At 40.9% G+C, this 576,716-nt stretch overlaps 2 protein-coding genes across 4 annotated transcripts; one reads left to right on the top strand and one right to left on the bottom strand.

Annotated features, from left to right (window-relative positions):
- Positions 1-60,671: 60,671 nt before the first annotated feature.
- LOC140211164 (vesicular inhibitory amino acid transporter) lies at positions 60,672-103,230 on the bottom strand. The gene is made up of 2 exons (XM_072280709.1): positions 102,970-103,230; positions 60,672-61,823 (listed from the first exon to the last, which is right to left on the bottom strand). The coding sequence occupies exons 1-2, from the start codon at positions 103,228-103,230 to the stop codon at positions 60,672-60,674; spliced, it is 1,413 nt and encodes a 470-aa protein (XP_072136810.1).
- Positions 103,231-168,234: 65,004 nt separating this feature from the next.
- lama2 (laminin, alpha 2) lies at positions 168,235-568,006 on the top strand. 3 transcript variants are annotated; one of them, XM_072251540.1, is made up of 64 exons: positions 168,235-168,413; positions 215,335-215,370; positions 254,968-255,138; positions 257,811-257,923; positions 299,535-299,777; positions 306,156-306,335; positions 308,757-308,846; positions 310,577-310,694; positions 314,502-314,680; positions 317,168-317,267; positions 317,362-317,522; positions 321,757-321,897; positions 325,644-325,811; positions 348,538-348,630; positions 353,999-354,210; positions 356,447-356,558; positions 364,967-365,080; positions 376,682-376,809; positions 382,396-382,482; positions 386,612-386,823; positions 400,839-400,945; positions 420,933-421,113; positions 426,265-426,401; positions 431,325-431,558; positions 433,021-433,164; positions 435,712-435,891; positions 440,290-440,475; positions 444,530-444,657; positions 445,553-445,670; positions 446,276-446,410; positions 449,835-449,959; positions 452,744-452,830; positions 455,132-455,325; positions 463,532-463,674; positions 475,812-475,910; positions 476,368-476,479; positions 477,271-477,433; positions 483,354-483,564; positions 485,551-485,667; positions 486,974-487,134; positions 490,409-490,547; positions 493,821-493,923; positions 500,120-500,236; positions 500,564-500,746; positions 507,561-507,715; positions 507,800-507,943; positions 512,432-512,565; positions 515,719-515,878; positions 519,081-519,205; positions 526,331-526,493; positions 526,594-526,738; positions 526,823-526,961; positions 534,681-534,801; positions 534,929-535,105; positions 536,138-536,286; positions 541,251-541,427; positions 545,200-545,374; positions 548,734-548,846; positions 551,324-551,513; positions 561,046-561,201; positions 562,990-563,143; positions 564,013-564,143; positions 564,827-565,049; positions 567,324-568,006. In XM_072251540.1, exons 1-64 carry the CDS (start codon positions 168,338-168,340, stop codon positions 567,473-567,475), a joined length of 9,321 nt encoding a protein of 3,106 aa, XP_072107641.1. In that variant the 5' UTR covers positions 168,235-168,337; the 3' UTR covers positions 567,476-568,006. The 3 variants fall into 3 exon arrangements, with proteins under 3 accessions (XP_072107641.1, XP_072107642.1, XP_072107643.1); XM_072251542.1 differs by lacking the exon at positions 168,235-168,413 and adding an exon at positions 214,794-214,842; XM_072251541.1 differs by lacking the exon at positions 215,335-215,370.
- Positions 568,007-576,716: the final 8,710 nt, after the last annotated feature.

The raw sequence follows: 576,716 nt of genomic DNA, 5'->3' as shown, positions 1-576,716 counted from the left end.
TGAGAAATCAAAGTGGAAACAATGTTTAAGCGCGCGCATTGACAATTTATTACACGCTAATCAACACAGTTGGAAATTCATGTGAAAGCTCCGATCTGTTTGACCTCACTACTTTTGATTTGTGCAAAAAGGCATACAGATAGTACAAAAATATGAATTAAACATTTCCCAGCCATGTCAATTTAAATTCAGAACCTTAAATATTCATTAATTGATGCTGTTGTTCTTTACTATCTGTAAGATCTAATATCATACCTTCATTAAGATACATTTGCAAGGGTGAGCAGCAAATCCTAAAGGTATGCTCATGCCAGTTGAGTGCAGGCAGTAATTACTAGTGTTTCACACATTTAAAAAATTTTCTTCTCTATGAAACTCAAGGAAAGATAAAATTGGATGCACTTTAAAAATTGTTTCATCCTCTCAAGCTGCAATCATTACCATGATACTCAATAGCATTCAAACTACATAAAACTTCCATTATTTAAACTATATTATTTTCATGCAGGTTAAGCTTAAAAGTGAGGCAATTTAAAACTAAATAGATTTACAATTCAACTCAATTGATCACAAATATATTTATTATTTTCTAGGTTACAAATAACAAAAGTAGAACTAAAAAGTGAATTAAAATGGTAATTTCCAACAAACACCAGCATATGAATCGTTTGATGCTGCAGCAGCTATTTCAGCCACAGAGACAGAGGTTGGGATGATAAAGTACTCGCGCTTCGACATTACTTTTACCAATTTTTCCCACAATTTGAAATACACTGATTAATATCACATACTTTATTCATATTTTTAATATTGGTTCAAAAGGTATTGAAAAAATAAGATCTAATAATTTCACAAAGAAATAGATATTGAATCAAGATGGCTGAATATTTGGATATTGGGAAGAGAAATGACCATGTTTAGAGACTGAGTCAGAGAAAAAGGATCAAGTCAGCTAAAAGACCTCCAGTCAACACTGAGCAAAGCAAGAATAGTTTAAAAATTAATCCAGTCGTATATGCAGACAGAAACATTCAGAGCATTTTAGAGGAATACATCACAGGAACAGGCCCTTCAGCCCACAGTTTCTGTGCTGAACACAATGCCAAATTAAACTGATTGTCTTCTGCCTTCACATGATCCCAATAACTCCATCCCTTTTTAGGTCTACCTAAAAGCCTCTTCAATGCCACCACTGTTTCTGCTTCCACTGGCAGCCCAGTCCAGGTATCTACTACTCAGTAGAACAAAATATCTTGCCTCCATACCCACTTTGAAATGTTGGCACCGGAATGTGTGGCAACACTTGCGGGCTGCCCTCATCACATCCTTGGGTGTGTTGGTTGTTAACATAAATGGTGCATTTCACTGTTTGTTTCGAAGTGCATGTGATAAATAAATCTGAATCTAAATTTCCCTCTCTCACCTTAAATACATGCCCTCTGCCCTCTAGTACTTGACATTTCTACCGTGGGGAAAGAATTCTGATGGACTGCACTTTCAATTCCACTCATAATTTTATGAACTATTATTTCTGTAGTCTCTGCCAGCTTCCACTTATTTGTTTAAAGAGACATAAAGTACAGAACTGGGCCCTTTGCCCCAAACAGGTCCACACAAACCAAGATTCCAACTTAAACTAACCTCATTTGCTTATGTTTGACTGATATCCCTCTAAATCAGGGGTAGCTGACCTTTTATGTGCCATTGACCTGACCATTAATTGAAGGGTCTCTGAACCCCAGGTTTGGAACCCCTGCTCTAAATCTTTCCTATCCACGTGCCTGTCCAAATACCTTTTAAATGTTGTTAATACACCTGCATCAACTACTTACTCTGACAGTTCTGACTATCCTCCGGGTGAAAAAGTTGCCTCCATGTTCCCATTAAATTTCTCCCCTCACACCTCAAAGCTATGTCTTCTAGCTCTTGATTTCCAACATTGGGGAATAGACTGAGTGCATTGATAGTATCTTTGCCTCTCGGAGTTTATAATCTCTGCAAGATTTCCCCTCAATCTCCTATGCTCCAATGAAAACCTGCTCAATCTCTCTCCATAACTCAGTCTTTTTGGTCCTGGCAACATCCTCGTAAATCTCCTCTGCATTCTTTCCAGCTTAGCAGCACCTTGCCTATAACAGGGTGAACACAGTGTTCCAAGTACAATACACACAAAATGCTTGTGGAATTCAGCAGGACGGTCTGCAGCTATAGAGGGAAATAAAGTCGATGTTTTCGACTGGGACCCTTCATCAGGACTGGAAAGAAAGAAGGCAGAAGGTAGAATAAAAGTGGAGGGAGCAAAAGATAGCAGGTGATTTGTGAATCCCAGAGAGGTGGGTAGGTAGGTGGGGGTGGGGAAGTGCGAAAGATCTGAGAATCTGGGAGGTGATAGGTGGAAGAGGCAAACGGACGAACAAGATGGAATCTGACAGGAGGCTATGGAATAAAGGGAAGAAGTTCAGGAACAAGAGGGAGGAAGGGGTTGGTGTTGAGCAGGTTGGGAGGGTAGGGGTGGGAAAAGAGAAAGGATGAAGGGGCCAGAGGGAAAACAAAAGGGAGGTTGGGAACAGAGGGGATTTGATACCACAAGTTAGAGAAATCAATGTTGATGCTGTCAGGTTGCAGTCTACCAAGACAGAATATGAGGTGTTGTTTCTCTAATCTGCATGTAGCCTCAACTTGGTAATAGAGGAGTCCATGGACAGACATGTCAGTGTGGGAATGCCCACCAGGTGATCCCAGCTGTACATTCTCATCCAAATATTGACTTAGATGACAAGTAGCAATGCACCCAGCACTAACCCCAATGGGACTAGCACTAACCACTGGTCACAGACCTCCAGTCCTAGAAACATCCTTCCACCATCACCTTCTACTTCCTGCCATAAAGCTAATTGTGTATCCAATTAGGTAGCTCTCCCTGGATCCCATTTGATTTAACTTTCGTTGCAGCCTATCATGCAGAACCTTATCAAATGACTTACTGAAATCTATGAGATCCATCCCAGCCTATTTCCGTGCCCTCATCGACCTTCTTTGTTACTTCTTCAAAAAACTTAATCATATTCTTGAGACATGACTTCCCTCACATAAGGACATACTGACTATCCTTAATCAACCCTTATCTTTCCAAATGTTTGTATCTCTTATCCCTCAGCACTTCCTCCAGTAGCTTACCTACCACAGATGTTAGTCTTATTGATATTTTGTACCCAGGTTTTTCATTGCAGCTCTTCTTAATTTTCTCCAGAAAATTTGCAGAAAGAGCAAAAACCATCTCAATCTTTCAAATAAATTTCTACGGGTGAAAGATATAGTTTTATGAGTGAGAGTCACTATATAAAAGACCACTAATTAGTTCTAATTAGTTATGCTCTACAAACTAGTAAGCACATTGACGACTTTTCTTATTCTAGCAATATTAAAACAGATGAATTTTGAAGGAAACAACCTCTAATTAGCACATTTAATTTTTCCTTGCATTTAGTTAGAAGAGGCATATCGTCATTTGTAATTTGACAATTAGAAAATGTAAATGCTTGGTTTCCTGACAGCTGTCAGGGAAAGCAGGAAAGAAAGACAGATTGGCAATGACAGTGATATATTCAGGAAGCTATGTAGGATTTTGTATAAAAGTTTGCAGCTAGGAATCCCGGAAGCACAAGTGCCCCTGTCAAATTTAATGGCACAACCTTATTAGCAGTCATTTACTCTGTTTCCAGTCTGTCAGACAGCTAGATTATCAAGCTAACCTGCTGCTAAGGAGAGAATCCTGGAGCAGAAGCAGGCAACTGAAAGACTGGGGAATGATTGGGAGAGAAGTGTACCTTGTTAGAGAGGCTCCTTCAAGACTAGAAGTTGTGCTGGCAGAGAATTTACCTTTTGTATCTGCAATCTTCTGCCTTGCTTTAACATTCCCAGAACACTGGGTGACCCAAGCCTTAGTCATTCCACAGAAAAAAAAAAGTTCTTAAATGGCAAAGCCTCATCTTATAAATATCATTGAAGCTGTGGGACTAGCTTGGATGACCAGAATGTGGTGCGAATTTAAATAGGTTTCAATAGGTACATTTTTTGTCAGAGAAATATATTCAATATACATCCTGAAATTATTCTTCTTCTCAGACATCCACAAAAACAGGGGAGTGCCCCAAAGAATGGATGACAGTTAAATTTCAGAACCCCAACTCCCCCCTCCCATGCACAAGCAGCAACAAAGCAACGACACCCCATCCCCAACAACAAATAAACATCGGCAGCCTCCACTGAGCACTCAAGCGTGCAGCAAAGCATCAGTAAAGACACAGGCCTGCAGTACTCTGAAGACCACCTGTTCACCAGGTATTCGACATACCACAGGCTCTCTCTCTCTCTAATAAGGGAAAAAGAAGTGTCCCCATTTCACAGCAAGAGGGGATTCATAACAACCAACTTGCTGATTTATGATGTTAAAAGTCTGTTGCATCTCCTTTTCCGAGCTCTGCACCCAGAGAGTCAGCACCGAAAAGGCGCAGCTGTCCGGACACACAGCCCCCAGCAGCTAACCAGCTGCTCCCGATGATACGTGTTCTCCCACGGCGCTTCAGTCAGGGGCACTGGCCTAGAATCAGCACGTCCCCAGAGCCACAAAATACCAGAACCCTGAAGGTGTGCTGCGACCTTGTGATATTAAAAAGCGGCCAGTTGTGAGACCCCGAGAGTGGGTCTCATTCCTGCAAGGAACCAAAATCAGAATGTAACTCCAGATCAGGGTCTTCAAAAGAATACCCACACACCCTGAAAAGTTAAAAAAGAAATATGAAAGATAGAAATAGAGCTGTTTCCCAAGATGCAAGCAAAGGAGTTGCCGTTTAGTGCCATCTTGACTTCACCCTGCCTCTTGATACAATACTAATGCTGCAGCCGACTGGTTGGATGGCCTGAATCCTTCTGTAGGAAAGCCAGAAGGGACTGAATTGGAAAGAATTGTCATATTGTACAAAGCCCCTTCTCCCCATACTATTCAATGTGTCACAAAGTATGGGAGGATTACGACTCATTGGAATATCTGTTCTCAACTTTGAGAAAACATAATATAGTTCTACATCCTGTCTTGCCTTCATCAGTAAAATACTTACCTCACACAAACTAATATCCATTCTTCAGAAATAATAATAAATAAATAAATAACAAATATTGAGAACATAAGATCAAACGGCCTTGAAAGTGAGCCCATAGGTTTTGGGACTATTTCAATGATGAGGCAAGTGAATTTGAGAGAAGTGATCCCCTCTGGTTCAAGAGCTTATGGTTGAGGGGTAATAGCTGTTCCTGAATCTGGTGGTGTGAATCCTAAAGGTTCTATACCTTCTTCCTGATGACAGCAGTAAGAAGAGAGCATGACCTGGGTGTCCCTGATGATTGCTGCTGCTTTCCTGTTACAGCGTTTCATGTAGATGTGCTCAATAGTGGAGAGAGTTTTACCCATGATGGACTGGGTCACATCCACTACTCTTTGTAGGATTTTCCATTCAAGAACTTTGGTGTTTCCATACCAGGTTGTGATGCAGCCACTCAATATACTCTCACTACACACCTATAGAAGTTTGTCTTAGTTTTAGATTTTCACAAACTCCCAAGGAAGTAGAGGCACTGCCATGCTTTCTTCATAATGGCACTTATGTGCTAGACCCAGAACAGGTCCTCCGAAATACTAACACTGAAGAATTTAAAGTTGCTGACCCTGTCTACCTCTGATCCTCCGATGAGGACTGGCTCATAGAACGGCAAAGGAAAAGGCCAGAAAAGAAATGAACAATTACATAAAGTGTCATAATTTTAATCTGCCAGAGTATAAGAAACAAAGGTCAAGAATTCATTCATTGACCAGGAGTTCAAATTTACGAGTAAAATCATTGACTTGTGAACTTTAATATCTTCCCTCAATAGTTCTTATTGCACAGCTCTTAACCCCAATGGCCAAGATTTATGGGAAGGCTCTGGAAAAGATGGATTGTATTCTGTATCTCAACAGCCACCCTCAGCAAAGACCGTGATTGATGATGAAATTTATCACCACCTCCAGTTTATCAGCAGACTCTTAAGTATTTAGCGACCAAGTTCTCAAAGCTTAGACTCAATTTCCTGAGCAGAGATCGCTGCCATACAAACTACCGCTCAGGACAATACCCTCTCCACAAAGTCCCCTAGCTCTGTTGGCAGAATAGGCAAACTCACATCAACAGCCTTTTCCTGGAGGTCACCCCCTACATCAGGTGATCAGATCATATTTGGCAAGCTCTGGTGATTGGGCCATATCATCTGCATGCCCATTTCCAGAATCCAGAAACAAATTCAAGCTCCACCTCAGGAAGAAATTAACAGATGGAACATCTCAAAGACAACCAGAAAGTCTTCTAGAAAAGTGTAACATCTTCATCAATTCATGCAAATCTCTGGCACCATTTTATGATCAAATTAGAGAAGGAGCATTTAGGAAGATGCTGACTCTCTATAATGGAACCATGTTTGCAAACAGCAGATTATCTCCAACTACCCATTGCCCTATAAAGTACCATTTGCTTCACAGAACACACAGATCTGTCTCGGCCCTCATCAACCATCTCAAAACCCAGGGAACTAAAATGAAAAGGACCATGTAAGAAAAAGAGGTGCATGAGCCAGGCCATGGAAGCTGAAATCCATAATGAAAGACACCAGAACATGTATTCATTTACTACAACCTCATCTGTAAAGATTCTGTTCAATGCTTTCAAAGTAAATGTACAACATATTTAATAAAATTGCAAATATTGATCCAATGAGTATAAACTATTGTGCATCTGCTTGTAGTATCGCAGCTATAAATCTGATTTGATATTTAGATTAACAATAGAAAACTCAGTAAAAAACTAATCCTGTCTATGCCTATGATGTTTACCCTATGCAGTGAACTCGCTGATCGGATTAATAGAGTTCAGCCTAGCAGGCATTCTTTTGGAATTGAATAGCATTAACAAAGACTAAGAAGGGTGTTCTGAATTGAAAAAAAAACTTCATGAAATCACAGGAAAATTTTATTAAAAATTTTAATTGGATGGGGGGTGGGGTTCATGTTTCTGTACCAAGCGCATTGTGTTGGAAGAAAACTTCATGAGATGTGTCCAAAAAGCACTTCATTGCACACAAAAAGAGCTTGCAAGTGTATAAAAAAAGCTAAGGCAATGGTTCATCCCTCAGGAAATGAGACTGTGGAATTAAATAATTACATGTCAGAAACTCTGAAAAGACATTTCATGCACTTCTTCACGGGGCAATAGACTAAAAGCAACCCAATAACGTAATATCAAGGAACAAATGGAACTGAGGAACTTGAAACAATTATCAAAAGCAAAATCGTGGTCAAGAAACTAACAGGCCTAAGGATTTAAAAAGTCCCCTAGTCTTGATGGTCTGAATCATCTGTCTTAAAATGATACTGCAGTCATAATGGATGCATTTTTTATGATCTTAGATTTTATCTAAATTATGGAAAGGTCCCAAAAGATTGATAATTAGCAAAGTAACAACCATATTTAAGAAAGGAAGGGGAAAAAGTAGGAAACGATAGGCCAATTATTCTAACATCTGTCATTGAGGAAATTACTGTAATCTATTACGGAAGTAGTAGCAGGCCATTTAAGTAGTTATAATGTAATCAAGCAAAGTTAACATGATTTTAGAAAGGGAAACTGTATTGGACAAATTATTAGAAATGGGATGTAATGAGCCACGTGGATAAAGAGGGTCCAGTGGATGTGTTTGGATTTTCAAAAGGCTTTCAGTAAGATGCCACCTAAACTACTAATACACAAGATAAGTACTCATGGCTTCTGGGATAATATATTAATATCCACCGTGGTCTGAAAGGCCCATTTTCAGATTGGCAAGGTATAATTCATAGGGTACCTAAAGGAACAGAGTTAGGAGCACAACGATTTACAAGCCACTTTAATGACTTGCCACCAAGAGGACCACAATCTTGTCGTGGTTGGGAGGCTTGTTTGCCTCAATGACCTGGAGGGCTATGATGGCTGGAGTAAGGGCTTTATTCTTTGATCCTTGGTAGGGTCACCCATGCCAAACAGGTCATCAGCTGGACGCTAGACTAAGAATGGTCCACTATCCTCCAGGTTCAGGGGTTTAGCTCAGGGCTAACAACCTGACTAGTAAGACAAAACTGTTATGGAAACAGCAATGAAGAATCCTTCTACACCTTAGTGGCCAAGAACAGACAGAGAAGGAGACCCTTCTTTGCTGCCCTAAATGCCAGCGGTGTGACAGACAGTAAATTAATTACTTAAATGAAATGACCAAGTGATTTGATAACAAATTTGCTGACAATGCAAAGATAGGTGGTAAAGCAAGTTATGAGGAGGATATAAAGTTTGTACTTGTAAATTGTTACACATACTGTTACGTACCCCGTAACTGGGTTGCCAAACCAGCAGAAATGAACCACTTAGTTGGAGTCTGGTTTAACAGAAACTAATAAAGTTTTATTGAAGAAATAAGTAACACAGTACTCTAATCATAAGGATGTAAATGCAACAGGTTAGCAATGATAATACACACGTGTACACAGAACTAGGGTAACAGGAATCAACCAAGCTCTATCGCAGTCTAGGGGTAAAATGATCAGTCTTAAGTGACGCAGAGTTCAGTTCAGCTTAGTACAGTTCACAGTAATTGCTGTTGTGCCGTTGGAGAGAGAGAGAGAATGGAAATTTTGATTCAAACAGACCTTTGATGTTCTTCGCAGTTAGCTTTTCGGATGAACCCTTTTATGTCTTCTGTGGTCACCGACTGTGACCCCTCCGTTCCGGATACGACCGTTCTTCCGCGGTGAACCCGGCACCCAGGCAAGGGCGGACACACACACCAGGTTCCTGCCGATCGTCCCTTTTCACCCTGTCAGTCTATGGTCGGTTCTCTCGAACCAGACCTCCAACTCCCACCAACTTGGGGCACATCGCTCTTCCAAGGTCTCGTTATCTCGTGATCTCGTGGTGTGTGTCGTGCCTTAGTGAACCTGTTCTTTTTATCCCCCTGCTGGGGTATCGCCTGTCCATCAAACTTCAAACAGTTCAGGTTCAAAGCAACCGGTTTGTCAATATTCTGAAATGTGTTTCTTTCTCGTTAATCTCTCTCTTCTCTCTTATTGGCATTTTGAATGTTTCTCCATTGTCTGACTTATCTCTCTCTCACTAGCATCAATCTTCTGATAACTTGGTTTTTCGTCACAATACATACAGACCAGGTGAGGAAAGAAACAGTAGATGGAGTATAATGTGGATAAATATGAGGTTATCTACTTTGGTAGGAAAAACAGAAGAGTAGAATATAGTTTAAACAGAAAAAGCCTGCAGAATGCCACTTTTCAGAGTGATCTGGGTATCTTTGTATTTAAAAGCAAACCTAACAGCAATGAGGAAGGCAAATGCATATTAGCTTTCTTTGCAGAGAGTCAAAATGTAGGTATGACTTGCCATAGCCAACATAGGCCATCAATGAGATCACACCTGAAGAACTGCTTTTGCTTTTTGGTCTCCATATTTAAGGAGAGGATAAATGCACTGAAGGTAGTTTGGAGAAGTTTTTAGCTTGATCTGCAGAATGAAGGGGTTGTCTTATCTGGAGAGGTTGAAAAGATCTATAAGAATAAGAGAAGAAATTAAAATATATAAGGTTATCGGGATGCTTGATAAGGTACGTGCTGAAAGAATGTTTCTTTTCAGCCCTCAGATAGTCATGAATCTTTGGAATTCCCTATCCAAAGGACACGTCCTGTTCTGTATTGTGTTGATCATTTAATGCAGACAAGTACAAGGTTTTGCACATCAGTAGGACTTACCAGGGTAGTTCTTACACAGTGAAAGGTAGGGCAATGAGGAGTGTGGTAGAACAAAGGGATCTGGGAATACATTCCATAATTCATTGAAAGTGGCGGCACAGGTAGAGAGGGTCGTAAAGAAAGCTTTTGGCACATTGGCCTTCATAAATCAATGTATTGAGTACAGGAGATGGGATGTTATCTTGAAATTGTATAAGACATTGCTGAGGCATAACTTGGAGTATCGCATGCAGTTTTGGTCACCTACCTACAGGAAAGATGTAAATAAGGTTGAAAAAGCACAGAGCAAATTTACAAGGATGTTGCCGGATCTGGAGGACCTGAGTTTTAAGGAAAGGTTGCATAGATTAGGATTGTATTCTTTAGAACGTAGAAGATTGAGGGGAGATTTGATAAAGGTATACAAAATTATGAGGGGTATAGATAGGGTAAATGCAAGCAGGCTTTTTCCACTGAGGTTGGGTGGGATTACAACCAGAAGCCATATCTTAAGGGTGAAGGGTGAGAAGTTAAAGGGAAAGATGAGGGGAAACTTCTTCACTCAGAGGGTCGCGTGAGTGTGGAATGAGTTGCCAGTGCAAGTGGTGCATGCGAGCTTGATTTCAATGCTTAAGAGAAGTTTGGATAGGTACGTGAATGGTAGGGGTATGGAGGTCTGCGGTCCCAGTGCAGGTCGATGGGAGTCGTCAGTTTAAATGGTTTCAACTTGGACTAGATGGGCCGAAGGGCCTATTTCTGTGCTGTACTTCTCTATGACTCCATTACAGAATATCTTTCTAGTGTTTCCCACTCCCTCCCTGCCTCCTTTCCCACTCTCAGTCTGCAATAGAGACCCATATCAAAATCAGGTTTATCATCACTCACATATGTCATGAAATTTGTGTTTTTTTTGTGGCAGCAATACAGTGCAATACATAAAGTGACTACAGTACTGTGCAAAAATCTTAGTTTCTCTCTCTCCCTCTCCCCTCTCCCCCCTCTCCCTCTCTCTCTCTCCCCCCTCTCTCTCTACCTCTCTCCCTCTCCCCCTCCCTCCTCCCCCATATCCATATATATTTATACATACACCTAGGAATTTTGTACAGTATTGTACTATCTTACCACTTCCTTAATAATAGATTGCAGTGTTTTCCCTAAACCAACAATTGCCTAATAGGCTCATAGTTACTGAATTTCTTCCTCTCTCCTGTCAATAGTGGGGTTACATTTGCGACCTTCCAGACTGTGGGAACCAAACTTGAGCTTATGGAATGTTGGTTTTCTACCACTTGACTGTTCCCTAGTTTCATACAAACAGATTCTGCACCTGGATTTTCTGATCCAGGGTCCTTATTCTCTCCTACTGTTCATTATTATCAGTATGATATCATATCCTTTTCCATTTTACTTATTTTCTCAAAGTAAAAATGGTATTTCATTAATCTGAATTACTTTACAATTGTGTCACTGAAATGACTATCAGGTATTGCAGAACATAATTTAACTATTCTCTCCCCTATCATCACTGTAACATTTATTCCTTCACGCTTCTCACTCTCACCTATACCAAGGTGTTTAGCCTTTCACCCTACAGTCTCTGCTCTCAACCATCCATGGCGAATGCAAAAGCTTCATTTCTGTCAGACATATGAAAGGCCAGGGGCTTGCTCTTGACTGATCAATTCTACAGTACTTAATCCAAGCAGTATGATTGCTTCCCAGAGCAACTTTTCAGGCAACTTTCTACCTCTCTGATTCATCACTGCGTTGAAATCTCAAACCAGCTCATTATCTGAGTCGAAGCCCCTTGAGTACAAACACTTACTGTAGACGGTATTGCCGGAGATCCCAAAGAGTCTCACTCCACCTCCATATCTTTTCAGTGAGGAGGCCCTGACATTCATATTCAAGTTATCACCTTTGTGCCACCTGACATGCATCAACCAGTTGCATCTTGTTAACCCATTACCTCGCAGTTGAAAGGCCAATTGTTCAGCACTTTAGATTACTTTAATTTTAAAACCATAAGGGCAATAAATTTTAATTATAAAACTAAATTTAAATCATACATTTCTAAAACGAAGATAAAATCATCTCATTCCTCACCCAATCCAATTCCTGTGTTATGTCTGTTCCCTTTTCTTTTTAAACTGCCTCACTTCCCCTGTCACACCTTCTCTTGCGTACTGTTTTCCAATGTGTGGTTCCTGTACCTCCCATGTTCCTGTCATATGCACTTCTCTTCAACTCATAGTGTCTCTGATAACCCCTCCTCTATGCTCACAAGGATTGTGCTTTCTGCATTAAGGTTAAATTCACAGTGGCTCCATCTTTGCAATTTTTTAAACACCAGATAAGAACTGTGTTTAACTTCACAAAGGAAAAAGATCTACCATGTGAAACCTGGAAGCACTGGTGTTTGTAAAGCTGAATGGACTAAACATAGAATTGTACTATTTCATTTCTTCTTTGATTGGCCTCACTATTCAATAAGGTTTATCATCCCTCATCCTAACCCTCAGTTAATAATACACCTTTATTCATGTCCAATTTAATGCAAAACTTAAAGAAATTTAGAATGTGGAATTGTGGAAAGGAACATAGAACATAGAATAGTACAGCACAGTACAGGCCCTTCGGCACACAATGTTATGCTGACCCTTAAACACTCCCTGCCGTATAACTCCCCACCTTAAATTCCTCCATATACATGTCTAGTAGTCTCTTAAATTTCACTAGTGTATCTACCTCCACCACTGACTCAGGCAGAGCATTCCACGCACCAACCACTCTCTGAGTAAAAAAACTTCCTCTAATATCCCCCTTGAACTTCCCACTGCTTACCTTAAAGCTATGTCCTCTTGTATTGAGCAGTGGTGCCCTGGGGAAGAGGCGCTGGCTGTCCACTCTATCTATTCCTCTTAATATCTTGTATACCTCTATCATGTCTCCTCTCATCCTCCTTCTCTCCAAAGAGTAAAGCCCTGGCTCCCTTAATCTCTGATCATAATGCATACTCTCTAAACCAGGCAGCATTCTGGTAAATCTCCTCTGTACCCTTTCCAATGCTTCCACATCCTTCCTATAGTGAGGCGGCCAGAACTCCAAGTGTGGCCTAATCAGAGTTTTATAGAGCTGCATCATTACCTCGCAACTCTTAAACTCTAACCCTTGACTTATGAAAGCTAACACCCCATAAGCTTTCTTAACTACCCTATCCACCTGTGAGGCAACTTCCAGGGATTTGTGGACATGTACCCCGAGATCCCTCTGCTCCTCCACACTACCAAGTATCCTGCCATTTACTTTGTACTCTGCCTTGGAGTTTGTCCTTCCAAAGTGTACAACCTCACACTTCTCCGGGTTGAACTCCATCTGCCACTTCTCAGCCCACTTCTGCATCCTATCAATGTCTCTCTGCAATCTTTGACAATCCTCTACACTGTCTACAACACCACCAACCTTTGTGTCATCTGCAAACTTGCCAACCCACCCTTCTACTCCCACATCCAGCTCGTTAATAAAAATCACAAAAAGTAGAGGTCCCAGAACAGATCCTTGTGGGACACCACTAGTCACAACCCTCCAATCTGAATGTATTCCCTCCACCATGACGCTCTGCCTTCTGCAGGCAAGCCAATTCTGAATCCCCCTGGCCAAACTTCCCTGGATCCCATGCCTTCTGACTTTCTGAAGAAGCCTTCCATGTGGAACCTTGTCAAATGCCTTATAGATCCACTGCACTACTTTTATGTATATGCCTGGTCACCTCCTCAAAGAACTCTATCAGGCTCGTTAGACACGATCTGCCCTTCACAAAGCCATGCTGACGGTCCCTGATCAGACCATGATTCTCTAAATGCCCATAGATCCTATCTCTAAGGATCTTTCCCAACAGCTTTCCCACCACAGATGTAAAGCTCACTGGTCTATAATTACCTGGACTATCCCTACTACCTTTTTTGAACAAGGGGACAACATTTGCCTCCCTTCAATCCTCCGCTACCATTCCCGTGGACAACGAGGACATAAAGATCCTAGCCAGAGGCTCAGCAATCTCTTCCCTCGCCTCGAGGAGCAGCCTGGGGAATATTCCGTCAGGCCCCGGGGACTTATCCGTCCTAATGTATTTTAACAACTCCAACACCTCCTCTCCCTTAATATCAGCATGGGAGGTTATTTAGGAAAATTCAGTCGCTAGGTATACATGGAGAGGTGGTAAATTGGATTAGACATTGGCTCAATGGAAGAAGCCAGAGAGTGGTAGTAGAGAATTGCTTCTCAGAGTGGAGGCCTGTGACTAGTGGTGTGCCACAGGGATCAGTGCTGGGTCCATTGTTATTTGTCATCTATATCAATGATCTGGATGATAATGTGGTAAATTGGATCAGCAAATTTGCTGATGATACAAAGATTGAAGGTGTAGTGGACAGTGAGGAAGGTTTTCAGAGCCTGCAGAGGGACTTGGACCAGCTGGAAAAATGGGCTGAAAAATGGCAGATGGAGTTTAATACAGACAAGTGTGAGGTATTGCACTTTGGAAGGACAAACCAAGGTAGAACGTACAGGGTTAATGGTAAGGCACTGAGGAGTGCAGTAGAACAGAGGGATCTGGGAATACAGATACAAAATTCCCTAAAAGCAGCGTCATAGGTAGATAGGGTCGTAAAGAGAGCTTTTGGTACATTGGCCTTTATTAATCAAGTATTGAGTATAAGAGCTGGAATGTTATGATGAGGTTGTATAAGGCATTGGTGAGGCCGAATCTGGAGTATTGTGTTCAGTTTTGGTCACCAAATTACAGGAAGGATATAAATAAGGTTGAAAGAGTGCAGAGAAGGCTTACAAGGATGTTGCCAGGACTTGAGAAACTCAGTTACAGAGAAAGGTTGAATAGGTTGGGACTTTATTCCCTGGAGTGTAGAAGAATGAGGGGAGATTTGATAGAGGTATTTAAAATTATGATGGGTATAGATAGAATGAATGCAAGCAGGCTTTTTCCACTGAGGCAAGGGGAGAAAAAAACCAGAGGACGTGGGCTAAGGGTGAAGGGGGAAAAGTTTAAAGGGAACATTGGGAGGGGGCTTCTTCACACAGAGAGTGGTGGGAGTATGGAATGAGCTGCCAGACGAGGTGGTAAATGCAGGTTCTTTTTTTAACATTTAAGAATAAATTGGATAGATACATGGATGGGAGGTGTATGGAGGGATATGGTCCGTGTGCAGGTCAGTGGGACTAGGCAGAAAATGGTTCGGCACAGCCAAGAAGGTTTGTGCTGTAGTTTTTCTATGATTTCTATGGTTTCTTTCTATACATTAGGGACATTTAAAAAGGTCAGCCTGACATAGTGGCCGAAGTGTCTATGCTGCGTGTAATGTCTATGACAATGCTCCAATAGTTATGTGGTAGTAAACAGCACAATTGTTGGTCTACTGCAGGAGTTCCCAACCTTTTTAAATGTGATGGACAAATACTATTAAGCAAGGAGTCCATGGATTCCAGGTTGGGAGCCTTTGATCTAGCTGTTATACAATGGAAAAACAAAAGAGGCATGAGACATCAGAGAAGACACTAAAAACCAAATAGGGTCAAAGTGAAATCCAGCAGCGACATCAGAAAAGAAGGATGCAATGTTGAGACTTTATAAAGCACTGGTGAGGCCTCACCTGGAGTATTTTTGAGCTGTTTTGGACCGCTTATCTTAGAAAGGATGTGCTGAAATTGGAGAAGGTTCAAAGGAGGTTCATAAAATGATTACAGGATTGAAAGGCTTGTCATATGAAGAGCGTTTGATGGCTCTGGGCTGGAATTTCACTGGAATTCAGAAGTATGAGGGGTGACCTCATTGAAACCTATTGAATGGTGAAAGGCCTTGATAGGGTGGATGTGGAGAGGATGTTTCCTATGGTGGGAGAGATTAAGACCAGAGAGCACAGCCTCAGATGAGGAGGAATCTGTTTAGCCAGAGAGTGGTGAATCTGTGGAATTCGTTGCCACAGGCAGCTGTGGAGGCCAAGTCTTTATGAGGCAGATGTTGATAGATTCATGATTGGTCAGGGCATAAAGGGATTGGGGCTGAAAGGAAAATGGATCGGCCATGAAGAAATGGCGGAGCAGACTCGATGAGCCAAATGGCCTAATCCTGCTCCCGTATCTTATGGAAACAAATCGTTCTCCCCCCCCCCCCCCCCCGGCATCTGTCTAATCCTCACAGAGTTTGACACCTGATGCCATAATTGTCCTCCAATGTACGATAAGTTCCAAGTTGTGCCAGCAACTATATCCATATTGCAAGTTTGATCTATTCTAGCAACTGGCCACTGATGTCAAGGTGACTATGACTTTGAGCTATTATGCTCTTAGTTTCTTGAGCAGCAATTGGCTGGTATCACAGGGTCAGTCATGATGTGAAGAATATTGTATCAGGAAGCCCCTATTCCCTTTAGTGTAAAGTTCATTATATTCAGCACGGAACAGAACAGAAAGCAAAGGTAGAGACAACAGTAATTTGTTGGATTGGTAGGTTCCCAATGTGCCGGGGTGATTGATTGTATGCACATTGTAATTCATGTTTCCTGTCACAATCCAGATGTGTGAATTGCAAAGGATTTTGTTTCAGCAAAGTGCAAATTGTGTGTGATAGCTCTTACAAGATTCTACATGTTAATGCATGTTTCAGTTGAAATATGAATAATTTTTTTGTGAGTCAATTAAATCTGATGGGACAAAAACACTGAAACATAGCTCAGCAATTATAGATATATAAATAAATTATTAATATATATTTATATGCCATCAAGTTCTAACTTAGTTCATAACTATTCTTGGGACATAATTGCTTCACTTTAAGTGCATATTGAGTGGTGGTACTGACAGAGAAATATCTCTGGGAGAAGCAGAATAAACCTAAACAATTCTTTTGGCATTTAAAGCAATTGTCCAAATATCTGTGAGGGAGAGGAGCTCCTTATGAAATACACCTGTTTAAACTGGAGAAAATGAACGTGTTACGGTACGCACCTGACCATGCCAGCCTCTGAGGTTTAGGCACTGTGATTCTCCATAGTATAGATAGCTGGTGCAGTTCCTTTAAAGATTCTGGACTGCTCCACTAATCGTTGGCCATGTTTTGCACCAAGATTCAGATGTTTAAAAAGCACCTGAACTCAGATTCAGTGCTCAACTGTCAGCTCAACTTCGGTTCAATCTGTGATTGCGTTCAGGATTAATGTCTCGTTTGGATTCTCATCTCGTCTCATCAGGTTCTCGTCTAGCATCTAGTCAAGAACCCTGTTCTCATCTCAGTCTTGAAATTGTGTCTCAATTCTCACCTTGGATACCCCAACACTTGGGTCCTTCCCATCCCCGTCTCTCGTCACATAACTGGTTTGTTGCATGTCACTCTACATCCTCCAAAAAGTATTTTGCATCACTTGAGAGAAAGGGAAAGGATGAAGAGGTTCTATAATCTATAGATAAGCCAAAGAGGTGTTGTGCATGTAAATGGGAAGGGATAAGACAAGAGAAAAATGAATAGAGTAAAGATAGGAATAAATAAGTTGAATGAGTGAAGAATGGTCTAAAGCAATGTGACCATGGGGATATTTGTGCTTGTGGATCTTGGAGACGATGTGAAGGCAGCCAAAGCAGGGTGGGAGGCCCATAATGTTGGTGGCAGTGGAGGAAAACCTCCAAGTAAAGTAACTTCTCTGTCTTTCAGTAGTGGGTCATAGTCCAGAGATAGGTGTGACGAGCTGTAATAGACCTGGAACTCTGAGTAAAAGTCATTTCACAAATAACAATAACATTTTGTTGGAGGTTTGATGTGGGGGGAGAGGTTGATTCTTTTGTAATGAGTGCTGCCAGTTCAGATGGAAGTAGGTTAGAATCAGTAAGTGCAGTAGAAAAAAAATGATATGTTCAATGTTGTGTAGGCAATTAGCAATGAATAAATACGGTTGGAGAGAGTCAAAACCTGGAGTCTTAACCTTCTGGTTAAGATGGCGCTACCAAATGTGTGCAACAGCTTCCTGGTAGTCAAAAAGCTAAGAAATCTCATTAAAAACATCATTAAAATACGTTTCCTGAGGTCAATTGTGTTAAATTATCACCGCAAACAGTGAAGGGGTGAGTTTGGGGGATGAATCGTAGCAGATAGTGTTCTGATGCCCAAACAGCTGGCCCAGGAGTGAGGTTGGATCACTCTGGATGCCGTAAGGTGAAGACAGGACCTGGGCAGAGGAGATTCGATTTTGATGCTCATACAATTGGCCAGGATGCATTGGCTGCTCAGCTGATTTGAACTGCTTGACAGTGGCTTCAAGCCGGGTGATGAAATCTGGGCCCGGAACGAGTCACTGGGCGGCGTGGTCTAGGCCCAGAGCCCTTCGCAGCAGTGCCTGGGTTCTATTGCAAGGTGCAATGCGCTGTTTAGATAGTTTAAACACCAGCCCAGATCAGAGATGAGAGCCGATTTCACTTGCTCTCTGCGATCTTCACTCCTCTCTCTGGAGCCTTTCGCTATTCCAACATTTGGTCAATTTAACTGCCAGCCCGGAACGACTGAATAGACAGGGTGTTGGATGGGATGATAGCCGATTTTGCTTGTTCTCCGTGATGGTCATCTCCATGGCCCTGAGGCTATGAAGACTGCCCGGCTGCTGTGCTCCATGCCCACTGATATGATGAACTGATAAGCAAGGCTTTGGGCCTGCTCTGGGGTTCGGACAACAATCGTTTACATGACTTGTATTTTTTTCTTTTGCGCATCTAGAGTTGGTCTTTTATTTTTGTTTTTTTTTAAATTGGGTTCTTTCGGCTTTCTTGCTTTGTGGCTATCTGTGAGCAAGCAAATCTCAAGGTTGTCGAATTTATACATTCTTTGGTAATAAATGTACTTGAATTTTTTTTTTAGATACTTTATTTTCAAAATTTTCAATAAACAATAAAATCAACAAGAACATATAAGCTCAGACGTGTGAAAATAAAATGAGCAAGAAAAAGAGGACATAACATTAGAGGGATGCCTGTTGTACAGAGTGCTCAAAAGTGCTAAACATTAAGTCTTGAATGAGGGCCGTGAGAGATTAGATGGGGAGAAATTGTTCATCTGCCCCCGGCCTTGTCTAGGTAGGCAAGAAATGGATCCCAGATCGCCAAAAATTTTATAATTGAATTGGTTCTCAAGAACCTGAGTCTCTCCATCTGTATTGACTGAGAACATGTCAGCCATCCATCTCCGGAAGGAAGGGGGAAGAGGGTGATTTCCATTCCCTCAAGTTAAATCTTTTAGCGACAGTCATCCCCGGCATCAGAGACTGTTGTATGGCTGTAGGGAAGCATAGATTGGATTGCGAACAGCCAAAGATAGCGAGACCAGCTTCCAAGGGGAAGGATCTTTTATAGGCCTTGGAGTACCAGTGAAATATTTTGGACCAAAATCCAGTCAGTGAAGGGCAAAACCAAAAGGTGTGTGACAACGTGCCCTCCAACAAAAGTCTTAAGTTTCGTTTTTAAAAATTCCGTCAGAATTCTAAATCAGATTAGGAGTGTTCTGAATCTACCAGAGACCTCTGTACAAACACCAATCTGTTTCAGTCACTCCTTTCTACCCTCATAGTCAGACAAAACCTACCATGCTTGGAGGGAAAAGGGTCTAGTTTCTAACAACGACCTGTACATAGAGGGATGGTTTGCAACATTTAGTCTGCTGAAAGAGAAATCTGAGTTGCCTTATTCGCACTTTTTTCATTACTTATAAATTTGACACTACGTCCAATCCAAGATTTGTAATTTTGAAATCCTTCCAGGGAAGCATATATTTTTTGATATCTTAAAGAACCCTCCTGACTCCAGGCATCTCGTTTCTAAGTTTGTACGTTTGTTTGATGGTTGTACTATACTGTGAAGATGAGGGAGGCCTGGAGAGAGGAATTGGGCATTGAATTACCTGAAGCTGCCTGGGACAAGAGTTTGTCTATGATACAGGCTTGCTCTGTTAACAGCAGACACCAACTGATCCAGTTCAAAGTTGTTCACCGTCTCCACTATTCTAAACTCAGGTTGCACAGGATTTACCCTTCAGTCTCGCCAATGTGTGATAAATGTACTTGAATCTTGAGAGAAAGATCTGGTGGACTGAGAGGGGCTGCAATATGGGGGTGAAGATACGTGGTGAAAGAAAGAATTCTGGAGTGAAAGTGCTTGAGGAAAAGCTCAGCTTGAAGTCAGTCTCAGAATTTGCTGAGAAGGGAATGGAGAGAGATGGAGTTGAGGCCTTAGCTGAGGACTGATGATTCTGGTTCAGGGAGGATGGAGAGGGGCGGCATGTGTATGGATGGAGCAAGCACACAAGGAATGGGTTCAGAGAAAAATTATGTATGATTAAATGCATGGCATTAATGCTACAAGGACAATGATTCTTGAAGCAGTGACTGGCTTAATTATACCTGTGGATTTGAAATGGAAAGATTGGAATCCTGTGGACTAAGTATATACTGAGAGAGGAGATGAAGCTCTGGAATTAAATTTTGGAAAGCCCTGATCAAAAATGAGGATGGAAATAGAAGCCATTGAGGGTGAGCAAAGTAAAAAGCCACAGCCTGACATCCCACTGGAGAAAGGAGCAAAAGCTCTTCAAGTCTGTTATTCCAGGAAGAGATTTGAGAGTAATTGAAAAGCCAGGAGTGCAGATTTCCAACATCAAAAAGGAATGGGATGGATTACTCTCCGCTTGTCGACTTCAATTTGCAAACAGCTCTCAAGAAACATATCGTCGTCTGCGACAAAGCACCCAGACCTCTGCCGCTCAAATTTAGTCTTTGCATCACAGGAGGGGGTCCTCCATAGCTACAGTGTTTGTTATCCCTAAAATCACTGTAACAGTTCATTAAGCATTATTTATTAAACCAGAGATTTTGTCCACCCAGAGAGACAGGGGAAGTAGGTACTTGAGAAACTATTGCTGTTACTACTCCTTCCATGTTGATGCTGTCCCTCTTCATTACTGTTGGATGTAAATAAGCATAACATTGCTGAAGTAGCAATGGTACCTCGTCCACAGGGCTGGAAACTTTTATACCCTCTTCCACTTGTATCCTAATTGCAGTTCTCTTCTCTCTCCTACTGCTCTCTAATCCTAGTGTTGCAAAAGTGCTTTTGCCCATTCCAGAACCTTTCCGCCAACCCCCTACTACTGCCACTTACACCAAGCAATCTATATCTCCTCTCAGCTCTTTGTCTCCACCATTCTCAATCAAGAGACTTGTCCCAAATGCCACAGTCACTGTTCTTCTCTGCAGCCTCCGACTTGGCTGTCCATTTGATTAGTGCCAAGCAGGACGCAGAACATACAGTATATATAACAACCTGCTTTAAAATTCCATTCCATGTTTTTCTTACTAGGTTGAGATCACTTGCTCAGTATCATTTATTAATTTGTTTACTATTATTTTCTTCCTTGTATTTGCACAGTTTATCTTTTGTACATTTACTTATCAGTCTTTATCTATAGTTTTCCACTGTTTCTATTGTATTTCTTTGTTCTACTGTGCATACCTGCAAGAAAATGAACCTCAGGATAGTATATGGTGACATATACATACTTTGATAATAAATTTACTTTGAACTTCCAACCTGCTTTCATGTCCTCTAAGCATCGGAGAAGGACCCCATTTTTGATTATCGAGTATTAACAAAGAATTGAATCTCAATTTGCTGATTTATATCAGTTTTGCCTGAGAAAAGATCAAGTGTCTTTCGTTGGTACTTAGTGTTACATAGTTATTCAGAGTTATATTATTTTTCAAGTCTTAGTGGGATTTTTGGAAAGGAATTTGTAAAACTTTGCTATTTTTGTTTGACAACTGCTTTGCTATTCCACCTATCACTCAAACTTTTAAAAAAATTATGTCTATTATCAATCAATTCAGATCCATGGAACATAAGAAAATTGCATAATTTTAGGTTATTCATGATTGCCTTGTTCTCTGCCACTAGTATTATTGAATTTTGGCTTCATGAATTCATCAGTGGAAACTGGCCAGGGATTCATTTTTTAAAGTAGGTATTACAATATATGATCACACAAACTAGGAGGCAGAGTAGGTCACTTGGTCCCAGATCTTGCTTCACTATTTAATAAAATTGCAGCTGATCTCATTGTAACCTCAATTCTGCATAAACGTCTCCTGTGGTAACCATTCACTTTATTGTGCTTATCATGTATTGATTTGCCACTGCCTTAAAAATTATTCACAGACTCTGCTTCCTCTGCCTGATAACGAAGATTCTAAAGACCTTCTGAAACAAAACATTCTGCCATATCCCTGTCTTAATTGGACAAGCTTTATTTAAAAAAATGTGATCCCTAGTACTAGATTTTCCTGCAAGACGAATTGTCATCGCCACATCTACTGTCCCTCAAGTCCCTCAAGTCCCTCAGGATCTTACATGTTTTAGTCCAGTTCCGTCTCATTCTTCTAAACTCTAGCTATTACAAGCTGAGCTCATTATTGCTCATCAAAACAAATTTTCCACTCCAGATATTAGTCTGGTAAATTTACTCTGAACCGCTTCTAATACGTGCTTCCTTAAATGAGAAGGTCAGTACTAAAAACAATACTCCAGATATGGCTTACAATGACTTATATACTGAACATGTGTTTCCTATTTCTGCATCTGATTCCTTTAACAACAAATGATAATATTCTGTTGACTTTCCTAACTGCTTGCATTATCTACAGTACTGTGCAAAAGTCTTAGACACGTCTATAACTCTGGTTCCAAAGACTTTTGCATAGTACTATATATTGGTTAAGATAGGAAGGTAGTAGGGTGATAGAAATAAGAGTACTTAGCTTTGTATTAGTTCGTTGTTATTTGATAACTTGAAAGACATAATACACAGTACTGTGCAAAGGTCTCAGCCAAACCATAGAAATCTACAGCACATCAATGTTGTGCCAACCATGTCATCAACTCAAGAAACTGCCTAGAATTTCCTCTATTTTTCTAAGCTCCATGTACCTTTCTAAGAGTCTCTTAAAAGACTCCACCACCATCACTGGCAGCGCATTCCACACATCTACCACTCTCTGTGTGAAAAACTTACCTCTGACATTCCCTCGGCACCTACTTCCAAGCACCTTAAACCTATGCCCCCTCGCGTTAGCCATTTCAGCCCCGGGAAAATGCCTCTGGCTATCCAAACAATCAATGCCTCTCATCATCTTACACATCTCTATCAGGTCATTTCTCATCCTCTGTTGCTCCAAGGAGAAAAAGCAAAGTTCACTCAACCTATTCTCATAAATTATGCTCTCCAATCCAGGCAACATCCTTGTAAATCTCCTCTGCTTTCTCTCTATAGTATCCACATCCTTCCTGTAGTGAGTTGACCAGAACTGAACACAGTACTCCAGGTGGGGTCTGACCAAGACCTTATGTAGCTGTAACGTTACCTCATGGCTCTTGAACTCAATCTCACAGTTGTTGAATGCCAACACACCAAAAGCTTTCTTAACAATGCTGTCAACCTGTGCAGTAGCCTTGAGGATCCCATGGACATGGACCCCAAGATCTCTCTGATCCTCCACACTGCCAACATTTTTACCATTAATATGATATTCTGTCTTCAAATTTGACCTACCAAAATGAACTACTTCACACTTATCTGGGTTGAACTCCATGTGCCATCTTTCAGCCCAGTTCTGCATCCTTTCGATGTCCCGCTGTAACTTCTGACAGCCCTCCACACTATCCACAACACCCCCATCCTTTGTGTCATCAGCAAACTTACTAACCCACCCTTCTACTTCTTCACCCAGATCATTTAGAAAGGTCACAAGGGAGGGGGGGAGGGGTTCCAGAACAGATCCCTGTGAAATACCATATGTGACTTTTGCACAGTACTGTATGTAATGGACTTTTGTATATTATGTATTTGGACATGTACATTTAGACAGTTGGTATATCGGCCTCTCAGAGCTCTGCAATCTCTCACCATTGTGAAGTCATAACTTGAAACACTCACCCAAGTCCTCAAGCGTCGATCTTTGTTTGTTCCCATTACCCTTTGAGTCTTTGTCTGCCTCCTTTTGGAGATGAGATATTTCTCTTACTGTCTCACTTATTCAAGTCTAAAATAATGTGCCCAGAAGCATAGGAAACTGCTTCTCCACATGTCACCAGTCAGATTCTTTTTCTGCACAACTGTCAGCTCCTGCTCAAGACTCTGTGCAATTTCCTCATAAAATTTGGGCCTCAAATTCCACATTAACTTTAACTGGAGTTAACTGGTACCTCACTGATGTGTCCAAGCAAACAAAAATGCTTTTACCAGAAAAATAATCACACAAAATTGCATGTATAATAGCAAAGTAAGCGATATAGTACTAAATGTCTCGATTGACTGAGAAAAAGATTGACAGCACAATCACAAGTTTGCTTTGATTATCTTGACTGTCATAGACAAAGCCAGGCTATTACACTTAGACAAAGCCAGGCTATTACACTAGGCACTAAACTTTGTTTTAAATCTTTATTGCTGAATATATTGAGAGTGAAACAACAAAAAATAGTTAAGGAGGGAAAACAGAAATGGTAAGAAACTGGCTTTCAAGCTTTGGATTACTACGGGCAGTTTGTATGATCCAAAATAGCACACATTTGTTGGGGAAAATAATTGTACATTCAATGTTCTTCAGTGTGCTTACACGCATTTAATAAATATTTGCCAGAAACATGTCAGGCAGATAGATCAGTTGGCGTTCATATCTATACATGGTGTTCAGAAACCTATTCTCTGAAGAAAAATGTGTCAGACCTCAAAAAGGACATTATCGCTGAATGTGCTTCCTACTGAATAAAAGGTCCAACCAACAGTGATTGTTATTAGCTGAATGGTGGGGCAGAACCGTGTAAGGCTGGGAGTTCAGTTGGTTGAATTTAGGATTTGAAAATTTCTTCACCACCATTGATCACTCCTCAGCGGTAAAATGACTTTTTGGGGTTCTCACCCAGTTCTTTTGAATTGCCTTCTGGTATTGATCTCATTCTAAATGCCACAATCACCTGAGAGTGTGTCTGGAGCTCTGTTTCCTTTTGAAGACACTGTCTCTCCTCCACTGCTCTTCTTCCTTCAAGGACTGAAATGGTGTGTTCAAAAACCTTACAACTTGCTGTCTCTTTTTTGCATTACTTTTTAATAAGTATCAGATTTTTCTTCTGTACAGCTGTGAGATCCTACTGAAGCTTCAACAAAATTTCTTCATGAAAGATAGAGTGTGAATTGCAGACTGGACCCAACTTCGGGTCTCTCACTGACCATTAAAAGAAACCCTGATTCGTTGGTACGGACTGGAGTAGGTAGCTCCAAGTCGCTGTGCTGTCTGCTCAGCATTCAATGGTCGAGATTAATCTTGCAATGCTCTCTCATACATTTGTTTTTGGGGACTGTTAAAGTTAGACCTATGTAGGATGCTTAGTACTGGAGCAACTGGAGCCACTGCCTCACAGATCCAATGACCAGGGTTCAACCCTGGTCTCTGCTGTGGAGTTTGCACATTTTCCCTGTGGGTTTCCAAAGGTGTGTAGTTGGTTAGTTATTGCAAATGTCCCCTGGTCAGTGAGTAATAGAAACTTGGGTGAGTTAATGGGAATGTTGTGTGGGATTCGTATAAATGGGTGCTCGTTGATCTGCACAGACTAGGCAAGCCGAAGGTCCTCTTTCTATGCTATATGACTCTATGACATAGTTACAATGTATTTTATTATCTCTCACTGCTGACCTGAACCAACCTGGTAAAATTGCTAAATGTCCTGACTCACAGAACACACATTCCATTTTCATAATATGAAAAACACCATAATTCAGCATGCTGGCAGTGTATCTCCAGATTAGACGGCTTATGTGAATGTGTAGCTGCTTGATACATGTGCAGCAAAAAGAGCCGTTGCTGAAATCTTGAAGGAGTTTCTGAAATGCAAGTGTTACAAGAGTGAAGTGGCACAGAGGTTATACTGCACGTGTGATTTAGCTTCAGAAGAGGTACTTCAAACATTGCATCAAGACTGGCTAAATGCTAATCTCAGTGAAATGAAAGGGAGGGGCAGCCAGTATACAAAACGAGATATCAATGCTGAAACACCCCTGATTCAATTTTCCTATCCATTTCCCTACCTGGTTGCAGCTACCCATCATCTCTCCTTTATCTGGTTCTACCTACTGTATCACCATTCAGCCTCTGTCTCTATCCTCACCATTTCCTCTCCCAATGAGTTTCACCTGCCTGTTGTTTTTCTTTACTTATATTTCCATCCATCACCTACCAGCCTCTGTCTTTACCCTCCCTCCCTCCTCCTCTTCCTCAATGGGCTCCACCTGTCCATCTCCTCTCCATCTGGTGCCACTTATCACTTATCAAACTCTGACTCAGTCCTTCCTCTCACTTCAATATACTAAGATATAGGAACAGAATTAGGCCATTTGGCCCATCGAGTCTGCTCCGCCATATCATCATGGCAGATCCATTTCCCTCTTAGAAACATAGAAACATAGAAAATAGGTGCAGGAGTAGGCCATTCGGCCCTTCGAGCCTGCACCGCCATTCAGTATGATCATGGCTGATCATCCAACTCAGAACCCTGTACCTGCCTTCTCTCCATACCCCCTGATTCCTTTAGCCACAAGACCCATATCTATCTCCCTCTTAAATATAACCAATGAACTGGCCTCAACTGTTTCCTGTGGCAGAGAATTCCACAGATTCACCACTCTCGGTGTGAAGAAGTTTTTCCTCATCTCGGTCCTAAAAGGCTTCCCCTTTATCCTTAAACTGTGACCCCTTGTTCTGGACTTTCCCAACATCGGGAACAATCTTCCTGCATCTAGCCTGTCCAATCCCTTTAGGATTTTATACGTTTCAATAAGATCCCCCCTCAATCTTCTAAATTCCAGCAAGTATAAGCCTAGTCGATCCCGTCTTTCATCATATGAAAGTCCTGCCATCCCAGGAATCAATCTGGTGAACCTTCTTTGTACTCCCTCTATGGCAAGGATGTCTTTCCTCAGATTAGGGGACCAAAACTGCACACAATACTCCAGGTGTGGTCTCACCAAGGTCTTGTACAACTGCAGTAGTACCTCCCTGCTCCTGTACTCGAATCCTCTTGCTTTGAATGCCAGCATACCATTCGCCTTTTTCACCGCCTGCTGTACCTGCATGCCCACTTTCAGTGACTGGTGTACAATGACACCCAGGTCTCGTTGCACCTCCCCTTTTCCTAATCGGCCACCATTCAGATAATAATCTGTTTTCCTGTTTTTGCCACCAAAGTGAATATCCTCACATTTATCCACATTAAATTGCATCTGCCATGAATTTGCCCACACACTTAACCTATCTAAGTCACCCTGCATCCTCTTAGCATCCTCCTCACAGCTAACACTGCCGCCCAGCTTCATGTCATCCACAAACTTGGAGATGCTGCATTTAATTCCCTCATCTAAGTCATTAATATATATTGTAAACAACTGGGGTCCCAGCACTGAGCCTTGTGGTACCCCACTAGTCACTGCCTGCCATTCTGAAAAGGTCCCGTTTATTCCCACTCTTTGCTTCCTGTCTGCCAACCAATTCTCTATCCACATCAATACCATACCTTTTTTCTCCGTATCCCTTTATACCCGGACTAATCAAGAATCTATCAACCTCTGCCTTAAATATACCCATGACTTGGCCTCCACAATCACCTGCTGAATGTCACAAATACTGAATTCACTAAGATGCCTGACTTAATCACATTTCTCTTGTTGCTCCCACAAAATATGTCCTTGCGAAAACCTCAAATATTCATCTTTCTCTAGCCTTATTGTCAGTGGTTGTCTTGTATATCTGTTCTCTGAGTGCAGCCTGAACTGATTTGGAAGTCTGGAAAAAATATTAAAACCTTACAGAGCAACATGGCCATAACTCAAACGCAACAAATAACATTGCATAAGTGAAGGCAGTACAACTAATATGACATAAAATAATACAAGAGATAATATGATGCAAAATACTACAAAATACCTTGCAATGATTTGAGTCTTGTACTTTAAAAACCTTAAACAGCTGACAACAAATCCAAGTTCAGTTTACTAGTACTTCCCCCTGAAAGAACTCATTCCCAGCTATTCAAGTAATTGCCCCTATCTGCAGTTTTCTTTAACCTAAGTATTACTCACAAGTACAGTTCTTCTTAGTTCTGCATGACCTTGCAAATACTGTAGCTCCTCCTGGCAATCCTGCCCACAGCTCTTTACAAATTACTAATGTTTTCCTTACTTTCTCTATTTTGTAAAACAAAAATCACATCTTACAAAATGATTGATGGAACTCCTTCCCTCTTTAATTGTACCTTTGTTTTCCTGTTTGTTTTTGTAAATCCATGAAAATGGATCCTTCTCACTCTTTTGTCAGTGAATTAGACTCTCTTAAGGAAAGGTCATCCATAATGTTTGGCTGGGAAAACAATTCTGGGTTTATTGGCATTTTGACAAGGTGATAAATGAGTTTCACTCCACCTGTGATGTGAGCATTAACTTTTCCATTGGCTTTGGGGATGAATCCAGATTTGTGGACTAAGATCGTTGTTTCTCTGTGAATTTGTACTGCTTTTGAACAGTTAGATCAGAAGTGGGTCAGAGAAAGTAACAGACAATTCATTTCCTTCAATTCATAGCCTCTTTTAAAATTCAATATAAAAAATCCCATTTAAAATCCCTGATTGAAATGTTGGTCTTTTTTTTGGTTTTTAATACATTCCTACTGCAGACATGAATGTACAATCTACCCTCATGACCTGGCAATGCTAAACTGATCTATGACATGCACCTCATACACCCACAAACAAGAAAAAATGTGCAGATGCTGGAAATCCAGGCAACACACACAAAATATCAGAGAAACTCAGCAGGCCAGACAGCATGTATGCAAAAGATGAAGGGTCTCAGCCTGAAATGTCAACTGTTCACTCTTTTCCATAGATGCTACCTGACCTGCTGAATTCCTCCAGCATTTTGTGTGTGTTCCTTGTCCCAGTCCATTTCAACCGATTGCTGATTAGTTTTCTGCTGTCGATGCTGCCTCACTTGTTGAGTTTGTCCAGTGATTTTATATTTGCTGTGTGTGTTATTGATTATTCCAGACACCTGAATTATTGTATATAGCTTGTATTAGCTCCTTCCACTCAGATACTGCCCTCTCCTATTCAAAACTCTCATGATCTGCTCAGCCCAACTTAACTCTACTAGAAAAGCCTACCTCAGATGCCTCAGTCCTTGCAAACCTGCCCACATCCAAACTTCCTCCCTGATTCATAGACACCATTTTTTTAAAATCCTCAAATCATCAATATATAACTCTAGAGGCAGAATGTTGACATATATTTCAACTGTGGAGACATCATTGCCAAATACAATTCAGTGATTTCACAACACTAACAGTGGCCGTTGGCAACGGCTATTTTTGGTTCACATTCTAAAGCAGGGCTATCTTAACACCCCTAATAACATCTGCTGTAATTAATCTCCTCAAAACTGACCACAATTTCAACTTAGGATCTTCTCAACTTATAGAACACTGAGGAAGACAAACATTTTACTTTGACAAATATTTCATATGGCCAGATTTGGGAACAGCTTCTTTCCAACTGTGATAAGACCGTTGAACGGATCCTGACCTGGATCCGGGCTGTAACCTCCAACTATCCAGACCTGCCTCTCGGTTTTTTTGGACTACCTTATTTTCCATTTTCTATTTTCTATTTATGATTTATAATTTAAATTTTTAATATTTACTACTGATTTGTATTCCAGGGAGTGGGAGGCACAGAATCAAATATCGCTGTGATGATTGTATGTTCTAGTATCAATTGTTTGACAACAATAAAGTATAAAGTACCTATTTTACTTTGCGTGGATGATATGCATATCACAGAGTTCAGATAAATATCCTTCTACAATAATCCAGTATTTCAAAGTAAAAGTAAAAACAGATATTTATTTTGCCTAGCTTTGTATCTTTGGCTTAAGTGAGTGGACAAATTTCTGACAAATGCACAATTACATTGGAAAATGTTGAAGTTGGACATCTGACTCAAGAAAGTCTCGATTAGCTAATACATCACAATACAAAGATACAATGTAAGACAAAAGTAGAGGCCTGGTGTATGTAATGAAGCTAGCAGGCTTAGTAGAACAAATAATAAGCAGGCTACTAGAGTGCTATCTGGGAAATGATAACCTGTCTTCACCAGAGATCACAGGATTATAACTGTTTTTTGTTGTGATGTCCTTCATGATTAAAGGTGTGGGTCAGCATATGGACACGTTAAGGTGAAGGCAACATAGATGGACACATATAGTATGCCTTATAATATTTGTAGTCAAAAGTATATGACATGTTTTCTCAAAACAAAAGCTTTGGTATAATGGTTCATTTCACAGGAGAGAAGGTGCCTATAGCTATGCAGAAAAGAGTAACTGGGCCATCCGTGAGAGATAGAGCCTGTGGGAAGGTAAAGAGAGGAATAATCTTGTTCCCAGAACAACTAATCTCAGTAGAAATGTGTGGAGAGTGAAGAATCTATTGAACATAGGGGTCACCAAAATGAATATTATGAGAAGTAACAGGTCTGCTAGACACAAATAGCCCGAAAACAGATATGAATCGTAATGAAAGCTGAGACCACTTGACACTAACCAGAGGCAGGGTCTACAAGGCACATGATATCATGCAGGAATATACAATGGAACATTATCTAAATGGTGAGGAATTGCAGAGCTCTGAGAAGGAACTGAAGGTTACGCTTCAGTTACATAGGGCACTGCTGAGACAAGATTGTACAGATTGGCCCCAGGTTACAGCAGGGCTCTGTTCCTGAGAAGTGTTCGCGATCTGGAAATGTTCTCACGTGGAAGAAGGTGCCTTCAGAAGTGCTTTGTTCCTTATGAATAGATAGTTTGGAAAAGCTTTTAAAATTTACTTTTGCAATTCTTAAGAATAAAGATGATAATAACAGATTTAGTCTGAACCTATCTCAGCTGACAGTTATATTCTTGTAGAAGATTTCACTGCCAGCAAGATTTTAAATGCTATTTATGGTTTAAAAGTTACACAGCTGTTGCCACGTATGGTGTGTCTCTAGACAGGTTTCAAAAAATGGATATCAACTTATTCACTAGAATATATTTTTCTTCATTACGATGTGGCAGAATTCCAACTAGTGTTAAGAACAGTCACTTACAGCCCCACAGCAGCTGGCAAATCCATCCCCTATCTCCCTGATGCTCACTTATTTGTACAGGGTGTGCATAAATTGGGTGTTTGTAAGCTGGGGAGGACTTGTATAGTATTGACATAGTTATTTAAGGAACATCATTAAACCATTGCATATAGTTTAGAGGAGGTTCACAAGACCAAGACCAAAATCAGGAATGAGCAGGCTGTTCCATGAGGAAATATTTGATAGGCTAGGATTGCACCTATTGGGGTTTAGATGAGAGATTTAATTTGCCTGAAACATAAGATCTCGAGAAGTCTAGACCTGGGTGGTTGTAGAGTGGATGATTTTCTTATAGGAGGTTCTAGAACTAAGGATCACAGTTTAAGAACATGGAATTGATCATTTAAGGAGGGGATAAATGGAATTTATTTCCTCTTGTAGGGTTGTGAGTTTTTAGAACTCTCTTCTGGAGAGGATGATTGAAGCAGTCTTTCAATATTTTTAAAGCATAGTCAGATGAATTTTTGATAAGCCAAGGTGCGAAAGTGAGCATGAGTATGCAGGAGTGTGAAATTAAGGTTACAGTCAGATCGATCATGAACTTATTGAATGGCCAAACAGTCTTGAGTTAAATGACCTAATTCTAATTCCGTGTTCCAAAGTCATTCTCTCATGTTAATGATTGGCATATGTTTTTCTTAAGTGGAAATTCACCAGTGGCTCTTAATAAAATCAATTTACATGTCAATCTTTAGTTGAATAAGACTATAAAGGGAAGCTACTTGTCCTGCAGGGACTGCTACAGGACATTTTATCTATTTGGTTTTCTATCAGATTCCACAACTCTTATTTCAGTACAGATTATGTACCTAAATCATTATGAGACTTGAATCCATGCACCTGTAACTTACAAACAAGCAAGCTTTCAACTGAGACTTGACCACAAGAATAAATCATATTTGCTCTGTAATTGGCGTAGGCAAAGGATGCATAAGAGAGCAACTACCAGTTCATAATGCACAAGGGTAGAAACATGAGATCATTTAGCAGGGAAAAGGCAAAAGTGGAGCACATGATGCTGCACCAAAATTAATTCAGAAGGAAAAAATTACTGTTATTTTTCTTGTGGTGCTGTTAAGCTGGTAGCAGACACAGATAAAGTATCTCCCTGCAGTGAGACAATGGGATGGGGATGTGCAGTAAAATAGGGTAAAGAGATTCAAGAAGCTGATTTACAGAACAGGAATTGGTTAGTCATTGAGGTGAGGTGCGAAGAAGTTTATAAAAAGGAGATTTTTTCATAGGTAAAAGGAAAAGATAATGTGCAGTTTCCATTCAAACTGGGTAGCCACTCACCAGAATTGATTTATTTCATTCTTAATCTCAGTGGAATACAAAATCCACTGCACAACTCATTTCTTGTGGCATGAGTCAATTAGCTCTGTCATGATTCTTAAAACTGAAAGTATCCAAGCTTACAGTTGACAATGGAACTGTAATTGCCACAGGAGTCAGAAGAGGTAAGGAAATAATTGATATTTTTATTTATATTGTTAGTACAGTTTGTTCAAAGTGAAGAGTTTGATTATCTGTTGATAGTTAGTTCTTTATTTTAAAATGCTCTGTTACTAATTCAACTCATATCTATATCTTCAGCAAAATCAATATGAAAACGCTAGACATTATTCTGATCTAAACATATTGCTTGTTTTGGTATTGCCACGTACCATACTATCCAGAATTTTAAATTAACACTTTTAGTCATGATCTGGTAAGATATACACAAAGGGCTTTTTCTACTAATTTTCATTTTCCAAATGATGTGTAGTTTACCCAGTGACCTGTCAAAAAGACAGTGAGAGACAGAATTGTCTTTATCTTTGGTAAACACATTGCTTGTGAAGGTTTTCTACTTTCATTCACTCAGTTAAGTAAATGTTGGGTTATAAGTTCAATGCCTGCTTTCTTTGGTTACCATAGTTACCACAGGCACTGCAGAGAACATTCATTTTGAGGTGCTAAGTTGTTTTAAGGTGCAAGGTTTCCTAGTACAAAAGAATAAATTTTGCCATTAATTCTTAATCATTAGAGAAAAAGAGGAACATATTAAAGATAAATTCTAATTACCACATGTTTAGAAATTATTTTGCCTTTACATGAGATGTATTTTAATGTACATTTCCAAAATAGCATTGCCACTTAAAATGAAAAGTAGAGTACCAAAAACCATTATCAGGAGTAACCCTTTAAAAGCAATACAAAATAATAAAAAAGTATGACTTCTCATTCATATAATACTTTTTAAAAATAATGTAAATAGTTGACTTCTTTTGAAAATGTTATTTCCTGGTATTTTCAGGAAATTAATACATGTTTTAATAAGCATAATTAATTTATACTGATTTAGCATGGATCAGACTTAAAGCCATAGCAGGAGGCTGATTATGTTTTTGCTGCAGCAATCCAGCACTAATTCCAATATCTTAAACACTCCCCATTATCCTGTGTTTTTGTTTTGCTCTGAGTATTATTTATCTATGTGTTTTCAGAATTCTGAAGAATTGGAACTCTTCAAGACTCTGCATCTACAAAGGAGTTCTTTGGGGGATAGCTGTAATGCTTTAACTAAATTAATTCAAGTATTTATTTTGACTCTGCTAGTGCTGTCTAAATTGACTTCTTACCATGAAGTCTTTTGAAGTGGCTTCATAAAGTTGAAGCTATAACCATACTGGCGAGTTCATCAACTCCTCTGAAGTTCGCTACCTAACATCCACAAAATAAATGGTCTAAAATTTCTGGCAGAGTACAAGTGAAAAGCTGCAATGACTGAAGAGAAGAAAGTGATGTTAGCTCATATTGATGTCACTGTGAAGTATTGAAGGTTACATTACCTTTGAAGACATCACTGACAAATAAAGCTTTGATGTTTTGCCCCAGTCTAAAAAGCTTTCTGCATTTATTAACATTTTATTTAGCTGCAAATATACTCTGTCTTTTCCAACAAACCATCATATAAAACCCGTACTAATTCTTCATGTTTCACTCTGTCATAAATTATTTCATATCAGTAACACAAAGGACAATGATTAATAATTAATTTTACAAAGCATGGGAAAAATAACTGCTTAGAATTGTGCGTGCATAAGTAAATGATGAAGAACTGAAATAATTATATTTGATGCAGAATGAAATCTGTACTTAACATTAACCTTAATTATATGAATGCATCCATCTATGAAAGATGTGGTCATATACTGAGATGGATATCATTTATCAGGATGAGCCAGAATTAGGATTAGGTTCAAAATTTCAAAATGAATTTCTGGATATTTAGATATTAGTATAGATGTAGTTTTAGAAGATCAAATATGCTTTTGTTTAAAAAATATTTTCAGGTCTTAATCAAAGCTTTTGAATTCCATGTCATTGTCACTCTTTCAAATCTCCCATGCAGAGCAGATTTGATGGGCCAAATGGCCAAATTCTGTTCTTATGTGTAGTGGTGTTTTTCATTATATCAGTGAGAATGCACATTGATAATTTAAAAGACAATAAATATCCTAGCACTGGTGTGATGTGTTCTTGGAAAATGCCTTTAATTCTTTTATTATTTTTATAAAATATGAGGTCAGAAGCATCATGACCATTTAACAAGGGAAACACCAGTCAAGGATTGTGTTCCTTCCAAGATAAAAACAAAATTGCTCTCTTCAGATTTTCTCAATAATTCAACAACTTGGCAGAACAGGTTAACAAGAACAGCAAAAAAACAATTACAGCATTACTAAGATAGTCTAAATGTCCTGAATTATTTTACACAGATGTTATCAAAACAAATTGATGACACCAAGTTACGTTTAGAGATTTTTGGGCATATAGAATTAAAAATGATTACAGCACAGAAGGAAATCATTAAGCCCAATATGATCACGCCGTCTCTCTATGAAAACACCCATTGTCCCTTTCTCCATAGCTTTGCTAATTTTTTTTCACCATGTATTTATTCAATTCTTTCTTAAAGGCCACAAATGAACTTCTTGCACCATATCTGCAGACAGTGCCTTTCTGATTCCAGATAACATAATGTGCAAAAGGAGTTGCACATTGGAAGGTGGCAGGCCAGGCAGCATCTATGGAAAAGAGTAAACAGTTGACGTTTGGGGCCAAGACCCTTCTTCAGGACTGGAAAGGAAGGGGAGAAGTCAGAGTAAGAAGGTGGGGGAAGGGGAGGAAGAAGTACAAGGTGGCAGGTGATAGGTGAAACCAGAAGAGGGGGAGGGGTGGAGCAAAGACCTGAGAAGCTGATTGGTGAAAAAGATAGAGAGCTGGAGGTGGGGGAATCTGATAGGAGAGGATAGAAGTTCATGGAAGAAAGGGAAGGGGGAGCAGCACCAGAGGGTGGTGATGGGCAGGCAAGGAGGTAAGGTGAGAGAGGGAAAAAGGAATGGGAATGGTAAAGGAGAGTAGGGGGCAATTACTAAAAGTTCAAGAAATCTATGTTCATGGCATCAGGTTGGAGGCTACCCAGATGGAATATAAGGTGTTGGTCCTCCAACCTGAGTGTGGCAGTAGTGGAGGCCATGGACTGAAGTGTCAGAATGGGAATGGGAAATGGAATTGAAATGAATGGCTACAAGGAGATTCTGCTTTTTCTGGCAGATGGAACATTGGTGCTCAGTGAAGTGGTCTCTCAATCTATATCTAATTACGGGTAATTGCCTCCCCCACTTCACCATTCCCCATTCATGTTTCTCTCGCTCTCCATTTTACTGCTTACTCTTTTCCACAGATGCTTCCTGGTCTGCTTGGTTCCTCCAGCATTTTGTGTGTGTTGCTCTGAATTTCCAGCATCTGCAGATTTTCTCATATTTGTGCAAAAGAAGTTGTTCCTCATATAATTTTTAATTCTCCTCCCCTTCATTTTATACCTATGACCACTCGTCCTCAATCCCACCACCAATGAGAATAACTTGCAATTATCAGTATCCAGACCCCTTGTCCTTTTAAAATTTCTATCAAATCTCCTGTCATCCTTCTCTACAGAGTGCAGTCACAAGCTCTCTAATCGAATCTTGTAAATGACGTCTCTCATCTCCGAAACCATTGTTGTAGGTATTTTATGGATCCTCTCCAATGCCCTCACATAATGATGTGACCAGAAATCAACACAATGCTGCATTTGAGGCTGGAACAGCTTTTTAAAAATTGAGATCTAATGTTGCTTTTATACACTATGCCACTATAATCCAATCTTCCTTTTATACACTACGCCTTATTGATAAAGTCCAGCATTGTGCTTGCTTTCTTACTCACTTTCTTAGTCTTGCCTGTCACTTTCAATGGCCTGATCTCTAGGTCCCTCTACTCCTGAATCTTGTTGAGAACAATATCCTTTATTTTATCTTGCCTTTACTTATTCTTCCTTCCAAACGTATTACTTCACGTTAAGTTCCATTTGCCAAGTGTCTCCCCAATCCACCAGCCTATTTATACCGTTATAATCCATCACAAACATCTTTGCAATTCATAGCTATGTTAAATTGTAAGTCATGCATGAATTTAGAAATTGTATGTTGCAACCCTAAGTCAATTTCAGTAATATGATTCAAAAGCAAAGGTCTCAACACAAGTTCCAATACCTCAATTCACCTCTAACCCATTTAAAAAAAGACATTCATGACAATCCTTTGTTGATTTTTACTTATCTAACTTCATATGTGTGCTGTTGATATCCATATTATGCTACATGTTGCAATTTTGTTGATAAGCCTAAGACATGACACCTTATCAAAAGCCTCCAAAAGTCCATATTCACTACTTCAATGGGATTATCCTCACAACTTGATCCGTCACCTCAACAAAAAATAACATTAAATTGGTTTAGCTGGAGAAACACCACAAAATAGAGAGGAATACGGAGCCGGAATCATTCAGGACTGGAAAGGAAGGGGGAAAGAAACCAGAATAAGAAGTAAGGAGAGGTGAAGGAATACAAGCTGGAATGTGAAGCCATGTGAGGGGATGAAGAGAGAAGCTGGGAAGAAAAGGTAAAGGGCTGAAGAAGAAAGAATATGATAGGAGATGAGTGGACCATGGGAGGAAGGGAATGAGGAGGGGAATCAAGGGGAGGTGAGAGGCAAGTGGGGAGAAAAGGAATAAAAGGCGAGCCAGAATGGGGAATGGAAAATGAGAGAAGGAGAGAAAGGGGATGGTGGGGGGGGGGGGGGGAGGGAGAGAGGGAATTACTGGAATCTGGATAACCTTGACAAACCCACCTATTTTGATTTGCCAGAATCAATCCCTTTTCCTCCAGGTGACTATTAATCCTGCCACAGATCAATTTTTCTAACCCCTTTCCCATCACCGAGATTAAGCTGACTGGCGTGTAGTTGCTAGGCTGATTCTGGGTCTATTTCGTTGAACAAGGGAATAAATGTTGTTACTCTTCCTGATATCAGTCAAAGAGCACTAGAAGATCACAGCTAGTGTGGCCATGATTTCTGCCCATACTTACCTCAAAATCTGAGGATGCATCTTATCCCATTTTGGTGATTTATTTACTTAAAATTCATCCACCTTTTCCAATACCGCCACACTATCATTTATCAACATACCCAGTGTTTCAACTATCTTCTTTTTCACCCTCACCCTGGAAGCAGTACTTGTTTAATACCTTATCCACGTTGATCTTGATCAGAGAAGTAGATATCAGAGAATGGCTTAAAGGAAGAAACAGATTCTAGGGAGATATCCAGGACTTACTTCGCTGCCTGTGTTCGACCTGCTTCCCTTTGATCTTGCTACTACGATCGGGCAGGAGGTGCAGGAGTCCTGCGCCATCAGGCTCAGGAGCAGTTGTTGTCCAACAACCATCAGGCTCCTGGACCGGCGTGGATGACTTCACTTGCCTCAGCACTGAACTGACTCTACATCCTGCAGACTCACTTTTAGGGGCTCTGCCTTGGTTATGCATGATTTTTCCTGGATTTTATTGTACTTCTTTATTTTCTGAGGGTGCCTGCCAGAAAATGAATCAAAGAGGAAGTGGGGTTTGGAGATAGGCGGGTTCTCTTGGATTTACTGTGTATGCCCGCAAGGAAACGGATCTAAGGATTGTATATGGTGACATGTATGTACTCAACAATAAATTTACTTGGAACTTTGAACTTTGAAGTAGTGCATGAAGCAAAAATCACAAAACCTTGGATGCTGGAAGTCCAAAATAATATTTTTAAAAATGCCAATAATACTCAGCAGATCAGACACAACCATGGAATAGTAACAGAATGGTCAGTCAGGTTAAAGACTCTTCCTCATTTGTGCCTGACCTGCTGAGTAACTTCAGATTTTTTAAAAAAAATTTCAATTTGCAAGAGGCAATGGGTCAGTGAAAGGGCATAATTGAGGATATGGACAGAACTGTCTTGGACAACCCTGCTTTAATCAAAGGTCAGGCATCAGAGCTTTGGAATAAGTATTCAAGCATGGAGGTAACAAAGGCAATGCAAAGAGGAACAGTCCACTAGTAAAGTTCAATCAAATTATATGATCCTTTCCCCTTACTTTGCAAACTTCTTGCTTTCCCACCTTCTCATTCTCCAAATGCTTCTTCTGCTTGAAGTAGTTTCTGTTTTGTGCTTTTTTGAATTGAGTAGATAGTGTTTTCTACCCATGGTGCAGTGAGAAGAGCATGTGCAGATTGGGTAATTGCTTTAAGACCATCAGATGCAGGAGCAGAATTAGGCCAATGGCCCATTGAGTCTGTTCCACCATTTAATGAGGGCTGATTAATTATCCCTCTCAACCCCATTCTCCTGCCTTCTCCTCGTAACCTTTAACAGACTTATTAATCAAGAACCCACCAACCACCTCTTTAAGTGTACCCACTGACTTGCCTCCACAGTCATGTGTGCCATGGATTCCACAGATCCTTCATTTGATGAACAACTCTATTCCATCTGCTGATATCAGGTCTCCATTGCTTCTTACTTTCCTGTGCTCATTCTGGCTCATGTTCATACATGAAAATATTCTTTTCACCTTGACAAAAACTACATGCTAGACAATTCTATTTGTGTGCATGTTTACATTATTTTCTTAATAGCATCTAATTAGTTCTCCATTCTACATAACTTTTTGACAACTAAAGATGAAAGTCTTCGTTCTAATCCACTGTTATGGTTATCTATTTGATTTGGGGCTAAAACTAGCTAATGCAAGTTCAATAAATGAGTTAATATAATTAAAAAGGTCAGAAGCAAAGCTAGAGCCATGCAAAGGTCTATCATTAAGCTGATCATGGTGAAATTCTACATAATAAATGAGGTAAAGTGAAAGGGATTTTGGGAATGGCAAATTAAAGACACTGATGACTCTGCAAAAGTGTTTATTAGATCTGGTAAAAGAACTTACCTTACACTCATTACCGATGAGTTAACTAGTGAAAGACTGGCAGAACTAAGCAAAACTTATCTCAAATCAACTGAAGTTGGACTTCATAGTGGAAAGGTGCTCTTCCATGGGAGAACCGATTTTCTAAGTCGGGGATACACATGATTTAAGACCATAAGTCCGTAAGACATAGGAGCAGAATTAGGCCATCTAGCCCATTGAGTCTGCTCCGTCATTCTATCATGGCTGATCTTTTTTTTAATCTCCTCCTCAACCCTAGTTCCCAGCCTTCTCCCCATAACCTTTGATGCCATGTCCAATCAAGAACCTATCAATCTCTGCCTTAAGTACACCCAATGACCTGGCCTCCACAGCTGCCTGTGGCAACAAATTCCACAAATTCACCACCCTTTGGCTAAAGAAATTTCTCCACATCTCTGTTCTGAAAGGGTGCCCCTCTATCTTGAGGCTGTGCCCTCTTGTCCTAGACTCTCCCACCATGGGAACCATCCTTTCCACATCTACTCTGTTTAGGCCTTTCAACATTCAAAAGGTTTCAATGAGACCTCCCCTGACCCCCCATCCTTCTGAATTCTGGTGAGTACAGACCCAGAGCCAACAAACGTTCCCCATATGATAACCCTTTCATTCCTGGAATCATCCTTGTGAACCTCCTCTGGACCCTCTCCAATGCCAGCACATCTCTTCTAAGATGAGGGGTCCCAAACTGTTCACAATACTCAAGGTGAGGCCTCACCAGTGCCTTATAAAGCCTCAGCATCACATTCTTGTCCTTGTATTCTAGACCTCTTGAAATGAATGCTAACATGGCATTTGCCTTCCTCACCATCGACTCGATCTGCAAGATAACCATCAGGGTGTTCTGCACAAGGACTGCCAAGTCTCTCTGCATCACAGATTCCTGGATTTTCTCCCCGTTTAGAAAATAGTCTGCACGTTTAATTCTACTTCGAAAGTGCATGGCCGTGCATTTTCCAACATTGTATTTCATTTGCCACTTTCTTGCCTGTTCTCCTAATCCAGAGGCCCCCAACCACCGGGCCGCGGACCGGTACCGGGTTGCAAAGCATGCACTACCAGGCCGCGAGGAAGCTATATGATTTGGTGATGTGAGTCAGCTGCACCTTCCCTTATTCCTTGTCACACCCACTGTTGAGCTTGAACGCATGCGAGGTTATTACCCGTGCGTCATCCGTTTCAGCGCGGGAAGGAGATCAACTCCTCGAGCTTGCAAATGATGGCGGGCTGGAAAGTATGTTTTACATAACATCTCTGCCGGCATTCTGGATCAAAGCCAAGGCTAAAAATCCTGAGATAGCCTCGAAAGCACTGAAAATGTTGCTTCTATTTCCAACATATCTCTGCAATGAATGCAACGAAAACTAAACTGCGGAATAGACTGGACATAAGGAACCCCATTCGAGTATCGCTGTCTCCCATCACCCCTCGATAGGACCATCTTGTTGCAGGGAAACAAGCCCAGGGCTCCCACTGATTCAGTGATATTGGTGTGTTGCAATGATTTTATATGTTCATACGGGAAAAACATGTGCTGCGTATTTAATATCCAAACGTTACTTAAAATGTTATGATGCTATTGACTTACTTATATAACTATATAACGATTACAGCACAGAAACAGGCCATCTCTGCCCTTCTAGTCCGTGCCGAATGCTACTCTCACCTAGTCCCACCGACCTGCACTCAGCCTATAACCCTCCATTCCTTTCCTGTCTATATACCTATCCAATTTTTCTTTAAAAATGATAATACCAAACCTGCCTCCACCACTTCTACTGGAAGTTCGTTCAACACTTACTTCAAGCTCTCCTGTCCTCCCCTGATAATTGACTTATCGCTATATTCATGCGAGGAAAATATGCGCTGTGTGTTTAATATTAAATTCGTTAGATAAACCCATTTAGAAACGAAATTGAGTGTATTAGCCACTTATCACCAATATTCCAGTCATGATTAGCGCACACCCCACCAAACAGAATCAGCAAAAACAATTTGTTGAATGAAATCGTATACACATGCCAAATTACGCATGCGCACTGGTGCCCGCGCAAGGCTTCATGGTCATTGTAGTCTTTCACGGGGTAAACACAGCGTATTTGACTGCTACTCCTGTCCGTTGGCAACCCTACTGCCACCCCCCCAACCCCTGGTCGGCTGGTCCGCAAGAATATTGTCGATATGAAACCGGTCCTCAGTGCGAAAAAGGTTGGGGACCCCTGTCCTAATCTGTCTAAGTCCTTCTGCATCCTACCTGTTTCCTCAAAACTACCTGCCCCCCACCAATCTTCTTATCATCTGTAAGCTTGGCAACAAAGCCATCTATTACATCATCTAAATCATTTATATACAGCATAAAAAGAAGTGGTCCCAACACCGACCCCTGCAGAACACCACTAGTCACTGGCAGCCAACCAGCAGAGGATCGTTTTATTCCCACTCACTGCCTCCTACCAATCAGCCAATGCTCTAACCATGTTAGCAACTTTCCTGTAATACCATGGGCTCTTAACCTGGTAATCAGCCTCATGTGTGGGACCTTGTCAAAGGCCTTCTGGAAGTACAAATATACAACATCTACTGCATCCCCTTTATCTATCCTACAGTTGTAATCTCCTCAAAAAATTTATACAAACATTTCTTTGCCTCACTAAGCAAATCTGGTGGGAGTTTCACCCACTTTGGGCCAGTTTTAGCTCTGCTCTCTCAGAGTGTGAGGCACGTTGCCAGTTCCATTCTTCAGACTCAAACCTCTTCCCTCTGCTTGTGACTCCCAACCTGCTACCCTACTAGCAACAAGAATTACAAGTAAAAATTGTTTCTACTATTCAATTCTGATGAAGTTCAAATCATTCTCTCATTTGATTAAATACAGAAGATCCTACAGATGCTGGAAATTTGCAGCAACATACATACTGTAACTGTTGGAGGACCTCAGCAGGTTAGGCGGCATCTATGGAGGCGGCTAAACAGTCGACATTGCGGACCAAGACCATCGATCAGGACTGGAAAGAAATGGGGAAGGTGCCAAAATAAGGTGAGGAGAGGGGGTGCAAGCTCCACCAATTCACATACCATTTTGACATGGGTTGTGGTCAGTTTTGCCTGTGCTTATTTATTTTGATACAGCACAATACAGGCCCTTCTGGCCCTTCGAGCCTTGCCACCTAGCAACCTCCGTGTTAACCCAAACCTAATCACGGGACAATTTACAACAACCAGTTAACCTTCCAACCGGTACGTCTTTGGATTGTGGGAGGAAAGTGGAGCACCCCAAGGAAATCCACGGTGTCTTGGGAAGAACGTGCAAACTCCTTACAAATATCTGTGGGAATTGAACCTGGGTTGCTGCTAGTGTAAAAACGTTGTGCTAACCACCTCAGAACTCAGCCTTCAGCACCACCACCTCATCGCCATGAAACTCTTGATCTATCGACTCTGTGGATGTATTTTCTCTGTATGAAATGCATTGGTTCAGAAAGACAGCTTACTGTCAAAGTTTCGAGGGTACCTAGTTATAGATGATAAATGTGGTCATGCCAGCAGGCCCCGTGTCCTACACTGGAAATTACCTTTTCCAAAAGCTCCCTTCTGGAGAGCGCTGAAGATAAGGTAAGATAAACCTTATTTATAAGTATAGAAATATATACTTTAAAATACAAAATGTCAGCATTGAGGTATGAAAAACAACCACAATCTGCATTAAAAAGTAATACTGCAAAATTCAGATGTTCAATGTGACCATCTGCTTATATACGTAAGGAGGAGGAGTTATAGAATCTTACAGCCACAGGGAAAAAGGATCTCCTGTGGCGTTAAGTGATTAACCTCCTCTGTTTGTCCAGTATATCACGGAGGGGGTGAGAGGGATCGTCCACAATGCTCTGTAGCTTCTGCAGCATCCTCCTCTCAGACACAACCACAAAGGAATCCAGTTCCACCCCCCACCCGCCGATCAGAACCAGCCTTCCTGACGACCTTATCAATCTTTTTGACGTCTGCTGCCCCTGCGTAGAGTAGAATGTTGGCCACCACTGAGTTGTAGAGCGTCTGCAGCAGAGTACTGCAGGCATTGAATGACCAGCGACACCTCAGGAAGTACAGTCAGCTCTGTCCCTTCTTGTAGAGATCTCTGGTAGTTTTAATTCAGTCCAGTGCATTGTCCAGGCGAGTTCCCAGGTGTTCCCAGGTATTCCCGGTAGCCCTGGACGACTTCCACATCCATTCCCTTGGTGGAATTTTAAAGGGCTTTTAAGACAAAAACTTCACAACATTTTCCCCCAGGTGGTTATTTTGATCAACCATTCTAGTTAACGCACCCCCCCACCCCCATCCATCTATCTATTATCCCCGTCACTGTACGACACTATATATACTACATACACCACTTTTTATAATGCTGTTTGTGCACATTTTATTCCATATCTGTACTTTAAGCTTTAACTTTATTTATATATATATATTTGTTGAATGTTTTTTGTTGATCATCATGCCCTGAGCAACACAGCACAGCAAGTTCCTGATATATGTAAATGTCCATGGCGAATAAAATTAATTCTTGATCTTTGATCAATGAATAAGAAAATCCCATCCAAAACGGAGGTAAAACTGAACTACAGACAAATTGAACCTTTCAAACAAAACCATCATGGTAGTTTTAGCAGTTAGTATGAATATGAGATTTCCTTTGCATGTTTTCCTTATTTATATTAAATTCCAGAAGCCAACAGTATGTGTATCAGTAAATGACAGGGAAGCACCACACTGGCAACAGCATTAAAACAGTTTTAATTCGTGTTCTACTTCAAATTATGATCAAGTAGCCTCAAAATAAATCCTATCACTGGGCCTTGATCATAACAATTTCACTACGACTGAATTCTTCGACTGAATGCTCAGCAAACCTATTAGAGTTTTTTCTATTTATTCCTTTGCAATAAAGGACTGCATCTCCTGGTGACATGAGCAAGTGATACTTATCTATACTCAAACTTTGGTTTGAGGTTTTTATCTGCAACCATTGACCGGGTTTAACTGTCTTTAAATGAAGAGTCTTTACCTTAAATTCATGTTCTGGCCAGATTTAATGATACCTTAAGAAAGAATTAAATTTCAAGCATAGATTGCACTGAATAGTAACTATTTATTTTGGTTGATGAATAAAAAAACAAAGGACATGGTCTAAGCATGGTAAGACCATGCTTAGAAGGTAAGCCTTCCAGGAATTATTTCTACATGCAGAGAGAAGCAATAATTTGGAATTCTCTTCTGTAAACATCAACTTATTCTAGGTCAACTGTTAATTTTAAATTTGAAGATGATAGGTTTGTTATAAACAAAGGTATTAAGGGACTCAGTTTTAAGCTGAGTGTATTGTGTTTGTCCACGATCACCTTACATCTCACTGAACGGAGAACAGAGTTGTCCTGTTCCTAAATGTGAACAGCAACATTAAAGAATTGGTTATCTCATCATTCTCTCAACAGGCTTTTTCTAGTGCAAAGCCAATTTTCCTGCATGGACCCCTTGCCCTCTTGAACAAAGTGAAAGTTGAAGACTTCTGAAAAGATTTGAGAAAATCTTACCAAATTGTGTTAGATTATTATGGAGTTATAGTTGATTTATTGAACACGACCTATTTCTAAAGCCATCAACATCAAAAGCATAGAAATCATTACACTTGCAGTGAAGATTTTCTTAAGAAGAATGTCAGTTTCGTCACATGAAGATTTTAATTTTGTATGGCTATGTCTTTGTTTCTGACCTTTTTATTACAAAAATACACTCATCAAACTTTTATTAACTGGTTTTAGTCCCAAACAGAATAAATAACCATGATATTAGATTAAAACAAAGATACTTTCTTTAGTTGTCAGGAGATTTCACATGATACATATGGAAGCACTTAAATTAGTTTGGCTGTGTTTTCTTTATTGCTTTTTTAGAGTCTTGGGATGCAATTTTCTACAATTCAAGAGCAAATTTCCCACCAGACTATTTTCAAAGTAAAATCTTAATCACTGGATATCAAATGAACCTCTCCTTCCTGCTTACTTTATTAAAGCTTGATGTGGAATAATTGCAGTGAAAATTAATACAAATAAAAATAAATGCAGAAGCAAAGATGAATGTGCAAATGCCTTTCTGTTTTACATGGCACTACTGAGCAAAGGGCTCAGCCTCATTCTTGTTCTTGTAGTTTTATCACTGTGAGAAGATATTAAAAGATAAATGAAGACATAAAAGATTGAAGTGGAGAAGTGGGTTGTGGAGGGAAAGGTTTGGGGTTGGATAGACTATTAATGTAGAAATTTATTGATTGAGGGGAATTTTAAATTATAATAGGAAATAACAGAGAGGAAGGAATGCATGGAAAATCTGTCAGACTATTGATGGTAACGTTACTAGGACAGATGCTTAAAATCAGGATAATATACCACCCTGCCAAGGGCCAACAGGTCAATAGGAGATAACTATTCTAAGTATGAGCCAACTTTCACAGTGGCCCTGAAGAAACCATTCTCCACCCCTGTTCACGCTGATAAGAAAGTGCATGACCAATTATTAAGATCTGAAATAAAATGAATTTGAAGTTGTAAGATCTGAATGATAAGGTAGAAGAGATTTTAAGGTGGTAGCTAGACAAAAAGCTCCTTTTGTCCATTTTAGGAGACCAAGGAGAATAATGTCATTTTGGGAACTGGATGAATACCAAGTGCCTCAGAACCAGAACCTCAGTTGCTGGCCTAATAGTGGTCTTGGACTACTTAATTTGCTTTCAATAAACATAGTTGAGATTGCATTATGAGCAGCAAATTATATTAGGTAGGAAGATGATTATTGTTTTACCTTAATGAAGTCTACAGAGGCATGGACATTCGGAAGTATAGGAATGGGCATGAGATGATCTGTGCTTGCACAGGAGGTTGTGAAAGAAAGAGTCAGTGATGGATATGGGTAACAAAGAAAGTACGGTCCAACAATAATGTTGAAAGAGTGGATGAGGAAAAGTTGTGTGCAATGGGAAATAGCAAAGGATATTCCACTGAGTATGAAAAGGTGAACACTAGTGGGGTTGTAGGGAGAGGCAAAGAATTCAGGATGTAATTATGGGGAGAAGAATCAATATGGTTGACAGAACTGCCAAACATTGGATTTATGTTGGAAAAAAGGGAAAAAAGGCTCAAAAGTATTTTGGTTTAATGTAACTTGTTGGTATGGGTGCATAAGGGTCAGAAATTGCTGAAAAAGAATACAGTGCTCTGGGTTGTGGGTAGAGGAATTATATTGATGTACCTGGAGAAGTCTGTGGGATTTGTTGGTGTTGGTGAACAATATATCCCCTGAGGCTGAGGTAGAGAAAGTAAGAACTAAAATGTAAAAACAAGTGAGGATGAAACTTGGAAGCAAGCTATTCAAACCTTCATCTCAGAGAGATGGCACGAAACAACGGTCATGCAATGAGAGTGGAATCAACCTGACATTGAGAGAAAAATTCAGAAATGTATTTGTACTATTTTGAAGTAATTTGTTTATTTTTTAAGAGCACAATTTGGAGTATTGTGGAAAAACTATTCATGTCTTTGTTTGTAACAAAGGTATAATTATGATATGACAGCTCTTTGGAAATAGATTCAGTTGAAATAATAACACATTGGTACAAAGACCCACTTTTCAGAAGCTAAATTAAATGAATTTTTAGCGCTGTGACACTTTGGACTGCATTTAGCACTGACACAAATGGCTGAATTTTTTTTTGAAAAACTTGCTTGCAGAAAAAAATCAATTTCTTGCCCATTCAATGCAAAGTATTCAGTAGCTGAATGGTTAAGGTCAAATCACAGACTGAATCATCAAATCATAGACAATGGCAATATGCTAGCAAATTCTAATTTTGGCACATGTATAGATTTTTTTTTCACAGCAGTTGAATTGTTCTTCAATTTGCATATGTTTTTCCCTTTTGTTTCCACAATTGGTTATAGAAAACATAATAAAGCAAACTAGCTAAACTGAAAGGGTGTTTGAAGATAGCTTTGACAGAGTTCAAACTGAGTAGTTCCCAGTAAAGACTTCATAGATGCTGATGATAATGTGAAGCATCCATCAGATATCAGAGTGGAATTTGCATTTAGGATATACCAATATCCAATATCCTTAACAGTTATTATCTCGGGAGTGAGATGACGTTGAGATGAAAGGACTAAATAAATTTTTCCTTAAATCAATGAAATGTGGAAAGTTGCCTTCTCTTTGGGAAAAAAAAAGGAAATCTACAGATTTAATTTAATGGAGATGTTTTTTGCCATGGGGTAAGGTTGACAGGAGGTTACGTTCCCACAACCCCACTGATCAAGTTTTCATACACTTGGTGTACTTGTAATAACAAAGTTACCATTCAGCCCATCCTTGACTTCCAGCAAGGTAATTATATCAGTCCCTTTATTGCTAGTCTCATGCTCCTGTAGCCCTGCAATTTATTCCCTCTCACATGACCACTAACTTCCTCACATTGATTCCTTGGCCACTTAAACGACAGCAAGGGACAGTTTATTAGTTAATCTACCAGCACATTTTGGGATTGGAAGGAAACTGGAGCACCCAGAGGAATAGCTGCTATGCCATCATGCTGCCACGCAAAGAAGAGGAGTAAGAAGTTGGTGAAGGGAAGGAGGGAAAAGGAAGGAAAGAGTGAAATAGGAAAGACTTGTATTCATTGCACCCAATGTTCCCTCCTGCTCCAACTCCTGCCTATTTCACTGGGACTTATCTTGCCTTCAGGATTAGATTATGAGGGCACGCAGTCCTCTTTTATTGTCATTTAGTAATGCATGCATTAAGAAAGGATACTATGTTCCTCCAGTGTGATATCACAGAAACTCAAGACAGACCAAGACTGAAAAACTGACAAAAACCACATAATTATAACATATAGTTACAACAGTGCAAGCAATACCGTAATTTGTTAGAAGAACAGACCATGGGCACAGTAAAAAATGTCTCAAAGTCTCTTGAAAGTCCCAACATCTCACGCAGATGGTAGAAGGAAGAAAACTCTCCCAGCCACGAGCTTCCAGTGCCGCAAACTTGCCGATGCAACATCCTGGAAGCACAGGACCACAGTCCAACTCTCAGTCCGTCCGAAAACGTAGAGCCTCCGACCAGCCCTCTGACACCAAGCACCGAGCACCATCTCTGCCGAGCGCTTCGACCCCAGCTCTGGCAACAGGCAAAGCTGAGGATTTGAGGATTTGGATTAATATCAATTTGCTCAATTCCTGGTAGATCTAGGTTGGAAGGCGGAACCAATGTTAATGTTGGATGTTGAAATCTTGAAGGAACAATGAAATTTTTGCCATTAAATTTTGCCCCAAGTGGAATCAAAAGATGGAATGAATGTTCTGAAATATATTTTAATGCTAGGAGTATTGTAGGAAAGCCTAGTGCATGGATCAGTATGTGGAATTATAACATTATAGCCATTCTTGAGACTTGGTTGCAGGAAGGACAGGGCTCTCAGCTCAGTATTCTAGGATTCCATTGTTTTAGATGTGACAGAGCAGGGGAGGCATTACTAGTCTGGGAAAATGTCACTGCAGTGCTTAGTCAGGACTGACTAGAGAGCTCTTCTAGTGAGGCTTTATGGGTAGAACTGAGCAATAAGAAAGGCATGACCTTGTTATGATTATGATTATGATTATGAGGACATGCAGTTATCTTTTATTGTCATTTAGTAATGCATGCATTAAGAATGATAAAAATCTTTTTCCAGAATGATATCACGAAAACACATGACAAACCAACTCAAAAACTAACAAAAACCACATAATTATAACATGTAGTTACAACAGTGCAAAGTAATACCGTAATTTGATAAGAACAGACCATGGCACAGTAAAAGTCTCAGAGTCTCTCGAAAGTCCCATCATCTCATGCAGACGGTGAACCTCCAGCGCCGCCAACTTGCCGATGCAGCATCCCAGAAGCATCCGACCACAGTCCGACTCCGAGTCCATCCAAAAAACTCTGAGCCTCTGACCACCTATTCGACACCGAGCACTAAGCACCATCTCTGCCGAGCGTTTCGACCCCAGCCCCGGCAACAGGCGATACACAAAGCCGAGGATTTGGGGCCTTCGTCTCTGGAGATTCTCGATCGCACAGTAGCGGCAGCAGCGAAGCAGGCATTTCAGAGGTTACTCCAGATGTTCTTCTGCGCTTCTCATGGCTGTCCCCATCAAATCTGGATTGTGCACGGCACCCCTAGTTACACATATCAATATGTTAATGTGATTATATTATTGACCATCTAACTGGCCATGGGATTTCGAGGAACAAATTTGTAGAGGGATCACAGACTGCTGCAAGAAGCATAAGGTTGTGATAGCAGTTGATTTTAACTTTCTACATATCGATTGGGTCTCCCATACTGTAGAAGGGCTAGTTGGGAAAGAGCTTGGCAAATGTGGTCAGGAAGGTTTCATAGAATCAGTACATAGAAGTACTAGCTAAAGAGAGTGCGATACTAGATCTCCTATTAGGAAATAAGACAGGGCAAGTGACAGAAGTTTGTGTAGGGGAACACTTTGCATCTAGTGAACACAATGCCATTGGTTTGACAGTAATTATGGAAAAAGATAGGGCTAGTCCTCTGGTTGAGATCCTAGACTGGAGAAAAGCTAATTTTGATGGGATCAGAAAGGACCTGACAAGCATGGATTGGGATAGGTGTTTTCTGGCAAAGGTGTAATTGGTAAGTGGGAAGCCTTCAAAAGTTAAAGGTTGAGAGAACATAATTTGCATGTTTCTGTCAGAATAAAAGGCAAGGATAACAGTTTTAGGGAGCCTTGGTTTATTAAAGATATTGAGGCCCTGGTTAAGAAAAAGAAGGAGGTGCATAGCAGTTATAGGCAGGCAGGAATAAAAGAGGTACTTGTGGTGTTTAAGAAATGCAAGAGAATACTTATAAAGGAAATCAGGAGGGCTAAAATCGACCTTTCCTATCTACCTGGCTTCACCTAACACCTTCTATCTATCCTCCTTCCCCTCCCCACACCTTTTTATTCTGGTGACCTTCCCATTGCTTTCCAGTCCTGAAGAAGGGGTTCGGCCTGAAACATCAACTATTTATTCAATTCCATAGATGCTACCTGACCTCCTGAGCTCCTCCAGCATTTTGTGTGTGCTGCTTTGGAACTCCAGCAAGTGCAGACTTTCTCGTGTTTATGAGGTTGCTCTAGCAGACGATGTGAAGGAGAATCCTAAGGGCTTCTACAGGTGTATTAAGTGCAAGGGACAAAATTGATCTTCAGGAAGATCAGTGTGGTAATCCACATGTGGAGCCAAAAGAGATGGGGGAGATCTTAACTGAAATGTTTGCATCTGTATTTACTCTGGAGATGGACACAGAGTCTTTCGAAGTGAGGCAGAACATCAGCAAGGTCATGGATCCTTTTGTCAGGGCGTTGGAGCAGGGATCCAATCGCAGGTCCAGTACTGTGCACACAGTGGTATTAATTGAGTAACAAATCCCGAGGTGCAAACAAAGTCCGCATTAAAGTTCAGGGAGAGATCAAAACATCCTGAGAAATCCAAAAACCAGAATCTGGAAACAGACAGAGTCGATATTCAGATGGATGGAGTACAGATACGAATGCTGGAAAGGCTCAGGAAAATTCACCGGCACAATCTGGCAACAAACAGACTAAACAGGACTAAAATACACTGAGCAGTAAACAGAGAGGCAGATGATAAGTGGAGCATAATGAGACACAGGTGGCAGCAACACAGGTAATATTGAGAGACGGAGTACTCAGTAATACAGGAGGCAGGAGAGGGGACAGGAGCACATGGCAATACAAAACCACAGACTGACAGCTAGGGGGAAACACACAAAAAGACAGAGTTCAGCTGGAGGTACTGACACCTTTACAGATTACAGAGGAAGAGGTGCTTGCTGTTAAGGCAAATTAGGGTAGATAATTCCCCAGGGCCTAACAAAATCTTCCCCCAAACCCAATGTGAGGCTAATGGAGAAATTGCATTGGCTCCAGCAGAGATATTTGAAACATCCTTAGCCAGGGCTGAGGTGCTGGAAGATTGGAGGATAGCTAATGTTGCTTTGTTGTTTAAGAAAGACTCTAAGAAAAAGTCAGAAAATTGTAGGCCAGTAAGCCTCTCATCATCAGTGGGTAAGTTATTGGAGGGTGTCCTAAGGGACCGGCTATAGAAGAGTTTGGATAGATAGCGACTGATTAGGGATAGTTAACGTGACGAACCAATCCTCGAGTTTTTTGAGGACGTTACCAGGAAAGTTGTTGAAGGCAAGGCAGTGGATGTTGTCTACATGCACTTTAACAAGGTCGTTGACAAGGTTCTGAATTGAATGTTGATCATGAAGGTTCAGTCACTTGGTATTCAAGATGAAGTCTAATCCAATTTACTACTTCATCTTCATCCACGCTCCTCAGTACCCTACTGTTCACTGTGTAAGACCTACCTGGTTGGTCCTCTCAAAGTATAACACCTTACACTTGTCTGCATTAAATTCCATCTGCCAGTTTTCAGCCTGTTTTTCGAGCTGGTCCAGATCCCACTGCGAGCTTTGATAGTCTTCCTTGGTGTCCACTACAACCCCAGTCTTAGTGTCATCTGCAAATTTGCGAATCGAGTTTACCACATTATCATCCAGATCATTGATGTAGATGACACACAACAACAGACCCAGCACTAATCCCTGTGGTACGCCACTAGCCACAGGCCTCCAGTCAGAGGCAACCATTTACAACCACTCTCTTGACTTTCAACCTCATCATCGGGGGCTGTAAGAGAGCATGATGGTTCCTCCACATTTTGATGGTCCTAAGTGAGCATAGCAGGCATTGAGCTCATCTGGAACCAAAGTCATGTTGTCACTTGATTTCACTTTAAATGCCATAAATCACGTTCTAATGTATCAATATTCAAGCTCCTCTTTGTCAAATGCAGGTGACATTGCCCATTCCAAATTTCTTTCCCCTACTGCATTTCAAATTGACACTTTTTCTTCCCTCAGTCTTCCTCTAGTCTTCCATATCTTTACAGGAACAAACTTGAGTATTTGTTGACTTCACCACCGCTCTCTCACTGAACTCTACCCTATCTGTGGCTTTCTCCTTCTTCCCATTCCTCCCTCTTTATCCTTTTACCTCTTTACATTCACCGCTACTTCCCCTTTACTCAACCTTCCCTCCTTTACTTCCTTCCTTTCATTCCACCATTACCTTTCTTTCTTTAAATCCCCACTCACAAACAAGGTGGTTTAGATGGCCTCTCAATCCGTATAGCAGCCAGTGGTTTAAACTTGCATCAAGAAATACAAAATATGACTACACATATATTATACACGTTATGTGTTTGGTGGTATGTCACAATAAAATAGTTAAGTGGGTTTATATAATTTCTTTCTCACAGGCATGTGAACATTTTCATAGTTACGGCAGAATAGTTTCCTTCCCTCTTGTAAAGCTAACCTAATTTTCACTTGTTAAGGATGGCTGGACATTGAGTTTTATAAAGGGCAAATAGATTTCACTGTCAGACTAGCTCCAAAGAAATGAAAATGAAAATGTAACCCTGAGAGTCAAAATGTTTCACACATTGTACAAGTGAATGATTAAAACAGAATTACACACATGCGAATGCATACATTTAATACCCATGGCGTTCAAGCCCACAGTACTATTGATATTGCTTTGGTTTCTCATCGTGAGTACTGTGAAGGTAGAAGGTTTCCTCACAGCATCACGGTGATATTGTAGGTTTTCACAAATAAAACGGCGTAGGCGTTTTAGGTTTAAGCAAAATCGTGGCAACTCATTTATTGCAATCCAAACACGGAACACAAAATGTGGTAACAACATCACGCCAGACCAGCCTCTTAAAGTGAAACCCCCACTCAATCTCAGTGGTTGCGAATTATGTACGTTTCCACCAATTACGTTTGTCTACAATATGCTGAGCTAGCCCTCTTCTAGAAAGTTTGCAGTGTGTTACTTCGTTATGTGGTTCTAATGAAGCTGCTAGATGAGAGGCTGAGCTAATGTAAGGTACTTAACAGCAGAGAAGGGCCAAACAATTCCAGGGTTGAAAATATTCATAAGCCTACTGTAAAGAAAATTGCACAGGGATTATATTTTCAATATAAGCTTCTGCTTCCAATTATTTGTGGTGCAGATGCATTTATTAAGAAATTACAAATAGGATTCGAATCATGCCTTGAGAGTGTTAGCAGTCACAAGCAGTTATGCAAAACAACTTCAGTATAATGCTGGCTGATAGAACATGATAGAATAATGAGAGCTGGCTTCTTATGCTTTCGTCATGTTAACTACTGTAAGTGAACAAAGACAATTTTTGCTGTTTTCATTATGGTTAAATAAAAGAAACAGTTCAATTCATTGGACATTTCACACGGAATACAATGAGAATTTATTATTCAACATTAGACTAGTTACAAGCCCATGAACATTGAGTATTATTTACAGCTTACTTAGATTTTTTTTATATAAACAAATTTTCATGCAGATAGGATACAGATATGCTTTTGCAGAAAATAGGAGGGAAGAATATGATAAAGTTTGGAACAGATCTTGTCATGCAAAGCATATGCTCCTGAGTGGCTTTAGATGATTTGAATAGCCTTTTAAGAAGTTTGAGATTGGTAAATGAAAGAAAATGCATTATATTTTGTCTGTCACAGTTTCTCTGCAGTGGGACAATTTAATTTATTTTAACTGGTGCACACTGATCCGGCACGACCTTAATGGCACTGCTTTCAAGGGTGGATGAGGCCACGACTGCAATCAAAGGTTGGTGAATTTTGGAGACCTTCCTCAATGCAATAAATAACATGAATAAATAACACGTCGGTGATATTGGAGGATGGTATCGTGGTTCTGTGTTTATGGATTGGACAAATGGATTGTGGACTTTTTCCAGACTTACCGTTTTTATATTCTCTGTTTCGTTGTGCGAGGGGAGGGTTGATGTTTTGTTGTGTTAGGTTTTTTTTGTGCAGGGGAGGGGTTATTTTTGGGGGTGTGTGTGGGGGGGGGGTCAATGTTCCTGTTCTGTTTTGTTCAGGGGGAGGAAGGTTTTGAGGGTTGATGATCAGGATGCCGTTCTTTTTTGTGCTGGGGGTGGCAGGGTGGGTTTGATGTTTCTTTGCTTTGTGGCTGTCTTGAGAAGACAATTTTCAGAGTTGTGCATGGATGCATGCATCCATAATAAATGATCATTCGAACCTTTTTTTTAATTCACTAAGAACACCCTGCCTTTCAGAGGCACATCAGATATGGGGCCAGGATGGGCTCATCTGTCACACAAAGAAACCCCTGTACTTTCTACCTTTGACTATACTCCTTCAAAGCCATAAAAATACTCCTGAGCTTTCCGTATCCTTCCACAAAACCGAGCAAATGACAGGCCCAGCAGACTGTCTAGTCCCAAACTTGACAAGCTACCATAGATTGTTTATTGGATGAGAACTATTTAGCATGAAATGCCGCCACCAAAATATACACTTAGTGGCCACTTTATTAGATACACCTGTTCACCAGCTCATTATTGCAAATATCATTAATACTTTAAGCAATGGATAACCAGAGAGTTCGAAAGCCTGAGAGGACATTGTTTACTCATATTCACTGATCAAGTAGAAAAGGCCATGAATCATGTCAGTTTTGGAGCTTTGAGCAGCAACCAACTGGAGAGATCAGAGGACTGAGTGGACACAGCTCATACAGGTTCGCTGATCAAGTAGAAAAGGCAGCGACTCATGACAATTTTGGAGCTTTGAGCAGTGGCCAATCAGAGATCAGGATTGATTAGTAAGAACAAATTAAAGTAAGGCAGGGGCAAGCGGAGTGGCCATCATTGGAGTGGTCAGAGTTAGAGTGGAGATTTTTAGGCTTTAGCTCTTTGAGGCTTCAGTTAGAGAAGACAAAATAAGCTGTAGGTAGAGTCTTTTCCCCTCCCTTTTTTACATTTGCTCAGTTTAGACCATAGGGATGCCAGGCAGGATAGTGGAATGCTCCTCATATGGGATGTGGGAAGGCAGGGAGGCCTCCAGTTTCCTTGATGACTACAGCTGTGAGAAGTTCATCCTGCTGCAGCTTCTAACAATCTGTGTTAAGGAGTTGGAGCTGGAATTGGATGAAGTCAACATCATTCAGGAGACTGAGGGTGTGACTGACAGGACATATGGAGAGTTAGTTACACCCAAGGTGTGGGACACAGGAGACTGGTTGACAGTTGGGAATGGGAAAGGGGTTAAGGAGCCAGTGCAGAGTATCCCTGTGGCAATTACCTGGAATATGCCTGGAATTATGATATTGCAGCCATTAGTGAGACTTGATTACAGGAGGGCAGGACAGGCAGCTTAATATTCTGGGGTTCCATTGTTTGAGGTGCGACAGAGTGGGAAGGGTGGGGTTACCAGTCAGGGAAAATGTCACAGCAGTGCTCAGTCGGGACAGAATGGAGAACTCGCTTAGTGAGGCAGTATGGGTGTTACCAAGAAATAAGAAAGCTATGACCATGTTAATGGGACTATATTTCAAACCACTCAATAGTCCAAGAGATTTAAAGGAACAAATTTATAGAGAGATTGCAGTGTTTCAAGAAACATAAGGTTGTTATAGTAGGTGATTTAACTTTCCACACATTGACTGAGACTAAAAGGACTAGATGGGATAAAATTTGTCAAACGAGTTTAGGAAAGTTTCCTTAATCAGTACAGAGAAGTCCGAATGAGAGAGTATGCAATATTGGATCTGCTATTAGGGGATGAGACAGAGCTGATGAAAGAACACTTTGCATCCAGTGACACAATGCCATTCATTTTGAAGTAAGTATGCAAAGAGATAGGTCTGGTCTACGGGTTGAGATTCTAAATTGGAGAAAGGCCAATTTTGATGGGATCAAAAATGGTCTGGCAAGTGTGAATTCAGACAAGCTGATTTCTGGCAAAGGTGTACTTGGTAAGTGGGAGTCTGTCAAAAGTAAAATTTTGAATGTACAAAGCTTGTATGTGTCTGTCAAAATAAAATGGAAAGATAGCAAGTGTAGGGAACCTTGATTTTCAAGAGATATTGGGACTCCGGTGAAGAAAAAAAGGGGTGTATAGCAGGTATAGGCAGATAGGAACAAATGAGGTGCTTATGCAGTATAAGATATGCAAGAGAAGGCATGAGGTTACCCTAGCAGACTAGGTGAAGGAGAATCATAAGGGATTTTACAGATATGTTAAGAGCAAAAGGGTTGCAAGGGACAAAACTGGTCCCCTGAAAGAGTAGAATGGTAATCCACACGTGGAGCCAAAAGAGATGGTGGAGATCTTAAATAAATTTTTTGCATCTGTATTTACTCAGGAAATGGACACAGTGTCTATAGAAATGAAGCAAAGCAGGATCAACTTCATGGACAGATTACACAGGAGGAATGCTTGCTGTCCTGAGGCAAATCAGGGTGGATAAATCCCTAGGGCTTGACAGCGTATTGACTCAGACCCTATGGGAGGCAAGTGCAGAAATTACCGGGCCCTCAAAAGAGATTTTCAAATCATCCCTAGCAACAGGGGAGGTACTACAGTATTGTTGTTGCACTGTTTTAGAAGGGCTCTAGGCTTAAACCAGGATCGGTGAGTTCAACATCAGTAGTGGGAAATTATTGGAAGGTATTCTAAGGGACTGGGTATATAAGTATTTGGATAGACATGAACTGTTTAAGGATAATCAGCATGGTCGTATATGTGGTAAGTCATGTCTAACCAATCCTATGGAGTTTTTCGAGGAACTTGCTAGGAAAGTGGATGTTCTGTACATGGACTTTAGCAAGGGAGGTTGCTCAAGAAGATTCAGTAGCTCAGCATTCAAGATGAGGTAGCAAATTGGATTAGACATCGGCTTTGTGGGAGAAGCCAGAGAGTTGTAGTAGATGGTTGCCTCTGTGAATGGAGGCTGTGACGAGTTGAATAATGCAGGGATTGGTGGATCCATGAATTTGTGGATGGCACCAAGATTAAGGGTGTAGTGGACAGCAAGAAAGCTTTTAAGGCTTGTAGAGGGATCTGCATCAGCTGGAAAAATGGCAGATGGAATTTAATGCAGAGAAGTACAAAGTGGTGCATTTTGGTAGGACCAAACAAGGTAGGTCTTTCACAGTGAATGGTAGGGCACTGAGGAGTGTATAAAACAAATGGATCCACTATTCATTGAAAGTGACATCACAGGTAGATAGGGTCGTATTGAAAGCTTTTGGCACATAGGCCTTCATAAGCCAAAGGTTGAAAGAATACAGAGAAAATTTACAAGGATGTTGCTGGGTCCAGAGGTCCTGAGTTATAAAGGAAGATTGAATAGTTTAGGACTTTATTCCTCAGAATATAGAAGATTGAGAGGTGATTTGATGGAGATATACAAAATTATGAGGGGTGTAGATAGGGTAAATGCAAGCAGGCTTTTTCCACTGAAGTTGGGTGGGATTATAATCACAGGTCACGGGTTATGGGTGAGATGTGAAAAATTTAAGGAGAACATGAGGGGAAACTTCTTCACTTGGAGGGTCATGAGAGTATGTAATGAACTGCCGGCACCAGTAGTGCATGTGAGCTCAATTTCAACATTTGGATAGATACATGGATAGTCGGGGTATGGAGGGTTGTGGTCCTGGTGCAGCTTGATGGGAGTAGGCAGTTTAAATGATCTCAGCCTGGGCTAGATGGGCTGAAGGGCCTATTTCTGTGCTGTACTTTACTATCCAATCTTTCTATCCAATCAGTCAACCGGCGGCAGCAACCTAACGCACAGAAGTATGCAGACAAGGTCAGGAGGTTCAGTTGTTTTTCATCTGAGTGAGGAAGAAATGTGACTTTGATCATGGAATGATTATCGGTGCCAACGGGTGTTTTGAGTATCTCAGAAAAAGCTGATCTCGTGGGATTTTCACGCACAATAATCTCTAGAGTTTACAGAAAATGGTGCAAAAGCAAAAAAAAAACATTTACTCAGTGGCAGTTCTGTGGGTGAAAACATCGTGCAAATGAGGGAGATCAGAGGAGAATGGCCAGACTGGTTCAAACTGACAGGAAGGCGACAGTAACTCAAATAATCCTCCATTACAACAGTGGTGTGCAGAGAGCATCTCTGAACACACATGTTGAACCTTGAAGTGGATGGGCTACAGCAGCAGAAGACCACAAGCAGATACATTCAGTAATCACTTTATGAGGTACTGGAGGTGAGAGTGGATATCGGACTGCTGGAAAACGATACTGGAGAGGTAATAATGATGGACAAAGAAATAGCGGATGAATTTAAGAAGTATTTTGCATCAGTCTTCACTGTGAGAGACACTAGCAGTATGGTGGAAGTTCCAGGTGTCAACTGGACCAGATTGTATACATCCCAGAGTTATGAAAAAGGTGGCTAAAGAGATTGTGTAGGCATTAGTAATGATCTTTCAGGAATCACTAGACTCTGGAATGGTTTCGGAAGACTGGAAAATTACAAATGTCACTCCACTCTTCAAGAAGGGAGAGAGGCCAAAAAAAGAAAATTATAGGCCAGTTAGTCTGATCTCAGTGGTTGGGAAGATGTTGGAGTTGGTTACTAAGGATGCGGTCTCAGGATACTTGGAGGCACATGATAAAATAGGTCATATTCAGCATGGCTTCCTCAAAGGAAAGTCCTTTCCTGACAAACTTGTTGGAATTCTTTGAAGAAGTAACAAACGGGAGGGATAAAGGAGAATTGGTTGATGTGGTGTACTTGGATTTTCAGAAGGCATTCGACAAGATGACATACATGAGGCTGTTTAACAAGCTAGGAGCCCATAGTATGACAGGAAATATTCTAACATAGATAAAGCAGTGGCTGATTGGCAGGAGGCAAAGACTGGAAATAAAGGGAGCCTTTTCTTGCTGGCTGCCGGTGACTAGTGACATTCCACAGGGGTCTGATTCTTTTTACATTATTTGTCAATGATTTGGATGATGGAATTGAGGGGTTTGTTGCAAAGTTTGCAGATGATATGAAGATAGATGAAAGGGCAGCTTATTTTAAGGAAGTAGAGAGGCTGCAGAAGGACTTAGATTAGGAAAATGGGCAAAGAAATGGCAGATGGAATACAGTGTTGGGAAGTGTATGGTCATGCACTTTGGTAAAAGAAATGAAAGGGTTGACTATTTTCTAAATGGAGAGAAAATACCAAAAACTGAGGTACAAAGGACTTCAGAATCCTTGTGCAGAATTCCCTAAAGGTTAATTTGCAGGTTGAGTCTGTGGTGAGGAAGGCAAGTGCAATGTTAGCATTCATTTCAAGGGGACTAGAATATAAAAGCAAGATGTAATTTTGAGACTTTATAAAGCACTGGTGAGTACTCACTTGGAGTATTGTGAGCAATTTGGACCCCTTATCTGAGAAAGGATGAGCTGAAACTGGAGAGGGTTTAAAGGAGGTTCACGACAATGATTCCAGGAAAGAATGGCTTGTCATATGAAGAGCGTCTGATGGCTCTGGGCCTGTATTCACTAGAATTCAGAAGAATGATGGGTGACCTCATTGAAACCTATCGAATAGTGAAAGACCTTGATAGAGTGGATGTGGAGAGGATATTTCCTATTTTGGAAGAGTATAAGACCAGACAGAGAACACAGCATCAGAATAGAGGTGGGTCCTTTGGAACAGAGACTAGGAGGAATTTCTTCAGCCAGAGAGTGGTGAATCTGTAGAATTCTTTGCCACAGGCAGCTGTGGAGGCAAAGTCTTTATGTATATTTTAGGCAAAGGTTGACAAGTTCTTGATTGGTCAGAGCATGAAGGAATACAGGGAGAAGGCAGGAGATTGAGGCTGAGAGGAAAATTCGATCGCCATGATGAAACAGCAGAGCAGACTCAATGGGCCAGATGGCCTAATCTTGCTCCTATATCTTATGGTCTTGTGGTCTATTAAGTGGCTAATGATTGTACTTTACTAGCCCATAGTAGCTGTCATGCATGTGGCTAAATTTGGTCTTTATTTTATCCTTTAAATGTACATGATAAGAAGTAGGAAAAACAGCAAGCAACTGCTGCCTTGGACTTAGCTGCCTTTGAAAGCATCAACTACCTCCTTCACTGAACAGAAGATCCCAGAAAGGCTGCATAGTGATCCAAGGAGAAAGATGGAAATGTCCAAGAATCTTTCAAGATTGCCCAATTTATCCCAGAGGAGCTTCAGGTGAAAAAGTGAAGGAAGGAGAAAAGTCATGACAGCCCCTGTAACAGTGCCCGTTAGCCCCATGAGAAGGGCAAAATGTGGCATTAGCACAGCCAATAGAAGGGTTAACATCAATAAACAGCCTCGTATCACCAGTGGCCAAACCTGAGAATTTCCAGCCCTTGAACTTGGATTGAAAATGCTACTTTGTACAACTTCAGCAGCTGCATAAAAGGGCAGTGGATAGGAAAGGAGGGCCTTGGCCACCAAGCATACATTCACCAACATCCGCAGGTTAAATGGCAAATTATCCGTGATTACTTCCTTCATTTCATTGCCCCAGGTTACAAATGAGACAAGGGCAAACACTGTTTTAAAAACACATGCAGCCATGTGTGTCCAGTTCAACATGCACTCAAAGTTGCCCCTGTTTTTCATGCTGCCTTCTAGAGCGGGCAGGAAAATCTGTGAAGTGTAGCTGAAAATAATCACCCCCACAGAAACCAAAAACTTTTCAAAATCCACTGAAAATTTTACCTTTCTCCAGGACCACTTCCCCATTTGCATCATGCAGTAAGTAATGATAATGCACAGAACAACAAGATGAACAACAGAACAAAGGAGACTCAGCTTCGATACAATTTGAAGATTTTCTATAAAAATACATGGGACCAACATCACAATGGCAATCACAAACCAGGTTTCCTCTGACACTGGGATTTGTGGGAAACTGTGAACCATGAGATTCCCACTTACCACCAAATACAGAATGCAAGTCATAATTAGTTCAGCCACCTGAGCAGAATTAACAATTTTGCCTCCCAGTTTAGGGAATAGTTGCTTGCAGCAGGCATTGGCAATGTCTTCATATGATGTCCTCACTCTGACACTCCGCCCCTCTTCGTTCTCTTCGTACAGGCAGGCGATGAGAATTTTGCCAGTGTAGCAGCAAATGACAGCAGCTAACGTGATGAGAAGCAACCCGACATATCCGCTATGAAGAACAGCGTATGGCAAACCCAAGACAAAAATACCCTGTGGAAAACAAAAACAAGCAATATCAGTCAAAATTGTCCATTATCAAAAGGTAATATGTAAAACCGGTGTTGCTATTAATAATGTGTTCATTTATTGGATACTCTTATTTTCTGCCGTTTAATCGGAAGGGGAACAAAATTCAAATCTGTGAAAACACATAGTTGGAACTCTTTGTCATGTAAATAAAATTAGCCCAGAAATTATTGTTCATTATGGTAGTGTGGCATTTTCTGATCTGATATCTAAACAGAATAATAATTAGTTTCTTTTAAATGGATTAACACCTTGATTAAAATGAACAAAAGGAATGTTTCATAAATGCTTGACATTTGTATACCAATACTCCAAGATATAATTTTTAGGCTATTTATCTATTAGGAGACAGTTATTTTCTCTCAGGGATAATCAAAGGCAATGAGTTATAACAAATGTTAAAGGAAATTTTTCAAAAAAATAATTTTGGTTCAACCTACAAATAATTGTTAATACAGTAAATCACAGCTAATGAGGCCAGCCACAAAGATATAGCTTCAAGACTCATGTTCATTAACTTTGCTAGCAAAAGGTTCTTACATTTATCCTTTATTAATATGCCCATAAGGAATCTATACACACAAAAAGTGAAATATTAATAAATCATGTCACTGATAAAAATAATTATTGAACTCTAGATGAAAAGTTTTCCTTTTGAAACTGATAATTAAAATTGTTTACATTTCTCTGGATTATAGTGTTTCCGAATAATACTCTTTACAATAATAAAAAATTGCCTGAAGTTACTGCAACAAAAACAGTCAACAACTATCAAGGTCTCAGTTATGGAAGGAAAATAAGAGAGCCTCACCAGCCTTCATAGTCATCCATTGGGCAGATAATTTGCAAAACTACTGTTGACTTTGCAATGATATTCGGTTTGTTGACCTCAAAGTTCTAAACGAAGACCTCAAGCCTTATTCAATATAAATAAACATGAGTACTCTCACTGAAGGGAGGATATATTGCAATTACCCTATCTTCAAGGACTAGTTCACTTTCCTGTCTATTGTCCATGGTGAGTTCAGAACAGAATAGAACTTTATTGTTATTGCTCAAGACGAGATCGTGGCATTACTCTGGTCTGTGCAAAACAGATATTTACAATGCATGCGATATGGCTTAATTTTTAAGAATCTCATATTAACATGCAACAAATGACTTTGGTGGACCATAGCACTCAAAGGCCTTTGGCAAGTCGGGGTGTAGCATTACTCAGCTGCACTGTAGCCCTTGGGAAGAAGCTGTTTTTCAGTCTTACTGTCTTGCTAAGATGTTTCCGGATCTCCTGCCACATTGCAGGAGATTGAACAGACTGTGTCTGGGATGAGATGGGTCTTTAATGATATTATGAGCATGCTGTAGGCAATGAGAGTTGTAGATTGTCTCCAGGTTTGGTAGTTGAGTTCCATTGATGTGCTGAGCCATCCTGATCATCTGTTGGAGTGCTTTGTGATCTGTCATGCTGCATCTGGAGTGCCACAGTGTCACTCCATACGCCAGGATGCTCTCTATCGCATATCAATAAAAGTTGGCCGGCAACGTTTGGGGCAGAGTAGCTCTCCTTCAGCACCTCAGGCAGTATAGTTGCTGTTGTGCTTTCCCTACTATTGAAGTTGTATTGAAGGACCAAGAGAGCTCCTCAGTGAAGTTCATCCCCAGAAACTTGAAACTGGAGATCCTTTCCGCTACCTCACCATTTGTGACTAGTGGGGCTTGTTCAGGACCTCTTGCCTTCCTGAAGATTAGCTGCCAATAGCCACCATTCGACCATTCGAGTAGTGGATCCCCTTTCCCTACTAAGGAGGAGATACTTCCAGCTAACAAAATAGTTTAAAAGATACAGTTCATTTATTTTCAATACAAACACATTTAATGCTCATAGAGGATTTCTAACTTAAATATTTCCAAATTACAAACTATTTTTAAAACAGAAAACATTCCTTTAACACAAAGGATTTCAATAGGTACATTTAATGTCAGAGAAAAGTATACAATATACATCCTGAAATTCTTTTTGTTCACAGATATTCACTAAAACAGAGGAGTGCCCCAAAGAATGAAGGACAGTTAAATGCTAGAACCCCAAAGCTCCCCCCCAACTGCCCCCTCCCATGCATAAGCAGCAGCAAAGCAACGATGCCCCTCCCCCACCAAAGAAGCATTGGTGCCTCCCGAGCACTCAAGCATGCAGCAATGCATCAATAAAGACACAGACTTGCAGTACCACAAAGACTACTCATTCACCCGGTAATTCGACATACCACAGGCTCTCTCACTCCCTAAGAAGGGAAAAAGGGGCGTCCCCATTTCACAGCTAGAGGGGAGACGTAACAAAACAGCTCACTGATTTATGGAGTTAAAAGTCTGTTGCGTCGCTTTTTCTGAGCTCTGTGCCCAAAGAACTTGGGTCTCTGGGCACACAACCAGCAGCCAGCTTGCTGCTTCTGATCTTCTGTGTACTCCCACCACACATCAGTCAACGGCCCCAGCCTTGGATCAGCCCATCTCCAGAGTCTTGGTCTTCCAGGCTGCATCCTTGGCTTATCAAATAGCGGCCGGTCATGAGGCCCTGAGAGCAGGGTCCCATTTTCGCAAAGAACTGAAGTGAGTGTGTAATTCCAGGCTAGGGTCTTCAAAAGAACCCTGGAAGGGAAAAAAGTACAATTCCAAAATACAAGTACATTTCCTATGAACTAAAAAACCACACAATGATGCAGACGAATGAATTGTTCCACACAGAAACTGAAGCCAGGAGAATGGATTCCAGTTCACCCTGTGCTTCTTTCATTCTTCTTGATGTTTCTTACCCCATTTCGAATAAACCTGAATGGCTTTCCACATTTATGTCCTTTTTCTGCCATTTGGGTGACTTCACACACATATGATATCAGATGTCCTTTTTACACAAAAGGTCTAAAAGTATCTTGGAGACACAGTTCTGAGCTAATAGGCTGTAAGGCTGACTTCTGAGTACATGAAACTCCCAACATTAATAGGTTAGTTCTTTGCTTATGCTAAATGACATTTTCCATCTGCTCTGCAGGCTTCTTTGAACTAATCAACTTGGTCATCTTGTCTGTTTTGAAACAAGCCAAATTAAATAACCCATTATTTTATGCTGCACTCTTGAGCAGCAGTAATCCAGGTGAAGAGCTTGTTTGCAAAGCTGTGTTCTGAAACTTCAAACATAGAGCATAGAAATCCTACAGCGCGATACAGGCCCTTCGGCCCACAAAGCTGTGCAGAACATGTTCTTACCCCAGAAATTACCTAGGGTTACCCATAGCCCTCTATTTTTCTGAGCTGCATATACCTATCTAGGAGTCTTTTAAAAGACCCTATCATAACCGCCTCCACTACCGTCGCCGGCAGCCCATTCCACGCACTCACCACTCTCTGCGTAAAAAATTTACCCCTGACATCTCCCCTGTACCTACTTCCAAGCACCTTAAAGTTGTGCCCTCTCGTGCTAGCCATTTCAGCTCTGGGAAAAAGCCTCTGACTATCCACACGATCAATGCCTCGCATTATCTTATACACAAAGCTGATTCAAGCTGATTACTGCGCTCCATTTACATTTTTTTAAGAACTTAAGGCTGACTCCCATTTATGACCAGAAGTTACACAAATAAATAGTTGGTAGATTACTTATAACTGTTTTGATCTTGACCAATTGGTAGCTGCTGTGTTTAAAAAGTGAGCTTGGCAAACATGAGCAAGAGGCCCAGGAAATGAATATCCATCACAAATTTAATTAGGGGAATAAAACTTCAATATGAGGTGGCATGTTCAGGTTGGTGAAAGACAAATTTAGGATATTCTTTGATGTGGAAGGATTAATGCCAGGTTTGCTGGTTAATACAAAATAAACTGTACAATGATTTTTAAGATGTTTTGTTGTTTAAACACAAACAGGTGCTCATTATTTTACTCCAGTCAAAGAATGTGCTTCCTTTTAAATACTAAAATAATTACAGACTATAGAAATTCAGGCTAAAATACCTTTTTGAATCTGTAGTATCAAATTATTTGAAAATGAACTGATAAATGAACCTAATATCATTTTTTGAGTCTAAATACGCCGTATTCCGGTTAATTGGGACACATTGGGACCCGTATATTTTGGCCCAATTAAGTAGCTGCCACAATTAGCCGAATTTTCACAGAAATAGCTAAAAAGGTATAAAAATGATAAACTACAGTTTAACTGAGTTACAAATTATGTATTTACTGTAAATGAAATACAGAACAAATTAGAATGCTACCAAAACTACTACAGAACTATAAAACTGTGTATTAGTTCCAAATGGTTATCAACGGAGGAATCAGAATCAGGTTTAATATCACTGGTCTATGTCGTGAAACTTGTTGTCTTTACAGCAGCAATAGAAAAAAAAACTAAATTACAGTTAGACATATTAGAAGTACATATATTAAAAAGTTAAATCAAGTAAGCAGTGCAAAAAAAGTTGAGAAGTAGAGTTCATGGATTCAATATCCATTCAGAAACCTGATGGCAAAGGGAAGAAACTGTCAGATGAGGGTACCTGTACCTCCCTCTTGATGGTTGTAATGAGAAGAGGGCATGTCTTGGGTGAAGGGGGTCCTTGATGATGGATGCCACCTTCTTGAGGCACTGCTCATTGAAGATGTCCTGGATGCTGGGGAGACTGGTACCCAAGATGGAGTTGAGTGAGTTTAAAACTTTCTGCAGCTTATTTTGATCCTGTACCATCCCTTCACCCACCCCCACCTGTACCAGATGGTGATGCAGCCAGTTACAATACTCTCCATGGTATATCTATAGAAATTTGCAGGTGTCTTTGCTGACATACCAAATCTCCTCAAACTCCTAATGAAATATAGCTGCAGTCATGCCTTCTTTGCAACTGCATCGTTACGTTGGGCCCAGGATAGGGTCCACAGAGATGTTGACACCCAGGAACTTGAAACTGCTCACCCTTTTCACTTCTGATCCTTCGATGAAGACTGGTGTGTATTCCCTTGACTGAAGTCCACAGTCAAGTTGTTGCCGCAACACCACTCAACCAGCTGATCCATCTTGCTGAAGTACGCCTTCTTGTCATCATGAAATTCTGCCAACAATAGTTGAGCCATTAGCAGATTTATAGATGGCATTTGTGCTGTACCTAGCCGCACGGTCAAGGGAGTAGAGAGAGCAGAGCAGTGGGCTAAGCACACATCCTTGAGATGTACCAGTGTTGACCATCAGTGAGCTGGAGGTGTTATTTCTGATCCACACAGACCGTGATCTTCTAGTGAGGAAGTCAAGAATCGAGTTGCAGAGGGAAGCACAGAGACCCAGGTTTTGGAACTTTTTGATCATAACTGTATGAAATTGTGTTAAACGCTGAGCTGTAGTCAATAAACTGCAGCTTGGTGCAAGTAATAGTATTGACCAGGTGAGCCAAGGCCATGTGAAGAGCCAATGAGATAGCATCTGCTGTAGACCTATAGTGGTGAAGGGCAAATCGCAGTGGCAGGAGTTGAATCCCACTGTGACCATCCTCTCAAAGCACTTTATCACTGTAAATGCTGCAACGATAGTTGTTATAGCAGCTCATGCCTCTCTTCTTGAGCACTGGCATGGTTGTTGCCCTTCTGAAGTAGGTGGGAACTTCCAACTGTAGCAGTAAGAGATTGAAAATATCTTTGAGCACACCCACCAGTTGGTTGGGAACTCATCCAGTGTATACTGCCATGTTCTTTTGATGGACTGTTAATTAACAAAACCAGCACAGGCACCTAGGGCAGTAAATGGACAACCTTCAAACAATGCTTTTGACACTTGCATCCTCCAAGCCTTCATTTTCATTGTAACATTCCAAATGATTGTCTATACCTTCAAATTCTTCACAATTCCTAACTTGCTGAAGTAGTGAAATTGTGCCATTTTCTCCCCCAGCCATCTCTGGCTTCTCCAGCCTAAATGCTTGAAACCGTAATGAGCAAAACAGTTCCAAATTGCCTTACTGCTTATTTTCTCACCAGCTATCAGTGACAAAAATCACTGCTTTTTGAACACAAGCACACAGGAGTGATGCCATTTAAAAACTGTTCACTGTAAATCACAGTGTAGTGTCTAACGACCACACAAGTGAATGCGACTGACGCTATTTAGAAACTGGCTACAGTTTCTTTTCCAAATTAGGCAGCACAGTGTCCCAAGTAAACAAAGGGAATCCTGGCTATCTTCTCAATTTGATTTTGTTCTTTAAGAGTTACCACAAATAACTGGAATCCACTGGACTGCATTTATTTTGGATGGTGGGATAAAGATAAAGAGGTCATTCAGAGGAACATTTTGTTTCGTGTGTACTGAAACTCAATAACAATAATGTATTACAGCACATTTTAATGAAATTAAAATCACTAAGGACAAGGATTCAGGGAATCAAAATGATGTGCTAGCTATCTACAACTGGAAATATAGAGGATAAAATGAAAATGATGCAAAATCAAAAGATATTTCATAGCCTGTGGATAGATTTTTTTTCCACTGAAGTTATGCACATTTTTACCACACCACATTGCCTCTGCACCCCCATGTCATTTATTATTATCTGTTACTAATTGTGACTAACCATGTGAGATATGTCAGAACTAAAAGAAAAATCCTTCATCAATGTGCAGTGAGACCCCTGCTTTATATTTATTGAGTCACAGTACACACACACACACCACTTGTGAGAAATCACGAAGAACAAAAGGATACAAGGAATCAAAATACAAGAAATTCCTTCACAAATGTTGCATTGTCTGTATGACTTATTCAGGTCACACATTAGCCAGAGCTCAGCAACATAAAAGGTGCTCTCCATCGCTTCCGGAAATGAGAAAGAGTACTTCTATGAAGCTACAACTGTGAAAACAGAATACTACAGCTTGCCAAAGGATAAATGTGATGAAATGATAATTTCAGATACAGATCTCTTAGTTTTTTTAAAAATCTGGATTGATTTCATGATTGACAGAATAAGTAAAAGCAGCACACACAAAATGCTGGAGGAACTCAACAGGCCAGGCAGCATCTATGGGAAAAGAGTACAGTTGATATTTCGGGCTGAGACCCTTCATCAGGAAGTCCTCCTGCATCTTGTGTGTGTTGCTTGGATTTCCAGCATCTGCAGATCTTCATGTTTGTGACTGGACTGCTGGACTGCAAAGTCTCTTCCAGAGATGCCTACCCTGAAGAGGTTTAAATCTTCCCTTTGCCAGGGTCCTGATTTACTTTTACTGATTTCCAGCATCTGTAGATTGTCTCTTGTTTGAGAATAAATAAAATCGCCCTTTTGACTAAAGTATTTTTTTTTTCTGAAGCAGCAGTTTCAACCACTATTTTAAACCATCCAGAGTTTGGAAAGTGACAATCCTACCCTTCTAAGTGGACCATAAAGTGTACCTTTCATCAACTGACTTTATTCCAAATAAATTGAACATCATCGCAAAGTGAACAGCAGTTATAGCTTCTTTTCATGCTTACTTCATCCATTTAAACATTAGACTTGAGTGATTAATGAGGTTCCTTCAGGCAAAGAAACTTGTTCACTAATTCTCTTTTGACTTTTCTAGATAATACTCTGATAAAGCACTGTCTGGATATATAATGGTTTAGCTTCTGGCTCACGGGTGATGCTCCCTGTGGTACCTGCAGAGTGCTGAAACTTACCTGAACCCTTGTTCGCACGGTTTCCAGTTCTTCAGCAACTTTTAAACTTGGGTGCACTGGGAATATATTATGGTACCATGTAAGGTGATTTGTTTTTAATAAATAAAAAAATGTATTGAAATACTAACATCTAGTAGTAAATACGTGATTCTACAGATGCTGGAAATCCAGAGCAACACGTACAAAATGTGGAGGAACTCATCAGGTCAGGCAGAATCAAAGGAAAGGAATAAAGGGTCGACACTTCAGGCTATGACCTTTCACCAGGATTGGAAAGGAAGGGAGAAGAAGCCAGAACGAGATGGTGTGGGGAGGAGAAGTAGCTGACAGGTGATAGGTGAAACCAGGTGAGTGGGGATGAACTAAGAAGCTGGAAGGTGATAGGTGGAAAAGGTAAAGGACTGAAGAAGGAGGAATCTGATAGGAAAGTGGACCATAGGAGAAAGGGGAGGAAGAGGGGCATCAGAGGGAGGCGATGTCTGGAAAATCTCCCAGCACACCCCTATTCAAGTCTTGATCATGCTGGATTATCTGAGTTCTATTGTACTGTACCAGTGACAAGATCAGCAACTTACCATGGGGATTTTGTTTTCTCTTTCTCAACAAATAAATGTTTTGTTTTATAAATACTTTTTAAAATTCACTTTTCAGGATCTGGACATCATTAGCAAAGCAAGCATTTATTGCTTGCACCTAATTGCTTTTGAGAACATAAAGGTGAGCTATTTTCTTGTATCATTGCCATCTGTTCTGACAAATTACCCACACAAGGCAGAAGCATTATTCTCTTGAGGGGGAAAAAAAATCATGTGACCTGTCTCAGAGGGTTAGAAATGAGTACCATATGAGAACAAAAGCTAGTGGGTGTAATGTAAACAGGAAATGGAAGAAATATACTTTACGTTGTATATCTACTTCAAAGCTTCAACATGCTTTCCTCTCTCAGTTAAGACCATAAGACAAAGGAGCAGAATTAGGCCTTTTATGCCATCAAGTCTGCTCCATCATTCCATCATGGTTGATTTATTATCCCTCTTCTGCCTTCCCCCAGTAGCCTTTGACACCTTGACTAAACAAGAACCTATCAACCTCTGCTTTAAATATACCCAATAGCCTGGCCTCCCCATGCATGTGTCAATGAATTCCACAGATTCATTACACTCTGGATAAATCTAGAGCTTTGACCAACCGCCAACCTGGACATTCAAAGTTTGGAGGTTTGAAGTTTCAATCAGGTCCACCGCCCAAGGATGAAAAGGAGCAGCAGCTTGCGGCAGCGTAATAGAGCTTTGACCAGTGGCCGATCAGCGTTTGGGATTGATTAGTAAGAGCAAATTAAAGGAGGGCAGGGGCAAGTGCAGCAGCAGTCATCTGAGTGGACAGAATCAGGGTGATGATCTTAAGGTTTTAGCTCTTCAAGCCTTCAAGAAGAGAAGCTTCCATCAGAGAAAGCAGAGGAAAGAAAAGCTCATTTTTTTCCTTTTCTTTACATCTGCTCAGCTAGGTAGAGATGTCAGGCAAGATAATGCAACATTCCTCTTGCAGGATGTGGGGAGGCAGGGGGATCTCCAGTATCCCTGACCACCAGAACGGCGAGAAGTGCATCCAACTGCAACTTCTAACAAGCTGCCTTAAGGAGTTAGAGCTGGAACTGGATGAACTCTGGATCTTTCAGGACGCTGAAGGAGTGATAGATAGGACATACAGAGAGGTAGTTATACCCAAGGTGCAGGACACAGGAAACTGGGTTACAGTCACAAAGGGGAAAGGGGTTAAAGAGCCAGTGTGGAGTACCTGTGTAGCCATCCCCCTCAAAAACAGGTATATCACTTTGGATACTGTCAATGGGGATGACCTAAGAGAGGAAAGTCACAGTGGTTGAGTCTCTGGCACTGAATCTGCCTCTATGACTCAGAAGGGAAGGAGTTAGAAGAGGCATGCTTTGGTGATAGGGGAATGGACAGATGGTTCTGTGGGTGAGAACGGGATTCCTGGATGGTCTTTTGCCTCTTGGGTGCCAGGATCTGGGATATCTCAGATCGCATCCTTAGCATTCTTAAGTGGGAGGGTGAACAGCCAGAGGTCGTGGTTCATGTAGATACCAATAACATAGGTAGGACAATTGACGAGGTTCTGCACAGTGAGATAAGGGAGTTAGGTGCTAAGTTAAAGGACCTCAGCTATCTGTTTCAGAACTCTGGGTGCAGTCCTTCTGGTCCAGGTGACCTATTTGCCTTCAGACCTTTTAGCTTCCCAAGCACCTTCTCCTCAGCAATAGCAACTACACTCACTTCTGCCTCCTGACACTCCAGAATTTCTGGCAAACTGCTTGTGTCTTCCACAGTGAAGACTGGCACAAAATACTTACTAAGTTCATCCACCATTTCTTTGTCTCCCATTAGTTCTTCTCCAGCATCATTTTCTAGTGCTCTGATATCCACTCTTGCCTCTTTTATCCACTTTTACTCTTTATATATCTGAAAAAACTGTTGGTATCCTCTTTACTATTACTGACTAGCTTACCTTCTTACTTCTGCCTATCTTTCCTCACAGGATGCTCACTACTCACAGCATCCTCTTGAATACCAAATGCCCCATCCTCAGCCAATTATTCTGATTCCCATCCCTTTGCCAGTTTAGTTAAAACAGCTCTAGCAAACCTGCCCACAAAGATATTGGTCACCCTTGGCTTTGGGTGTAATCTATCCTTTTTCTACAGGTCATACCTTCTCCAGAAGAGATCCAATGATCATGCTTTTACTATGCTGCATCACAGTTTACAGGCTTTTGATCCTGATCTATTTCCCACTTGTTTGCCCTCAGTCCATCTTATCATTCCCGAGGAAGAGTTTCCTTGGCAGCACCTTCCACTCCACTAGCTATCACACTCAACACCTGCCACCACCAGGCACATCTCCTCCCACTTGCCCTTGTGGAATTGCAAATGGACCACTCCCTCTTTTGTTCTGTGATGCAAATTTCCATGTCCACAAATTCACATTCTGCAAGTTTCCCATGCAATTGCAAGAGATGCCCTTCTATTTTTTCTTCCCACCAACCAGTTACCCAAACAATCCGTTCTCTTTGAAGCAGTGATTCACTTGTAATTCCTTCAGTCCATTTAACTACACTCAGTGCAACAATGTAGTCTCCTCCACACAGGACAGGTCAAATGCAGATGGGGCATACTGCTTTCATGAATGTTTTTGTTCAGTCTCGCTGCCTGGTCCTTTAATTCTCCATCAGCTCTCCACCATGAATTCTCCATCTTTCAGTTTTCTAATCAACTGCAGCATGAATGCTAGTTTGCTCCTCCAGAAATGCCGCCTGACCCCTTGAGTATTTCTGCACTTTCAATACATCAGTTGTAATCAACGACACATAAGCAGCCGACATCAGCCAACAGCACCACAAATTCTGTGTTGAGTCTGTCTTGGTCTCCGTCTTATCACAGACTCTTTATTCTCTCTACCCCTCCCTTTTCCCTGTTGATTAGAACAAGTTTGATTTCTAACTTGTCCTAATTTTGATGAAATGCTAACTTTGTTTCTGTTTTCATTGATGCTATTTGATCCGCTGCTTTCATAGAGTTGGTGGAAGCTGGTATAGTACACATACACACACACACACACCTGGAGGAACTCAACAGGCCAGACAGCATCTACGGAAAGAAATGAGCAGTCAACATTTTGGGCCAATTCTCTTCCGACTGAAGGCCAAAAGTCACTGGTTTGAAGAAGGTGCTCAGTAAATTTGGAAATATTTGTACAAATCAATGATTCGCATATGCTCATGGGTAGAGAATATCCCACTCTTTCTCCACCAATCCACATCCATTATTTTTTTTCTGTCCGCCAGAGAAAGCAGGATCGCCCAGTGGCCACCCATTTTAATTCCACGTCCCATTCCCATTCTGATATGTCATTCCATGGCCTCCTCTACTGTTAAGATGAAGCCACACTCAGGTTGGAGGAGCAACACCTCATATTCCGACTGGGTAGCCTCTAACCTGATGGTATGTACATTGATTTCTCTAACTTACGTTAATGCCCCTCCACCTCTTCTTACCCCATCCCTTATTTTTATTTCCCCCCCTTTTTTTCTTCTCTGTCCCTCTCACAATCACTCCTTGCCTGCTCTCCATCTTCCTCTGGGCTTCCCTCCCCCTTTCTTTCTCCTCAGTCCTCCCATCCCATGATCTTCCCCCTTCTCCATCTCTGTATCCCTTTTGCCAATCAACTTTCCAGCTCTTAGCTTCTTCCCTCCCCCCCCCCCACTTTCAAATCTCTTACTATCTCTTCTTTCAGTTAGTCCTGACGAAGGGTCTCAGCCAGAAACATCGACTGTACCTCTTCCTATAGGTGCTGCCTGGCCTGCTGTGTTCCACCAGCATCTTGTGTGTTGCTTGAATTTCCAGCATCTGCAGATTTTCCTCATATTTCCATTTTTTTTTGTTCACTTTACTCTATCTTTGGAATTAGAGCTAGAAGTTATAGTCATAGAAAAGTACAGCACAGAAACTGACCCTTTCACCCACCTAGTCCATGCCAAAATGTTTAAACTGCTCCCTCAAATTGACCTAGACTGGGAACATAGCCCTCAGTATCCCCTCCCATCCCTGTACCAATCCAAACATCATTAAAACTTCAAAATTGAGCTCAGCTGCACCACGTACTGGTCGCTAGTTCCACACTCATGACCCTCAGGGTGAAGTAGCTTCCCCACATGTTCCTCTAACTTTTCACCTTTCACCCTTAACACATGATCTCTGGTTGTAGTCCCACCCAACCACAGTGGGAAAAGCTTGCTTGCATTTACCCATTCTATACCCCTCATTATGAACAGATGGACTGAGTATATTCGGGAATTGTTTGAAGGCGATTGGGGTGAAAAACCAGAAATTAAGAAAAGCATTGAAGGACCAAGTAGATTAAAATCTGAAGTTCGTAATGCAATAAATAAGATGAAGGGAAGGAAAGGCAGCAGGTCCTGATGAATTAGTAATAGAACAAATTATCGCCCTTGAAGATTATGGAATTGAAAAACTTACTGATTTAATCAATGACATTTATGAGATTGGAATAGTACCAGAAGAGATGAAAAAAAATCAGTTTTTATCACTCTTCCTAAGAAACCTGGAGCAATAGAACGCAAATTACATGGGACCATAAGTTTAATGAGTCATATCACCAAGATACTTCTAAGAATTTTGATGACAAGAGCTAAAAGTAAGATACAAGCTGAAAGAGGGAAAGAACAATGTGGTTTTGTGAAAGACAAAGGTACAAGAAATGCAATATTGATGTTAAGGATACTATCAGAACGAGCTATTCAAGTGCAAAAAGATTGTTTGTTTTATCAACTACACAAAAGCATTTGATAAAGTGAAGCACAATAAGTTGTTTGAAACTCTAGATCTAGATTCGAAAGACCTCCGCCTAATCAGAAATCTGTACTGGGAACAAACTGCTACTGTAAGAATAGATGGAGAAGTGAACAACAGGAATTCTGCAGATGCTGGAAATTCAAGCAACACACATCAAAGTTGCTGGTGAACGCAGCAGGCCAGGCAGCATCTGTAGGAAGAGGTGCAGTCGACGTTTCAGGCCGAGACCCTTCGTCAGGACTAACTGAAGGAAGTGTGAGTAAGGGATTTGAAAGTTGGAGGGGGATGGGGAGATCCAAAATGATAGGAGAACACAGGAGGGGGAGGGATAGAGCCAAGAGCTGGACAGGTGATAGGCAAAAAGGGATTTGAGAGGATCATGGGACAGGAGGTCCAGGAAGAAAGACAAGGGGGGGGGGAGGAGACCCAGAGGATGGGCAAGAGGTATATTCAGAGGGACAGAGGGAGAAAAAGGAGAGTGAGAGAAAGAACGTGTGCATAAAAATAAGTAACAGATGGGGTACGAGGGGGAGGTGGGGCCTAGCGGAAGTTAGAGAAGTCGATGTTCATGCCATCAGGTTGGAGGCTACCCAGACGGAATATAAGGTGTTGTTCCTCCAACCTGAGTGTGGCTTCATCTTTACAGTAGAGGAGGCCATGGATAGACATGTCAGAATGGGAATGGGATGTGGAATTAAAATATGTGGCCACTGGGACATCCTGCTTTCTCTGGCGGACAGAGTGTAGATGTTCAGCAAAGCGGTCTCCCAGTCTGCACCTGGGCTCGCCAATATATAAAAGGCCACATCGGGAGCACCGGACGCAGTATATCAGCCCAGTCGACTCACAGGTGAAGTGTTGCCTCACCTGGAAGGACTGTTTGGGGCCCTGAATGGTGGTAAGGGAGGAAGTGTAAGAGCATGTGTAGCACTTGTTCCGCTTACATGGATAAGTGCCAGGAGGGAGATCAGTGGGGAGGGATGGGGGGACGAATGGACAAGGGAGTTGCGTAGGGAGCGATCCCTGCGGAGCGTGGGGGGGTGGGGGAGGGAAAGATGTACTTAGTGGTGGGATCCCGTTGGAGGTGGCAGAAGTTACGGAGAATAATATGTTGGACCCGGAGGCTGGTGGGGTGGTAGGTGAGGACCAGGGGAACCCTATTCCTAGTGGGGTGGCGGGAGGATGGAGTGAGAGCAGATGTACGTGAAATGGGGGAGATGTGTTTAAGAGCAGAGTTGATAGTGGAGGAAGGGAAGCCCCTTTCTTTAAAAAAAGGAAGACATCTCCCTCGTCCTAGAATGAAAAGCCTCATCCTGAGAGCAGATGCGGCGGAGACGGAGGAATTGCGAGAAGGGGATGGCGTTTTTGCAAGAGACAGGGTGAGAAGAGGAATAGTCCAGATAGCTGTGAGAGTCAGTAGGCTTATAGTAGACATCAGTGGATAAGCTGTCTCCAGAGACAGAGACAGAAAGATCTAGAAAGGGGAGGGAGGTGTCGGAAATGGACCAGGTGAACTTGAGGGCAGGGTGAAAGTTGGAGGCAAAGTTAATAAAGTCAACGAGTTCTGCATGCGTGCAGGAAGCTGGCTGGTATCTGTCCCCCACTTTTCCTTCGCTACATCGACAAACCAACCTCACTCCTTTGGAACGCTCTGCTCTCCACTCCCTCCGCACTAATCCTAACCTTATTATTAAACCCGCCGATAAGGGGAGTGCTGTTGTAATCTGGCGTACTGACCTCTACCTTGCCGAGGCACAGCGACAACTCGTGGATACCTCCTCTTATTTACCCCTCGATCGTGACCCCACTAAGGAGCACCAGGCCATTGTCTCCCACACCATCACCGACTTTATCCGCTCAGGGGATCTCCCATCCACTGCTACCAACCTTATAGTTCCCACACCTCGCACTTCCCGTTTCTACCTCCTACCCAAGATCCACAAACCTGCCTGTCCTGGCCGACCTATTGTCTCAGCTTGCTCCTGCCCCACCGAACTCGTTTCTGCATACCTCAACATGGTTTTATCACCCCTGGTTCAATCCCTTCCGACCTATGTTCGTGACACTTCTCACGCTCTTAAACTTTTCGATGATTTTAATTTCCCTGGCCCCCACCGCTTTATTTTCACCATGGATGTCCAGTCCTTATATACTTCTATCCCCCATCAGGATGGTCTCAAAGCTCTACGCTTCTTTTTGGATTCCAGACCTAATCAGTTCCCCTCTACCACCACTCTGCTCTGTCTAGCAGAATTAGTCCTTACTCTTAATAATTTCTCCTTTGGCTCCTCCCACTTCCTCCAAACTAAAGGTGTAGCTATGGGCACCTGTATCTATGCCTGCCTTTTTGTTGGCTTTGTGGAACAATCTATGTTCCGTGCCTATTCTGGTATGTCCCCCACTTTTCCTTCGCTACATCGACGACTGCATTAGCGCTGCCTCCTGCATGCATGCAGAACTCGTTGACTTTATTAACTTTGCCTCCAACTTGCACCCTGCCCTCAAGTTTACCTGGTCCATTTCCGACACCTCCCTCCCCTTTCTAGATCTTTCTGTCTCTGTCTCTGGAGACAGCTTATCCACTGATGTCTACTATAAACCTACTGACTCTCACAGCTATCTGGACTATTCCTCTTCTCACCCTGTCTCTTGCAAAAACGCCATCCCCTTCTCGCAATTCCTCCCTCTCCGCCGCATCTGCTCTCAGGATGAGGCTTTTCATTCTAGCACGAGGGAGATGTCTTCCTTTTTTAAAGAAAGGGGCTTCCCTTCCTCCACTATCAACTCTGCTCTTAAACGCATCTCCCCCATTTCACGTACATCTGCTGTCACTCCATCCTCCCGCCACCCCACTAGGAATAGGGTTCCCCTGGTCCTCACCTACCACCCCACCAGCCTCCGTGTCCAACATATTATTTTCTGTAACTTCTGCCACCTCCAACGGGATCCCACCACTAAGCACATCTTTCCCTCCCCCCCCCCTGCATTCCGCAGGGATCACTCCCTACGCAACTCCCTTGTCCATTCGTCCCCCCATCCCTCCTCACTGATCTCCCTCCTGGCATTTATAAGTGTAAGCAGAACAAGTGCTACACATGCCCTTACACTTCCTCCCTTACCACCATTCAGGGCCCCAAACAGTCCTTCCAGGTGAGGCAACACTTCACCTGTGAGTCGACTGGGGTGATATACTGCGTCCGGTGCTCCCGATGTGGCCTTTTATATATTGGCGAGACCCGACGCAGACTGGGAGACCGCTTTGCTGAACATCTACGCTCTGTCCGCCAGAGAAAGCAGGATCTCCCAGTGGCCACACATTTTAATTCCACATCCCATTCCCCTTCTGACATGTCTATCCACGGCCTCCTCTACTGTAAAGATGAAGCCACACTCAGGTTGGAAGAACAACACCTTATATTCCATCTGGGTAGCCTCCAACCTGATGGCATGAACATCGACTTCTCTAACTTCCGCTAAGGCCCCACCTCCCCCTCGTACCCCATCTGTTACTTATTTTTATGCACACATTCTTTCTCTTACTCTCCTTTTTCTCCCTCTGAATATACCTCTTGCCCATCCTCTGGGTCTCCCCCCCCCTTGTCTTTCTTCCCAGACCTCCTGTCCCATGAACCTCTCGTATCCCCTTTTGCCTATCACCTGTCCAGCTCTTGGCTCTATCCCTCCCCCTCCTGTCTTCTCCTATCATTTTGGATCTCCCCCTCCCCCTCCAACTTTCAAATCCCTTACTTACTCTTCTTTCAGTTAGTCCTGACGAAGGGTCTCGGCCTGAAACGTCGACTGCACCTCTTCCTACAGATGCTGCCTGGCCTGCTGCGTTCACCAGCAACTTTGATGTGTGTCAGATGGAGAAGTGAGTCAGTTTACGAAAATCAAGACAGGCATTAGACAAGAGTGTGTTTTCTCCCCTGATTTATTTAATGTGTACAGTGAAACAATATTACAAAAAATAAGAGACATCTTGGAACTCAAAGTTGGCGGTGAAAACATCAATAACTTCAGATATGCAGATGACACTGCTACTTACAAGTACAGAGGAAGATGTACAAAACATAATTGATATATTTGTTGAAGAAAGTGCAAAAATGGGTCTATCAATTGCAAAAAGACAATGTATGGTGATATCCAAAAAGAAGGAGAATCCTATCTGCAGGCTGAGAATAAATGGGGAAGACATAAAACAAGTACAGAACTTTTGCTACTTAGGAAGCTGAGTAATATCAGATGGCAGGTGCGACATGGACATCAAAAGAAGAATAGGGATGGCAAAAGACACCTTTACAAGAATGAAGAGTATACTGACCAATACTAAACTAGGCATGACAACCCGCCTCAGAGTACTGAAATGTTACACTTATCCAGTTATGTTTTATGGCTCAGAATATTGGACAATATCTAGTAACATGAGGAAATGAATTGAAGCAGCAGAGATGTGGATTTTGAGGAGGATGCACAGAATATCATGGAAAAAATGGATATCTAACAAGGATGTCATGAACAGAGCAAACAAAAAGAGAAATAATCTATGAGATCATGAAAAGGCAATGTAACTTCATTGGACGTGTGATTAGGAAAGAGGAGTTAGAATGCATGATAATTATGGGAAAGATTGAAGGGAAGAAAGCAAGAGAAAGACAAAGACAAATGATGATGGAGACAGCAGCCAGAGAACTGGAAATGAATACCAATGAATTGATCCATTGAATTGAAATGAATTGAAACAGGAGTGTGTGGGCCATGGCAGTCAAAGCTCAAACTGGGCACGGCACCTGATGATGATGATGATGATGATGATGATACCTCCCATAATTTTGTATACTTCTATCAAATCTCCTCTCAATCTTCTCCTTTCTAAGAAATAAAGTCCAAAGCTATTCAATCTTTCCTTATAAATCATGTCTTCCAGACCCAGCAATGTCCTTGTAAATTTTCTCTGTACTTTTTCCAAACTTATTTACATCTTTTCTGTAGCAAGGTGACCAAAACTGCACACAATACTCCAAATTAGGCCTCACTAATGTCTTATAAAACTTCAATATAGCATCCCATCTCCTGTAATCAGTATTCATGAAGGCCAATGTGCCAAAAGCTTTCTTTACAAACCTACCTACCTGTGACACCACTTTCAATGAATTATAGGACTATATTCTGAAGTCCCTTTGCTCTACACTGCTCGGTGCCCTACCATTCACTGTGTAAGAACTACTCTGGCTGGTCCTACCAAAGTAGAACAGCTTGCACTTGTTTGCATTAAATTCCATCTGCCATTTTTCTGCCCATTACTTCCAGCTGATCCAGATCCTGCTGCAAGCCATGATAGCCTTCCTTGCAGTACACTATGCCCCCCAGTCTCCGTGTCATTCATAAATTTGCTGATCCAGTTAACAATATTATCATCCAGACCATTGATACAGATGACAAACAACAACAGACCCAGCGCAGGTCACTACATCACTCCACTAGTCACAGGCCTCCTGTCAGACAGCCAACTATCAACCACCACTCACTAGCTTCTCCCACTGAGCCAATGTCTAATCTAGTTTATGACCTCATCTTGAATGTCGAGCAACTAAAGCTTCTTGACCAATCTCCAATGTGGGACCTCGTCAAAAGCCTTGCTAACATCCATGTAGACAACATCCAATGCCTTATATTCATCCACTTTCCTGGTAACTTCTTTGAAAAACTCTATAAGATTGATTAGACATGACCTACTATGCACAAAGCCATGCTGACTATTCTTAATTAGTCCATGTCTATCCAAATACTTAAATATCCAGTTCCTTAGAATACCTTCCAATAACTTTCCCACTGCTGATGTCAGACTCACGGGCCTGTAATTTCCTGGTTTATTTTTAATGCCTTTCTTAAATAGTGGAGCTGCATTGCTATACTTCAATTCTTTGGTACCTCTCCTGTCACCAAGGATGATTTAACTATCTTTGCTCAGGCCCTGGCTATTTCTGCACTTGCCTCCTGTAGGTTCTGAGGGAACATCTTGTCAGGCCCTGGGAATTTATTTACCCAGATTTCCCTCAGGACAGCAAACACTTCCTCCTCTGAACTGTACAGGATCTATAAAGATAATGTCACTTTTTGCCTCACTTCTGTAGATTCTGTGTAAATACAGATGCAAAACAATATTTCCGATCTGTCCATCTCTTCTGGCTTGACAATTCTTTCAGGGGAACAAATCTGTCCCCTGCAATCCTTTTGTTCTTAACATATCTGTAGAATAGCATCAGAATTAGGCCATTCAGCCCATCAAATCTGATTCATCATTCCATCAAGGCTGATCCTGGATCCCACTCAATCCCATGCACCTGTCTTCCCACAATATCTTTTGATGCCCTGACCAATCAGGAAACTATCAATTTCCACCTTAAATATACCCACAGGCTTGGACACTGCAGTTTGTGGCAGAGCATTCCACAGATTCAGTACACTCTGGCTAGAAACTCTCCATATCCCTGTTCTTAAAAGTCGCCCCTCAATTTTGAGGCTATGCCCTCAAGTTCTGACTACTCCCATCATAGGAAACATCCTCTTCACTTCCACCCTATCTGGTCCTTTCAACATTCAGTAGATTTAAATGAGATCCCTCTGCATTCTTTTAAATTCCAGTGAGCCCAAAGCTACCAAATGCTCCTCATATGTTAACCTCTTCCTTCCCAGAATCATCCCCGTGAACCTCCACTGGACTCTCTCCAATGACAGCATATCCTTTCTGAGATATGGGGTCCAAAACTCTTGACAATACTCCAAGTGCAACCTGACTACCGTCTAATAAAGGCTCAGCATTATTGCTTTGCTTTTATATTCTATTCCCCTTGAAATAAATGCCAGCATTGCATTTGCCTTCTTTTCCTCAGATTCAACCTGTAAATTAATCTTCTGAGAGTCTTGCATGAGGACTCCTAAGTCCCTCTGCACCTCTGATGTTTGAACCTTCTCCCCATTTAGACAATAGTCTGTACAATAGTTCCTTTTATCAAAATGCATTACCATACATTGTCCACTGTATTTCATCTGCCACTTTTTTGCTCATTCTTCCAATTTGTCTAAGTCCTGCTGTAATCGCATTGCTTCCTCAGCACTACATACACCGCCACCTATCTTCGTATCATTGGCAAGATTTGCCACAAAGCCATCAACTCTATTATCTAAAACATTGACAAACAAGGTGAACAGTAGCAGTCCCAATACTGACCCCTGAGGAACACCACTAGTCACTGGCAGCCAACCAGGAAAGGCCTCCTTTATTCCCACTCGCTGCTTTCTGCCTATTAGCCATTCCTCTCTCCCTGCCAGTATCGTTCCTGTAATGCCATAGGATTTTATTAGCCTCATATGTGGCACCTTATCAAATGCCTTCTGACATCCACTGTCTCTACTTTGTCCAGCCTGCTTGTTACTTCCTCGAAGAACTTCAAAGGTTTGTCAGGCTAGATTTCCCTTGACAGAAACCATGCTGACTCCTCATCCTTAATAATAGACCCCAATATTTTCCCAACCACTGAGTTTAGGCTAACAGGCCTATAATTTCCTTTCTTTTGCCTTCCTCCCTTCTTGAAGAGTGGAGTGACATTTGAAGTCTTCCAGTCCTCCAGGACCATGCCAGAATCAAGTGATTCTTGAAAGAGCATGGCCAATGCATCCGTTATCTCTTCAGCAACTTCTCTGGGACGCTGGGATGTAGTCCATCTGCTCCAGGTGACTTGTCCACCTTATGACCTTTGAGGTTGCCTGGCACTTTTTCCTTTTTAATAGCAATGGCTTTCACTCCTGCTCCCTGACACTCACAGACCTCTGGCACACTGCTAGTGTCTTCCACAGTGAAGACTGATGCAAAGTACCCATTAAGTTCATCTGCTATTTCTTTGTCCCCCATTACTACATCACCAGCATCATTTTCCAGTGGTCTAATATCAACTCTCAATTCCCATTTACTTTTTATGTAACTGAAAAATCTTTTAGTATCCTGCTTTATATTATTCACCAGCTCGCCATTATATTTCGTCTTTTTCTTTCTTATAGCTTTTTTAGTTACCTTTTGTTGGATTGTAAAGGCTTCCCTATCATCTAACTACCCACTCCCTTTTGCTACCTTATATGCCCTTTCCTTGGCTTTTAAGCGGTCCTTAACTTCCTTTGTCAGACATGGTTGCCTACCCTTGCCATTTGAGAACAACTTCTTCTGAGGGACATATCTATCCTGCGCCTTGTGAACTATTCCCAGAAACGTCAGCCATCTCTGCTCTGCCGACATCCCTGCCAGTATCCTCCTCCAATTCACCAGGGCAAGTTCCTCTCTCATGCCTCTGTAATTCCCTTAAATGCACTGTAATACCGTGAGTACATGTGAGTTATGCTACCTCTCAAATTGCAGAATTCAGTCATATTATGATCTCTGCCTTCTAAGGATTCCTTTACATTAAGCTCCTTAATAAGATCTGGGTTATTACACAACACCCAATCTAAGATAGCCTTTCCCCATGTAGGCTCAAGCACAAGCTGCTCCAAAAAGCCACTTTGTATGCATTCAACTAATTGCTCTCTTATGATCCGACACCAACCCGATTTTCCCAATCCCCTTGTATATTGAATTCCCCCATTACAATTGTTTCATTACCCTTATTACATGCCTTTTCAGCTCCCTTTGTAATCTCAGCCCAACATTTTGGCTACTACTTGGAGGCCTATATATGAATCCCATAAGGTTTTTTTTTTACCTTTACAGTTCAATTCCACCCATAAAGAATCAACATTTTCTGACCCTATGTCTCCTCTTTCTAAAGATGTAATTCCATCTCTTACCAACAGAGCCACACCACCGCCTATGCCTTCCTCCCTGTCCTTTCAATACAAAGTATATTCTTTGACGTTAAGCTCCCAACTATGGCTCCTTTCAGCCACAACTCAGTGATGCCCACAAAATCATACCAACTAATCTGTAATTGCGCCATGAGTTCGTCCACCTTTTTCCAATTGCTACCTGCATTTAAATGCAGCACCTTTAGTCCTGCAATCTTCGCCTTTTTGAATTTTGACTGTGTTACAGTTTAAACTCTTTGTTTTGTCTGCATTTGTACCTAATCATTGGCTTGTTGTTCCTTACATTCATGTTATATCTGTCATCTACATGTAAACCTGTGGGCTCATCCTCAGCTCTAATATACTGGTTTCCATCCTTCTGCCGTATTAGTTTAAACCACTCCCAACAGCTCTAGTAAATCTGACTGCAAGAATATTGGTCCCCCTCCAATTCAAGTGCAACCCATCCATTTTGTACCAGTCCCACCTGCACCTGAAGAGGTCCCAAATTTCCAGAAATCTGAATCCCTGCTCCAACTCTTCAGCCACACATTTATCCGCCACTTCATTCTTTTCCTATCCTCACTGCAGTTTGGCACTGGCTGCAATCCTGAGATTACTACCTTTAAGATCCTGCTTCTCAGCTTCCTTTCTACTTCCCTGCATTCTTTTTTCAGGACCTCCTCCCTTTTTCTACCTATGTTGTTGGTACCAATAAGTACCACGACTTCTCTTTTCAGGATATTGTGGACACATTCAGAAACATCATCTGTTTTTCATTTTCACATCCACAGAATCGCCTGTCTGTCCCCCTGACTATGGAGTCCCCCATTACTGCTGTCATGCTCTTCTGTTCCCGTATGCTTCTGAGCCACAGGGCCAGACTCAGAAGCAGTCGCTGTTGCTTCACCCAGGTAGGTTGTCACCCCTAACAGTACTCAAAATGAGTACTTATTCTTGAGGGTGATGGCCACAGGGGAGCTCTCCACTATCTGACTCCCTTAGGATTCTCCTTCACCTTATCTGCTAGTGCAAACTCATGCCTTCTTTTCACCCTCCTGATTCCTTTTTAAAGTGTCATCTTGCATTTCTTATACTTGAGCACCTCAGTTGTTCCTACCTGCCTATAGTTGCTATGCAGCTACATTCTTCTCTTAAACAGGGGCTCAATAACTCTTCTAAATCAAGGTTCCCTTGAACTGGAGGACTGGCGGGCAGAGCAAAATTAAGATGGTGCTAAACGGCAACTCCTTTGCTTGCATCTTTGTAAGCAGCTCTATTTCTATCTTTGTTATCTCTTTTTTACCTTTTCAAGGTTCTTTTGAAGACCCTTACCCTGGAGTTACACTGACTTCAGTTCTTTGTGGAATGGGTCCCGCTCTCAGGGCCTCACGACCAGCCGCTTTTTGATATGCCAAGGACGTGGCCTGGAAGATGAGCACCTTCAGGGTGTTGGATTTTCTTAGCTTTGTAGACGGGCTGATTCAAGGCCGGTGCCCCTGACTGAGGCATCGTGGGAGAACATGGAACATCGGGAGCTGTGTGTTCAGAGACCTGAGCCTTTCCGGGGCCGATTCTATGGGAGCAGAGCTCAGAGAAAGTGACACAACAGACTTTTAACATCATAAATCTGTGAGTTGTTTGTTATGTCTCCCCTCTCCCTGTGAAACGGGGACATCTCTTTTTCCCTTATTCGGGAGAGAGAGAGCCTGTGGTATGTTGAATTACTGGGTGAATGAGTAGTCTTTGGGGTACTGCAAGTCTGTGTCTCTATTGATGCTTTGCTGCATGTCTGAGTGCTCGGTGGGGGGAACTGATGCTTTTTCGCTGGTGGGGAGAGGGTGGGTCATTGCTTTGCTGCTGCTTATGCATGGGAGGGGGCGCTAGGGGAGCGCTTTGGGGTTCTAACATTTAACTGTCATTCATTCTTTGGGGCACTCCTCTGTTTTCGTGGATGTTTGTGAAGAAAAAGAATTTCAGGATGTATATTGTATACACTTCCCTGACATAAATGTACCTATTGAACTTGTTATGTTTATCTTTAATTCTGAAAGGTACGTTCAAGCTTTGTACTCAATTTCACTTTTGAAGGATTCCCACTTACCTAATACACCTTTGCCAGAAAACAGCCTGTCCCAATCCACGCTTGCCAGGTCATTTGTGATACCATCAAAATTGGCCTTTCTCCAATTTAGAATTTTGGCCTGCAGACTAAACCTATCTTTTTGCATATTTATTTTGAAACTAATGGCATTGTGATAACTAGTTGCAAAATGTTGCCCTACACAAACTTCTGTCACCTGTCCGGTCTCAATCCCTAAATGCAGTTCAAGTATCATACACTCTGTCATTGGGACTTCCACGTACTGATTAAGAACACTTTCCTCAACACATTTGACAAACCCTATCTCATCTGGTCCCAGTCAGTATGTAGAACGTTAAACTCACCTACTCTAACAACCTTATGTATCTTGCAGCAGTCTGCAAACTCTTAAAACTTGTTACACTAAATCCCTCGGGCTGTTACGTGGTGTGTAATATAAACCTAGTAACGTGACCATACCTTTCTTATTTCTCAGTTCTATATATAAAGCCTGAACAGACGAGTTCTTCAGTCTGTCCTGACTGAGCACTGTCGTGATATTTTCCCTGACTAGTACCACCACCCCTCCTCCTTTAATCCCTCCTACTGTTGCCTGTAAAGTAACAGAACACTCGAATATTGAGCTGGCAGTCCTGCCCCTGCTGTAACCAAGTCTCACTAATGGTACAATATCATAATTCCATGTGTTGATCCATGCCCTGAGTTCATCACCTTTCCTACGATACTTCTTGCATTGAAATATACGCAGCTCAGGACATTAGTCCCAACATGCTCAACCTTTTGATGCCTGACACGGTCTGAGCTCTTACCAACATCTTTCTCCACAGTCTCTCAACTAACTGTTCTAACACTCTGGTTCCCTCCCCCCTGCAAATCTGGTTGAAATCCTAACCATGCAGCATTAACAAATCGTCCTGCTGGGATATTAGACCCCTTCCAGTTCAAGTGGAAACAGTCTCTTCTGTACAGGTCCCACTTTCCCTGGAAGACAGCCCAATGATCCAAAAATCTTATGAATTGGTTCAGCATTGTCACATGTACCAAGATACCATGAAAAAATTGTTCAGACAAATCAGATCATTACACAGTGCATTGAGGTAGGATAACATTCTCACCTTACCCTTTTATGCACATTTAATTCAGTTTCTCTTTATTCACTTCCGCTTTTATTTCTGTTGAACTTTTCCCTCCTGCATTACTGTTTTTCTCCTTCTCCATGAATTCCTGGAAAGTGCAGCTTAATGGTCACTAGTAGTCTATTAATTCAAGTAGACGACAGATTATTTATTTGAGACACAGTCAGAAACATAGAAAACCCACAGCTCAATACAAGCCCTGCGGCCCACGATGCTGTGCTGAACATGTACTTATTTTAGAAATTACCTAGGGTTACTGATAGCCCTCTATTTTTCTAAGCCCCATGTACCTATGCAGGAGTCTCTTAAAAGACCCTATCATATCTGCCTCCACCACCGTCGCCGGCAGCCCATTCCACGCCCTCAGCACCCTCTGTGTTTAAAAAAAACTTGCCCCTGACATCTCCTCTGTACCTACTTCCAAGCACTTTAAAACTGCGCCCTCTTATGACAGCCATTTCATCCCTGGGAAAAAGCCTTTGACTATCCACACAATCAATGCCTCTCATCATCTTATAAACCTCTATCAGATCACCTCTCAACCTCCATTGCTCCAAGGAAAAAAGGCCAAATTCACTCAACCTATTCTCATAGGGCATGCTCCCCAATCCAGGCAACATCCTTGTTATTCTCCTCTGCACCCTTTCTATAGTTTCCACATCCTTCCTATAGTGAGGCGACCAGAATTGAGCACAGTGCTCCAAGTGGGGTCTGACCAGGGTCCTATAAAGCTGTAACATTACCTCTTGGCTCCTAAACTCAACCCCACAGTTGATGAAGGCCAATACACCATATGCCTTCTTAACCACATTGTCAACCTGCGCAGCAGCTTTGAGTGTCCTACGGACTCAGAACCCAAGATCCCTCTGATCCTCCACACTGCCAGGAGTCTTACCATTAATACTATATCCTGCCATCCTATTTGACCTACCAAAATGAACCACCTCACATTTATCTGGGTTGAACTCCATCTGCCACTTCTCAGCCCAGTTTTGCATCCTATCGATGTCCCACTGTAACCTCTGACAGCCCTCCACATTACCCACCACACCCCCAACCTTTGTGTCATCAGCAAATTTACTAACTCACCCCTCCACTTCCTCATCCAGGTCGTTTATAAAAATCACACAGAGATGGGGTCCCAGAACAGATCCCTGAGGCACACCACTGGTCCATCCAGAATATGACCCATCTACAGCCACTCTTGAGGAGGATCACTGTTCCTCTTGTATAATACTGTTTACTCTGAGTCCTGGGGACCAGGTAAGATTGAGGCAAAGGACTGCTATGATCACTAACCATATTAAAAATGTTCACATACATCATTCAGAGCCGTATACAATTGACCAAAAGAAAAGGTCAATTGCTTTTGGTTTCAAACAATACAGACTTCACCTTCAGTGTGGTGTGCTTGCTGCTGTTTCTCTTTTTCTTCTTCCATCTGAGTGCAACTGTGTCGAGAAATACACACATAAAGAACAGCAGAAACTCAGTATCAAAGTTCTACACAGCAAGGTGAAATGTATCAATGTCTGAAACAATAATAATGGAAATATGGTGTCTCTCATAAATGTTGAAATGTTATTATTTTGTAATGTCTTAGAAAGGCCTCCACCTGCAACAAATTTTGTGAAGAATCAATTAATCACTGTAAAGGATACATAGAATACAAATTCACCATCAAACAAAAGAAACTACTTAGTATTCACACTTCCAGAAAAGTTAAAACAATCATTAATTTACATATTTTTTAAAAACTTGTTAAAAATATTACAGCTGTCAAAACATTAAACCCAGGTTAATTTGTTTACTTTGAATTTTGATTAATTTCACAAGTAAATGCTGCGAATGTAATTTCTTCTCTGCTGATTTGAAAAATACTTCAGGCTACCATAGCTAACTTTTCGGAAGAACACATGATTCTTTATGTGTGCTTGAGCTGTGAAATCAATTCCTGAATAAACCACTCCATTTAATATTAATTTTATGCCATTGCTCATAACTTAAGTATGGCTGGTTTTTAATGATATTAAACTAATATTTTATCACTTCTAAGTTTAAAAATGGTCTAGAATCACATTTGATTTGTCTTTTCTTTCTACTTTACAATATAGGGCTACTGGAATTTGCTGTGTTTCAAGTTTTACTATATCAATGGCTAATAAATTGTGTTGAATTGTTTCCTATAAAGAAAACTGCCTGCAATTTTATTGATTTTCCTTTTGTTATATTGGGTTGCTTTCCCCAGCAATGTTGAGAATGGTGACTTTAATTGTAAATTCAGCATTATATCCCGTCCATTTCCTTCAGTAATGATGGCTGTTAAATTCCTAAGTATAACTGTGGTTGGCTTTACAGAATGTCAATGAATTCCTCAGTCTATCTTATGGAAGGCTACTTGGATTGTTACATGCTTTCTGCTGCATAATGACTGCCCGAAATCTGAAATCAAGTGCAGCAAGAACTCAGATGATCAGCAGGTAGCTCCTGCCACAGCTGCAGTGGTAGTGGACTCTTAGTCATATGCTGTGTGATAGGTGAGTGTGAAGAGTCACACTCACCATGCTGGGATTGTTGGGTTCTGAGCTGTGTAACCTTCAATGCAGGCCTGATATCTCAATGGTCTCAGCCCTACCACTGGTGCCAAAACAGCTCCTTCAAAAATGACAAGCACCTTCCGCTCCTTAGAGGAAGATGATGTGGCCCTAATTGCCCGAGACCAATAATGCAATTAGTAGGAGATGGCATATGAAGGTATGTTTGCTCACGATAACCACTTACATGAGGTCACTGAACTGTATGCAGCACTTCATCTAGACCATTCACTGACAAAATGCCTACTCCCACACCGGGAGAGAAACCTCTGAAGTCAAGAAGTTGTCCAGCTCTACACCAGGGTTCTCTCCACCTGAGAAAAAAAACCATGGAGCCTGCTCTAGGCCATGGTATGTCATAAATTCTCTGGCATATCACAATTACTTCCACAATATATTTCACAACCTACTTGATTCTGCATTTTCCATCCCACTTCCCCTGCATTCCTTCTTTTAAAATAATGGGCTTTCTTTTGGTGACATAGACTGACTTTATTTGGTGCAAGGAATCAGAAAATGGACCTTATTTTGAGACAACAAGGCAATCCACACCTTGATTAAAACTACCTGGATACTGCAATAACTATAAAGAGCAGATAGCTTGAATGTGTTGTATTAGTTGCATTGGATCAAGTAGACATGCTTGTAATTTACTGGTACACTGCAATACTTAAACCTATAGAACTTTGTCCTCTGAATATAATTTGCTGTTTTATGATACTGAGACAATACAGTCCATACTAGATATACTAATATATATTAAGAAACTCATCCTGGGTATATCCACTGTCATACCTCATTTAAAACATTCAAAGGAAAAAGATGTATCAGTTTAAAGATTGCTGAGAATGTTCAAATATCAAAATCCAAAGATCAGAAAATAACACCCCTTAAATAAAGCTTGTGCTCATTATTAAAATTGAAACATGTCTGTGGTAATTAGAAAGTAGAATTTGTATCAACAGTCTTCTTGTAGAGCAAAATTAATCTTGTGATAATTTTCTTAGTTTCAAACAAAACTCATTGGAAATGATAGTCTAAAGGGCAGATCAATTTGAACTAATATTTCTGGTTCTGACACTTCAATTGTTCGTTACTAATCTTTCACAAAGCTAAAGATGTGCATCCTTTTCAAAAGGAAGCTTTTACTTAAGGTCAAATTAACATATCATAAGTGAAAGAGGTGTCCAAATATTTTGTTTTTATTCTGTTAGCAAGAAGTTCTTTTCAGAATTCATACTAGAGTTGTTATTTCTCCTCTTTCTCTGTTCTTGTTAGGACTCAACAGCTCTCTCTGCAACTGGATCTTGGACCTCTTGATGGAAAGATCCCAGTCAGTCCAAGTCGGCAGTAACATCTCAAGCTCCATTAGGATGCGCACTGGTGACCCCCAGGGTTGACTGCAATTTCCGCTGTTGTTTACACTGCACTGCCAGATTCAGCTCAAACCGGATCATCAACTTCACTGATGATACTACAGTGGTTGGCCTCATCAGCGACATTGATGAGTGGCCATACAGACAGGAGGTAGAGGCTTGCCAAATGCACGAGAACCACAACTTGAGTCTCAACATGGACAAGACAAAGGGATAATTGCAGACTTCAGGAAGACACGGGTTGATGTCTCTGCTGTGGAGAGAAGGAAGAGCACAAGTACCTTGGTGTGCTTTTAATGGATAATCTAACCTCGACCTACAACACCTCCTCACTACTCAAGGCGGCACAGCATTCTAAAGAGATTAAGGCATGCAAAGCTCCCTGCCCCCATACTAACAACTTTCTACAGGAGCACCATCAAGAGTGTCAGATGATAATTTCGGAAAATTCAATTTCCTTAAGAAATTGTGCATAGTAAGATCGTTGAGAAATTCTGATTGGTATAGTGAAGTATAGAATCCTTGAAAGGATTTATTTATCTCATCATGATCAACGGTCAGGATACCATCACTTTTACGAATCTTAACAATCTGCCATTTAACGGAAGCAGTTTTCAATTGATTAGCCAATAATTTACCAGATTTATCACCGTGTATATAGAACTGACTCCTAGCTGTACTTAACTGATTTTAGATCGAGGATGTTAGTAATAAGCTATGCTCAATTTGAAGCTCGACTCTTTTTATAAAGCTCCTTACAAGGAGCAGTAGAATATTCCTTGTCAAGTTCTTTGATCTTATCAACCAACATTTCTATTTCATTATTAATTCATTTTTTCAGTCCAGCAGAATATGAAATAATTTGTCCATGTATATATGCTTTAAAAGTGTCCCATAATATTCCACTACAAATTTCCTCCATAGCATTTGTTGAAAAGAAAAAAAAAATCTGATCCTTAATGAAATTAACAAATAACGAATCTTAATAACGAAATAAAGAAATGGTCAATTCTAGAGTACGTATAACATACATGAGAAAAGAATGAAAACTCTTTATCCTTAGGGTGTAAAAATCTCCAAATTTCTACAATTCCTGTATCAACAATAAAAGAATTGATAAGAGTAGCAGATTTATTTGGAAGTGTCTGATAGAAGCAGATCTATCCATCAAAGGATTTAGACAACAGTTAAAATTTCCACCCATTATCAGCATATAATCATTTAATTTAGGAAGAGCTGTAAGCAAACACTTAAAAACTTCAGGGTGGTCAATATTTGGAGCATAAAGATTCACCCTAACAACCTTTTTATTAAAAAGTAAATCAGAAGTTAAGAAAAATCTACCATTTGGGTCTGAAATAGTTTCATAATGAATAAATGGTACTGAAGAGTCTATGAAAATAGACACTCCTTTTACTTTGGCGTTCGAGTTCGATGAATATTTAATATTAGAATCTCCCATTAGTGAAGATGAAATTAAAAATGTTATTTTTTCGATGAATTCAGGTAAGGCACCTGGTCCAGAAGGCTTCACAGTAGAGTTTTTCCAATCCTTTTCTAATATTCTTTCACCTTGGCTATATAGAATTTTTAAGGATGTATTATCTATAGGTAAATTACCACAGCCCTTTTATGGTGCTTCTATTTCCTTAATTCTTAAGAAAGATAAAGATCCCACTGAATGTGCATTATATAGGCCTGTATCTTTGTTGAATGTAGATTCCAAGACTTTTTTCTAAAATATTAGCAACCAGATTGGAAAAAGTATTGCCTCAAATTATTTCTGTTGGTCAGATGGGACTTATTAAAATTATTCTTTTTTAATATTAGGAGATTAATGAATATTGTTTGTACTCCATCTAGAACTCCAGATTGCATCATAGATGCTGAGAAAGCATTTGACAGGGTTGAATGGACATATTTATTTAGTATGCTTGAAAAATTTAATTTTAGTCAGACATTTACATCTTGGATTAAATTAATATACCTTACCCCTTCGGCGTTGGTATTTACCAATAATCAAAGATCTCCCTTTTCTCAGTTGTTTCGCGGCACCAGGCAAGGTTGTCCTCTTCGTCCATTGCTATTTGATATTGCCTTAGAACCTTTGGCCATTGCTATTCTTGAATCAACTAATATATTTGGTATCACCAGTGGGAATAAAATACATTAGTTATCACTATACACTGTTATACTTTATACCTTATATTTTATTGTCGCCAAACAATTGATACTAGAATGTACAATCATCACAGCGATATTTGATTCTGCGCTTCGCCATCCCTGGAGTACAAATCGATAGTAAATATTAAAAATTTAAATTATAAATCATAAATAGAAAATAGAAGAGGGAAAGTAAGGTAGTGCAAAAAAAAAAAACGAGAGGCAGGTCCAGATATTTGGAGGGTACGGCCCAGATCCGGGTCAGGATGAGATGTATTACTATATATTTTAACCCCGAAAAATGATTTATTACTATATATTTCTAACCCCGAAAAATCTATTCCAGCACTACTATCCTTGCTTGATAAGTTTAGTAATTTTTCGGGCTATAAATTGAACCTTAACAAGAGTGAACTCTTTCCTTTAAATATGCAGGTTCCAATTTATAGATGTTCACCATTCAGACTGGTTAATGATTATTTTACTGATCTGGGTGTTAAAATTACTAAGAAACATAAGGATTTATTCAAGCATAATTTTTTACCTTTAATTAATCTAATTAATCAAACTTTTATTAAATGGTCCCCATTGTTTCTATCAATGCTTGGTCGATTTAATGGTATTAAGATGATTCCCCTACCAAAATTTTTGTACTTGAAGCATTACCAATTTTCATTTCTAAATCCTTTTTTGATATTTTAAATTCTAAAATCTCTTCATATAAATGGCAGAACAAAAATCCTAGATTAAGTAAAAAATATTTACAGAAGTCTAAAAAGGACAGTGGTTTGACTTTACCAAATTTTAGATTTTATTATTGGGCAATTAATATCCGATATTTAATATTTTGGACACAAGATTTGGATATAATTTTACCCCCACAATGGGTAAACCTGGAGTGTAAATTTATACAAGGATTTTCTTTGACTTCCATTTTAGGGACTTCTTTACCATTTGTTATTTCTAAATTAAATAAACAAATGGTTAATCCAATAATTAAACATACAATATGAATATGGTTTCAATTTTGTAAATTTTTTGGCTTGACCCAATTTATTTTATGAAGCCCTATTACGTCTAATTTTTTCTTTCAACCTATTATAGATCAAGCTTTTTTGGTATGGAAAAGGAAGGGTATATTAAGCTTTCGTGATTTATTTTTGGATAACTCTTTCATGTCTTTTGAACAGTTATCTCACAAATATAATTTGCCCAGATCTCACTTTTTCAGATATTTACAAATTAGAATCTTTTTAAATATTAATTTACCCACATCTCCAACATCACATCCAATCGATATTACAGAAAAAAATTCTAAGTTTAAATCCTTTTCAGAAGGGTTTAATAGCATTCATTTATGATTTGATTATGAAAATAAATTCAGGTATATCTGATAAAATTAAGATTGAATGGGAAAGAGAATTCCAACTTCATTTACCTATAGAAAAATGGGAAAATATTTTTCAATTAGTTAACATGTCCTCTATGTGCTAAACATACATTGATACAATTGAAGGTGGTGCATAGGGCACATATGTCTAAAGACAAATTAGCTCGTTTCTATTCACATACAAGCCCAATTTGTGATAGATGCCACTCTGAAGTTGCTTCCTTGACTCATATGTTTTGGTCTTGCCCTTTCTTGCGTAAATATTGGAAAGATATCTTTGATATCATTTCTACTGTCTTGCGTATTAATCTACAACCACACCCTGTTACTGCAATTTTTGGGTTACCAATGATGGAAGCTAGTTACTTATCCCCTTCAGCCTGTTGGATGATTACTTTTTTTTTTTATAAAACATTAATGTCTAGAAAATTTATCTTACTGAACTGGAAAGAGAACAATCCCCCTACTACATTTCAATGGTTTTCTCAAACTATATCTTGTTTAGATTTAGAGAAAATTAGAAGTGGCACCTCTGACCTGTCAATTAAATTTGAAAAAACTTGGAGAGCTTTTATTCCACATTTCCATATGATGTAGTTTGACCTTTTCGAATCCCTTTTTTTAAAAATACATGGATTGAGAAATGGAGTTAATGACATTAATGATTATATCCAATGTAATATGTTAGCCTGTTTTTTTTCTATAGTTCTGTTTTATTAATGTTTTATTCAGTTTAGGTTAATATCACTTAGCTAATTAATATCTTTTCTTTATTTTCTAATTTGGGTTTCTTTTAAGATTTTTTCTCATTTATCCCTCTATCATATCTAATTATATATAGAGTTTGGGAAACTATTATTAGCAGTGCTATATTTGTAAAGTCAATTATTAATAATGTAATCCCAATCTCTGTCCATCAATATTGCTGTTATGTTTATAATTTTGAAAATTAATAAGAGAAAGAGAAAGAGCGTCCTGTCAGGTTGCATCATTGTGTCCTGCAGAAGCTGAATGACAAGACTCTGCAGAGGACAGTAAAAACTGCCGAGAGGATCATTGGCATCTCCTACTCTCCTACTTGTGACGTTTATTGGGAGCACTGTGGACAAAGGGCCCAAAGCATTGTTAAGGATCCCTGCCACCCATCCCACAATCGCTTCAGTGGGCGATATGACACATGAGAATTCATCCTGGCTAAATCAGTTCGACCTCTGCTCAGTGCAGGACTTTTGGTGGTTACCCTGCTTTCCCAGTAATTTTCCCACAATGACTGTCAGATGCATGCACCACCACACGTAGTCGACTCGAATGCCAGAACCTCACCAAGCCCACGTTTCCCACAACAGTCACAAACCATGGGGTTGAGCACATTCCCACAACTGGCCCGCCAGTCCATGTCCGTGCACGTGGACTGGACCCACGAGAGGCAGTAACCGTGAAGGCAGAGTTTGCCAGCATGGAAAGACTTGGAATGGTACACCAATCGAATAGCCCCTGGGCTTCACCCCTCCATTTAGTCCCTAAGTCTGATGGTAGTTGCCATCCATGAGGTGATTGCTGACACCCCCCGATTGTTATCTGCTCTCACACATTCAAGACATTCTGGCATGTTTAACCTGAAAGTTAACTTTTTCTAAAGTTAACTTTCTAGTTAGGGGCTACCATCAGGTGCCAGAGTGCTGGGAGAACATTCCCAAATCAGATGTGATAACCCTGTTTAGCCTTTTTGTGTTTCTGCGCTTGTCATTTGGACTGAAAAGTGCCGCATAGTTTTTCCAACAGCTGATGAACTCTGTATTAAAAGATTTAGATTTTCTATTTGTTTACCTGGATGACATACTTGTCACCAGTGCATCCAATTCTGAACAGGTATCTCACCTCCACACACATTTTGAGCACTATACGGACATAGGTTGATTATTAACCCTGCTAAATGCCAGTTTGGGTTGTCAACCATTCACTTTCTCGGCCATCGCATCCCCGCAGAAGGTGCGAAACCCCATCCATCAAAAGTAGCCGCTATTATGGATTTCCCACATCCCTGCACTGCTAAAAAACGACAGGAGTTTTTAGGTATGGTAAATTTCCATCGCGGCTTCATTCCACGAGCTGCCGAACTTATGCTCCCTCCATCTTGTGTGCTTAAAGGCAATACCCATAATCATGTCATCACTGATCAGCGGACATGACTGGGTATTTGATGTTACCAAACAACCCTACTGGCGCACTTGGTCCCCAGCGTACCTATAGCCATTACTACTGATGCTTCAGACTATGCTGTGGGTGCTCTGCACGAACAGTTGGTTGGAGGCAAATGGCAACTACTCACCTCCTCAGCCGGCAGTTCCATCCCCCCTGAAAGTAAGTACAGCACCTTTAACCGTGAGCTTCTCGGTCTCTCTCTGGCTGTCCACTATTTTCATTTTCTTCGAGGGGGTCACCATGTCACAGCGTTTGTTGACCACAAATCCCTCGTTCCCGCAATGGCCAAAATATCAGACCTACGGTCTGCACAGCAGCAACCCCACCTGGCCGACATAATCCGAATTCACAACTGATATACAACATATTGAGGGGAAAAATAATGTTGTGGCCAGCTGCCTCTCATGGCCAGCAGTTGAGGCCTCTAACACATAGGAGTTGACTATGCCAGCATGGCTGCTGGCCAAGATATTGATCTAGAGGTCCAGGCTTACTGAATAGCAATAACAGACCTGTGGCTGGCTGACATTAAGTTCTGGGGAGCTGGGGTTTCCCCTCCCATGCAACGTCTGAACTGGATGGCCTTACCCCACTGTGCCCACAAACTGGAGATGAATTGTTTTTGACTCCACACATGGCACCTTGCATCCAGGCCAGAGCCAGAAGGCCTCACAGAAACTGATTGCACTGAAGTTTGTGTGGCATGGCCCAGAAAGAGCATGCATAATTGGATGGCAGCCTGAGGGGAGTACCAACGGGTAGAAATTATGTTCAGGCAACATTGGCACTTTTGAAGTCCTTGAGCGATGTTTTGACCACGTCAATGTGGACCTCATTGGTCCTCCTCTCCCCTGCCATGGTTTCACGCACCTACTTACCATGGAGGACCATACCACCAGGTGGCCAGAGGTCAGCCCTCTATAACCGCAGACCTGGCTTGGGCAATCGTCAGCACCTGTTGCTCAGTTTGGCCACCATCTGATATTTCTTCTGACCGCAGCCCCAATTCATGTCAGACCTCTGGGCTGTGATGGCCCAGAATCTCACGTCAGGTTACATCACACCACGGCGTATCACCTACAGTCCAATGGCCTATAGAAGCGGGTTCACTGCTCTGTAAAGGCAGCTCTGAGGGCTTCACTGATGGATGAGTGTTGGCATGATCGTCTCCCATGGGCCCTGCTGGAGCTCAGACCTGCTCCAAAAGAGGACCTGCAGTCACCGGTGGCTGAGTTGGTATACAGGCAGCCATTATGAGTGCCAGGTGATTTTATTCCTGACACTACAACTGCCTGATTGGCCTCTCAACAGTGTTCCAATCTCCTCATTAGAATCAATTCCTTTTCACCTATTCCTACCTCCCATCATGGCATCCCATCAGGGACAAGAACACAAACCTGGGCTAGGACATGGACTAGACACAGGGAACCCAGACAAGGAACTATGAACTAGGAGCCTGAGCTTGGACTCCAAGCCAGAGACTGGACAAGGACCCAGAACCTGGGTCTTGCCTCGGCCTCAGACCCCAGAACTAGGCAAGGATATGACATGGCTACAGGACAGGACATGGCTGGGGTCTAGAGGCTTGAGGCTGGGGTCTTGAGGCTCGAGCTTGGAGGCAGGCCAGGACTCATCTTTAACACGACACTAACATGAGACTGGACAGTACATAGACATAGAGCCTGGACTCAACTTTATCTCCACACCAAGGTGGGACAGGGCCATCTGTCAGGTAATGGCAGAACGACTGGACGTACCCAACAGAGGCAAAGACAAGACAAGACAGGTCTCCCCCACAGGGCAATGGCAGAATGGCCTGACTTACCCCACAGATCCAAGGACAGGACAAGACAGATCCCCCTGCAGGGCAACAGAACAGCCTGACTTACCCAACAGAGGCAAGGACAAGACAGATGCCCCCACAAGGCAACAGCAGAACAGCCTGACTTACACCATGGAGGCAAGAACAAGCAGAGACAAACATCAAAGAATGACAGACAGTTCCATCTCTGCTTCAGGGTTGCTCCAAGTCACAATTACAGTCAGCTGGCTATAGAAACAACCAGATCACTACCCAGCTCAGAGTGGTTGACAGCCACTCAGCTGGCCCAGGAAACAGCTGAATCCATAACACAAAGACAGCTCCAACTACTGACAGCAAGGCTCCACGAAGTGATAGTTCCCCAACATGGCCTAAAGATGGCAAGTGGCCACTCTAGCCTTCCACCCGCAGATTGCTCCCAGGAGATCTTGGCAAGACAAACCAGCAGCCCACCCACAACCCCAAGGCTACTTATATTCCAAGCCCCAAGATGGGAATCAGGTGCCTATGATTAACTCAACCAAAACAAGGGACAGCTGGAAGACCCGGAGTCCTGAGTCCACGGACCGGACCGTGAACCAGAATGTGGACTTCACGGACCGGACCATGACAAACCCATATGCAAGAAGACTGGGTTAGCATGTGCCTCAGAACTGAAGCTGCAAACAAGTGACCTGGTGTGCCGAAATGCCAATGCTGCAATGACTTGATGATCGAAGTTCAAACTATGTTTATTATTGAAGTATGGTCAGTGAAGAAATTAGAAAGGCTTCAGGAGGTGTTTGACACTAGAAGGACAGGACTGAGTTCTTCAAACACTTATCGTTGAGACTAATCCACTGAACCAAAGAGTTGCTATCGAATTTAAGTGTCACAAACGTTCATATATATGGTGTTTCTGCATTCAGAAATCTCATGTAAGCTGCAAAAATTTTCTTTATGAGAATCAGCTCAAACTGAATTTTATTTCAAATATTATGCAAAATGTTTGTGAAGAAAATAATTTACATTTACTCATACAGTACAGTGCAAAAGTCTTAGCCTCCCTAGATTTTTTATATGGTTTTGGATGGTATGACTTCCACAGAGCCCCAATCGAAACATCATCGAGGCGGTCTGGTACTACCTGAAGAGACAGAAGCAACCAAGACAGCCAAAATCTGCAGAAAACTGTGGCAAGTTCCCCAAAAAAGCAATTTTCCAGCTCATCTGTGTCCCATTGTATCCTTACATAACCTTCTTTACTTTTGAAAACTCAGCTGATATTTGTGTTATCTTCAGATGAAAAATCCCATAGATCGAAAGAGCAACTAAGGGAGCCATTTGGGTGAAAAATGTATATCCTGCATGATGTTTCTACTATTTATAATATGCAATGATTAGTTCATTCTAAATCACACCCGATCTATTGTATACAATTCAATTTGATGGAAGTCTTGCTTCATGTTTGTGATGCTTGCAGGATATATGTTACTGAAAAGTAATTTTTCTTCAGAATTTCCTTGAAACATGTCTGATATTCTTCTATCATCAATCATATTGATAGATAGTCAAGAAGTGTTTTAAATTCATATTTCATACTGACACAAGAGAATTTTTTTTATGGCTTCATATTTATGTTTGTTTCAAATGGATTTTAAGCATTTAACCGAATAGTTCTTCATTAATGTGCTCAAAAGGGAATGTTTTGATGAACTGATATTCTCTTTTTTATTGAAAGGGAAACCATGCGATTTTATAAACTTACAATATTTCCAACCAGACATTTATTGTTCGGTACTGAAGGCAGCTAATTGAATTGTGTACGGTTTTAGGGGTGTGGTACAGTACTCAAAGCCTCAATAAAGTTGCTTCAAGATAAAAATCAAATGACAATGTTTATGCTTTCAGATCAGCAAACATTGTAATTAAAAGGGCAGGTTGATATGCATTCAGTTTCCAGGTTTCTGGTGTTGGCACAGAATCCACTTACAGCTCTGATAACTGGAAATGACACAGGCTTTGCCAGTGCTGGCTGCAAAATCAAGTGTCAAGTGTGGTGGTCCTGTCACTTTGCCAAACCAGGGATCTCATGTTTCAAACACAATTACGTCCTAGGAACAGTTAAATATGTGCCAAAGCAAACTGAAGTTCAGCAATGCAGCAGTGACAAAGTTGACACTACATTTTATTTCACACACATGCAATATGAACTATTTGTCACTAGTTATTAATATGAGTGTAATTTTCAATATGAAGCATCAGACTCATTTCAACAGAGAATACACACTGTCAATACAGATTATCAGGAAGCTACAGCATTTCTAACCCTCTGCAGCTTTAATGCACACATCCTGTTCAAACAATTTCCCTCCGTTATCCACCACTAATTCTATAGTATATCTGTTCAGTCATAGGCACAGATTCATCTGCAATAGCTTCCCTTCCTACAATTGCACAAAATCCCCATGGAGTCTCCCATCCATGGACTATTTGTCTGAAAATTTGACAATGAGTCTTCACCAAGATCTGTGCTCCCTAATTGCGAATAAAATAAAATATCGAAACAAAGCCGGCTGTCAGATGATGAACTGGAAATCAGGAAGGTACCCGGAAAGAACAAGACATTGTTCCACATACAGCAGCATCATTAGCCACACGGGCTTCTACATTTTTGTCTAACAGTTTTATGGGAGATTTCTATCCTGGCATTCTCAGAGCATGTTATGTCAAGGCTGAGTAAATGAGTAAACAACTTCTGAGATTCCTGTGGTGGAGTCATGTCGTCTATGTCCTCTTGAACACAAGGCAACTTTGAGTTAGTGGGTACCAAACATGATACTTTGTTCCCAGCTTTTTGCCCTCTCCTCTCCATTTCTTCCTGAAGGGCTTACAGTTCCAAGACAATCAAAGTCACTAATTCATGCATACAGCCTTAATCTACCATCATTACCTCTTATCCCAAAAGACCTCAAGATCAATGAAGCTATTTAAGTATAATTACTTTGCAATATCAGAAAATGCCATATTTAATTTATGCAAAGCAAAATCACTTAAACAGAAAAGAGATACATGACTAATTAATTTATTTTGCTAGTTGCTGACTGAGCTGCTTGGATCTCATAGGTACAGCGGTCGGTCATTTAGACCCTAATTATCTCTTTCACTACTTAGCCACATAAAATAGATTATCCATCCCTCAGCTTCATTAACCCACCTTTGTTCTGTATCTTTTTCTACCATCATCCAATGATCTCATTTTCAGGATTTCATTTGGTCTTTTATTAATTTATTTATACAATTTATTGGGGAGCAGTTTCCACAACGCATTGAGTGAATGGCATAGAACATGGAGCAGCAATGGACAGGAAGAATCCTTTTGATGCCAAACCAATCTAATCTTTCTGACTGCATTCCCAGCTTGTTCATATGTTTGTGTAAATGTCTTTTAAATGTTGCTGCAGTCCCTGGTTCTACCATCTCCCCTAGCAGTATATTCCAAGCATTTCTGTGCCTTGAAACTCTCCATTAAACTTCCTCCCTCTCACCTTAAACCTGCGCCCTGCGGTATTTGCAATTGATACCTGAGAAAAAGATTATCTACCCACACGTGCTTCCTGATCTCAATTCTGCATAGCCTGGGTGTCTTTTTTTTCAACATTATGCCTGTCCTCTGGAATTAATCAGTCCAAGGAAAAAATTCACCCCAATTGAATCCTTTCAATTTATTACGTAAACTCAAGCCAATGCTGGCAACAGATTTGAAAATTGCTACGCGTTTAATAAATCCCAGAAACCTTTTTTTAAACGCAGATATAGATTGCCAATCAAGGTTAAAAGTTAAAAAGGCAACTACATTTCTGAGATTGTGCAGATGGTTTCTCGCTAGAAGAAACCTTGGTGAAAGCATTGTGCGAAACAATGTCTTTAAATAGGAACTGAAGAAGATGAAGAGTGTCCAAATAATTTGAATCAAGGACTAAAATACTAAAATTTTATCTAAACCCATCTCTCTCTTTCTTTAGATTGGATTGTTGAGAGTTATTGCTTGTTTTGTTAATCCCACATATCCTCTTTTTTTAGTTGCCCGTCGAAATTGCTGGATTAAGCACGCGGCCAAGGAGTACGCCACAAAGCGGCTACAAATGAAAGAAATATTCTTTCACCATCATGTCCTAAGATTTGCGTTAAACTGGTGTTTTTAATAACACTGACGATCACTTCACAATTGTCCTTCAATATTCCGTAACACCTTCAAATCGAAGCCATACTTAAGTGACATCTGAACAATTCGCCTCCGCCGGCTTTTATTTGATTTATAACTTTTAAGTTAAATTGGTTAGCACCTTAAAGATATACTTGTTGAAAAGAAACGTCGGCTCTCTTACTTTTAATTGTACATAAGGAAAAGCAAAACAGGACTTTGCCCCTACCTGGATGGCGTTGGTAACATTCCAGCCGGCTTCCCAGGTGGTGATGTGGGAGGTGTCGCCGATCCCGGCCACGCGTTGCTCGGGCTCCAGCCCCCCGGCTTCAGACGAGGGCTCATGGTCCTCCACTTCCTCTCGGAGGATTTCACTTTGGTCCCTGTTCAGTTCGTCCAACTTCGCAAAATTCAGTCTTTCTTCGTCAACATGAAGTGGGTAGCGTTTCCTGCTGGGCAGGTTGCTGATCACATCTTGGAAGTTTATCATGACCTTGCAGGCAGATATTCTTTTAAATAAAACTTAGGAAATGCTGAATTAGTCCTGTTTTAGAGGTAAGACATTCAGAAGAATTTTAGCTCCAAATGAAAGCTGAAGAAGTCTTTTGACTTCTGCAAGATCAAAATCTGATGTCTCTGCTCAATTTGGTCGGCAGTTTCTAGCATCAAGAAAACATAGCTCGAGCGAAGATTAATTTCACTGGAATGTCGACCACCAGATTTATGGATAAGCTGTGAACCGTGGGCATCAGCGAGCTTACAGCCCTCAAACAAAAATTTGAAATTATAATGATTTTTGCATATCTCAACAACAGACAAGAGTATTCTTACGCTATGGTATTTAAACACCAGGCGACTAATAAATAAATACAGTATATGCATCCACCTTGCATCAATCATTTGCATCAAATCAACCAGAACAACTTTGGTGCCAGACGATGTTGGCATTTTTTATTATAACTATTTTGTTTCAGAAAATAAGACAGTAAACACCTCGTTATCGCAAGGTTCCCTGCCTTAACTTCTTGAAGCGTGAAGTGATTCCATGATCATTATAGTTTGCTGGTGGCAACGTTCAAATCATTAGTTCTTTGCCTGTCTTTATTCTAACAGAAAGAAGGAATTAATTGATAACATTCTGATAATTACTTCACCCTAATTTTGCGTGATAAATGAGTGAAGATTGGCATCGTTTTCAAAAACTCAATAAATATTGGGAAAGGACAATAGATAACCATACGTGGAATGGGGAAATAGAGGCATCATGAATATCTCCACCTTCAGCCCGGTGGTGCCATTAACAAAGGTAATGGAAATGCTGAACTTTTGCAACTGCCTGTCTCTTTTTGGCTGTTAAAATACAGGTTCATCCCTGTATTCATATACACTCACTGACCACTTTATTATACCTCCTGTACCAAATAAAGTGGCCACTGAGTGTATGTTTGTGGTCTTCCGCTACTGTAGCCCATCCTCTTCAATGTTCGATGTGTTGTGCATCTGTCCTGGTCTGGGCCCTGTAGTCCACATTCCGGTTCACAGTCCGATCCATGGATTCAGGACTCCGAGTCTTCCAGCTGTCCCTTGTTTGGTTGAGTTAACTGTAGGCACCTGATTCTCGTCTTGGGGCTTGGAATATAAGTGGCCTTGGTGTCAGGTGTGAGCTGTTGGTTTGTCTTGTCAAGATTCCTTGGGAGCAACCTGCTGGCTAGAGTGACTACTTGCTATCTTTAGGCTGCGTTAGAGAACCATCACGTCATGGAGTGTTGCTGTTGGTAGTCAGAACTGTCTTTGCAGAATGCATTTGGCTATTTCCTGGGTTAGCTGAGTGGCCATCAGCCACTCTGAGCTAGGTAGGGATCTGGCTGTTTCCATAGCCAGCCTAGGTTGCTGGCCATAACTATGACTCTGAGCAACCCCGATGCAGAGATGGAACTGTCTGTTGTTCTTTGGTGTTTGTCTCTTCCTGTCCTTGCCTCCATGAGGTAAGTCAGGCCATTCTGCTGTTGCCCTGTGGGAGAACCTGTCTTGTCTTGTTTTTACCTCTAATGGGTAAGTCTGGCCATTCTGCCATTACCTGACGAAGGGACCTGTCCCACCTTGGTGTGGAGATGAAGTTGAGCCCCGGCTTGTCTAAGGATAAGTCCCAGCTCAATGTCTATGTTCTGTCCAGTCTCATGTTGGTGTTGTGTTAAAGATGAGTCCTGACTTTTTGAAGGATAAGTCCTGGCTCTATGTTGATGTACAGTTCCTAGTCTGTCTCTGAGTTGTAGCCTCTGCATCTCAAGCCTCAAGACCCCAAGCCTCCAGACCCCAGCCACGTCCTGTTCTGTAGTCATGTCATATCCTTGCCTGGTTCTGGCGCCCGAGCCCAAGGCAATACCCAGGTTCTGGGTCCTTGTCTAGTCTCTGGCTCGGAGCCTAAGCCCAGCCTCCTAGTGTGTAGTTCCCTGTCTTGTCCATGTCCTAGCCCAAGACTGTGTTCTTGTCCCTGCTCCTTGCCTGTATCCTGTCACGTCCCAACTCTAGTCAAGTCCTGTTCTTTGTACTTCAGTAACTGTGTCTTGCATTTGGGTCCGCTACCAGCGCGCGCACCCCCCCCATTGTGACATCATCCAGAGATGCTCTCCTGCACACCACCATTGTAATGCGTGGTTATTTGAGTTATGCTTGCCTTCCTGTCAGTCTGACCATTCTCCTCTCATCTCTCATTAACAAGGGATTTTCATCCACAGAACCGCATGGCCTGGATGCTATTGTTTTTCTCACCATTCTCGGTAAACCCCAGAGGCTGTAGATAGCCTTGGATCTGTGAAAACCCAGGGAGTTCTGCAGTTTCTGAGGTACTCAACCACCTCACTTGGCACCAACAATTATTCCAGTCAAAGTCACTTGGATCACATTTCTTCCCCATAGTGATGTTTGGTCTGAACAACTGCACCTCTTGAACATGTCTGTGTTTTTATGCATTGAGTTGCTGATTAGATATTTGCATGAACAAGCAGGTGTACCTAATAATGTGGCCACTGAGTGCATGTCCTGTCCACGAAAAGCAACAGATTTTTCCTGGTCAGTAACTGCCCAGTCACCCTACCCTCAGTCATGAATGAAGTAGATTAGATTAGTTTAGCTTTATTTGCTTGTCACATGTATTGGACATCAAAACATATGTTTGCGTCAGTAATCAACCTAGTCTGAGGATATGCTAGCGGATAGCCTGCAAGTGTTGTTATGCCAGTATGGCACATCCACAATTTACTAACCCTAATCCGTACGTCTTTGAGAAAAAGCCAGAGCACCTGGAGGGAAAACACAGTCATAGGGAGAATATACAAACTCCTTACAGACACTGGCAGAATGTTACTGACCTTCTGAGTGTTCCTAGCAATTTCTGTTTTCATTATACATGTGTAGGTGTGCTTTTAAAATACACCTACAAATTTAAGTTCTTGCCTATGACCCTGTGTAACTGAAAGATGCCTTTGCCATCTTGAACTCAACCATTCCACAATTCTGTTATTTACAGATACTCTGAACCTCTACAGCCTGACTGTTTGTGTACTGTGGAGGTTGGGTTGGAGGCTGATTCTGTGTGAATTGTGCCAATGAACACAAGACAGGTGGCACAGGAAATGGCTGGACTGAGGGAGCTCTTGTTTCAAAGGAGTGACTCTAGCACCAGCACAGGTATCTACATTTACATAGCTGGGAAGTCTAGAAAAGTTCATGTTTTATCATAATTTCTTTATCCTGAATCAAAATGCCCAATGATCAATGAGAATGAGGATCTAATGGATATCAATTAAATGTTGAGGATTGCAAGGCAGCATCCTAAACAATTCAAGCAATGCTCTCCATCATTAACTGTCACCCCTGTTCTAAATATAATTGATTAGAGCATCTACTCATCTACTAAACAGACCTGTCTCTTGATGAGGGTTCTTAGCCTGGCACGTCAACTATTTACTCCTCTCCATAGTTGCTGCTTGACCTACTGTGTTCTTCTGACATTTTTTGTGTGTTACTCTGGACTTCCAGCATCTACAAAATCTTTCTCTCCCTTTCTGCTTCAGGTATGTTTGGACATGTAGGAGATGGTCGGGGTTGTGAATGGTGCCACCTCTCATTCTACATAGTGCTATGCTGTTTCATGTCATTACTCAGAGTCACACTGCACAGAAACACAGCCATCAGCCAACTGCTCTGATAATCAGCCCTCATTTACACTAATCCTCCATTAATGTATTTTTTTTATTCTCCCTGTATTCTCAGCAATTGCCTCTGACTCTACTACTCCCTAACATCCTAGGGGCAATATGCAGTGGCGAAACAACCTATTAACCCATACGTCTTCGGAATGTGGGAGGAAACCAGAACTCCTGGAGGAAACAACATGCTAAGTCAAAGGAAAGACATGCAAACTCTTCACAGGCATCTCCTGAAATCAGGATTGAACATGGGTGTCTGGCACCAGGAGGCACAGCTCCAGCTGCATTCCTGGATATTGACACTGAGAAAGTCATTCAGGTTCATATGTTGCTACATTTTCCTCAATGCCATTGAATTGGTGTCGACTTTGTCCAGAGCATGCTCCCAGATATATGTTCAAAGTTCAAAATACATTATCAGAGTTTGTATACCATATACAACCTTAGGATTTATCTCCTTACAGTCAGCCAGAAAACAAAGAAACAAATAGAGCCATTCAAAAAGACTGTCAAATATCCAAAGTGCAAAAATAAAGAACAAATCATGCAAACAATAAAAAGTAAGCAATAACATTCAGAACTAAAGTTCACAAAAGTGAGTTGACAGCCACATCCATACAGTATATATGCAGACTTGGCAATGTGGATTTGATTTTTTGCAGTTTTTAATTTCTGTACTACAAGATATCAACTTCTAACTTCTTGCAGAGAGAGTACAATAAATGAAGCAGTGCCACCTATTTAAAGAGATTGTAAGACAGAAATGAGGAAGTATTTAGCCTAAATTGGGGTTCAAGCAGTTTTTAAAACAACTTTCTGCCCTGAGATTAAAGAAGGCCCACACTCTCTCACAGCTAGTGCTCTCTACAATGTTTATCACACCTTTGATAAGTCTCCACATTTTCACTGCAAGCAGTTCTCTTCTCTTGTTCATAGAGAAGATGAGTAGAAAGTTTGTTAGCTGTGACACAGAGGGTAGGAGCCTCATCTATGAGGCTTTTTCTCATAAATATAACCATAGAAACTACAGCACAGAAACAGGCCTTTTGGCCCTTCTTGGCTGTGCCAAACCATTTTCTGCCTAGTCCCACTGACCTGCACACGGACCATATCCCTCCATATACCTCCCATCCATGTACCTGTCCAATTTATTCTTAAATGTTAAAAAAGAACCCGCATCTACCACCTCATCTGGCAGCTCATTCCATACTCCCACCACTCTCTGTGTGAAGAAGCCCCGCCTAATGTTCCCTTTAAACTTTTCCCCCCTCACCCTTAACCTATGTCCTCTGATTTTTTTTCTCCCCTTGCCTCAGTGGAAAAAGCCTGCTTGCATTTACTCTATACCCATCATAATTTTATATACCTCTATCAAATCTCCCCTCATTCTTCTACGCTCCAGGGAATAAAGTCCTAACCTATTCAACCTTTCTCTGTAACGGAGTTTCTTAAGTCCAGGCAACATCCTTGTAAACCTTCTCTGCACTCTTTCAACCTTATTTATATCCTTCCTGTAATTTGGTGACCAATACTGAACAGAATACTCCAGATTCGGCCTCACCAATGCCTTATACAACCTCATCATAACGTTCCAGCTCTTATACTCAACACTTTGATTAATAAAGGCCAATGTACCAAAAGCTCTCTTTACGACCCTATCTACCTGTGACGCCACTTTTAGGGAATTTTGTATCTGTATTCCCAGATCCCTCTGTTTTACTGCACTCCTCAGTGCCTTACCATTAACCCTGTATGTTCCACCTTGGTTTGTCCTTCCAACGTGCAATATCTCACACTTGTCTGTATTAAACTCCATCCACCATTTTTCGGCCCATTTTTCCAGCTGGTCCTAGTCCCTCTGCAGGCTCTGAAAACCTTCCTCACTGTCTACTGCACCTCCAATCTTTGTATCATCAGCAAATTTGCTGATCCAATTTACCACATTATCATCCAGATCATTGATATAGATGACAAATAACAATAGACCCAGCACTGATCCCTGTGGCACACCACTACTCACAGGCCTCCACTCGGAGAAGCAATTCTCTACTACCACTCTTTGGCTTCTTCCATTGAGCCAATGTCTAATCCAATTTACCACCTCTCCATGTATACCTAGCGACTGAATTTTCCTAACTAACCTCCTATGTGGGACCTTGTCAAAGGCCTTACTGAAGTCCATGTAGACAATATCCACTGCCTTCCCTTCATCCACTTTCCTGGTAACCTCCTCGAAAAACTCCAATAGATTGGTCAAACATGATGTACCACACACAAAGCCATGCTGACTCTTCCCTAATAAGTCCCTGTCTATCCAAATGCTTGTAGATTCTGTCTCTTAGTACTCCCTCCAATAATTTACCTACTACCGACATTAAACTTACCAGCCTATAATTTCCTGGATTACTTTTCAATCCTTTTTTAAACAACAGAACAACATGAGCCACTCTCCAATCCTCCGGCACCTCACCCGTAGACAACGACATTTTAAATATTTCTGCCAGGGCCTCCGCAATTTCAACACGAGTCTCCTTCAAGGTCCGAGGGAACACCCTGTCAGGTCCCGGGGAATTATCCACTTTAATTTTCTTCAAGACAGCAAGCACCTCCTCCTTTTCAATCTGTACAGTTTCCATGATCTCACTACTTGTTTCCCTTAATTCCATAGACTTCATGCCAGTTTCCTTAGTAAATACAGACGCAAAAAACCTATTTAAGATCTCCCCTATTTCCTTTGGTTCTGCACATAGCCGACCACTCTGATCTTCAAGAGGACCAATTTTATCCCTTACAATCCTTTTGCTCTTAATATACCTGTAAAAACTCTTTGGATTATCCTTCACTTTGACTGCCAAGGCAACCTCATGTCTTCTTTTAGCCTGCCTGATTTCTTTCTTAAGTATTTTCTTGCACTTCTTATACTCCTCAAGCACCTGATTTACTCCCTGTTTCCTATACACATCATACAACTCCCTCTTCTTCTTTATCAGAGTTGCAATATCCCTTGAGAACCAAGGTTCCTTATTCCTATTCACTTTGCCTTTAATCCTGACAGGAACATACAAACTCTGCGCTCTCAAAATTTCTCCTTTGAAGGCTTCCCACCTACCGTTCACATCTTTGCCAGAGAACAACCTGTCTCAATCCACGCTTTTTAGATCCTTTCTCATTTCTTCAAATTTGGCCTTCTTCCAGTTCAGAACCTTAACCCTAGGACCAGATCTATCCTTGTCCACGATCAAGTTGAAACTAATGGTGTTATAATCACTGGAACCAAAGTGCTCCCCTACACAGACTTCCGTCACTTGTTCTAACTCGTTTCCTAACAGGAGATCCAATATTGCATCCCCTCTAGTTGGTCCCTCTATATATTGATTAGAAAACTTCCCTGAACACATTTTACAAACTCAAATAAGAAGTCAAATCTGACTGAGACCTTGATACCAAGAGAGTTTCTGGGCTGTCTGAGTGCCATCTTACAGATACTTCAGACAAAGAGCTTCAACAGCATCTCCATCTGCTATCCACTCTATAACAGCCGTGCTCTGGAAAAAGTGTACTGGAATACAATAGACACAGAAAATGCTGAAAAGAAAACACTCAGCAAGCCAGGAAAATAAAGCAGAATTAAAGTTTCAAGTTGAAGATTCTGTATTAAATAATAAGTCTCTGAGAGCATATTTATGGAAGATTCAACTGTATCATTGTTTAAGCATGACTTTTGCCACCCACATAATAATATCATTGTATCTCTTGTTAAATGTACTGTAGCCAGAACAATATGTTAACACATTTGAGAATATTGCTTTATTTGTAATCTGAACTACTTCCATTGATGTATCCTTTAAGACAGCCTCCCTCACCTGCTATTCCATAAATTTGGATATAGAGTATTGCGTTTGAGAATCTGGAAGAAACTGACCAGTTGCTGAGCCATCGATGTACCCTGGATGACCGGCATCATCAATATAAATACCACACTTACAGCACTTGGTAATAGCTCATGCTTATGTGTGTGCTTTATTCATTCAGTGGAAGGGTGACATTTCCATTGTCTAGAATCCTGCATTCTGTCTAAGATTTTGCTTGCCTGAAACAGACGAATTGAAACAGATGATTTAAAACAGGATGTTTGTTTGATGTTGTAAAGTGTCTGGGCCAGGTAGCTCGATGGGGTCCATGACTACATGGTTAACATAGTAGTGAATGGGAGGACATTGCAAAAACTGTACAATCATAAGTGTGTTTATTTTTAACAAGCTGCCTCTCTCATTGTTGTTGACCAAGGAGAGCTAAATTTGGAAATGAAATTAGAATCTGCAAAATATTCATCTGGAATATTTTGTCTTTGAGATACCTTTATTTGCTAATTTACTACAGAATGAAACAGGAGCAGAAGGAAGAATTTCAGATTTGTTTTAATGAAGAACCATTTTTCGTAATAAGTTTTTTATAATACTGGGCTTTGATGGAATCATTAACCTGCCAAAGGTGAGTTCGGTCTCAATGCACTAGGGACCTGATTGCTCGATGTCTCCATGTCTCACCAATGGCAACATTTTGATTCAGAACTACGATGAATGACAATTTAGCACATAGTTTAATTGTTTTCTTCCAATCAAAGCAAATAGCAATAATTACAATTTGTACACATGAAAATTGTAACAAAACAGATGTTCTTAACTTATATTGAAATGGTAGTGCTAACAAAATACATAGAAGTGCAAAATGAATTAAGAAAGTGAGTATTGTTCACAAAAATCCTTCCATAATAATGCTGACAGCAGATGTTTTGGAAATCAGCCAAGAAGTAACACAAACGTGATAAGTATAACAATATATTCCTTCAGATTTGATTCTCAACATGACAATTTGATTTATGGTTTTTAAACTTCATTAATATATAGTTTCTCAAATGATTTTCTTTGGTGTAAAGGAAAAAAATCTGTAAACCTAGAGAGCATTAACAATACATAGAATGAATTTACTTTTGCTTCAGTTTATGCACAGTTAGAGTGTTTTTTCTGAAACATACTGCAACTGCAAGCATTATAGCATTTCAGGATAGAAGAAATGATTGAGCAGTTAGATAATCACCTTTCTATTTTGGTCAGGGCTGTCTTGATAGCTATAGAGAGAGGCTAGCTGGGTTAAATACATTTCCACCTGAAATGAAAATTTTTATCAGCAAGTCACTTTCTTAATGCCTATTAGGAATAGGCCATAAAGAATAAATAGAGGAGTTTTCATGTACTTGCAACCTTTTCCTAATGGACACATTTACTGACAATGAGGTTGCCTGGGGCTAATTTTGAAAACTGCAAGAAGTTTATGCATCTTCAGCTTCTTCCCAAGTGCATACGTGTGGGCTCGTTCCATTCAATCTTTTCAATAGTATAACAGAGTTCTTCTCATGCTGTCATTAGCTGCATTGGGTCATGTCTTTATATTTCCAATGTCATCCACGGCTCCCACTTCATTAATTTGCCACTGGAAATATTCTGTCAGCCACTCAGTCCCAGGTGGCAGCCTGTCTGCTTTTTTTTTAAAAAACCTCATTTCTGGTCCTATTGCCAATTTTTGCTGCAGAAAGGTATGCAAATTTTCTAGACATAAGACACAAAGGGTGTGTATAGGGACAGTGTGAGGTGACACACAGCCGGCGGTTCACCACATTGAAGATCAATGAGCTGTTGCCCTCACAAGCCATCTATCAGGGGTCTGAGGAATAATGAGGCAAAGGGACAGTAATTTCCCCCTATTTACACCTTCCTCAAACATGTTGTGTTCTTTACACCCCATCTTACCATCTGCTTCACTTTGTACTTTCATCTATTTTTGTCATTTGATTTCTTTGACGTCCCACATTTTCAAAGATCTTCACTCTCGCTCTCCTCTTTCCTACAAACTTTCGCCACTTTATAAAGCCTTTTCATCTTTGACTTTTCCCAGTTCCCGATTTTAACTGTTTTCCAATCCACAAATGTCACTTGACCTGCTGCGTATTTTAATAAGCACAAAATACTCTGCAGATGCTGGAGTCAAAGCAACACTCACAACACGCTGGAGGAACTCAGCAGGTCGGGCAGCATCCGTGGAAACGATGAGTCGACATTTCGGGCCCGAACCCTTCGTCAGGACTGTAGGGGGAAGGGGCAGAGGCTCTATAAAGAAGGTGGGGGGAGGGTGGGAAGGAGAAGGCTGGTAGGTTCCAGGTGAAAAAACCAGTAAGGGGAAAGATAAAGGGGAGGGGGAAGGGAGGCAGGGAGGGGATAGGCAGGAAAGGTGAGGAAAGAATAGGGGAAAACACAATGGGTAGTAGAAGGAGGCGGAACCAAGAGGGAGGTGGTAGGCAGCTGGGGGAGGGGTCAGAGTGACATAGGGATAGGGGAAGGGAGGGGGAGGGAATTACCGGAAGTTGGAGAATTCTATGTTCATACCAAGGGGCTGGAGACTACCTAGACGGTATATGAGGTGTTGCTCCTCCAACCTGAGTTCAGCCTCATCATGGCAGTAGAGGAGGCCATGAATGGACGTAGCTGAATGGGAGTGGGAAGCAGAGTTGAAGTGGGTGGTTACTGGGAGATCCTGTCTGTTGTGGCAGACGGAGCGGAGGTGCTCGACGAAGCGGTCCCCCAATCTGTGTCAGGTTTCACCAATGTAGGGGAGGCCGCACCGGGAGCACCAGATGTATTTTCATCATTTCTCTATATACAGTGTTTTGGAAGAGCAGGATGTTACGTTTTATAACTTCAAGACATAAAACTAATTGCAAGAAACAGACAGGAGCCAGGAGAACAATTTTTTGTTTCATTTATACTTAATGTGAGGCGGTGTAATGGCATGTGCCATTTCATTTATTTTATATATAACCAGTAATGAATTATTCAAATGAAAAAGAATGCTTAAGCGAACGATATATTTACAATATTACTCAAATACTACCGAAATATGAAATACACAACACTGGAACAGGCCTTTGAACCTCGACCACCACTGAATTGCATCATAATAGTTCAGAACCACCCTTGTTTCATCATATTATGGTTATATGATTATATTATTTCAGGTTCCTTGATATGCGTCACAGCTGAATTCAAAATTCCCTGTCACCAGGAATAATTTACATTTAGATGGCAAGTACTGTATATCAAATCATTTAAGTTGCTTGTTGTTTTTGATCCAAAACATAGTGGGCCAAACTCTATTTCCAGTGGCCCAATCAAATCGGGAGTGAAAGAGGTCCATGAGTGAGACTTTAAAAAGGAGCTGTCATGATGTGTACTGACAAATAACTGAACTCAGGTGCGGAAGAACGGCAGACTCCCATGCTGAGACAGACCAAAGTTTATTCATAGGAATTCCAACCAAACATCTGTGCCTCGACCGAGCAGCACTGCGAGATGAATCATTCTGGAAATACACAAGGACCCCGTGATCTGCACCAATTGAGAGTTCACTTTAAATAAGCATAGCACGCTGAAAACCCGTGCCAGTCAGAATAAAGTTGACAAATTTAAACAGAAAGCACAAGGGTTTAATAACTCTGGATAAGACAATAATTAATAAATACAGGTGCAAGGCTGGCAGGGCGTATGACAGGAGCATTCATGGGCTTTAGATGTTTTCCAGTGGGCCAATCAAATAGCAATTCATCAATAAAGGCAAATCAAAGTAAGGCAGGGACAAGCAGAGCAGCCATTGTGTGAGTGGAGCAGTGTTAGAGTTAGAGCCCTGCCGAAGGGTTTTGGCCCGAAACGTGGACTGTATTTTTTTTCCATAGATGCTGCCTGGCCTGCTGAGTTCCTCCAGCATTTTGTGTGTGTGTGTGTGTGTGTGTGTGTGTGTGTGTGTGTGTGTGTGTTGCTCGGATTTCCAGCATCTGCAGATTTTCTCTTGTTAGTGTTAGAGAGGGGAAGCTTTGGCTCAACAGGCTTGGGAGAGATATGTATTTGGTAAATTTCTTCTTCTTCAATCTTCATTCTCTGTCTGTTAGGACAGAGTTAGAGCAGTGAGGATGACTCCAGGGCCTGTGCTGTGTTCTTTGTGTAAGATGTTGGAACTCTAGGAGACCTCCAGCCAGGTGCAATGAGCTGCAGCTTCTCAGAGAACAAGTTAAGGAACTGGAGTGGCAGCTTGATGACCTTTGGCTCATGCGGGAGAACGAGGAGGTGATAGGTAGGTAGTCACCCCTAAGTTGCATGAGGCAGGTACCTGAGTGAACATCAGGAGAGAGAGAAAAGAAATGGGCAGTCAGTGCAGAGTATCCCTGTGGCTGTTCCCTTTAATAATAAGTATGCAGTTTTGGGCAGTGTTGGGGGTACAACCTACCAGGGAGAAAGTGCTGTGACCAGATATCTGGCACAGGATCTGATCCAGTGGCTGAGAGGTAGGTATACAAGCAGAGGTGGTGTGTAGTGAGACTGTCAGAAACGACAGGCATATAATTGGGCAAAATTGCAGTCAGTGGGATGAGTTGCAGTGCAACAGGGGGACAAAATCAAAAACGGTGATGAATACAGAACTGAAGTTGTCGGGAAGTGTATAGTCATGCATGTTGGTAAAAGGAATAAATGTGTAGACTATTTTCTAAACGGAGAAAATTCAAAAATTTGAGGTGTAAAGGGGCTTAGGAGTCCTCGTGCAGGATTCTCAAACTTCCAGGTTGAGTCGGTGGTGAGGAAGGCAAATGCAATGTTAGCATTCATTTCAAGAGGACTACAATATAAGAGCAAGGATTTAATACTGAAGCTTTATAAGCACTGGTGAGGCCTCACTTGGAGTATTGTGAGTAGTTTTGAACCCAATTATCTAAGAAAGGATGTGCTGACGTTGGAGAGGTTCACAATTGGAGACAAAGGAGGTTCATAAAATGATTCTGTGGGTGAAAGGCTTATCATATAAGGAGCATTTGATGGCTGTGGGCCTGCACTCACTGAAATTTAGAAGAAGGGGGACCTCATTGAAGCCTATCAAATGTTGAATCAAGATAGAGTGGATGTGGAGAGAATGTTTTCTATAGATAGATAGATTGATAGATACTTTATTGACCCCAAAGGAAATTACAGTGTCACAATAGCATTACAATGTACACTGATACACTAATCTTTAGAAGAGAAGTAAGAAGAATAAAATATAAATTACCTCAAACATTCCAACAGGAGGGGGATCATCACTTCGCTGGCTATAGGTTGACACATTATACAGCCTAATGGCTGAGGCTAAGAATGACCTCATGTAGCGCTCTTATGAGCAGAGCAGTTGCCTTAGTCTATTATTGAAGTGTTCCTCTGTTCAGCCAAGATGGCATGCAGAGGGTGAGAAACATTGTTCAGAATTGCCAGGGTTTTCTGTAGGGTCTTTTGTTCAACCACAGCCTCCAGTGTGACCAGTTTGACTCCTATAACAGAGCCAGCTTTTCTAATCAGTTTATTGAGCCTGCTGGCATCACCCATGTTGATGCCGTTGCCCCAGCACACCACCGCATAGAAGCTTGTACTGGTGACGACAGACTAGTAGAACATGTGAAGAAGAGACCTGCATACTCCAAAGGACCTCAGTCTCCTCAGGGAGTAGAGGCAACTCTTGCCCTTCTTGTCCTTGGCCTCTGTGTTGGCGCTCCACTCAAGTTTGCTGTACATAAGACTATAAGACATAGGAGCAGAATTAGGTCATCTGGCCCATCGAGTGATCCTTTTTTCTATCTCCTCCTCAACCCCAGTTCCCAGCTTTCTCCCTGTAAACTTTGATACCATGTCCAATCAAGAACCTATCAATCTCTGCCTTAAATACACCCAACAACCTCCACAGCTGCATGTGGCAACAAATTCCACAAATTCATTACCCTTTGGCTGAAGAAATTTCTCCACATCTCTGTTTTGAAAGGGTGCACCTCTATCATGAGGCTGTGCCCTCTTGTCCTAGACTCCCCCACCATGGGAAACATCCTTTCCGTAACTACTCTGTCTAGGCCTTTCAACATTTGAAAGGTTTCAATGAGACACCCCCCCCCATCCTTCTGAACTCCAGCGAGTACAGACCCAGAGCTATCAAATGTTCCTCGTATGATAACCCTTTCATTCCTGGAATCATACAGGTGCAGCCCCAGTTACTTGTAGGTCCTGAGCACATCCACATCTTCACCATCAATAGTAACAGGAAGCCATGCAGGCTTAGTCTTCCTAAAGTCCATTACCATTGGAAGTAGGTAAAGAGGAGACGTCGGGGGTAAGTTTTTTACGCAGAGAGTGGTGAGTGTGTGGAATGGGCTGCCGGCAACACTGCAGAGGCGGAAACAATAGGGTCTTTTAAAAGACTCCTGGATAGGTACATGGAGCTTAGGAAAATAGAGGGCTATGGATAAGCCTAGGTAGTTCTAAGGTAAGGACATGTTCGGCAGAGCAATATCAAATAGTGTAGCAGGCACAGTGGGCCACATGGATTAATTCTGCTCCTGTGTCTTATGGTCTAAACTGTACTGATAGACTGCTGAAAGTTCTGTTTGCAGTGTTTGGTATCTCCAGTGCCCTTATCAGTATATTGGTATGTTCCTTGCACCAGCTGCAGTGTGGAAAGTACAGGGATGCTGGAGGTCAGCTGTAGCTTGAATGAGCTGTCATTGTGTCCCTGAGCTCATTCCTGTACTCAGCCAAATTCTGCAGTGTACTAAGTTACAGGCCCAGATACTCTATGTACCTGGTCTAAATTTTACGCAGGCTATGTTACTTTTAACTTATTAATTTTTCATTCATATTTTATGTTTAAAAGTTATACAGAGGTTCTTCAGCTGTTTCTTAATGTGTTTGATTAAGATATTGGAAAAAGCCTCCTGGAATTATGAGTATAGGTCAGTGCATAGTTCATATTCAAATATCATAAATTATTGGCTTTTGCTTCTGGTTGTGCTGCTTCACTGGGAAGGACGATAGATAATCAAATTTTACCTAAAGCAAATTCAGTTATGACCTGATAGACAGATGGCATTTTCCAGTTCATAATTTTCACATATTCATATACTTCGTGAACAGAAAATCTGCTGTTAATCAAAAATATATTCTGGGAGATGTCACCTTCTGACGTGCTCTTGATACTAGGGAAATAGCAGTGAATAGTTCACTCAGGCCAGCTTTCCACAGAAGAGCTGACCTTCTCAGCAATATGAATAGCAAAGAAAAATTAGCACTTTTGATCAGATAAGCTAAATTAAGAGACGCAGAAGATTCAAAGGGAAATACTCTCAGGAATAGTTATGGAAACAATGGGGATGTAGGTGTGGTCCTTGGACACTGATGTTGGATATGTTTGAGAACACAAGGAAATAGGAAGTAGGAGGAGGATATCATGCCTCTCGAGCCTGCACCACACTTAAATAAAATCATGGACTTCAAGAGATGTTCACTATCTGTTCTTACACCCTCTGAATCTATTGTGTTTAGCCTTGAATATAGGCAATTCTCAGCCCTCTGAGGTAGAAAATCTGACTGCAGGAAGAAACTTCTACTTCACTCAGTTCAGAAGGGACATCCTATATCCAGAGACCATGTCCTGTTATTCTGGACTTTCCAGTGGGAGTGATCCAGCTCAGCATTTTCCCTGTCAACTCCACTGTGTCTTGTATATGCCAATCATAAAATCTCCCATTCGAGTCATAAAATTACAGAGTTGTACAGCACAGAAGTGTGCTCTTCACCCCAACTCATCCATGCTGATTGTGATATCTAGTTACACTAATCCCATTTGCCTTCATTGGATCCCTGCACCTTCTAAATTCCAGTAAATATGGGCCGATCTTCTAAAAGATTTCAAATATAAATCCCTCAACCCCAGAATCAATCCTGTAGATTTACACTGAACCAACACCAATGTAGTACATTCTTCTTCCAATACAGAGACCAAAATTGTGCACGCTGCTCTATATAAGGTCTCAATGAAGCCCTAAGAATTTCTGTGAGACTTACTTATACACAAACTCCTTGCAACAAAGATCAAGGGAACATGTGCCTTTCTAAATGCTTGCTGCGTCTGAATGTTGCCATCCAGTGTCTCCAGAATGAGCAACCCATCATTCTTGTGCACATAATGGCCTAAAAAAATGATTCATAGTTCTAAATGGAACAGTGCTATGCAGTTAGAATGTAGAACATGGAACAGAAAATCCTAGAAAAGGTAATGGATTCAGCCCAGTACATCGTGGGTAAAGCCGTCCCAACCATTGAGCACAACTACGTGAAACGCTGTCATAGAAAAATAGCACCCATCATCAAAGATCCTCACCACCAAGATCATGCTCTTCTCTTGCTACTGCCTTCAGGTAGAAGGTACAAGTGTCTCAGACATTGCACCACCAGGTTCAAGAACATTTACTACCCCTCAACAATCAGGCTCTTGAACAAAAGGGGATAATGACACTCACTTGTCCATCCATTGAGATGTTCCCACAACCAATGACCTCACTTTAAGGACTCGTTATCTCATTATCTCATATTCTCATTATTTATTGCTGTTTGTTTATATTTGCATTCGCAGTTTGATATCTTCTGCACTCTGGGTGATCATTGATCCTGTTATAGGTACCATACTATAGACTTGCTGAGTATGCTGCCAGGAAAATGAATCTCAGGGTTGTATATGGTGACACATATGTACTTTTAAAATAGAATTTACTTTGAACTTTGAACTTCCATTATAATGTATGACAGTCCCTTCAGCTAACTGTGCATTTGTTGATCATGATGCCGAATTAAACTCATCCCATCTGCTTGCACGTGATCCATACCCCTCCATTGCCTGCTTGTCTATGCACTTTTCAAAATGCTTCCCAAATACCAATTTAATCGCTGCTTCCACCACAACCCCTGGCAACATGTTCCTGGAATTTCCTTTGTAAAAATTCTTGGCCCACACTTTAAGCTTTAAGCTTTCTCCCTCTCAACTTAAAGCTAGGCCCTTTAGTAATTGACATTTCCACCCTGGGAAAACACTCCACCTACCCCATCTATATCTCTGATAATTGTATATATTTCTATTCGGTCAGCCTCTGACACTCCAAAGAAAACAGTCCAAGTTTGACAAACCTCTCCTTATAGCTGGTAGCCTCAAATCCAGGCAGCAAAGTGGTATTGCAACCACACAAAAGATTCATGCAGTAATCTTGATCCTAGATTTACTTTAGTTCTCGAGCCTGTATTTATCATACCCGGGAGTTTTGTGGCTAAATGCCACCCATATTAAACTTTGGATCTAAACTTGGTGATGTGCCAAGGAACCTCTGCTTTCCAGCTCCTCTGGGACCATTCAGCTCATTCCCACGCCATTCACTACATGCCTGACACCGCTATCAAGAATATCTTTCAGAGATTATGAAATTATCCTTTCAATTACAAATTTAAGAGTGGTGAATCATTGTTACAGGTAGCTACGGAGGCCAAGTCATTGGTTGTATTTAAGGTAGAGGCTGATAGATTCTTGGTTAGTCAGGGCATGAATGGGTATGGGGAGAATGTAGGAGATTGGGACTGAGAGGGAAAATGGATCCACCATGATGAAATGGTGGAGCAAACTCATCGGGCAAAATGACCTAATTCTACTTCTATATCTTATGGTCTTAGAACTTGTTTCACAATAGATCAATTTTAATCAGCTTTCAGTTCTTTCCTTTTGATACTGATAAAGAGTTTTTCTGATTTTCTGTATTCATATACAAGTACTTTAGGAATCTATGACTGGGCCTCACATTCAAAAGCTGTTTGATTTTAAGTAATCTAATTAATCTAAAGCAAGATGAATCAATACAAGCTGTTAGTTTTCTGTCCAACATGAAGACAAGAAGGACTGTTACAATACATACATTCTTACCAGTTTGAACATAGGCTACCAATGGCAAAAGGCTTAACCTAAAGAGACTCTGTTGAATTTAGTAATTAGTTTCAGCCATTGGGGAGAGTTAATTAGTCCACATTTAACAAATTATCAAGGTCTAATCTACAACATGAATGATATCTCTGAGTTTTCATCAGCCTCTTGGTGATGTGGGGAAAATAGGAAATGGAATAATATATTGAGTTCCTTTAACCTGTCTGTGACTCAACTGCATCCAGCCTATTTGTATCAACACCATTGGTCTACCTTTGATTTATATCCCATTATATACAGTCCACGGCAACAAAAGATATCAACCTTTGTCTTAAACTTAATTCGGCATCATATTCATGACCTTCTGAGAGAGAGAGAGGGTTACAAATTTCTTTTACATTTTATAGAAGACTGCTACTTTCATTCCCAAAGAGCCGATCTCTAAATTAAAATCCTATCCCATAGTGGATTTGCTCATCAGAGAGAATAATTTCCCATTAGTTGATTGCAACAATTCCCTTTCTTAACATTTCCAAACCATATAAAACACAAGGAAGTATGAAATAGTGCACAATCTGCCGTTATAATTTAATTGTTTGATACCCGAGATCAGCATCATATCTGTTCCAAAGCCAATTCATTCTTCTAATGAAAGTTCATTGACTTTAACAGTTAATTTAGTTACTTTCTCCACAGGTGCCCCTTGGTCTTTTGTGCATTTCCTAGCATTTTCTGTTTTCAATGAATTCTATAGTTTAATTCCCAAAACCTTTCACAGTGCAAAATTCCAGATGAGACATGATTAGGACCTTGTACAATTCAAACATCACTTCCTCTGCTTCATATTTCAACTCTGTGGGCAAGCTACGTTAGCACTGGAAGCATGGTGACACCTGTGGGCTGCCTTTAGCGCCTCCTCGGAGAGTATTGGTCATTGACGCAAACAATGCATTTCACAGTATGTTTCAATGTTTCCAAGTACATGTGACAAATAAAAGTACTCTTCAATCATTAACTTATTTTGAATGTCACTATTACATCAAGCTTGTTGTTCTTTTTCTTAAATATTACAACAGCATAGGTGCACTGGTCTCATGTTACTTCTCACATGGACAACAAACTTTTCCATTTTCACAGCTTCTTCCTGCTGGAATGTCTATAACTTTGTTGCCTTGGCAACTGGAGGTGAAGGCAAGGTTACAATTAAGTGAAAAGGCAATGCCATTCATAACCTTCTTTGGTCGTGCTGTCATACGTCTACGCATTAAGCTATAGAAGTATACTTCTGAATATAGAGGGTAAAAGACCATAGAAGCTTTATGGCTGAGTTCTGATATTAATAAAAAACTGGAATCAGACTCTTATTTATTTATTTATCTATCACGTCTACATCGAAACACACAGTGAAATGCGTCATGTGTGTTATCATCCAACATAATTTAGGGTTGTGCTGGGGGAGCACACAGGTGTTGCTACAATTTCTGTCACCAACGTATCATGTTCACAGCACACACAACAATGGGATAGCAGCAACAAGACAGCAACAGTAGAACAAATCTCTTGCCTCCTTCCCACCTATCCATCCACACCCCCCCCCACACACACACACACACACACACACACACACACACACACACACTCTCACACACACACACACTCTCATGCACTCTCTCTCTCTCACACACACACCCACACACACTCACACTCTCACGCACTCTCTCTCTCACACACACACCCACACACACTCACACACACCCACACACTCTCACACACACCCACACACTCTCACACACTCTCACACTCTCTCACACACACACACACACACACACACAGAGTCCTTTGACTTCCCCAGCAGATTCATAAAGACACGCAAACCTAGGCTTCGGCCATCGGGCCTAATCAGTTTCTTTAACTATTCACATCTTTTGGAGAATCATCAAAGCGTTAACTGTTTTTAAATTCCAAGTATGTATAATGTTCTGAAATCATCTGTATCTTTTTCCCGTTCAATTTTTATTTAAAGAAACACATTTCACAGATTATCACTTTCGTGCATGCCGTGACTGAATTAAAATCTCTTGCCTTCTAAAGGCTAGAGGAAAGTGGGAGGAATATTGTCAATTCCATTGAAAAATTATAATGATGTAAGGGTCCTGTTTTAAGCAGAAAAGTATTTCATTGTCAGTTCAGTGCTGAAACATCGACTGTTCATTTCCATAGATGCTGCCTGACCTGAGTTCCTCCAGCATTTTGTATGTGTTGCATTTATTGTCAGATATCTTCAGTGATGTTCTTACTGTGGAAGTTGTTTCCTCTCTTGCGCTTTCCCTTTAACCATTAATATGTCTGACTCTTTTGAGTGTGCGGAGAGATCAGATGGTGGGAACAGATCCAAAATTTTATGATGCACTGAGAATGACTCTGATTATGCTGGTTTTATAGTAAGTAAAAAAGTCAATAGAAAATTCCAAACAAAAATCATTATTAAACTATACCCAAGAGTGTTTCCTCATTGGATACAATATCAAAAACATGCTATAAGTGACTGCAGTTGATTTTATGTACACGATTCCAATCAATTGAATGATTCCGGAAATTTCTGTCACATTGTTTTTCCATAACCCTTTAAGTAGATGATGTTTTGATGTTGTTTGCACTACAATAGACAGTTTTCCATGAGCCCACACACAGTCCCTGCCCTGCCTCCAACCCACTGACTGACAATGTGTTATTTAAAAATAGCTGTTCAAATTATTTTGTTGCTTTACCTTCCATTTTCTCTTGGTAAATTTTGCTATCCGCTCATGCTTGTTTACTTGTTTGCTTACACAACTAGAAATGTCTTTGAGCTGTACAATCTTTCATCCACCTTCAAATTTTATTTCCATATTGCTTAGCTCATCTGTTGTGATTTTGTTGTATTCTACAAATACAGACTATAACACAATTGGCTGTAACAACTTCGAGAAAACGAATCATTGTACTTCAGGCAACCCCATGCAAGATGTCTGACAAGTGAGGGACACATATGTCATGTTGCAGAAGACAATTGTGTCGATGCCCTGCACTTTTTTTTTGTAACTGCAACACTATTCTGTATTCTGTTCTCTTTTTCTATCTCAAAGGGTCCTGTTCTTAGCAGGAAAAGTATTTCATTGTCACTTCATTGCCGAAATATCATCTGTTTGTTCATTTCCATCGATGCTACCTGACCTGCTGAGTTCCTCCAGCATGACATCTCAATTCTTATAATCCGAGTTGTAGCTCAATTCCTCTTGTATCTCAGGTATGTCCTAATGGCACGCAATGTAAAAGCTTTTCACTATATCTCAGTACTTGTGACAATAATACCAAAACTAATCATTATTTGTAGGTCTCCTGGGCCACTTCTTCGAACGTGTCAAAGGTCACATTCTTTAAAACGAGTGGGCAGGGAGAATGAAAAGTAGTGGGAAGAAGAGCACATTGTTAACAGACATACTTTTGTGACTGCACTTTGTGAAAAGTATGTTCAAATACAGTGAAGTTAGTGTTCTAGTTTGCTCTCCTGTTGGAAATCTGCAACAAATACATTTGTTCAATTTGATTGTAATGATTTCATAATTTACTGCTTGTGAGGTGAGCAGAAGGTTAACCGGTTAGAACAGAGTCATCTTAGGTCCCTCTAGTTTCACAGTATTTATGCAGAGGAGACAAGTACTCAGCATGCCAACATGGTAACGTGTCAAATTGCTGATCAGGTTCAGAGAAACAGTAGAGAGTAACAGCTGAAGTGTATGAACCAAAATCTGACACTGCAATATGCTGGAGGAAGCCTAACAACTAAATACCATATAACATCTCCCCAATGACATACAGGAGCTCCAGTCAAGATTACAGTCTTGTGGAGTGCTATGTTGTAGAAAGAGGATGGGTTACAAGAGGTCGAAACACTTTATTGAGAGGAAGCAGAGATAACTCATTGTGATTTACGTTATTAATCCCTGAAAAATTAAAGAGTCACAATTCTTTTCCTACTCTAAGTAAATAAATATTGTTCCCTTTCTTCAGTGGAGAAAAGTTGAAACCATACATCAAAGTTTATGTCATGGTTCTGTGTTGTCAGAAATCTTAAGCTGAATGTCGAATGAATGATGGATTGTTTCATCAAGCACATTTTAGGTGTAGAAGGGTTTTCTACTTTTCATCCTGGGAAGCCTAACTCTAATTTTGAGACCAACCACTATAAGCTATATCCATCCGGTGGTGTAGTGGCATCAGCACCGGACCTGGAGGCCAGTGGTCCAGGTTCAAATCCGGCCGGCTCCTTGCACGCTTTCCATCCGTGCTGGGTTGAGCAAAGTTAGCAACTTGTAAAAAAAAAGACAAAATGCTGAAGAAACGGTCTTCTTGGAGCGAGAAGCATGTTTTTCAAACCTGATGTGTATTTACTTACTTGGGCTCTTAGCTCCCAGTTGAGCAGAGGCCATTGATGCCCTCCCATCTCCATTGTCCTCGAGAATTGATGGTATGGTTGGAGTTCATCAATGCTTCTGCAATCCATTACATCCACTGTACAGAGGATGGGCCTACACAACTTCACTAGAGCTCTGTGAGCCGGCCTTACCCATTTCCACCTCTCATGACGGAGGCGTAGGGTGAGACTTTGAGAGGCATAGTTAAGTGTATAGCACTTTAAATTAGTCTATGATGTAGAGATGTAGAAAAATAGAAAACCTACAGCACAATACAGGTCCTTTGGCCCACAAAGCTGTGCCGAACATGTCCCTACCTTAGAGCTACCTAAGCTTTATCCATAGCCCTCTATTCTTCTAAGCTCCATGTAGCCATCCAGGAGTCTCTTAAAAGACCCTATCATTTCCGCCTCCACCACCGCTGCTGGCAGCCCATTCCATGCGCTCACCACTCTCTGCGTAAAAAACTTACCCCTGACATCTCCTCTGTACCTACTTCCAAGCACCTTAAAACTATGCCCTCTCGTGTTAGCCATTTCAGCCCTGGGGAAAAGCCTCTGACTATTGGCATGATCAATGCCTCTCATCATCTTGTACACCTCTATCAGGTCACCTCTCATCTTCCCTCGCTCCAAGGAGAAAAGGCCGAGTTCACTCAACTTATTCTCATAAGGCATGCTCCCCAATCCAGGCAACGTCCTTGTAAATCTCCTCTGCACCCTTTCTATGGTTTCTGTTGATTCATCTTTTTACCAGGAGAATATAATATATTGAAGGGCACTAACTTAAAAATTGTTTAGATGTTGGTAGTTCTCCTTAGATTCTCCAAAATCTCAACTTTTAAACAAAGTAAATCTCATTCTGTAACTTTTTCAAGTCTTTACAAAAATAATCAGTTCTTTCAAAAATCAGATCCTTTGAATGAAAAATAATCTTATACACCCAACCATATTAAATGACAGTGAGGGTAGGAATAGAATGAAGTGGCAGGTAATTCCATGACTGAAAAGTTGGATTGGGGGCAGGGATTCAGTTTCCTGGATAATTGGGATCTCTTCTGGGGCAGGTGTGACTGAAACAGAAGGATGAATTATTACACAACACCCAGTCTAAGACAGCCATTCTCCTTGTAGGCTCAAGCACAAGTTGCTCTAAAAAGCCATCTTGTGGGCATTCAGCAATTTTCCTCTCTTGCAATCCCCTTGCATTTTGAAGTCCCCCATTACAATCATGACATTACCTTTATTACATGCCTTTTCCAGCTCCCTTTACAATCTCAGCCCCACATCTTGGCTACTATTAGGAAGTCTATGTATGTGTAACCGGGTGACCATTGGATCTTATTCAGTATCGTTAAAAATGTACTTAGGCATCTATCTGGGTAATGCTAGAATAGTTGTCTGTGCCTTTAAGGGAGATGGTGATGTCATTACGCATGCGCGGGATAGTGGGGAGACCATTTTGCTTTCTGCTGAAGATGTGGTAAGGTGTTGGAAGTGGGTTCCTCCCGAGGCTGGGCATGGTGAGGAACGGTGAGCATTAATTGACAATATCCATGTGAATTCGTTTAAGCTTGTTGGCAGATCGAGAATATTGGTAATTTGACATGTTTTACATGTGGATGTTTTAGATTTTCTCGAGTAAGTGACTCAATGCTGGATCGCGTGGCTTGGGCAAAATTCCTCACCAGCCAAGTAGGTCAGTCTTCCTGTAATTTAACTACCAGGCAATACCTTGTAAAAGTTGTGCCAAAGTGTACCTGTTGTCTAACTTTATTGTACCGGGACTGATTGTGCATGTAACTGCATAATGTGAATGTTTAGTCTCTGTTCGGAAATTCAGCACGTGTGTACGTCTTAGATGAGATGTATTCGCTGTTATGTATAAAATGCAGGGTGGGTGGGATTCTAATGTTGTTTGTATTGTATTCCTTCAGGATTGCCACTACCGTATTTGTACCATATTAGTACCTTATTAGTTCTGGTATTTTTTATACTGCATACTCAATTCTGTTCATACACAAGGGTGTGAATCGGAAGTTAAACTGAGATTGTAATGGCAAGAACTGGTTGTAAGTTCGTTCATCTTGTTTCACGACCCTCTTCTGGCACTCAAACATCGAAAACCGATAAAGGAATTAAAACCCGAAGAAGTCTTTGTTGTCCTGAGCGTGTACTTTTCCCCAGGCTACATATGATTCCCATAAAGATTTTTTACACTTGGAGTTTCTTAACTCCACCCACAAAGATTCAACATTCTCTGACCCTCTGACACTCCTTTCTAAAGGTGTAATTCCATCTCTTACCAACAGAGCCACACCACTGCATATGCCTTCCTGCCTGTCCTTTTGATACAAAGTATATCCTTTGAGGTTAAGCTTCCAAGCATGGCCTTCTTTCAGCCATGACTCAGTGATGCCTACAATGTCATACTGACCAATCTCTAATTGCGCTACGAGTTTGTCCACCTTATTCCAAATGCTAGGCGCATTTGAATACAGCACCTTCAGTCCTGCATTCTTCGCTGCTTTGAATTCTGCCTCTGTGGTACAAATTAACTCTTTGCTCTGTCTGCATTTGTCCCCAGTCATTGGCTTATCCTTCCTTACATTCATGTTACACCCATCATCTGCTTATAAGCCTGCTGGCTCATCCTCATCTCAATCATTCTGGTCCCCATCCCCCTGCCATGTTCAATTAAACCACTCCAAACAGCTCTAGTAGACCCGCATGCAAGAATAATGAACCCCTTGGATTCACTTTGAAGTGCAGTGATTTGTTTAGTCAGTTGAGAAGTAACTGAAGTTAGCTCTACTATATCATCTACTTTACAGGCACCTGCAGTCTGAGACGGTATAACGGCACTTTGTTTGACTATTTCCCTACTCTCGATAGTAAGGCTTTCACTGATCTGTGTTTAATTCTCTCTCAGGATTTCACCATAATCTTTCCCACTGCACTTTGCGAAAGTTTTTAAGTCAACAAGGAAAGCTTGAGTGGTGACTTTTCCAACTTTCTGAGTGTAAACACTGGTTAAAGTGACTACATAGTGGGAAAAGTTTTGGTCACTATTTGCTGTTAAGTGTACGCTGAAGATCTTGCACTGCAGAGTCAAAATTGTACTCTACTATGAGGGACTTAAGAGATTCTGCACTGGGGTCAGTTAGAGGAATACCTCTGGCAACTGAACGGTATTGTTTTCGAAAGTCGAGTCTGTTTCTGTTTACTTTATAAGACCTTAAGACATAGGAGCAGAATTAGGCCATTCAGCCCATTGGACCTGCTCCACAATTCATCACGGCTGATCCCGGATCCCACTCAACCACATACATACATCTGCCTTCTCGCCATATCCTTTGATGCTCTGACCAATCAGGAAACTATCGACGTCCACTTAAATATACCCACGGTTTTGGCCTCCACCGCAGACTGTGGCCGAGCATTCCACAGATTCACTACTCTCTGGCTAAAAAAATTCCTCCTTACCTCTGCTCTAAAAGGTTGCCCCTCAATTTTGAGGCTGTGCCCTCTAGTTCTGGATGCCCCCACCATAGGAAACGTCCTCTCCATATCCACCCTATCTAGTCCTTTCAACATTTGGTAGGTCTCAATGAGATCCCCGCCCCCGCCCCGCATTCTTCTAAATTCCAGTGAGTACAGGCCAAAGGTGTCAGAGCTGCCTCATATTTAAACCCCTTCATTATTGGAATCATCCTTGAGAACCTTCTCTGGACTCTCTCCAATGACAACACATCCTTTCTGAGATATGGGGTAGTGCAAAAACTATTGACAATGCCCCAAGTACGGCCTGACTGGTGTCTTATAAAGCCTCAGCATCATCTCATTGCTTTTATATTCTGTTCCCCTTGAAATAAATGTCAACATTGCATTTGCCTTCTTTACCACAGACTCAACCTGTAAATTAATCTTCTGGGAGTCTTGCACAAGGCCTCCTAAGTCCCCTTGCGCCTCCAATGTTTGAATCTTCTCCCCATTTAGATAATAGTCCGCACTATTGTTCCTTTTACCAAAATGCATTATCATACATTTCACCTGCCACTTTTCCAAATCCAAGTAAATGTCATCTATTGCCTCTACTTTGTTCACCCTGCTTGTTACTTCGTCAAAGAACTCTAACAGATTTGTCAGGCTAGATTTCCCTTTACAGAAACCATGCTGACCTTGACTTACTTTATCATTAGTCTCCAAGTACCCCGAAATCTCATCCTTAATAATAGACTCCAACACTTTCCCAACCACTGAGCTTAGGCTAACAGGCCTATAATTTCCTTTCTCTTGCCTTCATCCATTCTTTCTTTCTTTATCAATCTTTTCATTAATTTTTTTAAAAAAGTACAACCAAGAGGAGAATTATCTCAAATATCTATATCGATAACAATACATACAAAAGTTAAAATAAACATTATCTAGATCATACATAGTATTAATCTAACAATATATAATAAAAAATAAGATAATCAATTCTCCTCTTACAGAGTATCATTTCATAAAAAGGAAAAAAAGATAAATAAACTTTTATAATTTATTCCCTATAAACAAAAACAAAAGATAAAAAAAAAGAAAAAGGGAAAAAAGGGATTCTGGGCAGCCCATACTGAGAGTAAAAGCAAAAAGAAAGAGAAGCTTTCTGATCAAATCCAAAGTTTCGAGAAAGTAACTGGAAGAGCAATAAATCAAACTATATGAAAATATTGAATAAAAGGTCGCCAGGTTTCTTCAAATTTAAAGGATGTACCAAACGTCCAACTTCTTATTTTCTCTAAACTTAGACAGGACATAATGGAGGAAAGCCAATAAAAAACAGTAGGTGGATTTGAATCCTTCCATTTAAGCAAAATGGCTCTCCTAGCCAATAAAGTTGTAAAAGCTATCATCTGTTGAGCGGAAGCAGGAATATATCCTGCTTCTTTTGGAATGATCCCAAAAATTGCTGTAAATAGGTCCAAATTTAAGACTTTTGATAAAGTTTTAAAGACATCTTTCAAAAAATTCTCTATCTTGATACAAGACCAAAATATTTGAGCTAAAGTAGCCACCTCAATATTACATCTGTCACAAATAGGATTAATATTGGGAAAAATACGGGCTAATTTATCCTTTGACATATGTGCCCAATGTATTACCTTGAACTGTATCAAGGAGTGATGGGCACAAATAGATGAAGTATTTACCAAATAAAAAATTTTATCAAATTGATTATCTGAGAGTGACTCTCAAAATTCCAATTCCTATGCACCTTTAATTTTATCATTAGATACCTTTTGCAAATTCAATAACCATTTATAAATTATAGCTTTTTGAAATGGTTTAACCTGAAAAAGAGTTTCTATCATATTGGGTGGATAAGCAGAGCGAAAATTTGGAAATAAACTACGTAAAAAAATCTTAATTTGTAAATATCCAAAAAAGTGTGCATTAGATAAGTCATATTTGTCCACTAACTGAGTGAAAGACATTAACCAATCCCCTATAAACAAATCTAAAAAAGTTTTTATTCCTTTGGTTTTCCAAATTAAAAAGGTCTGATCAGAAATTGATGGTTTAAAAAAAATTAAGATGGATTTTACCAGAAAGAACAAAGTTATTAAACTCAAAAAATCTACAAAACTGAAACCAAATTCTTAATGTATGTTTAATATTGGGATTGAGGTCTTGACTACCAATCTTAGAAAGGAAAAAAGGAAACGGAGCTCCCAGTAAGGAGGCCAAGGAATACCCCTTCACCAAGTTTTTCTCCAAATCCACCCATAAAGGACAGTCATTTATGTCTGAATAATGAATCCAAAATGAAATATATCAAATATTAATTGCCCAGTAATACATTCTAAAATTTGGCAAAGCCATGCCACCATGCTTTTTTAATTTCTGCATTAGAGGTTTACTCAATCTAGGATTTTTATTATTCTAAATATAAGATAAAATTTTAGAGTCTATTCTATCAAAAAACAGTTTAGGAACAAAGGAAGGGATTGCTTGAAATACAGTACATGTAAGAACTTCCAGCGTCTTCCACAGTGAATATAGATGCAAAGTACCCATTAAGTTCATCTGTCATTTCTTTGTCCCCCATTACTACCTCACTAGCATCATTTTCCAGTGGTCCAATATCAACTCTCTCCACCCTTTTACTCTTAATAAAAGTATTTTAGTATCCTTCTTTATATTATTGGCTAGTTTGCCCTCATATTTTACCTTTTCCCTTCTTGTAGCTTTTTAGTCGCCTTTTGTTGGATTTTAAAAGCTTCCCAATCATCCAACTTCCCACTCACCTTTGCTACCCTGTATGCCCTTTCCTTAGCTTTTATACAATCCTTAACTAAACCTTGTAAGCCACAGTTGCCTACCCCTACCATTTGAGAACTTATTTTTCTGTGGGACATAGCTATCCTGCGCCTTGTGAACTACTCCCAGAAACCTCAGCCATCTCTGATCTGCTGTCGTCCCCACCAGCATCTTCCTCTAATCCACCTGGGCAAGTTATTACACAACACTCAATCTAAGATAGCATTTCCCCAAGTAGGCCTAAGCACAAGCTGCTCTTAAAAGCCATCTCATAGGTATTCATCAAATTCCCTCTCTTGCTCCGACACTAACCTGATTTTCCCAATCCCCTTGCTTATTGAAGTCCCCCATCACAATTGTGACATTACCCTCATTACATGCCTTTTCCAGATCCCTTTGCAATCTCAACCCCACATCTTGGCTGCTATTTGGAGGCCTATATATGATTCCCATAATGGTTTTTTACCCTTGCAGTTTCTTAACTCCACCCACAAAGATTCAACATTTTCTGATCATGGGTCTCCTCTTTCTAAAGATGTAATTCCATCTTGAACTGAGCCACACCACTGCCTATGCATTCCTGCCTGTCCTTTCGATACAAAGTCTGTCCTCTGATGTTAAGACCATGAGACCATAAGACATAGGGGCAGAATTAGGCCATTTGGCCCATTGAGTCTGCTCTGCTCTGCGATTCAATCATGGCTGATTCTTTTTTATCCTCCTCAACCCCATTCCCTGGCCTCATAAACTGTGATGCTGTGTCCAATCAGGAACGTATCAAGCTCTGGTCCAATGACCTGGCCTCCATAGCTGCCTATGGTAACAAATTCCATAAATTTACCACCCTCTGGCCAAAGAAATGTCTTCAATCCTCTGTTTTAAATGGAAGCCCCTTTATCCTGAAGCTGTGCCCTCTTGTCCTAGACTCTCCCATCATGGTAAACATCCTTTCCACATATACACTGACTAGGCCTTTCAACATTCAAAAGGTTTCAACGAGATTCCCCCCTCATCCTTCTAAATTTCAATGAGTACAGACCCAGAGCTATCAAACATTCCTCGTATGATAACCTTTTAATTCCTAGAACCATCCTTGTGAACCCCCTCTGGGCCCTCTCCAATGCCAGCACATCTTTTCTAAGATGAGGAGCCCAAAACTGTTACAATACTCAAGGTGAGACCTCACCAGTGACTTATAAAGCCTCAACATCACATCCTTGCTCTTGTATTCTAGACCACTTGAATAAATGCTAACATGGCATTTGCCTTCCTCATCACTGACTCAATCTGCAAGTTAACCTTCAGGATGCTCTGCACAGGGACTTTCAAGTCCCTTTGCAACTCACATTTCTGGATTTTCTCCCCATTTCAAAAATGATCAGCATATTTACTTCTACTAACAATGTGCATGACCATGCATTTTACAACATTGTACTTCATTTGCCACTTTCTTGCCCATTCTCCTAATCTGTCTAAGTCCTTCTGCAGCCTACCTGTTTCATCAACACTACCTGCTCCTCCACCAATCTTTATATCATCTGCAAACTTGGCAACAAAACCATCTGTTCCATCAGCTAAATCATTAATATACAGCATAGTAAGAAGTGGTTCCAACATCGACCCCTGCAGAACACCACTAGTCACTGGCAGCCAACCAGAAAAGGCTCTTTTTATTCCCACTCACTGCCTCCTACCAATCAGCCAATGCTCTAACCACGCCAGTAACGTTCCTGTAATACCATGGTCTCTTACCTTGGTAAGCACTCTCATGTGTGGCACCTTGTCAAACGCCTTCTGAAAGTCCAAATATACAACACCCACTGTATTCCCTTTATCTATCCTGCTTGTAATCTCCTGAAAGAATTCCAACAGGTTTGTCAGGCAAGATTTTCCTTTAAGGAAACCATGCTGACTTTGTACTATCTTGACCTGTGTTACCAAGTACTCCATAACCTCATCCTTAACAATTGACTCCAACATCTTCCCAACCACTGAGGTCAGGCTAACTGGACTATAATTTCCTTTCTGCTTCCTTCCTCCTTTCTTAAAGAGTGGAGTGACATTTGCAATTTCCAGTCCTCTGGCACCTTACCTCTTTTAGAACTCTAGGGTGCAGTTCATCTGGTCTGGCTGACTTATGTACCTTAAGTTATTTCAGCTTTCTGAAACCCTTCTCCATTGTAATAGTAACTGCACTCACTTCTCTGCCTTCATACATTACAACATCTGGCACACAGTTAGTGTCTTCCACAGTGAAGCTCCCAACTAAGGCCTCCTTTCAGCCACAATTTAGTGATGCCCACAATGTCATACCAACCAAGCTCTAATTGCACCAAAGGTTCGTCCACCTTATTCTGAATGCTATGCGCATTTAAATACAGCACCTCGAATCCTGCATTCTTCGTCCTTTTGAATTTTGCCTCTATGGTACAACTTATCTCTTTTTTCTGTCTGCATTTGTACCCAATCATTGCCTTGACCTTCCTTACATTCATGTTACACTCATCATCTGCTTGTAAGCCTGCTGGCTCATCCTCAGCTCTATCATACCAGTTCCCTACCCCCTGCCATATTAGCTCAAGCCACTTCCAGCAGCTGTGTCCCACTTACTATAATAGCATTGGGGATTTTGACACCCTTTTCCTCTATGGCATACATTTTTTTTCACTGTAGTTTTTAATTGAACAAAAATGATTTTGAACAATATGATTCTTTTAGTGATTTGCATACTAATCAGTGTGTTAGCTTTTATCTAATAAACTGCCTTCTGGCTGGCTCGCCAAGTTTAATGTAACATCTGTGTAGTGCTTGTCTAACCTCGTGTGACAGGTCGCCACACTCTTTATGAGACAATCAAATTATCTGGTACTATACCAGATACAAGCGGGCCTTCAAAAGCTCTCGGTATCTGAAGGAGGCAGTGAATAGAAAACGCACACTTCTAGAGGTAAGTTTGTTTATAAAAACAAATAGCAATATATACAAAATATTTACATGAGTAAGCAGCATTCAAAATTCCAACATTCTGTTTTAGGTTCCAAATCTCAAACAAAAAACTGAATTCCTTTTTAGTTAGAATCAGTGAGATTCATTAGAATAACTATTATTACTCCAATTAGATCAAGTATTATTCCCTATTTAAAGGTTTACAGACTAACTGTTTTTTTTTATCCCCAGTTAGTTAGGAAACTAATTGAATTCCTATTCTTAAGTATTATGGTTAACTTCAGTTTCTGTTTCAGGTCAGTACATCTACAGATTCAAATTCAATCTCGAAGTTATATATATACAGCTTAACTTGTTTCATGATAACCCTCCAACATCATAACTTTTAAACAAAGTAAATCTCATTCAGTAATTTATCAAAGTCTTTACAAAAATACTTAGTTCTTCCAGAATATCAAATTCAGATCCTTCAAATGACAAATTAACTTGTACATCTAACCATATTAAATCCATATTGAATCTTCTTGAAACATTCCATTCCTGCACTGGTTCTTTGACCTTGGGTGGCTTGCCATCTTCTTTCTTGGTTTGTTGGATGAAATGCTTGGTCATTCATGGAAAGTCTATTCATAATACTTACACACAAAAAAAAAGACCGGACCTGTATACAACAGGATTACTTATACACACAACACACATGAAAGTTGCTGGTGAACGCAGCAGGCCAGGCAGCATCTCTAGGAAGAGGTGCAGTCGATGTTTCAGGCCGAGACCCTTCGTCAGGACTAACTGAAGGAAGAGTGAGTAAGGGATTTGAAAGTTGGAGGGGGAGAGGGAGATCCAAAATGATAGGAGAAGACAGGAGGTGGAGGGATGGAGCCAAGAGCTGGACAGGTGATTGGCAAAAGGGATACGAGAGGATTATGGGACAGGAGGTCCGGGAAGAAAGACAAGGGGGGGGGGGAGACCCAGAGGATAGGCAAGGGGTATATTCAGAGGGACAGAGGGAGAAAAAGGAGAGTGAGAGAAAGAATGTGTGTATAAAAATAAGTACCAGATGGGGTACAAGGGGGAGGTGGGGCATTAGCGGAAGTTAGAGAAGTCGATGTTCATGCCATCAGGCTGGAGGCTACCCAGACGGAATATAAGGTGTTGTTCCTCCAACCTGAGTGTGGCTTCATCTTTACAGTAGAGGAGGCCGTGGATAGACATGTCAGAATGGGAATGGGATGTGGAATTAAAATGTGTGGCCACTGGGAGATCCTGCTTTCTCTGGCGGACAGAGCGTAGATGTTCAGCAAAGCGGTCTCCCAGTCTGCGTCGGGTCTCGCCAATATATAAAAGGCCACATCGGGAGCACCGGACGCAGTATATCACACCAGCCGACTCACAGGTGAAGTGTTGCCTCACCTGGAAGGACTGTTTGGGGCCCTGAATGGTGGTAAGGGAGGAAGTGTAAGGACATGTGTAGCACTTGTTCCGCTTACACGGATAAGTGCCAGGAGGGAGATCAGTGGGGAGGGATGGGGGGGACAAATGGACAAGGGAGTCGCGTAGGGAGCGATCCCTGCGGAATGCAGAGAGAGGGGGGGAGGGAAAGATGTGCTTAGTGGTGGGATCCCGTTGGAGGTGGCGGAAGTTACTTTCTTCCCGGACCTCCTGTCCCATGATCCTCTCGTATGCCTTTTGCCTATCACCTGTCCAGCTCTTGGCTCCATCCCTCCCTCTCCTGTCTTCTCCTATCATTTTGGATCTCCACCTCCCTCTCCAACTTTCAAATCCCTTACTCACTCTTCCTTCAGTTAGTCCTGACGAAGGGTCTCGGCCTGAAACGTCGATTGCACCTCTTCCTAGAGATGCTGACTGGCCTGCTGCATTCACCAGCAACTTTTATGTGTGTTGCTTGAATTTCCAGCATCTGCAGAATTCCTGTTGTTTGTTGTTTACTTATACACATCTGATTTTCTATTTCAAAATTACTCAAGATCACATTGTCATTACCAAACATTTCTCAGTTACACTACTGAACATATTTCACATACAAGTTATACACTCAAAACAGTAAAAGTGTTTCAACTCACCAAGTCCCTTGGTATGATTTAGCAGAACTAATTTCCGGTTACACGGTAGAGATCTTGGACCTCTGTCTCTGCCGATATGGTCTCGCTATAGCTGGTGCTCGTTATAGCTGTAGAGTGAATAAAGCTTTTATTGATATCATCTCTCCTCCAGGGGTTTCACGCTGAGGATTTCCAGTAAGCAGGAAAGAGTTGCCAACTACCAGTTCCACTTTTAACAGTTTTTATCTTTAGTTAGTTTCTATAGTTTGCTGTGTTTCTGTCCACGCCTTGTTCTCACATAGCTTTTTTTTCAAGTTCACTTTTTTTTGTAAATTCGGTAAACCTCATTTTCATCCCTTCACAGATGGAGCTTTCTGATATTGCATCCTTGGGTTTAATTAACCTGGATTACAATGTTTAGAGGAGGCAGAGGGGGAGTGGTGGAAAGGTGATACAGTGGGAAAGTGGTTGTAGAATAATGGAGTGGGGGAGCATTTGAAGAGAGGTGGGGGAGGTAATGGGGTTGGGATGTAGTTAGCAAGAAGATATTGGAGTGGGGGTTAGGGTTGTGGGAAGGTGTAGATGGATGGGTTGGCAAGAAAAGAAGAGCCAGCGCATGCCTCTGCACTTATTTCTGTGGATGGCAGAAAAAAGTTACAAAACAGTTAATTAAAAGATCCTAGCTTTTATAAATAAAGGTATATGGCCAAGAAATTGCACTCAAAGTCAAAGTCATTTATTATCATATGTAGGAATAGATGGAATGAAAAAATTGCTTGTTGCAGCATCACAGGACAATAGTGTCATATAAGCAGCATTCACAAGTAAAACAAATTAAACATAAGCTATACACCATTTTAACAGGAAAGTTCTCAATTAGAACAAAAAAAAGTCCACTTTAGTGCAAAGTGATTGAAGTGGTCATGGTGATGCTGTGATTAGGATTGTGCCGTTTGGTTCCAGAACTGAGTGATTGAAGTGACATAGCTGTCCTTGAACTAGGGTTGTCAACTTTCTCACTCCAAATAAGGAACGAAAGTAGCAGTCAAATACGGGACACTTGTGTTTACCCCGAGAAAGACTACCATGACCATGAAGCCTTGCACGGGCACCTGTCTGCGCATGCGTGACGTGCACATACGTGACGTGCGCATGCGTGTACGTGCCGATTTTTTTCGACATATCGGTTTTGGCTTAATCTTCCCGATTCTGATACACTGTACATACATTATTTCTACTTTATATAGGCTGTGTATTTATCATATCATTCCTGCTTTTACTATATGTTAGTGTTATTTTAGGTTTTATGTGTTACTTGGTATGATTTGGTAGGCTATTTTTTTGGGTCTGGGAACGCTCAAAAATTTTTCCCATATAAATTAATGGTAATTGCTTCTGCGCTTTACGCCATTTCGACTTATGAACAGTTTCATAGGAACGCTCTACCTTAGTGGGGGAAATATGGGACAAGGGCAGTCCGGTATGGGACAAACCAATTTAGCCCAATATACAGGATGTCCTGGCTAATACGGGATTTCCCGGCTATTACGGGACAGTTGGGAACCCTCCCTTGAACTGAACTGGTGTGGGGTCTCAGGCTTCTGTATCTCCTGCCCAATGGCAGCTGCAAAATGATGCTTAATGTTCTGGTACAGCAATTCGAATGCACAGGACCACACAAAGCTGTAGAGAGAAGTATACTGTCACTACTGATGTCAAATACATCACAAGCACATCCCTCCCCACCATTGGGAGCATCTGCATTAAGAAGGCAACACCTATTATTAAACATCTCCACCATCCAAACCATGACCTTCCTGGCAGAAAGTACAGAAAACAGTACATCTGTAGAAGTTTGTCCAAGTGATTGGTGAAAACTTGAACCTTGCTAACCTCCTAAAAAAGTAAAGACATTGACACACATTGTTTATGATCGCTCATCACTTTGCCCCTGAGTGTTCATATTTCCTTTCTATCACAGAGTAGTAACTCATAAAATAGGTGTGTAACATGCTACGCTTTAGGAAAGATGTGAAACCTTCAGATACAATACAGAGGAGATGGGCTGGAATCTTTCCTGGGATAAGGTGTTAAGACCATAAGATATAGGAGCAGAATTAGACAATTTGGTCCATCAAGTGTGCTTCGCCATTCAATCATGGCTGATTTATTTTCCCTGTCAAACCTGTTCTCCTTTGACACTATTAACAATCAACTTCTGATTTAAATATAAGCCAACGACAGGCCTCTAGAGCCATCTGTGGCAATGAATTTCACAGATTCACTACCTCCTGGTTACAGAAATTCCTTCTCGTCTCTGTTTTAATGGGACATTAGACCACAGCTCCAACCTGCTGATCAAATTTGCAGATGACACGACTTTGATCAGCTTTATTTCTAGCCGTAATGAGACAGCCTACAGAGGAGAGGTTGCCACCCTGACACAGTGGTGCCAGGATAAAAACCTCTCCCTCAATGTCCAAAAAACAAAAGAGCTAATTGTGGATTACAGGAGGAACGGAGACAGGCTCGGCCCGATCAACATCAATGGGACTGCAGTTGAGAGGGTGAGCTGTTTCAAGTTCCTCAGTGTACACATCTCTGATGATCTCATCTTGACTGTACACACCAGCTTTGCGGCAAAAAAAGCTCAACAGTGTCTCTTCCACCTCAGACGACTGAAGAAGTTTAGCATAGGCCCCCAAATCCTCAAGACTTTCTACAGGAGCACCATTGAGAGCATCCTGACTGGCTAGATCACTGGTATGGGAACTGCACCTACCTTGATTGCTGGGCATTGCAGGGAGTGGTATGGACAGCCCAGTGCATCTGTGAATGTGAACTTCCCTCCATTGAGGACATTTATAGCAGCAGCTGCAGAAGGAAGGCCTGGAAAATCATTGGGGTCACCAGTCACCCCAACCATAAACTGCTTCAGCTGCTTCCATCTGGCAAACGCTACCGCAGCATTAAAACCACGACTAACAGGCCACGGGGCAGCTTCTTTCTACAAGCCATTAGATCTTTAAGTTCACATGTCTGTACATTGCAACGGAGTCATAACACAAAGCTTTAAATAAGTTCTATTCTCTTTTATTTCTATTTTACATTCTTCTATTTTGAGGACGTACCCTCTGGTAAGGGATTACAATTATGTGGAGAGACTGGTAAGGCTGAGTTGTGTGAACTCATGAAGGATATTGACAGAGATAATGGAGGGACTACTTCAAATGGCTGGAGAGTTCATGACAAAAGGGCAAAGGACTCTGTCAAAAGAACCTGAGGCAACATGACAGAGAGCTTCCATATACAATGATTGATTATCAATTGGAATGCATTGCCTGATAAGATGATGATACAGATTCACAAATAGCCTTCAGAGGAGAATTATGTAAATATACAAGTAAGTAAAATTACATTAGGTAGGTAGACAAGATTGAAAGTGGGACAAACATGATTGCTCTTTGAAAAAGCTCGTGCAGACTGATGGTCCAAATGAATCATTGTGTGTTTACTGTTCTGTGTTGGAAAGGATACGTGAGCAGTCTGCAGAAGGACATCGTGATTTATCTAAACGGAAAGAGCAATGACAAATGCAATTCAACATTGAAAATTGAGTAGTGTTAGGAGCAACGAAGAAACTATTAAAAAAATGATAATTTTTTAAAGTGTATCAGGAATACAGAGACAAGGCGGCCAACATCATAAGTGTATTTATCATGTATTTTTATGTAAAAACAACAAATTTCACATTAGTGAAAACAAATCTGATTCTGATTCTGTAGTTTTGGAGTAAATAGGATAAGCTGTTACTGACAGATTTCATTGCCAGCAGAGCCAAAGGCAACATGATTTTATTTTGTTTTGTTACACATTAACTTTTGGTTGTACAAAACCATGCTACACATTATCTCGCAGTTCTGCCTTGAATTGCTGATTTTGCAGCAGTCCACAGGTCAGCTCCTTCCCGAATTCCAAGCCCACACATTGCAGGACAGATGTCTGGAATGAGCTGGAGATCAGATCCTGGTGCACCTGACCTCCTCTGCCACCACTGGGCTCATTACTAAGCTTCATGCCGGGCATGCTGGTAAATATGGAAGAGCACGTTCACCTGAATGGGGTTGCTAACTTTGAAAATTTGAGTGTAGGTAGCGTTTAGATTACTTAATTTTAAGCAGATCTATTAAAAGATTAATCATTTTGATATATTTTTAAATTTCCCTGATTATTTGAGACATTTAAAAGTACTTCAAAGGCCTTTGACTATCTATAGCAGGCTGTCAAAGGCCAACGGAACAGTCTGGGGATGGGGCCAAGGGACACTTGGACTTGAAAGCATACAGGAAGTGCAGGCAGTTGTCAAAGGGTGGTAGCAGCAGGCTCCGTAATAATGTTCAAAAGCAGTTTGTAAAAATACTTGAAATGAAAATACACGTATTTGCATGTCTGGAGGGCGAATTGGTGTGAGGTAATCAAATATTTACAAAAAAATTTCCATTTTGATCAACAAAGTGAACTTCTTTGGCAGTTCAAAGGTAATTCTGGCATTCAAATAAAGTGCATCTTAATAAAAGGAGCCCAATGCAGCGAAAAAAATTTCATCCAAATGTTCCTACATTTGAAGCTCCATGTCAAGTCATTCAATTAGTATAAAAAGTCACATCTGAGGAAATTGACCCTGGTGGTTAGACAAAAAAGCAACTTAAGTGTGACTGAGTGTCAGAGATTGTGACTGAGTTGTGGCTGAAAGAAGTCCATAGGTGGGAGCTTAACATCAAAGGATATACTTTTTATCGAAAGGACAGGCAGGAAGGCATAGGTGGTGGTGTGCCTCTGTCGGTAAGAAGATGGAATTACATTTTTAGAAAGAGGTAACACAGGGTCAAAGAATGCTGAATCTTTGTAGGTAGAGTTAAGAAATTTCAAGGTTAAAAAAACCATTATGGTAATCATATAGGCCTCCAAATAATAGCCAAGATGTGAGGTTGAGATTACAAAGGGAGCTGAAAAGGCATGTAAGAAGGGTAATGTCACAATTGTAATGGGGGACTTCAATATGCAAGGGGATTGGGAAAATCAGGTTGGTGTTGGATTGCAAGAGAGGGAATTTGTTGTATGCCTATAAAATAGCTTTGCAGTGCAGCTTGTGCTTGAGCCTAATCAGGGAAAGGCTATCTTAGATTGGGTGTTGTGTAATAACCCAGATTTTATTAGGGAGCTTAATGTAAAGGAATGCTTAGGAGGCAGTGATCATAATATGAGTGAATTTATACTGCAATTTGAGAGGGAGAAACATAAGTCACATCTATCAGTATCACAATGGAATAAAGGGAATTACAGAAACAGGAGCGAGGAATTTGCCCAGGCGGATTGGAGGAGGATACAGGCGGGGATGATGGCAGAACAGAGATAGCTGAAGTTTCTGGGAATAGTTCACAAGGTGCAGGATAGAGATGTCCCACAGAGGAAGAAGTTCTGAAATGGTAGGGATAGGCAATCATGGCTGACAAGGGAAGTTAAGGACTGCATAAAAGCCAAGAAAAGGACATATAAGGTCACAAAAGTGAGTGAGAAGTTGGATGATTGGGAAGCTTTTAAAATCTAACAAAAGGCAACTTAAAAGGCTATAAAAAGGAAAAAGATGAAATATGAGGGCAGACTAGCCAATATTATAAAGCAGGATACCAAAAGTTTTTTCAATTATATAGAGAGTAAAAGGGAGGTGAGAGTCAATATCGGACCACTGGAAAATGATGCTGGGGGTAGTGAAGGTGGACAAAGAAATGGCAGATGAGCTTAATGGGTACTTTGCATCTGTATTCACTGTGGAAGACACTGTGTGCCAGTGGTCTGTGAGTGTCAGGGAGAAGGAGTGAGGGCTATTGCTATTACAAAGGAAAAAACTCTAGGAAAAATGAAAGGTCTTAAGGTGGATAAGTCATCTGGGCCAGAGGGGCTACATCCCAGAGTCCTGAGAGAGGTTGCAGAAGAGAAAGGCCAAGATCTTTCAAGAATCAATTGATTCTGGCTTGGTCCCGGAGGACTGGAAGATTGCAAATGTCACTCCCTTCTTTAAGAAGGGAGAAAGGCAAAAGAAAGGAAATGATAGGCCCGTTAGCCTAACCTCAGTGGTTGGGAAAGTGTTGGATTCTGTTATTAAGGATGAGGTTTTGGGATACTTGGAGACTAATGATAAAATAAATCAAAGTCAGCATGGTTTCTGTTAAGGGAAATCTTGCCTGACAAATCTGTTAGAGTTCTCCGAGGAAGTAACAAGCAGAGTGGACATAGAAGAAGCGGTGGATGTCACTTACTTGGATTTTCAGAAGGCGTTTGATGAGGTAACACACATGAGACTGCTTAACAAGATAAAATCTCTGGTGTTATGTTCTTTGTCAATGATTTAGATAATGGAATTGATGGCTTTGAGGCAAAGTTTGTGGATAATATGAAGATAGGCAGAGGGGTAGGTAGTGCTGAGGAAGCAATTTGACTTAGACAAATTGGAAGAAGGGGCAAAACAGTGGCAGATGGAATACAGTGTTGGGAAATGTATGATAATGCATTTTGGTAAAAGGAACAATAATGCTGACTATTATCTAAATGGGGAGTAGGCTCAAACATCAGAGGTGCCGATGAATTTAGGAAGACTCCCAGAAGGTTAACTTACAGGTTGATTCTGTGGCAAAGAAGGCAAATGGAATGTTGGCATTTATTTCAAGGGGAATAGAATATAAAAGTAAAGAGATAATGTTGAGCCTTTATAAGACACTGGTCAGGCTGCACTTGGAGTATTGTCAACAGTTTTGAGCCTCATATCTCAGTAAGGATATGTTACCATTGGAGAGAGTCCAGAGGAGGTTCACAAGGATGATTCCGAGAATGAAGGGGGTTAACATATGAGCAGCGTTTGGCAGCCTTGCACCTATACTCACTGGAATTTAGAAGAATGCTGGGGATCTCATTGAAAACTACCGAATGTTGAAAGGACTAGGTAAGGTCGATGCTGAGAGAATATTTCCTGTGATGGGGGTATCTGGAACCTAGAGGGCACAACCTCAAAATTGAGGGGCCACCCTTTAGATCGGACGTAAGGAGGAATTTTTTAGCCGGAGGGCAGTAAATCTGTGGAATGTTCTGCCACTGACTGTGGTGGAAGTCAAATCCGTGGGTATATTTAAGGAAGGAGTTGATTATTTCCTGGTTGGTCAGGGCATCAAAAGATATGGCGAGAAGGCAGGTGTAAGGAGTTGAGTGGGATCTGGGATCAGCCATGATCGAATGGGAGAGCAGGCTCGATGGGCTGAATGGCCTAATTCTGCTCCTACAGTACATCCTAAGGTCTTATGGATTTGCAATCAGACTCTTAACTGGCCGCAGTTCTTTAATCACCTTTATCTTTGTTTCATGTCAGTTGTGTGGACTGCTTGCCAAATTCAGCAGCCTCACATGGGTCGTGTTCCGATGCTAGTCAAATTTTCAGCTGTAGAATATAGAAATTGTCTGCAGCAGCTCAACTTCTAAACCAGGTTTCAATTTAAATCGGCCACACCAGCACGGGAAACAGATTGCGCCAACAGTAATGGGAAAGGGTAGAGACTTCAACAGCTCCAGATTGTGAGACGCAAAGGAGAACACTTAGAATACACTCAATCGCTGCTATCAGGTGTACTCTGCTCCTGGGCCACCAAGAGGGAGCTGTCATCCAATCACTACCCAAGGACAACCAAAACATGTTAAGGTTTGTTGGTGATAAAGTACTATTTTTTTAAAAGAAGGAGATGTAGAAATATTAAGCGATGAGGATCATTGTCTCAGTGCCAGCCATAATTTGCATCTAGTATATTTGAAGTTCCATGCACCAATGGTTCTCCAGTGATCACCCCTGTGATGTAACATGGTTGAGAAAATTGGGAATGCTAATTCCAACAACACGGCCACAACAACTTGAAACCCCACAGCCCAGAAAACATTTTAAGTTTCTATCAGTGTCAAGTTCTCCAAGGTGCAAGTTGCAATATTATCCTGTGGTGAACTACACGGTTGCAGAAACAATAGCAAAGAACTGCGGGTTTCAAATCCGGATGCTAGTAGAGAATGTTATAACATATGATAAGGAGGAATACTTTTTTTCAGAAATGTTTGAATGGTCCTTTGAGAGGATAAGGATTTAGAAACTCAGAACCCATCATCATCATGATTGTGGAACAAGCTTCCAGCAGAAGTGGTTGAGGCAGGTTCGATGTTGTCATTTAAAGTTAAATTGGATAGATATATGAAAAGGAAAGGAATGGAGGGTTATGGGCTGAGTGCAGATGGGTGGGACTAGGTGGGGACTAGGTGAGAGTAAGAGTTCGGCACGGACTAGAAGGGCCGAGGTGGCCTGTTTCCGTGCTGTAATTGTTATATGGTGATATGGTTACATCATCATTATCAGGTGCCATGCCCAGTTTGAGCTTTGACTGCCATGGCCCACACACTCCTGTTTCAGGTCAAGTGGATCAATTCATTGGTATTCATTTTCAGTTCTCTGGCTGCTGTCTCCATCATCATTTGTCTTTGTCTTCCTCTTGCTTTTTCCCCTTCAATCTTTCCCATAATTATTGTGCATTCTAACTCCTCTTTCCTAATCACATGTCCAATCAGGTCATGTTGCCTTTTCATGATCTCATACATTATTTCTCTTTTTGTGCTTGCTCTGTTCATGACATCCTCGTTAGATATTCCTTTCGTCCATGATATTCTTTGCATCCTCCTCAAAAACCACATCTCTGTTGCTTCAATTTCTTTCCTCATGTTACTAGATATTGACCAACATTCTGATCCATATTAAATAACTGGATAAACGTAACATTTCAATGCTCTGAGGCGGGTTGTCATGCCTAGTTTAGTGTTGGTCAGTATACTCTTCGTTCTCGTAAAGGTGTCTTTTGCCATCCCTATTCTTCTTTTGATGTCATGTTGCACCTGCCATCTGATGTCACCCAACTTCCTAAGTAGCAAAAGTTCTGTACTTGTTTTAGTCTTCCCCATTTATTCTCAGCCTGCAGGTAGGATTCCCCTTCTTTTTGGCTATCACCATACATTCTGTCATTTTGCGATTCATTGATAGATCCATTTTTGCACTTTCTTTAACAACTATATCAACTAAGTTTTGTAGTTCTTCCTCCGTACTTGCAATTAGCACAGTGTCATCCGGATAGCTAAAATTATTGATGTTTTCACCACCAACTTTGATTCCCAAGATGTCTCTTATTTTTTGTAGTATTGTTTCACTGTACACATTAAACAAATCAGGGGAGAAAACATGCCCTTGTCTAACGCCTCTCTTGATTTTCTTAAACTGACTCACTTCTCCATCTATTCTTACAGCTGCAGTTTGTTCCCAGTACGGATTTCTGATTAGGTGGAGGTCTTTCGAATCTAGATCTAGAGTTTCCTGTAATATTTCGAATAACTTAATGCGTTTCACTTTATCAAGTGCTTTTGTGTAGTCGATAAAACAAACAAATTTTTTTACACTTGAATAGCTCGTTCTGATAGTATCCTTAACATCAATATTGCGTTTCCTGTACCTTTGTCTTTCACAAATCCACATTGTTCTTTACCTACTTCAGCTTGTATCTTACTTTTAGCTCTTGTCATCAAAATTCTTAGAATTATCTTGGTGATATGACTCATTAAACTTATGGTCCCATGTAATTCACATTCTATTGCTCCAGGCTTCTTAGGAAGAGTGATAAATACTGATTTTTTCATCTCTTCTGCTATTATTCCAGTCTCATAAATGTCATTGATTAAATCAGTAAGTTTTTCAATTCCATAATCTTCAAGGGCGATAATTTGTTCTATTACTAATCCATCAGGACCTTCTGCCTTTCCTTTCTTCATCTTATATATTGCATTATGAACTTCAGATTTTAAAAAACTTGGACCTTCAATGTTCTTCTTAATTTCTGGTTTTTCACCTCGATCGTCTTCAAACAATTCCTGAATACACTCAGTCCATCTGTTCATAATCTCATCTTTTTCCATGATAATAGTACCGTCCTTTGCTTTCAAACATCCACCTGAAGAGCAGAGGAGCTTTCTACCAGTCACTGATTCTTGAGACTTTGGCGAAAACATGTCCCACTAAGAAAAGTGCTAATTCTGTTGAAAATGAATAACATTTCCTTATTTAAAATAATCAGGGTTGATCATCTGAGGGTCATTTGCACAAATGCAACATTTTTTCATATGTTTGTTTTTAATTTTGTAAATTATATGATTATATGATAGCCCAGTACCCACAAATCAGTTGTCCTCAGACAAGAGATCATCATTTCAATTTGATAAAAAAGTGTGAAAAAATCATTTAAAATGTATAATATATATGCCAGATGAAAGTGTAGAGTGAAAAACCTCTTTAAAACTAAAAGCAGTGAATTTTCAACAATATTTACTCTTATTTTGTGGTTGCTCAAAATGTGTCCCTAGTTTTTGTCAACACCATCAGATATTTGTAGAAAAGCAATAAAATCAGGCCTGCACATGGTCAACTATATTCCTGAGGACCCTCTTTCCACCCTCCACATCTGCTAAATGCAACAAGGTCAAACAAGCTTCTGGAAGTTTGCTATTTTGTCAATAATTTTTACATATTTATTGATGTTGCTACTGTCACAACCATGACTGGTCAACACTGTTTCTTTTGTATAGAAAGAATTATTTTAAATTATGACATAAATTTATGCATTTTAAGTAGAGGCCAGAGGCAGCTAGCAACAGAGGGAAAACAAGATGTCTCCTGTGTAGAACTTATGCATGTCATGTAAAAAAGTGTCTTTTTGTCACCACTGTCAGACGTCAAAACCGTCAGGTTTTCTGTCTGACCGTGGTGACACATAGTTTGGTGGTGTTGACAAAAACATCCAAATCATCCTCAATGGAGGCTTGAATATAATTTATGATCACATTAAATAGTAATATGGCTTGTACTGTTTCATTAACCTCTTTATTTATAATATACATAACTTCCTCTTTATTTCTTCCACACACAAGCCTACAATATTTCCTTACTATATATATCCCTAATGACTAAAACCATAAATGAATTTAGTTGCACCATTTCATAATCATAACATTTTACCAAATTAAACATAATTAAATTCATTGTAATTTTACACAATTTCATAGTAATTCCATTAAATTCTGACCTTCCTTTTACGTATTTTAGGAAGTTATGGCTAGGCAGCAGCTATCAGTGGAGGAGCGAAGGAGAAGAAACAGTGAATACCAAAAAATGCAGAGAGAGAAAATATATAGTGAGCCAGAGTTAAAGGAGGAATACCTGAGAAAGGAAATGCAAGGATGAAAGAAGAGAGTAGAGGGTGGGAAGATAAAAACTATCAGTGATTTGAATGAAAGGGAAAAGAGGAGTAAGAGGAAGGCGTGGAAACATAGACAGCAAGAGTCAAGAGAGCATATGAGAAAGGGCCGAGGATGCCCAGAAACTCCCCCAGATAGTCCATTGGATCAGGCTACACAGGAGCCAGCTCGCAGTAGGCAGTCTATAGCAGGGGAAAGGGAAAGAAAGAAAACAAGAGCAAGATACTTGAGAGAGATGAAAGCTTTGAAAAATAAACTTCAAGAGATAATAAAAGATAGGAACAAACTGAAAAAGCGTTGGCGACGAGAGCAAACAAGAAATAAAAAAACACAAGAATCACCAAGAAAACAGAGCAGATGCTACAGAGAAGCAAACTCAAAAACCCCTCCATCAAGAAAACCCTGCTCTTCCATAACAGTCTCATTCAAGAATTTAATCAAAACAAAAATAATTTACAGTCGCCCCGCAAGTCTGCTCAAAAATCAAAGATCTTGACTCTGTCAGGCAGGGTTCTAAAGAAATATTGCCTAATACACCCGACAAAGCAGCTTGGGCTGACATACAACACACTGCGAAAGAGCAGGACTACTGACGAAAAACCCACTTACATTCAAACAATAACCCAGATGGCTCAGGATTTCTACCATAATGCGGCACAAATGACGACTGACAAACAGGACACGATGACACGTAAGAAAATAAAGCATCGGAGAATGATTCTGACTGACACAATATTCAACCTCCACAGGGAGTTCATCAAAAAGCAACCAACTGTAAAACTCAGTTATTCGTCCTTCTGTGCTTTATGTCCATTCTATGTCACAGCACCAAAACTATCAGATTGAAAGACATGCCAATGCCAATACCATGGGAATGCAAAGCTGACGTTTGAGGTCCTAAGAGCATATGGTATTGTCAAGACTCGCAAATTGGAGGATAGTTTTGAACTTGTGTGTTGTTCTCAGACAAGCGAGGCATGTCTTCTGCGCTCCCGCACCCGGTGTCTCCACAAGCACACACTTCCCACCCCACAGCAAGAGTTGACCGATGTTGAGTGGCAGCAATGAGAATGAGTTCAGGACCAAACAGCAGATGGAATTCACTGCAATGCAAGACTTGTGAAGCACAATGTCACACTGGCAGAGCTAATCAAACTGTATGAAGACAAACTAAAGAGTGAAACAACACATATGTGCTTGGTTCAGAACCAGTCCAGGGAATACAGGAGCATGATACGGAACTGCAATGAAAGCACTGTAAATGTGCATGTGGGCTTTTCTGAGGCAGTCATGCCATTTTGGTCAGAATCTCCCACAGCTCAATCTGCACACTGGCACGTACTACACAAAAGAAGAGAAAGCAGGATTTTGTTCAATATCAGAATCCAAGTGATAGGATGCTTCTGCCATTTGGACTCACATGGAACCAGACCTCAGAGATATTTGTTTAAAATTTCCAAAAGTTGATACCATTCAATTTTGGTCAGATGGCCCCAGCAAGCAGTACAAAACCAAGAAGAACTTCTCTCTCCTCTGCAATGTCCCTCCAACACTGGGTTTCCAGAGAACAACCTGGATATTCTTCACCACTTCACATGGGAAGGGAGTTCCGGATGGCATTGGGGGAACTGTGAAAAGGACTGCAGACAGCCTTGAACTAAGGGGGAATGACATTGTGGATGGCAAGATCTTCCATGAGATGGTTGGGAGAAGCCTTTGCAGTACTCAGCTCTATCAGATTGCTGAAGGTGACATGCAGACATATGATGCACTCCTTTCTCAACCACTAAAACCTGTACCAGCAATGAGGAAAATCCATCAGGACATACCTTATGGAAACAGCATCCATTGCAGATCATTGTCATGTTTCTGCAGTGAGCCACAGATGTGCCAGTGTTTCAGCCCAACAACTTTTCAGTTGACTGAAAATACACATGCCAGGGTACAGGCTGAGGAGAATGATGGCCCTACCACAATGGGAAAGAACAGAGGGCCTTTGGCAATGCTGATGGAGGAAATGGAGCAGGAACCCCGGAGTGGTCCTGACGGGACTACGACAGATATATCTGCTGGTGTCATTAATTGTGGAGATTGGCTTGCAGTCATCTATGACCAAAACTGGTGGTTAGCAAAGTCTGTCACTGTGGATGCTCATCATCAAGATGTTCAAGTGGAGTTTTTCCACCCTCATGGGTCCAACACACGCCTCCATCCAAAACCAGGTGGAAAGGATATGTGCTTCATACCAGTTAGAAATATTCTGGTCAGACTGTTGGAGCCATCATCACCGGGTCATGCAAGCAGGACGAGGAAGATCTACGACCTGTCTGCTGAAGTCATTGACTTCATAGAGGAGGAGCATATTAATCATCTACTTCCTAATAAAGCTGACTGAATTTTTCAAAGAATTTCAAGCCCAAAAATGGATGGAATTTTTTTTTTAGTTCCTGGTGTGTTATCTGATATTTATGCTTAAACATTGCAGTTGTACTGTAGTTTTTATTTTGCTGTTTACTGTTGTTATTAATATTTACAGAAGGATAAAATGTACATGACAAATTGTTATTTGTTGTACCAAATTGTTAAATAAAGTTGCTAAGCAAGGAAGCATTGACTTGAGTGGTGAAAAGGTTGGAATTGTTTGTTGTAACTAGGCCACTGCCACCACCGTCAGATGGAACTTGCTTTGTTTTAAATTAATAAGCTTACAATCTATTTCTCCAAGACAGTTGATTTATTAAAGTAATTGTCTCTTTAAAATTAAAAATGTTTTTACGTCCAAAATTTTTAGTTTGTATATTTAATGCTAATGATAAAAGTTGCATGATGTATGAACTTTTAAAGGAGTACATGTGAAATAGTATAAAAAATGAACAAAAGTGAATATTCAACATTTAACAGCATATACATGTACCTATGGCGTAGACACAATGATTTAAAAGCTCTAAATCTATATAAGACTAAATAAATAGGAATAATTAACTTTTTACTGTGTGACTGTGTTGACAAAAACTAAGTAATGACAGGAAAAACACATATTTCATGAAAAAATTACAAAGTCAGGAGGTTGCACCAAAATATTGCTTGATTGCTGAGACCTTGTTCTATAAACATATAAGTTTAGATTTCTTAACATTTAAATTTTTTTCTTTTCAAAATTAAAACCTGTTTTATCCAAATTCTCAAGAATCAGTTCTTGATTTGATGGTGTTACCTTTTTGGATCAGTAATAGGGATTCTTTCTAATTGCTCACATTCCTGGTTTAACCATTCTTCTTTGGCTTTTTGACATAATCTTCCATTAGATTTCTGATTTCATCTGTCATCCATTTATCCTTTGTGCTTTTTCCCTTGTTAGGAATCACTGACTTTGCTGATTCTACCAAGGCATCCTTTAGAGAGTTAAACTTCATTTCTACATGATTGCTATCATCTTCAATAGATTCTATTTCTAGACTTTGAAATCTATTCCTTACTTCAATTGTAAATTTTTGTCTTAAGTTTTCTTCTTTAATTAATTGTGAGTAGTCAAGGGATTGTTCAGGTTTTTGCTTCTTTCGTTTTTCAAGTTTTACTTTTACATGACATATTACTAGGTTATGGTCACTATTACAGTCTGCACCTGGATATGTTTTGCATTGAGTCACTGAGTTTCTAAATGTTTGGTTTATAGTCATAAAGTCAATTTGATTTCTGGTGTTATCACCTGGACTTTTCCAGGTCCACAAGTGTCTTGAATGGTTTTTAAAGTAGGTATTCATAATGACCTGATTATTCATCTTGCACCATTCTACCCATTTCTTGCCTCTTTCATTTCTTTCCCCTAGTCCAAATTTTCCTATGGTATTTTCATCAGCACCTTGTCCTACTTTAGCATTTAGATCTCCCATGACAATAACAATATCTTGAGATTTGCATCCATTCTTTGCTTGTTCAAGCTCTTCATTGAATTTATCTATATCCTCATTTGTTCCATCTGTTGTTGGTGCATATACCTGTATAATTGCTAAATCAGATGGTTGTCCGCTGAACCTAACAAGGAGCACTCTTTCTGATATTGCCCAATGTTCTAAAACACTTTTTGCCATGTTTTCATCCATAAGAATTCCTACTCCATTAGTATGGGATGTTCCACAAGAATAAATTAGTGTTTTATTTCTATTCTGACATGTTCCAGCACCTGTCCAACAAACTTTGCTAATTCCCATGATGTTAATATTTAGTCTTTCCATTTCATTTATCACATTGTCCAATCTTCCTGCTTGATATAGGGTTCTTACATTCCAAGTGGCAATAATTTTCTTTTGTTTTACGTGGATTTTATGAGCAGTAGCTTGATGATGGTTGGGGATCCCTTGCTGCCCAGAGTCAACCCTACCGAGCGAAGCATCTTCAGAATTGTCTTGAAGATCCTCTTGATGCTATTGTTGTGCGATACATTTTGTGAGTTTGACCATGGTTTTAAACATAGAACATAGAATAGTACAGCACATTACAGGCCTTTCGGCCCACAATTTTGTGCCGACCCTCAAACCCTGCCTCCCATATAACCCCCCACCTTAAATTCCTCCATATACCTGTCTAGTAGTCTCTTAAGCTTCACTAGTGTATCTGCCTCCACCACCGACTCAGGCAGTGCATTCCACGCACCAACCACTCTCTGAGTAAAAAACCTTCCTCTAATATCCCCCTTGAACTTCCCACCCCTTACCTTAAAGCCCTGTCCTCTTATATTGAGCAGTAGTGCCCTGGGGAAGAGGCGCTGGTGAAATACTCTATCTATTCCTCTTAATATCTTGTACAACTCTATCATGTCTCCTCTCATCCTCCTTCTCTCCAAAGAGTAAAGACCTAGTTCCCTTAATCTCTGATCATAGTCCATACTCTCTAAACTAGGCAGCATCCTGGTAAATCTTCTCTGTACCCTTTCCAATGCTTCCACATCCTTCCTATAGTGAGGCGATCAGAACTGGACACAGTACTCCAAGTGTGGCCTAACCAGAGTTTTATAGAGCTGCATCATTACATCGCGACTCTTAAACTCTATCCCTCAACTTATGAAAGCTAACACCCCATAAGCTTTCTTAACTACCCTATCTACCTGTGAGGCAACTTTCAGGGATCTGTGGACATGCACCCCCAGATCCCTCTGCTCCTCCACACTACCAAGTATCCTGCCATTTACTTTGTACTCTGCCTTGGAGTTTGTCCTTCCAAAGTGTACCACCTCACACTTCTCTGGGTTGAATTCCATCTGCCACTTCTCAGCCCACTTCTGCATCCTATCAATGTCTCTCTGCAATCTTCAACAATCCTCTACACTATCTACAAGACCACAAACCTTTGTGTCGTCTGCAAACTTGCCAACCCACCCTTCTACCCCCACATCCAGGTTGTTAATAAAAATCATGAAAAGTAGAGGTCCCAGAACCGATCCTTGTGGGACACCACCAGTCACAACCCTCCAATCTGAATGTACTCCCTCCACCATGACCCTCTGCAGGCAAGCCAATTCTGAATCCACCTGGCCAAATTTCCCTGGATCCCATGCCCTTTGACTTTCTGAATAAGCCTATCGTGTGGAACCTTGTCAAATGCCTTAGAAAAATCCATGTAGATCAGATCCACTGTACTACCCTCATCTATATGCCTGGTCACCTTCTCAAAGAACTCTATCAGGCTTGTTAGACACGATCTGCCTTTCACAAAGCCATGCTGACTGTCCCTGATCAGACCATGATTCTCTAAATGTCTATAGATCCTATCTCTAAGAATCTTTTCCAACAGTTTTCCCACCACAGACATAAGGCTCACTGGTCTATAATTACCCGGACTATCCTTTCTACCTTTTTTGAACAAGGGGACAACATTCGCCTCCCTCCAATACCCCGGTACCATTCCTGTGGACAACGAGGACATAAAGATTCTAGCCACAGGCTCAGCAATCTCTTCCCTCGCTTCGTGGAGCAGCCTGGGGAATATTCCATCAGGCCCCGGGAACTTATCTGTCCCAATGTATTTTAACAACTCCAACACCTTCTCTCCCTTAACCTATTACAATTTTTTGAGTAAATTACAAGTAGGCTAGACAAGGGAGATGCAGTGGATGTTCTATATTTGGATTTTCAGAAGGCCTTTGACAAGGTGCCACACATGAGGCTACTTAACAAGATTTTCCCATGGAATCACGGGAAAGTTACATACGTGGATAGAGCATTGGCTGATTGGCAGGAAACCTAGAGTGGGAATAAAGGGATCCTATTCTGGTTGGCTGCCAGTTACCAGTGGTATTCCACAGGGGTCTGTGTTGGGGCTGCTTCTTTTTACATTGTACATCAACGATTTGGATTATGGAATAGATGGCTTTGTGGCTAAGTTTGCTGACGATACGAAGATAGGTGAAGGGGCTGGTAGTGTTGAGGAAACAGAGAGTCTGTAGAGAGACTTGGATAGATTGGAAGAATGGGCAAAGAAGTGGCAAATGAAATACAATGTTGGAAAGTGTATGGTTATGCACTTTGGCAGAAGAAATAAATGGGCAGACTATTATTTAAATGGGGAGAGAATTCAAAGTTCTGAGATGCAACAGGACTTGGGAGTCCTCGTACAGGATACCCTTAAGGTTAACCTCCAGGTTGAGTCAGTGGTGAAAAAGGCGAATGTAATGTTGGCATTCATTTCTAGAGGAATAGAGTATAGGAGCAGGGATGTGATGTTGAGACTCTATAAGGCGCTGGTCAGACTTCACTTGGAGTACTGTGGGCAGTTTTGGTCTCCTTATTTAAGAAAGGATGTGCTGACGTTGGAGGAGAGGGTACAGAGAAGATTCACTAGAATGATTCCGGGAATGAGAGGATTAACATATGAGGAACGTTTGTCCGCTCTTGGACTATATTCCTTGGAGTTTAGAAGAATGAGGGGAGACCTCATAGAAACATTTCGAATGTTGAAAGGCATGGACAGAGTGGATGTGGCAAAGTTGTTTCCCATGATGGGGGAGTCTAGTACGAGAGGGCATGACTTAAGGATTGAAGGGCGCCCATTCAGAACAGAAATGTGAAGAAATTTTTTTTAGCCGGAGGATGGTGAATCTATGGAATTTGTGGCCACGGGTGGCTATGGAGGCTAAGTCATTGGGTGTATTTAAGGCAGAGATTGATAAGTATCTGAGTAGCTAGGGCATCAAATGTTATGGTGAGAAGGCGGGGTTGTGGGACTAAATGGGAGAATGGATCAGCTCATGATAAAGTGGCGGAGCCGACTCATGGGCTGAATGGCCGACTTCTGCTCCTTTGTTTTATGGTCTTATAATATCAACATGCTCCAGAACATCAACCTCACTCATATTGTCCTCACTGTCATCAAGATCCCTCTCATTGGTGAATACCGAAGAGAAGTATTCATTGAGGACCTCGCTCACTTCCACAGTCTCCAGGCACATCTTCCCACCTTTATCTCTAATTGGTCCTACCTTCACTCTTGTCATCCTTTTGTTCTTCACATAATTGAAGAATGCCTTGGGGTTTTCCTTTACCCTACTCGCCAAGGCCTTCTCATGCCACCTTCTTGCTCTTCTCAGCCCCTTCTTAAGCTCCTTTCTTGCATCCCTAACTTCCTCAATAGACCCATCTGATCCTTGCTTCCTAAACCTCATGTATGCTGCCTTCTTCCACCTGACTAGATTTTCCACCTCACTTGTCACCCATGGTTCCTTCACCCTACCATTCTTTATCTTCCTCACCGGGACAAATTTAATCCCTAACAGCCTGCAAGAGATCTCTAAACATCGACCACATGTCTATAGTACATTTCCCTGCAAAAACATCATCCCAATTCACACCTGCAAGTTCTAGCCTTATAACCTCATAATTTGCCCTTCCCCAATTAAAAATTTTCCTGTCCTCTCTGATTCTATCCTTTTCCATGATAATGCTAAAGGCCAGGGAGCGGTGGTCACTGTCCCCCAGATGCTCACCCACGGAGAGATCTGTGACCTGACCCAGTTCGTTACCTAGTACGTACTAGATCTAGTATGGCATTCCCCCTAGTCGGCCTGTCAACATACTGTGACAGGAATCCATCCTGGACACACATAACAAACACTGCCCCATCTAAACCCTTGGAACTAATCAGGTGCCAATCAATATTAGGGAAGTTAAAGTCACCCATGATAACAACCTTGTTATTTTTGCACCTTTCCAAAATCTGCCTCCCAATCTGCTCCTCTGTATCTCTGCTGCCACCAGGGGGCCTATAGAATACCCCCAATAGAGTAACTGCTCCCTTCCTGTTCCTGACTTCCACCCATACTGACTCAAAAGAGGATCTTGCTACATTACCCACCCTTTCTGTAGCTGTAATAGTATCCCTGACCAGTATGCCACACCTCCTCACCTTTTTCCCCGCTCTCTATCCCTTTTAAAGCACTGAAATCCAGGAATATTGAGAATCCATTCCTGCCCTGGTGCCAGCCAAGTCTCTGTAATGGCCACTATATCATAATTCCATGTATGTATCCAAGCTCTCAGTTCATCACCTTTGTTCCTGATGCTTCTTGCATTGAAGTACACGCACTTTAGCCCTTCTACCTTACTACCATTACACCGTTTATTCTGCTTCTCTTTCCTCAGAGCCTCTCTGTATGTTAGATCTGGCTTTACTCCATGCACTTCTTTCACCGCTCTATCGCTCCGGGTCCCATCCCCCTTGCAAATTAATTTAAACCCTCCCAAACCATGCTAGCAAACCTACCTGCAAGGATATTGCTCCCCCTCGAGTTCAGGTGCAACCCATCCAATCTGTACAGGTCCAACCTTCCCCAGAAGAGATCCCAATGATCTAAAAATCTAAAACCCTGCTCCCGGCACCAACTCCTCAGCCATGCATTCAACTGCCATCTCCTCCAATTCTTACCATCACTGTCACGTAGCACTGGCAGCAATCCTGAGAACGCCACCCTTGAGGTCCTGTTCTTCAGCCTTCTGCCTAGTTCCTGAAACTCACACTTCAGGACCTCATCCCTCTTCCTGCCTATATTGTTGGTACCAACATGTATCACGACTTCTGGTTGCTTTCCCTCTCGTACCAGAATGTCGTGCACCCGGTCAGAGATATCCCGGACCCTGGCACCCGGGAGGCAACAAACCATGCGGGTGTCCTTCTCACGTCCACAAAATTTCCTGTCTGCTCCCCTGACTATAGGGTCTCCAATGACAACAGCTCTCCTCTTCTCCGTCCCACCCTTCTGCACCACAGGGTCAGACTCAGTGCCAGAGGCCCTGCCACCATGGCTCACCCCTGGTCGGTCGTCCCCGCCAACAGTATCCAGGACGGAAAACTTATTATTCAGGGGAATGGCTACAGGGGTGCTCTGCACTACCTGTCTACTCAATTTCGCTTCCCCCCCCCGCCCCCGACTGTCACCCAACGACCTGCCTCCGGTGGCCTAGGTGTGACTACCTCCCTGTAGTTCTCATCTATGACTGCCTCATTCTCCCTTATGAGTCGAAGGTCATTCAGCTGCTGCTCCAGATTCCTTTCACGGTCTTCCAGATCGCCCAGCCGCATGCGCTTCTGACAAATGGTTTTCTTAGCAAATAGATTCTAGGAAACCTAGTATCTAGCAACGGTGGTTTGCTATTGCCTTTCGTTGGGTGAACTAAAGAAATCGCCATTTCTCTTCCCAAATGGGCAGGAGGAGAAGATGGCGGCGCAACGCAGCACGCGCGGCCTCTCCAATGAAGTGATATTGTATTTGTTAAATAGGGGCCATACACAATTCTGATTTGATGGAGACAGACGTGAGAAGCATGGAGGAACATCTAGCGAAACTTCTGAAATGCCTGGTTCGCTGCCGCTGCTACTGTGCGATCAAGAATCTCTGGAGGGAAGGCCCCAAATCCTCAGCTTTGCCTGTCGCTGGTGGCTGGGGCGGGGGTCGAAGCGCTTGGCAGAGATGGTGCTTGGTGCTCGGTGTCGGAGGGCTGGTCAGAGGCTCGAAGTTTTCGAACGACTCAGAGTCGGACTGTGGTCGGGTGCTTCCAGGATGCTGCATCGACAAGTTTGTGGCACTGGAAGCTCATGGAAGGGAGAGCTTTCTTCCTTCTCCTGTCTGCGTGAGATGATAGGACTTTCGAGAGACTTTGAACTTTTTTTACCGTGCCCATGGCCTGTTCTACATCAAGTTACGGTATTGCTTGCACTGTTGTAACTATATGTTATAATTATGTGGCTTTTGTCAGTGTTTTAGTCTTGGTCTGTCTTGTGTTTCTGTGATATCATACCAGAGGAACATTGTATCATTTCTTAATGCATGCATTACTAAATGACAATAAAAGAGGACTGCGTGTCCTCATAATCTAATCTAATCAAATGTTCATCCACCTGTACTATAGCCATTGACATTTGAGGTCCTAGCTCATCTGCCTTCTCCATCATAAGTTCAGTTACTGAACCTGCCAGATCTGCCGTTGGCCTTCGCTCGTATCCTGAGCAGGAACCCTTGCAAGTGCTACCGTTCTGGGTCAGAGCGGCCCTGGGAGCAATGAATGACTAAGGGGTAACTCCACTTTCCCCAAAGCTCTGAAGGTCCCCTGTCAGAGCCTCATCGCCGGTTGCAGTTTAGAGTCATACCCAGGACTGCAGAACCCCATGCCTGGACTATTTCATGTATAGGCCCATGATAAGTTTCTAACCATTGCTTGAATATACTGTGCATAAGGAAATACTATTGGAAATACTTCATTCTTGCATATTTTATATTATCCATTATATTCGAGGCTTCATATTGAAGTGTGTCATTGGAATTAAAGATGCCATGATTCATGCTTCCCACTATATTTGCCCTTTTAAAAACCTGAATTTGCAAAGGGGACACTATGCACACCAGTAGTGTTCATGCTCCCGCATCCTGTAATTTCTGTGTTAACATCAGTAGCCCGTCTGATATTACCTGTTAATTTATTTCCCAGCATTATGCAAGAACTGTACAGTTTCACTGTATAATTACACTATAGGTGTCTCATATCATTTGAAGTTGATCTATCTGAGATTATGCAAAGGTTTTGCATGCTGGATATCATAAAAAAAGGATAGTTAATAAGTTATTACCCTAGGAAACAAATTAATTATAAATAGGTTCTGATTTTGTTCTCATGCAACAACTGATTTTCAAAGCAAATATTTCCAAGGAAAATATTCTTAATTTCCCCTGTTCCTCAGGGCAGAGTGCACTGCAAACGTGTAGGCCTTTGGTCCTGAAATAAATAGAGAATCTACCTTCTGGGAACTTCACCCTGTGTCAGGGATTGCAATTTCAGTGGGAAGGCTTTCTCATTAGCATGAACATTACACAGGAGCTGGAAAGCTGTCCCAGAGGCATACTGTGTGACAGGTACAAAAGAATAAAACATTGGCATTTTGGAAGGGTGTATTTATGAAGTGTAATATACAGCAAAAAGTTCAAGATCCGCAGGCCAGCATTCTCTGGTGAATTTTATTATGCATGACTGGAAGATCAAAGTTTTATATCATTTCTGGAACCTGCTTCTGGTGCATCAGGACTCTGGAGAAGGGAAGGTCAAAAAGTTAGGCAATTGCCGTTTACAAAAATTCTGAAGGGATTAAACAATGTTGATTGTGGCAGATTTTGTTTTTGTTTTTATTTTGTCTGCGAGAGAAGAATCAAAGGAATGGCCTTTTGCTTAAAGCAGAATGAATTCAACTAAATCTTGTAGCAGCTACCTTGATTTTTAACCACCTTTCTCCAATGTCCCACCCTCCCCCCAACCACCACCAAAAGGCTGGAAGGAATTGGATATGTGAGTAAAATCCTAAAAATAAAAATCTTGCTGGTAGGCAGTTGCTTCCAGCTAGCGTAATATAAAGATCCTGAGCGAGGCTTCCACTGTAATGAGTTGGGATTTTACTAAAGATTTAAACATCACAGCTTGATAATGTCAGCAGCTTCACATAACACCGTCCATCAGCAGTCACACTGATGCATAAAACAATTGGCCAGAAGAGGGCCCAGTAAATGTTTAAATTTTCTCTCTGTGAATTAGTGTTATGGAAGTACTGCTGCCCATTCACCAGGTCTTCAAGGTGTTCATGGACATTCACAATCTTTCTGGATTTCCAGACCCGGATATTCCCAATGATACCACAGTATTTCATGAAAACAAATACAGTGCAAATACCTGTGGAGCAGAAAGCAGAATTAATAGTTCAGGTTCATATCTTTTCTCATTTATATCAACAGTTTAACTCTGTATTCCTCTCCACAGTTGGCACCTTCCCCGCTGAGTACTTCCTACATTTTGTTTTTATTTGAGATTTACACACAGTTGAGGTTCCACCAACATCTGGATGTGTGCCCCAGTGCACAACATGTAAGATTTTAAAACTTATACGGTGCATTTTTCAGCATCCTACAGTCATCTCTCCTCAAATGTTCTGAATTTTATTGCTCACTAATCAGTTACTTTTAGGGATTTAATTTTTTTTCTTATTTTTAAAGCATATCCTGCATATTTGGTGGCTATATTTCATTAGGAATTTGAGGAGATTTGGTTGTTGCCTGAAACACTCAAAAACTTCTATAGATATTTCGTGGAGAACGTTCTGACAGGCTGCATCACGGTCTGGTATAGGGGAGGGGGTGGATTGGGTGAAGAGAAGCTGCAGAAAGGTGTAAAATTAGCCAGCTCCATCATGGGCACTAGCCATTGTAGTATCTGAGACATCTTCAGGGAGAGGTGCCTCAGGAAGGCAGCATCCATTATCAATGACCCCCACCACCCAGGACATGCCCTCTTCTCACTGTTACCATCAGGAAGGAGGTATAGGAGCCTGTGGGCACACACTCAGTGATTCAGGAACAGCTTCTTCCCCTCTGCCATCCAATTCCTCAATGGACATTGAATGCATGAATTAACCTCACTATTTTTATTATTTCTGTTTTCGCACTACTATTTTACATTTAACTGTTTAATAAACATACTTACTGTAATTCATTTAATTATTTTTTATATATTTATCATGTATTGCATCGTACTGTTCCCGTAAAGTTAATAAATTTATACTTTATAGTCGCCAAGCAAATTGACACGAGAGCGTACAATCACCACAGCGATATTTGATTCTGCTCTTCGTGCTCCCTGGAGTACAAATCGATAGTAAATATTAAGAATTGAAATTATAAATCATAAATAGAAAATAGAAAAGGGAAAGTAACGTAGTGCAAAAAACCAAGAGGCAGGTCTGGATATTTGAAGGGTACGGCCCAGATCTGGGTCAGGATCCGTTCAGCAGTCTCATCACAGTTGGAAAGAAGCTGTTCCCAAATCTGGCCGTACGAGTCTTCAAGCTCCTGAGCCTTCTCCCAGAGGGAAGAGGGACAAAAAGTGAGGGACGAAAAATTTCATGACATATGCCGGTGATAATAAAACCTGATACAGGTTTCCCCCGCCATCCGAAGGTAGGGTGTTCCTATGAAATGGTTCGTAAGCCAGAATGTCGTAAAGCGAAGAAGCAATTACCATTTATTTATATGGGAAAATTTTGTGAGCATTCGCAGACCCAAAAATAACCTACCAAATAACACATAAAACCTAAAATAACAGTAACATATAGTAAAAGCAGGAATGATATGATAAATACACAGCCTATATAAAGTAGAAATACTTTTCCACAATCATTGCCGGCACTGTCCTCTGTAGCGAAAATCTCATGCAAGCAAGCTATGAAACTGCCAAATCATACCAAGCAACACGTAAAAATACACAGCCTATGTAAAGTAGAAATAATGTATGTACAGTGTAGTATCACTTACGGGAATTGGGAAGACAGCTTGCCGAGCACACTGATGATGGTGTGTTAGGCTGAGTCGTCGGAGTTTGGGTGGTGCAGTGGCCCCCACCCATCAGGCCGCCGACCGATACGCGAAGCATGCAGGGGTACAGCAGTAGCCGGGACGCATCCAGCACACCTTTCAGAAAAAAAGCCAAAATAAACAAGCCAATTAATTAGGTTCCGCTTTTCGGCTTTTTTCTTAAAGATGTGCTGTGTGCCCTTCGGCTACCGCTGCATTCTCTGCGGCTCAGGGGTTGGGGTGGTGGGACACTGGGGTATTGTCTGTTTCCATCAGGGCAGGTAGCTCATCTTCTCCTATATCTGCCTGCCTTGATGTCGAAGGTCGAGGTTCGTCATCTGCTGTGGCTGATGTGGAAGGCTTGCTTGACTGCTGAGCCTCGCGCATTTTTCTATCATACAGTTCTTTGTAAGGACTCAAACCATCCTGCAAGTATGCCCTAAACTGACGTACCCTTTCAAAATTAAAGTTGTACTTTATCATTGCAGCAAAAATCTCACGTAGTTGCTTCATGTTCAGCTCCTGGACGACTTCACTTTCGCAATTGAATTCAGTTTCGATTGTTATCCTTTCCTCTTCCAATTGCATCAGCTCTTCATCTATCAGTTCTTGGTCATGCGATGCCAAAACCTCTTCAACGTCATCCTCGTCAACTTCCACAAGCCAAACTCACTTTGTCCTTACTTTGTTCACCGCGATCGAAACTCTTAATTATGTCTAGTTTTATGCTAAGTGTAACACCCTTATGAGCTCTTTTAGGCTTTTCCGATACCATAGAACTCGTCTTGCTAACAGATGCTCACAGGCACGTGTTTAAGCAATGCCGGCGAGAATGCCATTCAGAATCCGGGGGAGAGCGGCTGCTTGGGGCGCGCGCTGCCTTTTATCGCACGCTGCTTTTTTCGCGCGCTGCCTTTCTTCGTAACAGTGAAAACACCTTCTGTTAGCGAAAACAGGTAACTAATGTAGGTCTTTCATAACAGTGAGGTTTCGTAAAGTGAACGTTCGAAAAGCCGAGGACACCTGTACTGATTCTGATTCAAGAAGAATCACACCCACCCTGCTCATGGATGGTTTGTAACACTCCCATCAGGGAGGAGGCTACATAGCATCCACGCCAGGACCACCAGACTCAGAGGCAGTTACTTTCCCCAAGCAGTAAGGCTGATCAGCACCTCTACCCAATAACACACTCCTCCACACTCTCAATAACATTGCTTTATCATTTCCTGCCAGACACTTCTGTGCCTAGTTTGACTTTTATAGGCATCCGTTAGTCTCATGAGACCATGGATTTGCGCCTTGGAAGGTTTCCAGGGTGCAGGCCTGGGTAAGGTTGTATGGAAGACTAGCAGTTGCCCATGCTGCAAGTCTCCCCTCTCCATGCCACTGATGTTGTCCAAGGGAAGGGCATTAGGACCCACACAGCTTGGCACCAGTGTCGTTGCAGAGCAATGTGTGGTTAAGTACCTTGCTCAAGGAGACACACGCTGCCTCAGCCAAGGTTCGAACTAGCGACCTTCAAATCACTAGACGAATGCTTTAACCACTTGGTCACACGCCAACACAAGTTTGACTTTATGGACATACAATCAATCTCTCTATATAAGCTATCTTAGGTATTTATATTTATTGTGTTCTTTTTTATCTTATTGCATTTTTTTGTGCTGCATCAGATCCAGGGTAATGATTATTTTGTTCTCCTTTACACTTGTGTCATGGAAATGACACTGACCATTCTTGAATCTTGAAGCAGCAAGTAACTAACTTTTCATTTCCGTCCAACATATAAGGAGGCAATGGTTTATGCTGGCTCAGAGAACAAGTCCATTGCTCCTCATATTTTCTTTGGCCCAATTCTCCTCACGTGCTCTAGAATTAGCAGAACTTATAGGCAGCAATAGTTCTATTAAAATAACACAAACAAAAGGCTGGAGTGACTCAGCAGGTCAGGTAGCATTGATGGAGAGGGACAAAGAATCAATGTTTCTGGTTGAGACTCTTCACCAGGACTGGAAAGGAAGGAGAAAAAGCCAGAATGGCACAGTAGCCCAGAGGTTAGCACAACGCTTTACAGTACCAGCGACCTGGGTTCAATTCCCACCTCTGCCTGTAATGAGTTTGTATGTTCTCCACATGGCCGCATGGGTTTCCTCCCACAGACATATTGGTTGGTAGGTCATTCTAAATTGTCCTGTGATTCAGCTGGGTTGCTGGGTGGCGTGCCTTGGAGGGCTGGAAGGGCCTATTCCACTCTGTATCTCGATATAAATAACTTAAAGAATGAGAAGGTGGGGAAAGGGGAAGGAGCACGAGCTGCCAGGCGATAGGTGAAACCAGGTGACGGTGAAGGTAGGTGGGCAGGTGAGATGGGAGGGATGAAGTAAGAAGCTGGGAGAGGATAGGTTAAGAGGTAAGGGGCTGAAGAAGAAGGAATCTCATAGGAGAGGACAGGGAACCATGGGAGACAGGGAAGAAGGAGGAGCATCAGAGGGTGGTGATGGGCTGGTAAGGAAAAGAGAAGGGGTAAGAGGAGAGCCAGAATGGGGACTGGAAAAAGAGAGAAGGGGGCCATCAGGATGGAGGTGTTTTTGAGTTGTACTAAAGATTCTCTTCGCAGTTCTGGCAAAATGGGTAGCACAGTGGTTCCATTTGCACGTCAGGTGAAGGGTCTTGGCCAGAAAAATTGACTGTTTATTTCCTGTCATAGATCCTGCTGAGCTCCTCCAGCATTTTGTATGTTTTGCTCAAGATTTTCAGCATCTGAAGAATCTCTTGCTGTGTGGGCATTTTTTTTGTCAAAAAGAAGTGTGCAAGTCATCAAGTTATTTGGTCACTGTAAATTGCTCCTAGTATATAGGTGGGCAGTAGAATCTCAGGGAGGATTGCTGGGAATGTTGGAAGAAGAAAATGGGATTGGGTAGGATTAATAGAAGGCCCGGTACTTGATGGTTGGCAACCTTGATGCATTGAAGAGCCTCTTTGTGTGGTGCATCTCTCTATGACTCAGCGATTCTAAAATCAAAGAGGGAACATTGTACCCAGTTTATGGAAGAAAATTGCTTCACATTTGTTTTCAGAAAATAAAAATTACCATTGCCAATTCCATTCAGTGACCACTTTATTCGGTACCTCTTGTACTGAAGTGGGCACTGAGTGTATGTTCATGAACTTCTGCTGCTTTAGTCCACCCACTTCAAGGTTTGACATGTTATGCATTCAGAGATGCTCCTCTAACAGGTGGTTAACAGGTTCATTTATAATCAAAGTATGTATGCCATATACAACTCTGAGATTCGTCTTCTCCAGATAGCCACGAAACAAGGAAAACCATGGAAGTCAGTTCAAAGAGAAACAGCAAACCCAACTCCTGCACAAAAAATAGCAATGTGATCATCAACCATACTGCCACACAAAAAGCAACAAGAACATTGACCCCCCCCCCCCAAAATGCATGGTTATTTGAGTTGCTGTCGCCTTCCTGTCTGTTTGAACCAATACTGGCCAATCTCCTCTGACCTCTCTCAATAACAAGGCATTTTTGATCACAGAACTGCCACTCACTGGATGTTTTTTTTTGTTCATCTCACCATTCTCAGTAAACTCCAGAGAACGTTGTATGTGAACATCTGCAGTTTCTGAGATAATCATACCACCCTGTCTGGCACCAACAATAATTTCACGATCAAAGTCGCACAGATCGCATTTCTTTTCCGTTTGGTATGAACAGTAAGTGAACTTCTTGACCATGTCTGCATGCTTTCATGCATTGAGTTGCTGTCACATGATTGGCTCATTAGAAATTCACATTAACTAGCAAGTGTACAGGTGTACCGAATAAAGAGGCCACAGGGTGTATGTACACACACAAATTTCCTCACATTGTTCAGGACTCACAAGTCTGCCTTTATTTAACTTAAACAGAAGAGATTCTGCAGATACTAAAAATCCCGAGGAACACATACAAAATGCTGGAGAAAGCAGTAGCAGTCGCCAACTGGACTGAGACCCTTCGGCAGGACTTCTTGTTTAACTTTTTGTCCAATTCCCTGCTGTCAGCCTTCAATATCCTGCTTTCCTCTTTTTACAAATTTGCCAAAAAAATTCCCTGATCATTGTGTGCTTTTCAATGAGAATCTGCGTACTGTTACAGTATAGTAAATAATAAACTAACAAGTTTTTGGCTGGAAATCAGAAATAAAAACAAAAAAATGCTCCAAACACTTAGCAGTCATGCAGCATCTGTGGGAAGGAAAAACTATGTAAATGTTTCGGGTAAGAGGCACCGTTAGAATAAAAGAAAAAAATAACAAGTAAGTTTTACATTGCATAGAGCGCAAGGGAGGGATAGTTTATTTTAACCAGATTACTGAGATCATTTGATGCCAATTCCCGTACACATGTCTGAAGGAGAATTAAGTAATTGTTACTCAGGATGCAATGCAGAACAAAAAATATTACAATGAGATAAACAACACAACAATAATGATAAAAAGCACAATAAATATGTAAGATAACTTATATACATTGATTGCATGTCCATAAAGTGAGGCTAGGCATAGGAGTGTCTGTACATAAGGTGACTGACAGGAAATGATAAAGTAGCGGTGGTTGAGGTTAGAGGGGTGAGTTAGTGGATGGAGGTGTTGATCAGCCTCACTGTTTGGGGAAAGCAACTGTTTTTTGAGTTTGGTGGTCCTGGTGTGGATGCCATTTAGCCTCTCCCTGATAGGAGAGGGACAAGCAGTCCATGAGCAGGGAGGGTAGAACCCTTCATGATGTTACTGGCCCTTTTCCGGGGCCTTTCTGTATAGATGTCCTTGATGATGGGTAGGCTGGAGCCAGTGATTCATTGGGGATTTTTGACTACATGTGTAAAGCCTTCCTGCCTGCCACAGTGCAGTTTCCATTCTACACAGTGACACAGCTCGTTACAATGCTCTCTACTGTGCATCTGCAGAATGACCTGGGTATGGCTGTGCATAGCAGACATCCCACCTCTCCCAGAAGCTCCGGGAGTCTCCCGCATATTAATAGTGGCTCCCTGATGCCTGCAAATTATATACAATATCATGGAAATCAATTTTTTTGAGAGTGAGAGAGAGAAAGCAAGAGAAAGCGCGAGAGTGACCATGAGAGAGCGTGTGCGAGAGAGAGAGAGCGAGAGCGTGCCATGGCAGAGTGTTCCAAAAAAAGAAAATATGAAATGTACTTCACCCCAGACTACCCTAAAGTGTACTCTTGCTTAATAGGGGTCAAAAATAATGGCAGTGTTGGTCGCTGCACTGTTTGCAACAGTGACTTTTCTATTGCCCATGGTGGATTAAGACTGTAAAAGACATGTTGAGGTGAGTTTAACAGGTGTCATTCATTCATTAGCATAGCTAACGTTATTTAAACTAGCTGGCTAGCTGTTCAGGAGCTACTCTATTGCAAATATCCCACCTCTCCAGGAAATTGATGGTGCTACCTCCCTGAAATGAGTTTTTGCAGGGTGGGATATCTGGCATAGTCCATCTCTCTTCAGCCTCCTCAGAAAGTAGAGGTCTTGCAGAGCTTTCTTGATTGTGTACAACATGTTCAGGGCGCAAGATATGCACACATGGGAGTCTGAAACTGCTACAGCTTCCACTGCTATGCCGCCAAATAAAGAGGGGTGTGAGTGCTGCGAGTTCTCCTGAAGTCAATAAAGGGTCTCGGCCCAAAACGTTGACTGTTCATTTCCACAGATGCTGCCCGACCTGCTGAGTTCTTCCAGCGTTTTGTGTGCGTTGCTTTGACCCCAGCATCTGCAGAGCATTTTGTGTTAACCATCTCCTTTGTCTTGTTGACTTTGAGGAAGAGGTTATTTGCTTGGCATCAGGCCCCCACTTTTTCCACCTCCTCTCCGTGAGCTGTCTCCTGGTTGCTGGTGATCATTATGGTGTCATTAAAGAACTTGACAATGTAATCACTCAGATGTTGGGCTGTGCAGCCGCGTGTGAGCAGGGTGTGCAGCCCGGGGGTGCTGCGGATGACGGGGAAGGGGAGAGGTTATGGTCTGTTTGGAAGTCCATTACCCAATTGCACAGTGGTGTATTTAGGCCGAGGAGTGGGAGTTTGTTCACCAAGGTTTACGGGATGCTGAATACATCGTTTGAGTTCATGCAGAGTATTACGAAGTAAATTCTCTGTGGAAATCAATTTAAAAAACTCATAATTCGGCATTAATGTACATGGAAACATGAAATGCAATCGATTGTAAAATGCATGCTATTCTGACGCATGTTTTTTTTTGGCCAGGTGTCCGGACTTTGCGATAAGTCCGCTCTGCGAGAGCAGAGTGAATGGAGTAGAGTAGCGTGATTTGTGTTTGGGGTTGGACGCCAGGGGGCGCGTGATCTCCCTATTCCACCTCCTCGTGCGGAGAGCGTGAGAGCTCGGGACCGCAGCGCAGACTTCGGTCAGTGCGGAGCAGCGGGAAGAAAGTTTGCAGCTGAAGTGAGCAACAGCGCTGGGAATGAAGTAGGAGAAGAATTAAAAAGTTCCTCAGGATGAAAACCTTTGCTTCACTTTTGTTTGCAGTGACCACACTGTTGTGCTGGTATTGCAGCCATGGTCAACAGAGAGGTGAGTGAAAAGTGACAGTGAAATTAGTAAATACTCATTGCCGGTATTAATAGATTTCTCAAGACTTTTGAGATGCGCCCACCGACGTTTAGACTGTTGATATGCGATATACTGCATTAAAGTCACGGGGAGTCCTAATTTAAGTGTGCATTTTTTAAGTCTATGGGAAATACATTCCTAAGCTAAAGCTTAAGAGGTAATCATAAAATGTCCATAAAAGCTTTAGGACTGCAATAATGTACTGTTGATGTATTGTGCTTTGTATTTGAATACTGTACATATGAAACAGAAACATTTATCAAACAGGATGTTGATTTCTTGAATTTAACTTGTATTAAATTATTGAGATAATTTAGATGTTGACATTGAGGTGTTGGAGAGAGATGAAGATAGAAAAATAATCCAAATATTTTGTTGTATGTTTATTAAGGTAATTTGTATCTGAGAATATAGAGTAGTGAAGTTTATTTACAGACCTAAAATTGAATTTGAGAATTGAAGTTTAAAATCTTGTAGGTTGCAATTAATTACTTGATTCCATTCCTGAAATTACAACATTTATTATCAATAATCTTGCTTCTTACCAATTTGCATGCTATTGCACTGCACAAAATCAAAGCTTTAATGACACTCCCTCTATAAAATATCTATTACAGGGTCCTAGTCTCTTTCCAGTCTTTTCATGATTGCTCCTGGGTTAAATTGAAGTATCATTATGGACATAAAGAAGTTTTAAAAGAATATAATTTGCTATTACAAGTTGGGTGAGAATATTTTCATTGATGTGATCAGCTCATGTTGGAATTGTGTCTGTGCCAATGCAGAGATTAATTTGTCCAGTTTAAATGGTAACTTGCAGAAGTTTAGCCATTAAGCAAATCCTTTGGCCTGTGTGAGATTTGAGAAGTGCGAGATTCTCTGCGTTTTTAGCTCTGAACAGGAATCTGAGATCAGCACTGAAGTTTTAATAGGTAATGAGTGACCACAGAAGTTTGCAAATGCGTAGTTGTTTGTTGTGCACAAACATTTAGTGCAAATGAAGAAGTTTGTAAAACACTCTTCTCATACTCTTGGACCAGTCTTCACACTTTCTGGATATCATACCAAATTTACCTCTTCTGTACGTGGAATGCCTATTATGTTGGCCCAAATTGTCCCAGTGTCCTTCTGTGGTAAGCTACTAGGGAAAACGTGCCTTAAACTGACCTGACAACATTGACAACTGGCTAAATCCCAACCTCCTGCTAACCTCTTCCAGAACAGATTGAAAGATGTGTGCTGATCATGGATAGAGATGTTTGGGCAATGTTGATTTTTTCAGTGCATAAGCAGATGTCCCAGATCTGTTGGTATTTACCATCAAAAGTTGGGTTGAGGATAACCACAAGGCCTTTCCACCAAATGAAGGGCCTAAGGCAGGAATGCATGATTTAAAGCACAGGCATTCCAGCTCTCCAGATGAGTGCAGCTCCAATAATTCACGTGAAGCTCAACGCCATCCAGAGCAAAGCAATCACATTGTTGGTACCCATCTGCCACCTAACACTTCCTTCTCTTCCACACTGGTGAACAGTGTGTACCATCTACAAAAGCTACTGCTGTTGCTTGCCTAGCCTAATCTGAAGGCAGTTCCCAATCCCACAACCACCATTAATTTTTTTTAGATTATGAGGACACGCAGTCCTCTTTTATTGTCATTTAGTAATGCATGCATTAAGAAATGGTACAATGTTCCTCCAGAATGATATCACAGAAACACAAGACAAACCAAGACTGAAAAACTGACAAAAACCACATAATTATAACATATAGTTACAACAGTGCAAAGCAATACCGTAATTTGATAAAGAACAGACCATGGGCACGGTAAAAAAAAGTCTCAAAGTCTCTTGAAAGTCCCATCATCTCATGCAGATGGTGGAAGGAAGAGAAACTCTCTTCTTGCCATGAGCTTCCAGCGCCGCAAACTTGCCGATGAAGCACCCAACCACAGCCGACTCTTGGGTCCATCCGAAAACTTCGAGCTTCTGACCAGCGCTCCGACACTGAGCACCATCTCTGCCGAGCACTTCGACCCCGGCCCAGGCAATAGGCAAAGCCGAGGATTTGGGGCCTTTCCCTCCGGAGATTCTCGATCGCAATTTTACTAAGAAGAGCATCATGTGACTAGGAATACCCCTGCCAAGGTTCATACCAGGCTGACTTGGAATATATCGCTGGTTCCAAAAGCACTCTGGGAACAGCTTCACCAGTAAGGTTGTAGTGATTCAAGTAGATGACTCTTCACAACATTTTCAAGAGCAATTCGGTATGGGGAATAAATTACGATTATGCAAATAATGGCCAAATCTTGAAAACAAGTATTAAAAATATTAAAATTACAAATATGGGAGGAGATTAGCCCTGTTATGTAATCTATTGAGAGATCCTTACATTTAACTTTGTAAAATCTAATTGTTTAATAAGTGACTTGTATGTGGCCAAAAGACTATTAGACAGTGCTTTCATATAGTAAAATTCTATATATTTGACAGGTATATTACCAAACAATATTTGGTACCAAACTACCTGAAGAAATACCTGATATACTGATTTAAGTTTTTCTCAAAGACATACACTTTAAGGAGAACCTTAAGGAGATAACAAGAGAATTGAAGTATTTTAGCATTTGAAGTCATGGCTGGAATCAGAATTAAGTTCAATATCAGAGGCATATATCATGAAATATATTGTTTTCTGGAGCAGTGCATAATTTTAAAAATGATGGATTACAATAAGAAAAATATACTGTGTGTGTGTATATATATATATATATGTGTGTATATATATATATATATATATATATATATGTAATGCAAAATAGAGCAAAAAAAGAAAAATAGTGAGGTTGTGTACGTGGGTTCATGTCCATTCAGAAATCTGAGGGCGGTGGGGAGGTTGTTCCTAAATTGTTGAGTGTATCTCTTCAGGCTCATGTACCTCCTTCTCGATGGTAGTAATTAGAAGAGAGCATGCCTTGGGTGATTGGGGTCCTTAATGATAGATGCTGCATTTTTGAGGCATCGTCTTTTGAAGATGTCTTCCATGCTGTGGGTGACTATTGCCCATGATAAAGCTGGCTGAGTGTGCAACTTTCTGCAGCTTTTTCCCAATCCTCTGCAGTGGTTCTTCAATACCAGATGATGATGCCACCAGTTAGAATGCTCTCCATAGTACATCTGTAGGAACGTGCGAGTTTTTGGTGACCCACCAAGTCTCCTCAAACTCCTGATGAAATACTGTCATGCTGCCTTTGTATTTGCATCAATATGTTGGGGCCAGGATAATCTTCGGAGATGTTGACTCCCAGGAACATGAAACTTCTCATCTTTTCCACTGCTGATCCCTGAAGTCCACGAGCATTTCCATGGTATTTCTGACGTTGAATGCAACACAACTCAACCAGCTGATCTATCGCACTCCTTTACACCACCTCGTCACCAACTGAAATTCTGCCAACAATAGTGTGTCATCAGCAAATTTCAGGTAATCCAAGGCTAGTATGATGTTATCTGCTGTAGTCCTGTTGTGCAAAGCAAATATGGTGGCTCCAGGTCCAGACCACACAGGGTCAGTGGATGCTGCAGGGATTCACACGGGTGTAGTTTTATTCTCCCTTTCAAAGCGTGCATGAAAGGTGTTGAGCTCATCTTGGAATGAAGCATCACGGCCATTCATGATGTTAGGTCTCAACAGGGGCTGGAGCAAATTAGATCAGAAATCAGGTTAATTTTAAGTGGAATTTTTGCTTAAATGGGAGTTCACTGAGGGGCTTCCATGCCACATAAGGAGATGATTACAGATAAATCAAATTAGTCTGAGATTGGAATACATGCAACTCAGATGAGGTAAATATAGTGATTTTCTCTCCTTGATGATGAATAATTTAAAATTTCAAAATCGATCTGGCTTGTTTAAACAATTATTTCCAGATTTCTAAAACTGAATACATATTGTTAAGCTTTCACAGTTGGATTTAGACATCTGCCTACTAAATGGAAAACTTGGCACTGTCTTCACTTTGTAAGGACAATGTGATTGAAAATCAGTGTAGTAAGGAAATTGAAAAAAATATGTTTAATTTCCAGGAATTGTATAATTTGCAACACTTGTCATTGTACGGCCCTACCATAATTTACATTTTTACGATAGTAAATTTGTATTGTTTAAATAATTAAAATTTAATTTAACTTGTAAAGCAGTGAATATTTTAGTATCAGTGCTGGCTGCTGAAACCCCAAGAGTGAAAATCCATGGCTGACTGAAAGCTATAAAACCACTTCAGGTGAATTGTACTCTTAACACACTCATGAGTCATAATTCCCTCCATTTTAAATGAGGCGACCTTTTGCAATTTGATAGCAATCTGAAAAGAAAACATACTGTTAATAAACATAGTATTGGTGTAATTTATAAATGGAATGAAGAATATCAGTATTTGCTCATGCATGTTTCAGTAAAGTGAGTCAGATTGTCAATCAGGTCCCTGATAATAAGATTGTGCACTACTTGATTCGGGGCTAGTTCTCAATGTAAAGTTAATGGGTTGGACCCAAGCCTAGAGAAACAGCAGCCAAGAAGACTCGGTTTCTGAGATCCTTTGGTGCCTGACAAAAGCAGGAAAAGTACTTGCCTAGAAATTTGCCTTTGATCAATAACTCTAAATGTACTATATACTTCAGTGAATTACTTTCTGCCTTTCATTCATTATTTGGAAATAGAAATTAATACAGTATTATAAAGCAGAACATATCCCAACAGTGCTGTCATTGAGATTTTAGCTGAGGCCAAGTATAGAGAAGATTGTCATTTTTGCAATGCTGGAAGAGTCAAAGTCTTTTCTGGAATGGGATAGCATCTTTTTCTCCAAGGGCTGTACGTGCCAGAGGCTTGCCATTTCTGAAAAATCTAATGAATGGTGACACTTGCATTGTCAGGTAAATATAACAATAAAAGAAAAAACTGCTTCAGAGATGTTCACTTGTTTCTTACACCCATTATTTGTCTGTTTAATGGCGATAACTTTCCTCTTGGGTCCCTTTTAATGCTTCTCCTCTCGTTTTAAACTTATGCCCACTAGTCTGGTTCTCCCCTCCCCTGGGGAAACGACTGGTGATCTATGGCCACTCTATCTATGGTCGTCATGATTTTATGAACATTTACAAGGTCACTCCTCAGCTTCCTACACTCCCAAGGAAAAAAGTTCTTCGCCTATCCAACTTATCCTTGTAATTCAAACACTGCAGTCTCTGGTGATCAAATGTTGCTTCAGAGCTACTTTTGAGGGAAGTATGCTGTAAAACAGCCAGTTTTCTCGAAGTTCTTGATGTGTTGAAGCTTTTTCAATTTAAGCACCTCAACTTAGAAAGTATTAGATTCTTTGTGAGATGGCATGGGTCAATTGGAAGCTGTGATTGCTTCCATTTGTGGGTGAACTCTGAGGAGCCCAAAATGCATTTCAGGTGTCTCTCTTAAAGGGATGAATTGAGTGAGATTGAAAGGGATAGAAACCTGTGCATTGGGACTGAACACTAGCAACTTCTTCTCCGAGTCAGTGACGTACCCAAAATTCATTCTTTTCCACTGAGTTTTCAGATATTCTTCTTAGAGGTACCTACGGTAAAACATTTTATCCTTATTTTATGATTGTTGAAAAATAGGAAAGTAAACTAGAAATATTAAATGAAACAATAAACTTTGAATTTTTGGCAACTGAAGTACAAGCACAGTTAACATTTTGGTTTGATACCTTTTCATCAGCACATGGAAAATATAGAGCTGATAGTGTAATGGTTAGTGTAACACTATTGCCAGCCCAGCAACCCACATTGAATTCCTGCCGCTGTATTTAAGGAGTTTGTATGTTCACCTCATGACCGGGTGAGTTTTCTCCAGGTGCTCTGGTTCCTTTCCATATTCCAAAGGCATACAGGACAGTAGTTCAATTGGTCACATGGGTGTAATTGGGTGGCGTGGGCTCGTCGTTACTGTGCTCTACCTACAAATAAAATGCAAATATGCATATTTTAAGTTGCAGAAAAGAGTGAAGAGCGGAGAGAGCAGACCTCGGGTAGAATGGAGGTTGAGTTGTGCCAGCTGAGAGAGGTGCTGGAGTCAACAGTAGAACCAAGGTCCTGTGGCCCAACCTGTCCGTGCCAACCAGGCTGCCTAACTGAGCTAGTACTGTTTGTCAATGTTTAGCCCATATCCCTCTAAACCTTACCTGTCCACGTACTTGTCCAGATGACTTTTAAATTATGTCTGCCCATACCAATTACTCTGGCAGTTTATTGCACATCCTCACCCGTACGTGGGTGTGTATGTGTGGGAGAGGGGACTTCCCTCTTGGATTCCTTTTAAGTACTTCTCCTCTCACTTCAAGCCCATGCCCACTAGCTTTGGACTATCTTATCCTGGGGTAAAAACTGTGACAATTCACCTTCATTGAAGTCCCTTGTGATTTTCTGAACATCTACAAGGTCAACACTCAGTCTCCTACATTCCAGGTGGACAAACAAGTCCTGGCCTATCCAGCCCCTCCTTGTAATTCAACCTCTCCTCTCCTGTTAACATCCTTGTAAATCTTTGTCACCTTTTCCAGTTTAGTGACGTCCCTCCGACGACAGAATGATTATAAGCAATGGCACTCAAAACGGCGCGTTCTTTTCTCACGGCAATGAGTTCTTGTTTCTGGAGCTCACCAACCGACCGGCCATTTCCCGACGTTCTCCAGGCGTGGCATGGAGTACTTTGGGCTGCAGCCCTGCGTGGCACTGTGGATGATTGATTCCAGGCCAGTGCTGCCAACTGATCCATCGCAGGAAAAGGAACATCAGGACTTTGCTGCAGTGGATGTGTGGACAGAGGTCTCTGTCTCTGTTTCTATTTCTCCTTGCTACTGATCTTTAAGTCGGAAAATCTTGGAATAAAAAGCAATGCGGCAGGTGGTAACATCGTAACAGTGACTGTTGGTCTCCCCTTTTGCTGTGAAATGGGTGACATCTCTCTGTACCTTGTTAGTGAGCTAGAGAGAGCCCGGGTAAACAATAGTTTTTGTTACTGCAGATCATGCTCTCACTTTGGGTGCTTTGCTATTATTTGGTGGGTGGTGGGGGCTCATGCTTTTTTTTCTGAAGGGGGTGGGGTTTGCCTTGCTGCTGTTTGCACGGTGGGGGTGGGAGAGGGCTTTGGGTTCTGACATTTTTCTGTTGTCCATTCCTTTGGGGTTCTTTTTTGTAGATGTCTGTGAAGACTAAGTATTTCAGGTTGTATATTGTATACATTCTCTGATATCAAATGGTACAAATAGTTCCATTTATTATGTCAAAGGTTTGTTAATCACATATGGTCACTTCTGAGATGAATGGGGACAGATGAGGAAGGTTAGTGGGGGGGGAATGTTGGAAATGTAAGATATAAAACTGAAGAAGATCTGGAATAAGAGAGGTCACAGGAAATATCTTGAAGGGAAGATCTAATTCTGTTATAAACTGATGATCTTTCATCGGAACTGTACAAAGTGGAAAGGCTTGTTATCTGAAGTTGTTGAATGTCAGTTACCAATGGGAACAAGAGATTTTCTTTCTTAGGTTTATCAGGCTTCAATTAAACCTAATAAAGCTCCAATAAAGATTTAGCTTTTTTTGTCAAATGTAAATTAAACCAAGCTGTCTAATTGAGCTAATCAAAACTTAATGGTGAAATGCATCATTTGAGTCAATGACCAACTTAGTCCAAATGTGCTGGAGGCAGCTGCAAGTGCTGCCATACTTCTGGCACCAACACGAGCATAGTATGCTCATAACACATTAATGGTAACCTGTACGCTGTTATAATGTGGGTGGAATATACAAACTCCTTGTAGACAGCGCGGGAGTTGAACCCAACTAATGATCGCTGGCTCTATAATATGTTATGTTAACTGCTACACTGCCACGCTGCCCCAACAATAAGGAATGAACAAAGGAGGTCAGAGTGGGAATGGGCTCCCATATTAAATTAATGTATTGGTAGTACAGGATCACCCTCATAACCTGTAAAGAAGTTGCTCAGACTAGATTTGGTCAATGTAGAATTGATCGTACTGCGAGCTCCACTGTGTTGGCAGTACGAATGATTCATTGATTTAACTGGATTGTAAGAAGGGAAGAAGCCAAAGAGGTTCTATGAGAAGCCACAATGGAAAAAGTGGTCCTCATACCATCATACTAACCATGCCCCTCCACCCTTTCTGCAGCTTAATTCCAGCATGTTTTCTGTCTCTCTCAGTTCTGAAGAAGGATCCTTGACCTGAAACATTAACTTTATTTCCCAATATCCCAACATCTATTGTGTTATGCCTACTCAGGATCTTGAATCTTTCAATAGGATCATCTCTCATTCCTCTGATGGATATTCACTGTCCCAGGGCCTTTTTCACCAAACTCAGCTCTCTAACAGGGCAGCTGACCCTTACAGGCGTCAAAGATGTTTTTGAGTAAGTTAAATTCCCAACCAATATTCCTTGCTCAGCTTATTGTCATAAACAAGAACCAGTCTTCAGTTCTTAATGTAGGGATAGCTGTGCAAGCAAACAGCACTGTCTATAGAGTGCTGGCTGCTGGCCATCACACTTCTAAACCAGAAAGAATATATATCTAAATTTTCACTGCTTGTAATAGGATAACTATGTCATCAAATAAGTTCCCCAAGTTTAAAGAAAGTAGATATTAATTGTAAAAATGTTTCAAAACTATTTTTGAAAAATTAGATGTTCAGTAATTTTAAGCAAAATATTGAGTTCTCTATAATATTTTTATTTCACATTTTTGATATTCCTGCTGTTACTCCAGTAATTTTGGATAATTATTCTCTTCTTCTTCACCATTTACTTTTGTTGTTTAATTTCTTCACCCTTCCACTCTTCGACATACCTTCTCTTATTTATTTTATAACCTCTTTACTTCCTCTGCAACTTTAAAACCTGTTTATCTCTAATTTTTCCCAGTTGGGATAAAAGGACAATGAAGTTCCGATTGATTCTCTTTCCACAGAATTTGTCTCAACTGGTAAAAGTTTCTGGAATGTACTGTTTTTACTTCAGATTTCCAGCATCTGCAGTTATTTCATTTTCAGTCTCTCTCCCCTGCAATTGTTCATTATCTACATAAATCTTTTCTGCACCTTGCTGGTGCCTTATTTCCCTCTAAAGGTGGTAACCAGAAGTGAATGCAGCACTCAGGCTGGCTGTACAGCTAGTGTTTTAGTTGGCTCTTTATGACTTATTCTTCATACAACAAAGAAAAGTTCCTTAATTGCCATTTTAGCTACCATATTTATTGGTCCTGCTCTCTTTGGGGAATTGTGTAGATGCAATCCAATGTTTTCATTTTTCATTTGGAATTAATAACGCAAGCTTTAAGAATTGTATTGAATTTTTCATAATTGGGATTATTATTTGAATTAGCCAAAACTCATGAATGTTAGATGTCATAGCATTGCATCTGATATTAAGTCTGGATAATGCTGAGCCCAAGGCAATAAATGGAATAAAGCTGTCTTTATTTATCTTAAAGAATGTGCTTTGGTTTTATCTTGCAGCAGTTCAAATTTTTCATTCTTTGCACCAAGCATTCTGGAAATTTCTTGGAATAAGTTTGGGTTGAATTATGAGTGGTTTTGCATTGTAAGCTAACACCCACTGAGAACTAGATTGAAACCTCCATACACATTAATTTCAGACCTTTACAATAAATTTGATTAAAGCCTTCTCCCTCTGTCAGTTGGAATCCATCAAAGCCATGAAAGGATGTTATTGTGATCCACTAGAGTCTCTAATCATTGCTGCAGATTTGTGTTTGTCTAATTTTAGGCATTTGCTCGGTCAGCTGTGCCATCCTTGCCTCTTCATCAGAAGATTGTGGTTTAGTTTAGTGCAAAATTTGTACATGTATTCCAGACTGACCTGTTGGTGACAATGTGCTTTGGTTGAATGATATATCTGTAAATAACTCTTCTAAAAGAACAGAGTAGCTATCTTCCATTTTCCTGGCCTCCATTATCAGAATCAGGTTTATTATCACCGGCATGTGTCGTGAAATTTGTTAACTTAGCAGCTGCAGTTCAATGTGTTACATAATAATATAGAAAGTAAAAGAATAAGTAAATCAATTATAGTAAGTATATGTATAATGAATAGATTAAAATAGTGCCAGACAGAAATTATATAAGTGAGGTAGTGTTCATGGGTTCGGTGTCCAGTATGGCAGAGGTGAAGAACCTGTTCCTGAATCGTTAAGCGTGTGCCTTCAGGCTCCTGTACCTCCTTCCTGATGGTAACAATGAGAAGAGGGCATGTCCTGGGTGATGGGGGGTCCTTAATAATGAATACCGCCTTATGAGTTACTACCTTTGTAAGGCACTGCTCCCTGAAGATGTCTTGGATACTACGGAAGCTAGTACCATGATGGAGCTGACTAATTGTACAACTTTCTGTAGTTTCTTTCAGTCCTGTGCAGTAGTGCTCCCCTCTCCCCCATACCAGACAGTAATGCAGCCTTTATAACCCCATCATAACAGATCAAATAGCCATTCATCTCATATCCCTTTGTACAATCTAATTGCTTGCAAATACATTTCGTAGGTTGAACTGGCAGAGCAGGAATTCAAAAAGCTGATTGATTTTACAGAGAATAAAACAGAATGCTGTGCTAAATCAGTTTTATGTAATCCCATGGCCAAGTAACAATAACCAGTGCAACTTGTTGCTTCCTTGGTGGATTACGTCTGAGAAAGAAATGTCTAAACCAGACACTGCCAAGTGTCCTATAATGTTCAGAAGATAGAGAGTCATGTATGTTGTATACTGCTGGAAAATAACCTGCCATAAGCCATGGGATAGGAAGAGGAGGAGGAGGAAGACAATCAGGAATTAACCGTGGATGGCTACCACTACAGGAAGAGCCTAACCAGTTGTGATTGTGCATATACTTCCTTTGCTTTGTTTTCTCTTTATCTTGACCTGAAGATGTATTTGTGATTTTTTTTTTTTTTTTTGAGGATATCATCCCAGTGATGAAGGAACAGTGTGATATATCCAAGTCAGAATTATGTAGGGCTTTGATACAACCTCAGAGTTGGCACCATTCTTATAACCCCTGCCTCAGTTGTTGCAAGTGAGTTCTTCTGCCTTGACTATATTCTAAAAATTTTCCAACACTGAACCAGTAAAAAAAAAGCATTGGTCATTATCACAATGAGTATGATAAGATGGATCATGACCTCACAAACTACCTTGTTATGATTTTGCATCTCATTGTCTAGCAGCATTGCACTTTCTCTGCAGCTTTAGACTTTATTCTGCATTCTGATATTGTTTTACTGTGTACAACACAATGTGTAACGAATTGATCTACAGAACAGTATACGAGAGGAGCTTCTCACTGTACCCCAGTGCATGTGACAATGATATTCCAATTCCACTGACATTTATTGTAACTTGTACCTAAATCAGCTGTTTTACAAAAGGCAATACATTTCAAGGCACTTCCTTGCCTTTGAAATTGTGAGGAAGAAGCTAAGGGCCTACAAAGGGAAATAAATTGGTGAGGTAGGTGGACAGAAATGTGACAGGTGAAACAGAATAGTGGAAAATATGAGATTATCCATTTTGGTTGGAAGAATAGAAAAGCAGAATATTGTGGGATGGATTGGGACTACAGAATGCTGATGTACAGAGAACTCTTGAATATAAATCACTAAGTTAACCTGCAGGAATGGAATGCTAGTTGTTATTCCAAAGGGGGCGTGCATAAAACTAGCTCAGTCTTGCTATAGTTGTAGGTCAGACTACAGTTACATTACTATATAGCTGTAGCATCATGTATAGAAGAATTACACTTGCATTGGAGGCAGTTCAGAGATGGTCATTAGGCTGATTGTTGGGATGAATGGGTTGTCCTATGATGAAAACCTGAGCAGATGTGAGCCTGCACTCATTAAAAATGAGAGGTGATCTTTTTGAAATGCAGGAGATTTTGAGAGCCGCTTAACAGGGCGGATGCATGAAGGAATTTAGAATGAGGGACAAGATTCTAGATTCTCCATTTAGACAACTAGAGAGCAATTTCTTCGCTGAGGGCCAGGAAGCCTTAGAATTCCCTGCTCCAGAGACCTCTGGAGACCAGGTCCCTAAATTAATTCAAGATTGGGATTCTTGGAGCTGGGCACGCAATGAACACCATGAAGGGATGGGGGGATGAAGGTGATAGGGAGAAGATTAAGTGGATGAATGATTGGGAAGAGTGCACAGTGAGTGTGGATTAGCTGAAATTGGAAAATTCAGTGTTCACATCATTGGGCTGTCCACTACCCAAGCGGAATATGAGATAGTCATATGGCTCATCTAGTCATCGCTGAACCATTTAAACTGCCTATTCCCATCAACCTTCATCAGAACCATAGCCTCCATACCCCTACCATCCATGTGCCTATCCAAACTTCTCTTAACTGTTGAAATTGAGCTTGCATGCACCACTTGTGCTGGCAGTTTATTCCACACTCCCATGACCCTTTGGGTTCCTTCATGTTCCGTTTAAACTTCTCACCTTTCACTCTTTACCCATGGTCTCTTGTCCCATCCAAACTCAGTGGAAAAAGGCCTGCTTGCATTTCCCTTATCTTTACCCCTTATAATTTTGTATACTTCTTTCAAATCTCCTCTCTATCCTCTATGTGCCAACGAATAAAATCCTAACCTATTCAGTCTTTCCTGAAATCTCAGGTACTCCAGACTCGGCAACATCTTTGTAAATTTTTTCTACTCTTTCAGACTTATTTACACCTTTCCTGTAGATGGTCTTCTAATTTGTGTTTGGCCTTGACGTTACTACAAAGAGACCAAACACTGAACTGGTTCTATCTATCACCAGCCAGTCTTTGTCCCATTTCCCTCTCTTCACCTGGTTCCAGCTACCTTCACATCTGGTTCCATGTATCACATAATGAACACCCTTGCATGCCCTAAGTGCTGCAATATACTAGCAACCTTTTCTGTTTTTGCACAGTCCTGATGCAGTGTCATAACCAGAAATGTTGACTTATACTTCTTTCTTCCACAGAGACTGCTTGACCTGCTGAGATAATCACAAAGCCAATTTATTTCTTTAACCAGCAAATATTCCTGATTTATCATAACCATTCTTGTGTAGTTTCTGCCTTGGCGAACCCCTTCTCCATAAGGAGTTGTCTGTTTAGTTTTGAAAAGTATATCACCTAGTCTTATTTTGCCATCAAGATAAAACATCGGAAGATATTACCTCCCATTTTCCAGTTTCTTAAGTTAGTTTTGTCAAAGGTGTATAAAGAATTTCAGACCGAGCTTTCGTAATAAATATCAGAAAGTGTATTTTGTCATCATTCAATGAAGTCCTTGTGGATGATCTACACAATTTTAATAGATAACAAGTATTGCTATGCAGAACTGAGTGTTTCAGAGGAGAGGTCTCCTACCTGCCAAGCTGACGCTGGTTGTGTTGTAGTGTGACTACAGTAGCCAAGATAATATTTTCAGTTAACTGCAAAGTTCAAAGTGAACTTATTTTCAAAAGTGCATGTATGTCACCATATACAATCCTGAGATTTGTTTTCTTGCAGGCATACACAGTAAATCCAAGAAACACTAAAGAATCAATGAAAGACTGCACTTAAGAGCACGAACAGCCAATGTGCAAACGACAACAAATTGTTCAAATATAAAAGAGGAAAGAATAAATAAATAAGCAATATATCTCAGGAAGATACAGAGCAAAGGTGCATACATCAGGATGCTCTTTATCGACTACAGCTCAGCATTCAATACCATCATTCCCTCAAAACTAATCAATAACCTGTGCAATTGAATTCCTGATTTCCTCCCCTGTGCAATTGAATTCCTGATTTCCTCACTTGCAGACCCCCAATCAGTTCAGAATGGCAGCAGTATCTCCTCCACAATCTCCATCAGCACAGGTGTACCAGCTTAACCCCCTGCTCTGTTCCCTGTACACTTAAGACTGTGTGGCAAACAGAGCTCCAGTGCTATAATATTCAAGTTTGCCGATGACACGGCTGTCGTAGTCTAATCACAGGCGGTGATGAATCAGCATATCGGAGGTAGATTGAAAACCTGGCTGAGCGGAGCCATAGCAACAGCCTCTCTTGCTCAATATCAGCAAGGCCAATGAGGTGACTATTTTCTTCAGAAAAAGGAAACCAGAGATCCATAGGCCATGGCCCAGTTCATCATGGATCAAGCTCTTCGCATCATTGAGCACGTTTACATGAAACACCATTGCGGGAAGGCACCATCTACCATCAGAGAACCCCACCACACAATTTCATTCTCTTTTTGCTGCTGCCATCGGAGGCTATAGGAGCCTCAGGATTCACCCCACTGGGTTAAGGAACAGTTATTACAACCATCAGGCTCTTGAACCAAAGGGGATAATTTCTCTCAACTTCACTTGCCCCATCATTGAAATATTCCCACAAACTATGGATTCACTTTCAAGGAATATTCGTCTCATGTTCTCTTGTTCATGTTTATTGCTTGCTTATTTATTATTATGTCTTTTGTATTTGCAGTTTGTCTTTTGCACGCTGGTTGAATGCACAAGTTGGTGCAGTCTTTCATTGATTCTGTCGTGGTTATTATTCTATGGACTTATTGAGTATACCACAAGCCAAAATAAATCTCGGGGTTGTTAGTGACATATATGTCAGTCAGTCAGTGGGTGCCATCCCGAATCCAGGGTTGGCGGCTAAGCACCTCCATCTTCTTCAATCTTGCGACAGCACTGAGTACAGCCTCTCCTCCAGTTTGTTCTCGCTGGTCGCCTTGGCACCGCCCACCGTCACCCCCGCCAAATTCAAGCCCAAGGCCTTGTCGGCCTCCAACCGCAGCCGCTTCTTCGAGCTTGGCCCTTCCTTAGGCAGGTCCAGGCACACGGTGCGGCGCCCAAGTTTATCATGTCTCTTCTAACTAGGTGCATAGTATATGATTCGTAGATACGTGGTGAGGTTTTAATCTCTTCCACGGAAGATGGCCGTTGGCTCACAAGGAGCTCATCCTCCCTGTGTCAGGTCTTGTTTTTTTTAGTCCTGCTGGGTGTCCTCACACATATATATGTACTTTGTACACATATATGTCACATATATGTACTTTAGTAATAAATTAACTTTGAATACAAGACGAAAAGTCCTTGGAAGGGAATCCATAGATCATGGGAATAGTTCAGTTAGGGGGTGAGTGAAGTTATCCCCTCTGTTTCAAGAGCCTGATGGCTGAGGTGTAATAACTGTTCCTGAACCTACTGATGTGGGTCCGGAGGCTCTTGTATCTTATTCCTGATGGCAACAGTGAGAAGAGTGGGTGGTGGAGGTTTTTAATGATAGATGTGGCTTTCCTGCCACAGCTGCTTGAAGTTTGCAAACGTCAATTTTCTTTCTTCATGTGGTGATTCATTCAAATGTACTAGTAGAAAGCTGCCATTTAATTGTGAAAAGTACATGCATGAGTTCTGAAAATTTTCATAAATTTTCTATGCAGATGAAGATCAATTTAAGCTGTGGTTTACATACTGCTCAAAATGGACTTTAGGGTTATCTTATTCCAGCTGTTGGTCCATTGCCCTCCAGGTTTATAGTTCTTGAAGAGTTCATCTAGATTCATCCTTCTGCTAGAGAATTCAGAATCGGGTTTAATGTCACTGATATATGTCATGAAAATTTATTGTTTTGCGCCAACAATACAGTGCAATATGTTAAAAAAACTGAATTGTAAGAAAAAAAAATATAAAACTAAATTAAATAAGTAATGTAAAAAGAGCAAAAAAAGGTGGTGCATATGGGTTTATTGTACATTCAGAAATCTGATGGCCGAAGGGAAGAAATTGTTCAAAAATGTTGAATGTGTCTTCAGGCTCACCTTGATGACAGCAATGGGAAGAGGGCACGTCATAGGTAATGGGATCCTTAATGATGGACACAGTCTTTTTGTGACATTCCCTTTTAAATATATCATTGATGCTGGGAAGGCTAGTCTCCCTTGAAGGAGTTGGCTGAGTTTGCATCTTCATTGAATATTTTTTGCTCTCAATTGGTCCTTCTACTAGTTAACTGTTCTGTCTGCTGTTTATCAACTCTACAAAAGCAAACAATATTATGCACTTCAAACTAATCTCCCTGGAGTCCAAAGAAAGCAACCCCAGCCTAGATTGTATCCATGCATAGCTGTAGCTGAAAATGTGTGCGGTTGTGTTGTGATCAGTACACTTCACAGTCCTCTTACTGAATGATTAGTGTCTTATACAAAATATCAACAATGTTGGACAAACCTCAGCAGGTCACGGATCATATGTGGAACAAAACAGAGGCTGATGTTTCAAGATGAAGATGCTTCATACAAAGATTGTTCTAAAGAAGGTCTGTGACTGTATGTGATAACCCTGTTTCTCTTTACACAGGTGCTGCCTAATCTGCTGAGTCCTTCAGCATTTGGTTTTTATTTCAGATTTCCAGAATTTCCATTATTGAAAATTTTGTTATTCATATGCTTTCGGCAGTATATTTCTGCTTTTGTTCCAGTATTCCTTACCGTAATTATTCCACGCCTTAAATAACGGCAGCAACAGATATTTTGATACGAAGTCTATGTTGAAAGTTTCAAGTGCCTTTCAAAGATTTCTCTTCTCAGCATCTTACAGACAACCTGACAACCCTCTTGCAAGAGGAGAAATGATGGTTTCATATTTCATTTCTTTTCTTATGATATAAGGAGGCCATTCTGCCTATTGAGTCTATGCAGGCCCTCAGTGTATTCCCATCAGACACATTATCCCATTTATATCTCTGTAACCTCGACATGGCCATCTTTGACTCCATTGCGCAGCAAACTACTGTGTCCACCCTTGCCTCTGCAATCAAAGGTCATATGCCAGCTCAGGAAACATGAAGACCCTTCTTTTCTGCTTATGAGTTGGAAACAATTTGGCCCATCAAATTTATACATGATCCCAGAGGAATTGTTCCATTTGTCCTATTTCCCTGCTCTACGTTTGCCGATAAATTCTCTCACGTGCCCGTCAGCTCCCCTTTGGATTTTGTTTTGTAGCTCAGTGCAACCAATTTGCTACGTGCAAAGCAACTGGTGCACCCCACAGGAACTGAGGTGGTCACAGGGTAATTACTTAAAGACAGACTCCGCCCAAGGTTAAGATTGAAGCAGGGTCTCTGGATGCTAATTGGTAGGTTGCCCTTGGGAACATTGTATCTACGGCCTGCCCGAGGGGAGCTTCAGTCATTAATTTACAACTTCATTTGCGCTTCTTGGAAGAGAAGGATATGCCAGGTGATTCCAGTAAATGTGTGGGCAGTATCTGTGATCATCATCAAGGAAGGAGACAAATCTAATGGCTGTAATTCTAGAAGCATCGTGGTGCGTTTTGCCATTGGGATAAATTATTACCATGAACCTCGATTGCCTTCTCCATGTGGCTGAAGAAAACCGAAGAATATTATCCCTTGTGTAAGTCCTGGAGCACCAAATCTACAAGATAATGATGGAATATTCCAGTGAGTTTGAATGATTTTCCAGATGTAATTGGTGTTTTTGCATTTGTAAGGCAGAAGATTTCTCTTATTCTGCATGGTCCTGGTGGGCCTGTAGGGCTTTCCAAGTATGTTGTGGTTTTTCTTTTCCATATGACATCTGCAATATTTTTTCTGTTTTCCGGTAAATATTACCACTTTGAGTTAAATAGAAATGAATGTCAAAAGGAGACTGTATTGAGTGACTAATGTTCAAGCTATCTACTGTATCAACTTGCATTTAACACTTGCAATCAAACTTGAATTTGTCCTCTGGTGATTACAATAATAATTGCTAATATATTTTTACCAATGTTGTACTAAACTGAAAAATTGTCCATTATTAAACATTATATGCAATTCTTCAGTTCTTTAAGAAGTTTTAGTCAATAGTTTTGTATGAGTTAACTTTGCTTCAACCTTAATTAACAACCATTAATGGCTTGGTTATTTTAACCCTTGGAAAGTAAAAATGACCATTACCTGGTTAAATATTATAGCACTGATGCCCTATCAATTACTCCAAAAGACTGGAAGTAGAGTAAATACTGAAAGGCTTTTATTAGCAGTAAAATGTGACCTTGACCATGCTGAGTATCTGGCCAGAAGCTGATTAAGTGCACATTTCGTGGTTTTACGTGTCACGTCCACATAATAAATGGATGGTCCCTACCCACTATCTGTGGGGAACGGTTATTGCCGGTGTAAAGGGCTGTTAGACCTACCCCCTTAGGTGGGGAATGGTTACTGCCGGTGGAAAGGGTTGTTAGACCTACTCTCCCTCCCCCCCCCCCCCCATGGGGAATCGTAATTGCTGGTGGAAAGGGCTGTCAGATTTGTCTTGATTTTACCCTCCCAAGGGTTGGCCACGGGGTATGTAAAGCTGTTGGATTGCTCTTATAGGAGAATGTGAGCTTAGGTAAGACCATATGACATGCACCATGACTAAAAACACGGTGATGGGTCGTATATGGACCACACATTCAAATATATACACTGTGTCAAACTAATGTGAACCAGCTTTTGACAGTTTGCCAATGCAGTGGATGTTTCAGAATTGATTGTTTTTATGTTTAATGAAAATGTGGCATTGGGATTAAAGCATATTCTGTTACATTTAAATATTTGACAATAATATTGCATAGGACTTAACACCAATTTGGTGCACCCACTCCACATTAATGTCTTCATGCATTATTTGACTGCTAGATTGTACAGCTGATGGTGAATATATCGAACGGATGTAAATACACATATGTCACTTTCAGTTGCATACTTGAGCATAAACTTAATCTGTCTTGGAATTGGGTGTAGTGTAACAAATACCATAAAATTTAAGTAACATACAAGTAATGAAACTTTGGTATCTGGATCTGAATCCAAGCAAGAGTAAGATGAAATCAGATGTACATGACTTCTATAAATTTCTTACATATGAATGCAAAGCAGTCACTTAGGCTCGGCAGATTAATTACCAGTGAATAAAATTATTGCTGTCCTTTCTTCTTGAGCTTTTAAGTGTAGATAATTTAAATAGCATTGCCTGCTTTGTCAGTGTATGTTGGATAGCTCAGGATATTTTGCCTGAAATTTTGCATCTGTGAAGGTAGCTAGGTGCCTGATCAGACAGGCAACTGGATCGTAAGACAAGATGTCAGATGGTTCTGTAATCGCCATATTGCTGTGTATTTCACTAAACAACTTGTTGGATTCCATCAATTACTGGGAACTGAAATACCAATACAGCAGGTTTACTTTGTCAGTTTCCAGCTTACATTTTATTCCTTCATGGATAAAGTGTGTGCAGAAAAATATTTCTATCATTATCGTTGTTACTTCTTGACTTGGCAATTATGACTTTCTGAACAACCTACTTTACTTTTAGTTATCTTTCCATCTGAAAAGCATGTATTGTCTTTTGGGAAATGCATTTTTTGGGAGTGAATCCCAGAAATATGTTATTATTTCCAATGAGTAACTCACATAGGAAAAATTGGTTTGGGAAATTACAAATGGCATTCCTTTATAGAGGGGAGTGAGTGAAAATTATGTGATTATAGAGTTTTCTATATGAGAAATTTCAGTAAATTTGCTGCAGTCAATCATCAGGAACAGTGCATTCTCAAAAATGAGCCTATTTAATTTGTGTAGGGCCCGGGTCTTGACAAATAGTTAACTCAGGAAGATGGTGTATTGTTTTTTTTTAATACTCAATTATATCACACCTCATTCTTTTAAATTAAAGTCTGCAAAATGAAAAAAATAATTCAATTGCATTGATAGGAAATGATTTTTCTGGTGCGGAAAATCCAGATAAGCTCCAGATCCGAAGGCCAGTAAAGATGGGCAGTAACACCTCCACCACTATTATTGTATACTCTGGTGTTCCACAAGGTTGTGCCCTCAACCTCCCACTCTACTTCCTGCACCCTCACTGCTGCATGGCCACATTCTGCTGCATCTCCATGTACAAGTTTGCAGATGGATAAAATCAGAAGGGAGGATGCTTGTGCACAAAGCTGAATTTCATTCGCAACTCTCCAGCAAATGCAGCAGTCCATGCCTGCACCCAGCAAGACTTTGCCAACATTCAGGAATGAACTGACAAGTGACAACTAACATCTACAACCTCAGTGGCAGGCATACCATCTCTGATGAGAGGGATTTAAAAAAATTACATACTCTCCACATTCAGTGGTCTTAGCTCCCCATCTGGGGATTATCTTTGATTAGAAATTCAACTGGGTTAGCTACATAAAGAATCCAACTACAACAGCAAATCAGAGACTAAGCGACACCTTTGAATGCAAAGGCCTTTCTCCCATCTAAAGGACACAGATGAGGAACAGAAATGAATATTCCCCACCTGCCAGTTGCCAAGAAGCTTGGCATCATCTCGGACAAGGAAGTCTGCTTGATTGGCATCCCATCCTCCTTAGGGCCATAGAGACAGGAGCAGAATTGGGCTATTCAGCCCATTGAGTCTGCTGCACCACTCCATTATGACTAATCCATTTTTGCCCTCAGCCCTAATCTCCTGCCATCTCCCCGTAACCTTTCAAGCCATGACTAATCAAGAATCTATCAATCTCTGCCTTGTACACTCAAAGGCCTGGCCTCCACACCTGCCTGTGGCAATGAATTCCACACATTCATTACCCTCTGGCTAAAGAAATTCCTCTACATCTCTATTAGAAATTGGCATCCCTTAATTCTGAGGCTGGTCCTAGACTACTCCATTATAGAAAACATCCTCTCCCTGTCCACTCTATTAAGGTCTTTCAAAGTTCAATAGGTTTCAATGAGATTTCCCCCACCCCATTCTTTTAAATTCCAGTGAGTATAGGCCCAGAGCCATCAAACGCTGTTCATACAATCACCCTTTCATTCCCAGAATCATTCTCGTGCACCTGCTCTGAACCCTCTCCAACGTCAGCACATACTTTCTTAGATAAGAAGCCCAAAACTGCTCTCAGTACTCCCAAGTGAGGCCTCACCAGTGCCTTATAAACGCTCAGCATATACATCCTTGCTTAACATTTCATTCCTTCCACCAGTGATGGCTGTACCATTTACAACACGTATTGCAATTACTTATCCAGCCGCTTCAATGACCACAGCCTCTATCACCAAAAGGAAGGGCTGTTGGGGTCTGGGAATACTATCACTTGCAGAATTCCCTTGAAACCCCACTCTATTCTGTATTGGAAATAGTCCTTCATTGTCAGTGGGGTTAAATTTGGGAACTCCCTGCCCAACAGCTCTACGGGATGGCTTTCACTCTGATGAGAGCGCCATGACACATCACCACCTGCTCAAAGTTAACCGGGAGCTTGAAAATAAATGCTGACTCCCAGATCATAAAAACGAACACAGAAAAATACAATAAAAGGGCAGAAAAGGCAATTTTTTTGGCAAACGAAGATCAACACAAACATGAGCAACACACATCAAAGTTGCTAGTGAACGCAGCAGGCCAGGCAGCATCTCTAGGAAGAGGTACAGTCGACGTTTCGGGCCGAGATCCTTCATCAGGACTAACTGAAGGAAAGTGTCTGGGCCCAAAACATTGACTGTACCTCTTCCTGGAGATGCTGCCTGGCCTGCTGCGTTCACCTGCAACTTTGATGTGTGTTGCTTGAATTTCCAGCATCTGCAGAATTCCTCGTGTCAACACAAACATAAGGTAGTTCATTTCGATGGGAAGAATTAAGTAGGGGAATGAAAGGATCATAGAGGACAAAAACACTCAAGCACTAATAGTTGATTCACAGGTTAGCAAGCCTATTGTAATAAAAAAAAAACAAAGTTCTTGATGTATTTCCATGGAAAAGAATTGAACAGTTGTGAATTAATGCTAAAACTGTATACACACAGACTACATTTCCAGTCCTGTATACCATTCTGGTTGCCATGTTAGAATAATGAAATAGAAGCAATGAAGGGAGTGCAGAAAACATTGACCATAAATACAAGGACACGGACATTAAGACTGAACAGGTGGCTTTTTGTGGGGGGGGGGAGGAGGGGGAAGGAGACTGAAGGGTAACTCAAACTTTAAAAGTCAGAAAGGTTTTGACAGAATGGGCTCAAAGGGCATGTTTCCGCATAACTGGAAGTCGTCATTATGAGTCATTTATCATGAAATACAATAGGTATTTCAGAAGAAGCTTTTTTTTATTAGATTAATGAAAATGTGGAACTCTGTCTACCAGAGTGATTGAAGTGAATATTTAAGCCTGCGCCTACATGCATCTATGCTGGCAGATGTGAGAGAAGGGAATTGAGTATTATATTGATATATTTGGATAGGAGGCGGCTCAGGAGAGGCATAAACACTGGAATGGTCTGGTTGGACTGAATGATCTGTTTCTCCACTATATATATTCTGTGTAGTAACGTGGAGATTGAATGACTGGGGAATGGCAACACACTGGTCAAGTAATTGGACTAGCATCCACAGGCTTGATGAATATGTTCATCCAGAGGCCTGACTATACGTCCATAGAAGTGAGTTCAAATCCCACCATAATAGTTGGGGAAATTAAGTTCAAGCAATTAAATAAACTTAACATTTAAAAATAAATCTTGTCTCAGTAATGGTAGCTTTGAAAATACTGGACTGCTGGGAAAAGTAAAATTCAGATTTGAAAGCTTTTCAGGGGGTGGATGGAAATCCACCATCATAACTCATTTCAACAATGCTTCTTAACTCCCTTTACCAATTGGGGGAAATTAGGAATGGCCATTAATAATATTGCTGCCCATGCATCCACATACCATTCTGGTCGCCTCACTATAGGAAGGATGTGGAAGCATTGGAAAGGGTACAGAGGAGATTTACCAGGATGCTGCCTGGTTTAGAGAGTATGCATTATGATCAGAGATTAAGGGAGCTAGGGCTTTACTCTTTGGAGAGAAGGAGGGTGAGAGGAGACATGATAGAGGTGTACAAGATAATAAGAGGAATAGATAGAGTGTATAGCCAGCGCCTCTTCCCCAGGGCACCACAGCTCAATACAGGCGGACATGGCTTTAAGGTAAGGGGTGGGAAGTTCAAGGGGGTTATTAGAGGAAGGTTTTTTACTCAGAGAGTGGTTGGTGAGTGGAAGATACACTAGTGAAGTTTAAGAGACTACTAGACAGGTATATGGAGGAATTTAAGGTGGGGGGTTATATGGGAGGCAGGGTTTGAGGGTCGGCACAACATTGTGGGCCGAAGGGCCTGTAATGTGCTGTACTATTCTATGTTCTATACCTTGATAAACCTTCGATTTGGGATGGGTAAAATACAAGCAAGTTGACTTTGGAGTAAGAACTTAGTTTCTACCTTTCAATGAATAAAAATTTCATTTTTGTTATGTAGCTTTAGATGTATCTGCTAAATCCTACTTAATATGTTTTTATAAGATTCCTTAAGACTGTTATAGCCAGGTGTGGTAATGGGAAGAAGATCTCACTACCTATTAAATGCTCCCAAAGGCGTGCATCTCAAAAAGCCTCTGACACCCAAGTCCACTCCTGGCCTTCATGTGTAGCTTAGTTACTAAGCTAGTTGGCACAGTTCCTGACAGGAGAAGGGGCAAAGGTGGATTACTGGCTCCGGCCACTTCAGACAGATCTGGCTCATCAGCTGAGGTTGGCGGCTCATCTGGGAGAAGGAAAACCTCCACCGCCTTGTGGCTATACTCACTCACGGAGAAGGCTTTGGGAGGAGAGCCCGAGGAAAAATCCGGAGCTGGAGTCCCTAAGGCAGTCCTGCATTTTGTCCAACACTGGCTGGCAACTCCTGCGACGCCACTGATGCCAAACTATATCAGCCTTTGCTGTTTCTTTGGATTCACCAGCTGTGCGGAGAGGGAGAGCCTTCTGCGTGGGCTCTTGCTGTTCTTGTTGTACTGCCCTGGCCTGCGTATCACGTAGACAGCTACGATGCAACATCCATGGCAGACCTCAACCAATAGAGGGCCTCAAATGGTTTTATATTCACTGTGGAATTTGAGGCAGAATACAGGTTCAGCTAGTATTCAGAGATATCACTGGCCGTCTTGGGGAAACGGATATATTTTTAAAATCTTAATCTTGCAACAGGTCTGAAATGTGCTGGCTGACATTTGGGTACAAATCTTTGGCTACTTGTAGTTCAGTTCAAGAAAGAAGACATTCTTGTAGTGTGAACTCATGAATCACCGTGTAATATTATGCACTGGGGAACAAGGCTGGGCCTAGTATTGTTTTGGCTGCTATCCATTTATGTTTCTCATGGTGGTTAAATGGAGAGCAGTCAGTCAGTGCACCACAGATTAAGATATGAAAAATGTTTTATAAAATCTAAAGAAATATGTTTATTAAACCTGTTTCTAATATGTGACACACACACAGTATTTACTATTTCAGACAGATTTTGAAAGGATAATTAATGCAATGTAATAATGGCACATGTGGCCAAAGTTTAATTTCTATGTCCATTATTTAATTTTTATGTGGTGTGTGAAAGGTATCAATGGCTCTGAACATTTGCTAATGGTAATTTGTATGAAGACATGCTAAAAAGAGGACAGTTACTAAGACACCATTACTTCCGAATTTTAAACTGAATTGGAGGAAGACTTGGATGTTCCTCCCTTTTCCCTTGTGTTTTGACTATCTAACGGGCGATTAACTTCTGTTGAAGTGTTCAGAAATTTTCTGATGACTCTGCCATAGTTGGATGCATCAGCAAGGGAGATACGGCTGAGTACACGGCTACGGTAGGAAACTTCGTCATATGGTGTGAGCAGAATTATCTGCAGCTTAATGTGAAAAAGACTAAGGAGCTGGTGGTAGACCTGAGGACAGCTAAGGTACTGGTGACCCCTGTTTCCATCCAGGGGGTCGGTGTGGACATGGTGGTGGATTACAGATACCTGGGGATACGAATTGACAATAAACTGGACTGGTCTAAGAACACTGAGGCTGCCTACAAGAAGGGTCAGCGCCGTCTCTATTTCCTGAGGAGACTGAGGTCCTTTAACATCTGCCGGACGATGCTGAGGATGTTCTACGAGTCTGTGGTGGCCAGTGTGATCATGTTTGCTGTTGTGTGCTGGGGCAGCAGGCTGAGGGTAGCAGACACCAGCAGAATCAACAAACTCATTTGTAAGGCCAGTGATGTTATGGGGATGGAACTGGACTCTTTGACGGCGGTGTCTGAAAAGAGGATGCTGTCCAAGTTGCATGCCATCTTGGACAATGTCTCCCATCCACTACATAATGTACTGGTTGGGCACAGGAGTACATTCAGCCAGAGACTCATTCCACCGAGATGTAACACTGAGCATCATAGGAAGTCATTCCTCCCTGTGGCCATCAAACTTTACAACTCCTCCCTTGGAGGGTCAGACGCAATGAGCCAATAGGCTGGTCCTGGACTTATTTCCATCTGGCATAATTTACATATTATTATTATTTAATTATTTATGGTTTTATATTGCTATATTTATACTCTATATTTGGTTGGTGCAACTGTAACGAAACCCAATTTCCCTCGGGATCAATAAAGTATATCTATCTATCTATCTATCTATAACTGTAGAATCATCTATGCTTTAATTTTACTGAATCTCCTCTTTGGGCTCAGAACTGAACACAAGCTACACTCATGGCTTACCACATATTTTGTTGTCATAATTTCCTGCCTTTATGCTCAGTTGCTATAAAGCTAAGACCTGTCTGTCTTTCAAGTTATTCTCTTGCTCTTCCTGATGCATTTTAGTGCTCAGTGTTCAGATGAACTTTGCGTCCAGCCATTTCGTGGGGGTGGCAAGTTTGGTCCCTAACTTGTTGCATTGGATAATTTGTTTGTATCTTTATGCAAGCTTTATGATCACCAAAAATTGGTATCTCTTCATGTTGCACTGATTCAGTTACTCAAGACAATTCTCATATTTGAGGTTTTGGTTAACATGATACAAGATGTTAGGGAAAAAAAATCAGATCAAAGATTAATTTTCCAGCTGGAAATTTCTCAAGCTTCTTTCCTAGTTGGTTAGCCATATAGCCAACACAATAGATTTTAGTTAATCGTTTAACAACATGGCAGCATTTCCCAGTTTAAATGTCCAAAAGGGATGGCAACTCCAAAATGCAATGGGATTGGCATTATAATCATTTAATTGTAATATTGGAAGACACCCACCATGCTAAATAGTCAGGCAACAATAGGGACCTGCAAGTTATACTGTAAGTACCTAAAATGTGTACTGAAGTAGTTTTCTAATTTGAGAAGAAATCACCCAACTCCTATGGCAAATTTCCTCATGGTGCAAATCTGGAAGAGAGTGGGTTCTTCAGGAACTAAACAAAACTTTCATGTTTTCTTTCCTCTTGCTTTGTAGTTCAAAAAATGGGAAATAATTTATCTTTCTGGAGAAACATTTAGTCTAGGGACTACTGGGTGTAGGATGCAACTGACCAATGTTGGGAGCGATTGTGGGGGGAATGAGGAGTGGGGTTAGTATAGAACTTATGCATCAGCTGTATGGTCACAGAACTGGATTGAAATCACACTGACTTAACTACTTGCACAAGGCAGACCACTAGCCTAGAGCAGTCTGCTGTCAGTGTGTCTTGTAATCAGCATGCAAGTTAAGTTAGATGAGTGTTCCTGTGGTTCTTTACAAGATGCCCATGTTAGTAGTTTACTGACATTTACATTATCAGCAACTAGCATTTAAAATACATTGATATATGTTTTTTATATTGTTTGAAGAATATTTTTTAAATCCACCTTTATTTATATCTACAATAATAAGCTTAGAATCACAGTTGAGGGGGTGGATGTTCCTGACAAGGTGGCAGTGTTTTCAAACTGGAAGAATGAAAATTCATCTACATGTGAAGCTGTGTAATTCAGATTCAGTATTAACACTGAAGCAGAGCCTCACCCACACCAGTGTTAAAGATTAGACTGACAAATGATGGCTGTTGTGTGCTGGGGCAGCAGGCTGAGGGTAGCAGACACCAACAGAATCAACAAACTCATTCGTAAGGCCAGTGATGTTGTGGGGATGGAACTGGACTCTCTGACGGTGGTGTCTGAAAAGAGAGTGCTGTCCAAGTTGCATGCCATCTTGGACAATGTCTCCCATCCTACCGGGTGGGCACAGGAGTACATTCAGCCACAGAGCATCATAGGAAGTCATTCCTGCCTGTGGCCATCAAACTTTACAACTCCTCCCTTGGAGGGTCAGACACCCTGAGCCAATAGGCTGGTCCTGGACTTATTTCCTGGCATAATTTACATATTACTATTTAACTATTTATGGTTTTATTACTATTATTTATGGTGCAACTGTAACCAAAACCAATTTCCCCTGGGATCAATAAAGTATGCCTATGACTAAAAGGCACAGCAGTTTCTATGTGCCTGAAGATGATAACTGAATGTACTTAGAGTAAACTTCAGCATGGACAGGTTCTCTTCTGCAACATGTTTCTGCAGGTGTATTTTATAACAAAGAACTCTTATATCATTGTTGACATTGCAAAAACATCCAAATTGCAGAATTGAGGGAATGCAAAAGTGTTGTGAGCATTATTAAAAGTAAGTTAATGCTAATTAGGATAATGGCTGGGGGGGTTTTACTTACATTCTCTTGACTTCCGGTGGGCTTTGTATATAGTGTGCTTGCCGTGCCGTACGGGTTGTGAAAGCCTCTGTATATACATAATGGTTTTGAAGTTCGAGATAAAGTTGTTCCTTTGGCATGAAGTTGTCGAGTGTGCCTTTTTCAAAGTAGAAGTTACCACACATTTTTGGTGACGAGGTGAACTGGTTTTGTGAACATATCGGCACGTTTTTCAAATGTGAGCAGCAGCGCCGACTAGGGGCCTCACGTTCAGATGACTACATTTGGGACTATCAGTGAATTTCTGGACGGAAGCGAGGACTGGACGGAGTATGAGGAAAGGTTGGGACACTTTTCTGTGCTAATGGAATTACTGAGGAGGCTAAGAAGCGCTCTATTCTCCTGAGTGTGTGTGGGGCGAAGACTTACAAGCTAATAAGGAACTTAGCCGCACCACGGAAACGGGGGACATTCCATATGATGAACTGGTCAAGCTTGTGGGGAACCACTACAATCCAAAACCTTCTGTGATAGTCCAACAGTGTAAGTTTCACAGCCGTTTCAGGAAGCCAGGTCAGTCTGTGGCCAATTTTGTGGCCGAGCTTCGGCAGCTGTCGGAGCATTGTGATTTCGGAGCGGTGTTGGAAGACATGCTCTGTGATAGATTGGTATGTGGCATTAATAATGACGGCATACAACACCGTCTGTTAGGGAAAATCCCACAGTTGACTTTCAAGAAAGCCTTAGAGATTGCCCAGAGCATGGAGATGGCTGCTAATAATGTCAAGGATATCCAGAAAGGACATGGGGGGTCGCAGTCAGCGGCAGTGCACCAAGTCAAGAGGGAGATTGGTAAACAGGCAAAGCGGGTGGAATGTTTCTGGTGTGGAGGGATGCACTATGCAAATGATTGCAAATTCAAAGACACTGTCTGCCATACTTGTAGCAAAAAGGGACATTTAGCTAAAAAGTGCAGAAGTTCAAAGGGTAAGATTAAGCCTGGGCAGGGGAAAGCTCAACAGGCTCAGGCAGCCACACACCATCTAGAAGAAGCAGATGAAGAGGCAGCGTGTTCCTACAACATGTTCGCAGTGGAAACAGATGAGGAACCACCTGAACCATATTATGCCACAGTCACTGTCAGGGGAAAGGACGTTAAGTTTGAGATTGATTCAGGGGCTACTGCATCGGTCATTAGTGAGGAGACCTACAGGAGGACATGGGGGTCCAACCTGCCTCCATTAGACCGTCAAAGCTCAAACTCAGGACCTATATGGGGCAGCCCATACCTCATTTAGGGGTGTTATATGTGGACATTTCAGCCGGGCACTCAGATAGCTAAGGGCAGGGGGCCCAGTCATTTGGGTCATGATTGGCTTCGCAAAATCCGACTAAACTGGCATGAAATTAAGTATGCACACACGACGGAGGACATTCTGCAGCGGTACAGTGACGTTTTCAGGGACGAGCTAGGAACACTGAAAGGCATGACAGTGAAACTCCATGTCGACCCTGAGGCTACACCATGTTTTTTAAAGCCCAGGTCAGTGCCCTATGCCATGAAAGGCAAAGTTGAGGAGGAGCTGGAACATTTACAGCAGCTGGGCATTATTGAGCCCATCCAGTTTTCAAGGTGGGTGGCTCCCATTGTTCCAGTTTTGAAGGCAGACAAAACGGTGAGGGTTTGTGGGGATTATAAGCTTACGGTGAATCAGGTCTCTGGGCTGGAGGAGTACCCATTGCCACGGGTGGATGCCCTGTTTGCGGCCTTGTCAAGGGGGTAAACTGTTCACAAAGCTGGACATGAGCCACGCCTACCAACAGCTGCTGTTCGATGAGAGTTCAAAGGAGTATGTCACAATTAACACACACAAGGGATTATTCAAGTACAATCGCCTGGTGTTTGGAGTGGCATCCAGCCCTGCCATTTTCCAAAGGGCAATGGACACTTTGCTGCAGGGGATTCCACATGTAGCAGTGTACCTTGATGATATTTTGATCACAGGGGCTATGGAGGTGGAGCATCTGGCTAATTTAGAAGGGGTGCTGAAGAGGCTCTCAGACGCAGGGCTACGGTTGAAACGTGGAAAATGTGTGTTCCTGGCATCGAGTGTGACTTACCTGGGACACAAGATCACAGCTGAGGGGCTTTGCCCTGTGGAGGACAAAGTGAGAGCTATTAAGGAGGCCCCAAGCCCTAAGACCATCACAGAACTCAGATCATTTTTGGGCACGGTGAATTATTATGGCAAGTTTCTTCCTGACCTCTCAAGGGTTTTGATCCCACTGTATAAGCTGCTTCACAATGACACTAAGTGGCAGTGGGGTGAAGAGCAGGAGAAAGCTTTCCAGGAAGTGAAAGAACTCCTTCACTCAGTGAAGCTGCTTGTTCACTATGACCCAGACAAGGAGATCACCCTGGCATGCGATGCCTCGCCCTATGGAGTCGGGGCAGTTCTGTCACATGTAATGGAGGACCGTTCAGAGAAGCCTATTGGTTTTGCTTCACGTACCCTGACAGCTGCTGAGAAGGGATATTCACAGCTAGACAAAGAAGGTCTGCCCATTGTTTTTGCGGTCAAACACTTTCATCAGTACCTTTATGGATGTGTATTTACAATTTATATGGGCCATAAACCACTGATGAGTCTGTTCAGTGAGACTAGATGCATCCCACCGCTAGCCTCAGCCAGGATACGGCATTGGGCTCTTACATTGTCAGCCTACCAGTATATTATAGTGTACAGAGCGGGTGGGGATAATGCAAACGCGGATGCACTGAGTTGACTTCCTTTACCTGAGACCCCTGTTACTACAAATGTGCCTCCAGAGACTGTGTTTTCATTGGAGAGGCTGTCAGAGGCACCTGTAAAGGCGACCCAGATCAGGCAGTACATAAAGAGGGACCCAGTCCTGTCCCAAGTCAAGACTTTTCTTTTACAAGTTTGGCTCAGAGTCGTGGAAGGAGAGGAACTGAGGCCTTATGCCAAACGCAAGACAGAACTCAGTCTGCAGGATGGCTGCATATTCTGGGTGGGGGCGAGGGTCATCGTGCCTCCCCCTGGTTGTTCACAGATTGTGGAGGAAATTCATGAGACTCACCCAGGAGTGTCTCGAATGAAAAGCCTTGTAAGATCCTATGTTTGGTGGCCAGGAATGGATCAGGATCTGGAGAACAAGGTAAAATTATGCACGCAATGTCAGACTAATCAGAATATGCCACCACCAGCTCCTTTGCATTCATGGGAGTGGCCAGACCACCCCTGGTCTAGGCTACATTTGGACTTTGCTGGCCCTTTTATGGGGAAGATGTTTCTTGTAATGGTAGATATGCATTCTAAATGAATCGAAGCTCACATCATGAGCAACATCACAGCCCCCTCAACTATCGACAAACTCAGGCAAGTGTTTGCAGTCCACGGGTTGCCTGACACTCTGGTCACTGATAATGGCCGGACGTTCACCAGTGACCTGTTCAGTGAGTTCATGCAGCAGAATGGCATTCATCACATTCGGACGGCCCCTTTCCACCCAGCCACAAATGGTTTGGCTGAGCGGGCTGTTCAGACAGTGAAGGAAGGCCTGAAGTGGATGACAGGGGACTCTCTTAGTATGTGGCTTTCACGTTTCCTGTTTAAATACCGCCTCATGCCACAGACTACGACTGCCCGCACTCTAGAGATGCTGATGCGGCGTAGGCCCAAGTTAAGATTGGACCTGCTGCGCCCGGACATGAAGGCAAAAGTGGAGAGAAAGCAGGAAAAGCTGAAGGAGGGACATGATCAACATGAGCGAGAGAGACAGTTAAAACCAGATGACAATGTCTATATCAGAAACAATCAGCAATGGCTGCCTGGGGTTATTCTTAAGCAGAGTGGTCCCGTCTCCTATGTTGTTAAGCTGACTGATGGGCATGTTTTCTGCAGACATCAGGACCATGTGCGCCTGAGTCATGATACCGGCTCAGAGGCAGACACTTCCATGGAGTTTCCATTTGTGGGACAGACTACTGTGGAAGCATGTCCGCCAGTGACTTTGCCAGAGGGAGAGACGCTGGCAGAGGGGTCGGGGTTCCCTGAGGAGGATGGGCATTCTCACAGAGACACACAGACCCCTCTCATGCCCCCAAAACCAGATCCACCCAAAACACCATCACCAGCAGTGCCTGCTGGGTCACTGGGGTTAGTGCGCAGATCACAGTGCACTCGTAAACCTCCTGACAGACTGAATCTTTGACGGGACAGTTTTTGTTGTTGTTGTTAGATTGAATGTTGAATCCGTCACATTTTCCAGATGTTTTGTATTGATAAACTGTTGCTGGGATACTGGTATAAGTTTTCAGGGGTATGCAAGTTAATAACACCACTGTTTTTATTTCCTAGTTTTTACATTTGGGGAATGTTGGGTTTTAAAGGGGGAGAAGTATTGTAATGTGAGCATTATTAAAAGTAAGTTGATACTAATTAGGATAATGTGTGGGGGGGGTGTTCTACTTTCATCCTTTTGACTTCCAGTGAGCTTTGTGCCTGACATGCTGTACGGGTTGTGAAAGCCTCTGTATATGCATAACGGTTTTGAAGTTCAAGATAACATTGTTTCTTTGGCATGAAGTTGTTGAGTGTGCCTTTTTCAAAGTAGAAGTTACCACACAGAGCTGTTGGTGACGTCAGCTTTTGCGTGATCAAGCATACTGAGTCCTTACAAGTTCGAAGTTCATTTATTATTGAAGTATGTAGACCATATACAACCCTGAGATTAATCTTCTTGCAGGCACCCACAAAACAAAGGAAGGCAATAGAATCCATGAAAAACTCCACACCACAAAGACTGCCAAATATACAATGAGCGAACCTTGCAGAATAATAAAAAAGTAAACAACAATACACATTAACCACAGATTCACTGGAAGTGAGTTCATGTTCATTCCAGGAGATGGCTGCAGGACACAGCCATCGAGCTGGAATGGTGCAGGCCACAGCTGCAGAGTCAGTTCACTGCTGACGTGAATAAAGCTGCACAGAGTAGTAATCTGACCTCCGGTTCGGCCTAAGGCCTTCACACTAGGCCTGCATGCCTCAATGCTTTTAATCTGGCTTGGTGCTTAAATCAGCTGAAATTCCATTTGTTTTTCGCATTTGGGCTCCAGCCTCGTCACTTCAATCCGGTTCTTAGTTTCAATCCAGCTCAAAGTCCACTCCAGCAATGGCCGCGGCCATACTTAGATTTTCAAGGCATCCCACCCTGCAAAAACTCATTTCAGGGAGGTAGCACCATCAATTTGCGGGAGACTTCCGGGAGAGGTGGGATATCTACAATAGAGTAGCTCCCTAGCAGCCAGCCAGCTAGTTTAAATAACGTTAGCTATGCTAATGAACGAATGACACCTGTTAAACTCACCTCAATGTGTCTTTTACAGTCTTAATCTACCATGGGCGATAGAAAAGTCACTGTTGCAAACAGTGCAGCGAGCAGCACTGTCATTATTTTTGACCCCTATTAGGCAGGGGTACATTTTAGGGTAGTCTGGGGTGACGTGCGTTTTATATTTTCTTTTTTTGGAACACTCTGCCGTGGTGCGCTCTCTTTCTCTCGCGTGCGCCCGCTCGCTCTCAAAAAAATTGATCCAGGATGTTGTATATAATTTGCGGGCATCAGGGAGCCACTGTTAATATGCGGGAGACTCCTGGAAGTTCCGGGAGAGGTGGGATGTCTGCACTTAGCGAATTCTTCAGAACATCACAAAAACGCCATGACATGAAGATGGTTCAAAAGCAGCAGTCCCAAAGGGAAATTACAGGCTTTGGATTGCAGGGATTGTAGTCAGAAAAAGTATATTTAAGGGAATAGCTCGTAGTTTCATTAGCTACCCACAAAGCATTGCTGTCTCACCAGCACCATCCTGCTCATCGGTGTGGAGAGAGAAACATTTACTGGTTATGATGGAAGGTCACCAACCTGAGACTTTTAACTCTGTTACTCCTCGCAGATGCCACCTGAACACCAGAATGTTTCTAGCATTTTTATATTTACTTCAAATTTCCAGCATGTGCAATTTGTTTTTTTTTGCTTTTAAACAGATAGGCAGTCTCTGGAGCAACACACACAAAATGCTGGAGGAACTCAGCAGCCCATCAGCATCTGTGGAAGTGAATAAACGGTTTATTCATTTTGGTCTGAGACCCTCCTTCAGGACTTCCTTCCTAGTGTGTCACACCAGACAGTCAGCCATTCTTGTCTGGCGTGTAGTCAGAGGATTGGTCTCCTTTCGGATTAACCGGGTCACGATATGAATGTTCTTGACTCGACCCTTGTTTTTTACGAGGCTGAGCGGCTAGCTCGACGCACAAGCCAGCACGGATGGAAAGCATGCTTCGGGTGGGGGGTGGCCCAACTCGGATTCGAACTCAGGAGCCTTTGCTCCAAAGTCCAGTGTTGATGCCACTGCGCCACCAGCTGGCTGGGACTGGAAAGGAAGGGGGAAGATGCCTAAATAAAAAAGTAGGGGGAGGGGAAGGAGGATAGCTAGAAGATGATGGGTCAAGTCAGGTGGGTGGGAAAGGTTAAAGGCTGAAAAAAAAAGGAATCTGATAGGAGAAGAGAGTGGATCACAGGAGAAAGGGAAGGGGGAGGGGCACCGGGGGAGGCGATAGGCAGGTGAAAAGAGGTAAAAGGCCAGAGGGGGGAATAGAAGAAGAGGGGAGGGGCTGGAAAAAGAGGGGAGGGGTTTTTTTTAACCAGAAAGAGAAATGAATATTTATGCAATCAGGTTGGAGGCTAACCAGATGGAAAATAATGTGCTGTTCCTCCACCCTGAGGGTGGCCTCATTGTGACACAAAAGGAGGCCATGAACCGACATGCTGGAATGGGAATGGGAATCGGAAATAAAAATGTTTGGCCACCAGAAAGTTTTGCTTTTGGTGGATGGAGCGGAGGTGCTTGACCAAGTGGTCCCAAAATTTATCACTTGTCTCACCAGTGTAGAGGAGGCTGCATCGAGAGTACTGGACACATTAGACGACCCCAGCAGATTTGCAGGTAAAGTGTTGCCTCACCTGTGACTGTCTGGGGCCCGGAATGGAGGTGAATGGACAGATGGAGGACTTTGGCCACTTGCAGGAGTGCAAAGAACCCGCAGGGATCCCTATCCTCAAACGGTGGACTGTAGTTCGACAAGTAACATCCCTATCCCTCCAGTTTTTTTACTGTAACTGTTGGTCACTAACAATCTAATTGTGTCTAAATAATGAACGTGTTCCTAAACTATTGATGTCTGTATTGCAGAACAAACATGTACACTTTGGTTAGTTGCTTCTTTTTAACAGAACCATGACTCGGGGAGTGCAGAGCCCTATGAGTTTTTCCACTAGTAATTACAATATTAATTAGGCAGCAAAGTGGAAGCAGAATTTTAAAAAAATTGTAGTCAGTTGTGGCGAAGTCTGACAAAATTGCTAATATGTAATTCTGACCATTAATGGTATTTTGGAAAGGTCGGTCTGGACATTCATTTCCAGGAGGATAAAGCGTTTACAGTATTTCAGTATTTAAAGTAATTCAGTTTTGTATCTGCTTTGTGTGAGCTGTATTTGCTGAGGACCGGGAGTTAGCCAACGTCTTGGACTGAGGGTCAGTAAGTCAGCAGGGCAGCACCTGACACTGATCACAAGCAGGTGACAACTTTATTCTTGGGGGAGCTGTGACTCAATGTTTGGCTTGTGCTCACCCTGGGAACACTTCCATTCCTCTTGACAACTGCCCCTCGCTGATGAGTTCCTGAAGGCTTTGCAGACACACCCTCTGTTTCCCTTTGCTCTCTGGTGGCCTGGCTTCCTGACTCTTCCATCCTCTTTCCTCCTGCCCCCCCAACAGGGATACTCGCAGAATCTCCCCACCTTTTCCATTCTTCTTCCCAGAACAGAGAGAACTGTGTGAGGATGAGAACACTCGGTAGTCAGCCAAAAGTATCGTGATATAGGCCTAATGTTATGGTCTCTCAGTGCCTTATCAAAATTGTGATCTTGTTGAACTTATTTATCATGGCGTGATCCTGTCACTACTGTCCTTTTCCTGAACCCCTCATTCATATGATTGTAGTAGATAAAGGAAAAGACACTAAGTACATTGCACCCGAGTTAGAGCTTATAATTTTATCTGGTCAAAGCCATCAGATTATTATAATAAATCAAGAGTGCTACAAGCAATTTCTCAGGACTCCAACTATCCCTGTACTTTGTCCTTTAAACTCTTAGTCCAAACAATAAACAGAGATCTCCCCAGGAGATGGACACTGAGTTGCCTTGAACCCATTTCTGACTGTGTCACCATTCCCCCCCTTCCCCTTGTACATGCATGCTATGCAGCCAGATGTGCATACATACTTTCCAGTTTCATAACCTTCTTAACCATTAGATGAGTACTGCAGGAAGAATTGTCCCTTGGGTCCTTAACTACACAACAACTTCCAGAAGTACAGCCTGTTCCTACTGCATGTTGAGCTGCCCTTACTACAGTATAGTTTAATAAAAGGCAGTCATATAAACTACTTGCTTATGTACTTGTAAATCATTATATGACAAAAATGTATTCCTCGGGAAACAGTTTCTTGTTTTTATTTAACACTTTGAGCGCTGTCCCCTGTTAAAAGTGCCTGGTAGATGTTCGAATGGACACTATTACAATATTCATACTTCGAAATTATTGTGCCCCATGGGCTGCAAGTGCACAGTTGAAAAATTATCCCCATGTTTAATTGATTAAAAGAATTGATATCCAAATTCCTGATTTTAACTTCGCAGCCAATATCAGGCTTACTAACTCAATTTTCTGTGCATTGTTCTTTCCAACCTGATCATTGGAAATGAAGATAAAAATGATCCAAAATCCTCATCTAATGCATCCACTGTGACATTTCTCTAGCAGACATCTGAATCTGTTAATGCTACTCTAAGAACCCATTTTAGGATGCTTTGAGGAATATGATGCATGATCCTTATTTTTAGTGATCTTTGCATTTCTCTCAGAAGAGAGATTACATTTCTGTATGCTGCTGGTCTCTTATTTAATCAGCAATATCAGCAAGATATTCAAGGACTGAACATGCCTGTATCTGTGGTCTGTGGGGAAGTAGTATTATGATAGTACACCAGCATGACAACAGGTCTTGCAGCACCTGTAGAGGCCAAAGGTGCGTGTTGATGTTTCGGGTCGAGACTGAAAGGGAACGGGAAGGATTGCCAGTATAAAGCTGCTAAGTTATAGATGGAACCAGATGAAGAGGGAAGGATGAGCTGTTTATTTGTCCCTTCCTATCTGGTTCCAGCCCATCACCTACCAGCCTTTATCCTACCACCCCTGCCCCCTGTTCAACTCTACATATTGCTATATACTGGCATTCTTCCCCTCAATCCTGAAGCAAGGGCTAGATCAGAAACATTGAATTAGACTTTTTGCATCCACAGTTGCTGCTCTGATTGATCCACTGAGTTCTTCCTGCATTCTGTCTTCATTATGGAAGACATTAACATTTTTACAGCTTAAACCTACATCAAGATGTATTGCATCTTGGGGATTGCTATCACCCCCTAAAATAGCTTTTTGGAAGCAAGTTCAATAAGACCACTTCTAATCTTCCAAACCCCAATGGGAATGGGCCCAATATTTTTAAGCATTCCTCAAAGGACGTGCACAGCCATTCATTGTGAAAAGGGTTGAAATGGCTGCACATTGTGCTGCATGCAGAGAACAAGAGTATGATTACTAATAACTTTCCAATCATACTGCACAGAAATTTTCTTTGTTTAGTCATGAATTGGTGGAAGACATAGACCATGCAGTAGAAGGTAAGGGCAGGTTGTGAAACTATGCACGGGAAAGTGGTGTGGTCCAAGACTTCAAAAATTAGCTATTTATTTGTCAGGTGATGCCAAATGATTTGTCTCATTTAAGTATCCAACAGGTTAACAGGTCTGGATACTATGGTAACGTAGCAGTTAGTGCAACAATATTATCGTTTGGGCCATCAGAGTTTGGAGTTCAATTCCGACATCCTTTGTAAGGAGTTTCTACGTCCTTCTCATGGAATGTGTGGGTTTCCCTCAGGAGTTCCAGTTGCTTCCTACAGTACAAAGACATACCAGGTAGGTGAATTGGTCACTGTGAATTGTCCCGTGATTAGGTTAGAGATAAATTGGGGTTGGCAGGTGTCGCTGGGGCAGTGCGGCTGGTAGGGCCTATTCCATGCTGTATCACTAAATGAAAAAATAAATTAACTAATCTTCACCAAATGGTTTTGGAACAGAAATGATGCTTTCCACAATGGAAAATGTGTATTCAGGAGCTGTGGCTGGGTCCAAGAGTCTCAGTGGGGAACGGTGGTCAGAGAATGAGGGTTTGTTAATGGACGTTTGAAAAAAATTTCATTCTAAAGCAGCCTGTAATTTTTTTGCAGGAAATAATTTTCTGTGACAGTAGTGGCTGAAATAAAGTGTTCGAAGTTGGGTATGGTAAACTTGGCAAGATATGGGATCTATACTGAGCTAAACATATATGTAATTTGATGTTGCAGTGTTTGCCGAGCTTGGCAATTAACTTGACGTTTCATCACCAGTCGAGGTGACATATTCGGTGTACAGTTGTTGGTGTTTCTCCTTGGGAGTGTCTGTGTTTATATAGGCCCCTATTTGCTTGCCTCGGTCCTGATTGGTTACCCCTTCAGTTGACCTTTGATGTTCTATTAGCTCACGTTTCTTTGACTCTTAGAGGTTCGTAGATGGCGTCTATTTTGATATGTTTGTTTACAGATGATCTGAAAAGAACCACACTTCTAAAAAAAATTCTCGCGCCTGCTTTGTGTTTGCCTGCGCCAGAACCTCCGCTGTGTCCCAGTTAAAGTGGTGTCCTTCTTGGTCTTCATGTAGCGAGAGCAGTGACAGTGGATCCATGTCTCCGCACCGCCAATTTGTGTTCCCGTAAGCGAGTAGAGAGTTTACATCCTGTCTGGCCAACGTATAATAAATGTACTTATTTAATTATGTACAATTGGCTAAAGTGCTGGAAGCATGTCTGGTCAGACAGAGCCTTTGGAAGGAGAAATGGCTAACATTTCACGATGAAGATCTTTCATAAGTATGTATTATTTATGAAGGTCACTGATGTGAAACATTGTTTTTCTTTGCCATTTTCTTGCTTGGTCTCCATAATCTTTGATTTCCCAGCAGTACTAAAATCCAGCTATCTCTGTTTTGAATATTGAATACACTTTACTTAGAGCTGTCTAAAGTTGCAACCCTCCTTTCTTAATGAGCTGACCCTTATCCAGAGAACCTATGCCCTTTGATTCCGATCTCTGCATTAGGGGAAAGACTCTCAAAGGATATTCTGTACGTTGTTCAAACTTCGCAAAATCTTTTATGTTTTAATTAGGTCAGAAATGAGATGCAAAGAATGGGTGAAATTTCCCATTTCTTGACTCCATAATAATTAAATCAAAGTGCAAAACTGGCAGTTTTTATTTAATTATTATGAACTCAAGCAATGGAAAGTTTTAGCTGCAAGGAAGAATGTGCAATACATTTAATATTTTCTGCTCCAGTGAAAATAATCAAAGTATACCCATTTAATATTTTTACAGACTGAAAGAAATCTTTGAAGAATTATTAATTTACCAGTGCCACAAGTGAAACTTATTAAAATTGTTAAAGAGTAGAAATAATAATACGGAACAATTAAGGTATGGATTACATTGAATGCCTTCAAGATTAGAAGCAGATCAGGGCAATCAAGTAATTTTATTGATCGCTTTAGTAGAATGCTGGCACAAAAACAATAGGCCACTTTGAACTTGTTCAGTAAACTGCAGTGAATTTGCCTTCTGCTGGGGTATCTGATCTTCTCCCTGCTATAATTGTTGCTTGACTCCCTGAGTTCCTTCAACAGAACTTGTGTTGTATCTGGTCCTTGATTCTTTATAACTAACCACTAAAAAGAGAAGCCTATTGCCCTTGATAAGGTGGATTGAATTAACGTCTTATTGGGTTGTCTGACTGCACAGTCTGGATCCTTCATGCAAACCATTTGGATTGCCCACTTTTTATAATGCAATAGTTGTGGTAAGCCAAAAGAACAGATGATACAGTGTAATGTGCAATACTGCAGCGAACTCCAAATTTTCCTGGCATAATGAGTGTGTGGAGAGCATTCCATTGGTTTGAGAACTTGCAGCAAACAGATGAAGATGTGTGCGACAATCCTCTAAATGAAATAGAGCTCTAGCTCTTGACTTGGCACTTTTTGGATGTTTAGCCTCACTGATGAGGCAATGCGGTAGTTCAAAGTCAGAGCCCTTGGTGTGTTGCTGCTGTTCCACTGATTTTAGTACATAGGCATTGCTGGCAAGGTCCAATTTATTGCTTAGCCTCAGTTGTCTTGAAGATAATATTAGGTCACCTCCTGGAGCTGCATATAGTAGCTTTCTGCATTTGTGTGTTTCTCAGATACTTAAAAAGGCAGAAGAGTCCATGTTAATGTAGGATTAAATTTTCCTGACGGAGAAGGAAACAATGGGTTTCTCTTCCTAAAGACAATGATATTTTTATAACAATCAGATTAGTTTATGTTCATGACCACTGATATCACCTTTGCTTTCAGATTTTGAAAATAAATTTCTCAAACTGGCATTACCTATTTTGAACTCTAATTTTCTGGATGATGCATTCAGAGATTTGTATTCCTAATCCAGTACTTTAACTACTTTGATGCTTTAATCTGTACTCCTCACTATGACCATAAAACATAGGAGCAGAATTAGGCCATTCAGCCCATTGAGTCCGTTCCGCCATTCCATCATGGCTGATCCCGGATCCCACTCAAATCCACATACCTCCCTTCTTACCATATTGTTTGATGCCCTGACCGATCAGGAAACAATCAATTTCTGCCAATTTACTCTCTGGGAAGAGTAAAGGAGGTGGGGTATGCTTCATGGTCAACAATGCTTGGTGTGACCCCTGGAATGTGCATGCCCTCAAATCATTTTGTTCCCCGGATCTGGAGTACCTTGTGCTGCTGTGCAGACCTTTTTGGTTGCCTAGAGAGTTCACGACTGTTACTATCACAGCTGTGTATATTCTGCCGCAGGTTGATACTGACCTGGCTCTCAAGGAACTATATGTGACCATCAGCACCCTGGAGACTGTACACCTGGAAGCTGCTTTCATCATTGCCAGAGACTTTAATTGAGCGTCGCTGTCCAAGGTCTCTCCAAAGTTTTGTCAACACATCCAGGTGAGCACATGGGGAGACAGCATACTCGACCGCTGCTACTCTCCCTTCCGCAACACTTACAAAGTGCTCCTCTGTCCACCGCTTGGGAAGTCTGACAACTCCTCCATTCTGCTTCTGCCTGCTTACAGGCAGAAGCTGAAACAAGAGGTGGCAATAGTTAAAACCATCCACTGTTGGACCAACCAATCAGTCTTCATGCTACAGAACTGCTTTGATGTTAACTGGAATGCCTTTCGTGATGAGGATGTCTCCGCGTTCACGGAAGGGGTCACGAGCTTCATCTGGAAGTGCATTGAGAACGTTGTCCCCCAAAAATCGTTGAGGATCCCTCCAAACCAGAAACCCTGAATAAACAGTTCTGTGTGTGCTGCAGTCACCATACGAGACAGAGCTTTTGCCACTGGTAACCACCAGGATCTTCAGAAATCCAGCTACGATCTACGCAAAGTCATCAAGGCAACAGAACAATGACATCCAGACACAACTCTCCACTGACAACACATGCAGCTTATGGCAAGGTCTGCACACCATCGCAGACTTCAAAGCTAAGTGCAGTGGTGCTGCCAACATAGCTGTCTCTCTCCCAGATGAGCTAAATCTCTTTTACGCTCGGTTCGAGGTCACCAACACTGAGCCCCTGAGGAGAGCTGTCGATGTGACCTGTACTTTGGTCATCTCTGAGGCCGAAGTGCGCAGGTGTTTCCAATGAGCGGACAGCCGCAAGGCTGTGGGTCCGGATGGCATCCCAGAGCGAGTACTCCGAGTGTGCATGGCACAATTGGCTGGAGTGTTCGCAGGCATTTTTAATCTCTCCCTCTCCCAGTGTAGAGTACCCTCCTGCTTCAAAACATTCACCATTGTCACTATACTTAAAAAGACCAAGGAAACATGTCTGAATGACTGGCGTCCTGTCACACTCACCTCAATAATAAACAAATGCTTTGAGAAGCTGGTCTAGGACTCTATCTGCAGCAGGCTACCACCCAAACTGGACCCCTTACAAATTGCCTACTGATACAACCGATCGACAGATGACGCAATAACCACAGCTCTACACACCATCCTTACGCACCTGGAGAACAGGGATGCTTATGTGAGAATGCTGTTCTTGGACTACAGTTCAGCGTTCAACACCATAATTTCCTCCAGGCTTGACAAGAAGCTGAGAGACCTTAGCCTTCACCCTGCCTTGTGCAGCTGGATCCTAGACTTCCTGTCAGATTGCCGGCAGGTGGACTCCCTCACCTCTTCCCCTCTGACCCTCAACACAGGAGCCCACCAGGACTGTGTCCTATGCCCCCTCGTCTACTCTACACCCATGACTGTGTCACCACCCACAGCTCCAATCTGTTAATTAAATTTGCAGATGATACTACAATGATTGGCCTTATCTCAAATATTAACGAGGCAGCCTTCAGACAAGAAGTCATCACCCTGACACAGTGGTTTCAAGAAGGCAACATCTTCCTCAATGTCGCAAAAACAAAGGAGCTGGTTGTGGACTACAGGAGGAACAGGGATGGGCTAACCCCTTTTGACATCAATGGATCTGGGGTTGAGAGGATGATCAGCTGTAAGTTCCTTGGTATAAACGTCACTGAGGACCTCACTTAGTCTGTACGTACTGGCTGTGTGATGTAAAATGCACAACAGCATCTCTTTCACATCAGATGGTTGAAGTTTGGCATGAGTTCCCAAATCCTAAGAACTTTCTATAGGGGCACAATTGAGAGCATCCTGACTGGCTGCATCACTGCCTGGTATAGGAACTGTACGTCCCTCAATCACAGGACTCTGCAGAGAGTGGTGCGGGCAGCCCAGTGCATCTGTATATGTGAACTTCCCACTACTCAGGACACTTACAGCGACAGGTACGTAAGATGGGCCCAAAGGATCATTGGGGACCCGAGTCACCCCAACCACAAACAGTTCCAGCTGCTACCATCTGGAAAATGGTACCGCAGCATAAAAGCCAGGACCAACAGGCTCTGGGACAGCTTTTCCACCAGGCCTTTAGACTGATTAATTCAAGCTGACACAACCATATTTCTAAGCTATATTGACTGTTTTGTGGTGTATCTTATTGTACATACTATTTATTACAAATTACAATAATTTGCACATGCACATTCAAAAGGGGATATAACGTAAAGATTTTTACCCATGTATGTGAAGGATGTAAGAAATAAGGGCAATTCAATTCAATAAATATACACATAGACTTGGCCTCCACCGTAGTCTGTGGCAGAGCATTCCACAGATTTACTACTCTGGCTAAAAGAATTCCTCCTTACCTCTGTTTTAAAGGGTTGCCCCTCAATTTTGAGGTAGCGACCTCCAGTTCTGGAAACCTCCACCATAGGAAATATCCTCTCCACATCCACCCTATCTAGCCCTTTTAACATTTGATAGGTTTCAATGAGACCCTTGCATTCTTCTAAATTCCAGTGTGTACAGGCCCAAAGCTGCTATGTAAACTGCTTCATTCCCAGAATCATCCTTGTGAACCTCCTCTGGACTCTCTCCAATGACAGTACATCCTTTCTGAGATATGGGGCACAAAATTGTTGACAACACTCCCAAGTGTGGCCTGACTAGTGTCTTGTAAAGCCTCAGCATTCTCTCCTTGCTTTTATATTCTATTCCCCTTGAAATAAATGCCAACATTGCATTTGCCTTCTTTACCGCAGACTCAGCCTGTAAATTAACCTTCTGGGAGTCTTGAACAAGGACTGCTCAGTCCATCTGCATCTCTGATGTTTGAACCTTCTCCCCATTTAGATAATAGTCCGCACTATTGTTTCTTTTACCAAAATGCATTATCTTACATTTCCGAACATTGTATTCCATCTGCCACTGTTGCCCATTCTTCCAATTTGTCTAAGTCCTGCTGCAATTGTATTGCTTCCTCAGCACTACCTACCCCTCCACCTATCTTTGTATCATCTGCAAACTTTGCCACAAATCCATCAATTCCATTGTCCAAATCATTTACAAGCAATGTGAAAATTAGTGGTTCTATTATTGACCCCTGAGGTCAATCAGAAAAGACCCCTTTTATTCCCACTCGCAGCCTCCTGCCTGTCAGACATTCCTCTGTCCATGCCAGTATCTTTCCTGTAATGCCATTGGATTTTTATCTTGTTAAGCAGCCTCATGTGTGGTACCTTATCAAATGCTTTCTGAAAATCCAAGTAAGTAACTTCCACTGCCTCTCCTTTGTCCATCCTGCTTGTTACTTCCTCGAAGAACTCTAACAGATTTGTCAGGCAAGACTTCCCTTCACAGAAACCATGCTGACTTCGACTTATTTTATCATTAGTCTCCAAGTACCTGGAAATCTCATCCTTAATAATAGACTCCCACACATTCCCAACCATTGAGGTTAGGCTAAACTGACCTATAATTTCCGTTTTTTTTTTTCCGCTTCCTCCCTTCTTGAAGAGTCGAGTAACATTTGCAATCTTCCAGTCCTCCATGACGATGCCATATCAAGTGATTCTTGAAAGATCATGACCAATGCATCCACCATTATCTCTTCAGCAACCTCTCTCAGGACATAGGGATGTAGTCAATCTGGCCCAGGTGACTTATCCACTTAAGACCTTTGACTTTGCCTAGCACTTTTTCCTTCGTAATAGTAAAGGCACTCACTCCTGCTCCCTGACACTCACAGACCTCTGGCGCACTGCTAGTATCTTCCACAGTGAAGACAGATGCAAAGTAGCCAGTAAGTTCATCTGCCATTTCTTTGTCCCCCATTACTACCTCAACACAACCATCTTCCACTTGGTCCAATGTCAACTCTTTTACTTCCTTTTACTGGAATAAAAAACTTCTGGTATCCCGCTTTATATTATTGGCTACTCTGCCCTCATATTTTATCTCTTCCCTTCTTATAGCTGCTTAGTTGCCTTTTGTTGGATTTTAAAAGCTTCCCAATCATCCAACTTCCCACTCACCTTTGCTACCTACTCTTTGCTACCTAACTTCCTTTGTAGCTTCAGTTGCCTACCCCTAACATTTGAGAACTTCTTCCTTTGTGGGACATGTCTATCCTGTGTCTTGTGAACTATTCGCTGAGACCAGCCAATTCTGCTCTGCCCGTCATCCTTGCCAATATATCCTCCTCCCGTCCACCTGGGCAAGCTCCTTTCTCATCCCTTTGTTCCATTGTGATACTGATACATGTGACTGATGCTTCTCCCTCTCAAATTGCAGTATGAATTCAATCATATTATGATCACTGCCTCCTAAGAGTTCCTTTACATTAAGCTCCCTAATAAGATCTGGTTATAACACAACCAAGTAGATGCAAGCACAAGTTGCTCTACACATAAAATAGAGGGCTATGCAGTAGGGAAATTCTAGGCAGTTTCTGGAGTAGGTTAACATCGTGGGCTGACGGGCCTGTAATGTGCTGTAGATTTCTATGTTTCCTGAACAATGAAACATTGGTACCATTCTGCTAGTTCTGAATGCATCTCATCAAGGCTAATATCTGTTGTAAAGTGCCGTGTCCAGAAAGGCTCACGGTGTTCTGGGTGTTGCTCTTGCATTAAATATCTGCATTGCTACAATACACAATCCAGATCACTCTGATACAGAATCCAGTATTTTTTTTTTCAGACGTTATTTTACACTCTCCTTGATAAGTTAATGAATAATGTTCACGAATCCCAGGTCACCTTGAACTCACAATTCTAGTTTGTCGAGTATAGCTTAAAAAAAGATTTCCTCATTATTTTGATTCATATGGACCAAGTGTAGAGGAGAATGTTTGTCACATTCCATTATTATTTGAGGATTACATTGCAGCATAAGTGATTCAGCAGTTACAGTCCTGTGTAGATGAATGAATGCTCCTAATAAACTGAATCATACAGAACTTTGGTTTTGAGTTAATTAGATGTTCACTCCGTATTATGCAGTTACTTCAGGTGATTGTACATCGGGAGAAGTAAGTTAAGCAGCTGCATTTAACCAGTGTTCTGTCAGTCTCCTGCAGGAGAGTCTGCATTGAAATTCCAGGTGCTTGATTAAATGACCTGCAGCAGTTGGACTGGGGAGTGGCAGGTAGTACAGGACTGACCCTGAAGTTTGATGAGAAGAATAATTTTGTTTGAAAATGTGAAATTTTCTTTAGTATTGCCACAAAATACACAAAGCTTACAAACTGTTGTTGGCTTTTCCCAGTTGTGGTTACAGATTGTGATGATAAAATACTGTTTGTTTTTGAATCTGAGTTGTAACCTTGGTATTACGTATGCCGGCCAAGTCGTCTCTTTTTTTTATTGCCTCAGATATATGAAGAAGAGTTAACAAGCTTGGGGCAGGAAAAACAGAATAAACATTAAGGAAATGGAACAGAATGTACTCAATTCTCCCTGGAGAGGTGCAGTTTGATTCAGCCTCATCTCTGATCCATTGCATCTGTGCAGTCACTCTTGATGTAAAGCATTCTGGATTTTTGTTTTGGTGCATGAACTATTATTCTTTTTCATTTTTTTTTGGAATTTGTGTTTAACTTTAGTTCTTTGGGGGAAAGCAATGCAAAGGAGTTTTATTTAAAATAAGGTGAATCAAATACAAATTTATTCCGCAGGGGAAGAAATTTCTAATGTGGATTAATATGTAAAATGATACAACTGCGATGAAATAGCTTGCAGAGTTCACTAATCTCCCTTAGTTACTAGGTTCGACCTGTTTATCTGTTGAGCTGGCACTGTTGGCTTTTCCAATTTGTAGTCAAAAATATTTATACTTTTTGAAAAGTAATACTGTAAACATTCACCCTAAGATGCTAATTTTTTTATTCATAATTGCCCTTACTTTGAAATAAATACTTTACCAGGGACATCTTGTTTTTCTGCTTTGAATTTCATAGGTCTACTGGGAACAAGTTGCATCCATCCAAAGAAAGGTGAGATTAATTTAGTGTAGAAAATATGTTTGTATAGTTTGTTGCATGTTGTGAACTAGTCACAATTGGAACTGAAGAAATGTGCAGGACATAGTCACATATTGGAGAAATATGGCATCAATTAATTTCATTCATGAAAGTATAAGAAGAAAGTAACAATTTGGACTTCAAAGTTAGTGATTTGAGTGCATCCTGGTACCACAGGGACATGCTGCATTTTTATGGCAAAGCCATTTCAATTTTTGGAAGGCACTTGGTTGGAGTATTCCTGGACTTCACTGCATCAGATTCTCTGGGAATTATTCCAATTGAGGGCTTGTGACCGTAGTTGTATTAACACCAGTTGGTACAAGTTTCACTAAAGTTCTGCAGAACTAATCAAAACTTCAAATAAAGTTAAGCAATGTTTTTGAGTATTGAAAATAGCACATTTTTCCTTTTGGAACAGATATGATCGTGCATGCTCTGGCTGTATAAATGAGTTTGACCCTTCTGTTCTGGGTGTTTGGAATGCTATTCTATTGAAGTTTCATTCACGGCCTTTTGGAATAGTTGTGTGATCCAAGTTGTTCAACAAATTTAGTTATTTCAGTTTATTATGCACTAGGTAAAACTACCCTGTGTAGAACATCACCCCAGCACGACCTGTATGTGTGCTAGCAGAATGGCTGGTATTTGCTGCAAACATTAATTGATGTTGTGTATTAGAATGATGTTGGGAGCAGCGTCTGTTGGGGCCACCAACCATTGTCAAAATGGCAAACGTGAGGAAATCTGCAGATGCTAGAAATTCAAGCAACACACATCAAAGTTGCTGTTGAACACAGCAGGCCAGGCAGCATCTCTAGGAAGAGGTATAGTTGACGTTTTGGGCCAAGACCCTTCATCAGGACTAAGTGAAAGAAGAGCTAGTAAGAGATTTGAAAGTGAGAGGGGGAGGGGGAGATCCAAAATGATAAGAGAAGACAGGAGGGGGAGGGATGGAGACAAGAGCTGGACAGTTGATTGGCAAAAGGGATATGAGAAGATCATGGGACAGGAGGCCTAGAGAGAAAGAAACTTCCACTAATGCCCCACCTCCCCCTTGTACCCCATCCATTATTTATTTATATACACACATTCTTTTTCTCTCTCTCCTTTTTCTCCCTCTGTCCCTCTCACTATACCCCTTGCCCATCCTCTGGGTTCCCCCCCTCCCCCTTTTCTTTCTCCCTAGGCCTCCTGTCCCGTGATCTTCTCCTATCCCTTTTTGCCAATCACCTGTCCAGCTCTTGGCTCCATCCCTCTCCCTCCTGTCTTCTCCTATCATTTTGGATCTCCCCCTCCCCCTCCCACTTTCAAATCTCTTACTAGCTCTTCTTTCAGTTAGTCCTGACGAAGGGTCTCGGCCCGAAACGTCGACTGTACCTCTTCCTAGAGATGCTGCCTGACCTGCGTTCACCAGCAGCTTTGATGTGTGTGGATTGTCAAAATGATTTGTTTTAATTTGCTGGGTGGAAGAGGTACATGCATTACAAAATAGCAATAAAATAGCATACCAATTTGAGGGGAAAAAATGTATTTTAAAAGTCCCCTCCTGAACAGCACTAGCCACGAACTTGGTCAGAAAAGCAACCTTCCAGTATGATCCTCTGCCTCCTATCACCAAGCCAATTTTGAATCCAATTAGCTTGCTTGCCTTGGGCACCGTGTGCCAATTTAAGTGTCTGTCTAAGTCCCAAATGCTTTCTGGGCCAGCCTGTCATTTACAATGCCTTAAAGTATCTTCATCCTATGTTTCCTGCTGAAAGAAATGTCTTCTATTGTACTGGTTAAATATTTTTCCCAGGTTCCCATGTGCTTGCCATCTGCACTGAGGCAATCATTCTGAAGAGAGAAATCTTTAAACAGAAATGCATAATAATTGCATATGTTAAAATTGAAATTCCTTCCCTTTTTCTGCCTATAGACAAATACAGTAGATTCTGGTTAATTGGGCTATTGGTTAATCAGGGCAGATGCTTATTTGGGACAACTCTTCAGGAACAGAACCTGATCAAGAAAATAGCTGGGACTTATTTATTTGGGACACTATGCCATTTAATTGCAACAGGAAGCTCTTGCCAAACAGTTTCTAACTAGCATCAGGTCTCATGTACATTTAAGGCCATTAGACATGACACTGTGCTTAGATTGAGCAGTTTACAAGTTGTGTCAGTTGCACGTGTTTGTGTTCGAGGACAGTGATTTTTGTCACTGATAGTTGGTGAGAACTGTTTTGCTCACTACTCAAGCATTCAGGATTGGAGATGCAAGAAATGGCTGGTACTGTCAATGAAACAATTTCACGACTTCAGCAAGATGGAACTGCGAAGAATTTGAAGGTATCACAATCATCTTGAATGTTACAATGAAAATGAGGATTTGTAGGATGCAACAGTTCCTAACTAGCATCAGTCACATACACTAGTGTGGCTGTTAAACACTACACCCTTAGAGTGAACAGTTTTTAAATAGTGTCAGTTGCATACCCTTGCATTATGCTATTCATTTGGGCTGACTGACGCTGAATAAAAAAGCAACGATTTTTGACAATACTTCATGCAGGGTGGCAATAGGGACAGTCCATTATCTAGACCAGGTGTCTCTGATTTTGTTAAATTAATAGTCAATCAAATGAACGCAGCAGCATACGCGGTATGAATTACTCTATTGATAACCATTAGGAACTAATGCAGTTATATAGTACTGTAGTAGTATTGGCAGCATTCTAATTTGTTCTGTGTTTCATTAAAATACGTAACTTGTCTCTCAATTAAGTGGTAGTTTGCCTTTTAAAACCTACTTCAATGAAACGTGGGCTAATTGGGGCAGAGGCTTATTTGAGCCTGAATGTACTAGTCTCAATGTGTCCCAATTAATCGGAATCCACTGTATAATTGACTGCATTTCTATTCTTGTTAGCTGGTTGCCATACCTGCTCCATGCAGAGTTGCACAGCAGTTTGTGTAATCACTTTACAGCAACAGCAATCGCTGCTCAAGGCTTGCTCCTTGTCAGCGTAACGAGTTTCTACATTACCCTCATGACCACGTAGTTTTTCCTCGAGTTTTTCCTCCCACAGTCCAAAGACGTATTGTTAGGGCTAGTGAGTTGTGGGCATGCTATATTGGCACCACTTGTCCTTCAATGTACATGTGACAAATAAAGTTAATCTTTAATGAAATGTCCAATGCATGAACAGAATGACTGACGGTGGGTGGAGTCACTGACATGAATGATGTATATAATTAACTTGCAAATCCGCCAAACCAACTTCAGAGTAGAAAAAATAGAGTGTTTGTAGTTCACCAAACCTGTAATACTGGGCCATTGGTGTTGGGTAATGTTGTACCTTGCAATTAGTGTCTCTACTCATTTTTGTGGGGTGATTGTATTTGCATATTAATTTTCATTTGTCACAGTTAATCCCAATGCGCTCTTGTATGATGTGCTAATTGTGGATGATGGCCAATCAATCTCTTTGGCATTGTAAATGAACAATTGAGCCTTATTTATTTCTGGAATGACACACTGGCAATAAAAAAAGTCATTTTTTTCTTTTTTCTTTCATCTTTCTGACCACAACTTTCTTTTCCATGCCTTTTTTTTTATTATATACCTGAATTGATAATAGATTCACCCACTATCACTATTTTTCAGTTTCTGATCTGATGAGCAATGTTTCCCCATCTTCATCAAGATTCCAGATGCTTCATCCTTCATACTCCTTAAAACTTTGTGACCAAAAATGTCTTGAATTCAAGGTTGCTGATGTGTTTGTCTAACCAGCAGTACTGCTTCAACAGGTTCCTACCCTGTAATGTTTTGTAACTTCAAAACGTAAAAGCCAATTGAAATAAAAAGAAGAGAGTCCAGTATAAAGTATCTAACTTTGTGTTTAGTTTAAGTAAGGCATGCACCTATCATGTGGTGGCATGATGATGTCTGCCATTTACAAACTTTTACAGATAACCAACAATGCATTATATAAACAATAAAGAATGCTTAATCAAACAATACATTTACAATATTGCTCAAATGTTACTGAAATATTAAAGACACAACACTCCTCTCTCCTAAGCTATAAACTTGAACTCAATATAAAATGCAGCTCAACTATATACACACTATACTATATAATACAACTGCTATACACAGACATCCCCAGCATTGTCAACTTTTAAATTGAGTCATTCAGGACTAAAGATTTAATCACTGGAGGATTTCTTACTCTTGTGGGATAGTGCCTTTTCTGACAAGGGGGCATCACTCTGCTTGGCTGGTGAAACTTGTGGCTGTGAAAGCATCCTCAGGTTAGGGGCTCCCCTGTGCTGGTTGTAGAAGTTTACTTTGAGACTGCAAGAAATGGTTCTGACAGCTCTGGACTTCTTTCTTCTCCTTTTAATGGCTTTTCTACTTCGATCCTTACTTCACACCTGGTCTACACTTCTTTCTCTCTCTTGATCTGTTTTCTTTTCTTTGTTTCCCTTTCTAGTTTGTGCATCTTGATCTTGGGAAAGTGCATTTAGTTCACTAGAGTATTCTCTTATTAATCCTTCTGTTGCTCCCTTTACAAGCTGATATCTTCTTTTGGTTTCCTCATCCACAACATCACCTGACGAATCCTCTGTCTTTGTATCTTAATTGACTCCTTTCTTTTTGACCTTCCATTCATCCAGCTTGGCTTTGGTCTTTGCATGTACCTTGACAGGCCGCTTTTTGTCTCCCACTTGAAGTTGATACGATAACCTTAATGCAAGCAGAGTAGATTCTGATTTTTATATTCCCAAAAGCCGAATGCTTGTAACTTTCCTGAAGCTGCTTGAACTCTCTTCCAGCTTAAAACCAAGCCACATTTTGAAAGTACTTGCCTGACTAACATTTCTTGGGTATCTTGCCTACAAAAGCTATTGTAGTCGGACCACTGCTTTCACCACTTTCATGATTCCTCAGAGCAGCATGGCCCTTCCTTGGTCCAATGTGCTTTCCACAGTGGTTGGCACTAACGCTTGCCCTTTGTTGGGCAGCGGTTCAAGGTGTACAGCATGGAGACAGTAGTGGAATCATCCAGTACCTTCCTCAATTCACTTTCAGGTGACTGTTTTGCAGGGGATGTGGAATGCAACTGGTGGATGGATCTCCAATCAAGTTATAGTTGTCTCAGCTAATCACGGCCCCCATAATGCTGACCCCCCTGTTTTTACCACATACAAGCCCGATGTGCCTTGTTGGTTGTTATATTTCACTGTTACAAATGTCATTCTCACAGGAGTTAGCTTTTCTCCAGTATAAGTTCTTAGTTGGATATCTATGTGATGACATATGTCATTTACGTACTTTTACAGCTAACCTGCAATGCATTGTGTGAACAATAAAGAATCCTTAACAAAACAATATGTTTACAATATTACTCAAATATTACTGAAATATTAAATGCACAACATGCCCTGATCTGCCATTGGTCAATCTTTTGCAATGAAAAGCAACGCAGAGATACAAATTTATAAAGTTGCCTGGCTTTTCATGCCATGTATTGGAATGTTTTTGGCATTTAGTGTCTTCTGCCTATTGCTGAATTGTAATTGATTAAGTACGATTTCTGTTCCCTGATTTATTCCTACATCTGTTATTAACCATGACTTCCATGGACTTCTTTCTGACCCCAGTAACCTATGTATAATGAAAGTACAAATTTTCCAGAAGATCATATATTTTAAGAGCAAGTACTGAAGCCATGGATTCAATCAATACCTGTGGATGCTCTGTACAGATCTATGAAAAATAGTAAAAATATTCAAGACTTAACCAAGCTGAAGTATGAACAAAATAATCATATTATTCTAGGATCACAGTCAACGTGTTTTGAATGTTGCATATTTTTCTTAATTTTTTTGTGTGTATATATTTTTTTTCAAAGAACACACAAGTGTTTAAAAAAATCTCTGTAGATTGATGGTGAGAAAATTCTATTATGTTCATGAAGGAAAAATATAATCCTTCAGATCAAGTTTTCCTTTCTGCGTATGTCTATATAATGCTTATTGGCCAGTGTAAGGATAAAATCAGACTGCAATTTTTGTGCCTTGTTTTTCCTGATTGCAATGGTATGATGATAATCTGCTGAAACTTCTGGCATGCTTGCAAATTGTATTGTCTTGTGGTAAGCAAATACATGGTGCAAACTGTGTAAAATATCAAGCAATTTGCATACTTCAGTCACTGAGAAGTATAATAGCACAAAGTAATAACTATATGAATCCGCACTGCATTATTCCTCTGGTTCTTGAAACCAAGTGGATTTCAGATTTCTTTGACAGCAGCCGTGCATCCATGGAAAATGATTTGTAGAATGTAAGTAGAATTAACACCCAGTCATTAGAGGGTTATAAGTGCTCCATAATGTTGCATTATGATCATTGTAAAATTAATATACATGATGGATGAATTGCAGCACTTGAACCACCTTCTGGAATCTGCTTTTTCCAGTGCTTCTCTTTTGCCATTTTTACCTGTGATTACCCTCTCAGGAACCAAGAACATACAGGAAGATGTTCAGTAACCAGGTCCTCTCTCCACCAGAGGTTTGTGCATAAAATTGAAGCTTCTGTCTTTTAGATGCGGTGTGAAACAAAGGCCTTTTCTGGTCTCCAAGGTAAACATAATGGATACCAAACCTTCACTACAAATGAGCAAAGAAATTATCTTTAGGGTCTTACCCAATATCATTGTCCAGAGTGAACTTCCCTTGGATATAAAAGGACCAGGGCATAATTCTGAAGTCAAACAGGATGGCTTCTAATATCACATGGAACAATTTAGCTTTGCCTCAGTCTGGCATTGCACTGACAGCCTGACATGAGCGCTTGAAGTCACAAGAAACTGCAGATAGAAGAATCTGGAGAAACTAGATGCTTGGAGGATCTTAGTGGGACAGGCAGCTTCTGTCGAAGAAAAGGGACAGTCAACAATTTGAATTTTCATTTGGACTGAATGGGAGATCCTACAAAAAGTAGTCGATGCAACACTTGCAACACGCTGGAGGAACTCAGCAGGTCGGGCAGCATCCGTGGAAAAGATCTGTCGACGTTTCGGGCCGGAACCCTTCGTCGGGGGGGGACGAAGGGTTCCGGCCCGAAACATTGACCGATCTTTTCCACGGATGCTGCCCGACCTGCTGAGTTCCTCCAGCATGTTGTGAGTGTTGCTTTGACCCCAGCATCTGCAGATTATTTTGTACTTAAAAAGTAGTCGATATGGCCTAATCCATCAAAAGTAAAGCCCTCCCAACCATTGAGCACACCTACATGAAATGCTGTCGCAGGAATGTAGCATCTGTCATCAGGGACCCCCACCACTCAGGATATGGTCTCTTCATGCTACTGTCATCAGGAAGAAGGTGCCAAGAGCCTAAGGCTCACACCGCCAAGTACCCCTCAACCATCAGGTTCTTGAACCAAAGGGAATAACTTCACCCCATCATTGAAATGTTTCCACAGCCAATGGACTCACTTTCAAAGACTCTTCATCACATGTTCTCAATATTTGTTGCTTATTTATTTATTATAATTATTTCTTTCTTTTTGTTTTTGCACACTGGTTGAATGCCCAAATTGGTGTGGTCTTTCATTGATTCTGTTATGGTTATTAATAAAGGCATTCGTTAGTCTTGTGAGACCATGGATCTGCGCCTGGAAAGTCTTCACTCTCCAGGGCGCAGGCCTGGGCAAGGTTGTATGGAAGACAGCAGTTGCCCATGCTGCAAGTCTGCCCTCTCCATGACACCGATGTTGTCCAAGGGAAGGGCATTAGGACCCAGACAGCTTGGCACCAGTGTCGTCGCAGAGCAATGTGTGATTAAGTGCCTTGCTCAAGGACACAACACATTGCCTTGGCTGGGGCTCGAACTCACGACCTTCAGGTCGCTAGTCCAGTGCCTTAACCACTTGGCCACGTGCCCACACTATGGTTATTATTCCATTGATTATTGAGTATATCCAGAAGAGAATCAATCTCAGGGATGCATATGTTGACATATATGCACTTTGATAATAAATTTACTTTGAACTTTGAGGTAGAGGGGAGATGGCTAGCATAAAGTGGTGAAAAGAAAGGATCCCCCCGCTAGCAAGCAGGGGGGATCCAAATGAGGAGAGGTGATAGGCAGATGGAGGAGAGAAGAGTGGAAATAGTGACAAAGCCTGGGAAATGATAGTAGGAGGCAAGAAAGAACAGCAGATGATAGGACCTGATGGGAAAGGATGGTGGTGTATGAAATCAGATGAGGGGATGGACTGGGCAGGTGGATGCAATGGGGAAGGTACCAAGTAATGGGGAAACAAAGTAGGTGGAAGAGAGGAAAGAAACAAAGAGGTGGGGGTGGGAACTGGGTTGGGTGTAGAAAGAACTGGATTAATCAGAGTCCCAGTTCCGAGGAACTCCTGTGATGTTTTAAGGCTGTGAATGTTTTGGCTGTTGGATTTATTTCCCTTTGCTGTCTATTAACTTAAATTTTATCGGAGTCTTTGGTGCTACATTCATTCAAATGCTATCTTGATATCAAGAGTAGTCATTTGCACTCCACATTTGCTGAAACCTCTGTATCTTCCTTCTCAACCTCATCAACTCTCTCTCGTGGTCAGCATCCCACAAGCTATCTCCTTGTCTTTGGCAGAGACTGCAAGGGAGGACCTTTGGGTCTTGTTCACTTTGAAATATTTCTATACATTGATAGTGTTGGGCGGGGGGGCGGGAGGAAAAGAATGGCAACTGTAAATACAAAAATTATGTTTGACCACTTCAACTTCATTACTGCAAGGTCATTTAAAGGGAAGAGAATTTCTGTGTCGGATTCTTCAGTGCTGTTGGTATTAATTTTCAGCCATTGACAGAGAAGGCTGTAAAATATTGTCTATTTATATCAAAGCCCACTACAGCAACTGGTTTAGAAGAAATATTTATGCATGGTTATATATCTTGTACATCAGGAGTTTCCTGCGACCTTTTTCTTGGAATTTGTCAAGGGAAATATTTAAGAATTAGGTAAACCAACAGTAAAACCTGAAACCTCACAGTTTAACATCTTTGTCACAATTGAAGGAAAATTATTGCTGATAGTAGACAGATACAATTTCAGGGCATACTAATGGCTTTCCAGATTGGGTCTGCTGAAATGTGATGGATTTTATCCATCCCACCCAAACATTATTTATCTGAATTTTGTTCCCTCATTTTGTAATTCCATGTAAGAATAATAACTTTGAATTTATACTGGATTAAAATATACTAAATGATTTATTTATACTTTACTCTATTTGATGTTACATAATTTTGTATTTTCAGTCTGATATCATTTCATTAATTACAGATACCAAGGAAAATATATACAGTATGACGTATCAGGAAATCAAGATGGCTTCAAACTGTGGCTATACTAGTAGACTTGAGACTAAAATTATCAAGTGTCTTATTGAAAAGTCATAAAAATATTAAGATTTTCTTACTTTTTTTAACTTTAGAGTAAAATTATACAATAATAAAGTGACAAATAATTTACACTTTAATTTCAGTAGTTGTTTAGTATGTAGCCAGGGTAAGTAATGTCTATGTGGTGTGATGGTGTGGAATGCTGTTTGCTCATTTCCTACTGCAGCACCAAAAAGTGGAGGCTTGGGTGGGTGTGCAGCAGTGAATCGTGCTGCCACATGGCTCTAGGGCAGGGGATCACAACCTTGTTTGATGGTAAGGCTCCTTGGCATTAAAAAGGTTGGGAGTCCCTTCTCCAGGGAGACAGGTTTGACCTTGACCTTGGATGCTGTCTGTGTGGAGTTTGTGCAGACATGCTGGTAGGTCAGAGGCTACTGCAAATTGCCCTGTATGTTATTGGGTGCGAGAGATTTTGGGGTATGGTGAGAATGTTGTGGGAGTTGGCATAGACTCTGACCTGAATGGCCGCCTTTGTGGTACGAAAAAATTAAAGTTTGTTTTCTGCTCCATTATCTCCTTCCTTTAATTATTGGGTGAAAATATAATCAGTGATGTAGATCAGTGTGAAAATATAATCAGTGATGTGATGTATAATCAGGGTGAAAAGCTGTGATATGGAATGCTTGTCAATGGTGCGGAGGACTATAATGTGAAGTTTAAAGGAAATACTCAGACAGCAGCTCCTGGTTTTGGAGCCAGAAGCCAGGAAGGACCAGTTCTTCTCCACCCGGCCTCTAAAGCTGTTAAGCTAAATGCAGCCAGCCATGCTAAAATTCGTAGGCAGCCACCCCTCACTCAATGAGTCCACTGCCTGCCCCTCATCCTGTCTCCTTCCAAACTGGCAATGGGTAAGTTGGATTAAGGTTGGGGTACAGCTTGATTATTTTTTCCCCTCTACAGTATTGTGTCTGCTGTGGAGATCTTCAGGTTTCTGGGTGTCACAATCTCTCAGGACCTGAAGTGGACACCCAACGCAGACACTCTTATCAAAAAGGCTCAGCAAAGGTTGTATTTCCTACGTCAACTCAGGAAGTACAACCTGCCTCAGGAGCTGCTGATTCAATTCTATTCAGGAATAATCCAGTCTGTTCTCTGTTCGTCCATCACTGTCTGGTTTGGATCAGCTACCAAACAAGACAAGAATAGACTCCAAAGAACCGTCAGAGCTGCGGAAAAGATTATTGGTGTGAAGCTGCCCTCGATCCAGGACTTGTATGCATCTAGAGTCAGGAAGCGAGCAAGCAGCATCATTGTAGACCCATCGCACCCTGGACATCACCTGTTCTAACTCCTTCCTTCTGGTAGGCGCTTTAGGTCACTGTATGCCAGGACAAATAGGTACAAGAGCAGTTTCTTTCCGCATGCCATCAGTCTTATGAACACTTGAATTTTAGTCTATTATAAACCAAGTCCACCTGTACATACACAGGTATACCTCATTGTATATAGTTCACGATTATTTGCACTATTGTTTTGTTTGCTTTTTGATTCTGTACAGCGAGAGCTCAGGGAAACTGGCATCAAATTCCCTGCATGTGTCCTCATACTTGGCGATAATAAAGGATTCTGAGTCTGATTCTCTAAATTTAATTTCTCACTGACCTATCCTTTTCTCAGGGTTAAAATTAAGCCCTCATTTTCAGAGTGTTCCAATGAAGAACAGACACTTGGTTGAGATTCTGAGAAATACCAATGGCACGATAAATGAATCCAAGCCCAAATCTCTGCCTCTGAGACATAAAGCAAGAAATAAATGTGTGGTTAGCTTTGTTAATGTTGAATGAGAAAACTGAATTCTTAATACCGAAAGATTCACTTCAGAATCAGGTTTATTATCTCTGACGTGTAGACCATAAGCCATCGGAAGAGAATTAGGCCATTTAGCTCACTGAGTCTGCTCTGCCATTCCATCACAACCGATTTATTATCTCTCTCATATGCCATGAAATTTGTTCCTTTGTGGCAGCAGTACATGCAAGACATAAAAACTGTGACACGTTTCAAAAAAGTGCTGAAGACAAATAACGAGGTAGTTCATGGGTTCAGAAATCCTCTGGAACCATGTTTTGTAATTCATGAAGCTTAAGGACCCATGTTTCTGAAAGCCGCCCCACCCCCCCAATCGTAGAGTTTGAACGTCAGAGCTCTGCTCTCTTTTCAGCTGCCTTGCACTCTGCAGCATACAGTATTTTACAGTAACTTATTTCTGTGTTTTTTTTTTGCATCATAGTCATTTTCTGCACTGATGTATTGTGATGTCTGCCCTGGAAGCCAAAAGGAATAGACTATCAGTGGGTGAAATTTAATAAAAGAGACAGATGTGATTGCCTTCCCCTGCATTATTTACAAGGAAGGAAAATACAGCGCACAGGATGTTATCTCTGACATTAATCTCCTCAGATCATGATTGTAGGCATGCTGATACACCAAGTTGATGAATGTAATCACAAGGGTCTGATCTGGTCAGGTTGGCATGAAAAGCCTATAGAACAGGGTTTACCCAGTGGAGTTTGCTTGCATTTGTAAGCAGTTGCTATGCCAAATTATAGACCCTTATATATTCAATTACTACCTTGCATTAAAGTGTGAGGTTAGTTAGATTTGTTTTTAATTTGCACTACCTCACAGGAATAAATCGAAGTATTTAAGTACATGTTGAAATTCCTCCTTGACCACTGTGGAGGGTTGTAGCTCATCTCACTGACTGCTTCCATTACATACATTAGATGGTATAACTGTGATACTGTTCCCATAAATCTGTTTTATGACTGCATTAGTACCATATTAACAGGATGCCTTGTGGAATTGAATTAATAAACATAGCTATTATTTCTGTCCATGTCTTGTAAATTTCAAAGTGTATCAGTAAAAAATTCTGGTTCTTCTATGAAGCTGATATATTAATGTTAGCTCCTTGTTGAAACAATGTCCATTTTAGATATGAAGAAGTTATTCATTGTCGATCAAAGGCAATGCCTTATTTATAAGCTCAAGGAAAATGGCCAGAAAACAATCCCGTTCCTTGTGAATGAAAAAAAGCACATTAGAGTACCAAGAGAAAAATATTTGCTTATAATAAAAAAAAAGGGCAGATAAATATTACTTACAAGCACTGCACTTGAAATGTCAGCACTGTGCCAGTTGTCTTTAATGACCAGAGTTTCTGCTCTGAGCACTATTGGTGATATGGGCACATATTGTTTGAGATTATTAGAATTTGTTTGCCATGACCAAGCAGTTGGGCAGTGATTTAGAATTTTATCTTTTTTTTGTGAATAGAATCTAAATTTGAATTGAGAAGAATCTCTTATAACCGTATAACCATACAAAAATTACAGCACGGAAACAGGCCATCTCGGCCCTTCTAGTCCATGCCGAACTCTTACTCTCACCTAGTCCCACCGGCCTGCACTCAGCCCAAAACCCTCCATTCCTGTCCAATTTAACTTTAAATGACAACATTGAACCTGCCTCAACCACTTCTGCTGGAAGCTCGTTCCACACAGCTACCACTCTCTGAGTAAAGAAGTTCCCCCTCATGTTACCCCTAAACTTTTGCCCTTTAACTCTCAACTCATGTCCTCTTGTTTGAATCTCCCCCACTCTCAATGGAAAAAGCCTGTCCACGTTAACTCTATCTATCCCCCTCATAATTTTAAATACCTCTATCAACCTCAACCTTCTACATTCCAAAGAATAAAGACCCAACTTGTTCAACCTTTCTCTGTAACTTAGGTGATGAAACCCAGGTAACATTCTGGTAAATCTTCTCTGTACTCTCTCTATTTTGTTTACATCTTTCCTATACCTGTAATTCGATGACCAAAACTGTACACAATACTCCAAAATTGGCCTCATCAGTGCCTTGTACAATTTCAACATTACATCCCAACTCCTATACTGAATGCTCTGATTTATAAAGGCCAGGATACCAAAAACTTTCTTCATCACCCTATGTCTTTGCACTTGGTAATGTGGTGCAGCTCGATTAATGCAGCTGAACATGCGTATTGCAATATGTGCTTTTTCTCCCAACCTCCCAACTTTTTTTTTGATAAATACCTAAACATCTACTAATTGCTATACGATGATCAAATAATATTTGAATTAAAATTGAAGTCTTTTACAAAGTACCAACTTTGATTCTTCACCATGATGAAATCTCACCTTGAAGCTAAATCAGCATAATTGAAAGAAGCTTACAATTGTGATCTATTAAATCTGAGGACAGTTGAGTTGAAAGTACTGGCTTTGTACACAATTAGTTAAAATCAGAACCTCATGGAATGCAATATTTGAGAAACTGGATTAAAATAATCTAATGACTGAGCTTCAATCAAAAAATGTAGCAGATGTACAGTATTGATGACAGTTGCAGCCTCTATGGTCTTTGTTGCCAATGATCACCTTGGCAGCACAGATTCCTATTGGAATGCTCCATGGCATGTGTGATGTCATTGCTCCCAGCTCCACGTCTCTCCCTTCATTTGCGAAATGGTACGTGGATGAATCTGTGTAGTTCCTAGCTATTCTACACCAAGCCAACAGAGTAATTACTTTGTGTTACTGCTTTGTTCTTTGCAAGGTGCCATTTTGGTGTTGGTAACAACTGTGATTGAAGACCTGTGCATTTAGCAGATTTTGAGTAAAATAAATAAACTTCCTAAAGATGAAATTAAGCTTATATTCTTTATCCTAAAATGTAACCCCTCTCCTCTCCACAATCACTTTGATGGTTCTGTTCTGCTGTCTGGTAGGCAGAATATGAATGAGACAGTAGTTATGAGCTCTGCAAGTGGGTGCCACCTATGAACAACCAAGATAGCTGTTAACACTTTGCAAGTGGAAGCCAAATTTAACAGAAATTTCTTAAAGTGAGTTATCCCAAATTAAGGGTATTTAAAAAAAGTGATGGCAATTGATTTGGATTTGGGCAAAATTTAACTCTCATTTAACACTTTGAAAATGTGTGAAATTCAACTTTTTAGGCTCATTTGCACTAAAATGTAATGGGTGCTTTTATGCTGAGTTGAAGTTTGCAATAATAGCTTTGTAAAATATACCAGAATCTTCTGGCTATTGTGTCATGTGATGCTTGTATTGATATATGATTATTTAATGCAGCAGTAAGTTTTTTTTTATCTGAAGGTCTTTGCTGTTCTATGATATGGTGAATTATTAGTTGAATTTCAAATGATGTATGTTGACAGATTGGGTGTAGTTTGTATGTAGAAGAGTAAGATGTTCATCATGCCAGCAATTAATGGTACTGAGGGTGACATCTTACAGGTAGCCCACAAAGCTGCTTATTTCACTTCTTGTACATCTTTTTATCTTAAATGTGTTCCTGGAACTGTTAGAGCTTGCGACTTAAGGTTTGGAGATCGATTGAGTGATCTAGTGCTCTGCTGTCTCCAAGAATATTCCAGGAGATCAACGCGGGTGGCCTTGAGGCAAAGCTTAGAGAAAAGGCATAAGCCAATGATAGACTCTGTTTCGCTGATTAAAGTGTCCGTTAATCGCCGATTAAAGTGTTGAGGCAGATTGAAAACATCGAGGCAAATGCGGAAAGCGAGCGAGTGTTCAGCACCTTCTAGCTGCTTCTCCCTGCTGGTGCTGCCAAGTAAGGTGTTTATGGGTGACTACATATTGCTTGCTGCTGCCGATAAGATGTCTGTGTGCGGCCGCCTCGTGCTCAATGCTGCCAGTAAGATGACTGTGTGTGACTGCCTGTCTCCCCTGCAGCTCTGCCTCTGCGTGTGAGTGGTGTCAGTCTCCCCCAAGGCTGTTGGAGAGTGTTACTGAAGTTCTGCCATTTATGGATTGGATTGGACTGGACTCATTATAGAACAGAGAATAGTACAGCACAGTACAGGCCCTTCGGCCCACAATGTTGTGCCGGCCCTCAAACCCTGCTCCCATATAACCCTCTTTCTCCATCAATGGGATTCCCACTTGTGTCCCCTTTTGATTCCCTTAACAAACACTTTAAACCTCCATCATCTGGCTCTTGATCTACAAGTCCATGCAACTTTTCAGTTTTGTTATCTCCAGATCCTTGGTCATTTGCAGACTTCTACCTCTTGACCTACTTGCTGTACGGAGAACAAGCCCAGCCTCCTCAGTCTATCCAAGTACCTGAAGACAGTTATTGACCCATTGCACTAAGTCTTTCTGAACCCGTTCTCAGGCTCTCACAATCTTACAGCATAGTGACCTGAACTGGCACAACGTGGTAGTTGTGACTGAACCTAAACTGTATGGAGGTTCAATGTTACCTCCTTATCTTGTATTTGGTGTCTTTATTAATAAATAACCATTTCCTGTATCAATTTTAATCACTTCCTTCACCTGCGCTTATCTTCAAAGATTTGTACTGTATATATGCAGACTCGGATCTTTTATTCCTACCCCTCCAATGGAATTGTATTGTTTTAAACATAGAACATAGAATGGTACAGCACAGTTTAGGCCCTTCGGCCCACAATGTTGTGCTGACCCTCAAACCCTGCCTCCCAAATAACCCTCCACCTTAAATTCCTCCATATACCTGTCTAGTAGTCTCTTAAACTTCACTGGTATATCTGCCTCCACTACTGACTCAGGCAGTGCATTCCACGCACCAACCAGTCTCTGAGTGAAAAACCTTATCTAAAATCCCCCTTGAACTTCCCACCCCTTACCTTAAAGCCATGTCCTCTTGTATTGAGCAGTGGTGCCCTGGGGAAGAGGCGCTGGCTATCCACTCTATCTATTCCTCTTAATATCTTGTACACCTCTATCATGTTCCCTCTCATCCTCCTCCTCTCCAAAGAGTAAAGCCCTAGCTCCCTTATTCTCTGATCATGATGCATACTCTCTAAACCAGGCAGCATCCTGGTAAATCTCCTCTGTACCCTTTCCAATGCTTCCACATCCTTCCTATAGTGAGGCGACTGGAATTGGCCATACTTACTTTCATCCTCCTACTTATTTAGGGATACAGCGTGGTGATTGGTCCTGTCAGCCCAACAAGCCCATGATGCTCAATTATACTCATGTCACCAATTAACTTACTGACCCATGTGCCTCTGGCATGGGGGGAGAAACCGAAGCACCAGGAGGAAGGCCTCATGACCACAAGGAGAAAGTACAAACTCCTTATGGACAGCAGCGGTAAATGAACCCCAGATGCTGGCGCTGTCACAATGTCACACTAGCCGCAATGCCAATGTGACTCATTTCATTACCACAGAACAACAGTGTTCCCTTTCAGAAGGCCATTCCCTGTTTAAAAGAGTTTTTGATAAACATAGCAATATTGATTCAACCATAGTTATTTTAAAAAAAATGGTTAAAAAGTGGGTAAAACCAAAAACATAATGTTTGGTCATAATGAACTGCATTCTCGTCTCCTTTTTAATGTAACTGTGGCTATTTACAAGCCTTGGCATGGGCTCTGCTTGAAAATGAATAAAGGTGCCTGTCTTTATATTAAGAGGGAGCAACTTCTAAATGTAACAATTAAATGACTTCAGTTTTGGTTGTGGAAACTTCAGTTCTGAAATATCCACCCCCCCCCCCACGCACAACTTCAAAATGTAATCTGGATGGATGTCATATCATTTTAATGGATTTCACAAGTAAGCTTCCTGGATAGTGGTCTAGGATGAGAAATTTCTCATGGGTATTTTGGAAAGACCTTTTTTCCTATTCTGATAAGTTGTTTTTCCTGTTTCGAGCCAATTAAACCACAATATCGTGGCCTGAATCCAACGAGGAGGCAGCATTGCAGGGAATTTGTGCAAAATGCTAGAGGTACCATGCTTGACGTAAACTGCTTGAACTGAGCAACAATCATCATTAAGTGATTTCCATAGTAATAGGAAATGAACTGTGCAAAGGTACCGAAATGAACAGGTTATAGTTTTAATTTTAAAATATTCAAGGATGTTATAAAATAATTTTGAGAGTGCAGAGTTTGCATGTTCCTGCCAGGATTAAAGGCAAAGTCAATAGGCATAGGGAACCTTGGTTTTCAAGGGATATTGGCGATATTGTGTGCACTTCTGGTCACCTAACTATAGGAAGGATATCAGTAAGATTGAAAGAGTGCAGAGAAGATTTACTAGGATGTTGCCGGGTCTTCAGGAGTGGAGTTACAGGGAAAGATTGAACAGGTTAGGACTTTATTCCTTGGAGCATAGAAGAATGAGGGGAGATTTGATAGAGGTTTACAAAATTATGAGGGGTATAGACAGAGTAAATGCAAGTAGGCTCTTTCCTCAGATTAGGAGAGATAAATATGAGAGGACATGGCTTTAGGGTGAAAGGGGAAAGGTTTAGGGGGAACTTCTTCACTCAGAGAGTGGTGGGAGTGTGGAACGAGCTGCAATCTGACGTGGTAAATGCGGGCTCACTCAAGTTTTAAGAATAAATTGGATAGGTACATGGATGGGAGAGGTCTGGAGGGTTTATGAACTGGATGCAGGTCAATAGGACTAGCGGAATAAAGTTTCGGCACAGACTAGAAGGGCTGAATAGCCTGTTTTCTGTGCTGTAGTGTTCTATGGTTCTAGGTATCAATAATATCTCTGAGGGAACTGTTAGCTTCAGATGGAATTTGTAGTTACATGGAGTGGCTATTAAGTATTACGTTCCTTTTCGAAGGAGGACACATATTATGTGTTCCACTTCTTTGAGTGCCACTGCACAAATAAAACATTTTCTCAAACCGGAGTTTAGCTTGTGTTGGAAAATGTAAAAAATTGTTTGATTTTTTTTTTGACATCTGGATCTGAAAAACAGAGTCCTTGGTGCACAGCTGGAAAAGATTTCCGGCACAACATTTTATTTTCCTTATGTTCTTTAGCCATGATCTTCCCACACATTGTGCTTCTAAAATATAAAACAGAACTTGTTCAAAGAATTTTCTTCATTTTTCTTTAATCATTTCCAAATGAAATATTTATGTCAGCTGAAAACCAGGAAAAGCATTTTCTAAATTAAATGTTTGTTCAAAGTGGTGTATTGTCTAAACACTAAAGCATGGGTCTAATATGGATTGAAAGGCTTGTTACCATTTCTTTCAGATTTTTCTTTTTCAAATATTGATTTGGGTGATGTTTTGTACATTTGAGATATAATAATGATTTAGATGTAAGTAATTTTGCTTCTGAAATCCAGCTGGCAAATCCTGTTTACCCCCCCCCCCCGGCTATTTTTACAATTGAAAATTGATTTTGTTTTCATTGCTTCTTCAGAGTAAAATGGGATAATGACCACTTGTAGTTTATTTCTTGTCACTGTCAAAACTTGATTGGATGCAACATGCGTTGATAATCTTTCTGCAATACTTCTTGTGGAGCATCAAGAACAGAATAGCAAGAAATAGAAGCAGGAGTAGGCTGTTTGGCCTCTTAAGCCTGCTTCACCATTTAGGTTCAAAGGTTCATTTATTATCATCAAAGTATACAACTCTGAAATTCTTCTTCTCCAGATAGCCACGAAATCAAGAAAGAAAAGAATGGCAGCACAATCGTCAACCCCTAAGGCTATGTCCACACTACGCCAGATTATTTTGAAGATGAAGCTTTTTCTCTTAGTTTTGACTCTCTGTCCACACTAAATTGGCGTTTTCATTCCCTGAAAATGGAGATTTTCAGAAACAGTCTCCAGAGTGAATAAATCTGAAAACGCCTAATATCCATTGCAGTGTGGACAGGGTAACCGGAGCTTTTTAAAACCGCTGTCATGACATGCCAGAACAGATGGCAACAGCGCGGCATTTCATTGTTTTCTTCTTATTATTATTATTACTACTTTATTGTCACCAAACAAGTGATACTAGAGCGTACAATCATCACAGCAATATTTGATTCTGCGCTTCGCAGAACCTAACAATTTCAGAACAGACAGCAACGAGACTGAAGCCAGAAGAGTTAGAAATGCACTCACCAAACACTTCGACCCATAGCTTACTGCATAAATAAGTATACTCACTTTGCCCTGTTTTCTGTCCTTGCTTGTGTGAAGATGGTTTACCCATTTATGCAAGTACTTGTCTGACAATAGATGTGTAACAGCCTAGTGTAACATTGTATGGAAATACAAGATAACACTGATGCAGACATGTTTTATACATTTAACAAGGTACTTTATTAATGCAACAGAGTTAGTTAGTTTTTCAACGTTTGATCTCAGCCGGGTCATACTGTCGGTGAACTCCCTGTTGGTTGCCTCCATACGCTCCAGTATTTGTTTTTTTTAGTTTTAAGTCCTCCTGCGCGAGAGCCAAGAGCAATTCCTTTTAAGTTTTTCTACTCTGTAACTGGACAAACGCGCACTAAGTATGCAGTTTCCTCTTTGCTTGTTTTCTGTGTGTCCTGCGCGTGCCCAGTAGAGGAGATTTGCCCAAGTATCCGTGTTAGTGTGGACAGAGATATTTTGAAAAACGCTTAGTGTGTACACCTGTCGTTTATTCTTGAAACCGGCATTTTCAAAATTATCCAGCGTAGTGTGGACGTAGCCTAAATCTCTCCTCCCCACCCAAAAAGCCAAACAAAAATGGAACAGGCACATCAACCTGCAAATCCTCCTCCCACGCACACAAAAAAGCTGAGAATGATCTGGCAAAAAATGCAGAATGTAAGATAAAAACTATAAAACTGAAAAAAAAAGGTCTGGATAACATTCTCTGGCACAGCCTTCCCTCTCCGGCAGCAGAGCGATCTCACCAGCGATCAAAAGGCAGGCAGCTGGCGCTCACCCTCCGCATTCGGCTCTGTTTCAATCTCCCTCTTTGCTTCAACCGGTGAACAATGGAAGCTTTAATCAGCAAAATGGAGTTGAACATTGGCTCGGGCCCTGTCCCACAGCCTTCTCGCCATGAGCTTTGCGCACGCTGTCTCTGTCTCCCAGCATCCTCTCGGAGACTAGAGAGTGCTGGAACATCCAAACAATCTCCAAACTGTAAATCACAGGCTCCAACAGTCCCGGAATCACATACAAGATGAAAAATAAACATAAAAGAGGTGAAATATATGGTTTCATGATCTATCTTGAAGATGTCAACCGAAGGAGCGTTATACACAGGCGCCATCTTGACCGGAAAATAGGTCATCAATTTAGTCACCATATTTTAACTGATTATAACCACAACTCCACATTCTTGTATCTACATGGTAACCTTTCATTCCTTTGCTTATTAACTATCTATCTATCCAGCTTTGCCGTAACTGCCTTCATCACTGTTTGAAGTTGAGTTTGAAAGACAGAGCTCCACAAGAGGAAGCACTGTCACGACCCTCAGGGTTTATGTCTCTCAACCATATCCACTCTCACTTCCGATTCAGATTATTTATCACATATACATCGAGATATACAGTGAAATGCATTGTTTCCATTCACGACCAGCACAACCTAAGCGCATGTTACCATACATTCTGGTACACTGCTCAGCAGAACAACACAGAACACAGCATGCAACAAAACAACAACAGTAACCTTCCTCCCCTCCCCATCTACAAACACCTCCACACATAGTCCTCCAACTCTAGGGCAGGTGTCCAGTCCCTGTCACTGATATCTGAGTGAGTAGTGGAGACCTAGACTCTACTCTGGCCTCCAGCTTCTCCACATCCCAAAACTCTAAACCCATGTCCTCTTGTATTGGCACCACTGCTCAATACAAGGGGACATGGCTTTAAGGTAAGGGGTGGGAAGTTCAAGGGGGATAATAGAGGAAGGTTTTTTTTACTCTGAGAGTGGTTGGTGCGCAGAATGCACTGCCTGAGTCAGTGGTGGAGGCAGGTACACTCATGAAATTTAAGAGACTACTAGACAGGTATATGGAGGAATTTGTGGGGGGTGAAATGGGAAGCAAGGTTTGAGGGTCGGCATAACTTTGTGGGCCAAGGGCCTGGAATGTGCGGTACTATTCTATGTTCTATGTTCTAACCTGACCTTCAGCTCCTCTCTCTCTGTCCCCTATGAAGTTTAAAAAAAAACAATTAAATCTGAGCTGTAAACTTGATGGAGCTTGGTGCCATCTTGACCAGAACTCCAATAGAGACAAGCCCAGTCTGTTCAACCTTATAACCTTCTCTGAACTGCTTCCGATACGTTAACATCCTGACTTAAATTAGTAGATGGATGACATTCTGTGATGTGACAATAGCAAACCTATACCAGTGTAAAATGGTTCCATTCCTGAGAACTATACACAAACTCAATTTTATTTATCTCTTTGTAAGTCAGAAATAGGCTTCTTGTAATTTTTGATTCAATGAATTTAATTTTGATTTCCATAATATCAAAATTCTGAACATGAGGATCACTGTAACCCAGGGAACCCTAGTGTTCTGTATGTCATCCACTGATGCCCTATGTAACAAAAGTAATCAATAACATTTTGTTAGCTTCCCTAATCTCTTGTTCATCCTGCATGCGAGACTTCATTCTCAATCAAAATTAGGAAACCAGGGCACTCTGCACAGTGACGCTCTGGAATCTCTCACCATGTCTATTGTTTCTTGCTGAGAAGGAGACTGTCACATTTTCTAAGATCTTTGACTGTCACTCAGCCTCACTGAAGACCTCCTCATGTTGTTTTCACTATTTTCTCTCCTACCCATCTGTGTGTCATCAGCAAAGTTAACAACCCAAGTCAGTTCTATAAATGGTGAAATGTGTCATCTCAGCATTATCTCCTGTGATGCACCACTTGTTACGTAGTGCCATCTGGGGGAAAAAAAAAAGGCTCATTTATTCCTACTATTTGTTTCTGTTCACCAGTAACAGTCTGCAGTCATTATACAAGACACAAAGGGTTATCATATGAGGAACGTTTGATAGATCTGTGTCTGTACTCACTGGAATTTAGAAAGATGAGGGGGGAGTCACATTGAAACCTTTTGAATGTTGAAAGCCCAGACAGAGTAGATATGGAAAGGATGTTTCCCATGATGGGAGAGTCTAAGACAAGAGGGCACAGCCTCAGCATAGAGGGACACCCTTTCAAAATATTGATGCGGAGAAATTTCTTTAGCCAGAGAGTGGTGAATTTGTGGAATTTGTTACCACAGGCAGCTGTGGAGGCCAAGTCATTGGGTGTATTTAAGGTGGAGATTAATAGGTTCTTGATTGGCCATGGCCTCAAATATTATGGGGAGAAGGCTGAGGAGTGGGGCTAAGAAGGGAGAAAAATGATTAGACATGATTGAATGGTGGAGCAGACTCGATGGGCCAAATAACCTAATTCTGCTCCTATGTCTTATGGTCTTTCTTGGCCTCAAGGGACCGGTGGCATCAGGATGTATGTCAATGAACATGAATTGTTTGAATTAAAGAAACTAGGCTGAGTCTGTGACAGGAGAACAAGCGGTTTGTCTGTCTCAGACTGCCTCTCGCTACGCTTGTGGATTGAACCCTTATCCTTCGGTTCTTGGGAAGGTGAAAGAGGAGGGGGGATCACATTGAACTGAAGGATCTCTATCGCGAGACAAGTTACTTTGTTGTGCTTATGCACCCTTTACCACGTCTCCTGGACACTCAAATTGGTTTGGGTCTTTTGGGTGTGATCAATCCGGCCCTTTACAGATGATGAGTTTAATAAAGGGAGAAACATACATGCACTGCAGATCCTGCATCTACCCATGCTCCAGGTGTTCCAGACCCCATCCCCGTCTCCAGCTGTGCACCTGGTTCACAGTCCAGAGTCTGGCCACGGAGCACTCTGGGTCCGAGTCTGGCAGTGGCGGAACACCTTGTTTGCTCTCCGGCCCCCTGGCCCATATTCCAGACAAACAACTGAGCCAGCTGACAATCTTTCAGTATTTCTGAAGAATTTGGGTCTAGGTTATCTGAGTTTTGCTGTATCCCCTTAGTGAAAGAATTCCTTTCACATCTCAAATCTCAATGTGAGACTGATCCCTGGTTCCAGACACTTCAACAAGGTGCTACACCATCCTTCCGTCACAGGTGGCACAGTGGTAGAGCAGCTGCCTCACATCACTATTGACCTCAGTTCAATCCTGACCTCTGCTGCTGCCTGGACAAAGTGGGCGTCTTCTCCCTGTGACTGCATGGGCTTTCTTCTGTGCCCTTAAGATTATTCCCATATCCTAATATGTATTGTTTGGTAGATTAATTAGCCATTCTAAATTACCATTAATTTCCAGATCAGAGAATCTGGGAGGAGTTGGTGGAATGTGGGGACAATAGGTTACAAGGAAAATCAACTATCATAATAGGATTGCTCTATAATCCAACACTGATTTCATGGGCTAAACAACCTTATGTGTTGTAAAAACCTTATCAAGCTTCATAAGAATTTTGTCTGCCTCTGTGAAATCAGCTCTTGCTGATTACCGAGTGCATTAACTTGTGCCTCTCCTCGTTTGGACTACTTCTTCATCGTAGGAATTGAACCCAGTGAACTTTTATTGCACTTCATTTGCCAAGTTACTGGAGTCCAGATTCATGTGCAGTATTCCAGATGTGGTCCCACCAGAGCGAAATTGTGAGTAAGTTGTTTGGGGAATGTTCTTTGAAGGCCACTTCTGGTGAAACAAAATTTGCTCATTGCAGTGTTACACTGGAACCCTTGTCAGGTGGCTCCATTTTGGTCATTCCAATGATCTACCCAATGTCACTACTCCCTAGCAATGGCTGCTTCTGTGTCCATCCTCCCTCATGCCACTATCCCAGAACAAATGCTGACCCTGAATCCTCTCCAGGATCCCTTCTCTTTCCAAGCACAAGATATTCACCTTCGTATCCCACACTCCACTCTGCATTTTACCATTGGTGTCACCTTAAATACAACTATTTTACATTTTTCCAACAGTAAGATATTGAAAATTATACTCTAGGAATTTCTAATCCTAGGATTATCAAAAATTTATGCAGATTTATGGTCTATTAATATTCTATTTTAGAGTGTCTTTTGTGTATTTACAATCTTTTTTATTTCTTTAAAGAATTGCTCTACCTTAGAAATACTGATAAGGAATAAGGTATTTATTAGGTATAAGTTATGCCTTTAAGTTTTATGAAATTTCACAATGATATTTTCCAGAAACTAAGTTCATCCATAAATCAGGGTTATGAACTAAGATTTAGCAATGCTCTTTGATCTTGTATCTTTGACTGATATTTGTCACATCTAACTAAATACCCTTAGAAAGTTAGTAGGGTTGCTTGCTGAACCTGGAGGTTAGGTCACAAATGTTTTGTCACCAGTCAATGTGACATCAGCAGTGTGCAATTGAGTGTTGTTTGTGCCAAGCACGCGTGTTTGTCAGGAAAAGTACAAAAATCCTGGCAGAAGCACAAAACAAATAATCAAGAGAATTCTTAGAAGCTTGGTTCTCAGTGGAAGATCTATTAACAAACAGATTGAACTGAATTCAATTTACGAATCTATGCAGACACCTGAGGAACCAACGCCCACGATGACTGATAACCAGGAATATGGGCCAGCAGAGATCACTCAGCTATTCCGTTGGCCAGGACCCAGCGGAGACTAGCAGCCAGCGCTTCAGCCAACCAGTCAGAACAACGAGTAGGACCAACATAAATGCGACCACTTGGCAGAAACAACACTTAATTGCCCACTGATGATGTCACCTCAACTAGTGACGAAATGTTTGTGACTTAACCTCCAGGCTGGGTGAACAACCCTACAAACAAGCAGCCAACCTGAGCTGCTGATCTTCTTTTCATTTCAAATCTTTAGAAAGTATATACAGACAACATCCAGGACATTTTTCAATATCTTACGGAGCTTTCTCAAATGATCCTAAATGAATCTCAGTTTAGCATATGGTGATAAATATGCACTTTGATAATAAATTTACTTTAATCTTACAAATTTACTTTGCACAAGTCTGAAGAGTCTGTTTTTGGATTATCAAACTCATCATTATGGTGTTACAGTTCCTGTGTCTTTTTCCCCTCTGACTTGTGCATTTTTCTTACTACATTTCCTTTTTGTTGTTTGTTTACCCGAAGGTGTTCCGATAGTTTCCTCTTTCTCCAATTCATTCTATGCAAATAGCCTACTCTGACCTCTTACCTTTTACTCTGACCTTTTCTTTTGTTAACAAGATGTATTTAATTGATACCTCTTGATTCTTTTTGTGTTCCACAATGTCTTGTGAAAATTTTTAATTAGCAAGTCTAGTCTTCAATCACACTTCTGTTAATAAGATGGTATCATGCGGTTGGTGTCTCTGGTCTATTGAATGCATCTTATCACCAATGTCGTAATGTGTTACAAATTTCTGGGGAGCACTTTGACTGGTTGCATCACAGTCTGGTATGGGGACTCCAATGCATTGGATCACAAGAGGCTGAAGAGGGTCATAAACTCAGCCAGCCCCATCATGGGCACAACTCCGGTCCAGATGGCGCCTAAATACAACACAACTTTGGTCAACATCTCTGGGATATTTCACTTCTTTTATGTATTTTATGTTTGTTTTTCATTTTGGATGTGTTACGTACCCCGTAACTGGGTTGCCAAACCAGCAGAAGTGGAATGCTCGTTGGAGTCTGTGATTACTAGGAACTAATAAAGTTTTATTAAAGAAATAAGTAATACAATACACTAATTGCAAGGATATAAATGTAACAGGTTAGCAATGATAATACACACATATACACAGAAATAGGGTAATAGGAATCAACCAAGTTCTATCGCAGTCTAGGGGTAAAATGATCAGTCTTAAGTGAAGCAGAGTTCAGTTCAGTTTAGTGCAGTTCGAAGTAATCGCTGTTGTTGTACGGGGGGAGGGTAGAGAGAGAGAGAGAGATAGCAAGATATGCAGTTGGTTTCGGACAGACCTTTTGATGTCTTCTGATCCCACTGTGGTCACCGACTGTGACCCTTCTGTTCCGGATATGATGATTTTTCCGTGGTGAACCCGGTACCCAGGCAAGGGCGGACACACACCCCAGGTTCCCACCGATCGTACCTTTATACCCTGTGAGCCTCTGACCAATTCCCATGAACCGGTCCTCTAAACTCCACCAACTTGTGGGGGCACACTGCTCTTTTCAGGGTCTCGTGGTATGTCGTGCCTTAGCAAACCTGTTCTTTTTTTATCCCCCTGCTGGGGTATCACCTGTTCATCAAACTTCAAACAGTTCAGGTTCAAAGCAAACAGTCTGTCAATATCTGAATTGTGTTTCTTTCTCGTTAATCTCTCTTATTAGCATTTTAAATGTTTTCTCCATTGTCTTCCATTATCTCTCTCATTAGCATCATCCGCTCTGCTTGGCGTCACACATGACAGGTGTAATTCTGGAACTGCTGGAGCCCGTGATTTGCTTCTGGGAGATTGTTTGGGTGTTCCAGCACTCTGCAGTCTCTGAGGGGATTCTGGGAGGCAGAGGCAGCATGCTGGCACCTCATGGCAGGCAGGCTGTGAGCTGACTTAGCCAATTAAAGTGACAAAGGAGATGGAAACACCGAGGTGAATCCAGAGGTTTGGAGTTCATTTGAGTGCTTTAGCATTCTTCCGTCTCTGAGATGATTCCGGGAGAAGGAGATGGCGTACGTGAAGGCTGAGGGATGGAGCACAAGTCATTGTTTGACTCCATTTTGCCAATTAAAGCTTCCATTGTTCACTGATTAAAGTGATGAGGGAGGTTGAAGCATCGAGGTGAGAGCGGAGGATGAGTGCCAGCTGCCTGTCTTTTTGAGGGCTGTGCTATGGAGAGGGAAAGGTCTACTGCTGGGCCGGGTGAATTTTGCCCAGGTTTTCTGTGTTTTGGACTTAGACTTTTCAGTCTTATAGTTTTTTTTTATATTCTGTGTTTTTCGCACAATATTTCTTGGTTTTTTTGTGCAGGGAGGGGGATTAATGGGCCTGTTCCATTTTGTTTGTTTTCTTGTGTGGGAGGAAGGATTTGGGGGACCGCGTGCCTGTTCTAAAGCAGAGCAGGCACATCGACGCCCAAATCCCTGCTTCCACACAAAAAAAAAACCTGAACAAAACGGATCAGGCACATCATCCAAATCCTTCCTCCCACACAAAAGGATCAGGCACACCGATGCCCAAATCCCTCCTCCCACACAAAAAAAAACTGAACGAAACGGATCTGGCACATTGACTACCAAATCGTTTTTCCCACAGAAAAAACTGAACAAAACAGACCAGGCACATCGACCTGCACAAAACAAAAATAGAAGATCGGGGAAAGAAAACACAAAATATAAAAACAATAAGGCTGGAAAAAAAGAGTCTATTGTCCAAAGTCCAAATCTAAAATGCAGCAAAAACCTGGACAGCACTTTCCGCAGCAGCAGGTTCTACACTCTCCGGTACAGAGCAATCGATCAAAAGGCAAGCAACCGGCACTCACCCTCTGTGCTCGCTTCAATGCTTCAATCTCCCTTGTCACTTTAATCGGCGAACGATGGGAGCTTTAATTAGTGGAATGGAGCCAAACGTTGGCTTGTGTCCATCCTGCAGCCTGTCCGCTACGAGGTTTGTGCATGCTGCCTCTGCCTCTTGGAATCCTCCGGAGACTGCAGAGTGCCAGAACACCCAAACGATCTCCAAACTTGCCTTAATGTTTCTATCACCATCATCGCCTTAATTGGCAAAATGGGGTCAAACATCAGCTCGGGCGTCTTCCTGCAGCTTTCTCGTCCGGAGGTTAGTTGATGTTGCCTCTGCCTCTGGGAATCCTCTTGGAGACTGCAGGACGCTGAAACACCCAAACGATCTCCAAACAGCAAACCACGGACTCCAACAGGTCCAGAATCACATTCAAGATGAGGAACGAATGTAAAAGACATAAAAGAAGTGAATAAGATGGGTTCATGATCTATCCAGAAGATGGCAACCAAAGGAGCATTGTATGCAGGTGGCATCTTGTCTGGAACATCAAGATTTTTGTTTTGCACTATTTATTTATTTTGTAATTTATAACAAGTTTTATGGCTTTCTGGTGTATTGCTTTTGCAAAGCAACAAATTTCACATAATTTAAGCCAAAGATAATAAACCTGATTCTGATTCAAATCTTTGTTAATTTAACTCTCTTTGGCCTTCTGACCTTTTCATTAAGAAAATATCCACATCTGGTTGTTCGTAATTTCTTTTCTGCCTCCTTGCTTCTTGGTCCCTTGCCATCTCGGTTGATAATTTTCCGTAGAGTGTTAGTTACTGTTCATACAGGACAGGACTGGGCTTGTTTAAAAGAAGCCTCCATAATTCTGTATTAAGCCAATATGCCACAGATTGAGTTGGTGTGGTTGGAGCGTCAGAATTCTACTTTCTCACAACTTGATTCATACACAACACACACAGAATGCTGGAGGAGCTCAGCAGGCCAGGCAGCATCGATGGAAAAGAGTACAGTTAATGTTTCGGGCCGAGACTGTGCAGCGGAACCCTCCCGCCGAAGGGTCTTGGCCTGAAACGTCGACTGTGCTCTTTCCCATAGATGCTGCCTGGCCTACTGAGTTCCTCCAGCATTTTGTGTGTGTTGCTTGGATTTCCAGCGTCTGCAGATTTTCCTTTGTTTGTCTATTCATTCACAGTTCGGCATCTCCTATATGTTCTTCCAAACATGAAAATTGCTGTCAAAACTGTTATAAAGTGACATCTCCAAGTGCTTCTGAGAACATGAGTGATGACTTTGAACTGCTCTGTTGCACAAGTGAAAACACTCCTGTAATGCTGTTGGGTAATTCTAGGATTCCAGTGATGATGAAGAAACAGAAAACCAGTTTCAGCTGTTGGGTGACTCGGAAGTGATAGTTTCATGTTTCTTTTTATTACCGAGTGTCAGCGTGTTCAGTGTCGTGTTGTATTCCACAGCTTGTACCGCATTCTCATATCTTCATCGTTGTGCGACATCCAACCCAGACCTTTTATGCCCAATAGTTCAGCTCCAACATTCCAGGTACCCACCTACATTCATTCCTTTCAGCTCCTATCCTTCCTCACCTCACCCTGATTCTCCTGCAACCCAGCACTAGCAAGGACAATTTACTGTATATTCATCAGTTATTACACTAGTGAAATTTAAGAGACTACTAGGTGGGTATATGGAGGAATTTAAGGTGGGGGGTTATATGGGAGGCAGGGTTTGAGGGTCGGCACAACATTGGGCGGGCAAAAGGGCCTGTAGTGTGCTGTATTATTCTACGTATGTAATCTGTGAACACTAGCTTACGTTTTTAATATATTATTTCTATTTTATTTATATTACATATTATTTCTGTTTTACACTATTTTAATCTATTCATTATATATATAAAATAGTGCAATAGTACTTATTGCAGTTTGTTTGTTATTTCTATATTGTCATGTATTGCCTTGAACTGCTGCCACTAAGTTAACAAATTTCCTGACACATGCTGGTGATAATCAACCTGATTCTGATTCTGATTAATCTACAATCGGCCTTTGGTAGCAGTCTCAGGCCTCCATCGGTCACGGCCGACCATGGGTTTTGTGTCCCAGCTGTCTAGATACGCAACCCTGGGCAGCACGATATGGAGAGCAAGCTGTTGCCCATGTAGCAAGCTCCCCTTCTCCATGCTTTGGATGAACCCAAAGGGACAGCAGAGACCTATGCAGTTAGCACCAGCAGCGTCGCAGGAGTTGCCAGTCAGTGTTGAACTCAATGTAGGACTGTCTTAGGGACTCCAGTTCTGGAATTTTCCCTCACGGTTTGCTCCCAAAGAGTGTGTATAGCTGCAAGGCAGCAGACATTTGGGATCAGAGTACCAGTCATGGCTGACAAGCCCTATCTGCCTGAAGTGACTGTTTCAAGGCACCAGTATCTCCCCCCCTTTGTTCCTTCTCCTGTAACTAGAAATGGTTCCTCCGGGTTTAGAAGCTAAGCCACGCGTGAAGGCTAGGAGCTGGACATTGTTGCCAGAGGCTATTTAGTACAGGTGATATGTGGATATGGGACTGAATGGATAGGATGCTGTTCGTACCGGTCTCATTTGGTTAGGGGTAATACAGGCCTGGATAGGTAAAAAAAAAAAATTGGGAAATAGATGTTTTTCAGATATGACAACAAAACTTGCTGTGATACAAAGATGGTTGGGAAAGTGATCTGTCAGGAGGACATGCCCTTCAGAAGGACATAGATACAGCAGCTGGGTAAGAAGACATCAGATGGAATTTATTGTAGAACACACTAGCAGTATGGTGGAAGTTCCAGGTGTTGGTGTCACTGAGTGTGTGAGGGTACCATTACTGGAGAGAAGGTTCTTGGGAAATTGAAAGATCTGAAGGTAGATATGTCATTTGGACCAGATGGTGTATCCCCCAGAATTCTGAAGGAGGTGGCTGAAGAGATCATGGTGGTGCGGGTAATAATCTTCCAAGAATCACTAAATTCTGGAATGGTTCCGGAAGTCTGGAAAATTGCAAATGTCATTCTACTCTTGAAGAAGAGAGAGAGGCAGAAGAAGGGAAACTATAGGACAGTTACTCTGACCTCAGTGGATGGAAGATGTTAGAGTCGATTATTAAAGATGAGGTCTCAGGGTAATTGGAGGCACGTAATAAAATAGGCTATAGTCAGCATGGTTTCCTCAAGGGAAAAGCTTGCCTGACAAATCTGTTGGAATTCTTTGAAGAAATAACAAGCAGGATAGACAAAGTAGAATCAGTTGATGTTGTGCACTTGGATTTTCAGAAGACCTTTGAAATGGTGCCACAGATGAGGCTGTTTATCAAGCTATGAGCCCTTGGTATTACAGAGTAGATTCTAGCATGGATAAAGCAGTAGCTGATTGGCAGGAGGCAAAGAGTGGTAATAAAGGGAGCCTTTTTTTGTTGGCTGCCAATGAGTGATGGTGTCCACTTGGGTCTGGTTGGGACCAATTCTTTTTGCGTTATATGTCAATGATTTGGATGATGGAATTGTTAGCTTTCTTGCAAAGTTTGCAGACAATGTGAAGATAGGTGGAAGGTCAGGTAGTTTTGAGGAAGTAGTGAAGCTACAGAAGGACAGACAGATTAAGAGAATGGGCAAATAAATGGCAGATGGAATCCAGTGTTGGAAAGTATATGGTCATGCACTTTACTAGAAGAAATAAAAGGGTTAACTATTTTCTAAATGGAGAGAAAATACAAAAAAAAAAACTGAGGCACAAAGGGATTTGGGAGTGTTTGTGCAGGATTCCTTGAAGGTTAATTTGCAGCTTAGGTCTGTGGTGGGGAAGGCAAATGTGGTGTTAGCATTCATCTCAAGAGGACGAGAATATGAAAGCAAAGATGTAATGTTTAGACTTTCTAAAGCACTGATGATGCTTCACTTGGAGTATTGAGAGCAGTTTTGGGCCACTTATGCTTGAAAGGATGTGCTTGAAACTAGAGAAAGTTTAAGGGAGGTTCACAAAAATGATTCCAGGATTGAATGGCTTGTCACATGAAGAGCATTTGATGGCTCTGGGCCTGTATTCACTGAAATTCGAAGAATGAGGGGGGTCACCTCATTGAAACCAATTGAATGGTGAAAGGTCTTAATAGAATAGATGTGGAGAAGATGTTTCCTATGGTGGGAGAGTCAAAGACTAGCGGGCACAGCCTCAAAGTAGAGGGCCATCCATTTAGAATGGAGATGAGGAGGAATTTCTTTAGCCAGAGTGGTGAATCTGTGGAGTTCTTTGCCACAGACAGCTGTGGAGGCCATGTCTTTATGTATATTTAAGGCAGAAGTTGATAGATTTTTGATTAGTCAGGGCATGAAGGGATATGGGGGGAAAGCAGGAGATTGGGACTGAGAAGAGAATTGGATCAGCCCTGATAGAATGGCGGAGCAGACTCGATTGGCCAAATGGCCCAAATCGTCTCCTATATCTTATGGTCTAATATGAGGTCTTGTACTTTAATAAGTTGAGTAAAACACTGGTGAGCATAGTATTTTCTCAATGACCAAAACAAATCAACACTAGAGGCAGTTTGAAATATTCTCAAATTATATATAGAATCATATACTACTTTGAGATTTATTTTCTTGTGCATATTTATAGAAAAATAATGACATACATTAAAATTTATTAAAATATCTATACGTAAAGATCGACAAGCAACTTATGTACCAAAGAAGACAGATCGTGCAAATAAGGTAAGAGTAATACTGAGAATTTGATTTGTAAAGCAACTTGAAAGTGAGACTATCCAGTTGTTCAATCAGTTTAAAGTTGTAGTGAATGAAGCAATCCACACCAGTTCAGAAGCCTGATGGTTGCAGTGTAATAATCTTCCTCATCCTGCTGGACTAGGATCTAAGGCTCATGTACCTCCTGCCCAATGGTAGTAGCAAGGAAAAGAGCATGGGCTGGATGGTGGGGGCCTTTGATGATGGGTGCTGCTCTCTTGTGGCAGAGCTTCATGTAAATGTGCACAGTGGTGGGGAAGGCTATGCCTCTGGTGGCTGTGTCTATCACTTTCTTTAATGGTGCTTTGCCTCAGAAATAAAATAAATTATTTAGTTTGGATTGTCACATGTACAGAGGGATGTTGAAAATATTTGTTTTGCATGCCATCCATACAGATTTTTTCATATTGATTCTTTGAGCTAGTACAAGGTAAAAGTAATAACTGAATACAGAATAAAATGTTACAGTTGCAGAAAAGTAAACAAGTGGGTATAGTAAGGGAATGCAAAGGCAAATGTTGTGCTTGTCTTTATTGCAAAAAGGCAGCAGAACAAAGGTGAGGAGGATTTGTTGAAATTATTCGGGATTTTTTTGAGACTACTTTTGCCTTCTGTTCCAGAGGAAGGTAGTAATCCTCCTCCTTAAGCCTATCACCCCTACAGGGGCTTAGGCTGCGAGAAACCTCTGTCCTGGGCCAGTCTGAAGTTTTTCCAGGTGTGGCCCATCTTTTTGGAGTATCCTTCCTCTCACAGGGGTGAGGTCTTTGGACCTCATGTTAGTGTTTCTCTAGCTCTGGGTTTTTACAGAATGGGGTTGCTAGCTCCATGCCCATCCGGGCTTGGGACCATCCATGACGGAGTAGAGGAACATGGTACTATCAATGGATAGGACTACCCTCCCAAGCCAGAGGCTCTGCTCTTAGAGAGCAAATCTCCCCGTTCACCAATCTCTATCACTCAAGAAGTGTCGTGATCCAGAGTCCTACAAGAAATATAGGTATGACAGGCAGAAGACCATTGTTAGAAGGGAAAGCCAATTAGTGAAATTGGGAACAAACTTTGATGTGCAGCAGCTGTGGCAGGATTTGCATGCTATTACTTCATATAAGATGAAACGGAACAGCGTATAACTGGCAGTGATGCTTCACTCCCCGTTGAGCTTAGACTGATTTCATGGATGAGGGGTTTGTTCATTGACAAGCAATTGAGGAAGCTTAACCTGCATTCAGAAGGTTGAGATGCGATTTACTAAGGCAATGAGGATTTTTAGAGAGTAGATGCTGAGAGACTTTGGTGCGGAGTCTGGAGCTGGAAGACAAAGCCTCAGGATAAGGAACAACTGTTTAGGATTGAAATGAGTTTCTTAATCTGGAGGTTATCTGCCTTTTGAAATTCTTCTGGTGTACAGGATTTAACAGAGATAGAAATTTGACATTGGCCATGTGTGCCAAATGTATGGATGTAGTAATGTCTGTGTGTTGTACTTCTGAAGCTTAACTCTGTAGATAGCAGTGAAACTGAATTTTGGAAGAGCAAAGGAATATGTAGTTGATATCAAGTATGCATTGCGCATGCTTGACTGAGAATGAATTTTTATTCCAGATAGTCTAACGGTAGTCATCCTAGTTCTCTGCTGTCTTGTTCAGACCTTGCATGTATTGTAACAATAATAACCAACACACAAATAACTCTTACACCTCTGTCAAGAGAAACAGGAAATGTACAGGAAAAGTTGAGTTTTTCAGTTTTCCGGAGTGGATGCCTCCAGGATTCAAGAGTCAAGAGAAATTTGACCCATGTCTCTTTGTCAGGTAAGTACAGGTATGAGGACAGATCATTGTTCTAGGTGCTGAATCCAGGAAAATTTTTCCTACCATGTTTTCGGAAGTTCCCATACTGCCTGGTATGGGTATGGGAACTGTACTTTCCCTCAATCGCAGGACTCTGCAGAGAGTGACGTGGATAGCCCAGCACATCTGTAGATGTGAACTTCCCACTATTCAGGACATTTACAAAGACAGGTGTGTAAAAAGGGCCCAGAGGATCATTGGATGACCCGAGTCATCCCAACCACAAATTGTTCCGACTGCTACCATCTGGGATACGGTACCACAGCATAAAAGCCAGGACCAACAGGCTCCGCACCAGGCCATCAGAATGTTTAATTCATGCTGACACAACTGTATTTCTATGTTATATTGTTGTACATACTATTTATTATAAATTACTATAAATTGCACATTGCACATGTAGATGGAGACGTAAGGTAAAGATTTTTACTCCTCATGTATATGAAGGATGTAAGTAATAAAGTCAATTCAATTCAATTCAAAAAAAGTTGTGGTTTAATTTCAACGTATAATTTGGCAAGATTTTTTTTCGTTACATTTGATTTTAAAACTGCAGCAACAATCAGTCTAAGCATTATAATAGTGGACGTTTTAAATGTTGAGGAATGTTCATTGCCAGGAATAGCAATTCTTTTCTTCGATGTATGGAGATCAGAGATTCACTCCCAACTGCTGGGGCTTGAGAACATGATCTTAGCTGAGACTTCAATGCAATTCTGTGAGAACATTGCATTGGTGCCCTTTTTTGGATAAATCCTTAAGATATAATGCTGCATACCTGTTAAAGTGTATATAAAGGTCCAAACAGGTGATTTAAAAAATTGCATCTACTAGAAAGGCTGTAGACATAAACAAGGAAATTATAGGGCAGTGAGTTTGACATAATTTGAAGGAAAGTTATTGGAAGGTATTCTAAGGGACTGGAAATATTTGGATAGACATGAACTAATTAAGTATAGTCAGCATGGATGGTTGTCATGACTGATTAAGTAGTTTTTTGAGGAAGTTACCAGGAAAGTTGATGAAGGCAAGGCAGTGTCTGTTGCTTACATGGACTTTAGCAAAGCATTTCGCAAGGTCCTGCATAGGAGATTGGTCAAAAAGGTTCAGTCGCTTAGCATTCAAGATGAGTTAGTAAATTGGATTAGATATTGGCTTTGTGGGAGAAGCCAGAGAGTGGTAGTAGAGGGTTGCCTCTCTGACTAGAGACCTGTGACTGGTGGTGTGCTTCAGGGATCAGAGCTGGGTCTATTGTCATTTGTCATCTAGATCAAAGATCTGGCTGATAATGTGGTTAACCGGATTGGCAAATTTGCAGATGACACCAAGATTGGAGGTGTAGTGGACAGCGAGGAAGGCTGTCATGGCTTGCAGAAGGATCTGCATCAGCTGGAAAAATGGGCTGAAAAATGGCAGATGGAATTTAATGCAAACAAGTGCGAGGTGTTGCACTTTGGTAGGACCAACCAGGGTAGGTTTTACACAGCAAACGGTAGGGCACTGAGGAACATGGTAGAACAAAGGGATCTGGGAATACGGGTCCATAATTCATTAAAAGTGGCATTACAGGTAGATAGGGTCTTAAAGAAAACTTTTGGCACATTGGCCTTCATAAATCAAAGTATTGAATACAGGAGATGGGATGTTAAGCTGAAGTTGTATAAGACATTGGTGAGGCTTAATTGGGAGTGTTGTGTGTAGTTTTGGTCACCTACCTACAGGAAAGATGTAAATAATATTGAAAGAGTTCTGAGAAAATTTACATGGATGTTGCCGGGTCTGGGGGACCAGAATTATAAAGGAAGAATTGAATAGTTTGGATTTTATTCCTTAGAACGCAGAATACTGAGAGGAGATTTGATAAAGGTATACAAATTTATGAGGGGAATAGATAGGGCAAATACAAGCAAGCTTTTTCCACTGTGGTTGGGTGGGACTACAATCAAAGGTCATTGGTGAAGGGTGAAAGGCAAAGTTTAAGGGGAACATGAGGGGAAACTTCTTCACTCAAAGGGTTGTGAGAGTGTGGAATGAGTTGCCAACACACGTGGTCCATGCGAGCTTGATTTCAACGCTTAAACGATGCTTGGATAGGTATGTGGATAGTAGGGGTATGGGGGGTTATGGTCTCGGTGTAAATCGATGGGAATAGGCAGTTTGAATGCTTTCCATATGGACTAGATGGGCCAAAGGGCCTCTTTCTGTGCTGTCTCTATGACTCTAGTTCTCAGCACTATCAATTTCTTATAAAGTAGTTACAAAAACAAACCCTCCTTTGGTTGATGAGAGGAAATGAACTGTTGCGTTTACCTGTAGTACAAAAGGGCGCCATGGTAGCATAGCAGTTATCATGACACTATTACAGTTCAGGGGGTTGGAGTTCAGAGTTCAATTCTGGCATCCTCTGTAAGCAAGTTTGTACATTCTTCCTGTGTATACTTGAGTTTCCTCTGGGTGCTCTGGTTTCCTCCCGTAATCCAAAGATGTATTGAGTCGTAGGTTAATTGGTCTTTGTAAATAGTTCCCTGATAAGTTTGTTCGTTGTTATGCACCAGCATCAATAGATATGAAATTGAGTCGGGTTTTTATAAATAAACAACAAAATTTATTAACCTCTACTCAAGAACATAGAAAAGTAAACAAACGAATAACTGAAACGGAAGTTAACAGTGTTATGCGTCTATAGTGATCAAACAGTCGAACTTAGAGACAATTCTAAACAGATCTTACTTAAGCACAGTCTTAGTTTAAGAAGTCCAAGTGATTCCTGAAATAAGTGAGAAGACAGACTTCCTGAACCAGCGATGAAGCGATTCCTGAAGAAAAGACGAAACTGCTGACGCAGATCCCAGCTGAGAAGTGCCTTGTCTGAAGAGATCATGAAGAATAAGATTTCTCACAGTAAATGACCTTTCGCTGGAGGTGGTCAGCACACAACACCCAAGACCACGCAGGGGTTAACCAAAAGTGTGTGCGACAATACCTGTATGGACCATACCAAATGTCAGTCACAAAACGCCGTTGATTTCTTGGGTCCATACGAAGCTGGCAATTCTTTTCTCTCTCCCTATCTATCTCTCTCTCTCTCTCTATCTCTCTATCTCTATCTCTCTATCTCTCTATCTTTCTATCTCTCTATCTCTATCTCCCCCCCCCCACCCCCACGATTACGTAACCACTGACTGTGATTCCTCAACAAACTGCGGTCTCCCCTTTTATACCAGTTGGAACATGCCATCACGTGACATCGCATCACCCTACTATCACGACAGTTACATCATGCCAGTATCACGAGACAATTACATCATGCTCACGAGATACTCACGGGACAGGTAACATCGTTGTGTGGTGTGTCGTATTACTTGGGCAATTATGATCTTTCCATGACCATCATTATTGTTGGCAAATTTTGCCATAGGGAAGTGGTTTACCATTGCCCTGTTTTAGGCAGTGTCTTTACAAGATGGGTAACCCCAGCCATGATCAATACACTTCAGAGATTGCCTGGTGTCAGCGGTTGCATAACCAGGACTTGTGATGTGTACCAGTTGCTCATACAACCATCTACCACCTGCTCCCATGGTATCACTTGACCCTGATCGGTGGGGTGGGGGGGGCTAAGTAAATGCTACACCTTAGCCAAAGGTGACCTGCGGGCTAATGGAGGGAAGTAGCACCTTACATGTCCTTTGGTAGAGATGTATCTCCACTCCACCACCTGTGATTAGGCTCTGGTTAAATTGGAGGGTTGCTGGGTGGTGTGGCTCGAAGGGCCAGAACGACCTGTTTTGTGCTGTATTTATTAACATAAATAAAATAAAAAGTGAATAAACTTCAGATGATGCTATTATTTGTGAAGTGCCTAGATTTCCAAAACTACTAAATGTATGCATATTCTTTCCTTCTTTATACCATTTGGTTTTGAACTGGATACGTGAGGCTAATTAGCATTTTCACAACAGCTTTCGATAAATTGCACTCTCTCCCCCAACTTGTAAGAAGCATACCATGTTTTAACTTCTGTATTCTTTATGTTGATTGAAAATATTTCCTCACATTAGCAGAGGTCAGCGGTGATGAATCTTTTTCAAGTAAATTTACTGATTTGCATTTCGTTTGGGTCATAGGGATTATTTCTATTAGTGTTATAAACTCTGCATAATCATATGTAGGATGTTAGAGGAATAGTACATGCAGCTGTCAACAGACTGTGAAACTTAAAATATGTTTATCAAAATTTTCTTTTCATGACATACACTGATAGAAACAACATCTGTTGCATCTGTGGCAATGATGCCATTATTCCTGGCACTATCACAAAACAGCAGTAGCACCAACATTACATTCCCCTGATTCTCATTTACTCATGCCAAATTGGACTTTGCTGTACAGTCAAGAAGAACATATTTTTTTTCCCGAAATGTGAAACATCAGCTTCGCACATTGAAAATTACTTATTTTAGATGGAAGTTAAAATTTACTTGGAGTGGGGATGAGAAATTCTTTAATCTGCTTTTTCCTAGCATTCAGTAAAACCAAGCAGAGACTAGTGACAGAAGACTACAGATTTTTACATTCAATGTACTTTTCTCATTAAAACAGTTTGTTGTTATTCAGTCATTAAGTCATATCCAACTCCTTGAGACCTCATGGACCATAGGGTTCATATGGTTTTCATGGCAAGATACAGAAGTAGAATGCCAGGCCTTTCTTCCACACACATACTGCTGCTGCCCAGGTTGGGACCCGGTTGGGTTTGAACTCACAACCAGCTGCCTTGAAGACCAGTGCTGATGCCACTACACCACCAGCTAGCCCATTAAAACAGTACATACCTGCAACATTAGGTACTTGTTCCAACTAAATAATGCCATTGCAATCAAGATAAAGAAAAAAATTATAGAAATGTGAAATGGATGAAAATAAAGTAACTTTAAAGTACACTTCTTAACTGCCTCCAATTGAACAAAAATACCTTTAATATTTTTCTACATATTATATATCATATATTTTATAAAAATATTGTTGCTTATTAAGCTGCACTTCAGGTGTACTAAGAGTGACTTTGAAGTTAACAGAAGCTGTCTGTTAACCAATTATTTCTCTTCTGTTCTTTTTAGGTTTGTTCCCAGCGGTATTAAATCTTGCCACCATGGCTGAAATCAGTGCCAATGCCACATGTGGTGAGAATGAACCTGAGATGTATTGCAAGTTGGTCGAGCACGTCCCGGGAAGACCATTTAGGAACCCACAGTGCAGAATCTGTTCCTTGACTAGCAGAAATCCAAGGGGTATGTTGCTCATTCTTTACAGCGACAGAGTTAAAAGATATGTTTACTTTTCAATTATTGTTGTCTGGGATTCTTCCTGTTGAATGCACTTCAGTAATTCTTTGGAAGAGGGAAGGAGACTAAACTTGTTCTTGGACTTTTTGCAAGGGAACTTGGCTTGAGAGACAAGACTAAGATTAAAAAACCATTTGGCCAGTAAGTGGTAATATTTCAGTTTGGATACTTGACGGGGCTGCCATTTTATGACTGTTTGAGTTATAACTCTAAAGTAGATCTAGATAACACAAGAACCAGATCACAAAAATTCCATTTATATTTATCAGATATTTTAATGATTTTGGATTATGTTAACATGGTCTTCCTGAATCTGAATTGAACTTCTATTGCTGTTCAGTTTTAAACACCCTGTTAATTTGTCAGCAAGATATACTGTGGGCCTCAGAAGAATAGTGTCACCATACAACTGTTTTTATGTACCCTGGGAAAAATACGCACTCAGGACAACAAATATATAAACAGTGTATAAGATCGTGTGGATAGTCAGAGGCTTTTTCCCAGGGCTGAAATGGCTAACGCGAGGGCACAGTTTTAAGGTTCTTGGAAGTAGATACAGAGGAGATGTCAGGGGTAAGCTTTTTACGCAGAGAGTGATGAGTGTGTAGAACGGGCTGCTGGTGACTGTGGTGGAGGCGGATACAATAGGGTCTTTTAGGAGACTCCTGGATAGATACGTGGAGCTTAGAAAAATGGAGGACTATGGGTAACTCTAGGTAATTTCTAAAGTAAGTAACTGTTTGGTACAGCTTTGTGGGCCGAAGGGCCTGTATTATGCTGCAGGTTTTCTATGTTTCAAACAAATACTTCTTTTTCGGGTCTTTAATTCCTTCATCTGTTTTAGATGTTGTAATGCAGGAAGAGGGTATCAAAATAAAAATGACAAAATGAATTTAAAAAAACACAGTTCCTGTTATTACAATCTCAGCTTAGTTTTAGTCCACATGCTTGTACGTATGCAGTATAAAAATAAATAAAACAAGATATACAAAACCAATACGGTATTGGCAATTCTAAAAAAACAATACAAACAACATTAGAATCCCACCAACCCTGTACCTTATACACAACATCAAAAATATGAATAAATACATCCCATCTTGACTAAGAGACTTTGGCGTACATGTGCTTAACTCCCAAACACATATAGGCTCCTGAAACGAGTTCTCCTCACTCACACTACGTGAACAGAGATTAACACGTTCACATTTAGTTATGAAACAATAAAGCAAGACAAAAATAAACTTTTACAATAAATTTTAGAATATTTTGCCTTGTAGTTTAATTATTAGAAAGACTAACCTACTAGGCCAATAAAGAACTTTGCACAGCCATGCTATCCAGCGCCAATACCTTACTCGCCAAATCTAAAGCATCCACATGTGAAACATGTCAAATTACTGATATTCTAGATTTTCAAACAAGTAGAAACAAACTTTCATGGATATCAAATATTATTCACCTTTCCCCACCGTACTTCTAGCACATGACATCGTAACTCTTCTTTGTACTCCACACGTGCATAATGGCATCACTGTTTTCCCTTAAAGGCACTGGCAGCTGTTTTAGTATTATCAGGGTGAATACATAAGTGCACTTTAACAATAAGAAATGATATTCAAAGATCACCTAGTTACATATATATTTTAGATCCCAAACATTTTCCTTGTGTTGGTTTATATGTCTTTAGGCAAAATCATTTGTGTGTTGATCCACGAGAACGTGAGAGATAGAAGCTGGAGCAGTCTTGTCTGCTGCACCATTTAATAAATCATGGCTGTTGTTAACTCGGTGCTGCTTTCCTGCATTAACTTGTGTCTCAATATTTAAAGGAAAAATATTCACTACCATCTCATCACGATTGAGATAATTTAATACTCAAGAATATAACTTGTTTAACTGGAAACAATCAAGGAAAGCAACTGATGATATACATATATAAACTAAATCTTTACATGTGTTGTTGATTTCTTCACTTTCAGCTCCATTTACTCTCTGTTCTAAATGATAGCAGTCCCAACTCAATTTTAGTCAGGTCCTGTTATTTGAAAAAACATATTTGGAATTATGAATGATTGCCTGGCTGCTTTAGTTAGATGTGTGCAATGGTAATTCATGCATATTGTAGCCTTCTCACAAGATTGGGTTGTATTAAGTTTATATAGCCTAGACACACATGAATGGATGCATGCACAAACGCACTACTTTTCTTTTCAAAATTATCTGCTGTGCAATCCCAATTCAGAAACCTACTCGTGATTTGTATCTCCCAAGCTGCCATCCAATTTCCAACTCGTGTAGCTTTGTTTTCTCTGGAGCTCTTCAAGAAAATATCAAGTCCCAGACCTGTGCAAGCTGACGTTCTGTGATAAAAGGGAAAAAAAAATTTCCATGAGTTGATTGCACCCAAAGATCCCATCCAAAACATTGTAGAAACCAAGTTGCTCAACCTTTCTGCAGCCTGCAAACTCGCAAAGTTAAGAAATTCACTTTTCTTTGTACTTATCTGGAATTTTGATTAAACATTAAGTCATGAATATAAAACATCTATACATTTGGCTGGGCGACCAGTTTATCAGCATTAAAATTCTGATTATTTTTTCCAATTTATTTTGCAGAACGACATCCAATAACAAATGCAATTGATGGCACAAACCGCTGGTGGCAAAGTCCCAGCATAAAGAATGGAATGGATTACCATTACGTGACTATCACTCTGGATCTTAAACAGGTAAAATTGTTCAGTTATCTGTCATTTTCCTTTTATGTTGAGAGCTTAGAGTTAAAAATCTCAACAATGAGCAACTACAGTAAATAGTGTGTAAAAGAAGAAATATACTTATCTATAAGTTATTACTTGTAAGTTAAGAAATATACTTATCTAATTACTTATTCTGAGATCATGAATCAATAGAAAATTGATTTATTTAGAGATACAGCACGGTAACGGGCTGTACTGGCCTAACGAGTTCATGCTACCCTATTACACCCGTGTGACCAATTAACCTTTTGAACTGTATGTCTTTGGACTGTGGGAGGAAACTGGAGCACCCAGAGCAAACCCACGCAGTCACAGGGAGAATGTACAAGCTCCTTACAGACAGTGGTGGGAATTGAACCCAGGTCGCTGGCATTGTAAGGTTGCTATGCAACCATGGCACCCTACAATTCTTTTCCCTCTCCCTCTTTCTCCCTCTTTTCCCATTCTTTGGAAAATCAGGAACAGCTCATGAGAGAGAGAGAAACTCATCAAAAAAGCATGCAGATAACCTGGAAAATACATTTTTAATTTGCCTAGTGTTCCTTTCTTGGAAGTATAGTCAAAATTTTGTATGCTCCTTGGTCAAATTTTTTCCCCATACATTTGTGTGATACTCCCTTGAACTTACTGATGCAGCCAGACTTGTGTCTCACTCGCTGTCCCCTTCCTGTAAATTTACATTATGTCTTCCTGTCATAAAGTCTGGAATTTCCTGACAAGTAAGAATTTGCAATCATCATTTCATCATCTATAGCCTCAAAAAAATTCCAAATAGTCTCCTTAACATCCTTTGGAAAATAGGCCACATAAAATAAGTGGGATGTAACCTGTAGAAACTAAAGGAAAGCACTGAACTTGTGCCAAATCCCTCCTTTAATAAGTTAAAATAATCTGATGCTATCAACCTCGTTTTGTTGTTTTGAAGGAACTACCCAAAGAGTACCCCACCCATGTTGTTTTCCCATAGCATTGCTAACAGTTCAACTTTAAATATTTAAATAATTCTCTTCTGGTCCTCACTGTTATGACGAAACAATTTCTATTTTCACACTCTTGAAACCTTTCCTAATATGCTGTGGATATCCTCATGCTCTAGACAAAACATTGGATTTGCTAATTTTCTGAGTTCCTCTCAGAATCCCACTTAGTTTCATGTTGTTGGTTCTCTCCTCCAGATCATTCACACGCATTCTGAACAACTGTAGCTCAAGCACTGATCCAGTGTTACCTTGCTGGTGTTTGCCTGCCAGCTTGAAAATTATCTATTTACTTCTCTGGTTTTAGTGTCACAGCCAATTTTCAATTAATGCCAGTATACTACCCCGAATCCTGTGAACTTCAAACTTTCACACTAAACTCTTACATGGGACTTTATTAAAAGCCTTTCAAAAATCCAATTATACCACATCCACTAATTCTCCCATATATATTCCATCATTTACATCCCTTGCCAACCAGAAGAGGTTTGTCAGATGCAGTTTTGCTCTCATATTCATGCCAGGTTATTGTTAATCCTCTTAAAATTTTGTAAATTTTCTGTTATCAGGTCCTTTATAATAGAGCATAACATTTTCAATATTAAAGATGTTCAGCAAACTGATCTATCCATTTCTTTCCTTTCTCCTTTTTTCTAAAGAGTGGGCAATATTTGCCTCCCCTTAGAATGTAGAAACCCTTCAATGATTGCAGAATTTTAGAAATTAGCAACCAAAGCATACATTATTTCCATCTATACCTATTTTAATATTTTAGTGTCAATATTTTAATTAGGGCGTGCTTTTATAAACATCTTGGCTATGTATTTTGCCTCATAGCCTTACTAACAGCCTACCATTTTCATAGTAGTGTTTCTGTTTAGACATTGCTGGGCAAGTCTTTTTGAGTAAAATTCATCCTGAAGTACCAGAAACTTGGTATTCTGCTGGGTCCATTTGTTCAACTGTGGTGTTGGTCCAAGATCAGGTTAAACTAGTTCTCTGAGAATCGTGGTCACTTTTAAGAAATAGAGTACATTCCTTTGGCATTTCACTCTCGATCCTCTTTGGTTCTTGACTCCAGCCGTGTGCAATACTTCTAGGTTGAGCAACCAACTATCATTTATTCAAAAACAAAAACATACTGGTCCTGTTTGTTATGTTTTATAACTCCAGAAACTAATTGAAAGAAGAACCCAGGAGCCAAGGATATTTGCTTACTTGCAGTAGTTTTCTCTTCTTTTAATGAGGCGCTCATATATGACACGGTGGCATGATAACATACGCCATTCACCTACTTTTTATATATAACCCATGATGTATTATGTAAACAAAGAATGCCTAATCGAACAATAAAATTACAATATTACTCAAATATTAAATCCACTACTCTGCTCCCTATTTAGCTATAAACTCTATCTCAAGATAGAACACCTCAGCTTAAATATATCATGTATTGCTCTCAAGTTATCATAGAGTGTGTGTGGGTGTGTGGATAGACATACATATACACGGTATACTGTATAATACAACTTCTCAAGTTGACATAACCTTAAGATTCGGGGGAGTAGATTTAGGATGGAGATGAAGAGGAACTGTTTTTACCAGTGACCGGTGAATCTGTGGAATTCTCTGCCCAATGCAGCAATGGAGGCTAGCTCAGTAAATATATTTAAGACAAGGTTGGATAGATTTTTGCATAGTAGGGGAATTGAGGGTTATGGGGAAAAGGCAGGTAGGTGGAGCTGAGTCCATGGCCAGATCAGCCATGATCTTATTGAACGGCAGAGCAGGCTCGACAGGCCAGATGGCCTACTCCTGCTCCTATTTCTTATGTTCTATACGGGCATCCACGGCGGAGTAAAATTTAAACTCTGGGACTACAGTAAGTGGTTCTGGCAGCTCTGGACACTTTTCTTCTCCAACAATTGACTCGGCTGCCGTCAACTGATCAATATGTTGTCTCCAGATGACACTAGACACAATCTCCACTGTGTAGGAGAGTGGTCCAGTTCTGTCTTTAATCTTTCCAAATACCCAATTTTGATGATCTCTGTAGTCTCTCATCAGTACTGCTTGTCCAGGAGTGAAACATTGAAACCTCCTTGTTTGGGGAGTCCTCAATTTGTCTCAGCTGTTTGTCCTGCATACCCATTCTGAGATTGGGTTTGACGAGATCCAAGCGTGATCGTAAGAGGTGACCCAGGAACAGCATAGCTGGTGAGTTGTTGGTTATGGAGTGGGCTGCATTGCGATATACAAGGAGGGACTTGGCGAGCTTCTAATTCAATGTCGTTGAATCAGATTCACTGACTTTGCTTGCGGGGAATTCTTTAGACTCTGACCAAACCTTTCTTCTTAGCCATTTGTAGCTAGGTGGTACAGTACAGATGTAATGTATCTTATTCTATTCCTTTTCAGGAGTGACTGAAACTGTTCCACAACAAACTGTGGTCCATTGTCACTGAGTAAGTTTTCTGGAATTTCAGTCCTTGAGAAGAGGCTTCTCAACGTCAGTAGTGAGTGAGGCTGTAGTGGAGGCCATTGGGAACACTTCTGGCTACTTTGTAGGTACATGCAATACTACCAAAAAAAATTAGTGCTCATGAACAGTCCAGTAAAATCCACATGAATCCTCTGCTAGGGTAATGCAGGCCATTCCCAAGGATGGAGACACAATGCTTCTGGCTTCTTCGAGATGTGATGACATCCAAAATCGTGCATGGCAAGCTGGTTGATCAGCTGTTCTATCCCAGGCCGCCAGACAAAGCTTCAAGTCAACTCTTTCATTTTGACTATACCTAGCTGACCAGCATAGTCAATACTTGTCAATTCCTCCAGTACTTTGGCAATCAGCTTGGATGGTACAACTCTTAATCCCCACAAAAGGCAAACCCCATCAAGGACAAGTTCATCCCAGAACTGTAAAACTGGGAGAACAGGAATTTCTGCTGTACATTCAAGACATTTTGGGTTGCCATGTGTACCTGAGACAGTGTGGGGTCTATTTTTGTTTTCCTTTTGATCATCTCTGCTGAAGCAGGGAGATGTTCGATTTGCATTGGTGAGAACATGTCAGGAGGAGTAAATTTTTCAGATATTTCATTTTCGAAGGTAAAGGGACAATCTGTCAACATTTCCATGATTATTTGTCCTCTTGCATTCGATCTTGTAATTGTTTCCTCAAGGAAAGAGAGCCTATCTCTGCATTTATGCTGAAAATAGACACAAGTGATTGATGATCAGTAACGAGGGTAAACTTTCTCCCATACAAGTACTGGTTGAAACCTTTTCCCAAACCAGACTCAAGACCTCTGGCAATCTGTGTGTAATTGTTCTCCGCTGTGCTAAAGGAAACAGGATATAAAATCTATGAGGTGTCACTTTCATCACTTATGACAGCACCTACACCATAGGCAAAGCGTCACAGGCAAACTTCACTGAACAGTGTGGATCATAATGTGTGAGTACCGTTTTCCCTTTGTCTTTTGGAAAGCCACCTCACACAGCTTTGTCCATTGCCATTTCTTCCTCTAGTAATGAGTTCAAGGAGTGGAGCATAGCAGCCAGATATGGTGGGAACTTGTTATAGCAATTGACAAATCCTAAAAAGGACTGCAGCTGTGATATGCCCTTTGGCCTTGGAGCATCCACCACTGCTTGAATTTGCTCAGCACACTTGTGTAATCCTTGTACATCAGTGGTGTGACCACTGTAAGTGATGCTTGGTTTAAAGAATTCACATTTGTCGCATAGTGCTCTGAGTCCATAATCTTCTAATCTTTTAAACACTGTCTTGAGGCTTTGGAGATGTTCCTTGTCATTCTCACCAATAACAATGATGTCATCCAGGCAACACTTGGTGCCTGGGCAGCCTTTGAGTACATGGTCCATAGCTTTTTGCCAGAGAGCAGTTGCAGATGCTGCTCCAAAAATAAGCCTATTTTGGTGATAAAGCCCTTTGTAAATGTTTATGATGAGACACTTGTTAGATTCTTCTTCATCTTCCATCTGTAGGTAGATGTTAGCTAAGTCCAGTTTGGTGGAGTGCTTCCCTCCTGAAAGGTTTGCAAAGATATCCTCTTTCCTTGGCAGAGGTATTGATCTACTTTCAGTTCTGGGTTGATGGTGACCTTAAAATTGCCACAGATTCTGACAGACCCATTCTTAGTGGCTACTGGGATCACTGGTGTTGTCTTTGGGCTCCACTTGAACTTGGAAAGAATTCATTCATCCTCCAAGCAATCTAGCTCACTGGATACTTTGTCATGGATGGTATAAGGAACCAGACGTGATTTGTAAAACTTTGGTGTGGTATTTTCATTTAACATTGTTTTACCCTTGATATGTTTGAGTTCTCCAATGTTGTCTTTGAACACTGCTGTGGGAACATCCAATACCTTTCTGAATTTGGTTTTGGTTGACCCTATTGCAGGGAATGTTGCATGCAAATGGTGGATGGATCTCCAATCAGGCTGTAGTTGTCTTAGCGAATCATGGTCCCACAATGCTGGCCCTCCTGTTTTTACCGCATACAAACAAAATGTAGTCTGTTGATTATTGTATTGCACTGTTATAAATGTCATTCCCATGGGAGTTTTTTTTTCCATTATAAGTTCTTAGTTGTACACTTGCAGGCATCAGTTATCTTTGAAATGCTATTCAAACTTATTTTGTGGAATGACTGAAGCAGCCGAGCCAGTGTCCAATTCAATTTTAATTAATTTGTCGTTCACTTCTGGTGTAAGCTTCTCTCCTTTTAGTTTTCACATCATAAATCTCAAGGTTACCCAATCTTGTGTCACTCTCAGCATTATCTGATTTTTCATTAACAACATGCAGATTAATGCTCTTTTTGAAACTGAAACTTGACTTTTTATCTTTATCTCTTCCCTGTGTAGTGTATTTATTTTTGTCTGTCTGACATGCTCTTTGTATGTGGCCTACTTTGTTGCATTTTCTGCAAGTTTTACCTTTAAACCTGCATTGGTCTGGTGTATGTGAGCCCTTGCCACAACAGTAGCATAATTTTTTTTTCAGTTGGATAGGTTTATGCTTAAACATTGCAATTTTGTTCACGCTCACTTCTATTCACTTCTCTGGCTGCTATTTCCATTGATAAAGCAATTTCAACTGCTCTTTTAAATGTGAGTTGTGCCTCAGTAGACTGTTTTTGAATGCTTTCTTGTAAGACTCCACCTTACAAATCATCTCCCAGTGCATCATTAAGCCCATCACTGAATATACAATGCTCAGATAATTTCTTCAGTTTAGTCACATGAGCTGAAATGGACTTATACTCCTTTTGATTCTACTCATGAAACCTAAAGCATTCTGCATTCAACAATGGTTTCAGTTCTAAGTGTTCCTGCATTACATTCATGATATCAGCAAACCTCATTTTTGCTGGTTTGGTTGGAGCAGTTAAACTTATAAGCAAAATGTATGTTTTTCCACTGATTGCACTCAGCAACACTGGCAGTTGCTTTACATCTGCTATTTGATTTGCCTCAAAATGCGACTCAATTCATTCAATATACATCATCTAGTTATCTGTTGTGCAATCAAACACATCTGTCTTTCAAAAGTAGCTTGCCTTTTCTGCTTTTATTATTATTATTATTATCATCATCATCACCTGGCACTTAACTGTTCATAAACTTACGGCCATATTCTTTGCTTGTTAGTTTCATCCATTTTCTGCCTTTTATAAAACTTGAACATTACTCTTCCCTTATGAAAAAAATGTGCCATGCTTTTTATAACTCTCTCTCCCCTTCTGAAGAATGTGTTGCACTCTCTTTTAAATTTGAAAGTCTTTCTCCTGTTCTGAAGAAAAACGTGCTATGCTTCAACAGGTAGGTAGTCGGCTCAGGTTCATTTTGAAATTTCCTTGTTGCCTTATTCTGTTTTGTAACTCCAGAAACTAATTGAAAGAAAAACACTGGAGCTGGCGAAACTTGCCTACTTAGCTTTTGTTTTATTTAGTGAGGCGCTCACATATGTTTTGGTAGCGTATGCCATTCATGTACTACTTACAAATAACCCATGATGAAATATGTAAACAGAGAATGCTTAATCAAACAATGTTTACAATATTACACAAATATTACTGAAATATAAAGTACATTGCACTATTCTCAAAGAACGTCTAACAGTGATGGAAGGTGGGGTTGAATTGGATAATCCCTTTGCAACTGACAGAGATATAATAGGGTGAATGGTTTCCTTCTGTGTTATAAATTGTTGGTTTCTATGAATTAGTAAAACAAGTAAAGGAATTGCAAAAGCATTATTTTCTATCCCATATTGTTATTATTAAAATTGTTGGCATTTGAAAAGCATGATTTTTATTTCAATGTAAACAACACTCGATTTTGCCCAATATGTATATCAGCAATACACACTACATTTCTAGTGTGTAGTTTTTGACTTGTGACTTCTCCATTATTGTTGACTTGCCATCGGAAGTGAACCACTTTCATTGGTTTATAGGCGAATTTCAATTCACTGAGTGATTCTGTTGTGTATAATGGCCACCTTAGCATGCTTTGACAGCAAATTCAGCACAAGGTATTAATATACAGATAATTCATTGCTGCTGTAGGTTTTTCTTAATCTCACAACATATTGTGACCAGTAAGTGCTACAAATAGGTATTTGATTCTTGTTATTAAAATTTCTGAAAATATTTTGTCAACAGCTTTTAGTTTAGTATTACTTAAGTGCAGATGCACACTTTAAACTGCCTGTTATAAGTGAATATATTCCTCAAAGCATAAAGGAGAAATGACAGTTTGCTTTTCTTGCAAATGGACTACCTTATTTATTTCTGTAAGACGTAGGAGCAGAATTAGGCCACTCAGCCCATCGAGTCTGCCAACCACTCCATCATGGCTGATTTATTATATCTCTCTCAACCCCATTGTCCTATCTTCTCCCCATAACCTTTGATCCCTTGATTAATCAAGAACCCATCAACCTCCGTTTTAAATGTACCCAGTGACTTGGCCTGCACAACTATCTTTGTCAATGAATTTCACAAATTCACCATCCTCTAGCGAAAGAAATGTTCCCTCATCTCAGTTGTAAATGGATATCCCTCAGTTCTGAGGCTGTGTCTTCTGGTCCTAGACTCCTCCAATATAGGAAACATCTTCCCCACATCCACTCTATCTAGACCTTTCAATATTGGAAAGGTTTCAATGAGATTCCCCCCTCGTTCTTCTAAACTCCAGTGAGTACAAGCCCAGAGCCATCAAACACTCCTCATATGTTAACCCTTTCATTCCTGGGATCATTCTTATGCTCCTTCTCTGGACACTTTCCAATGCCAGCACATCTTTTCTTAGATCAGAGCCCAAAACTGCTCACAATAGTACAAGTGAGGCCTCACCAGTGCCTTTATAAAACTTCAGCATTACATCCTTGCTTCTGTGTTCTAGTTTTCTCAAGATGAATGCTAACATTGCATTTGCCTTCCTCACTACAGACTCAACCTGCAAATGAACATTTAGGGAATCCTGCATGAGAACTCCCAAGCCCCTTTGCACCTGTGACTTCAGAATTTTCTCTCCATTCAGAAAATAGTCCACACCTTTATTCCTTCTGTCAAAGTGCATGACAATGCTCTCCCTACACTATATTGCACCTGCCACTTCTTTGACCATTTCCCCAGTCTAAGTCCTTCTGCAGTCACCCTGCTTCCTCAACACTATCTGCCCCCCACCTATCGTAATTCTTTCATCCAAGTCGTTGACAAATAATGTGGAAAAAATGGACCCAACACCAATGCCTGCGGCACGTGATTAGTCACTGCAGCCAACCAGAAAAGGCCTCCTTTATTCCCACTCTCTGCCTCTCACCAGTCAGCTGATCTCCTATCCATGCGAATATCTTTCCTGTAATATCATGGGCTCTTATCTTGTTAATTTGTCAAAAGTCTTCTGAAAATCCAAATAAACAACATTTCTTATTTGAAAGATTAAAAGTAGAATTAAAAAAAACGAAGATCTTGGTGTATTTCAGCTTCTGGAAAATCACAATAAAATCCTGCAAACGCTGGAAATCTGAAATAAAGCAATTCGAGTTTAATTGTTATTCAGCCATACATAAATACTCATGAATACAGCCAAATGAGATAGCATTACTACGGGGCTAAGGTGCAATACGATCAGTACACACAAAATAGCAAGCACAATAAAAACAGTATCACGATCACGGGTTGAAAGAGTCGCAATAACTCGCACTCTCAATCCACATTCAACTACAAGGGAGCCCATCTCTCACTGAGCAAAGATGGGGCAGCAGTGACTAGACTGGATGCTGAATACTAATCCCCCCCCCTGTTGGAACAGGCTGACCGCAATGCTCCCCCTCCCCCATGACACTGCGACTTGAGGCACATACAGGACAACAGACCCATATAGAATATCAGTAAAACACAACATTGCAGAATATGCGTGTATATAGACCAGACGCCCCCCCCCCAAGCATATTGAGAATGACCCTGACACCAGGCCTGAGGCCTAGTCCTTGAATATACAAACACACATAGAATATTAGTATATATGTATATAGTTCAGATCTCTCAGTCCCTTTGAAATCTTCAATTGGCCACGACTGCTCCAGTGGAACGCACTGGCTCAGATGCCTCTCCCTCGGCGGCTTGAGGCCTTGAATCTTTTGAGTGCAGCCAAAAAAACTGCAGTTGACCGCTGCAGAGGTTGTCTTCAGCCGAGCAAAAACCTGAGAGTGCGGCATCAACTCCATCATGGACACTGTGCTGCACCACCTCCAGTGAAGCACTACGACTTCGTCCCCTCACTCTGGGCAACTGCAAGCAGGCAACCTCATGACTTGAGGCCTAGTTCTCGCTGCGATCCGATCCTGCTCTCATCCAATAAATAAAACTTGCGGCATACCAGATTAACAATATCCAAAGGGGCCTTGCGATCACAGTATGCTGGAAATACTGAGCAGGTTGCACAGAATATGTGGAAAGAGAAAGAAACACGACCATTTCGGGTCAATCGTCCTTCATTGTTTTCATCTGAAATATTAACTTTGTTTCTCTTTCCACAGATTCTGCCTGTCTTGAATGCTTACAAGGATTTTCTGTTTATTAGGAAAGGCAGAGAACTTGCATGTATGCAGAAAGGTCAAAGAAAATTCTACAAATAGAGTATAAAAGAGTACAGCACAGAAAAAGGCCATTTGGCCCACAATGAAATTCTGAAATGTATTCCCAAGAAAAGAGCAGCATAGGAGTAGAATATTTAGCACTTCAAGCGTGCTCCCTCATTCATCAAAGTGTTGATTAATTTTCTCATTAATTGCCTTTTCCATGCATTATCACCAGAACTTCGCACTTAGTATCCAGAAATTTATTTATCTTGTTGAATGGAGATGCTGGCTGAATCTCAGAAGCCCTCTGAAGGCGAGACTATATCAGCAATTCGCTGACAGCTGCATTTAGAAGTTTCTTCTCTCTATAGGTTTAAATGGCTTTGAGCGCTGGTAACTGAGTCCAGGTACAGTTCTGTAATTGGTCAATGAGAACACTTTTTCTTCTAATCTCTGGAAACCCCGCTGCCCAGCAATACCCCAATTTCATCCTAGCCTATTCACAGGACTGTTTTTAATGACCAATTAACCTACCAACTGGTACATCTTTGGGCTGTGGGATGAAACCAGAACATCCAGAAGAAACCAATGTGGTCACCTAGAGAACATACAAACTTCTTACAGGCAGCAGCGGGAATTGAACCGAGCTTGCCTGTACTGTAAAGCAATGTGCTGCCTAACATGACATTCAGTCCCCTTAGCCAATTGTTCTGTACTTATTCCTGTAGTGCACCTCTAGTCTTAACCTGACAAGTTGAGAAAGGTTATTTCTGTGATAGTGGAGAGCAAATTTTTTGTTTACTTGCTATTGATTGGCTTGCAGAGCAGATTCTGGTTAATTGGGCTCTCAGATAATTGGGTCAGCCGCTTATTTGGAACAACTCTTTTTTTTTAAAAAAAAAAGCAAAAATAAATCAAGAAAATATCCAGAATTCCCCTTGTTTATTTGGAACACTGTTTCCTGCTCCAATTAAGTGGCAAAGTATTCCAAATAAACAAGGGGAATTCTGGATATTTTCTTGATTTATTTTTGCTTTTTTTTTAAATAACACTACTTGCATGTTAGTGTTCAAAAAGAAGTGATTTTTGTCACTGATAGTTGGCGAGACAAACAACTCTGAACTGTTTTTCTCACCACAGTTTTAAGCATTCAGGGTTAGAGATGTCAGAAATGGCCAGGAGTGTAAATGAAACTATTTCACTACTTCAACAAGTTAGGAACTATAAAGAATTTGAAGATATTATGTTTGAATGTAGTCCATTATCTATACTGATTTTATTCATTTATAGTCAACCAAAAGAGCATGTCAGCATACAATGGCTGAATTCTGGATAACTATTCGGAACTAATGCAGTTTTATAATACTGTAGTAGTTTTGGTAGCATTCTAATTTATTTCATATTTCATCTAAATACATAATTTGTTACTTAGTTAAATAATCTTTTTTATACTTTTTTAACTATTTCCATGAAACTTTGACTAATTGGGGCAGCCGCCTAATGGGCCAAAATGTATGGGTCCTGATGTGTCCCAATTAACTGGAATCCACTTTTTGCTTGGGAGATGTCAGCAGTTCCATGAACTTCAGATTTTCTTGGCTCAAGTGCTGTTAATATTTGATCTTCCCGTGTGAATATGGAAGTTCTAAACTTACTGGGTGAAGTCCACTGGATTTCCAGCTGCGCTATGACGCAGGACTCCCTGTGAAGACCAGGATGGAACCAGAGGTTATTGAGATTTCCCAGGGCTTATTCTGTAAAATTTACTCTCATTCATCATTTCTCATTTTTAAAATTAATATTTTACTTTCTTAATTTTATTTGAATGAAGGTTTAAATATTAATTCTTCGGAAACACCTGAAGCAAAAGTGATAGAACATTTGAAGGTGAAATTTTGCTGGCTGTAAAAAAATTTTCTCAGGGAGATTAACAGGCAGGATTTGATTTGGTTTACTCACATCGTTCCATTACATCATTCAAATTTGTGCAGTTACCACAAGGTTTTTCCTCTCAACTCTGTGGTTGGTGACCAAGTGAGAAGTTTCTGCTCCAGGTTCCAGCATCTGCAGGCTCCAGTGTCTCCAACGTTGTTCATTTGCATTCAACTGGTATAAGATTCGATGGGTGACTTGTGAGGCTGGCTTGCGATCCAGTAAAAGTAGAATAATCACCATTAAGGTGCCTGTCCCTGGAGCTTGATGAGATCAATCCCAGATCAGTGAGAGATGATTGTTGGGCTTTAACACAGATCTATTTCATTCTCTTCAGCTACAGTTGAGGTCCCAGAGGATTGGAGAATAGCCAGTGCTGTTCCTCTGTATAAGGAAAGTAATCGGGACAAGCCAGGAAATTATAGGCTGGTAAGCCATATATCAGTTGAAGGGAAATGATAAGAGGATATTTTTAAGGATAAGGTGCATTGCACCTGGTTAAGCATAGGCTTATCAAGGTTGTCAGAATAGCCTTGCGCTGGTGAGGTCATGGGATTGACTTTGTGAGGTGATTAAGATGATTGGTAAGGTTAAACATAGAACATAGAATAGTACAGCATAGTACAGGCCCTTTGGCCCACAATGTTGTGCAGATCCTTAAACCCTGCCTCCCATATAACCCCCCCCACCTTAACTTCCTCCATATACCTGTCTAGTAGTCTGTCAAAATTCACTAGTGTATCTGCCTCCGCCACTGACTCAGGCAGTGCATTCCACGCACCAACCACTCTCTGAGTACAAAACCTTCCTCTAATATCCCCCTTGAACTTCCCACCCCTTACCTTAAAGCCGTGCCCTCTTGTATTGAGCAGTGGTGCCCTGGGGAAGAGGCGCTGGCTATCCACTCTATCTATTCCTCTGATTATCTTGTACACCTCTATCATACCTCCTCTCATCCTCCTCTCCAAAGAGTAAAGCCCTAGTTCCCTTAATCTCTGGTCATAATCCATACTCTCTAAACCAGGCAGCATCCTAGTAAATCTCCTCTGTACCCTTTCCAATGCTTCCACATCCTTCCTATAGTGAGGCGACCAGAACTGGACACAGTACTCCAAGTGTGGCCTAACCAGAGTTTTATAGAGCTGCATCATTACCTCGTGACTCTTAAACTCTATCCCTCGACTTATGAAAGCTAACACCCCATAAGCTTTCTTAACTACCCTATTTACCTGTGAGGCAACTTTCAGGTATCTGTGGACATGTACCCCCAGATCCCCCTGCTTCTCCACACTACCAAGTATCCTGCCATTTACTTTGTACTCTGCCATTGAGTTTGTCCTTCCAAAGTGTATCACCGCACATTTCTCCAGGTTGAACTCCATCTGCCACTTCTCAGCCCACTTCTGCATCCTATCAATGTCTCTCTGCAATGTTCAACAATCCTCTACACTATCCACAACTCCACCAACCTTTGCATCATCTACAAACTTGCCAACCCACCCTTCTACCCCCACATCCAGGTCGTTAATAAAAATCACGAAAAGTAGAGGTCCCAGAACCGATCCTTGTGGGACACCACTAGTCACAACCTTCCAATCTAAATGTACTCCCTCCACCACGACCCCCTGCTTTCTGCAGGCAAGCCAATTCTGAATCCACCTGGCCAAACTTCCCTGGATCCCTTGCCTTCTGACCTTCTGAATAAGCCTATCGTGTGGAACCTTGTCAAGTGCCTTACTAAAATCCATGTAGATCACATTCACTGCACTGCCCTCATCTATATGCCTGGTCCCCTCCTCAAAGAACTCTATCAGGCTTGTTAGATATGATCTTCCCTTCACAAAGCCATGCTGACTGTCCCTAATCATACCATGATTCTCTAAATGCCCATAGATCCTATCCCTAAGAATCTTTTCCAACAGCTTTCCCACCACAGGCGTAAGGCTCACTTGTCTATAATTACCCGGACTATCCCTACTACCTTTTTTGAACAAGGGGACAACATTCGCCTCCCTCCAATCCTCCGGTATCATTCCTGTGGACAACGATGATATAAAGATCCTAGCCAGAGGTTCAGCAATCTCTTCCCTCACCTCGTGGAGCAGCCTGGGGAATATTCCGTCAGGCCCCGGGGACTTATCCGTCCTAATGTATTTTAACAACTCCAACACCTCCTCTCCCTTAATACCAACATGCTCCAGAACATCAACCTCACTCATATTGTCCTCACCGTCATCAAGTTCCCTCTCATTGGTGAATACTGAAGAGAAGTATTCATTGAGGACCTTGCTCACTTCCACAGCCTCCAGGCACATCTTCCCACCTTTATCTCTAATCGGTCCTACCTTCACTCTTATCATCCTTTTGTTCTTCACATAATTGAAGAATGCCTTGGGGTTTTCCTTTACCCTACTCACCAAGGCCTTCTCAAAGGGATGAGGTCCTGAAAGGAGAATATAGGGAGCTAGGAAGGGAGTTGAGAAAAAGGACCGCAAAGGTAGTAATCTCGGGATTACTGCCTGTGCCACGCGACAGTGAGAGTAGGAATGCGATGAGGTGGAGGATAAATGCGTGGCTGAGCGATTGGAGCAGGGGGCAGGGGTTCAAGTTTTTGGATCATTGGGACCTCTTTTGGCGCAGGCGTGACCTGTACAAAGACGGGTTACACTTGAATCCTAGGGGGACCAATATCCTGGCAGGGAGATTAGCGAGGACTACTGAGGTAACTTTAAACTAGAATGCTTGGGGGGTGGGAATCAAATTAAAGAGGCTAGGCGTGAGGAGGTTAGTTCACAACAGGGGGATGGGAACCAGTGCAGAGAGACAGAGGGGTGTAAAGTGAGGGTAGAAGCAAAAAGTACTAAGGAGAAAAGTAAAAGTGGCAGGCCGACAAATCCAGGGCAAGCATTAAAAAGGGCCACTTTTCAACATAATTGTATAAGGGATAAGAGAGTTGTAAAAGAGCGCCTGAAGGCTTTGTGTGTCAATGCAAGGAGCATTCGTAATAAGGTGGATGAATTGAAAGTGCAGATTGTTATTAATGATTATGATATAGTTGGGATCACAGAGACATGGCTCCAGGGTGACCAAGGATGGGAGCTCAACGTTCAGGGATATGCAATATTCAGGAGGGATAGACATGAAGGAAGGGGAGGTGGGGTGGCGTTGCTGGTTAAAGAAGAGATTAACGCAATAGAAAGGAAGGACATAAGCCGGGAAGATGTGGAATCAATATGGGTAGAGCTGCGTAACACTAAGGAGCAGAAGACGCTGGTGGGGGTTGTGTACAGGCCACCTAACAGTAGTAGTGAGATCGGAGATGGTATTAAACAGGAAATTAGAAATGTGTGCAATAAAGGAACAGCAGTTATAATGGGTGACTTCAATCTACATGTAGATTGGGTGAACCAAATTGGTAAAGGTGCTGAGGAAGAGGATTTCTTGGAATGTATGCAGGATGGTTTTTTGAACCAACATGTTGAGGAACCAACTAGAGAGCAGGCTATTCTGGACTGGGTTTTGAGCAATGAGGAAGGGTTAATTAGCAGTCTTGTCGTGAGAGGCCCCTTGGGTAAGAGTGACCATAATGTGGTGGAATTCTTCATTAAGATGGAGAGTGACATAGTTAATTCAGAAACAAAGGTTCTGAACTTAAAGAGGGGTAACTTTGAAGGTATGAGACGTGAATTAGCTAAGATAGACTGGCAAATGACACTTAAAGGATTGACGGTGGATATGCAAAGGCAAGCATTTAAAGGTTGCATGGATGAACTACAACAATTGTTCATCCCAGTTTGGCAAAAGAATTAAATCAAGGAAGGTAGTGCACCCGTGGCTGACAAGAGAAATTAGGGATAGTATCAATTCCAAAGAAGAAGCATACAAATTAGCCAGAGAAAGTGGCTCACCTGAGGACTGGGAGAAACTCAGAGTTCAGCAGAGGAGGACAAAGGGCTTAATTAGGAAGGGGAAAAAAGATTATGAGAGAAAACTGGCAGGGAACATAAAAACTGACTGTAAAAGCTTTTATAGATATGTAAAAAGGAAAAGACTGGTAAAGACAAATGTAGGTCCCCTACAGACAGAAACAGGTGAATTGATTATGGGGAGCAAGGACATGGCAGACCAATTGAATAATTACTTTGGTTCTGTCTTCACTAAGGAGGACATAAGTAATCTTCCAGAAATAGTAGGGGACAGAGGGTCCAGTGAGATGGAGGAACTGAGCGAAATACATGTTAGTAGGGAAGTGGTGTTAGGTAAATTGAAGGGATTGAAGGCAGATAAATCCCCAGGGCCAGATGGTCTGCATCCTAGAGTGCTTAAGGAAGTAGCCCAAGAAATAGTGGATGCATTAGTGATAATTTTCCAAAACTCGTTAGATTCTGGACTAGTTCCTGAGGATTGGAGGGTGGCTAATGTAACCCCACTTTTTAAAAAAGGAGGGAGAGAGAAACCGGGGAATTATAGACCGGTTAGCCTAACGTCGGTGGTGGGGAACCTGCTGGAGTCAGTTATCAAAGATGTGATAACAGCACATTTGGAAAGTGGTGAAATCATTGGACAAAGTCAGCATGGATTTGTGAAAGGAAAATCATGTCTGTCAAATCTCATAGAATTTTTTGAGGATGTAACTAGTAGAGTGGATAGGGGAGAACCAGTGGATGTGGTATATTTGGATTTTCAGAAGGCTTTTGACAAGGTCCCACACAGGAGATTAGTGTGCAAACTTAAAGCACACAGTATTGGGGGTAAGGTATTGATGTGGATGGAGAATTGGTTAGCAGACAGGAAGCAAAGAGTGGGAATAAACAGGACCTTTTCAGAATGGCAGGCGGTGACTAGTGGTGTACCGCAAGGCTCAGTGCTGGGACCCCAGTTGTTTACAATATATATTAATGACTTGGATGAGGGAATTAAATGCAGCATCTCCAAGTTTGCGGATGACACGAAGCTGGGTGGCAGTGTTAGCTGTGAGGAGGATGCTAAGAGGATGCAGAGTGACTTGGATAGGTTAGGTGAGTGGGCAAATTCATGGCAGATGCAATTTAATGTGGATAAATGTGAAGTTATCCACTTTGGTAGCAAAAATAGGAAAACAGATTATTATCTGAATGGTGGCCGATTAGGAAAAGGGGAGGTGCAACGAGACCTGGGTGTCATTATACACCAGTCATTGAAGGTGGGCATGCAGGTACAGCAGGTGGTGAAAAAGGCGAATGGTATGCTGGCATTTATAGCGAGAGGATTCGAGTACAGGAGCAGGGAGGTACTACTGCAGTTGTACAAGGCCTTGGTGAGACCACACCTGGAGTATTGTGTGCAGTTTTGGTCCCCTAATCTGAGGAGAGACATTCTTGCCATAGAGGGAGTACAAAGAAGGTTCACCAGATTGATTCCTGGGATGGCAGGACTTTCATATGAAGAACGACTGGATGAACTGGGCTTGTACTTGTTGGAATTTAGAAGATTGAGGGGGGATCTGATTGAAACGTATAAAATCCTAAAGGGGTTGGACAGGCTAGATGCAGGAAGATTGTTCCCGATGTTGGGGAAGTCCAGAACGAGGGGTCACAGTTTGAGGATAAAGGGGAAGCCTTTTAGGACCGAGATTAGGAAAAACTTCTTCACACAGAGAGTGGTGAATCTGTAGAATTCTCTGCCACAGGAAACAGTTGAGGCCAGTTCATTGGCTATATTTAAGAGGGAGTTAGATATGGCACTTGTGGCTACGGGGATCAGGGGGTATGGAGGGAAGGCTGGGGCGGGGTTCTAAGTTGGATGATCAGCCATGATCATAATAAATGGTGGTGCAGGCTCAAAGGGCCGAATGGCTTACTCCACCTATTTTCTATGTTTCTATACCCCCTTCTTGCTCTTCTCAGCCCCTTCTTAAGCTCTTTTCTTGCTACCCTATATTCCTCAATAGACCCATCTGATCCTTGCTTCCTAAACCTCATGTATGCTGCCTTCTTCCATCTGACTAGATTTTCCACCTCACTTGTCACCCATGGTTCCTTCACCCTACCATTCTTTATCTTCCTCACCAGGACAAGTTTATCCCTAACATCCAGCAAGAGATCCCTAAACATTGACCACATGTCCATAGTACATTTCCCTGCAAAAACATCATCCCAATTCACACCTGCAGGTTCTAGTCTTATGGCCTCATAATTTGCCCTTCCCCAATTAAAACTTCTCCTGTCCTCTCTGATTCTATCCTTTTCCATAACAATGTTAAAGGCCAGAGAGTGGTGGTTACTGTCCCCCAGATGCTCACCCACTGAGAGATCTGTGACCTGACCCAGTTCATTACCTAATTCTAGATCTAGTATGGCATTCCCCCTAGTCGGCCTGTCAACATACTGTGACAGGAATCCGTCCTGGACACACTTAACAAACTCTGCCCAGTCTAAACTATTGGAACTAATCAGGTACCAATCAATATTAGGGAAGTTAAAGTAACCCATGGTAACAACTCTGTTATTTTTGCACCTTTCCAAAATCTGCCTCCCAATTTTCTCCTCGGTATCTCTGCTGCTACCAGGGTGCTTATAGAATACCCCCAATAGAGTAACTGCTCCCTTCCCGTTCCTAACACACCCATACTGACTCAAAAGAGGATCCTGCTACATTACCCATCCTTTCTGTAGCTGTAATAGTATCCCTGACCAGTAATGCCACCCCTCCTCCCCTTTCCCCGCTCTCTATCCCTTTTAAAGCACTGAAATCCAGGAATATTGAGAATCCATTCCTGCCCTGGTGCCAGCCAAGTCTCCGTAATGGCCACTACATCATAATTCCATGTATGTATCCAGGCTCTCAGTTCATCACCTTTGTTCCTGATGCTTCTTGTATTGAAGTACACACACTTTAGCCCTTCTACCCTACTACCTTTATTCTGCTTCTCTTTCCTCAAAGCCTCGTTATATGTTAGATCTGGCTTTACTCCATGCACTGTACTTGCAGTTCTCACATGACCTTTATCTCCTCCACCTCGCTATCTGCTCTAACACTCTGGTTCTCCTCTCCCTGCAAATCTAGTTTAAACCCTTCGGAGCAGCACTAGCAAACTTTCCTGCAAGGATGTTAGTCCCCCTCCATTTCAGGTGCAACCCACCCTGTCGGAACAGGTCGCACCTTCACTGGAACAAGGCACAATTGTCCAGAAACATGAAGCCCTCCCTCCTGCACCAACTCCTTAGCTACGTATTTAGCTGCATTATCTTCCTATTTCTAGCCTCACTAGCACGTGGCACGGGTAGCAATCCTGAGTTAAGGCAGTGGATGTTGTATACACAGGATTTAGTAAGTCTTTTAACAAGGTTGCTCATGTTATGCTGATCCAGAAAATCACGGCACATGGAATCCATGAAGTCTCAAATAGACTGACTTGGATATAAACAGAGCATAGTGGTGGAGAGGTGGTTTTCTGTCTGGAGGTCCGTGACCAATTGGCTGTTCTGCGATTAATTCTGAGACCTCCGTTTGTGGTTTATATATTTTTTGGATTAACAGCTAAATGGGGTGGTTAATAAGATTGCAGATGACACAAAAGCTCACTGAGGAAGATTGTCAAAGGATGCAGTTGGGAACATGGGCAGAAAATTGGCAGATTGAATTTAATCCAGATGTTGTATTTTGGGATGTCAAATGTAGGGGAAAAGTAAACAATACATGGCAGGATCCTTGGGAATATTGATTTGCAGAGGGATTTAAAGATGCAGAGGCTCAGCTGCAAGAAAGTGGCTACTCAATTAGGGTGGTAAAGAGAGCATATGGCTTACTCCTTCAGTCGGACCATCGAGGAGAAAAGCTGGGATGTCATGTTGCAACTGTATTTAAAATGTTGGCTAGACCATAATTGGAGTATTGTGTGCAGTTTTGGTTGCTAAATTAGAGGAAGGATGTGGGGGCTTTGGAGAGACTGCATTAGAGGTTTACCAGGATTTTGCCTGGATTGGAAAGGTATAAGCAGATGTTGGATAAATGTGGATAATTTTCTCTGGCGCAATGGAGGCTGAAAGGAGACCTGATAAAATAATATAAAATTATGAGAGATTTAGATGGTCAGAATTTTTACCCTGGATGGAACTTTTAAGTTGCTCAACTTAAAACTTGCTCAAATACAAGAGGGCATAGTTGAGCTGCGATTATTTTAAAGGAGATTTACGAGGGAATTTTTTTTACACTGAGGATGCACTGCCGGGGGAAGTGGTGGAAGCAATTCATAGGAATGTTTAGACCACAAGACCATAAGATATGGGAGCAGAATTAGGCCATGTGGCCCATTGAGTCTGCTCTGCCATTTGATCATAGATGATCCTTTTTTCCTCTCAGCCCCAGTCTCCTGCCTTCTTCCCATATCCCTTCATGCCCAGGCCAATCAAGGATCGATTAACCTCTACCTTAAGAATACATAAAAACTTGGCTTCCACAGCTGTACGTGGCAAAGAATTCCACAGATTCACCACTCTCTGGCTAAATAAGAGGCATTTAGTTAGTCACATGAGTCGGCAGGGATGGAGCGGTATCCACCACGTGTAGGTGAGTGTACAGTTTAAATTGACATCCCAATCAGCAGATGGAATGCCTAAGGGCCTTTTCTGTACCATACGGTTCTATATTCAGTGTGTTTGGGGAACAGATGGGGTCTTGACTCCCAAGTTCTGTTGTAATTTTCTAAGTTGTTTTAGATCTGAAGCCATGTTGATAAATTTTAACATTAGGTTGGAAGTTGTGACATTGAAAGAAAAATATATAAATTCACCATAGACGAGAATAAAGAAGTTAATCAAAGGTAAGAGCAATAATAGGAGGGTAAGTAAATGAACCAACATGAAGCAACACACATCAAAGTTGCTGGTGGACGCAGCAGGCCAGGCAGCATCTCTAGGAAGAGGTACAGTCGACGTTTCGGGCCGAGACCCTTCGTCAGGACTAACTGAAAGAAGAGCTAGTAAGAGATTTGAAAGTGGGAGGGAGAGGGGCAGATCCAAAATGATAGGAGAAGACAGGAGGGGGAGGGATGGAGCCAAGAGCTGGACAGTTGATTGGCAAAAGGGATATGAGAGGATCATAGGACAGGAGGCCTAGGGAAAAAGAAACATGAAGTAATGCTTTTGTTTTCAATTGATTTAGAGTCATGGAAAATATAGCACAGAAACAGGCCCTTCAACCCATCTAGTCCATGCTACTTGAGAAAAAGATCCCCAAAGTCCAACTTCTGAGGACTACTTGGAGGAGGATTACTCAGTTGACATTCTACATGATGCCCCATCAATTATCGTATTTGTTATTTATGCAAATATGAATAATTTCATGCCCAAGAGTAAAATGATTTTTCAGCTGTATTGAAAATTATTAGATTATAAATGCTATTTGTTCACCAAGAAGGTTTTATACAGAGGCTATAAAAACTATTTAACCACCAACCCCCCCCCCAGAAGTTTTCATGTTTTATTGTCATACAACATTGAATCACAGTGGATTTAATTTGTTTTTTTTTTGATACTGATCAACAGAAAAAGGTTCTTTCGTGAAAAAATGAAAACAGATTTCTACAATTTGGTCTAAATTTATTACAATTATTAAACACATAATAATTGTTTGCATAATTACCCACCCTCTTCAAGTCGGCATTTAGTAGATGCACATTGGCAGCAATTATAGCCTTGAGTCTGTGTGGATAGGTTTCTATCAACTTTGCACATCTGGACACTACTATTTTCCCCAATTTTCTTTACAAAACTGCTCAAGCTCTATCAGATTGCATCGGGATCATAAATGAACATCCTTTCTCAAGTCCAGCCACAAGTTTTAAATTGGATTGAGGTCTGGACTCTGACTTGGCCACCCCAGAGCATTAACTTTGTTGTTTTAAGCCTTTCCTATGTAGCTTTGGCTTTACGCATAGGGTCATTGTCTTGTTGGAAAACAAGTCTTCTCCAAGTCACAGTTCTCTTGCAGACTGCATCTGGTTTTCCATGATTACTGTGATCCTCATAGATCTATGTTTCAAAATAAAATAAATTCTAAAATGATACAAATAATTTTATTAGTTTTTTAATGTTTCAGCATTTACCTGAACTTCCTGGATTCTTGTGTTAGATATGCTCTATCGACTGTTCAAAATGTTAATTTAAAATAATGTGCTCCTTGATTTAATGTCTGGGAATTTTTCAGTATAGTTGGCTTCTCAGTATAATTGCATCACTATTGCATAGTGAAGGTGATTTCTGCAAACTCAAAGCAACTGGTGTAGATATAGATATTTATAATTTATCCATCTAGTATGGAACAGCCCTTTCTGGCCCAACAAGCAGTACTGCCCAGAACCCTTCGATTTAACACTAGCATGCTCACAGGACAATGTACAATGACTAATAACCTACTAACTGGTACACCTTTAGATTGTGGGAGGAAATCAATGTACCCGGAGGAAATCCATGTAATTCATGGGGAGAATTTATAAACTTTATCAAGTTTGACAGTCACATGACCACCATTGACAAACAAAATCTAGGGCAATAGAGAATGCCTTCAAATGAAATCTGGGGGTTTATTATTTTAACACAAGATTTAATAAGAGTCTGTTAAGCAAAGCGGAAGGAATAGTGCTTCATGAAATTTATTGTCAGACTTAATGATCCACCTAAAATCAGAGGTAGGGGCTCTGGTATATTTTCTTTTACTAAGGCCATCTTAGTTAATAAAAACATGAGACTAAAACAGAATCTTCCAAGTATGTATGATCCAACAAGAGCCCATCAGGTGCATTCCCCAATCAAGTTTGGGTATATTTTGTATTAATGTATTATTCTGCTTGCATTAGCCATTTGTAATTGAAATATGATAACCATCTGTTTTGTTAGAGAATTTTACCTTTTATTTTTGAGTATGATTCTGAAGATATTGGAGAATAAATATGGGTACAAAACTGATTTTTTTATGGCTCACTTGCTTTTAACACTAAAGTTGAAAATCTTTGGAAATTGATTGACAACTGACAGATTTTTCTGGCCGACAAGATGCACTTGAAGTGAAGGTTAAGAAAATTGCATGTCAACTGGAGCATAAATCACTTTTGTATTGACAGCATATGACAGTATTAACTGTCAATCAATCTTTTTTTCATCTCAGAATACTTTTAATTCTTAATGGGACTTTAGGAGAATATTTCTAACTCAAAATTCTTTCGGTGCTGGATGCCACTGTAATACAGTCTAATCTTTTGAATTGTTCAGCATTTTTAAACCTTTATTAAAATCTCATTCATATTATGACAATATGCATCATAATTTATATTTACAGGTTTTAAGACAGCATAATAACCAGTTAGAAGTTATGTATTTTGTGCGGAATCTTTAAAATCACCAATTTCAAAAAAAATAATTTATTTAGTGTTTAAGACATTTGCTTTCCTGCATTATAGTCCATTAGCATACTATTTCTCAAACAAAGCTGGCAAGTTATTTGCTGCCGTCCTTTGCCTGGGGTTGTTGTGTTATTGATCATTAGAACCTTTTTGAAGTCGATTTATTTCTTGAACTTTCATTCTTCCATCTGGCAGTAAGTTTTCTCTTCCCAAAGTTTTTGTCCTAATTGATTAACCAAGACTGGAAACTCGCCATGTGTTGAGACACAGATGGTGGTTCAGATTATCTCTACTTTATGGTTTATATATTGACGCATTAGTGTATTACATACTTAGTTAAACAAACAACAATGTAAGTGCAACCTGCTGTCAAATATGGATAGGTAAAATTCTTATTAGATAGATCATACAATATATATCATTGCCAGTGAAAACAATTGATGGTAACAATTCATAAATATCACTGAACTTAACTTAGAGTAGTTTATTTTCCATTACTAAATAGTTGGTGGGGAAAGAAAATCCTTGAAATATTAATCAACTGGAATTAGATTAATCCTTGCATCATACATCGGGGTGCTCTTTTCAGTTACCTGATGAGGTAACCGTAGCCTTTGGCCAGGGGCAGATGTCGTCAGGTGGTGCCCAACTTTCATCGAGTGTTTTGACCCTTAATCACTACACTCTCCAGTTGATGGTTCAGCAGTGGTGGGCAAGTCACTGCCCATCTGCTCCTGACTTCCAGCACAGCTCCTCTCGCCTGCTCCATGTCCAGAAAGAGGCTCCTTCTGCTTCATTCTCCGTCCTGTGAGCTGCTTGGTTTCCTGCTGTCTTCATCAAGGCCCAGCACAGACAGCAACCTCCATGTCGACCTTGCTGGGAACCCTCTACAGCCGATCTCCACGGGGACTAGTCACGTCTGCCATCCTTTGTCCCCGCACTCCTGGACTAAGGACTGGTACTTCAGGACCTTCCTCTTGTGAGCCTCCTCGCATCCTTCCTCCCACGTACTGTGAGCTCCACCAGGATGATTTTCTTGTCTTTGGTGGACCACAGTATGATGTCTGGTTGAAGTGTGGTTGGCACCACCTCCAGGAATCTGCAGCTCCCTCCCCACACCAATGCTCATCTCCCATGATTTGGCAGTTTGCAGCAGACTGGATCTAGGCCCATTTGATAGGACTGATGTGGCCCTTGCCGTGATGAAAATGATTGCCCTGTTTGCCTCTCTACGAACTGGTCTCTCTTTACAGCTCGGCTGAATTTATATCTTTTCTTGACATTATAAACAGAATAAATGCTTTATTGAGGACAACTCCGTATTCAGTTGTCTGAATATGGAGCAGCAAATCATAAATACAAGATAATGCAGATGTTGGATATATGTGTTTCTCTGGATGTGGAGCTTTTTTTAAATAGGCAATATGTACAAAATTACTCTATTTCATTTATGGGCTATAGATCTCTGTTCAGAACTGTAGTTGTGGTGCTTCAGTTATTGTCCCTGAAGAAGGGTTTTCAAATTTGAATAACTTTAAACTGTACAGTGGGCATATTGCCCACAGAGCACAAAGCTAAAAATTCAGGCAGACACCACACATAATTTTCAGGCCATTATTTAGGATATACTGGAATTTAGGCTACATAGTCTAAAAGGAGGAGGTTCATCTACAAGAATGTAAAGTTCAGAAATTATTCCTTTTCGGAGGACATTTTACTCTGTGGTTTAAAAATAAGCTGATGCAATGTTCATTTTAAATTGAAAATTTCCACATGCCAATTTAAATCTTTGAAAAAAATGTATGCAAAATTTTTAAACCTTAATAATCTTTTATATATATTTTTAAAACTCTGTCTCTGGCTTCTAACAGGAAATAGATGCAAGCACTGAATTAAAATAAAATTTCTGTTGCTATTTCATTCCACTGTAGTAGAGTCACAATACTAGGAACGTAAGAAAATAGGAGCAGGAGTAGGCCACTCAGCCCATCAAAGCTGTCCCACTAGACAATTTTTTTTTATTAAGTGCAATCGTGAAACAATAGCCAGATCAGAAATGCTGATCAAGTCAACTAGTTCCCAAAGAGAACTCCGATAGGCCAATCAGATGGTTCACTGCTGCTCAGCGATAGAACACAAAAAAAATCATATGTACAATTAAGAAGCATTAAAAAATAGTAGAAATACTGGAGTCATGATGAAGTCTGCTGGAGAGAGACATTTATACACATGCTGTCCTCCATAATTCAAAGAGATTGAAGGATAAGGTTGCAGGGTGACAAAACGTGGCAGGAGCACTTGGAACTAAAAACTAATCCCTACCGGGAGAAAACAGCACCTGTTCTTTCCGCACTGCTCTCCAGCAGTTTAAGGACTAAGTCCAGCCAGAACATAACTCACAAGTGCTCTTGAAAGTTAGGTATTAACCCTACCTACCAAAAACCAAGCGTTACCATCCTGGTCCCCTTCATGATAGCTTATGAAGAAGCATGTGACTTCCCTCCCAGAGACGATAGGTGTTTCTGCACTCGGCTCTTGAAGGCTTGGACTCCATCGTCGCAGATTTTCCAACCACAGCATCTGGAAGGCTGTTCCAAATTCTGATAGCACAGTGAAGGAAGTTCTATCCAGTGTGTAGGTTCTTGCATCAAGCATAGAAACAGCATGAACAGGCATAGATAAACTTGATCGTGTGGTGCGCCGTCTCTCATAAGATGAAGGCAGCATGGCGCGAAGGTCTGCAGGGCTGTGGCTGGTGTGCATTTTGTACAGCACAGTAGCCGCAGCAACCTGTCGTCTGTGGTGTAATCTACTGATGGCTAGCTTCTCACGAGCTGTGGCTTCATCTACACCTATAATCCTGAGAGCCTTTCTTTGAATGGAATCAAGCTGGCTGAGAACACTCTGTGAGGCATTCATCCATGATAAGCAGGCACACTCCATGTAACACACAATGCTGAAGAGACTCAGCTGGTCAGGCAGCATCTATGGAGAGGAATGACCCTTCCGGTCTTAGCCCGAAATATCAACTGTTTATTGCCCTCCATGCAGGGTAATTTGAGTTACTATCACCTTCCTGTCATCTTGAACCAGTCTGACCATTCTCCCCCGACCTCTCACATTAACAAGGCAGCTTGCCCACTGAACTGCCTCTCATTGGATGTCTTTTGTTTTTCACACCATTTTCTGTAAATTCTAGAGGTTGTTGTGCATGAAAGCTCCAGGATATCAGCAGTTTCTGAGATACTGAAACTGCCCTGTATGGCCCCAGCAATCATTCCGTGGTCAAAGTCACTTTGATTATATTTCTTCTCCATTCTGATATTTGAGCTTAGCAGTGCCTGAACCTTTTGACTATGTCTGCATGATTCTATGCATTGATTTGTTGCCGCATGATTTGCTGATTAGGTATTTGCATTGTAACACACAAAATGCTGGCAGAACTCAGCAGGTCAGGCAGCATTGATGGAAATGAATAAATTAAAAAATTAAAATTAAAGGCATCCGTTAGTCATGGGAGACCATAGATCTGCGCCTGGAAAGTCTTCACTCTCCAGGGCGCAGGCCTGGGCAAGGTTGAATGGAAGACTAGCAGTTGCCCATGCTGCAAGTCTCTCCTCTCCACGACACTGGTGTTGTCCAAGGGAAGGGCAAGGGCTGATACAGCTTGGCACCAGTGTCGTCACAGAGCAGTGTGTGGTTAAGTGCCTTGCTCAAGGACACAACACGCTGCCTCGGCTGGGGCTCGAACTCACGACCTTCGGGTCACTAGTCGAATGCCTTAACCACTTGGCCACGTGCCCACGTGGAAATGAATAAACAGTGGATGATTCAGGCTGTGACCCTTTCTTGGGACTGGAAATGAAGGGGGAAGAAGCTAGTATACAAAGATGGGGAGAGGGGCGCAGGCTAAAAGTTGATGGGTGAAGCCAGATGGGTGGGGGAGGAGAGGATGAAGTAAGAAGCTGGGAGGTGATAAGTGGAAAAGGCAAAGGGCTGAAGAAGAAGGAATCCGGTAAGAGAGGAGAATGGATTATGGGAGAAAGGGAAGGAGCGGCACCAGGTGATAGGTAGGTGAACAGAAGAAGAGGCCAGAGTGGGGAAATAAAAAAGAGCGAAGGCGAGTGGGAAAAGTTACCTGAAGTTGGAGAAATCTAAATCGATTGATCTAGCTACCTAAATCGATGTTGATGACATCAGGTTGGAAGCTACCTAGAAGGATTATGAGGTTTCCTTCCTCTATCCTGAGAGTAGCCTCATATCAGAAGAGGAGGTCATGGACTGACATGTCAGAATAGGAATGGGGAGAAAAATCGAAATGGTTGGCCACCAAAAAATTCTGCTTTTTGTGGATGGAGCTGCGGTGTTTGACAAAGCGGTCCCCCAGTTTATCTCGTGTCTCAGCAATGCAGAGGAGGCTGCACTGGGAGCGCTGAATACAGTAGACTTTTTCTTTTGTTCTCTTGTTAGAGTTCTCCTTGTTCTCACCTAACACCCCATGAGTCTCTGCATCCAACAAATTATTGTCTGCAACATCCGCCATCTTCAATGGGACCCTACCACGAAACATATTGTGGCGAGCATTCGGTCCATGATGACAGATGAATAAGCTCGTTAAACTCAACAACTGTTTTTATTGTGATAAACACAAAAACAGACTGGGCGTGATGACCTGGGGAGAGAACCCACTCAGTCACAAACAGACGCTGGTTACAGTCAGGGTGACCCGCAAACACACAAGCAAGTAACTGTATAACCCAAGCTAAAATGTAACAATAAAAGAACTTGAACTTCCCACCATAATCCCATGAAAGCATTTTAACCCAAGAACAATAAACAGCACAGGTTGTTAGAAATCCGGTGGCATCTGCCAACCACACCCCCCCCCCCCCCCCGCCTCAGAGGGTCACACTACCCCCACCTGAGGGGTCAGCCATCCTCAGGGACACCAGAGTCCATAACAAAGTCCAAAAGTCCTTGGTGGTGGTCGACGTTGCTGCCTGGTGCCTGGGGCATGGGGGGGGGGGGGGTTTCTGGAGCCCCCCCCCAGGGAGGTACTGTTTGATGAGGCAAGAGGCAGGGCACCCAAAGTGTCACTCCCTTCCTTCAGCCTCACTGGATCTGTGGTGGCCAAGGGCCAGTATGGTGCCAGTTGGTCCTGGTGCTGCTCAACTGCCTTCTACCTCTCAGGCAACTGCACCTGATATACCAAATCGGAGATGCAGTCGAACACCTCTCCCAGCCCGTTCCAGTGACTTCCCAGCTTTGGGGATAGTCCCTTCTTCCGGGAGGGGCAGTAGACCCATAGTGGGGCCCCTCCTGCTGCATTGGTGCCCTAGACTGGTGGCCTGGCCCCTCCTGGGGCGTGCAAGCGTCGCAGCAGTGCACGAACAGCTCCACGTGCTGCTTGTACCCAGGTCAGCAGAAGTGTTCGGACAGTTTGCCCAACTTCTTTGCAACCTCAGAATGGCTGGCCCCCACCAGCCCGTGCCCTGACTGCAGCACCATGGGTGGAGCCCTGGGGAGTGCGGGAGATGTCCGTCGCCTTCGGAAAATAGCCACCACTGGAATAGCGACCCGTCCCACCCCTCCAGCGTTCCCCACTGAGAGTATAGGGCTTTGGTCTCTGGATCCGGGGCAGAGACCTCCCACCACTCCTGCCGTCGTTCCACACTGAACCATTCGCTCACCTGGGCCAACACGGGATCGCTCCCCTGCTCACTGCGCAGCTGCTGGTCAATGGTGGGGAGGTTTATCTTGCCGCCGGCTGTCACCTGAAGAGCCGCGGCGGCGGCTTGCCCCTGGTTCCGCTGTGTTGCATTGGGTGCGCTGCACTGCCGCGGGCCCCTGTGAGACCGGTGGTGATTGTTGGTGCACCTGCCTGGTTTGCTTCCCGGAGCTGCCCTGTAGAGTACTGCCCCGGGACATCCACATGGGCCACCCAGCGGGAGAGCAAGCCCAGCCCAATCATCAAGGAGTCCTGGATGTCGGCTGGCCACACCTCGTGCTCCACTGTGCTTTTCCCCACTGTGATACGCAGCCTCCTCTTCCCTCTCATCGCTGCACAGTCGCCAGTGACCGTAGCCAGCCGGACCACCATCATTGTCCACCCAGGCAGGGATGGCTAGCAGACGTTGGGAAGAATTCTCGGACGGGTAATGGTGATGGTTGACCTCGTGTCCAGCAACGCACGGCATCCGATGCCCTCCACCGTGCAGTCCACGTAAAAGCCTTGCTCTTCACCCTAGTGGCCACCCAGAGAGGCGACAATGCTGCTGGAGTTCTTGCATGGGGCCGTCAGTAAGGTGTTTTCTGATGGCTGCGCTGGGCTGTGGTTTGGTGCTGGTGTGGGGCACTCCTGGGCCAAATGGCTTGCCTTGCCACACCGGCAGCAGAGATCGCTCTGTGGCATGTGGCGGGATTAGTGTGGCACTGGTCGGACCTTTCTCACGGGCTCATCCTTGTCAGTGTCTCCTCTGCCTCTGTGACGTAAGCCCGGGCTCAGGGCCTGTGGGGTGATGCTGGAACACTTTGGCCAGTGACGACGGTGACGTCAGGTGAACGTGCTGCTGAAGGCACTCTGGAGTCTGCGAGAGGAAATTGGTGAAAGCCACATCGAGCACAGATGTGAAGATCTGCCATGAATGCCCCCAGGCTTTCTCCCAGATGGCGCCAGGTCTTCCCTCATTATTGCCTGCAACAGTCTCTGCTCGGAGCGCCACTACGAGGGCCCTGCAGTCACGCTGCTCAGCCGGCGTTAGGTCGAGGAGGGCCTTGGGGGAGTCCGGGGGGGGGGGGTTTCACCTATTACCTGTGTGGTACTTCCTCCCCTCCTCCCGCTTTCTTACTCACACTCGTCATCTATTTTTCCAGTCCTGATGAAGGGTCTCAGCCCGAAATGTCGACTGCTCTTTTCCATAGATGCTGTCTGGCCTGCTGAGTTCCTCCAGCATTTTGTGTGTGTGTTGCTTAGATTTCCAGCACTTGCAGATTTTCTCTTGTTTGTCATTAAACTCAGCGACCATGCTTATTGTGATAAACACAAAAACAGACCCGTTGCGATGAGCTGGGGAGAGAACCCATTCAGTCACGTACAGACAGGGGAGGTGGGTATTTCACACCCTGGTTACAGTCAGGGTGACCCACAAACTCAAAAGCAAATAACTCTATAACCCAAGCTAAAATGTGACAATAAATGAACTTGGACTCCCCCACCATAATCCCACAAAAGCATTTTAACTCAAGAACAATAACAATATGTGGGCGAGCTGGTGACCACATCTTCACCCCCCCCCCCCCAAAGCATCACAATATTTTTTACCTGCCTACCTCCGTGATTTTCTTGCCATTCGTCCCTCCTCTCTAATCTCCCTCCTGACACGTTGCCCTGCAAGTAATGCTCCCTAACCTCCATTCAGGGTCCCCAGCTCTCCTTCCCGATAAGGCAACCCTTCACGTCAATGTGTTGGGCTGGCTACTGTATCCAGTTTGTGTGTGTTACTCTGGATTTCCAGCATCTGCAGAATCTCCTGTGTTTAGATATCAGCGTTAACAGCAGGCATACCCACAGTGTAAATCTCTCTGAGTTTAGCTCTTCTGTAATCTTTCTCCATTTGGATGTCTGCCATTAGGTTTTTCTTACTGAAGTAAACTACATAACTGTGCACTTGTCCATATTAAGTTGCATTTGCCAAGAGTTCACTCATTCACTCCTATATATGTGTGTTCAGTTGCAGAATCCTGACATCCTCGCACTAATTGTTACAATACTGTGCAGAAGTCTAAGGCATGTAAGTACAGCTAGGCTGCCTAAGACTTTTGCACAGTACAGTAATTGTCAATGTGGAGTGGAGAGTGAGTTTGTAAATCTGGCGAGAGCAAACAATGTTGGGAATGGCCACGGGAGAGGTGTGGGATGGGTGGCAGAGAAGGAGAGCCAAAGATGAGGGGGGCGGGTGGCATGGGTGCAGACATGCCCAACCCTGAGACACCAGGCAAGGTCATTTGATACCAAACAATTAGTTTATTGATAATTAAAGAATGTCCCTCTGGTGCTTCCTGCCCCCTCCCCTCTTGCTTCCCCTTTTCCCCATCCATGATTCCCTTTTCCCTGCCCCTTTCTCATTCTCAGTCCACAATAGAGACCCATATCAGAATCCCGTTTATCATTACTCACTTATGTCATGAAATTGGAGTTTCTGTTGTGGCAGCAGTACAGTGCAATACATAAAATTACTGCAGTACTGTCTTAGGCTCCCTAGCTATATATATGTACCTAAGCCTTTTGCAAATTTGGATACCTCATACTCTCCCCCCTTGTCCAAAGCACTATTATAAATCAAAACTAAGAGCCAAGAACTGATCCTGAGGATGGTCCACTAGTTCCTTCATTCCAGCATGAATGGAGTATGCCATATCAACTCGTTAGACCTTATGGCATCCGAAAATCTGCTGATACTCTGAGCCCAAGCAATGCCGGATGTAAAACAAGTCTTCTGTAACCTATTCTATCATCATTAATAATCATGGAATAGTCCTTGTGAAAGGTCTTGTTGACTCTTTATTCCTTTCCATAGATGCTCTCTGACCTGAGTTGCTCCAGCATTTTATGTAGGTTACCCTCCAGTATTAATAGCTGATTTGGAAACTCCAGTGCTTGGAAATAAATGCATCTAATATAAATGTGTGCACTAATGCATGGGCTCGTATGTGCATATGAGGGAAACGGAGATTTAGCAGGGATAAATATTGGCACGTTGGTAGAATTTGTTGAAGCTGCATAAATGCCAAAGTTGTTTTCTAAAGGTATATTCATAGGAAGTATTTCTCACTTGTTTGCAATGTTACTAACCTTCCAGAAATGGCAAATTTTAACCATGACCCCCAAAAGGCACTTTTATTGGTGAAAATAAGAAACTGCAATCAATTCAACATATCGGAAATAATGATCCTTCAAGGTGCTAATTAGCCACTCAGCTGGCAAAACAATGGAAACGTTTCTTTAGTTAGCTATGAATAGAATTTATGTTGTGCCTTTAATACAGTAAAATGCTCCAAGACTTGATGTTCAATGAATGCATTTGCAATTTTTCATTTAGAAGTTTTCACAAAAGTTATCTGCCTAATCACTCAAATAACTTCTTCACAGTTTCTGTCTAGAATTTTCCTGTATAATTAGAAAGAAAATCAGCATTATAGCAGACAGTTCCAGTTTTTCTGTGCTGATTAAAGAGAATCAACAGAGATTTGTAAAAGGAACTCATTTCTAAATAAAACTAATTAAAGGAAACAATTAAAATCATAATTCAGGTAACATTAGTTTATAACTTCCTAAAAGCAGTTTGGCTTCAGGTAGACTGTATCTAAAATGAAAGCTCATGAAACTTATTAACCAGGTTAGGAGTTTAAGGGCAAAAAGAAATGGTGAATCTAATTAGTTAATGCTTGAGTTTGAAATGAAGAGCGTTGCCCTAAGAAGATCTGTAATTGGGGCTTGACTATTCACTATATTTTCTAAGTTATTAGAAAAACATAGAGAGTTGTAGATCTAAATTTTTGCTACAGGGTAGAAGAAATTGCCAAGAGACATTGGTAAATTAAGTGAGTTGGCCAAACATTGCAATTGAATTTCAACATAAGTAAACCTAGAAAAAGAAAAAGAAGAAAATTAGTCAGCTCCATCATGGTGCTAATCTTCGTAGTATCCAAGATATCTTCAAGGAATGGTGCCTTAGGAAGGCAGTGTCCATTATTAAGACCCCCACCATCCAGGACAAGCCCTCTTCTCATTGTTATCATCAGGGAGGAGGTACAGAAGCCTGAAGGCACACACTCAGCGATTCAGGAACAGTTTCCTCCCCTCAGCCATGTAATTTCTAAATGGATATTGAAGTTATGAACACTAATTTAACAATTTATTTCATGTATTTCACTGTACTGCTGCCGTAAAGTTAACAAATTTCATGATACTGTATTTTATTTATTATTATTTTTTTTCTTCTATATTATGTATTGCATTGAACTGTTGCTGCTAAGTTAACAAATTTCACGACACATGTTGGTGATAATAACCTGATTCTGATTGTGAAAAGGATGAATCTTTGATTTTTTAAAAATAGTGAATGGACGTGACTTAAAAAGGTTAAATGGACAATGACGGTGCAATGCCAAATTATGGTAATTAGGTTCATAAATAAATCAAAGACCAACTAGAAGGCTGGAATATAAAGTCTGCAGCATTAGAAGCCCCTTTTTGGCCACCCCTGGAGAGCTATATCATCCAAGTTACGGTACCTTGTGATCTATTGGCCTATAATTTGGCACAGATTTACCAGAATGTTATCAGAACTACAAGGATTACATTTTGAAAAAATTCCTTGACCTATTATTATATTTTTTGGAATGTAGAAGGTCAGAAGATGATTTGAATTGTGTTTTTACAGCTTAGAAAGAATTGATGCTATAATGGAGATAAATGACTTCTGTTGGCGCAGCATTCCAGGACAAGAGATATAATTTCAGACTAAGGCATTCAGGAGAGAAGTCAGAAGATTCTTTATTTGTGACCAAGTGTGGTAGATGTAGAAGTCTCCTACAACAAGTAATGGATGGCAGCTCAAGCAGTACTTTTAAAGCTGACAATGATGTATTTCCTTCTGCTAGCCAAGTTTTTTAAAGTGATGTGAGGTTAAGTGTCTTACATTCAAGATAGATAGAATGGGTAAGAATTTAAGGTAAGCTATAATTTGGCCTTGGTCACATTGAATAGCCGAGCATACTTGAAAGGCTGAATGACTTGGTGTTGTTCCAATAGATATTGTTCTGAAATAGATCGATTTGCTAATGAATGTTATTACTTTTTGTTGCAAAAGCCTGTTTCTTTTGAAACCAACCTTCAGTCAGTGATTTCACTCTGGCTTGTGTGTGGAAAAGGTGTAGTAGCTGCTGATAAATTTTGTCTCCAGTGGATCAGGGGGGGTGGGGTGGGGAGGTCGGGGTACTGAATGAGTTTAACATTGTTCTGGAGCAGTGTTTAGACTTTGCAAGACAGGCACCAAGAAAATGAAGGAACAAAGATGAAATTGGTTTGATATGTTCCATTTTGTACCAAGCTGAAGAACATTCACACCTAACCCCCTCTGGTCTTCGCCTGTTCGCAGCACTTCCTGCATTCTCCTGTGCTCCCATGTCAATCCTATCATTAACAGTGTCTCTATAAGAATCAGCTTTATGAAATTTGTTGTTTTGTGGCAGCAGTGCAGTGCATGACATAAAAGTGACTAAAATTCACAATAAAAAAATAATAAGGGCAAAAGAAGAACAGCGAGTTAGAGTTCATGGGACTATTCAGAAATCTGATGAAAAGGGCAAGAAACTGTACTTAAAGTGTTGATTGTGGGTCTTCAGGCTCCTTTACCTCTTCTCTTGATGGTAGTAATGAAAAGAGGACATATCTTGGATGGTAAGGATCCTTAATAACGGATGCCACTTTATTGAGGCACTGTCTTTTGAAGATGTGGAAAGTGGATAGGGTTGTGTCAGTGATTGAACTGGCTCAGCCTACAACTCTCTGTAGCCTCTTCTGACCCTGTGCATCGGAGGCTGCATATCGGACAACGAGGCAAGCAGTCAGAATGCTCTCCACTGTACATCTGTTTAAACTTGCCGGAGTTTTTGGTGACAAACTAAATCTCATCAAACTACGAATGAAGCTGAGGCTCTGGTGTGCCATCTTCATGATTGCATCAGCGTTGTGGGCCCTGGGTAGATCCTCTGCGATGCTAATGCCCAGGAGCTTGAAGCTGCTCACACTTTCCAATGCTGACCCCTCAATTAGTATGGGTGTGTGTTCTCCTGACTTTCCCTTCCTGAAATCCACAATCAGTTCCTTGATCTTGCTGAGGTTGAGTGCAAAGTTGAATGTAAGCACTTCAGGAAAATTACTTCCTTCTGTACTCATACATAAAACTACCATTTAGAGCATTGACAAGTACCTAAGTACTTTGTTGAGTCTTAACACAGGGTTTCAATCAACTACCACTAACATTTAAATTTCAATCCTTCAAACTATTTAATCAAAAATCAAAAAAACACAAACTATGTGTGGGAAGTGGAAATCTGGAAAAAAAAGATTTTTTTCCAGCATATTCTGTTTTCATTGTAATTATTTATTCAATTTTATATTAAGGAAATCATTAATGATTTTTAACTGAACTTTTTGAAGAGATAAATGAGAGCCTACTAAATAACTCCAGGCCTGATATGCAATCTGAGTTTCTAAACTTCAACAACAGAACCACAGTTGGAGTTGCTATGAATTAGCAATTTGAGTGTGACTCTTCAGAACAGAGAATCACACATTTTCATGATCTTAAATGTCATAATTTATACAAATAATGGAAAGCAGTGCAGTAGATGCTGGAATTCTGATACAGAAACCAAAAGGCCTACAAATTCTCAGAAGGGCCTCTGGAGAGAGAAGTAGTTACTATTTCAGGTCATTGTCCTTCCATTGCAACTTTTCTGAAGTAAAACATATCATAATTCGATCCGTATTCTGTTCCGTTGTTTGAAGAAAACAGAGGTGCTTAGAAACCCTCAAGCTGAGTGACCATAAATTCACACTTCTCATGCATGGCATGAAATTCTACACAAGGCATATTGAAGAGTTTGTATGGAAATTAAATCTATATATATGATGTGAGTAAAGTTATGTAATTCCAACTGGAAGTTATGAATCAAGTAAAACCCTTGAGGAAGAATAAAAATGAAGGTAATTAAATTACCAAAATAAAGTAATTTAAATGGGTATCTTTGATATAATTGTGAAATTGCTAATTTAAAATTTAATCATTAAAGTTCCAAGATAATAGAATTTGATAAAGTATTTTGGTTAATTCATCAAGACCATAAGTTCATAAGATATACGAGCAAAATTAGACCATCTGGCCCGTCGAGTCTGCTCTGCCATTTCATCATGGCTGATCCATTTTTCTTCTCAGCCCCAATCTCCTGCCTTCCCTGCTACCCCATCCTCTTTTGCCCTAACCAATCAAAAATATATCAACCCCTGCCTTAAATATACACAGACTTGGCCTCCACAGCTGCCTGTGGCAAAGTATCCCCTCGATTCACCGCTCTCTGGCTATAGAAATTCCTCCTCATCTCAGTCCCAAAAGGACACCTGTCTAGTTTGAGACTCTGGTTTTAGACTCTCCCACCATAGGAAACGTCCTCTCCACATCCACTCTATCAAGGCCTTTCACCATTTGGTAGGCTTCAATTAGGTCACCCCTTATTCTTATGAATTCCGTTGAATACAGGCCCAGAGCCAGCAAATGCTCTTCATATGACAGGCCGTTTAATCCTGGAATCGTTTTCGTGAACCTCCTTCTAGAATAAATATATCAAGAATATATAGTTTTACACATAAAATTTTAATATTTAGATTTAACATCAGAAGTGTGATTTGTGTCACGATGAGCAGCACATTGCTGTTAAACAGGAAGTGCATTCTGTATACAGCGGAACATTTTTAATAGAGAGAATGGGTAAAGAATAAAGATTGATAGAGATTGTAGAGTCAAAAAAACTTGAAACAAATAGCAATAATTGTGTTTGAAACGATGGCAGGACAGAAACCAAAGGCGAAATTAACAAAGGCAAAACTGTGCTGATCACCCCATCTGTGACTAAGCTGTTCCACTGTGAACATGAGAACATGATCTGTTATGAGTCAATATGATGCTTTCACATCAGGTCATGCATAGCACGTACCTCCACCGCACCACTCAGGTGTGTTTCTGGGGTTACAGGGGTTAGCGACCCTTCTGTTTTGTGTTCTATCGCTGATGTTACGTACCCCGTAACTGGGTTGCTAAACCACCAGAAATGGAACGCTCGTTGGAGTCTGTGATTACTAGGAACTAATAAAACTTAATTAAAGAAATAAGTAATACAGTACTCTAATCGTAAGGATATAATTGTAACAGGTTAGCAATGACAATACACACATACACACAGAACCAGGGTAATAGAAATCAACCAAGCTCTATCGCAGTCTAGGGGTAAAATGATCAGTCTTAAGTGAAGCAGAGTTCAGTTCAGTTTAGTGCAGTTCGAAGTAGTCGCTGTTGTTGTACTGTTGGAGAGAGAGAGTGGGAGATGCAATTGGTTTCAGGCAGACCTTTTGATGTCTTCGCAGTTGGTTTTGGGCAGACCTTTTGATGTCTTCTAATCCCGCTGTAGTCACCGACTGCGACCCCTCCGTTCCGGATACGATCGTTCTTCCGCGGTGAACCCGGCACCCAGGCAAGGGCGGACACACATTCCAGGTTCCCACCGATCGTACCTTTACACCCTGTGAGCCTCTGATCGGTTCCCACAAACCGGTTCTCCAAACTCCCACCACTTGTGGGGGCACTCTGCTCTTTCCAGGGTCTCGTGGCGTGTCTCGTGCCTTAGCAAACCTGCTGCTTTTATCCCCCTGCTGGGGTATCACCTGTCCATCAAACTTCAAATGGTTCAGGTTCAAAGCAACTGGTCTGTCAATATCTGAATTGTGTTTCTTTCCCGTTAATCCCTCTCTTCTTTCTTAGTAGCATTTTGAATGTTTCTCCATTGTCTTTCGTTATCTCTCTCATTAGCATCATCCGTCCGGTAGCTCTGCTTGGCGTCACACATGACACTGAGCAGAAGTGAACCATCTGACTGGCCTATCAGAGTTCCCTTTGGGAACTAGTTGACTTAATCAGGATTTCTGATCTGGCTATTGTTCACGTTTGCACTTAATAAAAAAAAGATTTGGGAAGGACAAAGGAACCAACAACATAGAAACATTGAACATAGAACCATTAGAAACCCTACAGCACAGTACAGGCCCTTCGGCCTACAATACTGTGCCAAACATGTACTTACTTTAGAAATTACCTAGGGTTACCCATAACCCTCTATTCTTCTAAGCTCCATGCACCCATCCAGGAGTCTCTTAAAAGACCCTATCGTATCCGCCTCCACTACCACCGCCGGAAGCCTATTCCATGCACTCACCATTCTCTGTGTTAAAAAAAACTTAACTCTGTACCTACTTCTAAGCACCTTGAAACTGTGTCCTCTCGTGTTAGCCATTTCAGCCCTGGAAGAAAGCCTCTGATTATCCACACGATCAATGCCTCTCGTTATCTTGTACACTAATAACTGCTGTTCATTGGATGAAAATTGTTGGGGGGTGGCTTGCGTGGATCATAAACAGCTACTGCTGTTTCTGTGCTGTGCTGAATCTTCCATGTACTTCTATGCTTTTAGTTCGTTTTGTTTTAATATGTTTGAAAATTGCTGTTTAGTTCAATATTAATAAGAACTTAAATGTCTGTGAAAGACAAAGACTTCATTGGGCATCACGGTAGTATAGCGACCGGCGTAACTTAGTCACAAGGGTGTAATCGGGCTCGTATGGCCCAAAGGGCCTGTTACTGTGCTGTATCTCAAATAAATGGAAAAAAAGTTAAAAGTCTGGTCATGATGACTTTAATAGAGAACAAATCTGCACTCCTAGTTTTTCCTCCTCTCAAGGATGTTCTGGGGCCAGGATCACTTCCCTTTGTCACATTCACCTTGGCCGAGTATAGAGAGATCATAGATTCTGATCAATCCACAGCTGAGAGCACGTGTAGTCAGTCCGCCACTGACTTCAGTGCAAATAGCAGATTGCAGGCAATTTTCTTTGGAATGAATGGACACATCTGCCAAGTTTTGGTTCATTATTTAAACTTGCGGTTATAATTAAGGAGAATTCATGTGCTGCTCTGAGCTGCAGTATCATGGATCAATGCAATTTCAAAAATGACAATGCATGCTCTCAGATTTGCTGCTGTGATGTAAAGATAAGTCATACATTTGAGGTAAAGTGAAGAGACTGCAAGTTACATTTGTGAGCGAAGGTTTGTTTCCTCACTTTCCCATCACTCATAACCAGAGGAGGCTTATGGAAGCCTAAAATAATAGCCATAATCTACAAAGTGTATTTCCATTAACTGGATCTTAGAGTGCACTGCCTATTTTGAAAATAAATATATGTGTTCAGTCAGGTAATATGTTTCATTCTACAATGAAGTTCAATTCACAATTCAGGAGCAAATTGAACTTAAAATTCCACATTTTTCAGAGTAAGACTATTGTTCCAATTTTTCATGGAAAATAATTGGCACATTTGTAGACATAATAATCCCCATCAGCCTGTGGTATCAGATTAGCAAATAATTGTTTGTTTATTTACTTGTTTTAAAAACCCCATGGATTAAGAAAAAACTTTCCTGATAATTGATAGTGTACATCTTTAGTAAAATAGACCAAAATGAGTTTTATCTAAAGAAAACATCATTGAGACTAGCAGTTGAGCAGTAAAATTTGAAGTAACAACTAACCTCAAATAAAATTAAATAGAACAATTCATTATCATTACAAATACAACTTTTTTTTTTAGAAATGTACTTGTTAAATTTTTTACAACATACCTCAACAAAAGCTTTGAGTATCCTTGATGAACTGCAAATTGGAACAGTAAACAGGAACTGAACACTAATTAATTTGATTTAAAAGTTTCACCATAAAGGCAAGAAGTCATTTGGCATAGAAACAGCTTATTCAGCCCACCCAGTCTGAAGTGATTATAAAGCATTCGTTTGCATGAATCCCATTTTATACCCCACATGTAACCAACACTCCCCAGATTCTACTGCTACCACTGCACTCCTATACATATTTGGAGCACAATGGTTGATTAACCAAATCATCCACACATCTTTGCAAAGTGAAGAAGTTGGAGGATATAAAAGAATCTGAGACTATTGAACAATCTCCTAGTATGATGAAATGGACTCTTGACCTCACAATCTCCGAGTTATGGCCTTGCACCTTATTGGCTGCTTGTGCTGGACTTTCTCTGTAGCCCTTTATTATGCAGACTGGAGTTACAACACCTCATGTTCTGGCTGGGTTGTCTGCAACCTCCCGATCTGCCCAGCTCCTCCTCTGCCACTGCTGCCCCCAGACACCCCATTTCCCTCCCCTCTTCCACCCACACTCTCTTCCCACTGGTTCCCCTCCCCGACAGTTTCCCTCAGCTCACCTCATCCCCCTTATTTGGTTCCATGCTCCTTTTCTATCAGATTTCATCATCGGCAGCCCTCTGTCACCTCCACCTACCACTTCCCAGCCTCTGTTGCTATTTCTGCTCTTCCCTCCTCCATCTGTCTATCACCTGGATTTACCAATTGCTTGCCAGCTCTTGCTCCAGCCCTTCCCCTTCCATTTTTATATATACATACATACATACACACACACACACACACACACACACACACACACACATATATGTGTGTGTGTGTATGTATATATATATATATAGAGAGAGAGAGAGAGAGAGAGAGAGAGAGAGAGAGAGAGAGAGAGAGAGAGACAGAGAGAGAGAGAGACAGAGAGAGAGAGTGTTCTCCATATATAACAATTACAGCATGGAAACAGGCCATCTCTGCCCTTCTAGTCCGTGCCGAACTCTTGCTCTCACCTAGTCCCACCGACCTGCACTCAGCCCATAATCTTCCATTCCTTATGATATGAGCCCATAATCTTCCATTCCTTATGATGTGAGCTTTTTCTCTGGTCTAGTGCTAGACTTGGGAATCAAGTATAATAGCAAAGTCACAAAATCTTTTTGTTTTGGACGGTTACAGCAGAAGGGGCAGTAGTTAGTGACATGATTGGAGATTATGGTGGCAGATGTTGGTTTTGTTCTTTTAGTTATTTAGTTGCAACAAAGTGAAATTGTCTGATAGTTTGCCAAATAAAACTGCTTTACCAAGTGAATCATAGAATGATTATTTAGATGCTCATCTGCCAAACAAAAGCTCTGAATGCAGGCTTGCACCAGAATCATTTACTTCAGCGATTATACTACACCCTTTGATTTTCTTTGTGATTATTTCTGTTTTAGAAAAATGTTGATACATGCATTCAAAGATTATTAAAACACCACTCACAATTTATTTAAAGAGAGTTAAGCAAGAATATTAAATTTTACTATTAATTGCAGAACAAGAAGACTCAGAATTGTATTTATTGATTATATAATTATTGATGCAATATTGATTCTAATTTTGTTGTACCTATTTAACAGGTGTTCCAGATTGCCTATGTTATAATAAAGGCTGCAAATTCTCCACGTCCTGGGAATTGGATCTTAGAGCGTTCAATTGATGGCATCACATACAAACCATGGCAATACTATGCTATAACAGATACAGAGTGTCTGACCCGCTACAACATTGTGCCTCGGGCAGGCAATCCAATATATGTGGCGGATGATGAAGTTATTTGTACCTCATTTTACTCGAAAATCCATCCCCTGGAAAATGGTGAGGTAAGGCAAGAAGTTATAATTTTGTATGTCCTTCACAAACTTCACATCCAAATTACTCAGGATAATGGGAGCAACAGAGGTGAGTTTGTATTCTTGAGTTTGAAGTAAGATTGGTGCTGCACTTTGAAACATTGCTTATATCTTTATCAACATTGCACTGTGTGCTCCAAATAATTAATTATATGGACTTCTATTGTTTAGTTGAATAAAATTATTATAATCTATATTCATATTTCATAGAAATGAAAACACATTGCAATTCAAAGTAAATTTATTATCGAAGTACATATACTGTATGTGACCATATATAACCTTGAGATTCATTTTAATGCAGGCATACACAGTAAATCCAAGGAACATTTGAAGGAATAAAAGCATAGACAATTTTCTAGTTGGAGGGAAATTTCAAAAATCACAGATGCAAAGAGAATTGGGAGTCCATGTGCAATATTCCCTAAAGGTTGATTTGCAGGTTGGGTCTGTGGTGAGGAAGGCAAATGCAATGTTAGTATTTATTTTGAGAAGACTATTATATAAAAAGAAGGATGTAATGATGAGAGTTTATAAGGTACTGATGAGGCCTCACAGAGTATGGTGAGCAATTTTGGGCCCCTTATTTAAGAAAGGATGTGCTGACATTGGAGAGGGTTGAGAAGAGATTTATGAGAATGATCCTGGGAATGAAGACTTATCATATAAGGAGCGATTGATGGCTCTGGGTCTTTACTCACTGGATTATAGAAGAATGGGGGGGGGGATTTCATTGAAACTGTTTGAATATTGAAAGGCCTAGATAGAGTGGATATGGAGAGGATGTTTCCTATGGTAGGGGAGTCTAGGACAAAAGGGTACAGCCTCAGAATAGAGAGGCATCTAGTTAGAACAGAGATGAGGAGGAATTTCTTTAGCCATTTGGTGGTGAATCTGTGCCTAATTCATTGCCACAGGCTGGGTCATTGGGTGTATTTAAGGCAGATGTTTGTAGGTTCTTGATTAGTCAGGGCATGAAAGGTTATGGGGAGAAGGCAGGAGAATGGAGTTGAGAGAGAAATGGATCAACTATGCTGAAATGACAGAGCAGACTCATTGCCCGGATGACCTAATTCTGCTCCTAGGTCTTATGCCTTGTGGTTTAAACACAACAGAATCAATAGGACAGACAAGCAACCAATGTGCAGAGGATGATAAACTGAACAAATATGAAAGAGAAAAAGCAATACATTTCAAGAACATGAGATGAAGAGTCCTTGAAAGTTAGTCCATAGTTTGTGGGAAGAGTTCAGTGAAGGGGCAAGTGAAGTTGAGTGAAGTTACTTCCTCTTGTTCAATAGCTTGATGGTTGAGGGGTAATGACTGTTCCTAAACTCAGTGGTGTGGACCCTGAGGCTCCTGTACCTTATTCCTGATGGCAGCAGCAAGAAGAGAGCATGTCCTGGGTGTTGGAGATTCTCTATGATAGATGTTGCTTTCCTACAATGGCACCACATATAAATATGCTCACTGTGGGAAGGGCTTTATTTATGATGGACTTTGCTGTATTCACCACTTTTTGTTGGATTTTTCATTCAAGGGCATCGGTGTTTTCATACTAGGCTGTGATACAACCAGTCAATACATTCTCTACTGCAAATCTATAGAAATCAGTCAAAGTTTTAAATGTTATGCTGAATCTTTGCAAAGTCCTAAAGCTGCCATGCTTTCTTTGTAGTTGCACTTACTGTATGTACTGGCCCAGGAGAGATCCTCTGAACTGATAACACCGAGGAATTTAAAGTTGCTGACCCTCTCCACCTCTGATCCCCTGATGAGGGTGACCTATGGACCTCCGATTTCCTCCTCCTGAAGTCAATCATCAGCTCCTCGGTTTTGTTGACATTCAGTGAGAAGTTATTGGTGTGGCACCACTCAGCCAGATTTACAATCGCCCTCCTCTGTCTGATTTGCCACCACCTTTGATTCAGCCAGCGACAGTGGTGTTGTCAGCAAACTTAAATATGGCATTGGACCTGTGCCTAGCCTGACAGTCATACGTATAAAGTGAGTAGAGCAGGGGGCTAAGCACACAGCCTTGTGGTGCACCTGTGCTGATGGAAATTGTCGAGGAGGTATTGTCACTTCGAACTGACTGGACTCTTCAAATGAGGAAATCAAGGAGCCAATTGCACAAGGAGGCATTGAGGCCAAGCACTTGAAGCTTATCGAGTAGTTTTGAAGTGATGATAGTGTTGAATGCAGAGCTGTACTCGATAAAGAGCATCCTGATGTTTGTTGTCCAGATGTTCCAAAGTTGAGTGAAAAGCCAGTGAGGTGGCATCTGCTATGGTTACTTCGTGCTGGTCGGCAAATTGGAGTGGATCCAAGTCACTTCTCAGTTGATATGTTTCATCACCAACCTTTCAAAGCACTTCATCACAGTTGATTCAAGTGCTACTGGATTATAATCATTGAGACATGTTCTTCTTAGCCACTGCTATAACTGAAGCCTGCTTGAAGCAGGTGGGTGCCTCAGTCTGCCAAAGCGAGAGGTTAAAGATGTTAGTGAGTGCTCCAGCCTGCTGAGCAGCGTAAGTCTTTGGTATTTGGCCAGGTACTCCAACTGGGCCAGATGCTTTCCATGTGTTCATCTTCCTGAAGGATGCTCTCACGTTGGCTTCAGACCGAAATCATAGTGTCATCGGGGGCTGTGGGATTTTGTGAATGTTCCTCCCTGTTTTTGACGAGCATAGAAGGCATTGAGTTCATCTGTGGATGACGCCTAGGTGTTACCTACGTCACAGTTTCACTTTCTAAGAGGTAATCGCATTCAAGCCCTGCGCAGCTGTCAAGCAACCTCAGTGACTCAAGTTCGGTCCGGAATTGCCACTTCGCATGTGAGAAAGCTTTCCGGAGATCGTTCCTGAACAACTTATATCTTACTTGGTTGCTTCTGGTTAGGGAAAGCTGTTAATTATTTTGTGGGGACATAGTCATCCATGAAGGTTTTAATAAAGGACCTGACAACCATGATTACAAAAATAAAAAATTTCTACTGGAGAATACTTGAGGCAGAAAATGCATCCCATGTATCAATCGGCTTACTGCATGCCTGGCTGTCAGGGCAAGGTTCAGAAGAAAGGGATTCTTGACACCCTATGTGTACATTCATCCATGCTAAGTTGGCTGCATAGTGTGCAATGTGGTCTTCTGGGTTTGATATAAAAGAAATGTTTTTAAGATGAAATAATATTACTTTCCCACCGTCATTTGGATGTTCATAGCTTGGGTGGGTTCTGAGGTGCACATCAGCCCTTCGGTCAATCACGTGCCAGATCCTGATCAGGTTCAAAGTTCAAAGTACGTTTATTATCAAAGTATGTATAGATTAGATTAGATTATGAGGACACACAGTCCTCTTTTATTGTCATTTAGTAATCCATGCATTAAGAAATGATACAATGTTCCTCCAGAATGATATCACAGAAACACAAGACAAGTCTGAAAAACTGACAAAAACCACATAATTATAACATATAGTTACAACAGTGCAAAGCAATACCATAATTTGATAAAGAACAGACTATGGGCACGGTAAAAAATAGTCTCAAAGTCTCTCGAAAGTCCCATCAATCTCACGCAGACAGTAGGAGGAAGAAAAAAAACTCTCCCTGCCATGAGCTTCCAGCGCCACAAGCTTGCTAATGCAGCACCCTGGAAGCACCCGACCACAGCCGACTCTTGAGTCCGCTTCTCACGTCTGTCTCCATCGAATCAGGATTGTGCACGGCCCCTACTTAACAAATACGATATCATTTCGGAGCAGCCACGTGCACTGCGTCGCGTCGCCATCTTCTCCTCCCCTCCACCTTGAGATACCACCTTGAGATTTGTCTCCTTACAGGTGGCCACAAAACAAAGAAGCCCCCCCAAAAAACATTTAAAAAGACCGACAAACACCCAATGTGCAATGAGAGGAAAAAAAAGAATCGTGCAAGCAATAAAGTTAAACAAATAGCATTTAGAACAAAAAAAAGAGTTGTCAGGCACAAAGCCTGGAGCAGGCCTCGTCCTCAGCCTCAGTTCAGTGCATCGCAGAGTAAATGTCGTGGAGCCCACAGATACGAAGCCCGGAGCAGGCCTTGTCCTCAGCCTCAGTTCAGTGCATGGCAGAGTAAACGTCGTGGAGCCCACAGATATGAAGCCCGGAGCAGGCCTCGTCCTCAGCCTCAGTGCGGCGAGGAGCGGAATAAATGTCGCGGAGCAGCGAGCAGAAGCAACCCGACCCTCACCGCTAGTCCCAGCTCCCTGCCTTTTCAATCCATCTGGGCCGGCATTCAAATTGTCCAAGCATCAGGTCACTCCTTGCTCCAGGACCTGGGCCCTGTCGTAGCGATGCACTCTGGACCTGGACTCTGCTGCCATGTTTCGCCGTGAACCCAACCTTTCCAAATCAGCCCAGTGCTTAGATCGATCAAACCTCGCTCTCGGTTTAGGTGGACTGGCCTTATATCCACTTCTCCTCTGCTCCGATTTTACTCTGCTTGGCCCCAACTCGAATATGCCTCGACCTCGCCTTGCATCCACGTGCTTCGACCCTGAACTCACCCTCGCCTTTGCCGCCTCTCCATTTTCTTGTGGTTATCGTTTACCATAGTTTTTTACAGATAAAGAAAAAGTGTTATTAATAAAGTATTTTATTGTATTCCTTGTTTTGGTAACCACCGGTAAATGGGCACCGGCCCTCAGTAGCATCATCTTAAACCAGAATGTATACTTGCCTTGACCAAATTTGGCACAGTCTTACTGCTCCCAGTCCCCAATTTGCAGCCCCCAACACTGAGTACTGTATTGGCAATAATGATCTGTGAAATTTCTACCACACAGTCGTATTCGTATAATGCTGTATCTCTTGCAGTTAATGGAATAGTTGCTGAAGAATGCCATAGCTGCTGGACAATGAAAAGAGTGAAAATATAAAAAGTAATTCAGGAAATGTAAGAATGGGGGTGCATACTGTTTTGCGAATGTGCACAGACAGAAGGAATAGCTTAGTGCCCAGGGAAACTGAAATATTAGTTTGTTGTAAGGCAGACCACCCAATTGTCATTCGCAGCATGCTGCTGTTCTACTGCATCTAGACAGAAATTCAGAGAAATTGTTCCCCCTGCTTTCCCCCTTTGAAGATTCCTAAAAGCTTAAAGATCAGTTCGAGAAGATGGGGATGAGTGAGAATCTCCTTGTACATCTGCAATAATCCTTTATTTTAGCTGTCAAAAAGCATCTTAGAGTGGACTGATTTATTACATTTTAGTCACTATTCCAAAATATCAATAATTTCTCACGGCTTCTCATCCTCTCCCTTTGACAATTGGTCTGACAGTGAAATAAGTCAGAAAGCAGATTTGTGATGATTTTGATGGCTGGCGATGAGTTTTCGCTATTTTGATAAGTGTGGATGTGAAGGGAGAATTTTATTATTTCCTCCTGCTGCTCTCTCACTTTGTTCATCTGGGAACGAGACAAAGAACAAACATATCCAGGCTCCCTGTCCCATCAAATCTGACAAAGCAAACCTCATGACATATACGGGGGAAAAAAAAATCAGCTCAAATTGAAACAGAGTGGCAAATCTAATCAGGCTTCAAGCCCAGCATCAGCAAAGCAATCAGCTGCTCCTCTGCCTTCTCCAAGTAGCTGCTTATCAATATGATAATCAGCCAGCTGTGTGTTGGCTGCAAACTGTTCAGCTATTCAATAAACTTATGAAAACAACATCTGGAAGCATATTATGTTAGCATTATGGTAGTAATATGAAAATATATAGAGAGTATATTGGAAACAGAGATGATGTAAGTGGATCAAGTCCTTTTGTTTTGCACTTATAAATTAAGACTGTTTCTGGTTGTTCATATTACACACAAAAATATTTGCCAAAGCTTCATCACTTTAAAATTAACTCTCTTGTGCAATATAAATGAAAGAAGTAATCCAAATAAATAATGTCTCCAGTTCCAGACGGGTAATTATTTCAACCATCTGTGAACCACTGTGCAACGGTTTACGTATTAAAGAGCTGTTATTATAACACAATAGTCCAATAGGATATATGAATTAATACTTTGAAAAATACACTTGTTCAGAATTTAATAAGTAACACGCTGTAAGGTGAAGTGCGGCCAAAATTTATTTTGCATATATATTATTTTACATACCTATTTGTAATTAGATTTCAATAAATACCGCTTTTCAGTTTTACTGAATGTTATAATTTAATCACTTTGCAATATTAAAATAGATGTTCAATGAGTGAAGGTAAAATTGATATGTGGATGTGAAAGCCCACAGCGCATAATATATGACTGTTTGCTTATGAATATTGAGGCTGCCCCATTCTGATTTCAGATCCACACTTCTCTGATTAATGGAAGACCCAGTGCAGAAGATCCATCCTCGACTCTGCTGGAGTTTACTTCTGCTCGCTACATACGTCTGAAGCTTCAGAGAATTAGGACACTCAATGCAGATCTTATGACATTAGCATATAATGATGCAAAGGATATTGATCCTATTGTAACCAGAAGGGTGAGGATTTCTGCTTCTTTTAATGTATATTTCAAATATGTTTTCAGTCATTGACATCTGTTATGAATCTTCTTTGAGGTCTGAAGGCTTTTAAAATTCTTTTTTATAAATGAAATCTCAGGTGAAAATGTTTAACTGATCATATTTTGTTTCGTTAACATGCTTGGTATTCCACATTTTATATTGTAGGCTTTTTCCATGGACATAAATTGCATACAATAACAGATATTAACAAGCATGGGATTATGATCTCATTCTCATGACAGGTTTATGTTTAAGTAATTACTTGAGTCACTTTTCAAATTGATGCACAGACAGGATGCTTCCTTCACGGTACCCTTTCAATAACAAGTTTAACAAGTTAATTTTGAGGTTAGGACCTGCTTATGTTGTGATTTCAATGACTGACCAATAATCTATTGTAGCTATTTGGTTAAATTTATTTTAGCGATTTTTTTCTGCAACATGTGGACGACAAACAGAAAATGTTCATGAAAGCTGCAGGGTTTGTTTAAAAAAAGTCCGTTGTTCCACAATTTCTCTGCAGTTTCTAAGTGATGTACGAGCGATCCTCGTATGTGCGACACTTTCTGCCTTTTGGGCAGCCTGGACTTCATAAGCAATACTGTGCCCATGTCCCAAAATCAAGTAAAAGAAAAGAGTAAACTTATGCTACCCCCTGAAGCAGTTCAAACTTGCACTGTCATGGTTTTGTTGAAGTGACACGTGTGTAGGTTGGCGCAATAATGAAATTGGTAAAATGTATCAATTTCATTGTTGTTGAGTTGAAATCAATGACACCGTGGGATCACCTTCACCAGAAGGACTATAACTTATCCAGAGCAAGTCTAAGCAACAACAGTTGCTCGCTTTGCCTTGCTAGGAATACCAGAACCAAAAATGAATAACTGAAATGAAACAGGATGGTGTGTGATTAGGAGGGGACCCTGCGATTAGGAGGTGGTGTTCCTACATACTGTTGTCTTTGTCCTACTTGGTTGCATGTTTGTGAGCTGCTGTGGGGATAGAGCCTTAGTCATTGAGCCATAGACCCCACTTGGAGTACCGTGTTCAGTTCTGGTCAGCTCGCTACAGGAAGGATGTGGATAATATCGAGAGAGTGCAGAGGAGGTTTACAAGGATGTTGCCTGGATTGGAGAGCGTACCTTATGAGAATAGGTTGAGTGAACCTGGTCTTTTCTCCTTGGAACGACAGAGGATGAGACGTGACCTGATAGAGGTGTATAAGATGATGAGAGGCAATGAACATGTGGATAGCCAGAAGCTTTTTCCCAGGGCTGAAATGGCTAACACAAGGGGGCTGAGTTTTAAGGTGCTTGGAAGTAGGTACAAGGGGACTGTCAAAGGTAAGTTTTTCACACAGAGACTGGTGGGTGTGTGGAATGCACTGCCAGCGAAGGTGGTAGAGGCAGATACGATAGAGTCTTTTAAGAGACTCTTAGGTACATGGAGCTTAGAAAGATAGAGGGCTATGCGGTAGGGAAATTCTAGGCAGCTTCTAGAGTAGGTTACATGGTCGGCACAACATTGTGGGCCGAAGAGCCTGTAATGTGCTGTAGATTATGTTTTTATATTTCTAGAGCACTACAGCACAGAGACAGGCCCTTTGACTCATCTAGTCTATGCCAAACTGTTCTCCTGCTTGGTCCCATTGACCCACACCTGGACTGTAGCCCTGTACTGTATACCCATCCCATCCATGTACTTCAGCCAAACTTCTCTTAAATATTGAAATCAAACCCGCATTCACCACTTCCTCTCGCAGCTCTTTCCACACTCGCGCCAGTCTCTGAGCGAAGAAATTCCCTCTCAGATCCTCCTCAAGTATTTCACCTGTCACCCTTGACCTATGACCTCTGTTCTAGTTTCACCCACCCACAGTGGAAAAAGCCTGCTTGCATTAACCCATTCTCTACCCCTCATAATTTTGTATCCCTAGGTGAATGTTAATGTGTTTGTAGAGAGTGTACCCTGCTTCCAAAGTGTGTAGCAGGTGTAGGAAATGGATGGTGTTGCATGGGAGCCAAACTGCTTTGTGTCAAACTTGTGTATTATTGGAGCTGCAGCCAGCAACCCAGCATTCTCCTGATTTTTGTCTCGTAGATAGTGGAAAAGGCTTTGTAGTACAGGAGGTAAATTGTTCATTGTAAAATATCGATCCTCTGACCTGCCCTTGTACCCATAACATAAGGCTGGTATAGCTGCATTTCTAATCAACAGTGATCCCCAGAATATAGAGATGACTTTTTGATCCAATCATTTCTTAACTAACTACAGTTGTGGGTCCTGATGGTTGGAGTTAATAATTGCATTAATATCCTCGTGTTGTCACTTTCGACCTGAGTAACATATTGTCTTGTTGAAAGCTTTACTACATTATTTTCCCCCTTTTTATTTTAGTATTACTACTCTCTGAAAGATATTTCTGTTGGTGGGATGTGCATCTGCTACGGACATGCAAGTGCTTGCCCGCTCGATCCGGTAACCAATGTACGTATGCATATTCTTCCATTGTAACTTTTTTAATAGTAACTTAGAACATTATTCTGCCTTTCTTGGTCAAAAAAAGTACAAGTACCTATAGGACAGAGGGCCAGGCAGAAGAGTACTACCTCGCTCGTCACAGTAACAAAGAGTTTCCTTGGAAAGGTCTAATCAGAAGCAGCAGACGAGCCCTCCAATTTCACATGAAAGAGAAACAGAGAATCCAGGAAAACCTCAGCAATTTAGACAGCATTTAGACAGTCTGGATCGGAAATATTTCATCAAAATAGAGGAGAGAAAATTTAGTTCAGATAGCAGAGAGGTGGGGGAGGGCAGGTGATGGAACAAAATTGAATTATTACTCTGAAGTAAAGGATCGGCTAAGAGAAAATTGAGATGAAACTTTCTTGGCCGTCGCAAAAAAATGGCAGAGGAACTCAGCAGGCCAGGCAGCATCTTTGGAAAAGAGTAAACACTCGAGACCCTTCTTCAGATGTTGCTAAAGTTTATACAGTCTGTGTAACATTGTATGGCATTTCTATTTAAAAAAAAAGGAAAAGAAACAGATGGCAGACAACAGTGGTCAGGTCTCATACAGATAAAAGAGAGAGAACAAAGTTGGAGAATTTGATATTGAACCCGGCAGGCTGCAATGCACTTGGACAGAAGAGGTGCTGTTTCTTGAGCTTACATTGGAACTCATTGTATAACAGTGCAGGAAGTCGCTGAGAGATCAGAGTGAGAGTATGATGGTGAATTGGAATTGGTTTATTATTGTCACATGTATTGAGATACAGTGAAAAGCTTTTCTTCCATATTATTCATACAGTTCACACGGTGCACTGAGGTAGAACAAGGTAAAACAATAACAATGCAGAATAAAGTGACAGGCAAGCGGGGGCTCAATGTCACAATAGTCACGGATAAGAAGGGAGCATGGAGAAACTTTATCGCCAGAGATTGGCAGATTCTGGAACTCACAGCCTGAAATGATAGCTGAGACAGAAGCCCTCACATTTCAAACAGTACTTGGCACGTATTTGAAGAACCGTGATCTGCAGGCCCACAGACCTCACGCTGAAAGAAAGGATTAAGTTCAGTAGCTCTTTTTTTTGAGTCACACAGACATTGGGCTGAAGAGATGCTTTCTATTTCAGAAATTTTATTCGATATCATGATTCTAATTTTGTTGGTTCACTTCCACCTGGTTAATTGAGTCTAATGCATTAGCATAGATTTCAAGGCCTGGGAAGAGAACATTTCCCGAGCTGGTGCAGGAATCAAAGACTTTAATTGCAATGAAAAACTGAAGAACTTGGGCTTCACATTAGAGCAGAGCAATCGAAAGAGATTTTATTGAAGTTTCATTGTTTTATAGGGGTTTCATTAAAACAGTGAAAATAAGGAAACCTACTTTAATGCAATAACTAGGCAGATACTATTGACTGTCAAAAGGATCAATAACCACATTGTTGGTAGAAGCACAGGGAATGTAAGGAAACAAATTTTTACCTACTCTTTCTAACTTTAAAAGTATTCAGGATAAATTTCTTCGAGCAAGTTAATATATATTCACTCTAGACATAATAAAAGCATTGAACAGGAAGCAAATATAATTAGATTTTATTCAAACTTGTCAGCATGGGGCTAAGGCAGTGAAATAAATGAGGTTCTTATTTCAGTTAGCTGATCAATTTAGTCTTGTTTTATTTGAATGTGTACTGTTCATCTGGCAGAAATTTAGCTGTGAATGTGAGCACAACACCTGTGGAGAAAGTTGTGATCGTTGCTGCCCTGGATTCCATCAGAAACGATGGGAAGCTGGAACAATTTACAGTAGCAAGCTATGTGAGCGTAAGTAAATGAACAAAGATTATTCTGCAAATAGAAGAAATATTTGTGGGGTTTATTTAAACATGTCATATTATCTAAAGTTGAGTTGAGGTCTTTAGAATAACGTTTACTTAACATTATTCATCTTCAACAAATCTATTGACAATATTGATAATATATCTTTTGAATAACCCTGCTATATTGCATATACTACACAACGTATAAATGGATAAGGCTCATGCTAATAATTTTTTATTAGTATTATTATTGTTATTATTTTAAAAGGGCAGTTTGTTTAATTTGTAAGTGCCATTGCAAAGTATACATTTATAAAATGACGAAAATTTTATTTCAAACAGGGTGGAATAGGCCTTTCCACTCTTTGAGACCTGCCACCCAGCAACCTTAGCCTAATCACAGGACAGTTTACAATGACTAATTAACCTACCAGTTTCTCATGTTGTATGAAGATAAGGATCTCACACAGAAAAGAGGGCAGTGTCAGCCAGGACTTAATAAGCAGTTAGCCAGGTTTGACTTTCCATAACAAGAGTTTTAATTTTTTTGTATTGCAAGTTTTGTAAACTGCTGACAAGGCAATGAGGAAAAAGGAATATCAGGGAACTCCATGATTTGGAGGAGAATTTTTAGCTAGTCAGATAGAAGAATGGCAGAACAGTGAAATAATGAAGATGCATATTTGTATTATAGCAGATGAATTCATTGTCAAATGGGAATCAGAAATAGAAACAAAAGTGGAACAACTAGAGTGAGAGTGAGACAGAAAGGGAGCATTCATTTTTAAATGTATTTTGCAATATTCAAGAGTAAATAAATGCTGACAGAGGAGAAATCTATGCTTATAATGGAAAAATATTTAATGAACGATAGCAGCTGAAACAAAATTATAGCATAATTTGTGAATGTAGTTTACCACATCTAACTGTTCATTGCATACTTGATTCATGTCCACTGAAAAAGAGCAACTTCATGTCTCTTGATTTACTTTAAGGATGAGGTAAATTTTTGAGCAAATTTCTCAGCCTTCATGTTCTTCTTTTCTTCTGATCTACAAACAACACTTTGCTGCAATTCTAGAAAAAGCATTTTGAATACATGAAATTTATAATTAGCATAAATGTAAGCCAACAAAATGGTGCCATGTATATATAGCTTTATATCTGGTACATAAGTTTTGCTTATTATATTCATTTTTGAAGCTCTCATGCTAATTAATATACTGCCATTTTTTTGTTTCATTCAGGAACTCACATTTTGATATCTGTGCAATTATAATTATTCTTTAATGATAAATTCAAATTAACATTAAACAACAAATTTGAATTTGAGAGGTTGGGTTTTTCTAATTGAAAATAAGGAATGTAGAGATAAAATACTCAATAAAAAGTTCAAAAGGATTGATGAAAATAACCAAAGCCAAATAATCACCCAGAACCTAATTAGTAAAAATATAGATTGGAAGTGATTCAATTATTCAAAGTGTTTTAAAATGTGTTTTTCACAGTAATTGACATTTGCTAATGTCCAAAATAAGTACCTAAATGGGTCCAAAACAGGAAGATGTGAGTACTATAAAAGTAACCCATGGTGGAATGAAATGGCAGGCAAGTATGAGTAACTGAAAGACCTACATCTTTAATTGGTTAACCTGCAGGCTTTTTGCAGAAGGTAATTACCTTCATGATTTGCCAGGATTTAATGATTAATAGTATTGTGTAAGGTCTGTCACTAACTGCCTGGCAGCTACATATTCATCCAAAAATGTTCTTCTGTGCACAAGTGTGAAGCTAGTTGCTTTGAAACAGAAACTATTGCTAGTGCATTTGACACAAAGATGACATACTGGCTGCAAGAAGCCCACTATAACAGGCTAGTTCATACTCAGTCTGGTCCATTGCCCACACTCAACTCCTGTGCATTGCCCGCAGATGCATTATTTGTACTTCGTGCTGTAGTGGCAACTTGAATGCATGACTCCTATACATGCCAAGCTTACAAAAGATAAATTTTGAACCAATATCAAGAAACTATTCCACAATAATAGGAGATCAATGCATAAAATAAAATGAGTAATGAAGGGATAAAACACATAGGTGATTTGAGAAGCAATTAGATCTTATTTTGGCTCCATGTTTGCCTTAGTTGGATTGAAACCGGGTCACAAAACTTCCTTCATCTACAAATAAGCTGTAATATTTGCAGATTATAGTATTTTAGTGAGAATTTTATTCCAATGAAGGAACCTGCAAATCATTGTTTACTACTATTCAGAGGTGAGCTTCAACCTTGCTGGAGTACTGTAGGGAGCACAGGAACAGTTCGATCAAGTTGGAGGAACACCAGAAGATAAGTTAACACAGAATACTCTGCAGAGTAAAAATGCCATTCCCTATTCCCATTTCCTCTGTCTCCGCCGCATCTGCTCCCGGGATGAGGCTTTCTGCTCCAGGACATCTCAAATGTCCTCTTTCTTTAAGGATCGTGGTTTCCCTTCTGCCGTCATCAATGATGCCCTTACCCACATCTCCTCCATTTCCCACACTTCGGCCCTCACCCCCTCCCCCCATCACCACAACAGGGACAGAGTTCCCCTTGTCCTCACCTACCACCCCACCAGCTTCCAGATCCAACACATTATCCTCCGCAACTTCCGCCACCTTCAACAGGACCCCACCACTAAGCACATCTTTCCCTCTCCACCCCTCTCCGCTTTCTGCAGGGATCGTTCCCTCTGCGACTCCCTGGTCCACACGTCCCTCTCCACGGATCTCCCACCCGGCACTTATCCCTTTATGCGTAAGTGCTACACCTGTTCCTACACCTCTTCTCTTGCTATCATTCAGGGCCCCAAACAGTCCTTCCAGGTGAGTCAACACTTCACCTGTGAGTCTGTTGGGGTCATCTATTGCATCCGGTGCTCCCGGTGCGGCCTCTTCTACATCAGTGAAACCCGACGCAGATTGGGGGACCGCTTTGTCGAGCACCTCCGCTCCGTCCGCCACAACAGACGGGATCTCCCGGTTGCCACCCACTTCCACTCTGCTTCACACTCCCATTCAGATATGTCTACACATGGCCTCCTCTACTGCCATGATGAAGCTAAACTCAGGTTGGAGGAGCAACGCCTCATATACCGTCTAGGTAGTCTCCAGCCCCTTGGTATGAACATAGAATTCTCCAACTTCCAGTAATTCCCCCTCCCTTCCTCTATCCCTATGTCACTCTGCCCCCTCCCCCAGCTGCCTACTACCTCCCTCATGGTTCCGCCTCCTTCTACTACCCATTGTGCTTTCCCCTATTCTTTCTTCACCTTTCCTGCCTATCACCTCCCTGCCTCCCTTCCCCCACCCCTTTATCTTTCCCCTTACTGGCTTTTCACCTGGAACCTACCAGCCTTCTCCTTCCCACCCTCCCCCCACCTTCTTTATAGGGCCTCTGCCCCTTCCCCCTACAGTCCTGACGAAGGGTTCCGGCCCGAAAAGTCGGCTGATCGTTTCCATGAATGCTGCCCGACCTGCTGAGTTCCTTCAGCGTGTTGTGAGTGTTACCAGAAGATAAGTTGCCTTTTGCCACCCAGAGGCTGGACAAATAACCAGCAAAGCCCAATATATAAATATCTTTTGCTGATTTCTGTGCTTAAATGGTTCATTAAGTAGAATGAATTAATGATCTGAGATGAAATAACTTTCAAAAAATAGGAAAGGACTCTTTTTTTTAAATAATGACTTCCTATTTGGTTGACTAATAGTTTTTTTAGCAGAATTTTATCCTTCATTTGCCTGATTATTAGAATTTTTACTATTGCAGAATGTAATTGCCATGGAAAAGCTCATGATTGCTACTTTGACCAGAATGTAGCAGACAGGAGACTGAGTTTAAACATACGAGGAGAATATATTGGAGGTGGCGTGTGCATTGATTGTGTGAACAACACAGCTGGAATAAATTGTGAAACCTGCACTGATGAATTCTTCCGACCTGCATGGGTATGGCGCAGGATTATCTTTTTAAAATGTGTTTTCACATCAAACCGATTGTTCCTGCATGGATGCATAAGGATGCATTACTAGGAATTTGATCCAAATTAGTTTCAGAATGATATGTTCACGAGTGTAATATTTTAAACTACAATGCAATACTGGAACACAGATATTTGTATAAACAGTTTGAAATTTTTCTCATTTGATGAACTATCTTGGAGAAGAATTTCTAAATTAATATTGGAACTAACAGTTATGTTTCAGGTAATAGAATAATACCGATTAATATATTCATGTATTTTATAGTTCCAGAAAAGTGTGGGGTTGGCTTAGGCAACATTGAAACATGATAGGAAGACAGCTGGCAAATAAACAATGTGGGAGAGGAAGTGCCTCGCTTCCTGCCACTTCTCACCTGTTTGGTAGAGGACATAAATCAAAGGTAATTGATACAAGGATCAGAGAGGATTTGAGGGTGGTGAGTGTTTGGAATTGTCATAAAATCATAGTCATAAGCACAGTAAAAAAGGCTATTGACCCACAGTATCCGTATCAACCATCAAGCACTCATTTCCACTAATTTCATGCTAAACCCATTTTATCCTCTCTAATTTCCCATCTGTTCCCCACAGGTTCTATTGCTTTCACTACACTAGTGTCTCAGCTGGGTTAGTCTGTAATCAATCAATTAATAAATAAATCAATTAATGAATAAATAAATAAGTACATCCATACATGCATACCTTAGACTTTTACACTTTTACTTTTTCTGTATGTAGAAAAAAGGATCAGAAAGGATCAGTACTGTATGTAGAAAAAGGATCAGAAAGGATCAGAAATCAGGTCAAGCAACATCTCTGGAGAGAGAAATAGTCGATGTTTCATGTCACTGACCTCGCATTTGAACTTGGAAAAGTTAGACAAGTTTTAACTTGGGGGGGGGTGGGCATCAAGGGGATAACATTGATGAACAGTAGTGGTTGGAGGAGGAAAGAACAAAGGGAATACCTCAAAGTGCAAAGTAAATTTTATTATCAAAGTACTGTTATGTCACATATTCAACCCTGAGATTTACGTTCTTGTGGGCATACTCAACAAATCTATAGAATAATGACTGTAACAGAATCAGTGAAAGACTGCTCAACTAGGGTGTTCAACTAGAGTGCAGAAGACAACAAACGGTGCAAATACAAAGTGAAGAAATAATAATATAAATCAATAAGCTATAAAAATCAAGAACATGAGATGAAAAGTCCTTGAAAGTGAGTCCATTGGCTGTGGGAACATTTCAGTGATGGGGCAAGTGAAGTTGAGTGAAGTTATCCCCTTCGGTTGAAGAGTCTGATGGCTGAGGGGTAGTATCTGTTCCTGAACCTGGTGGTGTTGAGTTCTGAGGCTCTTGTACCTTCTTCTTGATAGCAGCATTGAGAAGAAAGAATGTCCCGGGTTGTGGGGCTCCCTGATGATGGATGCTGCTTTCCTACAGCAGTGTTTCAAGTAGATGTGCTCAATGGCTGGGAGAGCTTCACCTGAGATGGATTGGTCCATACCCACTACTTTTTGTCAGACCCTTTGTTATCATCTGTGATGGGCATGGAAAACAAGAGAGTGGATGTTGTGTTGGCAGAGGAAGATTATTGGTGTCTTGTCAATTACAGCTGAATTGTCTGAAAGAGCTAATATAGGAGATGAAAAAGGAGAAGAACAATCCTATAATAATAGTACAGCATTTGCTGCAAATCTGCAGTAAAAAGAGATAGACTGTTAGTACATAACAGGTCAGGCATCTGCAGAGATAAAGCTCATTCTATTGGTTGTTGGCCTTTCAGCAGAACTGTTAACTTCAATTCAATGATTTCAGATAACCAGCCTTTGCAGTTTGTATCTAAACTGGACAGTTCTGATGAAAGATCTACACCTGTAACATTGGCTCATTTTTCTCATTTTCCACAGTTGCTGCCTGATCTGATGAGTATTTCAGGTATTCAGCAACTGCTATGTTTTACATTTTACAATCACAGTTTTATTTTTGTTCTTCTCTATTTACATTAACCCTTCTATGGATGTCTCCCTCAGCCAGATTAACTGTGATTAACAGACATTGCCCGTCCTCTCAGAGCCAGTAGGAGTTGTGTCTTTTGGTCTCTGTGCTTTGTTCTGTGCGTTTCTCCTCCTCCTCCTCTGCAGCTAAACACATGTTTGAGTTCTAACTTTTCCCAAGTTCTGATGTGAAATCTTATCTCTATTTCTCTCTCCACAGCTGCTGCTTGATCTGCGAAATATGTCCTGCATGTTTGGCTTTTACTTCAGATGTTGAGCATTCAGGTTTTTTTTGCTTATCAGAACCAAATAAATCTGTGCTTGTCAATTAATGGAATATAGCACATATTCACAGCATAGGAAGAGTTAACTTTATAGGCTAGAAAACATCATAACACAAAGGCGGATTTATAACCTTCAATTTTTGTGAATCAAATGTTACATTTTTTCCAGGTTTCTCCTTATGAACCAAGCCCATGTGTCCCTTGCTCTTGCAATTTAATTGGGTCTTTGAATAATAAATGCATCAAGGATGACAAACATACTGAAGGAGGTAATGTGCTTATTAGACAGATATCATATCTTTCTTTACTTCCAATGCTGACTTTTAAACTTTTTAATGTAACAAATTCTCATCCTCATTCTAGGTCTAACTTCAGGCTCGTGCTATTGCAAGGCTGGTTATGGAGGAGAGAAGTGTGACTACTGTGCATTTGGTTTTACTGGATTTCCAGAATGCATTCAGTGTGACTGTAGTATTGAAGGAAGCTTGAATTCTGATCCTTGTTCTGGAGAATGTATTTGTAAGGTAGTACCATATTATCAAACTTTATACATCGATTAATAAGGATCCCATGGAATTTATAAATTGAGAAAGGAAGAACATATAAAAGTTATACAAACAGTATTTGAGCATATAAAGAACACAGAAAGAAACTACATAGATATATTATTAAAAACAAGGAGTTTTAGGTTAAATATAATTAAGGAATATGATATCATTAATTATTTCATATGAATAAAAGATAGGCAACTGCAATGTAATGTAAACTTAAGTGTGCATTTTCTTTTACCTTGGGTAACTTAAAGATGCCATTAAAGAAGTTGATTTTGTTTGGCAAATTGCGCAGTTGGTTTCATGGATGTTATGCTTATACTCATTTTGGAGCATTGACCAGAGTATCCCAGATTTGATTCCTTGTGCAGACTGTTGTTAATGCCAGCTTTTTTGATGGTCTTGCTGCTATAGAGGAGATAGTTGAGGGAGGAGGTGATGCCTCAAAGGGTCCCACCCACCATAAGCAATGTGCCCTTATGAGACCCCAGTCTGCACAATGGTTTAGGGTTTCCAATGTCTAGTAGCAAAGCCGGCAAGTTTTGGCTTGTTAATTTTCCTCCAAATGTAACTGTTCTGCCACTGTCCCTCTGTCTCAGCATGAAAATTCCTACCCTCGCCCCCACCACTTCATGACCTCTCTTCCCTCCTTCAACATTTCTTAAAACCAGTGCCTTTTACTCAGCATTTAATAATTTCTTGTCTAAAGATTTCTCATGGTGTCAATTTTGTTTAGTTGCATTCCTGTGAAGTACCTTAGTTTGTTTGCTTGTGTTAAAGGTGTCTTATAAATTCAGTTCAGTTAGTAATTAAGTAAGTTGTTAAAGACTTATGGTGTTACAACATATAGTCCGTGGGCCATGTCCATCCGGAAGGGAGGTTCGGCCCTCCCCATTTTAGGAACCAGTGAAAACTCTCAATTCTTCTCCAGTCACACTTACACAAAGTGGTGTTTTGTTCCCATAAGCCCCAGAGCATCGTTGTGTGATAGAGCACCGTTGTGTGATAGAGCACGCGAGTTTTGCAGAAAGTGAAAGCTCCCTCAAAACCACTCTCCTCAAGTGAAAAGCTTTGACAGCTGGTCAAGTGAGGTAGAAAATCTAGTCAGGTGGAAGAAAGCAGCACACATGAGGTTTAGAAAGCAAGGATCAGATGGGTCTATTGAGGAATATAGAGTAGCAAGAAAGGAGCTTAAGAAGGGGCTGAGAAGAGCAAGAAGAGGGCATGAGAAGGCCTTAGCGAGAAGGGTAAAGGAAAACCCCAAGGCATTCTTAATTATGTGAAGAAAAAAAGGATGACAGGAGTGAAGGTAGGACCGATTAGAGATAAAGGTGGGAAGATGTGCCTGGAGGCTGTGGAAGTGAGCGAGGTCCTCAATGAATACTTCTCTTCGGTATTCACCAATGAGAGGGAACTTGATGATGGTGAGGACAATATGAGTGAGGTTGATGTTCTGGAGCATGTTGATATTAAGGCAGAGGAGATGTTGGAGTTATTAAAATACATTAGGACAGATAAATCCCCGGGGCCTGACAGAATATTCCCCAGGCTGCTCTAGGAGGCGAGGGAAGAGATTGCTGAGCCTCTGGCTAGGATCTTTATGTCTTCGTTGTCTACGAGAATGGTACCAGAAGATTGGAGGGAGGGGAATGTTGTCCCCTTGTTCAAAAAAGGTAGTAGGGATAGTCCGGGTAATTATAGACCAGTGAGCCTTACGTCTGTGGTGGGAAAGCTGTTGGAAAAGATTCTTAGAGATAGGATCTGTGGGCATTTAGAGAATCATGGTCTGATCAGGGACAGTCAGCATGGCTTTGTGAAGGGCAGATCGTGTCTAACAAGCCTGATAGAGTTCTTTGAGGAGGTGACCAGGCATATAGATGAGGGTAGTGCAGTGGATGTGATCTATATGGATTTTAGTAAGGCATTTGACAAGGTTCCACATGGTAGGCTTATTCAGAAAGTCAGAAGGCAAGGGACCCAGGGAAGTTTGCCCAGGTGGATTCAGAATTGGCCTGCCTGCAGAAGGCAGAAGGTCATGGTGGAGGGAGTACATTTGGATTGGAGGGTTGTGACTAGTGGTGTCCCACAAGGATCTGTTCTGGGACATCTACTTTTCGTGATTTTTATTAATGACCTGGATGTGGGGGTAGAAAGGTGGGTTGGCAAGTTTGCAGATGACACAAAGGTTGGTGGTGGTGTAGGTAGTGTAGGGGATTGTCAAAGATTGCAGAGAGACGTTGATAGGTTGCAGAAGTGGGCTGAGAAGTGGCAGATGGATTCAACCCAAAGAAGTGTGAGGTGGTACACTTTGGAAGGACAAACTCCAAGGCAAAGTAAATGGCAGGATACTTGGTAGTGTGGAGGAGCAGAGGGATCTAGGGGTACATGTCCACAGATCCCTGAAAGTTGCCTCACAGGTAGATAGGGTAGTTAAGCAAGCTTATGGGGTGTTAGCTTTCATAAGTCGGGGGATAGAGTTTAAGAGTTGCGAGGTAATGATGCAGCTCTATAAAACTCTGGTTAGGCCACACTTGGAGTACTGTGTCCAGTTCTGGTCGCCTCAATATAGGAAGGATGTGGAAGCATTAGAAAGGGTACAGAGGAGATTTGCCAGGATGCTGCCTGGTTTAGAGAGTATGGACTATGATCAGAGATTAAGGGAGCTAGGACTTTACTCTTTCGAGAGAAGGAGGATGAGAGAAGACATGGTAGAGGTATACAAGATATTAAGAGGAATAGATAGAGTGGACAGCCAGTGCCTCTTCCCAAGGGCACCACTGCTCAATACAAGAGGACATGGCTTTAAGGTAAGGGGTGTGAAGTTCAAGGGGGATATTAGAGGAGGGTTTTTTGGTGCATGGAATACCCTGCCTGAGTCAGTGGTGGAGGCAGATACACTAGTAAAATTTAAGAGACTACTAGACAGGTATATGGAGGAATTTAAGGTGGGTTATATGGGAGGCAGGGTTTGAGGGTCGGCACAACATTGTGGGCCGAAGGGCCTGTACTGTGCTATTCTATGTTCTATGTTAAGTCACAGGTGTCCCAGTCCAAAAAACTTAAATGCTATAATGTTGGGGCAACACGGTAGCATAGTGGCTGGCACAGCGCTTTACAGTACCAGCGATCCGGGTTCAGTTCCCATCATTGCCAGTCGGGAGTTTGTACGATCCCCCCGTGACCGCATGTATTTCCTCCAGGCGCTCCGGTTTCCCCTCTCAATCCCCTCCTACTGGTTGGTAGGTTAATTGGTAAATTAGGCTAGGGTTAAATTGGGGGAACGTTTGGCGGCGCAGCTCGCAGGGCCGAAAAGGCCTACTCCATGCTGTATCCCAATCAACGAACAAGTAAATACATGACCTTGACTCAAGATTATATATAAACATTGAAGACTTTTAGACTGGTACAATCAACTGGCACTGAGTAACTTTGTAAAATATTCCTATCTTTGGTAAATTATTTGTTACATTTAATTAAACCTATTCAAAATAATCATAAGATAACTTCAAAACAGCAGAATTCTCTTAAGAACTGAATATATTTGAACTGATTTCAAATTTCAAGGGTTTCCATGAAGAATGCAGCATCAGAGTGTGTTCGCAATGATTGTGGTGAGGACCTCCCAGAAAGTTTGGGATATTTGCATCTTCATATTCTACTTTCTGGAATGATTTGGATTCTCAAACTCCCGCTCTCCACACAGAAGCTAAATATTAGTCACACCACTTATTTATTTAAGATGAAAGCAGGAAATGTTGAGAACATTGAACAGGAAGAATTTCTGTGGTACTTCTCAAGTCCACAGGTTGTAAAACATTAGGAGCCCAGCCAATGGATTTAGACAGTTATGTCTAAAGAGAACATAAATATACAGTAATTGACCGAAGTAAAAAGTGGTCTGGGTTTAATGTAGGTTTATATTTCTGCTAGTATGTATGTTTGTGTGTATGTGTGTGTGTGTGTGTGTATGTGTATATATATATATGTATGTAGTTAGATGGAAAGAAGGAAGACAAGCATCATTCAGTTCCATTTTTAAGTCACTGGTGCATATGCATCAAATATTCACAAATTAGTAATTTTGTTGTATTATAAATTAATTCACAAAAGCAGCAATTTCAAATGGAAAATGTCACTAATTTTTTTTGGAGTGATGTGGATCTTAATCATAACTGTTAATATAATTTGTATTTGATTTAATTTGTAGGCCAACACTGAAGGAAAGAACTGTGGCCAATGCAAAAGAGGGTTCTTCAATTTGAAATTAGAGAACTATAAAGGCTGTGACCAGTGCTTCTGTTCTGGGGTAGCCAGTGAATGCCAAAGTTCTACATGGGGGTATGATAACGTAGGTATTTATTTGTTAGGAAAATAATTTTAGCTTGCTCAACTTCAAATTTATTGTCATTTCAACCTTATACATGCATGATTGGTTGTCCATCGTATCCAATAATTACAGAAGACTTGTGTGGGAGAATTTATAAAGTGGGAAAGTCATTGCACTGGGGCAGCTTTATTCTCTCGACCTTGGATGTCTGGATCCAGTGGTACGAGTAGTCATCACAAACTGGGGTCTTCCTAGGTTGCAAGGAATGACCATGACTGCTTCTGTGCCTTATCACGCCCTTCACTCTCCACAAAGCGTTGTAGAACTGCCTTCTTGTCTGTTCAATCTTACTGCGGATCTCTTCCACACAGTCCACCAGAGCTGTCTTCACATGCTGGGATAGGGATGTCCCTCTCTCGCTGGGGTGTGAGGCCTGCTTGCTACCCGCTCCTGGTTTAGTCCACATGTCAAAGCGGTGTACCAGGGTGTGGCTGCTGTTGCATGCAAAAGCTACTTGGATCCACAAGTGAGAGCTGAGTATCCAGTGGGGTCCAAAGGTGAGTGAGATGCCCCAGAATGGACATGACAAGCCCCTTCACCAGAGGTGCTACCCTTCCCTGGACATCCCATTTACCCCTTACATGTACGCTTCCAAAAGAAACGATGTACCTCTGCACCAAGCTGCTCAATACAGTACCTATAACTCATGCACAGCCCATGAGGTAATATTACCACAAAAATAAACAAATCAAAAGGTGCATTTACATCACAAGTAAAAAAAATAAACAGTGTAATGCTGATGGTGCTTCATATGTGGTGAGACTGGATGGTGGCAGGGAGTTCAGTAGTCTCATGGCCTGGGGGAAGAAGCTGTTTCCCATCCTAATGATCATTGTTCTAATGCTATGGTACTTCCTGACTGATGGTTGGAGGATAAAGAGACTGTGGGACAGATGGGAGGCATCGTTGGCAATACTGAGGGCCCTGCATATGCAGTGTTCCTGATAAATATCCTGCATAGGTGGAGGAGAGACCCTGATGATCCTCTCAGCAGTTTTTGCAATACCTAGTTGGGACTTGTAACCAGATGCCTTGCAATTCCCGTACCAGATGGGAATTCACCTGAATCTCATCAGGAAGTGGAGATGTTGCTGTGCTTTCTTGACTATAGAGGTGGTGTTGAGGGACCAGGTGAGATCGTTATTTAAGTGCTCAAGAAGTTAAATTTGTGTGTTTATGTTCGGGGAGAGAACGTGTCCAGTAAATAGAGGGAAATAATGATTACATTTTAAAAGTATTTAAAATTTAATGGAATAGAATAAATAATAAATAAAATACGTAGAAAATAAAAAATACACATTGGTATATTTTTGTTTATTGACTACATTTCTGCTACCAATACTATAATGTCAAGCAAGCTCATCACCAAACTCTGTGATCTAAGAATCAACTCCTTCCTCTGCAAATGGATCCTTGACTTCCTGCCCAAACAGTAAAAATTGGCATTAACACCTTTGTCACAATTATTCTTAACACTGGTGTTCAACAAGGTTTTGTCCCCCAGCCTTCTATTCCCTGTCCGCTCATGACTGTGCCCAGATTCTGCTCTAACTTGGTCTTTGAGTTTGTAGATGATACCGCCTTAGTGGGCCAATTATCTCCAATAATGATGAATTGGAGTACAGGAAGGAGGTGTTGCACTTATGGCATGGCATCATGACAACAACCTGTACCTCAGAATCAGCAAAAAAAAAAAAAAAAGAGCTGGTCATTGACTTCAGGAGCAGGGGTGGTGCACCTACTCTTGTTTATGTCAGTGGTGTTGAGAGGGTTGAGAACTTAAAGTTCCTAGGAATGAAGATCATCATTCTGGTCCAACTACTTTGATGCCATGGCCAAGAAATTTCAGCAATGCTTCTACTTCATCAAGAATATCAAAATATGGTATTTCCCCGTCAACCCTTGTCAGTTTTTATCAATGCATCATAGAAAGCACCCTAGAACAATAAGATAGACTGTTGATCTCACAATATACCTCATTACCAGCTTGCACCTTATGGTTTATCTGCACTCACTCTCTGTAATTGTTGCACTTTATTTTGCATTCTGTCTTTGTTTTGCCTTGTACTACCTCGGTACGCTGTATCATGATTTGATCTGTATGAATGGTATGCAAGACAAGCTTTTCACTGTACCTCAGTACATGTAAGAATAATAAATGAATTCTAATTCTGTTTCCAAGCATTATGACCAAGATTTTCTCTATTTCTGGCAGCAGTCATTCTTAAAGATGCATCATTCTACTCTTCACCCTCTAACTCATAGTTTTAGAGCATGTTTAAGAGCCTTATTACTCTTCTAGTTAGACTCATCCAGTACTTTCAACTATCCAGTTATTACCACATGACTTCAGCTGAACCCTCATGAAAACTTGACATTCGATCAATCACCTGAGAATATCCTGAGCAACACACAGTCTGCCGTAGGAACTTCGTGGGTCAAGCAGCATTGGTGGGACGACTGAAGTTGTCAGCTGAGAGTAGAGAGGCAAGTAGGTCAGCAGAAAGAGGCGAAGCAGAGTGGCAAAAACTCAGTCGACCAATCACCAAGAACTCCAAGGTGATTGATCGACTGACACAGAGTGTAAGATTGGAGGCAGGTAGTGTCAAGCAGTCCTGATGCAGAATTTTGTCCCACAATGTAGACTATATCAATATGTTGCTTGACCTTTTGAGTTCTTCCAAAATCTTAGGTGTTGCTCCAGATTCCAGTATCTGTTGTCTCTTGTGTCTCCACCTGAGAATAAAAGTTCAAAGGTTTAATTTATTGACAACATATGCACATACAATACAACTCTGATATCTGTCTTCTCCAGATAGCCATGAAATACAGAAAGACCATGGAGCTGATGAAAGAAAAAACATCAACTCCACCCCGCCCCGGCATGAAAAAGAAAAGAAACAAAACTTGCAAACCCCAAAATTTCGCCCCCCCCGCTGAAAAAAGAACAGTGATATTACTTCTCCCTTTTCTAGATTCAAAGCTAACTTCCACAAGAAGCTGCAATATAACTTTAAAGTGAATCCAAAATCAGTTGATTAAGTATTCTAATTCATTATTTATGGAGCTACTCTGCAGTAATGTGATTCTAACAGGGAAAATTAAAGACGATTATGAGAAACTGTTGTTAACATTAGATTAAATAAAAGAAGATATTGGAGCCTGGAAATTCCAGGAGGACTGTTTTACCTGCTGCTAGTTTGGAAAGCGGATAGACATATTCCCACAGCAAAGCAGTTGTTTCCAGCCAGCTGTCGTTTTCTAATGCAATTTACTGAAGTTATGAGGAGAAACTGGAAAAATTTTCACAGAAATTCATGGAAAGGATGTTTGGTATTTAATTATCTGGGATACTGCTGTCTTTTTAATATGAGTCGGCCCAGTTTTTATCATGTGCTTCACAAATCACGTACCAGTGAATGTAACACTATTACAGCACCAGCACCTGGGTTTATTTCTGCCACTATCTGTAAGAAGTTTGTACGTACTCCCTGTGACCATGTGATTTTCCTCCGGCTGATCCACATTCCAAAGACACACGGGTTAGTAGGTTAATTGGTCACATGGTGTAATTGGGTGGGACCGGAGGTGTCTATTCCCACATCTGCAAATAAATAATGTTTGTGATAGCAGTGAAGTGTCTTAAAAATTTACTCTGTTGAGGTAGACAATTAATGGATTTTTTTCCCTTGAATTTTGTACTTTAGGTGACTTCCATGGCTAATTGGTCCGTCAGTGATATACAAGGAATTTTCACTGTTTATCCTAGGCAAGATGCCTTGGATGGAATACTGAGCGTTTACAATCTGATGCAGAGCAGGATTTCACCACCGGTGTATTACTGGATTGCACCCAATGCATATCTGGGCCAAAAGGTATCAAGCATAACTGATGTTCAGCTGTGATTTGCCTCAATACCTAGATGGTACCTGTTGCATATTTAACGTTTCACTAACATTTGAGTAATTTTGTGTATGTGTGTTGGTTGATCAAGCATTCTTGTTCCTATAAATAATTCATTACAGGTTATATGTATAAATATGTGAACTGCGTACGTCAATGTGCCACCACGAGATATGTACGCACCTTGCTTAAAGTAAACACAAAGTTAGATCTGCATTTGCAGACTCCCTTGACTTCCTTTAAATTGGTTTAATGTTTAGAATTTTTAAAACTTAACAGTACCAATTCTGAAGTTGTAACAATAAACTTTGTTTGGTACTTCAATACTGATTTATCAAAATCATAGCTGATCTACCATGAATACCGACTTCCTGCCTACTCTCCCTCCCTTCATATCCAGAAATCTTCATTTTAAATTAAGGTAATGACGCAACCTCCACAACACTCCCCTAGGGAACTTCATAGTTTAACCACATTATAAGTTGAAAAACTTCACTTCATGCAATTTCTTAATAGTAGTCTTATTTTGAGACTGTGATCATTAATTCACGGCACCTTAGTTGGGGGGAAAATCATAAGAACATAAGAAATAGGAGCAGGAGTAGGCCATCTGGCCCATTGAGCCTGCTCTGCCATTCAATAAAATCATAGCTGACCTATTTGTCTGTAAATGCAGCTCCATCTACAATCCTTGCATGCATCTTGTTAAGATGGATGGATCATAAACTTTCCACATATTGACTGGGGGATCCCATTTTGTACAAGGGTTGGATTGGGAAGAGTATGTCAAAGGTGTTCAAGAAAGTTCCCTTAATCAATACATAGAAATCCTAACTATAGAGAGTGTGATACTTGATCTCCAATAGGGAACGAGACCCGGTGTGTGACAGAAATGCGTATGTTCCTGTCAGAATAAAAGACATGGATAACAGGTTTAGGGAGCCTTGGCTTTCAACAGATATTGAGGGCCTGGTTAAGAAAAAGGAGATGGATTGAAGGTTGAGGCAGGTTGGACCAAATTGTTTCCACCCGCATATACCTGCTAGGTAAATGTTGTCCCATTGTTTAAGAAAGGCACCTAGAATAAGCCAGGAAGTGATAGGCAGGTGAGCCTAACATTAGTAGTGGGAAAGTTTTTGGAAGCTATTCTATGAGACCAGACATATATGTATTTGAATAGCCAGGGAATGATTAGAGATGGTCAACATGTCTTTGAGCATGGTAGGTCGTGTCTAACCAATCCTAGAGCTTTTCAAGGACGTTACCAGGTAAGCTGATGAAGGCAAGGCAGTGAATGTTGTCTACGTGGACTTTAGCAAGGCATTTGTCAAATTGGTCAGGAAGGTTCAGTCGCTTGGCATTCAAGATGTTTTAGTAAATTGGATTCGACATTGGCTTTGTGGGAGAAGCTAGAAAGTGGTTGTAGATGGTTGTCTCTCAGACTGGAGATCTGTGACTTGTAGTGTGCCATAGGGATTGGTGCTGGGTCCATTGTTGTTTGTCATCGGTGTCGTAATGTGGTGAACTGGATCAGCAAATTTGCTGATGACACCAAGATTGGGGGTGCAATGGACAGCAGCATCTGGACCAGCTGGAAAAATGTCAGATGGAAATACACCTTAAATGTGTTTCTGGGACTGTTAGAGTCTGCAGCTTGGAGATCATTTGAGTGATCCAGCACTTTGCTGTCTCCAAGAAGATTCCGGGAAGCGACCGCACACTTGGATGGCCTCGAAGGAAGAAACTTTGAAATGGGGCATGAGCCAATGCTTCACTCCATATTGCCAGTTAAAGCATCCTTTAGTCACTGATTAAAGTGTTGAGGAAGATTGAGGCGAATGTGGAAGGCGAGCATGAGTTCAGTGCCGACTGCCTTCCTTTTGATCGCTGCCGGAGAAGGAATCTGTAAACAACCTTTCACTGTGTGGCTCACTGTGGCAGGTGGGTAGGCCTCTCTGCCTCGTGTGGTGTCTCTCTCTTTTGATGAAAGTTGGTGACACCATAGGATGATATCGTGGTTCTGGGTTTATGGATTGGACTATTGTGGGCACGTGGCCAAGTGGTTAAGGCATTCGACTAGCGATCTGAAGGTCGTGAGTTCGAGCCCCAGCCGAGGCAACGTGTTGTGTCTTTGAACAAGGCACTTAATCGCACAGTGCTCTGCGACGACGCTGGTGCCAAGCTGTATGGGTCCTGATGCCCTTCCCTTGGACAACATTGGTGTCGTGGAGAGGAGAGACTTGCAGCATGGGCAACTGCCAGTCTTCCATACAACCTTGCCCAGGAGAGTGAAGACTTTCCGGGCACAGATCCATGGTCTCGCAAGACTAACGGATGCCTTAATTGCATTTAAGGACTGTGAACTTTTTCAGACTTATGGGTTTTTATATTCTGTGTTTTTATGGCCCATTCCTTTTCCATTTTGTTGTGCAAGGGGAGGGTGTTGGGGGTGGGTGTTGTTCTGTTTGTTTTTTGTGGGGGAGAGGGAATTTTTTTTTGGGAGGGTCAATGTTCCTGTTTCGTTTTGTGCGGGGGAGGGGATTTTGGGGTTGATGATCTGGATGCCGTTCTTCTGTGTGTGTGGGGGGGGGGAGGGTTCTGTTTCTCTCTAAATGGCATTCATGTTCTTTCTTTGTTTCATGGCTATCTGGAGAAGACAGACTCCAGAGTTGTATATGGATACATGCTTTGATAATGAATCTTTCAACTTTTGAATTTAATACAAACAAGTGTGAGGTTTTGCACTTTGGGAGGACCAACCAGGGTAGGTCTTCCAGAGAGAGTGGTAGGACACTGCACAGTGCAGTCGAACAGAGGATCTGGGAATACAGATGCATAATTCCTTGAAAGTGGTGTCACAGGTAGATAGTGATGTAAAGAAAACTTTTGGCACGTTGTCCTTCATAAATCAAGGTACTAAGTACAGATGTTTTGCTGAAACTGTATAAGATGTTGATGAGACCTTATTTGGATCGTGTCCAGTTTTGGTCACCTACCTGCAAGAATGATGCAAATAAGATTGAAAGAGTGCAGAGCGGTTTTACAAGGATGATGCTGGGACTTGAGGACCTGAGTTATAGGGAAAGATTGAACAGGTTAGGACTTCATTCCCTAGAACGTAGAAGATTGAGGGGAGATTTGATAAAGATATACAAAATTGAAGGGTATAGATGAAATGCAAACAGGCTTTTCCCACTGAGGCCAGGTAGGACTACAACTAGGGGGCATGGGTTAAGGGTGAAAGGTTAAATATCTAAGGGAAACATGAGGGAGAACTTCACTCAGTGGGTGGTGAGAGTGTGGAATGAGCTGCCAGCGCAAGCGGAGAATGTGGATTTGAGGAATGGGAAAGGTGTAGTAATGCTTATAGGGGTGTATTATAGACCACCTAATGGGGAGTGAGAATTGGAGGAGCAAATTTGTAAGGAGATAGCAGATATTTGCAGTAAGCACAAGGTTGTGATTGTGGAGATTTTAATCTTCCACACATAGACTGGGAAGCCCACACTGTGAAAGGGCTGGATGGTTTGGATTTATAAAATATATGCAGGATAGTTTTTTGCAGCAATACATAGAGGTACCAACTAGAGAAGAGGCAGTGTTGGATCTCCTGTTAGGGAATGAGATGGGTCAGGTGATGGAGGTATGTGTTGGGGAACACTTCGGGTCCAGTAATCACAATGCCATTAGTTTCAATATAATTATGGAGAAGAATAGGACTGGACCCAGGGTTGAGATTTTCGATTGGAGAAAGGCTAACTTTGAAGAGATGCGAAGGGATTTAGAAGGAGTGGATTGGGACTACCAATAGAGAAATGGAGGTCATTTAAAGGTGAAATTTTGAGGGTACAGAATCTTTATGTTCCTTTTAGGTTGAAAGGAAAGGTTAAAAGTTTGAGAGAGCCATGGTTTTCAAGGGATATTAGAAACGGCTCGGAAAAAGAGAAAGATCTACAATAAATATAGGCAGCTTGGAGTAAATGAGGTGCTTGAGGAATATAAAGAATGTAAAAAAATCTTAAGAAAGAAATTAGAAAAACTAAAAGAAGATATGACGTTGCTTTGGCAAGTAAGGCGAAAATAAATCCAAAGGGTTTCTACAGTTATATTAATAGCAAAAGGATAGTGAGGGATAGAATTGGTCCCTTAGAGAATCAGAGTGGACGGCTATGTGCGGAACCAAAAGAAATTGGGGGAGATTTTGAACAATTTCTTTTCTTCGGTATTCACTAAGGAGAAGGATATTGAATTGTGTAAGGTAAGGGAAACAAGTAGGGTAGTTATGGAAACTATGATGATTAAAGAAGAGGAAGTACTGGCGCTTTTAAGGAATATAAAAGTGGATAAGTCTCCAGGTCCTGACATTATATTCCCTAGGATCTTGAGGGAAGTTAGTGTGGAAATAGTAGGGGCACTGACAGAAATATTTCAAATGTCATTAGAAACAGGGATGGTGCCGGAGGATTGGCGTATTGCTCATGTTGTTCCATTGTTTATAAAGGGTTCTAAGAGTAAACCTAGCAATTATCGGCCTATGAGTTTGACGTCAGTGGTGGGTAAATTAATGGAAAGTATTCTTAGAGATGGTATATATAATTATCTGGATAAAACAGGGTCTGATTAGGAACAGTCAACATGGATTTGTGCATGGAAAGTCACGTTTGACAAATCTTATTGAGCTTTTTGAAGAGGTTACTAGGAAAGTTGACGAGGGTAAAGCGGTGGATGTTGTCTATATGGACTTCAGTAAGGCCTTTGACAAGGTTCCACATGGAAGGTTATTTAGGAAGGTTCAATCGTTAGGTATTAATATTGAAGTAGTAAAATGGATTCAGCAGTGGCTGGATGGGAGATGCCAGAGAGTAGTGGTGGATAACTGTTTGTCAGATTGGAGGCTGGTGACTAGTGGTGTGCCTCAGGGATCTGTATTGGGTCCAATGTTGTTTGTCCTATATATTAATGATCTGGATGATGTGGTAGTAAATTGGATGAGTAAGTATGCAGATGATACTAAGATAGGTGGAGTTGTGGATAATGAAGTAGGTTTTCAAAGCTTGCAGAGAGATTTAGGCCAGTTAGCAGAGTGGGCTGAAAGATGGCAGATGGAGTTTAATGCTGATAAATGTGAGGTGCTACATTTTGGTAGGACTAATCAAAATAGGACATACATGGTAAATGGTAGGGCATTGAAGAATGCAGTAGAACAGAGGGATCTAGAATAATGGTGCATAGTTCCCTGAAGGTGGAATCTCATGTGGATAGGGTGGTGAAGAAAGCTTTTGGTATGCTAGCCTTTATAGATCAGAGCATTGAGTATAAGAGTTGGGATGTAATGTAGAAATTGTACAAGGCATTGGTAAGGCCAAATTTGGAGTATTATGTACAGTTCTGGTCACCGAATTATAGGAAAGATGTCAACAAAATTGAGAGAGTACAGAGAAGATTACTAGAATGTTACCTGGATTTCATCTCCTAAGATACAAACAAAGGTTGAACAAGTTGGGTCTTTATTCTTTGGAGTGTAGAAGGTTGAGGGGGGACTTGACAGAGGTATTTAAAATTATGAGGGGGATAGATAGAGTTGACGTGGATAGGCTTTTTCCATTGAGAATGGGGGAGATTCAAACAAGAGGACATGAGTTGAGAGTTAAAGGGCAAAAGTTTCGGGGTAACATGAGGGGGAACTTCTTTACTCAGAGAGTGGTAGCTGTGTGGAACGAGCTTCCAGCAGAAGTGGTTGAGGCAGGTTCGATGTTGGCATTTAAAGTTAAATTGGATAGATACATGGACAGGAAAGAAATGGAGGGTTGTGGGCTGAGTGCAGGTTGGTGGGACTAGGTGAGAGTAAGAGTTCGGCACGGACTAGAAGGGCTGAGATAGCCAGTTTCCGTGCTGTAATTGTTATATGGTTATATTTTCAACATTTAGGAGAAATTTGGATAGCTTTGTTAATGGGAGGGGTATGGAGGAATATGGTCCAGTCGCAGGTCAATGAGTCTAGGCAAATTAATGGTTCAGCGTGGACTAGATGGGCCGAAGGGCCTGTTTCTGTGCTGCAGTATTCTATAACTATGTGATTCCATGACTCTAAGTTTTCTAAGAGTTTTGAATATTTAAGTTCTAGAGAATAGAGGCCTAACTGGCTGACCTCTTCTTGTATGGTAGATGTGTATCCCATATGCTAAGTCTGATCTGTTGCTGTAGTTTCCTTCAGGAAAGGTTCCACCTGGCAAAACTAATTGCTTGTCAGAATCGGTCCAGTCCATTGATGTAAGTCTGGTCCATCAGGAGATTAATGTTTCAGCCCGATTTATCTCTTTGTGATTCTCCATTGCAATCCAATAGAGATGAAATTAATCAGGAAGATATAATTAGCATTGTGAAAACATAAACTGCAGAAGGAACAATGGAGGTGACGTATATAAACCGCATTCAGTGTAATGTTACTTCAACCTTACAGATATGATTAATCCCCAGAAATTTCTTTTTATACCTGTGGTGTTACTGGCAAGGATATATATGATAAGTGCAAGATACCTTTGTTGACATTTTATTAATGAAAAAATGTTCATTTAAAAAAATCTTTCAGGGATATATTTCCAACCATGATATTTTACATGCTAGAAATACCTTCATGACATATTCTGTACTATGTGTAAAACCCATCCTATAAACACATAGCAAGAAACCAATAATAGATCAATGATATTGATTTCAATGCATAAAATACAAGGCTAGGAATTGATTAAGTGAATAAAACCAATATATACGTAAGATTTTTTTTTGGTTAACTAAGCCAATAAAATGCCACATTATGTCATATAGTTTACAGGTCATTTGATCTTCCAAATTGTATTATTATTTTTAATGAATTTTTTCCTGAAAAATAGATTTTTTTTGGAAAATTCTTATTTTTCTCGTGGCTCTATTAAAAGCATTGGACATAATAGCTCATTAAGAAACAAGAAAAATTCACGTGAAGGTAATACCTGGGGATATTGTTGACATTGTGCAAGATATTTGTAAAAAAGGAAGGGGATTTTTATTTGGTATTTTATTGTTTGCTACAGAAAGTAAAGGATTTATTATTCATATTTAATTGTCATATAAACCAATATTAGTTTTTATGAAATAATTTAAAATTGGCATTGAGCGAAAGCTAGTCCATAGAGAATGAGACCATAGCAATTATTTGTATGTACTGTCACTTGGATGACTGGTGACTTATTATCAGCAATAACCCATTACAATGAAAAATAACCTATCTTTCAATATTTTAGCTGCATGCACACTCTAGTTGTTTCACCTAAACCTGGAACATTAGTTATCATTTTAGATTGACGAGAATGACAGCAGTCCATGATGTGTCTGCATGGATAGCTGCAGACATTTTATTTTCACTGACGAATATATCATGTGCATTTCTCTTGAAAAGTTCTTCTCTTAAAACTTTTTAAATGTTTATTTCCCAATGTACTATTTGACCAACAATCTCTTCACAGAAATCAGAAAGAGATTACCAAACTTATGTTTTTAAGATAATTTTTAAAAGGCAGTTTGTTTAGATGCAGAGTCTTCAATACTTTCTGCACAGATGAGGCATTGGCAGTAACCATCTGATATTTCCAAAGGTTTAAATACATTTATACAGGGGTCGCTGAAATATCCTGAGGAAGTGATTTGAGAGGTAGAAGCATAGGTCACAATATAATAAAGGGAATTATAGGGGCATGAGAAAGCAGCCTACCCAGCTGGATTGGACGAAGATACTGGCTGGGGTGACGGCAGAACAGAGATGGCCGAAATTTCTGGGAATAGTTCGCATGGCACAGGATGGATATTTCCCACAGAGGAAGAAGCCCTCAAATGTGAGGGGTAGGCAACTGTCATTGACAAGGGAAGTTAAGGACTGCATAAAAGCCAAGGAAAGGGCATATAAGGTAGCAAAAATGAGTGGGAAGTTAGATAACTGGGAAACTTTTAAAATCCAACAGAAGGCAACTAAAAATGCTATAAGAAGGGAAAAGACTAGCCAATAATATAAAGCAGGGTACTAGAAGTTTTTGCAGTTATATAAAGAGTAAAGGGCAGTGAGAATTGATATTTGACCACTGGAAAATTATGCTGGTGAGGGACTAAAAAATTGCAGATGAATTTGATGAGTATTTTGCATCAGTCTTCACTGTGGAAGACACTAGCAGTGTGCCAGAGGACCTTGAGTATCAGGGGGCAGGAGTGAGTGCCACTGCTATTACAAAGGCAAGAGTGCCAGGCAGAGTGAAAGCTCTTAAGGTGGATAAGCCACCTTCCATCCTGTAAGAAAGGAAGAAGGCAAAAGAAAGGAAATTATAGGTCTTTCAGCCTAACCTAGTGGTTGGGAAAGTGTTGGAGTCTATTATTACGGCTGAGGTTTCAGGATACTTGGAGACTAATGATAAAATAAGTTAAAGTCAGCATGGTTTCTGTGAAGGGAAGTCTTACCTGACAAATCTGTTTGAGTTCTTTGAGGAAGTAACAAGCAGGAAGGACAAAGGAGAGGCCGTGAATGTTATTTACTTGGATTTTCAGAAGGCATTTGATAAGGTGCCACGCATGAAGTTGCTTAACAAGATAAAGTCCTATGGTGTTACAGGAAAGATACTGGCATGGATAAAGGAATGGCTGACAGGCAGGAAGCAGCAAGTGGGAATAAAGAGGGATTTTACTGGTTGGCTGACAGTGACCAGTGGCGTTTCTTAATAGGCATCCGTTAGTCTCGTGAGACCATTGATTTGCGCCTTGGAAGGTTTCCAGGGTGCAGGCCTGGGCAAGGTTGTATGGAAGACCGGCAGTTGCCCATGCTGCAAGTTTCCCCTCTCCACGCCACTGATGTTGTCCAAGGGAAGGGCACTAGGGCCAATGCAGCTTGGCACCAGTGTCATCGCAGAGCAATGTGTGGTTAAGTGCCTTGCTCAAGGACACAACACGTTGCCTCAGCTGAGGCTCGAACTAGCGACCTTCAGATCACTAGACCAACACCTTAACCACTTGGCCACGCGCCAGCACAGTGGTGTTTCTTAGAGGTCAGTATTGGGACTGCTACTTTTCATATTTGTCAATGATTTAGATAATGAAATTAATGGCTTTGTGGCAAAGTTTGTGGATTTTATGAAGATAGGTGGAGGAGTAGGTAATACTGAGGAAACAATGTGATTGCAGCAGGACTTGGGACAAATTGGAAGAATGGGCAAAAAAGTGGCAGATGGAATACAGAGTTGGGAAATGTACGATAATAACATTTTGGTAAAAAGGAACAATAGTGCAGACTATTATCTAAATGGGGAGAAAATTCAAACATCAGAGGTGCAGAGAGACTTAGGAGTCCTTGTGCAAGACTCCCAGCAGGTGAATTTGCAGGTTGAGTCTGTGGTAAAGAAGACAAATGCAATGTTGGCATTTATTTCAAGGGGAATAGAATATAAAAGCAGGGAGAGAATGCTGAGCCTTTAAGACACTAGTGAGGCTGTATTTGGGAGTATTGACCCATATCTCAGAAAGGATGTGTTGTCATTGGAGAGGGTCCAGAGGAGGTTCACAAAGATGATTCTGGGAATGAAGGGGTTGACAAATGAGGAGCTTTTGGCAGCTTTTGGACCTGTCCTCTCTGGAACTTAGAAGGATGCGTGCAGATCTTATTGAAACCTAGCAAGTGTTGAAAGGACTAGATAAGGTGGATGTGGAGAGGATGTTTCCTCTGATGGGGGTGTTCAGAACTAGAGAGCACAGCCTCCAAATTGAGCGGTGACCTTTTAGGACAGAAGAAAGGAGGGTTTTTTTTAGCCAGAGAGTAGTGAATCTGTGGAATGCTCTGCCACAGACTGTGGTGGAGACCAAGTCCGTGGGTATAGTTTCCTGATCGGTCAGAGCATCAAAGGATATAGTGAGAAGGCAGGTATGTGTGGGATTGAGTGGGATCTAGGATCAGCCATGATGGAATGGTGGAGCTGACTTGATGGGCTGAATGGCCTAATTCTTTTCCTATGTCTTATGGTCTTAAGGATGGCTACGTTTGGTATCATTCCTTAGAAAAGAATTCAGAGTTCAAAGTAAAATTTATTGTCAGAGTGCACATATGTCACTGCATACAATGCTGAGATTCTTTTTTCTGCGGGCATACTTTAGTAAGTACATGTTTACATTTCGCATCTATCCCAGTCATTCTTGAGAGTTGGAATTTCTTTTCCCATGTTACCTTCTTATTGCCCTCTTTTGCTTAGATTTGATTAATTTCAAGTTCAAGTTTATAGTTATTCAACCGAATACATGTATAACGCCAAACAGAACAATTTTCCTTCGGACCCACGTGCACAACACAGGACATAGAGCTCTCGCACAACACATAAAGTAATATTACTTTAAATAACTTAAAAAATAATAGGATGCATTTATGACACAAGTTAAAAAATAAGCAGTAAATAATGCTACTGGTATTTCATACTTGATGAGACCTGGGTGGTGGCAGGGAGTTCAGTAGTCTGAACAATATTCTATTAACATTTAATCTCAGAAACTTTATGAAAAAGCCTACACATCGGTGCTGTAGGCTGTTAGCATTGAAGTACTTGAGATTCTTTTGATGGGAAGACTATGGATAATTTATCTTAATAATCTTTTTTGAGTTGACTTTTATACATTTAATGGGAATTTTATAAGAACCCTGCAGACAGCTCCTGGGGTTGCTCTGAGTGACAACATTTTTCCATGCAATAACTGTTGAGTGATGAAACTTCGAGTGATGGGAGAAGCGTGACAAGATTCTAGGACGCCTTGTGCCATGGGTAGGGGTGGATTGATGCTTGCGGTAGGAGCAAGTAAGTTTTGTACCTGGATTTGAAATGGATGAGCGTTGGAGAATTAAAAAAAGCATATTTTCGTAATGCCAAGGTCAGACTACTTCTGCATTGGAAGCATCATATTCTTCTTCCTCATTTCTGGTTAATCTTTATGCGGTTTTTGATGAATTGCTGTTCTTTTCATCAAGTCTTGCTTCCTCATTTGTTAAGGGGGCCTTTCGAGTTGTGCCTCATACCTCTGTGTGTGAGCATTCAGGAATTCTTGGCACAACAAAAGATACCTCAAACCCTATTTAGGGATCTAAAGACAGTCTTTAACATGCTGATGGCTTCTTAATCTTCTCTCTGATGGTCATTTGTTTTTTTGTTAACTCATCAGATATGGGCTTCACTGAGAGTTTACTTTGTGTCTTTTCGCCTCAAGATAGTGGTTGCTTTATGTATGCGTGCGGAAGTACCTTTAAGAATCAAGTCTACCATTTTATCAAGTGTCTTACTCTACGCAAATTGTAATTTTATAGAGCATTGGTGAGACCATGAAGTAATATATATAGTCTTGGTCTCCTTATCTAAGAAAGAATATACAATACTTAGAACCAGAATAAGTGCAGTGAAGGTTTCTTGGGATGGCAACTCTATTGCATTCTCTAGAGTGTGGAGGTCTGTTAACGTATACAGCATTCTGGCAGAGCTTGACAGGCTATAAGCAATGAAGATGTTACCCCTGACTGGAAGCGAGAGGTGGGTGCTCAAGTTAAAGTATTGCAATTTCAGGATACAGGTTTCTTGAAGCATTGCTGGGTTAGCACTTGTTTCAAAATGGGTGTCTAGCTAAACATAGGGAGTTAGATAAACATCTGTTGTTGGTAATGAGAGTTGCAAGGCCCTGTTATAAGGAAGAACAGAATAAAACACATAAATTAAGAAGAGAAGGAAGAAATTCACTATGCCATGTTATCAGCTTTCTGTTTGAATGCTATTTGGCTGCCCTTTAAATTTCAAAAACATTCTAATGGCTACCTTATAAATTTTAAATCAGATCAGTTTCAGTGTTTTCTTTGTAGGATGCTGGAAATGTTTGCGGTTTATCTTCTTATCATTAGAAAAATGTTTATATTATGTAAATCACTAACCATTTTATCAACAAAAATAATAAAACAGGTATTAATAGGCTAAGCTGCAATTTACATCCTGTTTATGAAAGTTTACAAACCTTATAAAGACAATTTTGTTTAGATTTCTCTGTAATTAAAGTTTCTTTTCAGACCATAAGACATAGGAGCAGAATTATGCCATTCAGCCCATCGAGTCTGCTCTACCATTCCATCATGGTGGATTTAGTATCCCTCTCAACCCCATCCTCCTGCCTTCTCCCCATAATCTTTGATGCCACGACTAATCTTTTTTGTGTGCAGTTTTTCATTGATTTTATTGTGTTTCTTTGTACTTACAGGGTGACATACAGTACGTATATGTACTTTGATATTAAATTTACTCTGAACTCTGAACTTTGAATCAAGAACCTATCAACTTCTGCTTTAAATATACATTGGGACAAAGTTGAAAAGGGTGATAAATACAGTACTAAAGCTGTTTTGTTTGAATACACACAGTATATGGAATAAAGTAGATGAACTTATAGCCTATAATGTATTGGGCAGAGATCACAACTCGCTGCAGTTTCTTTTCTTCCTGTGCATTTGAATTGCCATGGCAGACCATGATACAATCAGTCAGGATCAATGCAGTTCTGGTCATCTACATGCAGGAAAGATGTCAATAAGTTTGAAAGAGTACGGAGAAAATTTATAAGGATGTTCCTGGGACTTGAGGATCTGAGTTATTGGGTAAGGCTGAATAGGTTAGAATTTTATTACCTGGAGTTAGTAGAATAGGAGGGCATTTGATCGAGGTATATAAAGTTATGAGGTATACTGATTGGATAAAAGTAAGCAGGCTTTTACTACCTAGGTTGGGTAAGGGGGTGAAAGTTGAAAGGTTTAGGGGAACATCTTCACTCAAAGGGTGGTGAGAGTGTGGAACGAGCTGCTAGCAGAAATGGTGGATGTGGGTTCAGTTGCAACATTTAGGAGAAGTTTGGATAAGTACATGATAATGGGGACGTGGAGGGCTACGCTCCAGTGTAGGTTGATGGAACTAAGCAGAATAACAGGTTTGGCATAGACTAGATGGACAGAAGGTCCTATGTCGTGGTCTCTGACTCTGAGGATACATTCAACAGCACCGTGCACCTTTTGAAGTTTATTTGCTTTGGTGAAAATGACAAACCTCCTTAACCTTTTACAGTTCACAGTGACCAGTTAATCGATCAACCTGTACCTTCGTTGGGACATGGGCGGGAACTGGAGCACACAGAATAATGTCGGGTAGTTTCAGGGAGAATGTATGACAACCACAACGTCAGCACTGAAGGCTGGGATGGAACCATGGTCGCTGGAGCCATCAGCAAGTCTGTTATCTGCACCGCTGTGCCAGTTTTACTTTGATGTTCCTATGCTGCCTGATGTCGGAAAATGTTTGCTCTCCGTGGGTGGTCCCATCCCTCTCTTCTGTGCTACAGTTGTCATCCCACCCTGAAAAAAAACATATTTAATCATTCTGCCCTTGAAATAAATTTGCTCATTCAACCTTAATTTTTATTCTCCACAGGTTTTGAATAGGTTGTCATCTCAGATCTGTACTATAAGCTTTCACTGGACCATTGCAGTTCTAAATTATCAACATTGTTATTTGCAAAATGACAAGGAATGTTTTCTCAGATGATAATCAAGAATTTTACAAACACTCTAATAATAGTTGTTGAGTTGCAGATTTGACTGAACGTACCTAATAATTTCAGCATGAAGAACTGACAGAAGAAAATGATTTAATTTGGCCTGGGTTCTGAGCAGTAAAATACGAGAATAAATTAACAGTCCTCAAATTTGAAATTAGAAATGTGACAACTCCCACCCCCTCCTGCTGTGACTCACTCTGCCTGCAGTGGAGGCGGAGACAGAGTCAGTCAGACCTTTCAAAGTGGAACTGAATAGGTACTGGAGGAAGAATAATTTGCAAGACTATGGAAAAAAAGCAAAACGAGGGGTGATTGATAAGTTTGTGGCCTAAACTAGAAGGAGTCAATATTAGAAAACCTAGCACATTTATTTTTCAACATAGTCCCCTCCTACATGTACACACTTAGTCCAGCGGTCGTGGAGCATATGGATCCCTTCTTTGTAGAAGTGGTCCACAGCAGGGGTGATTGATAAGTTTGTGGCCTAAGGTAGAACGATATGAGTTATTAACTTCAAACTTTCTGCATTATCACTCAAAGAGTTGAACTGCACGTGCATGTAACGAGAGCTTCTTGGACCTCCAGGTGGTCCACAGCAGGGACAATTGATAAGTTTGTGGTCTAAGGTAGAAGAAGATAAGTTATACAGCTCTCGTTACATGCATGTGCAGTTTAACTCTTTGAGTGAAAATGCAGAAAGATTGAAGTTAATAACTCATCTCCTTCTACCTTGGGCCATGAACTTAACAATCACCCCTGCTGTGGACCACTTCTGGAGGTCCAAGACACCGACTTCTACAAAGAAGGGATCCGTATGCTCCACGACTGCTGGACTAAGTGTGTAAATGTAGGAAAGATATACGTGCTAGGTTTTCTAAAATTGACGCCTTCTACCTTAGGCCACGAACTTATCAATCATCCCTCGTAGATCTGATTAACTCTTTAAAGTGATGTCTCCGTTATCAGATTCCTTTAACTAGGTTTATATCCACAGTGCTACAATCAAATCACCCCATTTCAAGTAACAGACATTTATCATGACTTTCACCAGGGTGCATTGTCTTGTCCCTCTGTCTCTTTACCTGCCTCTCCATGGCTGCCCAGCGAGGAGATTGAAAGGGTAATTTTCAAGTTGGAAAGTTATAAGTGTGAGGTGCGGCTGGGTCGCATACTGAAACACTAGCTTTTCACCATCTTTATCAGTGATGTGGATGAGGAGCTGGAGTATTGTTGATCTGCGTTTGCCGATGATACAAAGCAAAGAGGCTGTGTGAACTGCAGAAGAGAGACAGAATGGATATATACTGCCTGGAAATATTGACAGTGTTACAGAAAATGGAATACAATGTGGGAGAAAGAAAAGTGAAGTCATCATTTTGTGAAGGGCAAGAAGATAAGAGTATTTTTAAATAGAGAATTAAAAATATTTGTGTTCAGAGGGACTAGGGTAGCTCTGTACATGGATAACTGGAAGCTAACATGTGAGATCAACAAGCACTGCAGAAAGTAAATGGTATGTTGCTCTTTATAGCAAGAGGACTTGGGTGTCAGAGCAAAGGTCCTTACTCATCATGTCAGAATAAGGGGTCGGCCATTCTGGATAGATGAGAAGAACGTTCTTCACCCAGAGTGTAGTGAACTTTTGGAATCCTTTGCCCAAGATGGCTGTGGAGACTCTGTCAACGAGCAGAAGACAGGGACTGATAGAGTTTTGGATATGAAGGGATTTGAGGGAGATGACGTAAGTATAAGAAAGTTAAACTGTGCTAAGCAGTCAGCCATGTTGCAGTTGGATAGTGGTATGGGTGCAAGGGCTGAGCAGAGTACCCTTTTCCTTCTTACATTGTGTGTCTACGGATGAACTTTAATGCTTCATCCTTCAAAAACTGTTCATCTCAACATACCTGTTGCATCCTGGCCCCCACTGTATGCTTAGTTTAATAATCACAAAGCCAACTAAACTATACCTTAAGACTACATCATGTCCATTTTCATCACACTCATGTACCTATCTAAACATCTTTTAAAAGTCCCTAATGCATCTGCCTGTATCATCACCACAGACAGAGTGTTCCAGGCACCCACCACTCTGTGTAAAAATAAAAACTTGCCTCTCACATCTTCTTTACAATTACCCCCTCTCACCTTAAATACATGCTATCTGATGTTAGACATTTCAACCCTGGAAAATCATACTCTTTCTCTACTCCATCTATGCCTCTTATAATCTTTTAAACCTCTTATCAAACCTCCCCTCAGCTTCTGCCACTCCAGAGAAAACAACCCAAGATTTGTCCAGCCTCTCATGATAGCCCATGCCCTCTAACCCAGGCATCATTCTTGTAATCCTCTTCTGCACCCTCTTCAAGGCCTCGATATCTTTCTTATAATGGGGTGTCCATAATTGTATGCAGTACTCCAGATGTACCCATCTAGAGTTTTATAAAGCTGCAACGTAACTTTCTGAATTTTGAACTCAGTGCCTCAACTAATAAAGTAAGCATGCCATATGCCTTCTTAACCACCCTATCAACCTGCATAGCCATTTTCAGGGAGCTATGAACTTGGACCCCAAGATTGCATTGCTCATCAAAACTGTAAAGGGTCTTGCCCATTATATTTGACCTACTAAGAAGCAACAATTCACACTTGTCCAGGTTAAACTCCTTCAGCTATTCCTCCACCCATATCTGCAAATGATCTATATTCCGTTGTATTATTTTCTAGTCATCTATGCTATCCACAACACCATCAATCTTTGTATCATCTGCAAATTTACTAACCCAACCATATATATTTTTATCTAGGTCATTTATATACATTACAAATAGCAGAGATCCCAGTATAGATCTTGCAGAGCACCACTAATCACAGACTTCCAGCTACAATAAGTTCCTTCGACCACCACTGTCTTTAATGTTCTGAATCCAGATGGCCAGTTCACCATTGATCCCATGCATCTTAATCTAGATTGGTCTCCCATGAGGAATCTCATTAAATGCCTCACTGAAATCCATGTAAGCAACACCTACAGATCTACCTTCATCAAATACCTTCGTCATCTCGTCGAAAATCTCAATTAAGTTGCTAAGATAGGACTTGCCCTGCATAAAGCCACACTGGCTCACCCAAATTAGGCCATAGTTTTCCAGTAACCTCCCTACAACTGACGTGAATCTCACTAGTCTACAGTTTCCAGGATTATCCTTGGTTCCTTTCTTAAATAATGAGGCCTCAACATTATATCCTTGCTTTTATATTCTGGACCTCTTGAAATGAATGCTAACATGGCATTTGCCTTCCTCACCACAGACTCAAGCTGCAAATTAATCTTTAGGGAATCCTGCACAAGAACTCCCAAGTCCCTTTGCGCCTCAGGTTTTTGTATTTTCTCTTCATTTAGAAAATAGTCAACCCTCTTAGTTCCTCTACCAAAGAGCATGACCATACATTTCACGATACTGTATTTCATCTGCCATTTCTTTGTTCATTCTCCTAATCTGTCTGTCCTTCTGTAGCCTCTCTATTTCCTCAAAACTAAGTGCCCCTCCATCTATCTTCATATCATCTACAAGCTTTGCAACAAAGCCATCAATTCCAGCATCCAAATCATTGATATATAATGTAAAAAGAGTTGGTCCCAACACAGACCTCTGTGGAACACTACTAGTCACCGCAGCCAACCAGAAAAGGCTTCCTTGATTCCCACTCTTTGCCTCCTGCCAATCACCCACTGTGTTATCCATGCTACAATCTTTCCTTTAATACTATAGGCTCATAGTGTTACCTCAGGTGTGGCATCTTGTCAAAGACTTTCTGAAAATCCAAGTACACAACGTCAACTGATTCTCCTTTGTCTATCCAGCTTGTTATTTCTTCAAAGAATTCCAATAGGTTTGTCAGGCAAGATTTTCCCTTGTGGAAACTATACTGATTACAGCCTATTTTATCATGTGACTCCAAGTACTCTGAGATCTCATCCTTAATAATGAACTCTCACATCTTCCCAACCACTGAGGTCAGACTAACTGGCCTATAGTTTCCTTTCTTCTGCTTCTCTCCTTTCTTGAAGAGTGGAGTAACATTTGCAATTTTCTAGTCTTCTGGAACCATTCCAGAATCTAATGATTCTTGAAAGATTATTACTAATGTCTCCATACCTCTTTAGCTACCTCTTTCAGAACGCTGGGGTGTACACCATCTGGTCCAAGTGACTTATCTATCTTCAGACCTTTCGGTTTCCCAGGAACCTTTTCTCCAGTAATGGTAATTTCACACACTTCATGACCCTAACATCTGGAACTTCCACCATACTGCTAGTGTCTTCCACAGTGAAGACTAATGCAAAATACTTATTCAGTTCATCTGCCATTTCGTTGTCCCCTTTACTACCTCTCCAGCATCATTTTCCAGTAGTCCAGTATCCATTCCTGCCTCTCTTTTACACTTTATGTATCTGATGAAACTTCTGGTATCTTCTTTAATATTACTGGCTAGCTTACTTTCGTATTCCATCTTTATTTTCATAATGGCTTTTTCAGTTCCCTTCTGTTAGTTTCTAAAAGCTTCCCAAACCTCTAACTTCCCACTAATTTTAGCTCTATTATATGCCCTCTTATTGGCTTTTATGTTGGTTTCAACTTCTCTTGTTAGCCATAGATGTGTCATCTTGCCTTTGGAATACTTTTTTCTCTATGGGATGTACATATCCTGTGCCTTCCAAATTGCTTCCAGAAATTCCAGCCATTGCTGCTCTGCTGTCATCCCTGCCAGTGTTCTCCAATGATTCTGGCCAACTCCTCTCTCATGCCTCTGTAATTCCCTTTACTCCACTGTAATACTGATACATCTCACTTTAGCTTCTCAAATTTCAGAGTAAATTCGATCATATTATGATCACTTTCCCCTTAGGGTCTTTTTACCTTAAGCTCTCTAATCAATTCACATTCATTGCACATCACCCAATCCAGAATATCTGATCCTCTAGTGGGCTTAACTATGATCGGCTCTAAAAAGCCATCTCATAGGCACTCTAAAAATTCCCCCTCCTGTAATCCATTACCAACCTGATTTTACCAATCTACCTACATATTGAAGTTCCCCATGACTATTGTAACATTCCCCTTTTGGCATGCATTTTCTATCCCTGGTTGTAACTTGTAGGCAACATCTTTGCTACTGTTTGGGAGTCTGATGTCACCTCTTTCTAATGACATGATTTCATTTTCTACCAACAGAGCAATGACACCCCCTCTGCGTTCCTGCTTGTTCTTTTGATGTAATGTATATTCTTGGCATTAAGCTCCCAGCTATAATCTTCTTTCAGCCATGATTTGGTGATGCCTGCAACATCATACCTGCCAATCTGCAACTGTGCTACCAGTTCATCTTCCTTATTCTGTATACTGCGCACATTCAAATATAACTCTGTGTTCATCCTTTTTGATTTTGTCTGCCTTTTACATTGCAACCCATCCTGATGACTGCAATCAACAGCCTCTTCTCACTGCACATTGCCCCTGTTTGTAAACAAGCTACTTCATCTTCAGCACTTATCAGCTGTCTTTCGTAAGATACTTCTTGCATTGAAATATACACAGCCCAGGATACTAGTTGCACCATGCTCAACCTTTTGATTCCTAACTTTGTCTGACATCTTACCAACATCAGTCTCCATAACCTCTCCACTAACTATTCTGGCGCTCTGGTTTCCATCCCGGTGCGACTCTATTTTAAACATTACTCTTCAACATTAACAAACCTTCCTGCTAGGATATTAGTCCCCCTCCAGTTCAGGTGCAAGCCATCCTCTCTGTACAGGTCCCTGCTTCCCTGGAAGAGAGTCCAATGATCCCTCGATCCCTCCCTCTCCTACACCAACTCCTTAACAATGTATGAAGCTGTATAATCTTCCTAGTTGTGGCCTCACTAGCACATGGCATGGGTAAAAGTCCTGAGATCACAGCCCTGAAGATCCTGCCCTTTAACTTACCACCTAACTTCCTGAACTCCCTATGCAGAACCTTGTCAGTCATCCTAGCCATTTCATTGGTACCTAGATGGACCATGACTTCTGGCTGTTCACCCTTTTACTTAAGTATGCTGAGGAATTGATCTAATATATCCCAGACCCTGGCACCCAGGAGGCTACATACCATGCAGGAATCTCATTTTTGCCCACAGAACCTCCTCTCCATTCTCCTAACTTACAAAGCCCCTTTCACCACAGAATGCCTCTTCCCTTCTGAGTCATAGAGCCAGACCCAGTCCTAGAGACTTGACCACTATGACTTTCCTCTGTTGTGTCAATATCCCCAACAGTTTCCAAATTGATTTACCTGTTGTTGAGGAGTTGGCCATCAGGTTATTCTGCACTGGCACCTTGTCCCCTTTTTCCTTCCTAACTGTCACCCAGTCTCCTGTGTCCTGCACCTTGGGTATAACTATCTCTCTACATGTCCTACCTATCACCCCCTCAGCCTCCCGAATGATCCAGAGTTCATCCAGCTCCAGCTCCTTAATGTGGATTGTTAGAAGCTGGAGCTGGTTGCACTTCTCGCAGATGTAGTCATCAGGGACACTGGAGGTCTCCCTGCCTTCCCACAAGGGGAGCATTTCACTATCCTGCCTGGCATCTCTACTGTCCTAGCAAAGCAAATATAAAGAAGGGAAGGGAAAAAAACTTAATTTTGATCTTTTCTTTCCTTTGCTTTCTCTGACTGAAGCCTCTCTTCACTGAAGCCTCAAAGAGCTGAAGCTCCAAGGTCACCGCTCTAACTCTGTCCACGATGATGGCTGCTGCACTTGCCCCTGCCTTCCTTTAATTTGCTCTTGCTGATCAATCCCAAATGCTGATTGGTCACAAGTAAACGCTTCCTTTTGCTGTAGCAACCCACTGCTGGCTTTTCTATTCGGGCAGAGGACCTGAGTGAAATCCCCTCCTTCCAATGTACAGGTTGGTTGCTGGTCAAAACTCTTTTTCTCTGTAATCCTAATGCGACGTACTCTTTAAGCACCTCACCCACATCCAGCCTGTCTGAGCTAATGTTCCCACTTTATCCTTGAGTGGTCCCACCCTCTCCCTTGTTATCCTTTTGCTCCTGTGATTAGTGTAGAATGCTTTGGGATTCTCTTTAACCTTACTTGACAAGGATTTTTCATGGCCCCTTCTGGCTTTCCTGGGACACCAAGCACTAATTCCTATCCCTCTCTCAACCAAGTATTCATTTCCAACCGAGTTTCAGTAATGGTCATAACATCATAGTTCCATGTACTGATCTCTGCTCTAAGTTCATCACCTTTACACATAATACTCCTAGTATTAAAATGCATACACTCCAAAAAATCTGTCCTATCATATCAATTACTTTGCTCCTGCTTGTTTTTACTGGGCCTGACATCTACCTTCCTTTGTATGCCTCCATTTTCCAACCTTGTGCTCTGGTTCGCAGCCCGATGCTTCAGATCCTCAGCCACTTATGCATCTGTGCTATCATCCTATTCCTGTCCTGATTAGCTCTTCAGCCTCTTTCCTAATTCCTTCCACTCTTTTGTGGTGACCTTTTAAGCTACTCCAAGATCAAAGTAATCCTTCCCTTCTACATAGCCCTCCCTTTTTCTTTCATTCATGTGCTTTTCTAATAGTCTCTTAAATGTCCCAAATGTATCTGCCTCTAATGTGAGACTATAGGACTTCAGAGCAGAATTAAACCAACTCCACCCTGCTATTCCAAATTGGCAGATTTATTATCCCTCTCAACCCCATTGTTCTGCCTTCTTTCCTTATCCTTTGACAGCTTACTAATCAAAAACCGACCAACCTCCACGTTAGATATACCCAAATGAGTTGCCCTTCCACAAATTTGCTACCCTCCTGCTAATGAAATTCCTCCTCATATCTGTTCTGAAAGGATGTCAATGTGTTCCTAGGCTGTACCCACTAGTCTTAGACTCCTTCTGTATAGGAAGCATCCTCTCCACGTCTCCTCTCTGTAGGCCTTTCGGTTTCAAAGAGTTCTCTGCTCATTATTCCAAACTTCAAGAACAGGCCAAGAGGCATCAAAAGCTCCTCATACATTCATCCTTTCATTCTCAGGATCATTTGCACGAACCTCCTCTGGACCCTGTCCAATGCCAGCGCACCCTTTCTTAGATAAGGGGCGCAAGACTGCTCATAATGTTCCCAGCGTGATCAGACCAATACCTTATAAAGCCCCGGCATTCCATCCTTTCTGTTATATTCTACTCCTCTTAAAATGAATGCTAACATTGTATTTGCTATCAATTCCATCATCCAAATCATTGACATGTAACATAAAATTTTTTTTCTTTGTTCTGCATTTATCCATCTATACTTAAAAAGGTCTCACATGATGCAGGATTGTGTGTGTGGATGTTTGAGTGTGTATATGTGTGTGTGAGAGAGAATTGGTGGTTTGAACTGGTGGTTGGAGGGTAGAGCTAGAGATGATTTCATTCTTTATTTCAGGTTTGAAGGTTAGTTAATTTATTCTCATGTCTTTTAGCTCTGTATTCATTTCCAAATTAAATCATTTCCTTTGTCAGCTTGACACCATGGAATGATTAGCTATAATCAGTCAAATCTTCAAACTGAACAGCCATTGTCATAAAGACAATCTTCACATTTCTTAGTATTGCCAAAAAGAATACTACCTACAATTTTGAAGAAAAAAATTTTGATATCAGAAACTGTAATGGTCCAATGATATCTTGTTAATGGAAACTAAATTGTGGTGGTGTACAAGTTATAGTTTGAAATAGGAATCATAAGGCACATTAATGTGCACAGTTTAGTTCAAGACCTTTACTCTGCCTCATTTATTACAATATGATGAGTTATCATATTACGTGATTTAGCAAAGTTATGATTTTACATTAAAATGCTTCAGTAGACAGGCATTTATATGAAAAATGACAGCAATTTAAAGGTTAATGTGGGTTTTGTGCTTGGATTTTGAAATGCCCTATGAGAACATCTCAAGTGCGCATTTTAATCAGTTTGAGATAGAACTTTATGAAAATATATTATTTGTGTTTCTCTGACTGCAGCTGGCAGCATATGGAGGGAAACTGATTTTCACCATCTCTGACTCCGCCAGAGAAGACCTGCTACAAAAGCAGAAATCTCAGGTCTTCTTAGAGGTTGGTATTACCATTTCATTTTGTTCGAGTTTCTCAGGTTAGAGAGCAGCACAGTCCTTTTGAAATCACATGATGTTTTAAATCAAGTTATTCATTCTTATTCAACATACCTGTCAGAGAAACATGGAGATGATTTTCAGCTTGAGCCTACAATAGGTGACGTGTTGGCAGAGTCCCCACTTGAAGGTATGAAACGTTTTCATGCCTTCAAGTGGTCTTCTGTCCTCTCCTATCAGATTCCCCCTTCTCCAGCCCTTTACCTCTTCCACCAGTCAACTTCCCAGCTCTTTACTTCATCCCTTCCCTCTCCCCTGGTTTCAACTATCACCGGCCACCTTGTACTTCTTCCTCCCTTCCCTCCACCTTCTTATTCTGACCTAGCCCCTGCCTCTCCAGTCCAAATGAGGGGTCTCAGCCTGAAACATCAGCTGTTAATTACCATCCATAGATGCTGCCTGACCTGCTGAGCTCCTCCAGCACATTGTTTGTATTGATGTAGATTTCCAGCACCTGCAGTACCCCTTGTGTCTAAGAAACATTTTCACATTTTGGCCACATTTAACTTTCTTTTTAAGACCAGAGGAACCAACTGAAAATACCATTGTTGATTTCAGAGCATTAACAAAGTAGCTGTGAATTGGGATAGAAGTAGAGAGGACTAGATCTATCGGTATTTAGAATGGGGTCGGAGGAATGCTGGGTGAGAAGTGATGAAAGTGATCAGCAGTGGCAAAGTTGAGATCCTTGAAAGTGTCACGGTTTTATTTTAAAATACATTATTTCCCTGCCTTCCCTGACTGGCATGCTGCAGATCCACTAAAAACCTGCTGGTTTCATCGATAGATGGAAAAATAGGACATTTTCACACAAAATACAGGAAGAATTCACCAAGTCATACAGCATCTATGGAGAGGACTAAACAGTCAACGTTTCAGGCCAAGACACTTCGTCAGTTCTCAGATCTTGGGTCTGGGCTTGAAACGTCAACTATTACTCTTTTCCATCAATGCTGAGTTCCTCTGGCATTTTGTGTGTGTTACTCAAGATTAACATCACCTACAGAATCTCTTGTGTTTAGTATTTATACTAAACCTTCCCCCTTGGTTCCTTCCTTGGTTCTTTCCCAACCTCTAGAAACTATAATGACCTGCTGACCCCTCTTTATTTGAAGGATATTTGTCAGTTAGGAATTACCCTGAACTACTTCAGAATCACACAGCAAGATTTTTTTACATGTGCTGAAGGGAAAATAGAGTATCAGTTCAATGTCTCATTAGAAATTTAACATCTCTGGCAATGCAGCACTCCTTGACTTCTGTACTAGGAGTTATATATTTTAGTGTACCCATGAGTATTGCAAAAAAAAATCGTCATGATATATTTCTACTTGTATAATTAAACTGTCTCAGCATTTCCCCAATCCCAACCCCACTTCCAGCTTTAAACAGCAGTACTGTGTTGTTTCATTAAAAGACTATCTGAATTCTTTCCCAGAAAGGCAAATGTGCATCTGGTGTGAGCAGGTGGTTGGCATTTGAAGAGCCCTATGAAATATGTTGACTTTTATTGTGCATGAAACAAAGATTACTCAGAAGCAGAAGGGAATCCCAGTTAATACCACATTCTGGACATTTGGAAGCTTTGATTCAAAGTTAATTTTGTTGTTGTGAAGATCGGGTACTAGCTTTAATCGTTTTTTACACAGAACTATATTTTCCATTCTTTATTAATATGAAAAAACATAAATTTTACCATGCAAACATGAGGAAATCTGCAGATGCTGGAATTTCAAGCAGCAACTTTTATATAAATTTTACCACAGTTGTTTTAGACTTAGAAGGTTCATTAACCTTAAATGTTGAACTAAGCTGATACTTTAGTGCAGTACTAAGGTGCAACGGTATTGGAGATGCTGATATTTGTATGGGATCATAAGTTATTTGGCCAAGCCATGCACCTTTCTGTGAAGACCATCAATGTTAATCTCTCAACAAGTACCATTGTTAAAATATTTAGCGTATTTGTGTTTTTAGACCTTACAATCCCTCTTCACTTCAAAACAAATATATCAGATACCTCATAGCACGCTTGAAAGCTTAGAATATTGAAAGTGCTGTGTAGAAACCTTTTCTATCATTGTTTGAACTGTATGGTATCATTTTGCTTTTAAACTGATTATTAATCATATTGTATGAAAGAGGAATTTGAAAATGAAGTGTACGATAAGAAAGCCAGTCGATTTTATATACAAATGCAAATTACTGCAGATGCTGAAAATCTGAAATAGTGCCATAATATATTGGAAATATTTGGCATGTCAGAGAGCATATGTGAGGAGAGAAGCGGTGCTAGCATTTCAAATTAATAAATTATGTTTTATGAATGGTGAAAACTTTTACATATGAAGAAAATGGGATGTGAATGAAATAACAGAAAGGGCATTATGGATTAGAAAGGAAGGGGAGGGAAGATAAATAACAAAATGTGAAGGTGGTAACAAGGGAAAGAGTGATAACGGAACAAGTTCTGAAACAAGATGATTTTAGATTTGTAAGTATGGACAGTTGTTTTTCATAGGCACCAAGTATCTTGGAAGAATGACATTAGAGTTAGGAGAATGGGAGTTATGATCAGAACAGAACAATAATGGAGAATTGATTGCCAAACTTAAATAAGTTGCTCACCCAGAATCCACAATAATGTCCCAGAACATCAGGCACCAGGCAGAGGTAAAGGTGGAAACTGTCTGAGACTTACTATAACGGGACTATGTGGGCTCACTTTTAACATTCAAGAAAAACTTGGACAGGTACATGGATGAGAGGTGTGTGGAGGGATATGGTCCAGGTGCAGGTCAGTGGGACTAGGCAGAAAAATGGTTCGGCACAGCCAAGAAGGGCCAAGAGGCCTGTTTCTGTGCTGTAATGTTCTATGGTTCTTTCTCCCACAGATTAATAGAGACCTGAGTTACTGTATGTGCAGGGGATGAGGTAAAACTGCCATCAGAAGGGTAAAAGTGAGACTTCTCAAATGGTTCAGGTCAAGAAAGTGATTCTTCAGTTACATAGTGGAGAGTATTAATGATGAAAAATATTGGATATTTTGTAAGTTAATTCACCAAAAGAAATTTGATTACAGAGTCAGATAAATAAGGAAGTTTAAGCCAATGGCAGTAAGTGGTAGTAGCATTTGCATGAAATTGGCTGACAGAAAAGGCAAATAATGATGTTCGGTTGTATTTTGAACTGCAGGGAAGCCCACAGTACTACAGTGTCTCCCAGTGATCTGTGTCATACAGTATTTTGATATATATTTATGACTTGGACATTATAGAGGGGATAACTTCAAAGTTTGTAGATGGAAAACTGCATAGAAATGTTAGGATCTATGAGGGGAATAAGAGCACATTTCTGAATGGCTTAAATAGACTAGAAAAGTCATCAGAATTTTATAGAGAATTTATAGAGGAAATGCATATTTTCATATGAAAATTGAGGAGGTAAGTGGATGAAAGAGTTGATTGCAAGTATTGAGTGATAATGGGTGAGTTCTATGTTGATGTAGTACTTTTCTAATCTTACAAACTGCCACATGTTTGCAGCAATCATTTCACTTTGAACTGTTTTCATATCTCCACTGGTGTTAGTGTCTCATATTGAAGAAAACTGCTCTCTCGCCACCACATTGAACCTTGAGCTGAACTTCTGATCTGGTACACACCATACCACTGAGCCCACCTATTTGCAGCTCTACTGCAGCCTTTACCCATCCATTCTTGAAACCCTTTTAATTGTTTTGTCACTTCTATTCCAATGCTCTTCTTCGACAATCCTTTGTGGTTGAAGTTATCCTGCTTCCTCTCCAGTTCTGAGGAGAGGAATGTGCCGACATGAATTGTTATAATGGAGATGCTGTGCTCTGTGCCCACTAATATGATGAACTGATAACTGAGGCTTTGGGCCTACTCTGGGTTGCTCTGGGGTTCGTATCTAAGGACTCCATCTTGGTTCAGAGTGCAAACACGAGGAAATCTGCAGATTCTGGAAATTCAAGCAACACACACAAAATGCTGATGGAATGCAGCAGTCCAGACAGCATCCATAGGAAGAAGCACAGTTGACGTTTCGGGCTGAGACCCTTCGTCAGGACTAACTGAAAGAAAAGATGGTAAGAGATTTGAAAGTGGGAGGGGAAGAGGGAGATCCAAAATGATAGGAGAAGACAGGAGGGGGAGGGATAAAGCTAAGAGCTGGAAAGTTGATTGGCAAAAAGGATACAAGGCTGTAGAAGGGAGAGGACCATGGGACAAGAGGCCTAGGGAGAAGGAAAAGGGGAGGGGAGCACCAGAGGAAGATGGAGAGCAGGCAAGGAGTTATTGTGAGAGGGACAGAGAGAGGAAAAAAAAGGCAGGGGGGAATAAATAATAACGGATGGGGTACGAAGAGGAGGTGGGGCATTAATGGAAGTTAGAGAAGTCAATGTTCATGCCATCAGGTTGGAGGCTACCCAGACGGAATATAAGATGTTGTTCATCCAACCTGACTGTGGCTTCATCTTGACAGTAGAGGAGGCCACGGATAGATCCCATTCTGATATGTTTATTAGATACGGGAGGACCCCTTCTTACCCCATCCCTTATTTATTTATTTATCTGTCTATCTATTTATTCATTCATTCATTCAGTTTTTTTCCTTTATTCCTCTCTCTGTCCCTCTCAGAGTGCTGTTGTTTGCATGATTTTTATTTTTTTTTTGTTTTTTATTTTTTTTCTTGCTCACCGAGGGTTGGTCTTTTATTTTTATTCTCTTTTTTCCTTAGTTGTGTTCTTTCGGGTTTCTTGCTTTGTGGCTGCCAGTGACCGAGCAAATCTCAAGGTTATATAATTTATACATTCTTTGACAATGAATGAATCTTGACAATTCTGCCCCAACCACCACATGATCTTGATCTAAACGCATAGTCCAATAGCAAGGAGGCCCAGCGTAATTACAGACAAGTCACTGCTGCACAGACTAGTGTCCCATTACCAATCATCCATAAGTGACACTTCATTCAATCTTAAATGCCTGTCTCCAGGGCCTCACAATGTTCTACTCGCCCTTCACTCCTGTCATTACTGTCCTGCTCCCCGAATTCCTCACACCACCACGTTTGAACCTTCATGTCCCTGCCACTACATAGCCTGTAAATTCCTTCGACCTCTAACACCCGGAGTAATTGTTTCACTGATATATGTTACTTAAAATGATCTACTTACTGCACTTCACCTTGCATTAGGCAATTCATTTCATGCAAAGAACTAACTCAGGAGAACATTATTTTTCTGCATGTTGAATCACAATCTAACGCTGTCCTTTATTTTCTTTAGGGTAATGGTATCCACATAAGCAGTGATGTTGAAAGGATTGAACGGGATCCATTGAATAAGCACACAGAAATGATAGTTCTACAACCTGAGAACTTTATCATTCATACAACTGGGTCACCTGTGAATAGAAAGGACTTCATGACTGTTCTGGCAAACATTACCCGTCTTTCAATACAAGCCACCTATAACAGTGATCGCACTGCCATCTATAGGTAGAAATTGTATTTAATTATTGCAGTTCTTTTTTTTGCGTTATTTCAAAACCTCAGTATTATTTGCTGGGCTTAGGGCCCTTAACTCCAAGTTTTAATGGTAAATTTCGCACTGGCCCGAGAGATGAGAACAATCGTGAAAATAGAAAAATTATCCATTGACAACTATTGGCACTCTTGGTCAGTGTATCAATATCTCACGGAAAAGGCAAGGGCGATAGATTGTACTCCTGTGACAATTTAATCAGATGCGTTATAATAAAAAATAAGCAGTTCCACATTCCTACCCCTTAAGCAATCCTCTTGGAGACTAGCTTCCATTCCTGTGTTCCAGGGTAGCTGGTGAGGTCATATAGAACCCACAGATTCTGCCACATAATTTCAACTGCAGTTGTTCTGTCCCTTTATTGGTATTAGTATTTCATTTGATTTTTAATAGCCTGAAAATATGAAAGGTACTATGTAAATATTCTTAATGGTGAGATAAATTAAAGTGGATTTTCCACTTGGATAATTGGCCAAGACGATAGACAATAGACAATAGGTGCAGGAGTAGGCCATTCGGCTCTTCGAGCCAGCACCGCCATTCACTGTGATCATGGCTGATCACCCTCAATCAGTATTGCCTTATCCCCATAACCTTTGATTCTGCTATCTTTAAGAGCTCTATCCATCTCTTTCTTGAAAGCATCCAGAGACTTGGCCTCCACAGCCTTCTGGGGCAGAGCATTCCATATATCTACCACTCTCTGGGTGAAAAAGTTTTTCCTCAACTCTGTTCTAAATGGTCTACCCCTTATTCTTAAACTGTGGCCTCTGGTCCTGGACTCACCCATCAGCGGGAACATGCTTCCTGCCTCCAGCGTGTCCAATCCCTTAATAATCTTATATGTTTCAATCAGATCCCCTGTCACAATGTGATTGGCTGGTTTTGTTATCTGAGAATTAAACTGAATTTGATGATCACAGCCTGCAAATATAGGTAAGTATGAAAATTTGTAAACTGATAATTGGGCCAAAAAGGTCTTGATGCATTGTCTGAATCATCGCGACAGGACAGGAATTTACAGACTGTATAAAAAAGCTGATTAGATTAGCTTTATTTATTGGTCACATGTACTTTGAGAAGTCGAAACATACAGTGAAATGCATCACTTGCATCATGGATCAACAGAGTCAGAATATGTGCTGGGTGGCAAGCCTCATGTGCCGCCATGTTTCTGGCACCAACAGTAGCATGCCCACGACTTACTAACCCTAACCTGCGCACTTTTGGAATGTGGGAGGAAACCAGAGCACCCAGAGGAAATCCACATGATCACAAGGACAAGGCACAAACTCCTTACCGACAGTGGCAGGAATTGAACCCCGAGCACTGGCACCATTAAGCGTTGTGCTAACTGCTATGCTGCCTGCTTTGGATTGCTGAGATTTGGAATTAAGCAAAGGTGTTCTTTTTGCAAAGGTGAACAGAGTTGTTGTTTGAAAAACAACCTAGTGCTTTCCCGTCGTATATGATGAAATAACTCCTCTCGGACTTCCAGCTGGGTACAGGTATCGATTATAACTGGTATTTCAATGGCAAACTCTGCCATCTTCATCAGGGATGATGCCTGAGCATGTCTAGTCCAGTGGTATTTATACCCCCATAGTCTGTCCCTCTTGATTGGTTACTCCTCATTCAATCATGTTTCCACTCTCCCACTTTGCTTACAATCAAATTCCAGTTTTTACCTAGATCTGAACCTTCATCTTTGTTAATATTCTTTTCCTATAGTTTTATCTCAACCCTCTGATCATGTGGATTTCCTCTGGGTGCTGTGGTTTCCTCCCATATTCCAGAAGAAGTTTACCAAAGACGAAGGTGTCACTCTAAGTAAGAACTGGAATTTGATTGTAAAGGGAGCAGAAACCTGATTGGATGAGCACTAACCAATCAGGAGGGTCAGACTACAGGGCTATAAATACCACCGGGCTAGACATGCCCAGGTATCATCTCTGAAGAAGATGGCAGATTTTGTCATCAAAATGTTGGTTATGATTGCTTCCTGTAACCAGCTGGAAGCCCAAGAAGAATTTGTTGGGGCCTATTTCATTCTCATTTATTTCCTATGAATCCTCTGAACAGAAATGTTATTAAAGTTGCACTTCTCTGATGATTCAAATGAATTTAAATGTAATTAAATATTGTGATATAGATATCTTTTTGTACTCTTTTTACTTTGTGCCTGAACAGGTTGAGCTCTGTTGTGCTGCAGACAGCTAATCAAAATTCATTAGGCCCAAACAGAGCCTCAGGTGTTGAGATTTGCCGATGTCCCCCAGAGTACCGTGGCACTTCTTGTGAAGTAAGTATCAGTTCCAGAATCTGGATAATGCTGCTTGCCAATTTCAACCGTTCATCATTCATTACTGATATAATAGAGAAAATTGTCTTTATCATCTTAGAAACATTGAGATCTGTATCTGGCAAACTGAATTGAGATGCTGGTACAGGGTCAGATGTCACTGTTGTGGTAAAATGACGTATGCTGTCTATACGAACTAGTGATCTTACAGCCTCCTGAAGGATTCAGGGAACTTGACTCTCAGAAATGCAGGTACAGCATCTCGGAGACGAAGGACGGATGGTGCTGGGGCGGACTTCAAGCCAGATTAAAGGTCCCAAAAGTGGAAAGTGAGCTTGTGTGCAGCCCCATTACTCTGCACCAATTAAAGCACCAAGGCCCGAGGGTGGAAAATGAACCACTGTTGAGAGCTGTCTGCTTGTGTTTGGCCCGTCCCCCTCTCTTCTCATTACTACCAGTGAAGAAATCTTGGGTCCTGCGCGGCCAAGTTTGGGTGTAGTTGTTGCCGTGAAGCCATCAGGCTCCTGGACTAGGTTCAGTGTCTCAGCACTGAAGCCTTCACTTTCGGGGCTTTGCAGCCCATCTTCTATATATTATTTGTTTACTTTTTAAAATTGTTTGCATGATTTATCCTCTTTTGCACATGGGATGTTTGTTGGTCATTGTGGTGTGTGGTTTTTCATGGAAGCTGTTGTATCTCTTAGTTTTGTGGCTGCCTGCTGGAAGATGAATCTCGAGGTTCTTTATGGTATACATACCTTGATAATACATTTACTTTGAACTTTGATGCTTAGAAGTTCAGAAGGTAATAAAGCTGAAGGATTTTGCATCTGTTGAATTGAATTGAATTGAAGAGAACCCCCTTGAGATTTCTGATCTTTGCACCAAGTCCTCGTTAAGTATGCCAGATATTCTACAAATGAGCTCTGAACTAACCTGAGAAATACAGGTCTACACTTTAGAGATTATATTACTGTAAAGATCACAAAGATAATTTTATACTCCTGTTAGAATAATGTATGTTGGCTCAGTTCTGCAAGGAAATATCAGCAGTTCAGCACAGAATGGACGACGTTTCCCGAATTGACTGTCATCAGTAAGTCAGAAAAGTGTCATTCAGGATATGGATTAGTCTTTCAGAGGCTGGGACTAACAACCCACATATCTGCACGTATCCTGCCCAGACTGCTGGGGAATTTCATCAGTAATGATGTCCATGAGTCTCTCAGATACCCACCTGTCCATCCCATCAGTCACCTTGTGCTTCAACTGTGGTAACATCTGCTGGCCATACATTGGCATCATTAGCCACCTGAGAATCCGCAGAAATAGAATCGAAGAAAGTCATCCTCAATCCGGAGGAATTACCTAAAAGGGGAAAAAGGTGAAGCTGGAGGTGTTCTTCTTGATGCAAGAGATCTTTGTTGCATATTTTGTGTCTCATTAATCACTGATCAGATTCATCCATAACAATAATTGTATAGTTAGAATAGGTCAGTTTACCTGTATTTTGAAAATATTGAACTAAATCAAGAAACATAGAAACATGGAAAACCTACAGCACAATACAGGCCCTTCGGACCAGAAAGTTGTGCTGAACATGTCCCTACCTTAGAAATTACCAGGCTTACTTACCTATAGCCCTCTATTTTACTAAGCTCCATGTACCTATCCAAAAGTCTCTTGAAAGACCCTATCGTATCTGTCTCCACCACCGTTGCTGACAGCCCATTCCATGTACTCACCACTCTCTGAGTAAAGAACTTACCCCTGGCATCTCTTCTGTACCTACTCCCCAGCACCCTAAACCTGTGTCCTCTTGTGGCAACCATTTCAGCCCTGGGAAAAAGCCTCTGACTATCCACACGATCAATGCCCCTCATCATCTTCTACACCTCTGTCAGGTCACCTCTCATCCTCCATTGCTCCAGGAAGAAAAGGCCGAGTTCACTCAACCTATTCTCGTAAGGCATGTTCCCCAATCCAGGCAACATCCTTGTAAATCTCCTCTGCACCCTTTCTATGGCTCCCACATCCTTCCTGTAGTGAGGCAACCAGAACTGAGCACAGTACTCCAAGTGTGGTCTGACCAAGGTCCTATATAACTGCAACATTACCTCTCAGCTCCTAAATTCAATTCCACGATTGATGAAGGCCAATACACCGTACGCCTTCTTAACCACAGAGTCAACCTGCGCAGCTGCTTTGAGCGTCCTGTGGACTTGGACCCCAAGATCCCTCTGATCCTACACACTGCCAAGAGTCTTACCATTAATACTATATTCTGCCATCATATTTGACCTACCAAAATGAACCACCTCACACTTATCTGGGTTGAACTCCATCTGCCACTTCTCAACCCAGTTTTGCATCCTGTCACTGTCTCGCTGTAACCTCTGACAGCCCTCCACACTATCCGCAACACCTCCAACCTTTGTGTCATCAGCAAACTTACTAACCCATCCCTCCACTTCCTCATCCAGGTCATTTATAAAAATCACGAAGAGTAAGGGTCCCAGAACAGATCCCTGAGGCACTCCACTGGTGACCGACCTCCATGCAGAATATGACCTGTCTGCAACCACTCTGTGGGCAAGCCAGTTCTGGATCCACAAAGTAATGTCCCCTTGGATCCTATGCCTCTTTACTTTCTCAATAAACCTTGCATGGGGTACCTTATCAAATCGATATACACTACATCTACTGCTCTTCCTTCATCAATGCTTTTAGTTACATCTTCAAAAAATTTAATCAGGCTTGTAAGGCATGACTTGCCCATGCTGACTACTCCTAATCATATTATACCTCTCCAAATGTTCATAAGTCCTGGAGGAGAAGATGGCAAGCGCGAGCGGCCACTCCGGTGGTGATGTCTGTTATTTGTCAAGTAGGATGCCGTGCACAATCCTGATTTGATGGAGACAGACGTGAGAGCACGGAGGAACATCTGGAGAAACTTCTGAAATGCCTTCTTTGCTGCCGCTGCTACTGTGTGATCCAGAATCTCCAGAGGAGAAGGCCCTGAGTCCTCGGCTTTGCTTGTTGCTTGGCAGCCAGGATGGGGTCGAAGCGCTAGGCAGAGATGGTGCTTGGTGCTCAGTGTTGGAGGGCTGGTCGGAGGCTTGAAGTTTTCGGACGGACTCAGAGTCGGCTGTGGTTGGGTGCTTCCAATGCATCGGCAGTTATCGGTGCCTGGATGTTTATGGCAGGGAGAGTTTCTCCCTTTTCCCGCCTGCTATCGGGACTATCGGGAGTCGATCAGAACTTTGAGACTTTTTTTTTTTTACCGTGCCCATGGTCTGCTCTTTATCAAATTATGGTATTGCTTTGCACTGCTGTAACTATACGTTATAATTATGTGGTCTTGTCAGTGTTAGTCTTTGGTTTGTCCTTTTTTTTGTGATATCACTCTGGAGGAACATTGCATCATTTCTTAATGCATGCATTTCTAAATGACAATAAACGAGGACTGAGTGTCCTCATAATCTAATCTAATCTCAGGATCTTCTCCAACAATTTACCAACCACTGAGGTAAGACTCACTAGTCTATAATTTCCTGGGCTATCTCTACTCCCTGTCTTGAATAAAGGAACAACATTCGCAACCCTCCAATCCTCTGGAACCTCTGCCGTCCCCCTTGATGATGCAAAGATCATCGCCAGAAGCTCAGCAATCTCTTTCCTCGCCCCCCCCCACAGCAGCCTGGGGTACATCTCATCCGGTCCTGGCAACTTGTCCAACTTGATGCTTTCCAAAAGCTCCAGCACATCCTCTTTCTTAATATCTACAGGCTCAAGCTTTTCAGTCTGCTACAAATCATCACTACTGTCACCAAGATCCTTTTCCATAGTGAATACTGAAATAAAGTATTCATTAAGTACCTCTGCTATTTCCTCCGGTTTCATACATACTTTCCCACTGTCACACTTGATAGGCCCTATTCTTTCACATCTTATCCTCCTCTTGCTCTTCACATACTTGTAGAATGCCTTGGGGGTTTTCCTTAATCCTGCCCGCCAAGGCTTTCTCATGGCCCTTTCTGACTCTCCTAATTTCCTTCTTAAGCTCCTTCCTATTAGCTTTATAATCTTCTAGATCTCTAACATTACCTGGCTCTCTGAGCCCTTTGTAAGCTTTTCTTTTCTTCTTGCCTAGATTTATTACAGCCTTTGTACACCACAGTTCCTGTACTCTACCATAACTTTCCTGTCTCATTGGAACGTACCTATGCAGAACTCCATACAAATATCCCCTGAATATTTGCCACATTTCTTCCATACTTTTCCCTGAGAACATCTGTTTCCAATTTAAGCCTCCACTTTCCTGCCTGATAGCCTCATAATTCCCCTTACTCCAATTAAATGCTTTTCTAACTTGTCTGTTCCTATCTCTCTCCAATGCTATTGTAAAGGAGATAGAATTATGATCACTATCTCCAAAATGCTCTCCCACTGACCAGGTTCATTTCCCAATACCAAATCAAGTACAGCCTCTCCTCTTGTAGGCTTATCTACATATTGTGTCAAGAAACCTTCCTGAACACACCTAACAAATTCCACCCCATCTAAATCTCTTGCTCTAGGGAGATGCCAATCAATATTTAGGAAATTAAAATCTCCCATCACGACAACTGTGTTGTTATTACACCTTTCTAGGATCTGTTTCCGTATCTGCTTCTAGATATCCCTGTTACTACTGTGCCGCCTATATAAAAAACACCCAGTAAAGTTATTGACCCCTTCCTGTTCCTAACCTCCACCCACAGAGACTCCATAGACAACCTCTATGACGTCAACCTCTTCTGCAGCCGTGACACTATCTCTGATCAATAGTGCCATGCCCCCACCTCTTTTGCCTCCCTCCTTGTCCTTTCTGAAACATCTAAAACCTGGCACTTGAAGTAACCATTCCTGTCCCTGAGCCATCCAAGTCTCTGTAATGGCCATAACACTCCTTGTGTTAAAATAGACACAACTTAAACCTTCGGTCTGAACGTGTCCCTTCTCAATCAGCTGGAAGAACATGACGATGTTATTGCTGAAGTATTCAAAACATAAAGATCTGTGAGTTGCTTCAAAATGACTAAGATATTGTGGTCTTTACTTCAAGCAAAAGGAAATAACCTTCTATCCCCTTTCCTGCAGCCAATATCAGAATTGTTGTGTTTGTTTTTTAGTTTTAACCAAGCAGGTTTATTTGACCTCCTCAGACAAGTAAGTCCAGAAGAGATGTACTCAGGAGCTGCAGCCCAGGAAAACAGATTTATGCTATGGTTGTATGAGTTTGTTTATTGGCAGTCCTTCCTTTGTTAAAATTTGCATTTTAGTAAATGCATTAGGTCTGATAAAGAATATCATTTCAAGTCCATAATGATTAATGACCTGCATGCATTTTGTATTTATCCTAATGTCAGTCATTAAGGTTCAAACAAATGATGACGTGACATTGTGCCGACGTAGTTGATCACTGGCTGAAAAAACAATTAAAAATTTACAGTTGTCTCCAGCTTCATACAGAGACTTACATTATTCATCTTTTGTGTTGGTATTGTCACGCTTTTTGCTTCAACTTTTTTTTGGCATATCCTGTCCTGTCAATGCGAACTGCTTTTTTGTAAAAATTGCTGACTGGCAAATCATCTTATTACACTACAAGCAATTAACTATGTTAGTACATATAACTTAAAATTTATAATTCAAATTAAAATTTAGAGTTTAAAAAACTGTGTATAATCTATTTGCAATCATCATACACTGTCTTAGCAGAACTGCTGGAGAGAACTGTAAAACTTAATCGAATTTAAAGTAATTAGATTTATGATTTTTTAATCATGTATGTGAGTTATCTCCATGAATTCATCTCGTAAAACTACTAACCAGGCATCGTAGTTTGCATCCTGTACAGTGTTAAGGACATTTGACGTACTATTTAAGATCACCTTGAGATCTTTCTGTTAGGGGTCATTGTAGGTAGGTTTTTTTGATCTGTATTTTGTAATAAATGTTATTTTTAAAAGTAATTTCCGTCAAGATGGTGCTAGCGTACAACACTCCCTCAGTGAACATTAGATTAGATTAGATTATGAGGACACTCAGTCCTCATTTATTGTCACTTAGAAATGCATGCATTAAGAAATGATACAATGTTCCTCCAGAGTAATATCACAAAATAAAACAGGTCAAACCAAAGACTAACACTGACAAAACCACATAATTATAACATATCATTACAGCAGTGCAAAGCAATACCATAATTTGATAAAGAGCAGACCATGGGCACTGTAAAAAAAAAAAGTCTCAAAGTTCCGATCGACTCCCGATAGTCCTGATAGCAGGCGGCAAAAGGGAGAAACTCTCCCTGCCATAAACCTCCAGACACTGACAACTGCCAATGCATTGGAAGCACCCAACCACAGCTGACTCGGAGCCCGTTCAAAAACTTCGAGCCTCCGACCAGCCCCTCCGATACAGCCTCCATCCTCTGCCGAGCACTTCAACATCGCCCTGGCTGCTGAGCAACAAGCAAAGCTGAGGACTTGGGGCCTTCTGCTTCGGAGATTCCGGATCACACAGTAGCAGCAGCAGCGAAGCAGGCATTTCAGAAGTTTCTCCAGATGTTCCTCCCTGCTCTCACGTCTGTCTCCATCAAATCAGAATTGTGCATGGCACCCTGCTTGACAGATAACAGATATCATTCACCCGAGTGGCCGCTGCCACCGAGTGAACATCTTCCAGAGAGCTCACGAAAATATCCTTTTTACTACTTTTTCATCTGTTTTTCACATTAAATGTGTTTCTGGCACCGTTAGAGCCTGTGATTTACAGTTTGGGGATTGTTTGAGTGATCCAGAGCTTTGCTGTCTCTGAGAAGATTCCAAGAAGTGAGTGTGTACTTGGATGGCCTCGATATGAAGAAACTTTGAGACAGGGTGCGACCTGATGTTTGACTCCATTTCACCATTTGAAGCATCCATTAATCTCTGATTAAAGCGTCAAGGGAGATTGAGTCATTGGGATGAATGCAAAAGGTGAACGAGAGTTTCAGAGCCCTCTGCCTTTTGATCGCTACTGGAGAAGGAATCTGTGAATGGCTTATCACTGTGGCAGGTGGGTAGGCCTCTCTGCCTCATGTGGTGTCCCTCTCTTTTGATGAATGTTGGTGAAATCATAGGATGGTATCATGATTCTGCGTTTATGGATTGAACTATTGTGTTCATGGACTGTGGACTTTTTTTTCAGACTTACGGCTTTTATATTCTGTGTATTTTATTGCTCATTCCTTTTCTATTTTGTTGTACAAGGGGAGGGTGTTTGGGGGAAGTGGTGTTGTTTCTCTGTTGTGTTCTGCTCGTTTTTTTGTGCGGGGAGGGTATGTCTTTTTTGGGGGTCAATGTTACTGTTTCGTTTTGTGTAGGGAAGGGGAATTTGGAGGATGCCGTGTGGAGTGGGGGAGTTTACTGTTTCTCTCTTTGTTTTCTGGTTTTGGAAGGGGTTGATGATTGGGGTGCTGTTCTTTATTGTATTGGGAGGGTGGGTTTCATGTGTCTCTCTGAATGACTTAAATATTCTTTGTTTTGTGGCTACCTGGAGAATACAAATTTCAGAGTTGTATAGGGATACATGCTTTGATAATGAACCTCTTTTAACCTTTGATTTCTCAACCTGGATGAGTTAATGCATTGGTTTAGAATTCTGCCCATTACTTGCTAAACACCAGTTTAATTCTATTTGATTGTAATAGGAAGCACTGTTAAAATGTTTGCCTGAAATTTGCAGCACCACTAATGAGAGTATCAGTGCTCAGGATTGTCACTGAGTAAATTGGAAAGCAAATTCAAGTGACTCCACATGTTCACTTAAGTACAAAAATCAGGAACTGCTATTCAAGTTAGCTCACTCCTACAGAAATTGGGCTATTATTGGTGACAGTTATTCTTAATAAAGTGATTTCTCTCATTGTCTATTCAGTTAATGGCACGATTAAGTTTAATTATCTGCCAAACAATCTCTCTGATGTTGATATTCTACTTCTATCAAGCGGGGAGAGTAATTCCATCAGTTTCTAATTATTATTACAGATCCCTGTATATATTTACTTGTTTACCTCTTTTCTTTCTGACTTTGTTTTATATTTAGGAACATAGAAAACCTACAGCACAATACAGGCCCTTTGGCCCACAAAGTTGAGCCGAACATGTCCCTACCTTAGAAATTACTAGACTTACCCATAGTCTATTTTGCTAAGCTCCATGTACCTATCCAAAAGTCTCTTAAAAAACCCTATTGTATCCGCCTCCACCACTGTTGCTGGTAGCCCATTCCAAGCACGCACCACTCTGCATAAAAAAAAATTTCCCCTGACATGCTTTTTGCATGGGTCAATTAACAAGATATTTTCCTTTTTATAGTCCTGTGCGCCTGGATACAGACGAATCAATGGCACCCTCTATGGAGGAGTCTGTGTACCATGTTTTTGCCACGGCCATTCTGCCTCCTGTGATGACGTTACTGGGGAATGTTTGGTATGTATGAAAAAAGAAAGTGTCTCTGAAACTCCAACTCCATTTTCAGAGGTACAGTTGACGTTTCGGGCCGAGACCCTTCGTCGGGACTAACTGAAAGAAGAGCTAGTAAGAGATTTGAAAGTGGGAGGGGGAGGGGGAGATCCGAAATGATAGGAGAAGACAGGAGGGGGAGGGATGGAGCCAAGAGCTGGACAGGTGATTGGCAAAAGGGATACGAGAGGATCATGGGACAGGAGGCCTAGGGAGAAGGAAAAGGGGGAGGGGGGAAAAACCCAGAAGATGGGCAAGGGGTATAGTCAGAGGGACAGAGGGAGGAAAAGGAGAGAGAGAGAAAGGATGTGTGTATATAAATAAATAACGGATGGGGTACGAGGGGGAGGTGCGGCATTAGCGGAAGTTTGAGAAGTCAGTGTTCATGCCATCAGATTGGAGGCTACCCAGACGGAATATAAGGTGTTGTTCCTCCAACCTGAGTGTGGCTTCATCTTTACAGTAGAGGAGGCTGTGGGTAGACATATCAGAATGGGAATGGGACGTGGAATTAAAATGTGTGGCCGCTGGGAGATCCTGCTTTCTCTGGCGGACAGAGCGTAGGTGTTCAGCAAAGCGGTCTCCCAGTCTGCGTCGGGTCTCGCCAATATATAGAAGGCCACATCGGGAGCACCGGATGCAGTATATCACCCCAGCCAACTCACAGGTGAAGTGTCGCCTCACCTGGAAGGACTGTTTGGGGCCCTGAATGGTGGTAAGGGAGGAAGTGTAAGAGCATGTGTAGCACTTGTTCTGCTTACAAGGGTAAGTGCCAGGAGGGACATCAGTGGGGAGGGATGCGGGGGACGAATGGACAAGGGAGTCGTGTAGGGAGCAATCCCTGCGGAAAGCAGAGACAGTGGGGGAGGGAAAGATGTGCTTAGTGATGGGATCCCGTTGGAGGTGGTGGAAGTTACGGAGAATTATATTTTGGACCCGGAGGCTGGTGGGGTGGTAGGTGAGGACAAGGGGAACCCTATTCCTAGTGGGGTGGCGGAAGGATGGGGTGAGAGCAGATGTACGTGAAATGGGAGAGATGCGTTTGAGAGCAGAGTTGATGGTGGAGGAAGGGAAACCCCTTTCTTTAAAAAAGGAGGACATTTCCTTCGTACTGGAATGAAAAGCCTCATCCTGAGAGCAGATGCGGCAGGGAGGGAGGAATTGCGAGAAGAGGATGGCATTTTTGCAAGAGACAGGGTGAGAAGAGGAATAGTCCAGATAGCTGTGAGAGTCCGTAGACTTATAGTAGACATCAGTAGATAAGCTGTCTCCAGAGACAGAGACAGAAAGATCCAGAAAGGGGAGGGAGGTGTCAGAAATGGACCAGGTAAACTTGAGGGCAGGGTGAAAGTTGGAGGCAAAGTTAATGAAGTCAACGAGCTCAGCATGCGTGCAGGAAGCAGCACCAATGCAGTCGTCGATGTAGCGAAGGAAAAGTGGGGGACAGATACCAGTATAGGTTTGGAACATGGATTGTTCCACAATATTTATTTATTATATATATACCTGTGTATTCTTTTTCTTCCTCTCCTTTTTCTCCCTCTGTCCCTCTCACTATACTCCTCGCCCATCGTCTGGGCTCCCCCTCCCCTTTCTTTCTCCCTAGACCTCCCGTCCCATGATCCTCTCATATCCTTTTTGCCAATCAACTTTCCAGCTCTTGGCTCCATCCCTCCCCGTCCTGTCTTCTATCATTTCAGATCTCCCCCTCCCCCCCACTTTCAAATCTCTTACTAGCTCTTCTTTCAGTTAGTCTTGACAAAGGGTCTTGGCCCGAAACGTCAACTGTACCTCTTCCTGGAGATGATGCTGCCTGGCCTGCTGCATTCACCAGCAACCTTTATGTGTGTTGCTTGAAATTCCAGCATCTGCAAATTTCCTTGTGTTTACGTTTTAAACTCCATTTTCCGATCTTGATTTGACATAATTATCATTGTTGTAGAAATTTTTCTTGTTTATTGACAAGCCATGGAATTATATTTATAATGCACATGAATCGATTGAACATTCAGTCGAATGGTTTTGGCTGATTAAGTTTGATAAACTTCTGAATAATTAGATGAGTCTTGGAGCCAGACCTTTAAGTTTGTTAAATCACAAGTAAAATACAAGGTTAGTTGGGAGAGTGAGTAGATGATTTATTAGAATAAAGTCATGTTGGGAAATCAGAATGAATCTAATTATGGAAAAACATAATGTATTGAAAATAGATCACATGGTTACGTCGACTTAATTATGTAACAATTTACAAACATCGAAAATAATGTGTGTAATATAAAGAAAAAAATGAAGATTAAATCACAACTGAACCATTATAAAGTTTTAATCAACAGTACAACACATTCTGCAGCTTCTCAATGAGTAATTCTAAGTCTCACACTCAATGGAGGAAAATTGCAATACAGAAGCTATTACACTAATGAAAAGTAACTTGAGTAGGTCATTCACCAGATATGAGTGTTTGTCCACAGAAAATATATTTAGATGTGACACATGAAATTCAAGATGAAAATTGTGTTATTTTTCATGATTAAATAGATAATATATTCAATAATAATTCTATAATTTTCAAAACTGGAGTACTGCAACAAGCATGCAATATTACTCGAGAGCAAATAAAACTGCAGGAATCTGAAACAAAGCCAGAACATAGACAATCAAGTCACATCTGTGGAAAGAGAAAACAGTTCATGGTTCAGGTCAAAAGCCCTTCATCAGAAATACAGCATTACCAATTCAATACAAGATCATAACCAAAATTTAATTCAAATCACACATTTTAAAACACATCTGTGTTTATTTTATCAGAGAAATGTTTGCTTAAATGTATTGTTAAGTTTATCATTTTTATATTTCCTGCAATATTTGTTAATTCATTCTTTCTTTTTGCATGTATGGTATGTTGCTTTATCTGCAGCTTAGCTAAATTAGTTAAACATTACAATCATTAAGCAACTATAATTGTTACCAAATGCTTGAAGGTGAAAGCAGAAGAAATTACTAGATAATCAAAAAGGTTGAATTATTTTCAACCCTAGCGGAACAAGTGCTACACCTGCCCTTGCACTTCCTCCCTCACCACCATTCAGGGCCCCAGACAGTCCTTCCAGGTGAGGCGACACTTCACCTGTGAGTCGGCTGGGGTGACATACTGCGGCCTTCTATATATCGGTGAGAACCGATGCAGACTGGGAGACCATTTCGCTGAACACCTACGCTCTGTCCACCAGAGAGAGCAGGATCTCCCAGTGGCCACCCATTATAATTCCACGCCCCATTCCCATTCTGATATGTCTATCCACGGCTTCCTGTACTGTCAAGATGAAGCCACACTCAGGTTGGAGGAACAACACCTTATATTCAGTCTGGTTAGTCTCCAACCCGATGGCATGAACATTGATTTCTCTAACTTCCGTTAATGACCCTCCTCCCCTTCTTACCCCATCCCTTATTTATTTTTATTCCCCCTTTTTTTCTTCTCTCTCTGTCCCTCTCACAATCATTCCTTACCTGCTCTCCATCTTCCTCTGGTGCTCCCCTCCCCCCTTCTTTCTCCCTAGGCCTCCCGTCCCATGATCCTCTCCCTTCTCCAGCCTTGTATCCCTTTTGCCAATCAACTGTCCAGCTCTTGGCTCCATCCCTCCCCCTCCTGTCTTCTCCTATCATTTCGGATCTCCCCTCCCCCTCCCACTTTCAAATCTCTTGCTATCTCTACTTTCAGTAAGTCCTGACAAAGGGTCTCAGCCTGAAGCATTGACTGTACCTCTTCATATAGATGCTGCCTGGCCTGCTGCGTTCACCAGCAACTTGTGTGTTTCCTGAATTTCCAGGAACACGATTTTCTCATGTTTGAATTATTTTGATTCTAGTTTCTAATCATGCGGTCTGTACTTTTATCAAATAATTACTTCTGAAAGCCTCAGCAATAAATTAGCTACAGTATATCTTCAGTTACACAATATGTATGTAAGGATCATCAACAGCAGATTGGTGTCATTTAGTACGTGGAGAAAGTTTCTAACATTTAGACTCTCTCAAGGATTTGTTGTTACTGTAAATTGTAGAATGGCTTGTAGATAGCTACATACCCAATTAAAAGTACCTTATGATCAGTGGAAAATGGTGCATGAAACTGCTTAATTTCTCTTCTGTACAGTGAGCCAGAATGTGTTCTAGAAGGTACTTGCATTGTACAACAGATAAAGTTAATTTGTTTAAAAAAAATGCCTTAATTGGTTTACAGCACTGAAGCTTGAATATTTTGTATTTTCATGATATCCATATTTTGGATGAAAGATAGAAACATAGAAAATCCGCGGCACAATACAGGCCCTTTGGCCCACAAACACGTCCTTACCTGAGAAATTACCTAGGGTTACCCATAGCCCTCTATTTTCCTGAGCTCCGTATACCTATCCAGGAGTCTCTTAAAAGACCCTATTGTATCCACCTCCACCACTGTCGCCGGCAGCCCATTCCACGCATTCGCCACTCTCTGTGTAAAAAAACTTAACCCTGATATCTCCTCTGTACCTACTTCCAAGCACCTTAAACTTATGTCCTGTCATGCTAGCCATTTCAGCCCTGGGAAAAAGCCTCTGACTATCCTCACGATCAGTGCCTCTCATCATCTTATACACCTCTATTAGGTTGCCTCTCATCCTTCGTTGCTCCAAGGAAAAAAGGCTGTCTTCACTCAACCTATTCTCATAAGGCATGCTCCCCAATCCAGGCAACATCCTTGTAAGTCTCCTCTGCACCCTTTCTATGGCTTCCACATCCTTCATACAGTGAGGCTACCAGAAGTGAGCAGAGTATTCCAAGTGGGGTATGTCCAGAGTCCTATATAGCTACAATATTACCTCTCGGCTCCTAAACTCAATCCCATGATTGATGAAGGCCAATGCACTGTATGCTTTCTTAACCACAGAGTCAACCTACATAGCAGCGTTGAGAGTCCTATGGACTTGGACCCTGAGATCCCTCTGATCCTCCACACTGCCAAGAGTCTTACCATTAATGCTATATCCTACCATCATATTTGACCTACCAAAATGAACCACCTCACACTTATCTGGGTTGAACTTCCTCTGGCACTTCTCAGCCCAGTTTTGATTCCTGTCAATGTCCAGCTGTAACCTCTGACAGCCCTTCACACTATCCCCAACACCTCCAACCTTTGTGTCATCAGCAAACTTACTAACCCATCCCTACACTTCCTCATCCAGGTCATTTATAAAAATCACGAAGAGTAAGGGTCCCAGAACAGATCTCTGAGGCACACCACTGGTGACTGACCTCCATGCAGAATATGACCTGTCTACAGCCACTCTTTGCTTTCTGGGGCAAGCCAGTTCTGGATCCACAAAGCAATGTCCCCTTGGATCTCATGCCTCTTTACTTTCTCAATAAGCCTTGCATGGGGTACCTTGTCAAATGCCTTGCTCAAATCCATATACACCTCATCTACCGCTCTACCATCATCAATGTGTTTAGTCACATCCTCAAAAAATTCAATCAGGCTCGTAAGGCATGACCTGCCTTTCACAAAGCCATGCTGACTATTCCTAATCAAGAAAGCCATGCTGACTATTCCTAATTTTTGACAGAGTGCTGAAAAACTTCAATTTTGTTAACCCTCATAAAAACTCCTTTAAAAATGGCTCCCGAGAACGCTTGCCAGCTTTTGAAGCCAGTTGTTGATCATGTTGTTATTTCGGAAATGTACAAATTCCTTGTGGTACTTAACTGTAGTCCCTCAAAGAATAAGGATTTGGACACTTCTGAGAGATTTTCTAAATATATTTCTGTGAAGTGCAAAGTCAATTCCATTTGGGTATGAGAGATTCTGAAATGTTTTTAATTCATGTTGCAACTTACTCTGCTCTCATTTTCCTCCTCTGATCTACAATGATCCTCAATGCTGCAGAGCTGTCATATACCACTCTTCATGCCTGAGAAGTGCTACCAGTCAGCTCACTTCTGTTTTCACCCAGTGCCCAGAAATGTAAAATTGTACCAGGGATTGCCAAAGGACTATCTGCCTTGGTTTCCTTTTGGTTCCTTAATACATTTATAAATTGAAATGGCAATAGAGTGACTGAACTCTTTGAAATGTTTTATTGCAGAGAGTCAGCCTGCAAATGTAAATCATATCTTGCCTTCTTGTGGGTCAGGTATTGAAGAGCCTGCAAATTATTTAGGAAATGGACTGTGAGACAGGAGACCGGGAGTAGGGATAATGAGCAGGAATTCATTGGTAGGATGTGCTTAATGGTGTCTCGCAAGGATCAGTGCTGACTCCATAACTCTTCACTTTATTTATTGATGAGGGAATAGAAAGACACGTGTCCAGTTTTGGAAAATAACACTAAGAGGGAAAAAAATGAATGGAAAGGAAAATAGAATATGAGAGTATTTTTTTCTATGGATTGCTTCAAAAAGAAGAAAGATTCGCAAAAGTTTGTTGAGATCTTTTACACACCTTTCCAGGGATAATTCTTTTTGGAAATAAGGAAGTAACAGAGACCATCAAACAGATATTTTGATCATAGATGTGATGCAACGCAGGTTTACTGTAGTGACACCAAAGAATTAATAAATGTATTAAACAGTATAGTTATATTTCTGAGAATTTAGTTTGATATTTTTGAGATGGTGATTGTGGCGGAGGAGTCTGGCATGTTGTCCAGAAGCAACGAGTCTGTATATTTATACAAACGTTTGTATTATGTCTTGCCCTTTCTGTGGAAAAGCTCTGCAAATTTGGGCAATTAGTCTTTGTTGCATTCAAAATCAGGGCTTAGATCACTAGTCAGTGGTCATTTTTATATTAAAGCTTTTTTAAAATTTTAGCAAGGCAGTTATGATACAACCCCAAGTTTTCCTAGACCATTTTAGAGTGAGGTTGAGTATCAGCCGTATTGCTATATGTCTTCTGTCTCCTACATGTCAGATGGGCGATGATTGACAGATTTCTGTCTCAGAAGGACTGTAGTGAGTGAGTTGGATCTTAAGACAATCTGCTAATTTCATCATCAATAGTTGAGGTTTATTCGTAATTGTTTTTGAATTCCAGATTATTTACTGAATTTATATTCCACAGATCACATTTTGCATTTGAAGTTGTACCTCTGAATGTTCGTCCAGACAGCTGGGTTACTAGAGTGGTAACTTGATCACTGTGCTCCCAGCATATCAAAATGTCACATGCCACAAAGCCATATTCTTTACTCTCTCAGAACAACCACAGAAAAAGAGTAGTTAACTGGAGGTCAGACAGGACTGTATGATCTTAAACCCACAGCAGAAGTTGTACTGTCTGTCATTTGACCAACCATTATCAAACCCATGATATAGTAGAGACCAGCTGGGCACTGAGGGAGTAGAAAACTTTCAGTTATCACTATCCATATCTCTCATTTAGCATATGGGACCCACAATGGAATGTGTCTTCATTCAATGCAGTCTTTGCAAAAATATGTACTCACTTTGCCTGCAGTTATCTGAATAGCAAATGTACTGTTCCTCGCTTTCTTGTTACGGAGAGTGACCAGATCCTACCAAATGCAAAGATGGACAGGAAACCCTGATGATTAATTCCAGCTCCAGGCAAGAAGGAGCATGCTCATTAAAATTAATAGACATGAAAAACCGTGGAAAAGCACTTGTCGCACTGGTTGGAATTGTGACTGGAGCATATGGCATGTTTTAGAATACTCTAAACAGAATGCAAGTGTCTTGTGCACTGTCCATTAATGATGTTCAGGCAAGAGAGTTTCTCCATGAAATCTTGGGTGAATTTTGCCCTCTGCTGAGAGGTCTTTCCTATATTAAGACAATAAGACACAGGAGCAGAATTAGGCCATTTTGCCTATCATGTCTCATCCACCATTTGATCATGGCTGATTTACTTTGCCTCTCAATCCCAGTCTCCTGGCTTCTCCCTGCAACCTTTGACACCCTTACTAATCAAGAACCTATCAACTTCAACTTTCAGTATACCCAAAGACTCGGCCTCCATGGTGGTCTGTGGCAATGAATTCTACAGATTCACCACCCTCGGGCTGAAGAGATTTCTCCTCATCTCAGTTCTAAAGGGACATCCTTCTGTTCAGAGGTTGTGTCCTCTCAGACTAGAATAGGTCCTACTACTGCAGCAGTTCCTGACATTTTTATGCCATGGACCAATGCCATTAAGCAAGGGGTCCATGGACCCCCTAAACTATTGAAAGCATCTTCTCTACATCTATTCAAATTCTGATGGTTGTTCCCTTTTATCTGGCCAACCTCACAAATATTGGAGGTTAACTGTTGAAAGGGGACTATCCATCAAAACTCTGTGAGATATTGGGGTCTGCAAGTTCTCAAGTTCAGTCAAGGTTTGTTGGGTTACAGAAAGACAAGTTCCACCCACTGGAGAAAATCCGTTGTCCATATCGAATCTTCAGAAATTCTGGATTTGGCTGGATTTCTTAATAACTGGATTTGGAGACTCCCCAACTTTTTTCAATTTCACTTGCATGCAGATAGTTATGATTCCTTTGAATAGCCTTGGTAGCTAGAAGGGATTTGTGGAGACAGTTGCTTCTTGAAAATGTGATCAACTACAAGTTTAAGAGATAAAGTTTACTTAGGCAGGGCTGCTGTTAGGATTGAACATAAATAACATCATGAGGTGACTGTATAAAACCAGACTTCAGCATTGGCTAGGACTGATCATGCTTCAAGTGTGCAGATGGATTAGGTGGCACATAGTAACCAGTTCACATCTAAGCGTTTGTTTCTACTCAGTTTACTTTTGGGGCTAATGCTATTAAGTTTCTGTTTTACTTAGATGACGATTATGTGTATATTTTAAATTGAGTCAAATGGTACAAGATTTTATTACTTTGTAATGAAGCTGTTGTGGCATATTCTAGAGTTATAGAATAGGCAAGTATTAATTTCAACAGCAACCAGATCCAAATGTGGATTGTAGATTGAATTTGAAATGCATCCCAGAACAATGCTCTTCCTGGAACTGCAGACGAGTCAATTGCAAAGCAGGAAACACCCAACTGACCTGAGATGTCTGCATATGCATGAATGCAACACAGAGACAGCGGTGATCAACATTCACTTTGGCATTTTGGCGTGAAGATGTAGGTGTTTGAAAATGATATGTAATTCAAAGGAAGCATTATGAATGCATTGTAACTTTAGAAACTGTCCTGCTGTTACCTTTAGTATATAAAAACATTATGTAGTGTTGGGTCAGGATGCTTCTCACCAGAGTGACTGCGAATACTGTCAGCTTCTGTGGGCCAAAAAAGCTGTCTGTCTCTCTGGTGGCTTTCGTTGACAGTCACAACAAAACTAGTAGGCCAGAACTGTTGGTAGCCTTGTGCCTGATGCTTAATGTTTAGACGTGAGATCCATAACATTAAGCTAAAAACTGTTTTCTCCTTATTCTAAACCCTTTTGTGATCAACACGTATTATATGTCAACTTGACAATCCTTATTAACTCAAGAGTAATTTTGTTTTTATCTAATTTGGCAAGGCATAAAGCTTACAGCTACTTTCATCATTTTATTACCTCAATAATGGTAGATGGATTGCTTTTGTGTATTAGAATGACAAAATTAGCTTTATACTGCAATGCTTCCTTCATTTTAATGTCATTTTTGTTTGTTTTCCTCCCTAAAATATTTTATATTTTAATGCGACAGGTTAGCTGTAATGAAAGAAGAACACTCAACTAAATGCTATTTTAAATCTGAAGTATTTTTTATTAACTACTGCTCATACTTCATTGACTCAGTTAAATATGTATGATGAACCTGTGGTTAATAATGCAAGATAGTAAACAATTTATATTAATGCTGCATTAAAAGACTGGCATCTGGAAAACCAGTGCGTAATATTTTTCAGTCATGAATGTGCAATTGAAAATCAATTTTTGCTTACCAAATTGAAACAAAAATGATCATTATTACATTGCTTTGCATATCTGGAAATTTGACGAGTGATTTTTGCATCATCATGCACAGGATGAATTAATTGTTTTGCAATATTTCATTTGGAGCTTTGCACTGAAGCATGTTTTGTGTTGTCCTGGGCATGATTGTTATTGACCACTTGGCACAAATTGATCTTCATAATAGTAGGCTGGATTAGGATCCCAACAAGTCCTTTGACTTGTTTTCTTCTGAACCCTCCTCCTATAACCCCATGATGTCACTCACTACGCCAAACAAACTGAGGCATAATTCAGTCCCACACCACATTCCAGTTTTCTCCATCACAGACCTGACCCACCCCTCCCCCATCACATAACTCCTCCTGCACCCGTGATTCTTAGTTCAATCATCCTACCAGCAGTCAACCCCTAGGCTGGGGGTTCCATACCTGGGGTGAGTGGGACGTAGGTGGATGATACCATGTGTGATTAAGTGCTCTTCGGTGATGTCAGATATGGACCCATTTAGATGCACCAGAGCCTCCAGGTAGGAGGCTGCTTAAATTACAGAGAAATAAAAATGTCAGTTCTGAAGATCTTGAGCAGAAGTGAACATAATTTCAGTGCACATTTGAGATTTTAGTTTTTGCAAATATATCTCTTATTACTTGGAATATCACAAATTCTGTCTACAAAATGGACAATTTATGAATGGACAATTTTGTTTCTTCAGAAGCTCAGTTCTGTGTACCTATCTGATGTTCTATATTATGCAAATTATGCAGCTCCTCCCGTGGAGGGTCAGACACCCTGAGCCAATAGACTGGTCCTGGACTTATTTTCCATCTGGCATAGTTTGCATTTTGTTGTTTGATTGTTTGTGGTTTTTGTATTGCTATATTGGTTGGTGCCGCTGTAACAAAACCCAATTTCCCTCGAGATCAATAAAGTATATCTATCTATCTATTTAAGTTTAACATTCTTTCAAAGTGGTGGTGTAGGAATTAATTGCTTTGCATTGTTGATTTCCAAATCTCCACATTGCTGCAATCTCAATGATGACCTGGTTATTTTCCCCAGGGAGATTATTTAAACTGTCAATTGCATACAGCTGATGTAGAGTGGACTCTGAGGATGGAGAACATAATCCTGTATTATCCAATGAGAAGGGGAAATGGCAAGAGAATAGCCCGTTCACAGAACAATGTTTAAAAATGTATCAATTGCTACAGGCAATCTTCGTAACTATTTGAAGCTCATTTCAAAATTCTATGCAGAGAAGTGACTGTAATTATTTTAATGCCTTCATTGAAGTAGCATAGAGGGAAATGAAAAGGTTTTTGTACTATTGTTTGTAATAATCTTAAGACTTTTATACCTGCCTTGTTCATGTGCATGCATAAGATCATAGGAGAGGGGGAACTGGAATTGTTTATAGGTAACTAAATGTAATTGTGATGTCAGAATTTATTTGTACATTAGGAAGGAATCTAATATAGTAGCAATGAGCACTGTGGAGAAACATTTTGGTTTAGTGGCAACCCTACCATGAATTCAATAAAGTGACATATAATTCAAATTTGTTTAGTGAAGCATGGTTCTGAAAATAAATTGTATTTATTTTAGAACTGTCAACATGAGACAGCTGGTCCGTTTTGTGATAGATGTCGGCCTGGGTTTTATGGAGATGCTACTCGGGGAACACTTAGAGACTGCCAGCCATGCAGCTGCCCTTTACTAATTACCACAAATAAGTAAGTATGATATAATTTAAGTTGTTATCTGCGGCACTGCACAATCATTTCCTGTTCTACAGCCCAAGTTCTGCCACGCAGCGTGAGAAGTGGATCTAATGCAATAGGCTGACTGTAACATCAGCAGTAGCTAGTTTAGTGTTTAGAATGGATACAGCAAAGGGATAGATCATTCAGCCATCATACCCCACAGCAGATCTCTGGTCATTTTCATTCCCCACTCTTCCCCAGTGCCATGAACTTCTTTTTACTTCCTCCACTGTTTGTCCAGTTCTTTTTTTAATAGCAACTGTTGAATCTAATTACAATTATCTTTCTCCACCAATGGGATTCCCAGTCGTGTCCCCTTTTGATTCCCTTACCAAACACTTTAAATCTCCATCATCTGGCTCTTGATCTACAAGTCCATGCAACTTTTCAGTTTCGTTATCTCCAGATCCTTGGTCATTTGCAGACTTCTACCTCTTGACCTACTTGCTGTACGGAGAACAAGCCCAGCCTCCTCAGTTTATCCAAGTACCTGAAGACAGTTATTGACCCATTGCACTAAGTCTTTCTGAACCCGTTCTCAGGCTCTCACAATCTTACAGCATAGTGACCTGAACTGGCACAACGTGGTAGTTGTGACTGAACCTAAACTGTATGGAGGTTCAATGTTACCTCAGGGCCGAATGGCCTACTCCTGCACTTATTTTCTATGTTTCTATGTTTCTATTATCTTGTATTTGATGTCTTTATTAATAAATAACCATTTCCTGTATCAGTTTTAATCACTTCCTTCACCTGTGCTAATCTTCAAAGATTTGTACTGTATATATGCAGACTCGGATCTTTTATTCCTACCCCTCCAGTGGAATTGCATTGTTTTAAACATAGAACATAGAATAGTACAGCACAGTACAGGCCCTTCGGCCCACAATGTTGTGCCGACCCTCAAACCCTGCCTCTCATATAACCCCCCACCTTAAATTCCTCCATATACCTGTCTAGTAGTCTTTTAAACTTCACTAGTGTATCTGCCTCCACCACTGACTCAGGCAGTGCATTCCACGCACCAACCACTCTCTGAGTAAAAAAACTTCCTCTAATATCCCCCATGAACTTCCCACCCCCTACCTTAAAGCCATGTCCTCTTGTATTGAGCAGTGGCGCCCAGGGGAAGAGGCGCTGGCTATCCACTCTATCTATTCCTCTTATTATCTTGTACACCTCTATCATGTCTCCTCTCATCCTCCTCCTCTCCAAAGAGTAAAGCCCTAGCTCCCTTAATCTCTGATCATAATGCATACTCTCTACACCAGGCAGCATCCTGGTAAATCTCCTCTGTACCCTTTCCAATGCTTCCACATCCTTCCTATAGTGAGGTGACCAGAACTGGACACAGTACTCCAAGTGTGGCCTAACCAGAGCTTTATAGATCTGCATCATTACATCGCGACTCTTAAGCTCTTTTATTAAGTTCCACATTTCCTTAGTCTTTTCTCCCCCTCATTACACTTATCTGGGCTAAATTTCATCTGCCTTGTATCTGCACTTCCACCGTTCTCACGGAATTAAAGATGGTTATGGTGTGGAAGAAGGCCATTTGGCCGAGGTAGTTTGTACTAGTTGTTTTATATTAGACCAATATAGGCCATTCCATTCCTGCTTTCCCCCTCCCCAACTTCAGCCACAGTGCAAGTTCTATTAGTAATCTCTTAAAACTGGCTATTACGTTATTAGGTATGTTTTGCCTTTACCCATTCTGTGCCATTTTCACACTTGCTCAATATCACCAGGATTATTGTTTCTAGAACTTACCCTCACCATCAAGGTTAAGCAGGATCTTCTGTGGTTATTGAGTTCATATTTATACATCTTCTTGAACCAAACTTTCTGTCTTTTACTATTTTTCTTACATTATACCACGCGTTTTGCAGTTGCTGCAAAATTTATGTCATCTGAACGTTACCATGTTTCAGAATATAAATCATGTAAATGTACTTAGGAAACATCAAGTGGAAACTTAATTTAAGTCTGCCTGTTAAGAAAATATTTGAAAGCACCACATAATATTAAATTAATGTTCTGAAATCACTGAAGATGCAAATTGAGGAATAGTATGTGAGTGGCATTTGTACTGTATGTACTTAAATATTGTTTGGTTTACTAAAATCACTTTTTTCAAGGTTCTTAGAATTCAGATGCTGATTTAATGTTTCTTTTTCACATTGTATGGATACGATAGGGTCTTTTAAGAGACTTTTGGATAGGTACATGGAGCTTAGAAAAATAGAGGGCTATGGTTAGGCCTAGTAATTTCTAAGGTAAGGACATGTTCGGCACAACTTTGTGGGCCGAAGGGCTTGTGTTGTGCTGTAGGTTTTCTATGTTTCTATGTTTTTCTATGTTTTGTTTGCCGCAGCATGAATCATTGTGCAAACACTCAACTTAAAATCAAGATAACAGTGAATTCCTTGTTTATTAAGTACATGACCTTTAATTAAAAAAGAATATTACATCTTTTATTCTACTTGAAAAAAAATGAAAAATGAAGATTGATGGCTCCAGAAACTCATGCATATCTAATAGAAAAGCATTACTTGCAGCAACTTATAGTTCCAAAATACTTCAGATCATACATAAGCATAGATATTCTCATGGAACTGTATCCTAAACTACCAGAAAAAATCTGGTAACTCATTTTTATAATATTGCAGTTGAATTGTAACTCAGTGGTGCTGATAGCTGACCCCTTAATTATTACAAATTTAATTTAATACATTTACAGTTTTCTACCCATCTGTGAAATAAATGGAGATGAAATGTGGACAGTTTCTATTACTGTAGAACTGGCTGTAGCACAGACTCATGATTAGCTTGTAAATAGATTTTTAAAAAATTATTTGCATTAACTCAGCATAAACGTCATTATAGGGTTGGGGTACCTAACCTATTTTATGCCACAGAACAATACCATTTAAGCAAGGGGTCTGTGGACTCCAGGTTGGGAACCTCTGCACATAGGGGAACTTCTCTGACAATTATATTTACTACAAAGCCTTGTACAGTAGGTACTTTTCTTCACGGCTTTTCAATGAAACGGGTTTCTCTTCATCCCAGCACCTTTCTTCCTTCCAACCATTTTCCTAACAATGCAATTGTATTTTCTTGTGTTTCTTTTGTAAATACTAACTTTAAGAGATTCATGAAATCCACTGCCATTCCTTTATCTTTCTTCTCTGTTATTCCATTAAGTTACTGTAATGAGCTGGCCAAAGTCTTATTTTCAGAATACGTCGACAGTAGATTAAACTGTTTTAACTGAAATTTCTCAAATTCCCTTCTGCTTCAGTTCAGTAATAAAGAGCTTATTGTTCTTTTATCAAGTTATGGTATGCAAATAGGGGACAGTGTGTGTAAATTCACAACATGCCATTGACCAAAAACTTTTCAGGAGAAATTATTTCACAATTCTCTGGCATAATTTTCCTCAGGATTTTCAAGCACACTAGCCCGAGTTGCCCATTTTATTCTGGCTTCTTTTTTGTTATTTCAAAGATAAAACTTATTCATTAAAACTTGTACTACAAAGCAATATATGTCTTTTAGACTCTCACAGATATAAAACATAGGGTATCTGATTTTACTCTGCCAGATTCAAATAGTTTCTTTAGAATTTCTGTATAATTATAGTGTTCAACTTTCAATATGTCTATTTTTTCATCAAAGTAAATCAGCATTTTTAATATTCTTGCTATTTTCTCACCCTGTACTACAAACTACTTTTCTTCACTTTTCAAAGTTCAAAGTCAATTTATTATCAAAATACATTCTATGTCACCATATACAACCCTGGGATTCCTTTTCTTCTGGGCGTTCACAGTAAATACAAGAAACACAATAGCATCAATGAGAGACCACACCCAACAGGATGGACAATCAGCCAATGTGCAGAAAAAAACAAACTCTGCAATTAAAAAACGAAAGAGAAAGAAATAATAATAATAAATAAATGAGCAATAAATATTAACAGCATGAGATGAGGAGTCCTTGAAAATATGTCTAGTTCAGTAATGGGGCGAGTGAAGTTATCCCCTCTGGTTTAAGAGCCTGATGGTTGAGGGGTAGTAACTGTCTCTGAACTCGATGGTGTGGGTCCTGAGGCTCCTGTACTTTCTTACTGAAGGCAGCAGTGAGAAGAGAGCATGGCCTGGGTGGTGGGGGTCCCTGATGATGGATGCTGCTTTCCTGTGATAGCGCTCCATGTAGGTGTGCTCAGTGGTGAAGAGGGCTGTACCCGTGATGGACTGGGCTGAGTCTGTTACTTTTCATTGGCTTTTCCACACAAGGGCATTGGTGCTTCCATGATGCAACTAGTCAATATACTCTCCGCTACACATCTATAGAAGTTTGTCAAGATTCCCGATGACACGCTGAATCATCAACAAGAAAGTAGAGGTGACACAGTGCTTTCCTTGTAATGACACTTGCATGCTGGACCCAGCACAGATCCTCTGACATAACACTGAGTAATTTAAAGTTGCTGACCCTCTCCACCTCTGATCTCCTGATGAGGACTGGCTCATGGACCTCTGGTTTCTTCCTCCTGTACTCAATAATCAGCTCCTTAGTCTTGCTAACAATGAGTGTGAGGTTGTTGCTGTGATGCCACTCAATCAGATTTTCAATCCCACTCCTATATGCTGATTCATCACCACCCTTGATTCAGCCTATGACAGCAGTATCGTCGTCAAACTTAAATATGACATCAGAGCTGTCCTAAGTATAAACGGAATAGAGCAGGGGCTAAGCACACAGCTTTGTTGTGCACCCGTGCTGAGGGAGATAGATCATTTTTCATCATACTTGTGATCAGACTTAACTTTACTTTGCAAAACCTATCAATTATGCTTCAATATTTTGCTATATTTTTCATGTATGAGCTTTTCTCTTGTAAACTTTTCCTATATTCTTAACACACTTCTGGAAGTTCAATTTTAATTACCTGCTCTGTAGGATAGACAATTTGTCCCACTGTCCTGTTGGTATTTTCATAAGACTCCTTGTCAATGCACAAAAGCAAAAACAAATGGCTGTATAAATATAGAAGAACAGAACACAGAAATTACTCTGTTATCATTCATGTGTAGTTATTCTGATTTAATAGGACCTTTTAAAATGTTTTCACAGGTGTGGCAGATGTCTTTTTTGGAGTAGGAGCAAATACTACATCTTGACATTTGAGTTAGCTACAGCTTCATGATTATAGATGGATACAATACTTTAGCAACCTTAGTGGCAAAGGAGAGCAGCTGTGCATTCCTTGTTTATATGGGGCAGAGTTACCAGCTACAGAGAATTTAAGGCTGAAATACCATTCAGTTGCTGCCATTCTTGTGTACTCTGTGTTGGCTGAAATAGCCGTTCCACTGTGTTGCTGGAATGAGATCCCTACACTATCTTTGGTGCCGGAAAGAAAAAATAGTTTTCGTCAGTTGCACGGTGAGATTTCGGTGAAGAACATTCAGTGATGCAGCTAATACAATTTTCTTTGATTTATCTTTTTGTGTCCGTGTCTACGTCTGCTCACCACGAACAACAAAGCTTTAGTCCGACCTGTCACTTGGATTCCAGGGGAGAGATAATATGTGATCAGTGTCTTCCTGGTTATACAGGGCCACGATGTGACAGGTAAGATGTCTCTAGTCTTTTACCTCAATCTCTAAGCAGCTGAAAATATACACTGTCACTGTCTCGTATTCTGATTGTTGTAGATCAGGAATTAAATTACTGAACTGGGTGTCTGTTTGCTGTGAGTATTTCATAAGATTATCACAGAACTGGTAACCTGGTATCAGGAGCTATTAAAAACTTTGCAATCAAAAAATAAAGTCAAACCTGAAAGTATTGCTATGGATAAGTTGTTTAGCAATTTAGCTTCTTATATGGATTACAGTCTACCACGTTGCTCAGAAAGTGTATTTATTAATATTGCTATTTCTTTACAAACATGTTTAATATATATACCATCTTGTGTGCTTATCTGTGTTCTCCCAAATTTCATAATACTTTAATAATAGCACACCATTTTATGAACTGTGTTGTACATTATGGTGTAATCCCATAAAAAGAAGAAGCCTTCAAAATACTGAAAATTGTTCCTGGAATTTGAGACATACATAAGCTTTCTAACTGAAGGTCAAACAACGTGTAATAATCTCCTTTAATGCAGTGTGTAGCTGAATTTTCCAACTAATTTGAAGTAGAATTAATTTATTTGACTTCACTTTTGAATATTTAATCCAAAACATTAGAACTTAACTTCCAATGATTGCTAAAAATCTGCTTGTACTTTCAAGAAAAACAATTGATTTGTCCTGATGCATGAACTGTTCCACCTAAGAAAATGTTCAAGTCTCTTGCACCCATTGAAAATTAATATTGTGAAATATCAATGATTTCTGTCTATTAATTTTTGATCTTAGTAAAAAAAAAAAGGTTGAGGTTCTGATTCCACAGTGGAATACAATAATCAATTTGTGAAAATGAGTTCTAGCTTGCCAGCATGTCAGAAACACAATTTAATTGATGGCAGAAATTGGAAAATTGATTGGGTGGAGAAGACAGCATATGGCATGCTTACTTTCGTAGGTTTGGGTCACAGAATATAAATGTTAGAATGTTATGTTGCAACTGCTTTGGATACACTCAGAGTCTGGTGTGCAATTCTGGTCAACACATTATAGGATTGTCACAATTGCACTGGAGAAGCTGCAGAGGAGAATCATCAGAATATTGCCTGGACCAGTGAACAATATGGCAAGAGATTGGATAGGCTAGGCTTATTTTCCATGGAGAGGAGTCTGAAGGGTGAGCTGACAGAAGTATATAAGATTAAGAGAGACATGGATAGGGTAAATGTCAGGAATTTTTTTTATGTTGGGTGTATCAAAGTTAAGAGGGCATAGGTTTATGTGGGAGGAAGGAGTTTTACAAGGGATCTGTGTGTTTCGTTTTTATACAGTGAGTGAAAATCATTACCAGAGGAGGTGGTAGAATAAGAAACGCTTACTACATTTAAGAAAGATTTAAACAGATACTTTTATAGGCGAGGTGTAGAAGGATATGGTCCTAGTGTAGGAAAATAGGATTAGTATAAATTGGCTAAAGGTCAGCATGGATTTCATGGGGCCAAGTGGCCAGTTTCTGTGTGTATGAATTTATGACTCTATTTTGGGAAGTGATTCATTTAAAGGGAATGCTTTGACATTATACAGCTCATGTAAAGGGGAAAAAAGCATGTTATATTGGGAATGTCTGCAAGTGTTCTGGTTGAAGGAGACACCTGTCATTACACGTCACTATAGTAATGTGCTATTCTTGCCAAATTAATCAGACCAGACAGTCGGAGAACTACAGTCAGAATCAATGTAGTTTGCATTTGTTTTAAGAAATGAAAAGTGAATTTGTTCCAAATGAGAACATGCAACAGAGCTGTAAAGATGGTGACTGAAAAAGAATAAAAAGTGTATCAACCGTCCATTAAAAATTACTAGTGTGAAATTTTATAAGCTGGTTGAAATATATCAGGGTCTATTCATAGATGAATATATTTTGGTCTGCTATTTGATAGTTGCAGATAAACTTAGTATAGCATCAAATATAGTTTGTAATATTTTTATTCATCTGAAAATTTTTATATCCCCTATAGTAGTTTCCTCTTCCTTCAATCTTCCATATATTTCTAGGTAGTTAATAAGGCTTCTAAACATAACATTTTTTTAAAAAAGGAACACAAAATAACATGTTACATTGTACTAAAAAATTGATCAGTGGTTTGGAACAATAAAATGCAGACTTTGAAAATGTGAAAAAAAATCTTTGTCGCTGATAACTAGATTCTGAAAATCAAATAAACAAAAGAAAAAAACTTATTCAATATGAATATTGTCTGCTCATCACAAAACTCAGAGTCGCCTGTTCTAATCAAGGACTCTTGTATTTCATATTAAGTAAATATCTTCTCATCTTCTACCCTACAACCAGTGGAACAGTGTGGCAAAACTTTCATAAGATCGTGATAATCAGCCGTATGTTCAGCGGAAATAATCATATGACAGCTTGTGGGTTTTCCACCGTAAACTGTAGTATACAGTAACTATAAAAAGTATTCACCCCCTTGGAAGTTTTCATATTTTATTGTTTTTCAACATTGAATCACAATGGGTTTAAGTTGGCTTCTTTTGACACTGATCAGCAGAAAAAAAAACTCTTTTCTGTCGAAGTGAAAACAGATCTCTACAAACCCAAAGGGAAAAAGGGAATCCAGAGAATAGAGAACCAAGGCTATGAATATATTAATCCACAAGGATACGAGTTTTAAAAACGATTCATTTAACCCAGTAACAGGCTGCTAACACAGTATGACGTAGGATTGCATTTGATTATGCAGTTCTGGATGAGCTGAAGCTTACTAAGAGAGGAAGATGGGAAAATCTATTGAAAGAGCAATGCATTGATTGAATCTTGTCAAAACTATTGATGATGATTTCAATGTTGGATTCGCTGAGGAGAACAGCAGTTTTGAAAAAGTGACCTGTATAAATTTCTGTCTGTATACCTGTCACAAGCAAGGCTGGCTTCTTCATGGAAAGATGTTGGTCAGCCATTTGGTGAGGAAACATGTACAAGTGTATTGAAGGAAGTTCAGGTGTTTGATCTGGAGGTGAAGGAAGGGTAATACATTTCCAATTAAGGCACACCTTTGGAAATTAACTGCTGTGTTATTCTTCTGGATGGTGGAGTTTGTAGATTTGGAAGACGTTGACAAAGAAGCCTTTGAAAGTTACTGCAGCATCTTTTGTATGTGGTAAACAATGCAACCACACTGTATCAGTGGTGGAGAGAAAGCTGGTGTTGCAGATGCTGAATGGTGATCAGCTATTAAGAATAATTTGAATATAAAATCACAAATCAATGTTTTTTGTGTTCCATTGCTTGCGATGCAAGCCTCATTTCTGTACAGTTTAGTAAAAATAATAGCAAAGCATAATACCGTATCTGCTTTTCATGAACTATTTTATTATTAATGACACTATTTGTGAAATTTTGTTAACTAGAGCACATCTAACCATCTGTGACAGTAATAATTTACAAATACGTGATATAACAATATACAAATATCTGCCAACATTCTAAGTGGGAGTTCTACGCTGCTGCTGCAAGTAATTATGTTTACTATATATTTAATAAATTTTATCCTGCTGATTATACTTCTTCAAAACTTGCCTTGTTCCTCTTCATTCTTATGATTCTCCTTTTTCTATCTGTAACCTTCAGCCATGCAACACCCTAAGTTTACCTCCCCAAACTCTGCAACTTTCTTTTTTCCCTCTAATATCTTTCAAGCTGGCTTTTCATCAAACTAATCAATGTCCATTGAGTTAGCTTTGTTAAAGTAGACATATAATTCTATCACCATCAGAAGTTTCGGATATATCTTTAAAACAGTGCATGCTGGGTTTCCAGAATGATCTGTAGTTGAAGTAATATTGTTATGGCATAGCAACACACATCAAAGTTGCTGGTGAACGCAGCAGGCCAGGTAGCATCTCTAGGAAGAGGTACAGACGACGTTTCGGGCAGAAGCATCGTCTGTACCTCTTCCTAGAGATGCTGCCTGACCTACTGCGTTCACCAACAACTTTGATGTGTGTTGCTTGAATTTCCAGCATCTGCAGAATTCCTCGTGTTTGCATTGTTACAACATAAGCCAGTTTGATTGTGTAATTTATCTTTAAAATATGTTTTTATTAACTAGATGCTCTGAAGGGTACTTTGGACACCCCAGTAATCCAGGTGGCTCATGTCAACCCTGCCAGTGCAATGGTAATCTTGATCTGTCAGCACCTGGCAGCTGCGATACGTTGACAGGAGAATGTCTACGATGCATTGAGGCATTTAGCGGTCAGTTTTGTGATGAATGCGCTGATGGATTCTTCGGGGATGCTGTTATAATCCGGAATTGCCAACGTAAGTGTGCTATATTTTTCGTTTGTTATGTACTTTTTAAATGTGACAACTGGAAACAATAGACAGAAGCTTTGTATGCAGTGCATGGTAAAGTGATTTTTGGTCTTTTGGGAAAAATTTAAAGTTGTAATAGATAGATAGATACGTTATTGATCAGTAGCATTGCAAGTGCACAGAGATACAAAAATAAGAAGAGAAGTAAGAAAGGATAAAAGAAAATAAGTTACCTTAAAAATTAGATGTACAAGATTTACGAGTCAAACTTTACAAGATCTACAAGTTTGCACTGATAAGATGGTAGTACAGGAATCACTGTAATATTATACCATCTGTCATACAGGTGCATCCCCAGGTACTTGTAGGTCTTCACCACATCCATGTCCTCACCATCAATAGTAACAGGGAGCAGTGCAAGCTTAGTCTTTCTCAAGTCCATCTCCATCTGCTTTGTCTTAATAATGCTGAGCTGCAGATGATTCAGCTTGCACCATTTGACAGTGTCCTCCACCAGGGCGCTGTATTCATCCTCCCATCCTCCCTTTATTCCGTCAACTATCACTGAGTCAGCAGAGAATTTCTGTAGATGACATGACTTGGTGTTGTATCTAAAATCGGAGGCATGCAGAGTAAACAGGAAGGGAGCCAATACAGTCCCTTTTGGGGCCCCAGTGCTGCTTATAGCCATGTCTGACATGTAGCTGTGAAGTCACACAAACTGTGGTCTGCCTGTCCATTATCCAGTTTACAATGGAAATGCCAGACTGCATTGAACAGAGCTTTTCCCCCCAGCAATAAGGGCTGTATGCTATTGAAGGCACTTGAGAAATCAGAAAACATGACCCTGATAGTGCTGCCCTGCTATTCCAAATGGGAGTAGGCTCTGTTCAGCAGGTAGATTGTCGACTCCAATGTGCTCCTGGTAGGCAAACTCCAGGGGATTGAGGAGGATCTGACCAGGGGTCAGGGTGGGTCAGGACCAGCCTCTCTAGGGTCAGTGCCACTGGACAGTAGAGATTCAAGACTTTAAGTTGGGATCATGCATGATGTTTTCCACACATTGGGGACCCTTCCCAGGCAGAGACTCAGGGTAAAACTGCGCTGGGGAACTCCACAAAGCTGCTTGGCACACTCCTTCAGGACCTTGGGGTTCACACCATCTGGTCTTAGTGCTTTGCCATGTCAAAGTTTCCCCAGAGCTCTTCTCCCCTGCTCAGTAGTGAAGGTGAGTCATGATGACTGGGGAGCTGGTGAGAGGTGAAGATCGGAACAATAGCAGTCGGTATGTGGAGGTGTAGATGGTAGGTGCAGGGGAATGAGAAGGTATAGACAATGGTAACCTGTGTTGTTCATCTATGTGTTGAACTGGAGGTGGGGAGGGGGTGGAGGGAGGAGGGGAGGTGTTGGTGCTGAGGGAGCATTTGGTGCTTGGGCATCTGAACTAGAGTGCTGAGGGGGAATGTGAACAGAAGGGAAATTGTCAAACCTGTTAAGGAATTGGTTTAACTCACAGCAGCGTTCTGAGGCTCTACAGCCCGACCATTTAACTGACTCTTTCTTTCTTTCTTTTTAAATCTTTTTATTGAATAAGTATACAAAAAGGTAAGCCATATAGGCACTAATACACTGTTAGAATATAATAAAATTACAGGAGATATTAATACCAAAAAAATGATACAAACAATGTAATTTAAACATAACGTACCAAGGTAACATAATAGTATACTAATTTTAATATATATATCAATAGAGAAAAGGAAAAAAAACCCCCAAAAAAAACCACCGTGCAACTAACTAAAAGCAAAGCAGAGCAATGGGCTAACTTGAAACCAAACAGAGTTAAAAAACTTAAAATCACGTCCTTAATCCCGACCTCCATTAAAAACAGTAAAAAAAAAACAAGAAGGGTATATATTACATTAAATGAAAATATTGAATAAAAGATCTCCAGGTCTGTTCAAATTTAAATGAGGAATCATAAAGATTGCTTCTAATTTTCTCCAAATTCAAGCATAATATCGTCTGAGAAAACCAAAAAAAGGTAGTTGGAGCATTAAGCTCTTTCCAATGTTGTAAGATACATCTTTTCGCCATTAAAGTAAGAAATGCAATCATTCTACGGGCTGAAGGAGAAAGATTACTGGAAATTTTAGGTAGTCCAAAGATAGCAGTAATAGGGTGAGGAGAGATATCTATATTCAATACCTTGGAGATAATATTAAAAATGTCTCTCCAAAAAGTTTCCAGAGTAGGACAAGACCAAAACATATGAGTTAAAGAGGCTATCTGCCCCGGACATCTATCACAGAAAGGATTAATATGAGAATAGAAGTGAGCTAATTTATCTTCGGACATATGTGCTCTATGAACAACTTTAAATTGAATTACGGAATGTTTAGCACAGATAGAGGAAGTATTGACTAATTGTAAAATCTGCCCCCAGTCATCCACGGAAATGATAAACCCCAGTTCCTGTTCAACTGACTCTAAGATCAACCGAACCTTTCCTTCCCACATAGCTGTCCATTTTTCTGGACTGGGAGTATTTTTTTGTTATGAACGCAGGAAGGGTTGAGAACACAGCAAGGTATGAAAACCTCACAGTGAGGCATTAAGATCACAAAATCATTGGAATGTGAGTTAATGTGAGTCACTGAGACCTTAGGTCAACGGGGTTTGGGATGAGTTAGCTTGTGGACAATTTCATTTCAGAACATGGAATATAGAGCATTAGGCACAGCACAGGCCACTCAGCCAGCGTGAAGGAAAATCTACACGCGTGAAGGTATAACAATGATCTTTCACCCATAAAAATAAGTTGTATATTTTGAGCAAGGACAAGAAGGGATTTAATTGTTTCTTGGACTATAGAAAGCCACCTTGATTGTAACAGCCCATCAAAGATGGGAGTTCACTAAAATATCTCTCATCAATGTAGTAAGTGAGTTACCTTTTTTTCTTGTTTGCAACCTTAGCAGCAAAATCAGACACACAACATTTTTTTTTAAGTCCTGGGCATTTCATTTTTACTCATTACATTTTTTTCCAGGTTTTGCTTTTAAGGGCTTGTATTTGCTCTGACATCCTGATAAAATTTCTTAACGTGCAAGGCCCTTCTCGTGTAGCTTGTTCCCATGTGCTTTTATTCACTGTTAATTGACTCTTAGCCCATCTTCTGCTGATTTCTAAACTGCCTGCCGAGAATACTTTCAGAATTTTAAAACCCATAATCTATTAAGACCTTCAACATCAGTCATTGGCCATGATGGACCATGTTTTCCCATGGAGTTTATATTTCTCAGTGGAATGTATACTCACTGAGAAACATTAAATATTTCTTTAAATGTTAATCAGTTTTCCAGTCTCCCTTAATTAACATACCCTGTGCCAACATATAAAATGCTTTAAGCTTGTAATCATAAGAGAATCATGATACATTTAGCTATATCGATCTTAATGTAAATTAATACTACTTTACAACTCTCACCAAAAGAATCCTTTGCTGCAAGGTTCTGAATTAACTGAGTCTCATTATGTTCCAAAATAGTCTGATTTCTGCCCTGCTTCACCTTGTATTTCTTTTTCCTCATAACACAGGAGCCACTCAGCATGTCAGGTCCATGCTAGTTACTCACGTAAGCACATCCAAAGGGTCATTATTATTTCCCATTACTTCTATTCCTTTCTCTTTCTCCATATTTTCTTGTGGCATTGCAGCTAACAAGTTCCTCATCCTTTGATGAATGGTTTCATCTATCAGAATAGCTGCCACTGGCTCTTACAGTAATTCATTATCTGTTATGACTATCTAATCCTACACCTATCCTCAGCCTTTCTTTGGCTCTGCTCCTTCACACTGGCCACTGCATTCCCAGAGTAAACAGCTTTGGCATTCAGTTCTATAAGCATTCATTTGAAAGGTTGGCATGGCTAGTGTAGTGGTTAGCACAACACTTTACGGTGCAGGTGACCCAGGTTCAATTCCCACCGCTGCCTGTAAGTAGTTTGTACGTTCTCTCTGTGACTGCCTGGGTTTCCTCCGGGTGCTCTGCTTTCTTCCCACAGTCCGATGACATAATGGTTGGTAGGTTAATTGGTCATTGTAAATTGTCCCATGACTCAGCTACTGTTAAATCAGTGTGGTTCGAAGGGCTGGAAGGGCCTTACTGCACTGTACCGCAATAAAAAAAAACTTGTTTTGCGGTTGCTCATGGATGCAGTAGCTATGGTTTGAACACTTTAAAAAAATTAAGTTGTTAAGTGATGTCATGAAGGCAACCAAAAATTGACATGTAAATAACTTGAAAAAGGGTGCGAATAATGTTATGCAATTATAGACATGGTATTTATTTTCTGTTCCACGGCAATGATTCCCCTTTGATTCTTTAACCACTTATCTAAACTAAGAGGTTATTTACTGCGGGGAGCTAACCAACCGGCATGATTTTGCTGGAAGGAAACTGAAATGCCCGGTAGGAATCCGCGCAGTCACACGGACAGCATCTAAGGTTAGAATTGAACCCAGCTCTCTGGAGCTGTGAGGGAAAAGTGCTAACTTTTGGGTCACCCATGTGAAATTCTCCTCATTCTGTTTGGACAATTTGATTTTCTTCATCTACAAAATCTCCCTCGTCATGTTTATTGCTCTAACTTTGCAGGTTCGCTATTCCTTGATGAATGAATTTATCTATCAGAACATGTGCCAACTGTATTTCCTTACCAGTTATCACCATCCAGACCTATTTTACTTACTAATCATCCCAGCCAAAGCAATTTCTCATGATTTCCCTTACTTAATCCAGTGTTCAAAGCATCTCCAACACATCAGCACTCTTATTTTGCTGTTCTTTAAAAGCATCTTGGGCACGTGGCCAAGTGGTTAAGGCATTGGACTAGCGACCTGAAGGTCATGAGTTTGAGCCCCAGCCGAGGGAACGTGTTGTGTCCTTGAGCAAGGCACTTAATCACACATTGCTCTGACGACACTGGTGCCAAGCTGTATGGGTCCTAATGCCCTTCCCTTGGACAACATTGGTGTCGTGGAGAGGGGAGACTTGCAGCATGGGCAACTGCTGGTCTTCCATACAACCTTGCCCAGGCTTGTGCCCTGGAGAGTGAAGACTTTCCAGGTGCAGATCCATGGTCTCGCAAGACGAACGGATGCCTTTTCTTTAAAAGCATCTTCTTCCCTGGAATACTTCAGTTTCTTGCTTTGAACACCGTACAACCAAGTCTCCATTCCATAGAGTCCTTAAACATTGCAGCACTGAAAGAGACACATTCTGTGTCCAATGTGTCCAAGACTGTTTAAAAATTGACTCCAGCTTCATCCCACTCCTCAGATTTTGGTCCTGGCAGGTTGTGGCTCTCCAAATGGTAACCTTGTAGGTTTCTGCAAATAAAGTGGCGTGAGGTGTTTTCTATATAAGAAAGACCGTATGCAGCAAAAACCTTTACGTAATTATGTCATCACGTCAGACCAGCCTGTTAAAGTGAAACCCAACTCTATGTCGGTTGTTGTCAATTATGTACATTTCCACCAGTTACGTTACCCCACAGAGGTCCCCGCAGAATTCACTAAGACTGGCATTGCGAGCCTGTCGGGAGCTTAGATGAGCCGCCCAGCTCACTTCCTGTTTTCCATGGGTGGAAAAACAGCAGGTGCCTCTGGCTTGTCTAGAGGTGCATTGACATGCTCATGGTCATGTCATGACGGCAAAGGCATGGTAGTGGAATCCTCCAAATCCTTGTGGGCCGGTTTAAGGCAATCTACCAAAACACATTCACAGACAGGCATAGTTTGTTACACAGAATTAGTTAGTAGTCTGGTTTTCGTGCTTATGTTGGAGGACTTGCTGTCCGGGCTTACTGAGGCAGGGTAACAAGGAGGAATTTGCACCACTGCCTGGCTGAGAGTAAACTATCAGCCATTTTAGTAAGCACCCTATAGTCTTTCACAGATGCATTAGTGAGGGCTGTGTAAACTTGATCAGGCATTTCCTGCCTGAAGATTTCTTTAAAAATAAAACAAGGATGGTGATTACTCACAGCATGAATTGGGCCTCAGCTCTTACAAACTAAGCGACAGCATTTTGCTCCCAAAACACCCAACAGTTTTAAAGTGACTGTGTTGACCGACATGCTCAATTACTCTGGAATCATCCTAGAGCATTGGGGTCACCAGCGTAGGTTTTCACAAAGAAAACAGTGTGAGGCACTTTATGTTTAAGAAAAACCATAACAGCTCATTTATTGAACTCCAAAAAACTGAACACAAAGTGCGGTAAAAGTCCTTTACATAATTACATCATCATGTCAGACCAGCCTCCTTGCAAAGTGAACCCCAACTCAATGTCAGTGGTTGTGAATTATGTACGTTTCCATCAATTACACAACCCTACAACCTAGATAGCTTGAAGTGTGATGAAAATTTCTGCTTTCACCCATCCCTTCTGAATTCCAGAGAACACCATTCAATACCCAGAGCCTGGCTTGACACCAACCTTCTATACCCTCTACTGTGCCTACTGTCTTGTTTATTATTTATTATTATTTATTGTAGTTCCTGCACTGTTTTGTGCACTTTATGCAGTCCTTGATAGGTCTGTAGTCTAGTGTCGTTTTTGTGTTTTTTCTTACGTAGTTCAGTGTAGTTTTTCTATTGTTTCATGTAGCACCATGGTCCTGGAAAGCGTTCTCTCATTTTTACTGTGTTCTGTACCAGCAGTTATGGTTGAAATGACAATAAAGAGTGACTTGAGTTGACTTGACTTGACGAGTGAAATCCTTCCAGCAATGATCACAAATCTTTGCCCCATGCCACTCCCCTGTCCAAGTAATTGTCTTCCCTGCTATTCTTGATCAGCTTGTTTGGCCTCGTAATGTTCTACATTTAAGTAAAGTCTCCCATCCCTTGCATTTGTTTTAAAAACAGCATTCCCAGTCCAGCAGGTTTCTTCTTTTAGCTATAATTTTCCAGCTCTGGCAACATCCTGGAAAACCTTTCCTTTTCTTCTTCCATCACATCCTGATAGAGGGTGTATTGTAATTAGCTAATGTGCATTTGTCTGGTTAGTAGTGCACTCAGTTGAGACCATCATAGAACGAACAATCATTTTTTCATTGTGTGAAATCTAACCATAACTCTGTTTTAAAACAAGCCCATTGTTAAATGTACTGGGCAGCTGCCTTTTTTAACTGATATTTCTTTTGTTTGCCAAATAGGCTGTGATAAAATAGGATCCCTCACAACATTTCAGGTCAAAACTGAACAGAAGTGCAGAAACTTGCTGAAAGAGAGCAGTTGTGTCCTGAGTATTATTTGCCTCAGCATTGCTTCAAAAAAAAATTCACATCTAATTACCAACCCAGCATGTGGGATTGAACTCCTCATAAGCCTTTCTTTGGCTCTGCTACTTCACGTTGGCCCTGCATTCACGAAGTACTCTGCTTTGGCATTTCATTCCCTAAGCATTCATTTGAAAATAATAACTTATTTTGTAATTGTTTGGGGATTCCGTAGTTATGGGTTAACATAAAAGAATGATTATTTTATTAAATGATGTCATGAAGGTAACCAATATAATTGATGTTATTAACTTGGAAAAGGGTGCAAATAATGTCAAGCAACTATTGTCATGGTATTAATGAAAATTTAGAAATGTTAAAGGAAACATATGCAAGTATATACACTTTAAGAGCCAGAAGGTAGCTGGGAAGAGAACTTCAGGTAATTGCCCCCCCCCTTTTGCCATTCCCTCATTCTCATTTTCCTCTCTCACCTTATCACTTTGCCTGCCCATCACCTCCCTCTGTTGCTCCTCCCTCCCCTTTCTTCCATGAACTTCTGTCCTCTCCTATCAGATTCCCCCTTCCCCAGTCCTTTATCTCTTTCACCAATCAATTTCCCAGCTCTTTACTTCACCCTTCCCACTGTCCCAGTTTCACCTATCCCTCCTCGTACTTCTTCCTCCCCTCCCCCCACCTTAATGCACTGACTTCTCATCTGTTTTCCCCAGTTCCGATGAAGGGTCGCGGCCCAAAACGTCGACTCTTTCCTCCTTCCCATAGATGCTGCCTGGCCTGCTGAATTCCTCCAGCATTTTGTGTGTGTTGCTTTGGCTTTCCAGCATCTGCAGATTTTCTTGTGTTAGGAAGAGATAAGGCCCCTTTAAGGATCAGTGTGTTGATCTCTGTGTGGAACCACAGGAAATGGGCAAAGTCTTAATAAATGCTTATCCGGAGAAGGAATGGAAACAAATGAGTTCAGAGTGAAGAACAGTGACTTTCTGGAGCCTCTCAACATTCCTAAAGAGGAGATAGTGGAAGTTTCAAAATGAATGTGGATAAATCCCCATGGCCTGACAAAGTGTATCCTGGGCTTTTATGGGTTAAAAGTGAGGTGATTACTAGGGCCTTGGTGAAATTTGTTTTAAATCTCTGTTAGCCATAGTTGAAGTATCAGAAGTCGGGAGGATTGCTAATATTATGCTTTGAGACTGGCTGCAGGGATAATCCAGGAAACTACAGGCTGATGACTCTTACACGAGTGGTGGGAAAGTTATTGGAAGAGATTCTGAGGGATGAAATTTATTTGTTTTTGGAATGGCAAGGATTGATTCGGGATAATCAGCTTGGCTTTATGCATGAAGAAATCATGTCTCATCGATTTGATTGAGTTTTTTGAAGAGGTGTCCTGGAGGACAGATGAGGATTGAGCATTAGATGCTGCCTATCTGGAGTTTAGCAAGGCCTTTAACAAATTTCCACATGGAAAGCTGCTCCAGAAAGTTATTACATCTGGGAGCATGTTAAGAAGTTAGATACGAAATTGGCAATGTGGTAGAAACAGAGAGTAAAACAGAGAGACCTTGGGATACTAGTGCATAGTTCCCTGAAAATTCGAACACAGGTATACATGGTTTTGAGGAAGCATATATTATGCTTTCCCTTATTTGCCACGGCTTTGAGTTCAAGAATTGAGGTAGCATGTTACACATTTTTTAATGTGAGAAAGCGCAAGTTTAAAGTGGATCTGAGGTATGTGGAGTCACTTTGTCCACACAAAGAATAGTTGATGTCTGGAATGAGTGCCAGTGGCGCTGGTGGAGACAATAAACAGACCAGCCAGGGTGAACGATAGGGCGCTGAGGAGTGTGGTAGAACAAAGTGATCTGGGAATACAGGTCTGTAATTTATTGAAAGTGGCATCACAGCTATCTACAGGGTCGTAAAGAAAGCTCGAACCATTGGCTTTCATAGATCAAAGTACTGAGTACAGGAGATGGGATGTTATGTTGAAGTTGTACAAGAGAATTGGTGAAGCCTAATTTGGAGTATTGTGTGCGGTTTTGGTCACCTACCTACAGGAAAGATGTACAAACGTGTGTATATAATGTTGAAAGAGTACAGAGAAAATTTACAAGAATATTTTCCTTAGAACGTAGAAGATTGAGAGGAGATTTGATAGGGGCATACAAAATTATGAGGGGTTTAGATAGACTAAATGCAAGCAGGCTTTTTTCCACTGAGGTCAGGTAAGACTATAACCAGAGGTCATGGATTAAGGGTGAAAGGTGAAAAGTTTAAGGAGAACATGAGAGGGGACTTCTTCACTTAGAGGGTTGTGAGAATGAGTTTCCAACACAAGTGGTGCATGCGAGCTTGATTTCAACATTTAAGCAAAGTTTGGATAGGTACATGGATGATGGAGGTATGGAGGGCGACGTTCCTGGTGCCGATCAATGGGAAGAAGCAGTTTAAAAGGTTTCAGCATGGACTAGATGGGTTGGAGGGCCTGTTTCTGTGCTGTATTTCTCTATGACTCTATTAAAGTGGCACGTTGACAGGTACTTGAATGAGCAGAGCATAGAGGGATATGGAGTTAATATAGGCAAATGGGCTTAGTCTAGAACGGCATGCTGGTTGATGTAAATATGGTGGGGCCAAAGAGCCTATTTCTGTGATGTACCACTACGTGACTCAATGTCAGAATATTGTGCATCTTTTGATACACATTATTTGGAGACTGCTGCAAAAAGGAGCTGTTTTGAACACATGGGTGTCAGAATCCTGCTGTGTCGCGTTGAAATGTCCAGTGACAACAGGATAGCACAACTAGTCCAAACATGAAAGCAACTCTTTAGCATGAAACACATAGGATCTGGGGCAAGTGGGGTCATAGGTGCAGTGAATTAGCATGCATCTGGATGAAGTAATTTGCTAGTGGCGCACTGAAATAAAAAAAACAAACATTAAGTGTGGTTTTCTTATTTCTTACCTTTTGTGTTGGGGGTACACTGAATAACAGCAGAAAATAACAGAAAGAGTGGCAATCGTGATTTCTTTCTCTATTGTTTGTGGTGATATTTTGAAAGCTATCTTTAAATCAGGAGGGCACAAGCAGAGTGAATTTTTCTACACAGCTGTCCTTCTATTGAAAAATTTAGAGCTTTCATTTGCAAAAAAAATCACAAAGGAAGCCAACAGTAGCAATTAAATAGCTTAATTTTTTTTGTTTTTTTCTATGCTCCTTTTACCTAGAATTCCATTGTAGTCACATCTCAGCATGATTCACAGCTGCTTGAAAGAAAATTCCTTTGTTACACTTTAATTACTGTAGCAATATGAACATTAAAAATGTTAAGAACATTGCCCTGTGTCTCAAATTACATTGCTGTCAAATGTAGCTAACATAAGCTGGAAGAAATCCATGTTATCAGAATAGAGCAAATCTGATTGTACAGAAGCCAGTTTTGACTTACTTAGTACATCTCATATTTCCCCTTGAAGAAGGTAAATGGGATTTTTTTAATTAGAGGAAAACCCTTGACGGCAATAGAGCGACTAACTTTTCACGAAAGCCTACCTATGCATCTTCTCGATCTTCACAATAAGCCAAATTGAGCTGGATTCAGATTGCTTCTGCTATTACCTACAGCTCCCACTTCTGATGGGAAGGGCCAGCTGGACTTGCAGGGCACTGAGGCATACACAGAAAATGACAAGGAACAGCAGGAGGAGGCTTGCTCTGATATCCAATGAAATCATGTAATATCTTCAACATGTAGTATCTTTAATGTTCCTGTACTAACCCTATATATCTTGATTCCATGATGTCAAACAATCTATCAGTCTCTGTCCTATGTCCAGCAACGTGGCCTCCACAGCTGTAGTGCACAGCTAATTCCAGAAGCTCACTGCCCTCCAGGTGAAGAAATATTTTATGTCTTCAACGATTCTGTCCTTAACCCAGGAGTATGACTACTGCTCACAAGATAAATTCTTGTTTCTATCTCATCAAGGCTCTGTAATGACAACATTTCTCAAACTTCTGAACACCCAAGAGGTTTGTGTCTCTCACAAAAAAGCCCTCATGGCAGGAAGCTGGTGAATCTGTACTGAACCCTCTGCTTCCTTTGGTAGACAGGACAGATGTATACACAGTATTTAAGAGGGGGTTTCACCAGAACTCCATATCATTGCAACATGATGTCGGTAATCTTCAACTCAAAATATTTTTGCAGTAAAGGCCAGGAGTTTGTTACCATGCTGTAACACATGTTAACTTCTGACTGCTGACACCTTCCAATCCTTCACCATTTAAAAAAATACTCAGTTTTACTACAAAGTTTGTATTTCTTCTCTTAAAGTGAATGATCTCATGTTTTGCAATATCCTATTCCATCCAGCATGTCTTCAGCCATTCATCTAGCCTCTCTATATCCCTCTGGAGCCATTCTGCGACCCACACTTCAAACCGGTATTCTATCATCTGCAGACGTAGACATCCAAGTGATATGGATCTCCAATATTGATCTCTGCTGCACTTTTTGTCAGGCTGTCAAATGCATTAGATCCACTGGTTCCCCCATATCCATTATGCTGGTGCTGTAAAACAAAAAGGCCCTTAAGGATTTGTCAAACATGACTTCTCTTTCATGATTTCTCATTGGCTCTGCCCAATCCTATTATTATTTTCTTTGTGCTTTCTGTTCCAAATCCTTAATTACTACCTCTGTAGCAAGGCCTCAGTGGTGATTAGACCTCAACTGGCATGCCCCTGGCCTCTGTGGAATGCCATGGAATCCAAACTAGCCAAGCTCTTAAACCCAGCAATGGAGCAGAGTGATAACTGTGTCGGAAGCTCATCCCGAAGGAAATGTAAACCAAAGTAATCCAAATTATGTTTACATGAGTGAATATAAGTAAAAATGTTTGACATTCGTGCCTGTAGAGACACTTTGTTAATAGTGATAAAGTTTTTAAAATACCTCAGCTAAAATACATATTCACTTGTGCAGGGAAGGGAGGTAGATAAGTTATAAATTTTTGAATTGCATATATTTTTATCTTGTGTAAAATAACATATTTAATCAAATTTTAGTCATTAATTCAGTAAACATATTGCCTGACCTTGGATGCTTGACATCCATGCCAGTAGAGACACGTACACCTCTGCTGTTAAATTTTCACATTCTGTCTTTCATTCTCCATTGCCACCAAACGTGTAGCATCATTACCGGCAAAGAGAAATGACTGCACGAGACACCTAGGGACCCATTTGATTTTTTAATTAGTACAGCTTGACCTTAGCTTTCAGCCCTCAGTTACCAGCAGTTTGAAAATCAAATGTTTCTGTGGATGTCTTTGCCGAAGTGTGTATATCACGATCACGGCATTTCTGCCACTCATGCGCAACCACCTACAATTCATTTTCAATTTTCAGAGAGCAGCTCTGCAAAATAAGTGTGTAGAATTTCACACGTCTTAATGGTAGTTACTGGCTTTCAGCTTTTTGGGTTCTTGGAACTAAAGATTAAAGATTGGCCTCAATTGCCACGTGTTCATCGAAACAGCCAGTGAAATACGTTGTCAGCTTCAACAACCAATGCAGTCTGAGGATGTACGCTGCTAGTGCCGACAACTCACTAACCCTAATCCACAGGATTTTTGAATGTGGGAGGAAACCGGAGCACCCAGAAAAAGTCCAGACAGTCATGGTGGAACGTACTAAGTTCTTACAGCCAGCAACTGCATCACCATCTATTATGGGGGTGGGGGGGGGGTGTTACCGCACAGGATCAAAATAAGCTGCAGAGAGTTGTAAACTCAGTCAGCTCCATCATGGGCACCAGCCTCCATAGTATCCAAGGACATCTTCGAGGAGTGGTGCCACAAAAAGGTGGCATCCATCATTAAGGACTCGCATCACCCAGGCCATGTCTTATTGTCATTGCTACCATGAGGATGGAGGTACAGAATCCTGAAGGCACCCCTGATTCTGATTCTGAGCTTCCGATGGCTGTTGTTGTAAAGTGTTAAGCTAACCACTATGTCACCATGCCATGGCACCCCCTATCATGCCTCCCCTACTCGAGGTTAAGACCACTGAATTCATTCCTGAGTGATGCCATGAACCAATGACACAAATGCTGCAACATAACCTGACCAGCAATGTTATCTCTGCTCATTTATTAATGGGTCCTGACCTTTGCCCTGAGACATCATTGATACATACTGCATAACTATAAGACTCCGTGCAATAACATTTGAACTTTGCTATGTTTATGGAAATACAAAGTGTGAACTCTGTTGCTTGAACGTAATTACTGGTAAGCAATTTTATCAGGGCAACATTGCAGTGCGCCCATTCACTGCAGACAAATAATGGTGTAACTGTTTGTCCTTTATGTCTTTCTTAAGATCGTAAGACACTGCTGAGTATTAAGTACCGCAAGTTTACCTCACTAGTGAGATACTGGATAGTGGAAAAGCTGAGCAACATAGGCACCATAAGCGTTACATTGTTTACTTTTAAACTTGTGTCATAACTGCACCTTATTATTTGTTAGTTTATTTGTGGTAATATTACTTTATGTGTTGTGTGTGAGCTACATATACTGTGGTCCGGAGGAATGTTGTCTCATTTGGCGGTATACATGTAAATGGTTGAATGACAATAAACTTGAGCTTTTAAATATCAGTTCATTTTGTAAGAAATTCTTGTTTATCTCCAGCCTGTGAATGCCACGCCAATGGATCAGTTGCCGAGCTTTGTGACAAGCAGACTGGACAATGCCAGTGCAAACACAATGTTGCAGGAAGACGGTGTGATCATTGTTTGGTATGTATTGGTAAACAAACTGTAGAATTCAGTCCTTTTTAAAGAACATTTCTTGGATTACTTCATACTTTTCTTGAACTGAAGGTAGACCAAAACATATGTTCTTCTTCAAAGTTAATGTAAAAGAAACAGAATATATTTCTCAAACACAGAAGGTTCTCCAGATTGTGGAAATCTTGAGCAACATGCACAAAATACTGGAGGACCTCAGCAAGTCAGGCAGCATCAATGGAGAGGAACAAACATTCGATGTTTTGGGCCAAAATCCTTCATCAGGATGAAGGGTCTTGGCTGAAAACATCATCTGTTTATTTCCCCCTCTATCGATGCTACAGGATTTTGTGCATGTGGCTCAGAATGAAATACCCAAGTTGTCTGGCTCATATTGACTGGATTGGTGGAAAGATTGAAGATACTGACTTGCCCCATATGTGCCACGACCCAGCATTGAATAATGGTTCTCCATAGTATTTGGAAACAGTCCCTGCCAAAAAACCATGAACTAGAAAGTGCAGGGTCTACTCATATGGGAATTTCATTGCCTCTTTAACAATAACCTTGGAGAAGAACATGTATTTTGACCTACATTCAGTTCAAAGCAATCATGACTACGAGAAAGGGGTCCCTGCTGCGTGAAGCTAGATGGTATTGTATTCTAGAATGTTGCCTGGTACCTCCAGAAGGTAGAGGCATATGTAGCTTGTGGATGGTAAAACTGAAAATCCACATTCACTCTATGCAGGACAGGACCATTTTGAAATTTTCCTTCATTGACCTCTTTGTTGGGAATCTGGGTCTTGCATTTTCACACCTCCTTTCTGCCAGAGTGCTGTTTGACTTTCTCTTCCACTCTCTAACCAACCACCCTCAACACACATACTTTCCCCAGATCAAGTGAGAAGCCAAGACAGATCACTGTCTGCACATAAACGTGCATACTAAAGATTATACTGAATAGTTCGGACGTTACACTGTGTGTTTCGGGTTCATTTTGTCTGATATTTTAATTAACTAGATGAATGATTGAATGTTACTAAATAGCACAGAGACACTTTGATATGAGTGGCTATTCATCTGTATGAAATTGCTCACAGTAATCTTTAGGCCTTTTTAACTGCATCAATAGTTACTGACTATTTAGTGTACATTTGTACTTGCACTGTAACACTTAAATTGACTGGTGCGGAACCCCTCTGATTGCATTATATAATTTGTGTTTAAATCAAATTAAGGGCCAAGGCCAAAGATAATGATATAATAGTTACAACTTCATTCTTTTCCTAACTCTCTTTTACTTCTTTCCTATTGGTGGTATCGAGCAGAAAGCCAGGCCTGTTTTGCTGGCTCTGCTGAATGTGAAAATATTGCTGGATTTCATTGATGAAGTGCATCTGAAATTAAAGTTTCTTATCTTGGAAGGTAGTGAATCTCTAGGATTCTCTCCCTATGAAGGAGACGGAGGTTGAATCATAGTATATATTTTAAGGTGGCGATATATAAATATTTGAGCAATAAAGGAACTAAAGGATATGGGGAACTGGCACAGAAAAGGAGTTGAGACAAGCACAGATCAACCAGGATTATACTGAATGGCAGAATTATTGTGCGGAGCTAGGTGGGCATACTTTTAACTTTATGTGTTCTTCATCAGTACTTAGCCTTACATTAACCACTCGCCATTTTATTTTCAACAACTTCATACACTCAAAAGGTATTTATTTTATCTTATTTAGAGGTACACTGTGGAACAGGCTCTTCCTGCTCTCTAAGCCATGCTGCCCAGCAACTCTGATTTGATCCAAACCTAATTACGGGATAATTTACAATGATTAATTAACCTACCTGGTGGGTCTTCATACTGTGGGAGGCAGCCCAAAGATAACCAATGCTTACCATGCGGTGGGGGTGGGGGGGTGCGTACAAAGACTCCTTACATAGGGTGCTGGGATTGAAATCCAAACCGCAACCCCCTGGGCTGTAATAGCATTGCATTAACTGCTATGCTGCTATGCACAAGATGCAGGAGGAACTCAGCAGGCCAGGAACCATCAATGGAAAAGAGTAAACAATCGACATTTCAGGCCAAGACCCTTCACCGGGACCGAAATGTTAATTGTTTACTCTTTTCCATGGATGCTGTCTGGCCTGCTTAGTTCCTCCAGCATTTTGTGTCTGTTGCTTGGATTTCCAGCATCTGCTATGCTGCCACGCCAGATATCTCTGTTAATACATTTAAAAGTTGCAGTATGAGGAATCAGTTCCTTAATTATTATCTTGAGAACCTTATTTCTTTGCTTGGATAAAACATATCAATCCTTTCAATTATGTCTTATGTTTCTTCAGTTTCACAAATTGTAAATCAATATTGTGTCTGTAATTACCTTAAATTAGCAACTATAGATCTGGGCAAAGTGCTTTGAATTAAAAATAGAAGGAAGCCATTTCTCAAAGATTTTATATTATACATAGCTGGTAGAGCAAAGAAAACTTAATGAACTGAGATGAAATGCAAAGTCCATGAATACCATTTGACCTTATTTGAATTAGCAGTTTTGACTTCCGAGTGAAAAATAACATGAATTCATCAATCTCACATTTCCAGAAGTCATTTGAAAGCAGACAGTATAATTTCAGGCCAATGACACTGTAACCAGACTATTCTTTGGTTTGTTTCATTGCCCCTCCTCGTCAGAAGCATGAATCCACCAAATTTAATCTTGATGTATCTGTTAAATTGCTTTTAGTTTCAGAGGGAGAATTGTCTTCAGGATTAAGAAAACAGATTGTTTTCGATGGAACAGGTTTTTTTCCTCTCGTATTTCCTGATGTGTGTTTGCCAAACTAAGTAATTACTTTAGCCAAGATTCATATGGGCAACTGGTCCCAGAATTATGCTAAAGTTTCAGGATGCCCTTGGGGTGCATGATTGCAGCTTCATAATGACTATTTCTCTTGAATTATTCTATATCCTTGTGGAAAGTGGCAGATTTCAAATTTTCATTCGTGTAGCCAATTGTGGATTTTATCAGAGAAGCAGATTGAATCTGTTGTTTTGTGCTGGTATGCACATAGAACATCATCAAGGGCCCCCACCACCCAGGCCATGCTCTCTTCTTGCTGCTGTCATCAGAAAGAAGGTACAGGAGCCTTAGGATTCAAACCACCAGGTTCAGGAACAGTTACTACCCCTCAACCATTAGGTCCTTGAATCAAAGGGAACAACTCCACTTACCCATCACTGAAATGTTCCCACAACCTAGAGACTCACTTCCAAGGACTCTTCATCTTATGTTCCAGATACTTATTGCTTATTTATTATTATTACTTCTTTCTTTTTGTATTTGCACAATTTGTTGTCTTTTGCACACTAGCTGGACACCCAAATTTGTGTAGTCTTTCACTGATTCTTTTATCGTTACTATTCTATGGATTTTGCCTGCAAGAAAATGAATCACACGGTTGTCTATGGCAACATATATGTACTTTGATAATAAATTTACTTTGTACTTTGAACTTTATCAAGTAATGACTTGGTGAAGTTTCTCAGCTCATATATTCAAGAAAGGTAAATTCATTTCCTGTTGATTATTCTGTCTTTTTAGCTGTGAGATGAAAAGGTCCTAATAGTAAACACATTCCTGTAAATTTAGCTATAATGTTCAATTTCCTCTTATTCTACTCAGAAATACACCAAATTAATACCACTAATGGCAAAACCATTTTTTAATTTATCAAATCAGTTTAGAAAATAGGAAATGTGTAAAAAAAAAATTCAAATAGGTGTTAGAAAATAATGAGATACTCAGTAATGGTGTAAATTGAATATGAACAATGGAAAAGGATGCAGAAGTATTCCTTTACCAAAGGAAATAGCAGAATAGATCACCCAAGGTGGTATTGCTTAGATGGAAAAGTAACATTGAACCTAACTGTTTTTCTATTTGATTATAAACTGTTGGTGTTTTATATTATAAGAAGGTTTAGGAAGATCCGTAATGGTAGTGTAGTGGTTAGCAGAACGCTTTGCGGTACCAGCGAACTGGGTTCGATTCCCACCGCTGTCCGTAAGGAGTTTGTACGTTCTCCCCATAACTGTGTGGCTTTCCCATGGATGGTCTGGTTTCCTCCCACAAAGATGTACCTGTTAGTAGATTCATTGGTCATTGTAAGTTGATCCATGATTGGGCTAGGGTTGAATGGGAGGTTACTGGATGACGTGGAAGGGCCTACTCCATGCTATATCTCAATCCAATCCAATCCATAAATTTAGCTAATATACGTTATCATATTGAATGTGTTTCCTGGTGGTTCCATTTTTATTTTCTTTTAACACTGATCATTTTAAATAGCATACTGAACAGCACACTGATTGTGTTCACAGTACGCTGCAACATACTTAAAAGTGTTCACTCTGCAATTTATTTTAAGTGGTTTACTGAGGTCAGTGTCCCTTCTATGCTTCTCTCCATGTCTTAACATGCTAACAGCGTACATTACCTTTGGATGATATTGCAAATTTATTTAAAACTGAAGTTACTAAATTGCATAGCTTCATGTTGGCACATGCTCTAAATATAAATGCAGGAAAATGTAATTAATCTATTGATTTTAAGTAAAGAGTGTAAGGAGTTAATTATCTTGCAGTGTGGTTTCACAGCTAGGATTAAGTGATTAGGTCATGAAGATGCATTTGACTGTAGTCATGAGCCCTGTACTTGATCAGTTAGATTTGAGATGCACTAAGTTTTCTTGCAATTTCTCAGACTACATAGAGGGAGTCCACCACTAATAATGCATAAAGGCTACTGCATTGTGAGAGGAAGGGGAAGATGAATGTCCAATGAGAGGGGGCAAAATGATCCGGAGCATGCATGCTTCCCATCTCAGTTGATTGATCAACTACTGTCACAAACATTCTTACTCACTTGAGTATGATTCTGGCTCACAGACAGGGATATCAGATAATCTCCCCTCTTTTACTCCTATGTTCCCCTTGCAGTTTATATACGGGGGGACGGGGGGGTGGGGGTGGTGTTGGTCAGGGTAGTGGAGAGAGAAAATGAGTGGAGTAGAGAGGGATCCAGGTGCATTACTTCAGGAACTCAAAAGTTATCGTGTATCTGCAGAAAGTAGTTAGAAAGGTAAATAGTATATTAGACTTTAAAGGGGGTTGGAATTTTGAAGCGGGACGTTTTGTTGTAATTATACAGAATGTGGGTGGGGCACCTGATGTTCAAGTTTGGTCCCCTTTTCTAAGGATTGCAAGCAGTCTAGAAATCTGTTTGGCTGTTTACAGATGAGAAGATTGTTCCAACAAAAGCGGGTGAGAACACGTTAGTTACGTATATTTTTTTGGGGGGGGGAGGTTATAAAAATAAAGGATAATTTTGTTGATCTTGGGGGGAATGACAGATGTTTACACTACAGTGAAAGTACTGAGGGGAGTATGAGGGGGCATAATTTAAAACTCAGAAGTGTAAAAAGATTTTATCTCACACAGAGTAGTGTATTTCTGGAATTCTGCATATTGGAGGTTGTGAAGAGCAGATCACTGGGGTTATTTAAAGGCGAGATAGATAACATTTTGAAAGATTGTGCCATGGTCTTGGCACAGAAGAGCATTTGAGACCTGGAGCAGATCAATGATTCCATTCATGGCAGGTCAGGCTCGAATGGCCTAATGCTGTTGTGATGTGTATTTGAGATCTCTGCTAGGATGAGAAATGCAGTTGTATAATATGCTGGTCATCAGTCACACCACATTATACTCTCTTTCTCGCCTAGCTGCATTTACACAATAACACTTACTATATATGTTCATAAAGCAATTTCAGTGTGAAATAGATGATGATTTGAGTTCATAACACAAAATGTTAGTATGCAGCTGCAGCAAGTAGTTTGGAAAATAGAAACATAGAAAACCTACAGCGCAATACGGACCCTTCGGCCCACAAGTCTGTGCCGAACATGTCCTTAACTTAGAATTACCTAGGCTTTACCCAAAGCCCTCTATTCTTCTAAGCTCCATGTAGCCATCCAGGAGTCTCTTAAAAGACCCTATCGTATCCGCCTCCACCACCGCTGCCAGCAGCCCATTCCACAAACTCACCACTCTCTGCGTAAAAAACTTACCCCTAACATCTCCTCTGTACCTACTTCCAAGCACCTTAAAACTATACCGTCCTACGCTAACTCTTTCAGCCCTGGGGAAAAGCCTCTGACTATTCACACAATCAATGCCTCTCATTACCTTGTGCACCTCTATTAACTCACCTCTCATCCTCCTTTTCTCCAAGGAGAAAAGGCCAAGTTCACTCAACCTATTCTCATAATGCATGCTCCCCAATCCAGGCAACATCCTTGTAAATCTCCTCTGCATCCTTTCTATGGTTTCCACGTCCTTCCTATAGTGAGGCGACCAGAATTGAGCACAGTACTCCAAGTGGGGTCTGACCAGGGTCCTATGTAGCTGCAACATTACCTCTCAGCTCTTAAACTCAATACCACGATTGATGAAGGCCAATACACCGTATGCCTTCTTAACCACAGAGTCAACCTGCATAGCAGCTTTGAGTGTCCTATGGACTCGGACCCCAAAATCCCTCTGATCCTCCACACTGCCAAGAGTCTTTCCATTATTACTATGTTCTGCCATCATATTTCACCTACCAAAATGAACCATCTCACACTTATCTGGGTTGAGCTCCATCTGCCACTTCTCATTCCAGTTTTGCATCCTATCAATGTCCTGTTGTAACCTCTGACAGCCCTCCACACTATCCCCAACCTTTGTGTCATCAGCAAATTTACTAACCCATCCCTCCACTTCCTCATCCAGGTCATTTATAAAAATCACAAAGAGTAAGGGTCCCAGAACAGATCCCTGAGGCACACCACTGGTCACCAGCCTCCATATGACCCATCTACAACCACTCTTTGCCTTCTGTAGGCAAGCTAGTTCTGGATCCACAAAGCAATGCATCCTTGGATCCCATGCGTCTTTACTTTCTCAATAAGCCTTGCATTGGGTACTTTATCAAATACCTTGCTAAAATCTGTATACACTACATCTATGGTTCTACCTTCATCAATGTGTTTAGTCACATCCTCAAAAAATTCAATCAGGCTCATAATGCGTGACCTGCCTTTGACAAAGGCATGCTGACTATTCCTAATCATATTATGCCTCTCCAAATGTTCATAAATCCTGCCTCTCAGGATCTTCTCCATCAACTTACCAACCACTGAAGTAAGACTCACTGGTCTATAATTTCCTGTGCTATCTCTACTCCCTTTTTTGAATAATGGAACAACATCCGCAACCCTTCAGTGATCTGGAACCTCTCCCGTCCCCATTGATGATGCAAAGATCATTGCCAGAGGCTCAGCAATCTCCTCCTTTGCTTCCCACAGTAGCCTGGGGTACATCCCGTCCGGTCCCGGTGACTTACCCAACTTGATGCTTTCCAAAAGCTCCAGCACATCCTCTTCCTTAATGTCAACATGCTCAAGCTTTTCAGTCCACTGCAAGTCATCCCTACAATCGCCAAGATCCTCTTCCGTAGTGAATACTGAAGCAAAGTATTCATTAAGTAGCTCTGCTATTTCCTCCCGTTCCATACACACTTTTCCATTGTCACACTTGATTGGTCCTATTCTCTCTTGTCTTATCCTCTTGCTGTTCACATACTTGTAGAATATCTTGGGGTTTTCCTTAATCCTGTCCGCCAACGCCTTCTCATGGCCCCTTCTGGCTCTCCCAATTTTATTCTTAAGCTCCTTCCTACTGGCCTTATAATCTTCTAGATTCATATTATTACAGAATTTTTTGAACTTTTCGTAAGCTCGTCTTCTTGACTAGACTTACAACAGCCTTTGTACACCACGGATCTTGTACTCTACCATCCTTTCCATGTCTCATTGGAATGTACCTACTCAGAACCCCACGCAAATATCCCCTGAACATTTGCCACATTTCTTCGGTACGTTTTCCTGAGAACCATCTATTTCCAATTTATGCTTCCAAGTTCCTGCCTGATAGCCTCATAGTTCCCCTTACTCCATTTAAACATTTCCCTAACTTGTTTGTTCCTGTCCCTCTCCAATGCTATGGTAAAGGAGATGTGCTGTCCCACTGAGGGACCTGACACCTGACCAGGTTCATTTCCTGATACAGTACCAGATCAAATACAGCCTCTCCTCTTGTAGGCTTATCTACATATTGTGTCAAGAAACCTTCCTGAACACACCTAACAAACTCCACCCCATCTAAACCCCTCACTCTAAGGAGATGCCAACCAATATTTGTGAAATTGAAATCTCCGACCACAACAACCCCGTTATTATTGCTCCTTTCCAGAATCTGTCTCCTTATCTGCTCCTCGATGTCCCTGTTACTATTGAGTGGTCTATAAAAAACACCCAGTAGAGTTATTGACCCCTTCCTTTTCCTAACTTCCACCCACAGAGACTCTGTAGACAACCCCTTCATGACTTCCTCCTTTTCTGCAGCCGTGACACTATCTCTGATCAACAGTGCCACGTCCCCACCTCTTCCGCCTCCCTCCCTGTCCTTTCTGAAACATCTAAAGCCTGGCACTTGAAGTAGCCATTCCTGCCCCTGCCAAGTCTCTGTAATGGTCACAATATCATAACTCCAAGTGCTGATCCATGCTCTATGCTCATCTGCTTTGTTCATGATACTCCTTGCATTAAAATAGACACATCTCAAACCATCGGACTGAGCGCGTCCCTTCTCTATTACCTGCCTATACTTCCTTCTGTACTGTCTCCAAACTTTCTCTGTTTGTGAGCCAACCTCCCTTTCCTCTATCACTTCAGTTCAGTACCACGACCTCTGGCTATTCTCCTTCCCACTTCAAGATATCGTGGACGCAATTAGAAACATCCCGGACCCTGGCACCTGGGAGGCATACTACCATCCGCGTTTCTTTCCTGCGTCCACAGAATCACCTATCTGACCCCTTAACTATAGAGTACCCTATCACTACTGCCTTCCTCTTCCTGTCCCTACCCATCTGAGCCACAGGGCCAGTCTCTGTGCCAGAGGCACGGCCACTGTTGCTTCCCCCAGGTAGGTCCCCCCCCCCCAACAGTACTCAAGTAGGAATACTTATTGTTAAGGGGGACAGCCACTGGGGTACTCTCTAGTACCCGCTTCTTGCCCTTCCGTCTCCTGATTGTTACCCACTTCTTTGTCTCCTGTGGTCCCGGGGTGACTACCTGCCTATATCTCCTCTCTACCACCTCCTCACTTTCCCTGACCAGATGAAGGTCATTGAGTTGCATCTCCAGTTCCCTAACGCGGTCTCTAAGGAGCTGCAGCTCGACACATCAGGTGCAGATATGGTCGTCCGGGAGGCCGGGAGTCTCTAGGACCTCCCACATCTGACACTAAGCACAGAAAATCGGCCTCACACACATACTCTCTGTCTTCATTTTAAACAGGTAACCTACCTGGCCGTGACCCTTTATCATTGAAGCCCCGTTGAGCCAAAGCCTTCCTACTCTGTTGCCCACTCTGTAAATCTGTCTTCCTTTTAAACTCTCCCCACTGTTCTCACTGGCCGACCTCCATGTGCTTGCGCAGTCGTGCCCCATTCAAACTGCCGAAGAAATAAGGAAGGTGAATAGTATATTAGAATTCAATGTGAGTTGGAGTTTAGAAGTTTGGGAGTGTGTTATCATGCTTCAGCAACTGTAATGTCTTATGGTCTTATAGTTACCATGAGTATTGGTTTACTTGTGTCATTTCGTATCTCCAGAACAAAAATCCAAAACAATGGTTGGGTTTTGGAGGCCATGAAGAAAGTGGAAAAGGAAAGGGCATCTAGCAGGTTACTCGTAAATCTCACTGCAGGTTCCCTCTGATTTCCACATTCCAAACTGTAAATGGAGCAGAATGACAGAGCCGCACACCGCAAAACTCAAAAGACCAGCCAGTAATTACATCACAGCTCTGCAGTGTACTGACGGTGCACAAGTTGCAATAAGCAAAGTTAAATTTGTATTGATATGTTCGGTGCTTTTTGAAGTGACTCTTAGCACCACTCCAAAATTTGCACATGTGTATTTCTCATCAAGACCCCAAATTAAACGTTAGGTCTTTCTGTCTTTATATCAGAGAAATAAGGAAATTATAATCAAGAAAACTAAAGCTGAGATTATGCTTCAATTCTGCAGTTGTTAAATTTTGATTGAATTCAGAATTAAGAGTCTAAAGTTCTTTTGAAATCTTTCATTACTGTTGTAACTTTTCACTTTTCTTATCTCTCAGAAGCATAGCTCTGGTTTGGAAATTATTCTTATCTGCCTGAACTTAGATTCTTGCTTTGATATTTGTGCTTTTTTTCTGATATTTTATTCTGTGGCCTGTAAAGCCTAACTGTTGGTGGGATCACAAAAAGAAGGTCTGCATGTCATGTCAGTGCAGTCCCGTTGGTTCCATGTCACCTCGGTGTGACAAAGAAGGAAACTGCATCTGCAAGCCTGGCTTCATGGGGAAGCAGTGCAATCTCCGCATGCAGCTCCACGAACAGAAGTACCAGAAGGATGTTCAACTAGCACAACCTGCTGAGAGCCCTCGGCGACGGTGGTGGACGACTCGCATTAGTGGATGTCCGCGTGGTGCATACAAACCTGCCACACCCTCTGCCAGTGGGGTAAAAGTGCATCATGCCTCTGTGTGCTGTGGTCTTCATAATTATTGTGTGGATTGAAAAATTCTCACCACAGTTTTAAAATATCATTGCACATTTTTCATAGAGTTACTGTCTAGCTTATTAAGGTTTTACGTTTGGTTTTGAACCCAATGCAAACTGATATGGTGAGACAGCAATGTCCTTGTGTGCTCATTATGCATGTGGTTTATAATCTGCTTTGAGATCAGTTGCATTTATTTCAATTGTAGTATCGTGCCTTCCTTCATCTTTCCTCCTCCAACCACTCCCTGTTTTCACCTATCACCCACCATTTTATACTCCTCCTCCTCCCCCCAGCTTCTTAATCTGGATTCCACCCCTTCCTTCCCAGTCCTGGTGAAGGGTTTCAGCCCAAAACATAGTTTGTTTATTCCTCTCCATAGATGCTGTCTGACCTGCTGAGTTCTTCCAGCATTTTGTGTGCATTACTGAAAAAATGTTTCATTTGCTGGGAGCACGGTGCTACGTTAAGTGAACTTGGACAAGCGTAGTACAATTCCTATAGAGTAAGATGCTGCAAAATTGTTCTGCTCGTGCAGGGTGTGACAAGGCAAGGGTCATAGGTGTTGGAACTTTGTAGCTGCTCGATCAACAGACCAGCAGATGAACAGGTGAATAGAATAGATATTAAAGTTCATTATATGTAATGTCATTTATGACCATTCTAAGGTTAGTTTGAAATACTAGCTATAGAGCAATGCAAAGGCCTAAATTCTACTCCTTCCCATTTGCCCTCATCTGGCCTGTGCTGCCATCCATTCTGATCATGGCTGACCTGGCCGAGGCCTGAACTTCTCGCTGTGTCAGTTCTACATGGCTTTTGGTTCTCCTTTGATTTCCAAACATTTACCTAGCTTCCCCTCAAGTACCTCTGGAGTTCCTGCCTCTGCAACCCTTTGGGGAAGAGCATCCAAAGAACTGTCACTCGCTGGAGAAGGAGTTCCTACATACCTGTGTTAAATGGCTGCTCTCCTCCCTTCCCCCATTTTATACATTTGTTCCCTTCTTTGAGACTCAATTTAGTGGAAGTTTTTCAACATCCACATCATCACGCACCCTTTGGATCTTGTATATTTCAATAAGATGACTCCTTGTTCTTTTAAATTCCAGAAGTATTGGTCAAATTATTTCAGCTGTTCGTGATCATACAACCCTCTTATTCCAACCCTCTTTTTTTGTGATACAGTATGGTAACAGGCCCTTCACCCAATACACCCATGACCCCAATTACTCTACAAACCCGTACTACTTTGGCACGTCGGAGGAAACCCATACAGTCACAGGGAGGACGTACAAACTCCTTATAGACAGCAGCAGTGATATTGAATGAAGGGGCGAGCTTGGGTTAGGGTGACAATTGGCCCAGTCCTGCCCTTATTTTCTTTTGTCATTATGACTGATGTTACAGTCCTTGTCATGGAGTAATAAAGTGCTGAAAAAGGGTGCTTGACACTTGATCTTTGTGTTTATAATTGTGGTTCAAAGGTCACTATGTTAAAGGTAGTGCTAAGGAATCCTCAGCAAATGGATCAGGAATTTTTAAAAAATATATACCTTGATGAGTCTGCCCGGAACACCCAGGCCCTGAGTGCCAATCTGTTTAGTGACGGAGCTGGCAAGTTTTACCCTCCCATAACTAGCTGACAGCAATGGGATGTTCTCTTTCAAAGGCAGCAAATAAATGAAGTTTGAATCTCTGCAACAACAAAAAGCTAGTGGTGTTTCTTTACAGTTTCTCTGTTGTGTGGTTTAAATTAATATCACCCTTAGGAAATAACATGCTGTTTAAGGTTTGAGTAATGCAGCATTTTTCATTTATAAAGATTCTTCGAAAGTACCTGAATTTATAAATGTATCACCTGCACTAACTACTTTTATAGGGCATTTTATTCAGTCTCACTGGAGTGAATAACGTAACAAAGCAAGTGATTATAGGCACCCTATACAATCTAAACTTCTAACATTAGTCAGAGAAATATCTGGTGATAATGCAAAATTAACAATTATATATGAACTGGTCAGATCTCATCCTTTTATTCACAATGCACAACATCTGGACTGGCATGCTTATGTCTCAAGTCAAATTTACTGCTTTTAATTAAACCAGCCATTCAAGGTATTACATCCTCAGTAAAAGTGATTTTTATTTGTATTTGTGTTACTCTATAAAAAAAAAAGTGCAAAATTCTTGAAGTGTTGTACCTTAAGGTCATTGGGATGTTTAGCTTTTGCCTGGAGAAACTAATTGAAATATTTGGAAGTTTTTGTTGCTTGCAAGTTTGAAAACTTATGCTTTTGCATGGTGTGGAATGAATTGGCATGTCGAAATCGCAAAGGAAGTAGGGTACACAATTGAAAGCAAATATCAATGAAATGCCAATGTAATGTCTGTTTAATGATTGATTCTGTTATCTAAAATGTTGTGCAGTTAATAATGAACATATTTTACAAGTGAAGATACAAGGAATGTATTTGACAGGTATATTCTGCATACTTTGACAAACGTATTCCCCACTAAAGAGTACAATTGCAATGGCTAAATTCATTGATGTGCCGCATTCATTTCTAGAGTTACAATGATACCATTGAGTGGGATTATGGATGGCGATTCACAATGAAATGCCTGCTGATTATCCTCTGATCTTCAGCATCTCTTCAACTTCCATATCTGTGAACTGCAGTCATTTTAAAACCAGTGGCTTAAGCTGTTAGTATTTTGTATCTCTGAAGTGACTGCCTGTGTCAAGGGATGTAAAATGTGATGACCCTAAAGTGCACACTAGCCACTGATGTGCACGTACGTTCCCGCAAGTATGATATATGCCTCAATTGCACTCCTCAATCTCCCATATAAGCAAGCAAGTGTTCTTCCAGTGAACCACCGGTAAAGGTAATATATTAATATATTAATATATTTTAATATATTCAAATAAAAGATATACAAATTAGGAGCAGAAGATTGCACGGCCTCTTGAACTTGCTCCTCCGTTCAACAAAATTATGGCTGATCAGATTGTGATCTCATTTCAACATACCTGCCAGCCTCTAAGTTATCAAAAAATCATAGAAACACAGAAACCCTACAGCACAATACAGGTCTTTTGGCCCACAAAGCTGTGCCGAACATGTCCCTACCTTAGAACTATCTAGGCTTTACCCATAGCCCTCTATTTTTCTAAGCTCCATGTAGCCGTCCAGGAGTCTCTTAAAAGACCCTATCGTTTCTGCCTCCACCACCGCTGCCGGCAGCCCATTCCACGCACTCACCACTCTCTGGGTAAAAAAACTTACACGACATCTCGTCTGTACCTACTTTCAAGCACCTTAAAACTATGCCCTCTCATGCTAGCCATTTCAGCCCTGGGGAAAAGCCTCCGACTATCCACATGATCAATGCCTCTCATCGTCTTGCACACCTCTATCAAGACACCTCTAATCCTCCGTTGCTCCAAGGAGAAAAGGCCGAGTTCACTCAACTTATTCTCATAAGGCATGCTCCCCAATCCCTATAAATCTCCTCTGCACATTTCCTATGATTTCCACGTCCTTCCCATAGTGAGGCGATCAGAATTGAGCACAGTACTCCAAGTGGGGTCTGACCAGGGTCCTATATAGCTGCAACATTACCTCTTGGCTCTTAAACTCAATCCCACGATTGATGAAGGCCAATACACCGTATGCCTTCTTAACCACAGAGTCAACCTGCATAGCAGCTTTGAGTGTCCTATAGACTCGGACCCCAAGATCCCTCTGATCCTCCACACTGCCAAGAGTCTTTCCATTAATACTATATTCTGCCATCAAACTTGGCCTACCAAAATGAACCACCTCACACTTATCTGGGTTGAACTCCATCTGCCACTTCTCAGCCCAGTTTTGCATCCTATAAATGTCCTGTTGTAACCTCTGACAGCCCTCCACACTATCCCCAACCTTTGTGTCATCAGCAAATTTACTAACCCATCCCTCTACTTCCTCATCCAGGTCATTTATAAAAATCACAAAGAGTAGGGATCCCAGAACAGATCCCTGAGGCACACCACTGGTCACCGGCCTCCATGCAGAATATGACCCGTCTACAACCACTCTTTGCCTTCTGTGGGCAAGCCAGTTCTGGATCAACAAAGCAATGTCCCCTTGGATCCCATGCCTCCTTACTTTCTCAATAAGCCTTGCATGGGGTACCTTGTCAAATGCCTTGCTAAAATCCATATACACTACATCTACGGCTCTACCTTCATCAATGTGCTTAGTCGCATCCTCAAAAAAATTCAATCATGCTCTTAAGGCACGACCTGCCTTTGACAAAGCCATGCTGACTATTCCTAATCATATTATGCCTCTCCAAATGTTCATAAATCCTGCCTCTCAGGATCTTCTCCATCAACTTACCAACCACTGAAGTAAGACTCACTGGTCTATAATTTCCTGTGCTATCCCTACTCCCTTTCTTGAATAAGGGAACAGCATCCGCAACCCTCCAATCCTCTGGAACCTCTTCCATCCTCGTTGATGATGCAAAGATGATTGCCAGAGGCTCAGCAATCTCCTCCCTTGCTTTCCACAGTAGCCTGGGGTACATCCCATCTGGTCCCGGTGACTTATCCAACTTGATGCTTTCCAAAAGCTCCAGCACATCCTCTTTCTTAATATCTATATTCTCAAGCTTTTCAGTCCACTGTAAGTTATCCCTGCAATCACCAAGCTCCTTTTCCGTCGTGAATACTGAAGCAAAGTATTCATTAAGTACCTCCACTATTTCCTTTGGTTCCAAACACACTTTTCCATTGCTCTTCACATACTTGTAGAATGCCTTGGGGTTTTCCTTAATTCTGCCCGCCAAGGCCTTCTCACAGCTCCTTCTGGCTCTCCTAATTTTATTCTTAAGCTCCTTCTTGCTAGCCTTATAATCTTCTAGAGTCATATCATTACCTAGTTTTTTGAACCTTTCGTAAGCTCTTCTTTTCTTCTTGACTAGATTTACAACAGCCTTTGTGCACCACGGATCTTGTACCCTACCATCCTTTCCATGTCTCATTGGAACGTACCTACTCAGAACCCCATGCAAATATCCCCTGAACACTTGCCACATTTCTTCAGTACGTTTCCCTGAGAACATCTGTTTCCAATTTATGCTTCCAAAGTTCCTGCCTGATAGCCTCATATTTCCCCTTACTCCAATTAAATGTTTCCCTAACTTGTCTGTTCCTGTCCCTCTCCAATGCTATGGTAAAGGAGATAGAATTGTGATCACTACCTTCAAAATGCTCTCCCACTGAGAGACCTGACAACTGACCAGGTTCACTTCCCAATACGGTACCAGATCAAGTACCAGATCTTGTAGGCTTATATACATATTGTGTCAAAAAACCTTCCTGAACACACCTAACAAACTCCACCCCATTTAAACCCCTCACTGTAGGGAGATGCCAATCAATATTTAGGAAATTGAAATCTCCCACCACAACAACCCTGTTATTATTACTCCTTCCCAGAATCAGTTGGGTTTTCTTTGAAAATTTTCAGTTGATCAGCTTCCAGTACACTTTGAGTTTCAAAAGAGTTCCGGGAGTTACATAAGAGAAAGAAAATATTCACATCATCTCTGTCTTAACTGGGCACCTCCTTATTTTTTCATGTCCAAGTTCTTAGATTCTCCAACCAGAGGACACATTTGCAAAGATATGTCAAGCAGTTACAGAGGATGTTTCAGATAGTGGGAGAGTCTCGGACCAGAGGGTACAGCCTCAGAATAGAAAGGCATCTCTTTAGAACAGAGATGAGGAGGAAGTTCTTTTGCCAGAGGGTGGTGAATCTGTGGAATTCATTGTCACAGCCAGCCAAGTCATTTGGTAATTTAAAGCAGAGGTTGATAGGTTACAGGTAGAAGACAGGAGTATGGGGTTGAGAGGGAAAATAGATCAGCTATCATCGAATGGAAGAAAAGACTTGATGAACAGATTGGTCTCATTCTTCTCCGATATCTTATTGTCTTACAGGACAAAACAATTGGGTAATAGCAAGTTATTTTAAGCACTTACTTTATAAAGCTGGGTAGAGGCAAGCAAAATGTGTGATAACTGCAGGAAAAAAGGGGGATGCAGTTAGCTTCCTGCTATACAGTGGTATGCAAAAGTTTGGGCACCCCGGTCAAAATTTCTGTTATTGTGAATAGCTAAGCAAATAAAAGATAACCTGATTTCCGAAAGGCATAAAGTTAAAGATGACACATTTATTTAATATTTTAAGCAAGATTAATTTTTTTATTTCCATCTTTTACAGTTTCAAAATAACAAAAAAGGAAAAAGGCCCTAAGCAAAAGTTTGGGCACCCTGCATTGTCAGTACTTAGTAAAGCCCCCTTTGGCAAGTATCACAGCTTGTAAACGCTTTCTGTAGCCAGCTAAGAGTCTTTCAAGCAACACACATCAAAGTTACTGGTGAATGCAGCAGGCCAGGGGGCATCTCTAGGAAGAGGTACAGTCAACGTTTCGGGCCGAGGCCCTTCGTCAGGAGTCCTGACAAAGGGTCTCGGCCCGAAACGTCAACCATACCTCTAACTAGAGATGCTGCCTGGCCTGCTGTGTTCACCAGCAACTTTGATGTGTGTTGCTTGAATTTCCAGCATCTGCAGAATTCCTCGTGTTTGCATAAGAGTCTTTCAATTCTTGTTTGGGGGATTTCTGCCCATTCTTCCTTGCAAAAGGCTTCTACTTCTGTGAGATTCTTGGGTCGTCTTGCATGCACTACTCTTTTCAAGGTTCAAAATTCAAGATTCAAAAAACTTTATTGTCATTCTAACCATACATCAGCTCTGCAGGGCAGAATGAGACAGTGTTTCCCAGGAGCAGTGCAATCATAACATAACAAAGCCAACATTAAATAATAAACATAACAATAAATAGTAAAACACAACAGCCACATGTCAGTTAAAATCAAGTTATAAGTGTCCAGTGCAAGTTAAAAGTGTCCAAAGCATAGTCAGGTAGAGCAGCTATTTAGCAGTCTGACTGCCTGTGGGAGGAAGCTGTTTAGTAGCCTTGTGGTTTTAGTTTTGATGCTCCTGTAACGTCTGCCCGATGGCAGAAGAACAAACAGTTCATGGAGAGGGTGTGAGGTGTCTTTAATGATGTACCGTGTCTTCTGGAGGCATCGACTCTGAAAGAGGTCTAGGACAGAAGGTAGGGAGACCCCAATAACCTTCTCTGCTCCCCTAACCACCCTCTGCAAGGCTTTTTTGTCGACAGCACTGCAGCAAAAGGTCAGCACCTTTATAGATTTTGAGATCTATCCACAGATTTTCGATGATGTTTAGGTCAGGCGACTGTGAGGGCCATGGCAAAACCTTCAGCTTGCGCCTCTTGAGGTAGTCCATTGTGAATTTTGAGGTATGTTTAGGATTATTATCCTGTTGTAGAAGCCATCCTCTTTTCATCGTCAGCTTTTTTACAGACAGCCCAAGAATCTCACAGAACTAGAAGCCTTTTGCAAGGAAGAATGGGCGAAAATCCCCCAAACAAGAATTGAAAGACTCTTAACTGGCTACAAAAAGCATTTACAAGCTGTGATACTTGCCAAAGGGGGTGTTACTGAGTACTGACCATGCAGGGTGCCCAAACTTTTGCTTCGGGCCCTTTTCCTTTTTTGTTATTTTGAAACTGTAAAAGATGGAAATAAAGAAGTAATCTTGCTCCAAATATTAAAGAAATGTGTCATCTTTAACTTTATTACTTTTGGAAATCAGGTCATCTTTTCCTCACTTAGCTACTCACAGTAACAGAAATTTTGACCAGGGGTGCCCAAACTTTTGCATTCCACTGTACATGCAATTATTCTTATTTGCTTTTCTATATGTGTGTGTGTGTGTGTGTGTGTTAAAAGCTTGGGGTGAATATTTGTCCCTGGTCACTTGGCATAAAAGCCAGAACAATTGAGTATTGTACTCCAAACTTCCGGAAATTCAGAAGCTGCAGGTTGTAATACACATTGAGCACAAGCGGCAATGGATAAATTCCTATCCTCTTATTTATACCTGCTTAATTATCACACATTTTGCTTATTTTTCCCCTTTAAAATTCCTGAATCTTCCTTAATAATGAAACTGCCTACATCATTTGTCATTTCCTACTTCTCCCTATGGTTTTGCAGTAGGCAACTCGTCACCTTTATTACTGGCTCAGTTGTCTTGTGTATCTATATGGGAGATTGAGAAAATACATGCATATCTTCGTGTTAACAATGTGTTTCATCCTAACTGAAGTTCCAAGCCATTGAGGCACTCATTTAGTGGTAGAGAAAATCTATCTATAAACAAAATTACTTGGGCTAATTTGACTGCAAATTCATAATTCATCTTATCCATCAGCCTCAAAAACATAACTAAAGCCTAATTGTGATAGGCTGAGTGAATAACAATTTAAATATTGAAATTTCACTCTGATTATTTAACATTATTATAGTCTGTTTCCAAAATGTGCAATGATTCACAATATAAATGGAATATTACAACCGTTTATCAATAATATTTTCCTTAGAGAAAAGCATTATCATCTAACTTCATGGAATAGCATTGTAGATCCATTAGTACTGTGATAGAAGTCGTACATTGTTCAACACGTTATACATGTTCTTTGGTAAGAGGAAAGAAAGCACCCAAGCAATTGGGAAAAGCTTAAAGGGCAGGCCTCGAACCTTATCAACCAAAGTACTGTAACAAAAAGAAATAAAAAATGTAACTCAAGCCATGAAACTTTGACCTCACTTTATGTTTGAACTTTGTTGTGTTATGGTGTAGAATTGCTACCCTACCGACAGAAAATAATAACGCTTTGCACATAATATTAAGCTATGATGCTTTAAAAAGTAATTTATTTCTCATACATGGGAGATTGACTTACATTTATTTAAACTTTTTTATCAATCAGATTTGTCAAGTTGGCCCAAAAACAGGAATAATTTGAACACATTATTATGATATTAACAAATTGATTAACACATTGGTTATAGTAGTGGGCAGATAATTATCAAGAGCATGAATCTCCAATCTAAATCAGCAGCAGTAAAGCATGGTTTAAGCAAATGCATGCTTCTTAAACAAAATGTGTGGTACTGGTTCATTGCAGTTTTATTTCATTTCCTAGCTATTTAAAAGTGATTTATTCTGCTGACTAATTTTACAAATCCTTATGGAGAGCTGCAGATTCCATCGTTGAAAGTTAAGGTTTTGGCTTTGTTAATCTTTGATGCATTTTTACTTGTATCTTACAGAGTTCAACTTATTATCTCCATTCTTCAAGGGGCTGTGTACCTTGTAATTGCAATTCTTTTGGATCCAAATCTTTTGACTGTAATGATAAGGGGCAATGCAAATGTCAGCCTGGAGTAACAGGTCTCAAATGTGACAGATGTGCTGTTGGCTTCTACAGCTTTCAGGAAGGAGGATGTATCCGTATGTAACTTCATTTTGTTACTTTTTCCAGAGAAGCATATGTATAATTAGCAGTATAACGCTTTTGGAGACTAATAAGTTAATTCTTTGATCATTATATTCTTAAAAATATATGCCATAATATACCAGAATACTTCATAATGTGTTTGATAAGATCTAGTAATTGAAGCTCTGCACCCCCTTAATGTAGGCTGGTTAAGTTTCAAAAGGTATTGGAATCTGAGAATAGGAATGTACTGTATATTGGATGAAGACCAGTGTTCATACAGTGGATAAACACAAACACTGAAAGTTTGAACCAAATAATCTGTTTTTCTAAGTAAGTCTGTGGCACTGTTTCTGTAATTAATAGGATTTTTATAGTCTCAGCTTTTGAACTGGGATTGTTGCCCTGGGAGTGATGACAAAAGGTTATGAAAATGTGGCCAGTGTTAAGTGTTATCATGACAGCTAAGGATCAGATTGCATATCTGTCCTTTTGTTGAGGGAATATTGATGGAGTTTGGATCCCAATAAAGGAAGAGGGCTACGTTATTTTAAGAAAGTGACTCATTTCAATAAATACACTACTGCTTAATCTCTAAAACTTCCATGGCATCAGTCATTGGCAAATTCAGCACGATGGCCGAATGAGTTTATGTCAACCACAATGCCCACCCAGCTCGTCTCAGTATCTTGTGATTGATCCATATCCTGTTCCTCCATGTACCTATCCAAGTGTTTATTGAATGATGCAATTGTATCTGCCTCAGCCACTTCCTCTGTTAACTCATTCCCTATCCTCGCTAGCTTACATGTGGAAAAGTTGCCTTTTAAATCTTTCCCCTCTCATGGTAAACCTGTGCCCCCCTGTCCTGCGGAAAACACTGTTAACATCCATCTTATCAATTGCTCTCATAATCTCTAGAAATTCACCTCGCATTCTCTTGTGCTCCAAGGAATGAGGACCTAGTCTTGTTTGTAAGTTAAGCGCTCATGTCCTCTCACCATCCACTGTTTGCTGAGCTCTTTCCAGTTTAACCATGTCTTTGCTACAACAGGATGACCAAAGCTGAGCACAGTACCCCGTGAGTTCTTACCAAAGACTTGTATAACTATAATCTAATATCCCCATACTCAAAGTGCTGACTAATGAAGTCCAACATGCAAAACACCTTTTACACTGCCCTGTTTACATCTGATAATACTTTCAACAAATATGCACTTGTACTCCCAGCTCCCTCTGTTCCAGAGTGCCCTGCCATTCATGGTCTAAGTGCTGCACTGGTTTGACATTGCAAGATGCACTGTCTCAGACTTTCCTGTATTAAAATTCTTCTGCCACTCCTCCGCCCACCTCCCTAACTGATGAAGATGCCCTCTGCAGTCTATGTTAGCCTTCCTCAGTGTCAACCACACCTTGTAATTTCTATCATCCACAAATTTACTTATCAAGCCTTGTGCATTCACATCTAAATCATTTCCGTAAATAGTGAATGGAAGGGGTTCCCAACACTGATTCCCCCGCGGCACACTGCTAGTCACTGGCCTCCATTCCGAGAAGCAACCTTCAGCCACCGATTCGATATTGGCCTCAACCTCAGGGCCAATATCGAATCCAACTAACTACTTCTCCCTGGATTCCATGGAACTTCATCTTGCAGACCAGCCTTCCATGCGAGACCTTGTCAAAAGCCTTGCTGAAGTCCAGCTGGACTTCCCTGCCTGACCCTTCACTCCGAAGCTTTTACATTACCTCTTCAAAAAAAAAATTCTAAAAGATTCATCAAGCATGACTTTTGATGCACAAAGACACATTGACTCCTCCTACTCAAACTCTTGTCTATCTAAATGCTGTTAGATCCTGTCCCTTAAAATTTCCTACAGTATCTTTGCCACCACTGCTGTCAGCCTAGCCTGTAATACCTCAGCTTATCCCTTTGCCATTCTTAAACAGTGGAACAACATAGACACTTGCCAGTCTTTGGGAACTTTGCCAGAGGCTAGTGATGAGGCAAATATCTACGCAGGCCTGAGCAATTTCTTCTCTAGCCTCCCACAATGTCTAGGGATACCCATGGTTAGGCCCTGGGACATCCTCAGACTCTGTGGTAAGCTAAAAAAAAAAAATGAAATTAGTTAGCGAAAATTAGTTATACAGGGGGTGGTGGGGTGGTGCCAGGAATGGTGGTAGAAGCAGATACTTCGGGAAAATTTAAGAAACTCTTAGGCACATAGATAACAGAAAAATGGAGGGTTAAGTCGGAGGGAAGGGTTAGATTTTTCTTAGAGTAAGTTAAAAGGTTGGCACAACATTGTGAGCCAAATGACACCTTGATTTGTAATGCTGTAAATACCATCTTCCCTGGTAATAAGAACATCCTCTAAAATATCCCCGCTTGTTTCCCTTGTCTCTTTTGCAAGCATGATTATCTTTTCTGTAAACACTAAGGAGAAATATTGGTTAAAATTCCAACCCATCTCCTGTGGCTCGAGGCATAAGCAGCCCTGCTGATCTCTGAAGGGACCTTCTTTCTTCCTAGCCGCACTTTTATTATGATCGTATTTGAGATTTTCCTTCACGCCACCTGCAAGATCCATCTCATACACTTATTTTACCCTCCTGGTTTCCCACTTAACTGTATTCTTAATATTTTTGTACTCTTCAAGAGATTCACTCATCCCTTCCTCCTCTGCCCAATGTATTCTTCCTTTTTCTTGACCAGAGCCTCGTTATACCTCTTGTCATTCATGGTTCTTTAAAATGTCAGATCGTTATTGCATGCTGATTGAAGTTCTTTGGGCAGAGATTCTTTTTACGTGTGCTGACTCTGTAGATCAGACGTTCTCCACATATGTCATTGCCTCTCACCTAAATTGTTATTTATACCACAAGAAAAATAATGAAACAAGGCAAAATTTGAAACTGTAGTGGAAACTGAAGGAATAATGCCCCCAGCTTTCATAGACCAAAGAGATGAAGACAGTGTATTGATGAAAAGGCTTTGGCAGTGATTTCATTCTTCACACTAGCTGTCTTTTCAATTTTGATGTTACCAGCCATATGCAATGTTCTCATAAGCTTTTTGCACGGCCATTAGAATCAGGACAGGAGGTTAGGGGTGCTTATGGTCATAATATGATATAATTTTGGGGTGCATTTCAAAAATAGCAATTGAAGTAGTGAATGTTTTTAATACTTCTTTACATGAACTAGAGTAAGTGATACCAGGAAGAAAATACATTTGCAGTTTATTGTAGATTATCTTTTTTTTAAACGTGTATAGATGGCATTTGTTCTTTCAGTTCAATAAAAAGTGCTCTGAAGTGTAGAAATGAAGTGATCTACCGATCAGTTAAGAGGTTAGTAATACAGAGCAATTCCCTTGAAATTAAGCTGTGGGATAATACACTTATTTGAAAGGCATTATTCTACCTTAAGAGGCATTAACAAATTATCACAAGCACCTTTGCTGGAGAAATTGTGACAGTACGTTTTTAGCATTTGATTGCAATAAAGCAACAACATCATGTGAAGATCAAATATTATATAGAGTTGTAGGGCCATAGTGGCCTGAGCTTCAGGTGCTGGGGCACAAAATTACAGATTTTTGTCGAGATTTCTAGTTGATATTTTGGGCCAAGACCCTTCATGCCAAACGGTTTTGACCCAAAATGTCGATTGTTTATTCCTCTCCATAGAAGATGCCTGACCTGCTGAGTTCCTTCAATATTTAGAGTGTACTGTATTACTTTGGATTCTCAGCATCTGCTGAGTGGCTTGTGTTTTTGAGTTTTCTAGGCTGTGTTGGGTGCTTGGACAGCAGTATATAAAAATTGAGATTAATAGATACCTTATTGTATTGCAAGGTTTTAGATGACTTTGTAAATCATTATTAGTAGCATAATGAATAACTGGTATGTCAATTACTGCATTAGATTACTTGAAATCGATTCTCTGATATCTGCTATAATTTATGTTAGTGGTCTCCTGCTGTTGTATCCCATCCACTGCAAGATTCGACGTGTTGCAGTCAGAGATGCTCTTAGACCATAAGATATAGGAGCAGAAGTAGGCCATTCAGCACATCGGTCTCCTCTGCCATTCAATCATGTGCTGATCCAACTCTTCCAGTCATCCCCAGTCCCCTGCCTTCTCCCCATACCCTTTGATGCCCTGGCTAATCAAGAACCTATCTACCTCTGCTTTAAATGCGCCCGATGACTTGGCTCCCACAGCCGCTCTTGGCAACAAATTGCATAGATTTACCACCCTCTGTCTAAAGTAATTTCTCCGCATCTCTATTCTAAATGGATGTCCTTCAATCCTGAAGTTGTGCCCTCTTGTACTAGAAGACGTGCCCTCCTGTCCTCTTCTGCCCACCACTATTGTAATGCATGGCTGTTTAAGTTATTATTGGCATCCTGTCAGCTTGAACCAGCCTGGCCATTCACCTTTGTCCTCTCTCATCAACAGGGTGGTTTTGCCCACAGAACTGCCACCCACTAGGCATTTTTTGTTTCTTGCACCATTCTCTGTAAATTCTAGAGGTATTGTGTGGGAAAATTCCAGAAGATCAGTTGTTTCTGAAATACTCAAACCACCCTATCTGGCACCACAATCATTCCATGGTCACAATCACTTAGATCACATTTCCTCCCCCATTCTGATGTTTGGTCTGAATTACAACTGAACCTCTTGATCACGTCTGTGTGCTTTTATGCTTTGACTTGCTACCACGTGATCTGATTGGCTGGTTAGACATTTGCATCAACAAGCCGATGTATAGGTGTGCCTAATAAATTGGCCACTGAGTGTACATTGCTTAGATGTTGTATTAAGACTTTTCTGCCTTTGGCTAATTTCTGATTTGGTGGCACTGTCAGCACAATTGCATGTTCATTGTCATTGTCATGGATGGTAAAATCATGACTGTAAGCACATTGCTCACAAAAATATAAATAAAAATTCCATTGTAGTTTCCATTTTATTACTTATAAATTATTTCCTCATAAATGTGTTATCTAGAAACAAACGGTATTTATGTTATAGATTAGAGATGTTAATTATTTAATTTATATATAATTTAATTCATTTTTAAATATCTTTATGTGCATGCAGAGTAATCTTGAGAAACTGATCTGATTTTATTTGCTTTGTTTCACCCTAAGAATGTGAATGTGCCCATGTCGGCAATCATTGCGATTCAGAAACTGGCCAGTGTATCTGTCCTCCAAATACAGTGGGTGAAAAGTGTGACAAGTGCGCGGCGAATTTCTGGGGTCATAACTTAATCAGTGGATGTAAAGTAAGTTAACCTATAAATCCAGATATCACAATCAATAGAGGTTCTTACAACAAAATACATAGACACCATGTGATTTTGCATTTATATTAATAATTTGCAGTATATACAACAAAGAAAATTTTCAAATCTTTCAATTTATAAAAGAAAAGTTTAGACTTTCAAGTAACACACACAAAATGCTTAAGCAACTCGGAAGGTCAGGCAGCATCTATGGAAATGAATAAATAGTCAACATTTCAGGTTGAAACCCTTCTTCAGGACTGGAAAGGTAGCGGGAAGATGCCAGAATAAAAAGGTCGGGGGGAGAGGAAGGGTATCTGTGGAATTCTCTGCCACAGGAAGCAGTTGAGGCCAGTTCATTGGCTATATTTAAGAGGGAGTTAGATATGGCCCTTGTGGCTAAAGGGATCGGGGGTATGGGGGGAAGGCAGGTAGAGGGTTCTGAGTTGGATGATCAGCCATGATCATACTGAATGGTGGTGCAGGCTCGAAGGGCTGAATGGCCTACTCCACCTATTTTCTATGTATGACTAGCTAGAAGGTGATAGGAGGGCTGGAGAAGAAGGAATCTGATATGAGAGGAGAGTGGACCATGGGAGAAAGGGAAGAAGGAAGGGCTGTAGGGGTAGTTGATAGGCAGATGAGGAGAAGAGGTAAGAGGCCAGAGTGAGGAATAGAAGAAGAGTGAAGGAGGAGGGAAAAAATAACTGGAAAGAGAAATCAACGTTCATGCCATCATTTTGGTGGGTTCCTGCATGGAAGATGAGGTGTTGCTCCACCATACCTGAGGGTGGCCTCATCGTGGCAAAAGAGAAGGTTATGGACTGACATGTCGGAACAGGAAAGGGGATAGGAATTAAGATGGTTGGCCATTGGGAATTTCAGCTTTTAGCAGATAGAGTGGAGGTGCTCAGCAAAGCAGACCTTTTTATTTTGGCTTCTTCCCCCTTATTTTCAGTCCTGAAGAAGGGCCTCGGGCTGAAAAGTCGACCTTTTATTCATTTCCATAGATGCTGCTTCACCTGTTGAGTTCCTCCAGCATTTTGTGTGTATTGCTCTGGATCTCCAGCATCTGCAGAATCTCTTGTGTTTAGACATTAAGGTATTATTGTTCTCGTGAGAGAGATACACCTTCCCATTTAAGTTCTGAGCTGATGGATTGCAATGACTTACACCCAGATCTTTACTCACTTTGTTCTAAGAAACTTGATATTATCAAATATTTTGAGTAGCTCAAGTGAATTTTCCTCTTGTTATATATTTTGGCTTAATATTTGAAATAAATTACAGAAAATGCTGGAAACCTTCAGCAGTTTAGACTGAATCTCTGGGAAGAGAATTAGAGTTAACATTTCAGATCGAAGGTCCTTTGTCTGAAGTAGGAAAGGAAGAACTGAGTAGGAAATAGTTTTCAGTCACAGAGAAGGGTAGGGATGGGCAGACAGAGGAAATCTCTTGAGAGTGTGAGACCAAATGAGTTATTCCTCAAACTTGTGTTGGGCTTTTGAAAATTGCAGGAGTCCAAAGATCAGAGTGGGATGGGGAGCTAAAGAGGCAGGCTCAAGGTCATTCCTGGTGTCTGAATGTGGGTCCTCTACAGAGCAATTGCCTCATCTGCATTTGTTCTCTCCAGTGTAGGAGAAACCATAGTGGAGTTGAAGCTGGCATAAATTGGGAAGACTGATAGATTAAATGAGGAAGCTGGTAGAATGGCAGACCTGTTCTGGAGCAGAGGATGGAAACCAGAGGAGCATGAAATAGATGAGATGAGGTCCAGTACTCCATCTGAGTGCTTCCAGTATTTTCAGTATTTATTTCGGTTTTCTAGCACGTGTGTCTTTTGCTATTTTCTTCTGCTTTATATGTGGCAACCATTCTACAGGTGTAGTTAATACTGCCTTTGGGAGGATTGGGTGGCCAAGTTTGGAAGCACAAATTTGCACCATACTATTCTTTGAACAAAGCTCCTTTCATTAAATTTCTCTCTCACTTATTGTACTTAATTTCATACATGTTGTTTACTATTGCAAGAATCTGGAGTTCCAAGAATAAAAGGGCTTAAATGTATATCAAATTATGCTTCAAAGCCATCGAAGGATTAATAAAATACAAGAACTGTGCTGAGAAATTTATGCCCAACATGTAGGACTAAATGTGATCATGTAGTTGTGTCAGTACATTGTATTCTTTCAGCACGCTGGATGAACTCAGCAGGTCGGGCAGCATCAGTCAGAAACGATGAGTTGACGTTTCGGGCCAGAACCCTTTGTTTCTGACTGATGCTGCCCGACCTGCTGAGTTCATCCAGCGTACTGAAAGTGTTGCTTTGATCTTTTACAGCATCTGCAGATTATTTTGTGTTTACATTGTGTTCTGTCCCTTGTTGTCACAGGGAATACATGCTGACATGGCCATATCCAACAAATTTATCATAACCATCCAGACATGAAATTCTGAGCATATATTTCAACTATTTTTATCAATCCATATTTTTGAATACTATTTTGCTTTAAAACTCAACAAAAATTCTAATATTTTTATGTCTTAATAGAACTACTTTACCAACATTTGAAAGTATTCCATTTGATATGGTTGAGACTGAGCAGATAGAGTTTGAAGTAACTTTAAATGTATTTTGTTACTGACTTTTTAGTTCTGAAATCCAAAATGTTCAGTGGTGAAACACTAAACAGTGCAAAATAATTAGCAGAAAATTGGAATAGTGTAACAAAGCTTTCAGAGTATATTTTGTATGCTGAGGTAAATGTATTATGTTAATGTCATTGGCATATTAAAATTGATTAGCTGTTATTTGGATATTAATCCATAGAATTTCCTAACATAGTTGTTTTTTTAAAATGATTTTAAAAAGATTACTTTAATAATGACTTTGCTCAATCTCATGTGACATTTGGACCCTAAGCTGAGTTTTGGATCTCATATGTTTGACCTTTATTAGTACTGCCAAATTGCATCTCTGTAACATCCCTTGCCTTTGCTTGAAAGCTCCTGACATCCGAAGTACATTTTCTTCTTGACTCATGGATTTCATTAATCCCTATGTAATCCTGGCTGGCCTCCCTTCTCTTACTTTATGTAACTTGAGATCACTTAAATGCTGCTGACAACCTCTCAGCTCTTGCCAAATCCTGTTTACCTACCCTTCAACTATCAGGCTTTTGAACCAGAGGGTACAACTTCACTCGTCCCATCACTGAACTGTTCCCACAAACAATGGATTCATTTTCAAGGACTCTTCATCTGATGCTCTCGAAATTTATTGCTTATTTATTATTATCTTTATTATTAATATTTCTTTATTTTTGTATTTGCATAATTTGTTGTCTTTTGCACATTGGTTGTCGGCCTTGTTTGTGCAATTCTATTATGATTTATTGAGTATGCCCGCAAGAAAATGAATCTCCAGTTGTATGTGGTGACATATACATATGTACTTTGATAATAAATTAACTTTTTACTTTGCACCCAGTGCCACTGTGCTTACCTACAATACGGTGCAAAACGTCATTTAGAACCCTGGGGTTTACACCATCTGGTCCAGGACATTTACCTGCCTGCAGACATTTTAGCTTCCCAAGCTTCTTCTCCCTAGCAGTGGCAACTTCACTCACTTCTGTGCCCTGTCACTCCCAATCTTCTGGCACACTGTTAGTGTCTTCCACAGCAAAGACTGATGCAAAATACTTATTCAGTTCATCTGCCATTTCCTTGTCCCTCATTACTACCTCTCCAGAGTAGTTTTCCAGCAGCCCGATACCAACTCTTGGCCCTCTTTTACTCTTTATATATCTGAAGGAACACATATATGTCGCTAGGGCCTATGACTTTTGCACAGTACAGTAGCAATTTTATGCATTGCACTGTACTGCCGTCACAAAAAAAAAACAAATTTCATGACATACGTGAGTGATGATAAACCTGATACTGATATGGGTCTGTATTGGGACTGAGAGTGGGAAGGGGCAGAGAAAGGAGAGAGAGCAGGAAGCACCAGAGAGACATTCTGTAATGATCAATAAGCCAAATGTTTGGAATCACATAACCTTGCCTGCACCCATGCCACATTCCGCCCTGGCACTCCTCTGCCATGTGTCCCACGCTCCTCCCTCAGTGCTCCTTCCTTGCCATTCCCAACGTCCTTTTCTCCCACCGGATTTACAAACTCGCTGTCCGCTTCATAAGTCGCTCTCCACTTCATGTTGACAAATATAGTATTGTGCAAAAATCTTAAGCACTCCGGCTATATATATGTGTGTGTATGTGTATGTATGTGTATATATATGCCTAAAACTTTTCCACAGTACTGTATCTGCATAACCTCCCTTGATTTATTAAAATACCATATCTTTATTTTAAGTCCTTCCCTATTTCTTCCATCTCCTCCCAAGAACTCCCCAGTGAAATGAATGGATTTACTGTATCTAAGGGAGTCCAGTGTAATACAAAATGTTTGTGGGGATATCCCACTGTGTAAATCATGAGGTGTTACAATAAAGTCATGTTTCCGTTTGGGACTCCTTGAAGAGTATGCGAGAAACTCACTTTGAAGAAATCTATAACTCATGTTCAAAATATTCATTATTTATTTAATATTAGTATTTGTATTTGCATAGTTTGTCTTTTGCACATTAGTTACTTGTCTGTCTTTGTGTGTAGTTTATCATTGATTCTATTGTATTTATTTGTATCTACTGTGAATCCCCACAAAAAAATGGAATCTCAGGGTAGTGTATGGTAAGATATATATGCTTTGATAATAAATTTACTTTGAACTTGAAGCATGATATTAAAAACAATGGCTGCAATTTTAGGATTTGCACTTTCACAATATACCTTGGATGTCAGCAATGGTAATCATTTTGCCAGCATGTATTCTTACTTGCATGGTTTTCTGTGTTTCAGCCCTGCAACTGCGCTGCTGTGGGATCTTTAAACCTTCAGTGTGACGATGTAACAGGCTGCTGCTTCTGCCGACCAGAGTTTACAGGAGATAAGTGTAACCAATGTAGGACGGGTTACTGGGATTATCCACAGTGTAAGCATTGTGACTGTAACCTGTCAGGGACAGCAAGTCACACGTGTGATGAGATGGGAGTTTGTTCATGTGCAGAATATAGCGGGCAGTGTAACTGTAAGGTGAGTCTTTCGTAACATGGGGATAATTTCACAACACAATTCCATGATAGCATTATTTTATAGCATAGCTCACTGCCTTTATTAAACTGACTGACAAAATTTGGGGTGTATTTCATTGTTTAAGACCATTGATTTCAATCTCAAAGAAGATCAAATATTATTCTTGATATAAAGGAAATAGAATTAAAATAATATAGAACTAAAATTTGCAATAGCTGCTATTATTTCCAGTGCACATCATATATTTGCAGTGTGTTTCCCACAATTTAAATACTGTAATCTGACAAACATTGCCCTGTCTGTTCCCAAACAGTGTTGAATCTGATAAAAAAAAGCTAGCAGTCATTTCTTATGGGGCTAGAAGAGGCTCTTAGTGATTATTTGCAAATATAATTGGTTTTCTTGTTAGCCAGGGGAAACAGGATTGACCCTCCATGCCACATTAGGACCGTCCCACACTTCCCATTTTTCTGACTGACATTTGGATTTGGTATGGATAGAAGAATTTACATGGAGGAAATTGTTCTCCATTTTGCACCTAGCTGTATGAATAACCGTACAAATGGTTGACCTAAAACATGGGCTGTCTGTGCAGACATGCATTTTCTACTTTCATTTTAGATTCCAGCACCTCTGGTTTCTTTGCTGTTGAAAAATGAGTGCAACGTAGCAATTCTGATTAGATTCTGGCTATTTCTTAAATTTTCACTCGATCTACATGAAAAATTACAATCTGGATCTATCTTTGCTAAATTTCACCCTTAGCTACAAAATATACAGTTCAGGGCTGAATTAGAAGTAAATTTATCATTGTGGATAATCAGATGTAAAAGAGATTGATTTGAAGAAGATAAATCAAATAGCATTTTTCTATCTCAGTCAGATGTGAATTTACCCAGTTTCTTTAGATGGTGATTAATTTTCATAACCTGGGTAAATTGATGCAATGAATCATATGCTGTTAACAGTCTGGGTCTGAACTTTGTCAATGTTATGATAATTGAAAGCTTCCATAGAATTTTTTTTGAATGGCTGGCATCCTGAGAATCAAAACTCCGAAGCATCTGATTATGCAATATTGTTTTAAATTCAATAGCGTGACTTATTTTGGCTTCTGTTTCTGGCTGGGAGTCATGGCTACTCAGAACACAGATGGGAAAATTATGCTTTGGGCAGTGTTTGTAAAATCCACAAATATTTGGACAGCATTTGCATCGATTTTAATTTGTTAATAACTTATGTAAGGAGTATGTCTGAATTTCCAGTCTATGGTTTTGGCTGATTGACCTCCTTTCTGGAAGCATAAACTCATAAAATTATCCTTGGGTACCTGAAGTCAGGATTATACCTCAATTCCAGCTGAATTGCTAAAAAATATTGAAGCATTCAATAATATTTTCTTAAAAAAAAAGTATTTTTGCAATTTAGTTTGAATGTTAAAGCAACTAATTTTCTTGTGCAGATGAATGTGGAAGGGATTAGTTGTGACAGGTGCAAGACTGGTTTCTTTGCACTCCACTCCAGCAATCCTTATGGATGCAGTAGCTGTTACTGCTCAGGTGTGACTTCACAATGCACTGAAGCGAAAGGACTGATGTACAGGAAAGTAAGTGAAATGCTGATTGTTTTTGCGATTGATGCAGTATTTGTAGATAATTGCATCTCTGTAATGGCTAATGTAATTGTTTACCATGACAGCTTATAATAATCTATCAGCAGGCAAAAGGTTCCATGGATAATTTGTAAGTTTGCTATCATAATAATAACTGAGCATTTGAAACTTGAATTAACATTACTTAATTTGAATGGAACAACGTAGGCAGATAAATTTGTTTTCCTTTAGTATGGTGGTTCTCCATTTTGTCCGAAGGTGGCAGTAAACCTGTGTGGGAGAGTTTTTAATGTGGAAAAGCCACTGCATTGGGACTGTTCCACGCTCTCAACATCAGAAGTCAGGGTCTAGTGGTACGAGCAAGCATTACAAACTGGGGTCTTCCTCGGTTACAGTGAATGACCATGACATCTTCTGTGCCTTGTCGTGCCTTCGCTCTCCATGGAGTATTGCAGTACCACTTTCCCGGCCGTTGGATCCCACTGCAGATCTCATCCACCCGGTCAACTAGAGCGGACTTTGCATGCTAGAACAGACAATTCACTATCTCAGCGGGTATGGGGGTGCCCTCACCTGGTTTAGCCCACCTGTCAAAGTGATGTACCAGCGTGTGGCCGCTGTCAGATGCAGACAGCTTCTTGGAGCCACAGGTGAGAGCTGAGTGAGCTTCCCCCAGAATGGACATGACAAGCCTCTTTAACAGAAGTATTAGCCCTCCTTGGACACCCCTTATACCCCCTTTCCTTGTGTGTGTGTGTGTGTGTGTGTGTGTACTCCCCAAAGCCTGTCTACCATCGACGTACAAGGCTCAGGTCGGGAGTGTAATGGAATACTCACCACTCATCTGGATGAGTGCAGCTCCATCAACACTCAAGAAGCTTGACACCATCCAGTACAAGGCAGCCCACTTGATTGGTACCCCTTCCACAAGCATCCAATCCCTCCACCATAGACGAACAGTTGCGGCAGTGTGTACTATCTACAAGATGCACTGCAACAATAGACCAAAGTTCCTAAGGCAGCACCTTCCAGACCCACGACCACTATCATCTCATCATCGTGGCTATCCCTCAAGGTTGAGGATGATGGTGTTCGTTCTGAAGAAGTGGCCCACAGAGCGAAGATGCCTGTGCGTGTATTTGTTTAACATGTACTTGATGTTGCACTCCAAGAAGCACAGGATACTTCACAAATCAACCAACTGATTCCAGTGGCATGGAAACCACAATGATTAGAGCTGATGGATTTGTTGCAGCCTTCATCCGTCTTCACAGCCGTTGAGTTCGAAGTAACTTCATCCCCCTGTTCCACTGTTGAGGTCTTGGTTGGATTGTTCTTTGTCAGGGACCTCACCCTCGACCTTACCACCATGGGTGACCCTGCCAGGAGCATAGCTCCAGACGGCATCGCTCTCAGGGTTACAGGACCACATAAGCTTCTCCACCATGACAAGGTGACAATCCTCTAGAAGGACGAGAACGGCAGACACCTGGGAACACCACAACTTGGAGATCTCCCTCCAAGTCACTCACCGTCCTGATTTGGAAACACATCGCCATTCCTTCATTGTCATTGGGTCAAAATCATGAAATTCCCTCCCTAACAGCACTGTGGCTGTACCTGCACCTCAGGGACTGCAGCAGTTCAAGAAGGCAGCTCATCACCATCTTCTCAAGGGCAACTAAGGATGGGCTTAGCTGTCTTAGTTGTTGACACCCACATCCTGTGAATGAATAAAATAAATATACACATATATACAAATAACATGCTGCAAGTTTGTATCTGAATGAAGTTGTAACTTTAATTTTCATAATATAATTGTGCTTTTTGAAGTAACGTACAATGCTCATTATTGTTTAGTCCTTTAGTCCTGTTGTCCAAAATATTGAACTGAGGGCTGTTACTTAAATGTAATGTTTCCTCATTGCATGCACTATTCTCTTGCATGTGCAGTATTTAGTCATAAGTGAGACATAAGAGGTAGATAACAGAGACAATTTTCCACTTTTTCCATTATGTAGGAGGATAGTTTGAATTACTTCACCATCTACTCCGGTATTGTTGAGCTTAGCATTGACTGGCTGGAACTTTGGCCACAGGTTGATATACAAAGTATTATTCTTTGTGTATGCCTGCATAGGGCAGTGCTTTGTGGGTTGAAATATTATGAAGCCATCATTCACCTTTTCCTTAATAACAAATAATCTCTATCAGGATGTATGTTCACAGTTTAAGCTTGTATTGTTTGACTGTAACAGTGGCTAATACCAGGTCACTGATTTAGGACGAAGGGTCTCAGCCCGAAACTGATTTAGGACGAAGGGTCTCAGCCCTGTACCTCTTCCTAGAGATGCTGCCTGGCCTGCTGCGTTCACCAGCAACTTTAATGTGTGTTCACTGATTTAGGATAATTGTCTTTAGCAGTAGTTAGCCTACTAATCTTTGTAAGTTCTTATCATAAAGATCTGAATTAAAATAAACATTCAACAAGAATTTTATACTTTTGCCACATCTAACAAATAGCTTTTTTTTTACTTGCAGATGATTCTTAAACCTGGCCAGACTGTCCTGGAAATAGTAAATAAATTCAATGATCGAAAAACAACAGATGGTGTCTTTTATCAGCATCCAGAAATTGTAGCTGATGTTGCAAGAGTGATCAAACATCTTCACTATGAACCTTTTTATTGGAAACTTCCAGAGCAGTTTGAAGGGGAAAAGGTAATTCTCCTCACTTTGATATTAAACAGATTATTTTGATTCATTACCATACCAACTGATGAAAACTATTGACTAGCTGAGCGACTGGAGAAGTGAGGTTGAATTGATGAAGGCATGTGATGTTCAAGATGTATTTTATGGTGGTACTAATGTGCCAAGAGATAATGTCTAGTGGTGATAAATGTCTACTGTCAAGCTGTGCGCGTTCAGTACATTTTCCAATGAAGCTATTGCCCAATATCATCTCAGTTTAAAGGAAGTGTTTTCAAATGTTTGCACTGTGATACCCTCATAGGATACAAAGATTTATTGTGATTATTTCCAGAGCGCAAATGATTGGCCATAGTAACAGCTGTTTTGTAATTAGCAGTTTAAAAGAAAGAAATAAAAGAAAAAAAATGATGAAATATGAAAGCAAGCTTGCAAATAATATCAAAGTGGATAGTAAATGTTTTTTTCAAGTATGTTAAAAATAAAAGAGAAATGAGAGTGGATATAGGACCGCTAAAAAATCAGGCGGGAGAAATAATAACGGGGGACAAGGAGATGGCTGATGAATTAAATGAGTATTTTGCATCAGTCTTCACTGTGGAAGACACCAGCAGTGTGCCTGATGTTGTAGTGTGTGAAGGAAGAGAAGTGGGTGCAGTTATGATTACAAGACAGAAGGTGCTTAAAAAGCTGAAAGACCTAAAGATACACAAGTCACCCAGGCCAGATGAACTGCACACTAGGGTTCTGAAAGAGGTAGCATTAGAGATTGTGGTGGCATTAGAAATGATCTATCAAAAATCATTGGACACTGGCATGGTGCCAGAGGACTGGAAAATTGCAAATGTCTCTGCACAAGAAGATTACAAGTAGGATAGATAAATGTGATGCAGTGGGTGTTGTATATTAGGACTTTGAGAAGGCCTCTGACAAGGTGCCACACATAAGGCTGCTCTTACCAAGTTAAGAGCCCACGGTATTACAGGAAAATTACTAACATGGTTAGAGAGCATTGGCTGATTGGTAGGAGGCAGTGAGTGGGAATATAAGGACACTTTTCTGGTTGGCTGCCAGTGACTAGCGATGTTCCGCTAGTAGAAATAAATGTGTGGATTATTTTCTAAACGGGGAGAAAATCCAAAAATATGAGATGCATTCATTTCAAAACGTCAAGAATACAAGACCAAGGATATGATGCTGAGGCTTTATAAGGCACTGGTGAAGCCTCACCTTGAGTATTAGAAAAGATGTGCTGACATTGGAGGGGGTCCAGATGAGGTTCACAAGGGTGATTTCAGGAATGGAAGGGTTATCATACCAGGAATGTTTGATGGCTCTGGGTCTGTACTCAATGGAATTCAGAAGGATGAGGGGGAATCTCAGTAAAACCTTTCGAATGTTGAAAGGCCTAGACAGAGTAGATGTGGAAAGGATGTTTCCCATGGTGGGAGAGTCTAGGACAAGAGGGCACAGCCTCAGGATAGAGGGGCGCCCTTTCAAGACAGAGATGCCGAGAAATTTCTTTAGCCAAAGGGTGGTGAATTTGTGGAATTTGTTGCCACATGCAGCTGTGGAAGCCAGGTTGTTGGGTGTATTTAAGGCAGAGATCAATACGTTCTTGATTGGACATGGCATCAAAGCTTACAGGAACTGGGGTTGAGGAGGAGAAGAAAAAAGAATCAACCATGATTAAATAGCGGAGCAGACTCGATGGGCCAGATGGACTAATTCTGCTCCTATGTCTTATGGTCTTAATGAATTGTGATCATTATGGTTTTTGTTAGCCGGATATATTAGACTGACTGTCATTTGTCTATTTTATGTTAAATATTTAATAGTCTTCACAGGCATATTTGGGAATGATGCCATAAAATTTGCAAACAATCTAATCTAATTGAAAGTTTCAATGAATGGCTTAATTCTTCAATTGCACAGAGCTCCTTCCCTGGCCATCATAATCTGTGCTTTTGAACTGTAGGTGAACATTAAGCATGTAAAAATTTCAATCCTTTAGTTTCTAAACAAATATTCTCAGAATTCTTCCTTTTGTAATAAAGGACTGCAGGCTATAGAGTTAGTTGAGTAGCCCACACTTTCAAATGTCTCAGAATTAAATTGTGGAAATGCAGCTGCAACATATGACATGCAATTATATTTTGGATCGTGCATATTTTGGACCCTGAGCACACAGCGGTGTTGTCATGCAGTGTGCATTTGACACTGCTCTAGCCATATTAAACAATATGTGCTCCTTTTTGCATCAAAATCCAAAGATTAGTTCCCTCATCCAACCTGCAGTGGCTACATGCCAATTTTGTGTTCTCTGTCAGAAGGGTTGGCATGCGTATCAGAGAGGCTTAACACTGTCAAGCTCATAGGCCTTAGCCACCCTACATTCAATGTGCTATCTAGGTGACATCCAGGCCTAATGTTACAGGCAAATATTTCCTGTACATTTGTCAAGTGCGGAAATATCATGATTAGATTACCCGATGAGCTGCCAACTGATCTAAAGTAATGAGTTTGAATCTCACCAAGGTCACCAAGTGACACAATCCTTTTTTCATTTACTGTACTATTGTTTAATCCTGACACACAGACTTTCACTAACCCAAATTGTCCTCCTATGCTCTCACTTTGAGCTAACGTGGGTTACGGATTTCTGTGAGTTGGTCGGGATGTTGCATTGTGTCAAGGAGGCTTTGAGAACTTATCGCCACTTGATTTATCTTGCTGTGATGAGGCTCAGAGCAGGGTGTCTGATACAGCAGGCATGTGAATGTTGTCGCCTGTCCAGCTTAGTGTAATCAGAGCTTCAGTGCTAGGGGTGAAGAGCGAAGTTGGTCTGCATATCCTGCCAGAAAGTTCGGAGGGTTTTGTGGATACAGTGATGGTAGTTTCTCAGCAGTACTATGAAGAGTTTGCTTTAGTTAGTCTCTGTCTGTGAATCATATGAGGGCAGGATTCACTGCTGAAAAAGTTTATACAATAGTTTTGAACAGAACTGCAACATTTCATACCAATTTTTATGATAGTTTCTGATCTCTGGTATTCTCTGTTTATATTCTAGTATTTTTGAATCTGTTCTGAAACAATATAGTTCAATGACATTTATTTTAATAAACATAATCTTAAAATAATTTGTTTTCCTTTTTCTCTTCTATTTAGTCCATGGAGAAAGTAAGATCCGTGTCACTCGAGCTGCTTTTTTGGTTCTTTTTTTTTTCTTTGCTGATTGAGACACAATGATCTCAATATAGACAAGTTAAATTATATAAGTGTCCATCTCAAGTTTATATGTACCTTCCCATGACTACAAAGTACTTGGTGAGACCTCTGTGGTCATAATATGCTCCAGTATGTGAGGGATGAGGAAAATAATTTCCAGTGGTCTTGGATTTAAAGTAATTGAAAGCATTTAGATAGGTCATACAGTGCCAACTGGCTGCACCAGTGACGATTTTGTGTGTCATGTTAAAGGGAGTGAATACTTAGGCAATCAATTATTTTGTGTTTTATATTTGTAGTTAATTTAGGTAATTTTGTAGAGATCTGTTTTCACCTTGACACAAAAGAATCTTTTTCTGTCGATCAGTGTCAAAAAAAGCCAAATTAAACCTATTGTGATTCAATGTTGTAAAACAATAAAACATGAAGACCTTCAAGGGGGATGAATACTTTTTATAGGCACTGTACTGGCGATATGAAACAATACATTGTCTTTAAAAATCTGCTGAACTGGAAGTTCCTGGGTACCTAGGACAGATGGATGAGTACAGTATTCCCATCTATTGTAATCCAAAACTACAAACCAATGGAAAACAAATTCTCACTCTCTGGGTTGGGACATAAACATGACTGAGGCAGATGCATCAAGAGACTTAATCCCCTTGGTAGGGCAGTGTGAGTTGAAGAATTTTTTCAGACCTCAGCAAATTTTTTTTTTGCCAAACTGTGTTTATTCCATGATTGATTTCATAACTCTAGTAAAAAATCAAGTGTTTTATTAAGGCTCTGACATAGCTCATCTGATGTGACTTTCACTGAGAGCTACAAGCGATGCAGTAGGCAGAATTTCAATCAACTTTGGAACTTTCCCAATTAATCCTCTTTACATAGGGGATCAGATGGATTATGTTCTTATGGCCTTTCCTCCAGAGATGATAGGGGTTCGATGGAATAATCTAACCCAAACTACAGTTCTCTCTAAAAAGGAGTCTTACCTTCTGGCCAAGACTGGTTTGGGGATCCAAAATAAACAAACTAATCAAGGCTGTTAATCTGGATAAAATGTTTCATGAATATTTACAGGGAACCTTTATGTCCTTTGCAAGTTGTAACACTTGTCATACATAATTGTTCAACAGAATGTAGTCAATTTACCAGTCATTGTATTTTATTTTCAAGCTCTATGCTTATGGCGGCAAGCTGAGGTATGCCATTTACTTTGAAGCGAGAGAAGAAGTGGGTCGGTCCAGCTATGAGCCACAAATTATCCTGAGAGGTGGTCCGACAAGCGGGATGATTATTGTGCGCCATTTATCTGCACCTCAGATTGGTCAGCTGACCAGACATGAGGTGGAGCTCACTGAGGTATGGTATTTAATCTCAAAACTTGCAGAAAGAAAAATGTTGATAGACTCCCGAGAAAGGAAATCGTGTCCATAATGCTGTTTCGTACTTTAAGAATGATTGTGTCCCTTCACCTTTATCAACTTCCAAACAGAAACCCGGTTCAAAGCTTTTGGATTCTTTCTGAAGGGGTAATCTTTTAAACATCATGTACAATTGCAACGTGACGGCCCAGCTGCCATACTGCAGCACCCTGACCGATAAAGGCCAGCATGCCAAATGTGTTCTTCCCCACACTGCCTATCTGTAATGCTGCTTTTAGTATACTCCTATGACCCTCTATCCCACAACACTTCCCAGGGTCCAACCATTCACTCTACAATTCCTACCATGGCTTGACTTCCCAAACTGCAACATTCACACTTTTCTGAATTGAAGGACACTCACCCAGCTGATCAAAATCGCCCCTGTAATCTCTTCACTTCTTCACTGGCTATGGCACACTCTATTTTAGTATCATCAGCAAACTTTTTTTTTAACCAAGAACTGAGCCACCAAAATTATTGGTAACATTTGTTTGTATTTGTGCTGGGTAGTTATTTGAGAAGCTCTGGAATATTGAACTCCTGACTGATTTTGTAAACAAAGAATTAATGATATTTGATTATTATCTCTGCATGTTTGTTTGCCTCATAAGTACCAGAACTGGAACTTCACATGAGTGCCTATCTCTGGCTCTTGATCTCAGTGCCTCATCCACGCCTGCCAATAACTCCTCTTGTCAACGTGTAACTTGGCTTTTTAGTCACAACTGTCCTGTTATTCTCATGTGGAAACTTGAGCTTTATCCTAATCATGGAGAAACCTCATTCAGATCAGCTGTCTCACTATTTATCATATAGCTATCTCATTTAGTAGTTTATCATATTATTGTCAGGCATACCATCCATCCTCCTACTAAGTTACCAGCATTAAGCATAATGAAGCATTCACTATTTTGGCATTAAAAATGTATTGAGAGTTGAGATGTGTAATTACATAAGAGAACAGCAGTGATAATAAGAAACCATGTATTATTATTTACTTAACAACTTATAGACCGTAAGATATTGGAGCAGAATTAGGCCATTTGGCCCATCGAGGCTGCTTCGCCATTTCATCATGGCTGATCCATTATCCCTCTCAACCCCGATCTCCTGCACAGAAACACAATGTTTTAGTAGCTCAGCAACACACACAAAATGCTGAAAAAACTCAGGCCGGGCAACAACTCTGGAAAAGTGTACAGTCGACATTTGGGGCTGAGACCCTTCATCAGGACTGGAGGGAAAAAGATGAGTCAGAGAAAGAAAGTGGGGAAAGGGGAGGAAGAACCACAAGGTGATAGCTGAAACCGGGAGAGGGGTGAAGTAAAGAGCTGGGAAGCTGATTGGTGAAAGAGATACAGGGCTGGAGAAGGGGGAATCTGATAGGAGAGGAGAGACGGCCATGGAAGAAAGAAAAAGGGGAGGAGCACCAGAGGGAAGTGATGGGCAGGTAAGGAGATAAGGTGAGAGGGGGGAAAAGGGAATGGTGAAGGAGAGTGGGGGGCATTACTGGAAGTTTGAGAAATTGATGTTCATGCCATCAAGTTGGAGGCTAGCCAGATAGAATAAAAGATGTTGCTCCTCCAACCTGAGTGTGGCTTCATTGCAATAATAGAGGAGGCCATGGACTGACATGTCAGAGTGGGAATGGGAAGTGGAATTAAAATAGGCAGCCACTGGCAGATGGAGCATACGTGCTGGGCGAAGTTGTTGCCCAATCTGTAAAGGGTCTCACCGATATACAGGAGGCCACACCAAGAGCACCAGATACAGTAGATGACCCAACAGATTCACAGGTGAAGTGGCGCCTCACCTGGAAGGACTGTTTAGGGCCCTGAGTGGTAGTGAAGAGGGAGGTGTAGGGGCAGGTGTACCACTTGTCCAGCTTGCAAGGATTAGTGCCAGGAGGGAGATCAGTGGGGAGGGATGAATGGACAAGGGAGTCGCATAGGGAGTGATCCCTGCAGAAACCAGAAAGTGGGGGGGGGGGGGAGGGGAGGAGAGAAAGATGTGCCCAGAGGCCACCCGTTTTAATTCCACTTCCCATACCCATCCTGATATGTCAGTCCACGGCCTCCTCTACTGTCACAATGAAGCCACACTCAGGTTGGAGGAGCAACACCTTTTATTCCATCTGGCTAGCCCCCAACTTGATGACATGAACATCAATTTCTCGAACATCCAGTAATGCCCCCCTGCTTCAGCATTCACCATTCCCCATCCCCATTCCCCTTTCTCTCCTTATCTCCTTACCTGCCAATCACCTGCCTCTGGTGCTTCTACTTTTCTTTCTTCCATGGCTATCTCTCCTCTTCTATCAGATTCCCCCTTCTCCAGCCCTGTATCTCTTTCACCTATCAACTTCCCAGTTCTTTTATTCACCCCTCCCGCCTCCAGGTTTCACCTATTACCTTGTGGTTCTTCCTCCCATCCCCCCACTTTCTTACTCTGACTCTTCATCTTTGGTTCCAGTCCTACCAAAGGGTCTCGGCCTGAAACGTCGACTGTACTCTTTTCTATAGATGCTGCCTGGCCTGCTGATTCCTCTGGCATTTTGTGTGTGTTGCTTGGATTTCTGGCATCTGCAAATTTTCTCTTAGTTTTAGTATCTCAGGCCATCTGGGTAATGTTTCAAATACCCTGATCTTAATTGAGGTGAAAAACAATGTTAAGTAGATTTTTATTGCCACTTAACTGAGTGGTAATCTATTGGAGCATGACCCGTTGACACACCTAATCAGATTCCAAGACCTGTCGGTGTGATTCGCTCCCTGCTGGTAAAGCTGAAAATCTACTCCAGACAGTTCAAAACTATCCTTTCGTACTTTTATGCTGAACATCTATCTGATAATTAGATTTAAGGCTACACAACCAATGGGAGTAGACAGCGTGCAGAACCAATGGGAGTTCAGGTTGGTTGTGTTAAACAGTTATTTGATAGAAGTACTGATGCCTTTTTATAGTATTTTATTGCATTGAATAATCTCAATATACTTACTTTTGAGTGCAAAAATATCCAGTCCATCAATGCAGCGATCATAAAATCAAAGACCAGTTAATTTCAAACACAAGAGATTCTGCAGATGCTTGGAATTCTTCCAGAGCAGCACGCACAAAATGCTGGAGGAACTCAGCAGATCAATTTGTGTTTTTTTTTAGTTCGAGATTTAATTTTGATCAAAAGACTAAAAGAACTTTGTTTTCTTCAAATGTAATATGAAGTTGTAAGTGCACATACTGACCCACCAGAATGAACACTGCCTTTTAAAGATCCTTTAATGTAAGATTTCTTTATTTTTGTCTTATAATAACATGATTGGCATTTTAGAATACAAATAATGTGTCCAATTCTTGTGTTTCTAATGTTCTGGCTATTAAAATCATTCTTGAACCTCTGACCTTTCTGACTGAATGTTTGTGAAAAACAATGTGTACCATGCATGGCATCTTGCAATTCTAACTTTTTTAAAAATATATTTAAGATTCATATTAATCTTCACATGAAATAATTTGTAGCTGACAGTGTCATATTCCAAAAATTCTGCACTAAGATTACAGACCTTGCCAACTTTTGTCAAATTAGAAATTAAAACTCACTCAGAGAATGAATTTACTGCAGCAAATCTGCTACCATTTTGATTTTTCTATGGTGGATCATTTCACTAGCTGTGAAATTACCCTTCATACCAGCGTAATAATATGAGTTAATAAAATCATTGCATGGTTATTTTTGCTGACACTACCTTCCTGGTGGGAGCTGTGCTCAGAGCTACATTGTCGTACCTTTATCTCTGAAACGTTCTTTTTTTTCAGGATTATCAACCATAAGAGCAGAATGACTTTTATTTTTTGTGATATACACATTATTAGGATTCATAGAATTTTTGCATTAAAATAATGATTTGTTTGAAAATCTAATTATTTTTAAGGTCTGTTGAATGTAATCTTTACCATGAATGTTATTTAAATTCAAAACATTATTTCTTTAGCATGAATGGAAATATGCCCATTCACCAGATGGCGGACCTGTGTCTCGCAAAGACTTCATGGATGTGTTACTTGACATTAATTCTATCCTCATCAAGGCATCTTATGGGACTTTTATGAGACAAACCAGGTATAAATATGGGTAATCTTAGGAAATGGAATAAGGATATAGAAAATATAATTGCAAAATGTAAAGTATTGCCCTGCTGAAGTTAAATTCTAAGAGCTTATATTCCTGAGTTCAATGTTCTGCTAAGAATGAATGCAAAGCTGTCCAGTATTTTGATGTTTACCAACAGCTGAATAATCAGGGAAAAACTATTTGCTTTTATTAAGAAAGAATGACAAAGTTCACCTCAAAACATTTTTAAATAAAATTTTTATGTTTAATAACAAAGGTTTTGCTATTTGATGTTTCACTGTGACATGCTGCCAATATCAATGCTGCAACAGCATGTTTCACTTAATTAGATTCCTTTATGTGATGCATTCATCAAAATGTTCTGTTTCAATTATTTGAAATGTTCATATATTCAGGATCTGAGTAACTGTCCACATATTGCAAAATTTTCTTTTGTGAATTCTATCAGATTAAAAGACCATTTCATTAGTCAGAACTGTTTACCCATTAAGAAAATCCTACTGTTTTAGTTGTTAACATCAAGTCTTACAAATTGACAATGATACTTATCTGTGGAGAAAGAATTTATGGAATTATTAACATGTAATTGTATTCCATTAACAAAAACTGTGGCTTTGAATTTCCAGAACAACTGTCAACAGAGTATGTATTACAAGACAAAGTATTGTGCTAAACGTTGTTGTTGAAGTTCAGCTTGGCTGATTTAATGTACAATGATGAGCCACATCTCTGGCTCCAGCGTTTCATATATTTACCATAAAAATGCAATTTGGCATAAAGATGCTTGGCTTAATGTCTTTGAAAGCACAATAAAAGAAATTTCAAATCACGTGCACAGATATTTGAACAATTGTACCAAATTCCATTATTTGTCTTTGCCTAGGATCTCTGAGATCTCTATGGAAGTGGCTGACATCAGTGGCAGCTACTCAGTGGCAGAAGGTGCCTATCAGATTGAACAATGCTTTTGTCCTGAAGGATATTTTGGCCTCTCATGCCAGGTAATGTTGATAGAGTTTGGGATCTAATGAAATAAAAGTGAAACAAAAGCCAAAAATTCATTTTGTTAACCAAAACAGTTAAATACTGATAACATAGAACGGATTATAATGTACATTTTGCTACGTCCTTATGGCTCAGTTTTATTTGTTATGCTTTGTAGGCAGAATTGGATAAGTTTCACAATTTTTGGATTGAAGCCAGTAATATATATGCCCGAAGGCCAGGTTCTGAGTGTTATAACACCTCTAGCAAAATGTGAAATAAATCCATTCACACCTTCTTTCTTCACTTTTAGCCAAACTTCTATCCATGTTGGTGCATCGTCCTCAATTCAGTGAGCCCTTATTTATGTAAGAATCTCTGTGTAGTTATTTTTTTACCATTGTAGAAAACAGTTTTGGCTGTGATATTGAAGGAATATAGAGCCCTGTGTGAGGGCCTGGGACAAAGAGACTGCGGAAGCCGGAGATTAGATCAAGTTATAAAAAATCCATTAGCTGGATATTGGCACTGCCATTGTGGGCACAGTATTCGTCAAAGACATAAAAAGTGTGTAAAATCCTGAAAATAATGAACATGTTACTTTGTTTTCCTTTCATCTCAGAGTTGCATTCCAGGTTATTATAGATTTCCACTGAGAACAGATAGCAGAGATCCAACACCTGTAGTGGGAAGCTGTGTACCCTGTCAGTGCAATGGCCACAGTGACATCTGTGACCAGAAGACTTCCATATGCCAGGTAACGAATACCCTAATTCTTATATCGACATAACTAAGGATGTTAATTTCTGTGGTGACCTTATTTGCACGTAAAAGCAAAACACTTTAAATTTTGGAAATTTAATATATTGGTTAGGCTCAGATAACATGTAGCATGTTGATAACTGAGCCTAACAGATCACGATCAGGCTCTGAAAACCTGTGCCAACCAACTGGCAGGACTATTCAAGGATATCTTCAACCTCTCACTGCTACGTGTGGAAGTTCCCACTTGCTTCAAAAAGGCGACAATCATACCAGTGCCTAAGAAGAATAATATGAGCTGCCTTAATAACTATCACCCAGTAGCACTCACATCTACAGATGAAATGCTTTGAGAGGTTGGTCATGGCTAGACTGAACTCCTGCCTCAGCAAGGGCAGGGACCCACTGCAATTTGCCTATCGCCACAATAGGTCAATGGCAGACGTAATCTCAATGGCTCTTCACACAGCCTTAGACCACCTGATCAATACAACCACCTGTGTCAGGATGCTGTACATCGACTACAGCTCAGCATTTAACACCATCACTCCCACAATCCCGATTGATAAGTTGCAGAAGCTAGGTCTCTATACCTCTCTCTGCAATTGGATCCTCAACTTCCTAACCAGAAGACAACAATCTGTGCGGATTGGTTGTAACATCTCCTCCTCGCTGACGATCAACACTGGCGCACCTCAGCAGTGTGTGCATAGCCCACTGCCCTACTCTCTCTACACCCTTGAGAGTGTGGTGAGGCATAGCTCAAATACCATCTATAGATTTGCTGATGATACAACCATTGTTGGTAGAATCTCAGATGGAGACGAGAGGGCGTTCAGGTGCGAGATATACCAACTAGTGGAGCGGTGTCGCAGCAACAACATCAGTAAGATGAAAGAGTTGATTATGGACTTCAGAAAGGGTAAGATGAAGGAACACATACCAATCTTCTTAGAGGGATCAGAAGTGGAGAGAGTGAGCAGTTTCAAGTTCCTGGGTGTCAGGATCTCTGAGGATCTGACCTGGTCTCAACATATTGATGCAGCTATAAAGAAGGCAAGACAGCATCTGTACTTCATTAGGAGATTGAAGAGACTTGGTATGTCAACAAAAACACTCAAAAACTTCTATAAATGTAACATGGAGAGCATTCTGACAGGCTGCATCACTCTTTGGGGGGCGGGGGGCGGTCTACTGCACAGGACTGAAAGAAGCTGTAGCAAGTCATAAATTTAGTCGGCTCCATCTTGGGTACTAGCCTATAAAGTACCCAGCACACCTTCAAGGAGTGGTGTCTCAGGAAAGTCAGCGTTCATTGTTAAGGACCCCCAGCACCCAGGGCATACCCTTTTCTTACTGTTACCATCAGGTAGGAGGTACAGAAGCCTGAAGGCACACACTCAGCGATTCAGTAACAGCTTCTTCCCCTCTGCCATCCAATTCCTAAATGGACATTCAACCCATGAATGCTATCTCACTTTTTCAATATATATTATTTCTGGTTTTGCATGATATTTAATCTCCAATGTACATATACTGTAATTGATTGATTTATTTCTTCTATATTATGTATTGTATTGAACTGCTGCTGCTAAGTTAACAAATTTCACGACATATGCCAGTGATAATAAACCTGACTCTGATTCATATGTACGGTAGTTCTAATAATAGCTGAGTCTGATTATTCCCCACACTTCCTCTCAATTGTTGGAGTCAAAAGTTTTTGTGAGCTCAATAAAAGGCCATGAATAGTGGGTTCATTCTACACTGCATAATTTACTTGGCATTGTTGCATAGTGAACATCAAGTTTATTTTCCAGCATCCAGTCAGCTTGGCAAGGATGCATTGGTAGAAGTCCTTGGTCTTTAAGTTACTGAGTTGTTGTTGTTGAATAGTTCATTGAAAAGGTCAATGATGCCCTGGAGTTGAATTTTCAAAAGTGCACATCTGCAAGTGTCTTCTGTGCATGGTAACTCATCGACTGAGATTCAGTGATCTAGGTTCTGAAGTGAAGGTTGAACACTTGCATTTCCATCCTGTAGATCATCTTCATTCCAGTTCAGGTTCATTGTATTTGAGATGCAGTGTGGTTTGACTGAGAAGAGGTGCAATGTGATGATATAGCTTTGTTTGAATATGATTGGATTTGTGGTAAACCCATTGGTTCAGTTTGGATATCATCATGTATGGATGTACAGTAGGTTTAATAACTGCTGGGTTTGATGATTCTCCAGTCTACGTCTCAATTTTTGGAGTCAAATGTTTTTGTGATGTCAATAAAAGGCCATGCATAGAGGGTTCATGCCTTGCGCCATAGTTTTCTTAGCGTTGTTGTGTGGTGAAGATGTATTGTACAACTGAGCAAGTGTTGTGAAGACTGCGATGCTTTTGTCTACCTTTGCTGAGAAGTGGCCTTGACAGGTAGAATCTGTATTGCATCTCGAGGAGGAACTGCTCACAAAAAAGGGGGAATGAGGATCCCTATGATGACTTTTGTTGTGGCAGGCAGCAGAGAGACCTCTTTTAGTTTTGTAACCAGGCAAGTCTGCTTTCTTGACAACAATCATATGCTTCCTTGAGAGCCTCTGGTATGCTCTCCTCTTCCTGGAATGTGTGGGAGAAGTACTTCTCCAGTGTGTTTCAGGAAGACTTAGTTAACTCCAGAGGCCTTGTTGTTCAGCTGGTGGTTGGTCATACCAACTCTTCATGGGCTAGAATAGTGCCAGAGCTATAGCAGGTAGTTTACTGCTCAGATGGTGGCAACAACATTTACTTCAAAGACAGTGTCTTGGTTACTAACAATACATGCTCCAGTGGGCTCTGGGACACTGTAAATAATCTTCCTGTGGGAAGATGTTATTGTTACGGTGCCAAAAGAAAAATTGCATTGCAGGAATTTTTTTCCAACCTAAAAAATTAATGTAAAAAGAACTATCTATTAACAGTAGAATTACTACCTTTCACCAAATAGATGACTTCTTAAAGCCTATAGATTTTAAAATTAATGCTCAAAAAATTTGATTTCAAAATAGTAATTTTTCATATATTTTCTCTCTATGTATTCTCTTTAAAGATTTTGAGTATTTGGTTATTGACGGCCTATTTTTATAAGGTAATAATTTACTGGGAATATAACGTGATCATGGATAGAAAATGAACATTCTGAGTGATTGAGAATAGTGGTTTCAGTTGCTTTGTGCAGTACTGCCTCATAATACCTCTCAAAAGGAGTTTTCTGATATGGCTTCATCCCATTTTCTTGTGAATTACTTGGACCTGTTCATAGTTTTGGGAAGACCCATCTCCACTAACTATTACTTTATTGATTGAAAAAGAAAAGACAACAGTTCCTGGAGTGAGTGACTGAGTTTGTGGTGAAGTAGTGAATTTTCCCTAAATGGGATACTTTCCCCCTCAGAATTGCCGTGATAACACAGCTGGTGACCATTGTGAAGTGTGTGCTACTGGATATTATGGGATTGTAAGAGGATTTCCAAATGACTGCTACCCTTGTGCTTGCCCTCTTCAAATCTCCAGTAATAAGTAAGTTTACAGCGTTGCAGTTTTTCAAATGTTAATGGTAACAATTAAACATGATGAGTTGAATTATGCACCATAGGCTTGGAATGAGTTGGCTTTTACTATGAATTCAACTTAACAACATAACTCTACGATGCATGGGAACAATGCTAAGAAGGCTATTTGCAGTAAATAAACGTGTCTACGGTAAATAAGATTTCGGGTAAACACAAACATACAAGTTTGTATGTTCCTACTAAGGAAAAGAAAGACAATTACTTGTATGAACACTGATACATTCACCAGGAAACAATAATTTAACTCACACCAGTATAAACTTAGATCAAAATTGTATTGACATAATATTTTAAACTAATACAAACACAATACTAATTTATAATACAAAATAAAGGGAAAATCATGTACAGTATATAAATATTAGTTTATATCGTGCAGGTAATTGTTGGAGTTCATTGTTCTGTAATCAATCCAGTTTACTTCGCTTTGTTTACTCACAATACTGAAATGGTTTTGCACTGAAGAACCTGTACCAGGAAACAAATATTCACACAACTTCCAAGGAAAAAGGCATCAAACCTTTTTCAAAAGACGTGTGCTAACTAACTAACTAAAAGTTATCTGTGCATTCTCTGTGAGACCATTGTCTGCATGAGGATTCTCCTACATCAGTATCTGTCCTTCTAAATGGGTTCTGTGAACGTTTCACCATGTTCTTCTCTGATGTTCAATGTCCGTTGTCCATTTCCTTTCTCTGTCTTTGGTCCCACACTCTCACTCGAAAATGACTCCCCTTTCTTTTCCCACGCTCTCTTGAAAATACAAATAAGAGAAAACAAGACAAACCCTATTGGTTAATTCAACAAGCCTAACTTAATCAACTGATTTTTAAAATCTTGAGCAGCAAAAATGAAATACTCAATTGTATAATGTAATTTAAGGCATCTGTTAGTCTTACGAGACCATGGATCTGCGCCTGGAAAGTCTTCACTCTCTAGGGCACAGGCCTGGGCAAGGTTGTATGGAAGACCAACAGTTGCCCATGCTGCAAGTCTCCCCTCTCCATGACACCAATGTTGTCCAAGGGAAGGGCACTAGGACCCATACAGTTTGGCACCAGTGTCGTCGCAGAGCAATGTGTGATTAAGTGCCTTGCTCAAGGACACAACACATTGCCTCAGCTGGGGCTCGAACTCACGACCTTCAGGTCGCTAGTCCAATGCCTTAACCACTTGGCCACGTGTCCACATAATAATATAATTAAATGAATACTTATTGAATTTTGAGAAAATCTGCAGAAAATAAAATACCCAACAGCATAACAGTATTAATAAACTAACACATGGTCTTAAACCAGCGTATTACATATACTTCTCATGAACACTAAAAAGGCAAGAGGTTAGAAGATTATCCAACAACTGGACTAGTACACCTTTAGGCTGCAACTAAGGAGCATGGCTATTGGTTCAGGAGGGAGGCATACTGAGGTGATGATTTGAATTGTCTTCAGTTGGAGAACACTTGTGGATGTTTCATGAAAATAGTTAATTCTAATAATAATAACAAACTATAGTATTATGGAAATAAAAGAAAGGAATCAAATTTACCAAATTATGATTAAATCTAAAATTGGGGTTATTTCAGAACACATTTTCTTCTTGAAAACATCTCATTTTATTGGGTCCATCAGGTTTCTTTTTTTCTCTATTCTTCTGAACATATTTCTTTGACGTGTTGGATGAGTGATGGTCACACTCTCTAGTGCCTCGTCCAAATACACTGTGAGTTCCTGCAGGTCACAAAGAACGCCATGCCCGAATTTAATTCAACCTTCATCTAAATTCACTTTTCCAATTGGAGCAGTTAATCTCCAATGGTAATCAATGACTACCACGCTGTTTACCCATACCCTTGGGCAAAAAACTTCGCTTGTCAGGCTTTACAACAACCCCAGTGGTAGACGGCACTGACAGACTCTAATAAATGCTCATCCATAATTGCTTCATTAATCACTGGCTTAATCAACTGAGCCATTTCATCATATTCATAAAATTTGAGAAACAGTAATTTATTTCCTGCAGGGCAATGAAACTGAACTCAGCAATGTCTCCATTACAAGAACAGTTCAGGTATTCTGGATTAGAGTATTGGGCATATACTTGCAATAGTCCATGGGCCCAATTTTGCTCCCACATCCCCGCAGAGCAGGTTAAATCAAAGTTCGCCAGCCTTATTGAAATACCTTGCAACACACGCAAAATGCTGGAGGAACTCAGCAGGCTGGGCAGCATCTATGGAAAAGAGTCGACATTTTGGGTCGAGACCCTTCATCAGGACTCATCCCTTACCCAGCTCTTTGGAGCTTGTTTAGATCTGGAAGTTTGGGATTGGTTTGAAATTTCTGAAATCTTAGACGTTTTCCTGACACCCAACCCTCATGTCATTGAGTGTTCAAATTCACTACAATGTTTCATTAAAAATCAAGAATTTATGAAGTCCACTGCTGTGTTGATGACTGTGGCCAGAATGCTGCTCTGGCACTTGACCTGGCGGAAGAAACCTTCACTTGTTTTCAGGACCCGTGTTGATATTTGTGCTGTCCAAAAAGGAGGATCAATCCTGATTGAATAATCTCACAGCTGAAGCAAACCAAAAAGGAATATTTGTATTTTCTAATATGTGTGTAATCACACAATTATTTTGCATTATTGACATCTCAGAAAATGAACACATTCTATCTTCATTAATCTATTTAGTTATAACGTATCACTTATATTTAATTATTTTTAGTTTTAGTCCAACCTGTATTATGGAAGGGCATAATGCTTATCGATGTAACGCATGTCAGGAAGGATATGAGGGGCCATACTGTGAGAGGTAAGATACTATCTTGATTATCTCCATGCACATTAATAACCTAAGAATAAATTTGATATTTATTAAAACAGTCAATAGGTTATTGTATAATAAATAATTCCATTGTGTTGCACATACTTTATCAACTTTCAAGTATATTTTGAAATTACAATACTTGTCCTGACAATAAGTATCACCTGATACTAGCCATGAACAACAACAGAAAGTTTAACTAAACACTATCATTGTCGAGTCCCCCCACCATCAACGCCCCACAGTCATCATTGACCAGAAATATAGCTGGATATAAATTGTCTGATTATACAGGAAGAGCAGGGTATTCTGGCACCCTTCCTTCCTAATCTTCGTATTTAAAGCCAAACACTGCAATGTTGTTGCTTCCTCCACAGTGAAGGCAGATGCAACATTTTCTAACATCTCTCCTGTTTGATTATTCCCAATTATTAATTTAATCCTCTCAGCATCCCAAAATTTACTTTTGATTTTCTTTTTTGGTCTTCCTGTACTTGCAGAGGTTCATATAACCTGTTTTTATATGCCTTGTTACAACAAAATTGTGGAACTTCAGAATTTCAGCTAATATCTTCATCACTTAAGTGGGAGGTTTAGACTCTTGAGTATACGATCTTCTGGCCGCCTTGCTATCCAGGATGTGTGTTTTCCGCTCCAACATAAAATTTTGAGACTGAGTCTCCTAATGTGTTTTAGGGCAAGCAAGATTGTAATAAAAATCAGTGGACTAAATGAGTAGACTATTCAAACTTTCTGATACCAGCTCCCATTTTTGGTTGGTAATAAATTCTACTCACTATGTGTCATATGCCATTAGATCAATTAACACACCACACACAGAATGCTGGAGGAACTCAGCAGGCTAGGCAGCATCTATGGAAAAGAGTAGTCAATGCTTCGGGCTGAGACCCTTCATCAGCTTCATCGAGCAATGCTGGATGCCAAACATATTGTACACATCTGCATTGTAATATTTATAGAACCCCAAGGATATAAAATTCAAGACTAGTTTTCTGAAAATATTTAACCACAGAGAGAGATCTTTTCTGGAGAATCTGACCAAATGAAAATACAGAGATTCTAAATGTGTTTTTTTCCTTGTTAGACAGTCTGAGCACTTCCATTTATGTGACAGCCAGATACATGGGCCTTCTGACATACAGTATGTAGGCGCAGTACATGGTACAATAAGTAAATACCTCTGAGCTTGGGTCAGGGCATGTCTGGACCATTGATCGAAGGAAATGAGTTTAAATCTCACCATAGCAACTGGGGAATTTAAAACAAAGTAGCTAAGTGTATCTGGAAAAGCAAAAAGCTCAGTGACAGCAGCAAAAGAATCACCAGGTTGAAAACCTATCTAGTTTACCAGTATTTGTATTTATTTTATTTCTTACATCCAAGGGAATAAAAATCTTTATGTTGTATCTGTTAGAATGTACAAGCAATAAGGAATTGAAATGTGGGAGGATATTGCCCAAACACTAAGATTGTATACGTAATTGTTTTGTATACATGTATGTACAGTCAGATATGCAATCAGATCAATGTGTATTGTTAAGTCTGATGGCCTGGTGAAAGAAGCTGTCCTGGAGCCTGTTGGTTCTGGCCTTAATGCTGCAGTACCGTTTGCTGGACAGTACCAGTTGAAAGAGTTTGTGGTTGGGGTGACTGGCGTCCCTAATGATCCTCTGGGCCATTTTTACACACCTGCTGCTGTAGATTGTCCTGAATAGAGGAAAGTTCACATCCACAGATGCACTGGGCTGCCCACGCCACTCTCTGCAGTGCCCTGCGACTGAGGATAGTACAGTTCCCATACCAGGTGATAACACGGCCAGTCAAGAGATACTCTCGATAGTGCCCCTGCAGAAATCCCTGGGGATTTGGGGACATGCCAAACTTCTTCAGCTGTCTGAGGTGAAAGAGGCACTGTTGTGCTTTTTCACCACACAGCCAGTATGTACCAGTCTAGGTGAGACCCTTGGTGATGTGTATACCAAGGAACTATCCCTTTAAGGAAAGCGAGATGCTGTCCTTTCCCACTCCTTCCTCATGCCAGTCTTCACACCTTCTCACTTCAAAGTAATTCAGGAAGGACAATAAATGCCAGCATTTCTTCCAATACTCATATCCCATGAGCAAATAAATAAAACAAAAAGCATCTCTTGATGATGTATAATGTAAATCTAATTCTAGATCCAAACTCAAGAGGTCCCAATAACAACAGCTTGAAATTACAGTTATTGCGGAAGTCTTGACACTAACTGTTTTTGCCTTTTTGTTTAGGTGTGCACAGGGTTACTATGGTAATCCGAGAATTGAAGGAAGTGGTTGCGTTCAATGTGAGTGTGATGCTATTGGTTCGTTACCTGAACCATGTGACACAGTCACTGGTCAGTGTAATTGCAGACCAGGAATGAGGGGCTGGACCTGCGATAAATGCATGGAGTGGCATGCGCGTGAAGGCATGGAGTGTGTCTGTACGTACCTTAACATTACTCAAACTGTGTGGGCTAATGTTCAATTTCCTCAACATGATAGACTCAGACTGTTCACGTTTTTGAAGTGAAGTGACTAAAATCAGGATTGTTCTAGAAACCAGGATTGGAGAGCAGGTAACTCAAGAGGGCAATAGGTCCAGAGCAGGTTGCAGAAAAAAAGGAGAGATAAGATCTTGAAGGGAATTGAAACATAATTTTTTTTTTATCTGTAAAGTAATCTGCTACTTTTAAAAAAAAAGTCCAATTATCCTTAGTCACTTAGTAAAATCTTAGATTGAGAAATTTTGAAATATGATCCTCAGTTTGCCCTGTCATGGATTTTAAAATCAATTTTCAAATCAGTGTCTTAGTTTTCAATAAATTTGAAAACTGAAATATTTGCATTGTAAAGAAGCTCCAATGGAAATGGAAAGAGCAGATACATAAACCTAACAGACTAAGAAAAGGCCTTAAACGCTCACTGTTTGACTTTATATGTGACCTATATAAAGATAGCTAATCTTGAGCCCGTGACTACCAGCCTCACACATCTATTATTACAGAAACTTCTGAAATCCATTACAGGAGCATTTATCGATATATTTCACTTTACACCTTGCCATCACTGTTCTTCAAGGAACTGAGACTTAATCTTTGTAAAATCTATGATGTCAGGTTAATCAAAGGCATTGTGAACAAAAAAAATGTTTCTCTTAATTCATGATTTCTTTATTGTTTTTCAATCTGGCTGAAAGGCTGATGCTTAAACAAATGTTACTATTGAAACAGAAAATTAAACCAGCCATGAAGCTTCATGGCCACACCACATTAAAACCGTAAGATGGAAAATTAAGCGGCTTTTAATGTATCAGTTTGTATTATGTCCTTTTGCAGTAAATTTTCCTTGAATTTATGGAAAGTCTTGTGAATGACACTTTCCCTTTAAAAAAGACTTACTTTCCTTATCGCATTAATGCCACTACTTAATTAATGGGCAAAAGTATCAATTCAAAGACATTTCTGAAAGAATTTCCAGTCTATCGTTATTTTTGTTAATATGGTTAGTATTTGTTTCTGCACGTGGATCCATTCTCTTCGCTGACTGTGACAGATGTGAAGCAGAAGTTCATGAGTATTCCAGGAAATGTTAACTTCCCCTGGATAATTATGTTGCATTACTACGATAGGCTAACAGAGCAAGGAAGTCAAATATTTTGACAAGTTTTTAACCCTGGAGTAATTGGAAGGCAACCATGATGTAGTGATGAACTCTACGTTGTAAAACACAAGGAACACTTCATAAACCTTGAACTGTCTGACCTACATTTCAGTAGCTTGTTCCTAATGAGCAACAGTCTCTATCTTTACAATTAAATTGGTGATGGTACAGGGCTTTAGAATGATAGAAACATAGAAATCTGCAGCACATTACAGGCCCTTTGGCCTACAATGTTGTGCTGACCATGTAACCTACTCTAGAAACTGCCTAGAATTTCCCTACCGCATAGCCCTCATAGGTTTGTGTTTACAAATCTTGTTACATTATTAAAATACATTCTACCCTGCAAATATAAAAAATATATTTTCTGCCCTTGCGCCTTCCTTTTATGAGGAACTGGACTGAAAATGTGATATTCTTGCCACAGTGGCTAATTTATAAATGGGATGAGCATTGCTTCTCACTGTGATTGTGGGTTAGGACACTCGTGACATCTCCTGATCACTGGTTGGAAGAGACTTCAACTAAATTGGTAAAAAATGATTTAAGGTTGGAGAGAGGTTACAACATCTTGGAATATATGCATGAATTATTTCTTTTGAATGGTGCTGTCTCTGAAATTATTGCATTTAATTTATTATGAAATGTTTGATGTGAAGTGCTTTAGCAGGAGGTTTAAAGTTTTTTTAATATTTTACACTAACAAATGTTAGGGTCATTTGGAAAGTCCTAACTGTAGAAGCAAATCCGCAATTACTTGTAGGTTGGTTGTATCAGGGATATTTGATAGTATACTTTTAAAGTGTAGGCACATTTTGAAATATTGGTTTGAAATATTGCTCGTTCCACACCACAATAGTACTCATTAATAAATTCTGTTATCCCAAGGGTGGAAGGAGTATATATTTTCAGACCATAGGGTCTGAAGATGTGCAGGTGAGGATAGGAGACACACAACAAAATGGATAACTATCTGCGAGCTAGAGGTGAGGGAAAGTTACTAGGGGTAACAGACAAACAGATACAAATAATTCAAAAGATCACATGACACATATCTGAAGTGGGCAATGGACAGAAGATGATTATTACAGTTAACATATTACTTAATGCGTTTTCAGAAGTTATCATACAGGCCAAATATATACGATTTAATGCTTTTGGAGAGTTAGTTAAAGTTAAGAGGCCAAATCTGGTGCTAAGCACAAAATAGGAAAAGTAATAGCCATGTGCCTGGAAATTGAATTTGAAAGCAGTATTTTTCTAAGCATTGCACAATTGAAAATGAATTTTCTTTCCCTCAAATGATACATGATATGGACTAGGTCATTTCACATCACTCTAGCATTTCCTGGCCAGTTTCAGCAAATCACCAAGTTCATGTCCTCCTTCTTCCCTTCAGTTACTGGGGATACACCACCAACCATTGTCCACTGATCCATCAGCTACAGCCTCTTGCTTTGCTGGCCTGTGGATAAAGAATGAAACAACATATTTTTTGACAGTAGGGTGCGCTCAGATCTTTAAAGAACTTTCATCATGCAGACCATGAAATTGCACATTTACTGATTGTTGCTAAAATCAAGAAAATAAGGGTGAGATTAAAGCACAAAGTACAATTAGTTGGTATAAAGTTAGGTAAAGTTTAAGCATTATACTGCTAAGTGGTACTAAAAATTTTATTTTTATAATCAATATATCTGTCATCTCTAGTTTAATTTTTAATGAAAATATTTTCATTTGGCTTTAATGACTTTCCATATATTTTTTCCAGTACTGACATTGCACATAAATCAGTATATAAATAATGGAAAATTGTGTTTTAATGGATTATAATGAAGCATCATGTTGTTATGTTGCATGGATCTGGAAAGCATAAGATGTATGTACACCCAAATGCACTTATTAATCCTGAATACGCCTGTATTTCATTGCCAAGTAAACAGTGGCAACACTATTATTTGATATCCAAAATAAGACCATAAGGCATAGGGGCAGAATTAGGCCATCAGGTCTGCTCTATCATTCAATCATGGCTGAAACCTTTTCCCCCACTCCTTAGCCCCAATTCCTGGCCTTCTCCCTATAACCTTTGATGCTATGTCCAATCAAGAACCTATCAAGCTCTGCCTTAAATACACCTAATGACCTGGCCTCCACAGCTGCCTGTGTTAAAAAAAACCCCACAAATTTACCACCCTCTAGCTAAAGAAATTTCTCTACATCTCTCTTTTGAATGGATGCCCCTCTATTCTGAGGCTGTGCCCTCTTATCCTAGACTCCCCCACCATGGGAAACATTCTTTCCACATCTACTCTGTTTAGGCCTTTCAACATTTGAAAGGTTTCAATAAGATCCCCCTTCAGCTTTCTGAATTCCAGCGAGTACAGACCCAGAGCCATCAAACATTCCTCGTATGATAACACTTTCATTCCTGGAATCATCCTTGTGAACCCCCTCCAGACCCTCTCCAATGCCAGTACATCTTTTCTAAGATGAGGGGCCCAAAACTGTTCACAGTACTCAAGGTCAGGCCTCACCAGTGCCTTATAAAGCCTCGGCATCATATCCTTGACCTATTCAGACCTCTTGAAATGAATGGCATTTGCCTTCCTCACCACTGACACAACATGCAAGTTAACCTACAGGGTGTTCTGCACAAGGACTGCCAAGTCCCTTTGCATCTCAGGTTTTTGGATTTTCTCCCTGTTTAGAAAATAGTCTGCACATTTCTTTCTACTACCAAAGTGCATGACCATGCATTTTCCAACATTTTATTTCATCTGCCACTCTCTTGCCCATCCTCCTAATCTGTCCAAGTCCTTCTGCAGCCTACCCGTTTCCTCAACACTACCTGCTCCTCCACCAATCTTTGTATCAGCTGCAAACTTGGCAACAAAGCCACCTATTTCCATCATCTAGATTATTGATATTCAGCATAAAAAGAAGTGGTCCCAACACCGACCCCTGCGGAACACCACTTGCCACTGAGAGCCAACCAGAAAAGGATCTTGTGTTCCCACAGAAAATAAATCAGATAACCAATCAACCTTTTTAAAACAACATTTGATTTGTGCCACATTGTAAGTATGCCTGTTATGCCATCGTAGCAGATAGCAACATTTATTTAGGACTAGAGCAAAGAGTGTTTCACAGATTAAGAGGCAGGCATAGTAAGAATCCATATTGGTTCCCGTTAAAACTCCTCTAGCAAGAAGGAAAAGGAGTCAATGTGAGAACAACTTATTCAGGTGGAGGAAGGTGTGGATGGATCAATTCATAAAGCAGACTGCCTGTAGGGAAATGAGGTGGAGAAAATAACAAGTTAAGATACGGAAACTGTTGAATGTAGAACTATTGACATTGTAAGTAAAAAGATTGGACAAGTAATGATGAGGAAATAAATAAGTTCTAAAATGCATAGACAACTAAACCATTGTGCCTACTTTGACAAACTTGTTTGAAGATCTTAGGAAGAAGATAGAGTAGGAACTCGAGGAGTTTTGTTGGTTGAGGGAGAGTTTGGAGTTATATAGGCTTAGAAGGGGAAATGAGATCAGAAATTTTGGAAACCAATGGTTATTGTTTAACAGTGAAGTCATTTCCCAAGAAGAAATTTGAAGATCAGGGACTTAGCATTTAATCTTCAAAGTGCTGAAATAAGTTCCCCAAGCAACAACAAAACTTAAGGACCTTGTTCAAAATGGAAAGAAAGATACCTGTATATATATTTTAAAGTTTCTGCTTTTATTTCAGATTTGCAGAACGTAGAACATAGAACATTTCAGCACAGGAACATCCACAATGTTGTGTCAGACTAACAAAATTGGAAATCAAATGCCCAATTACACTACTCCCTTCTGCCTACACAATGTCCACATCCTTTCATTTCCTGCACACTCATGTACCCAAGAGACTCTTGAATGTGCTATCGTGTTTGTCGCCACCACCACCTGAGGCGACACGTTACCTGCCACTCTCTGTATTTAAAAAATTGCTCTGCACATCTTCTTTTTACTTACTCCCACTCACCTTAAATGCATGGCCTCTGTTATTAGATATTTGAACCGTGGGAAAACGATACTGTCTGTTAACTCCATCTATGCCTTTCATAATCTTCATAAACTTCTGTCAGATCTTCCCTCAGACTCCGTCATTCCAGAGAAAACAACCCCTGTTTGTCCAACCTCTCCCTATAGCACATGCTCTCTAATCTAGGCAGCTTCTTGACCCTCTCCAAAGCTTTGACATCTTTCTCTTAATGGGACAACTAGAACTGGATACAACACTCCAAATGTGGTCTGATTCTGGATTGTAAAAGCTGCAACATAACTTCTTGACTTTTGAGCTCAATTCCTTGACTAACAAAGACAAGCATGTCATATACCGATTTACTACCTTATCAACCTGTGCAGCCACTTTCAGGGAGCTGTGAACCTGGACCCCAAGATCCCTCTGCATATCAATACTTTTTAGGGACTTGCCATCAATAGTGTTGTAATACAAATTCCCCAAATGACAGCAAGATTTAAAGGCCTTGTTCAAGTTTGAAAGAAAGTTTCCAGTTTATTTTGTTTTTTGTTTCCATTTTCATTGTCGATTTGGAGAGCATAAAACATGGCACAGGAACAGGTCTACAACTAAATGATGTACTAAATTAGTAATTAAGTGTCTCTTTATGTTCAATTGCTCAGAGTGCAACATCTTACATTTGGCTGGGTTAAACTCCATCTGCAGCTGACCTATATGTATGCTTTGCCAGTCTTTGACATTATCCACAGCACCACCATATCCACAATAATTTTGTAGCATCTGCAAACTTACCACTGACCATGTTATTTATATTCTTGGACCACTGTGGTATGTTTCAGGGTAAGGATGAATTGTATAGAACATAGAATAGTACAGCACAGTACAAGCCCTTCAGCCCACAATGTTGTGTCGACCCTCAAACCCTGCCTCCCATATAAGCCCCCACCTTAGATTCCTCCATATACCTGTCTAGTATTCTCTTAAACTTCACAAGTGTATCTACCTCCACCACTGACTCAGGCAGTGCATTCCACGCACCAACCACTCTCTGAGTAAAAAACCTTCCTCTAATATCCCCCTTGAACTTCCCACCCCTTACCTTAAAGCCATGTCCTCTTGTATTGAGCAGTGGTGCCCTGGGGAAGAGGCGCTGGCTATCCACTCTTATCTATTCCTCTTATTATCTTGTACACCTCTATCATGTCTCCTCTCATCCTCCTTCTCTCCAGAGAGTAAAGCCCTAGCTCCCTTAATCTCTGATCATAATGCATACTCTCTAAACCAGGCAGCATCCTGGTAAATCTCCTCTGTACCCTTTCCAATGCTTTCCACATCCTTCCTATAGTGAGGTGACCAGAACTGGACACAGTACTCCAAGTGTGGCCTAACCAGAGTTTTATAGAGCTGCATCATTACATCGCGACTCTTAAACTCTATCCCTCAACTTATGAAAGCTAACACCCCATAAGCTTTCTTAACTACCCTATCCACCTGTGATAAAATCCCACATAGGAGATTAGTGGGCAAAATTAGGGCACGTGGTATTGGGGGCAGAGTACTGACATGGATTGCAAATTGGCTGGCTGACAGAAAACAAAGAGTAGCGATTAATGGGTCCCTTTCAGAATGGCAGGCGGTGACCAGTGGGGTACTGTAGGGTTCAGTGCTTGGACCGCAGCTGTTTACAATATATATTAATGATTTAGATGAGGGAATTAAAAGTAACATTAGGAAATTTGCCGATGACACAAAGCTGGGAGGCAGTGTGAAATGTGAGGAGGATGTTATGAGAATGCAGGGTGACTTGGACAGGCTTGTTGAGTGGGCAGATGCAGTTTAATGTGGATAAATGTGAGGTTATCCATTTTGGTGGTAAGAACGAGAAGGCAGATTATTATTTAAATGGAGTCAAGTTAGGAAAAGGGGAAGCACAACGAGATCTAGGTGTTCTTGTACATCAGTCACTGAAAGCAAGCATGTAAGTACAGCAGGCAGTGAAAAAAGCTAATGACATGCTGGCCTTCAAAACAAGGAGAATTGAGTATAAGAGCAAAGAGGTCCTTCTGCAGCTGTACAGGGCCCAGGTGAGACCACACCTGGAGTACTGTGTGCAGTTTTGGTCTCCAAATTTGTGGAAGGACATTCTTGCTATTGAGGGAGTGCAGCATAGGTTCACAAGGTTAATTCCCGGGATGGCAGGACTGTCATATGTCGAAAGATTGGCGCGTCTGGGCTTGTATACTCTGGAATTTAGAAGGCTGAGAGGGGATCTTATTGAAACATATAAGATTATTAAGAGATTGGACACGCTGCAGGCAGGAAGCATGTTCCCGCTGATGGGTGAGTCCAGAACCAGAGGCCACAGTTTAAGAATTAGGGGTAGGCCATTTAGAACGGAGTTGAGGAAAAACTTTTTCACCCAGAGAGTGGTGGATATATGGAATGCTCCGCCCCAGAAGGCTGTGGAGGCCAAGTCTCTGGATGCTTTCAAAAAAAGAGATGGATAGAGTTCTTAAAGATAGTGGAATCAAAGGTTATGGGGATAAGGCAGGAACTGAATACTGATTGTGGATGATCAGCCATGATCACAGTGAATGGCGGTGCTGGCCCGAAGGGCTGAATGGCCTACTCCTGCACCTATTGTCTATTGTCTATTTATATCATAAACAACAGAGGTCCCAGTATAGAACCCTGTGGAACACTAATAGGCACAGACCTCCAACCAGAAATCCCATTGACCACTAGACTTTGTCTTCTTTGGGCAAGTCAATTCTGAATCCAAATGGCCAATTCACTCCTGTAAATCCAATACATCTTATTCTTCTGGAATTTTGGGTATTTTTCTTTTATGTCTTGTGGTAAAACACAGACATGTTTGTATCACAATTCTCCAAAACTTGTTTTTATTTATTGTTGTCCAAATAGCTTTGTATTAATGTTGAAGTTATCTTTCACCAGCTTGTGATGATAAATGCACTGGACTTCTGCTGCATGACCTTGAAAATCTTAACCAAATGATCACAAGGCTGAATCTCTCTGGACCCTTTCCTCCTCCTTATAAGGTGCTTTTTAGATATGAAAATGTTTCTCAAGAATTGAAGGTAAGTACATATTTCTTCTTCAAGCTATTTGTTCAAGTTATGCTGACAGATCCAAGTGAAAAAGAGTAATTAAGACAAGTAAAACCACTTGGTAAAGCATAAATTAGCAATTTACCATGTTTTAGTGGTATTGTAACAGATGAAAGAGTTAATATTTTTCTTTTGTTTATGATTGGGTAACAAATATTGATGCTGTTCCCAACAACATGTGAGTACTTTCTGTTGAGCAATAAATCATAATGTGAGTTTGTTTATAGTTCAGAAAATGGTTGATTGATCTAAAACTGCAGGAGATAAATAGTTGATCACATAATATGAAATTATATATATGTGCTATCCATGATTTTTCTGATTTTAAGGCTGAAGGTAAGTTTTTAAGATGATATTTCAGTTGGTGAGGCAACTTTTTAGAAACAAAGAAAAAGAGAACAAGAGGACATGGCTTCAGGGTGAAAGGGGAAAGGTTTCGGGGGAACATTAGGGGGAACTTCTTCACAGAGTGGTGGGAGTGTGGAACGAGCTGCCATCTGACGTGGTAAATGCGGGCTCACTCAAGAAATTGGGAGAGGTCTGGAGGGTTATGGACTGGATGCAGGTCAATGGGACTAGCGCAATAATGTTTTGGCACAGACTAGAAGGGCCGATTGGCCTGTTTTCTGTGCTGTAGTGTTCTATGGTTATTCCGCTCTTGTCAAGCTTATTTTACAGAATTAGTTTGTCACTAGTTATTATCTTCCCTTGGGTGTACTTTGCTGATGACATTCAAAAGTAATCAGAGCACTTATGTTCAAGGGTAAAATTGTATTGTCTGAAAATCAGCAACACTGGTGAATTTATTCAATTCCATCAAAAGTGGATGAGAAAATACTCAATAAGACATCCTCCACTGTTAGGTCATTAATAATAACAAACATTTCAAGAAAATGTTTAATATGCAAAGATATCCAACTAAATTTAAAAAAAAATTGTGAATGATAATCCATCAATGAAACACATGAAATGACCAGAAGCTTAATCAATGGTTTAGTACGGTGGGTGAGAAAAGTAGGGAGGGAAATTGGTTTTGGAGAGAACTTCATTTTATGAGAATCATGGGGCTTAAATGAAAAAAAGAAGTGTACTATGCTGTTTGGCGAAAGTCACTGTCTGGGGAAAGGGCTCTTTAGAAGAACTTCAAAGCATATGCTGTTAAACCAATCAGAAAGATGAAAATTTTGAAGAAAATATACTGTTGCTAATGAGGACCAAGTTGAAAAATTACTGGGATGCTCTAGGATGCAATAAATGTTGCCTTTCTATGTTTGCCCTGTTTATAAAAAGATAGGTAAATCCTATCTAGCTAATCACTGCTTGACCATCAGTAACCTGATGGAAGATGGTGTTAACAGTTTTTTTCAAACAGCACAATAGCTCAATAGCACAATATTTCTGCCCAGTTTGAGTTCTATCAGCACCTTTACACCCCCACCCCCATACTATTCCCAACTCCAGGTCTCATTGATCAACTTTTGAAACAAATTGCAAAGAACTGAAGCCCAGAGGTGAAGTGAGAATGTCTTTTGATGTCTGGACAGCATTATGTCAACTGCAGTATGCAGGAGCTCTGGTAAAATTGAAGTCAATGAGTGTGAAGGGGAAAGCGGTAATAGCTGAAGTCATAATCCACACAAAGAAGAATGCTTCTGGTTATCGGAGGTCAATCTTTCAAGCTTCTGAACAGCACCACAGGAGTCCTCAATACAACATCAAACGCTCAGCTGCTTCATTAATGATATCCCATCCTTTCCGTCAGAATGCTCAGAAATGGAATCTTCACCGGGGGATTGCATAGTACTAAGTTCTACTTAATACTTCTAAGAAAATAGAACAGAAAACACGCAGTATTGTGTAAATGTCTGAGGTACCTTAGATTTTTTATATGGTTTCAGATGCTACAGCCTCCACAGAGGCCTGATCTCAGCATCATAGAGGTTGTCTGGGATTACCTGGAGAGACAGAAGCAAACAAGACGTCCAATGTCTGTGGAAGAACTGTGTCAAATTCCCCAAGATGCTTGAAGAACCTGTCACAACCTATCAGCTGATTTTCTTATAAAACTGTGCGACGGTGTGCCTAAGAGAATTCATGCAGTTATAAAAGCGAAGTGTGGCCATGCCAAATACTGATTTGATTTAGTTTTTTTTTACTGTTTACTGTTCTTTACAGTAATTTTTTTATATTTAGAAACTTTTCATTTCATTACTTTTGAAAGTATCTTTGCTTTACAGAATTTTTTTTACATGTGCCTAAGATTTTTGCACAGTACTGTAGATCAGGAACAGGCTCTACAGCCCACAATGTTGTGCCAAACCTAATTAAGTGACCACCTAAACTAATTGCTTCTGTTCATATCCTTCAGTGTTCCTCAGATTCATGTGCTTATCTAAATGTCTCTTAAATGTCCCTAATGTATTTACCTCTACCAATACCCGTGGCAGTGCATTCCATTCACACACTAGGCTGTGTTTAAAAAAAAAATGCCCCTCATATCTCCTTTAAAATTACCCCCCTCTCACCTTAAATGCATGCCCTCTGGTATGAGACATTTCAACCCAGTGGGAGAAAGATACTGCCATCTTCTCTATCTATGCTTCCCAAAATGTTACGAACCTCTATCAGATCTCCCCTCAGTCTCCACCGCTTCAGAGAAAGCAACCCAAGTTTGTCCAACCTCTCATTATAGCACGTGCCCGCTCATTCAAGTAGCATCCTGGTAAACTTCTCCAAGGCCTTGACATCCTTCCTATAATGGGGCAACTAGAACTGTATGAAATACTCCAGATGTGGCCTAACTAGAGTTTTATACAGCTGCAACATAACTTCCTGACTTTTGAACTCAGTGCCTCAACTAATAAAGGCAAGGATGCCACATGCCTTCTTAACCACCCTATCAGCTTGTGCAGCCACTTTCAGGAGCTATGAACTTGGACCTCAATACCCCTCAAAGCTCAACAAAACCGTTCAGGGTCTTGTCCTTAACAATTTACTGTCTCTTTACATTTGACCTACCAACGTGCAACACTTCATATTTGGCCAGGTTAAACTCCATCAGCATTTCTCCATCCATAACTGCAACTAATCTATATCCCCTGTATTCCTTGCCAGATCTATGCTATCCACACCCACCCATCTACGTTTTCATCCTGGTCATTTATATACATCGGAAACGGCCAAGGTTCCCGTACAGATTCCTGCAGAATGCCACTAATCACAAACCACCGTCTGGAATACTGCAAGTTCGTTCAAACCACTACCGCTAATCACAAACCTCCGTCTGGAATACTGCAAATTCTTTCAAACGCTATACTCTGTTTTCAATGGGCAAGCCAGTTCTGAATCCAAATGGCCAATTTACCGTGGATCCCATGCAGCTTAACTTCTGGATGAGCCACCCATAAGGGACTTTGTCAACTACCTTACTAAAATCCATGTAGACAACATCCACTGCTTTACCTTCACCCATAACCCTCATCACCTCGACAAAAAACAAAATCAAATTAGTAAGACATGACTTCCCCAACACAAAACCATGCTGACTCTCCTTAGTTAGGCCATAGCTTTCCAAATGCTCATAAATCCTATCCCTAAGAATTCTCTCCAGTAACTGCTCGACCACTGACGTGAGACGTGCTGGTCTACAGTTTCCAGGATTATCCCTGGTTCTTTTCTTGAATAATGAAACAACATTAAACAAACCGAGTCAGGGAACTGAAACTGGAGCTGTTGCTGGATGAACTTTGGATCATTCGTGAGGCAGAGGCAGAAATAAGCAGGAGTTACAGGGAGACAGTCACCCCTAAAAGTCAGGAGGCAGGTAGCTGTGTGACTGTCAGGAGAGGGAAGGGGAAACACAGAATGAGCAGAGCACCCCTGTGGCCATTCCCATCAATAATAAGTATACCGTTTTGGATACTGTTGGTGGGGGCGACCTACCAGGGACAAGTTGTAGTGGTCGCGTCTCTGGCACCGAGACTGGACCCGCAGCTCTGAAAGGAGGGAGGGAAAAGAGGAGAGCGGTAATGATAGGGGATTCGATAGTTAGGGGGACAGATAAGAGGTTCTGTGGGAGAGATCGAGAATCCCAGATGGTCTGTTGCCTCCCTGGTGCCAGGGTCTGTGATATCTCGGATCGAGTTTTCAGTATTCTCAGGAGGGAGGGTGAGCAGCCAGATGTCGTGGCCCATGTAGGGACCAATGATGTGGGTAGGAAGGAGGAGGAGATCCAGCAAAGAGAATTTAGGGAGTTAGGTGCAAAGTTGAAAGACAGGACCCCCAGGGTTGTAACTCAAGATTGTTCCCCATGCCACGTGCTAGTGAGGCTAGAAATAGGAAGATGATGCAGCTAAATACGTGGTTAAGGAGATGGTGTAGGAGGGAGGGCTTCATGTTTCTGGACAATTGGGCTTTGTTCCAGGGAAGGTGGGACCTGTTCCGACGGGATGGTTTGCACCTGAACTGGAGGGGGACTAACATCTTTGTGGGAAGGTTTGCTAGTGCTGCTTCAGGGGGAGGGGGTTAAACTAAATTTTCAGGGAGAGGGTGAACCAGAGTGTTAGAGCAGATAGTGAAGTGGAGGAGGATAAAGATCATGTGAGGACTGCATGTATAGACAGTAATCAAAGGTTTGTACATGATAGAAATGTTCTCAGGTGCATCTATTTCAATGCAAGAAGTATTGTAGGTAAGGCAGATGAGCTTAGGGCATGGATTGGCACGTGGGATTACGAGATTATTGCTATCAGTGAGATTTGGTTGCGGGAGGGGCAGGACAGGCAGCTTAATGTTCCAGGGTTACGTAGTTTCAGACGTGATAGATGGGGAGGGATGAAAGAGAGAGCAGTGGCATTACTAGTCAGGGAAAATATCACAGCTGTGTGTAGACAGGACAGCCCGGAGGGCTTGTCTACAGAGGCCATATGGGTGGAGTTGAGGAACAGGAAAAGTGTGACCACACTAATAGGGTTGTATTATAGACCGCCCAATAGTCAGAGAATTGGAGGAGCAAATCTGTAGAGAAATAGCAGACCGATGTAAGAAACAGAAAGTGGTAATAGGGGATTTTAACTTTCCACATATTGACTGGGACTCCCACACTGTGAAGGGGCTAGATAGCTTGGAGTTTGTCAAATGTGTTCAAGAAAGTTTTCTAAATCAATATATAGAGGTACCAACGAGAGAGGATACAACACTTGATCTCCTAATAGGGAACCAGACAGGTCAGGTGGCAGAAGTATGTGTAGGTGAACATTTTGGGTCCAGTGACCATAATGTCATTAATTTCAAGTTAATGGATAGGTCTGGTCCTCGAGTTGAGGTTCTAAATTGGAGAAGGGCCAATTTTGTGGAAATGAGATAAGACCTAGGAAGAGTGGATTGAGATGAGTTGTTTTCTGGCAAGGATGTATTCAGTAAGTGGAAGGCCTTCAAAGGCAAAATTTTGGGAGTGCAGAATTTGCATGATCCTGCCAGGATTCAAGGCAAAGTTAACAGGCATAGGGAATCTTGGTTTTCAAGGGATATTGGTAGTCTGGTTAAGAAAAAGAGAGAGGTGTATAGTAGGTATAGGCAACAAAGAACAAATGAGGTACTTGAAGAGTATAGAAAATGTAAGAAAATACTAAAGAAGGAAATCAGGAAGGCAAAAAGAAGACATAAGGATGTTTTGGCAGATAATGTGAAAGTAAGGGACAAAATTGGTCCCCTAGAAGATCAGAGTGGTTGTCTATGTGTGGAGCCTCACAAGATGGGGGAGATCTTAAACAGTTTTTTTTCATCAGTATTTACTCAGGAAACTGGCATAGCGTATATGGAAGGAAGGGAAACAAGCAGTAGTGTCATGGAATATATAGAGATTAAAGAGGAGGAGGTGTTTGCTGCCTTACAGCAAGTAAAGGTAGATAAATCCCCCGGGCCTGACATGATGTTTCCTCAGACCTTGAGAGAGACTAGTGTAGAAATTGCAAGGGCCCTGGCAGAAATATTTAAAATATCCTTAGCCACGGGTGCAGTGCCGGAGGATTGAAGGGTAGGTCATGTTGATCCGTTGTTTAAAAAAGGCTCCAAAAGTAAACCAGGTAATTACAGGCCAGTGAGCCTGACATCAGTAGTAGGTAAGTTATTGGAAGGTGTTCTAAGAGATCGGATATACAAGTATTTGGACAGCCAAGGGCTGGTTAAGGATGGTCAGCATGGGTTTGTGGGTGGTAGAATGTGTTTAACGATCTTGTAGAGACAAAGAGGAAGAAAGATCCTAGGGGGAGTAAGGGGAGGCCGTGGCTGACAAGGGAAGTAATGGACAGTATAAAAATAAAAGAGAAGAAGTATAACATAGCAAAGATGAGTGAGAAGCCGGAAAATTGGGAAACTTTTAAAGAGCAACAGAAGGTAACTAAAAAGGCAATATGTGGAGAAAAAATGAGGTACGAAGGTAAACTAGCCAAGAATATAAAGGAAGATAGTAAAAGCTTCCTTAGGGATGTGAAAAGGAAAAAAATAGTTTCTTAACTATTTAAATTGGGTCCTTGAAGACAGAAGCGGGTGAATTTATTATGGGGAACGAGGAAATGGCAGACGAGTTGAACAGGTACTGGATCTGTCTTCACTAGGGAAGACACAAACAATCTACCAGATGTAATAGTGGCCAAAGGACCTAGGGTAATGGATGAATTGAAGGAAATTTATATTAGGCAGGAAATGGTGTTGATAGGCTGTTGGGTCTGAAGGCTGATAAGTCCCCGGGACCTGATGATCTGCATCCCAGGGTACTTAAGGAGGTGGTTTTAGAAATAGTGGACGCATTGGTAATCATTTTCCAATGTTCTATAGATTCAGGATCAGTTCCTGTGGATTGGAGGGTGGCTAATGTTGTCCCTCTCTTCAAGAAGGGAGGAAGAGGAAAACAGGGAATTATAGACCAGTTAGCCTGACGTCAGTGGTGGGAAAGATGCTGGAGTCAATTATAAAAGATGAAATTACGACATCTGGATAGTAGTAACAGGATTGGTCAGAGTCAGCATGGATTTACGATGGGGAAATCATGCTTGACTAATCTTCTGGAATTTTTTGAGGATGTGACTATGAAAATGGACAAGGGAGAGCCAGTGGATATAGTGTACCTGGACTTTTAGAAAGCCTTGATAAAGTCCCACATAGGAGATTAGTGGGCAAAATTAGGGCACATGGTATTGGGGGCAGAGTACTGACATGGATTGAAAATTGGCTGGCTGACAGAAAACAAAGGGCAGCAATTAACGGATCCCTTTTGGAATGGCAGGCGGTGATCAGTGGGGTACCGCAGGGTTCAGTGCTGGGACTGCAGCTGTTTACAATATATATTAATAATTTAGATGATGGAATTAAAAGTAACATTAGCATATTTGCCAATGACACAAAGCTGGGTGGCAGTGTGAAATGTGAGGAGGATGTTATGAGAATGCAGGGTGACTTGGACAGGCTGGGTGAGTGGGCAGATGCAGTTTAATGTGGATAAGTGTGAGGTTATCCACTTTGGTGGTAAGAACGGGAAGGCAGATTATTATCTAAATGGAGTCAAGTTAGGAAAAGGGGAAGTACAACGAGATCTAGGTGTTCTTGTACATCAGTCACTGAAAGCAAGCATGGAAGTACAGCAGGCAGTGAAGAAAGCTAATGGCATGCTGGCCTTCATAACAAGGGGAATTGAGTCTAAGAGCAAAGAGGTCCTTCTGCAGCTGGACAGGGCCCTGGTGAGATGACACCTGGAGTACTGTGTGCCGTTTTGGTCTCCAAATTTGAGGGAGGACATTCTTGCTATTGAGGGAGTGCAGCATAGGTTCACAAGGTTAATTCTCGGAATGGCGGGACTGTCATATGTCAAAAGATTGGCGCGACTGGGCTTGTATACTCTGGAATTTGGAAGGCTGAGAGGGGATCTTATTGAAACATATAAGATTATTAAGGGATTGGACACGCTGCAGGCAGGGAGCATGTTCCCGCTGATGGGTGAGTCCAGAACCAGAGGCCACAGTTTAAGAATTAGGGGTAGACCATTTAGAACGGAGTTGAGGAAAAACTTTTTCACCCAGAGAGTGGTGGATATATGGAATGCTCTACCCCAGAAGGCTGTGGAGGCCAAGTCTCTGGATGCTTTCAAAAAAGAGATGGATAGAGCTCTTAAAGATAGTGGAATCAAAGGTTATGGGGATAAGGCAGGAACTGGATACTGATTGTGGATGATCAGCCATGATCACAGTGAATGGCGGTGCTGGCTTAAAGGGCTGAATGGCCTACTCCTGCACATATTGTCTATAAAGTAGATGAAGGAAAAGCTGTGAATGTTGTCTACATGGACTTTAGTAAGGCCTTTGACAAGGTCCCACATGGGACGTTAGTTCAGAAGGTTCAGACACTAGGTATCTATGGACCGATTGTAAACTGGATTCAAGATTGGCTGTGTGGGAGAAGACAGAGAGTGGTAGTGGACGATTGCTTCTCAGACTGGAGGCCTGTGACTAATGGTGTGCCTCAGGGATCTGTGCTGGGACCATTGTTGTTTGTTGTCTATATCAGTGATCTAGATGATAATGTGGTAAATTGGATCAGCAAGTTTGCCAATGACACCAAGATTGGAGGCGTTGTGGACAGCAAGGAAGGCTTTCAAAGCTTGCAGAGGGATCTGGACCAAATGGAAAAATAGGCCAGAAAATGGCAGATGGAATTTAATGCAGACAAGTGTGAGGTGTTGCATTTTGGAAGGACAAATGAAAGTAGGCCATACACAGTAAATGGTAGGGCACTGAGGAATGCGGAGGAACAAAGGGATCTGGGAGTTCAGATACATAATTCCCTGAAGGTGGTGTCACAGGAAGACAGGGTTGTAAAGAAGGCTTTTGGCATCCTGGTATTCATAAATCAAAGTACTAAGTATAGGAGTTGGGATGTTATGGTGAGGTTGTATAAGACATTGGTGAGGCAAAATTTGGAGTATTGTGTGCAGTTCTGGTCACCTAACTATTGGAAGGATATCAGTAAGATTGAAAGAGTGCAGAGAAGGTTTACTGGGATGTTGCCGAGTCTGCAGGAGTTGAGTTACAGGGAAAGATTGGACAGGTTAGGACTTTATTCCTTGGAGTGTAGAAGAATGAGGGGGGATTTGATAGAGGTTTACAAAATTATAAGGGGTATAGACAGAGTAAATGCAAATAGGCTCTTTCCACTTAGATTAGGAGGGATAAATACGAGAGGACATGGCTTTAGGGTGAAAGGGGAAAGGTTTAGGGGGAACTTCTTCACTCAGAGTGGTGGGAGTGTGGAGCGAGCTGCCATCTGACATGGCAAATGTGGGGTCAGTCTTAAGTTTTAAGAATAAATTGGATAGATTAATAGATGGGAGAGGTCTGGACGGTTATGGACTGGGTGCAGGTCAATGGGACTAGCGGAATAAAGTTTCGGCACAGACTAGAAGGGCCGAATGGCTGTTTTCTGTGCTGTAGTGTTCTATGGTTCTATTAGCTACTCGCTAGTCCTCTGGGACCTCACCTGTGGCTAAAGAGGACAAAAATATGGGTCAAGGCCCCACCAGTTTCTTCTCTTGCTTCTTTCAATAACCTGGGGTATATCTCACCAGGTCCTGGGGACTTATCCATATTAGTACTCTTTAAGACACCCAATATGACCTCCTGCATTACCTCGAAATGCCCTAGCAATCAGTGCTCTGGGCACAAATCTCCCTATCCTTGGTATATCTCCTTCTCCTTGGTAAATACTGATGTGAAGTGCTTATTGAGGATATTGCACAGATCATCTGCATCCAAGCAAATGTGCCCCCCTTTATCCTTGAGTGGTACTACCCTGTCTCTAGTTATCCTCTTGTTCTTGATATATGTATAGAATGCCTCTTTTATCCCACTTGCCAAGGGCTTTTCCTGGCCGTTCCTGGCTTTCTTAATTCTCTTGAGTTCTTTGCTGCTTCTTTATAATCCTCAAGTGCTCTGTTTGATTCTAGCTTCCTAAGCTTTACATATTTCTTTTCCTTCTTGACTAAATTCATCACCTCTCTCAACATCCAAGGTTGCCTTAGCTCACCATCCTTGCCCTTCCTTCTGTCTGAAGCATAACTGTCCTGTACTTGTGCACTTGGCCTTTAAACACCCTTCACATTACTTCCCTCTGAGTGCACCTGTGATATTGTCTCTGATCAGTCGTGTAACTCCCCCACCTCTATTATCTCCCTCTCTATCTCAAACATTGTAACCCTGGGACATAAAGCACCCATCCATATCTCTCTCTCAACCAAACCTCTGTAATGGCCACAAGTTCCATGTACTGATCCATGTTCTAAGTTCATCACCCTTACCCATAATACTTCTAGCATTAAAATACTCACACTTAAAATTATCTGTCCCACTATCAATTGCTCCTGCCTATTTTTACTGGCCCTGCCAGCTACCTTCTCTCCACTTTCTGACCTGGGGCTCTGGTTCCAACCTGGATCAAACTAGCTTAAACCCTCCACAGTAGTGCTAGTGAACCTCTCGGCCATTTTATATTGGTCCTCCTCCAGTTTAGGTGCAGCCCATCCCTCTTGTACAGGTCACTCCCGACCCAGAAGAGGTTGCAATGATCCAAGAACCTGAAACCCAGCCCCCTGGACCAGTTCCTCAGCCACTCATTCATCTGTACTGTCGTCCTATTTCTGCCCTGACTTGCGCATGGCTGCAGCAGTAATCCAGAGATTACTACCTCGGAGGTCCTGCTCTTCAGCTTCTTTCCTAACTGCCTGTACTCTCTGAACAGAGTCCTTTCCCCCTTTCTGCCTATGTCATTGGTGCCAATGTGCACCACGACCTCCAGCTGCTCACCCTCCCCCTTGCAAATATTCTGTGACCACTCTGAGACATCCTGGACCTTGGCACCTTTGATGTTTTACTTAGATCTTGCAATCAGGATGCACGTTGGCCTGCACCTTGCTCTGAGGTGAACACCCTACTTTCAGTCTATCAAAATGAAGTTAATCCTGATCCTGTGTGCATGTGCTGGGAGTCTGGGACCAGCTGACAGATTTGGCAGGCACATTTGTCATTGAGCTCCATCCCTGGACTCTACATGGAGTTCAATGGTTCAGTACAGTCTTACTGGGATTGTCCTGCCAGTGCAGGATGTGCGAGGCCCTTAAAGGAGATTCTCGGATGACAGTTTTGATAGAAGGCAGAGCCCGGGTGGTCTGTCTTCTATCAAGATTTAACGGAAACATCCAAGGATGGTGATACACTTCTCTGCTCAAAGCCATGTCACCATCGAGAACTTGAAGTTAACCCGAGGGTAAGCAGGTCAGCCATTTACAGCTGGACCAGGTAATTGGAGGTATATGATGACTGTGAATGATAGATCCAGCTCAGAATTATTATAATTGTCATAACTACAGTTAGATGCTTGTTTGGAGGAGCATTACCTTATAGTCCTTCTGGGTAGCCTCCAACCTGATGGCATGAACGTCAATATTTCTCTAACTTCCAGTAATTTCTACTCCCTCCCCCTTCTATGTTTTTCCATTCCCCTTACCCCTTCTCTTCTCCTCACCTGCCTATCACCTCCCTCCTCCTTCCTTTTCTCCCATGGTCCACTTCCTGTCCTGTCAGATTCCATCTTCAGCCCTTTTACCTTTTCGACTTATCACCTCCCGGCTTCTTATTTCATTACCACCACCCCCTCACCCCACCCACCTACATTCACAGTCACCTGACTTCAGTGATCACATACCAGCTTCTACTTCTTCCCCTTCCTCACCTCCTTATTCTGGTTTCTTCCCCCTTCCTCTCCAGTCCTGATGAAGGGTGTTGGCCTGAAACATCAACTCTTCGTTCCTTTCTGTACTTGCCCTCTGACCTGCTGAGTACTCCAGCATTTTGTCTGTGTTACTACGGTTACGTGCTTTACAATCTGTAGAATGAGTGTATTGTGCAATTAATCTGACTTCAGCAGTGGAAATTTCAACATGTCCATTAACGTCTCATCGATTTCAAACCAAAAGACTGTAATAGAGTTGGTTAGATAGTTTTAGTACAATGAGTGAACACTATTTGTGCCTTCTGTAATTACTGAACTTGTTCAATTCTCTACAGTATCTAACGTCACCACAGAGAGCTCCTGAAAGACTTCTACAGCTGGCCGACAGTCACCTGGATACCTTGGTAACAGAGATGGATGAGTTACTGAACAGGGTACAGTGAGATATATTAATGTAGACTGCAAACTGAATATTAAGATATAGCTCAAAAATTTAAACTTCTGTTGAAGGAAACCTAATTTCAGCACATATAACTTAATCTGATAAAAGAAGTCAGGGCTGCTTTATTTCAAATTTTCATTTTTCATAATAAAAATATTGTGACATAAATGTTTCTTTACTGCATCAGTAAACTTTTATTTACATTTCCAAAATACTCTAACCAAATAAAAATGTTTTTTATAGATTTGTGCCAAGCGTACTAAAAGTGATGTGTCTTCTCAAGAGTTTTAAAATGAATCAAAGTATATATTTGCTTCTTAATGTTATAATATTCTGAAGGTTTTATATTTAGCCAAACAAAATGCATTTACAAAATAATATTAATATATTTATTCAGTCTTTTGCTGGTAAAGTCATTTTTAACCGAATTATTTTAAAATTAAAATTAGACATCGAAAGTTTCCGCAGATGGTGAGCAAACAGATAAAGACACCGAAAAGACACTCAAACGAGCAATGGAGTTAGAAAAATCCATTAAATCTGTTGTGTTTGCTGCTGAAGGTAGGCATCAATACACTGCATCAGAAAGCTTTCTTCAAGTGCTTTAGGCATAATTTTTTATCTCTTAAATTCTGATGTTATTATATCTTGACATAATATTTGTGAAAACCTACCTCTCTCAGGATTTTAGTACTTGACAATGCATGCCAAGTTAAAGCAGTATTCAAAATTACATCCAATCTGCAAGTTGTGTCTCATATATCAACTTAATAACAGCAAAAACTGTTAGATTGGTAAGATCTTCCTTTTGTTTTTTACTGTCATAGCCACCATTTTATTCCTTCTGAATTTTAGAAGTCCTGTATATAAATTCATAAGAAATGGGAGTATCTATTGACAATGTTTGGGTGGCGGGCTGGAAATATGGCGGGGGGGGGGGCGAAAGGACGTGTCAAGTGCTCTTTCCCTCTGCTAGCCTGCAGGCCACCCTTGGGCAAGGTGCAACACCTGTTTAGTCCCCCGATTAGGGTCATGTGAAGCTCTGGGTATAGGTGGTGGATGGCCGTATGAGCAGTTTGTGCATGTCACAAGTCCTGGTTATGCAACCACTGACACCAGGCAGACAATCTCTGAAGAATATTCATAATGGATGGCGTCACCCATCTTGCAAAGACACTGTCCAGAAGAAGGCAATGGCAAACCACTTCTGGAGAAAAATTTGCCAAGACCAATCATGGTCATGGAAAGACCAGGATCGTCCACGTCATATGAGATAGCACATAATGAACAATGTTGGTAATGTTATGGCTCCTGCTTTACAATTAGAAATTGTTTCCCTTTTAATTTCACAGATTTAAAGGACAAAAGTAAAAAGTTAAATGAAACCATTCGAATCAGAGATGGGGTTTCAGAGATACATCTGCAACACATGCAGAAGGATATTGAAAGTATGCTGGCAAGGATGCGAGGGCGATCATTTAATAAGCATGAGGAAATGGCTGATGATGAACTTGAGTATGTAGCTTTGATCTTTATGTTGTTCTTGTGCGCTTCTCTTTCAGGGAAACACATTCTGTCTGGCTCAGAATCAGGCCATTCACCCTGACCTATCCATGTTGATGTTTATCCGCCATTCAATCCCCGTCATCTCTTTACAAAGTGAAATCTGTCTGCGTAAACACCTGCTCTCTTCTTCCTCAGGAGATTGTTCAGCTCCCATCATTCTGATCATTTCTTCCAATAATGAGTTCCACATTCTCGGTTTCATACTCCATTGGGTTTCTTTGTGATGAATTTATTTATATGGTCTCTTCTAATGTGATTCCATGCACGAGGAAGGAGTTTCTCTTTTGCTACTTTGAAGTATACTATTAGAGCAACCTTCAGTTGCCTTTTCTCAGGAGACAGTCTAGTCTGTTCACTCTCTTCTGATATGTAGCCTCTCATGTATATTGCTATCATCCTTGTAAGTTCTGCCTGTATCCTTATAAAATAACAATGCAAACTGTTTGCAGTACTCCAACAGCAGTTTACTGATGTTGTGGTATAAATTCAGCATAACTTCCCGACTTTTCAATTCTCCTCCTTTAAAAATAAATCCTAATGTTCTGCTTTAAGAATGAATACCACTGTTTCCACTTTGGAGTGTCATGGCAGTATACCCCAAGGTGAACACAGTGGGATTTATTTTTAAAGGAGTAGAATAAGCCTTTTCTAACCTTGACATTCCTGTGGTTCAGCTACAGGCTGGTGGACTCAGATTCACACATATTTTAACACATGGACATTGAAACCAGCGGCTTCCCTTTATCCATAAACCTATATTACTTTCTGAAAGAACTCCTATGAATTGGTCAAAGGGGATTTCCCCTTTATAAAAGATGACGACATTGATTCAGGTTCAGATTTATTTATCGTACGTACATCAAAATGTACGGTGAAATACGTCATTTGTGTTACCAACCGATACATCTAGGGACGTGCTGGGGGCAGCCCGCAAGTGTCCCCCATTGCAGTCTGAACCCATCACCAAGATTTATTGAAAGAAGTTAACTTTGGGATATCCTGGGATCCTGACTAAACATGCCTGCAAGAGAACCACAACCTTGTCCTGAGGTTTGGAGGCTTGCGTGCCTCAGTAGCCAGGAGAGCAATGTTGACTGGAGTCGGGGCTTTGTGCTTTGACTTTTGGTAGGGTCACCCATGCCATACTAAGAGTGGTCCACTGGTCCTTCAGGTTCGATGGTTCAGCTCAGGGCTAGCAACCCTGACTGGTCAAAAATAATTTGTTATGGAAACAGCATGCTGCCCTGAACACCAGCGGCATAACAAGCATTTGATTCATGATGACTAAACATGGTTGTAGTACATTTGATCAGTAGACATACTCACTAACCTAGCTAACCAGAAGTCAAAATCTCATGCCTAGTATCATGCCCAGTCCGGATGCTACCCAGCGGTTATGCACCATAAATCAATGGCACTTACCCAAACTTCTCCTCTAACAATTTCTGAAGCTATCTAAAGTAGACTATCTACAGACTACAGGGAGTTAGAAAGGAAGTTGAGAATCAGGACCGCAAAGGTAGTAATCTCAGGATTACTGCCTGTGCCACGTGACAGTGAGTATAGGAATAGAATGAGGTGGAGGATAAATGTGTGGCTGAGGGATTTGAGCAGGGTACAGGGATTCAGATTTCTGGATCATTGGAACTTTTGGATCTTTTGGGGCAGATGTGACTTGGACAAAAAGGACAGGTTGCACTTGAATTCCAGGAGGACCAATATCCTGGTGGGGAGGTTTGCTAAGGCTACTGCGAGAAGTTTAAACTAGAATTGTTGGGGGTTGGGAACCGAACTGAAGAGACTGGGGAAGAGGAGGTTGGCTCACAAATAGAGAAATCTTGGAGACAGTGTATGAGGGATGACAGGCAGGTGATAGAGAAGGTTTGAGATGTATCTATTTTAACGCAAGGAGTATTGTGAACAAGGCAGATGAACTTAGAGCATGGATCAATACTTGGAGCTATGATGTGGTGGCCATTACAGAGACTTGGATAGCTCAGGGACAGGAATGGTTACTTCAAGTGCCGGGTTTTAGATGACAGGGAGGGAGGCAAAAGAGGTGGGGGTGTGGCACTGTTGATCAGAGATAGTGTCACGGCTGCATAAAAGGTGGACGCTATGGAGGGATTGTCTATAGAGTCTCTGTGGGTGGAGGTTAGGAACAGGAAGGGGTCAATAAATCTACTGGGTGTTTTTTATATGCTGCCCAATAGTAACAGGGATATCGAGGAGCAGGTAGGGAAACAGGTCCTGGAAAGGTGTAATAATAGCAGAGTTGTCATGCAGGGAGATTTTAATTTCCCAAATATCGATTGGCATCTCCCTAGATTAAGGGGTTCAGATGGCGTGGAGTTTGTTAGGTGTGTTCAGGAAGGTTTCTTGACACAATATGTAGATAAGGCTACAATAGGAGAGACTGTACTTCATTTGATATTGGGAAATGAACTTGGTCAGGTGTCAGCTCTCTCAGTGGGAGATCATTTTGAAGATAGTGATCACAATTCTATCTCCTTTATAATAGCATTGGAGAGAGATAGGAACAGACAAGTTAGAAAAGCGTTTAATTAGAGTAAGGGGAATTATGAGGCTATCAGGCAGGAACTTGGAAGCTTAAATTGGGAACAGATGTTCTCAGGGAAAGGTACGGAGGGAACGTGACAAACGTTCAGAGGATATTTGTGTGGGGTTCTGCATAGGTATGTTCCAATGAGACAGGGAAGTTATGGTAGGGTACAGGAACCATGGTGTACAAAGGCTGTAATAAATCTAGTCAAGAAGAAAAGAAAAGCTTACGAAAGGTTCAGAGAGCTAGGTAATTTTAGAGATCTAGAAGATTATAAGGCTAACAGGAAGGAGCTTAAGAATGAAATTAGGAGAGCCAGAAGGGGCCATGAGAACGCCTTGGTGGGCAGGATTAAGGAAAACGCCAAGGCATTCTACAAGTATGTGAAGAGCAAGAGAATAAGACGTGAAGGAATAGGACCTATCAAGTGTGACAGTGGGAAAGTGTGTATGGAACTGGAGGAAATAGCAGAGGTATTTAATGAATACTTCCGTATTTGCTATGGAAAAGGATCTTGGCGATTGTAGGGATGACTTGCAGTGGACTGAAAAGCTTGAGCATGTAGATATTAAGAAAGAGAATGTGCTGGAGCTTTTGGAAAGTATCAAGTTGGATAAGTCTCCAGGACCAGATGAGATGTACCCTAGGCTACTGTGGGAGGTGAGGGAGGAGATCGCTGAGCCTCTGGCGATGATCTTTGCATCATCAATGGGGACGGGACAGGTTTCGGAGGATTGGAGGGTTGCAGATGTTGTTCCCTCATTCAGGAAGGGGAGTAGAGGTAACCCAGGAAATTATAGACCAGTGAGTCTTACTTCAGTGGTTGGCAAGTTGATGGAGAAGATCCTGAGAGGCAGGATTTATGAACATTTGGAGAGGTATAATATGATTAGGAATAGCATGGCTTTGTCAAGGGCAGGTTGTGCCTTACGAGACTGGTTGAATTTTTTTGAGTATGTGACTAAACACATTGATGAAGGAAGAGCAGTAGATGTAGTGTTTATGGATTTCAGCAAGGCATTTGATAAGGTACCCCATGTAAGGCTTATTAAGAAAGTAAGGAGGCGTGGGATCCAAGGGGACATTGCTTTGTGGATCCAGAACTGGCTTGCCCACAGAAGACAAAGAGTGGTTGTAGACGGGTCATATTCTGCATGGAGATTGGTGACCAGTGGTGTGCCTCAGGGATCTGTTCTGGGACCCTTACTCTTCTTGATTTTTATAAGTGACCTGGATGAGGAAGTGGAGGTATGGGTTAGTAAGTTTGCTGATAACACAAAGGTTGGGGCTGTTGTGGATAGTGTAGAGGGCTGTCAGAGGTTGCAGCGGGACATTGATAGAATGCAAAACTAGGCTGAGAAGTGGCAGATGGAGTTCAACCCGGGTAAGTGTGAAATGGTTCATTTTGGTAGGTCAAATATGATGGCGGAATATAGTATTAATGATAAGACTCTTGACAGTATGGAGGATCAGAGGGATCTTGTGGTCTGAGTCCATAGGACGCTCAAAGCAGCTGTGCAAGATGACTCTGTGGTTAAGAAGGCATTCGGTGTATTGGCCTTCATCAATCGTGAAATTGAATTTAGGAGCTGAGAGGTAATGTTGCAGCTATATAGGACCCTGGTCAGACCCCAGTTGGAGTACTGTGCTCAGTTCTGGTCACGTCACTACAGGAAGGATGTGGAAACCATAGAAAGGGTGCAGAGGAGACTTACAAGGATTTCACCTGAATTGGGGAGCATCCCTTATGAAAACAGGTTGAGTGAGCTTGGCCTTTTCTCCATGGAGCGACGGAGGATGAGAGGTGACTTGGTAGAGGTGTACAAGATAATGCGAGGCATTGATCGTGTGGATAGTCGGAGGCTTTTTCCCAGGGTTGAAATGGCTGCCACAAGAGGGCACAGGTTTAAGGTGCTTGGGAGTAGGTACAGAGGAGATGTCAGGGGTAAGTTTTTTACTCAGAGAGTGGTGGGTGCGTGGAATGGGCTGCCGGCAACGGTGGTGGAGGTGAATGCGATAGAGTCTTTTAAGAGACTTTTGGATAGGTACATGGAGCTTAGAAAAACAGAGGACTATGGCTAACCCTAGTAATTTCTAAAGTGGGGACATGTTCGACACAACTAAGCCAGCCCTCTGTGTTTGGACGACTGGTAACCATTACAGTAGAAAGAGAAGTTTTGGAGGGCTGGGCGACAGCCTTCCCTCTCATTGATATTTAAACATTGTACTCACACCTTCTGAAGCTGCAGGTCCACCCTACAACTGAAGAACAGAAGAAGATAGCAGGAGTAGGCCCCTCAAACCTGCCCCACAATTCAGTATGATCATGGTGATCTATGCTGGCTTCATCTCGCCTTCAAGTCAAGTTCCCCATGTATACAATATGCATCCTGAAATACTTTTCCTTCCCAACCATCCACGAAAACAGAGGAGTGCCCCCAAAGAATGAACAACAGTTAAATGTTAGAACCCTAAAGTTCCCCCCAGCCCCCCCCCACTCCTACGTGTAGGCAGCAGCAAAGCAACGATCACCCCTCCCCCCACACGCAAAGAAAAAAGCATCAGCACCCACCACCAAGCACTCAGGCGTGCAGCAAAGCAACAGCAAACACACAGCTTTGCAGTACCCCAAAGACTGCTCGTCCACCTGGTATTCAACATACCACAGGCTGTCTGTGTGTGTGTGTGTGTGTGTCTCTCTCTCTCTCTCTCTCTCTCTCGAGAGAGAGAGAGAGAGAGAGAGAGAGAGAGAGAGAAAGAGGCATCTCTGTTTCGTATTACTGACACATTACTTTGCAGCCGTATCTCTTGGTCAGGACTCTCCCGCTATTTATCTATTTATTCTAGAGATACAACACAGCAACAAGCTTGTCCGGCCCAATGAGCCCACATCACCCAATTACACAAATGTGACCAATTCATCTACTAATCTGTACATCTTTGGACTATGGGAGAAAACCAGAGCGTCCAAAGGAAACCCATGTGGTCACTGGGAAAACATACAAACTCCTCACAGACAGTGGAGGAATTGAACCTCAGACATTGGTGCTGTAAAAGAGTTACACCAACTGGTACACTGTCGTGCCAGCCAAAGTGGAAACGGCTTGGAAGAACTGGAATTTCTGACCTCCAGCAGAACAATCTTTACAGTTGGGGAGGATGTGCATGTCCAGAGTCAAGGTTTAGAAAAATGAGATTTATTTTTTTGTAGCACAATTGTCATAATATCATAATAGAACAAGCTCAAGTTGCAATATGGTCAATTCCTGCTCCTTTTACTAACGCTTCATATGTTTTGGATTTCAGTGCTGCCAATGCACTTTTAGAGGGAGTGAAAAGGATGTTTGGCAATCCCCATAAAACCACTCAGGGGCTGAAGGATGAAGTTATGGACAAAATAACTGATTACAAAGATAAATTTGATGAAGCCCAGGAACTGTTGAAAGAAGCACGAGCAAAAATTGAAGAGACTGACCGCTTGTCTTCTGTTAATCAAAAAAATATAACTGCACTGGAGGTACAAATTTATTTCAATCTTTTAGATCTACTTTTTCCTAAATTTGTGTACTTCTTCTCTTCCTTCACATTCTCCCAGGGTCCAGTCTCCTCTCCTATCAGATTCCTCCTTCTTTAGCCCTTTACCTTTTCAACCTATCACCTCCTAGCTTCTGACTTCAACCCCCCCTCCCCTATCCTCACACCTTCCCTAAAGCATAAAGGGTTGACTGGGTTCCGGGATCAGCCGTGATGAAATGGTGGAGCGGACTCAATGGTTTGAATAGCCTAATTCTGCTCCTGGGTCTTCCCCCTCACCTGGCTTCACCTATCACCTGCCACCTTGTACTCTTTTCCCTCCCTCCATTTTCTTATTCTGGCTTCATCTCCCTCCTTTTTCAGTGCTGATAAAAGGTCTCAGCTCAAAAAAGTCTGCTGCTTATTCCTCTCCATAGATACTGACCTATTGAGTTCCTCTAGCATTTTTTGGGGTGTTGCTCTGGATTTCCAACACCTGCAGAATCTCTTGCCTCCTAATATATTCTTCATTTTGGTCACATTTTATTGGTCACTTGATTGGGAAATATCAGGATCAGTACATTTTGGACGAAATAAGTGGCTGCCCCAATTAACTGAAGTTTCATCAAAATAGTTAAAAAAGGTGTAAAAAAGAACTAAACTGTGGTTTAACTGAGGAATAAATTATGCATTTAAATGAAATACAGAACAAATTAGAACACTACAAATATTATTACTGTCCTGTAAAACTGTGAATTAGATTGTAATAGTTATCAACGGAGGAATTCATCCAGTGTACGTCTCTGTGTGAACAAAATCAATGGAGACACATAGAAACATAGAAAACCTACAGCACAATACAGGCCCTTCGGCCCACAAAGCTGTGCCGAACATGTCCCCACCTTGGAAATTTCTATGCTTACCCATAGCCCTCTATTTTTCTAAGCTCCATAGGTAGACCCTTGAGGTAGACACCTCGAATTATTTCAGCTTGTGTCAAAGCTTTTCACGGCAGCTTGGCAAGGGTCTAAAATTTTTTGAAGTCAAAATAAAAAATAAAAATGATCAAAAGTCACTGCTTTTTGAATCGGTGTCCATCGGCCCACTGGATAACATAATACTAGCACACGCGACTGAGAGAATTTAAAAAATCTTTGCTGTAAGCATAGTATAGTGTAAAATAGCCACACAAGTGTACACAACTGATGATAGTTAGAAACACTACGACAACAGTCTCCTGTCCCAATTAAGTAGCACAGTGTACCAAATGAAGGAAGGGAACCCCAGAAATTTTCTCGATTAGTTTCTGTTCTTTGAGAGTTGTACCAAATGGCCCAATTAATTGGAATCCACTGTATATGTCTGCAGATCTCTCTTTTGACCATTTTGCTAAAAACTGACCTTTTGATTTAGATTTAAGAAACATTTTAAGGACCTGCTCTTAGATTTCTTGTAATGTCTAAACAATTTGATTTCCTTTGAAAATTGGCAAATGATTTTAGAAGTATTAGCTTTTTACTACCAGTCAAGAGTTAAAAGTGGATAGATTCTGGTAATTCTACACTCGGTCCCATTAAACGGAACATTTTCTACAACAGTTGTTCTTTGAGATAGTGGAGTTGGCAGAAGAGTATGGCTGCAATGTTTTGATTAAAAATGCTGTATTCCAACTATCAGTTACTGTTAAGGCATCTGCTGGATTTAAATTTGGTGATTTGAGGGGACATATACCGATGTATTTTATGATACAAGGTGAATAAATGTGCTTTCATACAATCTTGCATGCTGGAGGTCTTTGTGTAGTTACTGATGTGAGCCACTGCTTCACTTCACCGGCTCCAACTTCCTCGCCCTTGTAACGCCCTCAGCTGGAGGCAGTTTTCAGAAAAGCATCTACCATCATGAAATTTATGACTTTTTTTAAAAAAGTACATGATTACTTGCTCATGTTGTGAGAGATTGCTCAGATGTTCTTATTCATTGGATTCAGAAAAGAAAGCAGGAAGTTGAAGAAGGTAAAAAGGATACTGAAGATGTAATTGAGGAAGGCCATGATCTCGTGGCTGAAGCCAAGAACCTCTTGGATAATATCTCATTGGAACTGGATGTAAGTAAAGAAATTACAAAAATAATAATGAGAAGTGCAAGCTTTCATATCCGGTAAGAGACAAGCTTACTATTCTTGTTGCCAACTTAAAACAAGTACAATTTACCTGTAGTGGTACTCCCAGTGGGACTTTTCATTTCTCCTCACAATGTAGAAGTGAGCCACTCAGCCCAAGAGGTTTATCCCATCTCTCAGCGCAGTCCTTTCAATTCTATTGCTCCATTTGCTTTCCTATAACCGATTTGTTCTTAGAACCTAGTTAATGCCCCTCCAATTTGCCTGAGAACCTTGGGATGTGTGAGAAAATCAGAGCTTGCACAGGGTAAGTCAATGTGGTAAAGTGCAAACTCTACACAGACAGTACTAGAGATCAGGATAGAACCTAGACTGCTGGAGCTCTGAAGCAATCAAGTAAAAAAGGATCTAATCAAATCAATGTTAATTATTGAACCATATATGAATACAGCCAAATGAAACAGCATTCCTCTGGAGCCAAGATGCAAAGTATACACAGCACATTTAAAATAGCAAGCAAAAAACATAGTCATGCCAAAAAACAAACAAGTATATAGCCCAAGTCCCTGAGCGACATGTCCCGCAATTTGATGATGCAATTCTCGGCAGTGCGCAGCCAAACGTATGCACTCAATCTTGCCTGTCGTTTCACTGATTGAACACTGGAGGGCAGCCCCAACAGGAAAGGCCATCCCACCAACAGAGCATGGACTGCCTGCAACGTCTCCTCTTCTTGACTGCAGCAGCAGGCAAACTCTCCACTTGAGGCCTAGTGCTCACTACATCCGAGGCCATGCTGCTCCACCAAACAAGGGAAACAGGCCTGTGGCATCTTACATTATCGATATCCAACAGGGTCTTGCAATCACAAGAGAAACTTCGAAGACAATCACCCACAGTTACACTGTGTGCTGCCTTCACACACCATGTCTAGCTCCTCCGCCAGCAAGCAGCTCTCTAATGGGGTAGATCTTCAGTACCTTAAGTTCTTGGAGTCCAGCATTGTCTTCTGATGATAAAAAAAGTCATTTAACAAAGAGAAAAAACACCTTTTGTTGGTCTCTGAGAGGCCACTGTGTCCGAATGCTCTGCTATCTTACTGGGATAAGATAAGCATAAGGTTCTCCTTGGAATAGTTTAAAAAGTCAGCACATCATTGTGGGCTGAAGATATACTGTGCTGTACTGTTCTATTTCCAAGTTGCTTATCCACATATTTTCTATACTAATGGGTAAAAGTGACAGTTGTTTTGGTTCTTTCTTGTTTGAAGCCTATTGTTTTTCTTCAATAGGAACTAAAAGAGAAAAAGCATATGGAGCCATTAACTACAGAGCTAAGAGATAAACTGGATAAATTGTCAGCAGGAATTTATGATGAGAAGCTTCCGGAACTGGTCTTGAGTGCAGAATATCATGCTGCAGTATTGAATGACTCGTCTGCAATCCTGGATGGGTAGATAATTCAGCAATTTATTTTTATATGTATATTGATGAAGCTTCAAAAGTGATTTAGTGAAGTACAAACAAAAATCGATGCCAGATCAAAGAAAGTGTCTTTCTAAGATGTGATTTCCAGACAAGCTTATGAGGTAGCGTTTAAGGAGAATCACAAGAACATAAGGAAGAAGAGTAGACTATCTGGAAAATCAAGCCTCTTCTGCCATCCAATAAGACCGTGCCTGATCTGGCTGTGGACTCAACTCCACATTTCCTTTCTTGCATTGTCCAACCTGTTCCCCTTCAGCCTTTTACCTTTCCACCTATCACCTCCCAGCTTCTCACATCAACAACCCCCACCCACCCACTCAACTTACCCCTCTCTGACTTCACCTATCACCTACCCACTTGTGCTGTTTCCCCTCCCCTCACCTTCTTATTCTGGCTTCTTCCCCCTTCCCTTCCAGTGCTGGTGAAGGGTGTCAGCCCAAACTGTCATTGTTTATCCATAGATGCTGCATGACCAGATTTTCTTGTGTTTATGATCAGCTCCACCCTCCTGCCTTTTTCCCCATTCCGTTATTCCCTTAATTCCCCTACTATCTAACTGTGTTTTAAATATATTTAATGAAGTAGCAGAGATTGCAGAGACATTAACAATGATCCTTCATGAATCTGTAGATTCTGGCATTGTTCCGGATGACTGGAAAATTGTAGATGTTACTCCGCTACTTAAGAAGTGTGGGAGGCAGCAGAAAGGAAACTATAGACCTGTTAACCTGATATCAGTGGTTGGGAAGTTGTTGGAATCGATTGTTAGAGATGAGATTACAAAGTACCCGGAGGCACATGACAAAATAGGCCAAAGCCAGCATGGTTTCCTGAAAGGAAAATCCTGCTTGACTAGCCTAGACCCTAGACACTAGAATACTACAGCACAGTACAGGCCCTTCGGCCCTAGATGTTGTGCCAACCCATATATTCCTTTAACAAAAAAGTACTAAACCCACACTACCCCGTAACCCTCTATTTTTCTTTCATCCATGTGCCTGTCCAAGAGGCTCTTAAATACCCCTAATGTTTTAGCCTCCACCACCATCCCTGGCAAGACATTCCAGGCACCCACAACCCTCTGTGTAAAAAGCTTACCCCTGATGTCTCCCCTAAACTTCCCTCCCTTAACTTTGTACATATGCCCTCTGGTGTTTGTTATTCATGCCCTAGGAAACAGGTACTGGCTATCCACCCTATCTTGTAGGCCTCTGTCAAGTCCCCACTCGTCCTTCTACGCTCCAAAGAGAAAAGTCCCAGCTCTGCTGACCTTGCCTCATAAGACTTGTTTTCCAATCCAGGCAACATCCTGGTAAATCTCCTCTGCACCCTCTCCATAGCTTCCACATCCTTCTTATAATGAGGTGACCAGAACTGAACATAATACTCAAAGTGTGGTCTCACCAGAGATTTATGGAGTTGCAACATGACCTACTGCAATTTTTTGTGGAAACTACAGGTAGGGTAGACCAAGGAGATGTAGTAGATGTGTTGTACTTGGATTTTCAGAAAGCCTTTGACAAGGTGCTGCACATGAGGCTGCTTAGCAAGATAAGAGCCCATGGATTTACAGAGTGGAGTATTGGCTGATCGGCAGAGAACAGAGAGTGGGAATAAAGGGATCCTATTCTGGCTGGCTGCCGGTAACCAGTAGAGTTCCACAGGGTGTTGGGACCGCTTCTCTTTATACTGTATGTCAGTGATTTGGACTACGGTCTAAATGGATTTGTAGCTAAATTTGCCAGTGATACAAAGATAGGTGGAGGAGCGGGTAGTGTTGAGGAAACAGAGCCTGCAGAGAGACTTAAATAGTTTAGGGGAATAGGCAGAGTGGCAAATAAAATAGAATGTTGGAAAGTGTATGGTCATGCACTTTGGTGGAAGAAATAAATGGGCAGACTATTATTTAGATGGGGAGAAAATTCAAAATGCAACGATGGAAAGGGACTTGGGAGTCCTTGTGCAGGATACCTTAAAGGTAATCCTCCAGCTTGAGTCTGTGATGAAGAAGGTGAATGCAATGTTGACATTCATTTCTCGAGGTATAGAATATATGAGCGGAGATGTGATGTTGAGGCTCTATAAGGCACTTGAGAGACCACACTTGGAGTATTGTGCGCAGTTTTGGGCTCCTTATTTTAGAAAGGATATACTGTACTGACATTGGAGAGGGTTCAGAGAAGATTCGTGAGAATGATTCCAGGAAAGAAAGGGTTACCGTGTGAGGGATATCTGACAGCTCTTGGGCTGTATTCCCTGGAGTTCATGAGAATGAGGGGGGATCTCATAAAAACATTCCGAATGTTAAAAGGCCTGAACAGATTAGATATGGCAAAGTTATTTCCCATGGTAGGGGAGTCTAGAACAAGAGGGAACGACTTCAGGATTGAAGGACGTCCATTTAGAACAGAGATGTGGAGAAATTACTTTAGTCAGGGGGTGGTAAGTGTGTAGAATTTGTTGCCACGAGCAACTGTGGAGGCCATGTCATTGGGTGTATTTAAGGCAAAGATAGATAGGTTCTTGATTAGCCAGGGTATCAAAGGGTATAGGGAGATGACTGGAATAATTGGATCAGCTGATGATTGAATGGCGGAGCAGACTTGATGGGCTGAATAGCCTACTTCTGCTCCTATATTTTATGGTCCTATGGTCTTACTGCTTCCCTGGGCAGAAAGTTCCACAGGTTCACGACACTCTAAGGAAAGCAGCTCTTCCTCAAATCTGTCCTGTAACTACTCTCTCTGAGCCATGAAGCTATGGTTCCAGATCACTTGTCATTGGGAACGACTTTCCTGCCTCTATCCATCTATCCCTTTCATAATTTCATATCCTTCTGTAAGATTCCCTCGCATTCTTCAAAATTTCAAGTTAGTATAGTCCCAGATGAATCACTCTCTCCTCATTGGCTAACCCCCTCATTTGTAAAATCAATCTGATAAGTGTCCTCTGCACCGCCTGCAAAACCAATATATCTTTCCTCAAGTAAGGAGACCGTAATGACACTCAGTATTTAAGCATGGCCTTAACGGCACCCTGTACAAAGAAGTACACCAGCTTTCTCATGATTGCTGCTGTTTTGTTGTGTGGCCGTAAAACCAAATTACAAAATAACTTCCTCATTGACTTGAAAACAGGCAAACGGCCCAGTACTTAGTTTAAAAATATCAAGTATGGAAAAATGCTATTGTTAATATTGTTGGCTGCTCTTTATAAATATAGTTTTCTTTGTAATGTAGCATCCTTGCAGAAGCCAAGAACCTGTCCTTTAATGCAACTGCTGCCTTCAGAGCCTATACTAATATCAAAGAAAAAATTGATGAAGCTGAAAAAATAGCGAAAGAAGCCAAGGACACGGCCAATCAGGCTGTGAGACTGGTAAGAAGAGCGGCGCCTCTTGACCCTCGCGAATCACTGTAAGAAATCTGGCTATTACAGTCATGTGCTCTTTGAACCAGTTTACATTCACTCATTTTTCACCACTAGAAACATTTGTGCAAATAATCAAACTATATATAGTACTGTATATTATGTCTTTCCAGTTACCAAATAACACTTAGTATTATGAGTTAAATCAAAACTAAGTACTCTTATTTCTGTTTCCCACCAACCTTCCTTTTTTAAAAATTGACTCCTCTTTCAATATTTTTATTAATATTATATAAATTGCATAAATACAAATACAAAATTCACAAGGATGATATATATGCCCCCACCTTCCTCTTTTAACCAATGTATAGTACTGTGTAAAAGTCTTCAGCACCCTAGCTACATATACTGTAGATGTGTGCCTAACATTTTTGGGGAAGGCACTGAACAGTTTGCTCAAATCGCTATATTAATTCAATGGGAAAACACATGAGGAGTGGGCCTCATGTAATGGCAGTGGATCATTACTGTATGAGGAACGTCTGGCAGCTCTTGGGCTGTATTCATTCCCTGGAGTTCAGGAGAATGAGGGGAGAATCTCATAGAAATGTTAAAAGGCCTGAATAGATTAGATATGGCAAAGTTATTTCCCATGGTAGGGGAGCCTAGGACAAGAGGGCATGACTTCATGATCGAAGGACGTCCATTTAGAACAGAGATCCGGAGAAATTACTTTAGTCAGAGGGTGGTAAATCTGTGGAATTTGTTGCCAGGAGTGGCTGTGGTGGCCAAGTCACTGGGTGCATTTAAGGCAGAGGTAGATAGGTTCTTGATTAGCCAGGGCATCAAAGGGTATAGGGAGAAGGCAGGGGAGTGGGGATGACTGGAAGAATTGGATCAGCCCATGATTGAATGGTGGAGCAGACTCAATTAGCCGAATGGCCTACTTCTGCTCCTATATCTCAGGGCCTTATGGTCTAAGGCCAAAGGAACATGAGGAACAGAGGCACTGAGGTGCCGAATCCTATCGCAACACAAAGGGTGAGAATTGGTGTCTTTTACAAAGGGGAGAAAAGCTGCTGGAATCGTTGTGAAATGCAGCCACAGGGCGACCAGTGGAACAGAAGGTGGCTTTGGTATCACAGAGGTGACCATTCAGTCCATCTTGCTTGTGCTGGATCATTGAATGGGCAGACATGTTGGCAGAGGGGTTAGTATCCAGGGCACATAGATTTATTTATTTATTTTCTTTAATGGGATACAGTGCAAAATAGGCCCTTCTGGCCCTTTGAGCCATCCCACCCAGCAACGCCTGATTTAACCCTCGCCGATCCATTGGACAATTTTTCAATGACTAGTGAACCAACCAACCAGTATACCTTTGGATTGTGGGAGGAAACTGGAGCACCAGGAGGGAATGCACGGGATCATGGGAAGAATGTACAAACTCCTTACAGGCAGCATCGGGAATTGAACAGGATCGCTGGTACTGAGAACTGTTGTTATGCTACCGTGCCGCCCCAGTTAGTGGGATTTGAGGCATAGAGCACTACAGCATAGTAAGAAGCCCTTTGGCTCATCTAGTCTGAGAACCTGTTTATATGGGTAGTCCCATCAACCCACAGCCAGAAAATAGCCCTCCATATCCCTCTCAACCATGTACCTACCCAAACTTCTCTAAAACGTCGCAACTGAGCCCGCACCTACCACTTCCACTGGGTGAGAGAATAAAGAAAGAAAAAGATCAATGAGAGGGTTGAAAGAACTAGATAAGGTAGATGTGGAGAGGATGTTCCCTCTGCTGTGCGTATCCAGAACTAGAGGGCACAGCCTCAAAATTGAGGGATGACCTTTTAGAACAGAAGTAAGGAGGATTTTTTTCTAGCCAAAGAATGGTAAATGCCCTGCCACAGACTGCGGTGGGGGCCGAGTCCGTGGGTATATTTTAAGTAAAAGTTGATAGATTTTTGATTGGTTGGGGCGTCAAGGGATATGGTGAGAGGGCTGGTGTATAGGGTTGAATGGGATCCAGGATCAGCCATGATGAAAAGGCAAGGTGGACGCGATGGGCTGAATGGCCTAATGCTGCTCCTATGTCTTATGGTCATATGGGTTGTAGGGATCCGGTTCTCCTTGTCTGAGTAAGTGGTGGAGGTAGAATCTTATTTCATTTGAAAGATATTTAGATGAATACTTTTAAGAGCTATCACCTATGGGGCTACAGAGCAAGTGCTAAAATGTGGGATTAGATGGTATAACTTTTTTTGTAAATCAGTACAGACATCTATCATACATTTTCTATGATTCTATCCAATTAGTCCCATTCCTCTGCTCCTTTCCAATCATCCTGAAAAGATTTCCTTTTCAATTACGGTACTGGGTAAGGTATGTGAGGCAGTTAAAGTGGGATAATTAATACAGATAAATATTGTTAAAATAGCACACTCTTTCACTGAAATGTACTGACTCGGTTGTTACTAATACTGTTGAGAGCATGTTTTTAAATTGGGTAATATCCAAAATAGACTAGTAAATTGAGTGGAACGAAGATCCAAATTCCATTCATCACTGCAGCCTTAATGCTGTTCGTCGTTTTGGATTATATGTCGTTATAACATGTGGATGAACTGCTGTAAATTCCAGAAGTGTATTAGATGATAATTTTACATCCATTACGGTCAGATTCGCAGATCAAAGTTCCTGAGCACTGAACCCACTGATTTACAAAATGAAATTCTCAAACTAAGCCAAAACCGATTTACCCACAGGGAGGGCAGAATTGTCCAATCGAATCAGAAAAGGGAGGAGATGAGAGACGGAGAATAAGTGAACCAATAAAGTGTCAGGGACAAGCAAAGGGAGAGAGAAAAAATGAGGTGCCTGGAGAAAAAGTTTAGCAAGAAAGATGAAGGCACATCTGGAAAAGGAAAGCTCAGATAAGTAGAGTCAGAAGTTTAGTGAGAGAAGTCCAAAGGAAAGGAGAGGGGAGCAGACTTATACATTGATGGAGAACCATAAATGCACACAGGAGAGAGAAAATAATCCAAGCACACTTAAAGGTAGATGGAGGATAAGGTACTTATTAGATATTAAGAGTGAAAAGAGAATCATAGTCAAACATCCAAGTGAATGTTATAGACTGTTGTGTCTGACTGCCTACACAATGACAAAATATTGCTCCAGAGTGTCACTCAGAAATATTATTAGACAACGTCTTTAATGTGATTATATGCCTGCAATCATTGTAATGCTGGTTATCATGATTTGTGTTTCTTTAATCAGGTATCTGGTCCAGGTGGATCTATAAAAGATACTGCCAAGAGCTCACTACAGAAGAGTTTTAAACAGTTGAATGAGGCCCAGCGTGTGGGGGCAGATGTAAAGGGTAAGTTTTTTATTTGTAAAATAATTATCGACAAGCTGAGACATTAAATCACACAGTATTATTCCCGGTGATCACCCATTTTAATTCTACTTCCCATTCCCATTCTGACGTGAGATAGGATGTTCTTTACATTCTTTTTTGTATGGGGAGAAGCTGAGTTTGATGTTTCTCTCTGAATGATTTTGTTTCGTGGCTATCTGGAGAATACAAATTTCAGAGTTGTATATGGATACATGCTTTGATAATAAACGAACAGGTCGATCCATGGCCTACTCTATTGCCACGATGGGGCCACTCTCAGATTGGAGTAGCAACACCTCATGCTCTGTCTGGGTAGCCTCCAAACTGACAGCATGCACGTTGATTTCTCTAACTTCCTGTAATGTCTACCCCTCCCCTTTCCCTCTTTTCCATTCCCTATACTGACTCCCCTTTTACCCCTTCCCTTCTCCTCGCCTACACATCACCTCCCTCTGGAGCCCCTCCTACTTCCTGTCTCCCATGGCCCAGTGTCCCCTCCTCTCAGATTCCTTCTTCATCAGCCCTTTAACTGTTCCACCTATCACCTCCCATCTTCCCCTGCCCCTCACCTACCCACCTTCTCCCTCGCTTGGCTTCACCTATCACTTGCCAGCTTGTACTCCTTCCTCTCCCCCCCCCAACCTTCTTATTCTGGTATTTCTCCCCCCCCCCACAACCCCCCCATTCCTTTCCTGTCCTGGCCCGAAATGTAGACTCCTTATTCTCCTCCATAGATGCTGTCTAACCTGCTGAGTTCCTCCAGCAATTTGTGTATTGCTGCTTGAAACGTGCTCACCATAGAGAGATAGGTATTTCTGAGTCACTTTGTAATATTCTGTATATTTAACCAGCCATTTTCTGCCTTATGTTCCTGTGTGACTGAGTCAATTTCTGTATTCTGTGTATCAATTCATATCTGTTCCACACAATGGCTGTTTTTGAGCCGTGTGGGAGAAATTGTCAGGATGGTAAATGGCCCAGAATGACGGTCTGGTCGGGTTGAGTTTATTCTCATGGGCACAAGTACGGTGAGGTCCAGCTACAGTGGGTCAGAGGAAAGTCTTGCACCTTTATTGCAATTGTCAATGGGCACTCTGAGGTTAACCAGTTCCTCACAACTCTCTCCTGGACTGCTACTCCACTAGGCTCAATATTACCCCTTATCCTACAAAATCCTGCCTCAAGTCCTACTGACCTCTCCTTCTCTCATTCCAGAGAGCCGCCTATCTTCATTCCCCTGATCCTTGTCAAGTCAAACTTGCCCTGACATCCTCGAGGCCCGGGCCTTGACCTGCACTAATCTTCCTGAAACCTCCACATTTGGCTCAGGTCCTGACTGCCTCTTCACCCAGCTATCTTCTATGCTCTTGTGATCCTCTGTACATGGGATGCCCTGAATTAAAGCCAGCACTACTCTTCTGGTCACTGTGCTCAGCCCCTGGCTTCTGACCAGTAGCTGCCTCTTTCTACTCCCATGTCCCATCCCTCTGCCACTATCCAGTCTCACAGTGTCACACAGCAGAGAAACAAACCCTTTGTCCTACTGAATCCACGCAGACCTCAGCAAGCCATTCAAACTAAAAATAAGAAATTCTGCAGGTGCCGGAAATCCAAAGCAACACACACACAAAATGCTGGTGGAACTCAGCAGTTCAGGTAGCATCTATGGAAATGAATAAACAGTCGGCGTTTTGGGCCAAGACCTTTCATCAGGACTGTTTTAGACTAAGGGATGTAGTAGTGTAGGATTAGACATTTAGACTAATCCTACATTAATCCCATTATTGTTTATTCTCCAGAATCCCCAGATTCTACCAGAGACCTACACATGAGGAGGGTATTAACATTGGGTAACTAACCTACTGACCCATGGTTCTTTGGGATGTGAGAGGAACCCTGAACTGCCAGTGGAAACCCATGTGGTCACAGATAACATATGAAGAACTGACACAGAGAGCACCTGAGCTCAAGACTGAACCCGAGTCTCTGAAACCATGAGACAGTGACTCTACCACCCATGGCCAGACTCCGTTATCTCTGGTGCAAAGCACATTTTCATTCCTGTTAAAGTGCAAAAAGACTTTAACAATGTCCTTCACTTGAGCTTTTGGCACAATTGAAGCTGGTAGCAAAGGCCCATGACAAAACTGATGATTAACACTCCACTGCTATGTCCATCACTTTATAGTACACTCAGATTCCTTGGCCATAGTCACTTATTGAGAGATTTATATTATTTTAAAAAACATATCAAAGCACAAATGAGTTAAAATTTAAGATCTAATTGTAACTGAGGGGTGACTTTGTAGAAATCTTTAAGCTAATGTGAGGCATAGATAGGTGGATAGTAAAAGTCTTTTCCCCAATGTAGAGGAGTCCAAGCCTGAGGGGTATTGATTTGGGCTGAAAGAGGAAGGATTTGAAAGGGGACTTGCAGGACAAGTTTTATACCCAGAGGGTTGTGAGCACATGGAATAGGCTGCCAGAGGAAATGGTTGAGGTAGCTACAACAGTATCACTTGGATAGAACGTTGAGGGGCTGTGCTGAATGCGGGAGATTGGAATTGGCTGGGTGGCGCGGTGGTTAGCATTGGCTCATCAGGCCAAAGGGCCTGTATCTGTGTTGTATTGCTCTATGACACTTATAAAAATGCATACTTCTGGCATTAGATTGGGTTTGTTTAATTAAACGTTCAGTTTGGGAACTCCTCACACAAGTTGTGTGATCTTTATTGGAGAGAGCAGAGCGTTTGTAAAGATACGGAAATTTTCTGCCAGGTTAAAAATGATTTCTTTGCTGCCACCTACTGGATGGTCAGTGCCTTCTTTCTAAATTGGGAGTGACCGTGTTTTGCGATTGAGAATAAGTACACAATGATAAAATTTGTGTGTTGTTCTGATTGGCCCTATACCTGTCAATTGTATGTGGAATATCAAGATAATATATAACAATATGATGCCATATTCATAAATTGCCATTATTGCTAGTATTTTAAAAATACAAAAAATAGAATCATAAAGTGCAAACATAATTATAAAATCAGAGTACTAAAATGTATATTTTCTTTAAACTGGGTATTTTTGTTTCTGAAACAAGTGCCAAGATGTACTTGTTTCTGTTGTTGATCCAAATAATTTACCAAGTCATTTCCTTATTTTTCTCAGTGCTATTATGCATAATGGGTGATGAGGACAGAGCTAACTTTTACTTACCTTTCTCCAATGACCTCATTTTAAGGATGATTCCTGCACATTAATCTACAGAATTACTTCTTGGAACATTGTGGACATGTAAGAGTACATCAGAATGTAATGGTTACCTATCAGAGTGAGCGACAGAATTGAGCCTGGTAATTGAGAAAGATGTAATGACTCACAGTTATTTCACTTCTTGTTCCTGTCACACTCAGACTGCAGCAAGATTAAGTCTGCAGAATGTTTACAGCTCCTTGCTAATACTCAGTGCCTGATGTGATATTGTGATTACCACTGCTGCTGGTGAACACTATTCCAATTAGCCATCAGCTGCGATCTCTTTTATCGGTATAACCAGTCTTTAAAATGAAGGTGATGTTAACCAGCCTTTAACCTGACTGAACATTTCTGTATCTTTACAGACCATTTTCTATAGAAAATGTAAAACATTTATTTTGTTAATAATGTGATATCTTTGACAGTTTTGCTTTTTGGTGACCTAAATACTATTTTTTTATTTACCCAGATATATTAATGGATTTTAAGCTTATTATACCTTGCCCCAGAGTTTTATTTATTTATTGAGGTTCAGTGTGGAATAGGCCATTCTGACCCTTCAAGTCACACCACCCAGCAATCACAGCCTAATCACGGGACAATTTATAATGTTTAATTAAACTGCCAACTGGCACATCTTTGGACTATGGGAGGAAACTGGAGCACCTAGAGGAAACCTACGTGATCACAGGGAGAACATACTAACTCCTTACAGGCAGTGGCAGGATATGAACGATCTGCAATATAGCTTCATTAGAGGGTGATGGAGGAGGACATGCCAGCGGTGGCATTTATATGTGTTTACTTCTAGAATAAATAGCCTTTTGGCATCCACTCTGTCATTCTCCATCAGTATCATCTATGCTTTAATGAGGTCATACGTCATCCTTCTAAATGCCATTGCTATTAATCCTTCCTTATTTTCTTCCTCAATCCTTCCTTATTTTAGCCAGTAAAGTAGTGAATCAAAGTTCCCCTGACTCCAAGGCAACCATGTTCACCTAAAGTTAGAGTGATCAAAATTGCACGCAGAACTTCAAGTGAGCTCTCAGAAAGTAATAAACTAATATGTTAAAACTGGAAATGTTGGGTGGGAACCGAACTGAAGAGACTAGGGAAGGGGCAGTTGGCTCACAAATGGAGAAAGTTGGGAGACAGTGTGTGAGGGAGGATAAGCAGGTGATAGAGAAGGGATTCACTCAGACCGACGGTTTGAGATCTGTCTATTTTAACGCAAGGAGTATTGTGAGCGAAGCGGATGAGCTTAGAGCGTGGATCAGCACTTGGATCTGTGATGTGGTGGCCATAACAGAGACTTGGATGGCTCAAGGACAGGAATGGTTACTTCAAGTGCCGGGCTTTAGATGTTTCAGAAAGGACAGGGAGGGAGGCAAAAGGGGTGGAGGCGTGGCACTCTTGATCAGAGATAGTGTCAAGGCTTCAGAAAAGATTTGGGTTATGACTAGAGATAATGGGGTGTATTAGCCAATGAGCGGGATGTCATTCTTGTGACTGGGAGCCGGGAATTCGCAGTCTTTTGCCAGAGAGAGAGGAGGAGAGAAGACGCGAATGGAGAGTGTTCGTAGACTCCTGGATGGAGTGAACTTGGAGCGAGAGTCCGAAGGTCAGCGACAATCAGAAACCATTACCTCAGCAGTAGAACATTACGGAGAAGCCATTACATTAGCGGTGAAACCTTACAGCATGTTACATGCAGACAGAAGGAATTAGTTTAGTTGGCAATTTGATTACTAATTGAATTGGTTTGGCACAACATTGTGGGTCATAGGACTTGTTCCTGTGCTTTACTGTTCTATGTTCTAATCACAGCCCAACTCAGCTCTACCCTAATCCAAACCTCTGATCATTCAGAATTCAAAGTTGTATATTTTCCAGCAACAGTTAACGAGTAGTGATTTGAGCTGAGAGCCTGTTGATATTTCAGCTTCATTGCTGTTTGCCTTTTGCTCAATTTTAGATTTTTTTTAGATTATGAGGACACGCAGTCCTCGTTTATTGTCATTTAGTAATGCATGCATTAAGAAATGATACAATGTTCCTCCAGTATGATATCACAGAAACACAAGACAGACCAAGACTGAAAAACTGACAAAAACCACATAATTATAACATATAGTTACAACAGTGCAAAGCAATACCGTAATTTGAAAAAGAACAGACCATGGGCACGGTAAAAAAAAGTCTCAAAGTCTCTCGAAAGTCCCATCATCTCACACAAACAGTCGAAGGAAGAAAAACTCTCCTTGCCATGAGCTTCCAGCACCGCAAACTTACTGACGCAGCATCCTGGAAGCACCCGACCACAGTCCGACTCTGAGTCTGTCCGAAAACTTCGAGCCTCCGACCAGCCCTCCAGCACCAAGCACCATTTCTGCCGAGTGCTTCGACCCCCAAACCCGGCCGCCAGCAACAGGCAAAGCCAAGGATTTGGGGCCTTCCCCTCTGGAGATTCTCAATTGCACAGTAGCAAGCGGCAGCGAAGTAGGCATTTCAGAAGTTTCTCCAGATGTTCCTCTGTGCTTCTCACGTCTGACTCCATTAAATCAGAATTGTGCACGGTCCCCTGCTTAACAAATAGAGATATCACTCACCAGAGAGGCCACGTGCACTGCGTCGCGCTGCCATCTTCTCCATTTCATTTGAGATGGAGGAGAAGATCTTCTCCATCTTCTCCATCTTCTCCATTTCATTTGAGATGCTCAAACTCAGTACTGACCATGGCATCAAGTAGCCTCTTGTCTTGTCCAAATGATTCATCACTGAGTCACTTGTTGTGTCCACCATTGAACTGTGGCCTGAATAACTCAATATTATCATTAGAAATGTACAACCAAATGCTTTGATTAGTTCGGAACTGATCACTGTGGATGCCCTGTTTTGAAATTTGCTTATTGTTTTTCAGAAAGAGAAGATGACTTGAAAAATTTACAAAATAGGCTGAAGGATGGTGCAATGAAAAATAAAAACCTGATGAAAGCCTTGAATGATAGTCTTGCAAAACTTAGCGCCATTCCCGATGGTAAGTCTTTAACATATGTGGTTTCAAACATGGGCTGTTTTTAGGATAAGATTTACAGCAATAATTAGCATTCAGAACATATTCACAAATTCTTCTTTAATCATGTGCCATAGCCACATTGACAGATAGTGTATTAAATCATGATCAGTGTATACACACTTTTGGATTAAACTTCCCAATAAAAATATAAACTCAGAAACTTATACCTTTACTGCCTCTTTTCTGTTAATTTTTCATGGAATTATGATCAGTTCTTGTCTACACCAGAAGTGACATTACTATGAGTAGTTACAACTAAGCCATGTCTCTTCTTCATTGAAATAACAGAGGCAAAGTTCAAGATACAAGCAGCTAAAGATAAAGCGAAACAGGCAAATGATACGGCAAATGCAGTGCTGGCAGAAATAAAAAACTTGAACCAGAATTTACTTGGATTGCAGGACAACTGCAGTAAATTGAAAGAAGATGTTGCGAGAGCAAATGCTGCCATTAATACTCCAGCTAAAGCAAGTAAGTTCCCATTCCATTATCCCATGTGTTTAAGCAAAAGATGCATATTAACACAATTATCATGATCAGTCTTTTTTTCCCTCCTCTCCTAATCAGCAATGTTTTTAAAAGTGTTCTTTGTATTTGTAATAATTACTAAACAGAAAAGAGTATTTCCCCCTACTAACAGAGTCCAGTGGTGTGATGATTCTGATGATTTTAAAACTCTTGATTTTAGGGTATCTCTACCTGATTTCCACTGAGCATATTTCAAAATATATTTCTGTCCTTTGTTCATCCATGGGAAGTTGATTTTTATTGCCTAGCCCTCCAATTGCCTTTAAGAAGATGGTTATGAACCAGAATGTAATGAAGGGTCTCAGCTTGAAAGGTCAACTGTTTAGTCCTCTCCATAGATGCTGCCTAACCTGCTAAATTCCTCCAGCATTTTGTGTGTGTTACTCGGTAATTTCAGCATCTATGCCCAATGATGATAGATTTTCAAGTCATGATGGTGTGGACTCACAGAAAATTTACAGCCCAGCATGAGGCTAAGCACTCTATTGTATTTATTCTGAACTAATATATAATACAATAGCACCTTTTGGCTCTTGCTCAGTAACCTTGTCACAGCTCTTTGACTACACATCTAAGAATTTTTTAAAGTGCAGTGAGGATTCCTGCTTTTATTAAGTTCAAGGTTTATTGTCATAAGCATACATATCTAGGCATAAATGCTATGAAAAATAGCGTTATGCAGCAGCAGCACAGTACTTTACAAATATAAGCTAACATAAACTTAAACTAATTTATATCTAATTTACATGACAAGATAAGCATAGGAACATTAGTGAAAGTTGAGAGGGAGAGAGAAAATAGGCTGAGTTAGTGTTAGTGACAGGTCAGTTTAAGAATCTGATGGCAGTGTTGATTAAGCTGTTGTTAAACCTTAGGGTATGGTCTTCAGGCTCCTGTACCTCCTGCCTGATGAAGGCAAGGCCAGGATGGTGGAGGTCCTTGAGAATGGATGTTGCCTTGCTGAGACACCCCCTCCTGTAGATGCCCTCAATGGTGAGGAGAGTGGTACCCATGGTGGAACTGGCTGAGTCCACTAATGTCTGTAGCTTCCTGCATTCCTGGGCACTGGATTTTCCATACAAGGCTATGATGCAGCCAGTCAGAGTACCTTTCACTGCTTGTAAGAGTGTTCACCAATGTTCCATATCTCCTTAAACTTCTATGAAAGTAGAGAAACTACAATGTCTCCTTCTTTGTTGTACCTATGTCTTCACCTTTGTTGGAAAATGCATGGTCATGCACTTTGGTAGCAGAAATAAATGTGCAGGCTATTTTTTAAGTGGGGAGAAAATCCAACAATCTGAGATGCAGAGGGTCTTGGGAGTCCTTGTGCAGAACACCCTGAAGGTTAACTTGCAGGTTGAGTCGGTGGTGAGGAAGGCAAATGCAATGTAAGTATTCATTTTAAGAGGTCTAGAATGCAAGAGCAGGGATATGATGGTTTTATAAGGCACTGGTGAGTATTGTGAACAGTTTTCAGCTCCTCATCTAAGAGAAGATGTGCTGGCTTTGGAGAGGGTTCCGAGGAGGTTCACAAGGACGATTCCAGAAATGAAAGGATTATCATATGGGGAACATTTGATAGCTCTGGGTCTGTAGTCGCTGGAATTTAGAAGGATGAGGGGGGATTTCATTGAAATCTTTCGAATGTTGAAAGCCTAGACAGAGTTGATGTGGAAAGGATATTTCCCATGGTGGGGGAGTCTAGGGCAAGAGGAAACAGCTTCAGGATAGAGGGGTATCCATTTAAAACAGAGATGCAGAGAAATTTCTTTAGCTAGAGGGTGGTGAATTTGTGGAATTTATTACCACAGGCAGCTGTGGAGGCAAAGTTGTTGGCTGTATTTATGATGAAGCTTGATAGCTTCTTGATTGGACACGGCATCAAAGGTTACGGGGAGAAGGCTGGGGTGTGGGGCTGAGGAGGGGTAAAAAGTATCAGCTATGATTGAATGACGCGGCAGGCTCTGAGCACATGGCCTATTTCTGCTCCTATGTCATATGGTCTTACTGTCTTATGTGTTGGGCCCAGGATAAATCATCTGAGATGTTGACATTCAGGAACTTGAAGCTTACCATATTTTCAGGCAGGGAGTTCCAGATACTTACCACACGCTAGATGAAAACCACTATTGCATCTCCTTTCTAATCCTTCTACTAACTGCTTCAATCTTAAGCTTCATATTTAATATTTCATATTTAAATTTGCTGATGGATGAGTCAAAGGTAGTGACAAATCAGCATATAGAAAATCTGGCTGAGTGCTGCCAACACAGCAACCTCTCACTGGATGTCAGCAAAATCAAAGTGCTGATTATTGACTACAAGAGGAGGAAACCAGAGATCATTGAGACAGTTCTCGTCAGGAGGTTAGAGGTTTGACGAGTCAGCGCCTTTAAATTCCTCGGCATTATCATTTCAGAAGAACCGTGCTGGGTAGATGCCAGGACAAAAAAGGTTTTACAGCACCTCTACTTAGAAGATTGCACAGATTCAACACGTCCACAAAAATTCTGACAAATTTCTATTGATGTGTGGTGGAGATTATACTGACTGGTTGCATCATGGTCTGGTATCAGGACACCAGTACCTATGAATGGGGGAAAAAAACTGCAAGAAGTAGTGGGTACAGCCCAGTCCCTCTCAGATAAAGCCCTCCCTACCGTTGAACATACTTACGCCAATTACTGTGACAGGAAAGCAGCATCCATCATCAAGGACCCCTAACCATCTCTTCTCACTGCTGCCATCAGGAAGAAGGTACAGGAGTCTCAAGTCCCACAGCACCAGGTTCAGGAACAGTTATAACCATCAGGATCTGGAACCAGAGTGGACAACTTCACTCACTCCAGCAGTGAACTGATTCCACAACCTGTGGACTCACTCTTAATGATTCTACAACTTGTGTTCTTGATATTTACTGTTTGTTTATGTATTTTTTTTCTTTCTCTTTTGTATTTGCACACTGGTTGTAATTTCTATCTCTGTCGTGTGAGGTTTTTTTCATTGATTTTATTGTGTTTCCTTCTATTACTGTGAATGCCAGCAAGGAAATGAATCTCAGAGTTGTATACAGTGATATCCACAGTATGTACTTTAATAAGTTAACTTTGGACTTTGAACTTTTTACTCCTCTGGTGAGGTCTAGTGAGGTCTATAAAACTACAAGGGACCTAACTAGAGAAAATAGGAAGGGCTATTTCTGAATAGCTTTCCTATATATATTTTAGATGGTTCATCACAATTTTATCACAATGAAATTTAAGAGACTACTAGACAGGTATATGGAGGCATTTAAGGTGGGGGGTTATATGGGAGGCAGGGTTTGAGGGTCGGCACAACATTGTGAGCCGAAGGGCCTGTACTGTGCTGTACTATTCTATGTTCTACGTTATTCACCTCAGTCAATCATCTCTTTAACCCTCTCTACTCCTACACCTTCCACCCCTCTAACTAATCCAGTTTATCCATATTTCAGGGAATCTTCAAATTAAGTCTCTTTTTCTGAATTTGTTCTTTCTAAAAGTAGGACTTTGATATATCAACATTGAAGAAAGCCTCAGCACTTTTTTCATGTGTTCACTAAATAGCAATCCTTTTGTCCCACATGGATATGATCAGCTTCATCTTCCACATTTCAAGTTTCTTTTAAAGTTTGTAACATTTTAACTGTCTTTCTCACTTGCTATTCTGAACCACTTTATTTTTCTCATATTGCCTATTGTCAGTCTAGCCTGAGCCTCCATCTTATTTCTAGAACCCCTGGTGGATACGCAGATATCTCAAAGGTAGATTTACAAATCCTCGCTGCCAACACAGCTTAACTCACCTGCCAGCAGTACAAATCAAACATGTGACTTTCGGTGCCTTAAATTCTGTGACTAGCAAAATCTAAGCATACATCTTAAACATGAGAAAGTCTGCAGATGGTGGAAATCCAAAGCAACACATGCAAAATGCTGGAGGAACTCAGCAGGTCAGGCAGCGTCGATGGAAGAGAATAAACGGTCGATGTTTTGGGCCCTACCCAGCCGGCTTCACCTGTCACCTTCCAACTAGCCGACAGTTTATATTCATTTCCATTGATGCTGCCTGACCTGCTGAGTTCCTCCGACATTTTGTGTGTGTTGCTTTTAACAGTGTATCTACCTGGAAACCTCAATGAATTCACAAAATTGTACTTCAGTGTCAGTATCTAATATTATTCTAAAATCATGATGATGATGACGACGACGTTGACTCAGACCTAAGAGGCCGGCGTCGGGCATTTTCATGCCTTACAAGGTGCAGTTTGAAAGGCTGTGTGGGGTGCCACTCCTCACACAAATCATATTATTTTATGAGGCCGAGTTGCGAGCTCGACATCAACCTGGCACAGATGGAGAGTGCTCACGGGGGCGGTCTGTAACTGGATCAAACTCGGGAACCTCCATTCTCGAGCTTGGCCCTGATCTCAGTGCGCCACCAGCCGACCCTGTCATCGTCGTTGTCATCATCATTAAAATCAGTGATGGATTCTACAACAGTTAATGATTTGTTTTTAGTTTTGGAATGGTTTAGAAATTTATGAACAAGCACATCAAAGTAACCAAATACACGTGACAAAACATTGCCCCATGCATTAAAAAGTACAATCGTTCGCAATGTTTCCCGTGAAAATTTGCTGGACACTTGTTTTCAGATGTAATTTTCAATCCAGTTTGGAACAAAATTATCACTTGGCCTCAAATGAGATGAGTACACCTTGTGTACACAGGTTGCTGTCGTCACAAAGATCAGGTGGCACAGTGGTGTCATGGTTGCACGAAGCTTTACGGTACAGATGACTGGGTTCAATTCCCACCGCTGCCTGTAAGGAGCTTGTTTGTTCTCTCCTTGACCCCGTGGAGTTCCTCCAGATGCTCCAGTTTCCTCCCACAGCCCAAAGACATATTGGATGGTAGGTTAGTTGGTCATTGTAAATTGCCCCATGATTAGGCTAGGGTTAAATTGGGGGATTGCTGGGTGGCATCACTCGAAGGGCCTACTCTGTACTGTATCTCAACAAAAAAAATTGTTCATTGTTCAAATGGAACTTCCAGAACTGGGTAAGATGCATGTTTGGAGGAGATATGCATGTGACCAAGAAAATTCAGCTGTTGATCATTCACAGATCTTTTAGGTGGGCCTTTGTGAAGTTTAAAGATTACACTTTCTGAGAGGTTAGTGAATTTTTATTGAGGTAAAATGGCAGTGACCTTGGGCACTTCTGATAGAATTAATCTTCAATTTTCTGCAGGTACCTCTTTAGATTAGGTATAAAAGAAGGGCTTAGATTCCAAACTGCTTACTGATGGCTGATAAGATCGGTAAGTGTGTGATGAAAAGACTGATTTGAAGGACAAAGCACATTTTGCTGATTAAGCATGTGTATACTGTATATTTATATAGGCTGAGAAACGTGAATGATATTTTAGGCCCTGGATTGGTTGGCATGATGGTGCAGCAGTCAGAATTATTGCCTCTTCACACCAGAGACATAGGTTCAATCCTGACTTTGGGTACTACCTACTGTGGTGTTTGAACATTCTTTTTGCAATTATGTGAGTTTTCTCCGATTGCTCCAATTTCACCCCCCTCCCCAAGTATCAAAGACATGCTGGCAGATACCCCTTAGTATAGGTAAACTGGCACATGTGAGAGATGTCACAGAGGTATGGGGAAATAAGGAAAGGAGAAATAGAATGGATATGATTGGTCCCCTGGAGCCAGCATGGATGGTCGGAAAATGATCTGCTTCTTTGACTTGAGAAATAAGAGATAAGATCATTCTGGCGAGATAGTACTGTTGCAATGGAATGAGGTGAACCCAAATGCAGGACACAGACACGGAGGTAGAGTAATCTGAAGTGTTTATTAACGGTTACAGGGAAGACTGGGGAGTGAGGACTAGGCAGAGGAAAGCCGAGGAGCAAGGAAGGCTTGACCGGGGATCGAACCCGGGTTGCCACAGTGGGAACGCGGCGTTTAACCACTGAGCCAATGGAGAGTGTATGCAGGCGGCGGAATGAGCCATAGCAGGGATGCAGACCAGGGAGTGAGCGTGGCTTGAGGAGAACAGCAGGCGGAGGGACAAATGGGAAGATGGGTGGCATGCAGTGCTCCTATTAACACGGAGAGACAGAGTTAACACAGGCAAACGGCGCTGGAAACAGAACTTAGAATACACAATTCTAAACTGCCAAGAGACAGGGTTAACACAGGCAAACAGCGCAGGTGAACGGAGGAGCAGGAGGCAGGCAAAACTTTTGCACAGGGCGTTGTTGGAGCTGAATGGCAAACAGGAGACAGGCAGCAGGCAACACTTACCTTGACATAGAGCGTTACATAGAAAGGCAAAGGGGAAACAATACGTTTCTTGACACGGCGTTGCTGGAGCTGAACGGCAAACAGGAGACAGGCGGCAGGCAAAACCTATCTTGACACGGAGAGACAGAGTTACACAGGTAAACCTCGGAACTGAAGTACAACTTAGAATACACCATTCTAAGCGGCCGGGAACATGAATTGCCACACTGGCTGAAGCAATGGTCTGACAACGAGTGGATGCAAAGCTGGGGTTTTTATGCTGCAGGCTTAGAAGAGAATTAGATGTCGCAATCAAGGAGCCCAGGAGAACATGGGGAAAAGGGAATTAGGATAATAAGAGGAATTAACTGTCGGGACTGTGACAAGTACAACCGATCAATTTATGCATTTTTTTCCTTATTGTATGCAGTTGCTGATGCTGATATGAAAGTTAAAGAGTTAGAAGAAAAAGCAGATAGTTTGCTGGATAAACTGAAGCCTATCAAAAATCTACAGGACACAATTGGAAAAAATATTTCTCACATCAAAGAGCTAATAAATCAAGCTCGAAAACATGCCAACTCTGTGAGTAGCTGGACAAATATAAATTCAATCTTTCTTTGTCTTTCGTGCACAGTTTCACTAGCTAATTGTTCTCCCTTGTTTTAGATCAAAGTTTCTGTCTCATCTGGTGGAGACTGTATTCGCACATATCGACCAGACATTAAAAAAGGGACCTACAATTCTATTGTTCTGAATGTAAAGACATCAGAGCTTGAGAATCTATTATTTTACCTTGGAAGTGCCAAATATGTGAGTGCAATTCTCCAGAAATTATAAGTCATCTAACACATTGTCTTGGAAGTAATTGTTAATGCTGAACAACGTTTTAGATGATCCTGTGCAGCATTACCAGTGTTGGCACAGTTCGTGATAACTGCATTTGTGCAGAATAAGCTGATGTGTCTGATAATGGAAGATTAGCTTTTATGGATTTTTTATCTGGTGTTTCAGCTGTATCAAAAATAGGGAGCCACAATTTTATATGGTGCCGATCAGATGGGTGTTTCTGACTGCACATTGACAACATCTTGGATTTGCCAGACCAATAGAGTGTCAGCTCTCAGTGGTACTTGAGTGGGAAAGTACTCTACAGCAATGGGAAAAAGAGTAAATAGAAGCATCATCCTCAGCACTAATTCCAGAATGGGACATTGGGACATGCAAGGTGCACACACCACTACATCTCATGTTAGAATACATCATAGAGGGTGAGTTTTCATTCCAACTGACCTTACACTGAAAGAGAGGGTGCTAGAACTGAGCCAAGGCTAGCATTTGAATTAATAGAAAAATGTGTAAATAAATAAAGCAATAAACTGAAAATTAAAAAGGAGGTATACAATAAAGTTTCACCAACAATTGTATATCACTTAGGTTAATAGAATGGTAGATAATAGTATGTGTAACTAAATGTAGAGAATTGCAAATTAGTCCATTTTGTGAATAACACAAAGGAGAGTGCACACAATGGAAAGATTATGGAAATTGTCAGTGGAAAGATTTCCAGAGAGTCAAATGCAGAATTTTCTAAAGCTCTGAGTGCAAGTTAGAGGGTGTAATTGGAGAGTAGGTTTTCTAAATGGTGAGGTTAGATTTCAGAATCAAATAATTTTTGGATAAGGCATTTTTGTATAAATTGGGTATCATATTTATAGAGGACTTTTGGTTGGTTGAAATTGTGCTGAATATATTTACCAAGATGGCATCAGAGCTGAATACTACACCTATGTGATATGGTCAGCTTTTATATTAACACAGGATGAGATTTAACCAGTTTGCTTCTTAAATCATAAATGTTATTACAAGCTGAATAAGGAAGAATTGTGTTTTTCAGTTATAAAGTCGGCTAGATTAGATTAGAAAGGAGCTAAAAGGAGCCATCAATTAGAAACTTTTATTTTGAGTTGAGTGCTGAAAAGGGACAGTTATGGGGAAAAGAATATACAAATTTTATCACTTTAGAAATGAATTTGTCTCCCTCTCTTGACTGAACATTTGAATTGCAATGTCCTTTTGTTGACATCTGTAATGAATGAAGGGGAGGAACATACTGTTTCAAAGCCTCATTACGATGGCTTCAGCAACTTTTATATCGTTGTGCTTAATATCACTGAGGAAATTGAGACCAACAGTATGCAAATATTTATCATACCAAATAAGCAACACAGAGACTATCAATAATTCTAACCAATTCTTACTGTATCAACTATAACTTGTCATAAGATTCAAGATTATTTATTGACATTTCCACGACACAAGTATAAAGGAGAATGAAATAATTGTTACTCTGGATCTGATGCAGCACAAAAAAAAACAGAATAAAATAAAGAACACAATAAAAAACACAATTAAAAAAAACACACAAAATGTAAGTACATAAGATAGCTTGTATGCATGGATTGATGGTATGTCCAAAGAGTGACGCTAGGCACATAAGATGACTCGGACAGGAAATGATAAAGAGGTGGTGGGGTGGGGTAGTGGGTTGATCAGCCTTACAGCTTGGGGAAAGTAACTGTTTTTGAGTCTGGCAGTCTGGGTGTGGATTTTACATTGCTTCTTCCCTGATGGGTGTGGGAAGAACTATCCACGAACAGAACATATTGATATTACATATATTTTGATATAATGTATAAAATGGCACACCTCAATCCAACTGGAGAACATTTGAACCCTTTGAATTCTCTGGTCAATCTATGAATATTATCTTTTATCTTTTAAATCTAATTGACAGAAAATAATGAAAAATACTAAGACCTGCGGAAATACACACAGCTTTCAAATTTTACTTTTATTTTTTTTAATATATTTTTTTATTTGGGAAAGGTATTCACAAGTATTACACAAACTTTTTTACATATAAAAACCTTTTCTATTTTTTTTATATATGTATAGATCTGTATATACTTTTACATTCACAAGTACATGTTCATATTTGTTCATACCCACAGATATACTTATCCAATCCCCGGGTACTTATTTACTTCATTTTATAATTTTTTCCCAAATCTTTTCCTTTACTTGTATTAATTCCATGTTTTCCATAAATAAAACAGTGAACATTCGAACCGAGGGAGCTTACGTTAACCATATAACTATATTGATGAGGAAATCAGTAGGAACCTTAAGGAGAGTCATCTAAAGTCTGCTCGCATTGGGGTTATAAATTCAATCCATTTATTCCAAATTTGATAAAATTTTTTGAATTTTCAGTAAGTCATCTTTTCCATTTTAAATATTTCCAAAATAATTTCACGCCAATCTTCTAATGTAGGTGATGTTGGATTTAGCCACTTTTTGGTGATTGATTTCTTACTTGCCGCTAAAAGGGCCTGCAGCAGCTTTATATCTTTCTTCTGCTCCAAAAACAATACATGCCCCAAATAGAGAGTCTCCAAGTTCAGAGGTATTTGAGTCTTAAATACCTTAACTAATGTTCTGTGTATATCTTTCCAATATAAACGTATTCAAATTTTACTTTTAAAGCACAAATGAGGCACAATAGCATAGCTGATAGAGCTCCCGAGACCCGGGTTCAATCCCAACCTCTGGAGCTATCTGCGTAGAATTTGTATGTTTCCATGTGACAATGAGGTTTTCCACTGGCTGTTCCAGGTTCCAGCACATTCCAAAGATGAGTAGTTTGGTTGGTAAATTGACCATCGTCCAATGACCCAAGATGGTTCGTAAAATCTGGGAGGGATTGAGGGAATGTGAGGAGAATGAAATGAGATTCACGTAGGCTTGATGTAAGTAGGTGCTTGATGGTCAGCACAGACTGGGTGGGCCAAAAAGTCTTTCTCTGCCCCTTGACTTTCTGTCTCACGGAAGGTGCCACTTCTACATGGTATAAGCAACTTTAATGATTCTGTACTCCCAGCAGAGTTCAAGTTAGCAGCAAAGCTACAGCATTTTACCACTAGTTCTCAGACTACCTTCTGTTCGATTACAGTTTGCATTTTTGCTGTCTTTTTCACATCATCAAGGTATTCAAAGTGTTTCTTTGTCAAGAAAATACATTTAAAGTGTGGTTGTGTTAATTTAATAGTGACACACAGATTACACAAAACAAGGAACCATTGACAGCAGTGATTCATAAGAACATAAGAAATAGGAGCAGGAGTAGGCCATTCAGCTCCATCTACCTGCCTTTTCCACATAACCCTTAATTCCCCTACTATGTAAAAATTTATCTAAAAGTATCTTAAATATATTTCATGAAGAAGCCTCAGCTGCTTCCCTGGGCAGAGAATTCCACAGATTCACCCTCTCTGGGAAAAACAGTTTCTCCTCATCTCTGTCCTAAATCTTCTCCCCTGAATCTGGAGGCAATGTCCCCTAGTTCTAGTCTCACCTACCAATGGAAACAACTTTCCCTCTTCTACCTTATCTATCCCTTTCACTTAAATCAGAAATGTTAATTGGTTAATTTAAAATCTTCCCGCTTCTTATTTGGTTAGAGCCACGAAAGGGTGGACAGGTTCTTGAAATATGGAACCTTCGACAGTGATACACTTATCACTTATACAGTTATTTAATGTTTCATTCTAAAAATATGCATATTCACAAATTTTGTGGAGCTTCAATCCTCAATTTTCTGACTGCATGAATATATCCTTGAATAATTAAACATTTTAAAGCCAAGATGAGAAAGTTCCAATCGCATCAAAAAGAAAAATATTATTTTTTCCATACATTCTGTTCAATGGTTAGTATTAGTATTTATACTGAACTGTCTTATTTATGCATAAGAAAATATCTGAATGGCTTTGTTCTAGCTGTGCTGCATATTGGAGATGAGTGAAAGCACATTTTAAGAAATGTTTTACACCTCTTTTTCACATTTAAAAATTGTTTATAAATTTACACCTACTGCCTCTTGGAAGGTCAGTTAATTAAAGTTTTAATATGGTTTCTAAATTATTGGAGCGATACGGCAGTGTAACGCCCAGCACAACACTTAACAGCTCCAGCTTTAAATCCCTCCGTGTGGTTTTCCTCCGGGTGCTCCCGTTTCCTCCCACAGTCCAAAGGTACTGGTTAGGTTTAGTAAGTTGTGGGCATGCTCTGTTGGTGTCGGAAGCAAGGCAACACTTATGAGCTTCCCCAAGAACATCCTTGAATGTGTTGGTCATCGATGCAAACGGTGTATTTCACTGTATGATTTGATGTACATGTGACATATAAAGCTGATTTTAATCTTTATCCCTCAACTTTGATTTTATTGTTATTTAACAGACTGATTTCTTAGCAATTGAGATGCGTAAAGGCAAAGTCAACTTCCTGTGGGACGTGGGATCTGGTATCGGGCGTGTTGAATATCCAGATTTGATCATTAATGACCAGTATTGGTACAGAATTGAAGCCTCAAGGTAAGTTTCATGCTTCTGACTTGATTGCTATTAACTAAATATCAGTAGCTCAAAGTATTAAAAGAATTTAAAGAAAAATATGTTTTAGAAATTCCATCCCAAACAAGCATGGCCTCCCATTTTCAGACAAAATACATTAATACGTTCTGTCTATATGGTGAGGTTTTCTTATCTTTCATTGAGGCTTAAATATTTGAGTACTTGGTGTGGTTATATGATTTATGGGGACTTCTGGACAAGTCAATTCTATAGTTCCTCAATGTTAAATTTCCACTCAAATTAAATAACTTGGATAGAACACACACATATGTAGATTAACGAGCTTGTTAAGAATCAGCGGAATTTCACTTGGCTGGAAAGTGATAGCACCAATGTCCATGCCTATTCCTGGGTGGAAACGGGATACTAATGGAATCAAAGTCACAGTGATAAACAGATTGTTCTTTTGTTCCTGACACCTTTCCATCCACCATCATTTTTACTGGACCTGTAAGTAGACAGCCAAATTTTCAAATGCTGATAATGTTGGGTGTTCAACAGTCTAACGGTATTTCATAATGTCTGCTGGAAATTACCTTATACCAATTTCTGATTTGACATTGAACCCATGAACACTACCTCACTACTTTTTTATTTCTGTTTTTGCACTACTTATTTAATTTAACTATTTAATATATATACTTACTGTAATGCGCAGTTTCTTTTTCTATTATGTATCACATTATACTGCTGCCACAAAGATAACAAATTTCACAGCATACGCTAGTGATATTAAATCTGATTCTGATTCCAAACAGAACGAGTTCATTCTTTTGCCCCGTGGGACAAAAAGAAGCATCACTACTTACGTTTTTTAGCTCACATGATAACTCAATATTTCTGGAAGTTATCTCTCCCAAAAAATATCAGTTTAAATTCATCTCGGAGCTGCTGGATTTCTTGCTCTGTTCCCAGCCTGTCTCCATTGATAGCAATTGTTAAGCTTCCCAAATGTGCCTCAGTCAGCCCACCCAGTGAGCATTGCACATGAAGAGAATATTCCAATACAACTATGAGTTACACACACAAAATACTGGAGGAACTCAGCAGGTCAGACGGTATCTATGGAGGGGAGTAAACAGCTGATGCTTTGGGCTGAGACCCTTCATAAGGACTTTGTATTACCTAGATATGCTTTTTAAAGATGTACTGAATGTTACAAATTACCAACAGTCAATGTGCTTCCATATAAGGTCACCAAGCACCAAAAAAAGATAAAGAACCTAATAGTCATATCACATAAATATTATGGCTACAAGAGCAGGTCAGAGTCTGGATCTCCTCTGGAGCGTTGCACATTTTTCGATACGACAAAGCCTTTCCAGAATCAGTCAGACATGATGAATTTGATGCACTATTCTCCCCTTGGCTGGAGGAGTGCAGTTACAACGGGACCCTGGAAGCTCATCACCATCTCGGACAAAGCTGCCCTTCCACTGTCCATCCCATTCACTCACTCCACCATTGACACCAATGTACAATTCACCAAAATCAGGCCAGGGCTTCTCCAAGCTCATAGTTCCTGCCATCTGGGAGGACAAGAACAGCAACAACATAGGAACACTGCCTCCTGCCTGCATACTTCCTTAACTTAGCTTCATTGTCTCAGGGTCTGAATCCTGGGGGTTTTACCCAACGATCCCTTGAATGTAATTGTACCACAAGTACTGCAGCATTTCAAGTAAGTATAAAAACCAAAGATGATTCAAGGATCAACTTTATTTGCCATATTCCGTACATTTGTATGTATTAGGCATTTGCTGTGCTGTGTTGGCATGACATGTAACAAAAGTGCAATAATTGTGAAGAATAAAGGATTGTATAAAAATGAAGTTAGAGGTTAAAGTACGGATATGGAATAAAATGTACGTGTGAATACAAGTACTTTGGATGGGTTGGGGCGGGGAATAATTGGATCCTTAAATACTACCATTTATTAACAATGTTATCAGTATTATAAAAGGTGATTTAAAGTATTTACAGTGCTGTGCAGTGACTGAGGTAATAGATAGAGGGGGTGAGAGAGCTAACAGGAATGCTTGATCATGTTAACTGCCTGGGGTAAGAAGCTTTTACGATGCCATGATGTGTTTGTTTTAATAGCTCTATCGCACTTTGCAGAAGGGAGCTTTTGGAAAAGGCAGTTTACTGGGTGGGTAGTGTTTGCAAACATTTTGTTTCCTGCCCACTTCTTTGTCCTGGACATATGCAAGTCCTGCAGTGATGGTAGACTGAAGCCAATGATCTTTTCTACTAACCTGACAATAACCTAAACAATGGACAATGTAAAAGATATCAGATTCTTACCATAACTGAGATGTTACACCTGTCATGAAAAATTGAGCAAACTAGAATTCTTTTCTCGCGGGAAAAAAAGGGAAAATGAAGGTTCAGCTGATAAAAATCATTAAGATTTCATCAGACTTGTATAAGCATGAGAATACATTTTCACTTGCATCGGAGACCACAATGGCAACAAATATATGAGTATCACGAATGAATCCAATAATGATTTCAGGAGAATTATTTTTACTCAGAAGACACTTTAAGTGAGTTACTCAGAACCCCACATTAGTATTTTTAGCTTATTAGCATAGATAGATTTAAGAGGAGTTAAATATTGTAAAGGAGAAATGTAGAGTGTTTCAAGGATGTTCAGTAGAAAGTTAGGGATACTCTTATGAAATATTGAACTAGATGTCTGTTTCTGTTTTCAGTATTATGTGACAATATAATTGAATATCATACTATTGTGCAGTTAAATTAATTAGTTCATAGTTAAATTAAGGGCTAAAAACAGGCCTGTTGGACTCTTATTTGGGAACAGTGTATTTGAGGAACTAAAAGAAGAGGAATAAAATGGAGTAAGAATAATTTTAAAATATTTTTCTCACAGTGATTCCTGATTCTAGAATCATTAACTTTCCATTCTTCTTGTCACCATCTTCATTTTCTCACATCCATCTTCATAAGACAGAGGTAGTATTGAGCAGTCTCCTTTGAACTTCCCTTACAGTAATGAATTACATTCAAACAATATTTAATGTCATTGCATAATATTTGATCTTCAGCTCCTTAATGTTTAAACAATGACCAATCTCTTTTGTGCAAAAGATTTAGAAGAAATGGTACAATTTCCGTACGTGCATTGGATGGTCCAAGAGCAAGCATCGTGCCAACAGTTTACAGCGGAGTCTCACCTGAAGGCTACACAATACTTGACGTGGATGCAAATGCTTATTTGTTTGTCGGTGGTTTAACAGGAGAAGTAAAGGTACGGCATAGCATTTCTCATGATGTGGTTATTTGATTTACAATGTTAATTTGCCAATGATTAATTTGCTGAAATCATCTATTCGATATGGAGGATACAGTATTTATTTGCAAAATTAGCATATTAAATGCTACATTAATTTAATCACTACTTGAGCATTTCTGTGCACAGTGAGACAACTTTATAGAGCACTTTTCATTATACTAAGACATCTCAAAGCACTTTGGTGTTGGTGCAGTACGTTTTGAAATATAATCACTGTTGTACAAGAGGTAATACTCCAACTATGTTCTACAACTTTTACGTGGCGAGGTCTCACTATGCCTCTGTTTGCAGGAATAAATACTAAACAGAAAGCAGCGACAGCTGATTTACTATTAAGTTCTTATAGAACAGGGAGGGTAGACAGGTCTTCTGTTTAACGACATTTCCAACCCCCTTCATCTCTGCATATGCATTGGTGTGTTAGCTTGGATTATGGGCTGAAGTCCCTGGAGCAGGCTTAAGTACAGCATCTCTGATCCAGAGGCGAGAGAGTTCCTCAGTGAGCTACAACTGATGCATGATACTTCTAAGAATTACTTTTCTTGTGGGCCCTTTTATAGCATTGCTTGTTGTGGAACTGGTTTATAACATGGATTCATTGCATTGTAGCTTTATATTCATTATTCATAAATGTGATAAAATGCTGATTGAAAGGGAAAACTGATTGGAAAACACTAGGATACTGAAAGACAACACCGAAGACCACTTGTCACCTCCTTCTATGCCAGCTCTTGACAGAGCAATCCTATCAATCTCATTTGCCCTTCCTTATTTTCTTGTCGTGTTAACTTATGAACTACTTTGCAAAGAAGTTTGATGAATTCATGGCTGCAGGTTTGCACCACCATCAATTACATAGCATAGGAAATAAGGGAGCAGGAAAAAATACCCACTAAAAATTGTGGAGAATCTTTGTTACAGTTCAATCTATTTAAAATTGCTCTCAAATTCGCAGATATGAAGTTGTTTCCATCAAGAAATAAAATGTGCATTGTGGTGCCCAGGTTTTAAAGCCTGACTATTTTAAATTACTTATTGGAAAAGAAAAGTCTATGAAGACCACCAAATTCTTTAGTCTCCTTCACAGAGGAAAAGTGAAAACAAATTGCTGGTGCAGTGAAACTATCTGTTCAAGTTTTATCTTGGAGGTGCGAGAGATTCTGCAGATGCTGGAAACCCAGGGCAAAACACACAAAATGCCGGAGGAACTCAGTAGGTCAGGCAACATCCATGGACGGAAATGAATAGTTGACGTTTTAGGTCAAGACCCTTAATCAGGTAACACACATCAAAGTTGCTGGTGAACGCAGCAGGCCAGGCAGCATCTCTAGGAAGAGGTACAGTCGACATTTCAGGCCGAGACCCTTCGTCAGGGCTAACCTGTCAACCTTTCAGGCCTGAAACGTTGACTGTACCTCTTCCTAGAGATGCTGCCTGGCCTGCTGCGTTCACCAGCAACTTTGATGTGTATTGCTTGAATTTCCAGCATCTGCAGAATTCCTGTTGTTTGCGCCCTTAATCAGGTGAAGGGTTCAGCCTGAAACATCGACTGTTTATTTCCCTTCATAGATGCTGCCTGACCTGCTGAGTTTTTCCTTCATTTTTTTTTGGGTGTTGCTTACTTACTGTTTCGGTCTTTTTTTTTGCATTTCTACTTTCATATGGTCTTTCATGTCTTATGGTTCTCCAGAACCCAGATTTCAAATCAGTTAAAACAATAAAAAATCTGCAGGAAGCTAATTTATGATTTTTAGTGAATAATTTTCTGATCAGGCATTATCTAATGAAATGGTTAAATGGACCACTCATTTCTTACAGTCATAAGAAAATTCAGAAGTGAAACAGCATGTAAATGAAACCTGTTTATGTTAGATTCTGTTAAAGTTCTGGGATATTAATTGAAAGAATATGCTGCTCTTAAGTACATTGTGAGGGAGGGAATTCATCTTTGGAGATATAGTTTGCTCATCTAATTTTGGATGGGTTGATATCATATTGGTTTTGTAGCCTGAGGAAAAATACACACTCAGGACAACAAATACTTTTTCTGGTCTTTAATTCTTTTATCTGTTTTAGATGTTTTAATACAGGAAGAGGGTATCAACATTTTAAAAAAGCAAAATGAATTTTAAAAAAACACAGTTCCGCTGATACAATCAGCTTAGTTTTGGTCCACAACCTTGTCTAGCAATTGGTCACGTATGCAGTATGAAAATAAATAAAACAAGGTATACAAAACCAATATGGTAGTGGCAATTCTAAAAAAAACTAAACAAACAACATTAGAATCCCACCAACCCTGCACCTTATACACAACATCAAAAATATGAGTAAATATATCTCATCTTAACTAAGAGATATACCCACTTTGGTGCACATGTGCTTAACTCACAAACACATATAGGTTAAACCCTGAAACAAGTTCTCCTTGCTCATGCTACATGAACAAAGATTAACACATTCACATTACTCTGTTACGTCCACATTTGGTCATGAAACAATAAAATCGGACAAAAATAAACTTTTACAAAAACTTTTACAGTATATCGCCTTACAGTTAAATTACTATAAAGACTAACCTACGAGGCCGATAAGGAACTTTGCACAACCACGCTATCCAGCGCCGATACCTTACTCGTGGAAACCTTTCCTCACCATATGACTAGCACTCGACAGTCTTTCTAGAACATGGTAAATCTTCTTTCTACTCCACATGTGCATAATGACATCACCATTTTCTCTTAAAGGCACAGGTGGCTATTTTAGCATTACCAGGTTGAGTAAGTGCACTTCAACAATAAAAAATGATTTTCATTGGTGACCTGGTTACATTAGAATATCATTAATTGTCTTGGAGCCTCATGGCATTAGTGGAGCTGCTGTTAGCACTTCATATTCTTCAAATTCATACAGCCTCCTTCCTCTAACTGATTTAGGCATGCTCCACGTTAGTAATACCTTAAGAAATTTAGGACTTTGCGACATTCTGTATCCTGCTCAGAATAAAAATAAAATAATGATTTTTTTAAACTTCAAGCTGCATAGGTGTTCTGCATGTAGAGAACAGATCAGAATTTCACATCGATTTGTTTCTATTTATGATTAGCTGTTGTAATTAAGTACTGTGATTTTAATTGCTCTCTTTAAATCATTCAAGAAATCAGATGTAGTCAAAACAACTACATTCTCTGGATGTATGGGTGAAACTTCATTGGATCGTAAGCCAATTGGATTGTGGAATTACAGAGAGAGACAGGGAGAGTGCAAAGGCTGTGTCGTAAGGTATGTATGTTTTCCCAAGTATAGATTGCAGCTGTCACTCCATTTTATTCTTCATTTTGAAAACAGGAGGATGAAAATGGGGTAGTCTCTGGCCTGGTAAGAAAAGTTACCCACAAAAAGAAAACATAAGGTCGAATCATATTTTCTCAACAACTAGTTTGTTTCTGATGCCAAAACTCTTTAAAGAGTGCAGTTTTTACAAAATTGAATTTCTACTCCAAAGAAGTGATTCCACTCTTCCTATTTCCCGCCACTGTGGTTTGATTCCCATTGCTGTCTGTATGGAGTTTGTGTGTTCTCCCAGTGACTGCTTGGGTTTTCTCTGGGTGCTCCAGTTTCCTCCCACAGTCCAAGGATGGGGTTAGTGAGTTGTGGGCATGCCATGTTGGTGCCAGAAGCGAGGCAGCACTTGTGGGCTTCCCAGCACAATCAACGCTGATTTGATTTGATGCAAACAACGCATTTCACTGTATGTTTCGATGTACATGTGACAAACAAAGCTAACCTTTAATCAACAGAGGAGCAGAATCGGTTTTGAACAGAACCATATTATACTGAGTCTTCTAACTCTGCAACAAAGACGCTATTTACCCATCCTTTATGCTGTTGTTGTTCGTCCATCGTCAATGTCGATGAGGACCTCAACACCAGATGGTGTTGAGACTAGCGCATGATTTGGATTTAAGTGAGGGAGAGTTACGCAGCATCAGCCTCACTTTCTCTTCCCAATTCCCATCTGGATCCAGTGGCAAGACAGAGTCGAGACGGCTGGGGATGGAACTAGACGCAGTGGATGACCAGGACATCTTCTGAGTCTTGTCCTGCTCTATACATTCCACGACGCTTGCAGAGACTGCCTTCTTGACCGTTGGACCTTCCATTGGTTTCGTCCGCTCAATCTGCCAGAGTCTGTCTTCACATGCTGGGATAGACAACTCCCTATCACACCGAGGGTTTGAGACCCGTCAGCTACCCTCACCTGGTTTAGCCGGCCTGTTGAAGCCGTTGGCCGGGGTGTGGCCGCTGTCGCATGCAAACAGCTAAGGGGAGCCACAGGTGAGAGCTGATTGCCAGGTGGGGACCAAAGGTGGACTAACCATCTTGAAAAGGATGTGACATGCTCCCCCATCAGAGGTGCTACCCCTCCCTGACACCCCATATACCCCAAACACCTCATCCTTTATGTACCAGTTCTGTGCAGCCCCTTCACAATTAATACCACTCCCCTGCTCTTTCAGTTGCTTCTTGCCCCATTTCTTTTTAATAAGTTATTATTGATTTGAAGAACACCTCTCACAATACTCTGGCCACATCAACAGTGATGTAACCTGGGGTCATCAGGTGTTTCAGGTCTTTCAACATGGGACACCCTCTCCCAGGTGACCCAGCCGTGGCTGATCAAGTTATGGCTTGTGTTCAGGTAGAATGTGCTGCAGATTCCCCCTGGACTTGCTCTCTTCATCCAGAGCCATCTTCAGACTACTTCTGACACTTTTTTAAGCAATTCCCAAAAGCTCGTAGCCCAGTGTGAGTAAACGTTTGTACTCATCAGCCTTCTGTTCTTCCCAATTGTTTTATATTTGTGATTAGCTAAATTATGGAAAAATGACTAAGGCAGAATTGGATTAAAAGTTCTTAATTGGGCGGGCATTTCCGTGTGTGGGGGGAGGGGATCGTTAAGTTCAATTTTACTAAGTGACAATATGATTTAGCAAAAGTGGATGCTAAATGGAATGGGAGCTATTCAAACTAAAGAATTAGAGAAATATATATCCACTAAGCAGAAGGGTAGCTGTCAAAAATCCAGCATCCTGTGGATATTCTCAGGATCAAACATGAGGATTATGTTAATTGAGGTTTATGTTGAGAGGGATTTAGTAGGGGCAGGAGTGAAATCAAAAAGAAAGTTGAGGCATGTTGTCAAATCAAGAAAAATACAAGATGTTATGAGTACGTAACTGGCATACAGGCAGTACACAGGTTACAATGGCGTTTCATTCCTGGGAACTGTTTGTAACCTGAGCTGTTCGTGAATCAGAATTTAACAAAGCACTGTGTTGCTGAGATGGAAGAGCAGCCACCATCTGTCCTCATTGAGTCAGTCAGTGAGTGAGTGATTCTGCCCGACATTCTCCGTTCTGTTCAGTTTGACCCAGCCCTTGATTGTCGCAGCTGGGGGAGTGGCTGTCAGGGAATGAAGGCACATGGAATTAAATATGAATCAGACTCAGCTGTTGTTTTGTGGCAGCTGTAGAGTGCAAGCATAAAATTTACTATAATTTGCAAGAAGAAATAAAGTAGACAGTGCAAAAGAGGAATAAGGAGGAACATGGGTTCATGGGTTAGTGGACTGTTCAGAAATCTGCTGGATGAATGGGAGAAGCTGTTCCTCAAATGTTGGGTGTGGATCTTCAGTCTCTTGTACCTCCTCCCTGGTGGAATAGAATCATAGAAAAGTACAGTGCAGAAAACAGGCCCTTTGGCCCATCTAGTCCATGCCGAACCCATTTAAACTGCCTACTCCCATCACCCCGCACCAGGACCATAGCCCTCCATACCCCTACTATCCATGTACTTCACCTAAATGTTCAAACTGAGCTCGCATCCACTACTCACGCTGACAGCTCATTCCACACGACCCTCTTAATGAAGAAGCTTCCCCTCATGTTCCCTTTAAACTTTTCACCTTTCATTCTTAGCCCATGACCTTTGGTTGTAGTCCCACCCAACCTCAGTGGAAAAAGCCTGCTTGCATTTACTGTGCCTATACCCCTCATAATTCTGTATCCCTCTATCAAATCTCCCCTCAATCTTCTATGTTCTGTCACATGATCGGCAACAATGAATTATCAATTGAGACAGGTTTTATAAAAACAAACAAACATTTATTAAACTCTGCTCAACAATAGTGAAAAATATTCAAAGGACTAACTTAACTGGAAGTTAACTAGTATACAGAAACTCTGGAACAGTTCTTAAAAGGGTAAATGCGAAAACAGTTCTTAAAGTGGTAAATTCGAAGCCAGTCTGAAAAACGGTAAATTCGAAAGTCCAATTGATTTACACAGTCGATACGGAGTGATTTCTCTGGAAACGAATTTCAAAGACGTAACGTTACTGCTGATTCTCCAAAGGATTCACAACGAAGGAAATAATATGGCTTAAAGGAACTGACCTTTTCCTGGCGAGGGGACACTGCACAACTTCCCTGCTCTTACAGGAATTATCTCAGATACAGGTCACCACTTCTGAATGAATGCTCAATAAGATTGATCCTCTATAAAACCTCCAAGTGACTCCAACTTTATTCAATCCTTCAGGTTCTCGTCCTTTAGTAAGGTCTTCACTCCCCAATACTACTGTAAAGGACACCAACAAAGCTGGCAGCGATTGGTGAAACTGCCGGCACAATGATTTTACCTTACAATAGAAAGTAGAACTCCTCTTTAAAGTGAAACTGCGTCATGAGACAAATATGCAGCATAACGGAGTAACTAACGAAGCAAACAACAACTCAACTGAAACTAACTGCGTCACACCAGGGGTCTCCTTTATACCTGTTGAGAACAGGTCATCACGTGACCTCACACTGGCAGGAAAATTACATCATGTGACCTCCACAAGACCATTACATCATGCTCATAAGACAGTCACAAGATACCCACGGGGTATGTAACAGTTCCAAGGAATGAAGTCCTAACTTATTCAATCTTTCCTTCTAATTCAGATCGTTCAGACCTGGCAACATCCTTGTAAGTTTTCTTTCAACCTTATTCACATCTTTCCTGTGGGAAGGTGACGAAAACTGCACACAGTACAGTACTCCAAATTAGGCCTCTTATACAACTTCAACACAACATCCCATCTCCTATGCTCAGTACTTTGATTTACGAAAGCCAACTTGCCAAAAGCTTTCTTTATGACACTATCTACCTGTGACACCACTTTCAAAGAATTACGAACCTGAATTCCCAGATCTCGTTGTTCTACCACAAAATGCAACATTTTGCACTTGTCTGCATTGAATTCCACCTGTCACTCTTCAGCCCATCTCCTGACCCAGATCTGGGCCGTACCCTCCAAATATCCGGACCTACCTCTCGGTTTTTTTGCACTACCTTACTTTCCATTTTTCTATTTTCTATTTGTGATTTATAATTTAAATTTTTAATATTTACTAATTTTTACTACTTTTAATATTTTTAATGTTTGTAATCCAGGGAGCTGAAAGCGCAGTATCAATTTTGGCTGTGATGATTGTACGTTCTAGTATCAATTGTTTGGCGATAATAAAGTATAAAGTAAAGTATAAAGTGTTTTTCCTGCTGACCCAGATCCCTCTGCATGCCTTGATAGCCTTCACTGTCCTCTACATGATTAAAAAAAGGGCATGTCTTAGGCACTGCCATTTAAAGATATCTTCAACGGCAGGAAGTGTTGTGTCTATGATGGAGCTGGCTGAGTTTACAACCATCTGCAGCCGTTTTTGAGCCAGCCCATTGGAGCCTCCATGCCAAGCAGTGATGTAACCAGTCAGAATGCTCTCCACAGTACATCTGTAAGGAGCCTGTATGTCCTCCCTGTGGTTTTCTCCAGATGCTCCAGTTTCCTCCTGCAGTCCAAAGACATACCAGTTAGTAGGTTAATTGGTCATTGCAAATTGTCCTGTGATTAGGCTAGGGTTAAATTGGGCGGGGGGGGGGTTCTTGGGTGGTTCGACTCTAAGGGCTAGAAGGGCCTATTCTGCGCTGTATCTCAATAAATAAATAAATCTTCGAAATTTTCTAGATTTTTGTTGACATACCAAACTGCCTCAAACTTCTAATGAAGGTTAACGGCTGTCACACCTTTGTCATGATTGCATCAGTATGTTGGGCCCTGATCTTCAGAGACATTGATGCCCAGGAACTTGAATCCGCTCACCCTTTCCACATCAATAAGGACTGGTGTGTGTGATCCCCTGACTTTCCCTTCCTAAACTCCACAGTCAGTTGGTTATTGTTGTGACACCACTTAACCAGCTGACCTATCTCCCTGCTGTATGCCTCCACTACATCATCTGAAATTCTGCCAACAAGCGTGGTGTCATTGGCAAAACTATAGAGGCGTTTGACCTGTGCCTAGCCACACAGCCATGAGTGTAGAGAGAGTAGAGCAGTGGGCTAAGCACAGATCTTGGAAGTGTGCCTGTGTTGATCGCCAGCAAGGAGGTTGATGGAATCTGGATCGAGTTGCAGGGGGAAGTACAGAGGCCCATTTTCAACTGGATGAAAATGTCTGTACCCTTACAAAAGCCAGTAAATCACACCCATCCATCATGATGGTCTCCTAAGTGCACCAATGTGTGTATGCGGTATCCATAAGACAGGCATTTTAACCTGGGGTGGACTTGTAACAAAGCAATAGCAGCAACTATTATGTAGCAAAATAATCACTGCTCTGTGTAGGAAGAAAATATGAAGTCAGTTCTAAATGATTATTTCACACCTGTCATCATAAAATTGGAGTAAGTAATGATACTTATCTAGAAATGTATTGAAGAAAGATGTGGAAGATTCACTTGTTTGAAAACAACAGAAGTGTAAATGATATTATATTAAACTAGATAAATGGAAAGACTTGAGAGGTTGTTTCAGTCAATATAGTATGTCTAACTAATAATTGAATCTTTTGGAGAGATACCTAGGAAGGCTGATAAAAGTAGCTTGTTCAGTGACTCTTTTGGTAAGATGCTTGTCATGATCCCATTAATGAGTGTAAGACAAAGAGTGGCGGGGTGGGGGGATGTGGCATGACTCAAATGTTTCTGAGAAAGCCAATAAAAGTGATTAAGAACAAACACTGGGATTTTGAAATTGAATTTTTGGGGACTGGATGCAATATAATTTAGTGAGAAGTAGAAGCAAGGGATTCAGCAGCTGCTGGAAATCTTGAGCAACACATACAAAATTGTAGTTCAACTTTAGCAAGTCAAGAGGCGTCTATCGAGAGGAATAACCTACTGAGGCATTTTGCTCTGAGACCCTTCATCAGGAACAAAAAAATAGTAAAAAGTAGAACGTGCTGTGGAATTTGTTAAATTCTGGATGAGCTCAATCTTATGGTTGGCGCGGAACGAGGTGCTGTGTCCAGAAGTTTATCTGAAGATTCAAGTCAGGAAGTGACATGTGCACGACTGAGAAGGTCCAGTGTGTGTGTGTGTGAGACAAGGGTAGACGTGATTACATTACAAAACTGGAAATAAGCATTTATTGTGATGTGGAGACCAAAATGGTTGGAAATGTAATTTGGAGTCTGATATTTAAAATCCCCAACATTCTGATTAAGTAACAAATGAACAAATAGTAATGGAAAAAAAAATTTTGGGAATCTATCCCATAATGTAATGGAAATACCTGTTGCATCAGTCAAAAATGATATCACAGGTTCTCCTCCCCCTTCCTTTTCTTCCATGGTCTTCTGTCTTCTCCTATTAGATTCCCCCTTCTCCAGCCCTTTATCTCTTTCACCAGTCAACTTTCCAGCTTTTTATGTCACCCCTCCCTCCTCCCAGTTTCACCTATCACCTGCCACCTTGTACTTCTTCTTCCCCTCCCACCACCTTCTCACTCTGACTTCTCCCCTTTCTTGCCGGTCCTGAAGAAGGGTCTCGGCCCGAAATGTTGACTGTTTACCGTTTTCCATGTCTCCAGCCTGACCTGCTGAGTTCCTCCAGCATTTGGTGTATGTTGCGATGAGAATAGTGGTGCGGAGAGACACCGGGCTGTAATATTTTCAAAAGGACTTTTATCATTGTTGAAGAGCAGGAAGCCAGAAAAAGATCTTGGTGGATTCAGGTGAAAAGAGAAATGTTGCTGGAAATGCAATGGCAATAATTCAGTTGTTAAAAGGTGAGGACAATCTTCCTGAATTGGACAACAGAGAACAGACACTAGAAAAGGAACAAGAGGAGTTGGCCTTGTATAGAGGACTTAAAAATTTCTGTGCGAAGTTCACCAGCAATAACTTTAAGCTATTTTAAGTCTTTTGTAAACTCCTAGGGGCAATCTATTCTGGTTTAATGAAGCGTTGTTAACAGTTCCAAGTGTTATTAATATCATTTCTAATGTCTTCCTCTTCTTTTAGCCCACAACCCACTGAAACTGAAGGGACAGTGCAGTTTGATGGAGAAGGTTATGCAGGTGTTAGTCGACCAACTCGATGGAACCCAAATGTGTCAGCGATTGCTTTCAAATTTAAAACGTTTTCTTCAGATGCGCTTCTCATGTATCTTGCCACAAAAGACCTGGTAAATGTCATTTTGAATCCATTCAAAACAAATCATCCTCACTTCACATGACTGAGCAGAGTTCTATTAATTATTTTTAAATGTTTCTTCACTTTAATAGCGAGATTTCATGAGTGTTGAACTGACTAATGGGCGAATAAAGGTCAGCTATGACCTAGGCTCAGGTACAGCTAATGTCACCAGTACAGAACGTCACAATGATGGAAAATGGAAATCCTTCACATTATCAAGAATTCTGAAACAAGGTATTTTTTTACAGTAATATTATCAATTTAAGAATGAACATTGAGTGGATTGTATTATTAATCAAATATTTCCCATTTTGGCAGCAAATATTTCCATACATGATGTAATAACAAATAAAGAAGAACGCCTACACATGAACTCTCCTGGAACCAACTTTGGTCTCAATCTGAAAAATAATGACAAGATATATTTTGGTGGTCTGCCTATAATACAAAATTTAAGGTATAAGTTTCTGAAGTAATACAGTTTTAATAAATTAGTTTGCAGCTCCTTGTGAATTATAGTTTAAAAGTATTTTAATTTGTACCTTCTTAGTTCTGTTTCCAGCACACATCACAATATACCTATAAATAAAACAGAATAAAAGTCAATAAGGCGATAACAAAAACAAATCAACAATAAGGTTTCATTTCAGGATGTCTAGAGTTAAAAGGCAGATAAATGTTCCAAAGTCTATATAGAATTTTGGTATGTGTTACAATGGAGTAGTGGGCACAGTTTATGAATTGATAAGGATGAAATTAGAACTGTGAAGTGAGGAAAATCATAAGAATGCGCTATCTACTACTACAGTGATCAGTTTATTTAAATATTGTTTTTGCACATACGGAAGCTAGAAATGCATAGAAAGAAAAGAGAACTAGAGGGATATGTTGTTATTGGAAGAAAGGAGGGAGGTTAAGTGACTATTAAAAGTAAGCATAGACTGCGCAAACTGGTTGGCTACTTTAGTGCAAACACGAGGAATTCTGCAGATGCAGGAAATTCAAGCAACACACATCAAAGTTGCTGGTGAACGCAGCAGGCCAGGCAGCATCTCTAGGAAGAGGTACAGTCGACGTTTCGGGCCGAGACCCTTCGTCAGGACTAGTCAGGCCCGAAACGTCGACTGTACCTCTTCCTAGAGATGCTGCCTGGCCTGCTGCGTTCACCAACAACTTTGATGTGTGTTGCTACTTTAGTGTGTGGCTGCGTAATTCTATTTGTAAGTATGTGTATTTGCTCTATGGTTTTGTGATGAAGTTGGTAATCTAAAGATTACCTTGCAAAATCTGCCGGTGTTCTGGTTGTGGGGGAGCATCAGGAGGATAACAATGTAAAGGATATACATAACAATAAGGTACAGAGAGAGGGTTAAATAGGCTCTCCCTTTCCATTCTCACACTTGGAATTTGTTTGCCAGAACCTCAAGGGCAAGCCGGCTGGATTCTGAGGTGGGCCTAGGGAATGCCAATAACAGAGATGAACAGGAAGAAAATTTTCCAGGCTCTCTCTATCCATTCACCTCTGAACCTTTATTCAATGAAGATGGGGAATGGGCAGATAGAGAGAAATCAAGCTAGGTGTCTGAAGGTAATCCAGGTAGATGTATTGTGTAGGTGTGCAAATGCATTGTTGTGAATATGGACACCTGATAGGGACCCTCATTCATCAGTAGTGTACAGCTGTATTTCCCATGATTTCTACCTATGCTGTGTTTGGCAGCTGTGAACTTGGAAATTCCAACACACACACATGACATTTCTTTCCACTGTTGTGCTGACGACACACAGCTTTACCTCCCCCGAAACCAAAAGACCAGTCAAATCTAGCCAGCCTCATGAACTGCCTTGAGGACATAAAGTGTTGGATGGCACAAAACTTCCTACAGCTGAATGATGGCAAGTCTGAAGTCGTCCTATTTGGCCCCCCTGACTCCATCAAAGTGAAGTCTTGATAACCTGTCCACCCTTGTCAAACCCCATGTCAAAAACCTTGGTGTGATATTTGATTCCGCCTTTAAGTTTGACAAGCAAGTTAATGCAGTAGTAAAAGCTAGTTTTTTCCAGCTGTGTACAATTGCCAAAATCAAGCAGTTTCTCTCTATCAAAGATCTCAAGAAAGTCATCCATGCCCTTGTATCCTCCCGCTTGGACTACTCCAACTCCCTGTATACTGGGATTTTTCAGTCATCCCTGTCCCGTTTGCAACTGGTCCAGAATGCTGCAGCCAGACTCCTGACAGGTACCCGGAAGAGGGACCATATTACTCCTATCCTGACCTCCCTCCACTGGCTGCCATTACAGTTCAGAATTGATTTTAAGGTTCTCCTGTTTGTTTCTAAGTCCCTAAATGGGCTGCCCCTCCCTTATATCACAGACCTTCTAACCCCTTATTCTACTTCCAGGTCCCTCAGGTCAGCTGACTTGGGGCTCCTGGCTGTCCCACGATCTAAATTTAAGTTCAGGGGTGACCGCGCCTTTGCTGTTGTAGTCCCTAGACTGTGGAACAGCATTCCCCTCCCTATCAGATCTGCCCCCTCCATCGACTCTTTTAAATCCAGGCTCAAAACTTACTTTTATTCACTAGCGTTTGAATCCCCCTGATGTGGCTGATTCTTTTGTGCCTATAAGCTGTTTGCCTTGTTGGTTATGTCTGTACTTGTATCTTGCTCTGATCTGTACAGCACTTTGGTCAACGTGCGTTGTTTTTAAATGTGTTATATAAATAAATTTGACTTGACTTGACACTTCCATCTAATGAAGCTCCCCACGAGCTTGTGAAATCACTTCAATTAATATAAAATCCAGTGTTTGGACCCTAAAGCTCTGAAAACAGCAAGAGAGGCCACATTAGTATCAGAAAGAAAAGCAGATTTTATTTTCAGATAATAACCTTCTGTCAGAATTTTATTCTGCAGTTTCTATAGACAACATAGGCACAAATTATGGAAAATGCACACCCATACTTATGAGTGAGAGAGCGAGTGAAGATCCTTATCAGGAGTTCATAAACATATGCTAGCAAATTTGTGGAAGACACCGAGATTGGGGGTGTAGAGGAAGAGAGCTTGCAGCAGGATAGGGACCTGCTTGAAAAATGGCAGATGGAATTTAATACAGACAAGTGTGAGGTGATGCAATTCGGTAGGACCAACCAGGGTAAGTCTTACACAGTGAACGATAGGGCACTGAGGAGTGCTGGAGAAGAAAGGGATCTGGGAATACAGGTCTATAATTCATTGAAAGTGGTGACACAGGTAGATAAAACAAAGAAAACTTTGGCTTGTTGCTCTTCATAAATTAAAGTACTGACTACAAAAGATGGATGTTATGCTGGTTGTGTAAGATGTTGGTGAGGCCTAATTTGGAGTATTTTGTGCAGTTTTGGTCATCTGCCTACAGGAAAGATGTAAATAAGGTCGAAAGAGTACACAGAAAACTTACAAGAATGTTGCCGGGAGTGGAGGACCTGAGTTATAAGGAAAGATTGAATTGGTTAGGACTTTATTCCTTGGAGCATCAAAGAATAAGGGGAGATTTGATAGAGGTATACAAAATTATGATATGATAGGATAAGTGTAAGCAAGTTTTTTTCCAGTGAGGTTGGGTGGGACTACAACTAGAGGTCATAGGTTAAGCGTGAAAGGTTTAAGGGAAACATGCAAGCATCATTTCAACTTTTAAAAGAAGTTTAGATAGGTACATACATGGAAGGGATATGGAGGGCTACGGTCCCAGTGCAGGTCTTTGGGAGTAAGCAGTTTAATTGGTTTGGTACAGACTAAATGGGATGAAGGGCCAGTTTCTGTGCTCTACTTTTCCATGACTCTATATACAAAGTGCACACAAACACAATGTTCCTACATTGATTATCCTAGTACACAGTCTGCTCTGCCATTCAATAAGATTACAGTTAATCTTTAATATCTTTATAATTTTTCTCAATCCAGTAAATATCTAAAGATCTACCAGTCACAGATCCCATGTCTCTGCCTGGAATTTTCCATAATTTTTTTTTGCGTTTATTGCCAATTTTTCAGCATTGACAGCATTTGGCTTTTTCAATATACAAACTTTGTAAGTGGCAATAGCACGTAAGCTTCCTCCAGAGAGTAAGTCTCCAAAGAGTTTTGCCAAAATGAACTCCCAGAGTTATGTCTGCAACTCTCAACTCTATAGAGAAATTACACTGACAAGATCTGTGGAATTCTGTGTACAGAGCAGTGGTAGTGCCTGTTTATGAGTGTATGATAAGGTGCTACAGAGATAGAAAGTTTATCAAGGATATAAATACCCTGATACTATCACTTTGTATAAAAGATTTAGTTTTGTGCTGTGTTGTGCCTGGGACACCTATAATGAATCTTTGAAACAATGGTAATTTTGCCTTTGTTTATGCAGTATGTTAGGGGCGGATTTTGTCATCAGTTTCTCTGTGAAAACTCTTAATTTTAAAAGTAAATTCAGAGTACAAATTAAGCTCAAAGGATATTAACTGAATTAGAAATTATTTTCATTAGTTTAATTATGAATAATTCTGTGTATGATGGTAATCCAGGTAGACGCATTGTATAACGGAATGTGTAACTGGTAGATCTTTAGTTATTTACAGAATGGAGAAAAATTATAGACATTAAAGGTAAACTGTGATCTTACTGAATGGCAAAGCAGACTGTGAACTAGGATAATCCATGTAGGAACACTTGTATGGTGACTTCAGTGCAGCTAAAATGTTCCAAGATGCTTCAGAGGAACATGCTGAAACAAACAATGAATGCCAGATAACAAGAGGGCAAATGAACAAATTGTTGGTCAGTGAATTAGACTTAAAGTAGTGGTTTCATGGAAAAAGAGAAGGATAAAACAGCTAGGATTAGGGAGAGAGTTCCGGAATGTAGGTTCTTGGCAGCCGAAAATCTAACCACAAACAATAGAGCACTTGCCTTAGCATGCAGACAGAATTGAAGTGGAGCAACACACATAAAATGCTGGAGGAAATGAGCAGGCCAGGCAGCATCTATGGAAAAAAGTACAGTCGACATTTCAGGTGGAGAGTTGAAGTGGAGATATTGCAGAGTATTATTGGGCAGGAGGAGGTGAGACATTGGAGAATTTTCAAAATGAGAATGAAGATTTTAAAACAGTTGATGCTTACCTGAGAGCCTGCATCAGCCGATAAGAACACTGATGATGAATGAATAGGACTTAATGGGAGTCGGGCCTAAAGTTTTTGGATTACTTTAGGTTTATGAGGAGTAGGCTAGTAAATTAGGCAGGAATCTACTGGAAATTTCAAAGCCTTGAGGTATTGTTGAGAGTTTGGCCTCTTAGAACTTCAAAGATGAACACAAGACACCAAGATTTGGACCAGCTTCTGAGAACTGCAGGTTGATAGGTGGAGTCAGTGACAAGGGAATGAAGTGTGTGAAGTGGATCTAAAAAGATGGTGTCAGTCATCCCATTATTTAATTGGAGGAAATACCTGATCACCCTACACTGGCTAATAGTTAACATAGAGGTAATGGAGGTATCAAGAGAGGTGTTGATGATATGAAGCTGGGTTAAGAAGGATGATAAAAAAAACATACTGTTGAAGAAGAATGAAGATTACTTTTACACTAAGAACAAAAATCATCCTTGTTTCCCAAGGTGCTATAATTGAGTCAGGCTATTGTAATTTTATAAGTATGATCAATATAGTATATTAACATCATCATTTTATTTTCCTTTTGTATTTATTTTATCCAGCATGAAGGCCAGGTAAACTGTGTTTCAATGCATGATATTTTTTAAAGTACATATGTTAATGTTGACATTTACGTCACTGAAATTCTTTGCAGTTTACTCCTCTGTACATCTATCCAAACTGTGAAGCTGTACTTCATGCCCTTTATGCCATAGCTGCAGGCTTTACGGCTGCTTGCCAATCAAACTGCTTCCTGCTGTATTGCTTTGGCAAACCGTGTACATCAAATGTTGCGATGCGCAGAATGCTTGTGCGAAACAGTGATGACGGTGTATTTAAACAGCGCGCTGCTACTCAGCTGGGAAGTTCTGTTGCTAAAAATCAATCTGATAAGAATGTATTATGGATATTTATCTAGCGCGTGTATGACTCCTGCCTTTACTTTGTGAACTATGTGCCAGAGTGAAGATCTGATGTAGGTGTAAAACTGCAGCATCCGTGACAGCATAGGGCTCAATAAGAACTGGCTGGTTTGCTGATGTCATGTGGAATACCTGAACTGGACTGTCACGCTGAACTCCTGCTTAACGGCATGGAAGATTTTCTGAGTCTCAGACAAACCACGGAGCCAGTAATGCCGTTCGGAGTGCTGATTGCTCTATTCATTGGTCACAGAGACTTGTAGAGTTTCCTTATAGAGCCTGGAGATAGGACAAGAGCCTGCATTTATGGGATGTACTTTACATGGTAAAATGTGTAAAGGCTTGTCAAAGAACAGAATTTTGTATTATGCAAAATTGGAGGCGGCATGGTAGTGTAGCGGTTAATGTAATCTATTCAAGCGCCAGCAACATGGGTTCATTAATGCCGCTGTCTGTAAGGAATTTCCATGATCTTGTGGGTTTCTTCCAGTTGCTCCAGTTTCCTCCCACATTCCAAGGACATATGGATTACTAGTTTAATTGTCACATGGGTGTGATTAGGTGGTGCAGGCTAATTGGACCAGAAGGGACCGTAACCAGATCACATTAAAGGCTTTAGAGGTACGTGCTGTGCCTCTAATCCTAAATCTAAATGCTGATAGAGAAGAGACAGAGACATTTAGGGCGTCAATCTGAAAAGCACAGAACCAAGACAAGTGTCTGTGATATAGCACTCTTGCTGCTCCAGGCACACAAAAAAAAGAGGTAGAAACAATGCCTGGCCCTTTCTTCTGAGTAACCCACTAGCACCATCCAGACAGTTCCACACGATATAGAATGATAAACTTTTGGATGAGAAGTTAAACATCCATCTCTGGATGTATTTTTATCACTCAAAACTACTCCAGAAGTGGTGTAGCTATTATCCTAACCAACACTTTCTACAAATTGATATTAAAGCTGATTATCTAGATCAGTGGTTCTTAAACTTTTTATGCCATGGACCCCTTTGGCAGTCCACTGAACCCTTCTCAGAATAATATATTTAAATATATGTAATAAAATACCTAAGATTACAAAAGAAACCAATTACATTTAAATACTGTGATCAAAATATTTTTAAAAAACACATTTGTGGTATAGTAATATATATGCTTCTTTATTAATGCATTAAATAACAAGACTATACATTTAAAATACAGGCAAATTAAAATTAAATTTTATTCTTTCAAGACATATCAGTGTGAAGGATATTATAACTTAACTTGAATAAGAACGTTAAACTGTGGGGTGGTCATGAATGTCACGCTGGCTGTCCAATCGATTTTGATTGTTTTTGTTTTAATGGTTACAATAATTTGATATGAAAGTATCTGTGGTTTCTATTGGTGGCAAAGTGACAGGTACTGCAAATACTACTACTGTGGTATGTTGCCTACATTCATAGTCTAGCAGCTACCTGTAAGAAGTTTGTAAGTTCTCCCCCTGACCATGTAGGTTTCCTCCAGGTGCTCTGGTTTCCTCCTGCCGTCCAAGGAAGTTCCGGTTGGTAGATTAATTGGTCACTGTAAATTGTCGCATGATTAGGCTAGCATTAAATCTTTGGATTGCTGAGTGGCAGGGCCTCTTCTGTGTTGTATCTCAATAAATAAGTAAAATAAATAAATAAATATTTGAAGGAAACGCTATGTTTCAGTAGGAGGTTAGTGAAAATGAAGATGTAAATTTTTTCCCATCCATGTTCATGGACTCTTTGGAATCTATCCACAGATCCCAGGTTAAGAATCCCTGATCTAGATGGTATCACTTTGCTAGTTGTGGGAGCCTACTCTGGACAAATTGGCTACCTCATTTCTTTTGTTACAACACTTCATTAATGGCTATAAATCACTTTGGCCTGACCTAAAGAGCCAAATGATGCTACATTGACAAGAAATATTTGTTGAATTTTTAGAATTGTTTCCTGTTACCATATGTTGCTACTTTATCCCTTCAATGACTTTAATGTCTATAATGTCTATAAGCACTGGGGGAAAGAACTGTAGTAACAAAATGTTGTTACCTATGACAGGCCTGAAGTCAATCTGAAGAAATATAGTGGGTGTCTCAGAGATATAGAGATCTCACAGTCACCATACAATTTATTAAGTGGCACAGATTACCTGGGCTTGACAAAAGGCTGCACGTTAGAGGTTAGTTACATAAAATGTGCAATATTGTATTTCTGTGTTATTTTGTTTGTTTTCAAGTACTTGGTTTGTAGCTCTGTGATGACCCGGAACTGTGTGTGATTTTCAGTTGTCCTCTCTTTTTGGACAGAACGTCTACACTGTGAGCTTCCATAAGCCTGGATTTGTCGAGCTTCAGCCACACTCACTGAATGTTGGCACCGAAATATCGCTGTCTTTCAGCACTAAAAATGAGACTGGAATGATACTTTATGGAAGCGGAAAGGCTTCAGCTCAGTTTGGGAGAAAACGCCGCCAAACAGGACAGGTCTTGCAAACATTTTTCTCTTGTTTGTTGCAACATTTAATCATCTGTAAGATGTTTTTGTTGATACTAAATCATCCCTGAAATCATTACGTGTTCAGCCAGTGAAGATAATAGAACTTCAAAATGCAACACATTGAAGAAGTTTTCCCTATTTTCTAGTTTACTGAATACAATTTCAAAATAACCTTGTTGCTTTATGTTTAATAGATCTTAAAATAGTATCAAAGATATCTATTATTGTTAACAGGAGATATTTCACCAAATCAGAAAAATAGAGGGCTGTGTGTAACCCTAGGTAATTTCTATGGTAAATACATGTTCGGCACAGCTTTGTGGGCTGAAGGGCCTGTATTGTGCTGTAGGTTTTCTATGTTCAAGTCAAGTCACTTTTTATTGTCATTTCAACCATAACTGCTGCTACAGAACATAGTAAAAATGAGACAATGTTTTCCAGGACCATGGTGCTACATGAAACAATACAAAAACTGCACTGAACTACATAAGAAAAAATACAAAAATTACACTGGACTACAGACCCATCCAGGACTGCATAAAGTGCACAAAACAGTGCAGGCACTACAATAAATGATAATAAATAACAAACAAGACAGTAGGCACAGTAGAGGGTATAGTAGGTTGGTGTTAAGCTAGGCTCTGGGTATTGAGGAGTCTAATGGCTTGGGAGAAGAAACTGCTACAAAGTCTGGTCGTGAGAGCCCGAATGCTTCAGTGCATTTATCCAGATAACAGGAGGGAGAAGAGTTTGTATGAGGGGTGCGTGGGGTCCTTCATAAAGCTGTTTGCTTTACAGATGCAGCATGTGGTGTAAATGTCTGTAACGGCAGGAAGAGAGACCCCGATGATCTTCTTGGCTGACCCCACTATCCGCTGCAGGGTCTTGCGATCCGAGATGGTGCAATTTCCGAACCAGGCCGTGATGCAGCTGCTATGCTAAATCAAGTTTAGTTTGAATTTTGTTCACGCTGGCTGTGCTGCAAGTCTGTGTTCAAACTCTGTGCTTTATAATTACAGGTTTATTATAAAGTTTTCCTGAACAGAGGGCGCTTGGAAGTGCATCTTGCCACTGGAACTCGTGAACATCGGCGTGTTACTGTCAAACCAGAAACAGGAGTGTTCAGTGATGGAAAGGAACATAGTGTTAGACTACATAGATCTAAGGGGTATGGCAGTACATAAATTATTTGACAATAACTTTGACTGATTTTATCCTTGTAGTCCTGTCAGTAATATTGAATAGGCCAGATACATTGAACTCACAGTTTAATAGTCATATATCACATATATCACAGCAGTGCTTGAAATGAAAGAATTGCAATCACTGTTATTTGGATACAATGGATAGATAGCTGCATCCTTCACAGGCATTCTACACCGGAGTCGTGGACCCAAAAATAGGAACAGAAACAACCTCTCACCAAATGCTGCTAATAATTCCATCAACAGTGACTGCACTTCAGAGGAAAAAAAAACTTAAGCCCATGAAGCACATGAAAGCATTGTACTTTTGTGAAACGTGCTACATAAATCAGAATCTACCTTTCCTTTAACCCTAAACCATCTATTAGTGGAGGTCACTGCATGCTCCTAGTGTTTCCATGTTGTCTAAAATGTGTTCCCAGTGCTCTTCCAATTGGTTACTGTATATAATGGATCATATCCCGATCATTGCTACATTTCTCTTATACTATAGCAATTCCCCAGTTTTATTCCAGTTTGAGGAGACTTGGTGTGTTAGCAAAGACACTAGCAAATTTCTACAGATGTACTGTGGGGAGCATTCTAACTGGGGGGAGCTACGGCACAGAATCAAAGTAACTGTAGAGAGTTGTAAACTTAAGTCAGCTCCAGCTTGGGCACTAGCCTTCATAGTATCCATGAAATCTCCAAGGTGTGAAGCCTCAAAAAGTCACCATCCATCATTAAGGACCTCCGTCACCCAGGACCTGGGCTGTTCTCATGCTACCATCAGAGAGGAGGTACAGGAGCCTGAAGGCACACACTCAATGATTCAAGAACAGCTTCTTCCCCTCTGCCATTTGATTTCTGAATGGACATTGAACCCATGAACACGATGAACACTACCTTTTTTATATATATATATATCCCAGCTAACTGCGACATTACACTAGTGCGTCTCATCAGACGCTGAACTTAAAGTGAAAATAATGTGGTAGTGGCTTCAGTCGGGAAAGTTGATGAATTTGATAGTGCTAATGAAGGCTGGGAGGTATATATCAAGAGAGTGGAACTGTACTATAATGCAAACAACGTGGAGAAGCAAAAGAAAGCCCCTGAACTTCTTCACTTAATGGGCCCAATAATGTACCGTCTCTTACACAACTTAGTAACACCTGCAAAGCCAGCAAGCAAGATGCTCAATTTTAATTGTTACAATTTTACAAAATCACTTGAGCCCTAAACTGCTGGTAATAGTTGAGAGATTTTGATTTTACAAAGGAACCAGTCAAAAGATGAAAGCATTTCTGAATACATTGCAGAACTGCGCAAACTTTCCCAGTACTGTGACTTTAGAGATGGACTTTCTGATGCATCAAGGAACAGGCTTGTACGTGGCATGCATAGTCAAAGCATTCAGAAGAGGCTATTATCCAAAAGAGCCCTAACCTTATTATGGACATTGGCCGTTGCAATATCATTAGAGACTGCAGCAAAGGATGCAGCAGAACTGTAGAAAAGGAGGTTAGAATGTGAAATGCACAAATGTCCCTGAATAGTGCAAAAAGCCAAAGATGTTATTGATGTGGAAAACCCTCCCATGATGCAAATGACTGTTGGTTCAAGGAAAAAGTCTGCAGAAAGTGTCACAGACAAGGTCACATAGTGAGAATGTGCAAGGCAGACAAAAAGCACAACCACGTGAAAAGTCTCGAAAACACAAATCTAAGCAAATGCATAAAGTTGCTGAATGTGAGGCAGAATCAGACAACATAGAGTCTGACAAAGATGAAGTGTCGTGCCTAGAACTGCATAGTATAACTGAAGCAGATCACAAAATCATTTGGATCACGATAGATGTGTCCAGTGTAAAACTGAAAATGGAGTTGGATACAGGGTCAGCTTTGTTAGAACTTTATGTATTGAAAAGTGGAGGGCCAGTACTTTACGGATGTGAATGGTTGAGAAAAATCCAACTAGACTGGAACTCAATCTAAGCTCTCAGTGTGACACCAACAGGGAATGGCAGCCTAAATGGTAGCATTAACCAGAGACAGTCACAGCTGCTTAATGCTAATGAGAAGGTGTTTGAGAAAGGAATAAATAAACAGATCGAAGACTTGGCCAGAAGCTGTTCAGGGTGATAAAAGGTTCAAAATGCACCTCCACAGGCACTGTTACACCCATGGGAGTAGCTGTCTTCACCATGGCAAAGAGTACATACTGATTTTGCTAGGCTATTCATGATATCCATGTTCCTGATTGCTGTGGATGCTCATTCGAAGTGGCCAGAGGTTATACCAGTGAAGTCAACCATCTCAGCAAAGACTGTCTCCACTCTGAGGACTATCTTCACCAGAAACGGCTGACCAGAACAAATTGTGAGTGTTAATGGACCACAACACACATCAGAAGAATTCCAACTGTTCATGAAGAAAAATGGCATCAGACATTTCAAGTCAGCTTCTCACCACCCAGCAATGAATGAGTTCGCTTAAAGGTTTATTCAAACCTTCAAGAAGTCCAGTAAAGCAATGTTCAAGGAGTACATTTCTCTACGGGTGAAGGTGGACAACTTCCTTTTAGCGCATCAGAACTCTTCATGCAACGACAAATCAAACACCTGCAATGCTGTTCATGAACAGGAATCAGAGATATCGTGTAGACCTCCTGAAACCAGATCTACAGAGGGAAGTGCAGAATAAACAGTTCAGCCAGTTGCCAAGTGAAGCAGCAAGGAGCTTTGAGATTGGACAGGAAGTCCTCGCGTGTGATTACTGAGAAGACAAGTGGACACGCGGTGAGATAGCTACAAGAACTGGACCACTGATGTATACAGTGAATGTTGGAGACCAGATATAGAGATATCATGTGGACTAGATATTGGATGCTCAACTAAAGAACACACCTGAGTCGATTGCATCCAACAAGGCACATTACAGTCTGGATTTACCTCTCAGTGATGATGTCACTGACAGCAATGTAACACTGGAAACCAAGAACATTGCCTTAGACAAGACACCTGCCAAACCTGATGCCAGTTCACATGACTAAAGGTGTGACGAGAACGTTATCATTAACAAGACACCTGCCAAACCTGATGTCACTTAACAAGTCCAGAGGCGCTATCCTGAAAGAAACAGAGTGCCACCCAAAAGACTGAACCTTTAGAACTGTGAAGTTTGTTCTAGACTGTTATTGTGAAAAATATGGGTTTATGAAAGGGAAATTGAATGTTCCTCCTTTAGGTTAATGCAACATAAAACTGTATATGTACCAAAGTGTAATGTATGAATCTATTTCTTTTAGAGCAATGACCCGTCTCCTGAGCACTACGTACTGATCTACGCATGCTCATTGTTTGTTTTCCCCCTCCCCCTCCCCCCTCCCCCTCTTCCCCCTCCCCCTCTTCCCCCTCCCCCTCTTCCCCCTCCCCCTCTTCCCCCTCCCCCCTCCCCCTCCCCCTCCCCCTCCCCCTCCCCCTCCCCTCTCTCCCCTCTCCCCCCCTCCCCTCTCCCCCCCTCCCCCCCTCCCCCCTCCCTCCTCCCTCCTCCCTCTCCCCACTCCCTCCTTCTCCCCCCTCTCTCCCTCTCTGTGTGAATGCCCTAGTAAAAGCCACCTCGCTGGTGCATGCCTTTATTTGAAAGATACATAGTTGTGCACAGACACAACACTGCCTACAGAGCCCTCTGTTTTTCTGAAATCCACATGCCTATCTAAGAGTTTCTTAAATACCTCTAATGTATCTTCCTCAACCCCCACGCATGGTAAGGTATTCCATGCACCCACTTATCCCTGTGTAAAGAACTTACCTCTAACACTCCTACTATACTTTCCTTCAGTCACCTTTAGCTACCATCCCGTGAACCTCCATATCCATCACATCATCCTCCGCCTCTACTGCCATCTCCAAAAGGATCCTACTACTAAACATAGCTTAACCCCCCGCCCCCCCCCACCACTTTCCACAAAGATCACTCCCTCCATGATTCCCTTGTCCATTTGCCACTCCCCACTAATCTCCCTTCTGGCACTTGTCCTGGCAAGTGGCCAAAGTGCTACAAAGCTTGTTCACCTCCTCCCTTACCTCCATTCAGGGCCCCAAATAATCCTTGCAAGTGAGGCAACACTTTACCTGTGAATTTGCTGGGGTCATCTTTTGTATCCAGTCCTCCTGAATTGGGTTCCTCTGCATTGGTGAGACCCGTTGTACATTTGTACACTGCTTCGTTGAGCACCTCCACTCCATCCACCAGAAGCAGTACTTTCTGGAGGTCAAACCTTTAAATTCTAATTCTCATTCCCATTCCCATTCCCATTCCAACATGTCAGTCCGTGGCCTTCTCTTGCACCAAGATGAGGCCTCCCTCAGGGTGGAGGAACAACATCTTATGTTCTGTCTGCGTAGCCTCCAACCTGATGGCATGAATATTTACTTCTCCTTCCAGTGAAAAAAGTATTTTCCCACCTCCTTCCCTCTTCTTCGATTCCCCACTCTGGCCTATTACCTCTTCTTACCTGCCTATCACTCCCCCCCCCTTCTCTTTCTCCTTTCCTATCAGATTCCATCCTCTCCTGCCCTTTGCCTTTCCAACCCACCTAGCTTCACCTATCCTCCTTCCCCTTCCCCCATCTTTTTATTCTGGGTTTGTCCCCCTTCCTTCCCAGTCTCAAAGAAGGGTCTCAACCTGAAACATCGACTGTTTATTCATCTCCATAGACGCTGCCTGACTTGCTGAGTTCTTTCAGCATTTTGTGTGTGTTACCTTAAAATTATGCCCCTTTTATTAGCCACTTCTTCCCTAGGAAAGCGTTCCTGACTGTCCACTCGACTTATGTTCTTGAAGTAATTGAATATTAATATTACCTCAATTGTGGATTTTTATTTTTATTGCTGGAAAGCCCTGTCATAAACGTGCACCTAACGCGATATTCCTTTTGCCCTCAGCTTGCTCACAGTGCAGGTGGATGAAGAAGAACCTCAAAGACAGCGGCTACCTAATGACCAACCTCTGAGCATTAAGCGGCTGTTTGTAGGAGGCGTTCCCCTCTCATTCCAAGCTAGTCATTTAAGGAATATCTTCCATTTTGAAGGTTGCATTTGGAACTTGGTCGTTAACTCAGTGTGAGTAAAGCTTGATTGATTGTCAGGAAAAGTGACTTTTAGATAAAAGACAAAAAGTAGTTCTGTCAAAATGTTCTGTCAACCAGGCCTATATGAAATGCATATTATAGAAACATAACAATAACGCCAGTATCCTTATGATGCCTGTAAAACATCCCTTGATGACTTACAGAAGTTACAAAAAAAAAGCAGGATAGAAAAATAGATCCAACCATGGATTTTGTGACTCTGTACATTATATAGGAATCTACAACACAGAAACAGAGCATTCGTCCATCTAGTTCATGTTTCTCTGGACTCTAAAGCAAAGCCATCAGTCATGTTCCCACCTTTTGGCATAAAACTGCCATTATGTTCTTTCAGGGCCAATGCAATTCACTTGTAAAATATCCAATTGAAATTTCTACTACCAGCATTTCTGACTGAATTCCAGATCACAGGGTGGTATGGTAGTGGTTTGCACAACACTTTATAGTTCTAACGACATGGGTATAATTCCCCCCACTGCCTGTTAGCAGTTTGTACGTTCCCCTGTGATCACACAGGTTTCCTCCATGTGCTCCAGTTTCCTTCCACAGTCCAAAGAGGTACCAGTTGGTAAGTTAGTTGGTCATTGTAAATTGTCCCATAATTAGGCTAAGGTTAAATCGGGGGTTGCTGGGTGGCAGGAATTCAAGAGAAGTAAGAGCCTATTCTGTGCTGTACCTCAATAAAAAAAAATAAAATCATAGTCCCTCTCCCTACAAAAAAAAGTTACTTTCTCATGTCATAGAAACATAGAAACATAGAAAATAGGTGCAGGAGTAGGCCATTCGGCCCTTTGAGCCTGCACCGCCATTTATTATGATCATGGCTGATCATCCAACTCAGAACACCACCCCAGCCTTCCCTCCATACCCCCTGACCCCTGTAGCCACAAGGGCCATATCTAACTCCCTCTTAAATATAGCCAATGAACTGGCCTCAACTGTTTCCTGTGGCAGAGAATTCCACAGATTCACCACTCTCTGTGTGAAGAAGTTTTTCCTAATCTCGGTCCTAAAAGGCTTCCCCTCTATCCTCAAACTGTGACCCCTCGTTCTGGACTTCCCCAACATCGGGAACAATCTTCCTGCATCTAGCCTGTCCAATCCCTTTAGGATCTTATACGTTTCAATCAGATCCCCCCTCAATCTTCTAAATTCCAACAAGTACAAGCCCAGTTCATCCATTCTTTCTTCATATGAAAGTCCTGCCATCCCAGGAATCAATCTGGTGAACCTTCTCTGTACTCTCTCTATGGCAAGGATGTCTTTCCTCAGATTAGGGGACCAAAACTGCACACAATACTCCAGGTGCGGTCTCACCAAGGCCTTGTACAACTGCAGTAGTACCTCCCTGCTCCTGTACTCAAATCCTCTCGCTATAAATGCCAGCATACCATTCGCCTTTTTCACCGCCTGCTGTACCTGCATGCCCACTTTCAATGACTGGTGTATAATGACACCCAGGTCACGTTGCACCTCCCCTTTTCCTAATCGGTCACCATTCAGATAATAATCTGTTTTCCTATTTTTGCCACCAAAGTGGATAACTTCACATTTATCCACATTAAATTGCATCTGCCATGAATTTGCCCACTCACCCAACCTATCCAAGTCACCCTGCATCCTCTTAGCATCCTCCTCACAGCTAACACTGCCACCCAGCTTCGTGTCATCCGCAAACTTGGAGATGCTGCATTTAATTCCCTCATCCAAGTCATTAATATATATTGTAAACAACTGGGGTCCCAGCACTGAGCCTTGCGGTACCCCACTAGTCACCGCCTGCCATTCTGAAAAGGTCCCGTTTATTCCCACTCTTTGCTTCCTGTCTGCTAACCAACTCTCCACCCACACCAATACCTTACCCCCAATACCGTGTGCTTTAAGTTTGCACACTAATCTCCTGTGTGGGACCTTGTCAAAAGCCTTCTGAAAATCCAAATATACCACATCCACTGGTTCTCCCCTATCCACTCTACTAGTTACATCCTCAAAAAATTCTATGAGATTCGTCAGACATGATTTTCCTTTCACAAATCCATGCTGACTTTGTCCGATCATTTCACCACTTTCCAAATGTGCTGTTATCACATCCTTGATAACTGACTCCAGCAGTTTTCCCCACCACCGACGTTAGGCTAACCGGTCTATAATTCCCCGGTTTCTCTCTCCCTCCTTTTTTAAAAAGTGGAGTTACATTAGCCACCCTCCAATCCTCAGGAACTAGTCCTCCCTGTATATTGCCTCTCACTTTAAATTTGTTTCCCTTGGTTCTTGAACCATTCAGTAATAGAGATTTTTCTCAATTTATCCTATCTAAATCCACAATTACCTTGTGCACCTCTTCAGATTTCCTGTTAAACATATTTGACCTATGGAAAGTAGCCATAAATCTCTGGAAGTATTATGATGTAACTTCTCTGCAGCTCCCCAAGCTCTTAACAGTCTTCAAAGTTGAAACCAGAGTTGGGACCCTGCTCCAGTCATGGCCCATCCAGTAATTTATATACTTTCAGCATAACCTAGAAAAGCAAAGATCTGCTGCCTTTGGAAAGCTGAAATAAAACCATTGAGTATTGGAGGTACTCTAAAAATCATCAATGGAGAGAGAAGCAGATTCACATTTCAGGTCAATAGCTTTTTTTAAATCTGAAACTGAAACAGTGATAAATTAAATGTGCTTTAAGGAGACAAAGATTGGCATGTCAACACAGTGAGGACAATCTGAGATGATCTGTCTGTAAGTAGAAGATGGATGAAAACAGAGATGAGAGAGAAATAAAAAGTTGCTGGATCTGTAGGGTATGATACACAAGAGAAGGAGAACACTGCAAATTTTATAAATCTGAAGTAAAAACAGAATGCTTCAAGTTTACAGAAATGGAAAGGAGGAGGATAGTGAAGAGTGGATTGGAAATAGACATGTCTTTGGGTAACAAAGGCAGAATCTAACTCAGTTTCTCAGTAAGTAGATGGCAGTTGTAGGGATGGAAGGAAAACCACAGGTCCATGTCTGAAAATGTTGAACTGATGAATTACTTTATATTAAAATCCCCAACTTAATGAACTCCAGCTCATTCTTTTGTGCAGAATGATGAGCACGTTTCCTAATGTGTGCTAATGCAATCTGTTTTAAACTGTTTATTTTCAATTTGAATTCTGTTACTGTATTGATGGGTCTCATATAAGCTTGTGATCGAAAAGCCTGGAGTGATAACTTAGGGACGCGAGTTCAAATCCCACCACAGCAACTGAGAAATGTAAATCCGGCTAATTAAATAAAATCCTGAAGACTAATAGCAGAAATAATGCATATGAAACAAGCAGATTTGGAGCAGAGTTTTCTTCTTTGCCTTTCTGATTGTCTTCCATAAATTCCATTGCTACAGAAGTGCCACCCATATTACACCAATGCAATTTCTTTCTTTTGCATATTATTGCTTATCTAATCTAATCCATTCTGTTTCTTGATCCCCAAAAACAATTTATAAAGGATTTGTTTTTCTTTTTTCCCTAAACTAGTGTAAAAATTTCATAACATACGTCTATTTTATTTTTGCTGAACGAATTTGTTTTAGATCACTTCATAAAACTCTACTGTGCTTGTTAACAATTGCACTCAATTATGGCAGAGTTGAGATAAGTTCTGCAATTAGAAAACTGTTGTATATAGCTGTTCTTTTCTTGTGGTCTCTATACATTAATCACATAACTGTTCTTCTACTCTTGTTCTTTATGTCCCTTAGGCCTTTAGATTTTGCTCAGCCGGTATCTTTTGAGAATGCAGACATTGGGAGGTGCCCAATTCTAAAACCTTCAAAACCAGTTGTGAAAGAAGATGAGACTGAAGCACCAACTGGAACCCCAGCTGAAATCTCTCCAAGACCCATCCCAGACATAAGAATTCCTACACCATCTCCTGTAAGTTTATTTTCATCAAACGAGCATAGTGTGCGTGGTGCCTTCATAAAAATCATACTGATTTACAAATCAAAGGAAGTTCACTTGTTGGTTTAGCATTCATATGTGAGATGTAAGCTTATTGTCTGTCCTTCATTACAACTGCAGGAGAGTTGCAGTCTGAGCTATTGCAGGCTGTATGAAGTACTCCCACTGTGCAGCTTAGCTATGGAGCACCAGGATTTTTCTCCATAAACAATGAAATCTGAATGGTATGGGTCTGACAAGGAAATTGACAAGTAACGGGTTTCTCATGCGACTGTTTCACTCTCTTCAAGGATAATCCCATAATTTAATAAATTCTCAGCAACACTTTCAACAGTGCACTAAAAGATCTGAAAATCAAGTACAAAATCTGTCTTGTGACACAGAAGGACATTCTAAGATCCATCAAGTCTTGGCTACTCCTAAAGCAATCTCTTCCCCTACTTGTTTCCCTCTAACCTATTCTCTCTCACATGGTCATCAACTGTACCTGATGATCCTTCCACCCATCTGCACTAGAGTGGAGGAACCAAGCAACCTACTGTATCTGCTGGTACATTGTTGAGATGTGGTGGGAACTCGAGCACCGATGGGAAGTCCATGTTGACAATGGGCGAGAAACAAACTTCACTTAGACTGTATCAGAGGTTAGATTAAACCTGTGTCGCCTGAGCTGTGAAATGAGCACAGACTTATCAGAAGCAAGCTTTTATTTGAGTTTGAAGCATTCGAAGATATTCACTACGTACTGTTAGCATTTTCCTGCAAAATCTGGATCCTTATGTTTGGAGATGCACTGTCACACAGAGCAGTCGAGACAAACGGTGTAGGTGTATTTAATGAGAAGCTACATAAACACTAGAGGGAGAGGGAATATTTTATCGCTGACTTTGTACAGAAGGTTTCTGGTGTATGCATCATCAACAGCTTTTGATGTATTTTTATACCCAGATGATTGACAAAATCATATTCTTAGCATCTATTTCTAATAAATTTTCTAGTTTCATGGGAAACCCATTACTTGCCAGTCGTGGCTCCACTTCTTCATCTTCTGCCATGTAATAACTATGTAAACAGATTTCATGGTCCGTAGAAAATGCTCATATAACTTTTAATTTCCTATCTACTAAAAGTCAGAGCTCTAAAATAAATTTGCTGTTACCTTAATAAACAATGTTAAAACTCAAAAATCGCTGACAAAGGACTTGCAGTATAGAATTAATAAGCACAAGAGATTCTGCAAATGCTGAAAATCCAGAGCAACACAGACAAAATGCTGGAAGATTTTCCCCATTCTGTCTCCTGTAAAATTGCCATTCCCTTTTCTCAGTTCCTTTGTCTCCACTCCAACTGTTGCCAGGATAAGGCTTTTTTCCCCCCTGAACATCAGAGATATCCTCCTCTTTCAAAGAATGGGGTTTCCCTTCCCCCACCATTGATGCTGCCCTGACCTGCATCTTCTCCATTTACCTTCATCCCATCTTCCCACCACCTTAACAGGGATAGAGTTCCTCTTGTCCTCACCTACAACCCCATGAGCCTTTACATTCAGAACTTCTTCATATCTTCTGCCATCTTCAATGTGATCCCACTGTCAACATCTTTACTTCCCCTTCTACTTTCCACAGGATTCCCTTGTCCATTTGTCACTCCCCACTAATCACTTATCCCTGCAGGCGGCCAAAGTGCTCCACCTCAATTCAGGGCCCCAAACAGTCCTTCCAGGTGAAGTCACACTTCAGCTGTGAAACTGTTGGGGTTGTGGATTATATCTTGTGATCCTGATGCAGCCTTCTCTCAAAAATCACTGACAAAGTAGATTGAATGATTGCTTTGTCAAGTACCTTCACTCCATTCGCCATAAGCGGGATTTCCAACCATTTTAATTCCAATCCCCATTCTCATTCTGATATCGGTCCATGGCCTTTACTGCCACGATGAGGCCACTCTCAGTTTGGAGGAGCAACATCTTATGTTCCATCTGGGTAGCCTCCAACCTGATGGTATGCGTATCGATTCCTCTAACTTCTGCTTATTTTCCCCCTTGGGCCTTCCCTCTTCTTCCATTCCCCTCTTTAGCTCCCTTCTCAACTCTCCTCCTCCTCCTCACCTGCCTATCACCCTCCCCTAGTGGCACTCCTCCTTCCCTTTCTCCTTTCCTTCTTCTCCAACCCGCACTCTTTCCAGATAGCCTCCAAACATGGGCTCACTGTTTCATCGGGACCATCTTTAACACTAGACTGGAACTAATTCTAATCAAATTACACCTTTTCCACCTCTCATCTCTCTGCTTCTTACTTCCTCCCTCACTCACCTGGCTTCACCTATCACCTTCTAGCTTATACTCTCCTCTCCCCCCCCCCCCCGACCTTCTTGTTCTGGTTTCTTCCCCCTCTTTTCCAATCATGATGAAGGGTCCCAGTTTTCAACAGTTTATTCATTTCCACAGGTACTGTCTGACCTGCTTTCCTCCAGCATTTTGTGTGTGTTGCAAAGGTTTGATGTTTATTTAATTGAATCAAAATTGTGTTCTGAAGGAATGAAAAATAGCCTTTTGTTAGTTATACTCAGAGTGCACTAAGTATATAGCAGAAAATTGATTTTTTAAAAAATTGATCCAGTTCTAAAAAGATACAGTTGACAGTGCCAATGCCAGGCTTCAGAAGTATTTAATCATTTAATCCCATTTTCCTGACCTTATTTATCCCGATCCTTCGAAAGTTATTGATCCTGCTTTGACAACTCTTTCAGAAAGTTCATTCTAGATCATAACATCAGATTATTTAAAGCAAAATAAACTCCTCCCTGCTCCTGTTATTTACACATTTACCTTTAAACCAGTTACATCCCACCTGCCTTGAAACTCCTCCTGAGTTTCAGTTAACCATTATCACTTGGCCTTAACCCACACTCTTTCCAGATAGCCTCCAAACATGGGCTCGCCGTTATATCGGGATCACCTTTAACATTAGACTGGAACTAATCCTAATAAATTACAATATTAGCATCATTTAGCCTTTTTTACTCAAAACCTGGAGAGAAAAGGAATTAAAAGAACCCTTTCAGTATGATGACGCTTCATGTATTAATTTCTCTCTGACAAATAAAAGGATCAGTGTATGATTAAAGTTGGGAAATTGTGGTTTCCCTATTGCTTTAAGGGATATATAGTGCTTATATTTGTTTCATCCACTGAGTTAATTTGTGGCATTGACTGGTCAAATTTCTATACTCAATTGTTCCATCTTGTTGACAATATGTTAATGTTCTGTTGATATTATAATGAAGAACTGCCTCTCTTGTCTGATTTTCTTAATTCTGATTTTTTTCCAAAGACATCCTGTGCTGCTGACCTTTCTCCTATTGTGCTGACAAAAGCCAAGTACTTTGGCTTATCCAAAAACAGTCACGTTGCCATCGAATTTGATGATACCAAAGTCAAATCCAGGTAACTTTTGAAATTTAAGATGACATAATTACTTGTGGCACACTGTTCTATTTCACAGCCGCATAATTAATGTTTATCTTTCCTGGGGTAAATGATGACTGGAAGCTTTGCCCCCATCTCACATATTAATCCTATTTACGTAACTTATTAGCACACTTGGCTACTGGGAATTAATTGGTGCAAAGACAGAGTGCAGAACGGTTATCATTTATCTGAAGACGTAAATGCAGATGAGGACCCGAGCAACATGAACTTCTTCAATTGCTAATTCTTGTTCATAATGCCTAAAATATTTGTCTTAATTTTCTATTAGATTCTATTTTGACATAATCGATAAAAATATTATAGGACAGCACAGTAGACCATAAGACATAGGAGCAGAATTAGGCCATTATGAATTAGGCCAGAATTAGCTATCATGGCTGATCCTTTTTTTTTCTCCTCCTCAACCCCAGTTCCTGACCTTCTACCCGTAACCTTTGATGCCATGTCCAATCAAGAACCTATCAATCTCTGCCTTAAGTATGCCCAACGACCTGGCCGCCACATCTGCAGGCGGCAACAAATTCCACAAATTCACCACCCTTTGGCTAAAGAAATTTCTCCGCATCTCTGTTTTGAATGGATGCCCCTCTATCCTGAAGCTGTGCCCTCTTGTCCTAGACTCTCCCACCATGAAAACATCCTTTCCATGTCTACTCTGTCTAGGCCTTTCAACATCCAAAAGGTTTCAATGAGATCCCCCCCCCCTCACCCTTCTAAATTCCAGCATAGTAGCATAGTGCTACAATGCTTTACAGTACAGACGACCCGGATTCAATTCCCACCGCTGCCTGTATGTTCTGCCCATGACTGCGTGGGTTTCCTCTGGGTACTCCATTTTCATCCCAAATTCAAAGACCTACCAGTTAGTAGGTTGATTGGTCATTGTAGATTGTTCTGTTATTAGACTAGGGTGAAATCAGGGGATTGCTGGGAGGCCAGAAGGGCCTATTCCTTGCTATACTTCGATAAACAAATAAATGTTTACTTAACATCTATATTTTACATTATTTGGTAGAAATGTACTTTTTATAAATGTGATTTTATCATGATGACCAAAATTTTTTTACCAGCAACCACCTGCTTATGCTTGCTAATGTCTACCTTGTATGTGTGAGATAAGATTTCCTGAATGTGCTGGAACCAGCCTCCTGATCCTAAATTGGTAGGCTTTATATCATGCCATGGCTTTAAGCAATGTAATTTTACCAAAATAAGATCAACCCCATAAACAACTGAATATATTACTCCATGTCCCAAGGCTTAGCTGGCTGTCAAATTTGTCAAAGTCTTTGAGACTCACGTTATTCAATATCATTTCAGAAATGTTAAAAAAGAAACAGAAACTATTAACAACACACACACACACAAAATGCTGGAGGAATTCAGCAGGTCAGGCAGCATCTATGGAAATGAATAAACAGGTGACATTTCGAGCTGAGACCCTTCATTAGGATTGGAAAGGAAGGGGGAAGATGCCAGGGACTATTGAAAATTATCGTTAAATTATTTTATTTATATGAATTAAAATCTTAAAACACCTGACACTTTTAAACAATTAAAACCATGCAAGTAAGTTCAATTCAAAAATTGGAAAATACTTCACATATAGCCTCCCTCCCAGTTGTCGACAGTATTGAACTGAATGGACCTGCCATTCTTATCTAGTTTGACATTGGGCATTTTTCCCAGGTTAAGAGTTAGAAAAATGCAACAGAAGTTTTCTCCACCACTGGATTCTGTGAATCCAGTGGTGGAGAAAACTTCTGTTGCATTTTTCTGTGAATCCAGTGTCAGAAGACACCAGACAAAATCTGGAGGCAGAACGCCCAGCAAATTCAAGATTTCCATATTCACTATGTAGGCTTCCATGGGGAAAAAAAACATCAGCAATTCAGTGTCAAAGTGCTGGCATTTCACGGCAATTTTGGGCCCACTAATTGACACATTAGAGGAAATGCCCCTCAGATGATATTTTGAAATTTACGTAGAATTTATTTCTTGGTCTTCAGTGGCAAAACACATTGAGCATAAGTCCTGAAAGCAAACCTGGTAAGGTTGTAATTCTTTCAGTATACAAAGACTACATTTTCCTCTTGACAAAAGGAAGGTAGATCTGATAAATCCTGTTAAGAGCTTGCAATTCCCTTCACAGATTTTCTTTACTGCCTAAGGTATTTAAAAGAATAATCTTCCTGTAATTTGCAGTGGCTGCATGTATTTATATGTTATTAGTTAAATCTAAAACTGTTAAATATGATGGCCAACTGTTTAAGGAGATTCAATTGTAGGATTTTATTTCAATAGAATTGCTATTAACAATTACCTGTGTCTGTGTGATAATACAAAACTGGAAAATAAGCTTGTGTAGGATTTAATTCTACACTCATTGCAAGATATTGCGTGTCTGATTAATGATTCTGATTTGTTTGCAGGCTCACAATAGAGTTTGAAATACGAACAGAGGCTGAATCTGGTCTTGTATTTTATATGGCCAGAATTAACCACGCAGACTTTGCAACTATTCAGATAAAAGACGGAATGCCTCATTTCAGCTATGACCTTGGAAGTGGAAATGCCAGTGCTATTATTCACAAGAAGATAAATGATGGTGAATGGCATAAGGTAATTAAGGCAATTAAAATCCATTCCTAATTTGCCACCTAAAACTAAATCCAAGAAACTGACCTTCTGATTTGTGCAATAGAAGAAACACCACAAAATCTCAAAAATAAAATTGGACTCTTATGTTCAGATTTGGTCGCCTCTTTATGGGAAGGATGTGGAAGCTTTAGAGAGATTGTGCAGAGGAGATGTATCAAGATACTGCCTGAGTTAGAGAACATGTCTTATGAGGAAAGGTTGTGTGAGTTAAGGCCTTTCTCTTTGGAGAAAAGGAGGATGACAGCAGACTTGATAGAGGTGTATAAGATGAAAAGAGGCATGCATAGGTAGAGTGGACAACCAGCACCTTTCCAGGACAGCAATACAAGAGGCCATACTTTTAAGGTGATTGGAGGAAAATATAGGAAGGATGTTAGAGGTAGTTTTTTTTACTTTACTTTGAAAATGATAAGTGCATAGAATGCATTGCTGGGTGTGGTGGTGGGGTCTGATACATTAGGAGCACTTAAGAGACTCAGGTACACTCATGGATGAAAAAAAATGGAGAGCTGAATATGTGGGAGGGAAGGGTTAGATTGATCTTGGAGTAGGTTAAAATGTTGGCACAAAATTGTGTTCCATGTATGAATGTTTTCAAACCATTGTAAATGTTTTAAATCTGGAATAAAACTGTAAATACTCAGCATTCTGGGCTTTTGCTCTTTATACATGCCTTCCACAGGTCACAACAGTATTTATGTCATGTGAACTGATTGTAATTTAAACAGTTCACAAGTTGGGAATCCAGTTGTGAACCAAAAATGAGTATTGCAAGCAACACACATAAAAGTTGCTGGTGAACGCAGCAGGCCAGGCAGCATCTATAGGAAGAGGTATAGTCGATGTTATTTCAGCTATTTGCTGAAATAATGCCATGCACATCCATGCCTTATACACAAAAAGGACCCGAATCATAAGAAATAGGAGCAGGAATAGACGATCTGGCCCATCGAGCCTGCTCCACCATTCAATAAGGTCACAGCTGATCTGGCCATGGACTCATCTCCACCTACCTGCCTTTCCCCCATAACCCTTAATTCCCCTACTATGCAAAAATCTATCCAACTTTGTCCTAAACCTATTTACTGAGGTAGCTTCCACTGCTTCATTCAGCAGAGAATTCTACAGATTCACTACTCTCTGGGAAAAGCCGTTCCTCCTCATCTCCATTCTAAATCTACTTCCCCGAATCTTGAAGCTATGTCCCTTAGTTCTAGTCTCACCTACCAGTGGAGCAACTTTCCTGCCTCTATCTTATCTATCCCTTTCATAATTTTTTATGCTTTTCTAAGATCTCCTCTCATTCTTCTGAATCCCAATGAGTACAATCCCAGGCAACTCAATCTCTAACCCCCTGATCTCTGGATTCAACCTGGTGAACTTCCTCTGCACCGCCTCCAAAGTAAGGAGACCAGAACTGCACGCAGTAATCCAGGTGCAGCCTCACCAGTACCCTATTCAGTTGCAGCATGACCTCCCTGCTCTTAAATTCAATCCCTCTAGCAATGGCCATCCTATTTGCCTTCTTGATAGCCTGCTGCACCTGCTAACCAACCTTTTGTGATTCGTGCACAAGCAATCCCAGAATTCTGCAATTTTTTACCATTTAAATAATAATCTGATCTTCCATTTTTCCTTCCAAAGTGGATGACCTTGCAATTACCAACATTGTTCTCCATCTGCCAGAGCCTTGCCCACTCACTTAACCTATCTATATCTCTCTGCAGACTCTCTGTATCTTCTGCACAATTTGCTTTTCCACTCAATTTAATATCATCAACAAACTTAGATACTCAGTCCCCTTTTCCAGATCACTAATGTATATTGTGAACAGTAGCGGGCCCAGCAACAACCCCTGCGACACACCGCTCACCACTGATTGCCAATCAGAGTAACACCCATGTATCCCAACACTCTGCTTTCTATTGGTTAACCTATCCTCTAATCATGCTAATACATCACCCCCAACTCTATGCATCCTTATCTTATGGATAGGTCTTTTATGCAGCACCTTATTGAACACTTCCTGGAAATCCAAGTAAATAACGTCCATCTGTTCCCCTCTGTCCACTGTGTTCATTATACCCTCAAAAAACTCCAGTAAGTTTGTCAAACAGGACCTGCCTTTGCTGAATCTATGCTATGTCTGTCTGATGGATCCATTTCTTTCCAGATACCTCGTTATTTCTTCTTTAATGATAGCTTCAAACATTTTCCCAACTACAGATGTTAAACTAACCAGCTTAAAGTTACCTGCATTTTGCCTGTATCCTTTTTTGAACAGTGGCATGATATTTGCTATCTTCCAATCCACCAGGACCTGCCCAAAGTCCAGAGAATTTTGGTAAATTATCAACAAAGCCTCCACTATAACTTCTGCCATTTCTTTGGATACCCTGGGATGCATTCCATCAGGACCAGGGTCTTACCTATCTTCAGGCCCACAAGTTTGCTCAGCACTATCTCTTTAGTGATAGCTGTTGTATTGAGGTCCTCACCTCCCATCGCATCCATAACATCTCTCTTTGGCATGTTAAGTATGTCCTCCAACATGAAGACCGACACAAGATAGTCATTCAAAGCCTCTGCCATTTCATCAGTACCTAATATCAATTCCCCCATCTTGTTCTCCAAAGGACCTACATTCACTTTAGCCACCCTTTTCTGCTTTATATAATTTTAAAAACTTTTACTATCCATTTTTATATTTTGTGCTAGTTTATTCTTATAATCCATTTTCCCTTTCTTTATTGCTCACTTAGTGGTCTAAGATATGTAGAAATCTGTCACATAAATATAATACATTCTGTTACTTTTAGTGGTTGGGTTTTAGATAAAATTCACAGAGTTCAAAGAAACATGAAAGTAAATTTGCTCCTCAGCAGCTCAAATAATCCACTATCAAATAGAGTTGCAAGCTAAGCCATGTGAGGAGATATTAAGGGGATGACCTAAAGGTTTTTTTTTAAGAAAGGTAGGTGTTTAGGAAAGGAGTTCTGGACATACAGGGATTGCATTTAGAAGATACAGCTGCAGATTGGGGAGCAAATAAATTAAAACCATAAGAAAGACTGGATGAACTGGGCTTGTACTCGTTGGAATTTAGAAGATTGAGGGGGGATCTGATTGAAACGTATAAGATCCTAAAGGGATTGGACAGGCTAGATGCAGCAAGATTGTTCCCGATGTTGAGGAAGTCCAGAACGAGGGGCCACAGTTTGAGGATAGAGGGGAAGCCTTTTAGGACCAAGATTAGGAAAAACTTCTTCACACAGAGAGTGGTGAATCTGTGGAATTCTCTGCCACAGGAAACAGTTGAGGCCAGTTCATTGGCTATATTTAAGAGGGAGTTAGATATGGCCCTTGTGGCTACGGGGGTCAGGGAGTATGCAGGGAAGGCTGGGGCGGTGTTCTGAGTTGGATGATCAGCCATGATCATAATAAATGGCGGTGCAGGCTCGAAGGGCCGAATGGCCTACTCCTGCACCTATTTTCTATGTTTCTATATAGAAGCAGAATTAGGCCATTTGGCCGATCAAGTCTGCTCCGCCATTTCATCATGGCTGATCCAATTTTCCTCTCAGCCCCAATTCCTGCATTCTCCCCATATCCCTTCATGCCCTGACCAATCAATAATCTATCAAATTCTGTCTTAAATGTACATAAAGAATTGGTCTCCATAGCTTCCTGTGGCAAAGAATTCCACAGATTCACCACTTTTTGGCTAAGGAAATTCCTCCTCATCTCTACCACCATGGGAAACATTCTCTCCACATCTACTCTCTCAAAGCCTTGCACCATTTGATAGGTTTCAATGAAGTCACCCCTCATTCTTCTGAATTCTAGTGAATACAGGCCCAGAGCCATCAAACGCTCTTCGTATGACAAGCCATTCAATCCTGGAATCATTTTCATGAATCTCCTTTGAACCTTCTCCAGTTTCAGCACATCCTTTCTGAGAGAAGGAGCCCAAACCTGCTCATAAAACTCCAAGTGAGATCTCACCAATGCTTTATAAAGTTTCAACACTAACATCTGGTCCAGATGACTTATCTATCTCTGACCTTTCAGTTTCCCAAGAACCTTCTCTCTAGTTATGGTAACTTCACACACTTCCATGTCCCCTGACAGCTGGAACATCCTCCATACTGCTATTGTCTTCCACAGTGAATACTCATGCAAATTACTTATTCAGTTCATCTGCCATTTCATTGTCCCCCATTACTACCTCTCCAGCGTTCCGATATCTACTTTCACCTCTCTTTTACATGTTATGTACCTGAAGAAACTTCTGGTATCCCCTTTAATATTATTGGCTAGCTTACTTTCGTATTTCAATTTTACCTTCTTAATGACATTTTTAGCTGCCTTCTGTTCGTATTTGAAAGCTTCCCAATCCCAATAATTTTAGCTCTATTATAGACACTCTCATTGGCTGTTATGTTGGCTTTGAATTCTCTTTTTCGCCGCAGTTGTATCATCTTTCCTTTAGAATATTTCTTCTTCCTTGGGATGTATATATCTTGTGCCTTCCGAATTGTTTCCAGAAATTCCAGCTATTGCTGCTTTGCCATCATCCCTGCCAGTGTTCTTTTCAAATCAGTTCTGGCCAGCTCCTCTCTCATGCCTCTGTACTTCCCTTTACTCCATCATAATACTGATACATCTGACGTTAGCTTCTCCTTCTCAGATTTTCAGCTGAATTCGATCATATTATGATCATTTTCCCCTAAGGGTTCTTTTACCTTAAGATCTGTAATCAATTCTGGTTCATTGCACAACACCCAGTTCAGTATATCTGATCCTCCAGTGGGGTCAACCACAACCTGCGCTAAAAAGACATCTCACAGGCACTCTGGAAATTCTCCCTCTAGAAATCCAGCACCAATCTGATTTTCCCATTCTACTTAGATTCAAGATCATCGGAGAGCCAAACTGGAATTACACCAATAAAACAGAAGGCTATAGGTCTAAAGAAGGTTACAGAGATATGGAGGGAAAGGTTATTAAAAGTCGAAATACAAAGGATAAGATGTTAATATCCTTCATGCCAATAGGTCGTGAGCACTTGTTCGAGTCTGCTTTGATGCTTGGCATGGCATAGGGTTGACCCTCAGGGGTTTTCAATGGGCAACCCTCCTTCCTTGATGTTTCATTGATTAGCCCACTACATCTAAGAATGTAGAATGTCTAAGGGATGGCTTTGTAGAACTAGGGGATCAGCTGTGCTGGATTGGGTGTTGTGCAATGATCCGGAGGTGATATGAGAGCTTAAGGTTAAGGAACCCTTAGGGAACGGTGATCACAACATGATCGAGTTCACTTTGAAATTTGAGAAGGAGAAACTAAATTCTAATGTGTTGGTATTTCAGTGGAATAAAGGAAATTAAAATGGCAGGAGAGGGGCACTGGCCAAGATTGACTGGAAAGGGACATGAGCAGGAAGGACAGCAGAGCCACAATGGCTGGAGTTACTGCAAAAAAATGAGGGAAGTGCAAGACAGATATGTTCCAAATAAGAAGAAATTTTTGAATGGAAGAAGGACGCTACCACGGCTGACAAGTGAAGTCAGAGCCAAAGTAAAAGCAAAAGAGAAGGCATACAAGAAAGCCAAAGCTAGTGGGAAGATAGAGGATTGGGAAGCTTTTAAATACTTGCAGAAGGAAACTAAGAAAGTTATTAGGAAAGAAAAGATGAATTATAAAAGGAAGCTGGCAACTAATATCAAAGAAGATACTAAAAGCTTTCTGTAAGTATATAAACGGTAAAAGAGAGCTGAGGGTAGATATAGGACCAATAGAAAATAACACTGGAGATATTGTATTAAGAGACACAGAGATGGCAGAGGAACTGAATGCGTATTTTGCACCAGTCTTCACAGTGGAAGACATCTGCAGTATACCCTACATTGAACAGTGTCAGGGGAGTAAAGTACAGTATGTGCAGTGAAAATTACGACTGAGAAGGTGCTCAGGAAGCTTAACGGTCTAAGGGTGGATAAATCTCCTGGACCTGATGGAATGCACCCTCAGGTTCTGAAGGAAGTAGCTGGAGAGATTGTGAAGGCATTAACAATGATCTTTCAAGAATCGATAGATTCGGGCATTGTACCAGATCACTGTAAAACTGCAAGTGTTACTCCGCTATTTAAGAAGGGTGGGAGGCAGCAGAAAGGAAACTATAGACCTGCTAGCCTGATCTCAGTGGTTGGGAAGTTGTTGGAATCGATTGTTAGGGATGAGATTATGGAATACCTGGAGGCACATGACAAGATAGGCTAAAGCCAGCATGGTTTCCTGAAAGGAAAATCCTGCCTGACGAACCTACTGCAATTTTTTGAGGAAATTACAAGCAGGGTAGATAAAGGAGATGCAGTAGATGTGATGTACTTGGGTTTTCAGAAGGCCTTTAACAAGGTACCGCACATGAGGCTGCTTAGCAAGATAAGGGCCCATGGAATTATAGGGGAGTTACTAGCATGGGTGGAGCATTGACTGATCGGCAGAAAACAGAGAGTGGGAATAAAGGGATCCTATTCTGGCTGGCTGCTGGTACCAGTGAAGTTCCACAGGGGTCAGTGTTGGGACTGCTGCTTTTTACGATGTATGTCAATGATTTGGGCTATGGGATTAATGGATTTGTGGCTAAATTTGCCGATGATACAAAGATAGGTGGAGGAGCAGTTAGTGTTGAGGAAACCGAGAGCCTGCAGAGAGACTTAGATAGTTTAAGGGAATGGGCAAAGGAGTGGCAAATGAAATACAATGTTGGAAAATGTATAGTCATGCACTTTGGTGGAAGAAATAAACGGGCAGACTATTATTTAGATTATAACATTATTAGAGCGAAAGAATTCAAAATGCAAAGATGCAAAGGGACTTGGGAGTCCTTGTGCAGGATACCCTAAAGGTTAACCTCCAGGTTGAGTCCGTGTTGGAGAAGGTGAATGCACTGTTGGCATTCATTTCTAGAGGTATAGAATAAAAGAGCAGGGATGTGATGTTGAGTCTCTATAAGGCACTCGTGAGACCACACGTGGAGTATTGTGTGCAGTTTTGGGCTCCTTATTTTAGAAAGGATATACTGACATTGGAAAGGGTTCAAAGAAGATTCATGAGGATGATTCCTGGAATGAAAGGGTTAACATATGAGAAACATCTGGCAGCTCTTGGGCTGTGTTCCCTGGAGTTCAGGAGAATGAGGGATCTCATAGAAACATTCCAAATGTTAAAAGGCCTGAGCAGATTAGGTATGGCAAAGTTATTTCCCATGGTAGGGGAGTCTAGGACAAGAGGGCACGGCTTCAGGATTGAAGCACTTCCATTTAGAACAGAGATGCGGAGAAATTACTTCAGTCAGAGGGTGGTAAATCTGTGGAATTTGTTGCCACGAGCGCCTGTGGAGGCCAAGTCATTGGGTGCATTTAAGGCAGAGATAGATAGGTTCTTGATTAGCCAGGGCATCAAAGAGTATGGGTAGAAGGCAGGGGAGTGGAGATGACTGGAAGAATTGGATCAGCCCATGATTGACTGGCAGAGCAGACTCGATGGGCCAAATGACCTACTTCTGCTTATGTATCTAATGGTCTATAGAGAGCTCAACGATGACTTCTGGTGTCTCAATGTCACCCTCCCCTACCCCCGTTGTGTCTTCCCACTCTCTTGATGCTACCTTGAAGCCCAGGAGAGGCCTTTTTGCTTGATCCAAAGCCATTAACTGCTTCTTTTTGCCACCTCTGATGTGGCTCTGATAGTTCGCCGTAGAGTCTGACCATGGATACCGAGCTCCTTCAGTAATTTGATCATGGATGTGGCTACAAATCCCCTACAACCCACTTCCACAGGAAGAAGTTTGCATTTCCAGCCCTGTTGCTGAGCTTCTGCTGCTAGATCTACATAGTGTAGCCTCTTGCGCTCATATGTTTCAGCCACTTAATTCTCCCACGGGACTGTGAGTTTCAAGATGTAGATGATCTGTAATGAAATGAACCAGAGAATCGAGTCTGGCCTAAGGTTTGTGCTAGCAATTTCCAGTGGTAAGGTGAGTTGTTTATTGGCATCCACCAGCATTTTCCAGTCACAGGCCATGTTCATCTGTCCTGTTTCTGGCTTAGGAGGGAGATTAGTTGGTCTTTTCCTTCCTTCCCAGACAAATGCTACTAGTGTCAGAGCATTAGTCATTCTGCTGGGCAAGGAGTTGGTTGCTATCCTCTTGATTGCCACTGCCAGACTCTTCAAGACCTGGTTGTGATGCCACGTGCATCTGTCTTGTGTGAGGCTGGTTTTGCAGCTTGCCAGGATATGCTTGAGGGTTGCCGGAATCGGGCACAGGGCACAAGTTGGGTCCTCACCGAACCACAGGTGGAGATTTTTCTGTGAGGGAAGCACATCATATGTAGCTCTGATGAGAAAGCTAAGTCTGTTTGCTTCCATCTCCCATATGTCCTTCCACCTGATTTTCTTCCTCTCAGTACTTTCCCAACACATCTGTTGCCCCTGCTTAGCCACGGAGACAGCCTTCACGCTTCTGTCTGACTCTTCTTGTCGCTGTACTTCCTCGACAACCATCTTCCTTCGCTCTAGAATTGTGGCCTTGTGCCAGGTGGGTCCACTTGCTGCCAAACCAGAGCTGCCCCTACCCTGTTGGACTTGCTCTAAGTCTAAGGACTGCTGTGGCTTGCTGCACTGCATCAGTTGGGGTTCATTATGGCCCAGATGATAAGGTCCATGCAGCGTTACTGATGGTCTTGTCATGAGAGTCTTTGAATTTCATCTGATCGAAGATATGCATGATAATTTTAAAATAGAGGCATTGTTTAACTGGGATCCAGTGTCGTGAATATAGGGTTTAAGAGTGAATGGTCTTTGTGTAAGTTAGGAAGCAAGGGATGAATATCAAAGGGATTTCAGATTTGGGAAGGGCTGATTTTTGAGTTTCTTAGCAGGGGGAGTGCAGGTGGCAACAGATCATGGGGGTGGAAGAGAAAGTGCTTTGGATCCTGAGGAGTTCCATTTCTGTTCAGATGGGTAGCGAAGAAATGAGGCAAAGTGTCATTACGATGCATATTAAAATAACATTGCTTTAAGATGATACTACCATGATCAAATGAACTGAAAAGAAATAAGGTAAGTATATTTTGGATATGGAAGACATAGTAAAAAATGAAAAGTTTAGTTTTTATTTAACTTGGTAATAAAGCATGAAGAAGAAAGCCCTTAACTCCGAGTGGAGTCATCAGGATGCCGTCATGACGGCGTTTTTTTTAGCAGGCTTTCTTATTTTTATGAGGCTGAGTTGCTAGTTCGACGCTCAACCCAGCACGGATGGAAAGTGTGCAAGGGAGCTGGCTGGATTCGAACTCGGGATCCTTTGCTCCGAAGTCCGGCACTGAAGCCATAACGCCACCAGCCAGCGGTAATAAAGCATACTGTGCAATAACTTTTCATGGTGGAATAGAGATTACTTTAATATATATGCATTTATTTTTTGCAGATAAGAATTGAGCGAGATAAAAAGAGAGTAACAGTGACAACTGGCGTCAGTGTGGCAGCTACAGTCAGCCCTAAAAATGCAGATATCTTGGATGTTGTGGGAATGATTTACATCGGAGGATTGCCTAAGAACTACACTACACGAAGAATTGGCCGTGTAAGATGTGAAGCTTAAATTTTTTCTTAAAATACTCATCACTTCCAACCTCAATCTGCCTGATTTGCAAGACAACTTCTCTCCTCCATAACAGTATTAAATTGATTTTCCATCCATCACCAACACCAAAGCTAAGGGAATAGTCTTTATTATTCATATGACTGAAATGTCAAATGAATCTCATTTTCAACTCCTTTGATGCAATAAAAATAGTACTAATATCTCAAGTCATACCTCACAACCATAGTTGTGATCCCTGATATCATTTAGGTTTTCTCCAGGGTTTGATGCTCCTCTTGTCAGGGTATTTAAGGCCCTCCAATATGACCCAGGTCAAGTTTGATTTTAATACATTTCAATTTCTTTTCTCTTTCACTCAGTAGGTCCATTCATAACCAGTCAAAATGTGATTTTTTTTGTGCTTTATACAGGTAAAATTGCACTAATGTACAAACATTTGTATTTGTTGTCCTTGGTATCTTAACCTTCTTCTGTTTATGGTGATAACTCTCAAAACTTATCGTATTATCATTATTATATATAAAATTGTATTTGCCATATACAATATACATATATCCATTGAGGATTTATTTGTAGCCCTCCATATTTTTCAGAATATCTTTGTATTCCCAGCAATCTTTTGGTTTGTGCTTCCCTTGGCCAAGAATAAATTTCCTTCATCCACTGAAAGGAAGCAAACTCCTGATTGACTCTGCAGTATACAGTACACCAATAATCTTTTTTTAAACTCCTGGCTTTCTCTCCATCAGTACTGCTACATTTTCAGCTATATTAATGTCTGAGTTATTTTGTGAGGCAAGCGTTTTTAGAGCACCTTTTGCAGTTACTGCAGTCCCCGCATCTTTCCAGACACTTCTTCAAAAATAATTTCCAACCTGAATGTGTTTGAACAATAATGAAAATCTCTTCCAAACATAATTAAGCACTTAGTATGTTTTGTAAATTTGGAGAAGTTTAGGTTTGAATCTAATCTGTTCTATCTACAATTCAAATCAACTATGGTGCCTCAATAATCTATGGATGTTTCACAATATTTGCACATTTATATCTAAGTTGGGAATTTTACCTTATGCAAATCTGAAGTAGGGAGCAGGACCTCAATTCTGTAATAATAGTTATTTCTACATTAAGAGGATTTTAATGCTAGAAATGGGTTAATGTTTTGAAGTATTTTGTAGTAGGCCCCTATCACACTGAAGCTGGCTGCATCCTGTGGTTAAAGGGGAAGTAAAGCTATGGCTTATTTTGAAACCATAACCAAACTATTAATTCTTGGGAAAAGTAAGTAAAACTGAGACTGGTGTTAAAAAAACCTAACTCTGCTAAGACTTGGCCATGCCATTTTGGCCATCTTTTAAAACCAAAATTAGCAATGAAGACTTATCAGAATCCTAGTCGTAAGTGGCCAAGTGGTTAAGGCATTGGACTAGCGACCTGAAGGTCATGAGTTTGAGCCCCAGCCGAGGCAACGTATTGTGTCCTTGAGCAAGGCACTTAACCACACATTGCTCTGTGACGCCACTGGTGCCAAGCTGTATGGGTCCTAATGCCCTTCCCTTGGATAACATTGGTGTCATGGAGAGGGGAGACTTGCAGCATTGGCAACTGCTGGTCTTCCATACAACCTTGCCCAGGCCTGCGCCCTGGAGAGTGAAGACTTTCCAGGCGCAGATCCATGGTCTCGCAAGACTAACGGATGCCTTTTTTTAAAGTCATCTCAATGTACATTTGTATTTGATGGTCTGTTTATTCATTTTGTCAACACAGGTAGTCTACAGTATAAACGCTTGCATCCGTAACTTTAAACTGAATGACAACACTCTTGATCTGGATAATCCAGCCTCCAGCCTGGATGTTGGCACCTGTTTTCTCAACAGTCAAAAAGGAACTTACTTTGATGGAACGGGATTTGCTAAACCAGGTAAAAGTATCAAATTGATACTACTTCTACTGGCTCCACTCACAATGTAATTAACCATTGTTTGACAACTAAACTCTACTGGTCCATTGTAACTCACATGGTAGAATTGCAGAGTTTCTGTTCACCAGTGTAACTTTCTCCTGGTGTGCTTTTTAAATAGAAAATCTACCTCCCAATATCAGCCCTACTCCACTTTCTGATTTGCAGGTCACTTCTGAAATATGCCAGTGTTGCCAAACATAACAGAAGCAGATTGCATAGCACTGAAATGGTGGTTGTTACCTAACTGAGAATATCTTAAAACATGAGGATAAGCACTGATTGTTTGAATAGAAGTACCTGACCATTATCAGTTTATATAAAAGATTTCTAGATCTCTAAAACCTAGTGTTTTTTATTAAGAGCCAGCTCCAAATATGATCTGTGATGAAATTTAGTTTCTTTAAAACTCCTGACAACATTTTGCTTCTATTTTCTGATCTCTTTTTAATGCAACCCTGATCTTCTGAGGTACAAAACCCAATGATTTCACATGATAAATGCAAGAAATTCTGCAGATGCTGGAAATCTTAAGCAACACACAAAACTTCATCAGGATGAAGGGTCGTGGTCTGAAACTTCAAATGTTTATTTCCTACTCCAGAAATTTTACATATAGTGGGTAGAATGTGTTATTTTGCCTTCATATGCTTCTAAGTAACATATAGAAGGGATTAAGTGACGTATGTGCGTCACTTTGCTTGAAAACCTTTTAGATTAGAATAATGGCTGGAATAGCAGCCAAAAAAAAGATTGATTGATTATTCCATTCTAACTTAATGTGTGCAAAGCTTTTTACAATAACAGTATGTACCTTTGTGCCAATTCAGTTCCACGTTATAGGGTTGGAATAGATCTACAGATCGAGTTTGATTTTCGCACTACACAGAGGAATGCCGTCTTATTGGGAATCAGCAGTCAGAGTGTTGATGGACTGGGCATTGAACTAGTCGGTGGAAAAGTAAGTTATAATCGGAAGCTGAAACAAATTGATCTGAAAAGCGGCTGCAACTTGCATTTGTATTACATTTTTAGTGCAAAAATACAAACCAAGATCTCCACTGGAATGTTTTCAAAACAAATTTTGGGATCAAGGCAAGGGACAGCAACAATCGATTACAAAGCAATAAAGGAGAGGTTTATGAGCTATTTAAAGAATTTATAATCTTGACAGCTGAAGGCACAGCCAACTGTAGGAAAAGTAAAGTTGGAGAAGTGCAAGGGTGCAGTATTGGAGGGGGATAAATATCTCCAAGTGTTGATTGGGATCCAGCGTCAGCCATGATGGAATGTTGCAGAAGACTCAATGGGCTGAATGGCCTAATTCTGCTCCTATGCTTTATGGTCTAAGCCACCGGCAGCTATGAGGTCATGGAGAATTTTGGTAACAAAGAAAAGAACTTTATAACCGAGCTGCTCTTAAATTGAACCAGTGTAGGTCAATGAGCAGATTTCTATTGGATGGTTCATAATTGTGCATGAGAATGCCTGTCTGGATGCAATTAGTAACCTGTTAAAGTGAAAACCAGAATATCTTTAATGATGTAAAAATTATTCATATATATAACTTAATGGTGATTATTTCAGTGGGATCTCAACAATGCTTTGCCTAATACTAGTTCTCCTTTCACATCTTAATGTTAGATTTATGTTCACAATGATAACGGAGCTGGAGTATTTACTGCTGTCTATGAGCCTTTGCACTTCACTGAGCTGTGTCGTGGACAGTGGCACAATGTAGTAGTCAAAAAAATCAAACACCGTTTGGAACTGACAGTTGATGGAAAGAGAGTGGAAGGCAGTAGCCCGATTGTAACATCCACTGCAACTGACACCAATGATCCAGTCTTCATTGGAGGTTATCCAGGTATGCACACATTCGTTCCAAATTATTTTCTTTGTGAAGTTTCATGACCAACTGCTCTTCTAGGGGTGCTAATTTCTTGAAATTTTGCCATTTGTGTGGGAAAATTATTTCAGCATAGCTTTGATGCAGCTGGGTGATTTACTGAAGCATTTCAGGGGCAGTTGAAAATCAATTACATTTCCCAGTGTTTGGCTTCATAGTTTGTCCATGCCAAGTAAATACGGCTTATGAAAATGGTTGCATTTTTACAAGAAATAAATAGCTTTCAGCACACACAAAGTGCTGGAGGAGCTCAGCAGGTCAGGCAGCATCTATGGACTGAAGAAGTAGTTTATTTAATTGATGAAGAGGAATTAAATCACTAGCTACACTTGCTTGCATCATACACCAGAGTGCACTCTTCAGTTACCTGATGAAGTAACCGTAGCCTTTGGCCAGGAGCAGAAGTCATCAGGTGGTGCCCAACCTTCATAGAATGTTTTGACCCTTAACCACTACACTCTCCAGTTGGCGGGTCAGCAGTGGTGGGCGCGTCACTGCCCACCTGCTTCTGACTTCCAGCTCAACTCCCCTTGCCTGCTCTGTTTCCAGAAAGAGGCTCTTTTTTCTTCCTCCTCCCATCCTGTGAGCTGCTTGGTTTCTTGCTCTTTTCATCAAGGCCCAGCACAGACAGCAACCTCCATGTCGACCTTGCTGGGAACCCTCTACAGCCGATCTCCACGGGGACTAGCCACGTCTGCCATCCTTTGTCCCCGCACTCCTGGACTAAGGACTGGTACTTCAGGACCATCCTCTCACGAGCCTCCTCGCATCCTTCCTCCCACGTACTGTGAGCTCCACCAGGATGATTTTCTTGTCTTCAGTGGATGTCTGGTTGAAGTGTGGTTGGCACCACCCCTGGGAACTGCAGCTCCCTCCCCACACCGATGCTCATCTCCCATGATATGGCAGTTTGCAGCAGATTGGTTGTGATCTGAAGGTTTAGATTAATAATTAGTGGCCCAAGTCAGGCACAGGAGGTCCACACCTCGAGCCAACCACTTGCAAAGGTGTCCTGACTACACTTAATTTATGCAGCCATGCTGCTCCAAACATTCTTGAGGCTTCACTATTGAAGCCAATCCCAAAGAGAGAAGTGTTTCATGAACAACCTCAGGGTCTTCAGCTGTAGACCTATAATCTCACCACTGGGCCTTACAGCAGCATATGCTGCCAAAGACCTTTCCAACTCATTCTGTATTGTTAGGTATCCGAGACAGAAACAATTGAAGTATGTTTAAATTAATATGTTTTAAATAAAAACATTTTGACTTCTGTAATTAATATATAGATATATACAAAACATGCAGTAAACACAAGATCCTGCAGATGTTAGAAATCTTGAGGAACACACACACTTGCTGGAGGAACTCAGCAAGTCAGGTAGCATCTATGGAGGGCAATAAACGGTCAATATTTTGGGCCAACGACTTCCATCAGAACTGGAAAGTGAGGAGGCAGCAACCAGAATAAGAAAATGAGGGGAAGGAGTACAAGCTGGCAGGTGATAGGTGACACCAGGTGAAAGGAAAGGTGGGTGGGTGGGAGCGGGAGAATGAAGTACGAAGCTGGGATATGATAGGAGGAAGAAGTAGATGACTGAAGAAGAGATAATCTGATAGGGGAGGACAGTGGTCCATGGAAGAAAGGGCACCAGAGGGAGGTGCTGGGCAAGAGAGGAGAAAATTATGGTTAAGAGGGAACCAGAATGAGGAATGGAAAAAGGGAGAAGGGGACAGGGAGAGGTGTCCAAAAGTTAGATAATTTAATGTTCAAAAATAAAACAACCACTTAGTTTCGCTTATTTTGCCATTATGATTGGCAACCCATTTCAGCTGTTTGATATGTCTGCTATGTCTGGCATAAAGCAGGGGGGCCAGGTATGAAGTGCATCCAGACTCTCAGCTCAGGTATAATCAGTAATGGCCACCTAAGGTCCAGAGCTCACTGACCTGCGCTCAGTAATGGGAGCTACCAGCTAGCTGTCAGTCCACATCTGTTTAAACTTCACACAGACACACATATAATAACTTTAACAGTGTCATTGTGTCATATTCCTAAAATAGCTATTCTGGGTAATATAAGTTCACATCATCACCACTTTGCTCATTGGTCAGCTGAAGGATAACTTGCATTTTCTCATCAAAGCAACTGCTAAATTCACTATTCCCTTTATTTTCAGTAATTGTGCTTACTTTTTACTGTAATAACTCATATTTCTCTTATTCATTTCAGATGACATGAAACAGTTAGGACTGACCATTGATACTCCTTTCAAAGGCTGCATACGTAACCTGAAACTAACAAAGCCAAGTCAGACACTTGAAGTGGACTTCAGCAAATCAGTGGAGCTCAAGGGAGTCCAACCACTCTCCTGTCCGGCATAATGGAATTAACCAGACTGTTTTAAAACAAAGATGAAAGCATATATGGTTTAGAGTAAGCCTGTATCTTGTACAGGGCAAAAATAATTTTGGAGACACAAATTAAACTATATCTTCATATATTTCTGTTATTTTTCTTCTTTTTGCTAAACATTGCAGGATAGAAAAACGGCAGAGAGCAGTCAGTAGTGGATCAGCAGGCTGTTATATGCAACTCTGATATTAAATTGCTTTGCTGTCAATGGAATTAAATGCAAGGCACAGCATTTAATGTTGAGCAAATGCAATAACATCCCTTTCACACTTAGTACATTTCTTGTCCTGTGAGCTGAAGAACATTTTGAGTTTTCATTTATTAAGTAAGGTTAAACATAAGCCAGTTTTTTACCCTGTTGATGCAATTTCCTGTTCAATATTTGCAATATGTAGAATCACCCACTAATTTTCCTGCTCTTTTTTTTTCCTGTGTGTAACATTGTAACCAGCAGTGTGCAATATGGTATAACTATATCAGTAAACGTTTTTGAAGTGAAAGTCGTAGTTTCATGTTTAAGTGAGGGCTGGCAATTAAAAAATTTGCTCTTTATTAAAGAAATTTCATAGAGACCAATTTCATAAAAGTCCAATAAGGTGCCATGTTTGATCATCTCTGTTGGTACATTCAGAAAGCTTAGTGCATAAGCAAAAGGTCTGTAAATTTCTTGGAATTTGAAAATTACATTTCAAAAAAATTTCTATGAGAAAGCAATTTTGTTGGGGAGAAATATGGGAGTTTTAACTTCAGTGAGGATTACCTCTAGAATGTTGCTCTCTGGTAATTGTATGATTTTAAAAACAAAACACTGGATAGAGACATCCATTTAGAACAGAGGGTGAAAGTCTGTGGAATCCTTTGCCACAGATGGCCATGGAGGCCAAGTCATTGGGTATATTTAAGGCAGAGGTTAATAGGTTCTTGAGAATGAGATTGAGAGGGATAATAAATCAGCCATGACAGAATGGCCTAATTCTGCTCCCATGTCTTATGGTCTCAAGTCATTTTGTGATTGGTCATTGAAATTCTAATTATTTCTCAGTTTCAAAATTAATATGTTAAAAGGCAAAATAGTCTGGTCTCAGGTGTTCCATTCATTAAATGAATTAATCAGAAAAAGCCTAGACCTCTAAACAAAAGGACTACTATAAAAATATATCCATGCATAAGCAACCATTGGACAACCTCAGAAGAAGAAAATCCGGAGGGAAAGGCATAAAAGGGCGAGGAAGAGATTAGAGTGCATTTTAGTTGTGAGCAGTAAATAAGATGAAGTATGAGATGCATGTACTGACACCTCAAAGAGATATGGAATGATAATGACTTAGAGATTCATGGAAAACTGAACATCATTTCAAGTAAATACTTGCATTTCTGGGGTTGGAGTTGGGTTTCTGATGAGCAGAGTGTTAGGAATCATGTGGGCAAAAGATATTAGAGGAATTTATAACATTCCTAGGGTAAGATTAATGATTTTTCTCTATTTTTAATATGAGAAGCCCCCAGTAAGGTCATTAAAATCAATGGTTAGACATTGCAATGCCTGGAGAAATGTCATAAGTATTTGCCATTTACACTTTACTCTTTTCTCTTGGAACATTAAAATAAAGGTTTCTGCAACATTTTTACATAACGTTGCTTGGAGGCTGGGGATGTTGACAACCTATTTAAAAGACTTCCTTAAAGGTAGGCAAATGATGTACAAAGCCCTTGCTGACTTTTCAACTGAGGACTTGTCATCTTACATTTAAGGAGACTCCCTAAATTTCTGCATGTTTAGCTTAGAAATACAGCGCAGTAACAGCCCGCATTACCTAGTTACTAACTTACTGACCAGTAGTAACTACTTGTGCCCACACCCCCAGTTGCAGACTTGAGGAGCTGGAATTGAAATGCATCTCTCCCTCACTTCACTGTCTTTGTGCTTCATCCATGAATTTGATCCTGGGTCCAACAGCAGAGCAGGAGATCAAATACTGCAGCATGTGACTCCCAGCTATTCCTGACTTCCATGTTGCAATACAAAAGCCAGGAGTTAGCTCGTTCTCAATTCACAGTGACCAATTAACCTACCGACCGGTAGGTCTCTGGACTGTGGGAGGAAACCGGAGCACCCGGAGGAAAACGCGCACTCACAGGAAGAACGTACAAACTCCTTACAGGCAGCTGCAGGAATTGAACCCAAGTTGACTGTTCTGTAAAGCGTTATGGTACCGTACCACCCCAAAGGTTTTCTGTAACTTACGCTATTATATAACCATATAACCATAAAACAATTACAGCACGGAAACAGGCCATCTCGGCCCTTCTAGTCCGTGCCAAACTCTTATTCTCACCTAGTCCCACTGACCTGCGCTCAGCCCATAACCCTCCATTCCTTTCCTGTCCATATATCTATCCAATTTAACTTTAAACGACGACATCTAACCTGCCTCAACCACTTCTGCTGGAAGCTCGTTCCACACAGCTACCACTCTCTGAGTAAAGAAGTTCCCACTCATGTTACCCCTAAACTTTTGCCCTTTAACTCAACTCATGTCCTCTTGTTTGAATCTCCCCCACTCTCAATGGAAAAAGCCTATCCACGTCAACTCTATCTATCCCCCTCATAATTTTAAATACCTCTACCAAGTCCCCCCCCCAACCTTCTACATTCCCAGAATAGAGTAGAAACATTTCAGTAAGCATCTCTTTGAAAGGGAGTATTCTTATTCCATACAATGCTAAGATTTTTCACCAATTTTGGAAGTGTGAACATTTCAAACAGTATTTGTAGCGACATTCAGAAAAATTGAGTTGCTTTTATTAGAAACATCAGGTGAAAAATAGGCCTCTTTTTAAAATTTTTCAACTGTTTTACATACTCTGCTTATTTTGTTTATGGACACAGTTTAAGCTTGTATTTCTGTTGTACCATTTTAATATGAAAAACTCATGACACTACACCAGTGAATTTTATTATATTACAAATTGCTACGTGCATTTGGAAACTTAAATGAGGTGCTGATAAATGTTCTTTTACGTGAAAGTAAAAAGTACAAGGGAGATGGTTGAAAAGAATAGATCAGATCTGCAGTGAAAGCAAAGTTAAACAATCAAAAGTTACCTTTTATCTTTAAAGCCATAATTTGAAAATTATAAGATTTGCAACAGTAATTTTTGGGTTCTGAGTTTTGCACAGGTTTATGTATGTGCTGTGATACCAATTTTGAAACAAAAAATGGGTGGCATTCAGATGCAACATCAGCATCTGAAAGCTACCAATTTGATAACACATTTTCTTTGAACTTTGAATGGTCGCCAGAATGTTGATCCTGTTTTCATTGCTGGGCTCTATTTTCAATTGGCAGTTTTATAGCATAAATAATGCCCCTTACAGGGACCTTCCTCATCTTGACACTGCACAATTTAAGCAATAACAAATAAAGTGATATAGAAATCTCCATCATTTAACAGCATAGACATCAAAACTGATGGAATGGTCTTGCTTACATATACCTTATCACAGAAGGAATTATGCAGCATCTCGATGGAGGAGCTTGGGTAAGTATTGCTTGCTGTTGATATCAAAGGAGGCAGGAAATTAATCAGGTGAGGTCATAAAGCTCTACTCGGGATGAGTTTATCCCTTTCGATTGCCTCTGGATCAGATAACTCCTGTTCACATCATTCAAGACTTTATCACCAGGACTGTTTAAAGGAATCATGCAGGAATTCAGTTAAGTTGCTGGATCACTACTACTGTTGCATCTATTGATAAATTTTAACCACCATTGGGAGTTTTTCTTCTGCCTGATTATTTTTCTACTTGTTTTACTTAAATTAGCTGCGTCCAAAAATGAAATGGGGTGGTAGGATAAAAAGTGATAGGAGCATGAGGAATTAGAGCAGATAGCCAGAAGAATGAGGATAAAGGGGAAAACCTTTCAGTGGAGACTTCTGAGAAAAAGGCTTGTTACCAAAGTACTCCAGAGTATACAGCTGTATTTAGAGACAATAGCACCTGTGGTTGCCAAGAGTAGCTGTGTTGTGGTCTATCAGATACAAGTGTTACGCTTGACCTCCGCATGCTTCAAAACAATGGGAGATCTGGTTGTAATAACAGTCACAAGTCAATTAATTATGGAGGGAAAGCAAGATACAAAAGCAAAGAGAGCCCATTTCTAGCTGAGCTCAAAGTCATTAGTTCTATAAACTGCAGTTTCAAGTCGCTCTTCATTATCAGTGATTCTCTAATTCCCAATGATCACCAGCATTCTTTTACTCAGTGCTTCGTAACTAACGCTTGCTTGGAAAATGAAGACCATCACCAAAACCAAATTTATCAATGAAGTAAATGCAACCATTGAAAATGAAGTGATTTAATCATTTGCATCCTTTCTGAACAGTCCATAAACCAACAAACTGTCTCATTATTCCCATTCATTAGTATTTATTTATTTTTATTTATATCTTTGTTTTGCTGTTGTCGTAAAACAACAAGCTTCATGTCATATGTCAGTGATAATAAATCAGTTTCTGGTTCTGATGTTCATTTTCCTTTCTCCAGCCTAAGGATTGTGTTGGCGCGTGGCCAAGTGGTTAAGGTGTTGGTCTAGTGATCTGAAGGTCGCTAGTTCGAACCTTGGCTGAGGCAGCGTGTTGTGTCCTTCAGCAAGGCACTTAACCACACATTGCTCTGCGACCACACTGGTGTCAAGCTGTATCGGCCCTAGTGCCCTTCCCTTGGATAACATCAGTGGCGTGGAGAGGGGAGACTTGTAGCATGGGCTTCCATACAACCTTGCCCAGGCCTGCGCCCTGAAAACCTTCCAAGGCGCAAATCCATGGTCTCACAAGACTAATGGATCCCTATATAAAAAACCTAAGGATTGAAGGCTTCCATGACAACTTCAAAGGGCTTCCACGAGAGCTTTGTGGGGCTACCATGAGAGCTTTGTGGGGCTACCATGAGAACTTTGTAGGACTTCTATCAGAACTTCATTGGGCTTCCGTGGGAACACTATAAATCAGGGATGGCCAACCTATGGCGTATGTGCCAAAAGTGACGCGTTGGATGATTAGAAGTGGTGCGTTGCACCCCTGTGATAATAATAAAAAAGTAAGTCTACTCATGCAAAAAGTATTAACCAAAAACCGATTTGTAGAACAAAAATCTATAACAGGAATTCAAGTAGCTTAGTGCTAGAAATGGGTTTTACTGAGAATAAATCTAAAACTTAGCAATTATTTTTGGCAATTTTATTATTTCTTGCAGATCTTTTAGCGAATATTATCTTCTTTAACATTAAGCTGTTTACAATTTTTAAAAAATGTTCAATGAGTCAAACTAGGAAAGAAGGACTTTTGTTCTGCAGTCATTCCATAACTGTTCAATGCATGTTTGATACTTGTTTGATCCTGAGGCCCCAGGCGTCTGCACCAGCGATGCATCGCAGGTTTTTGTCAGTCACTTTACAATTGACACTCGTACGCTACGGAGTTGTGCTTTGTTCGTCCTTTGTGAATATTTGCAGTTTTGTACTTTTTCGAAAATTAAGCCTTGTTTTTACGTTCAGTTACCCATCACAGTGCAAAAGAAAATGAGCAAAAGAAAAGCAGAAAGTGATAGTAAGCGTGAATTCAATGAACAGTGGGAAAATTAGTTCTTATTTATAGCGGGTCCGTCAGGAAAACCATTGTGCATTGTTTGTGAAAACACTTTCTCACATAATAGAAGACATGATCTTAATAGACTCTATAAAACACAACATCAGACAGAAATAGAAGGAAAATTGAAGCTAGTGCTTGGGTCTGAATTACAGAAAGAATATGTGATTAAGAAAAAGGAAGGAATCAGAAGACAAAATATATTTGTTAAAAGACTCATTAAGGTAAGTAATGTTTATCTTGTATTTAATATTAAATCAATATATCATGTAAGAATGCTAAATATGTCTTTATTAACATTTTTACAAGAATTGAATGGGGGTACAAGAGTTGTATGGCGCATCTGAACTCATGCATGAAAAAGTTGACGCATGGAATGTAAAAGGTTGGCCACCACTGCTATAAATGGTCTTAAATGACATTGATTTGTCTTTGGCCCTTGTGTTGTACTCAAGCACATGTCCAACTTTAGATGTTATAATTTATGTCATGTTAGTGCATCCATCTAGATAAAGGAAATTGAACTTTGGGTGGGGTAGTTCACAAAAATACGTCCTTCAAAGCGATTGTGATGATTAATGCTGAGGTAGTATAACTTTTAGGAAAATTAGTAGTCTGGACCACCTTTTTTACAATACCAGGTTTAAGATAGAACTGGCAAATAAATGTTTTCTTTTATTCACATTTTACCAGTATGTGCCGCCTATTCTCATTTCCTCCAGTGCATCTCGTGACTACACAAACATACATAAATACTGAAATTTACAAGGGAACATAAATGCTTCTCCGCTACAGTCTCCTTTCTACAGTCAGACCATTGGTCTGGGAGCAGATAATGATATGCAACTTGATGTAAATTGATGAATGGTGGAACCAGAACAGTGCAGAGCATAGCTTGGCCTTGTCCAAAATCCATGTCACTCATTGATGATCAGCATTGCCATGTCTCTACAAGTTCCAGCATGGATTCTTCAGGCTGCTGAGAACCTATTGATGAGGTTAGAGCTTAAGTTTGAAAGTTTGTTTGATTCTTATATATCATTAGAAGCATTTATTTTTAAACTTAAATTGATTTTGAAAACGTGGCTACAAGTTCCTTTCGTTGCTTTCTTTGTGGTTGAATTATGACCATCATGCTATTGGTTGGAATTGCTGGGACGTGGATCAATCTGTGATGAAGAATAAATTAATAATTTCCATGAACGTTTTTGAAGTAATGGAAATTTTTTTTCAGGGTGTGGTGCTGTTGTTTAGGATGTCTGCCTGTTGACTTCGTCCTTCTCATTTGTAGAGGTCATATGTTTGGATGGGGCTATTGGCATAGAAGCACCCATCATACGCTGCAGTCTCAGTATGATAGTGATGGAAGGGGAGAGTGTTTAAGATGGTGGTTGTGTGCCAAGAAGGTGTTGGTTTATGCTGGTGGCATCAAGCTTTTTGAGGACTCCAGACAAATCAGCATTATTGTGCTTCTGGCAGATGGGGGAGAATTGTCAGGAGGTGAACTATTCTCTGCAGCATGCCAAATATAGGACTGTTATCTGAGACACAGTAACTGGTGATCTATAGAACTCCTCAGTATATAGATAATAGATAGTTCAATAAGGATAAAGTAAAGTGTTCAGGGGATGCCTTATTACTGGTGCTATCAACTAGCATGAACATGACTTGCTACATCACCAGTCTGTTTAATTATCTATATGTAGGGTTTTCATTGTAATGTCAATTGTTAAGGCTGACAAAATGGCTTCTCTGTACTGTTAACTGCTGAGTAAGGGGTTCTCTGTAGCAGCATGTTTGGGTTATAATCAGTGATAACGGGACTTGTATTCATTTGCTAGCCAATGGAAGTCATGTTATTCTATCTGTATGTGCCGGAACCGGAGGGGAAGCGCGGGCTTTTGGTCGAGGAGAAGAGAAGAGGTCGGACGTGAGTCGAGCGCTCTGGTAGATCACCGGGAGTGATCCCAGCCAAGGGTTGATGGAGTTCAGAGGAGATCAATGGGAGGAAAGGATACCAAATTTCATGAGCTCCAACGAACTGTTTGTGCACAGAACTGATAAATTTACTGATTTGGCGCCTTTATTTTATTTGTTTCCACTAACCTATCACTGAGAAATAATTATAAAGTGTAATCATTTAGTTGCCTATTATGTGCCGTCTGATATTTTATGTCGTGGCCTTGTACTGGGGAGCAATCACACAGTATCCACACCAACGCGATTACCGAGTTGGTGGGGTCAACGCCAGTTTACCCTAGACGAACGGGAGTCAAGTGGGGCATAGTCGCTACATATAAATGGAATAGAATATTATCTGATTACTAGCAAATATCCCCACCTGATCTTCTGATGGAAGGAACATCATTGACTTAGCTACAAATTGATGAAGATTGGGCTAGGGAAGCAGTTTTGAGCTTTCTGCAGCAATGTTTTAGGCTGGGGTCTACAATAAACCCAACCACCTTTCATTGCAATAGGTGTCAGCAGCAAGTGAATTGTGCTCCAAGTGAAGAAAAAAACTTTTGATATAGCAGATTATTGTGGGCTGCGATGCATAACCTGAGAAGCTGATAAAAACAAATTGAGTAGCGATATGCAAAGATACTTCCATAGCACAAACACAATGTCCCAAATGGCAAGCACCCTTCTTCTACACCCTGTGGCTGTATGCTTCTGAAAGAACACAGGAACAAAAGAAATAGGAGCAGGAGTGGGCCATCCAGCCCATCGAGCCTCCCCCGCCATTCAATAAGATCATGGCTGATCTGTCCAAAAACTCAGCTCCATCTACCTGCCTTTTCCCCATAACCCTTAATTCCCCTTTTATGTAAAAATCTATCTAACTGTATCTTAAGTATATTTAGTGAAGAAGCCTCAACTGCTTCCCTGGCCAGAGAATTCCACAGATTCACCACTCTCTGGGAAAAACAGTTTCTCCTCATCATCCTAAATCTTCTCCCCTGAATCTTGAGGCAATGTCCCCTAGTTCTAGTCTCACCTGCCAATGGAAACAACTTTCCTACTTCTGTCTTATCTATCCCTTTCAAAATTTTGTATGTTTCTATAAGATCCCCTCTCATTCTTCTGAATTCCAGAGAGTATAGTCCCAGGTGAGTCAATCTCTGATAGGTTAACCCCTTCATCCCTGGAATCAACCTGGTGAACCTCCTCTGCACTGCCTCCAAAGCCAGTATATCCTTCCTCAAGTATGGAGACCAGAACTGCACACAGTACTCCAGTATAGTTGCAGCATAACCTCCCTGCTCTTGAATTCAATCCCTTCTAGCAAAGGTCAGAAAACCTCAGAAAAGAAAATGTACAAATGTATCCTGATGGAAGACAGCTTTTGATATGCTTAAATTCGTTTGTTGTAGAACATTTCAACTTAATGTGGAGAAACATAAAATAGTACTTGCAATGTAGGATCCACTATATTTGGCAAATGTTACTTTTACAAAATTAAATTAATTATGCATGGTTTATATTTAGTAATAAATTGATGTGTATGGCTGCTGGCTCAAAATTTGAGAGGTGAATTTTGTAATCTAATTTAATGGT

The sequence above is a fragment of the Mobula birostris genome, chromosome 2 (assembly GCF_030028105.1).
Source record: "Mobula birostris isolate sMobBir1 chromosome 2, sMobBir1.hap1, whole genome shotgun sequence".
NCBI lineage: Eukaryota > Metazoa > Chordata > Chondrichthyes > Myliobatiformes > Myliobatidae > Mobula > Mobula birostris.
The sequence above is the reverse complement of the archived record's forward strand: the minus strand, read 5'-3'. Positions and strand labels throughout refer to the sequence as shown.

What these genes read in the sequence shown, in the direction of transcription:
- LOC140211164 (XM_072280709.1), bottom strand. Translation starts at nt 103,230, where the DNA reads ATGATAAACTTCCAAGATGTGATCAGCAACCTGCCCAGCAGGAAACGC. An exon ending in ATGTTACCAACGCCATCCAG is followed by an intron (nt 61,824 to 102,969) that starts GTAGGGGCAAAG and finishes TGTTTTCCACAG; the next exon opens with GGTATTTTTGTCTTGGGTTT.
- lama2 (XM_072251540.1), top strand. Translation starts at nt 168,338, where the DNA reads ATGAAAACCTTTGCTTCACTTTTGTTTGCAGTGACCACACTGTTGTGC. An exon ending in ATCCTATTGTAACCAGAAGG is followed by an intron (nt 306,336 to 308,756) that starts GTGAGGATTTCT and finishes TTTTTATTTTAG; the next exon opens with TATTACTACTCTCTGAAAGA. An exon ending in CTACACGAAGAATTGGCCGT is followed by an intron (nt 561,202 to 562,989) that starts GTAAGATGTGAA and finishes TTGTCAACACAG; the next exon opens with GTAGTCTACAGTATAAACGC.